Source organism: Python bivittatus, unplaced genomic scaffold, assembly GCF_059951505.1.
Source record: "Python bivittatus isolate LINGU-HERP-01145 unplaced genomic scaffold, Pbiv_v1 ctg000610_np1212, whole genome shotgun sequence".
Classification (NCBI taxonomy): Eukaryota; Metazoa; Chordata; class Lepidosauria; order Squamata; family Pythonidae; genus Python; species Python bivittatus.
Genome location: NW_028277088.1, coordinates 21,767,836 through 22,282,500, shown reverse-complemented (window position 1 = coordinate 22,282,500; position 514,665 = coordinate 21,767,836). Strand labels below are relative to the sequence as shown.

The 514,665-nt window shown below is 37.7% G+C and overlaps 9 protein-coding genes and 1 long non-coding RNA gene across 17 annotated transcripts in view; 2 read left to right on the top strand and 8 right to left on the bottom strand.

Annotated features, from left to right (window-relative positions):
• Nucleotides 1–5,269, bottom strand: part of FZD1 (frizzled class receptor 1) — a 6,626-nt gene extending 1,357 nt beyond the window's left edge. Inside the window, exon 1 of the mRNA XM_007424672.3 lies at nt 1–5,269. This exon is cut by the window's left edge and continues 1,357 nt beyond it. Coding sequence (XP_007424734.1) covers nt 2,332–4,134 — 1,803 coding nt within the window. The 5' untranslated portion in view covers nt 4,135–5,269 and the 3' untranslated portion in view covers nt 1–2,331.
• Nucleotides 5,270–27,737: 22,468 nt separating this feature from the next.
• CDK14 (cyclin dependent kinase 14) lies at nt 27,738–279,246 on the bottom strand. Of its 3 annotated transcripts, XM_088150533.1 has the most exons (16): nt 278,584–278,658; nt 272,695–272,726; nt 245,776–245,928; nt 215,406–215,651; nt 203,882–203,976; nt 197,013–197,092; nt 180,252–180,346; nt 157,010–157,072; nt 146,698–146,821; nt 137,155–137,275; nt 125,394–125,487; nt 115,922–115,985; nt 108,044–108,092; nt 90,753–90,892; nt 81,201–81,344; nt 27,738–32,483 (listed from the first exon to the last, which is right to left on the bottom strand). In XM_088150533.1, exons 3-15 carry the CDS (start codon nt 245,899–245,901, stop codon nt 81,232–81,234), a joined length of 1,410 nt encoding a protein of 469 aa, XP_088006659.1. In that variant the 5' UTR covers nt 245,902–245,928; nt 272,695–272,726; nt 278,584–278,658; the 3' UTR covers nt 27,738–32,483; nt 81,201–81,231. The 3 variants fall into 3 exon arrangements, with proteins under 3 accessions (XP_088006659.1, XP_007424735.1, XP_025020182.1); XM_007424673.3 differs by lacking the exon at nt 245,776–245,928 and having other exon boundaries at nt 278,584–279,246; XM_025164414.2 differs by lacking the exons at nt 245,776–245,928; nt 272,695–272,726; nt 278,584–278,658 and adding an exon at nt 224,353–224,486.
• Nucleotides 279,247–279,382: 136 nt separating this feature from the next.
• On the top strand, nt 279,383–297,253 carry LOC148214578 (uncharacterized). Its single transcript, XR_015797810.1, has 4 exons — nt 279,383–279,539; nt 279,652–279,810; nt 280,070–280,198; nt 297,005–297,253. It is a non-coding gene; the product is annotated as an uncharacterized LOC148214578 (long non-coding RNA).
• Nucleotides 297,254–301,718: 4,465 nt separating this feature from the next.
• PTTG1IP2 (PTTG1IP family member 2) lies at nt 301,719–331,851 on the bottom strand. 2 transcript variants are annotated; one of them, XR_015797806.1, is made up of 8 exons: nt 331,627–331,851; nt 328,415–328,467; nt 325,488–325,596; nt 322,071–322,182; nt 312,491–312,559; nt 309,593–309,639; nt 303,108–304,283; nt 301,719–302,086 (listed from the first exon to the last, which is right to left on the bottom strand). XR_015797806.1 is itself a non-coding variant. In XM_007443218.3 (7 exons), exons 1-7 carry the CDS (start codon nt 331,754–331,756, stop codon nt 304,234–304,236), a joined length of 570 nt encoding a protein of 189 aa, XP_007443280.2. In that variant the 5' UTR covers nt 331,757–331,851; the 3' UTR covers nt 301,719–304,233. The 2 variants fall into 2 exon arrangements, 1 of the variants encoding a protein (XP_007443280.2); XM_007443218.3 differs by having other exon boundaries at nt 301,719–304,283.
• Nucleotides 331,852–334,779: 2,928 nt separating this feature from the next.
• On the bottom strand, nt 334,780–342,198 carry CLDN12 (claudin 12). Of its 2 annotated transcripts, XM_007424157.4 has the most exons (4): nt 342,107–342,198; nt 341,122–341,157; nt 339,859–339,916; nt 334,780–339,144 (listed from the first exon to the last, which is right to left on the bottom strand). In XM_007424157.4, the coding sequence occupies exon 4, from the start codon at nt 339,121–339,123 to the stop codon at nt 338,386–338,388; it is 738 nt and encodes a 245-aa protein (XP_007424219.1). In that variant the 5' UTR covers nt 339,124–339,144; nt 339,859–339,916; nt 341,122–341,157; nt 342,107–342,198; the 3' UTR covers nt 334,780–338,385. The 2 variants fall into 2 exon arrangements, with proteins under 2 accessions (XP_007424219.1, XP_025019823.1); XM_025164055.2 differs by lacking the exon at nt 339,859–339,916 and having other exon boundaries at nt 341,140–341,157; nt 342,107–342,156.
• A 1,739-nt stretch (nt 342,199–343,937) lies between these two features.
• On the bottom strand, nt 343,938–360,515 carry GTPBP10 (GTP binding protein 10). Of its 2 annotated transcripts, none has more exons than XM_007424153.4 (10): nt 359,940–360,515; nt 358,365–358,558; nt 358,181–358,272; nt 356,914–357,058; nt 356,347–356,420; nt 354,720–354,772; nt 347,057–347,164; nt 345,590–345,667; nt 344,892–345,015; nt 343,938–344,287 (listed from the first exon to the last, which is right to left on the bottom strand). In XM_007424153.4, the coding sequence occupies exons 1-10, from the start codon at nt 359,973–359,975 to the stop codon at nt 344,085–344,087; spliced, it is 1,107 nt and encodes a 368-aa protein (XP_007424215.1). In that variant the 5' UTR covers nt 359,976–360,515; the 3' UTR covers nt 343,938–344,084. The 2 variants fall into 2 exon arrangements, with proteins under 2 accessions (XP_007424215.1, XP_088006637.1); XM_088150511.1 differs by lacking the exon at nt 359,940–360,515 and adding an exon at nt 359,548–359,898.
• FAM237B (family with sequence similarity 237 member B) lies at nt 360,332–379,890 on the top strand. Its single transcript, XM_088150512.1, has 4 exons — nt 360,332–360,446; nt 369,437–369,590; nt 377,416–377,808; nt 379,214–379,890. Exons 1-3 carry the CDS (start codon nt 360,424–360,426, stop codon nt 377,803–377,805), a joined length of 567 nt encoding a protein of 188 aa, XP_088006638.1. The 5' UTR covers nt 360,332–360,423; the 3' UTR covers nt 377,806–377,808; nt 379,214–379,890.
• A 1,620-nt stretch (nt 379,891–381,510) lies between these two features.
• CFAP69 (cilia and flagella associated protein 69) lies at nt 381,511–424,108 on the bottom strand. Its single transcript, XM_025164057.2, has 23 exons — nt 423,898–424,108; nt 420,306–420,368; nt 419,855–419,914; nt 417,320–417,429; nt 413,495–413,571; nt 412,687–412,785; nt 410,698–410,847; nt 410,403–410,580; nt 407,540–407,663; nt 403,559–403,607; nt 403,350–403,471; nt 402,398–402,614; nt 400,852–401,016; nt 399,444–399,556; nt 398,120–398,238; nt 395,598–395,679; nt 392,941–393,133; nt 390,936–391,073; nt 389,298–389,374; nt 388,352–388,549; nt 387,949–388,035; nt 387,397–387,501; nt 381,511–386,381 (listed from the first exon to the last, which is right to left on the bottom strand). Exons 1-23 carry the CDS (start codon nt 424,030–424,032, stop codon nt 386,205–386,207), a joined length of 2,838 nt encoding a protein of 945 aa, XP_025019825.2. The 5' UTR covers nt 424,033–424,108; the 3' UTR covers nt 381,511–386,204.
• A 5,309-nt stretch (nt 424,109–429,417) lies between these two features.
• STEAP2 (STEAP2 metalloreductase) lies at nt 429,418–459,134 on the bottom strand. 2 transcript variants are annotated; one of them, XM_088150506.1, is made up of 5 exons: nt 458,718–459,134; nt 442,795–443,316; nt 440,885–441,412; nt 437,640–437,804; nt 429,418–436,102 (listed from the first exon to the last, which is right to left on the bottom strand). In XM_088150506.1, exons 2-5 carry the CDS (start codon nt 443,284–443,286, stop codon nt 436,043–436,045), a joined length of 1,245 nt encoding a protein of 414 aa, XP_088006632.1. In that variant the 5' UTR covers nt 443,287–443,316; nt 458,718–459,134; the 3' UTR covers nt 429,418–436,042. The 2 variants fall into 2 exon arrangements, with proteins under 2 accessions (XP_088006632.1, XP_007424214.1); XM_007424152.3 differs by having other exon boundaries at nt 429,418–436,284; nt 458,718–459,128.
• Nucleotides 459,135–465,453: 6,319 nt separating this feature from the next.
• Nucleotides 465,454–475,372, bottom strand: STEAP1 (STEAP family member 1). Of its 2 annotated transcripts, none has more exons than XM_007424151.4 (5): nt 475,151–475,372; nt 471,917–472,024; nt 469,080–469,592; nt 467,673–467,837; nt 465,454–466,889 (listed from the first exon to the last, which is right to left on the bottom strand). In XM_007424151.4, the coding sequence occupies exons 2-5, from the start codon at nt 471,977–471,979 to the stop codon at nt 466,638–466,640; spliced, it is 993 nt and encodes a 330-aa protein (XP_007424213.1). In that variant the 5' UTR covers nt 471,980–472,024; nt 475,151–475,372; the 3' UTR covers nt 465,454–466,637. The 2 variants fall into 2 exon arrangements, with proteins under 2 accessions (XP_007424213.1, XP_025019822.1); XM_025164054.2 differs by having other exon boundaries at nt 475,289–475,365.
• Between the last annotated feature and the right edge of the window lie 39,293 nt (nt 475,373–514,665).

Genomic DNA, 514,665 nt, shown 5'->3' with positions numbered 1-514,665 from the left:
ATAAAATTCACCTGAACAGAATGACATTATCAAATAAATTTAAGGTCACTTCCCTTTTTAAAATACATTTGATGCTAAAATTAACAGAGCTATAATCAAATATATTTTGCCATTTTAGAATCATGAACTCTTAGAGTATAGTAAAGCAAAATTATCTATCTACAGTATCTATATATCAATCTATCATCTGTTTATCTTTTTAATGTCTGTTAGAGTTTTTGTGTCATGTTACTGCATAAATGGCTATATACTAAGCTTTGTTTTTGTACAACACTCAGCCAAAGTTATCAAGCAGCTGAATTATTTTTCACCTTATTTAATGGAAGAAGCACAGTAGAAAAAGATCCTTTCAGTCAGTCTTTTAAAAGAAACAATCAACTATAAGCTTTTTATCTTCTACTGCAATGATAGCCGTACTGCTTTCATTTCCTTACACTCCTTACATCATCTCAATTTAGGGCATATACATTGACCAATTTAATTAAGACAAAAGCACTAGTGTGGGCATTTTTACTTTTGTTTTTTAAAAAAAACCCATAAAGCCCTAGTATTAAAACAGTACTAATGAATTGTCTATAAAGAATTTTAAAAGGACAAAATAATTCTATACAAAACAATTTATTAAAAAAAAATTAAAATAGGGTTTTTTAATATTTATATATAAACTTCTATTGCTCTATAAATATAGATGATTTTGAGATAGTGAACAGAAATAAGTGTGTACCAAATTCACAGAGCTATTCATTTTAGGGTATGGTTAATTATAGATTGTATTTTGGCAGGGGTGTAAATAAAAAGTTTGGAACAATATGCCAGAAGAGCAGCAAGTCTGCCGTGCCACAGAAATGATTAAATATGAAAATGAGTTTGCCACTGAAAACTGACAGATCTTGTATAAACCTATTACAGAAGTATGAGCTGTAACAGTTTAGAGGGAGCATTGACCAATCACAGACAGTTCTTCCAGCTTTACATATAAATGACTACGCTGAAACATCAGGCTTGTAGAGTCTTTTGGGTTTCACACATTATTGTTGCTGTTTTTCCCCTGGTAGCATAAATCATCATGCTTTTTGGTCAGCTATTAATGAGAAGGAATGAAACCCATCAGCTATAAAGATCTGCAGAAATAAAATGTCAATGTCAAGCAAATTTCAAAAATCTGAATAATCCAAGTTACTGAGTTTTTTTGCTCTGTTTATTCCCCCGAACCTTTATTATTGACCATACTGAACTGATTTGCAAAATCAGTTCAGTAGAGACTTTTCAGTTCTTTTTTAGCAAATTCACTAAAGGAAAAAAATCCACCAAAGAAACATTGTTCAGAACAATGTTAATAAAGAGCGTATCGAATTACAATAAAAAAAAAGAGAACAGCCTTCCTGCTCACTGCAGAGTTAATAATAACAGCCAAGAGACTTATTTCTACAGAAGATACAAAGCAAATTGTAAGCTCAATATATTACAAAGTTAGGAGAAAACTTTACAGTGCTTTAAAATCTATCAAATATGTACGGGAGTTGATAAGAATACTTCATTCCCAGCTATTCCATTCTACACTTTTAAGGTCACAACTTTAAACAGGGCTTAGAAAGCTCCCGGTCAGTTCCGTGGCTGAGAGTTTTCTTCCAAAAGGGTTAAGCATGTAATCGGCTAGGACAGTTCTCGTCCATGAGCTCCTCCCACAGTGTTACTACAACAGGTAGGACAGCTTGCTCTTTCTTCCTTCAGGTTATACCAAGGAAGGGTTGTTCTACTCTTTGTCCACAGCTGCTGTGCCACACAAATCCCATTAACTGTGCCACCAACAACCTACTAGATGGGTTTCCTGAAGCCATTAGGTTCCTCATTGTAAATGGCTCCAATATTAGGGCCAATTACAAATCAGTCAGTCCTAATCTTGGACCTACAAAAGAAGGTCTCTTAGCTTCTCATTTTTCAATGCTGCACTGAAAATAAAACAGAACGTTTGTTTTCTTGTGCTTCAAAACAGAAAAGTCTGCAAAGGGAGTTTTAAAATGTTTTAAATATATATGAAAAAGCTTTGCAACTTAAATACAAATATACTTACAAAATCTTACAGAGACTATTTACAACAATCTCAAAATCACATTCCCAACATTTAGGGTAAATTTAGTCCAGATGAGGAGAAGGAGAACAGTAGATTCCTCTTCCAATGTCCTTAGTATCAGTTTCCTGTGGGCTGGAGGGAAAATTCTCTGACCTATATGGTTTCAGGGTGTGTACATCTCTCTCCTCTTCCACTCTCTGGTCAGCACTGTGGACCAACATCAAAGTTGGTGAGTGAACAACCCAAGCTGATGTTGAACTTCACACTGTAGTTTCCCCTTGTTTGCTGTTGGTAAGTCTGGTATAGAATTTCCTCCAGGAATTGAGTGTTTTTCCAGACCAGATCCAGAAGCCTGAAGTGATTCCCACAATTAGGGTCATGAGATATTTGATCATGAAGACTGTGAAGTCCGGGCTCATGGGGGGGTGATGGTGATTACTGGGGCAAGGAATGGCATAACTCTTGCAGCTTTGAGCAAACCAACTCCTTTCCCACTGTTCCCTAAATGCTTGCTCATAGAAATAACAAGCAATCACAATGGTGGCAGGCACTGTGTACAGAACGCTGAAGATCCCAATTCTCACCATCAGCTTTTCCAGTTTTTCTGTCTTGGTGCCATCATGCTTCATAATAGTCCTAATTCTGAAAAGGGACACAAATCCAGCCAGGAGGAAAGAAGTGCCAATGAATAAGTACACAAACAAGGGTGCCAGCACGAAGCCCCGCAAAGCGTCTACATTGTTGATGCCCACAAAGCAGACGCCGCTCAGCACATCTCCATCTACCTGCCCCAGAGCCAGGATGGTGATGGTTTTGATTGCTGGAACAGCCCAAGCAGCCAAGTGGAAGTACTGGGAATTAGCTTCGATGGCCTCATGGCCCCACTTCATGCCTGCAGCCAGGAACCACGTGAGGGACAGGATGACCCACCAGATGGAGCTGGCCATACCAAAGAAATACAGCATCATGAACAAGATGGTGCACCCTTCTCGCTTAGTGCCCTGGGCTACGGTACGCGAGCCATCATCAGAAAAGCGCTCGTTACACACCACTTTCTCCTCCAGCAGAAACCCCGCGATGTAGGCTACAGCCACGGCAGTGTAGCAACCCGAGAGGAAGATGATGGGTCTCTCTGGGTAACTGAAACGCTTCATATCCACCAGGTAGGTGAGAACTGTGAAGAGGGTGGAGGCGCAGCACAGCACTGACCAGATGCCAATCCAGGTCCGTGAGAAGCGCAGCTCCTCCTGCCCGAAGTACATGAGCCCATAGGGGCGCCCGGGGTCACAGGGGGCCCCGCAATCTTTCTCGCCCAAGAAGCGGTAATTCAGGTAGGAGGGCACCTTGAGCACCCGGGGGCAGCTGAACCTGCCCGCCCGGTCCGCCAGGTGGCTCCCTCCACCGCCGCCCGCCCCGCCGCCAGGCCTGAGCTGGGGGTTGCTGGTCCACAGCTCGGGGCCCAGAGAGGGAGTGGGCGTGCCCCGCTCGGAGGTGTTCTGGCCCACGCAGAGCTCGCCGGCGCCGTGCACGGGGAACTTCTCGCAGCGCAGCGTGTCCGGCCACTGGAAGCCGAACTTGTTCATGAGCGCTTCGCAGCCCTGGCGCGCGCGCTCGCAGAGGGAGCGGCAGGGCGGCAACGCCTGTTCCAGCACGGTGCACACCGGCGCGTACATGGAGCAGAGGAAGAACTTGAGCTCCGCCGAGCACTGCACTTTGACCAGCGGGTAGAACTGGTGGACCTCCAGGCCGGCGTCCTCCTGGTTCGTGTGGCCCAGCAAATTGGGCATGATGGTCTGGTTGTAGGCGATATCCGTGCACAGCGGAATGGTGATGGGCTGGCAGTAGCCGTGGTCCGGCACGGAGATGCCACGCTCGCCGTTGTACTGCGCCGGGGGTGGCGCCTGGCCCCGCGCGGAGAGCATCGGCGCCTCCGTCCACACGAGCAGCAGCGCCAGCAGCAGGAGCGGCCACGGAGAGCGCACTCGGGCCTGCCTACCCCCTGCCGCCGCCGCCGCCGCCGCCTTGGCTCCGCTGCAAACTTGCCGACTCCACTTCTCGGCCATACTTCGCCGGTTCCTCTCGCCCTCGTCGCTGCCTCGATCGCCGCCGCCGCTTCCCGGCCCGGGCTGCTGCTGCCGCCGCTGCCGCCGCGTTTTCGGTCTCCTGCCAGCGCAAACTTGAGACTCATGAAGGAAAGGCAGGAGGGCGCAAAGCCCAGGAAGGGGCCAGCTCAGCAGCTGCCGCCGCGGACTCTTCCACCGCGCCGCCAGCCCCGTCTCCTCCGCCGGGCAGAGCGCAGCAGATCCAGCTGCTTTTGATCTTGCTGCTGCGGCCGCCGCCGCCGCCTCTCCTCCTTCCGCCACCGCCGCCGCCTGACCATTTGCGGCAATCCCTCAAGCCCTCTCTCCCTCGAACCGGTTTCCAGGCACCCCGCAGTCTGCCTTTCACCAGAAGGGAGGAGCCTTGAAACCGACGCCTAAGTTTGCCTGCGTCAGGGACCGTCACCCAATATTTCTTCCCGGTTCGGAACGCAGGAGAAGTGGAGGTGGCTCGGGAGTGATTTTCTCCCCTCCCTTCCTGATCCCGTCCAACTTCGGCGGAACACGAAAGGCGGGGACGGGCGGCTGCGAAGGAGGCCCGGGCTGACGGGGTTTGCCTTGAAAGAAGAAAGAAGGGGGGAACCTTGGGAGAATAGCCCCATATGTTGCAAGCGACTAATGAATGGAGGGGGTGCAGGGAGCTGGCGTGGAAGCAGACAATTGCTTTTCGTTTTTTGACTGAAAAATGTGCACGAATAAATAATTTTTTTAAAAAGAAAAGGGAGGGGTAAGAGGTAACTAACTTTATAGATAAGGTTATGAGTAAACAGCTAAAGAGTTTGCAGTTGGGGAAGTTGCTGGTATGCTGAATGAAATGAAAACCCCAAATGCTTTCATCTGAAATGATTGGAGCCTGACTGAGGCAGCTTCTTAGCGCTAGTTTTACCGACAGCTTCCCATTCTCCCTCCCACAATGAATTAAAAATGAAATAAGTGTCTTTTTTAAAAAACAAAAGAAACTTTAAAACATGGATTCTTTCCAGAAATTTAAAATGTAATGACAAATTCTCCCCTGCCCAACCCCCATGCTTAGAAAATGCACCAGAGGTTCCATTAGAGAAGACTGAAAGATTCACTTGGATAAACAGCTCAGGGAACTAAGGACCAAGCCCTCCCCAAAATAAATGAATAATGCCAAACAAAACCCTATTATGTATTGCATAATGGACAGAATCACAGACTAGTCAACCACACTTTAGCCAAGTGTGTTTTTCAAATTCAGCATACTTGGTGAGTTTTCTGTAAAAATCCAGAAACTTGCATGAAATAAACCAGAGTTCAGTTAACAATAGATAAGCGTTACATAGAGACTCAGCTGTTGGGTCTGCCGCTAGCATCCTAGATGCATCTGAACACTTTCAAATATAGGAGGCAAGAGAGCAAAATGCCAAGTTGAACAGGCTACCATCAAAGCATTTACCAAGTATTTTGGCCTTTGGTTTGAGTCCATATAATACACCGAACCACAAATTAGTGCATCAGATTAGAGTTTTCATGTTTTAGGCAAACCCAGCTCTTGTGGTTAGTTCAGTGTGTCATGTGATTTCAGAAATTTTTATTAACTGAGTAAATATGGGTAAGTTAACCATAGGTAAGAGTTTTTTCAAACATGGCCCTGTCTCAAAAATATCCCATAAACTTAGATATTCTATAATCAAGGCCAGCTTTATCCAATCTGACAACCTCCAGGTCTGTTGAGACTGCAGCCCAGCTAGTCCAGTCTTCCCAGTGACAAAGGATGAATGAGCAGTCAGACCATGCCAGCTTGAAATTCTGGGAGTTGTAATCCAGCACATACCAAGGATGCTTCATAAGAGATGGTTATGATAGAGCAATGTTCTTTAAACAATGTTCCTCAGATCACCGGTGTTCCCCAAACAACTTGAAGTTCTGTAAGCAACTTCAAAGATGTCTTTTATTTCAATGTATCTTCATAAAATATATGGGAAATAAACAGTATTATTAAAGTAGATTTTATTTCAATATTTTCTTTTTTATAGAATTATACAATATAAGGAATGGACTTGACGTTTATCTAGGCCTACTTCCCTGCCCAGTAGTATCCCTGAAGAGGACCATCCAGCCTCCAGCAAAGGAGACTCCACCACTCCCTTGCCTTTTGTTTCTTTAAAAAAGTCATAGGTATTCATACAACAGCGGTGGAGAAGGGAATCATTTGGTGTTCCGTGTTTTGAACAGTTTGCTGAGATAGGCTATTGCAGAGAAAGATGGTTGGTGTGTTGTCAGAGATGGCAGAAGCCATCACTTGTGTATATCTTGATGCTAGAGTGGGTGGGAATGATCAAAATGATCACCCAAAATCAGCTGCTGCCTCCAGTCACTTTTGTTCATTGAACTGGCATGCAGAGGGAATTCAATTCATTGGGCAGAAATCCCACCAGAGGGAAAATTCAGGTGAGATAAGGTGGCTCAAACGTATGTGATGTGCTGCTCAGAGAGATAAAGTTAGCAAATAGGCAGAGGCATCTGCTTTTGCTTTATCTCTAGACATGGGTTTGCTCCAAATCCCCCCATCCCCTACTGTGGCATTTGGGAAAAATGAGCAAGGGACTGACAGCTGAGTCATGGGACAGAGCTTAGGAGGATCCCTCAAACACCTATCTAGTCAGGTGGCAATAAAACAAGCCTGGAGTCACACTATACAAGAAAGCATTACATCAACCTGTTGAGGTTGTAGGTGGTTTTCTTTTGGGGCAGTTGTCCATGATCTGACAAGTTTCCCAATCCTTTCTTTTTTTAAACTTATCACCTAATTTTGACCACCTAATTAATTTTCCATAACACTATGCATTTTTCCAAGAGCTTTACTTCTTCACAAACAAGAACAATACCTTCTGAATGAGAGCATACATCTTAATAAAATATGGGACTACATAACTTGTATAAAGCAACTGAGGACTCTCCATCTTACTTTGACAAATTTATTTATTTATATTTCAGAGTTGTCACCGCCCATCTCACTGCGAAGTGACTTTGGGCAGTTTACAGTAAAAACAGAATAAACATTAATTAAAATAAATAAATATTTATTAATTAATTAAAATATGCTAATGATGATTTGAATCATGTGCAACAAAACACATATGTTTTCAGAAGTAAGTCCAGTTTAGTTCAAAGAACTTTCTCCCCAGGTAGACTAACTCTCATATGGAAATAATCTAAAAGGTATTACTGTAACATCTATTAGGCAGATATATCTTACATCCTGTATTTTTATTCAGAAAAAATCAATAGCTAGAACATTTTGCTTATATTACTTACAGACAAATAAGATAAATATTGATCCCAGCAATGCTGCCCTATGTTCAGAAAACATCCAGTTATGGTGAAAAAAAGGAGAAAGTGTGCTTTGAAATAATCTACTATTGTCACTGTTATTTATCTGAGTTTTTCGTTTGTTTAGTTAGTACAAAATTAAATGGGGTAACTCCTGACTGCTTCAAAATTCACTGTGTAGGACATTCAGTACTGGGAAGGTTACATATCTCTCTTTATGTCTAAGCAGATTCAGACCTAGTGAGAGCTCAGGGAATACTTGCCAGGAAAAACTTGGCCTGTAGGCTGCCCTGGCAAGTTGAAAAGAAAATTCCAGAAAGCAGTAGTGGCAAACCATCTCCACATTGCTGCCAAGAAAACTATATGGAGTAGTGAAGCTCAACTTGAAGGAGACTGCACTTCTACTGTAGGTATGTATGTATGTATCTTTGGGTATGTGTGTATGAGCCTATCATTGCTGGATTCCTTTCTTCTTTCAAAATTAGCATATGTATCAAAACAAATTACTGCAGATTCTTTCCTTCCATCTCTCTCTTACATTGTAATCATACATATGTTTCTTTAGAAATGCTTCTTTAGTTTGTCCTGCTTAATGGAGTTTACTCCCTCATAAGTGTAATGCTGCAGCATTGGGCTCAATCCCATTCAGAATACTTCATGGTTGACCTGATGTTACCTTTGTTTTTTTTTTGTTCTTGCACAGATACTTTATTTTGTGACTGAAAAGGACCATACACAGATGCGCACAAGATTTCTTACCCATATCGGCTGCGTCTATCATTCCCATAGAAGAATGACTACAGCAGTTTTCTGCAACAGTGGGAGTGGATTTCAAGCCTGAGAATTTACCAGCTAGGATGACTTTCTGGAGGGAATTCAGGTAGGAGAAGACTGCATGAGGATCTGCCTTTGATCAATATATAATTTTCTAAATGAATGAGGAAGATATTAGAAGGGGGTCCTTTTTGTACATTAGAGGGTTTGGCGCTCTTGGAAACAGAATAAATTGATGCTAATTCTCTTTATTTGAGTAATCATGTTGTCTCCAAATAAGGCCACAACAAGAACTTAAGAAATTAAGTGCTTGATAACTAGTTAGTGTTTGGAGCTCCATAAGCAAGTGTCATGTTTACAATATCAGAGCCCATCATTTGTAGACCTGTTAGTAATTTAAAACTCTTATGATTAATTACAAAGCTACACTGGTATGATCTGAACTACACAAGGTAGCCTACAGCTCAAGGTTTGAATGGAAATACAGTACTGCAAGCAGGAGTATTGACAGGGTATGATAGAAAAAGTCAAGATGGTAGTCATGGCATTGCACATAAAAAACAGAGCTTCGGTCACACTGTTGTGGCTGTCATCTTTTTTAACTGTTTCCGTGGACACCTCTGACTGCTTTATGGACATGAATTCAGAGGCAAACAATATTTGTAAATAGTCTGTTACTTGTTTAAGAAATATAGATACCAGGATATAGCTAGATTCAGGGAGCGCCAATTGGATGCAGAAATCACAGGATCCAAAATTCCTAATAGTTGGCCATGCTGTCATGGACCCCAGCTTGGGGGAGGTTAGAATAATGAACCAAGGAGACCTTGAGTCAGATCCTTTCTCATCCAAAAAGTTCTGTGCCAATTCTTATTCCGTAGGATTATTCTACATGAGGGAAGTCCAATGTGAATTACAGTGAATTTATTGGAGGAAGGTGAAATCAAAATGTTACTGAGATGTTATATTCAAGTCATTTCCCTATATTATAAATTGGGAATGAGTCGTCTCATACAGCTGGCAATGTATTTTGCATGTATGCGTTGAACCTATTTCTCTTGCTGATTGGTGTAGGGGGATTTTGATGAGCTATATATTCTTTTTGAAATTATTGAGTAAATAAAAACAATGAGTAAAGTACCAGCTTGATCCTATTTGCGTTTTCTTAAAAGATAAGTTTCAGAGAATTCAGAGACCCCAACTTCCCACAATGTGGGCATGTACTTGGGGGCTGGGACATGCTTTGCCAGGCATGAGAAATAAATTATGCCAAGACTAAAGTGATAGGGTTTCCAAAGTGGTCCCTAAACTCAATCAAGTCTCATGTTTTAAATATGCTACAGGTAGCAGGAAAGCTCACTTAAATTATGTAGCTCCATCAAGAACAGCCTTAGTCAAAGGTCGGCAGTATCTTTTTGCTTCAGTATGGGTGTTCAGTTGAATCCAGCTGCAAGAAAGCTATGTTTTGTGCACAGTCATTGTGTGTGGCATAAATAGGGCCCTATAAGGAACCCGGGAAGACCAGCAGGCTATATGACGTAGGAACAAGCCAGGAGAGCAATTAGACACAAAATACATGCTACGCACTGGCAAGTAGAACGAAGTCATATACCCAGTATTGTATTTTGAGCACCCAGGTTAATACTCTGAAATCAGCAAGATGTTTTACCGTGCCAAAAATCCCAGAGTGCTCACCCTAGCTTGTTTTGATGTCTTCACACAGCTGGTCTGGAAGGGAGATACATAAGAATTCCACATAGTCAATGCTATTGCCCAAGTAATATCGACAGCCTGGAAACACAGTACAAGTACTATTTTATTGCAGTTATTGTAGAGGTATTTGTCATCTTCACCGGGCTCCTTTTTAATAAGAGTTTGCAGGGTGCACAGATATGTATTATGTTAATTATTTATTAGAGATTATAATATCTTTAAATGTTATAAAATTTGTTTTATAGCACACAAAGTCTGCCAAAAGATTATTGTCAAATTGTTGAAAATGTGTAGAGATGTATAAATTATGTTTTTTGTACTGGCGTAGTGTGATATTTAAATGTTTTTCCTTTTCCTTTTATTTTTCCTGGTTGATATTTGTAATAAAGATCCATTCATTCACATATAAGCTTAGTTTATGGCAATTTGACTCAGTTCAGGAATTAATAGCAGAGTTAGATAATCAGATAGTAAAATTAGGACTGTCATCTACATTTGTGTAACTTCTTAAAAGCAGAAACACCATAGAGAGATGAGTATATAGCTTAATTGTTCAAGGTAACGAATTACAAAAGTCATTTTTGAGATTTTAAAAGCTGAAAAATCGTTGTTAAACATTACCAAATAATTCACTCCCTTAGAACAATTTGAACTAGAGATTGGATGATTGCCTCTACCATCATCACAAAGGAATGTGTCAAAACAGTAAAGAGGGAAACCCCTGTGAAGGAAAGCAATTTTAAAAAAGATGGATTAAGAGGATCACTCTCCAATCATTTAGAGGTCTGTGTGGGACTTTGGGTACATTCCAACTAGTGTTGAAAAAACCTGTTTTGAGATCCTTGGGAAATGTAACCTGCATCTGGTTTTTCAAGAAAAAATGGTTAAAGCCTACCCAATAAATTTAGTGAAATAAGGCTGCAAAAGGCAGGTGGTTTTCCAGTTGGAATATTTTCTTTAAAACTCAGGGTGACCCATTCCTTTTTCACATTTCACTGCCAATGCTTCTTAATGGCATGAGCAAAAAAAATCCCGCCAAGTATTTTTTCTAATATGAACATGAAATAAATGAAGAAGGAACAGTTTTCCCATTGAACCTCTCTCCTCAATCAGCCTGCATTTAGCAGGATGTCATGGATCCTATCAAGCCTGAATAGTGATTGGTTAAGTCTCAAGTAGAACTTATCATAAATGGAAGTACACATACTTCATAATGCCAGATATTGTGCCACACGCCTTGATGTTGTAACTTAGCAAAAGTCAATCAAAGCCAAGTTCATTTAATCTGAGTCTAGGTTGGGATAGCCCTGGAGATTTATTCCTGTTTAACCATAAGGAAATTTACATTCTAGAATAAGAGGTAAATCTAGATGCTGGAAGACAAGAAGAATTAGTTGACCTCTTGATAAGAAAAGCAAGGAAAGGGAATAAAAAAGTGGGAAAACATGAGAAAGGCTTTTGTAGAAACCATTTCTCCAATCATAGCATTTCATTTCATCTTATACTATTACTCATGGTGTCCTAAAAATATGCTTCTAATAAATTTGTGTTTTTTTATTATAAAACAAAAGTAAAGCAATTGAGTCACATAAGTAAGTTAATAACTTTATTAATAATTAAATGCATTAATTAAATTATTAAGTAATACCTTTTGGGAAAAGGTTCCTCACCAGCACAAATTCTGTCAGTCTCAAAGACAGTAAGGCTAAATTGTTGAGAGACAGAAACAAATTGGGCAAATTCTGTCTGACTTTCTAGCTTCAATTAAGTAGAAATGGTGTGGAACCTTACTGAGTAGTAAGGGTGGGTGTGTGACCTTGTTCTCTGGATATTTGTTGCCACCAAAAGAATACCTGCTAGCTATCAGTGGGATCTCTGATAGTATATTTATAAATAAAGCATGTATTTATGGTACTTGCTGTGGTAATTTTATTTTATTTTATAAAACCCCATTTCTTTATTACTTAGAATTAGGAAATGATTGTATATCTGTTTTTAATTCAGCTTAATAGATTTTAATTATTACTGCCAAATGGTTTTCTGTTTGCTTCTTTGAACACTTTTATTTGAAGATGTAAAAAAAATGCTACATATTGAGGTTAGGGAATTATTGAGTCCTGCATTCCCTCAAGAGCATCAAGACAATGTCAGACATTGAAGCTATGATGGATGAGCCCAGAGCTGACAGGAAGTAAACAATATTCTTTCCCTTTTTTTCTCTTTATCATTTCTTTTCCACCTAGCAAACTAAAGAAGAAGTCAGAACTAACTTTAGTTGTCAAATGATTCCCAGTTAGAGAACAAAGCAGGGACAGGAAAATTAGCATTTTCAGAGCATTCCACACTCCATATTCTTTGGCTCTTTTACCCTAAAACTGAAGTTCCTCTTGAGTCAAGCTTGATTCCTACTGATTGCATCCATGCAGTTTTCGTAGCAGCATTACCAAAGTGGTTTCTTATCACTACCTGGGATGACGATGATGATGATGGTGATGATGATGATGATGATGATTTACTTCCCAATATACCCAACAGCTCTCGGATTCACAGTATTTTCCCCCTCCAAATGTTAACCAGGACCAGTTTAGTTTCCAAGATCAGCCAACATTGATCAAATGCTGCTTGATTAGTCATTTAAATCCACATTACGAGGCGCACAATTTCATTTGCTTTGCAATGGGGCAAACCATCCTTCAGTCTTTGACTTCTGCCCCAAAGCAACAAAGTTTTCTTGATGACAACAACAAATTATCTGGATCAGCCAAGGGGAAGGCTGGTATGTGAAAAATCTGTCTTTTTGACTCCTTCATATTCTGATTTTATTTATTTATGTAATAAATGTATAGGCCACCCATCTCATATACATAACTCTCAGTGACTCACAATTAGAACAGAATAAAAACATTAAAATATTTTAATGGAAAGAAGTGTTATTCTAATTTAGATTGAATAAATACAATTAAATAAATCCATTAGCAGCTGTGGAACACAGTTGAACCTTCTGATGGACATACAGCAATTGTCCATAACCATTCCAGATGTCTTTTTTTAAAAAAAATCCAGTTTCATCAAGCCTCCCTTCTTTCTCCAAATCCTCATTCTGTTTAATATATCACACTGAATGAAGCACAAAATAAAGCATGTGCATTCAATATATTGGTACTGATAAAAATCTTCTTTATCTAAACACTTAAAAGTAAGTACTGTATAAAAGTTCACCAGTTTTAGTGCTGAATGTGGCTCATGCAGGCATATGTAAAAAATGTAGGTGATCCCTCATAAATTAAAATCTTATGTTACCTATGTTCCACATCTGATATGCAAGCGTATGGGTATAGAGTTTTTAAAAATCCAGTGGATCTTATGTCAGCTATACTTTATTATAAGTTTCCAAATTATGAAACCTTTATAAATTCTGTCATATCATCACAATTTTCTGATTTTTTTTTCTTCCCATTTTCAGAACTTTGCAACTTTATTGCAATAACAAAAAAGAACTTTTATTCACAGGTTCAAAAATAAGCCTCTCTCTTTGCCAAAAGCAAATTGTCAACCATATTATAATAGACTGACAATGAAGCAGAGTAGGGGAGCAAATTGGAGCAATTAGAGTGAATTGGAGGAATTATCTATTTGGCCCTGCAGAATAAATAACTGGCAGAACAAGTACAACAGATCTGTGAACCTCTGGGGCTTCTTTCACAGAAAGAGTTTTAATCTGAATTCAACATGTACCTTGTTACTCGGGTTATACTGAATTCCACAAAATAGCTGTGACAGTAGCACACGTATTCATGAGAGAACAATAGTTCTTCCAAATGAGAAGGACCACTTCATTACCCAATTACATAGGGGTGGAAAACTTGTGGCCCTTCAGATGCTGCTAAATTACAGTGCCCAGCATTCCTTATCATTGGATATGTTCTGATAGAGCTGTTGGGAGCCATAGTTCAGCAGCATCTGAAGGGCTACTAAGTTGGCGGTAAGCAATGGATCTCTGTCCCTTGCCTAAACTAGGTATTTGCAAGTGTATCTCAAAGGGCAAGTGAAAAGTCCAATTTCAGTTTAATTTTTCACACAATATCCCAGAGCGTTGGTATGATGAAACACCGAAGGAAATTTAAAAAGAACGACTAACTGTTGCTGCCATCATGTTACCCAAAATGTGGAATTCAATTGCTAATGTTGTAGTGCCAGCCTTAGGCAATTGCCCTGGAGTGTCAGATACTGGCATTGAGCATGGATGTTTACCTAGGGTGCTAATCCTCAAGGAGCTGTGATGTCTTCTTGTGGGGTCCTGTTGTTGGTGGCACCATTACCTCAGCCCCAACCACATACTGTTTGGTTACACAGGGGCATGCATGTCCTGAGCTGAGAGCCACATTCAACCTTGGAGGGCTGTGCTCAGGAGGACACTCCTAAAAGCCGCCCATTTGGTTTCATCTCATTTATATTTAAATACTGTAGAATTACTATTAAATATAGTTGGTATGATTACTCTCTGGTTATGTATTTAACCATTTCCCTCTTCTGGTGCAGTAAATATAACAGTATTTAAAGATGACATGGGCCACAGCCATGGTTTTGGGGAGCCATATTCAGCCCTGAGCCTCAGGTTTTGTTACCTCAGTGCTCAGGATAAAGCTCCCAGAACCAAAAGTTCTGCTACAGGTATTGTCCACAATCAAGGAAGCAAACAGGGATTGGGTTGGAATTAAAAAAAGAACAAAGCAAGGTGAGAAGGAATTGGATTGGACTCGGTCTGGATCTCCTGATAGTTTTTTCTTTCCTTTGTTTTATTAGGACAGTCAGTCTTAACATCTTCAGCAAACATACTTGACATGTTTAAATCTCCAACCTTTTCGCAGACCACAAACAAGGTGATATGAGATGCCTTTCAACTAGTTTTTCTCACTCCACACTCTCTGGGTTGTTTTTTTTTTTTTTTTTCCTTTTGCTTTGACTCTGCTTGACCCAGGAAAAACAAGCAGAATCCCATAAGGAAGAGCAGGAACTTCTGAGATTTGCTACATGGTTATTGTTACTAGGGAAACAGCTTCCTTAACATTCATGCATGGTGCAGCCCTGCCTGCCTCTGTCTGCAGCTCAGCCAGCTGCCTGAAGGAGAGGGGCAGAAGCTTCTGCTGCCTCTTTTCCCAGTGCTTGTCAGCCTCAGCGTCTTAAATTGAGCTCCTTTTAGGGTGTGCAGTTATGTTAATAGAATAGAGCTTGTTTGGAAGGGCTATTTTTCTGATGTTTATTTCCTAAGGTTTGCAACTGCTGTTGGAAAAAAATAGATTTTTTTCCCCCTCCTTCTAATTGAAAGATAGCTATCTCTATTTTTCCAGCTCTTGCAATTGTTAACATCAGCTCCTGTGTTAGCATTTGCCATTACTACTTGGCTTTGATTCTACTCTGCTCTCTCAGTCGATTATCCTTAGCATAGCTATTCTTTCTGCAATCTCATTTTATTCTTGATGCATTTAGGCTGAATTCTCTAGACCAGTGTTTCCCAATCTTGGCAACTTTAAGATGTGTGGACTTCAACTCGCAGAATTCCTCAGCCAGCAAGTAAATTAAAGTCCACACATCTTAAAGTTGCCGAGATTGGGAAACACTTCTCTAGACATCAATAATTTGCATTTTTCAGGCCATACACCTATTTCTGCAGTTCCAGAAAGTTGACTGGGTCCTTGGTGAGTATAGTGGTGGCTTTTAGGAAGACAGAGGCCTGGGGCTTGGCTCAACTGAATGAGCAGGATTCCAGATACAGAATGTTGTTACTTTATGTATTTACTTCACTTCTCTACCACTCAAAAACTGTAGTTGTGCATGCAGTATGTAATTTGTAAAAACTCATAAAAAATAAGAGTGTATAAAAGAATTTTAAAAACCCTAAACCAATATAAAGACCAAGATAATCAACAGCTTTTTGGTGGAAGCCAGGACGATATTGGTAAATTAACTAAATATAAAACACCATGGTAAAGAAAGAACATAAGATGAAAATTCTAATGCCTAGGATTCATTTTGTTTAAGTTTTTACCTTGTATGGAAGAAATCATAATGTAGGTCCAAGTGAGATTCTGTGGAGAAGACATTCCAGAGATATTGTAGCCACCTGCTATTCCTCATTAAGTAGGGCTCTGAAAAAGGAGCTGAGATCTTAGGGTCCTGGTTGGCAAATATGGGACAATATGCTCCTTCAGTCTGTTCTCATTTCTTACTGCAATTTGGAATTAGTAATAGCGGTAATATATTAAAGGGGAGGAGAACAAAGATCATTATACAGAATGTAAAATTTCTTAAGGGCACATACGGCAGGCATATTTTTCAATTGTCCGTAAGTTCCAGCACAATATTGTATTTTCTAGACCCTGAAAATTGCTGTCCTTCATTTTTGCCATTTGCAGTTTTGATATAAACAATGTTTATGTGAATTGCTTGAGCTGTAATTCTTAGGATTGAGTTCTTTCTCCAGGGTCTTTAGATTTCTGAGGGTGAATATCTTATAATCAAAGCATTCTGTCTTTAGTATGCATACATAGAAATATGCATGCTCAAAAGTTGTGGCATTTCCAAAAGTAGGAGGTTGCTTTCAAGCAATGGCTTATTTATCTCAGTGGTGTCAAAACTGTTGCAGACAAACATCTTTCACTCCCAGGGGTCTACATGCAAAGTGGAATAATCCCATTGAATAAGGCACTACAATTGCTAATTAATAATTTGAGCAGTTGATAAAATATGGTAAGGCAATCATATTTTGCTGGAAGAAGCAAAAATAGTCAACAAGCTTTGGGCTTTTAAATCATGGATCATGGGATCATTATACAATACAGGATATTACAAAGGAGCATCTGCAGTGTTCACTTTTAGAAACAATAGAATGCCCAAAGTGATCATTGCTACCAACTGTGATGAGATGAGATGTCCCTGTTTTCATCTGAGAAATGTTGGAGGGCATATACAAGGATGATTCATAGGTTTGATACCTAAATGTTTATATTTTTTCCCATCAGCACAGTGAATGAAAAAGTAGATATTCTTGCTCATTCACTTGTTGCACTTATTAATTCAATTCTCTACTCTACTGGGGAATTCTGGGAGTTGAAGTCCACATATCTTAAAGTTGCCAAGGTTGAGAAACGCTGCTCTATTCGCATGATAGCTAAGAAGCAGGCAGACATACAATGTCTTTAAGATGACCAGACTTTACACTATCTGACATTTCCAGCAAACAGATATGTTCAGACCCAGGAACTTATCGAAAACAGGCAAAAACTGCTTCCAATAATAATTCATAGAGTTAGCCCTTCAAAATGAGAAACATCAAAGAGTAAATAATCAGGACTTAACCAATGCATGTTTGAAAAGCTGTATTCTTTCAAGCAAAAATAAACACTGTGAGATACACCATGGGCAATAAGGCAGAGATTCTCAAACTTTCTGGTAACATGAACCATGACAATTTTAGTCAGACTGACCTTTCTTATCACCTGGATATCACAGATTCTGGAATCTGCTCTATATAATAAGGTTGTCAGTTAAATTGAAACCCTTGAGAAATGCAGTAATTTTGCAGTGTGAGACTGACAGAAAAAATCTTTCATATAAAGAATTCCCTTTGAACTCAGTGGCATTTCTTGATAATAAAAGGTTAGAAAACTTGGTCCTAGTTGCTTTACTTAAAATACTGAAGACAGAAGGGGAAATAACTTTATATCTCTTGTGAGTGTAGATGGTGAAAGTGTGAGTGCCTAGAGAGAATTATTTTCCTTATTGAACCCTTCCCCCTCCTTTTTAAAAATATTGATGATACGACACACATAACCAGTCACATAACTAAAACAACTATTAATGGCTTTACTAGTTGAGAGATATTAGCTATAATTCTAAACTCACTGGTCATACTTCTGTTTAGAAAAAGGTTGATGTAATGCAGTTTTGTACCCAAAGCCCTGCTGAATTTTTTTCCCTTTTCTTGGGGGGAATTCTCTCAGTTTCAGGGCCACCTTCCTTTTAAGTAAATATGGTAAATCCTTCATCTTCAAATAAAATGGTGGAGTTTGGCCCCAAATAATAGCATAATTACAGGCAAAAGTCTTGTGTACTTTCCAGCTTTTCTCCAATGTGTCAACTAGGGATGCTGATACCAGTCTAAATCAGTCTTGGTTTTCCCCCCTCTCAATGAATGTGCTCAAGTGTTTTTACTTTAAAACACCAGAAGCCAAGAGATCAAGCAGAGATGTTCCAATGGAGTGAAAACATGAACCTTAATTCCAAGCAAATTTGTGCATGCATGTGTGTACCTGCCAGAAATCTCTCTCTCACACACACACATATAATTTTTATTAAAGATTTTTAGAAAGAAGATTAAAAACTAATACAAACTAATATAAAATAAGAAAAAGAAAAGAAAGAGAAAGGTAAAAGTGCAAAAAAGGAGGGAAAAAGTAGTAGAAAAATAGAAAAGAAAGAAAGAAGTTACCAAGAAGTAGCTTCTGATCTTCTTTACAGAACCAATACCAAGTCATCTGCAAAAGCGTTTAACTTATAAGTTTCTTTTTTAATCTTTACTCCCACAATCCTCTCATCTCGTCTTATATCTCTGTCCTATTCAGTATTTCAAGAACCAAAATAAACAAGAGAGGAGACAGTGGACATCCCTGTCTTGTTCCTTTTTGTATCTCACAGGGTTTTGTTACATCGCCATTAACAATTAATTGTGCTTTCTGTGAAATGTAGATCGATCTTACCCATTTTATAAAGTTCTCTCCAAAATTCATATCTTCCAAAACCTTGAACAAAAAATCCCAGTTCAAATTGTCAAAGGCCTTCTCTGCATCTAAGAAAATCTATGTGGTTTGCCAGAAGTCATATTCCAAAAATAAAAGGCGAACAGGATAGTTGGATAGAGTTTATTATAGTCACAGACCAGAGTTCAAAATAAAATATGTTCAAAATAAAAGAAAAATAAAAACACAAAACAGGATAAGAATGTTACAGTTGGTGGTGGGTTCATTGGTGGGCAGTCAGAGTGTGTCTAATTTTACAGGCACGGTAACAGAATTTGGCTATGTTCAAAGAAACTAAAGCATACTGATCTGATGACAAGAAATGTACATAAAAAAGATCAGAATTTCCCAGGTATTTTACTAGGTAAAGAGTTATAAGGCTGGTCCTAGGATCTTTACAGAGGATACAGTATAACAGGACATGAGCTGTAGTTTCAATACTCTTTGTCCAGAGGGAAACAGTATTAGCTCACAGGGAACTTTTTTGTATTGGCACTCCAAAAGATCTGTGGGGGGAACACTGAAGTGTGCTAAAGTCCTTTGGAATTTGGGCATGGTTATATGATGTAAATATCTCGCTGGTTTGAAAAAGGGAGCTTGACTGTTCAGAAAAACATTCTTGGGTAAAGCAGACTTTTGGGATTCCAGATCTTAATACGTTGTATAAGTGCACATTCATAACCCATCATTACGAATGCCTCCCTAGAAAAGCTGAGATGTTGTTGTAAAATTGTCCTGCTATGTACTGATTTATAAGTGTCCTCAATAACCAAAGAACTCAAGCCAGTAACTTAAGTCAGTAAAAAACAGTAACTTCGGCCAGTATGTTATCATGCAAGTCCATGCACTGGTTTCGACTTTAATCAGCCCTGCTGCAGATAGAATATATTAATTGAATTGTTAATTACTGGTTAAAATTACTGGATCTAAAATGAGATACTCCATAATATAAAATTGATCCCCCATCAATATATATTAACCATATTCTTTAAGACACAAACTACTGCTACACTTAGAAACACGCTACATATGTGGACATTTTCTTCTTCCAGCAGAAAGTGCAAAGAAAAAAACACAGGTTGGAGAAAAGGTACAGAGAATTTGTTAGGTTTCCACAAAAACCTTGAAAAGAAGCCCAGATGCAAAGTAAAAGGAACTGGCTAACCCTTCCTCTGACTACAACTCTGGGAATTCGCAACCAATGATCATGCCAACTGGGGTGTATTGAACCTCACGTCCCTCTAAACCAGTGTTTCTCAAACTTAGCAACTTTAAGACGAGTGGACTTCAACTCCCAGAATTCCCCAGCCAGCAAGGCTGGCTGGGGAATTCTGGGAGTTGAAGTCCACTCGTCTTAAAGTTGCCAAGGTTGAGAAACACTGCTCTAAACCAATTACTGGCCTCTTCAGACTGTAGAGATTGGCAAGCTTTGTATATCTGTAGAGGGACTAGGGAGTGGCCTTGAAGGACAGGAGGAAGAGCTGCTACCAAGGCAACGGTCAGAAAAGTGGGGCTTGAGCCTGTTCCAAGAAAGTAATCTGAGAAAACCTCTCAGGCAGGCCCCTCTCTAGTTCACACAAAGATAAAGGAAGGGAGGGGGAAGCACATTCACTCTGTTACTATGGCTGTTACAATAAAAATTGTCGTGACATCTGGCATTGGTTTCTTAGTCTGGTCTACCTTATAGGGTTGGCAATATCTTAATTTAGAACCAACATTTGCTTTTGTTAATCTGTGGATAACTTTTTTTTTTTTTTGCTGATTTTAGAGTTCTGTCATTTTGCATTAGGAATATATGTGCTTGTTTAGTAAAAGGATACCACGGACCACATTGTCAAATCAAATCAAATCAAATCAAATCAAATCAAATCTAGTATCTTTATTGCAGTCAAAGACCAGTACAGAATAAAATTCAATAGTAAAAGACAGGTTACATATAAAAAGAATGAATAGTAAAATTAACTGGGCTTATCAATCAGTTGGCTGTGCCTTTTGCACATGACATAGCAGAATTTAGCTACCTTTAGGATAAAGGAGTCGTGGATCTCTGAAAGTAAAAATCATAAATAAAATTGATCAGAATGACTGGAACATTTGTTTAAATGTGGGGTTATCAACTTGGATGTGTGCCAGCATAAAATGAGCGGTAAAATAACAGGTGTTAACAGTTTTGATAGCCCCTTCGCCGCATGGTCAAAACCTTAGCCCAGATGGGATACCCTTGTATCTCCCTGCAATACGAAGGTCATCAAATCGAGCCATAAAGAATGCCCTCCTATATTTAGGGATTGCAGTTTGCTTTAGGTACTATCAGGTCTTAGGAGGGTGAATGAGCTGGTTAGGAGTAGTGAAACATCAGTGGGGCAAGAATACAGCCTTGCCTGACTTCTCTGTTAACAGGGATCTTGTTGTTATAGTATCCTGGGCATCTACATCTAACTTTTATGGTGGTGCTGTGTACCTTGTTGAGGAAGGAAAAGGTATGAAGATTAGATCTGAACCTTAAAGTAGTATCAAATAATGTGTTCATTCAAATGCATTTCCTGATACACTACACAAAATGTGGGCCTCCAAAGTCAGTAAATACTAATAAATAGAGATTTTATTCTTTATTTATTATTACATTTATATGCCATCCATCTCTCCCAGAGGGTGACTCTGGGCAGCTTACAATTAAAAACCAAGACAATAAAAACAATAAAAATATAAATAACCCCCAATTAAAATCACAAGTAACAAATCTATAAAAGCAATATACAATTCAAGAAGATGGGGGAAGCAGTATCAATCATCTCACCAGCCAGTCCCAGCAATGCGAGCCCCCATCAGGCCCCCAGGCCATCTGGCACAGCCATGTTTTTACACCTTTTTCGAAGGCCAGGAGAGTGGGGGCAGCCCACACTTCAGCTGGCAAGCTGTTCCACAGGGTGGGGGCCACAGCAGAAAAGGCCCTCTTCCTAGACCCCGCCAGCCAGAATTCCTTGACTGGTGAGGTCCACACCATGCCCCTTCTGCCGGACTGAGTGGGGTGGGCAGATATAACAGGGGCGAGATGGCTCCTCAGATAACCTGTCCTGTGCCATGAAGGGCTTTAAAGGTGAAAAACAATACCTTGGATTGGACCCGGAAGCAAACCAGCAACCAACGCAGCTCGCGTAACAGAGGTGTTATATGTGCCACCCAAGGGGCATTCAAGATAGTCTGCACCGCTGCATTTCGTGCCAGCTAAAATAATATATCTGATAACAGCACCATTTTATGAGGTGAAGTTTGGAGTGGCTTTTAACAGTTTCTCACTGAAAGCTGGTGAGAGTTTTAACTGCTTGCTAAAGTACAGAGAGCTCCCCTCTCTTTCTCTCTCTCCTCACTTCCTCCCTCTGCATTAGTGTTATCATATTCTTGAACTCTTAGGTCTGTGTCCAGCTCTTTTATAGCAGTTTTGGCCTGTTTTGCTATAACACTGCCTTGCTAGTATAGTTTTGTATCTATTTACCATTTCTTATTTTCCTTGGTTACAACACTGACCATCTTTATTTTGTTGCTGCCCAGTTCCCTCAGACACCTCCTTTTCCTAACTCGTTGCTTTCTCTCCAAGCTGCCATCACTTCTAGCCTATCCGCCTCATTCTCAGACATCTGATCTCTCCCACTGCCCCTGCTCTTGTAGTTCACCAAATGTCCTCAGCAGGAAAAGGCAGTCAACAGGCAACTCCCAAATGCCCACCTGGGCACAAACCATTGGCTTACTTGGGGCTGCTAAAATGAACAGCTTGTTTCTGCACCATTGATGGAAATGCAGCAACTGGCTTCTGAAGAAATATATGTATCTCTGTGTTTTTCCCGCAATGACCCTTATTCTGGAAACACAGGCTTGATTGCTCAAATTTAGTTTGTCCACAGTGTTTCCTGCCTTTACGCAAGAGAAAGCTCTTTGCCCTGCATAACAGAATGACTTGTCCAGTTTGAAATACTTAAGTGCACAACCCGTTTTGCGTTTGTGTGCAGATTTCCAGGAAGGACAAACACTGAAGAAGGTGTGCTTGAAAAGTTGATTATCTATCTTTTTTCCCTTGTTCCATTGTATCACAATGCATTCCCCGGGCCACTTCTCAGAGCATAATCTCACCAGTTATCTTAGCAAACGGAAAAACATAGCAAGAACTAAAGTATGCATTTCTGGAAAAGTTAAGGTAAAACTGAGAGTAAATGATGAACCCCAGTGACCTTCCATGACTGAGCCAGGAGTTGAACCTGGCTCTCCCTGGTCCTCATCCAACACAAAAGCCAATTTAAGAATATATTAATTAGCTTCTCTTGCCCAACAAATGCATGTGGCTCAGAATTTATTTTAATAATTAATTATCTGTAAAAACAGGTTAGTATATCATTTATGCACTTTCAGGTATCTTAAGCTCTTCAGTACTTGCAGGTCTTACAATGGCTTTATAAAATGGATAACATTATACCCATACTACATAGTGGTCACATCCATATCATACACTTCACCTCATTATAGAATTTATTGTCTGGCTTTCCACAAAACACTGCACAATAAACTAACTAACTGGACTGAGTTCAGTTAGAAAAACTAACAAAATGTAGTGACACAACTCGTTTTGCGTTTGTGTGCAGATTTCCAGGAAGGACAAACACTGAAGAAGGTGTACTTAAAAAGTTGATTATCTTTTTTCCCTTGTTCCATTGTATCACAATGCATTCCCCGGGATGTATCACAAAGTATAGTGTTATCACCTACAACCTAATACACTGATGGCAAAGGAGGAATTTCTGTTTTTCTTTTATTTAATCCCAAAGTTGTTAACAATCATTATAAGTGCGTGCAATAAAAACAGGATTAAACTGGACACCCCTTCCCAATACAATCCATCAGAAGGCAAATATTAGGAAGAATTGATAGCTGGAGAAGGCTGACCTAAAAGGATATATTTTAAAAGAATGCCAAAATGCATTAGCATTTGGCATGAAGTTCCAGGCCCCACCTATCTTGCACCTCTGCATCTGTTTTTTTCTACCTAAGTGCAGAACCGTACATTCTTTTCTTTCTATTGAACAGCATTTTGTTGGATAGGCTCCAGTGTTCAAGTCTATCAAGATCCTTTTGACCTTGAGCTTGTCTTTTGAAGTGTTAGCAATCCCCCCTCCCAGCTTTGTACCATTTGCAAATTTGATGAGCATCTCTTTCATCTCCTCATCTAAGTCTTTTATAAAAATGTTGAAGAGCACTGGGACTGGGACAGTGAGGTGCCACACTGCACACCTCCCTCCATGTAGACATATGTACACACTGTCAGATATATTTGGGAAGGTCCTTGATCTTAATTGTGCAATTGATGCAAGATCTAGAGTGCAAGGATGGCTGTATCACTGATAGAAGAGAACCCCATAGTTATGCAAGGAATAAGATGATTGTCATCTCACTTCTGTGCTTACAATTTTACTTTGGTACTCTTCCATGAGATGCATTTTAAGCTGCAGTGTCAAGTACCATATTTAGTGTGCCAGCAGATGAGTAGGAATTAGAGAGCCTTTATCTTAGTTGATTATGAAACTGAGCAAACAGGCATGCGATGGTGGATCTGAATGTTTCTGTCTCCGTTCTCTTTATAAAGACTTTATACAGATTGGAAGCAGGTAAGAGACTCTAGCAATTAGGATATTGTGTTTGGAAAACATCACAAGAGTGAATTAACACCTTAATAATTCACCTTCTGAATAATTCACCATATATAAGGGTTCTTGGAATACAATCGTAGTAGTTTTTTGGGCCTAACAGCCTAAACTATAGCTTTGTGAATTAAATGCTACGTAGACTTGGCTGTGAATATTGCCTCCTTAAGCATTTCTTCATAACCATCATGATGCCAAAAACCCAAAACATGCATCATGAGATCACAGTGCAACCTCTGCCCTTTTACAGGTAGTCTTCACTTAGAGACCACAACTGGGACCAGCAACTCCATCACTAAGTGACATGGTCATTAAATGAAACATCACATGACCACATCAGACTTATAAAGTCAGTTCTGCTGCAGTCGTTAAACGAATCACCCTGGGTTGTTAAGCATGACATCACGTGACCGTGACTTGCAACTTCCTGCCAGCTTCCCCATAGATTTTGCTCATCTGAAGCTGGCTGTGAAGGTTGCAAATGGTGATCATGTGACTGTGGGACATTGGGACTATCATAAATGTGTGCTGGTTGCGAAGTGCCCAAATTGTGATCACATAACCACGGAGAAACCGTGACTGCTGCAAGTTTGTGGACCGGTCGTAAGCCTACTTTTTCAGCGCCATTGCAATTTTAAATGGTTGCTGAATGAGGCAATCAGTAAATGAGGACTACCTGAATAGGCAGAGATGTCACAACTTCTCACACAAGTACATAAGGGGCAGAAATGATGCAGGTTTCATCATCTGCTCCTTTGCCCTTTATGAGGACCCCAATGATTGCCTTTGAACTGGATTTGATTCCAGTTTCAGATCTGTAGAAATTTTGGATTATTCAACTCATATTTGTGCTCTGGTGCTAGAATCAGCACACAAAATAGAACTTCTGAAAAGAGCTTTTACTACTGTTGGGAGTTCCCTAGCAAGTGCAGAAAAAGCTTTTTGTTGACAATAACCGAAGGAAACTGGAACCCATCTGAGTTTGAAGGAAGTAGTGGAATCATAAGCAAAAGCCTATTGCTTGAATCATCTCACACTGCAGTGAAGCACATAGCAAGTGGTCATGCAGAATCTGAGCATCCATCATTTGCTTTCAGCAATGGTTTCCCCCAAAACCTGAAAGCAAGGAAAGATACCATTCCCTTTTAAGCTTTTTACATCTTATGACAGGGATGTTATAAAAACTGAATTAAACTGCACTAAATCTGAGCATCAAGGTTTACAGCAGAATGTAAGGAGACCTATGTTCCCCACATCACAAGGATTTGTGGCACTGCCCACTAGCTGAAGAAGATGTGTTCTGGCGTAAAACAGAGCTGTCCTCTCCAATCACATTTTTGTCTTTGAAAACCTAATGAGAGTAATAATATTAGGCGCTGGAATAATCACAAACTTCTCTCTCTTTCTGGAAATAGGTCTCGAGGAATAGTATATTCTACTTGGAATCTCTGAGAAAAAATCATGATGGGATTCGTCTCCTTGGTTATTGTGTTCAGTATGAATCACTGCAAATAGACATGATACAAGCACTATTCAGAAGGGGAATGAACAGTAAATACTGGGCCATGTTTTTTGTGTTTTTTTAGTAAAAGGCTTGTCAGTGGTATCCTGATTTGAGCCCTTTATGTTTCTCACTTTTATACAGTATAAGCTTCTCAAAGTTAATGGCCATAACACCACCCCCCACTGGTAGCAGCAGGCTGTTTTGCTACTATGTGGATTGCACTGCTAGGGTTGACAATGGGGGCCATTATTCTAGAAAACTGCATTAACCTAGTGGCACTCGGTTGCTCAAATTCCTTCCCTCTGGGTTAACTTTGGGAAAGACCAAAACTATCAAAGCTAAACCGTGGTGGCAACCAGGCTACTTTGGGAGTAAATGGGGAAAAAAAAGACCTCTTAGTAAGAAGTAAATTGAAATGTCCCTTTGGCTAAATAAAGCTGTTTTTAGGAATGCCTTTATTTGTGCTTATACTCATTGATAATGATAATTCTTTAATTTGATATAAAAATGAGCTCTCATTGTACATTTGTATTTGGCTACAATTTATTTTGTAACCTAAACATGATTCGTCAGTCCAGAATGATGTTGTGCCATCAATTCAAGTCCAAATATTATGCTTTAGTGTATGCACTTAAACCACTTTTCTCAGTTAAAAAAACCCACTACATTAAGGATAATGTTTCTGCTTCCCACCCTTCATTGTAGTCTTCAAATACTTTATATCATCAATACACTGATATCCAATTCTACATCACCACCCAGGCCCCACCACTACCCATTCCCAGTGCCTGTAGGCTGTCAGGGTCTGGGTGGGAGAGAACAGACTGAAGTTGAAATCCTGGCAAGTTGGAGTGGCTGTTGATGCATCATGGTCCTCTGACACTGCCAGAGATATTCCTTGATGAGCAGGCACTATGCATCAGGGAGCACATTCATGACTTGAGGGTTCTTCTGGACTCATGGGTCCTGCTGGATCAGCAAGTAGAAGCCGTGGCCAGAGGGGCCGGTGCCCAGCTTTAACTGATGCACCAGGTGCAGTCTTACTGGAACAGAAGAATCTGGCTACAGTAACTCATGTCCTTATCACCACCCAGTTAGATTATTGTAATGCACTCTACTTGGGGCTCCCTTTATAGAGTATTCAGAAACTACAGTTGGTCAAAAATACAGCAGCCCATATCCTTTCATGCTCCCAGCACTGGGAACATATTACACCAGTTTAGCAGACTCTGCATGTTAGCGGACTCCAGGTATCTTCAGGACCACTGCCTATTTTAGTATCAGCCTAACCAATTAGATTTGCCAGGGAGAAACTTCTGCAAATCCCGCATTTCAGGTGGTTCGGGGGGGGGGGGAGGTTTGAGGTGAGGCGAAACTGCTTTTCTGTAGCAGTGTCAATATTGTAGAACAGCCTTCTTATGGAGATGATGATGATGATGATTGTAATAATAATTTATTAAATTTATATGCTGCCTGACTCCCGGCAACCCTGGACAGGGAAGATCAGACTGGCTCCCTCTTTGCTGGTCTTTTGGAAGCTCTTGAAAATCGAATTGTTTTGAAGAACTTTCCCTTGATGTATATGTTGCCATCTCTACTTTTATCTTTATTTCATACTGTATAGTTTTTACTTTTGTATTCTGTCAGTTGTTTTATTTTTACCATACCTATTTTAATTTGTCCTCTCTTCTATGTAGGCTGCCAAGAATCTTATTGCAATGGCATAAGAACATGTTTATAAATAAAACTCTTAATTATCCTAAATGTACAGTTCACATAATCACATGGAGCGTTAAAATCCTGTTACACTTTATTAAATATCATATTAAATGAAAACAATTGACACTTGACAAACCATTACACTGTTCATAGTAAGACAAATTACACATTGAATACAAGCAATGTAACATTTATTCAACCATACTGCTGACTAAGCTGTCGTTAAAGTATGTGGCTATATTATGTATACATATTTAATATTAACATTGTTTGATTACCAAACCCCTGTTAAAAAGAGCACCTTTTTGTGCCTTATATAAAGAACCCCAACCAGGGAAGATTTTGTATATAGCACTGCAGAACTGTATGATCTGAGACCACGTTTAGGGAATATCTTAATACAAGCTTTCAATTTTTGCTTTTAAAAATATTGCAAGGCAACAACATAGATAAGTGCCTCCATACCTTTTTGTCAAGAGAAAAAGCTTTGTGTTATGATTATGGTCAAGAATGAAACACAATTCTATTTATATGGTCTCCATATTCCATGTGAATCTGTACAGTCTAAATGTAATTTATTCTATTAGGCTAGAAAAACAGTAATATACTTTTTGGAAATACATACTCTATATTCACCATACATTTATGTGCATGTATGTGTGTGCATTTAAAAGATTGCATTGCCTTCACTGCTGCGAGGAGCAACGTTTCTCCTTAGTTAATCAGAACAAATAGGAAATGTCTATTCAAAGCTCAGCCACATATTGAAAGGAAGACTGGTCTCAAAGACTCTCCAACCATCGTTTATTAATATTTCCTGTGCTTGCTTAACCTTATTCCTAAAAGACAACGTATGCATTTTTTACAATGGCCCAGGTATTTTGCACATTTGAGCTGTTCTGTAGGACTCACCTATTGAACCAATTTCCAACATAACATTGGTAATGGAAACCCTGTAGACCTAATTTCTATCACCATTTCTCCATTTCTCATATAGTGGAGTTACTCTTATCTTTCATTATAAGCTGTTTTCTCTTCTTACAGTTTCAAAATTATTCCCTTTCTTCTCACTGAGAAGCCCTCTAAAATAAGGAGGAGTTCAATTAAAAGAACTGGATGTAATTGGAAAGCAATTTTGCTTCTCATACCAACCACAGAGGTCCAATCCATACATTATTAAAGCAGCATGCTTGTTTTTTCCACTGCTGCCATATTCCACCACTAGATCCCTGGCCACTCTGATAGCACTTGAAAGAAACTATTATGTGGAATGGTTAGATTGCATAGGTAGTATTTACAAATGGGCTAAGACTCCATGCAATTAATCATTCAAGTCTTACTGGAAAAATAAGGAAGTTATGGAAAAACAGCAGATATGTGATTTCAGTAACATATACACCAGGCCACAATTAACATATATGTGGAAAACTGAAAATATGTAATCTTGAATTTGAAGTGCTTGGAAAGAGGACAGGAACTGCACTAAGCTTTGGCTCTTATTGAAATTCTGAAAGGCTCAGAGTAGTCATTAGCATTACATAATGGGGGAAATAGGAAGTACCAGTGACATGGCAGAGTCTTTTAGTGTTCAGAATTCACTCCTATTGCTGTCAGGTTTTAGATGCAAACCTCATGCACAACTGACAGTGGAGGTAGTTGCAGTATGTAAAATCCCATGTTATGCATTGTTCAAAGCCATTCAGAATTGCCTTTCTGTCTCTAGGATAAGAGTTATATGGTTTTGCTTAACTGATCCACAAAGGAATACGAGTGATTAAATGGCTTTGTAGGACATGATGAAAGAAGTATCTGTATTTTGGATATAACCTGGAAGATATTTCAGGGTAAAACCTGTGCAGGTTTCTATTGTGTTCTAAAAAGGAACAGAAAATAAAAATTAATAATTACAATTTTCCAAGTCAGAGGTTTAGATAGATAACAATAGAACACTGATTTTTTTTCCAAGCAGCTTGATGATTGCACTGCACAATATTGGAGATCACATTATTTCTATGTACTGCTTTCTATTTACATTCCAGTGATAATTATTCCTCTTCACTATCACTAAAATTAGAAGTATAATAAAACCTAACTAACTTACAGGTATCCACTTCAAGTAATTGATCTTCTCCTATAATTTCAGTGCTTCAAAGAAAACCATACAGTAACTTTAAGAAACAAAACATAGGGTTCTTTGCCAGTGCCCCATTTTCTTTTTGGTGTATAAGTTTGGACTGATACATAAAGACAATGACTGGATTCAATATGGATTCTATAGGAAAGAATGGGGGCAAATAAAGTATGGAGATATAATATTGAAAAATATGTGTGGATTTTAAATTTCATGTGTTTTATGCATATCTTCTTCCATGTACAATTATTTCAAACGCTTGCCTTCTGTTGAGTTTTGAAACATCACTTCAAATAAATCATTTGATTTATTTTTTGCAGATTGCTTTGGCTGTGCTAACTTCTAGGAATGCAGAAGGATCATGGATGTACTTTGGGGAAGGTTACAAAGGGAGCAACCCATGATTCTCACTGGGGGTGCTGATGTTTTTTATCTGTTGTTTCATCATAGGTTGGATATGGAGGGCCCATTCCAAAATACAGAGGTCTGTGGCTTAAACAGATGCCCCTCCATTTGGTTAATTAAGTGGAGAAAAGTAAATTGCTAATGAATCTACTCTGAGAAAAGAGATGGATTTTCAGCCCCCAAATCCTAACCTCCCTTTCCAACCATTTTAAATCAAGAACATATATTAAAAATGATATAATAAGTTTCATTAATTACTTTCAATCTATAAGATAATTCAGTGTGATTAGCCAATATGTTCAATGGCATCAAGAGCTATTTTTGAAAATAAACAGAAACTCACAAAATCTAAGCAGACATCCTAAACTTTTGATTTATTATGAATAATATGGTGCTAGGCATTTAGCCCATTGAAGGGAATAACTCAGTGGAGTTACTCTTTACATAAAACCATCATACATTTAACATGAAGAGAAACGGCTTCCCTCCCTCTTTAAGCTATTACAGAGATTTACAGAAATCTACCCTCATCTTGATAATTCTGTTTAATTCTCAAAATTTCCTCCCCTTTCTTCTACAGTGCTGAATTTTTTTTTTCTTAGAAAGATCACCTTGAAATAGCCAACTGAATATATGATCTAATTTGAAAAATACCACATACAAAACAAATAAAAATTAAGGCATTTGTATTATGTCCAAAATGTTTCACTGGGTTTTGTGATTACTTGTTTCTAAGGACATAAAAAACTGGTTTGATAAAGTTTTAAAGAAAGATGGCAAAGCTTATTCAGGCAGGACAGAAACACATATTTTAATTTATATATAATTGTTGAGAATAGTGTAATAGCAAAATCATATTGACAATGGCTGCCTTATGTTAAAAATTAGTATTTTGCAAAATCAAGTATTTGCCAGATCCAAGTAATAAGATGCCTTCAGTTTAGGGAGCAAAAGCAAACTATAAATTGGATCCCTGTATCCCTGTTTTCCATCTTTTATCTATGAAAGCATTAAGATGCCATAATCAAATTACAAAAAATAGATAATCTTAGGCATCTGTTATACTATGGAGGCAATGTAGCTCTCTTGGTTGTGTAAAATAGTTGAGAAATCCCCCCACCCATATTTCTCTTTTATTTTGGAGGGATTTGCTCCATCCCCATCTCCTAAAATAAAAGTCGATTAGTCATATTAGGAATGATATGTAGCAGGCAAATCTAGTCACTGCCTTCCATTTCCCTTCCACCCTCCATTAAGACAGGGAGAATAGAAATCCCCTATTAGTTCACAATTAACAATTTACAGGGGAAAATCAGTTTTACAAAGATGCATTATTTAGTGCTTTTTTTCTACCATTTGAATATCATAGAAAAATAACTGGAAGAGTGCTTTGGTTAGGAAGAGAAAATATTTGTAATTTGGATGGTTATTCAAGGCTAGCATTTTTTAATGGCTCATTCAGCAACTAGTGTTTCTATATCATAGTGCTTATCCAAATGTAAACTCATTTTTCCTTCATCTTCTCTAGTTTTCTTCTTAGAAAATATTGTTGAACCAAGATATACGAACAAGTTAAAATGGAATCACAAAAACAGTAGAACAGTAAAAATCCCTTTTCTAACAAGGGCCTAGAATATCTGAATATATATGTGCCCATTATGCCACTTTATGCAAAACAGGCAGAGTGCCCAAATTCTAAGATGCATTTATTGCCATGGTTAAATTAAAGAACATTACATTTCCTAGCAATAAAAAATGAGCAAAATTATAAGACACTGACTGTCACAACCAACCTGTAACCTGTTCAGCTTAGAATTCTGATAAATGTGAAATGAGTGGGATCTCTCAATGAATACATACATTGTTTCATGCCATGACTGTCTTTTAGCTACAGATAATATGAAGGAAGTGTGAACACCAAAGGTGTTGCCTTACTATATTTAAGACATTGCTGGTGAAACTTAAATATCTTCACAAAGGTATTATACTGCAGTGAAAAAAAGCCAGTAAAGTCCAACACAAAAGATTGAAAGAAGGAAAAAAGCCAAATATGCCACATATCAATAAAGCAAATAGCTTAATCTTCACAAATGTCTCTCAAATCACAAAGTATCAAAATACGTGCAGTACTTTAAATAAACTGAGAAGGAGTGGGGAACCAGATCTTGTCAGCATAATTTTTCTTGTGATTGAAATCCATCAGTTAGAAAGGAAGCAGATAATGGTGTCTTTATAATGTTGACTATCTTGTTTGTTTTTTCTCTCCTCTAGTCCGGTGATCTTAATTCCTATAATGAAACAATAGAAATTACAGTAAACATTATGATTAGAGACTGTTCATATATTCAGAATATCAAAAGTGATAAAACAATGGCATCCTCTCTTTTAATTTTAATAAAAATAAACATATAAAAACATATAAAAATTGTAAGGACAAGGTTCAGATTTGCAAGCTTCTCTTCAACACCAAGTGTCCAATTCCCAGGACTTACAGTAATATTTTATTTATTTACTCTAGTTTATATGTCACTTGATCCAATAAGCCTCAAAGCAGCTTACAAAAGGAAAAAAAACCCTTCAGCAACGTTAAAATAAAAACCAACCAACAATAAATCAAATAAAACCAAAGCAACAGCTCCCCACCAAGGAACAGCCCCAACATTCAAATCTATAGCAGGAAGGTCCCTTCATCACCAATTGATTCCAAGGCTCTCTGGAAGAGCCAAGTTTTAATGGCTTTCTGAAAAAAACAATATGGTGGGAGCCAACCTAATCTCAGAAAGAACACTGTTCCAAAAAAGAGATGCCGTTAATGGAAGAGATCTCAGAGGTAGTCCACCATTTCCAATGTTATTGGGCAGGCAGAAGTCATTGGGAGAGTAGTCCCACAGATAGTCAGGTCTTCTGAAGGTAAAGTTTTAAAGGTAAGAACCAGCATATTGAACTGCATCCAGAAGGAAACTGGCAACAAGTGCATCTCTAGCAGTTGACATGTCACATGGGAAAACCTAGAACTTCTTGTCAGTACATGAGCCACTGCATTCTGGACACTTAAATCTTCTAGATGGCTTTTAAGGACAACCCCATTATTTGCACTGCCAAAAAAGCAAAAAATTCCCAAGTGCCTGAAGAAAGCAATATATTTTTATATGATCTAGATTTAATAATAAGTGTAAGGATTGAACTAATTTTATACTGAAACTGTATGATTCTTCCTTTTTCTTCCCCCCCCCCGAAGTTCATTTCCCCTTATGCTCAGTTTAATCACTGTAATATATGTAGTTTCTTACTGTATTATCACAATGTATAATTCCTTTTGTTTGTTTGATACACTTCATTAATATCATTATAAAATTTTACTTACTAGTGGATGGGGAGATAATTTATAAACCTAACAAATAAATCATGTACATACATTTTATAATATAAAACATCTTGTCTCATAAATTAAGTAAAACAATTTCTGACTCCATCTTAAAGTTAAAATACTGTACTATTGTGCAAAGTGGAGAGAAAAGATTTGATCTGAAATATTAATATTAGTTCAAGTAATGAGAAGGGGAAGGGGACATTAATTCCAGAATATTTGCCACCAGCTTAAAAATGTTTTAGAACTAGAGCTTACTAGCTTTTTTTGCACAAACCGTAGCTTCTAAAACAGAATTCATCTGGATATATATTCTGAAGAATGGAATGGGGCAAGGCTCTCCCAGTGGTTTAGCATGCAGAACACACAATACTGCATTTCACAATGCGGCCTACTTAGTACCACTGCTGTATCTTGCAATTACATTTTATTGTTCTTTTAAAAAGCAACTGATAACAAATAGATGGCACATTTCTCCTGTATTTAATATGCCCTTTCCAGTTAGATTCTATTAGGCATAAATGCCACTATGCCTGATGTGCTGGATAGTAATTTTATTTTTGCTGATATTTTACTGAAGTTATCTTCTGTGCTATTGAAAATCATTTTATTTTTGACTCCATTCAAGTCTTTGCAATACATGTTAATGAATTAGATCACCAATTCCCATAACACAACTTTTTTCTGACCCACATTGGCCTATGAACCAGATTTTTTTTTAATTTTAATTTTCTTAAAACCAACTGTCAGCATCATGTGATGGAAGAGATGAAAAATGAAAATGAGCAATCCTGCTGAGCAGGTGAGTGACCTATGGGAGACAGCTCTGCCTGGTAGGATTTTTACATGTACCATCAGACACAGACCAATTGATTAGATCATCTTATTCTAGCCACCAACCAGGCTCCAGAGACTAATTAGAGAGAGTACTGCCTGCGCAGGCACCCCATTGACACCTAATTTGCTCAGCCAAAGCCTTTGGGGAGAATTTATTATCTCTGCAGCTGTACTTCATGCATTTCTGATTTGAGACAGAGGCAAGAAGCATTACTTCATCATGCTTCTGAACAAACTGAATGTAAGAAACTTTAACTGCTAAATACAAGCAGACACAAATTAAACCTGACCAGCCTCTCATCAATTCTGCTTCCCCTCCTCCGATTCCTGATGTATATCTACATTCTTAGATGAGCACACTGGCCTTGTATTATATTCTCTACAAATAGATAGTCCAACCATGCCATCCTTTTTGCTTCAAAAACTGTTTTTATTTAGTTTTTTATAAACTGTGTATATTTAATATTTAAATATTTAATTTAATATTTACTTATATACAATTGCTTGTTTTTGATTTTCTTGGTTAAAAATAATGCTATCCTGCTTAATAATCAAAGAGTTTTAGATAATTTTGATATTTTTGTATTAGTTATCATATCCTTTGAAGTTGCAGAAATGATATCAGTAAGGTTGAATTAATGGATCAGTTTGTAATGATGATTTGCCCCCTCCTCAAGAAGCCATCACTGGGTCTGACCATGCTGGACAATTTTTATCTGCTGTCTAACATCTCTTTTTGGGGGAAGGTTGTGGAGAAGGTGGTTGTGCAGCAGCTTCAGCAGGCCCTGGATGAAGCAGATTATTTGGACCCCTTTCAGTTGGGTTTCAGGCTTGGGTATGGGATGGAGATGGCATTGGTTGCACTTTTGAATGATCTCTGGTGGGAGGAGGACAGGAGTTGTGCATCTGTCCTTGCTCTTCTTGACCTCTTGGAAGCTTTTGATACCACTTACCATGGTATCCTTCTGGATCGGCTCTGAGGATTGGGAGTGGGTGGCACAGAATTGTGCTGTTTGCTTCCTTTCTGCGGGGCTGATACCAGTCAATGTTGATTGGGAGCGAGAGATCCCACCCTTGGCCCTTACTTTATGGGATTTCGCAGAGTTCAGTGCTCTCTCTGCACCTATTTAATATCTACGTGAAGCCAAATTGGGTGAGATCATCCATCACCATGGGGTGAGATATCATCAGTATGCTGATGATACCCAGTTATATATATCCACTCTGGGCAAATTAAGTGATGCTGTTGATGTCCTGTCCCGGTGCCTGGAGTCTGTAGGGATCTGGATGGGGAACAACAGGCTTCAGCTGAACCCTGGCAAGACTGAGTGGCTCTTGGGCCTTCTGGATCCAGGATTTTACCATCTTTGGTCCTGGATGGGGTTGCATTGCCCCAGACAGACCCACTGCACAATCTGGGGATCCTTCTAGTTTTGCCACTCCTGCTTGAGGAGCAGATGGCAGTTGTGGCTAGGAGGGCCTTTGTGCAACTTAGTATTGTACACCAGTTGTGCCCTTTACTGGACCATGAGGCTCTACTCACAGCTACTCATGCCTGGTCACCTCTAGAATGGATTACTGTAATGCACTCTACATGAGACTGCCCTTGAAGAACATCCAGAAGCTTCAGCTGGTGCAGAATGCAGCTGCGCGGATAGTTATGTGGGCGTACGTTATGTCTCTGTTCCACGAGGCGCACTGGTTGCCAGTTTGCTTTCAGGTGCAATTCAAAATGCTGGTTTTGACCTTTAAAACCCTACATGGCATAGGACCAGGTAATCTGAGGGACCGCATCTTCCTAGTTACATATACCCATCCCATCAGGTTGAGAAGAAGGGGTACGCTGCGGGTCCTGTCTACTAAGGAGTTACATCTGGCAGGACCCAGGTAGTTTTCTGCTGTGGCTCCCGCCTTATGGAATATCATTCCCCCTGTGGAAGATCGGCCCCATCCCTACCTGCCTTCCAGAAAGCCCTCAAAACATGGTTTTTCCAACAAGCTTGGGGGTCCCATGGTGAGTCCACAAGATGGTTGTGTCATGTTAAGTGGTGGTTGTCTGTCCCGCTATCTTGAGTTTTAATTAATTAATTAATTAATTAATTTTGCTTTTTGGTTTTTACGTAGAGTTTCATGATGTTTATTTTTTTAATGTATTGTATGCTGCCCAGAGTCACGTTTTGTGAGATGAGTGGCTATATAAATTTGTTAAATAAATAAATATATATATTCAATCCTGTCTGAATGTAACTATAAATAAATAAGGGACTGAACCTGAATGTTTCCATGTAAAGTGTTTCCTCTGATAAGAATATTGGATCAAAGTTAAATGACTCCTGTTACTCAGGACTGATAGAAAAATGGGTTGATAGTGTACATCCCTCAAATGTCCTTTGGATCATCACTACCAATTATTCTTCAACTTTTCCAAACTAAGGACTCATCTTAGGCCTTATCTTGCAACATGAAATCCACTTTTAAGTTTTAAAATCATACATATCAATCTTTATCTCTCTGGATGCAAATTAGAATAGGATATATGTTTATTTTTATTAGCTGATCAGAAGAAATGTTGTTTTGAAAAAAATTACTTTTCCTTAGCCACATGGTAGTATAACAGCAGAATGTCATTAACAAATAATATAGCCTTGTCCTATTTCTGTTCAAACTGTTTTGAATAGATATATTATTTCAACATCCTAGTTTTACAGTATTATATTCAGCATTATACAGTAAAACTGGGATGTCGAAATAATATATCTAGATTATTTAATAATATATCTATTAACAAAAATTCTATTTTTAAAATGCATGGTTTTAATTGTGTTCTTTATTTAAACCTGCTAGCACATCCTTCCTAGGTATGTTTGCTTGAAAAGAAATGTGAATGACTTCAGTTTGACATATCTATATTTTAGATAGGGAATGCATGTGACAGCATGAGGGTGTGCTTCATAAAAATATATAACAGATTCTTTCCTAAATATTTTTCATGTGAAGCTTTATTCAAATGGTAAAAAAAGGATATGTGGATCACATGTTCCACCAGAACTTAAAGACAGAGTAATATAACTCTAGTCATTTTTTTCCCCTGGGAGAAAGAATGTAGAAATCTGCTTTGGAAATTACATGAGAGATCAACTTTGGAGACATGTTTTACAGGTTATTCAGGAAATCTTTTTTTTTTAATATTAGGGAAAAGCAGCACTAAAATAAAATAATACACTTGCTTTATTTTGACATGCTCCAGTTCCATGAAGTGCCAAAAAGATTAAGACCTTAATTCATCTGAAAAATGAAAACCCTAAATGTTTAATACTAACTGTGGATTTAAATCTCAAACCAAACTAAGTTTGAATGAATTTTTTAATTGTCTTCCTGAATGCCATGCATTTTCAAATATCTGTATTTATTTTACAAATTGCTATTTGATTCCTGCAGTGCCTTAGTACATGGAAGCTTACAGAAATTAAACTGATTAACTATGCATATTTACTCATATTTGTGCTTGATTTAATAATTTAAATGGTTTACCAGTAAGCCAGTAATACACTATCTCTGCTATAACATGGTATCTCTACAATGCTAATCTTTAATATAGTATTGTTGCATATCATCACTCTGTATTTTTAGAACTGTTGTTTACCAACATTTTGAAATGTGCTTCAAAAAGAATTATTTCCCAAAGATAAATATATAGGGTTATTGGAAAGGTGATGGAGAACACTGAATTATAGGGTAGTAAGCAAGTATTCCCATACATTACATGTTCAGAAAAATTATGTGGTACAGCCCTTTGGATGTGAGGCCTCATCAAAATGCACAATTGGGAATTGCAAGTTTGAATGGTCTTTCTCTAGCCTAAACATAAATAGAATTTCAAAAAAAAAGCTAGGTCTGAAACACTAACATTCATCTAGCACAGACGTTTTACCACTGTCAGTATACCTGAATTTTTAAGTTGTGTTATGCCAGAATGGCAACTATACTACATGCTTTGTTTGAACAAATATATCATTTCTTGTATTGGTATTTTAAAAGACGGTATGCCATTAATTAATCATTGCTCATATTTTGCTGCAAAATGATCAATGACAAAAATAACTTACATTATGCCATAAATCATATTTTCAGTTAAGATAACTGTAGTCTTCATGGATTTGCCAACTTCTCTGAACATGAAAAACAAATAGAAAAACTACAGGACTTAGTGGTAACTGAAGGAAGAAGCCAAGAGCATCTTCAGCACTGCTGGACATTACATAATAAATTAAGAAAGCTTCTATAAGAGTTTATAACATACCATCCTCATCCTGAGCCCTCCAAAGGTCATCCAGAAACACAAACAATGCCATCTCAGTACAATAACCTGGCCTGAACCCTGACTGAAAAAAGACCAGGTAATCTACTTTCTCCAGGGAAAAAGGGAAGATTGGCTATTGGATGAAAGTTATCCAACACAGCTGGATCCAAGGATGGCCTCTGGAGATGATGGACAACTGCCTTCTTCAAGGGAGGTAGAACCATCTGTTCCCAAAAACAGGCATTAACCCTGACTGAACCCAATCTCATGCCACTCCCTGGGAGGCACTGACCAACCAGGAGGGACATGGATGCAGAACACAGGTGGCAGAGTTCAGAGCACCAAAGACCCTGCCCACTTCCTCAGGACTAACAAACTAAAATTCTTCCCAGATAATTGAGCAAGATTGTGCCTCAGTCACTTTAACAGAACCCGTCCAGCCAGAATCCAACTCAGAGCAAATCTGAGTGACTTTATTTGACAGATGCCTAGAATAGTCCTCAGAGTGACCCAGCAAGGGTTTGGCTGGTGCCTCCTTAGCCAGAAGGGACCTGAATACCCAAAACAGGATTGCCGACTGGCTATCTATGGATGCAATAATAGTGGAGAAGTAAGCCCTCTTTGGCTGGTGTGGGTCTTCCGGGCTGTGTGGCCGTATTCTGGAAGTTTTGTTTCCTAACATTTCGCCAGCATCTGTGACCGGCATCTTCAGAGGGCAGGAGCACAGACAGGAGCAGTGCTCAACCCACACCAGCCATCGTATTCTGGCCGTGAAAGCCTTCGACAATACATTAAGCCCTCTTTGCTGCTCTTATTGCTACAAGGTATCCAGTCCATCCATATCCAGTCACAGTAGCTCTTTGGCTTCCTTCAGTGGCACTCTAGGTGCCTCTTGCATCAATTCATCTCCCAGAGTCCCTCTGTAAACTAGGGTGCTCTACAGGATCCACATCCACAGAGAGTCTGCACAGGCAGGAACCTATCCAAGGCCATTGTTACCTTCTCAATCCAAGCTGCGACTAAGGCTCAGTTGGATCATGCACCATCAGTTTCCCTCTGAAACTCCACTGAGTCTACCAATGAAATAGTCCCTTCCTCCCTTCAGGAGGGGGGCAGCTATAGAGAACTCCTGAGCCAGGAGGGAGTGATTTATTCATTACAATAGACCGATGTTAACATCCTTCAATTCCAGATCTTGTGGCCATTGCTCCAAGATAAAAATATGATTCAGCATGTTAACTCCACTGTGATTCAGGCCTCCAGTAATCTAGACTAGGTCCATGGTGACTATGAATTCCTGAGCTGCTTCTGACTCCATCCCAGATAAGGCAGGTTGAATTCCCCCCAGAACCATCAATTAGGAATTCCACCGCCAACCTGGCTGTAGAGTTGAGGAACTCAAGTAGAGAAGCCACTATATCATAAGAGGCAGGTAAGATAACAGCAGCCTCATCTGATCCTTTTGGGTCAAATTCACAAATGGTCTCACATCTGGCTATGTCTGGAAGGACACCAGAGATTCCTGGATGACCAGAGCCATACCTCTGCCCCTGCTCCAGAGTTGTGGCTAATGCCACACTTGAAACCCAGAACACCACATTTCAGAGATGGGACCCACTCCCACTCCACCCCCACCATGCCGAATTAGGTTTTGGTAGTGAATACCAGACCGACCTTCTCATCCATGGGTGAAGTTTACTATAGGCTGTGTGATGGAATGGAATTATGAAGGCCAAGCTCAGGGAGATAAACTTCTTCTTAGCTCGCCAGAACCGCGTGGGAGGAACAAGAGGATGAGACTGGCACCTCCCTGAGGAATTCACACTGTTGTGGCTGGAGGACTTTGGGAACTGGGGTTTTAGTCTGGGAAGATTCTTGCTAGAGGTTGTAGCTAATAAACATAGCTGGACTGAATTGGCATTGTCTCTTGGAGTTCCTTGGGCTAGGCCTGACATCAATCTTCCCAAAATGTTTATCTCCCTGAGCTTGGCCTTCATAATTCCATTCCATCACAGGCTGACAGCGCACTAAGTAGCAGCAGCCAGAGATCAAGGATGATGCATGATTGACACATGATGTCACTTCCCCCTTCCCCCAATGCCTATGCATGATTAACTACATTTGGGAGGGAGAACTATCTCTGTCCTGTTCTATCAGTGAAGATAGTGTCTGCTAATTGATGCATATAACTGCATTCATTATTTTCATTGTGGGCTGAAAGGAAGCTACTGTGTAAATCAAGCAAAGACTTACCATATAAAGGTAATAGTAGTAATCAAGTAATAGCTGCTCTTATGTGGAAATCAGTCATATTGACTTGCCAAGGCAATAGTATTTAAATGCTTCTAAATACCAAACTATTAATTCAAGCTTTTAAATTAAATATACTGTATGGGGAAACTGAAAGATTTGGTATTCTCCAAACACTGGTAAAGATAAGTGTTTCCTTTGTATATACTATGTAAATATTTTGCCAACAATGAATAAAGATTATGAATCACGACTTCCTATTTCTGGCTCCTCCTTTTAGCAATACTAATGATGTTATTTTGAAGAAGGATGTTCATTACTTGTTTTTCAACAAGCCAAAGCATGCTAAAGGCGTATTCTTCATAGCTTTGCCCAGACAGTATAGCATTTCGTACAGGAAACCATACTGATTTTTATTATGTAATAACTTAGGTTTTATTACTATCAGATATATTAACAGAATAAAACTTTGCATTTGAAAAACTGATTTACAGGTACAGTATCTAGCAATTTTGGTGTAAGATTGTGTGGTTGTTCAATGAACTGTCAAATATTAGCTATAACTAAAAATAGTTAAAATAACATTAGACATTTTAAACTCTATTAAAACTAACCTGAACACTAATGTATATTAAGTATTCTGTGGGATTACCTACATCATAACTTTAAAAAATTATTATATTCATAAAACATACATATCTGAAGAGACATATGAGAGTCACAGACCATATATCTAATAGAATGATAATCTCTAGCACACCCATTTAGAATTCAATGTTTGACTTTTCATAGTTCAATGCCCAAATCCACATATATATTTGCAAATAAGAACTTGATAGAAGAGCCTTGTTGCAGTATTCTATTTCAATATCTTCATATCAGAATATGTAGTGTTCTTTTATAATTTTATAGCCTCTACTTGTCTTCAAATCTTTCATTAATAACTCACCTAGATGGATTTTGCAAAAGACAGTTGAGTATGGTGTGGAAAACTGTAGTTTGGGACATGACAAAATTGGTGTGCAATTAGAAATACTTTCCCCTGAGGCAAACCATGATCAGATACAAGCTACTTAAAATAGGATGCTCTATTTTGCTGCAAATAAAGATCAGCGATAGCTATCTTCTACAATGAATTAATGAATATAATTTGAATATGCAATATTTGGTAGTGCCAAACACTGAAAAGGTTTTCTTCCGAAGGGACAGGAATAACGTTTTTTTGGCTCTCCTTTCTCATTAGAACAGAAGTCTTCCTTGTTGGCTCTGTCATTCCAGTGATCAAGAATTAGAGCCATTTGTGAACCCTGATCTCAGACTATAAGCCTCTAAATCTTTACAAGTATTTGGAGAGAAAAATGTATAATTTCCTATGGCTTTTGTGTTATATTATAGCAAATACTTTCTCTAGGCTTAACAGTTTGAGAAAGATGATCAGGCCATTACAACATGAAGCAGATATAGAATGGTGTAGAATGAAAAGTATAGGCACAAGAATGTTAATTTATCTCTTGAATCATCCCAAGCCCCTTATACGTAACGTATGCAATAATAATGGGTTAAAGACATTGTGTAAACGTTCAAAGACAAGAGATAGATTAAAAAGCTACCTGAAGAGTTTGCATGGGGTGTGCAAAACTGACACATGCTGTTACAATTATATCCAGCAGTTATTTCCTGTGATAAGCAACGGCAACCTAATTCATTAAGATACAGGTTGAGAACTTGCTTCAGTATGTATTAAAGATTTTAAAAACAAGTGCTTTAAAATGTAATGATTTAATGATCCCATTTCTGTACCAAGACAAACTTTCTAGGACCACTTTTAGAAATGTGCTGTTATTCTGCTAACTGTAACTGGAGGGTCTAGAATTATATGTGTTTATATATAATTCTGTTTCATAAAATACGTCATAAGTATTTAATTTGCTGAAATAATTTCCAAACTATTAAAACCTAAAGGACGTAGCAATAATATGAAATTTCTTTACTGAGTTGGATCCAGATTATGTTAGTAAAAGTAAATCCCTTTGAAATTTGCAGGACAAATGAATCTATATCAATTTAAATTCCAGAGATTTCAATATATTGAAAAGCATGTATTTCATCATAGGTTCTCATATTCCTTAAATAGTCTTAACTATATTATTTCATAAACCCGATATTATGAAATGTTAATAATAGCACATTAACCAAAGCAGTTTGAAATTTAATCTTAGTACTGAAACTTCTCTCATAGAGTTTAATCAAATATTTACATATATACATTAATAAGCTGGGAAAAAATAGAATTTCCATATAGATATTGGTTGAGAGTTTGCAACACTTAGGTCATAAGCAGTAACAAACATTAAAAAGTTATAAAACAAACAGTATAAATTGGCTTAAGGAAACTAGAAGACAATTTATTTCCAAATAAATGAACAAGGTAAGCAGCTTTAATTAGCCTTAATTTCTGTACTTTCTATTTGGTTTAAAATCATTCCTCATTGCGAAGATTATCTGTGAAGAAGGTGGCAATGGGAAACCCTAGCAATGTTAGTTCCATTTTATTTGACCCTTAAAAACACCAACTTCCAAGTTCATGTCTCAAAGGTGCATTGCATGTTTATCTATATAAAGGCCTTAAGCAGTTAACATGAGCAGCAGAAGTAATTCAAGCAACCAGTATTCACACAGAAAGTACCTGTATATTACAGAATTGTAATTGTATGCAAATTGTATATAAAAACAGTATATCAAATTTATACTGTTACAAAATAAAAAAGAGCAGAAAAAATAGCATTTATGTAAACTGGACCTAATATTAGATAAATGGGCCATTTAACTTACTTCATTGTAACTCACAACAAAACATTATTACAATTTGTTTTGGTTATATTTATGCTTTTTACAATTCCTCAAACTCGAATTGGAAAGAAGTTATGCTGTTTATATAAAAAGACTCAAAAAGAAGCAAAAGACCAGTTGTTTCAAAAGTGTTATCAGAAGAAGCCTACAGGTCTGTCAAAATGTATTTGCCCCATTTTGGACAGTCTAAATGGTTGATTATCTTTGCCACTGAATGTTACCAGAGTTCATGTTATATTGAAAGGGAATGTGAGTGAACAAGTTTAATGCTCATTTCATTTATTAACATAGTTATGCAACATGTGATGTGCCAGTATGAAAAAGTAATCACTCCCTTAATTCAATAAATTCAATAATTAGTAAAACTAGGGCCTATTGTTTAAGTGCTTCTGTAATGGCATAGCTGAGCACATAGGTTAGAAGACTGGCATTCTCAAATCTCCTCTTCTATAAGCTCTGTGGGGCTTCACAGCCTGGGTCTGCCTTCTGCTTTGAGATAGTGGCTTAGTAGTTCCCATTGCCCATTACCACTTTCCCCAGATTCCTGGAAATAGCAAACTTTAAACAGAAGCTGGAAAGAATGATGTTAGTCCTGTTTCTTTTCCCCCCCAGACCTAATTCATAGTTTCTTCCTTTGCTTTAAAAACAACACCCCCCCCCCCAAAACAAATCTATATCCAGGAGAAGGAGTGGCTGGGTTATCTGAAAGCCTATCTTTTCCTTGTGAAGTTGTGGATTGTGTCTGAGATGAGGAAATGTGCATTCTGTATCTGAGCTTGTAGAATGTGCCAGTTACAGTAACAACTTCATTAAACAATCAGGGATGATTTGGCCAGTCCTACTCTATATAAATCTTACAAACACTGGCTTTCCTGATCGTACCACTCACTATACAAATTATAGAGGCAGATTATGCCCACTCAAAGTAACTTTATGAAGATTTCAATTAGAAGTAACTGACTCCTGTCAGCTTGGAAAATGTTACAAAACTTTCTAAAGCTCTGGACCCCACCAATCCATAGTCAGTGGCATACTTTTGAAATAGAGATCATTTGAGACAGCAGTGAATTTTTTCAAGGGTGACTTTCCTATCAAAATCACACCAGGAGCCCATAATAAAATCATCCAGGAAGTCATGAAAACTGGTATTATTTGTTCCCTCACATGAACCTCTGCTAACATTCAGTGGTAAAAATATACAAAAATTCAGAAACTCAAAAGAAGGGTGATACTTTTTCACAGAAATACATGTGACAATAACTCAATTCACTTAAATGAAAATATAAGCAAATTTCAGACAAATCCATTCCATGTGCAGCACTAGATTTATGACTAATTTGTTTAAAAGTCCTTTTAAAATTTCCCTTTGTTTGCAAATTATTGAATAACCTACATTATATATTGAATATCTACTTATTATGTCTTCAGTTGTATCCATACCAAGTTCTGCTTCTCAAATATTTATGTTTCAAGTAGTATTGAAGTTAGGTCTTGTGTATTTATCTAAAGAGCAGGACAGAAATGTTAAGAGTGTGAGGTTTCTTCTACACATGGAAGGCAGCTGTCAGAACTACTGTGAAGGGTTATAGGTCAGCAGAGTTACTCTGTAAAAGCTGAAGGTTCCATCAACATTGAAGAATTCCTGCAGAGTGAAAGCTGGAAGACCACAGATTACAGCCCATTGGATGGGACATATAAGGTCATTTTGTGTCTGTCAAAGTGGTATCAAAACTATATACTACCTTTAACTGTGATCTAAAGAGAAATATAACAAAATGGACATTGGCAGCAGAGTGCAATTTAAGATTAAATTTCATACTGCCCTTCAAGCAGAAGGATTAAATAATTATGTTCACTTTGGAGATATGCATAGATATGCAGTATGAGTAATAGATTTCATTGAAGCATGCTGACAATACCAAATAATTATTGTAAACTGTATCAGAGAAGAAAGAGAGAAATTGTAGAGAGAAGAAGATGAGGAGGAGTAGGAGGAGGGAAGTGAAATACTTCTGAGTGGGTACAGTGAATCTTTGATTTAACAGACCCCCATTTAGCAGAGTTTAGATGCAGTGGACCAAATTTTCCTCTGGATGACACCTGAAATAGCAGATATTTCTGTCTATTCCATGTGAAGTAGTTCAGACATGCAATTAAAGTTACATTAAATTTTCAGTAATGATAACATTATGCAAATGTTGTAAATCATATCCTGTACATCAGTTTATATCATTTATCTTTTACCCCTTTTAAATTTCAGTAGTATTATTGAAATGGGTGTAATTTTTCTTGCTTGTATTTTATGTTGCTGTATTCTATGAAGAATATTTATAATAAATAAATACAATACATTTGCATTAATTAGGTAAATGATTTGAATTGGCACACATGATGTAATCTGCCATTTAACTGACATTTGAGAGCAATGGACAGTATTGTTTCTGAACTGATTCATTAAACTGAGGTTTCACTGCATGCAGTATACAGTCAGTCCATTAGTACATGAATGCAAAACAATGAAATTAATATTCAATTTCATGAAACAGTTTACCAATAAAAACTTTACCTTCCATTTATTCAGCTTTGTGCTATTCTTTCTTTGGTACTGACATCCTTATGGATCTAGTTGTGGGATGTGTATATGAAGCGATAGGCACTTTTCTAACTTACAATCTCTATGCAGTACAGCTGAGCAAAACTTTCAAATCAGGTACACTGCAACATTCATTGATACAAAGAAATGACTTTATTTGGAAGCAATAAAGCAGACACATCCTTTGCACTTCACTATGTTGGTGAACTCAAAAGTGCAAATCACATGTACGTCCAAGTGACTCTTGCAAAGGATATGGCTACTTTAACATTTCAAAGAGCTGCTTTCTTTGTGCTAAGGTGCTTTGTAAAACATATATTTTCAATGCTTTATATCAGAGACACAATGGACGACAGAGGCATCAAATTTTTAATGGATACTATTTATTTTGCAATTTTTGACACATTAGCTGAAACAACAGAATACTTAATTTGGATATTACTTCAGAAAAGATTTGCAGAATAAGGTCACCTTAGATTGAAGCTGCACCCAGCTCATTGCTACTCTGCCAAGTGGTAGTCAGTGCCGTACTTCTTGACTGTGATTGCTTTACTGTTGATAGTTGATCCTAAAAGGCAAAGCTATCTACCTCTTCAATATATTCATTGCCAGTTCTAAGGCTGGTTGCTATAGCTGTTGTCATTAGTTTGGTCTCTTTTATATTTAATCTTAGACCCATTTTTCCATTGTGCTCCTCGACTTTTATTGCTAGAGCTTCCAAATTATTTGCATTTTCAGCTATCAGTATCATCAGAGTAGCAAAGTTTATTATGTCTCTTCCTCCAATTTTAAAACCACACTCATCTTCCAATCTAGCTCCCTGCAAGATAGATTCAGCATATAAGTTGAATAAATAAGGGGTGAGTATATATTTGTTTCTCTACTTTGCTGACCTGGAGCCAGTCTGTTTTGCCATATTCTGTCTGGACTGTTGTTTCCTGACCAGCATATGGATTTTGCAATGAGAAGAATGAGATGTTCTGGGATTGTCATCTTCCTAAGCACATTTCACATTTTGATATGGTAAACTGCTGGATTCCATCACTGGGCAAGCAACAGAGTACCCAAGACTATTAGTAATTGGGGATTTCAATCTGCCATGTAATGGTATTGAGTCTGGGATGGCACAAGACTTTGTGGTCTCTATAGCAACTATGGACCTGTCCCAAATCATCAATTGCCTGATGCATACTGTCAGCCGCACACTAGATCTGTTTTTTGTCCTGGGATGTGTAGCGGGCAGAGGGAATGGCCTTGAGCCTCTACCAAGACAATAGGCAGATAAAAGAGGGCTGACCCCAGAGCAGAATTGAAACCTGAGAAAACTTCTGACAAAACCCTCCCTAGTTCTCATGAAGATTAAAGGGAGGAAGTGGGGAAGCACATTCAGCCTTGCAAGATTCTGTTTCTATATCTTTACAATAAAAGTAGTAAAAATGGCTTTGATTTCTTGCTCTGGTCTACCTTGAAAGATTGACAGGATGATTGCTATGTGATTGGTAATGGAAGACATTAGCATCAGTCCATTGCCACGGACAGATTACTCTTTGATTGCCTTTCAGTCCACTGGGTCATTGCCCCTTGAAGGCAGATAGAGCCTATTTGAGTGGCCCTTCCCAGGTGACTGACAGATCCAGTGGGATTTTTTCTGGTGGTGGTTTGACTGAGGCCTTAGCCACTGCCTAGAATGGGATGCATCGTTCCTATGCAGCCTCTCCCTGTATGCCAATCCTGGGATGCCCCTTGGTTTACTGAGAAGCTCTCGGAAATGAAGCACCAGAAGAGATAGTTGGAATGCTATTAGAGGAAGACTGGGGGTGAGTCTGACCAAACATAGGTAACTACCCATATTCAGGATTATCTCGTAGCAGTAAGAGTGGCAAAGTGTATTTCTCTGCCCTTATTGCATCCACCAAAAGCTGCCTAGTGGCTCTGTTTAGGGTAACCTGGTCCCTGCTGGGGAGGGATGGGCCACAAGATTATTGACAGGGCTGGTGTGAAGAATATTTGGGCAGTTAAGTCATTTAGATATGCTCCAAGCTGGACTCTGAGTAAGTCTGGCTGAGGTATGTGGTGTTCAGCCTCATGGTGTGATCTGGGATGAGTGTGAATCAATTATGCCTGTGGAAATGGACAAGATTCCCTGTTCTGTTAGTTCAGCCACTTGTATCAAGAAAAACCCAGATCCCTCCTGGGTTGTTAAGGTAGCCAGGAAAGTAACCTGTAGTTGGGTCAATGCTGTGATATCAGCTTCAGAGAGAGGGGATGATGCCTTTGGGTTTGAAGGAGGTGGTGGTGGTGGGCCCCTCCTCAAAGGCTGGCCTTGGACCCAACAATTTTAGACAACTATTGTCCTATATCCAAACTTCCATTTTTGGGATGGTTGTTGAGAAGGTTTGCAATTGAAGAGAACCCTGGACAATTTAGATCTGTTTCAATCAGGTTTCAGGCTGGGATTAAGTAATGAGAAAACCTTGGTTGCACTTGCTGATGACCTGTGGTGGAGTCAGGACGGAGGCAGTGCATCCATCCTAGTGCTCTTTGATATCTCAGCAGCCTTTGATACTGTCAACCACAGTATATTTTTGGAGTAGCTCTAAGGGTTGGGAATTGGGGGCACTGTTTTATGGTGGTTCTTGTCTTTTCTTTATGGCTGGTTCCAGACGGTATTGGGGGTGGGGGGAAAGATCATCCTCTAGGCTCTTCCTATGTTGGGTGCCACAGGATTCAGTGCTCTCTCCCCTTCTTTTTAACATCTACATGAAGCTGCTGAGTGTGGTCATCTGCCAATTTGATACTGCTGGGTTCAGTATCATCAATATGCTGATGATACCCAATTATCTTTCAACCCCAGGCTAGCCAAGTGAGGCTGTTAAGGTCCTGTTCCAGTGCTTGGAAGCTGTGCAGACTTGGATGGAATCCTACCAAAAAAGAGTGGTTGTGGATATTAGGGCCCCCTGGATCCTGGATCCAAGGATTCTCCATCCATACTCTTGGATAGGACTTTTGCTCCTCCTTTGAAGGGATGTGCAAAATGTTTAGAATCAAACTATTTTTAATTCAAAACCCAATTTTGAGTGTAAAATTCCCCACCAAATGCAAAAGAGATGTTTTGAGTGTGAAAGTGGCATTTTGGAAGTGCTTCAAGCTCAAAGTATGTTTGTATTTGGAACAGAGCTGTTTCAACCTTGAAATATTTCTCCAAATATTCAAAAACAGTCTCTTCCTCATTCAAAACAGGGTGTTTTGAGTTCAAAACAGTTCAGGCCAAAATGTTTTGCACACATATACGTCCAATTATATGCACATTCAACCTGCCATCTATTTAAATTCAAATATTAATTTTGAATTTTGACACCTCATTGCTTGACTTAGCTATTTGCATTCTGGTAAGACAGCATGTCCTTTCAATACATTTTAACACTTTTAACATTAAAATTAATCACTATCTGGTATACCTATATTCTTGTATCTGTCCTACATAACTTTTAAGAATATAAATATGGCTATACTTTTATTTATCAAAATCTAGATTTTAATAAGACTTTAAATGGATTCTTATTGATGGCAAATTGTAAAATTACTAATTGTAACAATTGTATAATATGACCTCTTAACTATTTTATCACCAAACGACTTCATGGAAAATTTCATTTTTGATTAGTCAACCAGAACTTTTGCCATGCATATATCATTAACAGTCAGAAAATATAATAGCAACTGAAAAAGGATGCTCCAATTCTTCAAAGTAAATTTTAAAAAATAAAGAAACAAGGAAAATAATGATGTCTTCATAAAGAGAGTTTCAGCAATTATATCTTCACAGCTACAGTATAACTGAAAACTTTGACATGGCTTTGATTACTGAACCATGGCTGAACTGAGTAATTTGGTTTTCACTAAGAAAACAAGCACATTCATTCTCACCACAATGAAGAGAGGCAATTTTAATTAAACCTTATCAAAGGCTGAATAAAGAATAAGCTCAATAACTATTTCACAAGACCCTATTTTCATCTGTTTAGCTGAAACTTGCCATGTTTCTGCAATAATTAACTACAGTCCAAGGAATGCTGGAGTTGTGTTAATGTTGGTAAAGATTTAATTAGTTCAATTATCTGGAGAGTATTCAAGGCTCAGCTCAGCACTCATTTCTTCAAGCTTTATACATACCTCAGATCAAAATTTATTAAATTGAAATATAAATAGCAAAAGCAGATCATCTTGACTTTAGCTAATGAAATACAGCATATTCAATCATTTTACTGTAATATTTTAACAAAATCTCAAAACCCAGTATGTGGCAACAATCTATTATCTTGGGCATGGGAAAATGTTTTTGATTGGTTATCAGCACAAAAATAGGGGAAAATGTAAGGAAGGCTATACTCTTTTACCATTTCTCCTCTTGTTGCCCATTTTTTTCTTCTTTCATGGAAAGTGAAGCATTTAAGGAACACCAAAAGCAGAGTGACACAGATAACAGTTTCAATCTGTCAGACAGCATGGACAGACAGTAGGGATCACTTCAGAAAATAGAATGGCCCCCAGCGATCTGACCTTCCTGGTAGGAAAGAGAACTGAGTGGTGCGTTTGACAAGTTCAGCAACAAAGAAGTATATTTAGTGCTGCTCCCCTTCTAACGTGCTTCTCACAATAAAAATGCAAGTAGTAATGAGGAAGCAGTTTATTTTATCTAGAAAGTGATAACTGGTTATCAGTGATTAAAAGTCTCTTCAAAGACCATTCCACCTGTTTCTAAGAAGTGTTTAGGTCAGAGACAGGACAACAGTTTTATATTGTCTTTATTGTGATTTTCTTTCTCTATGAATGGAACTAATTCACAAATCTTAATTTTGCCCCTTTCTTGTGGATAAGTAAATAATATATATGCTATAGCTATACCGTGTTTCTTAATGTATCATTTTCTTAGAATCCAAAGAGTACATTTTTGATAGTTCAGAAATACATCTGTTTATTACTGCAAAATTAACGTTTTCAGAGTTAAATTCAGGCCAATAGTAGGAACTTACATTGTAGTTTTACTTCTTTAAAACTTAAACTTCCAGATTATGAAGTTGCTTTTAATCAGATATGTTATTTCAATGAATACAAATCCTGTACAGAATTAAACATCAATTAGGGTGGGGTTGCTTATTTGCAAAATTACTGCCATTATCCCTGTGCCAATCATAACATATCCATTTACAAGGTGGCAAATTGGTGAGTTGGCTCTCTGCCACTTTTTCTAACCTATCAGGATCCTCTCTCTGATCCTAGTGTACTTTTTAACCTTTGTTTTAAAGGCACAGGGGTATAATAAAGTACTGGACTGCAGCCACTTACCATTTTTATTTTTGTATGGGATCTTTCAGGAGTCCAGAGGCATGCTTGTAAATAACTATGTTGCTAAAAGCCATTGCTCTGCTTTGCAACATATCAAACATCCCTCCCTTCCATCTCAAAAAAGAAGATAGGATAAGGAAGTTTCAAGACTGTAAGGGAAATAATGTGGATATTAATGTCATGTGCACCATGTTACCTACTTCCAAGCATTGAAGAGTTCTGAAAACTTACATATGATTTTGTGCCTTTCAGTTAACTTAATAAAAAGTATTGCTAGACTGTGGATTTTGTTGTCTGTTTTCTTATGGACCTGCATGGCTACCTTTATTTTATAAAACATTTTTATTTATTCTCTCAGAATAGCTGATTAGGTTTTAAAGGTGCATTTTTGAACTGCAAACTATCAAATCTATGATATTTCCTCACATAGCTTAGCATTTTATTCTGTTTTACAGACAGCCCTTACTTACGAATGGGTTACGTTCCAAGAGGCTGTTCATAAGTTGCCGCTTCTTCACACTACCCCCCTCCCCATCAGCACTTTTGTACTTAATTGCAGACATTTGCAGCCTGCAATTTGCAGTTGCCACACACCAGACACAACCGACCATACGAGAGGTCAGGACCAGAAGTTGGAACTGGAAGTTGGGAGACGATGGGAAAGAGTTAGTTTGCAGCATGCCTTCTCTCACCTTCTGGCCCGACTTCCGGGTCCATATTGTTCGTGTTGGCGGAAGTTCGCAACTTGAAAGTTTGTATCTAGGGGACTGTCTGTACTTCAATACTTTTAGAAATATATTTAGTTATTTATTTAAATATTTAAGTATATTTAAGTACATACATATTTAGAAATACAGGTAGTCCTCGCTTAACAACCACAGTTGGGACCAGAATTTAGGTCGCTAAGCAATGTTGTCGTTAAGTGAGACATCACATGACCGCTTTGCTTAGCGATGGCAATCCAGGCAATTCCCCTTGCCATTGTTAAGCAAATTTTATTGTTCATTAGCTGAGGATCCACCCCAATCCAAGCCATTCTGGGCTTGGTCCCTCCTGGCCCTGAGCCTCAGTAAAGTAAAGGACTGCCTCCAACTCCCCCAACCTGCCTATATCCCCATTTCTGTCCTTTTGCCACCCTGCACCCTGCCTTGTGGGGTGGCAACCAACCCCAGAACTGTGTGGCTCTGGGGCTGCTCCCCATGCCCCGGGAAGCTGCAGTCACCCCAGCCCAGTCCCACCTGCCTATTTCCCCTCCTAACCCTAACCCTTTTTGGCTCCCTGCCACCCTGTGCTCCACTTCCCCAGTTGACCTTGTTGACTTTGTGCTCCCACTGCTGACAAGGCATGCCAGACCTGGCTGCTGGGCTGGGCTGGGCTGGCTTCGGCTGCGGAAAAAGAAAAGAAAAGAAATCAAACCCAAAGCAATCCCTTTGCTAGCTCAGTCCTGCCCAAGAGCTCTTTGCAAAAGGACTGCTTTGGATTCCCCCCCCCCCTTTTTCTGCAGGTGAAGCCAGCTCCAGCACCACTCAGGAGCACGGCAAGAAGGGGTGTTTTGGCACTCTGCCATTGAGGAGCTGCCTTTAGCACTTTTTTTCCTTTTTCCACAGCCAAAGTCAGCCAGTCCAGCCTGGCCCAGCAGCCAGGCCAGACACACTTTGTCAGCAGTGGAAGCAAGAAATTGGCAAAGTCAGCTGGGACAGCGGAGCACAGGGTGGCAGGGAGCCAAAAAGGCATAGATCCAGGGGGAGATAGGCAGGTGGTGGGAGTTGCAGCGCCCCTGTGGTCATAAGTGCAGGTGGGCTGCCAAGTGCCTGAATTTTGATCACTTGACCACGGGGGCACTGCAACAGCCGTAACTTCGGGCACTGAACATAAATCATTTTTTTCAGCCCATTTGTAACTTCAAACAGCCACTGAAGAAATGGTTGATAAATGAGGACTACCTGTATAATGTTTAAAGATGACTCCATATAAATAATGATTGCAACACACAATATTAATAGCATGTGATGAAATTTATTTAAGAACCCTTGCTTACAGACTTCTAACATCAAGAATCTTTAAGATGTATTTCAAAACACTATTCTACATGTGGAAACAAGACCGTATTTTAAATATCACTTGATGTAATAGCAGCTACTATATGTTCCTAATAGAATTATATTTCATAAAGAAGAAATACTGAACAAAATTAACTTTTATAGCAACTTAAGTAGTTTGCTAATAATACATTTTTGAGCACTGGAACCCATTTTATTGTATACTATTTATAGTTATCCTAAGGTAGGTAACATGTATACAGCACACAAAAAATGCTTGTAAAATGAATATATATGCATAGATAAGGCAAATTTGGAGTTATTTGTGAGAATGTCCAATGAGTTCTCCTCCTTTACAGTATGGCTGTAAACTGCTGTCAAGGCATTTGTTGAAGGTTGCTATAGCATCCAAAGGCCTGATTCTATGAACAGAGAAACCTACCAACTAACTGAAATGAACCATAGCTCTTTTCTTCTTTTTCTAGCAATACATCCTGGGTTTGCATGGCATGGCAATGTTAACACAACCCATAGAAAGTAATATATAGCCACCCTATTTGGAGGGCAGGGGGAACTCATTGGCACATTCACTGATAACCCAGATTTTGCTTCAGGTATGAAATACAAGTATATGGTAAATCCAAAAGAGCCTCCCCACACCCAAATTCTATGGTATGCAAGAGCTACAGATGCCTCTGCATACATGTAATTTTTGTATTTCCTTCCAAGACATTCTTTACAGGGTAGGTAGGTAAACCCTTATTATGGTCTTTGACTAACATGTGTACATGCGTAGATATAATACACACATACATTAAATACATAAAATGTACATTTAAAAAAGCAATTAAAATAAGTTATATGAGGTAAAGAGGAATGAAGGAAGGAAGAAACGGGAGGAGAGGGGAAAGAATTTTAAAGGTATCAAAGAAATGCAGTTTTGTGGGACAATATTTATTGCTCAATATTTGATATTCTTTATAGTTTATCTATACTCATTAGCTCCCACAAAAAAAAATAGAATTATACGTCTCTCATGAAGTAGGCTTCTGTTCACAAAAACTTAAGACAGTAAAACTATTTTTGTTCAGTGGCAACAAGACTCTTGGTTTTGATGCAAAAGCCTTTTCTCTTAACTATAAGTTTTCTTATACTTTAATCCACCTTGTTTTATTTATAAAACTTAAATGAGCAAAACTATTGTGGAAAATAAGAGAAAATGCTTAGAACTTCACTTAATTAGAATCTGAAAGACTTTTTTGTCTGGATTCACAGCAAGATGTAGCTCTGATTTACATTGCCATAGCTTTATTATAATGTATACAGTAAGCAATGTATTTGAAGTAAAAATTCAAAAATCAGATATGCTAGCTTCAGTTTGTTTAAAGTTTAAATCTTGAACCATGAAAGCATTTTTTAAAAAATATATGCTTTTTTCCATATACAGAGTAATTTTAGTCTAAATTTTCTCAGGAAAAACAAAATGTAAAATATAGTAAGAACAAAAAGATATAAAACTTTTATAAAATATAATATATGGTTTTGGTTTTCTTTCCTCAGTTTTGTAAATATTTGCTACTGTTGTGAGTTAGTCTGATGAGAAAGAGAATATTTTGCATATGTAGTAAAAAGGAACTTTGGAGTGCAAGTCATTTTTACCACACAAAGCCTCTATTTTTGTGCAACCAGAAGGGAATACTTTGAGTCTTTTGAATGTAGAAGATCTTAAAGCAGACAATAGTATGTAAACAATCTGCAAATATATAACTTTGCTAGGACAACCTCAAGGCTGAGAGTAAAGCTTTTAGAAAGACCCCCTTCATCAGATTTCCTTCTACTCTTCATCCTGAACAAAGCCTTGACTGACAATAAAGAAATCGCCCCTTTTCTTCAGATTAAACCCTTTTGCAGGAAAAGTATGCAAATGTAATATGTGTTTCCCTCGTTTGAGGCTACTCTAAACCAGATAGCTTTTCACTGTTTTCTTCATGCACACCAAACTGCTGGTTGACAGGGAAACCAACCTCCCACTTCAGTGTTTCACAGTAATAACAGTTGGATCTTGAGCCCTGCCATGGACTTTAAAAGGAGATCAGTTAGTCATAATTAACTATTGCCTATTTTTTTAAAGTGGGGTAATAGCAAACAGGTGAACATAAATTCCACTTTCCTTTTTCTTTTTATAACGCATTTTTAAAACTCCTTTCTCTTTATTTCTTTTATTGGCCTCTTCCTTGGTAACCTTTACAGAAGGAAGACAGAATGAAGGCAAAGAGAGGAAAAAGTTACTCAAAACAGCAGAAATTGATTATGATCCACTATATAAACTGCTTTTATATCATGAAACAGAGAAAATGATCAGCTTTGGTTATTATTCAAAAAAGCAGAGATATTTACTTATATTTAAGTTGCTATATTAGAAATATATTTATAGTTATTGACCTGCTGTTATTCCACAAATCCTAAATAAGCTGGTGAATATATAGTATGGGGCTATTTAAATTCTTTTCATCTCTAAAGAATCCTTATACTTATCAGATCAACACATCCATAAGAAACAAGGTTACAGTGGGCTTTTCAGTTTCCTTTGTAGGCTTCTTAGTCTCCTCGTCTGGGGTCGTACTTTCTTACAGTGCAAGGCATACACCCAAGAATCTAGATCTTGACAGTTCACAGCAGTGTTTATAGTCAGCAAGATCTGGAACAGTCCCTTCCAACGAGGAGCCAAGCAATTTGTTTTGCAATCTCTACAAACAACTTTCATGATTTTAAATATAAAGTTATTCCAAGATACTGGAGGATCATTAAAAAAACTCTTAGGAAGCATTTCTTCCAGAAAAAAAAGATCCACAATACAAAACATTAGACAACAAACTAAAGCATTTAATAGCATGCGTATCTAAATATCTATGTCTGTATCTGCATAAGCATAATGAATATGCAACACCCCAGTAATGTTATATAGAGCTATCAATGACTACTAGCCTTGACAGTTGCATGCTATCTACAGAATCAAAGGCAACATGCCTTAAAACCTATTTCCTAGGGACCAACAGTAAAAGACAACTGTTGGCTATTGTGATGAACTATGTAAGGCTTTTGGTCTTGTCTACATTGTAATGAACCATATAAGGCTTTGATTCTTCTTAGATGCTTTCCTTAGTTTGGATATTTACCCATAGTAAGATTTGCTCTGTTAGTACTCATCTATTTTTACCCAATTTATTAACATTCTAAATAATATGAAAGTAAAGATCATGCCTAAGTATTAGAAACTCACTAGCTAGGTTCCATGAAGAAGATATTCAGTAAATGTGACAGCCAAAACATAATACAATATTCTGATGGGGGGAAGAATAAGAAACATTCTTCCTTATTACAATGTTCTACAATGTTTATTAATCACTTTAGTGCTAAACCAAAGTGTAAGAGACATGTCAAGGAAAAAAAAATTGGTGCATATTCTACTGGCAGAGGCTGTGCCAATAATGGTAGCCAGATAATAATCTTCTTTTCCAGTAGCACTAAAAAAGTATTGCAAGACAATTTTATATTGAATCTTCCTAAATCATCAACAGAACACAAATCACATACAGCAATTGCCTACATGGACTGAACAATCACAGATGTTCTATTTTCTAGATCTGCTATGGCACAAAAACATGAATCCAGAACAAAGCTCTTATCCAGGCTAACAAATCATACCTCACATTTGTAAATACAAAGTTGACATGTCATTTGTTAGTGATGGGATGGCGGATGGACTATACTTTGTAAAAAGCATAATTCACAAGTGAAAGAGCCATAATTTTTACTGTGCAGACATCAATTTCAAGTAATTATATTCTCCACTTTCATTGGGTTCACTAGAGTGCTCAAACGTTTGTTTTACAAGCTTTTGAATAAGTTTTTCTAGACTTTATTTCTATTCAATATTGTCTTAATCTTTCTTCATGAAACTGTTCCATTTCATTTTTCTTTTTCTTTACGCTTTCCAGTATTATTCAATTTTCATTTATGTACTGGAAGATGAAACTATTCAAGGTAATTTTAACCCTAAAATAAATCTGGATGACAGAAACATACTATTTTCAATATAAAACATGAAAGCATTGTTAGGGTGCCCTGAACATTATGATCTCAATAAGTAGTCATAAGTTTAGAACAAGCACTGAACTACCTGAACTATGTATATGGCAGATTTCTTCTCAGTAGCTGCATTCTGGACCACTGCTGCTTCAAGAGTTACAAGGGTTCTCCTACAAAGAGCTCAATATAATAATCTGTGTGATGTCATCCTGCACATGGGTAACAGTAGCTAAGCTATCCCTTGTCCCAGAAAGGCCAATTTCAGTACACCAACTGAAGCTAATAATCACTTGGACCTTTAGTACCCCAATCTGCATATTTGTTTTTTCTGACAGAATAGAATCCTACTAAGGAGAGGATAGTTCTCATATCTGGGAACCACCCATTCTTAATGTCTTTGTTTTGTTAAGATTCAATTTCAATTAATTGGCCCTTATCCATCCTATCACTGCATCTATACACTGGTTCAGAAAATGTACAGATTTTTATGATGCAGTTGTTATGGAGAAAAGATCTGAAGATCATCAGCATATTGACAGCACCCAGCCCAAATTCTGATGACTGCCCCAGGAGCATTAGATAGTTGTTAAAAAGCAAGGGGCACAAAACAGTGACCTGTGACATTCTGCAACATAATTGCCAAATCCAATAGCACGGTTACATCATATCTGCAAGTAGAAGAACAATCATAATAAAATGCTCCCAGTTCAAGATAGTGTCTAAAGTTACCAAGACGTTCCACAGGATCAATCTCACTCTCTCTGCATGTCATTTATTAAGGTAACCATGGCTATTTCTGTTCCCAAAACAGGCTGGAACCTAGTAGCTGGGCCTAGAGCCCCTGTAAGTGAGCATGCTATAATTCAGTCATCTACTGTCTTTCATTTCTAATGCTACATCAATCACTTCATCAAAGAACCTTGATCATGCCAAGATAGGAACAAAACTATTTTTTCCCCCAATAAGGACATTTATAACTTTGATGCCCCCATTATTTTATTTAGCAGTTATATTGAGTTTTAAATACATAAAAATTGCAACAATATAATTTTGATAATTTTTACCAAATGTCTGCAGATCTCAATAAAAACAAATAAGATGTCTACCCACAATGGAGTACTGTAATATAATGCAGTGAAGTTTGTGTTTGATTCAGAAGGAAGGAAATAATCTCTACACAGCCCTAACCTAACAATTATCCAAACACTGGATTATGGCTAGAAACACCTACCTATATAGCTTCCCAAGTGCCATCTTCCCTCCAATACCTGCCACTCTTTATACACCTCAAAAGAAGGCAACAGAGATGAAGCATCTCTGTAACAGGGAAATGCCACCCCATTTCTCTTGCTGTTGCAATGTTATTGCTGTGGCCACAATCAGCAAGCTACCCTGCCTCAGTACACTTGACTGGAGACTGGTTGCTTTGCCCTCCTTTCTCTCTCTCCCTAACACATGGATTTGGGGAGATGAGTTGTATTCCACCAGTGGTACATGTCCTGCCAACTGAGAAATGCTGTTGTAATGCACTCTGCACAAATACACACCCCATCTGCAGGAGAAGAATGGAGGCAAATGATAATACATGTACAATGATAAGATTTCAACTGTCAAAGAATAGGAGGGAGGAACTACAGCTGCAGGAATGAGTCAATAGGACAGGAGAAAAATGACTTAAAAAAGAAGGAATCCCAAAGAAGGAAATAACAAATAGATGAATGGACAATTTGCTCAGGGAAAAGTGAATGCTGCTTTTTTTCCTCTTCCCATAGCATGTCACATGCTGGTCTGGTCATCAAGCTTCTCAAAGATGGTAAGCTTCTTCCACAAACTATAAGAGGGCAATCAGAGGGAGGAGTTCCAAGCAAACTGTTCCTCTTTTCTTAGAATGCAGAGAACTGAAAAGAGATGGGAGCCACAATCTTGTTGTCATTTGTCAGTACATATAGGCTTTGAATGGTTCATCCATCTTGATGAGAATGCAGTCTATTACAGTACCATTTCTGACATTTTTAACATATCATCTTCATCTACATTTAAGCCCTGACTATGTGGTTTCTTGGCTAACAAACACCTAATCAGGCTATGTTCTGCAGTCTGTTGCATTATTTTCTTCTTGCAGCCAATGTCATTTTTGCCAAACACAGGAATCTGCTGAAATGAAAGCTGAAAGCTCTCTCTCTCTCCATTGTTTTTTTGCTCGACTGGAAATAACTACTCTGTAGAACAAAACGTCTAGAAGGGGCTACAGGTCAATGATGGAGCATGTGATATGCATTCAGTCACATGGTCAATCCCCTGATACCTCCAGTTAAAATCCCTGTCATGCACTCTGAGAATATATGTATATGGGGGAAGTGGGAGAGAGAAAGTCAACTGATCTGAAATGGAAGTCCTCTGTTTTTGCAACTCAGTCACAGTGTTTCAGTTTCTGTATGATACATGATCAAAATTAGATCCACTTTGTTTACACTAAACTTTATAGTCAGTATAAACCCAATTCAATTTATATTAATGCTGTTACAACACTGCCTGTCATAGCAATTAATATCCAAATTTAATGCAGACATACTTTTTAAAAAACATACATACTGATAGAAATAACTAACAAGATATTGTATTATCATATTGGGGGACTGTTACATTTAATTGCTTTTACCCCACTCTAAATCTACAATCATTACTGGAAAAAAATGAAAACAGTAAAGCAACATTATACAATAAGTCAGAAATCATGTTCTGGTTTTAAGCAAGCTATCTATCCACTAAAATATATCTAAGTTGGTTTTTGATTGAGTCTATGACAGAGATAGTTCGACTTTTCTTTTCAGCTCAGCCAAAATAAGGGGGAAATTATCTATCTATCTATCTATCTATCTATCTATCTATCTATCTATCTATCTATCTATCTATCTATCTATCTATCTATCTGATGCATAAATTCTTACATCTCCCTTTTATAATAAATGCAAGCCATATATACAAATGTGTGCTGAATTGCTACACCTGCAAAGATAAACCATTTGAGAGTGTGTCAGGTATAATTAATACAACATGACCCAATCATTTCCAGTTTGCAAGAAAGAAACTTGCATTCTTTAAATCCAGAGCTCAACCTAGAGATTATGCTAAATTGTTTCATACACAGTCCTCTGCAAATGTCAGATGGGCAGTATTTGTTCCCTCTAGTGATAAACAAATTACACATGAAATCAATTCCACTTCACAATAATTTTCTCAATTGGGCATTATCTTTCCTTTTACTTGCTCCCTCCAGTTAAGCATGCATCCTGTAACTTGCTAATGAGCTGGGGACTTTCTGTTCCAGGTGGCACCCCCTGCCTCGAAGTCATGACATTTCCCATTTTGAATGCTGCTGGCATTTTTCGACAGCTCTTGCTAACTAGCCTTTTTGACCTGCACTAAGAGGAACTCATCTCATTGAATCCTCTAACCTGCCAATCATTCCAGCAAATGATCTTCACAGTCACTCCCAAGGCAGGGAGAAAAAAGAAAGAAATAGAAAGAAAAGAAAAGCTAGTAAGAGAATGAGGGAATAGGCAAGCAAGCTGCCTTTGCAGCTACCTAATGAGAATATTTTAAGTCTCAGAGGCAGCTGAAACATTGAAAAACTGGTGGGAAAATTAGGAGAGAATTGAATCTCTATAATTAAGGATTTCTTTCCATTTTGAGATCATGTCAAAGCAACACTCCTGAGCTGTGCTTTTTAAAACCAGGACAAATAAATTTGCCATATAAATACAAAAATACATCTCTTTTCTCTGTCATCATCAATATGCAGTTCTCGCAAAGCTGTGTTGTCAAATGATTTTCTTTACAAAATTAAGAATTAAGAATACATTAAGAATTAAGCATGTTAGCATGAATGTTTGAGGCTAAACATTATTATGTAGATTTGCATTATGTGGATATACCATAAAAATAGGTTCTCACCCCCCCCATTAAGTACGATGCACAATTTTGTTAATTAGAAAACACACAAAACTTTAGCAGACACAGAATGCTTTCATTTTTTATTAAACAATTCCAATATAGTTGGAAAGTCCATATTAAAAGTGGCAATTAAAAAAAAACCAGAAACAAATTCCACAGGAATTACAATATAAAATATGGAGTCTTTGCATCACTTGGCATTTGTATAGGTACAATTTTTTAAACTATGGAGTGAATCCAATTGTTCTTTCATGTCAGTATGTGCCATGCTATTATTTTGTTCTGTTATGAATGATTACCAAGTAACATAGTAATAAAAATATATAGAGAACCCAAATGCTGCTCAGACTTAACAGTTGTATCAGAGAGCAATACAGTGGAACCTCGAGTTACGAATTTAATCCGTTCCGTGACTCTGGTTCCAACTCGAATTGGTCGCAACACGAGGCAAATTTTCCCATAAGGTTCAATGTAATTACCGTTAATCTGTTCTGGCGTCCGCGGACCACGCATCGGGGTGGAAAAACGGCCGCGGACCACGTGGAACATGGCGGAAAAATGGCCGCAGACCACGTGTCAGGGGCGGAAAAATGGCTGCGGACCATGTGGAATGGGCGGAAAATGGCCACGGATCCGGTTTGTAAGTCGAGGCGAGTTCGCAAGTCGAGGTAAATTTTTGGGGCCGGAGCTGGTTGTATCTCGAAAAATTCGTAACTAGAGGTACCACTGTATAAACAGTATAAACATAAGCAATATAAAATATAAATGAGCAAACCCTATTCCATTCTAGCGCTAAAGACATTACCTAGCCGGGTAACGAAACATTTGCAAGAAAACAACCAAGTCAGAGAACCTCAAGGACTTCACAGTTCAACCCTGAGCTACACATATTTGCTTCTATTAGTTGCATCAGAACCACAAAATGTAGCTTGTGTACAGACATAGCCATTCTTAGAATAAACTAACTGAAAACAATGTTCTGAGTTCTAATGATTTCATTGAGCCTACTGAAATAAAACTTCCATCAACTAGTGGAAACTGCTGTCAGAATAGATATTTCTTCATTGCTACCGCTGCATAATCTACAAATATATTCTGGATGTTTGGAACCAATTCATGAAGTATAAAGTATAAAGACTGTTACATGTAGTTCCTATGATTCACCATAAAATATCTATAATGGCAAGTTACTGACCATTTTAATTAAAGATTCAGAATTGCATGTTTCTCCTCATAAAATTAGACTGTTACCATTATTTTAATTTCGTGAGAGAAATAATTTATTATAAATTGATCTAATAAAATAAATTTGATTGAACTTCTGTTTAAATATATCTTCACTGATAGAAGAGATTTTCCCTGCAGCTAAGAACGTTTAATTCCCTATTAAACACAGTGGGTGTTGCATAGTTATCAGATAACAGATCAGTCAGTCTTTAGGGTGTTTAGTTTTCTTTGTTTCATGAACTGCTTCACTCACTGTACACAATATATCAGCTGTAAATATTTTCTAATTTCTTACATACTAAAGGAATTTTTTATGTATAATTCCAACTACTTACAGCAAACATTTTTTTTCTAGAACTCCACCAAAATTAATTACTTAATTTTCAAACTGCTGTAAATCATCATCCTATACAATGGTTTTACTGTCACCATAGGCTACAGTCTATGTGTCAAAACTAAAACCAACTGCTTTGTTAATTTCAGTTTTCTCCTTCAATGATTTCATAGCCTCCCTCTCTCTGTAGACAAAGACTAGTCATGGGATCATGTGATAAATTAATCCTAAAAGGGAGGTAGCAATCTGTGGGATAAATAGAATCGTTTAGATTTTTTTTTCGTCTCCTTTTAGTATTGTTATTAACACACTGTCCCTAATGTATTTCAGTGCCATTCCAGACTATCAATTCAATTACAACAGTCTTCTATGCCCAGAAAGATTATTAGCTGATTAAAAAGATTTTTTAATGGGAAACTCCTGCTATTCCACAGTGAATCATAGAATACAGCAGGGAAAATAATCTTTGGTACCCTAAACTCAAGAGCAGTCATACAGGATACAGTTTAACAAAAAGAAAAAGAAATATTCTTTTAAATTTTGCACAAGTATTACTGATACATCATTATACTGGTGCTAATATGACTGAAAAAATCTTTGATTTTTAAAATATTTTGTGAAACTTCAAAAATTCAGTAATGACCAATACATAAGCAAGGCCCAAATGTAAGATTTATAATCCAAACTATATTTAAAGGTGCCTTATGCTGAATCCATCCAGTGGTCTCTCTAACTTCAATAGTATTTTCTGACATTAGAATTATGGGATTATATTGCTGGAAGGGACCTTGGAATTTACCTTTTCAAACATACTGGATCAGTAATGCAGAATGATACTACAGTATTTTTTTAGAAGACTATCCATCCTCTGCTTAGCTGTCTTAACTAAAGAACTACAAAATATTTCTCAGGAAATTTCAGTTCTTGATAAACCTGTTCACAAGGAGAATTACATCTATCTCACTGCAATTTCAATGCACTAATTTTAGATATCTAGATCACCTGTTTTCAAGCTATGGGCTGTGGCACAAAGAATAACCCTTCACCTTGGGTATGCTAATTTTTCAGATCTACTTACCTCTTGAACCTCTCTTTTCCAGAATAAATGTACATGGCTTTCCCACAGGGCTCTCACTATCCTGGTTGCTATTCTCTGAACTCACTCCAATTTATTAATGTCCTTCTTAAAATAAGGCACTCAGGACTAGATAGTTCTCCAAACTAACCTGGGATAATTCTCCTAATTCAAAGTAATGTAGAGCTATTGCTTCCTGTGATGTGGATATTATGCTTCTATCAATACTGTCTTAAGTATTGACTGTAAAGTAAGAACTGCTGGAGGCCATCTCAGGGTTGGCAGTGGAGTTCCCCAGACTTATGGTCTTGGGGGACTTTAATCTGCCATCCCTGGGGTTGGCCTCAGAGGCGGCTCGGGAGTTCATGGCTACCATGGCAGCCATGGGCCTATCCCAGGTCATCGATGGCCCGACTCGGGACAGTGGTCACACTCCAGACATGGTTTTCTTGTCAGAGCAGTGGCAGCGTGATCTGGTGGGGGATTTTACATTATCCCCCCTGTCATGGTCAGATCACTCCCTGGTGGCGGCAGGATTCTCCTATGCTGTCCCCCTCCGCAGGGAGGCAGGACCTATTCGAACGGTCCGCCCCCGGCGACTGATGGACCTGGATGGGTTCCAAAGGGAGCTGGGGGTTGTTCCTGAGGCCTTGCTGCACAGCCCAGCGGAGGCTCTGGCCGCGGCCTGGAATAAGGAGGCGGCTGGGGCCTTGGACAGGATCGCGCCTGTGCGTCCTCTCTTGGCCCATCACTCCTGGCGCTCCCCATGGTTCACGGAGGAGTTGAGGGAGCTGAAAAGGGCTAAGAGACGGCTAGAGCGCCGCTGGCGGAAAACCCGGGACGAATCAGACCGAACACAGGTTAGAGCGGCTATTAAGGCCTACCTAGTGGCGGTAAGGGCGGCGAAACGTCAATATTTCTCCGCTCTTATTGCATCCTCAGAGTGTCGCCCTGCAGCCCTGTTTAGGGTCACCCGGGCCCTCCTGGGAAAAGGGGGGGCGGGGGACTACTTGCAGGGTCGTGCAGAGGAATTTGCTGAACACCTGATGGATAAAATTGCTCAGATCCGTTCTCAGTTGGAAGCCAAGCGTGGAGTAGGTCCAGAAGAGTTGACCAGGGAGCGTTCTTGCCCAGTTATCTGGGAGCGGTTTGATCCTGTTGTCCCTGAGGAAGTGGACAGGGTCCTCGGGGCTGTCAGCGCGACCACCTGTGATTTAGATCCGTGTCCCTCCTGGTTGGTTAGATCCACCAAGGAGGTGACCCTAGGGTGGGTCCTGGCGGTGGTTAATTCATCCTTGCAGGAGGGGGTGTTCCCGAAGCCTTTCAAAGAGGCTTTGGTCCGCCCTCTCAAGAAACCGTCGCTAGATCCCACCCTTCTGAACAATTTTCGTCCAGTCTCCCATCTCCCCTTTTTAGGGAAGGTGGTAGAAAAGGTGGTCGCGCGGCAGCTTCAGAGGATCCTGGAGGAAACGGATTATCTGGACCCCTATCAGTCAGGATTCAGGCCTGGTTATGGGACAGAAACAGCATTGGTCGCACTTTTAGATGATCTCTGGCGAGAGCGGGATGGGGGTAGTGCATCCATCCTTGCTCTTCTTGACCTCTCGGCGGCTTTCAATACCATCGACCATGGTATCCTTTTGGGTCGGCTGCAGGAGTTGGGGTTGGGTGGCACAATGCTGTGCTGGTTCAGCTCCTTTCTCCAAGGCTGAACCCAATCGGTGTTGATAGGGAGCGAGAAGTCCAACCCCCAGCCCCTACTGTGTGGGGTGCCACAGGGGTCAGTGCTTTCACCTCTCCTATTTAATATCTACATGAAGCCGCTGGGTGAGATCATCCGGTGCCATGGAGTGAAGTATCATCAGTATGCTGATGATACCCAACTATACATCTCCATCCCTGGTGCCTTAAGTGATGCTGTGACTACCCTTTCGCGGTGCCTGGAGGCTGTGGGGGCCTGGATGGGGGACAACAGGCTTCAGCTGAACCCTGGTAAGACGGAGTGGCTGTGGATATGGGGAGCCTCAAGATCTAGGACTTTGTCATCTTTGGTTCTTGACGGGGTTGCACTACCCCAGACAGACCCGGTGCGTAATTTGGGGGTTCTCCTGGACTCACGACTCCTGTTCGAAGAGCAGGTGGCAGTCGTGGCCAGGAGGGCCTTTGCACGACTTCGTGTTGTGCGGCAGTTGCGCCCCTTTCTGGATCAGGGGGACCTCCGCACGGTCACTCATGCCCTGGTCACCTCTGGGTTGGACTACTGTAATGCGCTTTACATGGGGCTACCCTTGAAGAGTATCCGGAAGCTACAGCTGGTGCAGAATGCGGCGGCGCGGACAGTTCTTAATGCCCCTAGGAGGGCACATATAACACCGCTGTTGCGCAAGCTGCATTGGTTACTAGTTTGTTTCCGGGTCCAATTCAAGGTGTTGGTTATCACCTTTAAAGCCCTTTGTGGCACGGGACCAGGTTATCTGAGGAACCGCCTCGCCCTGGTCACTTCAGCCCGTCCCACTCAGTCCAGCAGAAGGGGCAGGTTGCAGACCCCACCAGTCAGGGAATTTCGATTGGTGGGGTCTAGGCAGAGAGCCTTTTCTGCTGTAGCGCCCGCCCTATGGAACATCCTGCCTCCTGAGGTCCGGTGTGCCCCCTCCCTCATGGCCTTCAGGAAAGGTATTAAATCCTGGCTTTGCCAGAAGGCCTGGGGGCTAGAGGGGGGCTCACACCTGTGGAGATGGCTGGTGGGATGATGGGTTGCCCCCCCCAGCATCTTACAGATTTTTATAGGGCCAAAATTAGAGGAGTTTTTTTACGGTATTTTAATATGTTTTTAAATTATTTATAGTTTTTAGCCATCTTGGAGAGAATTGTATTTCTTCGTTTTTATTGTGAGCCGCCCAGAGTCACCCGTGGGGGAGATGGGCGGCATACAAGCCGAATAAATAAATAAATAAATAATAAGTAGTAGTAGAGTTTTGTTTCTGGAAGGGCAGCCACAATACACTGCTGACTCTTATTCAGTTTGTAATCCACTAAGACATAGATCTTTTTTGTATGCATCTATCTAAATAGGTCTTCTCCATCTTATCTGTATTTGAATTTGAATTTTTTTTTTAAATGAAAGAGTAAGACTTAACATTTCATCTTGTTGGTCTTGGTCTAGGATTCTAGTCTTTTTCAGAGACTTCTGTAAAATAGTGACATACTAAGGCACACTTTATTTCTCTCTCCCTTAACAGCCATAAAACTAATGTTTATGGACTGTGTTTGAAGAGAACTGGTCAGAGAAAATTTTAATCAATGCTGCTTTTGGTATTTGGGGAAGATAATAATGCCTTGAAAACCTAGGAAGAAGCTTCTCCCTTCTTCTCTTACAGCACAGCCAGCTATTGTTCAGCCCCCCATCCCCATCCTGGATTCTAAAGAGATTGTAACAGAGCTGAGGAATCACTAATTTAGTTGATCATGGGAATGTACTGGACATAGAATACCTTAATTTCAGCAAAGCATTCAACAAAGGCTCCATGAGATTTTAGTAGAGTGCACTGCAAAATGTGGGCTGGACTATGGTAACATTAGATGGATATGGAATTGGTCAAACCATCATGCCCACTGAGACTATATCAGAGTTTTTGCATGAAGCTGGAGAGAAGTTTTGAGTGGAGTATTGCAGAGCTCTGATCTAGCCCTGTACCGTTCAATATATTTATAAATGATTCAAATAGGGTTAGAAAATAAAACTGTCAAATTTGCAGATGACACAAAGACAAGTGGGATAGAGAACACCCTAGAGAACAGTACTGAAATTTGGGAGGATCTTAATAAGTTGGAATATTGGGCTGAAAACAGCAAGATGAACTTCAACAGTGACAAATGCAGAGTCTTAGGTTATACCAACAGAAGTATAATGTCAAGAACAAGAGAGTTGTTCCTCCCAATTCTTTGTTGATCAGATCACATCTGGAATACTGTATTCAGCTTTGGGCACTACATTTTAGGAAAGACACTGAGAAACTTAAGCATGTCCAAAGGAGAGCAACCAAAGTGATAAGGGGCATGAAATACACACACACAAAGATCCCTGATGAGGAATGGTTAAAAATACTGGATATCCTTAATCTTTTCCTAGAATATTGTGTCCAATTCTGGGTACCACATTTTAGGAAAAACATTGACAACTCAGGGTGTGTCCAGAGGAAAGCAGCTAAAGATAAGAGGCCTGGAATAAAAATGAGAAATGGCTGGAGACATTGGATATATTTAACCTGAAGAAGAGAAGACTTGATGACTGCAAATAGAAGGTGGCACAGAATCATTCAAAGTCGTTCCAGAAAGAGTGGACTTAAATTGGATAAGAAATTATGGCTTTAAATTACAGAGAAGTAGGTTTTATTTGGACATCAGGAAAAAAAATTCCTAATAATAAGAGCTGCTTAACAATGGAACACATTGCCTTGGAAAGAGGTGACTCCCCTCAGTTGGACATGTTTAAACAAAGGCTAGATGACCATTAGTCAGGGATGCGGTAGTGGTGGATTCCTACACTGAGCAAGGGGGTGATCTCCCAAATTCCTTCCAACCATTACATTCTATGGTTCTATGGTTACTGCTCCTAGATGAATGTCAACTGCAATTTTAATAAGAATTAATTTAATTAATTAAAATTTAATAATTTTAATAAGAATTCATCTAGGATTTCTATAAGAAAATAAGTACTGGGCCCAAGGAAAGACCTGTTAGCATTCTATTTGAGATTTCCCTGCAGGTTGTCACAGAGGCATTAATAAGCAGTCATTAAACACAATTACTTAACAAGCCCCTGATTTACCAAACAGCAGTAGTTTCCAACACATACAGTCGTGTGAAAAAGAAAGTACACCCTCTTTGAGTTCTATGGTTTTACATATCAGGACATAATAAAAATCATATGGTCCTTAGCAGTTCTCAAAATTAGTAAATACAACCTCAGATGAACAACATATGATATATTACACCATGTCATTATTTTTATTATGTCCTGATATGTAAAACCATAGAACTCATAGAGGGTGTACTTTCTTTTTCATACGACTGCATCTTACTATCTTGTTAATAAAATTATCTAAGATCTCAGCCTAAAGTCATTCCAATTCCCAATATCACACATCCTTTAAGGGATGTAATCCATAAGTTTCTACATTCAAAATACATCTATACAAAGCAAGAATTGGGAGGGGGAAGCATGGACTGTGAAACTAAACTTTTAACAATTATTTTTATTTCTATGATTTTTCTCCTTTAGACCAATCAAAAGCCAAATAAGTGGGATGCATTACTGCATTTATATGAATTGAATTACTATTTTTTTCACTTAAATTATTTCATGCATATACCAACATGCTATGCTATATTAAACCACAGTCTTTGCATTTTAGCATAGAGGAATATGCTTCTTAAATTTGTCCAAAGTACATTATATTTTTATGCAGCAAATCTCTACTATGCTGTTATTCCTTTTTCATTAAGAGATTGTATACTATATATTTGAAATCTTAAGAGGTTTTTGTTTAATCTTTCAATAGCTACATTCGGCATGGAATTTATATCTCTTTAAAGGTAAAATAGCACAATGATATATCAATCTACTTCTCCATTTATACTTGAACAAGTAACAACAGCATGAACTTGACTACAAAAATAGTTTGAAATAGCTGGAGATATTTAACAGGCTGTCCTAAATTCATCATTCCTCAGCACTTGAAATACTACTAAATATTGCTAAAAGTAGTTTTAGTAATTATTGAACTTTGTAATAAAATGACAGTTACATAACCCCAATACAAAGGAACACCAGTTTCAGAAATCCTAAACTATGTGACACTGAAATCTCTTGAGAAGCTTCTGCATTCACTGGAAAACACCTCTTGTTGATTACTAGCATACATATATACAGGATTAGGAATGTGGGAACTGGAAGAAAACAGTCACGTAAAAGCCATATGAACTCCTAAAAAAACATTATCTATTTCAAAAGTTAAAGCATTCTGGGAGCATGGTTCTTGTTCCAAGACCCAGGCTTATGTAGGCAAGAATCTTATAATGGCCTGAGTATAAGTCATCAACTTCACTTGGCATAACAATACTGGATCCACTGATGGCATCACATCTGCATGGCTTAATACAATATGAAATTTCATCTTCCACTGCAAATAGCCATGGCAACTAAACCTGTGCTTCAAGAAAAAAGAGTGTAGCTACACTTTACATGTATTTTATTTAGGATTTTTTTCTGCTGGTTTAATGCCTTTGAAGCAAACAAAAAGACAGCAGCAACACATACTTGAAACTGTTCTGCTGCTGCTAATTTGAAATTAAAGGTTTACAAATGGTAATAGAAGCCAAAATAAAGCAGCCCATAAGATCAAACACTCCTTTTGAACATTTTTCAAATTGCATCCAGTAATTTTAGCTATATTTAACAAGTGCTGTCATTAGATTCTAATACCCAGATTACTTTCAGCTGGCCACCAAATCTATGTAATTTGTATCTATGCTTTTCTACTGGTGCTAATTTATGCAGATACAGCTTCAGTTAATTAATTAAAGCATCATTCGAAAACCACAAGTAAATATAATTTGGGAAGATGGTGTTCAATGAATTATGATTTATGCAATACCTATTCAAAATGTGTAATTTCATTTTTTTCAATTACAATACACACAAATATATATATTGTGTTTGTTTTCACTCAACGGTTCCAAAGATATATTTTTCAAAAGCTGGTCAAACATTATATAATTCATAGTTATAATCTTTTCCATTATATGCATTTTTAGTTTTGAAAATTTGAAAATTCTGAAGAAAAATGCCACAGATGCTAATATAATTAAACAAAGCAGTCATATACAGATAAGTATAAAGAACCTTGTACATATAAGCTTTCTTTGCTGTATTGATTGAATGACTCAAATTGGGAATAAATGGCACAATATCTAAGCTGTCTGATGATTCAACAATGATGACACACAAAAGTTAAATAAAACAGAAGTGAAAAATTAAAATGACTTTTCAATACATTTGACAACCTGTTGAGGTATATGCAAAATAGCTAACTCAGAACTTAAAATTCTTTAAACCAAGCATTACCAACATTTGGATACTATTATGATCATCTTTAGCAGATTTATCTGTCAGAATGCTAATTATATTGCCCACTAAACATATGCAACTAAGTAATTATTAGACATCCATATAATTCCTCTACCCATACTTGTTTGGGAATTGAAATAAACAAAGTATTTTGAAAGAGAAGAAAGATACAGAAGTCCACAATTAGTAGAAAAATAGAATGTTGGTTAGTCCACCACATCACTGTATTTCCAGAATGTGATAAAAAAAGACTACTATATAGAAACAATTTTATACACACACACACACACACATATATATTCCTTCACATATAAATTATAGGGGTCCCCTACCTTTCTGTGGCAATTTAAATTAGTCAGACACTATTGTTATGGTTACAGACCAAAATAACAGTAATGTATATTGCACACCATTTAGCACTACTAACATGAGAAAAATACAGTTATTTAATGGAATTAGGGGCAAGGATTGATCGCAGTGATATTGAGTAAGTGTCGGGCCTAGCCCAAGGAACTCCTGGAGACCGTGCAGGTTCAATCAGCAAGGTTTATTAGCTAGCGCTTATTTACAGAATCTTCTCAGACTGACCAATAGTTCCCAGGCACAAGTCTCTACTATCTTCTGGAATGTTTAGGGATGCGCCAGCTTTCTCCGCTTATCTCCAGAGCGTTGCTCTGGAGACAAGAGCACCGTTTTCACCCCCCTTCCTCCATTCCAGTCCATCACAGTAAGGCACCCATTGAAAGTTTTTAGCAAGCATGGAGTTGCTGCTAATTCCTGACATAATCTGCAGGTTACATGTGCAGTTATTCTTGAATACTGACAACATGGGACAGGTTGAACATAAAAATTATTTTTTAATTGGTTGTTTTTGTCTTTTCTGCTTTTATTTCTGTTAGCCACCTAGAGTTTATATTGGTTAAGATGAGTACCCATATAAATTTGCTTAATAAATATAGAATGAATGAATGAATGAATGAATGAATGAATGAATGAATGAATGAATGAATGGAGCCAGCCAGCCAGCCAGCCACTGAAAATCAATGGGCACTGTTAACTTATTTTGGATGTCTACACAGAAAACAAGTATAAAAGGGGACTACCAACACAGGGACAGGTTCTTGTATTGTTATGAGTTTTCTTATACAGTACTTGCCTGCTAGAACAGCTGTGGGCAGGACATCAAAACACAGCAACATAAAGGCTCCATAATACTTAGAAATTGCAAGCTTATCTAAATACCAAGCTAGTTTAAAATAATTCATTAAATTTCCTTTAACAAGAATTAACAGGAGATTCTGCTATGTTTAACTTGAAGGTCCATGTCTAAAGCCCTTTTTCTAAGCTTTACCTTGGCTTAATTGTAGCCCAAGGCTAGAAATTATTCAGAAAAGCCATACCGCAGCAATTTGGTTACTATGCTTTTTCTAGTTCTGATACTTATCAAAATATAAAAGGCTGGACTTATGAGTGGAGATTTATTTTTCAACAATAAAGATGTTAATCCAGATGGCAGACTCCATTTTGCTGAGGTCTGCTTCAACATGAAGCACCATGATTGGCCTAATTTTTCCCTGCCAAGCCAGGCCTGTGAGTCTTCTATCAAGTTATCTGAAAATTTGTGTCAAGCCATGAGTTTCAGATCTGTGATGTACAGCTCAGGCATTGTCAAGGAAGCCTTCTGGAGCTGATAAAGTGGGAGGAAACCTAAATTGCATTTAGGAGTTGGACACAGGGCAGATGCCTGGCCTGGCAATTGAATGCACAAAGGGGTGGGGCTTTCATCATGTGCCATCTTGCTTATCTTGATCCCCTGCAGATGTTGCTGGATTCTGGGCTCGTTCTGCATCATTTGTTGCCTTCTTCATTAGCAACTAATGATTTTATACTGCAGTGTAAAAGCAAAGCTAAGTCGGCAGGCAGTTAAAAGTTTGTGCGTGAGACTTTTCTTGACTTTATACAGTTTTAGGGAAGGCTTCAGTAATACTCAGTCTTCACAGAGAACAGAGGTGTGCTCAACAGCCACCCATCCACTTGGAATTTTTAGAGCATGTTATGGGGATATTAAAATGGCTGCTATGGCAGGTATGATCAGTCATAAACACCCTAAAGGCAAACTAATGAGGATGCTTTCTTTTTCTAGCTCTCACTATTCCTCTCAACACACTTTTCTCCTTTTTCCTTCCCTGGGTATGTGGAGTCCAAAAGCATTCTTCTTAATAAAAATGAAGCTGTGCTCATATTTTATGATACATGTTATATAGTTTATATTTTTTCTTGCATACTATGGATAAAACCACAAATACAATACAGCTGGTTGTCATGCATAAAATGTATAACACAATGTCTATTTATCTATTAGATGCCATAAAACTTCTTTTGAATTTATTTTACCCTTTGTTTCAATGAGAAGGAGTAAATATGCTCTTTTCAATAATTACTAATTTATCTTTTATTAGGTATGCTCACTCAGGTTGTAATTTTAATTATAAAGAAAGAGCTATCTAAGGCTTTTTCCTGTTGCTACCAAAGATCTTTTTATTCTGCAGAAAATAGGTTATAGAAAAAATGTACAAAGCATGAATGAAAAATTGCATCGAATATTTTTTCTCTGATATTAAATCTATACAAACCCTGTTGCCATTAAAAACTAGTATTTTTTTTAACCAAGAAATTAGTACAGCAATTATGATCCACTGCTACTGACAGAACTTAAATCGTGCGCTTATCAAACTAAATGGATTCTCAAATCATTCTTGAAAGACACCTAATTTGGAGTACAGGAAGCTAAACTTTAGGAACATCAAGGCAATGAGAAAAACAATCTCCCAAATATATGTTTCAGACATCGAACACTTGGCCTGACATAAATTCTTTTGTGATATGTCACAAATGTTTTGAACATACAGACATAAAATTTATTTACAAAAGATTTATGTTTCCAGTGGTGAAGCTAAAAAGATGTTTGGAGACACTGCTTAGAGGAAAAACAAGTCAATGAAGATGTTAATGAGTGAGCTGTGAAGACAGATTGATTTTGACATTGTAAAATTGTAATAGCTTGCTGTAAAGAAATCTGTAAAATAATTGGAGCAACCTGACATCTGATGACTTCAGTTTTCAATAGCTGCTATGTTTCCAACAAGCTGTCATCATTACCTTGTAGGGTGCTTTTAAATTGCCATCATTGGTTTGTAAAGCAACCCAAAATATACTGGTACAAAATGTAAGTATGGATCACTTTAGCTACAATTACTTAAAAAGTTTATTTATATATCTGTACTAAGTCTAACCAATATAAATTCAAAAATTACAGTACAATAACTGCTTGTTTATTATTGAAGGTATAATTATTATGCATTTTAATGGAATGTTTTTCAGTGACTATACAATTAGACACTAAGTTTCATCAGATATCTTGTTGCTTAGATACACAGGGTTCTGTTTGAAGGAAGGAAGAAGTCCTGCCACTGTAATTTTATTTAAAAGAACGGGTCCCATGTCTGAATGATTCACTGTAATCTCTGAAGTAGTAAAATGAATACATAAAGAATAATTTTCTCTTTTAATCTGACCCTGGGGAAGTGTGCTACTGCTTGTCATCAGTAGTGCCAAAAGCAGTTTCTAATGCATGCTTGACACTCTCACTCAGCCACATTCTATATACAGCATCCCCAATCTGCAAGGGCTCATCTGGCTGGAGAATTAACTGTAGATTCCCAATGAGGAAGATATATCATGCTTGGCATAAGAGGTTATATAATCCTCTTAATGTCAGGAAATAAATAAATCCATTCTTCTTAAAGAAGATGGTAGGGAGACTGTTTTGGGGGGGCAGGGGAGACACCATGTTGTAACCAGAAGATATAGATAGGTGGCAAATCCTGAGTCAGAGGGACCAGACATTGTATATGAGGAATATTTCCTAGATCAATTTCAATTAGGATTTAGATGGGGTTGGGCACTAAAAACTGTCTTTGTCCCTGTGTACAACAAGTGTTGGCGGGAAAGAAATATTGGAGCATGAATGAACTGTTGTATTCATTGACATAGCATGTGGCTATGTTTAGAAATGGTTTTACAAGTCAGATTCATGAAGAATTGAGTAATCAAAACAGCTATTTACCTGTGGATCGCAGCAGCATACTAAAAATGCCAGCTGTTAGACACTAGCAGTCTAAAGGGGCTGCTGCAGCAATGTCTATCTTTACAAACTTCAGGATTCATTTCTTTAGCCAGTAAGTGGCACAGAGTATTCTGATTTTAAGTCTCCCCAGCCCCCATATGTAGGCAACAAGCCACAGCATTTTTACTGTACAGGCTGATGTAGTTCACTGACCATTTGGTTGGTGTTGCCTTCAGATGCTTCTTGAGGGGTTGAGATCAGCCTGGCACCTATTCACCATTTTAGGCTAGTGCAGGCACCCCCATCCCTCTAGTCCATGGCCAGAGTCCTCCAGGGCCATTTTGGTTTGAGCTCTGGAAGACTCTGGATCTTTTAAAATAATCTCTGTGGGTGTATCTCAGGTCTTGGAGACAAGTCACAGCTTTTAAAAGAGGAGAACAGTAATTATATCATAATTTTTTGCCACATGAGGAGAAAAACCCTAAGTGAAGTAATCTGGAGATTCAGACTGCAGTACTATCAGTATATCAGTACATACCACTTTCTTTTTCATTTGATGTAAGTAAAACAATGGAAATCCTTAACCAGTGCTTGGCGACAGTACTGAACTGGTGATGCCAATAAACTGAACCTAGACAAGCCTGAGGTACTATTAGTGACAGCTGTCCATGTCAGTAGTGTTCAACTTTTTTTTCCTTTTTCCTTTAATCAAAAGCCATATTCCCAAGGCTGCTGGAAGCTTCATGACTGAGCTGGATGGGCTGCCTATCTTCTTTCTCTTTCTGATGCCTCCTTTTTTTTCTTTTTCTTTTCTTTTTCCCAAGCTGTCGGGATGGAATAGATTATTTTTATAAAAGATCTGAATAGATTGCTTACCAAGTGCCCGTGAAATTAGATCAAGGGCAGTATAAAATTAGGCTTAGGGCTGCATGTTTTTCTCAAAGTTCAGGTTCCAAGTTTAGCGCTAAAGGACCAAATTTGTTACTTAGGATGCTTGGAGACCATCTTTGTCAATAAAACACAACTTTTCTTTGAGGCACTCAGTGCATTTTTCCAGCTCAGCCATGTACCCTAGAAACAATGTAACTTGGATAGAAGTAGCCTGGTTTCACTGATCCATGACCTCCCATTTAAATTACTACAATGAGTGGTTGTCTTTTCACATGAAGCCTGAAGGGCTTGTTCCCATATAAATTCCTGAAATCTGGGCAATAGTGGTGGCACTTTTGCTTGGTAAGACTGTAGCAATGCAGGAAGTGTCTATGAAATAGCCAATGCCAAAACAGAACAAGCAAAGGGAGTGGTCACACATATGTGGCAATTTAGATCCACTTTATATACAGAGGAGCAGTGTAAAAATAAGAGGACTTACAAGTCTTAAAGTCTGTAAATATACAGTCATGTGAAAAAGAAAGTACACCCTCTTTGAGTTCTATGGTTTTATATATCAGGACATAATATAAATCATCTGATCCTTAGCAATTCTCAAAAGTAGGTAAATGCAACCTCAGATGAACAACAACACATGACATATTATACCATGTCATCATTTATTTTACAAAAAGAAAGAGAAAATGAAGAAGCCATGTATGAAAAACTAAGTACACCTTATGATTCAATAGCTTATAGAACCACCTTTAGCAGCAATAACGTGAAGTAATCATTTTCTGTATGACTTTATCAGTCTCTCACATTGTTGTGGAGGAATTTTGGCCCACTCTTCTTTGCAACATTGCTTCAGTTCATCAAGTTTTGCGGGCATTTGTTTATGCACAGCTCTCTTGAGGTCCCGCCACAGCATTTCAATCGGGTTGAGGTCTGGACTTTGACTAGGCCATTGCAACACCTTGATTCTTTTCTTTTTCAGCCATTCTGTTGTAGATTTGCTGCTGTGCTTGGGATCATTGTCCTGTTGAATGACCCAATGTTGGCCAAGCTTTAGCTGTCAGACAGATGGCCTCACATTTGACTCTAGAATACTTTGGTATACAGAGGAGTTCATGGTTGACTCAGTGACTGCAAGGTGCCCAGGTCCTGTGGCTGCAAAACAAGCCCAAATCATCACCCCTCCACCATCGTGCTTGATGGTTGGTATGAGATGTTTGTGCTGATATGCTGTGCTTGGTTTTCGCCAAACATGGCGCTGTGCACAATGGCCAAACATCTCCACTTTGCTCTCGTCTGTCCAAAGGACAGTGCTCCAATAGTCTTGTGATTTGTTCAGATGCAACTTTGCAAACTGAAGCCGTGCTGCCATGTTCTTTTTAGAGAGAAGAGCTTTTTCCTGGCAACCCTTCCAAACAAACCATACTTGTTCAGTCTTTTTCTAATTGTACTGTCATTTAACATTTAACATGCTAACTAAGGCCTGTAGAGTCTGAGATGTAACTCTTGGATTTTTTGCAATTTTTCTGAGCATTGCATGGTCTGACCTTGGGGTGAATTTGCTGGGATGTCCAGTCCTGGGAAGATTGGCAACTGTCTTGAATGTTTTCCCCTTGTGAATAATCTTCCTCACTATAGAATGATGGACTTTCAGTTGTTTGGAAATGGCCTTATAACCCTTCCCAGATTGATGGGCAGCAACAATTGCTTCTCTAAGATCATTGCTGATGTCTTTACTCTTTGGCATTATGTTAACACGCACCTCAATGCTCAAGTCCAGCAAACTCCTAAAACTTTGGCTTTTATAGAGGTAGTCACACTTGCTGATGATCAATTGATCACAGACATTTGATTAGCAGCACCTGGCTGCTACTTAGCCTCTTCATACCTATGGAAGCAGTAAGGGTGTACTTAGTTTTTCACATATGCTTCTCTATTTTGGCTTTCTTTTTGTAACATAAATGAGGACATGGTGTAATACGTCATGTGTTGTTGTTCATCTGAGGTTGTATTTACTACTTTTGAGAATTGCTAAGGATCAGATGATTTTTATTATGTCCTGATATGTAAAACCATAGAACTCAAAGAGGGTGTACCTTCTTTTTCACACACCTGTATATTTAGGGAAAATGCTCTAATTGCCACAGATGTCCATGTAAGACAATTAACCATCACTGATTGTCTACTCTGTCTCTGTCTTTCTATTCCAAAAGGAAAAATGAGAAATACATTAAAACAGTAATAAAATGAAGAGAAAAATAATGGTATTATCTTTCATGTTGAGGCACTCAAGTAGCCTATTCAGTAATCTATTCCTGCAATGGAATATCATCCACATCTCCCATCTACCTGGAATTTATTTCATTAACTTTTCAGCTCCAAGCAAAGATTTTTCTACTTTCAGACTTTTAAGTCCTCTTATTTTTACACTGCTCCTCTGTATATAAACCTCTGATGCTATTTTAATAGTATTACTGTGCTATTTTAAAGTGAATTTACATAACTTTTATCTGTGTTTATCTTGTAACTCAATCTGAGTCCTATTACTATAAAATATCTAGTAAATCTGAAAAACTAAATACATACTGTGCTTCAAGTTCTGGAAAACTGTAATATTGCTGAAACAGAAGAATATTTTAATAGAAACCACTTATATTCTATGTAATAAATGAGAAATAAGTAATCTGATAATCTGGAAAAGAAGCAATAACATGGAATTGTCCTCTTTGGTCAAGGTACTATATTTTAATGTTCAGTCTCTGAGGTTGGAAGAAATGGTCCTGAGAATTTTATTCAAAACCTGACAGGGAAATGCTCATGTTTTATATTTCAGCTTATCACAACCAACATGAATATAATGTATTCAAGGAACAATTTTTCAGGCATTCTCAACTGGGCAGCTTACTATTCACAACTTTTTCCTAAGGGCCTAATTTAGGACTTATCATCATTTAAATTAAAAGACTACTGATTTTTAAGCACTAAAAAACAGCATTAGCACACCTTAATATATTCATAATCTGATATCATCTGCTCCTATAAACCTTGCACTATTGATATTTTTTCCTTAACCAATGTACTTCCCAACTAAATTCCTTCTTGTAGTGAGGCATTTATGGTATCAATAGGCTTCTGTCACATGTTTTTGGGTGGTACTGCTACGGGGTGTTCCTGCTGTTCCTGCATAGCAATATGAAGAAACTTTACTATCCGCTTTTCTCAAGTTCTCTGGAGCAGAGAGAAATACCAAAGTATGATTCACCATATATTGATTGGCACTTATTGTAGATAGCAACCAAAGCAACCTATTCTCAAACACAAAAGTAGTAAAATGTGCATAGTACAAAGTCAATGATTTCACACCATTTTAACTGCCTTTCCCTCCCAATCCTGTCTACCTTTAAAGTATTATATATAGTCTACCTTAAACCACAGAAATAGGGATGTTACATACTGTATGTCATGCCCTCATGTAAGTTTTACATAACTTCCACATACCTCTTGAGGGGCATCTCTATCTTCACACAGTATACATTCTATGTGATATTTTTACTTATATTGACCACCCAGAGGCAGTATTGTACGTGACTAGTTTCATCTATTTGGGATTCATCAGACAAATGTAGAAAAGATCTCTGGCTATGTATGCCTGATGAGTCACAAACAGGACAAAACTGGTCATGTACTGCCTCTTCTCAACACTGGAAATTAGAGTTTGGTAAAGGCAGAAATTCTTAGACAACCTGCTTTCTTCTCTGACGTTATATACCTAGAACTGCAAGTAAAATATTTACACTGTAGATATGGAAAACTTGCTTACTGGCTTTGCATAAATTTAGAAAATAGTAGTATAAAAAGAGAAAACAATAAAATCATCTTGAGAAAACATCCTTAGTAGGTGGAATATGACTGCATATATCTGCTCCTGAGTCCAAAGAATGGGGAAAAACCAATTGTTCTAAAGAGAGTGGTCAGTCTTTTTGCCCGAATGGCCACCTGAATTATCCAAGTAGTGATCTGTGAGGGCTGCCCATGCATATACTTGCCCATGTGTATACAAATACACTGGATAATTTGGATAGAATCAGGCTCTTACTGAATTTATCTCCCAGATGATTCCAGTCCAGAATGTTGCTTCCCTGCTGTTATTTGCAATAGAAACAGTAATTTTGAGCAAGACTGTCCAGGGGGTAGGGGGATGGAAGGAGAACTTTGTCCCCATCTCACATCAATCTCATTGCACATCATTAGCACTATGGAAAAACAATTTTTCTCCATTGCCCAGCTATAGGCTGCTGGACAAAGTACTCCAAGGGTTGCAAAACAAAAACAAAAACAAACAAACCACACACAACCTATCAAGTCTGTGAATTGATTATATGTGTATTAAAGGTGACGTGATCCCTAAGTCCTTAAAGGCCGCAACTCATCTTTATTCATATTCATATTGATTCAGTGCTGGCACATAAAACTCACACTTGTAGGAAAAGCTCTTATTTGTCTACTAAGAAAAGGATTTTTACTTTTTTAAAAAAACAACTGTACAGCAAGGGCAGAGTAGAAAAAAAATTACTGAAAAACAAACACGTTTTAGTAAGACTTACCTCAACAATTTGTAGGAAATCAAAATGCTCTTCAGTGCTTAACATGTGATTGACCTTTGCCATAAATATTTTTCCCAAAAGTTTTCGTGCTTTCTCCAGCTTCTCCTTGTAGCCTTACATTCGGTACAGAAAAAATAGAAGACACTGTGAAGAAAATATATTTCAGGTTATTAAGTTTTAGAAAGGAGAAATAAATTTCTTTCTTGCCAACTTCTATCTAAACAAATTTAAAAAGAAGAAAAAGCATAAAATATTGGGGTCAGCTCAATGCAAAGTTTTCTAGGGCTTCTGTATGCAATAAAATAAATGTAGAAGGAACTAGTCCAAAACTGGAAAGTTTTGAGTAAAGATCACTAGAACTAGCATGCTGGTCATTCATAGTGACCCAGAACTTTTTCAAATTGTTTGGTGTGAATGCACTGCCAAACCTCAAGCCAACAGATTAGCATAGGGCAAATTCCTTTCTAATTCTAATTTTCTTTAAATGTTTAAAATAGGAATTTGATCAAGAGAACTGAGGAAATGTTCTCCTGAAAAAGATCAACTCCAATGGTTCATTATTACTTTCCATAAAACAAAAGTTATGGATTGTATCAGGACTATAATTAAGGACACATCATTCCAAGTTCTGCAATTCTGACCTACTATCATCGCTTGCCTGAAGCAAAACAGCATCCAACTGAGAGACTTCAGAAAATAAGTTCCTAAAGCAAGCTGTAAGAATCTGTCGCCTATCTGATGCTCATTTCTATCAATATAACACCAACCCTCCTTCTTAATCATATCCCCATTAGCTGTTTCTCTCAACCCCCTAACTCTTTTCAGTGGTTTCCTCTGAAATGTTTCACCAAGACACCAGTCACAATTCATTATCTTTTGCTTTCTTGGTCTCTCCAGCTATTTGTCCCAGTGAAATTGAAGCTGTCTCCTCCTTCAAAGTCTTCACAATCTCCCATGGAATTCATTTTGACGGTCATGGTGGTATTGGCTTTCTATCTAAATTCTGCTGGTTCCATTCCCACTGCTTCTTCACTTTGGAAGTTTATTCTGTTTGATAGGGTGTTCCATTTGACTCTAGATCCCTACATATCTCTATATTAATGTTGTATATTGTGCCCTTTTCCCTCCATCAATGTTCATTTCAGGTGTGACTTGCTTGTTTTTTTTATCACTTTAGGCATTTCAAAATAGCTATTTATAATCCTTTTGTCCTGCAACCTCCTGTTTTCTCTCCCCTATCTTCTTCAATCTCTGACTTTAAAATTCCTCTCTCTCTGTCTACAATGGGCAGTCAAGTGACACTGACTTCACCAAGTACTACCTGTAACTTACACGCTGGAATCTGTCTACGAATATCAAGCCACACTATTCTATTCTGCCTCCATCTTAATCTCCAAAATGTTAACTTTTTCCCAAGCAGAGTTCTATCTCTCTTCCATTTCTTTGCCTGTTCTCCAGCTATAATTTGCTTTCTCCATTTTAATACTTCTCTTCATGAAGAAGAAAAGTAGTGCTCTGGTGCTTCTCTGTACTTTTTGTCTCTACTGCAGTTATAACCCCCCCTCCTTATTCTTTTTAAAGCTCCATAAATGGATGACATTCCAACATAAATTATGTAAATATAAAATGTTATCTTCTGTCTCTGGAAAAAAACTATGCTATAGGAACTACAGGTTCTTGAACAAATCTTTGGAAAATGCACAGATAAGCATGGTGGACATTAATAATTTAGCAGCTTAATACCAGCACTGAGTCCCATATCCAAATACTAAAGAAAATAAGAAACATTCTTATTTCTATCTGAGAAGAAAAAAAAGTTATAAGACAGCCCAATGAGTTAATTAGGCACAATGTGCCTGGCAATAGTAAAAAAGCAGCTTTTGTATTATAATAAAAAAGAAAAAATGTTGATTATCAGTAGTGTGTGCACTGGATGTTTTAGAATGCTGTCTGGTGGCCATTCCCTTTGTCTAACACAAAACTCTCATATCACTACAAAGTTTTAACAAAAACTCAGTTTTTCCCTCTCCACTTAGATATTTTTTAGTTTCATAGATATATTTTAAATAAATATGAATAGCCTAACATTTTGTATCTTCCGGTAAAGATTGGTCCAGTTAATATCATTCAGATTACTTGGTCCGCTAGCAGCCCTACACGAGGGTAATAGTTAAAGTGCATCCAAGCTCATGTAATAATTTCTTAAAAGTTTAACATTTCAACATTTTAATACAACAAATGTTATATTATTTTTATTACTGAAAATAACAGTTGCCAACTTGTAGTGGTTTCATAAGACCTCTGTATAAAAGAGAGAGAGGGAAGAAAGGAAGAAGATGGAGAGATTAAAAGAGAAAAAAATATATAAATAAGATAAATTCATTATTTTCAAGATAGAAACTTGAATATATGAAAAATCACCATCTATGTTTCTAATTAATAAGCAAGGTTAGTAGCTCCTAACCTGAGAGATATATATTTATATTTTAACTACTAAGAAATAGTAATAGCCTTTGATCTGTTGTATGGTATATTACATTTACATAAATACTGGCTTTGTGTCACTGGTTTTGTGAGATGGGCAGCTATATAAATTAGACAAATAAATAAATAAATACACATTTTAAATTACTACATCATTTAAGTAGGAAATCTCTTCAGGTACATGGAAAAAGCATCAGAATCAGTTATATAAATCATATCAATATTTTCCCTAATCATATAACTTCATTGTTTTTTAAAACATGTTTGCAATTTCTATGCATGCATATCAAATCCAAACAATTATAATATTTGATATAGGGATTGTCCTTTCTCGCATCTTGATTTAAGCTTTATAATGATTATCTACTACAGACAGAAAGAGTGTTTCTATAACTCAGAAATTTACTGGAGGCATTTAGCAGAACCTTGCCTAAAAATATAATGATTTTCCATCTTTATTCTCCCCCTTCAAAAGGTTTCACTGCTCCTGATGTTTAATGTTATGCAAAGACATGTTTCGGCCAATGAATATCGCCTTATGGTTATGCTTCTGCAAATAACCTGCTGTGAGCTGATAAAAGGATTAATGCAGCCAAAATTCTTAATCTGTGAAATTACAAATTAAATTCTCATATTAAAAATACCACCCTGAGGTATTTTTTGTGGTTTTAATTCCCCTCTGGTGTTCTGCATACATTGCACTTGTTAATGACTAGGAGAAGACTGTCTCTGTTGGCAGCCTGCTGTACAGTGATAATGTGTCAGTATTTAGCTCTCTGATAGGACTGGACTTAACCACCAATTGATAAACTAAGTGGCAAGTTGATAATAAATCCATATTAACTGAAAAATGTTACTATAGGATCCATAAATTACTGAAATCCTAGTACAGTAATATGTACAGGCATTCAGGCTTCACATCTAAAGCTATATTTAGTTTTTTTACACTGACTAAATGGAAAAATAAACAAATCATTTTTTTTCAGATGGTACTTGTTAAATGATACTGAGGTATTTTGAAAAAATCTGATTGCATTATGCTATGGGAAAATTTTCAAATTGTGGATAAGGCTGTGCAAACCATTTTAAAGCAGCACACTGCAAAGCATATTAGATGGAGTGAAGCACCTCTCCTCGACGCGTTAAATTAGCCACATCCCTTATTTGAATATTCAAAAACACATTATAGATTAGAATGAAAATATAGAAAAATACTGTGTGCATATAATAAGGTACCATTATTTTACAATGCTGGAATGAACCAAACAGTGTTCTATATTGATGACATCCAGGCATAGACTTCTGCCTCAATTTTGGATAATGTAGCGTGCTGTTCTCTCTCCAACTGCTTTATTCAAATCTCCAGCTGGATGTGTTCCAATGACGTTAAATTTGGAAAAGGCCAAGCTTATCATTTTTAATCTCAGTCATTGTCCTTTTTCATCTTCTTGCATCTTTTACTTTTCAGGACTGTCAGTTTCTGGTGTATTTTCTGGGGTCCATAATTTGGGAATTTGTATCAACAAGAAACTTTCTTTAAAGCCTTTCACTGATAAATTTACATCTAATTTTTTTCTTTCTGAATATACAGATAATTCAACTAAGCAGTTAGTTCATGTATGCTTCCTAGTTTATTGTTGCAGTTTGCTGGCAGACCTTCCTGACTGCTCTTCTGGTTCAGGTTTAGAATAGCATGGTTCACATGTTCCTAGACCTCTCCTGATTCACACCTACTTCTTCTTTTTGAGAACACCTGCATTGGCTGGATCTTTTGGAGTGTCATCAGCTTAAATTGCTGGTGCTGACTTTCTGGGCCATGAGTGCATGAGGGAATACTCTTATTTGAGTAACTTGATTACAATTTATATTCCTTTGTGTTCAGTTTGAAATGAGTCTAGATAATCCACTTCCCCAGGGTCCTCTGGAGTTGAAGCCTGATCACCCTCTACACCAACTTCCTTAAAAAGGGTAGGTTGGAGATTGGATGGAAATTGTTCAGGATGGTTGGGTCCAGTGATGGTCTCTTAAGGAGATGGTGCACCACAGCCTCCTTCAAGGCTGAGGGGACCATCCCCTCCCACGGAGAAGCAGACATCATTGTATGGGTCCAACCACAGGTAATCTTCTGGAGCATGGCGTAAATCTAACACATAGGTGGCTAAGCTCACAGACTGGAGGATCTTGTCCATTTCCTCAGGAGTCACAAAGTCAAACTTTCTCCACAAGCAAGGTGCATTCCGGACACCTCTTCTGGACCTATCCAGTCTGGGTCCAACTCTGAGCAAATCTTTTTTTATATATAATTTTATTAAAGATTTTTTAAAAGGAAGATAAAAATTAATACAAACTAATATAAAGCAAGACAAAAAAGAGAAAGAAATCAAAGAGAAATCTAAAAGTACAAGAAAAGGGGAAAAAGAAAATAAAGAAAAAAAAAGATACAAAGAAGTGGCTTCCGATCTTCTTTACAGCAGTTTTAAGTACTATTATAAATTTACCTCTTACTCTATGGTTACAACATAACTTCCCTTTTTCTATAATCTATCCTGTCTAATCATCAAAACCATAAATCACAAGTTCATTTTTTTCTGTTTCATACAAAAAGTCCATAAGGGGTTTCCAGTCAGCAATAAACATAGATACTGTCTTTTTTCTGATCAAAGAAGTCAATTTAACCATCTCAGCAAGTTCCATCATCTTCACCAACCGTTCCTCCACTGTAGGTAATGCCGAGACTTTCCACCTTTGTGCATACGATAATCTCGCTGTAGTTATCATATACAAAAATGAAGTTCCATGACTTTTTTCCTCAACTGTTTATCCATCAACCCCAAAAGAAAAGCCTCTGGTCTCAACTGTATATTAATATTTAAAATCCTTTGAATCAGTGTGTGTGTTTGAATCCAAAATTTTCTAGCTTTTTTATATGCCCAACTCTGACTGAATGAACAACTTTAATCTGCCAAATAGCAAGAGTATTCCTTACTATGGCCCAACAGGTAGCCCTGTGATCCATCCCTCCATAGCAGGGAGAGGATCATCTTAAAAAAGGGCTGCCAGGCAACTATTGGTAGACACAATAAGGGGAAAAATAATAATATGGTTTTTCCGCCCTTATCACCATGACTTAAGCCCTAATATGGGTTCTTATCTATGTTCAATTAGATTCACTCTTAATATTCTACTAAGAAATCTAGTAGCATTCTAGGAGTTTTGTCTTGTATTTCATCTCCTGGAGCTCACCTCAGAAAACAAAGGCACACCCCAGGATCCATGCGAGAGGCTGTACAGGGACAATATGGTCTAAGCCCTCTGCCACTCACTTATTCCAGTTGCAACCAAGGCCTCAGGTAGAATGCCCACTAGATCTTCAGGGAAATTCCCAAGCTCCCTCTGAAACCCAGCCATGTCTTTCAGGCACCTGCAGCAGACTGATTCAACAGCCATCTCTCCCCTGCCACCCGAAAAGCAACCAGTGAGTGATCTGACCATGGCAACAGACTAATAACAATGTCCTCTAAAACCAGATCAGATGCAACTGCCCTGAGACAAAAACCAGGTATGTGGTTGCCATAGAGGCCACAAACTTCTGAGCTGCCCCAGGCTCAGGCTGGCAAATTGTAAACCCTGAGTACCACCAGCCCCAACTTCTCTATTGCCAACCCAGCAATGGAATCCAGCAGCTCTTACCCACAGTTAAGTTGTGGATGAGGACAGATTTATTGCAGACTGATCTGGAGTTCAGCAGCAACAGCAGTAGCAGCAGCAGCAGCCGCCGCCGAGTCCAGGGCCACTGAGGATCCAATAAACTGGGAGCGGGAATGTATACTCTGAAGGTGGATCAACATATTCAGGTGGTGATGGGTATGGAATGCTTTGATGGGAGACAGAGGCTGGGCCATCCTGGCGAAGATGTCTCCAGTGTCTTGTACTGGTGTCGTGTTCTGGCTCTCTGGACTCAGGCCCAGGCCCTGGTCAGCAGACCTACAGAGACTCGGGCTTTTGGCTGCTGCTGATTAATGCCAGCTCAATTAATAATAAAGCTCCCCTCATTTGTGATTTTATTAAGGAGGACCAGGCCAACCTGGCATGTATTACCAAGACCTAGCTGGAGCCGGAAGGCGGGGGTGGGGAGTTTCTCCTTTCTGAAATGTGCTCGGCTGAGTTTAGGATATGGCACCAACTCAGACCCCAGGACATTGGAAGGGGTGTAGCAGTAGTCATCTGGGAATCTCTGTTGGCCTTCAGGGACTCTGCTCCCCAAGTTGCCAGTTGTGAGACCCTGTTTTTGAAGATAGGCTCACTGGATCAGTCAGGACTGTTGCTACTGTACCAGCCTCCCTGCTGTATAGCAACCTTCCTACCTGAGCTGCTGGAAGCCATCTCAGAATTGGCTCTGGAGTTTCCCAGGCTCATGGTCTTGGGAAACTTCAACTTGCAGTCCCTTGGGCTGGCCTCGGAAGCAGCTTGGGAGTTCACAGCCACCATGGCGGCCATGGGCCTATTCCAGGTCATTCATGGGCTGACTCAAAACAGTGACCACACATTGGACATGGTTTTCTTCTCAGAGCAGTGGCAATATGATCTGAGGGGGGAGCTATCTTTGTCCCCACTGTCATGGTCAGATCACACCCTGGTGACCTTGAAATTGTCTTATGCTGCCCCCCTCCGCAGGGAGGCAGGAACTATTCAACTGGATAGGATATGGAACTGAAATGGCATCGGTCGCGCTTTTAGATGATCTCTGACGGGAGTGGGATGTGGGTAGCGCATCCATCCTGGCTCTTCTTGACCTCTCAGCAGCTTTTGATACCATCGACCATGGTATCTTTTTGGTTCAGCTGTGGGAATTGGGGGTGGGTGGCATGGTTTTGTGCTGGTTCACCTCCTTCCTCCAAGACCAGTCCCAATCGGTGTTGATAGGGTCTAAGAGTGGGGTTCCGCAGGGCTTGGCACTCTCTCAACTCCTTTTTAACATCTATACAAAGCCGCTGGAGGTCATCCGTCACCACTGGATAAGGTATCATCAGTATGCTGATGATACTTAATTATACATCTTCGTCCCTGGTGAACTGAGTGATGCTATGGATGTTCTTTTGCAGTGGCTGGAGGCTGTGGGGGTCTGGATGGGGAACAACAGGCTTCAACTGAACCCTGGTAAGACGGAATAGCTGTGGGTGCAGAGCTCTCCTGCATCTGGGGGCTTACCATCTTTGGTCCTGGATGGGGTGGCATTGCCCCTGATGGAGCCAGTGCAATCTGGGGTTCCTCCTGGACTCATGACTCCTGATCAAGGAGCAGGTAGCAATTGTGGCTAGGAGGGCCTTGCTCAATTCTGTGTTATGTGCCAGGTGCGCCCTCTCTTGGATTGGGAGGACTTTCTTTCAGTCATTCATGCCTTGTTTATCTCCCATATGGACCATTACAATGCACTCTACACGGGGCTATCCTTGAAAAGTATTTGGAAGCTGCAGCTGGTGCAGAATGTGGCAGCGCGGGCAGTTATGGGTGCCCTCAGAACTGCACATGTAATACCTATGCTGCGCAAGCTGCACTGGGTGCCAGTTTGCTTCCAGATCCAATTGGTCATCATCTTTAAAGACCTTCATGGCATGGGCCCAGGTTACCCGAGGAACCGTCTCATCCAATTATATCAATCTGTCCAATCCGGTCTGGCAGACAGAGCATGCTACGGACTCTGTTGGCCAAAGAATTTTGACTGGTGGGGTCTAGGAGGAGAGCCTTTTCTGCCATTGCTCCTGCCCTCTGGAACATCTTGCCCCCTGAGGTGAGATTATGGGCCTTCCAGAAGGGTGTTAAGACCTGGCCCTGCCAACTTGCATGGGGACCCATTGGGGGTTTGCAGCACTGGGGGTGGTTCATAGGTTGAGGATGCTCTCTCTGCCTTTTTACCTTTTTTTAGCTTTGTATGTGTTTGTAAAGTTTTTATAGTTCTTTTATTTGTAAGCCACCTAGAGTCACTTATATAGTGAGATGGAAAGGCATATAAATTTAATAAATAAATTTAATAAACAAACAAACAAATAAACCATCAGGATCACTCTCAACCAGTGAGTCCAATGTCCCCAAGTATGGCTTGCCCCCGGGATCTTGCCATATTTCCCCTGCCCATCAGAGTTTCAATGCTCCTGCCTACTCCGTCTCCTCCCCCTATTTCCCTCTCACCTCTTGCATCTTCCTTCCAGGTCAAGGCATCCACTTACCCATACACATACCATCAAACATCTATTACAGCCATTCATTTACCACATGCAGCCACATGCATCCCTTACAGCAAGGCCATCCTAAGGACCACTACAAGGACTCTGGGAGGGCAGTGGAAATCTTCCAGTGCCCAGAAGCACCTCACAGCCCGGGACCACCTGCCCTACTCCAAATCTTTTCAGGTCCTCTTCAGAACACTACCCCAGATCTCCCTCCTCCAGGCCAAAGCACTCCAGGGAATCGAAGCACCAACAGTCCTGGATCACATCAAATATTCCACTTTAGTACCAGGGAGTCGGGGGCAATGAGATATGAGCCAATTTCATGTCATCCCAGCAGCAAGACTGGATTGCCAGCAGTCTCACTAACCCCACCATATTATTATGCTAATAATGCATATTTAAATATACAGATGAAAACATTACCAGTGTGAATTTAAGAAGTGACTTAAATCCTAGAAATTAATCAAATTTCTGCTTTTCATTTCTCAGTCCTTTTGGAAAGAGTTATTGCAGAAACATAAACAGAACTAGTGTTTGAAAATCCAACAACATTAGAGTATTGTTCTGGATACCTCAGCTACTTAAAAAGTGCTGTAGGTTATAAAGTAAAAAAGCACTAAATATGTAAATTCAAATTTCCTCCCTTTTTTCTTTATGACATCTCATATAATTCTCTTGATCACATGCATAATCACATATAAAGATAACTGCTTCTAGACTGCACAGAAGAGAAAGGAAGAGAGAAACCATTTTTTCTTATTTGTCTCTCCCTCTCTTTCCTTCTTCCTCCCTCTTTCATACCGAAAACTCTTATTCTATCTGGATATTTTGGTATACTCACTGTCAGTTAGATCCCATAGCCGTGGGGGAAGATCACTGAAGTACTCATGGCTCAGAGCTGCTTGTGCCGACAATCTGTTTTTTGGGAAACACTGGAGTAATTTGGAAGCCAGGTCCTCTGCATGATCCACATAGCTTAACCTATAATAAAGGCAGATAAAAATTAGAGAGGCAACAAGTATACATACCTACATATTCACAAATATACTCTGTGATGCTATATAATGCTGAGATCAAGAAAAGGAGAAGTATTTACTTAAGCCCATATATATGACCATATTTTACCACTGTAATTGATATGGATTGTTCATTTAATTACTACTGGCAACATACTGACATTTTCTAATTGATAAGACAGTCTAACGTTGATGACTGTACTCCCTTTTTCAGATATGTCTGCTTACTTCAGGCATAATTCTGCAGAGATGTTGCCATGGTGGCTCCCTGTTCTTTCAGATGAGCTAGAAACTCTTCACCTCTGTGCTCCAGTTACTGCACAGATAGTATCTCTTTCAACTTTTATCATTCCAATATCTCATCTTAAGCATGACTGCTGAAGAACAGCATCTTACTTGCTGTATTTTCTGACGAATTAGTATTAAAATATATAGAGAGAGATCTTAATCTTTTGACATCCCCATTCAAATTCTATGATAATCTATCCCCAATGTATAATACTTCAAAAAATAGTACTAGCCGGTCATTCTGTTTGCTCTAGATTTCTGCTAAATTAAGGAAAGCCTACAGATTTGAGACCAACAATGAAATGATGGAAGTTCACTCTTTGAATTCAATGTCATTTGTGCTAAGACTATATTAATCTTTCTAGATTCCTTCTAAATTCTTAAGCGTTGCTTAATTCATGAGAACTGTTTTTGATCAAAAGCTTGCTATTACTTTACAATGGTGTTTTGATGTTAGGTTGGATCTTGAATTTACAAACAAAAAAGAAAAAACGCACAGCAGTGACAAAGTATGTGCAGCTACATTCAAGAAAGGTGTGAATGGAGAGAGAGACCCACACTCTTCTTAGTCATTTGCGTAATAAACCATCTCTAATAAGCCTTATTAAATCAATGATAATTTAAAAGTACATTTCAGGATGCTCCTAAGGTGTTTCAAACTAAACTCTGATAAGCTTTAGGAAACATGACCAATTGTAAAACATTATAAGAACTGTAGTACAAAACTTCTGGAAGACGATGATAAACCTAGTTTATAATCCATATTAAATTAGCTGCATTTTATTCCACTGAAATCAGTGAGACTAAACACTAACGTTTTTACTTTGATTACAATAGAATGTAGAAAAAACTTACCGCACAATTCTAAAAATTATTATTCAGAAATAAATTTCACTGATTTCAATGAGACTTTTCCTAGATAATTAAGTATAGGGTTACAACTATCATGTAGAAAGAATTCTTTGCTTGCTCAAATACCAAACCATTCCCCTGCGCCCATCAATAGACTGATCTGGGTACTAGCAACACATGATACAGGATATCTGGGTCTGTCATGCACCAGATTTTTAGTCACTCCAGATGCCATAAAGAAGTCTGAGAAACTGTCACTGTGTCTCCATTTGTTGCCTTTGGTTTTTTGCTCACCAGCTAGGATAACCAAAAAAAAAAAGGCCAGTGGTTGTGCAATTGGCAATAGGGGAAGTCTTGCTATCCCTTTTTTAACCCCTGTGATTTTTTTTGTGGGGGGGGGGGTAAGGTGAAAGAAGCTGCATTTATCCCTTATAGACAATCTTCTATAATGTCTTCACAATCTCAGAGGTGAAAAGAGATAACTAACTCCAGTAAATAGTTTATGTGGCACAGGGGAATTAGGTTAGCCCCATACAAGACCAGAGGTATTTGGATTAATTCTAACCCTCCTGGGTCTTCATTTGTCCAGGTTATATAGTTTGTACAATATGCTTATCCCCTCTCTCATAGCCTGATAACAGGGTCTTTGAATCCATTGTAACTATTGCAGAGAACATATGTACATTTTTTCCTCTATTTTCTACTGCATTTTCTGTTCACAATGCAGATCCAAGCCAAAGTGTACTTTCTGGAGCTCATTTTTGCAAGAAGATGTATTGCATGTATTCAAGTAATGGGAATTGTTACATTGAGTGTTTCCTGACATTTACAAGAAAGCACTTCAGAGTGAAGGGCACTAGTAAAATGTCAGTACATAAAATTCTCACAAAGGCACAGTTGGTAGGCTCTGGGAGAAAAAAATATATTCAAATGTCTATGTATACTATATTATGAAATAATGATAATCTAATCTAAAGTAACTTGGTGAAGCTGCCATTGTATGGTTTAGGTAAGCCAAATCCAGTCAAATTCAGCTGTATGACTTTAAGCATCAAGATTAAACTGCTTCCAAATAAAAAGAGATTAATATTCAATAATAATTTATTGTGGAAATAATTACTTAAAAATTAAGTATTAAATTTATCACCTCCAGTTTGTTGTATGAAAGCAAAGAATAAAATTTGGATAAAACAAAATGTAACCGAAACTGAAATAGAAATGTCTTTATTACGGTCTTTGACCAGTATGATGATACCCAGCTATACATTTCTACCCTGGTGAAGTAAGCAATGCTGCCAACATCCTGCTCCAGTGTCTGGAGGCTGTAGGGGTTTGGATGGGGAACAACAGGCTTTGGCTCAACCCTGGCAAGACTGAGTGGCTTTGGGTTTTGAGGCCACCTCGATCTAGGAATTTACCATCTTTGGTCCTGGATGGGGTTGCACTTCCTCAGACAGACTTGGCGTGCAGTCTGGGGGATCCTTCTAGACTCATGACTTCTGCTCGAAGATCAGGTGGCAGCTGTGGCTGGGAGGGCCTTTGTACAGCTTTGTTGTGCACCAGTTGCACCCATTCCTGGATCAGGAGGCTCTATGCTCAGTCACTCACACCCTGGTCACCGCCCATATGGATTACTGTAATGGTCTCTATGAGGCTGCCCTTGAAGAGTATTCGTAAGCTTACATTGGTGGACACTGCAGCAGTGCAGGCAGTTATGTGTGCATCTAGATCTGCAAACATTACACCTAAACTCCATGAGCTAGACTGGTTACCAATTTGCTTCTGGGTCCAATTCAAGGTGCTGGTAATAACCTATAAAGCCCTACATGACCTGCAGCCGGGATATTTGAGGGAACGCCTCTTCCCATTGACATCTACCTGTCCCATCAGGTCCAGCAGAAGAGGCTTGTTGCAGGTTCTGTCCACTAGACAATGTAATTTTCTGCTGCTGCACCTGCCCTATTATTCCCCCTGAGGTCAGGCTGGCCCTGATCTTGATGGCCTTTTGGAAGGGCCTAAAGACCTGGGTTTACCATCTGGCCTGGGGATTAGAGAGTGGTGTGGAGCCATAAAATGGCTGTACTGTTCTTGAATGTCTGTGCTCTCCCAGTGACTGTACTGTATGGCATTTAATTGTTTTTAATGTTTGTACTGTTTGAACGGCTGTTTTATTTTTTTATTTTTATTTTTTGGTACTATTTATGTTTTAATTGTAAGCTGCCCAGAATGTGAGATGGGTGGCTATATAGATTTAAATAAATAAATAAATAAATAATAAATAAATAAATAAATAAATAAATAAATATTACAAATCTGAAAAAGTAGATTGCTACCAAAAATCCATTTCTAAAAAATTTGTCATAAAACAATAAAACAACCTATCTAAGCCCAGGCTAAACAAGAAGATGCCATATGTATACTAAGGTAAGGTCAATTTTCCTGACTTTTGATCTAATCTATAAATAGTTTAATAATTTGTGTTTTATTTCCAGAAAATCTTTGAATCTGGAAGTTTCAAATCTCTGTAGAATTAATGCTTGAAAAACAAATCAACAAGTGGCTATGAGGGCATTGGACGTACATAAAAAGCAAGTGGGGCTTTAATAACACTGACATGGACATTATCCTGATTTTTTTGAACCCTTGCCCCAGAATTTAATTTATTCTGATTTTTACAAGTATTTTAGAAGAAAAACTCCAATAGATTGAAAGTTATATATAAAACAGTCATAAGATAAAGATCAATCAGAATCACACAATACAGAATTAATTCCATATAAGAAAGTATGAATTGAAAGATTGAAATGAGTAAAACCTAACAGAGAGTGCTATAGTATGTTCACAGGCCTTTATTCAAACCAAATTGAAATGTAAAGGTTGGTTCAGCAAAAATTACTTAGCAGATTTAATTAATTAATTATTGCTTAGAACAATGAATAAGAATGCATTTATATAATATGAATTAGCATGCTATGCAACTAAACATAGGATCTTCATTTAGTTTTTGTACTAACTTTCAAAGCATTTATTTCCATCAAATTAGTTCTGCACTTTTCTGCTCTTAATTGTTCCTTGTTCTGTTGGACTACATTCTAAATATTTTTTCCATATACATGTGATACAGTATCTTTCTCCCATCTTCAATTTTTGCACATTCTTTTCTATACATTTTTCTCATATAGTTCCTTTCACTTCATCATGCGTGGGGGTGCGCAGAGGTGCGTAAGGCATGGTGTAGGTCAGGTGCTTGAGGGGGTGCAAGAGTTGGGGAGGGTGAGTGAGGGGGTACTTGAGAGGTGCAGCATAGGTCAGGAAGGGTCCGTGAGGGTGCACAAGAGGCATGGTACAGATTCGGGAGGGTGTGAAGGGGTACGTGAGAGGCACAGCGCAGGTTGGGTGCATGAAAGGTGCACTGCAGGTCAGGGAGGGTGCATGAGGGTGCAATGGGATGTGTGAAAGGTGCCGGTCAGGGAGGGTGTGCGAGAGGCATGGTGTGGGTTGGGGATGTGTGAAGGTGCGGCATGGGTCAGGAAGGGTGCGTGATGTGTGGCATGGGTCGGGGAGGGTGCATGACAGCACTAGGGAGGCATGATGTAGGTTGGGGAGGGTATGCAAGGGCTGGGGAGGATGTGCGAGGGTGTGATGCAGGTCAGAGAGGGTGTGGTGCATGTCGGGAAGGGTGCGATGCAAGTTGGGGGGCACAGCACAAGTGCAGAGAGGGTGGGGAGAGTGTGCAGGTGGGTGTGTGACTTGTGACTTTCCCTGCTGGTATCCCCATTGATTTTCTGGTGAAGCCAGCAGGGAAGGTTGCAAATGGCAATCAAGTGATTGCAGGGTGCTGCAACCAGTTGTAAGTGTGAACTAATTGCCAAGTGCCCAGATTGCGATCATGTGACAGTGGGGGTGCTGGGATGACTGGAACTCTGAAGACAGTCATAACCACACTCGTTCAGCACTGTCATAACTTTGAATGGTTGCTGAATGAATGGTTGTAGGTCAAGGACTACCTGAATGTGATGGAATCTATTTACGAGGAGGAGAGTGATGTGGGAGATCAAGGCTATCCGGAGAGAGGGGGTGCATTCCAGGAGGGGCAAAGAGATAAGAGACAATGCAGTCCTCAAGGGGAGTGAAAGAGGTTCAGGATAGCCACTCCCTAGAATTTCCCGGGGTATATCCACTAGTTGCTGTAGTATAGATTTAGTTCGGCAAGATTCTGTCAATAAGGTGAAAGCAATAAAGGAACTATACTCAACTAGACTGTTTCACTGTTGTCCTTGGCCTGGGCCTGACACTGTATCTGAAAGTCTTCTGACTGGAAAAGATCATTATTTGGTGAAGATTGAAGATGACAACTACCACAGTAAACAAAGAAAAGGCAGATTTTATCATGTGGAATGAAGTTCTGAATTCAAGGTACACCAATTGTTAAATAGCGAAAAACTCCAATTTACTTTCAAATTTAAGATGTGACTATTTAAAAACAAGTATCAGCTCACTAACTACTTCTGTTTTAAAAATTAAGTAGGAACTTCTAAAAATAATCCACAATGTATCATTTTCTTATTCAGCATGACATTTCTTTTTTGCCAGCAAGCATTGGAGAGATCAAACATCCCTAGTGTTAATGAATAACCAGGCTTTCAAGGCAGCATTTGACCAAAGTTACTTTGATTTGACCAAAATTTATTGTACAGATAACTGTCAGGTTCAGCCCAAAGAACTCCACGAGACAGTACAGATATAGTTCTATAGCATTTATTAGCTTCCACCTACAAGACAGAATCTCGCCAGACTGAATCTGTCTGGCTGTCCCAAGCTAGCAAGCAAACACTGCAAATTCCTTAGGGTGGTGCCAGTCTCATCCTCTTCACCTTCCCACACTCATTCTGGGGGCTAAGGAAATGCTTATCTCCCTGAGTGTGGCCTTCACCAAACCATTCCATCACAGTAACCCTTGCTTAATGTCCACTCATTCAGCAACTGTTTGACGTTACAACAGCGCTGAACGAGTGGGACTTATGATGGGCCCTCATAGTTGCAGCCGTAGCAGCGTCCCTGCAATAACGATTCAGGCACATGGCAATCTGCTTGCAATTATGTCATAGCATCCCACGGTCATGTGATTGCCATTTCCGACCTTCACTGCTGGCTTACAACAAGCAAAGTCAATGGGGAAGCTGGCAGGAGGTCACAAATGGTGATCATGTGACTGTGGGATGCTGCGACTGCAAAGGATTTGTCTAACAACAACAACTGGAAATGCCAGAACTGCTGTCATAAGTTGGTGTGGTCACATGACATTGCACCTTATGACCACGTTGGTTCGTGACGGAGTTCTTGGTCCCAGTTACCATTGGTAAGTGAAGGCTTCCTGCAATTGCCAAAAATTTTATACTCGGTGTGGTACCTAATAGTGCTCTAATATTTTGAAGTATGTCCAGAGAGAGAGGAATGCATGTTTCTGTTAATTTGTGAGAGGTTTGTTGGTGCCTTTTGAGTACTTTTGAATGTCTCTGACTACCAGTTCAGAAAAGTAGCAGGAAAGACTACCCTCATGACTTCCATATTTATTTCTAGTAGGCGTTTAATTGGCCACTATGGAAAACAGGATTCTGGACTGGATAAGCTTTTAGTCTGATTCAGCAAATGATTTCAGGACTCATTCAAAATATCTAAAAAGAAATTTATTCAAATATAAAATGTTTAGGATTTTGGCCATACAACATTCACAAGGCCAGGTTCCATTTTTTTTTACTGGTTTCAGACAAAGTACATTTGCAGTGAAGAAACTTCCTTACTTATTTCTGGTCATTGTGACTAACATTATTCTTAGCATCATTCTAGCTCAAGCCTGAGCTTAATACCTAAGAGGCTACATATCATTTCCTGCTATCCCTCTCTCCCAATTTGAAATGCTGCCAACATTCTGCCAGACATGTATGAGCTCTTGATAGCTTAATAAGTATTTCAAAATGAAAATTGAAAACTTGATACTGGTGAATGCTGTGCTGCCAATGTTGCTGCACAAAGCTTTGGTAGACTTAAGACCAGGATCTCTATTAAATAGTATCTTTAATTTTGCCTAGAAAACTCCTTGTCCCCAGTCCCAGACAGGTAATTTTTAAAAACTACTTAAAAAAAACATTGCTTACAGACTCTCTTTCATGTATCTGGTCCTGAACAGTTGGTTGCTGTCCAGCCCAATCTTTTTCTTTTTTCAAAGCTCATTCATCTTCACTTTCTCTGCCCTCTCAATCTCTAAGTTTTCTTATTTCTTTTCTTCCCAATATCTATCTAACAATTTATCTCTCCTCCCAAATCCTTTAGCATTATTTCCCCTTCCTATTAACCCCCATCCTCCCTACCTCTACCCATGCTGTTTCTCTGTCCTCTGACTTATATCTCTATTGCATTCCTTTCTAGTCCTAAACCATATTATTTCTCTTCTATACTTAACTGTTTTTCACTCTCAACCCCCTTTCTCATTCTCTCTCCCTTCCCAGCCTATTTTCCCCAATCACTTTCAGATATTCCCTTTATTGATGAAGGCTCTAATGGTGGCAAAGAAGTATCAGTATCAGTAGGGACAATAGAAATCATGTGTCTACACCAGGAGAGTTGGGTTGAACAGATAGAGATTTCTGCCCCTCCACCTCCCCCTGAATTCTCTGAGCCTGGGGACATGTTCTTTCGTGACTGGGGAAAGAGATAACAAACAGGATGAACTAAGTCTTCTATCTAGATCTATTTCAAAGTAACTGAGTTCAACATGATTCATGGAAGTTACCACTGGATTCTGACCACTGAAAATAAGAATGTAGGGGATATATAAAGCCAGGAAGCAGGGTCTGTGCATAAGTAAGAGAGGTGGGTGACATGAAACAACATGCATCTGAGACTCATTCTGTGAAATAGGTACTATATGGAGTCAAATATATATTTTGTGCTTATAGACCTAATCAAACATTTACCATTATGTGACTAACTGTCCCCAGCATGTAAACCTTTTTGCGTTGCTGTCTGTGCACTTTTTCCAAATTTCCAAATGTGTCTATGGGCACATAAATAATAATACAAAATAAAAAAACCTTGTTGACTTTTCTGGATTAAGAAAATCTGGTATTATTGCTGCAATATTGTGCCTAATGTTAATGATTAGCAGACAAAACAATGCATATATAGAGTCTCCTAGCCTTATATGCATGCTTTGCTTGATTTTATTATTATTTTTTACTGAAGAAACAAAACAAAATACAAAATATTACAGTTGTCAGAACTGAAACAAAAGTCCAGACTTGAAAAAAATAACTAAGGAAGAAAGTCTCTCTGAGCTGTGATTAGATTTATTAAGAAAAGATGTTTAGGGTGACAGCGCAAAAGTCCTAATCAATACCTTCATTTTCAAATGTGAAGCTTATATATGCCATTTAAAGCAGTTAATTCACTCACAAAGCACTCACTTCACAAAGCATTCACTCTCTCCTGCACTCACTGTGGAGGGGGATGCAACCTGTTGCATCTGGGAGTGTAAGTGGGCTTACATCTTGGGCAATATTTACACAATACCAGCCTCTTTAGAGAATTCACTCTCATGAAAGAGTGGCATGGCAGAAATCAAACTCATGAAAGTGAATGAAATGAGGCAAAAGAATGAGTTGGGTCAGGATAAAAATTAAACCTGATTAAAAAGCAATATAAATTAAGTTAATATGGTCTCTCTCTAAATATTTACTAATAATTTGTTCTATTACCTTACATTAAAAATTACCATTCAGCTGACAGTTTGGGAGGGGCTCTGGAGCAGCAGTCTGTTTGCTAGGACCACTCATGGTGCTCAAGCCTCAGGTTGTGCTTGCCTATAACACATGATGACAACCAATACAATCTTCCTTGTTTGTTGCTATTACTACCCTCCCCATTTTTGCTTCTTTTCAGCCTGATGTATTTTATGAATATCCCTTACTGTTCCAATTGTGACTAAGAAGCAGAAAAAAAAAAATGGAATTTGTAAAAGCTTTATATTGAGACATATTTTACAGTAATGATTTGCACTTTGGGAACAATGTTATTTCAAATGTTATTCAGATAAAAAGAAAATGTGCTTTTCTAGATATTTTAATTATAATATTTTTCATCCCACCACTTGGCATTTATAATGATTTCAGTTTGCATACTAGTCAGTCACATTATCTCAATTTCTTCAATATTATTCATTAATATATAAGAAAAAATAGTTCTTGTATCTTAACTGAACTTTCAGAATGACAATGTTCAGGATTCAAAGCATATTTGAGGATTGTGGTCTAACTTTGAATATTATTTAATAGAATACCACAACTTCATGGTTGTTTTTAATTAGACATTTTTTGATCCCTTGAGGTATAAGACTTTGAACCAGGACAGTACTTTAAAGGTCTTTCTTTTCCATCTCAGCAAACTGATTAGAACATCTTCAGAAAATAAACAGAAGTAAAATAATTACTACAGATGTCATTTTGTAGCCTATTATTTCCACAGCAAATCTTTACTCCTGAGCAAAAACTAAAGTTTTAGGGTTGTTGTTTTTTTTTACAAATCTTTCACTGAAAATGTAAAATGTAAGTTATTAATGCAATAAATGCCCTAATAAATATATCAGATTTTTCACTTACTGCTTTTTATAGGCTCAAATCCAAGTGCGTGGGGAAAAAACAACTTTTTACAATTTGATTTTGATGGAAGAATGTCTTTTTATGTTTTTTTTTTTAAAGCATGGTAAATTTATATCATCTTCACTGGTTCTCAGGCACAATTAAAGGCTGCACATGTACACACACATACAGACACAATTACAATTGCCTTTCCACAGCATACTTTTTCACATATTTATTCCTCAGTATCTTAACATGTACCACGGAGGAGGGAGAAAATAAAATCTCCATAGGACTATCATAAATAATAGCATATCATGCAGTTACAATCACAGACAAAGGTTCTATCTAATATACACCCTGCCGTTCAAGAATCTCAAATGTTTATACCCTTTCCTCTAAAAAACAACAAACCACTTAAAGAGAACATTAAAGTTCAAATTTATTGCTAATATATCTAGCAAAGGTTTACTACTAACTTATTCTAAATGAAAAGTGGAGCTATATTATGAGCTCCCAAGGTTTTGATTTTTAAAATCAGCTCTAGTTAAAGAAATTTTACTACTCATAAATCTCATTCCTGGTCTCCAGTCTTAATGTACAGAACTGGAAATTATCTAATTTCACCATAATGTAAATAAGAACTGGTCTGTTTATTCAGTAACCTCTCCCCAGTCATTGCAGTCAGTGATCCTCCATCACTATTAAATTTAAATCTTTCCAGCAAGGAATTCAAATGTCATACTTGGGAGGGTCCCTTGTCCCTGCCACATTAATGTTTTCTATTTCTTTTCTGTCAAATCATATTAATGAACAAAGTCTACTGATTAGGAAAAATAAAAGAAAAGTACATTATTAATATATACCCTGTAATATCACTATTTGATTTGTAGCCTGTTCCATCTCAGTTCGATTAACACCTTTTTGATAAATATGTAGGACTCTCTACACATAGGACTAGATATCAATGCAGCAACATAATCAGGGGCCTATAATATTAATGTCTAGCTATTGCTTTCTGAATAGTGTTTTCTAGAATGGAGTAACTAAAATTACCTAAGGAACTAAAACAAAAACAAAAAAACCCCTCTGAGTACTATATACACCATTTTCTACCATCAAGGAATCAAGCAAAAATATTTGGGATATATAAACTATTTAGATATTTTTTAGAAAATCCACTTTGGTTAGGCAGATATTGCTACTTAGATGTCAATGCTCAGGAGAAGCAACTGACCCAACAAAAATTATACCCTACTAATGATACTATAATACTTTAGTTTTTTTCTAAGCCTAAATTTGAATGCACTGTGATCACGTATAACTTGTATAACTGTAAAAATTAGGTTACTTTCTACAAAGACTTGATGATTTTATATGGTTTTTTAAAAAATTTTCTTATGCTTATAAAAAGTGACATTTTAAAGTCCAATACAATGAGGAATATAACAGCTTACAAATCAAATTTGTGCCTCAGGATATGAAATTGACTTAGTGCCTAAAGAAAAAAATCAGTTCCCCTTGGAATTACTTGCCTATCTGCCCTCCAGCAATGACAGGTGCACCAATACTATTAGTAAATTGCTTTATTCACACTGCTGAATGAGCAACCTAGTCTATCTGAATGCAGTGGCAAGAAAAACAACTGTACTTTTTGGCAATAGGTGCTAATTAATACAATTGTTACCAAAAATAAGTGATTTTTAAAAAGTACATCTTTTGTGTTTTATTCCACCCATCAAGATTTCCAGTATAAGTTGCTTTTGTTGGGTGGTTCAAATTGATTCAGAGGGGAAATACAAAGCTATATATTCATAGGCATCTTGTACAAGCCAAAATGATGTCATGTCTCACGGCATCATTATGCAGATGACAGAAATTACATTATGTGTGTTGTATGTTGCAGGGATTAGTATTGTTCAGTTTTATTTATATCTTTAGTAATAACTTAGACAAAAAGGCTAAATAGTACATGAACTCATTGCAGTGATGATTCTAAAACAGGAGGCATTGTTAAGGATATCACAAGTATGCATATGGAAAAAAACAATAAGGGAAGAATTTAAATAAGATTGGTTATAGAGAAAATCCAAACTGCTTTTTTAATGCAAGATACCAAAAATTAATCCTATCAATTGGGATTGAGACCTGGTCCTGTCCCTCTCTGGAGCTCCTTCAAATGCCATGAGACATGACATTAATTCATGACATCATAAATTCAAATGAATTTATTCCTGGCTTGCATCAAAACAGTATTTGTTGTTATTTCTGTTATTTCCAAACTAAGGAATTCTGGTTTAGTCTCACTAACCAGAATTATAAACCAGACACATAAAACATTGAGAATAAAGTTGTGGAGTCCTTGGTGCTCTCTGAGTTTGATTGTTTGCTTGCAGACGTTTCATTGCCCAACTAGATAACAGCATCAGTGTGAATGAGTGTGGGGTTTTCTCCCTGTTTATATACATTGAGAATATAGTTCCCCAGTTTAGATGTAACAAGGAAATAAAGGTAATAAAGAAGAAAAGGAGGTTTATGAAGTCAGTTCCATACCTCCCTGAGGAACTCCTGAATCAGAAGAAGAAACTTAAAAATTGGAATTTTTTTAGAGAACAGCTGGCTCTGCCGAGCCGAAAATTGGAATGTGAGTCCTGATCCTTTGAAAACAAAATTCTGGGTTTAGACTTAAGATATAATATATATTGTTTAATAATTAAACAAAAATAATTATGCCTGTCTGAGATGGCTGTTCTTTATCACTGAAATGAAAATAGCAATATTAAATGATTTCAACTGAGATTATTCTGTTAGCTGTTACTATTCTGTTAGCTGTTACTCAGCTAACACAAGTGCTCCCCCAAGTGTCCAAAGTTTTATTTCAACTTTGTTATAACTTATTTTTAATAGAAGCCATAAAGATTTATACCTAAAATAAACCTAATTATTCTTATTTTTAGACTGATTGTGAGATAATAATTCAATATTTGACACTCTATACTTCTGAAAATTGAAGGAGAGTCATATAAGTAAGTAAGATTAAGTATATATTTAAGATGCTTACACACAACCATTTCATTCTTCCTATTCAGGAAATACATTCTGGTGATTTTCAACAGACATTCCTGATGCACAGAGGAAGCAAAATTTAAGAATTCATAGGTTTACATGTTTTTGTGTTCCCACTAATTGATAACAAATACTTTTTTTAAGGATTTGACTATGAAGAGAACAGAACCATACCAAAAGATCAAGGTCATTTATGATGCACTGCACACTTGTGCCTGCAGAAGTACAGTATATTTCCAAAACTGTGACACTCCAACAGCTGTTAGTGTCCATCTTATTTATTTACTTACATGATATGTATATGTTACATTTGAAAAACTCTCAATAGTTTATATTCATAAAAACAAAATAAAAAATAACATAATGAAGCTATCATAAATCAATAAAAATAGTTAACAAAACCAAAACTACACCCTCCCAAATGATGACATGTGAGCAGACCATTAAAACTTGAAGGCCCTACAAAGCAAACAGTTTTAACTGCTTTCTAAATTATAGCAAGATAGGAGCCATCTGGACAGGCAGCTACTGAGAAGCTCTATTTCTGGGTCTACCTTCAAAATCTTAAGAGAGAATGAAACCCAAAGCATTTTCCACTCAGTTGAATATATAGGATGGGTAAATTCCATTGGATAAAGTCTGAAGGTACCCGGAAGCCAAGCCACATGAGATTTATACATTAAACTAAGCACTTTGAATTGTACTAAAAAAATCTATTTGTAGCCTATGCAGTGACCACAGAACCAGTGTCACATGGTTGTGGCAACTCTCTCATTGTGTACAATGATAGTTTCAAAGGGAGCCCATATATAGTCCAAACAGTCCAACCTCAAGCTGATGATAGAGTAAGTCATTGTTTCCAAGCCCTTATCTTATTAGTAAAACTTTCAGTAGAGTTTAAGGCATGCAATATTAAACCCATAATTAGAGGATGTCTATACCATTCTTATTTAATGATTAGTATGTGTTTTAACAGTTAAAACCTACATAATGTACACATCACAGATATACATGTATCTATAAAGATGTAATATATGGTATCCTCAAATTCACAGGGTGCATAGATTCAGAATTAACATGGTATGTCTTCTTTCTGCAAACCAAAACGTTTACCTATAATTAACATATTGTTACAAACAGTATGCTAGCTCAACATGGAAATAGTTTCCAGAATCAATTTTGTGTCACAAGAAAAGTATAGCAACAATATAATTAACAGTGACTGTTTTTCATTACAGAAAAAGACATCATATAAACATGAAATGGGCCAAGACATTCAAAGCTTATTCTGCATCCCAAAGTAAGTGATTGCAATAGTTCTGGATATGAAAAGCCAAATTTATTTTACACACACACACACACACACACACAGACTTATATCTGAAATAATATTATGATGAATATGAGAATTAATTTTGTTCGTGAAGGAAAAATATGATATAGCTTATAGAGTTCTATAGCACCAATATAAAACAAACTAAAACCCAGTTTAGACCAGCATACTGAAAAAATGATAATATCGTTTCCTTGAGTATCTCTACATATTCAAGCTATGTCAAAATATAATGCTTCATGTGGAAGTTTTGAGAATTATATATTCTGAAAGGTGTTCGTTTCCTTTACATTTCTAGGAAATTATTAGAATGCTATGCAGTGTAACTATGCACATCCTTTCTTTTAATATTAATGATTGTAGTTTGTTCCACAACTCTAAAATTGTAAAGTAAAAGAGTACCACTGCTTTACGGCTACATTTTTCCACAGAATTCCCACTGCTAAATGAAAATGTTTGGGTTCTATGTAATTCAAGCCAAATATAAAGAAGTAATTCCTACTCCTAAGATTGTCCTTATTTGATTTGCTGAAATTTTTATTATACCTATACTTATATCTATATATTATTTTTACGCAGGTCTATGATCATAGTAAAAATATCTAACTTTCCTGCCCATTTAGAAATTTCAGATGCATGGATTGTAAAAAAATCTTTATCATCCAACACCAAAAATGTATAACGATACATATGGATTGTTCATTTTATTTATCTTCCTTTATTTTGAAGCCAACTGACACTTCACAGATAAATTGGACTAGTTTATTAATCCAGTCCACCAAACTAGATAGCTTTACAAGGGAATAAGGCAAATTCATGGAGGCTAAGAATATCAATGGCTATTAGTTATAATGTGTGTGTGTATGTGTGTATAGCCACTAGTGTCAGAGACACTATATATATCAGCATCAATTATAGAATAATCAAGTCAGAGGATGGTATAGCACACATGTCGTGTCTGTGAACTTCTCCATAGGCATCCAATGGTAATGGAATGATAAACTAGGGAAGCCTTCAGTTTAGTTCAGTACAGTCTTATATCCCTAATCATTCTCTTTCTCTCTCCCCTGCACATACATATATATCATAGGAGTATTAGCTAAATTTGACAGAGAAAAATAATATTGTTCACTTAATAGAAGCAGAATTAGCAATAGAATATGTACAACCAATTATGCAATGTCTTACACATTTCATGAATATTTATTTAAAAATGACAAATATTTTCCATTTTCTACTACTAAATATATTTTCATCTTGTATTCAGCACATCACTTAAACTGAAGAAACTGTTAGACAGTTTCTAATAGTAATAATTTGGCATCTGTTGTGATCATATTTGACTTTTAGAAAATAAAAGGTATTGGCTTTAATAATAATAATAATTTTAAGAGTTTATAGAAATATAAACTTTTAAATTATATTTTTGATCAAGTGCTATTGCTGATTTGGGGCATCCTCACTGGAGGTTTCTGTGGCATTTCCAAAGCAGTCCTGGACTTCAGTATCCGATTACATCAGTTGAGTTTGACAGCTGAGCCGATTTATTTACAGGACAGGTACAGTGTAACCCAATTCTTTCTGTAATAAGAAAGCTCTGCAGAGCTTGTGGGCCATCTCTTTCCTCCATCTTGCCTCAATCTCTCCACCTGGCTCCTAAGCCCTATCAGATTTTTTAAGGGAAATGCTGATTTGATATAGCAGAGATAGATTTAACGAGAATTCTGTCTGGTTCCTCTTTCTCTTCATCCCATTACAAACACTCAGAAACCTTTTTGCAACCAGAGACCTGTATACAACAAGTATTACAAACATAGAATGGGGAATATTACATATCCCTTTTGGTGGCTTCAGGGCTGACAATAGCTCGGATAGATGACTAACTAATAATGTTTTTTGCAGGTGCCTATGATGCTGGTCCACTGAATTCTCAGAGGCAGACAAGTGGTAGTACCATTTCAAACTGCTCTGAAGGGATTAGGGAGTGGAAATGGTACTGTATAGAAGTACCTTTTATTTGTTCCTTGATATGAGTAACAACTCAGTGGAACTAAACTAATCCCAGTAAAGTATGCATTGTACTTTTAGTTAAAACAAGACTCAGATGTGAAAAAGTTACCTTTAGGCAGTTAAAAATGTCAAACTACTCTGTTTTTTTTAAAAAAAACCATTTAGTTATCATTTAAAAATCTCCCCTGCATATTTTAATTATTATAATTTGCCTTTGCACATTGGTCAACTTGCACAGCAATGATTCTCCCTTCACTTCACCAATCAACCTGTCAAAGAACATGGGTCCTATTATGACAGTAATAAAAACTCACTTTTACCAGCCACCACCTCTACCAACATTATGGGGGCAGCATATTAAAGCTTCACTTGTGTACACAATTATGAGCAAGCTTGAGCTAAACCTTATATATCATCCAAGACACTACCACTCCACATATGTTTGCCAGATAAATGATATGATGCAATACCCTTTTGCTTGAATGAGAACAAATGTGGAGGAAAAAGCATCTAAAAAATTGAGGGAGGGAGGGAAGAAGCCACTGGATTACTATCACTACTGCTGCATGACAGAGATGCTACTGTACCAGCAAGTTTGGAAAAGAGAACTAAATTTGGATGTATCAAGGTGTTGCCATTATCTCCTGTTCTCTTCAGCTAAGTAGCTCCTGTAACTTCTTCCTTTGATCTGGCAGCAGGGTGGGAATTGCTGCAGTGAGACTAGGGAACATGTGTGTTGCCTTGTTACATGTAACCAGCTGACCTCATCTTACACCAGTGGTTAAGAAATTTGATAAGCTAAATATTTGAACTGAACAATTGGGATAGTATTTGGCATTCAAAATACACACAATATTGTAAAATGAGAAGAACTTCCTAATTAATTAGCAAGAAATCAGCAATATGGCTAGAATAGTTTAATTAAAAGACTTACTTATTCCAGGCTTGCCTAAGGTTTTTAGCACTGTACTGCGTAAAGCGATCTGTAACAAAAAACAAAGACTTTTAATTTTATATTAACCATTTTCCTTTATTATGCTTACTATTAAAGGCAGCATTTACAAGGTGGCTAAAATATGCCAATAGTAAACAATAGCTTTTGAACCAAATAGCAAGAAAAACAGGAGAGTATCCCATTATTTGTAAAAAGCTCGTAAGAATAAATTATCTTCACCTAATCCCTAAAAAAACCTAATAGTGTCTCTGCAGATTAGGCAAGTGGAATCACCACTGAAAAAATCATTTATAAGGACAATAGCCCAGAGCAAAATGTTTATTAATATTCATATGAGTGATATTTTCAGATACCTTGAACCCAATCTCTAAAAATGTTATATTCAAAGTGACGTGGAAACTATATTGGAAACTACTGAATATTTAATACTATTAAATAATATTATTTAGTAATTTAATCTATCTGCCAAATTGTAAACCAGTGTTTTAAAGACTTTGCACACTATTAAACAGACTTTACAGAGACTCAGAGATCTAGCTTGTATCTTGTAATATGGTGTTCTTTAGCAAAAACACATTGAATGCTATACTACAAGATGCATGCTAGATCAAACTGAAGGCCCTGTATTCCAGCTTTTTATTCCTACAGTGACACTTCATAGTACAGTTCATCTTCCTGTTCAATTTCAGAAGCATTTAAATGGTCCAACTTATTAAGGGCCAGACCCACAGTGGAGGGTAAACCATTTTGTCTCAAGGCAGTGACATTGTGATCATGGGGTGGAAGACATTAACATCAGTCCCTTGTCATGGACAATCATGCTCTCTGAGCCCTGGAGTCCTCCACAACTACCCCCCACTGCAGGGAGGTTGGGCCTGTTCAATCAGCCTGCTCCAGGTGACCGATGGACCCAACTGAATTTCAGAAGGAACTTAGGTTTTTTTTCCGTGAAGCTCTAGCACATGGTTCAGCTCAGGTTTTGGTTGTGGCTTGGAATGAGCATGTGACAAGGGCCCTGGATCAGATCGCACCTGTGTGGACTAACTGTGATTGAGGATCATGTAGAGCCCCTTTTCAAGAGGCCATTTTTGGACCCAACTGTGTTGCTTAACTTTCATCCAGTCTCCAGCCTTGCTGTGTGGAAGGTTGTTGAGTGTGTAGTAGACACTCAGCTTCAGAGGTCCCTGGATGAAGCAGTCAGGGTTCAGGATGGGTTACAGCACTGAGACGTCATTGGTTGTGCTTGTGGAGCTAGGGATTGGGATGGTGCATCTGACCTAGTACTCCTGAATCTCTCAGCCACTTTCAATACCAGTTACTGTCATGATGAGCTCAGATTCAGATGAGGAGACTGACAACAAGGAGCCAGTTCCAGAGTTTCTGGATGAATTGCTGCCTGAGGAGCTGCAGGCAGAGGAGGTGGGGCTGCCAGTAACCAGCAGGCACAGCTGCCACCGGCCTGAAGATGAGGAGTCTGAGCTGCCACCCCCGTGGCATGGGTTTGCTGTGCGGAGAGGAGAACAGAGCAAAGGTGCTCGGCAAGGGTCCTTTCAAGAAAGGAGCCTAGCCCTTCCAAATGAGCAACATCAGGATTGCTTCTGTTTAAGAAGAGCAGCGAGTTCAAGGCTCTCTGTTGGCAACAATCGGTCATTTACCCAGGCTCTGTGTGGCTTGACTCCTGACTTGAAACCTCATGACTTTGATTCTGGATCTGGACTGGCTGATGAACCTTCTATAATGTTTGGATTGTTGGACTTTGCTTGGCTATTGTTGTGTCTGCTGTTTTGGACTGGAACTCTCTTAAGGCAAGTTTGCTGGACTTTGGGGGACTTGTTTCTCTACTGTGTGTTCGTATGTGTTTGCACTCACATCTCCTTTGCTGCTTGTTTATCTCCTTCACAAACTTATTAGTAAAGTTTGCAACCACCTGTGTTTGCGCATGCTTGGCTGGGACAGGACAATGACTATGGTATCCTTCTGGACTGGCTTTGGGAGTCTGGAGTGGAGAGGACTATTTTGCAGTCAGCATTGGGGGAGGGGGAGAAGTCTAGCCTAGGCCCCTGCCACTCCTCGTTAAACTACATGACACTGCTGGGAGAGGTAATCCAACAACATAGAATGGGGTTATACATCTCTATCCCTGGCTGGCCAGATGATGCTGTTCAGGTGTTGACCCAGTGCCTGGAGGCAGCGAGGGTCTGAATGAGGAAGTGGCTCTGACTCAACCTTAGCGAGACCAAGTGGCACTGGGTTTTTGCCCCCATGGATCTGGTGTTGTGCCATCTTTAACTCTTGCTGGGGCTGGACTGCCCCAGGCAGAACTTGTGCACAATTTGGGGGGTCTTCCTGGACTTGCAGTTCCTGCCTGACTGTAGTTGCAGATAGCAACTGTGGCTATGGGGGGGGGGGCTTTGCACAGATTTATCTTGTGTGCCAATTGCACCCACTCCTGGACTGGGAGGCCTTGCTCACTATCACGTATGCCCTGGTCACTTTCTGCATTACTGCAGAGGCTCCACATGCACTGGCCTTCAAGACCAACCTGAAATTACAACTAGTCCAAAATGCAATGGCATGTGAAATTCTGGGAATCTCAGGCCCATAATACACTGTTGCTGTGTGATCTGCACTGGCTTCCAGTTTCTTTCTGGGTGCAAGAGGTGTTGGGTTACGGTGAGGCTAGAGCTCAGTAAATCTGAATGTTGCTGTATGGGGAAATGCTTGTTTTTGGGATGCTGGGAGTGTTTGATGCTGGTTGTATTGCCTTTTATATATTTACTCTGTGTGTGTATGTGTGTGTGTGTGTGTGTGTGTGTGTGTGTGTGTGAGAGAGAGAGAGAGAGAGAGAGAGAGAGAGAGAGAGAGAGAGAGAGAGAGAAAACACCATCCAGCATCATGGTTCATATAAGCTGGTTGGCCAAAAAGTCCTATAAATAAATAAACAAACAAATAAGATATTGAAGATATCTTGAATAATGAAGTCTGATCATTTTCTACTGTGTGAACCTTTATTTTTGTTCTTTGATTTTATATCCTTGATAAATTAATTTCAAATTGAAATCAGATATATATGTAGAAACAAACTGGGAGGTATATTATTCATATCTCTCTTTGGATAAGAATAACCTGCAATTACAGTAATGAGTTGGTTTTTTGCCCATAATAATAGACCAAGAAACAAAAGTTCTTCTTTGTACATATTTCCTAAACCACTAGTATAAGGCATTCAGTTCTTATTATGTTCTATTCCCTCTCTGTAGAAGGAAAGGATATAATTCTTTCATGATTACTAAAGAAGAGAATTGTGCATGTCTATTTCACAATAGCAATGCATGTTTCAGTATAGTTATCATTTATATTATTGTTTTATATATGCTGCCAGGCTCAAGGCAGCATATATTTAGTTTTAAAGGTATAGCCATGTGAGACAGGGTTGGTCTGTCTCTAACAAAGTAATTGATCTAAGGACATCTCTGAGAGTTTATCCTGTGTTTCCAATACCTTAACTATACTACACTATGCTACACTAAGCAACCTTTTCCCCCATCAGGCATCAAATTTTCTCACAGCTAGTCTATGATTACATGATGGGTAGGGCTAGAGTCAAAAATGGGTGAAAGAACTGCAATTTCTTACTTGAAACATCATTTCCCCTCTTTTTGTCACTCTCATCTCTTTTTCCCAAGCAGCAGGCTTCAGGTAACAGAGAGATAACTTTTTATCAGAAGTCTGAAGTGATTTCTTATACAGTGGTACCTTGGGTTACGAACGCCTCTGTTAATGAACTTTTCGGGTTACGACCAGCTCTGGCTGCAAAAATTTACCTTGGTTTGCGAACTCGGCCTCGGGTTATGAACCGGATCCATGGCCATTTTCCCTCCCGTGACACGGTCCACGGCCATTTTTCCGCCCGACACGTGGTCCGCGGCCATTTTCCGCCCCTGACACGTGGTCCGCGGCCATTTTTCCGCCTGACACGTGGTCCGCGGCCATTTTTCCACCCCGACACATGGTCCACGGCCATTTTTCCGCCCCGACACGTGGTCTGTGGCCATTTTTCTGCCCCTGACACGTGGTCCGCGGCCATTTTCCGCCCCTGACATGTGGTCGTAGGGAGGGGGACTCTCCCTCCAAGCAATAGCCGCCTCCCTGTCCTCCACGCCAGAACGGATTAATGGTAATTACATTGAACCTTATGGGGAAATTTCCTTCGGGTTGCGACCAATTCGGGGTGCGACCAGAGTCACGGAACGAATTAAGTTTATTATTGTAGAGTTTACTACAATAACCAAGGAGTTTCACCTCTGAAACTACAATAAAACAAGGGCCAAATGGAAAAAGATAGTTGCACCCAACAATTCCTTCTGCTGTTCCACCACAACTAATTTGCAATGCTCTTTGTTTCTGCCATCACTGGGGCATGAGAAAGATACCACCCACTTGCTCTTCTGAGGAACCCTGATTTATTGAACCCCAAGGTGAATTGGAGTACCAGGAGATTATGTGATGAAAGAGATGCCTTAGAGACATTGGTAAAAGGAGCAAATGTGATCAAACACGGGTATACCATGGCAGCAAGGGTGGTGAATCATCAATAATCTTACTGCATCTGCAAGTAAACAAGCCCAGGTTAAATCCCAGCAAGACAGAATTGCTGTTTGTCCAGAAGAATTCTAGCTTAAGGCTATTTCCATTTGTAGCTTTAGATGTGATTGCATATCCTCTGAAGAAAATGGTATACCATGGCTGGTGTGGGTCTTCCGGGCTGTGTGGCCGTGTTCTGGAAGTTTTGTTTCCTAACGTTTCGCCAGCACCTGTGACTGGCATCTTCAGAGTGCAGGAGCACAGACAGGAGCAGTGCACCAGCACAGTTTCAGTAAAAAAGAGGAGAGTCTAAAAATCAACAAAACCTGGCTACCAATCCTGAAAAATACAGCCTGCAAAAGGTCAATGAACTCAGCTCAACCACCAGGACATGTGAACAGTTCACACAATGAACTTGCTAATCACCGCCAGCAGCCCCTCGTTAACAATTCAATAGAAGAAAAAACCCTGCCTAATCCCCAGGAAGATACACACAGATGCTGACACCAAAACAAGCAGCCACTCAGTAACTCAACCCCCCCCACACCTCCAATCCCCCCTTCCCCCCCCCAGATCTCTATAAATACCCACAGAAGGGTCACAACACCCTGGGCACGGAGAGAACTGCTCCTGTCTGTGCTCCTGCACTCTGAAGATGCCGGTCACAGGTGCTGGCGAAACGTTAGGAAACAAAACTTCAAGAACACGGCCACACAGCCCGGAAGACCCACACCAGCCATCATATGCCGGCCGTGAAAGCCTTCGACAATACACAAAATCAGAATGGTTTCTTGACTGCCACCTAGTGTCAAAATATTTTCCTCTTCTTAGATCAAGTACTACACATGAAAGTAAAAGAACATATTCATTTAGGAATACCATCATACCTTTTCACACAACTAAACAGTAGTCTTAGAAAGCTACAAAGTTTCCTTCCAAATGAACTTCATATTTTCCAATTATAATTTTATTTTTAAAGGACCATCAATATTTCATTAATATTCTTCAACAAAAAGGCAGTCCTTTAAGAAAAGGAATTATTAACATTTGAACAGAAACAAAAGACATAAGGCATGGGAAGAAACATTAAATTCAGTGACAGTTTGAGAAAATATTGTATAATTATATTAATATCTATAGAATGAAAGATATAACTAAACACTGCAAGTTTTGTTTAGAATGGTTTTTTGCTCTATCTAGAGAACATATTTAGTGTATTTCTGGACATTGCCCCTAAAAGTTAGGAAAGCACAAAGAAAAGTATTATATCAACAAATAATATATACTGCTCAAATTAATAAATTATAGCTATCCAGGCTCCTTAGCCCCAGTTATCACAGCATACAAGGCCAAGGTTACTCGTATGCTCTTATATGGCACTGAAGTTTGGGGCTTAAAACACATAGCACTATTAGAACAAATGCAATCACAGTATCTGAGAAGTATCCTGGGTGTGGATAAAAGAACTTCAGCTGCTGCAGTTAGAGCTGAACTGGGAATCCATACAATTTGTTCTTTGTCTAAATTCAGGGCTTATAATTATTGGTGCAAAATCAATGCTATGGAAACTGACAGACTCCCAAAATTGTGTCTGTTAGAACAGGCAAAATCTCAGTTACAGACTTCTTGGATAGTACAATTGACAAATTACATTAGGAGCTGTGGTATCCCCGTTTCATGTACAATTGTTTCCAGAGAACAAGCTAAAAAGATTGCAGCACAAAGAATCTTGGATATAGAAGCACAGAAAGATATAGCCACCCTTAGCAAGGTTGGCTCACTGAAATAGATGAGCCATTATAAACATACCTGCCAAATTTCCAAGTATTTAAACACAGAAATGCCCAAATATCTTAGGGCGGTATTTACTTGAGCAAGATTTGAGCAGTTGGACACAATGGTTAAATATGGAAGATTTAACCAAGTCCCTTATAATGAACGCACTTGTATTTGCAGAGCTCCAGAGATAGAAAACATAACACATATATTATTTGAATGTCAACTATGTAAAAAAGAGAGGGATCAGTATCTTGGACCGCACATTAGACGAATGATCTATTGGGATCTTTATATTAAAACAACATATTTAATGTGCGGTCAGAATTCAAAAACTACATATAATACAGCCCTTTATTTGAACAAAACAGTACAGTTGAGATCTGCATATGTGGATCTGATCAGAGTAAATTGTAGGGATGATACAGAAATATGATTTGCATCTTTTTTCTTTCTTTTTTAATTTTAATTTTTTTTCTTATCCTATTTTTAATATATCGTCTTAATGTCTTATGTTTTATATATTTTATACTCTGTATCTTGGTATGGCCTAATGGCTTATCAATAATAATAAACTAAACAAATAATATAAATGTGGATAATAGTACAAATAATAATTTTCTCTGGCTTATTAGCCATCTGTCTGCTTTTTACACTACATTCCCACTTTGTACATCCTAATTATACTGATGCAACACTGCAACAATAGTTCAAACAACAATATTATAACAATTGATTTTTAAAAATCTGGATACCAGTTTCAGAGATTAATGTATCTATACCCAATTCACTATTTCAGAAAATACAGTTCCTAACTATTTTCTTTAGGGACAACATATTGATTTACTGGTTATGTACATTCTTCTGTTACTGCTCTAAAACACTGACCGGAGACACTTCAGCTCCCATTATAGTTCCTAACGAAGAGTAAGATTATATTTTCATTTCTCTGATAACAGAAATGCCAAAATGGATAAGAAAAGCAATGTGATGTTCCCAATCAGTGTTAAAGTCTCCCAGGACCTAGATGTCTTGCAGAGATAATATAGGAATTGAGATATTTACCAACTGGCAGAGTATAACAATTTAGGAGGAGGGAAAAATTTAGCAGGAAGAAGAAAACAGATGGCATAAATCCCATGTTCTCACTAGCTGAAGTTAATGGATAGAATATCTGTGGCAAGGCACCACAGGCTGTTGATGGAAGCATCTTCTTGGTATTTCTTCCCAAATATATTTATATACTAGATACATGCATGCTAAAATTTCAAGTAAAGAATGATTTCAATATATTAACAATGCTATTAAATTTAAAGAACCACAGATCCAATATTAAATTGCAATGTTTGTACAGTTTAACTTTAATTTTATTAGAAATCATAATCTGCATTTTGCTATGACTTTTTCCTGCTAACACACTAAATCTTGAAATGGTGTTTCTATTCATATCTTTTCAAATAAAATTTATGACTCTAATAGCATGATTGCAAAACCAACCTGGCTTGAAATGTGGTAGAGAATGAACTCCAGGCCATGACTCTTCATTTGGGGTTCCCAGAACCTATGAAAACAAAGAAAAATATATTCAATTTTAATATAGAAGATAACTTATTATGAACCATTTTAAACTTGAATTAATAAAAGAGGTTAACTGAGACACAGAATTAATTTTCTTATGCTTATATACAATTTTATATAATTTATATACAATTGAAATAATTTATAAAAGCCAATCATTTAAACTTTATGACTACTTTTGTTCATAAATTATTTATACTCAGAAAAAGCTACTATTCCTATGTTTGCCTAACTAAACGAGTTTGCTGCTACTAATTCAAAAATGAAGGTTATACATACCAAAGTGAACAAATAAATAACATAATGAATTGAATCCCTCAGTTGTTCTTTAATTCATTTAAACTGAATGCTGTGCACAGAGAGAGTCTTACAGCCTTTTGTTGAGTTCAGTCCACCATGCAATATTTAGTATGCCCAGCAGATGGAAGCAGAAGATTTAACTTAGAAAGTCCTCTACTCTTATGACAGCTTATTACTGTATTTTCTCAAAACAATACTAGTTTTTCCCTAAATAATTTACTCTCTAAAGTGGGAGGATAATCTTAGACTTATTGAAAATACAATAAAGGAAGCAAGCAAGTCTCCATAGCTGTATTTAAAAACAAAGTATTGAGCTGCAAGCTTTCATATACAATAGCTTATTCCATCAGTCACAAAAACTACAAAATGTAAGCTACTTTCTGGAAGCTAATTTTGCATTTTGAAATTAGTTTTTAATCTTCACACAATTTTCTGTGAAAAGTAATTTACAATTAAAAGAATAAAAGATGATCTATAGTGGACATGGACAACTATCTATGTGTGTGTGTGTGTGTGTGTGTACAAATATCTGTGTAAATATACATGTTTGTGAGATTAATTGACTACAGTTTACCAACATGGAATCAACAAAGGTTGCAACTGACCTTGCTAAATCAGTTCAAACCTACAACAATTTCTTTAGGGTTTGTAGATTACCTGACGCTAGTTCAATACCTACATTCTTTGGAGGAACCAACAGTTCTCAGTTTTTTCAAGATTTCAGACAGGTACAAACCCAATGAAAAAGGCAGTAACACCTTCAGTGTGAACAAAGCAATAAATAAAGCACGGGGGGGGGGGGGGGAAGCAGCTGTTGCCAGATCTCACCTACAGGGCTTCTCCAAGTAATTATTTTACCTCCTCAAAAGATAATTTAAGAATTGGATCCAAGAAAAAAAATAAAATAAAACTTCAAAGAAATTCCAAGTTGCTCTGTTCCATTGCCATCCTCTTGTACTTGTTAGATGATTCACTCAACATATATGCATTTTGCTGTCAATCAGACACGCATTTTTTCAAGCATCTAGAGGCAGACCAAATCAATCCATCTTCATCATTAAAAACAGAAAGTTAGCAGATGGCTTTAGGTTATTGAATACTTTGCACTGAGTGCCACATGATAGCATCGGTCTAACACATTTCCTTAATTTGATTTTTTAAAACTGGAGAAAGGTGTCTCTTTTTTTTTTTGTATGCAACTTTTGCTAACATAAACATTTGTTATTTGAAGAAATGTTCAATCCGAAGATAAAAAGTAATTATTTACCATAACTTTGATGCTCTGAATGGTCAACTGTGAATTCTGCAAGAGTGAGCAAACTACCATGGCCAGAAGAATGAAGGCCTTGTTTGAGCTGAGCCTGATCATGGTACAAGAACTGTAGTTCCTTCCCATGTTTTCCCCCTACAGATAGTTTTGGTTAGCCAAGGGAAGAATCTGCAACCAGCAAATAAGATGAGGAAGCTCTTTTAAGGACAGTTTAGATGCTACTAATAGGATTCTCCTAAGGGACATTGTGCTAAGAGACAGCTCCAGAGAGACATAGTTGTGGTGCCTGTTTCATAAAGGTCTAACAACATAGGCAGAACTCTACCATATGACTCTCACCAAGCCAAAGAAAGCACAAAAAAGCCTGTTGGACACAGGAAGCTTGCTGCTACAATTTCGGCAATTTCTGAAAAAACTTTAAAGCCAAATGAACACTGACCAATGCCACTCAAAATACATGATGCTGATAGATTCCTTAAAAGACACTCCTACCTTCAGATCAGACATGAAAATAGCTGTTTCTAGAATTCCTGGCTCAAGAATAGCCCAAACAGGCTATTCTGCAGGTGCAGAACCCAAAGACTACAGTGGACTATGTTCTGATCCACAGCCCAGGAAATTCCCAATTAAAATGAACTTAGCAGCATTCTCCACCATCCCTACTTTTATAACTGTCTTCCAGCTGAAGGGAAACTGTGTTCAGTATAATTTCTTCTTGGTTCATATGGAATGGGTTCAGAATGAACCACAACATATGGTTAAAGTAAACACACACACACATGTTTATTACAGCCCTAAGGCTAGATACAATCAAAGTATACAATAACAACCATCTTACATTTATATATATCTATAAAACAAAACAATATTATTTAATCTAGTAATTAAAATAATATATCAAAGTAAGATACTATGTTGTGGAACTTTAACTCTAAATAATGGTGGAGCATATTGTACAGATGGTAGCACAAAACTGGGCAACTTGGGAGGATATTTCCGGGTCTTTGTCTGAAAGGAGTAGCATTAGATGGAAGTCACACTCTCTGCCAGGAAATCTCTTCAGTATCGGGTCTATCTGTCTGTCTGTCTGTCTGTCTGTCTGGAATCCTTATATAGAGAGCAATATAATAGCATATGGCTTAGTGTTTCTATTGAGCCATCTCCACATGGGCATAATCAAAGGTGCATGGGAATGCCCTTAAAACGTCCAAAAAGGACTGTTGAGGGCAATGCATCCATTCTAGCTAGGGTGAAAGCTTTGCGAAAATTCAGAATTGTAATAGATGTTAAATAAGAAGCTGGAATGAACCCTTGTGGTAGAAACTGACAAATATTGGGGTGCAACACCTTACTTAAATTTGTTTGTAAATCTATATCCCAGATACGTTAAGGGCAGTTCTAGCATTATCAAATCCTAATAAGCACAGAGTTTGCATAGAGAAGCCCAGCAACTGAATTCTATCTAAGGCTTGTTTTTGCCACAATGATTTGAAATGATCCCTAAATACTAATGGGGCTAAACCTATAGGAGACAGTTAAAGTAAACAAGATTTTGTAAACTATTTTCAATCCATGACTTCATATTGATTTTGTTGCCAAAACTGCATGTTAAAATCATCATACAAAATATAATTAGGTAAAAATTATAGCTTAGCATTAAGTGGATTATGGGCAAACCAAGCCAGAGTCTCTTGTAACAATTGCATGTATACTTTAATATTCCTTTTTGTTGGACATGAGATTTTGCAATTTATTATGAAGATTAATATTTAAGAAATTAATTGTGGACAACTCTCTCTTGCTTCTTTTGATGCAAGCCTTAGGTTCTGTAAGAGATAATAAATCAGGTTCCATTACACTCTCCAGTCATAATACATTTAGTGCCAGGAAAGCTATGCGGAATGCCAGAAGTATAAAACAGGCAAGCTAAATTATGATGGTGCAGCATACCAAAAGGAGTCAATCTTCTGTACTTGGGCATTTGATAAAGTATGCATACTGATTAACACCCAATCCCATAGGAAACAATTAATTCTAAACAGGGTCCACTTGAAGCAAAATGGACCCAGGCTGTTTGTACATAACTTTAAAAATGTGCAAAGCAACTTTTGGACCAATCACTGGAGAAAACCAACAAAAACTGAGCAGTATTCAGTTTGGGAAGGTGCAGAGTTCTCAGAAAATACTATAAGGGATAGTGTTAATGGGTGAACATGACATCATCTATAGAGTTTTAATAGGGAACTGGTAGCGTGTGGAACAGACTGAGCTGTTGAACCTCTTCAATCTTCACACAGCCTCCCTTCCTCACATCTATGAACCTTTTTAGTCACTATTACCACAGTAAAGGCTCAGGGAGGTATTCAGGGCAAAAGTTTCCACTTTTTAAAAATGATAGTATTTGTGGAGTCAACCAAGAAAATCACTGTGGGAGTCTAATAATCATCTCTAATTAACATTTAAAACTATTATATTCACCTGATCTATTAAAAAAGGAACTGAGTGCAACTTTACTATTATAAACTCCATCAAACAGAACATGATCATTCTACATTTCATTACTTTGGTCTCAAATCAGGAATGCTTGTAAGCACTTTTTTCATACAATCTAAATGTTAAGTGTCAGAATAAATGATGCTAAGCTAAATTTAGTTCCATTGGTACAGAATGGAACATATTGTTGGAAAAACTACATTTTAACTAGGAATTGTTCCTTGACCTAGGTAGGTACCAAGTTATTAATTTAGCTATTTTTTTTAATCATGTGGAGACTGGCTTTTCAAATTTTTCTCTCTGATTACCTACATAATATCAAAATAAATTTGATTTGTTTTCTTTGATTTAATAGATGTTTCAAAGACATGGTTATGACATTGATACATTTACAGATTGCACTTGTTAAAAAATTCAATCAGTATATTTAGTCTTTTAACTACCACTGCATGAACAAGCCAGAAAAAAAAAATCTCAGCTTGGTTGAGTCACAAGATTATCAGCTGTGTTCTTGTCCTCCCTCCCTCCCTCCCTCCCTCCCTCCCTATTTGCTTAGAAGTTCTTACCTCTTAATTCCTTAGGACAAGCCACACAGAAACACAGAGTTTCAAAGCCTGAAGAAACTCCTTTTTACAACAGAACAGATTTGGCATTTTGAGATCCTATTGTAGTTGCTTTTAGTTTCTTGGTAGAGGGGTATTTGCTTATTTACAAAACAGTTGTCATCATGGGTGTGGCACATCCAGAGGTGACAGCTGATGAAAAAGGATGCTGCTGAGATAGCTTCTGCCAACTTATTTAACCTTCAGGATGCTTTTTACCACCACATCTTATTTTGTCATTCTTTTTCTAGATAGGTAGGCACAGTTTCAAAGCATTATGCTATTCACTTTTTTAATTTTTTAAGATTGTTGATGGATTTATGTAAAACTTATTTCGTTTTAATTAAAAATTGCCTAAAAAAAGTATAGTCAGATGAGTCAAGGAGGCTGAAGTATTCATAAATCTTAATGTAGAAATCCCAATCTTTGTAATTCCTACTGATTATCACTGTAAATAAACAAACAGGTATACCTTTGCCTGAAATGTTTACGAATACTAATCTCTTATGACTAGATCACTTCTACCAAAGTTTAGGGATCAAACTTACTAAGTTTTATGTGGCAGGTTTCGGGGAACTATGTATAAGGTTAATTTTTCAGTTTGGGAATCCAAATAGAGGACCTTCCATTTTAGGGAAAAGGATCTCCAACTCTTATAAAATGCACATATGGGTCAGAAATGGTTCTATGAAAGAAACCTGCTATATTTAAGAGAAGGGGGCAGTGTTCATCCTGAAAAGGTATTCTAATTGGGAAAAAGGAGTAGGGAGGGATTCACGTTCCTCCCGCCCCTTGAGGATCAGGGGGAGCTATTTTTATTAAAATGTTATGAATCACATAGCTATCTCTAGGAAAGGAATCTGAAAATTTTAGAAAAGCCATAGGTTTAGGGTGTTATCATAAAATGGTTTAAAGTCTTTTTGTGTTTTTCTCAATTGGTTCCAAAATCATAGAAAGAACTCATAAAAAGTCCAGAAAACCTAAAGCACACAGTGCAATATCAATGCATTTATAATAACAGTTTTAAAAATCTGAATGCCTTCCTAAACAACTAAGGCTTGAAATCATATTTTAATGAAGCTTTGTTACCCTGAACTAAGATGCATTCTATAGGATGCATGCTAATAACCCAACTCAAGCATGAATGACTATTTGCTGTAGGAAGGGTGACAGCTGGTGGCAGCTAAAGTTGGAAAAAGATGCATCAATGTTACTTACACATCCAGTAGGAGTCAAAGTACATCTCCACACTCTATGGGCCTGAATTTTTAAAAGAAACATAAGACCATCCACTCTAAATCTGACTCAAATGGTCCAGCCACCACCTGTATTTCCATCTGGTCTGGATTAAGTTTCAGCTCATTATATCCTATCCAGTCTTTCATAGCAGTAAAATAATGCCCCAAGGTTTTCACTGTCTTCCTATAATCAATTGTAAATGAGAACAAATTCAGTATTTCCAAGGGGAATGGACAAAGATGCTTCAGTACAATGCTCCAATACCTGCAGTACTCCTGAAAGGCCCATTATACAATGGTCAAAGATATAAAAAGTTTATACATCCAGAAAAATAAATACTGTTTCAAACTCCATGTCTGCCTCACAGCTTAAGTTATTTACTACAATAACCAAGGAGTTTCACCTCTGAAACTACAATAAAACAAGGGCCAAATGGAAAAAGTTAGTTGCACCCAACAATTCCTTCTGCTGTTCCACCACAACTAATTTGCAATGCTCTTTGTTTCTGCCATCACTGGGGCATGAGAAAGATACCACCCACTTGCTCTTCTGAGGAACCCTGATTTATTGAACCCCAAGGTGAATTGGAGTACCAGGAGATTATGTGATGAAAGAGATGCCTTAGAGACATTGGTAAAAGGAGCAAATGTGATCAAACACGGGTATACCATGGCAGCAAGGGTGGTGAATCATCAATAATCTTACTGCATCTGCAAGTAAACAAGCCCAGGTTAAATCCCAGCAAGACAGAATTGCTGTTTGTCCAGAAGAATTCTAGCTTAAGGCTATTTCCATTTGTAGCTTTAGATGTGATTGCATATCCTCTGAAGAAAATGGTATACCATGGCTGGTGTGGGTCTTCCGGGCTGTGTGGCCGTGTTCTGGAAGTTTTGTTTCCTAACGTTTCGCCAGCACCTGTGACTGGCATCTTCAGAGTGCAGGAGCACAGACAGGAGCAGTGCACCAGCACAGTTTCAGTAAAAAGAGGAGAGTCTAAAAATCAACAAAACCTGGCTACCAATCCTGAAAAATACAGCCTGCAAAAGGTCAATGAACTCAGCTCAACCACCAGGACATGTGAACAGTTCACACAATGAACTTGCTAATCACCGCCAGCAGCCCCTCGTTAACAATTCAATAGAAGAAAAAACCCTGCCTAATCCCCAGGAAGATACACACAGATGCTGACACCAAAACAAGCAGCCACTCAGTAACCCAACCCCCCCTACACCCCCAATCCCCCTTCCCCCCAGATCTCTATAAATACCCACAAAAGGGTCACATCAGCCTGGGCACAGAGAGAACTGCTCCTGTCTGTGCTCCTGCACTCTGAAGATGCCGGTCACAGGTGCTGGCGAAACGTTAGGAAACAAAACTTCAAGAACACGGCCACACAGCCCGGAAGACCCACACCAGCCATTGTATGCCGGCCTTCGACAATACAAAATGGTATACCATTTGGAAGTTTTCAAATACTTGACATTCTGCTGGATCAGTAGGTAAAATCCAGAAGAGCCTTTGCCTAGCTTTTGCTGAAGTGCCCCATCTTTTCTGGAATGGGAGGTTCTGGTAACAGTGATTCATGCTTTATCATCTTGCATGTGGATTACTGTAACTTACTCTACATGGAGCTGCGCTTGAAGATGATTCAGAAGCTACAGCTGGCTCTAATAACACCTATCTACCTGTTGACTAATAAGAGTTATTAAACCAGGTAGTGGCACTGGTTTCCAGTTTGCTTCTGTACCCAATTCAAAGTGCTAGTAATTACCTATGAAGCATTTTATACCTTACATCCTGATTGTATTTAACAGTGCCTGCTCAAGTAGAATCTGCCTATCCTGCACATGGTGGCCAAGACAGCATGCTGAGGAGTGGTAGTCATGCCACCTTATTCTAGAGCAGTGTTTCTTAAAGTGTGGCCCTAGGACCCTTGGGGATCCCTGTAGACCCTCTCAGGGGTCCACAAAATCAAAATTATTTGCCAAGTAATTGAAAAATAATTCAATATTAAAAGTCCATCAAACAATCATGAGAAGTGGTAGCAGCGAAAGAGTCAATTTAAATTTTTAATATGGTAAATATTGATCAATATAACCTATACAAACAAAAGCTCTTTTGGGGTCCTCCGTAATTTTTAAAAGTTGGAAGGGGTTCTGAGAGAAAAAAGTTTAAAAACACTGCTCTAGAGCATCTTAAGGTTAGGCTGGTTCCCTTCCTATTAATATTCAGAAAGGTTTGAAGATGCTGTTCTTATGACAGGACTTTGATACAAAAGATGCCAAGCAATGTTGGGGTAGTAGTTCATTGGGTGTCTACTTTTAATTATTTACTGCTGTTTGAGAACTGAAATATCTGTTGTATTATGTGATTTTATGATATTATGATTTTATAATTTATTGGATTATGATTTTATATTGTGTTGTCAGTTGTCTCAAAGTCTTTGGTAGACGTAGCATATAAATTATTGTATATGTATACAAATAAAAAGATACCAGTACAACACAATAATCAATTATATCAGCTATCTAAAACATTTTGTTTTGTTTTTAAATAATCTTATTATTATCTACAGTAGTTTAATTCTTCTATCAGCATTTTAAGTCTGATTAAGCCATTATTAATAACCAAGATTACTCTGCCCACATCCCAAGCCTTATGAGTTCCATCTCAGAGAAGACCAAGGAAGAAGATGCTTAACAGCAATTGTATCCATTGCTCAAATTGCATCTTATTTCAGGGACTGACCAAGATGTCACCAGAAACAGCAAGTCTAGCAGCTGCAAAATTCCACAGAACCATCAGGAAGTGATCTAGCTCCATTAATCTCTGCAGACCTATGCAACTTATAAATCAGAGCTTAAATGGTTATTTATACATTTTCCTCCAATGAATTACATAATAAATGTCTTCCTTTGAAAGCTGTATCATCATTTTATATAATGCTATGCTTTACAGATTTCGTATTGTGGAAACGTTTTGTTTTCTCAGAATAAAGAGAGCCAAAAATAAGAAATAATTTGATGGGCATGTAGTTAGGTCCAAATTTAAAACAGAATGCTAATTACTGGAATTCTACTTACAAAAAAAGAATAGAATATAAAACAGAACGTTCACATTCCACATGGTCAGTGCGAAAGGAAAATGATGCAGACATGAACCATCAATCCCAAAATGATGATATTCAAACTAAGAATTTCTTTTCTGAAGATAAGGAAAGTTCTACAGAATCACAATCTACAAATTTATAAGTTCTTCACCAGAAAATGAAAAAAAAAATCCTTATTAAATTAACTTGCTTTTTATAACTGAAGCAGATCATTTTAGTAATGTGTCATAATGTTTTATACAAATATACATTGCTAACATTTTGTTCAAAAGGACTAATAATCTAAAACAATTTCTGGTTTTCAAATGTTCATGGATAAGGGCAGGGAGGCACATAATAACAAAATCAAAACTCACTAAAAGGGTTGGAAGAACTTACCAGAAATATTCTTTCAAGCTGATCTTGAATATCTTTCATTCCTGGAAAAGCAGCAACTCCTTGAATCATTTCCACAAAAATGCAACCAACTCCCCTGAAAAACAAGGAGTAAAAAATACTTATGGGGGACATAACAGCATTAAGTACACTAGTATCAGAGGATACAGAATGAAGAAAAAACTCACAAGCATTGTACTCTGCTGACACTGGATGTGGCTCACATTTTATTTTATTTATTTTAAAATGTATATGGCAACTCAGCTGGAACTTTGTGGCTCTGAGCAGCACGATGTAATGAAAATATTCCTTCCTACCTACCTACCTACCTACCTACCTACCTACCTACCTATTTATATCACCGCCCAACTCCCCCACAAGGATAATAGTAATTATTAAAAAAGGTTAAATCTCATTCAAGGTAAGCTCAACTACTAATGATTTCATGGCTATATCTATACAGATTCACGGCAGCAGTATAGGACTGGTTTGCCATGTTCTTCTGAGATTTTTTAAAATTCTCCATCTAGTCAATAGCTGTGGGATTCCCTGGAAGTCTCCCATCCAAATACAAACCATGTTCAAATAAGGTCAGCCATCTGCTGCCATCTGCTGAGACAATCATATATGAACTAGGATAAAAATATGAACTGTTTTTGTAGAAATTTCTCTAAATCATTTCTCTAAATCATGGAAGCAAAGTGGCTATTTACTATTGACTGCAGGTTATTTTTTTTTCTTTTTTCTTTGGTAACGCTCACAGAGTATCATGTTTCATGGCAAAATCACTGATGCTCTTGTACAGAGACCTCAAGATTGGAATAAAAAAGTAACTTTAACCAAACATTTGTATGCAGTTTCATGGGATATATATATATATCCATAAAAAAACATGTGTGCTAGCATATAAATAATTTTTAAAATTCTTAAATTGCAATGACAGATTTAAGAAACAAATCTGTATGCCATTCTCATTTTTTCAGATGACAGCACAAACCATTACAAACTGCCATTACAAACTCCACATGAAGTGATACTGTGCTTAGAGAATAAAGATGTGTGTGTGTGTGTGTATACACACACACACACACACAGACACATACATACAAACATACAGATAGACACACACACACATATATATACACACCTTATTTTTGGAATGTATATATACTGGATATTTTGCACACCATCCTGAGCCTTCTTTGAATTTCTTATGACTGTTTATACAAAATATCCAATTCACAATCCATCAGTGATCAGCTTCAGCAATGCTTTTGTATAGAGTCAAGTTTAATATGGATGTCACTATGTCATAATCAATATTTCTATGAAAACTATTTCTCTAAATGCACATTAACGAATGTTAATATCACCTAAATAATTTTGTGATAACCCATTACTTTTTGGTATAAGAATGCCCCCTAAATATCTGGCAAACTGACCTCATGCTAAGAGACCTGAATATTCCAAATTCATATTTCATTTCAAAGGGGAAAAAAGCTGTGTATTATTTTTTATTCAAAGGCCTGATTACAAAATAATGGGAAGCAGCCTTTATTCTTCAATGTTGCAATCATTAGGAAGGTGGATTAAGCCACCTGATTTGTTGGCTCAACCCATGACATCAAAGATAATTTATGTTTGATTGTGCAAAACAACTGCCAGTATCCCCAAAGAACCTTTCATTATGACTCACAATTTTAAAAAACTGAAATTGGTGTTCAAAAGGAAGAAGAGAAAGGAGCAAAAAGAAAAGAGTGCAGCCTACTAATATTCAAGCACAAGACCCATACATCCTCAAATCATCCTTTCTGCAATGAACTTGGAACAAGTTCTGAAAGCCAGAATCTTAATCAAACAGGTAACATTTTTTAGTTCAGTAATCTAGACTGATTTTACTGATTTTGTTTGGAATTATGTGTGTAGGAGGGTTCCCTACCCATTTTCTTTTTTGTATCTAGAGATTGCTTTAAATATGGAATTCCTCATTGGAGCTTTCTCCAGATGCAAGTCTGAAGTTATACAACAATCCCTTGTGTTTTCAAGACCATAGTTTATTTTATTTTATTTCAGATATTTGAAAGCACAACCAAGAAAAAAAGAGCAAAAAACAAAACAAATCACTAGTTATATAAAGCTGAATAAATTTTTTTGAAGTGATATTAGTTTAGTATTGCATGTAAAGCTGATCAATTTAGCACTTGAACATTTAGAATTCTAATAAATAACTAGCATACATTAAACCAGTATAGTTTTGTTAAATAGATTGATTGCCATAATTAAGACTAAGGAGAAATGGTTCTACGGGACTTCTGGAGGAAGAAATTGCAGACTGAAGACACTTTACAAAAAGCAGAGCTGACGACTGCAGCAAAGATCAAAGAGCTGGTGAGCAGACCGGCTCTTTGACCCTCTTTGGACAAAGAAAGGATGGGAGATCACCCACAGACACAGACATCCAGACAGTTGCTCCTTGCGAGGAGATTGCAAGACAGTGGTCTCCAGCTGGTTTTGAGCACTGGGAGATGAGGGACCATGAAACCATGGTCGGCACCTTTAAAAGGACACTAAATCCGTATATTTCCTTTCCTAATCACATTTGGAAATTGCTTATTAACAACTTTTCAGCTATTAGAAACCTTTGGATCGACAAGTTTGAAAACACTGGGTGAGCCTGTCTTAATGAAATAAAATTTCAACTACAGGTTTAAAAACTTTTTTAAAAAAATCAAAGTTTTAATCCACCTTAACAGCAAAAGGTGGATTAAAACTTTGATTTTAGAAAGTTACAAACAGTCAAAGAGACCAGATAAATTTGAAATAAGATTTTGGAATTAATTATGAAGAATACTTCCTGTGGGAAAATGCTTTTGTTTTGAATTTAAAAAATAATAATAAAATAAGATTTTAAAAATTGGACACTAGAGGGAACTAAAGATTTCAATTAAAGGAGAACACATAAACTTGACTAACAGTTACACAATGGCGCAAAACATTCTAACACTGGAAATATTGAAGGATATTTTTGAAAAATGGAATCCGAAATTAATATTAACAATGTCAACAGTGATATCTGCCTCTACAGATAGACTGCGTCTAGAAGATGTTATTCAAGAGGAACAAGTTTTACCTCACAAGGCAGAGACTGAGTTGAAAGTGGACTTACAAATCACAGGCTACAAGAATGACATGGAAAAAAATGTTCCACTGGCTGATGTTTTAATAATTAAAAGGGACATACAAACAATAAACCAAGAGAGTGACCTGGATAGCCAAGGAAGGTAAAATGAATAGAAAAGTTCTTATTTCCACACCTTTTAGTAGTAGTATACTTTATTGATTAATTAATTGACCATATCAACGATAGGCATCAGCCAGAGTAAAATGAAATAAATGAGGTACAGTAAAATAAGATACAGTGAGATAAAATAGATAAATGTAGTAAGATAAAGTAAGGATAAAAAGTGAGATAAAATAGTATAAAATAAAATAGAGTGCAGAGATATATAATAAAATGAATATTAAAATTTGAAAACAGTATGTGTTTAGGTGAGTTCATCACCTTTGCATGCAACCCTGCTGTGTTCTATAAAACGTGTTCTCTGTTGGACAGTCCTGACTATAAATTTAACAGTTCTAATGATTACATATCTATTTGTGCCCTGAAGGAAATAAGATAATCTTTTGTTAAGAGTCCCAATATATGGTTCTGTCAAGTAGTGTCTGTAAGTACTGAGCCCTTAGTGAGGCATATAATTGACAGTTAAACAGGATATGTGCAATGTGTTCTATTTCTGATGCTCCACAAATACATATTCTCTTAGAATATGGCACTTGGTGGAATTGTCCATATTTGACCATAGAATCTAACTGCTTTAATCTTGCTCTGGTAAGAACTATCCTATGGTATTGAGTCAAACCCACTGTCAAGTATGTTTCTGTTTGGAAGGACATTTTATTTTTGGCCAGACATTTCAATGACCTGATGTTTGCAAGTGACTCAGTATCAGTTTGGGCATTAACATGCAGAAGTCTTTGTTTTAATATTGCCTTGGCCTGATGTCTGGCTCAGAATAGATATTACGTTGAGAAGCCAAGATGTGAGATGATTTGGAGAAGTTGATTGATCCATGTGGTGGATTGAACTGTGCCCATCTATTTTTCAAGGCACATTTTTGGTAGTCTGTCAGGTTCCACTGAGAGGATCCTCCACCACTAATTAAAGACTTTGATTACTGTTAGCCTATAAATGGAATGGGTGCCGGTTTCAGCTCTTACTGCTGCTGCAGGTGCATTCCTGTCAGTCCTTAAAATAGTTCTTAAAAAGCATGCTTGATTTTGTTCAAGTAAGGAGGCCTTTGATAGCCCCGCCCCCACCTTTTAGTTTCAAGATATTTAACCTTCAGGATTATTTTGCTGACATTTTAAAAAATTACATGGATTTATACTTGTAATCATGTTAAATAAGGATGCTAACTACCCAAAGGAAAAAAGCACTAAAATAATATACTTGTGCAGCTTTATATTACATAACATCTCCTACATATCACATAGCATTCATTTATATGTTGAGACTAGGACTAATACCATAATATATTCCACAGTGATTCCCATTGCTTGTTATTACCACTACTAATGCCATGGATATCTTCATTAATATTCTTAAATTGCCAGTGGCTATTTACACAGAAAGCTGGAGAATATTAATACTGAACATGAATCATTAGCTTTTGGTTACTTTCCCAATGCCATCCAGTAACAAATGAAGTGTATAAATAGCTTATAGCCACTGCCACCTGCTTCCCAGCATTGTGCTGTAGTTAGATTTATATTTGTTTGCCTTTTTTTTTTAATTTCTCAATGTCTATAGCAACCAAATACTGTAATTTCCAGACTAAGGATTTATGTCTGATGAATTATAAAAAACAAAGGGATAACTTGCATAAATGTCATGTGTGTACAGATATGCAATAATGAATATACTTTATTTCTATTCCTTTCCCCAATCATACTTCCATACAAGTGATATAACTCTTCCTCTATTATACACAAATCAAAGATAAATATAGTGTACAACTGAACAATATTACAAACTTTATTTTCTTCTCTATTAATTTCTGAAGAACATTACCCCCTTTTTGTACTATGTTGCTGATGATTATCCATCTATGTAAGATGCTTTCCATCATAATTTAAAACAGATATAGGAATTCAATAATAGAAGATAGTAAACACAGCTATAGGTAAGCTGAGAAAGGCTGAATGGGTATTTAAATTAAATGTGTTTTGAATAAGTTAATAAAATAAAATAAAAAATTGAGAAATGATCCAAAGAAAAGGTTAATTTTAAGGAGAAATTGAATTAGATAATCTCATAGAGGCGTTCCAGGAAGCTGTTTCAGGCATAGGGCTGCAGAATAGGAAGATGTACAGACTGAGTCAGATAACCTTTGGATGGTTTAAGCAGTGGTGCTGGTTAAATAAATGCCACAATATGGAATGCATCTAGATATGTCTAGAAATAAACAAGAAACAATGATGGGACAAAGAATAATAGATTCTAAGAAGAAAGGAGAAATATTCTGGCAAAAGAGCATTAACTAGAAAAAAACAGAGTCAATGGGAGACCAGAGAGAAGTTTGAAGTAGTTAAGCCCAGAATAAGAGGGTTTTGCTGAAGAGCAGAGAAGACCATATTTTTATGTTACTGTATATGGTGACATGGGAGTTAACAAGAAAATGGCATTATGAGAGGGAAGATGAGAAGTTTCATCTTGGACGTACTACATTTTTGACAAAGTTGAGAGAAGCTGCTGTGGATGGATGAAAAATGAAAGATCCTGGGTAGGGAAGTACAATTAGATCTAGCTGATACTAAATACTATTCAATGACACAGTATACAGTAACAGGACTAATTACAGAGCTCCGTGTTCCTAAAAGAGATATGGAAAACAGTGAAATAACTACCCTATGGAAGTACTGCAAGAGGAATTATGCAAAATCATAGAAATCTAGAAAGGAAAGAAGGCACATAGACATATACATATTATCTTTACATCAGACAGTATTATCTTTATGTAGTACTCTCAAACTCAAAACAAAAAAATTCTATTATCTCATGAAATCCAGTTTATACTCTCCCCCCTTGTTTGGAGTCCCTTCTTTTCTGCTAGCAAAATATGGTCATACTAGCTGATTTTTTAGCACTGGAAGTATTCATAAATATTAACACAGCTAAAACAAGAGTTTAGAAGCCAGTGGACCCAGATGTTTCTGCAACACAACTTTGAGGAGCCACGTGCAGCAAGATCCCTGGCATAATGCAAACTGTAATCCAGAAAAATTTGGATAGCTTCAGGTTCTTACCTCTGAGTTAAAGAGGATTATTTTAATCAGTATAAAGTGAATAGTTGTACAACCAAAGAGCTATGGAATTTTCAAAAACTAAAGTCTGTATTTGCATCATGATTTTCTATTTGTAAAGTTTTTATTTAATTGTGAAGGAGAGGGGAGATAAATTAGCAAAGAAGATTAATTTTCCATTTATGTTTGTGTGTGTGTGTGTATACACATATATATGTTATTGTTTTAATCTGTTACTTCACTTACTTATTTACATAATAATTGCTCTAAAAGATTTTCCAAAGTTTGCTGTGGCCTTTCAAGTAAATAATTTGATAATTAAGATTGGAACTGTAAGTTCTTTGTAAAATAGTTTTGCAACAGAAATGTCAAATTAAATGTTTAACAACAACAGGGGGCTGAAAACTTAAAATACAGAAGAACGTCAGGTAAGGATGTTTACAGTGGGAAGAAGTGAGAGAGTGACTAGACTGGGAACTATTGAACACTCAATAAAAAATCAGGAAGAAAATTCTTTATAGCCTTCCTTCATTGTCTGCAAAACAATGCTCAGATTATGGGAAATTAATAAAATGAGCCTGAACTTTTATACATGAAGGCAAGTATGATTTAACTGTACAACAAAGACTTGGTGGGATAATGGCATTATAGAAACTGAAGCATACAACTGGTGAAGAGGAAAAAGAATAGAAAGAAAGAATGACTGTAACTAAATATCTATTAAAATAACCTATCCATCTATCTATATAGGAGAATGAACTTGGCAATACAGTAGTCCCAGTTAACAATGGCAATTGGGACCAGAATTTCCATCGCTAAGGGATGCAACTGTAAAGTGCGACTTCATGTGACTGTGTGGCATAGTGACAGCAGTTCCAGCACTTCCCAATCCTGTGCTGTCATTAAGCGAAGATGTCACGTGGTTGCCATTTGTGACCTCCTGGAGGCTTTCCCATTGATTTTGTTTGTAGGAAGCTGACAAAGAAGATTGCAAATGGCAACCACCTGACTATGGGATGCTGTGATGGCTGGAACTTTGAGGACCAGTCGTAAATACAACTTGTTCAGTGCAGTTGCAAGTTCGAACGATCACTGAACAAGGACCACCTGTAATGTAAAAAGCATGTGGGTTAACATAACTAGAGGAATGAATAAAAACAATACTATTGTTGGTGTTTACTGTCACTCGGCCAACTAAGAAAAAGGTGAATTATACTTTCAAAGAGGTGAACGGATATTATAAACATTTTAATTATTTTATATACTAGATGCTGCTATTTATCTACTTCTTATCTTAACTGTATCATGTAAATTTGTCAACCACTTTAAAAATTATTTTTGAAAAGTCAGAAAATATTATTTCTGAAAAGACAGGAAGTTTTTATTGGGAGCATTTCTGAGATTAATATGATTGTTAAACTACAATAAAAAAATATACAATCTAAAACATACCACCCATAAGCAAAATCAAAAGTTGAACAAAACAAAACAAAAAGGCAGCTCAACTCTACCACAAATGCTCCAAATCATTTAAATGGAATTATTTTATGGCTTTTTGAAAATTAACAATATGGGGCCAAACTTCAAGAGAGGATAAATTACTCCATACTCTCAGGGCTCCTGAGCTAAGCTCTTAGAAAGCAAAAAAGAATATAAATCTAATAAATATATAAACTGGACTCATAAAATTGGCAGCCAATGTAATGACTGCAGCACTAGTGTTATGCTGCTAAATCGGCTCTCACCATCCAGAAGCCAGGCAGCTATATTCTGAACCAAATGCAGTTTCCAGGCAAACTTCAAAGGTAGCCCTTTGAAGAGTCTGTTACAGTAGTCTAATAGTATGGCAGTGAATCACTGTCCTAAGGGCTGTGCTATATAATACAAAAAATAATGCTGTTGATGTATTATAATGCATCTAAGTTAAGGTAGGCAAAATTATACACCTACACAGAGCTATTATTTGATAAATTATTATGTTGTTTGGAATAGATTCAGCTGAAATTCAGTTGAACATTGTGTGTAACATCTAAATGTTGTTATCAGATGTACCCAACAAGCATACATATCAACTGTAACATCTGTTTGATCTGTTTGCTCCAGCTTGCAGCTTGAAATTGCTCAGTATTTTGCAGAAGATGAATTATCATTTTGGTGGATTCATATATCTGATAGATGTAATCAGTAATGCCTCATTTTTCACCTGGAAGAAAAGCATTTCTCCTGAAAGGTCCTGTATATCTTTTTGACTTGAGTTAGAAGTCCTACATCATGAGACATCAATATTTCATGACCATTACTAAAGATATTATTTTTGTGTCCCCCAGCTATTAGATTTCACCTTGGAAATAGTAATGTGTGTTACTGGGAAAATAAGTCTCTGATTGGTTTGATGATCTCCCTCATAATGGATTTCATTTTAGAAATCTCATACTACTTAAAATATCTCTGTTTCAAATTTAAGAGTGTATTTCTGTCAGAACTATGATCTTTGCATTTATCTGATCAAAAACTGGTAGTCATTTTAACCAGAATAATGCTAATATTCAATTAATTTGTTCATACCTTTTTTCATTACCCCAAAGGAAAATCAATAATATGAAATTATATTTTCATGCTTTTACAAAAGCAGAAACAGCACACATTCTCAGGAACAACAAATCTTAGGGGAAATGTTCTATATTGATAGCAAAACCATGCATTTGGAAATAACTTTAGCACAATATAGAAGGCAGAAGAGTACAAAGACAGAGCTCAAATGAGGAGTATAGAATTTCCTCCCAAGTTAAGGTTACCTCCCAAATTTTCTTCTCAGTTATGCTACAGTAACAGAAATCTGTTCATCAGCAGGGAAAGTCCTTAGTCACAACACTATGAGGACATAATAGGCAAGGATGGGTTCAACACCTCTTGCTTTTTGTTGTTGGGCCCCAGAAGCATATGAAAAGGTTACAACTAATCTGCTTTAGGATGGTTGACTACAATATCATCCATAGTAATTTTCAGACACAGATGGTAGAGAAAATTGTTTTTCCTCTCTAATTAAACATGAAAATTCATTTCAGAAAATGAAAATGAAATAATAACATTCTACTTCCATAGTAACTAATTTCTCCTCCCCCTCTCCTTCTCCCCCTCCCCTTTTTATAACACAAAGAAAGCGCAAGTGGAAGCAGAGTGCAGTCTTTTATTTCTGTTTGATAACAGTGAGGAAAGAAGGATTCCTTCCAGCATCTTTGATTTCCTAAAATTTGGTCAGTGAAAGAATCTACAATACCCTGGAGATAGAAGCTATTCTGTTCCATTGTACTTACTACCAGGAGCCTGGATGATATTGTTTTAGCTTGGAATTTAGCAAAAATGGTAACTGCCCCATCTTCAAAACAGTGCTTCTTAATTTTAAAACCTGAAGATAAAACCATCAGTACTTATCTAATTTCTTCTGTGTACAGATTAAGTGGTTGTGATTTTTTTCCAAGGAAAAAACATTTTAAAATTTGGTAAACAAAAGCCTTCAAGACACTACAAGGCAGTACAACAAAAATGGTGAAGTGGGCCCTTTTTTCCCTAATAAATGACACTGATCTACAAAGTGGTCAGTGGTGGTGGTAAAGGGTATCAGGCACCATAATATATATGGTTTTTTCCCTATAGGATAATAGATAGGCAAAAACCTGAGAACATGGAACAAGTCAGCAATCATCAATAGCTGATCTAATCTGCATCATGAAAGCTATGCTCACATTCTTCCCTGACAACTCTTCTCTCCTTACCAGCCATCCTTCCTTTTCCAGGACTATACCAAATGTCTCTCTAAGAAGAAGCAATTCATGGACAGTCCACATGCAAAACTATACTGTACTAATATTACAGCAGAGTATTTTAGTCTATCCCAATTATTACTGTCATCTTATAAATAAATATTTTGCCAAAACAAAAAAAATGCTAGGCAACACTTTTGTTAATAGCGTTTGTTGTACCCATGCAATAGTATTTCAATATTCTTGTACATTGGATTACATAGTTTCTGTCTACTGCTCTCCAAATCTAAGTTAGCGTATAGCATGCTCCAGAAAAACTGGATTAACAATAAAATACAGAGTAAGTGGATATTTATTCACTTGAAAATATATGCCTATTTACATACTGTATATACAGTGGTACCTCGGGTTACGAACGCCTCTGTTAATGAACTTTTCGGGTTACGACCAGCTCTGGCCGCAAAAATTTACCTCGGGTTGCGAACCAGATCCGCGGCCATTTTCCCTGCTGCCACGCAGTCGCGGCTTCCTGTGGGTGAGATCGCGGTAGCAAGGAGACGTTCGGTGAGGCTTGTGGTGTGTTTTGTGGTGTTCTGGAAGGTTTTTCGTGTGCTTGTCAGCATGGCAATTTCATTTCCGGAGGGTTATGCACCGCAGGAAAAAACAACTGACTTTAGACAGGTTTTTCCCCAGAACTGAGCCTGCAGCTAAGAGGCAAGGAAGAGAGGAAACCCCTGAAGGAGATCTCCCTGATGTCCTTTTGGAGGGGGACTCTCCCTCCAAACAATAACTGCCTCCCCACCCCATTCTCCCTCTTCATACTGTGCTGTACTGTACTTTTTTTCATGTTTTTGTGGTTTAAAAATAAAATGGATATGTTTCAGAACAGATTAATCGTATTTACATTGAACCTTATGGGGAAATTTGCCTCGGGTTGCGACCAACTCGAGTTGCGACCAGAGTCACGGAACGGATTAAGTTCATAACCCGAGGTACCACTGTATTTACTTACTAATAAGCAACTGTAGCTTGGCAAGAGAAGAGTTAGTACTGTTTCAACATATCTAGCTACAAAAAGCTTGCAGAAAATTGGAGACCGTGTAGCTATGATTTGGCCTTCTTTTTCTGGCCTCCTTCCACCTGGCCTGGAAAGGTGAAGATCCAGCTATACAGACTGCTTGTGCTTCTATAGGTGCTGCTTAGAGAGTGCCATTCCAATTTTTGGTGTGCTATTATTCTAACTGCTGGTGGTATATGGTTTGTGTCACTTAAAGGAAGAAAAAATCCCCCAAATGGAAGATCCTTTAAATGAAAACTAGGACTATTTATCACGTTTTTGGATGGCAGTTATAAAATTCACAAAAATCTTGATAAGTTAGAGAAATGGGCTAAAATAATATAATGAAATTAAACAGTCACATACTGATTTGTTCCTTTTTAATCTACTTACAGTAGAATTTGGAAACACACTACACAAATAAACAGCATCATACTGATTACTGCTCACTGGATTCCTAGTCTCAATGAGTTTCTAGATAAGTATGCACAAACTACAATCATAACTAGTCAAACACACCATTTGTCTGAACGAGTCAATATATCCATAATATATGGATTCAGTAAACGTGCTGCATTCTTACCACATATCAAGGCAAGTGGAATATTCTGTTGAGCCTAAGAGAACATCCGGAGGTCTGTACCAAAGGGTAACCACTTCATTAGAGTAGGTATGACTAGGAACAGATTTAGCTCTTGCAAGTCCTGAAGAATAAATGCAAATACAACAATAGAAAGATAAGAAAAAATAATGGATGAGCCTTTAATAGGCTTGCACATGACATTGCTTGAAAGACAGGATTTGATTCTCACTGTATGTTATTTTAGTCAAAGAAAACTAATATTCATTTCCATTATTCAGCACATCATAAAACAAAATGGAAACTCATAATAATAAAGAGATTGCAACAATAATGTTTGTCATCATTACCATGCTTTTAAAATATTTGGTGTCCATAATAAAATAGGAAACAGAAAACATGCTAGACATAATTTAAAAACTACTAAATATAAATGTACAGATATATCCTTAAACATCAGCAGCTAAAATAAAGAATGTAACCAGAACTAAGTAACAAGAAGAAAAATATTACATCTTTATCTATTTTACACTGGAATCATTTTAAGCTTTAGGCATATGCTATTCTATAGCATGCTAAGGAATGAAAAAATATATAATTTTCCTTATCATTTTAACATTTAATTTAAATAACAAATAATGCTAAATAACATTATTCCTAGAAGTTCATAGGTATCTAGAACTGTAGTCCCAGATCAAGATAGATGGAACATCAAAAATTAAAACAGATGCAACACCAAGAGAAGTTTCTTATTCTTAAATCTCATTGCAGCTTGGTGCAATTGGTGACTCATGAATAAATGATAAAAAATTGTGGAGAGGGGAGAGTTGTGGGGAGAATTGTGGAGAGCAACAGAATTGCTACGACAGTATTATGTCATTCAATAAATCAAACAGGCATTATGCTTTGTTATGTAGAATAGTACTATATGGCAGCTATACTCTCCTTTTTTAAATTGTGGTTTATAAAGTAACAAGACTGAATAAGGTTAATATATTAAAGTATACTTGGACATTCCATTTCTTTTAATGGACATAACTAAAGCATGCTTTGGTAATTTGGCAAAAATATAAAAATAAAATAAAGTTAGTAACTATGCCAGAATACTATTATTACAATTAGCAATTTGATAAAAGAAGATGTGTCTTCCAAAAATTGCTCACAAAGACTAAAAAAAACCTTGAAGTTATTGCTCTTTACAGAACAGCAATTGAAGAAATACAGCAATATCACATACTTTTATTATGACTATAGCCTACAAAAGCTACCACCTCAGACACAAAATATACATCTAAAGGAAGGCACAGTCGCATTCTAAGGTCCAGAGTCAGACTAACCCTGGCCCCTCCCTCCATGGAGACTGGGAAAATATGTCTTTGTTGTTGATGATGATGTTGTTGTTTTAAGAAGAGTAGGACGACTGGGAAAGAGCGGAATTTAATATTCTCTGTACAACCTCTGAATTTTTGAGAAGCTGGAATACTTCAGGAAATTGAAGAATAGTTCAGGTAATTGAAGCAGGAGAAATATCTCTTTCAAGAGTTTTCTATCTTTATACAAACAGATAAAAATGTTTACCTAGGACTTGCACTAGATTGAATTTTTCTTCTTCGTGTTAAGTCAAATTCAGTGATATTTGGCTGGGCATAAAAAGTAAGATCTTCATGCCCAGCCAAATATCACTGATTGATTGATTATGTGCTATCAAGTTGGTGTTGACTCTTAGCTACTACATAGATAGAATTTCCCCATAACAATCTGTCCCTAACCTGGTCTTTCAGGTCCATCCATCTTGCTACTGAGTCATCCTCTTCTTTTCTTTCCTTCTACCTTTCCCAGGATTAGAGCCTTCTCTAGAGAGCTAAGTCTTCCCATAATGTGTCCAAAGTAGGATAATTTGAGCCTAGTCATTTGTGCCTTGTGAGAGAATTCTGGATTGATTTGTTCAATGATACATTGGTATATTTTCTGGGCTGTCCACGGTATTCTCAGGAGTCTTCTCCAACACCAAAGTTCAAAAGCATCAAGGCTTTTCCTATTCTGCTTTGTCAAAGTTCAACTTTCACTTCCATAGACTGTCACAAGGAATACCATGGTTTGCACTATTCTGATCTTTGTAGGTATAGACACTTCATGGCATCCAAATATCTTTTCCTTAATGGCCCCTTTACCAAGTGCTACTCTGCAGCGTATTCCTTGACTGCTTGTTCTTTTACTGTTGATAGTTGATCCTAAAAGGCAGAGCTATCTACCACTTCAATATCTTCATTATCAATTCTAATGCTGGCTGTTTTACCTGTTGTCATTAGTTTGGTCATTTTTATATTTAATTTTAGTCCCACTTTTTCACTATACTCCTTTACTTTTATTACTAGAGCTTGCAGATCCTGTGTATTTTCTGCTTTTAGAGTAGTGTCATCAGCATAGTGCAGGTTATTGCACTATGTTTTTTCATCCGATTTTAAAACCACACTCATCTTCCAATCCAGCTTTCCTTGATATATATTCAGCATATATATTGAATAAATAAAAGGAGAGTATGTCTCACTCCTTTGCCAACATGGAGTCAGTCTGTTTCACCATGCTCTGTCTGTACTGCGGCTTCCTGACCTGTATATAAGTTTCTCATGAGGACAATGAGATATTCTGGGATTCCTATTATCTAAGTACATTCCACAGCTTGACGTGATTGACACAACTGAAAGCCTTTCTATAATCAATGAAGCACATTGTGACTTCTTTTTGGTATTCTTTGGCTTTCTCAATTATCCAGCACGCATCAGCAATAACAGGTCATGTTCCTCAGCCTTTTCTAACCCCAGCTTGAACATCCGACATTTTTTTCCATGTAGGGTTTTAATCTGCACTGAATGATCCTAAGCATTATTTTGTTAGCATGTGAAATTAAGGATACAGTACGATAGATAGATAGATAGATAGATAGATAGATAGATAGATAGATAGATAGATAGATAGATAGAACTGGAATGTTTAGATTGACCTCTTCCAATTTGTTGGCCACTGTATCATTCTCCAGATTTGCTAGCATAGCCCAGTTACAACCTTTACTATTTCTTCCGTTGCCTGCCATATTTCTATAAGTATTCCATCAGTTCCTGTAGCCTTCCGACTAGGCAGCAACTGGAGTGCTGATCTAACTTTAGTAGCAGACATTCTTGTAAGTAGAGAATAACTTCTAAAGTATCTTCGATGTACAATATTTCAGTATCTCCTTTCATTTGATTTCCTTTGAATTGATTACTATCTGGCATATCAATTAGTGGTTGGAATCTCTTTCCAATTTCAGAAATTTTTTGGAAGATTTTCCTTGTTTTTCCATGTCTGTTTCCATCTTCAATGTCTTTACAGATGTTGTTGTAATACTGCTTTTTGTCTCTTCTAATAGCTCTCTGAAACTCTTTGTTAAGTTCCTTTTTGAGATTTCTGTCCTTGGCTTAGGTTCTTTTCTCTTCTTGGTAATTTCCATGGTTTGTTCTGACATCCAGTTTGTTTTCTTCTGTTTCTTTGGTAGTTCTTTTTCACATTCATCCTTAATTACTTCTATTAATGAAGTTCAGGACTTCAAAGCAATTCCTGATGTTCTACTTGAAAATGGTGAATTCTATTGTGGAAACTGGTTGGCTTTCTTTTTCTTAACTTGGAACTTGCACAAAAGCAATTTGTGATATGTTCCACAGTCAGCACCTGGCCTTGTCTTTGCTGCTATATTTTTTATTTTATTTTTTATTTATTTATTAAATTTATATGTCGCCCATCTCCCCCAGAGGACAACTCTGAGCTCCTCCACCTCCTTTTAGCAATTATATAGTTAATTTGATTTCTATATTTGGTGATATCCATGTATAGAGGCATCATTCTGGTTGCTTGAAGACAGTGTTACCTATGAAGAAATCATTGGAGTGCAGAAATTGATAAGTTGGTCTCCTGCTTATAATCGGCTTTCTAAGCCATACAGTCCAACTACATTTTCCCCTTTCATGTTTCCAATTTTGGCAAGTTGGAGCATAAACTTGAATGACCATTATATTAAAGGGTTGTCCACGAAGTCTAATTGATATTATTCAGTCATTGATTGCATTGTAGCCAAGTAATGTTCTTGCTATATTCTTCCTAACTTGAAAAGGAACATGTTCCTTGTTTTTCATGTCCTGAGTAATAAACAGTATGATCTTCTGACTGAAAGTGCCCAATCCCAGTCTATCTCAATTTGCTGATGCCTAATATGTCAACTTTTAGTTGTTTCATTTAATCTTTCACTTTGCTGAGCTTCCCATGTTCATGCTTCTTATGTTCCATGTTCCCACTGTAATTCTGTGTTTGCAGATTCAGAATTTCTTTTCCTCTATGGCAACATCATCACTAAATGTTTCAAAGGCTATAATCTAGCCACATCATAAACACCATTAGTACTCTGAAAAATCCTCAGCACTTCCTCAGTGGTATGTTGAGTGCCATCTGACCTGAGGGCTCCATTATCCAGTATTATATTGTCAATGATTTATTATTTTCTTTCTATGTGGTTTTCCTGGTAAAAATACAGGAATGATTTACCATTGCCTTCTCCTGAACAGTATGAATTGTTGCCACAAAAGTAATCTTTTGCCTCCAGCACCTTCCTATATTACTGTTAACCAATATAGGTTTTTGCTTGCTTTAGCTGGGCAACTGGGATGACCTTCACGGCTTGGGTGACCCTGCTGGCATGCACTTCCAATGTTTCTTGCTCATCCCTCCCAGGAACACCTCACCACCATGAAAAGGCAGCACAGCAGGACTTGGGGAAGGCAAATATCATTGAACTTTGTAATATTGTAATCTGAAATACTGAATTGCACTATATCCCCATCTAACAGGGAAATTATGCCATTTGTATCAGACAGCAGCATTTTGTGGTCTGCCTGGGGCACTGAATTTTCTTTTCAATTTTTTTCTTTTAAGTTGCCAGCAATAGCATTGTGATTTGAATGCCTCTATAATTTATTTTTTATCAATTCTATTTATATTTTATTATCTGGAATTTCAAATAAAGTTCTTAAATAAAGTTTGGTTCTGTTTATCTCTTGTGAGGTTGGTCTATCTTCCAATGAGAGGAACAAGGGTTGAATGATCTAATTGCTTGCACCTACTCTACATAGGCAGGAGGATGCAGTATTGAAATTATTACTTCTTTCTTTCCTGCATTTGTACTTTTTAATTGCCAGAAAGGAATTTGCAGATCCCCATTACTGTCACATACAGGGGTTGGGAGAGGACACCAGGTGATGTGCCCCTGGAAGATAGCTGGTGGCAGTAGGAACTACTGAAACTATACCCCAAAGCAGGAGGTGAGGTTGGGACTGAAGACCCATGGGTCTTCAACCTTTCATTTTGGGCTCAGATATTCCACTGCAGTTTTTAAAAACATATTTGAAGATTATTTAATATCTCCACATCTTTTAATAAGCATACTCAGATATAAAAAGATGGACCAACTTTACAGCAGCAGTTTTTACCACTGCACTTAAAAGAATTTCAATATTAAATAATATATGGCTTAAGAAGGTATATCAGCCAGGAAATATGAAATTAGATCTGAAGCAATGTGAATCTAAAAATTAGTATTTATAGGTAATTTATTTTTCTATAGTCTTAGTAAAGAGAGCTAAGTTAAGGCACCAGGCTAGAAACCAGGGGATCATGAGTTCTTAGTCCCACCTTAGGTACAAAGCCAGCTGGGTGACTTTGAGCCAGTTACTTTCTCTCAGCCCTAGGAAGCAGGCAACGACAAACCACTTCCAAAAATCATGCCAAGAAAACTGCAGGGACTAGTCCAGGCAGTCACCAAGAGTCAACACTGACTCAAAGGCACCAAAAAAAAAAAAAGGCTTAGAAAAACCTACAAATAGGTAGTAGACTATTGCTGGAGATGCAAATTTCAAGGCATACTGCAATATTTTGTCTTTTTGCTTTAAATGTTATATTTAAATATATATTTAGCATCATATTTAAAAATAACAGAAGTAGAGTAAGCCAGCAAGGAAGAACAAAGTGATTAAATATTCAAGAAAGGCATAACTATAATGTACTAGGCCTAAATTATTTAAGTAATTACACTCTCATGATCAGCTATCTCAAGTATCAAACAATAGTTCAACATCTTAGAATCACTGTATTACTGTCATTATATTACAGTATTACCAAAAATCTAAGTGATTGTATTTTCTTTTAAAACTTGCAAGTTAAAATAAATGTTCATTATATCATTACTGGCTTTTCCAGTCTAGAAGTGGCAACATATTTCATATTATTTGTGAATCCATACATGCTTCCTCATGCAAAATTTATCTAACCGCTTCTTCCAGCTGAGGGAAAGCTGTAGGACACGATTAATTAGCACAGCATGTGCAATCACTTTGTTTAAGCATGCCTTGTCTGTTTCCATGGTTACACCACAGGAAGCCACACACTCTCTTTTGATAGTCAGGGTTCCTGATATTGGTAAATATGGGAACTTTTTAAATTTTAAAGTGAGAGTGAATGCAAAGTCAAAAGGTAATTAGAAAGATAATATAGTGAGCATATAATATTGTCAATGTTGGCCTGGATCTATATGGATAACTTTGTGACAATTCCATGAAGTGCCTTTCAGACCTTGCTCTTTCTTACAAATAAAAAGGTCACAGGAGGCATCCTGCTGCTATACCTCAATTCTTTACAGCAACAAGACAACAGTGAGCCAGTTGTAGAACTCAGCTAATATCACCTAATTGTCAAGCTGATCATGTGCCCAATACAAAACCTCAAGAAAATAATAGGTAAAGGATATGTGTTATTTATGTTTCACTTTGCATCAGTGCCACTACTTTTATTGCATACTCAAAGATGCTTAATGCTAATTAAATGTTTAAGTGTATTAACATTTAATACATTAAAAATGCAGTTAAATATATGTTTCTGTATTATCAATACCAGTTTACATGTTGAGTAGTGTTTCTTATCTGAGCTAATGTATGTATATACAACATGCAAGGGGTAGCTCATTAAACAAAATTAATGAATTTAAAATGAATATTATCTACCTTTGTAAGGTTATTTTTCAACATTAATGGAAGAAAGCTTAATCCCAGTTCCCGGGGAGTGACTTTGACTGGGAGTGACTCTTTCTATGATTTTTGAGAAATCACAGGTCAGGTATGCTGGCAGAGAATTGAAGAACAGCAGATGTCTTCATAAAGGGGAAAAAAGAAGGCCTGGTTAACTACAGACTGGTCTGTTTGATGCTGGTGAGAAAGACATTGGCAAAATGGGGAGTATCAGAGAGCAGCAGTTGCAGGTATTGGTATTGAGTATGTTTAGCTTGGAGAAAGGAACACTGCGGGGAGACATGATAGTTGTCTTCAAGTATCTGAAAGGCTGTAACATACAAGACAGGGCAGAATTGTTCAGAAGATATGACAAGATACTACAAGGAAGTAATTTAATTAGTTGGACATCAGGAAAAAATGTCCTAATATTCTATTATTAATGAGATCAAATAAATCATAATATGCCACAAATGACTGAGAATGTACCTATGCAAGCTCCTGAAAGAACTTGTACAGCACCAAATTTGCCTAATTCCGTATTTAATAGCATCCTATTATAATTAGTATGAAACTCCAAAAAAATAGGAAAAGATTGTGCTTATACATCTTCTCTTACTTAGAAATCTTCTTCTGGAACAGAGCCAACATGACTTGGGAAAAACAGTTTGCAAACAAAATGCTATACAGATAGTCCTCGTTTAGCAACTGCCTCAGAGAGCGATTGATCGCAAATACAACAGTAATAAATGATAATAAAAAAATCATTTTCTGACCACTGTACACATTTACACAACAAAAGCCTTCAGTGTGAAACTGATTAAGATCTGGTCAGTTTCAGGCAGCAGCTGCAAATGGGCCAGAGGGCTCTTATCAACTAATTAAGATCACAGAGCTGAGCTTGTTAACTTGTGGTTAGCACTTTTTAGGGAAGCACTGTGCTGAGAAGAAAAGCAGCTCAGGAAGAGATAGCTTGCTTAATCAATCTCTTCGCCCTGCGAGGGGACAAAAAAAGGGAAAAAAAATGGGTCAGGCACAGAACACTGTAGGAGAGAACTTTATCTGAATGAGATGGCAGCAACCAGTGATCTTTGCAGCATCTCTGTCACGTATTCACTTAGTGACCATTTCCCTTAACAACTAAGTTGCTGGAACCAACTGCAGTCACTAAAAGAGGACTACCTGTAATGCTGCAATCCTATATTCAGTCCAAGCTCAAAGTCTAAAACCTTTCAACTAATTCTAACAAGAATGCCTTTTTTATCAATACTTGTAATGTCCCAATTAATAAAGGCACGAAAATATATAGTTAATATAAGTGACTTTTCTTCTGTCTACTCACAATAATACAAGATGTTTGTAAACACAGAATGTCAAAATATTAGTTTTTTGTCAATGTTATCAACTGAATGAATAAGAATATAACATGTTCCATCAACTGCATATAGTATTTGTTTCATGAATAAAGTATTATTCACCCGTTATTATCTAAGATGCTACATGACTTTACCCCATGACTGACAGGTTTTTTATATTAACAACATTTTAGCAGTAAGTACATCATATGAACATTAGTAACATTTTTTTCCCACAAGTATGGGTGAAAGAGGTTTCTCAAGGATCTGCCGCAATGTCATTCAAATGAAGACTGAAAACTATTCATGAAGTGGGAGTTAACATAAACTCCATTTACTGTCACTGCATAAAACCAAATCAAGTTCATTTATGCTAGTGACAACTTTCATATCTATACTTCATGTAGATATAGCAATCAATTGCAATTTCTTTAACATCCATTATCTCAATTTAGCTCATTTACAATACAGTTTTATAGAGTCTTAGAATTTGCTTCCAGATATTAGGCTTGGGAAGAAAATCCTTTCAGTTGTTTCCATTCTTCACTAAATGAACTGACTGCACTGTAATGCTTTGCAATTTTTGCTACCAAATTCTATTTATTTATCTCTTTATGGTAATATTTGAAAAACTGAAGACAAAAATGATTGAAAACTTGACAAGTAACATAAAGAAACACTGCAAAATACAGATAGGGATTGTCTACCCTTTTTACACAGACTCAGTAACACTGGCAATGGGTGCACTGTTGGAAGACCTGAAGGACCAAGTTGGGGACAGAACAACCTGAAGAAACTCCATGTGGTCACTAATGGTCAACACCAATTTGATGGCACAAATCAGTATGAAAGGTATTTCAGTCTTTTGGATTTTGTTGGAATAGAAGGTGGGAGCATTAGGTATGTATGCTGCTTTAAGTTGACATACATACATACATACATAAAGGCTAAATCATAGAAATATGAAGTACTGCATTTTTACCTGTTCCATTTTCTTTACTGGTATGGTGGCCAAAATCAACTTAGAACCAAGAAGAGAATTGCTCAAGCCATCTCTCAACATTGCTCACATCATTATCAAATAATCTTGTAATTAATGGCTTTCCTACCAAAATCTGCCAGTTTCAACTCCCCAGTGTCACTGATCAGAAGATTTTGGGGTTTCAGATCCCTGTGCAAAATGTAACGTTGGTGGATGTACGAAAGTCCTCGCAGCAATTGAAATAAAAATAACTGAAAAAGAGGGGGGGAAACATGTTCATTAATATTTGTATGTAGGGCATTGCCTTCCTATATAAAGATCAGAATGCTTACATATGGTGAAACAATTTTATTAATATAGATATTATTTAAAACTAGGATTTTTAACTGAACCCACAGGAATTCACACACACACTTCACTGCATCCAACTGTATAACCCTGCTTTAACAATCCACAATAATTACAAACAAAAAATAAATCCTATCAAGTCACAGTTATATTCTATTTATTCACATAGTTTTACAGATTAGATGATAGCCTAAAGACAGGTGTGTATGCTTGCTAATTATAGGGAACAACAGCACATGGAAAGTAGAGATGTACAAGAACACATTCCTTACAAGAAAAAAATAGAGGAGTAAAAAGGGACTACACTCAAAGACATTTTAGCTGCAGCACGTCATTCAAGTCTTTATTTTGAAAACTCAGACCATGAACAAAGCTATTTTATTATTTTTTTCATCTGCAGTAGTTTTCAAAACTGAAAATGTTTGTGCATATATACACACACAGAGTACTGTGCAAAAGCTTTAGGCAGGTGTGAAAAAGTGCTGTAAAGTAAGAATGCTTTCAAAAATATATATTGTAACTATTTATGTTTATCAATTTACAAAATGCAAAGTGAGCAAACAGAAGAAAAACCCAAATCAAATCAATATTTGGTGTGACCACCCCTTTGTCTTCAAAACAGCATCAATTCTTTTAGGTACACTTGCACACAGTTTTTGAAGGAACTTGGCAGGTAGGTTGTTCCAAACATCTTGGAGAACTAACCACAGATCTCCTGTGGATGTAGGCTGCCTCAAATCCTTCTGTCTCTTCATGTAATCCCAGACAGACTCAACAATGTTGAGATCAGGGCTCTGTGGGGGCCAAACCATCACTTCCAGGACTCCTTGTTCTTTATGCTGAAGATAGTTTTTAATGACATTGGCCCCAAATTTATTCTGCAGCAGGACAATGACCCCAAACATACAGCCAATCACATGCCTCCCTGATGGTATGGCATGATGGATAAGTATCTGTCTGTATTTCTCAGCATTGAGGGCACCACTGATCCTGACCAAATCTCCAAGTCCATTTGCAGAAATGCAGCCCCAAACTTGCAAGGAACCTCCACCAGGCTTCACTGGTGCCTACAGACACTCATTATTGTACCACTCTCCAGCCCTATGGCAAACAAACTGCCTCCTGCTACAGCCAAATAGTTCAAATTTTGACTCACCAGTCCAGAACATCTGCTGCCATTTTTCTGCACCCCAGTTCCTATGTTTCCGTGCATAGTTGAGTCACTTAGCCTTGTTTCCACATCAGAAGTATGGCTTTTTGGCCACAATTCTTCCATGAAGACTACTTCTGGCCAGACTTCTCCAGACAGTAGACAGGTGTACCTGAGTCCCACTGGTTTCCACTAGTTCTGTGCTGATGGCACTGCTGGACATCTTCCAATGTCAAAGGGAAGTAAGCATGATGTGTCTTCCATCTGCTGCATTCAGTTTCCTTGGCTGACCACTGCATCTACAGTCCTCAATGTTGCCCATTTCTCTGTGCTTCTTCAAAAGAGCTTGAACAGCACATCTTAAAACCCCAGTCTACTTTGAAATTTTTGCCTGGGAGAGACCTTACTGATGCAATATAACTACCTGGTGTCTTGTTGCTGTGCTCAGTCTTGCCACGGTGTATGACCTATGACATGAAACTGTCTTCCACAACCTCACCTTAGTAGTAGAGTTTGGCTGTTCCTCACCTAGTTTTAAGCCTCCTACACAGCTGTTTCTGTTTCAGTTAATGACTATGTTTCAACTTCCATATGAAATTGATGATCATTAGCAGCTGCTTGGTATAATGGTTAATCATACACCTGACTCTAATCCTACAAGATCCCTGACTTGATGGAAGTGTACAAAGTGTGCAAGTGTAAGAATTGATGCTGGTTTGAAGCCAAAGGGTAGTCACACCAAATACTGATTTGTATTTTTCTTCTGTTCGCTCAATTTGCATTTTGTAAATTGATAAACATAAACAATTACAATATATATTTTTGAAAGCATTCTTACTTTACAGCATTTTTTCACACCTGCCTAAAACTTTTGCACAGTATACACACACACACATACATACATATACACTTATACATATAATTAAAAGTTCAGTCTTGTATCAACAACATTTGTCAAAACATTACATCAAAAACTGTCTTGTGTGCCGGCAAAATATTATTGTTCCATGCTGACTTCACAGAGGTTTTAAGCATAGTAAATCCTTTGAAAAATAATTCTTTTAACATTAATAATAATAATGGCAAGACAGTAATTTGATAACAAATTATACAAATTCAACTTCATATAGCAGTAGAATTTGTAGAAGATTTAGTTTTTAGATTCAGTATGCTGAGATGAAATAGTTCCTAATTACCTATCATCCCAGCACCTTTATGAACTTGTAAACTATGATTATGAAAGAAGTTAACATGTAACATGAAAGTACAGAAATTTTGTGTTACTGAAGTTGAAAATTTTTATTTATTTCCTCTGTACACACACACAATTTTAAAAAGCAGATTTTTATGAGGCTAATATTTGCTAATAAAATACAGGAACAATATTAGAACTTTCAAACAGAAAGGCTGCAATGCAATGCAATAAAACAAAATAGAAAAGACTGAAAAAATAAAGAAACTACAGCTGTATTATATAACATGCTATTTCAAAAAGATGATACAGAAGTAGGATGGTTAAAATTAAACTGCGTGGAAGTTTATTTTGCCCCCCTTATTAATAATTTATTTCTTCAGGAAGAAAAACACAGACAATTAATTTAAATTATTGTGGCCTCTCAGCTGAATTCTTGCTTCAACAAAGGTTTCAAAAAATGTCACTGGAGTTAAAGCAACATGTTTGATTCTCATTTATACCATTTATATCCCACTGCAATCCAGAGACTCACAACAGCTTTACAGAAAGATTGTAGTCTAGCCCCCATTATTGAAAAGGTGATACACATAGAAGACTATGCAACTCAAGTAGTCTTCTAATACTCTGTCTGCTTCGCACAGAAAAGCAGTTTTGTTGGCTCTTCTGTGTTAACATTATGCAATCTATGGTTCTGGAAGGGAATTGTAGCAACATCCAGCTACAGGACTGCCTCTGCCCTGTTCAGAGAGATCAGTTGAATTATTTTCTCACGTTCTGCTGCATTGTTCCATGTATTAATCTGATGCTCTGCTCTAATAATGCCCCTGCTAGTTTACTGCTTGGACTGGTTGGATGAGGAAAATGTGTATTTTCTGCTAGGGGGCCTCTCTTTCAACAAAATCCAGGAAGGTTGCTAAATTCTGTTCAGAATCCACTGCTATATGGAGGACTTGGGTCTAATGTAATTATTAATTTGGTATTTATATTGCCATCTGATTAAATCTAATTATATAATCTATTAATAACTCTATCTTTGTAAGTATGTTTTCACCTTGCAATGGTTTTGGTCTTTGACTGTAAATAAATAAATAAATAGACAGACAGACAGACAGATAATTCAATTCTATTGTATGGGAACCTGAAATAAGATCTTTGGGCACAACCAAATGTGTAAGTTACCTTTAAGGACCAAAGGTCCCATTTCCTCAATATTTTTTTATCAAGTTTTAGAATCAAAATTTAAAATTGGTTTGGTTTGTAGAGAACACATTATAGAATAAAGATATCTGAATGGTGTCTCAGCTGAAGCTGTTATGACTGAGAAGGCAGAGTGTAATTTAAATGTGAAGAAATATTTTTTTTTAATTTATAATTTAAACACAGAAGTATAATCTTACAATCATGCTATTTAGTCCTTATGGAAGGATGAATCTTTATTTTAAAGCTATCTAAATTGTTTTAAAATGTGCATTTGATGACAGTGTAAAAGGAAACAATAATATTTTTGCTGTTTTGTCCTGAAAACTGTACTTTAACTGAGGTATTGCTTTTCAGTAATGAGTCCAAGGAGAGTGGGATGAATGTTGCCATATGAAGGTCAAACCAATTTAGAGGTTTATGGAGTGTGATATCAGTGTGTTAGCAATGATTAAAGTGTAAGGGCAAACACATTAAAAACAACAATTCCTCTAATAAAGACACATCAGCTCTTGCATCAAAGAGATACATTTTTCCAACTCTCATTATAGATTACAGATTGAGACATATCCTGCTAGCAAGAATTTTCATCACTTTTGAAATGTCATTCACTGCACTTGAATTGATGCAGTGCTAAGAACAAAGAAATAAGGAAGTAATATAGAAAGCTAAAATTTAGCAGTACAAATTTTGGCTTTTTAAATATTCTTTTCTATTTAAAAAATGCAGGGGAAACTGTTACTCTGAAGAAATAGGATGTGATTGTCTAGAGGTTCACCTCTGTAGCACCCAGCGTAACCAATAAAAGAGTGCTTATTTAATTAAGAAAAAGAGGGAAAACATTGCAATTGTGACTGCTACTACTGTTGACCTGGTGAAGAATGATTTTCCGTTTTTCCTTTCAGAACCAATTCCAGCTGGTAGGCATGCCAGCCAGCATACTTGACACTTCTGGGCAAAATGTTGTGAAGGGACGAGAAAGAACCATGTTCAATCCTTTTATATTTTCTGGAAAAAAGGACATGTTCTCTCCCTCTCCAACAAAAAACAACAGGTTTTGTTTTGTTACTCTAAGTGTATGTGGGAGGGAAGTAAGCAAGAAATTATTAAAGCAGTGCCCTTCCCAACAAGCATCTTCCCAAGCTTCTAAATCCTGTCAGTGCCACTAATTCTTTAAACATGTGATGTCCATGGTTTTCTATATGTAGTAGATGAATGATAAAATATAGTGCATGAATGAGAAATTAACTCATTTTATTCCCAATAATATGTAGAGTGATGCTGTGTTACAGGAAAAAGAACCCGATAGTTGTATAGTTGGAAAATATGACAGTCTCTCTGCATATTATCAAAAATGACTCTTCCTTGTGTGTCAGAATGAGACATGTATCTGCATCCTGCAAGATGGCAAAGAGAAGAGTTATGATATTTGACAATTTACTACTGAAACAAACATATGCTGAGTGAACTCACTGACTTGTGAAGAGTGCGATCTGTCAGGAGCATGGATTAGGGATGTGACAGAACAATTTCCAGTGCTTATCAAATTCACAGACAGTGATCCCTTCTGCTAATCTGTGTGGAGATAAATGATAATGCCAAGAGCAGCTACATCTGTATCACCATGGCCTTTTAATATCTAGGAAAGTTCAAGAATATGGGGCTCAGGTGGTATTCGTATCTGTGAGCTGCCTTGTACTTCAGAAGAAATAACTTGTAAAAAAAAAAAAGGATTTAGCTGAACCATGACAAGCTTGATCAGGAAGGCTTTGAAAGAATCCTGAGGAAGTCAGAGACAAAAATCCTGAAATAAAGACTGCAGATAAAAATATATGCTCCATATGAAAAAGTAGAAGTGCTTTAATTGGCTTATTAAAACACAGCAGTCCAAGAATATAATTAATTTAAAAAGAACGGAAGCAGAGAAAGGAAGAGTTTCAGTGAATGCCGAAAATATATACTGTATATTTTCATAAATCCAAAAGAGTGAGCTTTGTAATAATGTGGATTATCCTTTCCAGTAACAAATGACAGATCAAAGAGACATATAGTAGCAATGATGAGGGACTGAATGCTAAGGTGATCTTAGTAGTGACAACAAAGAATACTTAATTTGCAGTGTAGGATTGATTTATTAGCATTATTTTACTCTTATCTGCTAATGCTAATAAGGATATTTTCCTCTTAATAAATTAAGTGAAAAGGTTCTTTCATTCTTCATAATCAGTGGCTCTTTCAAAACTGTTTTCATCTTTTTTTGTAGATGTCTATATTTATGCTTATAAGGGAAAAAGGTGGCAAATTATTTTTTAAAGATGCAAGTTCAGGAGAATGTTGTATTTCACTAGATCCATCATCAGATGGTTCATTAAGCACAAAAATTGGAAAAATATTATTAATAAATGATGTTCATGCTTATTGTAATTAATGAATGCCTGAATGACAAATATACAAAAACAGAGCATTGATTATATATTTGACATATTATCTGCAGAAAAGCTTATTTAAAATCAATTTTCAATGCCCTCTGAAAGAGGCAGCTTTAATTTAGCATAATATTATCCTATCCTTTTTTGCACCTGCTTATCTTCTGAAGAGTAATGGGAAACAGCAATTTATCATTTACATTAAATGAAAATAATTCTGTTTAGCATATCCACTATAATTAATGTGAAAATCTAGCCCTGACTTAATAACTTGACTTCAATGACACTGAAAACTTTTGATGTGCATCCCTAACTTTAAAATATCTTTATGTATTGACATAGAATTTTAAAGTGATAATTTCATTTGAAAAGTTTCAAATGTAATGTTTCCAGAATGGATCCAAAATTCCTTCCAAACCAATTCAGTAAAGTAATTATAGACATGAACATATTACACTGTCACCCATATACATTTAAATAATCATATTTTAAAAGGGCTATTGTAGTTTATGACACTGAACCACACCTACCAATACAGAACCAAATCTAAGTATACAATTCATTTTTTCATTTATGCACTGGTTCACTAAAATATATTACTCAAACAGATAAAAAGAGCAAAACAGAGTAACTTATTATATTCAGTCTAAAAGGTTCAAAGTCATGAAACTTAATTAAATATGTTTTATGGCATTGTGAGAATGGACAATATAAAAGTTATGTTAATAACACAAACAAATATCTTCCAAATTCCTCTTTATTCAAAACAATTCAGATTTTCCATTGGGCCATAAAATATGAACACCATGTTGATTAGAATTAAAATATTTTGTTTCATTTATCAATTGTCTTGCAGAGTTGTACTTGAACATAATTAGAGAAATTTTGGGAAGTATTTTCCTTTTATTTACAGTTTAAATTATTCACATTAACAGATATATTAATAAGCAGATAAGCAGATATATTATTAGACTCTATTAATGCATTATTTTAAGTAACAAGATGAATTGGAAAACTGTATTTGGAAATATGCTTTGCGTGTACTTTCAAAGGCATATTTAAAATGTTTAAATCTTTATTTTTACAAAGAAAATATGCATAATAAATGTTAATGAATTGCATGCATGTTCTGAAGACTTTCTAACACCTTATTGTTTGGGGATAATTTCAAATATAATTACTTATAGTTTTAAAATATAAATATTTATAAGATGACAAATGCCCTAAGGGTTTTACTTTGGTTGTTAATTTCTAAATTGGTCATTAATAGCTACAATTATTCATTTTCAAGAGCAGGTATTCTTAGGCAATGTAACTATTAGTTAAGGGATAATGTTTATGGCAGAAATATGTGGGACAAATTAATTTTAGTAGCAACAAAAGGAGCTTTTTAAAAATCTTTTTATACGTAACACAACAATTATGGTCTGTCTGTCTGAAGGAAACTGAAGAAATAACTGCTGAAATTTCAGATGTATACCAATGATTTCCCCTATAGCAGGCTACTTATCTTGCCTGCTTTAAATAACTGGGGATATTTACAAGTTTATATTATTGCTTGTGGCATACCACATTGTGAAGGTATGTCAGAAGTTGGTGCACGTGTCTACCTAGTGGCACATGCTATGATCTGGCAGTTTTGATTCTAACAAAGATTCTACAAATTGCTACTATAATTCTGTCAAATATCATTACAGGCAGTCCTTGGTTAACCACTCGTTCAGCGACTGTTTGAAGTTATGACAGTGCTGAACAAATGGTGGTTATGACTGGTCCTCAGAGCTACCGCCGTCCCAACACCCCTGTGGTCACATGATTGCGATCTGGGCATTTGGCAACCGGCTTGCACTTATGACAGTTGCAGTGTCCTGCAGTCACGTGACTGCAATTTGCAACCTTCCCTGCCAGCTTTCCACAAGCAAAGTCAATGGGGAGTCCAGCAGGGAAGGTCACAAATTCCTCAGGTTAGTCTCCCCCACCTTCGCACTCTCCCTGAGCCTCACTGTGCTCGCACTGTGCCTACCTGGCCACTTGTGCACCCTCTCCCACCCAGCAGCAATCACCCCAAGCAACAGAAACTCCCATCCCAATTGCCATTGTAACTTGAGGACTACCTGTATTATCATTTAAATTTCATATAAAACCTTCCTCTAATTTTAAAGAAAAGTCAAATTAGTGGGCACATGGAACAAACTATAGTATATATACCATATCACACTATACAGCTCTCTTCTTACAAAGAGTTGCCAAAGTTTCTATATTTTTATAACAATCACTGAGGTTGCCTAGTTCTAGAGGTTTTAGACTGAATAAATCCACCTTTCATATCTTTTATTCAGTTAATATTCTATTCTATTATACTCTGTTCTGTTCTATTTTTACGAAAAAATGTATCTACTGGATAGTCATAACTGAGGGATAAATCAACAGCAATGCCTTTGTAAACTTTCAGGTGATTGTGACCACTCATCCTTCTCCACAGAACCTACACTTTTCCACAAAAACCAGCATTTGATGTATTTCTGTAAGAATTTTAAAGCTTTGATTATATTCTAAATGTTCCTTAGATTCCGAAAGAAATGTTGAGAGGACAGTAAGAAAATATTAATCAAGTATTTTTGTCTCCTAGCATAGGCATATAAAGCAAGCCATAGTGATACAAAAATGACATGTGCTTCATGGCTTCTTCACATAATTGGCACAATTATGCAATGACATCATGATGCATATGTCATTATTTGCCCTTCCTTATCATAATCTCACCTTGCTCCCCCCATATTTGCGTGTGTTTACTAATGGAAAGATATTCATCAAATTCTAATATCTACATTCTGGCTTAGTTCACAGGTAACATGAAAACATAGCTTTCTCTTCCTATGTTATAGAGGAGAAGACAGGAAGATTTTCTACTAGAACTAGAATTGTAGTTCTGAGGGAAGGACAAGATCAAATCTTATCTTGTTCTCAATCTTAGGGTTATAATCATAATTATATTGCAAAGGGGTACAATGCAGATGCTTTCTATCCTCTAGCGTGGAAAAGAGCATAACACAGGAAAGAATTACAAGTAAAATGTTTACTACAACTAATTTACAAGTAAAAGGTGACTTTCATGCAGGCAATTGGATGTGACTTTGATGTGAATATGTGAAGTATGTGATTGAATGTGAATATGTTAAGTTTGGACATAGGGAGTTTCAAGAGATGAAGCAAGTGAAAAGTTGCCTAGAGTGACAGTGGCATAGGATCAAAAACAGGACTGGTATATGCCTGCATTCAGGTCTATACAATGGCAATAAGAGTGGTGAAGTGTGCACTTTGGACTACTCTTACTGCATCGTGTCCATCAGCCCTTTCCAGGGTGACCCAGCCCCTTTTAGGGAGGGGCAAAATACCTGAAGGCTACCTAGATGTTTTGACAGGTTTCTTTGCTGTGAAGTCATTTGTATTTGTCTTGGAGAAACTTAAATTGCAATCTCACATCAAAAACTGCAGCGTATGTCATATGATATAAAGCATTTCTGAGATGTTTGCTGCTGAAAAGCATCAAGGCATATTATATTTATACAAATAGCATATGGATGATTTCTGACATACATGCTACTGTATGATTAACTGACTTATGCTAAAATAATTTGGCTGATTTCCATGTAAGTAGCCAGGGCATAACACCCCTCCATGTCTAAATAAAAAACTAAGTTTGGAGGTAGCTGTTACGTTCCCACTTAAAAAAAAACATCAATAATTAAAATAATAAAATTATTTTTATTGATCCAAGAGATCTAATCATTAAAAGGCCTGTTTATAATTACATTATTTATAGGCATCAAGTTAGCAGTTGTAGGGGATAGCAAATGACTTCACATCATAATATCATCATGCAAAGGGTGTGAATTACATAACTTATGTCAGTGATATTATGACATAAATAACATACAGTACATAATTTATACCACTTGCACAATGACATCATAATGTATATGATATCACCTACCTCACCTTACAGCTACCAATGGTGACTGGCTACTTTCTTCAGCACAGAAATAATCTACTTACATTAACAGTATATTATTGCTCACTGTAACTTAGTATCATAGTATTCACTTGGAAAGTAGTGTCTTACCTTCACATTATCTGGATGAAGTCCTCCAGGATGTTTGTCCATGTACTGACATAAATCTGTGTGCTTGAAAACAGAAAAGAAATGAAGTGTTACTATTTTTTAATGTCTTTGTTATATATAACAAATCTGTATACTTCTACTTGAAAGTTGCTATTTCCTCTGAATATAACAAATGGAGAATAAGGAAAAGTAAGTGTAGTTTAAATTATGCCATGGTGATACCACCATCAGGCTCTGTAATATATGGTCAGTATATCTGCATATCATTCTCTTCCACCTGTCCATAATATCATAATACAAAGTCCAGAATTTCAAACAATTTAATGCATAATCCAAGAACCTTTATCATCCCACTTCTGGTTAAATGAAAAATAAGCATTCTTACAGTATACACAGATCATGGCCAAACAAGAAATAAGCATTTTGACAGAATTAAGAAAGTTTAAACATGAATGTTTCAAACAGTTCCATGTTATTAAAGATCCTGGAACTGAGGCAGGAGTTAGTGAACAGAACTGTGTGGCATTTAAAGGTCATATACAATGTTTAACATTTTTGATATGGCATTAAATAATTTATTCTAGTAAAATTAAGGACAATGAAAACAATATTACATTCCAAGGAACATAAATTGGTTTCACAATATTATTATGGGAAGACAAAAGATAATCCTATCTTGCATTCTAAAAAAACCCTCTAGTTACCCTTGCTAAGTACATGGTTTAAGTACATCGTTTATTACATTTTTGTGAAATGCTGGAATGCAAGACTAACAATATGCAAAAGCTACCTGCATGCAGCAAGTAAATTTATTTCATTTGAAAATGTTTTAAGGTGACTTCTTGCGCTGCCAAGCAAAACAAATGAACATTTTAAGTACACCACTTAAAGCCTTTAAAAGAAGGAGCAGGACTACTACAGGAACAGACATCCAATATTCAGCCACCCATCTTTACCTTCGTAGCAGGTTCTTTTATTTTTAACATAACATTTGTTCAAGGCAGACTTTGTTAAGAATGCAATAGTTGGGATATATTTGAGAGACCGCCTCTCCCCAATTTCATCTGCCCGTCCCACCAGATCCAGCAGAGAGGGCATGTTAGGGGCTCCATCGTCCAGGGAACGACATTTGGCGGGCCCTAGGCAGTGGGCCTTTTCTGCTGTGGTGACCACACTGTGGAATTTTCTCCCACCGGAGGTGAGGTTGGCCTCATTACTTCTGAGCTTCCAAAGTCGCTGAAGACCTGATTATGTCACCAGGCCTGGGGACTCAGGGGACGGGTGAACTAGCGAGGTGGCTCCATTATTATTAACATCTCCCCGTCTATTATTTTTGTATTATCTCTGTTTTTACAGTTTTTAATGTTTTTAATAATAATGATAATGGTTTTAGGTATTTGTTTTAGCTCTGTTGTATACCGCCCAGAGCCACTGGTTTTGTGAGATGGGCCGCTATGTAAGTTAGATAAATAAATAAATAAAATGTTCTCTCATGAAGAACTGACCATCAGGAACTACAAATATAGGTGTGGCCTTCACAAGCCACAAAGTGCTACAAAGAATGGATATAGGAAAGTCAGCTGTGCTTCTGAAAAGGTTGGAAGTATATGCAATGTCTACTTCTATGCTGACAAAAGATTGGTGGATAGTCCAGTGCTGGTACAAATATGTTAAGTGGCCCTTCAGTATAAGAAACTTATTTTCTATAGTATAAGCAAACGTATTTGTGCAATGGATTCACAAGACATCAGGCTAGAATACTGAATAATACTTTGCAGTATAAACTGGTTGAAATTGCAGCAAAACATAAAGGATGAAAGATGAAGAACTAGAATTACAAGCATAAATTTTTGTTTCCATTTCCTTCAGTCCTACATGAGTACTATTATACTAGATATTTACTCTGCAATGTCCATGCTTTATTAATTCCTCTTTACAGGAGATTCTTCATGACACTGTCATCAAATCATTACTGTCTTATCTGCTTCCTTTTTTCAGAGTACAGAAAACCCATTATTTTCAAAACAAATTAAGACTAGGGCAATCTCCACAGATTGCCTTAGGATAGTCTTCCATCATGAAAAGTCACAATTCAGACATTTCTTGTAACATTTGGGGGATAGGGAATTGTGTCTTTCATCAAATATTTATGTCTTGGTATTCCTCTCTATTTCTCTTTGGCAGTTTAATCAGTAGTAGCAGCAGTAGTAGTTTTAATTTGCCAACTAAAAGGCTTTTTTATATACACTTGTGCAATATCACAGAAATGAAAAAATATATGTGAGCTAATTTAGAAACTGATTTAAAACTTGTTAATAAGTTTTAAGTTTTTCCAATTATAGAATTTTAACACCAAAGCAGTAATATACTTTTTGCCTACTCTTTTAAAAAAATAACATTAAATAAAAAGGAGAAAAACTATTTTAAAAGATGATTAATAGCACATTAATGTACTATGTGGTTGAGTCACATGCATTCCAGTGATCAGAAGGAATCTGGTAGCATCTTTTCAGACTAACACATTTTATTAAAAGATATAAGCTTTCATGAACTGCAGCTTACTTTGTCAGAGTGACTAAACTGAATCTATGATTCAATCTGGGATGAAGTTAGGGGGAAAGGTGGAGGAAATGACAGGGTAGTTATACAGATGCAGATTACATGCAAAGTAGTTATGCAGATGCAGATAAGATACATATACTTTATCAATTAACAAATGTAATGTGTAAAATGCACAGTTGAACTCACATCAAATGGTTTCAGGCCATATCAGAATATCTCAACAAACACAATGGGATTTTAACACATTAAAATTATTTGATAGAAACTTGGAAGTAGAATCTGATATTTACAAAGTGTGATTGTTATGCACGTTCAGACATGCACTATTTATTTTTAATCAGCTGGGATATTAAAATGAATTATATTATAAAATCAGTGTCAATACATCCTATTTTAAGAGAAAAAGGAGCACTCATAAATGAAGTATAAATAAGCACAGTTCATCAAACAGAATCCTATGGATTGGAATGGAATAAAAGCTCCAGTAAAGAAGTAAATGAACAACATGGGAACCAAACTCTGAAACAAGCTCAGACATATACTTTGCCCCACATTTACACCAACAGGACAATCATAGACCTCAACAACTTCACACACAAGGTTAAAGGCTCCTCCACATCCTCTTTCTCTAATGTAATACATGGCCCTAACTTTGCTGGCAAAACTGAGCATGAGACAGCTGAACTCACATCAAGAAGTTTCAGGCTATTTCAGAAGTCCTAAACAAATACAGTGAATTTTTTAATACCTTAAAATTGTAAATTGATAACATGCTTGTAATTTGTCTCCCATGGAACCTTCATTTGTATCACTACCCTATCTTCTTTCCTTTCCCCCTACCTCCACTCCATCCTATATATTTTAATCTCATATCAGTCAAGCCACTCTATGAATCTAATGAACTGTAGTTCATGAAAGCTTAAGTTTTTAAAAAATTGATTTATGTAAAAAGTACTACCAGACTCTTTCTGATTTTTGCTACACAAAATTAACAAGATAGCCTTCCTACAATATCTTCCTTTCAAAATTTAAAGTTGGGAGGAAGGCCAGCCTGCATCTCAGACTCACTGGTGGATAATAGTCAATCAGGGTAGCCTTTCGGACTGACTGTAGGTTTTGGAATTGGGGACACTATTTTATAGTTCTTATCTTTCCTTTGTGGCCAGTTGTTCCCTCAGCCCCCCTTTGTGGGGTGCCACAGGATTCAACATTCTCTCCTCCTGTTTAACATCTACATGAAACCGCTGGGTCAGGTCATCCACTAATTTGGGATTTGGAATCATCAACATGCTGATGATACTAGATTAAAGCCTTTGGAACGTCTAGTTGATGATGTTGATACAGGAAAAGAAAATCCTAAACTGCAATGTGAAATTGACAGAACATGCAAGTAAGATGTGCTGCTTATGATTGAAGACAGAATGCCAAAGTCGGAAACATGAAAGGAGAAAATGTAGTTAGACTGTATGGATTAGGAAAACGAAAATAAGCAGGAGACCGACTTACCACTTTCTGCCACTCCAATAATTTCTTCATAGCTAACACTGTCTTCAAACAATCAAAACAATGCCTCTTTACATGGACATCAACAGATGGAAGTATACAGAAATCACATTGACAATAGGTGGAGAAGCTCAATTATAGCATCAAACACATGGCCAGGTGCTGACTGTAGAACAGATTACAAATTGCTCATGTGCAAGTTTCAAGTTAAGCTAAAGAAGAAAGCCAGTCAGCTTCCAAGATATGATTTTGAATGTATACCCACCATTTTCAAGGAGAACACCAGGAATCATTTTGAAGTCCTGAACCTCATTGACAGAAAGCCAGAGAAATTATGGAGTGAACTTAAAGAAGTAATTAAGGATGAATGTGAAAACAGATTACCAAGAAAAAAGAAAGAAACAGAAGAAAGCAAACTGAATGTCAGAACAAATCATGGAAATTGCCAAGAAGTAAAAAGAAGCCAAAGCCAAGGAGGACAAAAATCTCAGAAATGAATTTAAAGAGAGTTTCAGAGAGATGTTAGAAGCGACGAGAAACAGTAGGAGGTTCTAGCCTTGAACTGAAATGCTAAAGGATGCCAGTGGACAATTAGTAACCAATTCAAAGGAAATCAAATGAAGATGGAAGTATACTGAAGTACTGTACAGTAGAGATATTAACATATCTTATAGTGATGCACTACTTCTTATTAATAGAAGAGGGGATGTGGGGATACATCTTGTTCAACTCACAATTTGTGGGTATGAAAGAAATTGAAAGCTGTTATTCACCATCAGACAATGCTGAGAATCAGTATAAAATATTTGTTCATAATAAACAAATGAGTAAATGATAGCTTACAAATTCATATTTTCAATTAAATCATATAACTCTATTGCTGCCACAGATCTTTAAAGGCTAATACTCAAACAGACCTATGTATGCATGTGTTTGTTTATATCGTAAATGCTTTAAACTTCAGGAACAAATTGTAAAATTAGCTTACTCCTACCTCCTCCTTATTTAGTACTCTTTCTCTATCAGTTACACGTATTTCCAATGAAATATATTCACTCCCCTCTTCCTTAGCTATGATAAATCTGTATGTGACTTAGCTTTCCCATAGTTCTACCTAATTGGTTTCAGCTGTCATATCTGAAACTGAAACGGATGGAAAGCCTGGGGCCTATGAATGAACAGGAAGCATTTGCAACTACATTCCCATCAGGTCAAACCAGCAACGTGAAAGACCTCTTCCATTAAAACAAAAACTGTACTATTTGGCTTCTGGCAATGACATCACACAGCAGACAGATTGGATAGTTTCACTGAGGCTGCAAGATTGCTGCACGCCGTTCTTTTCTGCTAAAGAGATTGCACATACATTAGTTATGCTCTGGACATTCTACTGACTAAACTACTTCCCTATTGTCACTATTCTTAAACAGATGCTGCAGTAGAAAGAAGAGTAAGAGAACTAAATATGAAGTAAAATTGCAACAATTGCTCACAAATTCCAAAGGCAAGTTTGTTTTTTTTTAAGTTCAGTAATCCTTTGGGTTTGAAGAAGACACGCTGTTGTGTGCAGTTCATCTGTAAACACGGAGGTGCCTCTGCAGCCCCAGGCTGGAAGCACAGTCTAGCACAATTTTTATTAAAAGTTTTACATAACTAAAAGACAGAGAAATATATAAAGAAAAGAAAAAAAAAGAGAAAAGAAGAGGTGCAGAAAAGAATACAGTTAAAGAAAGGGGGGGAAAAGGAAAAGAAAAAGAAAAGATAGTTAAAGAAGCGACTTTTGCCCTTCTTTATAGCAGTTACAAACTCATTCTCTCTCCTCCCTTATAATAATCCCTTCAGCCACTTATTCAATCTTTTTTCAGTCATCAAATCCAGAAATCACTATTTCATTTTTTTCCATGTTCAGCAAAAAGTCCATAAAAAAATTTCAGTGTTTTACAAAAGTACTTATTGTCTTGTCCCTGACCAGGTCAGTTTTGCCATCACTGCTAGTTCTGCCATCTTCACAATCCATTCCTCCATTGTGAGTATTTCAGTATTTCTCCAACTTTGTGCATATAACAATCTTGCTGCAGTTACCATATATAAAATCCAATCTTCCATAAGTCTTTTCTAATTGACTATCCATATTCAGTTATCCCAATAAAAAGAGTTCTAGTTTCAACTCAATATTAATCTTCAAGATTCTTCATTTCATCTTATGTATTTGTTTCCGTTTTTGTTTTGTTTTTTGCTTTTTCACAAGTCCATCACGTATGGTAAAATGTCCATGTTTTTCACATTTCCAAGATTGACTAGAGGTACCTTTATACACTTTAGATAATTTCTCTGGTGTCATATACCAGTGGTCAATCATTTTATAAAAGTTCTCTCTTAAATTATAACAAAGTGAATTTCAGTCCCTTTATCCACATTCTCTCCCACTGCTCCATCTGTATATTGTAGCCAAAAACCTTTGCCCATTTTATCATGCAAATCTTTAACTTGTTTCTCTTCTGTTTCAAATTTCAAAAACGTTTATACATTTTTGCAAACATGTTCATCATTTGTACACAGTTTGTTTTAAATCCCATCTTATGTTATTTAATCCCATTACCTTTTTATCTATATTAAATCTTTCTCTCAATTGTACATATGAAAACCGTTAAAAACTAAATCCCTCTGCAGTTCTCTTGACTTCATCTTCAGCTGTCCATTTTCCTATATTAATAAGTCTTGATATGTTAATAATTTCTCTTTGCTTGCTGCTTCTTTCTATAAAATGCTTCCTGTGCTGAGACAAAGTCAAGTTTTCTAAATAGAAGCAACAACTTAAATTGCCTTTTGCTTACATTAACTTGCATGTGAAGTATGTTTCTAATTATTTGAATTAATTCCCATTTATTAAACAAATTACAACTTAAATCTCTCTAAACCAACTGTAGTTCTTTAAAACTAATCTGAAACATTCTTAATCCTAATTCTTCCAGCATCATCTCCATCTATTTTGGGTCCTCCTTAACGTGATTAGCATCTTACTGTAACAAAACAGGAATGTGCAACTTTTTCAGAACAAATACTATACTGGATTTTGCCCAGCATGTTAGGGCTTTACTCCAACATTATACGGGGCCCATATAATGTTAATTATGATTTTGGGAATGGGAGAGAAATGGGACATTTTAAGGGATTAAATTTGGGCCTTCAGCCAAAAACAGGCTGAATTCTAACCCATTTTGGGAGTCTATGTCTATGCACCTTAAATTAATATTAATATGTATGTATGTATGTCACATTTATATAGCCACCCATCTCACACAAAGCAACTCTTGGTGGGGTACAACAATTAAATAAAATAACAGATCGATAAAAACAATCATTATAAAAAGATAAAAAATATTCTTAAAATAAAAACATTACCAAAAATTTTAAAAATTTTAAATTTTAAAATATACAAATCCCACAGAGAGAGCAGAATATCAATTACAGTGGAGCCATCTAAGAATGTCTCCAGCTCCCAAAGACCCCCAGGCCTGATGGCATAACCAGGTCTTGAGGGACTTCCAAAATGACAGCAGGGAAGGAGTGAGCCTAACTTCAGGAGGAAGAATGTTCCACAAGGAGGGAGCCACAGCAGAGAAGGCCCATCTCCTGGGACCCACCAAATGCAAGTCCCCGGCCGATGGAACCTGTAGCATACCTTCCCTGCCAGATCTAATGGGACGGGCTGATGTAATCAGGAAAAGGCCCCCTGCCATGAAGGGCTTTAAAGGTAAAAAATAGCACCATGAATTGGACCTGGAAGCAAACTGGCAGCCAATGCAGATCATGACACAGAGGTGTAATATGTGCTCTTCTAGGAGCACACATATCAGCCCGCACTGCTGCATTCTGAATCAGTTGAAGCCTCTTCAAAGGCAGCCCCATATAGAGCACATTACAGTAGTCCAATCTGGAGGTGACTAGGGCATGAGTGACTGTGAGCAGAACCTCACGATCCAGGAAGGGGCACAATTGGTGCACAACGTGAAGCTGTGCAAAGACCCTCCTAGCCACAGCTGCCACCTGCTCTTCAAGCAGGAGTTCCAAGTCTAGGAGGACCCCCAAGATTGCACACCAGGTCTGTCTGGGGCAGTGCCACCCCATCCAGAATCCAAGATGGTATAGTCCTAGGACCAGCGGGATCCCAAATCCAAAGCCACTCAGTCTTGCCAGAGTTCAGTTGAAGCCTGTTGTTGCCCATCCAGACCCACACAGTCTCCAGGATAAAGCATTCACAGCATCACTCAATTTGCAGGGGTGGAGATGTATAGTTGGCTATCATACTGATACTTCACCCCATGGAGATGGATGAGCTCACCCAGAGGTCTCACACAGATATTAAATAAGAGAGGGGAGAGCACCGAACCCTGCAGCACTCCACATAATAGAGGCCAAGAGCAGGACCTCTCCTCCCCAATCATCACCAACTGGAATTGACCCTGGAGAAAGGAAGCAAATCAGCACAGCACTGTGCCAGCCACCCCCAGTCCTGAGCCAATCCAGAAGGATATCATGATCAATGGTATTGAAAGCTGTTGAGAAGTCAAGTAGGGCAAGGATGGATGAACAACCTCCATCCTACCCATTGCAGAGATCATCCAAAAGTGTGACCAATGCTGTTTCTGCCCCATACGCAGGTCTGAATCCTGACTGAAAAGGATCCAGATAATCTGCTTCATCTAAGGCCCTCTGAAGCTGTTGCACAACCACCTTCTCAACCACCTTACCCAAAAATGGGAGGTTAGATACTGGATGAAAGTTGTCCAGCACAGTGGAATCCAGCAATGGCTTCTTGAGGAGGGGGCACACCAAAGCCTCTTTAAGAGGCAGACACCCCCCCTCAAAGAAGAATTAACCACTGCTAGAGTCCACTCACACAACACCCCCCTTTCACAAGCCAGGAAGGGTGTGGATCTAGGGAGCAGGTGGCTGAGCTCACAGCTTGAAGGACCCTGTCCATTTCCTTGGGTCCAATAGGTTCAAATCGTTCCCAGATAACCAGCTAAGACTCCACCCCAGACATCTGCTCTGGACCTGCAACAAAACTGGCATCCAACTGCAAGCAAATCTGAGCAATTTTATCCAACAGATGCTAAGCAAATTCCTCTGCATGCCCCTGCAAAAGATGCTCTGGGCCCCCTTTACCCAAGAGGGCTAGTGTCACCCGAAACAGGGCTGCAGGGCAGCAATCTGCAAATGCAATAAGGGCAGAGAAGTACTGTCACTTTGCTGCCCTTATCGCCACAAGGTAGGCCTTAATAGCAGCTCTAACCCATGTCTGGTCGAGCTGATCCTTGGCTGAGTGCGACACTCTAGATGTCTGTTCTCTTGTTTCATCTCCCTAAGCAACTCCATAAACCACAGGGAGTAACAGAGTCCATGGGAGGGGAGAGGTCACATGAGTATGATATGATCCAAGGCTTCAGCTGCCCCCTTATTCCAAGTGGTAACCAAGGCTTCAGATGACTGTGCAGCAGACCAGCAGGAAGAACCCCCCAGCTCCCTATGAAACCCATCTGGGTCCATCGGTCGCCAGAGGCGGACCAATCTAATGGATCAAGCCTCCCTGCAGTGGGTAGTGGCACTAGAGAATACCATGGAAAACAGGGCATGATCTCTCCATGACAAGAGAGTGTGATGGAATGGAATTATGAAGGCCTGACTCAGGGAGAAAAACATTTTTTTCATCTCCTGAGGCGCAAGGGAGAGATAAGAGGATGAGACTGGCACCTCCCTGAGGAATTCACAATGTTGTGGCTGGCATTATTTGGGAGCTGGGGTTTCAGTCTGGGAAGATTCTTGCTAGAGGTTGTAGCTAATAAACACTGCTGGACTGAATTTACATGGTCTCTTGGAGTTCCTTGGGCTAGGCCTGACAGGAGACACCAAAAGCTCCTCCAATTTCAGATCACATAACCACTGCTCTGACAGGAATACCAAATCCAGAGTGTGACCACTGTCTCATGTCGGGCTCTGGATGACCTGGGATAGGCCCATGGCTGTCATGGTGGCCATGAACTCCTGAGCCACCTCAAACCCCACTACCAGAGAAGACAGACTGAAGTCCCCCAGAACCATAAGTCTATGAAACTCCACTGCCAACCCCAAGATGGAATCAAGGAGCTCAGACAAGGAGATTGATATGCAGCAGGGAGGCTGGTACAACAGCAACAATCCTAACTGATCCCTAGAGCCCAACTTAAGGAACAGAGTCTCACATCCAAGGACCTGTGGGGCAGCAGTCCTGAAAGCCATAAGGGATTCCCAGATGACAATAGCCACACCCCCACCCCAGCCCAGAGTCTCAGCTGATGCCACACCCAAAACCCCCTCGGCATATCTCACAAACTTCTGGACTCAGCCAGGTTTCAGTAATACATACCAGGTCGGCCCTCTGATCAATGATTAAATCATGAATGAGGGAAGCCTTATTGCAGACCAACCTGGCGTTCAACAGCGGCAGCCAGAGACCAGGGCCACTGAATGTCTGCTGACAGGGTATCAGGACTGAGATCAAGGAGCTGGAATGCGGAACCTGTATGAGATATTGGTCCTGAGTTTCCCTGGAACGGCCCGCTCCCTGTCTCCCACCATATCTCCCCATGCTTGTCACCACCCTTATATTATGGCTCACCTCCCTCCCCAACAACAGTCCCATCCCCCAAATCCCAAAACTAGGAACCTCCTAGCGTCCTCTTCAAACATCCCTTGGAGAGGAAACAGGGCACCCTGAGACACTTTAGCTACAGCACCAACAAAGTACCCAGCCATCACCTCCCCACTCACTACAGCACTCACACACAAGAACACATTCATATACTCATAACAATCACAAGAACCCTCCCCGCTGCTTTCACCAGTTGGTAGGGGCTCTCTTCCAATCACTCCCAATCAATTCCTCCTCTAACTCTCACCCAGAAGGTGGAATAACAGTTGGAGATGGAACTGTGTCACTTTCTTCTTCCTCCCTCAATGCTTTCCTAAAGAGGGCTAACTCGGGGGGGAAGACAAGTGATTTACATGGGGGGAAGGGGTCCATAGCAGCCTGCCACTCTACTGTAAGTCCCCCCCCACCCAACCACGGCCCACACCTCCCCAATGACAAATGAAAGTAAGCAATACAGGAAGGGATAGTCAATTGCAGAAGTGCCCAGAGGACAGTAGGGTCCAGTAGCACCTGCCAGCAGCCGAACAGCTGAATCAAGCCCCAGGCACACCGTGTTCCAGGAGCTTTTTGCAAAGAGGCTTTCTGGAGCAAGAAGACGGCAAAGGTTAGCTGGGGTGGCAGAGCACAGGGTGGCAGGGGGCCAAGAGGGCATAGATGGGGGAGAGACAGGTGGGGAGGAGTTGAAGCACCCCTGCAGTTGTAAGCCAAGCACCCAAATTTTGATCATGTGACTGCGGGGGCGCTGCAACAGCCGTAACTTCAAGCACTGGTTGTAAGTCACTTTTTTAGTGCATTCATAACTTCATCACTGAACAAATGGTCATAAGTCAAGGACTACCTGTACTATTAATGGAATGTATACCACAATATAGCTTTGTGTCAGGTTACTGGATTAAGAAAAAAAAACAAAAACAAAATGCTAATACAGAACTTGACAGAGGAAGAAAAGCAATACAGGAGGCCCTCTGCACGGTCATTCATGCCCTGTTCACCTCCTGGTTGGATTACTGCAATGCACGCTACATGGGGCTACCCTTGAAGAATATCCGGAAGCTACAGCTGGTGCAGAATGCGGCGACAGGGACAGTTGTGAATGCCCCTAGGAGGGCACATATTACACTGCTGTTACGTGAGCTACATTGGTTGCTGGTTTGCTTCCAGGTCCAATTCAAGGTGTTGGTTATCACTTTAAAGCCCTTCATGGCACAGGACCAGGTTATCTGAGAAGCTGTCTCGCCCGTTATATCAGCCCACTCCACCTGGTCCAGCAGAAGGGGCATGTTGCAGACCCCACCAGTCAAGGAATTTCGATTTTGGTGGGATCTAGGAAGAGGGCCTTTTCTGCGGTGGCCTCCGCTCTATGGAACAACCTACCTCCTGAGGTGTGGTGTGCCCCCACTCTCATGACCTTCAGGAAAAGTGTGAAATCCTGGCTATGCCAGAAGGCCTGGGGGCCGGATGGGGGATCGCATCAGTGGAAGTGGCTTGTGGGGTAATTGATTTTGCCCCACCCGGTCATCTTGAATGTTTTTAGTATTTATGTATAGAGTTTGTTTTACAGTTTGCTTTTTAATGGATTAATTAATTTTAATTATCTATGTGGTATTTTTAAATTGTTCATGGGTTTTTGGTTTTAATTATGAGCCACCCAGAGTCACCTGTTGGGGGAGATGGGTGGCATACAAATTAAATAAATGAATGAATGAATGAATAATGGGGTTTAATGCTACTGCAAAAATTGTCAAAAAGCAAGTATTTGAACAACAACAAAAAAAAGGATTATTCAAAAATAATTACCTGTTTAGTTGGAAAAGTATAATAGGAGATATTTCTAAATGAAAGTCAGACTTTAGAGGTAGGCCACTTCACAAATTTGACTGGAACTTGAAATCCTGACTGCAGTTTCCCTTTCATCTCTCTTATACCCAGGGCACAGCCAGTCTGAGTTTTCTCCTAGTAGTTTCTTTGTTTCATGGGCTTTGTAACCATCTCTGCATACAGTTAGTCCTCAAGTTCAACAAGACCATTTGGCTCAGCAACCTTTCAAAGTTACAGAGGCACTGAATGAATGGTACTTACATCCTGTCCCCGAAATTATGGCTGTTGCAGCACCTCCATGGTCACGTGATCACAAACTGGGTGCTTAGCAACCCGCCCATACTTACAACAGCAGGGCCACTTCAACCTCTCCCACCCTCCTATCTCCCCCTATCTCTGCCCTTTGGGCCGCCCTCCACAGCAGCACTCCTCAGTGGCAGTGCTGGGACTGAAATAGAAGCCCAGTCTCAGCCAGCTGCCATTGCCCCCAGGCCTCTACTTCAGTCCCAGCACTGTTGCCACCAAGGAATGCCACCTCAAGCCCTGCACTTGCCGCCCCCAGCTGACTTTCGCCATCTTCCTTCTGCTGCTGCTGAGGTGCGCCCAGCCTGGCCATATACATGGCAGCTTTCCAAAGCATTGTAAGAATTGCGCGCACAATTTGGAGAATGGCAGGCATGGCCTTCTCAGAAGGTCTTAGAAGGCCTCAAAAGTCTTCTGAAGCATTGTGAGAACAGCCTGCATGATTTGGGGAATGGCGGGCACAACCTTCTTGTGAGGTTTCAGAAGGCCTCAGAAGTTTTCTGAAGCATTGTGAGAACAGCCTGAGCTATTTGGAGAATGGTGTAAATGGCCTTGAGAAGAATGCCTGGTGTATCTGGCAGCTGCCTTGCATAGGGCCAGGCTGGGAGCACCACGTTAGCAGTGGGAAGAAGATGGCAAAGGTCAGCTGGGGCAGCAGGGCCAGCGAGCAAGGGCGGCAAGGCCAGCAGGGTGGCAGGGCCAGTGGAGTGCAGGGCAGCAGGGCAAGCAGAGCGCAGGGTGGAGGAGGTGGCTGAGGCTTTGTGCTGGGGTGCTGGGGCAGCACTCCTTGGTGGTGGTGGCACTGGGGCTGAAGTAGAGGTCCAGGGACAGGGACAGCTGGCTGAGACTGAAGGGCCTGGACCTCTATTTCACCCCCACTGCCGCCGCTGCTGAAGAGTGCTGCTGTGCAGGGTGGGCAAAAGGGCAAAAGGGCAGTCATAAGTGCAGGCAGGCTGCCAAGCCCCCGAATTTTGATCACATGACCTCAGGGGAGCTGCAACAGCTGTAACTTCAGGGACCGTACCATTTGTTCAGCGCTGCTGTAACTCTGAACAGTTGCTGAACAAATGGTTGTAATTTGTGGACTACCTGTACATGAGAGCCAGTTTGCTGTAGTAGTTAAGAAACCAGGAAACTGTGATTTCTAGGCCTCCCTTAGGCATGAAAGCTGGCTGGGTAACTTTGGGCCAGTCACCCTCTCTCAGCCCAACCCACCTCACAGGGTTGTTGTGGGGAAAATAGGAGGAAGGAGTGTTAGGTATGTTTATCACCTTGAGTTATATACAAAAAAGGCAGGATGAAAATATAACAATGACGACAACGACAACAACAACAACAACAACTTCATAAAACACAGACATATATTGGGCTCCCCTAACATCTTGGTCCTAATGCCGGGGAAAAAGCTTTAACAGTCTTCCAGAAGGCCAAGAGAATTGGGGCCATCTAAATCTCAGAAGGGAGGCTCTTTCATAGGATAGGCACCACGACAGAGAAGGCATGCTTCCTCAGTCCCACAAGATGGCACTGTTTGATAGAAGGGACTTGGAGCATGACCACCCTATCAGATCTGATGGAACAGGCAGAAACCCTCAGAGAGAGACAGTCCCACAAGTAACCAGGCCCTGTACCATGTAGGGCTTAAAAAATATTAACCAGCACTTTCAATTGTACCTGGAATCATTCTGGAAGTCAGCTCAGCTTGTGCAAAAGTAGCACTGCACAGATGAATTATGAAATATTCATAACTGTGTGTGCTGCCACATTCTACACTAGCTGAAGTTTCCAAATCCATGCACAGTCCCTCTTCCACACTGCTGGCATTATAGCTAATGCTGTGGGAGTATGCTTCAATGTCCACAACAACTTCATACCTTAAAAGTAAATCTGGTGTAGAATTCAATTCTACCTTGAAACCATTCCTGGACTATAATTTAATACATGAATTTGTACCTCATTGTACATTCTGTGTATAGAGTCTATATTTTAACTTCATGGGATATTCCAATTAGAATAGATTCTCACTATTGATTCAATTTATTATAGTTTTTTATTTCAGTCAGTGATTTATACTCTGTTAACTATAGTTCCTAATACATATTCTTAGCTTAAAGCTTAATAACAATTACTAGTTTTTTAAATGATGAATTTTAAATGAAAAAATGGGAAAATGTAGTCTCCATAACATACTAGATTCCTCATTTACTTATTTGTATTTTACCTTTTTATTCCTTTTTTCTTGCTTGTTATCTCTGTTTATACTCTTTCTCTAAGATGTCTAATAAAAGAAATAGGAGAACTAATAAAAATTGTTAGTCTTAAACAATACTACCAGACTCTTTCTCATTCTTGGCTACTATAGGCTAAGATTGCTCTCCTCCTTTTTTAAGAAAGGAAGGATCCTAATAAATATACATTTTGGTTTGGCTATCAATACAAGCCAAAATTTGATAACCCCAATGATTGTTTAAACATATCATATAGTTGCTGACACGTCATAAACAAAAAGCAATATAACAATTCATATAACAATGAAAATAGACACAATTTTCTTGTAAAAGCCACCAAATTTTATGGTTTTATACAAAAAGGGGGGGGGGGATCCAGGAAATAGATGAAAGAACTGACAGTTACAATAGCATGCAGGCTGAACAACAGGGGAGTCGAAAAAGAAAAAAAGTGAGATTAACCACAAAAGGCATTGTAACTGTCATTATAGGCAATTTAGCTGATACTTGTTCTAATGCTCTGAAATCATCATACAGAGATAGCACCTTGCAGAGATATAGGAAATAAAACTCCAAAATTTCCAGCTGCATGGAAATGTTTGGAATTGCAGCACCAAAACATTGGAAGAGAGGAATCAAATTAGGGAAGACTACATTGATGTCTGAAAGTATTTCCTTAATACCTTGAATAGAAGTTTCATAAGCATGCAATAAAAAGTTACAGAATATGAGTTATGTTTTTTATTAAAAAAAATAAAGCTAGAAAACAAAAGCCATTAACAAACTTTCATCAGACTGTAAGTTTGTTCTAGAATATTTTCCAGATAGAAAATATCATGTTCTCTATTGGGATGTTATCCTATTTTTTTCTGGCTCAAATGTCAGGAAATTTTCAGTACATGTATTACTAAAGCCTTGGTCTGTCATATAATAAAAAAAAACCTTTCTGTCCTTTCATATTATGTTGAATAACAAATAGGATTGACATGCTTTTAAATTAAGTGACTATTATAGACGCTTGTTATTTATTACAGAAGCAGGAAACACTAAGTTATTCTTTATATCTGCATTCCATCATGGAACCCAAGGAAATGTATAACTGATTTCTTATGTGGTCCCACATTTGGGCTTTGATCGGAGAAAAATCCATTTGTTTGTTTTTTTAATGCCATTGGTACAATTTTGTATATGTACAGCATTGCTAAGAAGGAAAGCTTTTTCCAAATTAATCATGGCCAAGGTTAGAGGATTGAGAATCAACTATTATCTTTCATCACTCTCTCATTTGGGAGAGAACTTCTGATCCAGCCAGCACAAGTTGACTCACTCAAGATCATTTCTGCTCTGCTTGTTTAATAACAAGCAGCTATGTGGAGCTTGTAGAATTGTTTGTCTAATAACAGAAATTAAATCTGCAGACCCCAGGCTATTTGGATGTTAATTTTTTTCTAATGTTTTCTGGTATGTATGCTATAGTGGAAAGAATTAGAAACACTACTGCCCAAAAAATATCTTATAATAAAGATATGTTTCTATTTTAAAATCCTCATATTTCAGTGACTAAGAGATATCTATCTTCCTATAAACAGCCAGACAACAGAATCAAACTCGGACAAGAAGATCATTCTCTTATCTGAATCTTTGTCATTACATGGACAATAAGAGAATGGCATTCTCATCCATCAAAGAATGACATTGACAAATGCATGAAAAGTGAGCCATCTGTTTGCATTATAGTTCTACCAAATCCTTCAGCTATACATAGCTGTCATATAAAATTGCTTGCTCTAATATAGCCACAGTAGCATTCAGTATGGAGCAAGTCCTTCTTAAGCTGCATTTTATTATTTATTTATTTACTTCTATGCTGTTCAATTCCTAAAACTCTAAGTAACTTACAGTAAACAATATACATAGGATTAAAAACAGAAAAGAAAGAAAGAAAGAAATACCAATTACAGAAGCATCCTAAGCACTATCATTGGGGTAGGGTAATTTTTAGTGACACACCAATGCTATACTAGAGCTATGGAAGGAGGTTAAAGACAGGGTGGCATGAATTGCAAGGGATAAGCTGTTCTACAGATGAGAAGCAGTTGCTGAGAAGGTTCAACAGTAGGATTGCCGTGAGAGGACCCTGAGCAAGATCTCTCTTTCTGATCTTACTGGACGGGCAGTTACTGGAAGGCCTTTCAAAGATATGCAAGGTTTCTGAGGCAGGCAGGGCTTTATAGGTAACAGACAGAATCTTGAATTGCACCTAGAAGCTAAATAGTTGCTAATGCAGCTCCTGCAGTAGGGATGTTACATGAGTCAACCTCAATATACCAAAACTACCTGGACTGCTACATGCTGTACACCTGAAGTTTCCAAACTGTCTCCAAAGACAGCTTCACAGAGCACACTGCAGTAGTTCAGATGTCAGGTGACTAGAGTGTGAGTAATCTGAAGAAAGCCTCCTCTTCTGGAAATAGCTAGCATACAATTTGTAACTGCACAAAAGCCCTGCTGCCACAGCCTTCCCCTGCTGCTCAAGCAGAAGCTATGAGGTGAAAAGAAAAGGATATCAGACCAAGTGAATCAGCATACGAAGATATACCTTGCCCAAAAATGCTTTATAAAAGAAACTCATCAAAGCTTGCCATGCAAGTCCTGTCACAATCCTCCACTCTGCACATTTCTCAGCAACAGATTTGACTATACCATGTATGATGTGACAATTATCAGTGCAATACCACTAACTTGTACTGCTGCAGTTCTCTAGAAGTTCCCAAAACTGGCACACTACAAACAGTTATGATGTTGACACAGTGATGTTTCACATTCTGGAATTTAACATTCCAGTCTTAGAGGACAGCAGCAGAATTCCCAGGAAGATTAGAACATAGTCCATATTTCTCTCTCTTTCCTTCTTATTCTTGCAAGAGAGAAAGGAAGAGGGAATGGATATCATTAACAGCTCTCTATAACGTTATCCCTGATTTTGAGTGGTACATCTGATGAAGAGCTACTAAACCTTAAAAACACTGGGTGAAGCCTTCAAGAATCTTCCAAAGTTACTGTATTACCAAATTACAGTATTTAGATAATAACATTTAATGCATTACTGAAAAATAATATATTAACTACCGTATTTTTCCAACTATAAGATGATACTTTTTTCTAAAATCCTTACCCTAAAAATTGAAGGGCGTCTTATTCAAGGAAGTCAGCTGAGGAGAGAACCGCGTGGTTGCAAAACTGCCCATACTTTGTTTCTGCAAAGAGGCTTCCTCCTATTGCTAGCCTCCAATCACGAGTGAAATAGCTTGTCTCCCAAACAGACTTCCTCCAATCACAAGCCTGATGTAGCTGATGTCAACTGATGCTGAACAAACCAATTAGAGGAAGTCCGTTTGCAGAGACAAGCTACTGGCAGTTTCACTCGTGCTTGAATGTAATCAGTTATGCAAAAGAGCATGGAAGTAGAGCTGCAGAGAGACGGTTTGGACCTCCTCCCACCAAGCGTATCAGGTAAATGTTAACGAATTACTAAATAAAAATGTGTTCTGCACTATTTTTAAAATATTGATTTCTTAATTTTGGGTTGGAAAAGTGGGGGTCGTCTTGTACATGGGGGTGTCTTATTGACAGAAAAAGACGGTATATTTAATTTCAATTAATTGAAAATTTAAATGCCATCATATTTACTTTTTGAACTTGACCCATTCACTATCTATAGGAATATGGCTCTCAGTATAGCCAAATGAATATTTATTTCCAAGAAAAGGTATGTGCCTTGTTTTAGCACTCAAATTTTAGCAAATAAATCATTTTATATGCAGCTCTAGAAGAACTAGTGTTACACATACACATTTCTACTTGATTTTAATATTTTTATTAAGAACCAAACAGCTCTCTATTCACTTCAAACCTAAATTGATACAGTGAAACCCCATTTAATGAACTAATTATGTGGTTTTTCCTCTCTTCTTACACCCCAGAGATGGGTATAAGGGGAAGTCTATCTGAGCTTCTTTCTCACATTTTTTCTATTTTCCAAGCTTAAAGTATGCTTTTTTTTTTTTTTTAACAGTTTCTGCATATTTCTTCCAAGGTCACTTCTGTTACTCTAAACATTCTGTAAGATCTGATAGAACAGGCATGCTCCAGGCCCCATCCCTAAAACAGTGTCATCTGAGGGACCTGAGACTTGATGGGGCATTGCCTTCTCTATTCCTCTGCAATAATATCCCCTCAGAGGCTGGAGGTGCCCTGACTTTGCCATCCTTTAAGTGGGCCTCTTCCTAGGCACTAGACTAGGAAGTGTGTGCCTTTATTAATGTGTTTGGTATTTTAATCTCTGGATTATTGCCTTCTGTTTGCATTGTATTGGATTGTTTTTATCTTATATATTGCCCAAAGTCACTATGAGTTGGGAGGCCTATACATTTGATTATTAAATACATAAATATTCTGATATATTCCAGCAGAAATGGCAAAACAGAAGAGGAATTTAAAGAAAAAAGGTGAAGGAAAGAGGTGAAAGCAAAAAAATGAGACGGGGTGAGGCAAAGGGAAGAGGTCATTGGACAACGAATGAAAGAAGAGACAGAGATATAAAAAAAAGGTTAAATACATCAAGCAAATAGCCTTTACTAAGTAACACTAATTTTTAGATTAATCTTCAAAAGCATCCATGCCTTGCAGCAATGATTTCTGCAGCCATTTGTATCACTTGTTCATTCCTCTGTTTTCAGCAACTTGCTCTCTATTTCATTACTGTGGAAGAGGGAATTTTTAAAAGGTAAAGCAAGCAATTTGCTCGTCACTGAAGCAAGAATAAGGTTTTAACTTGATTTGGGAATCTTTTTCAAAAATGACATATGCAATATCCATGGATTCATGCTTGTAAAAGCACATGCATGTAAGTCCAAAGAATAAAAAGATCAGATAAACTGCATTGTTTTAATGAAATACACGAAGCAGCAAATATTACAAGCTAGTTTTCAAAATTAAAAAAGCATAAGAGAGTACAGCTGCCCATATTCTCTTTTAATTTCTCATCAGTAGAACACAATATTCAGGTATCAGTTTTTGACAGAATATTTACATCATTTAATATATTGACAATTCATTAGCATTTAGAGAACATTCTGTCACAGATCTTTACTTCCTGACATAATGGTTACTAGCCATTAAATGAAGCAGTTAGTGTCTGTCCTTTTAGGCAGATTCCATCAAGTACAGGTTTATTACAATCAATGGATATTATTTTGCTAACTGTTCAAAGCAAAACTGAACATTTTATGCACAACTTCATAAAGGCAAGATAGCCTACAGTGGATCTCTGAGAAAAGAAAGTCATCATCAAAGAAATATTAAACTGGCTAGTTAATCGAAAGAAAGGCATTATTTTTCCTAGTACAATTCCATTTGTCCTTTTTGTCTACACACCGGTGAGTCAAAAGGAAAATGTATCTCTCCATGCTGCAGGCAATACTTCTTTTAAAGGTTTCACATCTACATGTATGTTATCTCTCCTTCCCTTGCTCAATTAATTGCTTCTGCATGATATGCTAAACCATACTGGATTAACATGTAATCTGAAACAATAGTTTTATATTACGGATTGTTTGTTAGGTACTGTTGCACTGGCATGTCTCCTGGTGACTATATGGCCAAATGCCTTTCTTCTCAATCTTATGTGGAGATAATCTGTAGCTCTTCCAAGGACATCCCAGTGATCTCTTTGATCCCATCCATGTTTCTTACCCATTGTCTTCCTACTTTCCTTAGCCTTTCCAAGCATAATCATTTTTAGTAATTAATAGCTCATATCTCATACTACAAGTACATGGGTTTCTGCTTGCTGATCACTGCTTTTATTTGTTTTGAGACTGAGTGATTGGTTCTTCTTCCAGTGTACTGTACTATTAGTAATTGTATCCAACTCCATAATTCAAAGGTATCTTCTTTTTTCCAAACTTTCTCAGTGTCCAACTTTCATAGCTATATTTTATCGCTGAAAAAATTGTTTTAATTATTTTGATCTTCATTCTCATAAAATATCATTATCCTTACTGTTCTTAATTATGTTTGTCATTGCTTCCTTCCCTAGAATTAATGTCAAGTTCTCCAGCACACTGTTCATTCTTATCCATTCTGAACCCCCAAAAAACTGTCTACAACTTTATTGATATGTTCTGAAGTGTAAGTTCACTAACTGTTGTTTGATATTGCCTTTATCTTCTTATATTTAACAGTAAGTCAGATTAGACTTTCAGCTAATAAATGGTGTCATCTGTATATCTCAAAGTGTTAATGTTTTGATGTCCAACTTTGATTTCAGCTGTCAACTCTTCCAAACTTGTCATTATATATTCACTGTATACATTAAGTAGATATGAGAGCATTTATATTCTGAACTACTCCATTTTTCCAAACTTAGTTCTTCCATTAAGAAACTTCTTAAGTTTCTTTTTCATCATACAAATTCTTCAGAGAAATAAATACATCCCACATTCTGATATGATTCACACAAAGGACTTGCTGTAATCAATAAGCAAATGTAAACTTTCTTAAATTTTCTTCCTATCTCCATTATCTATCTTATGTTAGCTATCTGATTTTGTATCCTCCTGCCATCTGAAATCTGCTTTTTAATTTGGCATTTTTCTTTGTATGGCTGTATACTTTTTTGTAACACTTAAGCAAAACTACTTTTGAATTAATGTAATTATTCAGTAGTTTGTACATTCTCTTCCATCTTCCTTCTTTGATATATGTACATACACTAATCTTTCCCAATCTCTAGGCCATACAGTATTCTTTTACATTAACTATAATAAAGATACTGGCCCTTTATCTGCCTGCTCACCGTCTGACAATCAGAGCAGTTTATAACGAAGTAGGAGAGTACCCCTCATAAAAACAGCATGTAACATTAAGCACAATCATCTGTCACTGAAATATTAACTGTACAGGTTTACTGACTATAAAAATATATACACTATTTAAAAGTTAAATCTAGTTGAAATTCATTTTCCTTCTTATAAATTATACATTCTCCATTCCATCTATGGAAATTTGAGGGTTAATTATGATTACTCATTATTCAATACTGCAGCTAAATATAGAAATCATACTACATAAATACCATACATTGGTCTTAGGAAAATGTAGAATGATTAATTAGGAGTTTAAATCCAAACTTCACAAAACAATTCTCTGAACAGAATTAATCATTAAATTGTATGCTATGGAAACCGAAGTTTTAATTAATAGCTGAAATGCGACTCAGGGAGAAGAGGCTATGGAGTATAAATTATACTCACTAGAGTTTTCTGACACTGATTATTAAAACACAAACTCCAGGTGCAATAACAGAAACACAGAGAGTTTTTAACTCTGTAAGTTCCTTTTTAAGTCTCACAATATCTATCTGAATCTATAATCATGGTATATATTGATCAAAATTATCAAACAGTCCACTTACAAAGGTTTCAGTTACTGCAAGTCTATATAACAAAGTCCTTGTAAGCAAATGAATAAAACTATTAACTTGCAAAAAGAGTTACTAGCTGGTTAAGGGTGGCTGAAAATTTTTTCAATTTTTCCTTGAAAAACCTGGTATATTTTTATGCTAGTTTCATATTAGGGGGATTCTCTGTTCTTTGCACTTCCTCCTTTCATACAATGTACCAGTTCTCGTTCTTTTACCACTACTAAGTGAGCGGTTAAAAGCAAGGCTGCAGTAATAGTTTGTTTAAAATATTTATGTATTTCAGCACATCATGGAGCCTTTAAAGCAACTTTCAAAATGTAATAAAGTAAATTTTATGCAGATAATGAATACATACTATAAAAATGAGTATAATTATAGGAATTATACACCTCTAAATAGAGGAGGGGGGAGAGGAAAGACTCAAGATAGTTGAAAAAGGGTTGTCTCACATATCTGAAAAAGAACATGTAATACAATATCTGATATTATCACAGTATTTTAATTATGGAATGTTCTTCATATTGCTCTCCAAAATGAATCAACCCATCCTATCAGCAGCAAGGAAATACTATGCAAGTTATCCAGGTCTCTTTTGTCCAATGTCAGCCATTCTGTTTTTAAGTGCCCAAGACAAAAAATGTATAAACTTACCACAAACTCAAATACCAGTGTCAATGTCTCCTTTGTGTGGATGATATCATGAAGCAGCACAATATTAGCATGTTTTAGACCTTTCAAGAGAGACGCTGAAAGACAAAAGCAAAACCTATGAAAAAGTACTCAATACCTTTGTCCAAAAAGTGTTTTAAAACACAGCAATATTCTGTAGATGTTCTGAAAACCAGAATGCAAAGTGTTTTGTACTTTCTTCCACACATAGCTGAACCTGGAGAGGAAAAGATTAGTGCATTTCCTCCCCCTGTTTATAAGAAACAGGAGAAAATGAATTCTTGCTAGGTTATTTCTTCCATTAGAAGCAATCATTTCAAAAAAATCAATGTGGTTATGAGAACCAATTGGCTGCAGAAAAATATTTTATTCAAGGTTTTAATACTGTAGTATCCAAACCAGTTAGTTCATGTTGAAACTATTTTAATTCTGTTGAACAGTAAAAACAAAATCTGTGAAAAGTTTTTTTATAGTAATGTTATTAAAGATTATAATTACAACAGTAAAAACTAATACAAACTAAAAAAAAAGATAGAGGAATAAAAAGAAAGAGTAGAAGGTCCAAAAAAGAAAGGGAAAAGGAAAAAAAGAAAAAGAAAAATGGAAAAGTAAGGCTATAGTAAAGAAAAAGAAAAGAAATATATTAAAGAAGTTACTTCCCACCTTCATCACGAGTATAGTAACTTATCACCTCTTCTTAAAATACAACAAATGATCTCTTCTTCCCATATCTTATCTCTTATCTATAAACAAATCCATAAAACATTGTCACTTCCGTCCTGGTGTCAGCAAACATCCATTCAGGGTTACCAGAAATAACAACATACAGTTGCAAGAAAAAGTATGTGAACCTTTTGGAATTTCATGGTGTTCTGCATTAATTTGTCATAAAATGTGATCTGACTGTCATCTAGGTCAAGAGTATTGACAAATATAATGTGCCTAAAATAATAACACAAAAACAATTCTGATCCTTCATGTCTTTATTGAGAACAACCATAAAAACCTCATAGTGCTAGTGGAAAAAGTATGTGAACCCTTGAGTTGACCTCAAAAAAGCTAACTGGAGTCAGGTGTTAGCATACCTGGAGTCTTGTTAAGAAAATGAGTTTGGAGGTGTGGACTAGAGCCATGCTAACTAATAAAAACCACTCAAACTTTGAGTTTGCTCTTCACAAGGAGAATATGCTTATGTGAGCCATGCCTCACCAAAAAGAGCTTTCAGAGGATCTACGATCAAGAATTGTTAATTTACATAAAGTTGGAAAGGGTTACAAAGTGATTTCAAAGACCTTAGAAATTCACAGTCTACAGTTAGGCAAATGATCTACAAATGGAGACACTTTGGGACTGTGGCTACTCTACCAAGAAGTGGGCGCCCAGTCAAAATGACCCCAAGAGCACAACGAAGGCTCATCAATGAGGTAAAGAAACAACCCCAAGTGACAGCCAAAGATTTGAAGGCATCATTGGAACTGGCTAACATCTGTGTTCATGAGTCTACAGTATGTAAAACATTGAACAAGCAGGGTGTCTATGGCAGAACACCACGAAGGAACCCGCTGCTTCCTTCAAAGAACATTACTGCATGACTGAAGTTTGTGAAAGAGCACATTGACAGTCTACAGTGGTATTGGCAAAATGTTTTGTGGACTAATGGAACAAAGATTGAACTATTTGGAAAGAACACACAGCACTACATCTGGTGTAAAAAGGGCACTGCATATCATCATGAAAACATCATCCCAACCGTAAAGTATGGTGGAGGAAACATAATTTGGGCCTGCTTTGCTGCATCAGGGCCTGGCCAGCTTGCAGTCATTGAGGGGAAGATGAATTCCCAAGTGTATCAAAAAATTCTTCAGGATAATGTGAGAATGTCTGTACGTCAGCTGAAACTCTGTAGAAGTTGGGTGATGCAACAGAACAATCACCCAAAACACCGGAGCAAGTCCACAACAGAATGGCTTTAGAAAAACAAAACCTGCCTTTTGGAGTGACCAAGTCAAAGCCCAGACCTCAACCCAATAGAGGTGCTATGGAATGACTTGAAGAAAGCCATACACATGAGATGTCCAAAGAATATGACAGAGCTAAAGCAGTTCTGCCAGGAAGAATGGGCTAAAATCTCTCCTGAACAATGTGCAGGTCTGATCCACAGCTACAGGAAGCGCCTATATTGCTGCCAGGTGGGGGGGGGGGGTTGTCAACCAGTTATTGATTCCAAGGGTTTACATACTTTTTCCACTAGCACTATGAGGTTTTTATGGTTGTTCTCAATAAAGACATGAAGGATCAGAATTGTTTTTGTGTTATTATTTTAGGCACATTATATTTGTCAATACTCTTGACTTAGATGACGGTCAGATCACATTTTATGACAAATTAATGCAGAACCCCATGAAATTCCAAAAGGTTCACATACTTTTTCTTGCAACTGTATCTATTTTAATCTTGATCAAATAAACCAACTTTATATTCCTTCCTTTTACTTCTAACAATCTTAATCTCTAGTCTATTCAAATAATGTCCTAGAACTTGATTTATTTTCATTTTTTCTTTGTCCCTCCTCATGAGATTCTTCAAAACTTTAACAAGCCCCTTTTGTAAATCCAATATAGGAAAATTATCCAGGCCACTCTCTTGCTTTATTGTTTGTATATCCTTTTTAATTATTAAGACATCAGCTGGTTTCTTTTGTATGTCCAGGGTAACATCTTTTTCCATGTCATTCTTGTAGCCTGTCATCTGTAAATCCACTTTCAACTTAGTCTCAATCTGTCAGGAGGAACTTGTTCCTCTTCCATAACATCCTTTGGACACAGTCTCGCCATAGAGGAAGATGTCTTTATTGATACCATTAAAATTAACTTCTGAGTCAATGTTTCAAAAATATACTTCAATGCGTCCAATGTTAGAATATTTTGCTTCATTCTGTAACTACGTCAAGCTTATGTGTTCTTCTTTAACTGTAATCTTTAGTTCCCTCTAGTGTCCAATTTTTAAAATCTTATCTTATTATGTTTTTTAAAAAATTCAAAACAGAAGCATTTTCCCACAGGAACGGATTCTTTATAATTAATTCCAAAATCTTATTTCAAATTTATCTGGATGCTTAGTCCATTTGTAACTTTCCAAACTCAAAATTTTAATCACCGTTTTGCTGTTTATTCAAAAAAATTTTTTTTTTAAGTTCTTAAAGTTGTAGTTCAAACTTTCTTTCACTAAGGATTGAAGGAAACTCACCTGGTGCTATAAAACTTGTTAATCCAAAGGTTTCTAATAGTTGAAAAGCAGTTAACAATCCATTTCTGAAAGCGATTAGAAAAGGAAGTATGTGAACTTAATGTCCTTTCAAAGGCACCGGATGCAGTTTGAGCAACATGGCTATTCCCGTGTCCCACAGCTCTAAACCCATCAGAGACTGCTACCTTGCAGTCTCCTCATGAGGAGCAGCTGTCTGGAGCATTTGTGGGTGATCTCAGGCCCTCTCCTTGTCTGGAGATGAATTATCAAAGAGCTGGTCAACTTACCAGCTCTTCATTCTGCTGCCGTCATCAGCTCTGTTTTTTGCAGAGCCATCTTCATTTCTTCCTCCAGAAGCCCAAAATCCATGAAAAGTTTTGACCATATTTTATTTAGCACTACAATCTATATTTTATGTTAACTCTGTAGTGCATATTTAACATGCAAATTTAATATTCTTAGGATATAGCATATTTACTCACTGTGACATGACAACTCATGTGTTTCTACCAATGCCAAAATATCATTAGCATATTATCAGCTCACACATGCATCACAGAACAATGAACATCCACTACTCTACCTCAATATAAAGTCAGAGTTAACTTACAATAATATTGTTATATGCAAGTAATAAAATAGTTTTCTGCACCTTTGTTCTTGATATTTAAAATATTTCCATAATGTCTTTCAGTACAAAATAATGACTATTCTGGAAGACCAGGACATCTCACCCGAAGAGTGGATTAACTATAATCCCTAGGCTTAAACCAACATACTATCAGTCTACCTTGGAAAAAGCTAGAGGAGGAAATGATAATATTCTTTTCTAGAAACACAGCATTAAGAATATTTTTCCTACAATTCAGGAACAACGAAGGTAATATGTCATATTGTGCAGTAAAGAATTGTGCAGTATATTAACTAAGCAAAAATAATATTTTTTCTCTATGAAATGTTCAAATATATATATTTGATATATAAAAGCAAGCAAGAAAGTTTTTAAAGCATCTCTGAAAGAGAGAGGTGAGTTGTTACTCTTAGATAATTACTGTTTATATATATACAATTATTTAGCTAATATCAAAAATAATCAGGGCATAATCATTTCTACACTCAAAAAGATTACTACAGTTTTTCAAAAATTCTATAAAAAATTACATCCCCTTCTACTAATTCAAATATGGATGCGTTCAATTTATATTTGGACATATTAAATGTTAACATCATGCAGCCCTCCACAACCAATGCGTTTTAACTTCATACATAAACATAGAAGGCTATTCAAACACTGAAATTAGATGCACCTGCCAAATTAAATTTCATAAATTCAATTATCATATACATTCTCCCTCTTTCTTTCTCTCCCGCTAAAAAGGGAATTCTATAAATTCTTCCAAAACATCTTGACAATACACTTTCAAGAATTATTTTGGCTTTCCTTTTTTTAAAACTTCCTGGCTTTAATTTATATTGCTTACTACTAATTACTCCTCTTTGTGTAACACTGTTTATTTCAAAAGGTAACAGAATGATAGGAATGTAAGTGTATACAATCTGTCAACAATATAAAACAAGGATAACACAGATATCTGAATAGTCTTAAGTCTGTCAACTAATTAATAGATTGGGCAACTTTAGTCCACTTGCTGAATTGAGCTTAAGCCTTTGTCTCTGAACATCTCTCTGAAGTATATAAAATGTATTTCCTGAGGATAGGAACAAATTATATAAAATAAATTATGAAGTAAAATTAAAAATATTTAGTTTTTACTAATGATAGTAAAACAGCATTCACATCCTATGGGTTAAAATAGAAACTCTAACCCTGCAATTCAGGATAACAATTGCTGCATATCAAGCAATTTACAATTTTGGAAGCTGTGGATATCCAAATAGCTCACTAACAATCTTCTCTAATGCTGCTGTCAGACTATCCTTATTTAGACATTCTTGCTACAAATAACAATTTAAGGAATTTAAAGAATGGAAAGCCTAAAAGAATACACAGAATGAGACACTTATTTATAGGAAAGAAAGCATTAAAGAAATAGCCAATTAGGAGATACTTGGGTATTTGTAGCTATAGAAGTGTTTTAATAAGGGAGCAAATAATTTCTCCCTTCTCAGATTTTGAAAAGCTAAGCATTACTTCATCAATCAGCTCAAAAGGTATGTTATCAAAAATTTATTCCACACAGTTTTTAAAGAACAATTAAAAATAATGGTGATAACAAAAACTGTTTACAAGTGGCACTAGGATTCAATAAGACTAAATCATGTAAATACTGCTTTATTGTTTCAATGAGCAGGGCCTGTGTGAAAATAGGGACTTAGTTCTACTTGTGATGGGTATTTGTCTGATTTTTTTTTTTTTAACAACAGGCCTACTGAGGCATAAACCTGACTGATGCTTTAACGATACTGTGAATAAGAAACAAGATTTACTGGACAATAAAAAATAAGCTCTACTAGACAATTCAGGTTATCTTAATTTGACAAATTATGACACAACTGTAAAGGAGCTATGATCTGATCCCAAGCCTGATTTTAAGCATCTATGTTGGCTTTCATCTCTCTTGTTGAAAAATACAGAGCAGCAAAAATTAACATGAAAAGATTTGATATTCTGTCTTATGAGGTAACTCTTCTGAAGTGTAAAACTAGAGAAGACCATAAGAAAGAAAACACAAGATATCTCCATTTTACATCAGTAGTTTTCCCAATTAAAGCCATTACCTTTATTTTGTTATAGCACGTGCATCTGACCATAAAAGAGTACAGAGCTGTCAAAAATAAAACTAACGAACAGAACTAGAGTTAAGAAAACATTTGTACTGCTACTATTTAAAATAAGTCCATAATGTAAAATTGTAGTGCTTTGACATGTTACAAAGGATTTTTTAAGAATATACAGGGACGAAATTGTGATTTGATTTGTCAAAGATCAGCTAGCCAATTAATTATAGAGATATGAAACTATTGGACCTGTGTGATGTTTGTATTCCACTGGAACAGGTGCTTTTGCATGCGCACTGTTAGCAATATTAGTTACACATTTTTAATTTGTGCGTTTTTTTTAACGGCAGTAATTTAAATTCTATATAAAATATTTTGACTAGTCTGCTTCCTAGAGATGAAGTAATTAGGAGTAAAAATGTTTTCTTTTGTAATTAGAAGAAACATTTGGGAAGAAGGAGAATGAATAGAGAAGCCTCCCGATAAAAAGTAAAAGGAGCCAGCCAATAGCCTTTAGATTATAGTGAACTCAGTACTGTATGCTCTTTTAAGCTTAAGCAAGGCATTTGAGGTTTTAGAGAGAAATTATCACAAACAGCAGTTAATCTAAAATGAAGTACAACTCATAAACACTATTAATCATGTTATTTTCTTAGATCTGTTGTATATGTTCTCTTATATGTGCATAGAAAAGAAAGACTAATCATTCAAATAAGCTCTGTTTGCACTTTACACAAGAAAACTAATTCTTGCTAGACTGTTCGAAATAGAGAGAAGCTGCCTAGTATACAGTGTGACTGTTCATACTGTTGAAAATGGTCAGCAAGGTTGACAGAGGATTGGGGTTAGGCTGGGACTTAGTCTGGTACTCTACTATAGCAGGATAATACTTCAAAAGAACAAGGTAATTATTATGATGAAATTATATTAAAATATAATTATAATAAAATATATGGATCTCTTAAATCTTAATTTTTAGCACTTATTTAAGTTTGTAATGATTCCATTTATTTCTGGTAAATGAAAGTAGGTCAAAGAATAGATGTAAAATAAATATCTGAAACCTGAGCAGGAATGCTTGTATTTTTATAATCATTCTTGTGACACTGTATTTTGCTTTTTTCTGCCATTGAGATATCAAAACATAATAAAGCTTACTCAAAGGTTAAAAGCAAAGCAAAGACAACCAGGATCAGAAATCAATACTGTATTTCTGACCAAAAAACTTAGCTAATCTATTTTGAAGCTGCCAATGAGCTGCAATTTTAGTTGTATGAGTATCACTCTTACTGACTTCATCTAGTCACTATCTCCACCTAAGAATCTCAGCAATTTAATAACATAAGGTAGAAATAAACTAAGAGATACAACTAGGGTAGAAACTACATAAGCTAACTAGCACATCAATGCTGTTGAAAACAGGCAGTTATGGGTTAATTTGAAATAAGAACTCATACTAAGCATTTTGTTAGCAAGCTTGTTATGTAATGCTAATTTAACATGGGTTTTTTTTGTCCTCACAGCAAATGTAAAGATAAACAGATGGCTCTGTTTTAATTTAATTCCCCAATGAGTTTTGAGCAAGCATCCTAGCATATGATGCAATAGTCTAAAATTAAAATAAATGCTTTTCTGGTTTGCTTAGATTCATGTTCGTTAAATCTGTTATGTTCCTCTTGTTCCAATGTCATACTATTTCAGCAGTTAGAATCTAATGTTAGAGGAAAGAAAAGAATAAAATATATATCAAAAGAAAGAAACTTTCAATCTTTCTATTAAGCATCAGTAATGCTCCATTAACAATTCTGTACACAGGTTTAATCCAAAGTTGTGGTTTGATTGGACTGTGTTACAGCCAAAGCCAAATCAGTGGAACTTTTAGGCCTTTTACTCTATGTAAGCCACCAAGAGTCATTTTTGATAGTGGCAGCATACAAATAAGTTTAATAAATAAATAATAACTTCCTGTGGGAATTAGTTTTCTTTAAAAAAAACAAAAACTATGTACCTAGATATTACTAAAACTCTCCTGTCTATACCGTTTAACTGGGCAAAGTGGTGCTCTGTAGGGCAACAATTTTCCAACCAAGGTACCTCAAATGAACTAACTTACAGAAAGTAGGGACCCATGACTCCTGTGGGAATGAAATTATGGAAAGTTGTTGCCGATTCAGCGCTGTTTTGCTGCTGCTGTTCAGCGGTGCTGCTGTGGTCATGTGATCCACATTTCCAATGTTCCCTGACAGCTTCTCACAAGTCAAAGGGTAAGCAGGAAGGAACTGACCTCTTTGCCAACGTTCCTTGGCACCTTACCACTAGCAAAATCTTTGCTTGTGGGAAGCTTGCAGGAAGAAAGTCAATGGAGAACCTGGCAGGGAAGGTCACAAGTCGCTCAGGTAAGTCTTCCCAACCCACACACACTCTGCCAGTCCCTTTGTGCTCTCGCTGCGTGCCAGTCAGCCATGGTCACGTGATCCTCTTTTTAAACTGTCCCTGACAGTTTCCCAAAACTCAGTGGAGAAGCCAGCAGGGATTCTAAAGTGTTCTGAGGTGAGGAAGGGAGGGAGGAAAGGAAGAAAAGAAGGAAGGGGGAGGGAAGAAGGGAGAGGGAGGAAGGGAGGAAGGAAGAGAGAGGGAGGGAGGAAAGAAGGAAGGAGGGAAGGAAGGGAGAGGGAAGGAGGAAAACAGTAGGAGGGAGGGAGGGAGGGAGATTTCTGACACTCCCTGACAGCTTCCCACAAGCAAAGTCAATGGAGAAGCCGGCAGCAAGTCATAAGTTGGTCATACTCCCACTGGCTTTTTGACCTTGGTTATTCTGTTTCTCTGTTTCGGTAAGGAAATATCTCTGAAACAATGACCCAACAGGTCATGGGTTGTCTAGTTTATTTTAAAGAGAGAAAAAAAGAAGTTCAAATTAAACAACTGCTACTACTGCATATGGTTAAGAAAGACCTCGCCTTTTTAGAATTTGACAGCCTAAACTTTTCTAAAGGATTCAATTGGGCTTGCACTATCAATTCTCTCCAAAGATTGAGCTGAGCATTTCCAAATGTTATTCAGTGATGAGCTAAGTAATTCAAACTCTCTTGGTCATCCAAAACTGTGCAGGCATCTACAAATTGATATCCAACTGAAAAAATGAGATGGAAGGGGACTTGATCCTGGCCAAATTACTAAAGCCAAACCTGACTGATTACCCGTGTTCTCCTTATTTAGCTTGTCAGATATCGCAGGACTGGTCCTAATCTACTATGGCTCAGTTTTGAAAGGGAGCTAATTTTGACCCAGTCAGTTATTGGCCAATTAGCCTCCTAACATAATTAATAAACTATAAATTGGACGCTTATATTGGAAACAGTATGACTGGCTAACTTAGGGTAAGTTTCAGGTTGAGAAGCAAGTGCAATTTAGACCAGGAAGCTCCATACTCATCTATTGTACAGTTCTAATACACTTAGTGGAAAGGTATACCTATCATCCAAAATGTGTCCTATACGTTGCCTTTATCAATTAAAGGATAATGCTTGGCTCAGTTCCTAGGATTCAGCTTTAGGAAAGCTGGTAACTACTTGCTTTGGTAGAAGACTCCTACGATTTATTACAAAATTATACGAAAATATTTCAGTGCCAATCTGATATGCTCCAGATTCACTTTCAGTACTAATCCCTACTTAAAAAGAAATAAAGCAACATTCTCAAATTTTATATAAACTCTGTAAACCAAACTCTGACTTTCATCCACCCAAACTGGCAAATAAACCTCTTGTTTTTCATCATGCAGGTGATGCTATCATATTCTGCTCAACTCAAGTGGGCCTAGGACTGAGTCTGTAGACACTTGTATTATACTATGGAAAGGATAGACTTGTCATCAATTACACTGAGACAAAGGTAGTGCTCTTCAACAAAAATTTGCTTACTGTACTCACTGGAAACAAAGAAAGCCAGCATCAAACAAACCAAAGCCTTTAAAAGCCTGAGTTTTCCACAGTTCAAAGAGAACATCTGAAAGCTGTCACTGCCAGCACAATTCTGAAGTTCAGAGGCAGTAACTATGTCCCTGTGTGTATTAATAATATTAGGGCTACAGTGAATATTTTTCTGCTATATGACTCCTGAATTTGTCTCTATAAAGATTTCTGATCCACTGAAGCAAATAAAAAATTGAAAAGTCTACTCTCTGAGTTCCCCAAAACATACCCAATTGTTTGTTACACTTGAAGCTCATGAGATTTTGCCAAGTTAGATTCTAGGCTAAATTGGTTTTCACAGAGGGCTCTTTGGCCACTCTGACTCTCCTGAATAGTTTTCATTCACCTTTGAAAAAGACATTAAACCCAACCATTCTAAAGTAATCGGCTCTTAGTTCAGTACTTGATTCCACTAGGACCTGAGGAACCAAAATGGAATTTAAACACCATACTTTTGATACCAATTTTCAGTGACTACACTATTATCCCCCCTTCTTTCCACAATTTTCTTTCTGAGTGGAAGACATTTTACCTAGCAAATTGCTTAACAATCATTCTCAGTGTCAAAGAGCTTCAAGATTTGATCCTCTGGCTTCCATGATATCAGAGGGGAAATACAATATGTTAATCCAAGGCATTGCCATTTGCATGACACAGAGTCTGTTACCCTTTTCTTATTTTGCAGTTTTTATATAGCTTGAGATGCAGACGTAATAACCACCCTGTTGTTGAAATGTATTGCTGGTCTGACAAAGAGAAAATTAGCCTCCTTTTGACTGATGTGTTTTGAAACACATAGGAAAGTAATCAAGTTTTGTGCAATTGCTACTGTCATTAAGAGGCTAATAGTTTTGACTTTTTAATTATTATATAACAAATATCTTATATGTTTATTTCTTCATGGCATGGATAAGATTAATTAGTAACTAATTTCCTGCTTAATCTTTTTTTTTTTCATTTTTGTTTTTACCATTATTTCTATTTCTTTGGAATGTGTAATTCCTCTGTTATTTGGTCTTAAAGCATAAATAAGTTATTATTGAGCATCAATAACTTTATCAAAATGGGCAGTAAAACAACAACTGCTAATATTCAATTTCTTTTATTTTAAAAATATGATGCAGGACTAGCCAAGTTACATGCAATGCAGCTATCAAAACAAGAAGCCTTCCAAGGAAATTTAAAATATGAATTACAGCATTCAAGGCTCTTTGAGTATCCAACTATTACAGGTCAAGACAATAGGAGTATGTATGTATGTATGTGTTTGTTTGTATGTACCATCCATCTCAAATACACAACTCTGGCCAGCTAACAACAAAAACACCACGAAACACACAAAAATAGAAACAATGCAAACATAATCATGAAATAAAAAACAAAACTACCAAGAACAAATCAACATAATCACTGCACAGGCTCTGCCACACATCCAGATCCCCAAGCTTGGTGACACAACCATGTCTTTAAGGCCTTATGAATGGCCAGCAGGTTTGGGGCCAATCTAATCTCCAGGGGGTGATGTTCCAAAGGATGGGCTCCATGACAGAAAAGGTTATCTTCTTAGACCCTGTCAGATGGCACTCCCTAATAGATGGGACCTGGAACATGCCTCTCCTGCTGGACCTAATGAGATGGGCAGACGTAATCTGAGACAGGCAGACCCATATTATAATATAATATAATAAATATAATATAATAAATATAATATGATATAATATAATACAATACAATACAATATAATATGATATAATATAATATAATATAATATAATATAATATAATATAATATATAATAGTTTTCAATTAAATTATAGCTATATAAACCTTTAAATAATATATTTAAAATATATAGAATTTTCTATATAACATGGCAATATAGTTCAAGCCAAAAAAGAAAGTTCTATGGATGGATTTGTTTCAGCATATTTAAATACTCCTCCTTCATTGTCAGTTGCATTTATTTATTTATTTATTTAAAATTTGGTCACTGCCCATCTCACTAAGGAGCAACTCTGGACGGTTTACATTAAAAACAAGAATATTAATTAAAATACAATAAAAACCATATTCGTACATAAATAATAATATCTTCCAAGGAACTGATGGTAGATAAGGTTATTACCTACAGGACCATCTTCGTGGTACTAGCCAACCCCAGGTTCGGTTGCCCCTCTTCTCGCCCCACGCAAGTTGGCAGACCCAGATCTTCATCCCTTTCTGGAAGGTCGAGAGAGTAGGGCAGGAGCCTGCCTCACCTCTGGGGGGAAGGTATTCCATAGGGTGGGGGCAATGGCAGAGAAGGCTCTCTTTCTGGGCCCCAACAGTTGACATTCTTTCATCAACAGGGTCCGTAGCATACTCTCTCTACTTGATTGAGTGGGACAGGTTGATATAATGGAGGTAAGACAGTCCCTCATGTAACCCTTTATTTATGTCGGCAGATCTTCTGAAACTTTCAGAAGTCATGCAATTTCTGTAAGATACAGATATACAGCAACCTCAGATCCATTTAATATTTGCACTATCAGGATTTCTTGATGTTATCTTACTTAACCTAACATAGAGCTCTTTTAATCAGTAAAACACTGAATGAAGGCCTCCTGCCGGGAGATCCATACAATCAAAAAATGAAAATCTATTAAGTTTAAAATAGATGTATGTTTTTTAAATGCTGTTGAATTTTTCTTCCTGTTTTTATTTACACCATATTTACCTGAAAGGAAGCGAATTCTGATTTTATGACAATCTCCTTCCACACAAGAAGGAAGACAAAATACATTTATACCTATACATACAAAAAAATGCAGTGCATGTCCAGCTTCCCCACCAATGTCAATCTAGAGTTGCCAACTCAGCTGAAACTGATCCTAGAAATTCCTCTCCCAGCAATAAACGTGTGCATGTTGCAAATGTATACAAACATAGAGTTGAAAATGAATTGCCTTTAATATAAGACGCCTGATTTATAAATTAATAAATCCCCCAGATAGACATATATCAATCTTTATGTAACACAAGCCTCTCTCTCACACAGAAACAGAGACACACACATCCCTTTCCTCCTTCCATAAGGAATATCAAAAGAGAAGAAAAATATGATGGATTGAGATGAAGCAAGAAAAAGTGAAAATTAGGCAAAGCCCAAGAAATAGATTTACCAAAGCAAAGTTAATGAAGCCAATATGACAGAATCCCAGCAACTGCTGTGTATCAAGTGCAAGCCCTCTTTATAATGGAATCACAATTCAATTTCTGTAAATGTTTTCTTCGCATGTGAAGTGAAGGACTAGAATCTGCTTGCTTATGATGTAATCTCAAAGCTGAGCTTTGATGGAGAATGGTCACCTATCTTGATTATCTATTTTAAAAACTGAACGGAGGAAGGATTTCTCTGCTGGTTGTTCTGGACTTTTTAGTACCCTTAATACCATGGATGTGGCATTCTTCTGCCCAAGAGACACAGTTTTATTGGCCAGGATGTCTGTCAAGATTCCTTCTTTTCCCCCATTCCAGTTAATATATATAAGGAACTACCGAGGGGGAAAAAAAATAGTTCTGTACCACCAATATGACACCAACTCTCTCTCTTTCCTTTATTGAACTCTAAGGACATTGCTTAACATCTAAAAAGTGTTTGCTTTTAAATATTATATATAACATAAATGATTGTATGAGAAAAAAATTATGCTCAGTCACCAGGACAAGATGCACCTGGTCAGATGAAAGACAAATCAGGGGACAGGAATTCAACCTCTAGAGAGATGGATTTGGTACCCTATGACACCAAACTGAACTGGCAACAACCAACCCTTCTTTGAGCTCGGATTAGTTAAATGTATTAAGAAAAAAAAGTTAAGGTTACAGCACAAGAATTCCAACCATTATCTTTGTTTTCAAATGTATATGTATATGTATATACACACAAAGTAATAAATGTCTCTCTTTCATATTTTTTGTGGACAGAGCATATAGGAGATCAGGACTTATACCTGGTAGTATTTACATAACAGTTACCTCTCTTTATCAGAGTGAGAATTCACTCTCACAGTTGCAATCATCCTGAAAATATAGGTTCATCATTTGGGTGTACTGAATTCAGTCCTGAATCTGAAAGGCAAGGAATGTGCTTGCATAGCTAAGACTACTGAGTTAACTGCATCATTCCTGAAGATGTCCTATCTGTCTAGTGAGAGACATATTGTCAGAGTCTGCACACTCAATCCCAAAGTTCAGTAATAATCCCTGTTTAGTTTATTGCAATGTGCTCTTTGTAGAGGTGCATCCTGAGTGCCAGAGAATAAGCAACTGTTTTCTACAAGTACATAAGAAATCCCTTTTTTCCTCACAACCATAATTATCCCTTTAATTGTTATGTTTGTAATTTTTAAAACTGATACCTGCAAGAATAATAAACTTTCGGTGAAAAGAAAAGAAGCAGTTTACAATAAATCTTTCATCTATTCTTAATTTCAATAAATGAAATCTAAACAAAATGAAATCTAAAGAAAAATGTATTTAGAATATCCAGCATGTCATTCTAGCAGTGAAAATTCAACTGGTTAATTTTTAATTTAGTGAAATTAGTGAATTACTTTAGTGAAAGCCTAGTCTTGCCAGACATGAAAAAATCCTTGAATTATAACTTTAGACTATAAAATGTATTTGCTGTCTGAATTTTATATAGAAAATTTGCAAAACTACATAAAAGCTATTACTATGAAGCATTTCTTATGAAGAAGCTTTGAAAAGACTGGACTTTTGAACTCCTACATTGAAATTTTTTTTTTCTGGAAACAATTTGAGGGTGCAAACTATATTCACTTAATCAAGTCATTTTTAACTCAATATATCTTACTTCTAAATAAACATGTAGAAGACTTTTTTCCCTATAGTGCCATGCTTTAATTTTATATGATAAGTGACTGAATTTCTATTTAAACGAGACTTGTGCAACAGTATAGGACACATGGCATTAATGGTACTCCAGTGCAACGTATGCTCCCAATTACATATGCATACTGCAGAACAACACATGGAAATCAAAGATACAGCTTGCATAGAAAATACAGCTTAAGATTAGAATACCTCTTGCATACTCAAATTTTTACTCTTTCCAGCGTGGCAGAATACAGCAATAATCTGATTTGATTATGAATCCATTAGAAAGCAACAGACAGCACCCACCTTTCTGTTCTTCCACAAGGCCCTAAAAACCTGGATCTTCCCTGAGCATTGAGACAGACTGGTATGAGCCTGTACAGAATGTAAAACTTTGAATGAAGTATGTGTTAGTGGGCCATGATTGCTTCTGTTATTATTGTTACCCCTGTTGTTATTTCCATTATTGTTATCCTGTTATTTTTATTTTCTGAGGGTATATTGTATTGTACTGTACTGTATTGTCCTGTATTGATTATATTATATTGTGTGGTAGTCTATATTTTATTTTCAATTCCTTGTTTTCATGTTTCTTTAAAATATAAGTCATTCAGTGTCACTCTTGTGAACTGCATCATCATATAAGTCTAATAAACAAACCAATGTATTCATTTTAATAATTAAAAGCACTATAAATTTGGAACAGTTCCAAGTAGACACAAGACTACAGAAGGAATTATAGCAATTGTTCAAATAGCATACTTTATATTGATGGTAGCTGATTGTTGATAATTGACACTTTCAATATTGTAATCATAACTAGGGTTATTTTATATTCTGGTTACCTCAATATAGAGAAATAGAATTTTAGCACTGGATTGCTAGTCACATAATGCATGTAATATTAAAGTGATTTCTGAAGACATTTAATTTTTATATAATAAAATTGCATTACATTTACAATGAATCCTCAACTATAATGAATTGAGCGTAATGAATTAACTTTCTTTTGGAAACCACAGTTTTATGACAACTACATTTCAAAGACAGGGTCATGTACTTCAGAGAGAGTGAAAAATCCTTGCCTTGAAAAGCACAGCTATGCCATTTTGAATTCCTTTTTTGGAAACATGGCATCATTTAAGAAATAAATAAGATCAATATATAATATTGATAATAATATTAGCCCAGCTTTCCCCCAGTTTGGTGCCCTTCCATGTACTGGACATCAGCTCACAAAACTCATAGCTAGAATTCCAGCATTAAATGGCTAATTAATCTTAGTTGGAGCTGAGCACTCCTTCTTAGCCCCTACCCTCATGCACTACTTCAGAGTTTAGCTACTCTTTTAATGCAATCTACATTTCTCCCCTTATGTCTGATAACTTCAATTAATAACTCTGGATCATGCTGATCACATTGTTTATTTTTTTAAAAAAATCAAGTAACTTATTATTTCACATTACCTCTTAAAATGCTCTCCTTAGTATACTTTTTTCAGTGACTTTAATTAATGGATGAGCTATCATTCTTGGAACACTGCCAAATTAAAATTATCCTGGATTTGGATTCTACTTCACAACAGCAGTTCCTTGAACAGAATACTCTTAACATGAACTCCCACTGGCATTTCTACATCTCCACAAGTGCATACATGCTGCCATGTACACCTGATACAGTTCCTATATAAGCCAGCCACAGAGAACAGATTTGTTTTATTTCATAATAACTCCCACACATTAGAATGATTTTGATTTTTAAGTAGCAATCCTCCACCTCCAAGGACTATAACCATATAATCTGAGAAACATAAAGGTTCTTCAGAATCAACAAGAAGTTGAAAAGAAGATGTCTGCTGTAATTACAAAAAGAGGGAAGAGAAAATTGAGAGCTATAAAAAAGCATACCTTCTCTGATAGCTGTAAATGGAGTACCTTCTTCTTCTTGAAGTCTTATCACTTTCAGTGCCACTAACTTTCCATTTACCCTGGAATAAAAAGGACAAAATACAATTATCTCAGCACTTTGATAAACTTTTCTATTTGCAGCACACTGAGCATCTTATGATTAAGACTCTGACTGCTATCATCCACAAAAACAACACATTATCATTTTTTAAACTATTTTTTAAAGTGTAACCTCAGGTATTTATTCCAATTATACTGTTACATCTTATTTGATGGTTTAAACTTAAATGGACATTTATCACTTATTCCCAACCAAAATAGAAATAATGTCTATGAAGGCTTTTATTGTTCTCAGCAAGCCTGTTCTCCAAACTACTGAATTAAGATGAAACAGATGTAGAAATTATAGTTGCTTCATTGGTGCAATTAAACTATGGCTCATGGTTCATCCTGGCCAACTTTAAAATGGCAACATCCATCAATAACTATTTATAACTATAATTTTTGACATTTCCTGAGAATGGAACAAATCTACCTGCCTCTTTTATGCTTGGTAATGTTTCAGAATATACTATTTTATTGGTTTTTTTCTGTTTTGTTTTTGTTTATATCCTATGTAACTTGTACTTAATGTTACCGTTTTCAAAAAATAACTGGTATGGACATTATGCTGCTTTCCTATATTTTGTACTTTTAGACTACTCATTAAGGAAATAAGGCAAAAGCAAAAGGATATTTTCACTTGTAATCACAATGTATTTGTGTTCTAAATAGTTTTAGGTTGCTTCACAGCACAGTGTGCCTATGCTGTCTTATTCCTTTATCTATAGCTATTTCTATAAAACCATTTTTTTGTAATTTAGGAAAAGCTTCAAATGAATATACTATTTTGGAACTGATTCTTCTATATATATTATGACCTATCACTCTGTAATAAATGTGTTTAAAACAAACTTTTTTAAAAGATACATGTTATTTGATCAGGTAGAAGAATACCTTCTCCAACCTATAGAAACACTTCTCCAACCTCTACCAACCTGACTTACTAGATTATTGAGAGAGAAATTCCTTGTGATCCCTCTTCTAGGAAATGAGGGAGTTGAATCTGGAAAGTGCTGCTTCTCAGTGGTAGTGCTGGTGCTACAGAACAGCCCCCCTGTGCAAATCAGGCTAGTCCCCTCCCTGATGGCTTTAAGGTTGCCAAAAAAAGTATTTTCCAGAGAGTGTTCAGTGAAGCTTACCAACTGCACCATCTTTTACTTTTACTTTGTGTAATTTTTATTGTTAGGCTATAGGTCATTAATTTTATAGATTAGTTTATTACTGTTGTTTTAATCATACTGTGGGATCAAAACGCAGGACAGAAATGCAGAATAATCAAGGCTTCACTGCAGTGTTTATTGAGCAGTACGTACTGGAGGGGGACCCCACCAGAAGTTAGTGGGAGGCACTCCCCTACAGGCAAAATGGATGTTCTGGTATTTATACAGTTCTACAAGAAGGGGGAAGGAAAAAAGAACCTATAAACATACATATTCATATGATGATGCAGGCATACCTAAATAGGCAATAGTTCTCAAGTTACTCTCTGCCCCTCTGTTATCTGTTAACTGCTAGTAAAACAATAGTGTCACAGAGAAGAAGACACAAATTAGTTCAAGGTGCCAAATGCCAGGAAGAAGGCATCCTCCCTCAGGGTAGATGCCCAGGTTGCTATGGGAATGTTTGTGATAAGGAGTTTACAACCGGCCTGGTTCACATCAGCTTCAAGGATGTTTCCACATGCCTTTATGTTTCAATCTTATTAAGGCAATCCCATTCATCTGAGGTCTCTAAAAACTTGTCTTTTTCACCCAAAGATTCATTTTTCTCACAATACCATGAAAAAAAAAAAATCTATATATATATTGTGTGTATGTGTGTGTGCACGCGTGCTAGATAGCGTAGTGCTTAGAGCATCGCCCTTTGATGTGGGAGACCAGGGTTTGAATCCCGGCTGGTACCTAGGGCAAAGAGCCCCCTAACACTTCATCTGCCTACCTCGAATATGAGAGTGACATGAACTAAGAGAGTCATGCTGGCTTGGACATTGCCCTGATTAACAAGATACACGCCAGATGTTGGGGAACCAGGACAACCTGATGATAAGTGGGCTACTGGAACAAACCATACATGGACGAAACAAGACAGCCTGGAATTGATGGAATGATGCTACAACAGTGGACCTGTTGAGGGGATATATGAAACGTATGAGGGAACTATGGATGGACAGAAGACCTACATCCACACTAACTGAGAAACAGCAAGTGTAGTTACCCAACGCTTCAACATAGTAAAGAGGAAGCTGCTCTCACAACTTGAGATAAACCAACTACACATTACATCCTGGACTCATGAAGGTAAGGAAGAACAACTGCATGTGCAGCCAACACTGAAGCTGGAATGTCACTGCTACCCCCTCCATTACAGAGCACAGCAGCTGATATGAGGCATAAGATCATGGATAAACTAGCTACAGTCAACCCTTGAGACTGATTACCAAGGCTCAGTGAAGTTCCATCAGATAGTATGCTAGAAGATGCCAATGGAGTCCTCATGACAATCCCTACTAACACCATAACTCAAACCAATGGACTGGTATACACTACAGCCACTGTAATCCTAGAGATGCTTGGCTACACAATCAAGAACAGCAGTACATACCACCACCACCACCACCCTGGAAAATGAGATTGGAGGCTAAGATTAAGGCAACTTGGAGAGAAGTTAGTCAGCTGGTGGAACTATAGAAGGATGTGGAGATTAAGGATAAGACTTGACCTGTTCAAGAAGTATCACCTAGAAACAAGGAAGATCAAAGAAGCACTGAAAATAATAAAGCAGCAAATAACAGCTATAGCCAAAAAGATTACCAGATATAAAGCTCAAATTGCATACTATAGGCAGAGTCTCCAAGAAATGTTTCTACCAATCCATCAATGGAGAGACTACAGTGAACCAGTCAACACCTGACAAAGAAGAAACAGTGGAGTCCTGGGTGCAGCTATGGGACAATCTAAAGAAATACAAGAAAGCACCTTGGATAAAGGAGGTGGATAAGAATAAAAAAGAAGCTGAAATGAAAAAACTTGTAACAGCAGCAGAAATGGTGGAGAAAAGGGCAAGGAAGATCAAGAATTGGTCAGCACCAGGTGAAAGTGAACTATGTGGTTTTTGGCTGAAACATCTGACTGCTCTGCACTCACTTTGCACCCACTCACTGCCAAGCAGTTTAACAACATATCATAAGGAGGTGAAATTGAAGATTGGTTTTTGAAGGTATTTGACTCCCTGCCACATGACTGGATAGTCAGGTGCCTAGAAATAATGGGAGTCTGTAGAAACATCAGAGGCTTTGTACAAAGACCAATGGCACAACGGAAGACACAGTTGCTGGTCAATGGTGATAGACTGGGAGAGGTTAATATCAAGAGAGGAATCTTTCAAGGAGATTCACTATCACCACTACTGTTTGTCATTGCACTGATGCCTCTGTTAACAATACTGAACAAGTCAGGCCGTGACTATCAAACATCAAAAATATCTGCCAGGCTATCCTACCTCCTTTACATGGACGATCTGAAGCTGTATGGAAAAACATCATCTGAAACAGAATCGCTGCTCAAGACTGTCTGAATATACAGCCAAGATATTGCAGTGGAGTTTGGACTGAATAAATGTGCCACCCTTACCATCAAAAGGGGAAAAATAGTGAAAACTGAAGGAATCAAGATGTCCTATGGAAATAATATCAAGAGTCTGGATGAAGAAGATCACTACAAATACCTGGGCATCCTTCAAGCTAACAACATCAAGCACACTGAAGTCAAGAAGAAAATTAGTAGTGAATACATCATGAGAGTGAAGAAGATCTTAGTCCAAATGCAGTGGAGGAAATACCATCAAGGCAATTAACACCTGGGCAATTCCAGTCATTAGATACACAGCTGGAATAGTGGACTGGACTCAAGCAGAACTAGAAGCCCTGGAGAGGAAAATCAGAAAAATAATGACAGTGAATCATGCCCTTCACCCACACAGCGACGTTGACAGACTCTACTTACCAAGGAGCATAGGTGGGTGTGGAATGTTACAAGTACACCAGACAGTTGAAGAAGGAAAAAAGGGCATTAGAAGGCTATCTGAAGGACAGTGAAGAAGATGCACCGAAGCTAGTACACCATGAAGGCTTACTGAATACTGAAGAGACCAAACTGGCCTACAAGAAGGATCAAATGAAGAACAAAAAAGAGACATGGGAAGACAACGTATTACATGGCTAATACACAAAAAGGTTAAGAGGCAAAGCAGATAACAACAAGACCTGGCAATGGCTAAAAGCAGGAAAATTGAAGAAAGAGAGAGAGGGGCTAATTTTGGCTGCACAGGACCAAGCCTTAAGAACAAATGCATACAAAGCCAGAATTGAGAAGACAGCAACAGATAGCAAATGCCGCCTCTCCAAAGAAGCTGAAGAAACAGCGGACCACCTAGTTAGCTGCTGCAAGAAGATCACACAGACTGACTACAAACAACAGCATGACAAAGTAGCAACAATGGTGCATTGGAATAGCTGCAAGAAATATCATTTGCCTGCAAGCAAGAACTGGTGGGACCACAAAACAGACAAAGTAATAGAAAAGGAAGAAGCTAAAGTGCTCTGGGACTTTAGAATTCAGACAGACGAGCACCTGCCACATAATACCCCAGACTTAACAATTGTTGATAAGAAAGACAAAAAAGTCTGGATAGTGGACACTGCTATACCTGGAGACAGAAGAACAGAAGAGCAAGAACTGGAGGAAATCACAAAATATAAAGACCTGCAAATAGAAGTAGAACGACTGTGGCAAAAGAAAGCAAAGATAGTACCAATAGTAATAGGTGCCTTGGGTGCAATCCCAAAACATCTGGAGTACCACTTGAGCACCATCGGCACTGACAAAATCACCATCAGTCAACTGCAAAAATTTATATCCTGCGATGATACCTTTAACACCATCAAACAACATCTGCCTATCCCAGGTCCATGGGAAGGACTCGACAGGTGGATAAAAATGCCAAACCCAGTCTAAACATTTGGCTGACTGTGTGACCAATAATAATAATCCTTGTGACTGTTGGTTAATCTTATTTGAATTTGCTTATTTGAATAGATTTTTAAAATGGAAAATGAAGTGTAAATAATGAACAGAACTAAACAACAATAAATCAATGTCTATTTTCAAAATCCTAATCTCTCCCTCAATCCTCAAATACTTCTATCTTCATATGCTCATATATTCCTAAGACTTTTGTTTTTCCAGCTGTGGTACCTCTCCCCAATAAAAGGCATCCTTAAATATATCCATATTTTTTCCTTGTTGCTCTATAAGCTTAAGTGTTCTTCCAGCAACTATGAGATGCCACATTACCCCAGTTTCAAACTTAGAATATATATACTTTTCCTGAGACATCTTTCCCACTTTCTTCTCTGTGTTAGTTTTCTTCTCCTATTTTAGACTATGGCAGAAATTTTTCTCTGGAAAATTTATGAACATTGTCAGCATTTTACAAGCACCTAATGTGTCCAGAAACAGCTCCCTTGGAGTCCAGCGGCCTCCCTGACCCACGTCACTTTGTATTATATAATTTCTGACCGCAAATGGCTTTTTTGGACTATAAAAATAATGGACAGATATAGCTCAATGTTTGTTCAGAAATTAAGTCTGCACAAGTAGTAAAGAGAGTCCGGTGAGGGAGAAATAGAAGAGGTGGCAAGCAACATTATGATAAATACTGTAACTGTTTTATATCTGGTAAATTGGCAAGCACCTTACCAGCCACTTTGCGAGAACACCCACAATACATTCTCAAAATTCAAAATGTGTCTACCAGCCCCCAAGGATCAAAATTTCTTCTTTTTCTTAGCATATCTTTCCATTTTATTATTTTTATTTACAGAATGGCTATGTGGATTATTTTTTCCCATAGTTATCTATCTGGCTCATAGGATTACATGTCAACATTACTCTTTTGCTGTTACTTATAAGAATTATCCAACTCTCACTAATACAAATTAAAAAATGGGAAGAGACATCCACCTGACATTTCTTTTCACTTTAGCCTATTAAAACAAACAACTTTCAAACATTTTTCAATCTAAGAAGCATTTGTAAACTATTATTTTAATATAAATAAAATAAATAAATAAAATAAAAATATTAACTCCCTAACAATTATAATTTCAATTGTTAAACTTTCAAGCAACTCTATACTTTTAGAATATAGATAAGGTTTTGACGTTAGGTTGTTCTGGGCTTAGAAACATACACAGTAGTAGATTCAATTCAAGCAATTAATTTTTGCCCATAGTGTGACAAGTAGACAACTTGAAAGTGTCAATTGAATTAGTTTGGTTAATTAGTTAAACAAATGTTTTCTGCAGATAGAAAAATAAAATTTAGCAGATCATCATGGAGTCTAAAGTATAGGAAACATTTTTAAAGAGTTCAACTGTAGGTTACACCTTTTGTAACATATTGACCGCAGAAGCTTATGGATATATACACACATGGCTGAGTGAGTTAGGAAAGGAGAATTTGGAGGCACAGGTGAAAAAATATTGAAAATAATCATGCCAACTATCACTGGTCTTAGATTTAAGCCCATTTAGTATAACTGATTTTCAGCATGAAGTTTTACTTCAATATTGTGCCATCTCTGAGGCACAACATTTCTATTAATGCATTGTTATTAAAATGTTACTTTAATGTCTTCATTAAAATTGTTTTTTCTAAAATTTGTACTTGACAAAATCTTAAACATGCGAATGTTACAAATACACTTACTTGCTTTTCCCTTTGAACACTGTAGCATATGAACCTTCACCTAGTTTTTCCAGTTTTTCATAAGAATCCGCTTTTCCAAATTTGGGACTTGTTGGCTGAATAAGATGAAAAAAAGAAAAGAAAAAGCATATAAATGTTTATGCACTCATAACTGTAACCTCTAACAAGTATTCAATGAACCATGAAGACCAAATGTTATTACTGAATCTAATGAGATTATACCAGAGATATTTAATGCTTGATCATTCAACACTCCAGATGGTAGGCTTATTTGATCAGTAACCCTGTATCAGCTGAGTTCAGACTTCCAAAAGGCTTAATTCAAAGAACAACAAAATTTGGATCTGTTGCATATTAGCCAGTGCTACCAAATAAATTAACAAAATATAGAATCTTGTACTCAGGAAATCCAAAATTTTAAGGAGACTTTATAAAGAAAGGAACTGAATTAACCTTTTACTGTACAAAATGCAATTATTTTCATTTTATTCTGACCATACTGTACCTATATATAAGTTTAAAGTTGGTGGTGGAATAGCTCAATAAACAAAATCTCACTGATAAACATTCTTCCTTATTATTTAACAACTTGCTTGCCTATATACTTCATCAAAGCAAGCATTCTACCAACTCAGAAATGTAACTCAACATGTAACATCATACTGTAGCTCTTCTTCAGCATTAAGCATCCATTCCAGGTCAAAATATGTATCAAATGTATAACAAAAAATTTGAAGATTGTAATGCCTCTGGTAATCTTTTTTTCCCCTTCAGGTTAAAATGAAAATATGCTTAACTGAATTTCTAAACATTTCTAATTAATCTAAACATTTCTAATTAATCTAAGTTAAACAAAAGTTAAATACTGATACTTCAAGATCAACAGCTAAATAAGCAGAAACCTGATCTTAATTTCATCACTAACTTCACATAAGTGTAGCTAACTAAATCAGAAAAGTTTAGGAGGCACAGATTGAGGATTGTCACGTTTAAGTTCCACAAATCTTGATAGCCTGTTCAGCCTATTATAGAGGTTAGTTGCTAATTATACAAATCATATGCTGGATAAAGAATTTGCAATTTTGTATTAATTGCAAATTAATTGCTTTCTTCTAATTATTTCTTTCAAAGATACTTTGGAGGAATGAAAAGATAGGCGGATTTCCTTAGGTAATTGTTCATGTAACTTGTAACTGAACCCTCAAAGATTATTAAATAAAATGCTACATTATAAGAAATGTAATAAACTTTAAATAATTTGCAACGGTTGAAATATGCTTAATAATCTGTTCCTCCTTTCTCGTGCTTGTAACTTTGTATAATATTACTCTGCATATGTAAAATATGGAATAGCAGTCACTAACCTGATGCAAATTTCCCACTAGCTTTTTTTAGAATATAGCTATTACAGCACTGTTGTAAGGATTGAAGCTGGCAAGAGAGAACCATGAGATGCTCAGGCCAAGCAGAAACATTATGTAAACATGTAAAATAAGTTCCCAATCTCAAAACTGAGAAAATTGGCTGAAAGGATGGGAGGAAAAGGCCCATAATTTAAACACTGTGGCTGACATATAAAGCTTGATTCTCATGTTCTGCTGAAGGCAAATCATTCGCATATATATGACATCCTTCTTCTCTCCAATAAAGCAACTCATCCAGCTATGCTGAATCTATGAAGCTTCTGCTGTTTGCTAGTTAATGAGTATGGGGTTGAGTTTCTTTCTCAACTGAAAAGCAGAGATTTACTGTCATGCACGAGTGAAGTCTGAGAGCAAGATCTGTCTAATCCAACTCTCAAAACTATGGGGAAAGAACGCACAATATGATCCCAAGATTAAAAAATGGCTATAGATATCCTTGCACTCCCTGACTATGGACCAAGTTGCCAATATTTTGCTCCAGCATCAGAACCAAGTTGTAATCCTTAACTCAGAGCAGCAAGTGGGACTGAATCTCCCTGTAGAGAAATACAGAGATATCCATGAAGAAGGTATGTAGCAACCATTAGGAAAACATGAACTTGGCCCAAAAAGACAGGAAGGGATGAGGAAGAAACTCATCTGACTTTCTTTGGAATAAGAGGGTGGGAAAGAGAAATACTGTCAGGCTTTCAAGACTGTTGTCACCCCTATGAGGTAAAACAAGTGAGGAAACAGACACTAGAATAAATGCTAGAACTCTACTGATATAAGTTATAAAAGACTTGGGAAAAGATACTCAGATGTCAGGATGTTCTATGCCTACAAAGATCAGAATTGTGCAGGCAGTGACTTTCCCATGACATTCAATTGAAGCAAAAGTTGAACTTTGAAGAAGCAGGATAAAAAGAGTATCAACACTTTTGAACTTTGGTATTGGAAATGACTCATGAGAATACCATGGATAACCAAGAAAACACACAAAGGGACTGTTGAACAATTTAACCCAGAATTCTCACTTGAGGCACAAATGACCAGGCTCAAATGATCATACTTAGAATATATTGTGCAAAGATCTAGCTCTTTGAAAACCCTATAATACTGAGAAAGGTGGAAGGAAAGAGAAGAGGAGAATATCAGCAGCAAGGTGAGTGGATTCAATTATAATAGAGATGGATGCACAGTTGGATGATCTGAAGGATTAAGGTTGGGGATAGGTGACTGGGAGAAAATCTATCTATGTGGTCGCTAAGTCAACCCTTACTTGATAGCACATAATAATAACAACAGAATCTAATTTCAATCCATTTAATTTCCTGATACTTAAGACATCAATACTGTATGTAGTTGATTTATTTCATTTTTCACTATGTTGAGCTTTCCTATGTTCATGCTCCTAACATTCCACGTCCCCACTGTAATTCTGTCTTTGCAGCTTCAGATTATCTTTTCCTGCATGGCAACATCAGCAACCAGATGTCCCAAAGGGTTTAATCTAGCCATGCCATAAACAGTAGTGTGAAACAGCCAAGGCTCTTCCTCAGCAACATGTTGGGAGTCATCCAGTGCTCTGTCATGGTCAACAGCTTTATCTTGTCTAACCATGGAGGAGATTTTTTTTGATAAAATACAGGAATAGTTCGACATTGTCCTCTCCCACACAATATAAAATGATGCCTTTCCTGTTGTCACTAAAGTGACCATCCACCTCCAGCATCTTCCTATATTACTGCTGCCCAATATAGATTCCTGTTTGCTTTAGCCGGACAGCTGGGATGACCATTATGTCTTGGATAAGCCTGCAGGGACTATATACATGGAACTACCCAATATCAAAGACAGAGCTGGCCTGCATAAAATTCATGCAAACTGACAGAAAGTAAGTTTATTTATCTACCTTTTTTCATTTCCTTAGAGTGCTGCTACCATTTTTATTAAGAAGAATGATCCTCTACATGTATTTCATGATTACCTGCTTAAGAACTCTGTACCCATTAGGGACCACTGTCTTCTTCCCCTCATTTCTGAGTTCTTGAAATGGTTGCTGAAGGAACATATATTTTACTAAGGGACTTACAATCTGATTCCACGAAAGAGGGCATTAACAGTTAACATTCCATAATACTCATGGTGGGAAGCTTGCATATATGGCAGTGCTGTTCAATTAGCATGCAGTCCCTAGGTCTTTATCTGATTTATGTATCACATTCTTCGTGATTTTTTGGACTTTTGGGGGGGGCATTTATTTGTGGAGAGGAGGATCCTCAGACAATTCTGAGGATCCTGCTCTCCACACTGAACAAATTGTTTATGCAAGATTGTAGGTACCTAGTCAACAAGTTAAGGAACAGTTATCATAAGTGAGAATTGATTGAACTTTTTTACTCATCTCTGAACAAGGTGAACACATACACAGCAGACTTCATCACATCTTCAGGGCAGCTCATGATAAGGAACTGAGCAACTCTTAATCAGTTATTATAACAAAAAAGGCCTGACCTTAATTTTTGTATTGTATAAATATATTTTCCTGCATATCATTTGTCTACTGCCTAGCTTGATATTCTGGATGTACCGATGAATTTTGGAGTGACATGGTTCCCTCTTGATAGCCAACTACTAAAATATTTGCATTAACTGGCAGCCATAACCTTATTTACATTATGAAAAATTTAATGCTTCATATTAATGTTTCTCAACCTCAGGTCTCTAATTATTACTTAAGCAGAACCTACTGATTTTGAGGACTTGTTTATGCTACCTAGGAACATCAAGAACTGTATTCCATCACAGATCCAAGACCAGGAAAAGGCAGGTTTAATGTTAAAGAAATTATAAAATGTTACAAAAATGAGTATTTGAAAGCTCTGCACATCTGGCATCCCAATGTTCTAAGTCCAGGATTTAAAATATGAACCAAAGTTTCAGCACTTTTCAACAGCTATCTGCCAACTCCAAAAAATAATTTTGGCCTCATCATCTTCAGAAGCTTTTTGATACATGTAATTAATATTTGCTTATTGTTATCAGAGGAGCTAATTTTAAAATGTATGTTATTTATTTGTGTGTGCACGTGTGTGTATCTCAAATATGTCATGTTATAGCTTGTATAAAGTAATCTATTTCCATTAAATTACTACATAGTCTTTGCACTTTTTGGTTGTACACTTTTCAGATGAGAAATTGTGGCTAAAGTATAGTGACTTATTAAATGCCAAGTTAATCTACAGCAGAGGTGGACATCCTTTTGGGGCTGCTATGATGGCCGCACATTTCATTCTGCGAATCACTGACTGGGATTGAGACTTCAAAATTAGTACTTAGGACTTCAGTGAATGACCCACAAAAAAAAAAAAAGAAGTAGTAGTTTTATCAAGCTGGCAACCTAAAGATGATCTTATCTACCTGCTTTAAACTTACACGGATTTCTTTGCTGCATTTCTCCAATTTTTCAAGAGAACATTCAGCTGTCTGGTTCAAAAGGCTAGATGGCCCGTCTGTGACAGAACTGAAAATGGAGGCTGACGATCCTGAATTTGAATTAGCAGGGTCAGTTGCCTTTACTGAAGATGAAGGACTATGAGTGGTTTCCATGTTTTGAGGATTTGTTAACTGTGTCCTCCCATTAAAAAAGTGAATACTATTCTTACGCACTTTTCACCTCAGAAACGGTCTCTGGGATATTTTTAGCATTTCAGAGAGATAAAGCATAGATGAATTCACCCAGCAAAGCAAGACATTCAGGAGACTCAAGAACCCTTTTCATTTGGGGTGGGGGTGGGGAATTGTCAAAATATAAGAATAGGAAAATTGATAAGCACAACATGAGAATTCTAAATTGTTCTTTGAACTTTTTCAATTATTTAGACCATTTATATCCTAACTTTAACATTAAGTGGTCCTTCTACTGACAACATTTTTTAAAAAGGGGAGGGGGAGGTGAAAGATCAGGCCATTTCATTTTGTTATTATAAAACAGTAACATGCCTCATTTGAGCAGATACAAGATACATTTATTTTGAACTCCAGGGAGAGGGTATAGTGTCACTCGGCATTCTTGAAAAGTGGGCCTTGAAGCAACATTGTGAGGTAAACACTTTGTCCCTCTCACTTTAGAAAATCTGCTATTACCTGAGAGAAAGACCCATTGCAAGAAAGGAGTTGAAAAGAGTTTGTTTAATAGAGAGGGCTGAACAGATAGGAAATTCTAACTTCAAAAAAAAAAAAAGAGCTTCATGGAAGGTCATTTCCTGATGAAAGACAGGAACAAAACTGAAAACAATGGCACACCCTGCCTCCTCTTTTCACGTGGCATTTTTCAGCATGTCTCCCAAGTTTAGAGAGAAGGAATTTCTCCTCCTTAGTTCCAAGAGCAGCATAATTCATTTATTTTGGAGCAATTTTGCCTTAAATATTTTCCTGTCAGTCTAAAAAATAATTTTTTTTCCTCCATGGTATACCCAACTCTAAAAACAGCAGCTGATGTATGTACAGCTAGCAAATAAGGCTGTCCAACTAATTTTCTTGGTGAATGTACGCATCCATAAAAAAATTCAATCAAGCAATAAAGGTAATTACAAATCCCGTAGCCCTGCACAGCAAGGACCACATCGTTAAAGCCAGAGAGGCTACTCTTAGTTTAATCTGTGAAATTACCTACTGCTGCACTTGTATACATCACTGAAAACCTGTTGTGAATTAAAAGAATGTGGGTTTTTAATTTGCTTTGTACAAAGAAATATCCAATTGATTTTTTCCCTGACAACAGTAAATATAAGTAAAGTTAATTATTGCTGCACCAAATCCAGATTTAATTATGCTTAGAGCAGATTCACTGAAATCAGAAAGTTCTGCATGTTAATGAAATCTGGGAGCAAGCAAGGAAGACTAGTTTTTTTTAATGGTTCTTTTAAAAAGACAGAACAGTTCTGTCTTTCCCACATGGATGGTAATATTGACCACATTTATGAATCAGAAGATAGCTATCATCATCTAACGGTCAGTGATGTCACTGACAAAACTCAAGTTTTGCCACCAGGCTCTTCAAACGGCCTTCCTAATACATTGAAAAAGAAGCTTTGGCTAACAGCCAGTCAAAACCAAAACCCCAGTGTGCCCCATTTCAAAGTAGAGTATGAATTTCTGAGAAAGCTACCTTGTTAAGAGATTTCAACCTTATATCTGGAAATTTAGATTTGCATGCAGAATGTACAGCTATACAGGCAGTCCCTAAGTTAAGAAAGAGTTCTGTTCCTAAGCCTGTCTTCAACTTGAATGTGCATGTAAGTTGGAATTTGTACTTACCAATGGGATATCTATTGCTAAAAATGAAAACAGTCTGTATATTAAAAATGCCTGGCTTCAGCGGTTCACGAAAACATCGGACGGCTTCAGCAGTTCATCAGCTCAAGGAAGGAGAATGTCGCCCACCATTTTTAGTAACAGGCAGCCTGTTCGTAAGTATGAATTGTCTGTAAATTGGACGTTCTTAATCCGGGGACTGCCTGTGCTACCTTAGCACTATCTGCTTGGCTATTTTTGCACCAGGTATGCAAATCTAGTTAAAGTTGCTCATATGGAGCAACTCGTATGATCCTTTGACATAACAAGACAGTTACCCAATCAAGAAACAAGTCCTTTCAAATGGATAATTTCCATTTTCCTCGAAGTAATGCTCTCCTTCCACAAGACAGTCCCCATGTTTATAGATGATATGTCACCTCTAGAACTGATTATATCCCCAAAGGTTTTGTCCACATACTTTTCTACCTCTTTCAGACCTCCAGGTCTGCAACATGGGTTTCAAGTGAAGTCCTTGCCAATTTAGACATAACCTAACAGTTACAGGTTGATGTAACACTCAGTATAATATACTGGCTCATTGCCACATCCTTGCTGGCTTTCTACTTTCATAACTTTTTTTTAAAAAGTTATTTAACATTCTTAACATATAGTATTAACAAAACAGTCTTTAAACTTAAAGGAAAAAAAATAGAAAAGAAGTGATCCCAAACTAAAAATACAAACTAAGAAAAAAAAGAGAAAGAGAAAGAGAAAGAAAATCTACTTTATATTTATGCTTATCAATAATCACTGGTTTACTAATACACCCCTATAATATAATCAGTACAAAATATTTTTGTAAAATATCACAAAATCTCTGCCATAGGAACACATATTGCTGTATTCTCTGATTAGTAGAAAAAATATAGCTTTTTCCAAAATAGTTCCAACAACCATTCCTGAATATCTGGAATAACATCACTTTTCTAATTTCTTACCCCCCATGCTCGATACAACCTTAATTCCTGATAAACAGTCAAATTCCAAAGCATTGGTATATACATTTAAAGGTTTTCCCATAAATCTCTTTTTATATATTAATACGCTATGCCAAAAAGATATGAAATGATCACATGACCATTCCCATTGTCATTTTTTACACCTCCAACATAGAAAATCTGATGTCCATCCTTTCAAATACATTATCTGGAGAGTCCAGTACACCCTAAATACAATTTTTGATGAATCAGCTTTAATCTCAGATCTACTGATACCATTTTAACATTTTTAGGATAATCCACTGATGGGTCATTATTGGAGATTCCAGTTCTTTTGTCCATGTTTGAAATATTGAGATGAGCCTCAAGGCCCATTTGGCCCTTGTGTGTGTGTGTGCGTGCGCATGCACGTGTGCCTTCGAGTCAGTTTTGACTCGACAGTCCCTGCAGTTTTCTTGGCAAGATTTCAGAAGTGGTTTGCCACTGCCTCCTTCCTAGGGCTGAGAGGGTGTGACTGGCTCAAGGTCACGCAGCTGGCTTTGTGCCTAAGGCAGGACTAGAATTCATAGTCTCCCGGATTCTAGCCTGATGCCTTAACCACTACACCAACATGATGTTAAGTTGAATATACCACTAATTTTGATGGTATATTCAATTTAACGGATGGAAGACCAAATTCAATTTGAGGTCAGGAAAAATCCTTAAAACAGTCTTTATATAACAACTGGTTTAAATCCCAGCTTCTGCCTAAACTTTCCAATAGAATGTTTTTCCACCAATTTTCAAAGTAGGATCTTTCTAAAGAGTTAAATATTCATTAGTCTTGTTATCAAAACTCAATCTATATTCCAATATGGCCCAAAGATTTCTCACCATTCTATTTTCATAGCTTTAATTAATATTAATATGTTGTTGTTGTTCAGTCATTAAGTCATGTCCGACTCTTCATGACCCCATGAACCATATCGCTCCAGGCCTTCCTGTCCTTCACTGCCTCCCTGAGTTTGCTCAGTTTCATGCTCATTGCTTCAGTGATGCTATCTAACCATCTCATCCTCTGCCGTCCTCTTCTCCTTCTGCCTTCAATCTTTCCCAGCATCAGGGTCTTTTCCAAAGAGTCCTCTCTTCGCATTAGGTGACCAAAGTATCTGAGCTTGAGCTTCATTATCAATCCTTCCAATGAGCACTCAGGGTTGATTTCCTTTAAGATTGACTGGTTTGACCTCCTAGCAGTCCAGGGGACTCTTAAGAGTCTTCTCCAGCACCACAGTTCAAAGGCATCAGTTCTTCGGCGCTCGGCCTTCTTTATGGTCCAGCTCTCACAGCCATACATTACTACTGGGAAAACCATAGCTTTGACTATGCGGAACTTTGTTGGCAAGGTGATGTCTCTGCTTTTTAATATGCTGTCTAGGTTTGCCATAGCTTTCTTCCCAAGGAGCAAGCGTCTTTTAATTTCATGGCTGCAGTCTCCGTCTGCAGTGATCTTGGAGCCCAAATAAATGAAGTCTGTTACTGCTTCCATTTCTACCCCTTCTATTTGCCAGGAACTGATGGGTCCAGATGCCATGATCTTAGTTTTTTTAATGTTGAGTTTCAAGCCAGCTTTTGCACTCTCCTCTTTCACCCTCATCAAGAGGCTCTTTAGTTCTTCTTCACTTTCTGCCATTAGGGTGGTATCGTCTGCTTATCTGAGGTTGTTAATGTTTCTCCCTGCAATCTTAATTCCAGCTTGTGATTCTTCCAACCTGGCATTTCTCATGATGTACTCTGCATATAAGTAAAATAAGCAGAGTGACAGTATACAGCCTTGTCGTACTCCTTTCCCTATTTTGAACCAATCAGTTGTTCTGTGACCGGTTCTAACTGTTGCTTCTTGGCCCGCATACAGATTTCTCAGGAGACAGGTAAGGTGATCTGGTACCCCATCTCTTTAAGAATTTGCCACAGTTTGTTGTGATCCACACAATTGAAGGCTTTTGCATAGTCAATGAAGCAGAAGTAGATGTTTTTCTGGAACTCTCGTGCTTTCTCCATGATCCAGCAAATGTTGGCAATCTGATCTCTAGTTCCTCTGCCTCTTCGAAACCCAGCTTGTACATCCTATAGTTCTCGGTTCATATACTGCTGAAGCCTAGCTTGTAAGATTTTGAGCATAACCTTGCTAGCATGTGAAATGAGCGCAATTGTGCGATAGTTTGAGCATTCTTTGGCATTGCCCTTCTTTGGAATTGGAACATAAACTGACCTTTTCCAATCCCATGGCCACCGTTGCATTTTATTAATATTAATAATATTAATATGAGCTACACTTAAAACTTCTAAAACTGAGTCTTCACTGACCTTAAACTAACACTAAAAAATAAGACTATTTTGTATTAATACTGATATTTACTTGAGAAATCATTGACTTCTATAACAATTAGAAATTTTCTTTGGTAATTCTCTACATATTTTTATGCCACATTAAAATGTTTTGTATGCTTTCCAGAAAACCTATATTCTTTAAAGTCACATTTATTGGTTCATGCTATAGTAAAAGATAAAATGCAACTTTCCTACAAAGTAATTTGGCAAGACACCTCTGGGCAACTGCCAGCATACCTTCATATGGAAGGATGATATTTCACTTATCACTATCTTTTGAAAATAAATTATTTCCCTGACAGAACATGTGTGATTTGCTTGCTTCATGTACTGGTGATGAGAGAGATATGGTCTATCATTGTCCCGTTTGACAGTTGGGCTGTGCACTGCAAAAGGAGTATGGGGGTGAAAACATAGCACCTATCTGCAAGTCCTTAAAGCAGCCACACCTTTTCCAGGGTTTCAAGTTATACACCCTACTTGACAAAGGTACCCCATATTTTTACAAAACATATGTTCCTGTATCAGACTCTACTATAATATGCAAATATAATATATAAATGATAAGAAATCCCAACAAGAAATCAGTTAAATTAATTAATAAACTACCTGAAAAAGACATACCAAATTAAATGTTTTTAATGTTAGATCCATTACTTTTCAGGAACAAGATTTTGCAGCAGATTCATAATTGTTATAAATTCTTAAATATTGTATTACTGAAGTATAAAAAAAAGCCAAAAGACGTTAGTAATATTACATATTACTGTAATACATACCAATCCTTTTTTCTTTTATTTCCTCCCCATTATGTTTAGATTAATTACAGGTAGTCCCTGGGTTAAGAATGCCCAGTTTAAGGACAACCCACAGAGCCTACTGTAGCAAAATTTGAGATAAATACACAATGATTTGAGTTAAATACACAATGGCTCAAGTTAACTATACAATACTACTTACACAGTATTATCTAATAATACTATTCCAGCTTACATACAAATATGACTTAAGGATGGACCTTGGAAACAGAACTCATTCTTCAACTGGGACTACCTATACTCTAATATATGTCATTAAAAAAAAAAGTGACAATATTGACAAGGTTTCATATAGAGATAATCAGCAAAGGCCCTTGAAATAGTTGAAGAAACATTTGGGAGAACACAACTGCTTTGATGTGCATTGTCAAAAACAAAAAACACCTCCAGATGATCTGTACAGCCCTAACTACTGTTCTAGTGAACAATACTTGCAATTAAAATCTTTGAGTAATTTCTGCATTTATCTTTGAGACTAAAGTGCCCATAGTATAGTAAAAAGATTGTGAAAGTTTTAAAAATAGTCATACTTTCAGAGGATCATTTTGTATTAAGCAACACTGCTATTAAAATACCAACATATCTGAAACTTGTTTGAAGAATTTAAATGAGATAAATATAGCATGTCTGGACTCACAGAGCTAGGACTGGAATGCCGTCTGATTTTAGGAGATTCCTTCTCAGTAGATGAAGTTTTGAAGTTAATACAGGCGTTGTTCTCTGAATGGACTCTCTTTACTTGATTATTTGGCTTCTCAAATGGGTCAAAAGTGCTCTGTGTCCTCTGAACTCTGACTTTTTTGTCTTCTGGAATTGTGTCCAAGGGTTTGATCACAGAATCCATTCCTTGGCAGTTCCGTGTGGACATCTTTGTGACACATATCTAAGAAAAGGAGACAAAATGGTTATTAAATGCTTATTTGTTAAAATATTTTTATTTAGAATAAATCTAGGGCTTGGAAAAATATAATTTCCAATTCTAATTGTACCACTAGTGTATTTCAAGAAGACTATCAGCAGACTGGCAGGGTAAGAAAGGTAATATTCTCCTATATTTCCATAGTTTTATGTAAGATCCTCCTGAATCATTTTTAAAATGTGTATCCATTAATGGCAGCAAGCCCAGCTAGAATTAAAAAATGGCTTCCAAAGAAATAAACATGTTGGAAAACTGGTAAATGCAGGTCAAATTAAGCATTTTGACTTTTATATAGAAAATTATATACTCTTCCTCTCCCCATAATTCTTTGATATATTAAATGAAACCACAAGTTTGGCAAGCATCTGGATTGATCCTTTAGTTTTCTACAATTAAAAATTAATAAAGTACCATATGTTTTGAAACTTTTCTAATATACACCATTGTATCACACATCACATTATTGGCTTGTAAAAAAAAAAGTCTATGTATAGTACAATTATTTCTCACAAAATCAAACAGATAAATCAATATTTCAACAACCACCAGTCCAGTGTTCAACAGGTCAATAAAACACTTAAATTCACTCATCTCATTATAGTTCTGTGACCTGTTTATATGGATATAATTGGGATTGGATCATGTTACTGTTTTCAGTGGGGAGCAAGTATTTGCAAATTTATGATTCAAAACCACAATAAGCTGAAGACCAACTTTCATAGTGACAAATACTCCAACCCCATCGTGAGATAATATTTTTAATAAAAAGCTTTCCTGTATAAGCATGATACTTTCTAAAGTTACTTTCTATAATTCCATTCTTTGCAATGCTTAAATTGATTCTGTCACTTTGGACTCAATTTACTTAAATTATTTTCTGAGAGCATCAAGCTTCTAATACTGAGCAGCAATGAAATGGTCGCCTAGTTTGACAATAATCTGGAAGAAATATCGTTATGATCTCCCCATATGGCTGAATAAGGGCTTTTTATAAAAAGAAAATAAAAAGCTAATCCCAAAGCATATATGTATATATTATATATACAATACTTTGGAAAGAAAGGCAGAATTGAATAAGGTTTTCAAGTGATAAGATTTTCAAAAACCAAAATATCAAATACAAAACGTCTAAATATAAGGTAGACATTTGTGCAGTTCTATAAGCAGAACCCCAGTAGTACAAACATACAGTACATCATACAATGGAGTAACTAAGCCCACTGAGCCTAATGGGACTGAAGTTCAAGTAAACATACCTAAGATTTCACATGCAGCATCAAAGTACATTGATAACATTTTATCCCACATAGTATATTCAGTATTAGCCAAAGTATTAGAATTTTCAGTAAGCGGTATCAGATTAATTGTCCTGATATTAATGCAAACCTATTGAAAATAATTAATCCAAGTTTTCACTGATTAATTATTGATGGAAATCCTTACTACTAACATATCTTGCCAAATTTGTACTTGTTCTTCTTACCATTTGTTGCAGCAATATATTTTGCAAAATTATGAGCTACAGTTTACAACTTGGTTTTAAATAAGTTTAATAAAAAGAAAAAATAATGCTTTGTGAAATTCTTCAGAATTTTTTAATGAGATGCAGAATACAAATATTTTAAATGAAAAAAAAACCATGAAGAATGGTGCATATCTCCATTTAAAAGCAAGGGATTTTGATTAGTATTATATAAAGGTCTTATATTAAGTGCACAAAGATTATTTTGCATGTCTCAAAAACATGGGTTAGGGAAAAAATGATTTGGTATTCTTTTCTAACATTCTTGCATTTTAACCCATACAAACAAAAGCTCTTTTAGGGTCCTCCATAATTTTTAAAAGTAGGAAGGGGTCCTGAGATAAAAAAGTTTAAGAAACGCTGCCTTAGAAGATATCTTGATTTACAAGAACATTTGGTATTAAAATATGAATTTATATCAACACTCTGGTCATTACCAAGTTGGAAGGCTATAGAAATTGGTGGAATATCTACAGAAATAGGACAAGCAACAGAAGAAGAATCTGTAAAGGTTCTAACCAAACTATGCCAGCAAATCTGGGGAATGACACAGACACCAACAGATTGAAAGAGATTGATCTACATACCTACACTAAAGGAACAAGAATTAACAGAGTATGCAAACTGTAGTACAATATCCTTAATTTCACAGGCTAGCAACATAATGCTTAGGATCATACAACACAAAAGGAGATGCCAGGTGTTCAGAAAACGGCTGAGGAACAAGGGATATTATTGTTGATGCACGCTGAATAACTGAAAAAGCTGAAGAATATCAAAAAGAAGTCAATATACACTACATCAATTAGAAAGGCCTTCAGTTGTGTTAATCATGTCAAACGGTGGAATGTGTTCAGGAAAATGGGAATCTCAGAATGTCTTGACAATAAGAAATCTATACCACACGTCAGGAAACCACAGTCTGGGCAGAACATGGTGAAACAAACTGGTTCCAGGTTGACAAAGAAGTGAAACAAGGCTGCATAACTCTTCCTTTATTTATTCAACATATACGCTGAATATATCTGGAGGGAAGTTGGATTGGAAGAAGATGAGCATTGTTTTAAACTTGGAGGAAATAACATCAATAACCTGCTCTATGCTGCTGACACTACCCTGATAGCTGAAAATACAAAGGTTCTGCCAGCCTTAGTACTAAAAGTCAAGGAGCATAGTGAAAAAATGAGACTAAAATTAAATATAAAGACCAACAAACTAATGACAATAGGTAGAACAGCCAGCCTTAGAATTGGCAATGAAGATATCTAAGTGACGGACAGCTTCTGCCTTTTACAATCAACCATCAACAGCAAAGGACAAGCAGTCAAGAAATACACTGCAGACTAGCACTTGGTAGAGCAGCCATGAAGGCCTTGGAAAAGATATTCAAATGCTGTGATGTGTCTATACCTACAAAGATCAGAATTGTGCAAGCCGTGGTATTCCCTGTGACACTGTATGGAAGAGGAAGTTGGACTTTGAAGAAGCAAGACAGGAAGAGTACTGCTGCCTTTGAAATTTGGTGTTGGAAAAGATTCCTGAGAATACTGTGGACAGGCAAGAAAACAAACCAATGGGTCAACAAACAAATCAACCCAGAGTTCTCCCTCAAGGCACAAATGACCAGGCTCAAATTATCCTATTTTGGACACATTATGTGAATAGCCAGCTCTCTGGAGAAGGCTCTAATGCTGGGAAAGGTGGAAGGAAGGAAAGAGAAGAGGACAACCAGCAGCAAGGTGGATGGACTCAGTTACAGCAGCGATGAGTTCACCACTGGGAGTGCATCCAATAACAGGTTATGGATAGATTGTCTTAGAGAAAATCTATCTATGTGGTTGCTAGGAGTTGAAAACAACCTGATGGCACATAATCAATCAATCAGTCAATCAATCAATCACTGCATTAGAGTTTTAATATGATTATTATTCAAATATCTATGATAAGAGATGATTAATTCAACAAGATTCTTTCCCATTTTTATTGGACACCTCAGAAGATGAATACAAAGGACTGGGTTTCAATCTCTTTATGTTGGGAGTGTTACATTTAGAAAGAGACACTGGCTCATATATTTTGGGCTTGTAAACACCATTGTGGCTTAATATTCATAAGGTTATTACTAGGTATAGGGAAAAGAAATAAGGGTTAAAGATACAAATGCAATATTATATTTCAAAATGTGCAACCTATTGAGTATGAAGAACTTTGGATTTATCATGCTGCAATTAAAAAGATTATTTTAGTGAAAAGGCTCTAGTGCAACTGATTTAAAATCCTACAGGTGTTCCTTTGCTGGATATGACCAGGCATTTAGCTTATGTTGCAAAAGTCTGATCAGTGTTTCACTGGTCAGTCAAGATATAATTTGTATTTTTCAACAGCTCTCTTTTTTCCTTTTTTTCCTTGCCTTTTGGTTCATTTGTTTGTTTCCTTGTATTTTCTTTTAACTGTTATATTTGGTTATTCCTTTTTTCTTTCTAGTAATAGAATAAAAGCAATAAAATTAAATGTAAAAACAGCCAAATAAAATAACCACACAATATACGTTGTAAAATGTGTACTTAACATGACAATTGCTCAACACATTCAACAAGAATCCCATATTTCTTTAGCTGCAGATGTAGTTGTAATTTTGCTTCTTTTGCTTTTTGGTAAGTTTTTGCCTGGTTTTGGTGACACAAATTAAAAAACACTTCACAAAATGATTCACTTTTGGTTAACAAAGAACTTAATATATTGTGAGCTACAACAACTAAGAATTGCTCTGCCCGCTGGCAATCAACAAAAAGGGGCTTTTTAAAAGCAGGCATCTGCTACCTATGAGTCTTGGGATCTACTGACATGACTTGAGTCACTGTTGCTATACTTTAGTCAAACACAGGCAGTGAGTAACATGAGTATATGTACTGAAGCACAAGGAAGGAAAACTTTCTGTGCACTATCAATTTTCTAGTCTGCAGGAGGTCTAAAAAGCATTATTTTTTTATGGTAGAGAACACGAGGAGCAAACTGTAGAATCTGCTTTCAAACAATTCTTAGCTGAGTTTCAGTTGCATGAATGAACATTCCATCCTCATAGACACTGATGGAACCATTGGCTGAAAGCCTATACACACATACACACACAAAATACGGTACTTCTTGTTGGCACTGTTTCTGTATAGTAGAATCAAATTTATTTCTAAAAGGCTTCATTACCAAATGTCAAAAAGGGTGAAAATACTAGTTTTCTAGGAGAATTAATGATTTCAAGAGCTTTATGTTAAAGGCTGAGATTTCATTAACTTTATATATCTAGCTTTCACAGAATGTGTGAAGACACACGCTTCTCATGTTATTTCCAGTACATTAAAGAAGTTAGTTTCCTATTTTCCAAAAGAAATAATATTAATACGTGGAGCCTTGCCTCAAGAGACTCCATTTCTCAGAACCAATTTCAAAAGATGATCCAACGAACTGAGAGGGGGAAAAGGTCTTAAAGAACTGTGACTCACTTAAAATGACATCACATTTTGGAAAACATTATATCCAGATGAGCTAAGCCTTATGTATATCTAATATAACCCTTGACAACAGGAATAATATTGCTGGAAAAGTAATTTGAGTCTATTTTGCTTCCCCCCAAATATTATGTCTACTCTGCCTTCAATAATTCAAATAACAATTTTAATTGCAATACCATATAAATAGATGGAATTGGCAGCACAGATAAAAAGAAAAAATTATTTGTGGTTCAGGTCCTAAATTTTAGGTACAGGTAGTCCCCAGTTTAAGAACGAGTTCCGTTCCCAAGGTCTGCCCAATTTTGGCCTAGTCACATTTGTATGTGAGCTGGAACAGTATTATATAATACTGTACAAGTAGTATTATGTAATGAACTCAAAGCATTGGGTACTTAACCCGAATTTTGCTATAATAGGCTCCATTCTTAACTATGGGTCATCTGTAACCTGGGCATCTGTAGTGGGAGTAGGAGGAGAGATTGCTCCTTCCACTTATTTCTGAATATTGCCTATTCTTCTTAGGCTACATCTGGTGTAGTATGGTGATTAATAGGTTGGACTAGAACCAGATTTAGCCAGGCTGAAGTCCATCTCAGTGAGGGAGATTGGGCCAGACTCACTCTCAGCCCAATCTATCTCACAGAGAGAAGGGGGTGCTACATATACTATCTTGGACTCCTGGAAGAAAGATGGGATATAAACATAACAAATAAATATAAAAACTTTTTTTTAAGAAATAGGTCTGAGATGAAAGTATGTTTGATCCACTCTTATACCTAAAAATGTGTTCACTCTCAGCCTTTATATCAGCCCTTTCCCAATGAAATAGCAAGACCGATCAATATGATTTTATGTGAGGCTTAGTCACTTCAATACAGCATTTCATATCATTTTTGGTTTATTGCTGTTGTTTGATGTTTTCTTCTTTTTCATATTTACTATTTTGTATTTTGTTGTAATCTTTTTCTCTTTTAAAAATAATTTTTGACATGTATGTAACTTATGTATATATGAGCAGCTTCTACATTTTGGGGCAAGGCTGAAATCTGAACTCAGATATCTGATATAGAAAGTCAACAGCTGTCATTATTTTATAGCAATTTAAGAAAACAATTCTAATCAAACAGCAGGCTATATGGCCCATATTATGGGCTGTTGCTGGAAGCAACCAGGATTGAACTTATGGAGTCTTTCTTGTAATTTAATACAAATATTTTTATTTCAAATATTTAGAATCAAACATGATATATAGGCTGATTGTGCAGGTTTATCAAATGGATGAATGAGAAGAGTATGGTACACCATACAGCTATCAATTATCTAAAGGAAATACAATTCAAAATGCAAAATAAAATTTTAAGGTCTTCTTACAGGCTTTTACTGAAAAAACCAAATTAATATTAAACAGAAGGGACTAGCACAACTCTGGTGTCAACAAGTAGAAGGATCTGTCTTTCATACCCACTGATCAAACACACTCTAACAGCAAACACATAGACAGAAATCTTAGTTCAGCCTTTCAGTTATTATAAGAATCATAAAGATTGATCGATCTTTAAAATAACCTTTCATCTCCTAAACTTTTGAGACTATGCCTAGACCAGTACATAGCATGGTTTAGAAAATACTGTGGCAGCCAGTATAATTGAATTTGAGTGAAGCTGCATGTTCAGACTTTTTGGGCCCTATTAGCATCAAGAATATTGCATTTTGGGCTAGATAAACTTTACAAATTGTCTTTAGATCAATCCCATCTAAAGACAGATTGTAGCAGTCTAGTTTAGAGATAAAATAGAAGCTTTATTAATTCATAATTAATGCTCATAGGAATGTAACTTAATAATATTTAGGCAACACAATCCTGGTGGGCTGTTTTCTTAGATATTCGTATTAATGAAATAATTGTTCAATCATAAAGCCTACAGATAACTAGAGGTTCATATGGCTAAATTCAGAGCAAAGAAATAATAATCATCATTCACATTCTACCTTTAAATTAAAAAAGTAAATGCAAATAACTGTTATGCCTGCATTGACATCTTATTTCATAAAACAATAAAATATCACTTAGAACCTATATATAGCAAAAGTAATTATTCTACCACAAATTCATGAGATTAGTTTTCCACACATAAAAGGAGTTTCCATTTCAATCAAATTGTAAAATTTTGGCTCAGCTAGAAGAAAAGAAAGCAGCTTTTGTCACTCACATTTAAGAAAATGTGAGTGATTTCAGTGGTTTTATAATAAGTTTTAATTGTTGGTTTTATTGTACGCTGCCCAGAGTCATCTTGTGTGAGATGGGCGGCCATATAAATTTGATTAATTGATAAATAAATAAGTAAGTAATAAGTAAGTAAGTAAGTATTTGCAATACAATACACATCACATGGGCCTAACTTTGCTTTTCTATAACAGCAGCCCTTAAAAGTATGGTGAGAATTGATTTTTGATGTATTCCATAAGAGACTCTAGTTCCAGTAGGACTTGTCACGTAATGTCCTTAGGATAAAGACAGGAACAGTGAAGATTTCATTATCTGCTAGCCCCATTTGAAACAAACAGACATTAATATATTATTACTTAATTAAACTTATATATAAATTTCTCATGCTATTTCTACAGGAAGTATTATCCACTGACTTCAAAATCACTCGGATTTGAAAAACTTTCTCCATACCTAAAATTCTAAATTTGAACTTTCAAAGAAAGAATGAAAATATTAATAGATGGTTCTGAGTGCCAGCAGACCTCCTCTTATGAACTCAATGGAAACAACTAAGCACTAATACAGAGATCTAGATAACAGACAGATGCACCACATTTAAGTAAAATGAATTATGTGATTTCTCTTGTGCTGCAATCCACTTGCCAGTCTATTCCTAAGCAATATGCAGTTTATATATTTTATGTTCCAATTAATGAGATTTAATCTTAATTTTAAACATATGTGACTTGACACTTTCACATACACTTAAATATTCCTCTAAGGTCTAATCTGCTGCTAGTACTTTCATGAATCCCTTTCAAATATTTTAGAACATCAATATAAAGCCAACACACAGGTAACAAACCAAACACTTCTGCTGACCTCACATCATTTGGTATTTCCTTCAAGGTTCATTTCAGTGTAGTACATGGCTTTCCTCCCTTCCACATTAAGGAAAACCTCTAATTTACTGAAGCTATTTATTCCATCTAGATCCAGCATGACACAGACTTGTTTGCAGTGATGAAAAAGTGATTGGTCATGTCTTTCATCCACTTGTCCCAGAGGACACTCAACCAAGCATATACGAACAAAATTGTCTGTAGTATCCTCTTTCCACTCTAATAAAACAGACTATAGGCAAGATGCCTAGTTCTTTAAACATCCCCATCTGTTTTCACAGAGAAAAAGAGGTTTCTTCTTTTAATCCCCAGGGGATCTCAAGACAGTATACAGTCTCTTGGGTCATTCTGAACTAGCTACAATGTTTATCTGGCTTAATTTTAAGCATTCAAAAGAAAACAGAAAGCAAGCCTGACATGTACCCAGAATGAATAGCACTTAAGTAGCAAATGATAGCTAGGGATTGGTTTTACTAAGATACCTCAAATTCAATTTATCCTGGTTTAAAAACAAGCGTAGCCTTACCGTTTTGGTGGCAGAATGCTTCTTGTTAGATTCATCTGTAACTCCTTAGCATTCCTCTAAGAACATTTCTGATTGCAATCAGGCCAGGCTCATTCACAGCAACTGAATTCACATCTTTCTGCACTAGCAAGCTGAAATGGTACGGCTGAACTACGACTAAAAGAGGGGGAAATTATAAGCAGAAAAACAAAGAAATCCCTGAAGACAGGATATTCTCACCAGAACTGCAATGTAGGTGTCAACAATCATCAGGGAAAGAAATGTAGCTATCTAAATTTCATCCCCAACATATGGATATAGGAAGGAAGGTTTTGGGTTGTCCTTTTTCACATAAATTGCGATGGACTTGCCTGTGGAGTTCCCAGGAAGACATTCTATTCAGGCTCTGCAGCAGTGCTGCAGCCAATACATATGCTGTTGATGGTGTACAGCTTTGTGAATATTTTTGATTTAGGAATATTTAATTGACTACACAGGAATGTTTCAGTGGAAGAATAAGCTGGAAATGAAATATGTATAATCATGATTCTTATAAGATACTAGAGGAATAAATTAAGAGTGTAACTAATTATAGCCAGTTTGATTGTTTTCTCAGTATCAAACAGAAAGAAAGCCTGTAAGTCACAGAGGAAAGGAAAAGAAAGACTGTGCATGCCATTTTAACATAAAGTTATGTTTAAAAGATGGGAAATTAAGGTCTGGCACAAAACCAGTATATACTTGAAAAAATTCAAGAGAATTTTTAAAGTTCTTTCCTCCCTAGCTTGAAGGGGTCACACTAGTCATCCTATAATAAATGTAATGCAGTACTCATATTAGTTATCATGTAATAAAAATCAATACGAGTACATAATATATTTTAATATCTAAACTAGCAATTTCTTAAAAGTAAAACACATGTATTCTGGGGTTTCATATTGTCACCAAGAATGAACAGCATATTAACTGTACCATAAATTTAGTTTCATTTTATGATGCCAGGAAGACCTTACATTTAACTCATTCTAGTACTGGTAGCTTAGATGCACAGATGCACTCTTTTATTTGACATAGATTTCTAAGCAGCACTGCTTTTGGTCAAATAGCAAAGATTCTAAAAAAGTTAATAAGATCCAAGAAACAAAACTGCTCAAAGTCAAGTGCATTGAAACTAATCCACTTAGTAAAATATAGGCATATTGATTAAATGTGCAAATACCACATTTTTTACTTGAAATACTAGACTTCTGAATTGCCAAGAACAATTTTAGTGTACTCCAATCTAAGTCTCCTGGTGTGGTTTGGTCTAAAAAAAGAATACACTGCGGTAAGTTAATTGCCAACATCGGTAAAGAACCTTTAGACTTGATTTAAACATGCCACAGAATATCCAAAGCCTCTGAATCACATGGCAATCTATAAGGTTGGCCTAACATATAGACTGGGCTCTCAGTCCGTTGTACTTCTTAATAAAATGGCTTGGTAGCACTTACTTAAGATTACAAATCCTCTTGTGCTAATGCCATATCTATACTAGCTGTATCTATGCTATAGCCTCTAAAGATACTGCTACAGTTTGGTGGGTTTGATGCAAATTTTGGACTATGCAGAACATCTGGAGAGCAACAGGTGGAGGAAAACTGCTCAAGACAATTACAATCACTTTGAGAAGCATTCATATACAGAATCATTTCAAATTATCTACTTACGGTAGCCATTTTAAAGAACCATTGCTGTTCAGGCAGCTGACCATGTTTTGTACATCATTTCAGCTTAGTAAAAACAGTGAAGCATATGAAATTGTTATCATAGCTATTGTTAATTTGTTCATGGCAATCTTTCAAACATACTGCTGGATACTAGTACTGTCAACAGACCGCTTATGTCATAATCAAGAAAGCCAGCTGTTGCAAGGAAGCCATGTCAAACCTCATAATTGGGCTGGCTCAGCAAGGGCCATAAATAATCAAGGAGTAGCAAATAAAGATATTTTGCAAGACAAATTAATTCTAACCCTTAAAATATATATCCTATGCGTGCACAAAAACCCATCCATCATTTTGTACATTCTTTACATATGCCCAAAATCACAGAAATGTATAACCTTTACATATACACTGAGATCAGATTCCTTTTTGGCAACTAGTAACTACTCCACAAATGGAAGCACACACTGCCTGTATTGCCAAAATCATTGCTTTTAAAAAGATAGTAGTTTAGACTATAGAATTTCCATCTCCAGATGTATAAATATATTTGCTATTTTCAAATCTCCCGTTGCTGAACTTTATTTTTCAAACTATATCTAGTTTTCTGCTGGCCTCATATAGAGTTTAAATCTAAGGCCCTCTGACTTCTAAAGCAATCACATCATTTTAGCTGTTGAAAGAATAAAGGCTAAATACAAATGAATAGAAACCTGACACAATAAAAATTTATACCATAAGATTTATACCATAAGCCTCTGATATAGGCTGAATTCATTAATGACAGTTCTCAATTTCATATTTTTCCCCTAAAGGCAAACATCAAAGTTTTAGTTTTCATACCAGCTACTGCCTAACCTTTTTAAAAACTGACCAACTTCTGATGCATCACTGCAAGAGACTTCTAGTTCCAAGGTTAGGATTATTCTTCTAATAAATGGAACATTTTCACAGGGTAACCATTTTCACTTTGCAAAACGTCATTTGTTTTTTGGGCTGAAAATGTGCAGGCTTTTAAAGACAGGCTAATGTCAAGGAACAGTACAAAATGGCAGGTATAGAATCATTTAAGGGATTAGCTTCTATGCAAGCTAACAGTAGTATAATACGTAAAGCCCTTCACATTTATAAACTGAGCAATACTAACAACTCTACAAAATTAGTACCTTCTTCACACTAAAGGCAAGTGTCTCTAGATTAATGTCCAAGAAATTAAAAGTAAAACTTGCTGGCTCACATGACCACTTCTATCATTTGTATTTCAAGGCAACATACAAATAGAAAATAATAAAAAAAACCCATTAAATTCAGTCTGCCCTCCGTGCATGTAGGCAGGGAGGGCTAGTTTAGAGTCCCAATCCCATGGGGCAGGGACCTGAAGATAATCCTCCCCTGTATGCTTTGGAACACCTTATGGCATAGACCCATTTGTTTGGATACCCATTTGACTGGATTCTTTGTGAGCCGTTAAAACTGTTTTGCTTCAGAGTTGAACAATACAGGACATAGCCCTGTGGATTTCCACTCAATACAGGTAGTCCTTGTTTAGTGACTGCCCATTTACTGACTGTTTGCAGTTACGAAGGTGATGAAAAGGTAACTTTATGACTACTCCTCGCATTTATGACCTTTACAAGTCTGTAAAGCAAAGGAAAGCTGAAATAAGATCATAAGCAAAGTTGCAGTTTCACTTAGCAACTGCTTCACTTAACAACTAAGTTGCCGGTCTCAATTGTGATCACTAAACAAGGACTACCTGTACCATTCTCCAATTTGAACTGGAACCATTCATGAGTATTCTCTGGGTGAGGTCATTCTGCCAAGTATGAATACATGTAACAGTTGTATCATCTAGCTCATATTTTATCATTTTATTAAAGGACATATAAAGAACATATAAGAGATTTTTTTAATGCTTTGTTAAGATCAAGGTACACTATCTTCACAAAATTCTCCCAATCTAATAAAATCTTTTTTTAAAAAGACAGTTTGCCTATTGCTGTCTCTTGTTAATTGTTGCATTCCTAGCCAAATACTCACAAATACAACAACAACAACAAAAACAACAACAAGACTGGCAATGGCTGAAAGCAGGAAAGTTGAAGAAAGAGACAGAGGGGTTAATTCGGGCTGCACAAGACCAAGCCTTAAGAACAAATGTATATAAAGTCAGAATTGAGAAGACAGCAACAGACAGCAAATGCTACTTCTGCAAAGAAGCTGAAGAAACAGTGACCTACCTAGTTAGCTGCTGCAAGAATATCACCCAGACTAACTACTGTACAAATAACAGCATGACAAGGAAGCCACAATAGTGCATTGGAATATCTGTAAGAAATACCATTTGCCTACAAGCAAGAACTGGTAGGTCCACAAAACAGACAAAGTTTGCAGGTGACCTGAGTGATGCCGTGGCCACCCTTTCATGGTGCCTGGAGGCTGTGGGGTCTGGATGGGGTGCAACAGGCTTTAGCTGAACTCTGGTAAGATGGAGTGGCTGTGGATTGGAGGTCCCTTTATATCCAGGAATTTACCATCTTTGGTTTTGGATGGGATTGCACTGCTCCAGACAGACCCAGTGCGTAATCTGGGGGTCTTCCTGAACTCACAACTCCTGGTCAAGGAGGAGGTGGCAGATGTGGCCAGGAGGGCCTTTGCCCACCGTGCGGTGTACCAGTTATGCCCCTTCCTGGATCAGGAGGCTCTCTGGTTAGTCACTCATGCCCTGGTCATCTCTCAGTTAGACTACTACAATGCACTCTACATGGGGCTACCCCTGAAGAGTATCCAGAAGCTACCGCTGATTCAAAATGTGGCCGCACGAACGATCTTGGGTGCCCCTAGGATGGCACATATAACACCTTTGCTGCGGAAGCTGCATTGGGTGCCAGTTTGCTTCAGGGTCCAATTCAAGGTGTTGGTTATCACCTTTAAAACCCTACATGATATGGATCCCAGTTACCTGAGGGACCGTCTCACCCCCCTTACATCAATCCGTCCCACCTGGTCAGGCAGAGAGGGCATGTTGTGGACCCTGTCAGCAAGAGAATGTTGGCTGGCAGGGCCCAGGAGGAGAGCCTTCTCTGCCATTGCCCCTGCTCTTTGGAATATTCTCCCCCCAGAGGTACGGCGGGCTCTATCCTCCTGGTTTTTCAGAAAGGACTTAAGACCTGGCTCTGCCAGCTTGCATGGGGTGATAAGAGTTTTAATCAATCCTGGGGGTAGCTGGCGCCCTGATGTCACTCCCTGAGCTATTTGCCAATCCCATCACTCTTGGAATTTATTATTTTTAAGATTGTTTTTATATTGTATTTTAATTGATTTTATCTCCTGATAACTGCCCAGAGTCGCTTTTTAATGAGATGGGCAGTGACAAATTCAATATATAAATAAATTATATATAAATATAGTAATATAAAATGAAGATGCTAAAATGCTCTGGGACTTTAGAATTCCAACAGACAAGCATCTGCCACACAACACCTCAGACTTAACAATTGTTGATAAGAAAGACAAAAAAGTCTGCATAGTGGACTTTGTAATACCTGGAGACAGCAGAAGAGAAGAGAAAGAACTGGAGAAAATCACAAAATATAAAGACCTGCAAACAGAAGTTGAACAACTATGGCAAAAGAAAGCAAAGATAGTACCAATAGTTGCTATCTTAACTATTAAGATAGTAACTATTACTATTACAGTATTACAGTATAGTATTACACTACTACTTAAGTACTGTACAATCCCAAAACACCTGGAGTACCACTTGAAGACCATCAACACTGACAAAATCACCATCAGTCAATTGCAAAAGGCAGCAACGATACCTTTAACACCATCAATCAATGTCTGCCTATCCCAGGTCTTTGGGAAGGACTTGATAGGTGGGTAAAAATGCCAAATCCAGTCTAAACATCTGGCTGATTGTGCAACCAACCATAATAATAGTAATTTATTAAATTTATATGCTGCCTCACTCCCAGTGACTCTGAGTGGTTTACAATCATTAAAAACATTTTTAAAAAAACAATACAAAAAACACACAAACAGCATAAGACAAAAGAATAACAATGGCATTTGTTGTTCAATTTATTGATATTTCATCTCCATATTCTGGGACCTTGACATTTTTCAAGTTTTCAACAATTACGGTTAGCAGTTCTGCAATCACCTCTTCTAGTTCCTTCAATTTATCTGGCCAAATAACAGATTCCCTTCTCTGTACTTCTTTCTGACAAATGAAGTTGTCAGCAAGAGAGGACAAGAATTTGTGGACCTGTGACTCTTCGAAGTTAGATTTCCAGCAGATGTCAGGATAGTTCAAATCTCCCATTGCCATTATCACATGCTTCTGGAAAATGTGGTCATCTGTCACAGAAAAGCCTCATCTATATCTTCTGTATAACCAGGCAGTCTATAACAAACTCCCATGATTATACTACTTTAGTGTTACCTTTTTGCAGAAGAAGTGGTACTATGAATTTGAAGAACATTTTTCTTGGTTCTTGCCTCCTCTGCCTTGCCTGTTGGTAGCTTATCTATGCTGGTAGGCCTGGGAACTCCAGCAGCAGTTTCCCTTCCTACCCAAAAAAAGATGAAGTGCTGTCTCTGGACCAGAAGGACATCTTATCCTGTATCTGCTCCCTTCCTCCTCTGGGACTAAAGACAAGGACTATTTTTTGTCCTTCTTTTCTATTAAGTCAACAGACTCTCCAAACAGCTTTCCCCCCCCCCCCCCGCAGAGAGTTATCTGCAACATAAGCAACCTCCCAATGCTTGAGCCACCCCAGAAACCATGGATCTGGCAAACAATTATAGGCTGCTCATGAGCTCTGCTACTCTAGCTAGTTTGTTAATGTCTTCTCTGAAGCAGTTTGCTTCTGTCAACTTCTGGGAAAAGGTCACATGTTCATATCATTGAAGTTTAGGTGGTGATGGAAGGGACCTGAACTTGTGGCCTTGTTAGACGAGCTCATCCTTCCCTCCTCTATTTAAGCTTGTCCCCCTTCTCTGACATATCATCCATTCCAGTGCTCCTCAGTTTTCCCATTACCATGGGGAGAAAGGGGATCCAATTCATGTGCTCATTGTGGTCTGAATGGCTTACATGCTGCTGTACTGACTTTCATGCCCCTGCAAGGAACCTGGGAATGCTGACATCACCTGGTCTGGATCCGGCTGCTGGATCCCACTGTTGGCAACACATGGAAGTCTTGTGGAGGGCTCAGTGCCAACTGGGCTGCTTGCCTCCTCTGCACTGCACCAGTGCTTCTGCAGGCCATCACTTTCTAGTTCCATTTGGGAGATGGAGTGGTCTCCACCACCACCACAAACTTTCTTGGCTGCCAGTCTGCTGAATTGGTAGCTGGCAGAGTCACTCTGCTCACTCACCCATGATTTGCACTGCTAGCATTGAATTCTCCACACACTTTCCAGTCTTCAGTATTTCCTCCACTACCCCTTTCTTTGTTCTTGACCCTAAGACTGAGCCAAGTGAAAAAAAACATTGTTTTTTCTATAAAGCAAAACTAAAGGATGAAAGGAAGGGGTTTCCTCTATGGAACAAGAAGTTTTAAGTCTCTTGATGGAGAAAGGATTGGAGAAACAATATGGAACTTTGCTTTTATATATGACCACAGCTGCAAGACTGTTATATGCGCAAAGATGGAAGGATTCACAAATACCTACAATGGAAGAATGGATGATTAAATTAATGGACTTGGCTCAAATGGCGAAGTTAACAGTGTTAATAAGAGACAATACTGTTTCTAAATTTGTCCCCTCATGGCAACCCTTCTTAGATTATGTGCTTGGGTGGGGAAAAAAATGAAGCTTTGATTGTGGGATTTGATTAGATGGTTTCTGCTGATAGAAATAATGTGAACTTGGATTAATTAGTGGTAAAAGATTAAGCTTTTTTAAATTTGTATTTATATCTGTATTGGAGATAGTTGGAAGTAACTTTCTATTTCATTTTTCTATCTGTTCTCACTATTTTAGTTTCTGTCTTTTTCTTTTAGTTCTATTTTCTTTCTTTGCTATACTTTCTGATTTGTATTTTAACTATGCTTTTTATATATCTCAATAAAAGTTTTTACAAAAAAAAGTTTTACATTTCCCTTTGAGGAACAACAGTGTAGTTAAACCCTTTCCTGCTGGTTCCATCTTCAGTGAGGCTTCTACATTTGGATAGCTTACATATGACATAAAAACCATTCCTAGTAATTCCACACAGTTCTCAGAGGAGCACAAGTGGACCCCCAAGGTTGCATGTAGCCTTAAATATGAAAAGAGGGGAGTTACTAAATCCTTACTATTGATATGATTACATTATTAATTGGATTGTATATTCAGGTTTACTAAGTAAAAAACCTAAAAACAAAGCCCAGAGCTTTCCAAAAATTAATAGTGATTTTTAATTCTAATGTAACAACCAAGGAAAATCATGGCATACAGTAGATATAGTCAAATCATATTAACTGCATTTAATTAATTCAGTTAAAAATATACTAATATTTGTCCCAGCTTCACCCACTTTTTACTAACCTTCCCCACTTTTTAGAAAGTGGACCCTTGCATGCCTCTCAAAGGTGAAATTTAGATTTCAGCCCCCCCATTGTATTTTTTAAATTTTATTTTTATTATACATGCAGAAAGAAAAAAGAAAAAATAGTAAAAAAGAAAAGAGGAATCAAATATACAAAATCCTTATGTCTCCCATATATGAAATAAAAATGTATAAAACAAAACCATTTGCATGTATGTCTGTATACATATATATGTGTGTATATGTGCATATACACACACACACACACACATACACACACACATATTTCATGGTCTATTATACATTTAAATTATTAATAGCTAATTCAGTTTATTTAACAAAAACAAATGGGAGATGACTAAACATATAAACTACTATAGGTAGTCCTCAGGTTATGACCACTCATTCGGCAACTGTTCAAAGTTATGATGGTGCTGAACAAGGAGATTTACAACCAGTCCTTGAAGTTGCAGCTTTCACGGTATACCTGTGGTCAAGTGATTGTGATTTGGGCACTTGGCAACCAGCTCACAATTATGATGGTTGCAACATCCCACAGTCATGTGATCGCCATTTGTGACCTTCCCTGCCGGTTTCCCACAAGCAAAGTCAATGGGGAAGCTTGGCAGGAAGTCACAAGTTGCTCCTGCCCCTTTTTCTTCTGAGGAGCCCCTGGGTGGCATCGGGAACTTGTACTCTGTAGTGCCTGCCTGTACTCCGTAGTGCCCACCCATGGCACCCACCCACCCATCTGCACTCCATGCCCACCCACACTCTGTAACATCCACCCTCCCACACTTCCTAGCGCCGGCCCACAGCACCCACCCATCCGCCTGTAGCTCTTGCCTGCCTGCCAGTAGCTCTCACCCGCTGACCTGCTTGCCTGGGATGCAGTTTCAGCGTCTCTTCCCATGTCACAGTCACATGAGGTCCTCGCTTAACAACCCACACGGTCCTCACTTAATGACAGCAACGGGGACTGTCGGGATTGGCATCGCAAAGTAACGCAGTTATGTGACATCTCACTTTACAACCACATCACTTAGCGATGGAAATTCCGGTCATAACCTGAGGACTATCTGTATATGCAGTCCAAATTTCTAAACAGTCCTCCAATTGGGACTCCTGGCATAAAAATCCTTTTCAAATATAGAAAGAGAGGTGTGTTTTTGAGACCATTCAATATCTAACTAAGAATGGGCGTCCTTCTAACTTTGTATTATTATAATATAATACAAATAATTGTATTATTATAATGTGCTATCAATGGAAACATATAATGTCTATTTTTATAGCTGTCTTACTAATTGTATAGAAATCAAACTGTAAATAATTCAAAAGTACGCGACCACCTAAAACAATGAGTCTTCCACATCAAAATTCATGTGAAATCACTTTTCTTCAAAAATTCAAAAGGGAGCCACCATAATACAAGACTACATCATATGAACTAATATTGCCTGTTGAGTATCTCATCTCCAACAATCAGCTTATTTATAAACATAAAATAACATATTTCTTGAATAAAATTCTCAATTCAGGATAGGGTATGACCTCTAGAACCCATGAAAATTGCCCAAGGAGAACGGATTTTGACAATTTGGTACCCCTGAAATGCATCAGTTCAGATTTAAATTAATTACAATAATATTATATCCAGAAAAGGCTCCAAAATCATAAGATTCTCATTTATCAATAAATACCAACATGTCACAAGACTATATTCCTTACCTATTTGTATCAAATCTTAAATCTTACAACTCCACCTAATCATATGTGCTGAATATTCAACACATAAGCCATACAGGCCATACAGTCAATGAGAGAGAGGGGATAAACCTGCTTGGCAAATTTATCAAAGTGCTGTATGATTCTGACCTACAACATAGATGGTGTAGTCACCTGGTAAGAGGGTGGCCTTCGAAAAAATTGAAAAAATGAAGTAATAAATAAGTAATCTTATGGCTGCAATTCAAACAGTATAGCAATTCTGGGCAAATGCAGTGTGAGTGTCCATGGTCAAATAGTGGCTGTTACACAGGGATCTTTATGCAAGAAGGAGCTATGTCTATTCTATTCAACAGAATAATGACTTGTTTGTATGTGCTATTGTTCCTAAACCTGAATAGCTCATTACAGCTTCCAACCAGAATACAACTTTTCTTGCCTTTACAGTACCACCAGGAGTCCCACCACCAGATTAAAGATGACAACTGACTTTGCCTTTTATATAAAGTTGCCTTGCTTTTAAGGATTGATTTAAAACTGAGTTCTCAAGAAGCGTTACAGGTAGTCCTTGTTTAACTACCACAATTGGGACCAGAATTTCCATCACTAAATGATGTGGTCGTAAAGCAAGACATCACATGACTTCATCACTTAGCGACTACAATCCCAGCGCTCCCAGTTGCCATCGTTAACTGAGAATTGTGGGTCATTAAGCAAGGACCCACTCTAATCCATACCATTCCACGCTTGGTCCCTCCCAGCCCCAAGCCTCAGTAAGGTAAGGGACTGCTTCCAACTCCCCCCACCCACCTATTCCCCCCATCTCTGCCCTTCTGGCCGCCCTGCACTCTGCCTTGTGGGGCAGCAGGCAGCACAAGAACCACATGGCTCTGGGGCTGTTTACAACGTCCTGGGAAGCCGTAGCTGCCCCAACCCAGTCCCAGCCACAGTCACCCTTGCCTTCCTGCACTCCAAGACCCCTGCCGCCCTGCACCCCAGCTGACTTTCACCATCTTCTTGCTCCAAAAAAAGCCCCTTTGCAAAAAGCTCCTGGGCAGACCTAGGCTGGGCTTTTACTTCACGCTGCAAAAAAAAAAATGCCAAAAGCCCAGTCCAGCCCTGCTGGAGGACTAAGGCTGGACTGGTCTACCTGCCTTCCCAAGGAGAAGGACTGGTCTATCTATGGAAAATGGAAGGGAGAGGGTTGAAGGGGGCTGCGAGGGCCTGGTCATTCCGCTTATTGCGGCCAGAGGACCAAAGTTCCCAGGAGCAGGCCACGGGGGAAGAAAACAAAAAAGAGGAGAGGGAGAGAAGGGGTACTTTTTTTTTTTTTTTTTGCAGCGTGAAGCAAAAGCCCAGCCCAGCCCCAACCCACCCTTCCCAAGAGCTTTTTGCAAAGGGGCTTTTTACAGCAAGAAGACAGAGAAGGTCAGCTGGGGCAGTGCATGGCGGCAGGGGGCCAAGAGGGCATAGGAGAGGGGAGATAGGTGGGGGGAGCTGAAACGTCCCTGTAGTTCTAAGTGCAGGCGGGCAGCAAAGTGCCCAAATTTTGATCACGTGACCATGGGGGCGCTGCAACGGCCATAACTTCAGGCACAGGTCATAAGTCACTTTTTTCAGTGCATTTATAACTTCGAACGGTCGCTGAACGAATGGTCATTAAGCAAGGACTACCTGCATTTAATACACTGGGATCTATAAATCCAAACAGATGTGAAATCTAGTAGTTCCTGTCTAACAACTAACATATGTGATACTGCATCGCAAGACTAAACTTTTTAAAGTCAAAATATAATGTCACTGAACTTAGTGGTTCTACATGCCAATTTGGTTTTCAGCAAAGTGTGCAAATAACCCAAGCTATGCGATCTTTTGTGATTAATATGGATATCTGTCTGAATTTCAAAAAGTCTCAGAGATATTCTGCATACATTTTGAGACACTGTTTATATTCACATTCACTTTATGGTGTTCTTCTAGCATTCAAATTAGATGAATCTTTATTTTTTCTACACCAATCATTCATTTTAACTTATTCAGTTTCCTACTTCTTTATGTTTTGCTTCCAAAACAGGGCAGAAACTTCTCTTCAAATAAATAAAAAGTACAAGGATAGTGAATATTACAAACATGACAATCTAATCTATATGTATATTAATACAGTGTATGTCATTTGTTAGATAAAGACCAACAAATTATATCTTGTCCTATATTATTTATACATTGGATTTTCTTCCCTAGTCCCAGTCTTAGAAAATTATTTATACTCTTGTACTGTCTTATCAGCAGACTGCCCATTTATGCAGATGCTAAGGACCTACATGGTTCGGTGGCTAGGAAATGAAGCTGGGCATCTGATTTAAAAGGTATGGAAAACTGAAGGCAACGAATAAGCTGAACTATTACTGTCAACAGAAAAAGTGGCTTGCAGTAGGATTTATACAGCATTCCGTAAGATATAGCTTTTTCACCTTGATTATACATGGAGAGTAATGAATTAGAAGGCAACAACCTAAAATGAAATACAGATAATAATGTTGCAAATTATAGAATGATTGGCCATAACCATTCATTCACTCTTTTAGTGGATCTGCAAAATGTTTCTAATATCCTGCTGATGTGCACTAACCCAAATTATATGAATAGCAGAGTGATCTGAATGCATATTTCTGTTTAGTAATAATCAGTACTGAACAGAAGTGCTCAAGCAATGAAAAGTAGAGAATATATGTAACTCATGAAAAATTATTCACAGATTATGGTAACAGACAGCAATTATTTACCTTATTTTAATAAATTAACAAACCAATAAAACCATGAGCCTTTGGAGACCAATGATATGTGACTAAATACACCATGCTCTCATTAGCATTTTATCCACACTGTATAGTAGATCAGCATTATGCAGTAATTACGTTATTCTAAAAAAGGGTCCAAATGTGTGGGAGGAGTTAAAAGATACATTGCAATTACAATACATCCTTAGGGAAAAGATTTCTTGTCTGCAGAAGACAGAACCATCTACCATAGAAGCCATGCTGAACAGAAAAAAAAATATTAAAAGGATAATCAATCACTGACTAAAGAGCACAAACACATCTGCCCACAAACTGACCTCAGCCCAAATCACCATCCCTTTCAGCAGATTTCAAAAATACAATATTCAAGCTGAGGGTCATAAAATTGGTTTTGATTCCAGTAAAATTCAATTTATTTGGAAGGCAACGTCAAACAACATACAAAGCTGAATTCAAACAGGAAAGAAACATTTACGATTGAGATATACTCATTCTTTGGTGATTTGATCCTCGCAGAGCTTACTGATTCTGTCAAAGAAATTAAAAAATTATAGCACATTTACAGCTATAAAGGGCCAAGGAAAGATGTTCAATGGCAGTGTAAAAATATATACATAAATTCAGTGGTTTCTGCCGTGAACATATGGAACATAAAACAGAGAATTGTAATCAGATCTATCTATCTATCTATCTATCTATCTATCTATCTATCTATCTATCTATCTATCTATCTATCCATCCATCCATCCATCCAATTTATATGGCTGCCCCTGTATCCAAGAAACTTGGGGCAGCAAACAAGATAAAAATGAAAAATTCCATTTAACACCCCCCCAAATATAAAAATTTATAGAAACTCACTAAAACCACAAAACCGCTAATCACATATCCCCATGCCAGAGCCCCCATGCTAAGATCCCAATCCCAATACTGGGGGAAGAGATAGTTCTTCACAGCCTTCTGAAAGGCCAATGGAGCGGAGGCTGTCCATTTTTCAGGAGAGAGGCTGTTCCACAGGGCAGATGCTATATCAGAGCTGCCAAATAATAGGACATTCAGTATCCATGAGGGCTCTATATGTGAATATAGCATACATTACTGTAACCATGCAAGCACAATTACCTCTGATCAGTGCACATACAGTACATCATTTATAGAAATCAAAAACACAGGCTGATGAAAATTAAAAAAAAAATTATGCACAGTTTGATTGCTGATCATATGAAACAATTTGCAATCCATCAAGACAGCAAACTTTGAATGGAACTTTACCAAATATCTAGCTTAGTAGTGCCATATTATCTGAAAGGAAAACAATCCTGAATTTAAAATAATCTTGCCCCCAAAAGATTAGATGGAAAAATAAAGTACACACAGAGACATAAATCTTGGGTGCTGCCCAGATTCCCTATTTACTAGCTAAAGTTTTCAACTTCCACTGAAACTTTTCTTCCCTAACAAATGTGTGCATATAATACAGGCATGATCTGGCTAGAAGCCACACTCCAAAACAAGAGCCAGTACAAAATAAATAAATTAATTAAATTAATGCCTATTTATTGCTAGTAAAAACAGGGCATTCCACTTGTAAAATTAATTATCCTCCATTTGCATACACACACAAACTACTCTCTTATACACATAACTACAGTATGTAGAAATCTGGGCTAAGCACATATAAACATATTTAGTCCTACTGAGTTCAAATGGTTTTTTCCCAGTTAAATATCGACAAGCTTACTTACCTGGTATAAATTTAGGTCAATGTAGTCCATGTAACCTGGAGTAAACTAGACAAATATCTTTGGTTATTGAGCTTTTTTCCTTCTGTTTACAAAAAGGAAATAGGTCAATAGAATCCTTTGTGCTCAGCTGGTCAGTGGCCTTTCTCTTGTTCTCTGCTTGCAATGAAGAGCCTCTCCATCCATGGAAACTGTCCCCTAGTTGAGGAACTTAATTTTCCTGAATTCTAAGTAATATGGACAGCCTATATGGACAAAGGAAAAGTTCCATTGGAAATACTGTGTCCATGATGAAAATGGCAAGAGGGCAGGGCTAGCAGGTTCATCCCCTTTGAGACAAGATAGTGGCTTCTTCTACTCTTCTGCTTTCCTTCTAGATACTTTGAACTTCCCACTTTTTCACTCATTCTGAATGGTTCCTACTTTTATTACCATATTAGCGCTGAATGTAAAACAAACCCTCAATACAGAACAAATTATTTGGAGAAAAAAGACCCTTTCTTTTAGGAACAGAGTAAGTCTTTGAAGTTCACCACAGAATGTTACTGAACAGGAATCTGACCAAAATGTGCCAAACAAAAGCCTGATGCACAAATGCGCTACAGAAGGATTTACAGACTCAAATCAAATCTGGCACAGCCTGAAGTCCATTTGAGGGTCTATGCAGTGGCGATACAGGCAGCAAAGCAGCATTGTTTATTTGACACATACTGCATCCACGAACTTCACAGCCTGCTGAGTTGTTTGCAGTTGTGCAAGGGCTGACACATATACTCACTGTCTCCTCCGAGAGTTTAATTACAAAACTTGGTTGCTGTTGTTTTAGATATCTCACATTCAGGCCAATTCCAGTATTGCCACTGATGCAACTCTTCTTATATGGTAATTCTGGATCAGTTTCAATTTATGACAACCAAGGATGTGGACAGGCTATTAGGAGCAGTGTGTTCCACCACTTGTCCTCTTGATCATTACCCACATAACAGTGTTGAGTCTTCAGGGGCAGTGCACTGCAGTGGTTGCAGTTCCTCCTATCAGACATTTCCAGAAGATGGTGCTGGGAGACTTCTGCTTGGCACAGTGCTTGTTGGGATATGGTGTCACAAAGGTTATGTTTTTTCTGCTTATTTATGGGAATGAAACACTGTCAACATGCTGCAGATACTCAACTGGACTGCACACTTTAAAGAAGTAATTGGTACTCTTGAACATTGCTTCAGTTTGATGATGGGCTAAACAAGGGATAACAAGCTGAAATTACATCTAGGCAAGACAGACATTACACTGGCCAGCAGGAAGCCTGCTTCAACAGTTCAACCTTTGTAAAGGTTTTGTACTATCTCCGAAAGATATTATTTACTTCTCACAGATGAAGGTGATCAAGTCCAACACCCTGCCCAGTGCAAGAATTCAAATTGAGAGATGATGCTTCATTACCTTAGTTAATTTGTTTCATTGTTACAAAGTTGCTTTACCAAAATCTACTTTCCTATCATTTAAAACTATTATTTTGGGTCTTGCACTCCATGAAGACAAAATGTTGTTTTGGTTTCTTTTTCTTGATTCTCTCTCACATTACTTTCTTTTCAAGGCCATACATATTCATTTACCTTAATCTTACCTCACAGCAGGGTCCATTCTCTTGATTGATTTTTAATTGCCTTATTTTAACTTGTTCCAATGTTACTTTTCAAGGTGCTGGTTCTAACTTATAAACCCCTACATAGCACAGGGCCAGGCTGTTTGGAGGACCTCCTATCTCCAATTATTTCTGCTTGTTTAACCAGAACCAGCAGGGTTCCTTCTAACAAACAGCATCATCTTACTAGATGCAGGGAGTCATGCCTTCTCTGTCACACTGCCTACCATGTGGAACAGCATCCCCCTAGAAATCTAGATGGCCCTGACCTTGCTGACCTTTCATAAGGCACTAAAGATGTGGCTGTTCCCTTAGGCATTTGGACCAGGAAGTTAAATGAGCTCTGCTGTTTGATCTGTTTGATTATTGTTTTTTACTAATTATGAATTAGAATGATTTTTAGACCTTGGAGATGTTACATTGACTATTTTGATTGTTCACATTTTGACTACTCTTTGGTTTTAATCCTACTAGGATATCCAGAGTCATTACTATGAGAGGATATAAATTGTTCAAACAAATTCAGCCATATAAATGTTCAGCCATATAAATTGTTCAAACAAACAAAGTCCACATTCATCTTTGGAAATGCTGTTCCAAGGGTTGTCTCATTCTTGGCCATGAAGATGGCTATTCAAGGGCTGCCCTTCTCATTACAAAACCGAACTCAGAGACACACACCTGACACCATATGTGTTGTCTTTCAGTGCCAGGCAAAGACCTTTTCTCCCAGGCCCTTTAATTTTCCAGATTTCTACGGTAATGTATTAATCAATTTGATCTCTGTTTTAACCTCTGCTGCTTTACTAGCTAACTTTATTATTTTAACTGTATATTTAATTTTTTGGATATGCATTTTTATTAAAGTTTTACCAAAAATCACCCTGGGAGTTGGCTAATTTAACAAAAAAATTGAAATATATTTAGTAAATAAATACAACACTTTCCTGTTTCATAACTCAAACTAATACATAAAAGTGGTAAAACAACATTTTTCAGGATGATATCATTTATAATAACCACAGTCAGAATTTGGGTAATCTTTTTTTTTTTTTCATTTCATATGTGAGAATAGACTGAATCTTGATAATCCTGGGAGGCCAACTTTATTAAATCTCACAAAGGAGGGAGGAAGAGAGAGATCAGCACATTTGCACAAGGCATAGTTGGTTACTTGGACTTTAATACAAAATTAGCTCTTTGTTAGAAGCTCATTCTAAAAGCTTTCAGTGAACTAGTAGTTCACAAGATAAGGGATATGTTCAGGTATATTTATTTTTTTTGTTTTATATCTTCCATAGTGAAATATCTAGTCATTGAAACTTGATAATATAAAACTTCTGTATAATATGTTCTTATAATGAAGACACTGTAGTAGGAACACACTTTTAACTTTGTACTGGAATAGTGTGATAAATAAGAGGGGTTGATATGTTGGGAGAATCCTGCGATTTGCAGATAAACCCCCCCCCCCAAAAAAGTCAGTCAAATTAAGTGTTTACAGTGGTCAGTAGGAGTTTCAGAAGGTTAAGTCTATTGGAAAATAAAAACTGAATAATGAGAGAGAGAGACAAAAAAAAAATAATGGATGGCCTACCAGAGCCCTTTATAGCAAAGGATATTCCTCAAAAAAACTAGTATCCTAAACAGAGCACTCTTGTTAGGTAGCATAACTTCTCCCAACCTGTTATTTTTCAAATGTATTGGATTACAATGCCCAGAATTCTAACTAGTATAGATGCTGACTGTGCTAACCAAAGAGTCTGAAAGTGTAGATCGATGTATTTAGGGGACACTTGGGGGAATAAGGCAACATTTTGCTGCAAAGCCTCTCATCTCTGCTCTAATTCTTACCCTGGAGAAGGCAAGCACAGCAGTGATAATCGGAAGCAAGACATAATTCCCCATTTCAAAAGTTAGAGAACAAGGAAGTGTTCAGATAAATATTCGCAAAACAATTCAACAATATATTCACATGAATTACTTCCTTCAAATCAAAAGCCACATCAGAAACACAATTTGCCTTGGAAGGAAAAGGCTCTCTTACCAAGGATGTGATACAATTAAATTACACTACTGGCAATAACAGTAGCATTATCTGTTTATAGTTCATCATTCATCACTTGTATTATTACATGGAGCTCAAAGATCACATCATCAACCATGATGGTTGAACCATTCTTTAAAACAAGGAAAGCTTTTAAATCTAACTTCACATCATAAATGCTTATCACAAAGCCAAGATATCATACTGCTTCCAAAAGAAACACACATGTGTTTCTAGCTGGTATGAATGCTAAAGCTGAGAAGAGATACCTGAAGAGATATCTTCTAGATCATTCTAGAAGATTCTGAAGATCAATTAAGATAGGAAAAAAGTTATCTCTAATGTAGATCAGTTCATTTTCCAACCTGTTCATTTTCCAACCTGTTCCAACACCCTTTAGAGAGAAAGCTGTACTCTCCTTTGGCTCTATTTTAACTGTTGGAATTAAACAGGGCAAAATAAATTAATAAATTTATCCTCATGAAGGCAAGTAAAAGGAATGTCAGCTTCAGAAATGCATAATTACCATCATCTTCAATATTCATAAAGTTGCTGAAGGTATTCCTCAAAAGAAGAAAACAGTGTCTTCCCAAATATTGCACATAAAGTGTCAAAGCATGGTCACAGAATATATTACGAAGGATAGGCTATAATGCCAAAAATCTAATAAATTTCATAAATGGCACTTTTGCCAAACTAAAAATCTCAAAATAATGAGATGTAAATACATCTCATTTACCTCATTTAGGAATGTAAATACATTCCATTTAGCTTTCTAGAGAGGGCATGTATTCAGTTCAGTGTGAAAAGGCCAGTATAGCACAAAAAGACACACATGCACACACGCCCCAAGATAGTTCTGCACTTCCTGGACAAAGAGGATTGGACTTACATTTCTCAAGCAGCCCCAGGCTACATGGCAAAACATTTTTGAAAGTGGAAAAGGCTTTAGAAGCAAATTTGTGACAGAACATGGTACCTTGCAGTTCAGAGGAAAAGGTTTAAATGCACAATTCCACTGAGTACCTGGAAGCCTTCAGGCATGTCTAAAGTAGCGTTCCAAATGGATTTTAAGCCTCAGTGTTTAAGTGACATTATTCCCAATTGTTTTCCTTAATTCTAGATTCTAGTATGTAAATGAGTTATCCAAAGCAGAACACTTAATATGTACTGAAATGAAACTGCTCTTCCATTCTACTAAAAAAACTTGTGAAGCACAAAGTCTTACATGCCATGTTATCAATAAACAGCAAATTAAAATGCATTTGGTTTATTTTTTTCTTTAAAAAAATAAAATACTTCTGAAAAAAAATTAAAATGCTATATTATACCTAGCAAACAAGAGTCTCTTCTGTGCGGTGACCAATATAATCAATGTGTCACAAAGAAGACTTTCAGCAAACTACCATCAATTGCAACATACAAGCAGCCGAGTAAGCAATCAAATATATATTAACAGAATGCAACAGCATCTCTGAATCTTAATAGAACAGAAACCCATCTTAAATTACTCCAGGAACTCATCTACCTCACAACATGAAGATAATTATTCTTCTACTTTTTGTTGCATTGGTGATCAATATAATTCACTAGGGCAAATTCCATGTTTTATGTGTATTAATCTGTTTATATATTGATTTCACTGGGATAGACTAAAGTGATTGTTTATAAGTAGGACACAGCAGAGCATAAAAGACCATTAAAACAATTTTCTCTCCTTGTATTAACTGATTTTATAATGATCATTTTCAGATGAATGAAGTGGGACTTTTCTTAGTGGTGTTATGGCAGGACGTCTCATCCCAGCAGTAACTTGTTTTGTTATGTTACAGTTTAACACAGTGGAACTGAAAATTTGAGTAGACTAATCCAAAAGGTCCTCAGACTGTGACTTTTCCTTTATAAATAATATTTTACCTTACTAACTTTTAAAAAGAGGGCTTCTGACATCATTAATCATAAATATAATGAAATATAGCTAAAAAAATAGCTAGTTCATTAAAGCTATGTTCGGTTATTGATTTTTTGAAATATTCATAGTTTATCCAGCTTATTAGGAATATCTGGACAGGTTACAATCCATAAAATATGTTAACATAAAACAAAGAAGTGAAATAAATAGTTTAACAAAATCCACAACCATAACTTAATAATAGAGATTTTCACCAGAGACAATACAACACGGCCAGACTATGGTAAACCTAAATGGAGGAGTAAAAGGTGAAGGCCAAGTCTTCACCTAGAACCAAAAAGCAGAAAATGCTAGACAATGGTTCCTAAATGCAGGGTGCTTGCAATTCTTAAGATTTAGGCAGGGATATTGAAATGGGAGAGGCACTCCCTCAAATATCAAGGATCTAAACATTTAGGGCCTTAAATATTATTATTAAAATCCTGTAGTTTGATACAAAGAATATATGTACCAACATAGCTCCTTTAGGACTAGTATTATATAATCTCTAAAGCCATGTAAGCGCTGGACTGCAACTCTCATCATTAACTATATAGCACTAGTGGGAATGACAGGACTTGTTGATCAATATATCTGGAGAATAGGGAAACTGCTTCTATGGCTTTTGATTAAAAAAAAACTTATTCTTTGCAAAAAGCCAATTTACCTTTTCTTTTTTTTAAAAAAAAAGTCTCTCTAAGACCTTAAAAATTATTTGAGTGCTTAATAAGAACAATTAAATCTTAAAGAGTAACTAAATCTTACTTGCAGATTAAGTTATTCTACAGAGTAGTTTAGGAAGCTTGCTTGTTCACATGTAGCTGTGCCTTGCATTATTTCATTGGTATTACCCCAATACCCTGGGCTACAGAGTCTGGAAGGAGTTGCCAAGCTAGAAGCTTGGGCAACTACTTGGAAAAAGAAATGTTCCAAAGTCCACAGAACAATTAGAACCCATTATTTATATAGGCTCTCCATTAATTTCATTACAAGCAGACTATTTTTTTTTTTTTTTATCTGCGCTCAGTCGTTACCGACTCTGCAGTGACTGCTTGGACGAGTCCTTGCAGTTTTCAAGGCAAGTGTTTCGGAAGTGGTTTGCCAGAGCCTCCTTCCTAGAGCAGAGCCCAGCTGGTGCGCGCAGGAGACGGGGTTTCCGTTGCTTCGCGCCCTTTTCGGGCATGCGCGGGTTTTTTTTTTGCGCTTACCAGCATTTTTGCATCCTTTTTGCAAGGCGCCGCCAGCATTTTTCCTCCCACCGGAGTGAGAGTACCCATTTATCTACTCACGTGAGTTTTCGAACTGTTGGGTTGACAGGAACTGGGGAGGAAACAGGAGCTCACCCTGCTAACGCGAAGGCTGGACTCGAACCGCTGAAGCGTCGACCATTTCTGGCCAGCAACTTTCAGCGTCATGAAGGACAGCTGCTTTCAAACCTTTGCCTATATATTCAAAGGCCAAAATGTTTGTAAAGTTACTATTTAGTTGACTAATCTGTGATCTTACCTCTAAATCTGCAAATCCTGCCTTGGGAAATAGTTGATCTAATCCTAAATATGTTCATCTTGATCACTTGATAGAATTATATTAGGCATCCTTCGTAGCATCTTTCTTCTATATGCCACTAAATTCTGGTATGGCTTTTGTCAAATAGAGCTCTGTTAAAATCAGTTCTGTATGGACAGTTTTCTCCTACTGATATTCTGCTCTTACAAACCTGCTCCTTGAGGGGTAGCATCTATCCATGAAGAGATAACACTAGTGTTGATGGAGAGCCTTGATAGACAAATAATACTTCCACCTTGTTTGGATTCAGCTTCAGCCTGTTCTGGCAGCCTCCAAGCACCAAGGAAAGACATCAACAGTATCTTCCCTACAACCTGGAATGGTGATGCAAACTTGGGTATCATCAGCGTACTGATCGTATCACACCCAAAACTGTTGGATGACCTCACTTAATGGGTTGATATAGGTGTTAAAGAACAGAGGAGAAAGGGCTCCACAAAATTGGAGTGCCTATAGAACACTACAAAATTATGCATGTCATATACTTACACTTTGTACTAATATTTCAACTGAGAATCCAGGAGAAATAAACAATTTACTCAGAATACAAAAATTCCCAGGAAGTTGACAGACCATTCAATGTGAATAACATATAGGACTGATTGCAAGCAAGCAAACAAACAAACATGCCAATCCATGAAGACTTTTGCTTTATTGGCTCCCTATATTGAGTTTACTCAAATGTAAAATCTATTTGCCAGGTCAAAATGGCCAGAATTTCAAGTACTCTTTAAAAACTTGATGTTTCTATATACTTACATACCTATTTTAATTATATACACCAAAAATAAATGGAGAACTCTAATTAAGAATTGCTTTAACTACTGTCTACCCTATGTTGCTAGCAATTCAGTATATCCCAATACCGAAGGTCTTCAAACATAAACAAATTCACAGAAAAAAATTACAGCAACTACTGAATATATTTTGTTTGACATGGATTCTCAAATATTGGAAATAGTAGTCACATTTTTCTCTGTCCTATATCTGGCATATGCAGTACAGAAACTGCTGAAACAGTCCCTCTACTGAATTTGCTAAACACAACAACATGCATATTATTAATGAGGGCACATTCAATTACTGTCTAATCAAACAGGCGCCACTCCTAACAAGCTGAAAAGCGGAAAAGTCCTGATATTTATTCATCACCAACTTGCAAGATTTGTAGATATTTTTGCCCTCATAATGCAATTGCTTTCCATTAGATAGCTAACACATACATTTCCTGCCAAATATAATCCCAAGCAGACAGTTTAAACAGATTTAAACTTTGCATAGTTGTAGCAAAGTATTTTTAAGGGTATACAAATTTCATTCGTTTACTTGTGCCCCACCCCAGATGTTTAGACTGGATTTGGCATTTTTATCCACTTGTCGAATCCTTCCCAAGGACTTGGGATAGGCAGATGTTGTTTGATAATATTAAAGGTATCATTATTATGATGATGATGGATTATTATTATTATTATTATTCCCAATCCCAAATCAATCTTCAACCCAAAATTAAGAATTTGTTAACAATTTCAAGTAGTATTCTTCAAAGATCACTATAAGTTATTTAGCAATTAAAGCTTCATTTAATGTGTTTGGTCTTGGACCATAAATAAAATCTGGAAAGCTTCATTTAAAAAAATACCGTACTGTAATCTCACACACATGTTTGGAAGTTGATTTTGCTAAAAATTATATTTTAAATCTAATAGTCGATGTGCTTGCTTTGTTTTTCTCTTAATGTTATAACCAAGCCATTTGAGCTTGTTCAGGAAATTGGTTCTTAAAAAAGACTGGCTTAGCTTTATGTATGAACCAAGCCAACATGACGGCTGGCTTTCAAGTAATAATTTTAAAAATTGTTTTTAAAATAAATTTTACACAACTATATAACAATTACATAGTTGGGAAAATGGTAGTTTGGCAATATAACTTTGAAATGGCTAACTCTGGGTCCTCACTAAATAAGCATTTTAAACTAACATATCAAACTTAGAAATGAGCATTCCTTACAAAGCCAGATCTTTCAGCAGCAGCATGCATTTTTGTACCTCATTCAATGGTAGTGCTAGCTTTTGTCCAGCTCTGCTGGACAAAACACATATTGTTAACAGATAAAAGTTAACACTGTTAAACACACACATGCAGAGAAGAAAATTATTAGATAGAGAAGATCCGTGGGTACTGGCACAAGACTCTCATGATAACCAACTGCTTTCATTTCCATAATTAAGAACCCCTGCAGTTCACTAGCTGATGCTTCCAAATTCTTTGCATGGAAACTCAGAGAGGAACAGTCTTCAATCTTCAGTTTTCAATCAGCTATACCGAATGCCAGCTACCATGGATATCTTTACACATCCTGCGCCTCAATGACTGAGACCTTATCTGTGCAATCGCCACAGTTTAACACAGATTTTCCATATTTCAGTGAGCACCCCACTATCCTGCCTTTTTCAACTGCCAAATGCTGTGTAAATTGTTAGAAGAAAAGTTAAACGGTCTAATTTCATATTGTGCTTACACAGGGAAGAGACATTTATTATAGTGTAATCAGCACTATTATGTGCCCCATAAAAACAGCAAGTGCCTGATTCTCTGAATATGACCTGGGAAACAGTTCACTCATTTATTATTTTTATTAGGCCTTTGATAGCTATGAACCTCATTTCATATTCATATCATAATATCCATCAACATATAAATCTTATAATTCTATTACAGAAACTATCCACAGAATAGTATAAAAGCCTCATCTATTTAAATGGGCAGACATGTTGGGGGGAAAAAACAAAAACAAGAATTTGGAGGGAGGTTCCAGCACAGAAGTTAAGAATGGGACTGAATAACCCTGCAAAAACTGAGTAGGGAGAAAAAAATTCTCTCTTTTTCTCCCCATATACACATGTACAAACACATGTACACCACACACATACATTTCTGGAGCTCAAAGCAGCAAACATATTTTCAACATATATATAGAAAACTAAATACTGTACAATAAAAAGGATGCATTTGGCTTCTCTGTGCAGGGAGACAGCAAAATGAAGATACGTACAAGCAGATGTGTTCTTAAGCAGTCTCAGGAATAAACTGTACCAAATACATTCTTAGGTAGCTTTAACTAAGGCTTAGATTTGCAAAGTTAAAATCGGGGTGAAAAAGCAGCCATTCAACTGGATCTAAGTTTTAGAACAGGTTTTTATTGGTCACCCCAAATCAAGATGTGGCAAACTTACTAATTATCAACCATCATAATGCTATACCACAGTTCTACAGATATTCCTATGCGTTATTTCACTTCACATAGTTAGCAATATCCTGTTGAGATGTGGCACTGCAGCTTGACATGTGGGGCTATGACGATAATTCTGTTGCAGTATGCTTCCAAATTTGTCCCACGCACATAACTGACACTGTGTGGCCCATCAACTGAGTGGCAATCTCAGTAAACTCTGTATGCAAGTGTATCACAAGCAGGCATTATAAAGATGTTCAAAAATTAAATACTATAAAATTAAATTATATACTTCATATATGCTATTGTCAAAAAATACCTATTCTTGTCAGTCAGATAACTGTGCAAAGTTGTGCATTTGTTGGATTTCACTGTCATATCACATTTCAGTGAAATCACACAAACCCCTTGTTGGACACTGACATTCAATTGTCACTGCATTCAAACTCATAATAGGAACCCCTCCCTAAACTTATATTTTCATGCAATTAAAAGCCATTCTCAGAAAAACCTCAGCAGATGCCTGCACCCAGCAAACCTTTTCTGACATCAGAAACTAAGCAGAATCTGGCCTAGTTAACAGTACTGCGACTGAAGAAGAAAAGATGGTATGCTTAGAGTGTGTGTGGCACACATGTCACATCTATCAACAACTCCTTAAAGAAGCTACATATGTCTTGCCCTAAGGCTTATACAGCTACCACCAGCAATCCTAGGAAAAGATCATTTTCATTTAAGGAAGTGCAATGTGTGCACTAATACATGATCCAAGTCACCTTCTCCTCTTTGAATCCAGATCACTGCACAGCTGTATTGGTTAGTACTTGAAGGATTGGAGACCAAGGGAGAATTCACAAGGTGGCAATAACAATCCACTTTCATATTGTGGCCAATAAAGGCAAATGGACATGATAAAATCATCAGGAATCCACCTCAGTTGGATACTTATTTCTCAGAAAACCAAAAACCAAAATTACAATGTGTATTAATGGTACATTTCACATTTTCTACAGAGAATCCACTTTCTATAAATCACTTTCAATAAATCCATCATAGTTCCCAGCCTCTATGATTGCAGTGAGTGTCTCAGCAACTATACATAAATATTTTTAAAAAGGCTATGCTGTAAGTCATATTAAAAAATAAGGCAGGTCATCTTTCTCTAATCACAAATAACAGTATCTGCTGAAACTGATAGGAAGGACCTTTGATTACATAACCTAGTTAAACCTTGAAACCTTTTTTTCATTCTGATTCAGATCAGAATTCAGTCTAAGCACATGTCTAGCCTACATCAGTTTAAAAAAACTCAGCACAAATCTGCTGGATTTTCTACACAAATTATTGACAGTCAGATAAAATACATCTTGCCTTCAATTTGTTAATATTTTCTCAAGAATGGATATAAAGGAATGGTGCCAAAAATAAATATTTCTGATGGTCAACAAGTAACAGAAGTTACAACTTTTCTCACTATTTAAAAACACTTTTGATAAATGCTGCAGGAGAAAACCCTTTAGACTTAAACTCAGTCTTCACTAAAGACCAAACTGAGGCAAATGCTTAGTAACAATCATGCTAATCCAAAAGTACATGGCTCTTTAGTGGAAGATCTCCAAGGAAGATTTAACTACTGCACTTAAAAGATTTATTACAAAACAGACTCACAAATGTGAGAAATCCATTCTGCTTTTAAGCACCCAGAAGTGAACACACACATTAGCATCACCTATCTGTACAGCACTTGGAGATGAAGAAGGTTCTTGATTAATTCAGCAACATATTAAGCCTCCTTTTTGGAAACGCTGGGCAATTGCAAGCATAGATACGGTGGTACCTCTACTTACGAATGCCCCTACTTACGAATTTTTCGAGATACGATCAGCTCCGGCCCCAAAAATTTACCTCTACTTACGAACTCGCCTCGACTTACGAACTGGATCCGCGGCCATTTTCCGCCCGTTCCACGTGGTCCACAGCCATTTTCTGCCCGTGCCACGTGGTCCGCGGCCATTTTTATGCCCGTGCCACGTGGTCCACGGCCATTTTCCGCCCATTCCACATGGTCCGCGGCCATTTTCCACCCATTCCACGTGGTCCGCGGCCGTTTTCCCGCCCATTCCACGTGGTCCGCGGCCGTTTTTCCACCCGTTCCATGTGGTCCACGGCCATTTTTCCGCCCCTGACACGTGGTCCACGGCCATTTTTCCGCCCCTGACACGTGGTCCACGGCCATTTTTCCGCCCTGCCGCATGGTCAGCGGCCGTTTTTCTGCCCCTGACGCGTGGTCCGCAGACGCCAGAACGGATTAACGGTAATTACATTGAACCTTATGGGAAAATTTACTTCGACTTGCGACCAACTCGACTTGCGATCAGAGTCACGGAACGGATTAAGTTCGTAAGTAGAGGTACCACTGTACATACATTTCATCCTATTTTCTATAATAGAAAATAGGAAGGAGTCATAATCTAAAGAAACTATTTAACTCCATTAAGAATTTTGCTTTTGTACTCAAGGCAACAAGAAAGCAAAAAAGAAATCTGTTTTGCTATCAGAATGTCTGCAGTGTTTGCAATTTAATTCCAAATCACCTTGTTCTATGAAGCAGACATTCAGCCCAGTGGAAAATCCAGATCATTCATCTTTATGAAAGGGTACATTTGAATTAAATTGGACAGAAAGTTGGATAAAAAGACAGAAAGTAAGGAAATACAAAAAGCTTGCTTAGAGAAAGCAAAGAGTTTGTGTGCAAATAATTAACATTAATTTGCTGCTTAATCTCAAAACTCAAACACAGCTGATCTCTGTTTTGTGCCATATGTTAAGGCTACAATTCCCAGAACTACTGGTCAGTATTGCTAACTGAATTCCGGAGATCATAGCCCCAAAGAACAAGGATTTTCAAACTTTAACATGTAACCTGGTTTTTAAAAAATCTCAGAACCCCTATGGCCTCTGCCTCTCAGACATACAGAGTGATGCGTCGCCATGAGCACAAATACCCCCTGGAAGGTTTATTATTAGCTGACAATCCTCCCTCCCCCTTTCTGCTGTACCTTAGAAAAATTGCTACAGACCCCTGACTGTGTTCAAATGAACTTTTTTTTTGCCCTTAAATTCACAAAACCGAGTCAAGTAGGATTCCATGAAAGACAGTTCAAAAATCCTGATCTAAAAGGCATCAAGTTGGGAAATTTGCTTGGCGTAATTTTAGCATGTTATTTGCTTTCATGACAAGCAATATTATACAACTACAAGAAAAAATAAGAAATGTATTGAATGTGTCAGTACACTACATGTATTTCCTTGTTGGGCAACAGTACATTAGCTGTTATTGTTAGTAATCTCTAGCTTAGAGATTTTATCTTGCCTACAGAAAAGCACGACCACTGTTGTTGCTCTTATGATATGGGATACAGCCAAAATGTATCAAAACTGACAGGAATTATATTTTTACTTGCTAGCAGGGATTCCTGCATATGGTATGGATATGAGTAAGACTGGTAATCTAGTCTACTCTTTATCTTACTAAAAAACCGTTATGTGAAAGTTTTGCTTGGCCAAAGCCATAATAGGTGGTACTCGTCAATATCCATGGGTCATCTTCTGCTGATCGCTGCATATAGACATTGCTATAACATTAAAAATAAATACTGTTTGCCTCAATATTTAATATTTAATATTGCTTCTTGGAAAGGGTTCAAGCCACTAGTGACTATGCTTTTACCTAAACTCTAGATTTTTCTAAGATATGATTTGTTACGTGTCTAAGGAATGAGAAAAGAAAAAGAAATGGAATCATGGAAGCAATACGTCCTTTTGCTTAATTGGGATGAACAAAAGTGGAACTTTCTTCCAGCTCTGTTTGTCCACCCCCTCTATCAAAATCAGGAGTCTGGATGAACAGTACTCTAGTCTGGAAGTTGGAACGTAGGCACAGAGAGAGCCCGACAGCCTTCTTCCATCTTCCACAGCCCTCCTGATGTGTTGGAATTCAACTACTATAATCCCTGCCATGGATTATAGCACTTGAAGACAAGCACATTTGGATGCAACCAACTGGAGAAAGAAGCTGTACACTACATGTGCAGAGGATCTATTCTGCAATTGGAGCACGGTTCACACAGGTCCCAGAACTGCATAGAGAAACATTTCTGAGAGAGCTTTTATTTTGTTAATAAAGCATATCAGGTAACCAAAAAAATCCAACTACATGTACCTCCAAATCAACCACATGAACATTACAGGTAGTCCTTGTTTAGCAACCATTTGAAATTACAACAGTGCTGAAAAAATGGACTTACGACCCATGCCCAAAGTTATGGCCGTTGCAGCACACCCACAGTCAAGTAATCAAAATTCAGGCACTTAACAGCCTGCCCACACTTAGAACCGCAGGGGCACTGCAACTCCCTTTATTCATTTATCTCTCTCCCCAATCTATGTCCTTTTGGCCACCCTACACAGCGGCACTTGTTGGCGGCAGCACTGGGGCTGGGGCTGAAGTAGAGGCCCAGGGCCTTCAGCAATGTCACTTAGCTGCCACAACTGCCACCACCATTTCAGGCCTCTACTTCAGCCTCAGCACAGCCACTGACAAATGCTGCCTCAAGCCCCACACTACGGCCAGCCATCCCAGCACCACTGTGCAAAGCCCAGTTGCCCCTGCTGCCCTGTGCTCCACAGGCTCTGCTGTGCCCAGCTGACCTTCATCATCTTCCTTCCACTGCTGATGAGGTGTGCCTGACCTGACCCTACCGTATGTGAGGCAGTTGCTGGCTGTATCAGGCCTTCTTCCCAAGGCCACTCGCACCGTTTTCTAAGCCACTCACCCCATTCCTTCTCCAAATCACTCACCCCATTCTTGTGATCCTTTGGAAACCTGGTCTCCCTCAGGTCTTGCGAAAATGGGCACGCTATCTGGAGAAAGACAGGAGCCCCGTTCTCATGGTGCTTCGGAAGACCTCATTCTCTAAATCGCATGCCCCATTCCTTCCTGGGGGCGGTGGCAGCTGGCTGAGACTGCTGAAGGCCCTGGGCCTCTACTTCGGCCTCAGTCCCAGTGCTGCCACTGCTAAATACTACTGTATAGGATGGCAAAAAGGGCATAGTTGGGGGGAGATAGGCAGATGGGGGGAGTTGCAGTGCCTCTGCAGTCATAAGCACTGCTGGGCCAGGCTGGGACGGCTGAGGCTTCCAGGGGTGGCTGCATCTTTGTGCTGCACTGCAGTACCCCTCCAAGTCATGCGTGGCCTACACTGGGCCTCCTGCACCCCCTTGCTGAACCCCTGCGCTCCTTACCTGGGACTTCTGCTTAACGACCTGCAATTTCCAGTTAACAACAGTAACTGGGAGTGCTGGGATTGCAGCACTAAGTGATGTGATCATGTGATGATTCGCTTAATGACCACATCGTTTAGTGACAGAAATTCCGGTCTCAATTGTGGTCCTTAAGTGAGGACTACCTGTATTAATTAAAAAATGGACAAAGGACAAAATTCTAGGATACACATATAAACCCTATGGTATAGTTTTTTATATATAAGGCAAATGAATATGTTTCATTGCCTGTACATACAGCATGGTTTAAGGTAACTCCTGTTCAACATGTACATGGAAGTAAATAACTCTTACTTTAATTTTTGCATTTATTATTTGTATGATCATTGACTGCATGGATTTATCAAAGGTTGTTTTTACTGTTCTTTAATAACTGTGGCTTCTCTGGAAGAAAGTATAGAATTAACCATTTCTCTGCTTCCAGTTATACACCAGACACACAGTGTGCACAGTAACATGTATGACCGCATGTGCATACCACAAAAGACAATGTTTTACTGGCAAATGTAAATGTTTTATCCTCTCCTTGAGTTTCAAATGTGGCATAACAGTTGTTCACTTTAATTTTTCTAAGTGCTTTTATGCATCAGAATGGCTACAGCTCACCTAATTCACAATAATCCTTTGGCATACATCAAATCTTATGCTCATTAAGAAAGGTTTACTTACTTTTGTGCAAGAAAACAATGTGCTTTATATTTATCTGCATGCTAGCCAACATAATCGGCTTCTGTTGTACAGAAAAAGAGATTGCATTCTTTGTAGGCATGTTGTAACGGGGTTTACAGAGAACCCATTTGTTTGTGAATCAGGTTAAGCAATGATTTCTTTCTTTTTAAACCTGGTGGTTCACATGTGTAGGATGAATTCAGAAACACTGTCCAACACAGTTATACATCTGAAACACCAGGAAGATCTATGGAACATTTCATAGTACTAATGGAAGATCAATGGAAAACTGGGATAAATAAACTAATCATCTCTCATAATCTGATGACAAAATGCACTTTTGTAATTAATAACTTATTAGATTCAGGAAATGGATGGCAATTACTATGTTAAAGATATATCATCATTATTAAAAGATTCATAACACATCCAATTTGAATACTGGAACCACTGATGAGATATAATATATGATGGTATTTGAAATGTAATGCCCCCAATTGTCTCAGCTACAGGAATGATTGCACCAAACAAGCTATAAATATTTGTATGTTTATTCTGCAAACACAGTTGTTTATATTACAGCTTTGATCACCGGGAGGTATTTGGCACACTATATGACTTCTGGTCACAGCACGAAGAAGACATTGATGATTATTGATTACCGTTCAACCCTGGTCTGATACATTTTTTTAAAAGTTTATTATTCTATAGTAAAGGATTTCATATACTATTAAAAACTGTTACCATATAAACACAAAAGAGCAAATTCAATCATGCTGGCCATCAAATATAAATTAGGAAAATAAGTTTACGGGACCTACACAAAGTCACAAAATTGTATGCAAGCTTCTAAGCACATAACTCTTCATTGCACAAATTAGAAAACAAAGCAAAAAGTATACAGGTGGGTGGCAGAAGATGAGTTGATTCTGAAGCCATGCTGCCTTCATTTAGTCAATATAAACGTGAGAGGATATTGCAGACATTCAAATTAGAGCCTCTAAGTAGGCTCTATCAGATTGCTGTCATGGTGCAAACCCAGTTACTTTCTTTTATGTGAACTCTTTTCCATTGCACTCTATTAGATTCCAAAATTCCAGTTTCATATATGAGGAGGGAAAATTATCCCTAGTTTCTAAAGACTGGCTACTTTTAATAACTCTCTATATCCTCCCCTTCCAGATACAAAGTTACTTTTCTTTTTCACCTTCCCTCATTGTTGTGGGCTGGAATGTATTGATCTTAAAATTTCCATTGTGACTCTAAATTTTTGAAATGAAAAGGAATCTGTCAATTACAAGTTTATGGTTCTAGATGGCAAGTCTATCCTAATTATTCATTGAACTCTCATTATAAAATTCTGATATTGATGAGTATATGCCTGGATTAATATATTGTTTGTATACTATATTATGATTTTTTTAGAAATCAGCAATATTTCAGAATAGGAATCCTTTGTACAGACATCAGGAAGGTGATTTTATAAATCAGAACCATATGTTTTTAATTATTTTGTTTTGCAGCAAGATTTTAAGGAAAAATTGCCATAGCCTATCCACTCGTTCATTTACAGTGAGTTTAGCAGAGATGTTCCAATAACCTGCTATTTCTAAGTGAATTGAAGCCATCAAGATAATTATGTCTTAATGCAATCCATTTACACTACTCATAAACAGTTAAAATCAAAATAAAGCACTGCAAGTACTTACTTTTGTAGTGTAATTTCTTTACACTACAAATTACTAGTGTAATTTCTTTACCAAATATATGGACAATCGAACAGTCTATCCAGATATATAAAAAGTTTTCCTTTATTTGCACTGGATTCCACATTGGTTCAACCTTGTTACATAATTGTGTTGCATTCAAACCATGGGGACAATACTCTTTGAATGGCCTTCTTTTATCTGAGATTAAACACTTTTAATGGGAGGTTTTTTTCCAACTATGGACACCCCTTCATACAGCTTTTATCATGTTGGAATGGTACAGCAGCGAATCTTGTTTTTATTCAAGATTATTTATAACTTTCATCACTGATGCATGATTACAGACTCTAGGAAAAGTGTTTGGAAGGGGGGGGGGCTGGTGCCTTCAAGCCAGTCTTGATTCCTGGTGACTTACCTTAAAAACTCCACGCAGTTTTCTTGCAACATTTTGTTCCTAGGACTGAGAATGAGTGACTGCCCCAAACCATCCAGCTGGCTTTGGGCTTAAGGTGGGACTAGAACTCACAATTTCCCAGTTCCTATCCTAGTGCCTTGACCACAGCAAACTGGCTGTCCTAGGAAAAGTACCATGATACAAATCAAAACTAATTTTCAAGCAAACAACCACTACTTGACTTGGCTAACGCTCAGATGGAAGATTATCAGAAAAACCTAGGCTATAGACTAGATTGGAAAGCTGAAAAAAGATGTCAAAAGAGGGAATGGCAAATCACTATCCGGTTGCTGCTAAGAAAACTGCACAGATGTGTTCACGTAGTAGCTAAGAGTCAAGCTCAACTTGGGAGATCTTTGCTCACATTTTAAGAAAGCAGAATAAAAGGTAAATTCCTATATCATTCTACATCAGATTATATAGTTTAATCCATGATTATTTAATTTAAAAAAACCCTATAAAATTTGTTAGAATTGAAGATTAGAACATTTAAGTGGCAGATTTTTACAAAGAATTCTACTTACATTAGCTAAATGGTTCTTAATAGCATTGTCCATATGCAATGCACTCAGATTTACGTTAATTTCTTCGTAATCCACTATCAAACAAAAATTATACAAAAATAATATGCATAGAATATATACAGTCTATATGCCTGGTCAAACACATGCATACATATGTTGATTTTAAAATATTTTATAAAACACTTCGCAATTCTCTTGAATCTAAAAGTAATGTTACAACTACATCTTCAACAATTTTCAGTTTAGATCATTCTTACATCTGAATTTAGATACATAGTAGGATTGTCAGAGGTCTTCTATTAAAAAAAAAGCACTCTCTTCCCTTTCTAGTATAGTGTAAATCCTGGGATGGACTAAATTTAAACTAATCCAAGATACAGGTAGCCTTCGCTTAACAACCACAGTAGGGACTGGAAAATTGGTCGTTGAGTGAGGCAGTCATTAAACAAGTCACCACATGACCAGACCCAATTTTAAGACCATTTTGACGACAGTCATTAAGCAAATCATGTGGTCTTTAAGTGAATTACATGGTCATTAAGCTAATCCAGCTTCCCCAGTGGATGGTTTTTGCCAGAATTCATTTAACAGCCATGTGATTCACTTAACCATGATGATTCACTTAATGACCACTATAGGGACTGGAAAACTGGTCCTTAAGTGGGATGGTCATTAAGCAAGTCACCATGTGACTGGACTCAATTTTACAACCATTTTTACGACAGTCATTAAGCAAATCATATGGTCAAGTGAATCCAGCTTCCCCAATGGAATTTTTACCAGAATTTGCTTAACGACTACACGATTCACTTAATGACCACATGATTTGCTTACCGACCACGGTGATTCACTTAACAACCATCGTAAAAAAGGTCACAAATCACAATCACATGACTGTGGGGTGGTGGTGCGACGGTTTGCAACGGTCATAAGTGTGAGTACAAGTAATAAAGCACTTTTTCTGAGGCCATTGTAACTTCAAACCATTGTTAAACGAATGGTGGTTAAGCAAGGGCTACCTGTGTTCCAAAGTTCTGCCTTGGGTAAAGGAATTGATGTGTTAAACATTAGTAAGTTCTTTGCAACTCTAATAATGTGGTATTTATGGTTCAACAGGATTCTTATTGTCTTCACATTAATAAGTATTGCAGCTGCAATATGTGCATACTAAGTCACACATGAAGAATTTATGTATAAACATAGTAGCCCCACAAATATTAGCAAATAAATTATAAATAATCTACGAAAATCCATATTAGCACAGAAAATCACTGTCATATGCTACAGTATGTAAAAAATATTTGTATACAATTGGAAAGATGAAAACATTTGTTCATTGTGAAAACATCACATTTGTATCTGTATTTAATCTTTACAAAAGACTATGAAACTCCAGTTTTGCAGTGCTGTAACTAGCTTCCAATGTTTATATGAAATACTAGTTACAATACAGCAAAAATGTAGTTTATATCAAAGTATCAGTGAGACACCCAGATCCTTTAATAACAACTTTTCTTTGAGAATGAGCCAGTCTAAAACTAACCAGCACTGACCATTTGTTTCAAAAGCATATAATTATTCAGATGTCTCTTACTGAAGCTCTTACTGATTAAAAATAATGTTTTTATCTTGTGGACTAAAGATGATCAACTATTATCACTTCAGCTCTTCTGGAAAATTAGAGTTATTTCGTACAACATCAACATCCAAAATTACTTAAAAACCGAGTTTAATATATAGACAGGATGGTATAAAAAGTTGAGAATTTATCACCACATTCAGCCAATATCACTTGGCTGCTGCATAAGCATTGCAAGGCTTTTTAGAACACTACTTAATATGCCATTTGATTACATTAAACTCAGAAATCGAATTAAACGGTGAATCTGAAAGCAACAAACTTGGATAATTCTATCAGCCTGACTTCAGAAGCTACAGAGAATCTCATCATAAGGCAATGGTAAAATTTTTCATTTCCCCTGAGGAAAACACACTAGGGAAAAATAACCCATCCCAAATAGTCTGCTTTCAGGAATGGGGAGTAACATTTCAAAGTAAAGATTTCATATATGGTCAGCTAAATTTAGACTCCACAAGAACTCAGATTTGTTTCAAGAGTTTCCATTCAAGGTCTCTAGATCAATCCCTCTCTCTCCAATAGTGAGAGTATTTCAAAATCTACCCCTACCCCAACTTTTGAAGTTTGACCTAAGCATAAGTAATTTAATATTAAGCTCCCAAATGAAACCCAATGGTTGGGCCAAAGAACAAATTCAAACGATATTGTCACTTCTCTAATTCCAATTATAAGTTTAATTTTACGGAGTATTATCATAAGTTTGAAATAAATACAAACAGTTCTGGCCATAAGGTCTGATAAATATTTAATAAATGTACATATTTCTGCCTAACATGTATTTGTGCCATCTGTGATACCTTTCCTATTATAATTTTTTCAGAATAAACTTCTTTAATAGTAACACAAGTAATTAGGTATCTGTTCACACGTACTCTGAACAAAAGGCCCAGCCAACACACAAGCTATAATACATACATTAATTTGCTTATAAACAGTGAAATCAGAAATAGTAAGAACAACAACTAGTAAAGGTAAAGGTTACATTTCAAATGTGGAGTGCTCTCTCAATTTCCATTAAACAACCATGAAACTTTACCAAAGTCTATAAAAGCATCCTATATTAAGAAAGTTAAAATTAAATTTTCTGACAATCCATGATTCCATACAGTTTAACTGAATAAAATGTCATTAAAGTTGCAACTGTTGTTGGGGAAGCCACTTCAAAATCCAAATTCAGCAAAGAGAGTTTAGCTAGGCAATATTAATGGGAGACTAATAATTTCAAGATGCGGCTCAGAATACAAAATACAAGTAGCGTTGCAATTTGCCTGCTAGCATGAAGCAGGTAGCAACTGCTCCTAGAAAGTAACTGCCTGTAATTGCCTTATTCATGATAGATCTTAACAACAAAGTTTTAAGAATAATTTTATGGTCAAGTCACTAGCGTTGATTAAAAGCTGCTAAAAGCAATAGTTTCAACACGGGATGACTATATTAAATCCGATACTTTCCATGAAAGTTTGACACCATGCAAGAGATTTCCTTTCTTTGCAATTTGTCTATAACAAACCCATTCTGGGGTTAGAAACAGAAATTAACCATAATTAAATTTTGAGAAGCTTTCTTTTATTAAAAAGGAAAGAAGTGGAAATTGGGTTTTGTCTCTGACAGTCTCATATCTGAAGATGCATTTAAACATTTAATGAAGTAAAAGCCCTTATGAGCAAGCACTGGTGTGTGTTCCTTTGTCTAAGCATCAATGAGCTATTACCAGTATCTCCAGTCCCAGAAAACATAATTTTACTGGCCCCAGTTTTTGGCAGGAACAACTCTCCCTTTCTATTTATGATAAACTACATACAGATTTTAAGGTTAAGCAAAATAACTGCTAGAGCCAAAACAAACTGTATAATTTTAAAGAACAGTAACTGGGAAACAACATTCAACTTTCTAGAGCGTTCTCCCATTTAGCACCAACTTCCCTGGAGTGCTACATATCGAACCAAGGCAGAACAGCACATAAAAGGAAGCCTACTGAACCATGCCTTTGTGGAAAGAGAAGGATGGATGATGGAATGCTGACTGAAGCATAACATTTTTTATTGGTTTTCTTCATCACTCAATAGAGGCCTATAAGAAACATGACAGCTAGGAATAAACACACAGGAAAGTACTTCTTTGGAGACATATCTTAGCTTTTCTATTTATGCAATAGCATAAGAAAAGAAAGGCTTGTGTGTGTGTGTGTGTGTGTGTGTGTGTGTGTTTCCCATTGTTCTAGCCCAAGGATCTACCAGAGTGCTTCCAGAGGCACTTTAATGATATCCTGGCAAAGGCGAGTTGTGTCCAAATAAATGTTATATTAAGAGAGGTGGTAGCTCCAGCTGCCTCTCTGTGGCTGGTCCTGAAAAAAACTTGGATATATTGTCCCAATACAGCAGTTCTAATACAAGATATTGGAGAAAGCTTTTCAAATGATTTTTGTGGGGGAGGCAGAGTACAGGAAAGCTTAACAGGGTGAATACTTCAGACTGTCAAGCTAGCAACATTTTTTCTAAAAACTGCACAAAATGCTCTGTCCAAATCCTGTGTATTTTGGAAGAAGTCTGATGACTGAAACCTTTTCCAGCATTCTTGTGGTAATGCCAGAGTTTCTCTATGACTTTTTCCTCCAACATTTCACATCTTTGCTGTTCCAGCCACAAAACTCCCAAGATACAAGAATATATATTACTTAGATGAGATAAATGAGATTTATTGCTCTTTCTTTAGGGGATTCAATCCAACTGAATTAAGTGTGTGCCAGTAGGCTAATAAGAACTGTTTGTTCCCCTTCCTCCACAAGCAGCACTCTTTTCATCACTTCTGCTCCCCCCCTATACAGCACAGAAAGTCAGGGAATCCTTCCTAGAATGGAGTAGCAGAGGGTCAGCATTCCATCAACTCCCCCCCCCACTACTACAAACTGAGTAGGGCTCTTCTCATGGAAGTTTTACAGCCCAATTTTTTGAGATCCATTCCCCTCTAACTTGCCCTCCAAAGTAGCCTACTTCATTCTCCATTACTTGATCCAGTAATCTGATCCATACATATCAAGTCATGATGTGGTTTATTTTAGCTTAATATGATAAATGAACCTACCCATTTAGTATAACATTCATGGATCGTGTTTAACAAAACATGGCTAAAAATCCTGATTTTATACAATATGCAAAGCCTGAGGGGGAGTCTGTAGAGCTATGAAGAAGACAGTGTGAGTACATCCATTTCTGCCAACTGAATGAATTGCATGTATATCTGGATCCAACTCAATGGTAAGGAAATGAATCTGATATGTGGATAGGAAGTGAATCCAAGAAATAATTTCTAACTGCAAAACTATACCTGGGGGTAAACACTATTAGAATAATTAGGACTTAGTCCTAAATTAACTTCCATAGGCTTCCAATTCAATATTTATGGGACAATGAGCAGGCCTAGAATCAACCTTTGAGGAAGGTGAGAGATATTTAAAAAATATAAGTTTATCTGATCTTTTTAAGACAACTTAACATCTGGAAAGTGGTTAGAGAAAATGTATTAATCTCTTCTAGCTCTTCTTCCCACTACATGCCTGGAGCAGTAGTAATTCAAGATTGCATTAGAGCAGGGGAAATAAATATTTCACCCTCTCAGTTGCTTTCCTTCATGATTAACATTTCATGAGTAGATTTATCCAACAGTGGAGGGTGCAAAGTCAAAATGAATAAGCCAAGTCTTCACATACACACTTAATGTAACATATGTACCTTAGCCTTTCTCAACCTTTTGAGCCTCAAATTAACTGGGACAACCATTCCCAGAATTCTGCTGGCAATTCTCCTTGGGAATTCTGGGAATTGTAGTCCCAGTGCACCTGAAGGACATGATGTTAGAGAAAGCTGGCCTACTTAGTAAAGCACCATTTTCAACACTATAGCCATAGGTTTTGTCTGAAATCATAAGCTCACAATCAGCTCATTAAAGCTATTCCCACAATCATCTAGATTCCAAAGGTATATTGTTTCTTACTTTGAAAGTCTCCTAAAGTTGGGAGAGCTGATAAAAGGGTTTTCCATGGACACAAGCCATATTAGTACATAAAGTATGAAGAAGATAACTTGTATGCTACAGAATTTGTGTTCTTCACCTCTCATTGCACCAATCAGGATGATAATTATAACCCAACATCATCTGAAAAGGTTAGAAGTTCCAAATCCCAATTATAGAGTGCCTTTTGGATGTATGAAACCTAAAGAATAGAGGTGAGTGGTGATGCAGAGAATGACTAGGGATGGAGATGGCACTTTTTTGGAGTGCATCAAGGCCCCCTAGTATCTTCCTATGAACCACATATTTCTGTTGGAAAATGAACAACAGTCCAGGGGTAAGAAATAATGCAGTCTCTCATTTCTTCCAATCCCTTCTGTCTGCTACTATTTTTTATATAAAGATACAATCCTGACCCAACCCCTAGTTCCTTTGGTATCTCAGAAATGTGGATTTCATGGGAAACAGTTACTTCCTTATTCATTATCTTCTAAAGAAGAAAATGAAAGTTAAGAACTTTCATAAGCAAGAGCTATTTGAGGTCAATAAATCACTGGAGTGATTTTTAGGTAAAAATAAGTAGAGACTCCAGCTGACAAAACAAAAAAAACTTTGTCCCAATGTGAGTGTGTTGCCCTCTCAGCAGAGTTCATAAAAGCCCTTATACACACAAGCACTCATTCCTTATGACTTTCCACTACCTTATTATTCCTACCTTAGGAGCCATTCAACATCTGCCTTGCATTTTCCCACAGTATCTTGGCTTTTATGTCTTAGGTTGCATTTTTGTATAGTTCTTAACTTTGTTTGAGAAACAAAAGTTGTTACGGTTTGCCTAAACTGGTTATTATTCTGATACATTTTTCCTCAGGAAAAAAGGCAACCCAGTTTAGTTAAGTTGGTATTTCAGAAAGAGCTTATTGCATCCTTTATGCTTAGCTTCTGCTGCTCCAGAAATATTTTAAGAAGTCTAGTAGGTCTATCTAGTTTAGCATCTGTTTTCCACAGTACAGAACTGGAGGTCTCTGGGAAATTCTAAGACAGGGTATACAATTTAGTTGCCTTAAGGGCTACACTGCAAACCGGACAGGGCCACTTATTTATACATCAAACTTTTTTTCAATTTTCTTATTAAATTGTGTTATTTTGTTGAGAGGTATGTAATAAAAGTAAAATCTCCCTCAAACTGAGCTTAATTTCTGAAGATTACATAGACTTACCAGCAATAAATAAGTGGCTTGCCATAGTCATCTCATCTTTCTTTCTGTTTGTCTGTCTTTCTACTTCACCTAAGTAGCCTCAAATCTGGCTATAAAGGCAATCTTATGGCTTTAGACCAAATCAAAAATTTGGGGGGAAAAACAACCACCCCAGAAGATGTGAGCGGCAAAATACCTCTATATTCTTGCTAAGAAATCAACATAGATAAGTACCCTCAAGGAAGATTTTATATTTTTTATAATAAGCACTCTTTAAAAAGAAGCTGCAGGTTTTTTCCTCACTAGTAGAGAGCACTATTTTTTCCCTTTCAGAAAAAACTGCAGGGGAAGGAAAGAGGTTTGAGGAAGGCAACAGGGAAAGGTAAGAGGACAAAGAGGGTTATGGGGAAGCAGGGGGAAGCAGAGAAGACAAGTGCAGCACAGGAAAGTCAAGGAGTTGATAGAGAGGAATGGTGGGATGAGGGGGACGGTAGGAAATGGTATGGTAGTGTGAGACTATGGGCCTGAGCACATGGATACCCCAATCCCATCAACAACTGCAAGACTTGTGAATCAACAAAGGACTTTTGGGGATAAAAGGGGTCCCAAAGCCCACCCACTCTAAGACATCTGAGTAGTCTGAGCTGAGTCATCTGAGTCACGTTTGGATCCAGACTTGGCGGCTTCCGTCCCTCTAGCTAGTGCCTGGCAGCCTAGTTGGGAAGGACATGGGTAAGTGTGGAAGAGCGTGTGTGTGTGTGTGTGTGTATGAGAAAGAGCAAATGTACCTTGCAACCAATAAAGTTTTGCTGTTACTTTAAATTCACTGGGTCTCCCTGTATTACAAAGAACCTCTTGTGCCTCAGTGTTCGGTTGGAAGTGATTTGTGTGTATCCCTAATTCTTTCCCGGCTGTTGACCAGGGCTGTGTGTCTGTCTGCTCCAGCCGCACCTATCTGGAAAACCCAGGTAGAAAGCAAGGGGGGCTGACAAGATCCGCGTGCCTCAACAGGCTGTGAGTGTGTGAGTGAGTGACCATAAGCCGAACCTGGGAGCAGCGTGTGTAACAGTAGAAGCAGCTGGGACATCCAGCAACAAGCAAAGCAACAGGGATAGAAGAGAAAGCTGGAAATGTGGAGGAGATGAAGCAGAATTACAAGGTTGGACACTGTCAGGTTGTCGTACCATACAGGCCACAATTTTTACACTCTTGTTCTAAAAATGAAGACTACTGCCCTCCTTCACTGTAGCTTTGCAACATGTGAAGGAGTTCACTTTGCAACATGTGAAGGAGTTCACTGTAGCTTTGCAACATGATACCATGAAACCTGAGGGCTGTGGAGAGGCATCAGCTCTTCAATGTGAAGAAAAAGATATCGAGAAGGTAGCCATCTTTGCATTTACTGCTTCTGCAAATTTAAACCCAGTGGCTTCATTCACAGTAATCTGGATCCTTTCAGGAAAAACAGATAGGATACCCTGGAAGTCAGGTGGATAGATTTGCAAGTTTCCTTGCAAATAAATTTACTGATATTCAAGCAGCTCTGGACACCAGTTGGGTGGAGCGATATGGGATAAATGTGACATCTTTCAATGAAATGTGGGATTCTTCTGAACTTGTAGAATCTGAGGAAGTAGATAGGATACTCTGTAGTATGAGCTCCACCAGCTGTAAGTGGGGTCCATGCTCCACATGGGTCCTTCAGGTGATCTAAACAGACATTTCAGCTGTCTTTAGGAGGTGGTTGATGCCTCTCTGAGGGAGAGCATGATGTCACCTGCCTTGAAAGAGGCTGTGGTGTGCCTTCACTTGGCCATCTTTCAATCCAGCCATACTGGACAACTTCCACCCAGTCTCCATCCTCCCCTTTTGGGGGAAGGTTGTTGAGAGGCTTGTGGAGAATCAACTTTAGAAGATACTAGAACAAATTATATAGATCTCTTCTAGCCACAGTTCAAGCCCAGACAAGAGACAAAAACAGCATTGCTCACTCTGGTAGATGATCTTCGTTGGGACTTGGATGGGGAAAGTGTATCCATCCTGGCCCTGTTAGTCTCTGGACAGGTGGCCCATATCTTATAGAATACATTGCTTCCAAAGGTATACTTGGCCCCTACACTTCTGGCATTTTGGAAGACATTAAAAATCATACTTGTACTGCTATCACAATATAGCAGTTTACTGCTATTCATATCTTTGTTTGCAGTAAACTAATATTGGTGAATAATTGTAGTCAAATCATACACCAAGTACCAGTGAAGTATATAAGAGACAGACATTTCTGAGCTCAGGAATAAAAATACTCTACACAGATGCTTTTTTCCCCAGTGAAACCACTATCTCAATCTCAACACCATACTTATAAACTAATAATAATAACAACCACCTTTGAAGACTAGTACTATGATAAAATAGTCACATACTGAAAAGGTTTGGGCAAATGATGGCCCAAATAGTTCCAAACTGTATGTAACAGCAGGGTTTCTATAGCTGTAGTCTAAAGGTACTTTTCTAGTACCTTTTTGTGGCTCCAAAATATAAACATCAGCATAGGCAAAATAGTGGATAGGCTTAGGTAACTCAATTGCCATCATTCGAATCAAGGAGATTCGAATCAGATAATAACTCCCTTTCCTGTTTCTCCTCTGACCAAAACATTGGGAACAGCTCACATTATGCATTGCATTACAGTGTAGATTTATAATGAAAAAACAATATTGAAGAGAACCAGCTGCATTGAAATTCAACTCCAAAACAGATACAAATATCACATTACATACTGAAAATATCCTGTCATCTTAATCTCAACAAACACAAAACTTTTAAGCTTAGGTGCTATCTACTGCTACCTTTTCAGAAACACATATGGAATAGCATATAATAGTATTTTATATTATATTATTCAAATAATTTAAAAATTGTATTAAAATGCAATTAAAGTTGGAAACAAATAAGAAAAAAATATTGTTTTACTATCTACTCTAATTTGTTTCAGAAAAAAATGTAATGGTAGCCAATAATTATAGCACATTTCTAACACAAATTGGGGCAATGCAGTGCTTTTGAATTGATTCCACAAAAAAGGTGCTTTGGAACATGAAAAAGAGGCAAACTTAACATCTGCCTTCTCTCTGTAGAGTAATGAATCTTTCCCCAAAATTCTGTGGCCTAAAAGAAAATTAAAAAGGCATTTGAAACCGTATATCCTGAAAATGCTTTGTACTGGAACTTAACCTCATTTCCATCAGTGGAACAAAGGTCATATTTATACAACCGAGATTTTCCGCTTCCCCCTTTTTCTGCAGCCACCAGTGAAAATCCATACTAGAGCTACAGAACTGATAAACAAATTGATGTCCTCCAGATGTTTTGGACTTTAATTGCCATTTGCCCAACCAATCTGGCCAATGGCAAATGACCTGGGCATTGATGTCCAAAATATTTAGAGGGCACAAGATTAGCACTGGTCTCCAAGCTAGATTATTAGATTACGACTATGAAGATCCCGATGAAGTGGGTTGATCCAAGAAACGGACAAACAGAAATGTAAGGTCAGTATATCTTTCCATGACCACATTCTATCAATACATTAATGTTTATAGATAGTGGGCTATATTTAAAAATATCTGCTTAAATGTCCCTTTAAAAATATGAAGAAACTGTAACTCATACAATGATTGCTTCCTCCAAGCAGGACTATACTAATAAGCCATCCCTCTTTTAACATAGGCAAATACACAAAGAATGGAAAGTCCATCAATTAGAACACATTCATTTCCAGATAATTCAGACTAAGAATAAGATACCTGGTACACATTAAATGTTCTGGATTATAACTACCACAATCTATTCACATTGCCATGCTGAATAGGCCTGAAGTCCAAATCAAACGGGGGGCATAAGCTTGCTTAGTTCAAACGGTTCTTTATATTCACTGCTTAAATTTCCTCTGGGATTTTCACTTCACACTATAGTATTTCCTCTCATTTAGCATTTTCTATTAGTTCTTTCACTTTTTCCACTCTCTCATTTGGTCTTTGTAGACCCTTTTGTATGTTGGTACTCCCCCTCTTACCCAGCCTCTTTTCAGTTTCCTGGTTCAATCTCCAACCATCATCCTGGTGCACAGAGACAGAAGAATGACCTCTTTTTCACTTTTCCTTTTTTACCAGTGAAGCACTGCTCATGTGTAAAAATCAATAGCTTGCTATATAAAGCACAGAAATGGCAAAAGAAGTTGATTGCTCCTATCTTGCTTTTCACTGAAGGGGTTAGAGATCAACTATTTTCTCCATCGCAGTGCCCAGCCAGCCCTTGGCAATAAGTTCCCCTAGCATTAACTTTAAAAAACAAAGCAAAATAAACTCGAGCTGTAAATAAAGCTCAGGAAAGAGGAATGGTTTATATACACCCATTTAATGATTCCTAACATTCCAAGACGATTCATGAATCTCTGTGCCTTTGCTTGTAAAAAATAAATTTGTCCTGCCTGCTTTGCCAACAATGAGACAAGGAAAGAAGAACTAAAGACCCCCCAGAGATATATTATGCCCTCCCTTATTTTACAATGCATGCTCACTCAAGGCATCTACTCTAGTATTAAGATCCCATGTTGGTATAAATCGTTACCAAAAAAGAAGGGTTTTCAGAAGGTAGAGACATAATTAAATTCTACACATTGTCCAATCCACTTTTGCATGTTAGCAAAATACAGTAATCTATCAGAGTTCAGAACTATACTTGAAAGTTTTAGCAGATGCATAAAATCGACAGCAAGCTAGAAGTCATCTGCACCATGACCCACTCCCCAGTTGCTCATTGCTTTCACAGGACTGCACATATTAAATGCAACAAATGCCCTAAACCCATTCCATTTAAAAAAAGGGCAGGATAACACTGACCAATTAACATTAATAAATGAAAGGTATGTTCAATGAACTTCCTAATATATTTGCACAAACTACTGTTCTTTTAGCCACCATTTTCCCCACACTTTGCAAAGTGGGCAAGAAGACAATTTCAGATTATTAAGTGAAATACTGAATTTTTCATTTATATATATTCATGTGAATTCTATTCCAAAGTGAATAGCACATAAAAACATTCTGGTCACATAGAGAGGAACAGGTGGCAGTCTTGGCCAGGAGGGCCTTTGCCCACCTTTGTGTGGTACACCAGTTACACCCCTTCTTGGATAAAGAGGCTCTCCGGTCAGTCACTCACGCCCTGGTCATCTCTCAGCTAGACTATTGCAATGTGCTCTACATGGGGCTACCTTTGAAGAGTATCCAAAAGCTATAGCTGGTTCAAAATGCAGCCGCGCAGACAATCTTGGGTGCCCCAAGAACAACACATGTAACACCTTTACTGCGCAAGCTGCATTGGGTCCCAGTCTGTTTCCGGGTCCAATTCAAAGTGTTGGTTATTACCTTTAAAGCCTTACATGGCATGGGTCCAGGTTACCTGAGGGACCATCTCACCCCCTCCACATCAATCTGTCCCACCTGGTCAGGCAGAGAGGGCATGTTGTGGACCCTGTCAGCAAGCAAATGTCGGCTGGCAGGGCCCAGGAGGAGAGTCTTCTCTGCCATTGCCCCCACCCTTTGGAATATTCTCCCCCCAGAGGTGCGGCAGGCCCCTACCCACCCAGCCTTTTGGAAAGGATTAAAAAGACCTGGCTCTGCCAGCTTGTGTGGAGTGATAACAATCTTACCCAATCCTGGGGGTGGCTGGTGCCTTGATGATGCTCCATGTGTGACTGCCAATTTTATATCTATTCTTGGATTTATTTTCTATTTATTAAGAGTATAGTATAGTGTAATTTTAATTGATTTTGGAAGAATGAACAGTAGGGAGGAAGACTAATAAAGCTGTGCTTGATTGAAGCTGATAAAACCCTCAAGAAGAGAGACCTAAGAAGTTTAGATGACAAAAGACTATGTATGACTCAGTGTATGTTCCTCTCTCTTACCTGATTCTTTTGCTTACTAAGTCTTTTTTCTGTGGGGTGTACAATGTTGCCTATCCCAAAAAGGAATAGTAGGATGGCTATATATGTATAATTTGCCATATGATTAGACCCTGTCAGTACATCTATGCTTTATTACAGATGCACAGAACATGGGCAAACTATCATCTAAATCTTTTTCTTTTTGTAGCTATAGCTCATTTCAATAGCCAGTTAGAAAGTTACCAGATTCTTACACTGCAAGAAAACTCCGTTTATACAATTGATAATAGTATATATTTTCGGGGGACATCCATTAATCCACACAAGGAGCAAAAAAACCACTGTGTTACTTGAGATTTAATTTGGGACAAGCACTTTAAGTAGAGTTTAATATTTTCTTCCTATATCATAGAATTCTAAGGAACTCTTAACTTCCTGTCAATTTTATAAACAGTCTAGTCACTTCCAGAGAGGAGAAACAAAGCATTAGAAGCATGCCAGATTTATAATACAATTAAAAGAACAGCCTGATACAGGTCTGGTTGCAGAATTTATGACTCAGGCTTTTAATGAAACAATTATAGTGCTTATTCTTTGACGTAATTTCTGTACTTTCACAAATTCAGTATAAGGAGAGACTCAAATTTATCATTCTGGGCAACCTGACTTCCGAAGTGCAATATTCCATTTCCTTTAAGTTCCAATTCACATTAACCGTACCCGTACACTTCTACTTCTCAGTTTTCAATTTTCAGAGAATAGAAAATCAAAAAGTAGTCTTAAAGCAGACAGAACCAAATTTGCTGCCTAAGGCAACATCTATCTAATTCATTTGGAATCCAGTATTCAGTTCAGTGACAAATATATATTCTGTTGAACATATTCTACAGAAAAATTGATCACAAGTTCTAACATGGTTTTATGAGACCATATTCAATAATTTCTTCTTAAGCTCATAAGATCTTATCTATCAAGAATATAAACAATGTATGAAGTATAGTGGATTTCCAAATCACTTAAAACAGAAATAATCTTATCAATATTTTAGGAAATTCCTATATTAAATAGAACAGACTCTCCTGAAAATGTTTGAAGGTACAGGAAAATGACTTGGGATTTGAGCTTGATGAGTCAATACAGAATATTCAATGGTATAAAATATTATTTAAATCTATTTTAGAAATCACCAACTATAAAATTAACAAATCATACTACATCTCCTTAAAATTGCATTATATTAATTAATTTTTTGATGATGCTAGAAGGGGTGTAGTTCTTATTACCACCTCTCTTGGTAATAGCCATTTAGTTACTCACTTTGGCTGGGAGTTTTTGAAGAAATTTGTAAAACTACCCAACAGTGTTCAATAATGAATTCTAATGTAGCTTTATTGTCCATATTCCCCAGAAAATATAAAATAGGGCAACATAAAAAATTATTCAGTTTCCTTAACTATCAAATTTACTATAGCAGTGTACTTCAGTGTACTGAAGAAAAAGTACATTTTTCTTCAGATCAATTATTTTTAAAAGTGTGAAAAAAGCAATGGCTAAAAAATTAACATAGCGACAAATAGTTTTTAATTAAATGTGTTTTATTTATATTTGGTCTCCCTTTATATGTTAAACCAGCACAGTAACTTCTAATAGATTACTCCATCTATACGTATACCTTTTTGAACCTGAAGTGTTCAATATGGATGTTTAAAAATGAGTATTTCTCTTAAAGATTACAAATGTAAGTACATCAAATTACATGGGATTTGTTTCATGTAATTTTTTCATGTTTGTTATTATTTATATAATTATTTTTATTCATTATTATTCTTTTAATTCATCTACTTTTTTACAAAAATTGCAATATTTTGCCCAATGTATGTTTAAATAAAATTTGAAATAGAAAAATGTAACTTACCTCATCAAAGCCATTATCATCTTTCTTCAAGGCTAGAAAAAAAGAAATAACTTGTTATCTAAATAGTTTACAGTATTAGTAGAAAATGCTAAAAAACAAATATCTCTCTGTAGCTATTGAACTTAACTTAAATAAAATCGCTTCACTTAGATATAGCGTGATGCAGAATTGCACTTGAAATGGTATTAGTCTCTTTTCATGTTTATTTTTATTAGCTTAATATATGAAAAAAGAAATATTTACAGTGTATATAAGTAATAATTTAGGCTATTTTTAAGCATACCACACAGGATGGTTGCTGTGAGGAAAAAACAGGAGGAGGGGGTGTTATATATGCTGCTTGAACTCCTGAATAAAAGGAGGGGTATTGAGCAAATAAATATTGCCCAGGCCCCAGACCTGGTACAGCTAATCAGAACTGAGGCATTGCTGGAGAACAACAATACATGCTACAAACAACAAATTGTTCTCTGCAGCTTCTCTCAAGCCAGGAGAGTTACTTGTGCACTTGGAATCTGACAGATTTTTGTTTTCCTGTGTGTCTCCCAAGCACCACACAGAGCTTCTTGCTCTTACAGATATACTGGAAAGGACAATACGCCGCCATAATAATCAAGTTTCAAGGGGAGGAAAAACAGTGTCTTGTTTAATCCAGCGAAAAGATCCTGTCAGTGAGAGTAAGTGCAGTTTTGAGAATACGTTCTGAATTATCCTGCCAGGTGGCCACCACAGAAGGCATTAACAGAGGGGAAACCATTCTCCTCTTTAGCACTACAGCTTATCCTTGTCTTTACCTGAGTAAAGGGTCACTTGTTCAAACAAAGCACTGGGCTGCAGCCACCACCTTTCTGATTCTGTAACAAACCTTTGACTCCATGTGGAGCTGAGAATTACTATTTTGAAAAAAGATGCTCGAGAATGGTAGTCTGCTTTGTAGCAAACCAGTTTTCCATTTTCCATTTATTCATTTATTTCATTTATTTAAAAAAATGGTGGGGCAAGAAGCCTGGTGTACAGCAAGAGGTCTGTCTGTAAAAGCACCAGGAGCCACAAGCATCACACCGCTTACTCCTGGCATATGCTCAGAATCAGTTTCATTTGAAGAATGAAGAGGAATCCTCAGCTGGAGACAGGACTTTCTCCTGCAGCACTCCCAAGCTATAGCATGGCCTCTACTCTTGCCACAATTAGAAGAGCAGCTAGGACAATTAGTTGTAGTAATGTTTCACTTTACAGAATAGATATAGAAGGGACAATCACAACGCTAGTTATATGTTGGTTAAGTGACATTTCATAAATCACTAGGTTTTAAAGAATAAATCAACACTTCAGGAGTATGCTAAATAATGTTAATATAAAGGTTATATAAAGTCACAATACAACAACATATGGCATAGCACAGTGATCAAATCCAGATTGGTTTAACTCTCTCTATACATTCTATTCAGGGACTATATTCAGACTGCCAAATACTTGAAGGTTGAGTGTTCTTTAGTGGGGTCTGCATCAGTTTATATAGTGAATAAGCCAACACAGCAGCACTGAAATCAGTCAGAAATTAATCCAACCTGTTTTCTGAAAGAATCAGTGCTGCATAGGATATTACCAAGAAGACTACAGTACTGCAACCTTCAAAGGCCTAATTTAACTATTTAACTCAAGCGCTCAGAATATCAAATACATCCTCCATGTACAAACCTGAGCCCTTCTCTATGATACATGCTTTCATACAGTTTTTACATGTTTTTCCATGAGAAATCAAGATCCTTTCTGATTTTTAGATTTTTTAGTCCTAATAATACATCAGACTAATTTTGTCCTACTATCACAGGGGAATCTAGACACCTGTACTAGGATATTAAAACTTAACTTGTACTTGGAATCTGGCTTTGTGCCAAAAATATATTCCCCTTTATAAACCATTATTAACTACTTCCAGGACATTGCCTAATCCAAAAATACTGATTAATATCATTAGAGTTGACAAAACTATAATTTTAAGTTATAAAATTCCATAGTAACTCACCACCCATTAAATTGCATATCAGAGTCAGAATGCTCAAATATGCAAATATATGCATATTTGTCACCCCAACCAGAAACAGATTAGAATAAGTACAAAACTCTTTTCGGACACTCACAAAAATCAAGAAGACAGATCTCACTTAGAAAAAAAGACACAGAACCACATGTGACAGATATTTAAAGTTTAATGATTTAATGATGCTGTTTCAAGAAAAGCAGGTAAGTTTCTATTAATGCTGGAATTCAAGTGGTATTCAATAAAGTTGTATACCAACAGGCTTATAACAGACAAAACAGAAGAACTTCACAGAATTCTTTATATGCTTGGGACTTTAATACCTGATGCACAGGGGGCTTGTTAGATTTGAAAAGTACAGTTACTTTAAGATTTTTAATTTCTATTAAAAAAATAGAATTATGCCCAATAGATTTTTCCTTCTAATATTAGACACTCAGTGAAAGTGACTGGACAGAAGACAGTACTTCACATTATGCATAATTCATTTATAAAAATAACTGCAATATGATATTGTAATACCCACTGGCTTTAATAGCAAATTAGCAAATTCAGGGAGATGTCTACCAATGGCTATTAAGTATGAGAGTCAAACAGACCACCCAGGGTTTGAGGCAGAATGCCAACAAACACCAACTGCTGGGTGGCAACAGCTTGAGAAAGCCACCACTAGTGGGCTCCTTAGGGATGGCTGGCCAGCCAGCCAGCCAGCCAGCCAGCCAGCCAGCCAGTGTGTGAAATAAAATACAGATCCACAAGTTTTGGCCAAGCCAGCTCAGGTTCTTATAATTAATGAATGAAATGCATTCCTACAGCAATTTTCAATGTCTGCAACAAACTGCTTGTAGCAAAACACTTTGCTCATGCATTAAAATAATTAAACACCATAAATGGAAGTAGCAGGTCATGATTGATTGACACTTTTTTATTTATCAGAATGATTTGCTGATTTTCAGGCCTTTAGCAAGAACACCATTACTGTATTGTCAGGTACATAGTATCAGAGATTTAACCCAGATACAACACTATACAGAAATTATCCCTAAGCTTGGTATTATTGAAACCAGACATCATGCCCTTATTTTACATTTGGAACCACCTAATATCTACACTCTAAAGATTCTGCTCTACATCTCTGTCTTCTCCAGTAGAAGAAGCCCCAAGGGAAAAAAAGGAGTCTTTATACTTATTCTAGAGGCATCCTGAGTCACAAGAAATTTTGTAAAAAGGTGTATAAGAAAGAAGCTTCTGGTATTCTTCAACCATTTTAATTCAAGCAAAAATGTTTTGTACTTCCTCAAGCAGCCCAAAAATTAAATTAAGAATAATTATGAGTAATATGATTGGTGATCACTGTATAAGGGCATTCACTCATTTCCTTTTCAGTAGTTGATCTGAAACAGGCTTCCTCAATTGCCCCCAAAAAGTTGGCCCATAGATCCCAAAGGTCATGTTGACTGGAACTTTGAGAGATATAGAGGCAGCAATCTGGGAAGAGCTGCTCTGAAATGTTTAGGTTCATAGCGATTCCCCAGATCTTCATACCATCACAACTGCATATTTAAACAGAAGTTATTTATTTCAAGGAACCCTTACAGATCAGATAACTTTGCATATATTTTACCTTAATCAGAAAGAGCTGCATAGAAACTAAGCTAGCTCAATAGAAGCAACTAGAATTTTTCCAAGTTTCCATATCCCTTTCTATGAACTATCTATAGTCCACAACCTTTATTCTGACCAGAAAATAGCTTCTATTATTAACATATACTTAAAAGGTAGGTTTGGTATTTGCCAACCTGTAAAAAAAGAAAATGGAAAAATGCTACCTGTCTTGAGCTGCTCAAGGAAAAGCAGGGTATAAATATAATAAACATTAAATGAATTTCCACCCTAGTGAAATTTGCTTCAAGTAGACGGCTTACACTACATTCCTATGTACATTTTGAAATCTTATTCAGATTCTCAGATACAGAGAATTCTATGAATAGTTTAGGAAAAGCTGTATAGCCTCTTACATAAATATGGCACCTTATATACCTTTGTATTGATGATACATCATCATACTGTGTCCTCCAAAAGGCATTTCAGGACATCTATATTTACAAAGCAAGATGACAGGAACACTGTGGCAAACAGAGATAAGAGAGTTTCTGAGCAACTCCTGGTGGCTAATTTGGCTATCTGAAGAATGAAAGGTACAATACACCAAGAGAGCTTTTTCTTACACTGTGAACAACCTGCAAGACATTTGTGAGATACCAAATCAGCAGCACTGAACAATATCAATCACAAATTAAAGGGTAAGTAAAGATTTCTGTAGTCAGAAATTAGTCTGACTTCAAGTTTTGTCTTATACTAAACCATCTGGAAGCCTTTACTCTCCGTTTTCCACTTTCTTACTATTATTACTGAACATGGTAACCACATGGCAAGGAGAGAGATCCCTTTTGTTACAGAAACAATTATTATTGATGATGAAGCAGGAATTGAATCCCATTTTCAAATGAAGTTCACACATTGCACCTTTTAGCATCTTCTGTTTTGAAACACAATTAGTTTACATCTGTAACTTGCTCCATCTCACAACTGGGAGGAGGACTAATTCTGGAAACCATATCCGGGCTAGAAGTAACACTGAGCCATTTCAAGTATGCAAGCAATTGGAACCTCCTTTCTCTGACACATTCATAACTCATATTCCAGAAGAGAATTACTCTGATTCTATTAAAACAATATAACATTTTTTTCTAAATACAGTTTACAACTGACACCCCCCAATATTTAACATGTATAACAATTTTATTATAACATTCTTCAATCAATTATTTTTGGTGTATTTAACGTTTTTCCATACTCTTTGTAGGGAATGAAGTGACCTGACTTCATCTTGCATTACAAAATAATGAAACATATTATATATATTGGGTCATCTAGAGCATGTGACAGCAAAGCCAGTTTTGCCACCAAATATACATTAGAAAGCTGCAGTCAGTCATAGGGTTCATACACCTTTTTATGTGCCTGCTTAAGAAAAATATATTGAGCATTCATCCATGGGAAACAGAACACCCTTTTTTCAAAAGTAGTTTTAAGAAATCTGAATCCATTTTTTTTAAAAAATAGGTTCAATTAATTCAAAGTACTTTCTACTCCTGTTTAGTATTCTCAATTATTAATAAATTAAAATCAATCTAATTTAAATTATTTTTTTTAAGGGGAGAGTATGCTACCATTCAGTTACCCTATTTGGAGATGTTCCATGTTAAACTACATCTGCAATTTAAGTAGTCAAAAGCAGATTAGAGACGGTTTATATTATGTTAAATATGATTAACACCCAGTAACAGCTAAAAAGTTTTTTTTTAAGGGTAAGATATACTCAAAGTGAAGTCAGAGTGAAATGAACACATTTATACGCTAATGTTGTGATTCTCCGCACATACAGCTGCTAATCGCTTCAATTTAAGTGAGCAAGACTACTTCTGGATAAAACGGTTTGAACTGGGTACATTTTTTAAAAAATCCATTTTTCAGAATGGCATTGCAATGCACAGAAAGACGGCCAGAAAGCAGGGAAGGCGAGCCAATGGACTGCTATGATGAAAAGAACTTCAGCCAAGCCGGCGGCCTTCGGAGGTGTTGGACTACAACTCCCATCACTCTCGCCAGCACAGGTCTGAGCTTCCGTGGCAGCAAACAAATTTCGAGAAGCAGTAAGCGAGGCAATCCAGCCCGCACAGTCACCCAGTGAGCCGCGAGGCGAGAGTGGGAACGAGGCTCGGTGCGTAGGAATGCTCGGAGCAGCGACCCACCCACCCGTCCCTTCCCTCCTTTGGCCCCTTTACCTAGTCGGCCGAAACTCTCCGACAAAGTTCGCCGTAACTTTTTCATCTTGCTAAGTTTCTCCGCCGGCTGCTGCGAGTCGAGCAGGTCGCACATCGGGCTCGGCGGGGCGAGCGCCCCAAGACAACGCGACGCCCGGCGGATCACCAGAGGGACAGCCGACGTCGCAAGAAGTGGTTGCCGCCGCGCGGCTTACCCTCCCTGGCCCGGCCCGGCCCGAAAAGCCCCGCTTCTCCTAAGTGGTGCTCGAAGGGAGCGGGAGAGCCGCAGGGGCTGCCTCGTCCTCGCCCATAGCGAGTTCCCCCCTGCTTTGGAAATTGGGCAATAGGCTGCAGGAGACAATGAGGGGCGGAGGAGGAAGGGAAAGGCGGCGGGAGCGGGGTCTCCCCAGGGGAGAGAAGTGGGGGGATGTCGGGGAAAGGGGATTAAAAGACCCGGGGACAGAGGGAGGAAGAGAAAAGAGGAGTAGGAAGAGGAGAGCAGAGGGCGGCCAGGAGGGACGAGCGGAGGGAGGAGGCGAGGGAGGGACGGGGAAGCCCGCCGGAGAAGGCTGCAGCCGAGGAAGGGAAGGGAAGAGAAGGGAAGGGAAGGGAGGCAGCCTGCCTGCCTGCCCGCCCGCCCGCTTGCCCGGGCGCAGCAGGAGTCGCGCGTGCAGCCGCGAGCCAAAGAGCAGCCCCCGCTCTCGCCAGCCCCGAAGCGCCCCCGCGCCCCCGCCCGCGCTCTCCCCCGAAGGCGGAGGCTGCCCGTCCGCCCTCGCCCCGCCTCCCTCTCCCCTCTCCGCCGCCTCATTGGCCGCGGCGAGGGACGCCGGCTCGCCAGAGAGTTTCTCTCGCACGCGCTCTGGCGCGTTTCTTCTTTCCCCTCATGGTGCCCTTTTCCCTTCCGACGTGCCGGGGGGAAAAGCCCGGCCCGGCTGCCGAGTGAGAAGCAGCTGCCCGCTCGAGAGGTTCATAAGTGGGTGAGAACTGGGCGTTTCTTTGTTGAGAAGGGCTAACGTCAGCTGGCAAAAGTCTCACTTTTGTGTCTTTTCTCTGAATCTAACCCAGAGTAATTTTTCCTGTCAAATATAGCGCGGTCCCTAATATGATTAAGTCCTGCTGCTTTCTGTTGGGTTTGCTTTCTGAACGAACGTGAGTCGAAGGCTCGATTTATGCATATTGGGAATAAAGTCTCCCTGGAGTTGAGTTCGACCTCAGAGGACTACATGGACCTGTTGTTTCCCGGCAACGGTACTGCACGTAGGGAAGTGATTTACTCTTGCCTCCCTCAGCGATGTTTTCTGAACTTTTCTTGACTTCACATTCCAGTCCTCAGCCCGGACGTTTCTCCCATCCGAGTGCTGACCAAGTGGGATTGTATCTAGCCAAGCTGGAACCGACCCTCTTTCGGGGGGGCTGAGGGGGATCGGTTCCAGCTTGGCTTAAATCCTCCTCTTTCTTAAAGATGGGGTTTTTTTCTTTTTCTTTTCTTTTTGTGCCTTCAAATCAGCGTGGACTCCTTGGCAACTGCCTGGACCAGTCCCTGCAGTGAACTCACAGTCTCCCGGTTTCTAGCCAGGTGCCTTAGCCTACACCAAACTGGCTCTCTAAAATGGGTCTGCTGTAAGTTTAAATAAAGGTGGGTGCAACACAATGGTTGGATTCATCCCAATATGCTAAGATAAAATATGGTTAGTTTGTGGTTTAGAATATGATGTAAACCCAGCCAATTGTGGTTTATTCAATAAAATACGTTTAAGCAAAAGATGACTGAACATCTTTGCTTGAAGCAATAGGCTTTTCGGTAGCACTGACTGGAAACATTTTGTTTATTGCACGTGCCCAATCTCCTCAAGGCAGGGAAGGGATTTATGTATCATACTAAGCAATAGTTTTGTTAACTATAGTATTTAATCCCAAATGGTTGAGTTCATGCTTTGGGCTAAGCCATAAGCATTGCTTTACAAACTATGTATCATGCTAGGCCACAAACAAGCAAACCACATTATGGGTTAGAACAATGATGGCGAACCTTTTAGGCTCCGCATGTCAAAAATTCAGAAAATGCATAACTTGACTTTGCAGGTGTGTCACCCCTCTCCCCCAAACAAAAGAGAAACAATTCTTTACATATTCATTTATTTAAAAAAAAAATACAGTGCAGTCATGTGTGGTGCTATGTATTATATAAAGAAAGATCAAATAATTACAAACATGAAATACAAGTAAAACAGACTCAGTTTCTTTGGTAACTCAAACAGGAGAATAGTTGTTGATGGATGTTGGTTAACATTGGTGTGTCACCCAAAACATCATGGTGTGTGTCACCTTTGACACACGTGTCATAGGTTCACCATCACTGGATTAGCATGATATGTGAGCTCAGGCAGGTTGATTTTAGTTTAGTTTAGTATATGAACCTAGCCAATTGTGGTTTATTCAACAAAACATGGTTAATCAAACTTTGGCTTAGTGAGATGTGTGAACTCAGGAATATGCTTCAGAGTTGCTTGATGTTAAAAAGTGGTTATAGTATGCCAGTGAACACTGTAGGATTTGGAAGCAGGTTCTTGCTTTGCCTTGATGCTCTTGTGTTACTCTTTGGAATCCTTACTTTTAAAGAGGTGGATTAACCCACAGACATACATTTAATATCCCCTTCTAAGCTTTTAATATGTAAATAATGCCCCTGGTCTTACGTAGCAAACTTTTATAAAAGGCAGTTTTAACAAGTTTGTCAGTTCAGGCACATTCTCACAGAGGATGCTGTGCACTAGAGAAGGGAAACTGTATTTGTTACCCCCATACCAATATGAAGTACAAACTATATTTTAGCTATTTGAACCAACTTATTTAGCATAGCATATAAATTACATATTAATTGAATATGTAAATGGTAAAATCAACATTTAAAGATTAATAATATATTCTACACAATTCCACTGGTTCAGCTTGGTATCCCCTTTCGTAAACACCTGTAGTTTCAGTCCTGTTCCTGAAATAAATACTACTTTATCTTAAATTCTAGATTCACATTATCTAAAATTTATGGTTTATTTAATGTTGTTTGACTAAATTCACACAATCATAAAGTGTAGTTTATAAGCCATATAATGGATAGATTCACACTGAGCCACACGCTAGGCAACCACGTTTTAGTTAGCCCTATTATATAAATCCAGACTCCACAGATATGATGTTATTGGTTAGTGAGTCATTGGACTAAATGAGTAAATCATAGCTGAGTTAACCATGATTAAGTGTGTCATGCAAAAACAGCCATTAAGTCAAAGCTGGACAAACTACATAGTTAAATGTGGTATGTAAAGCCAGCCAAGGGCATAGGTGTCTGCAGAAGTAAGGGGAAGAGCGATGCCACATGTATGTGTTGTCAGGTGTGATGTTATTGTGGCATCTACTGACATCTGTGGAGAAAGGGACATTCTCTCTCTCTCTCAATCCCCTCTCACCCCTATGGACGGTATGTGTCTTCCTCAATCTCAGGTCCTCTACCAGAGGCCCGGGAGTTTGAGGGTTCTGCACAGTATCTTAGCTGTGCCTAGCACTGCACTCTTCCGGACAAAGAGATCTGATGTTGTTCCTGGGATCTGCTGGAACCACTCTCCCAGCTTAGGAGTCACAGCCCCTAGTGCTCTTACCACCACTGGGACCACTTTGGCCTTTACTTTCCACATCCTCTCTAGTTCCTCCTTCAGGCCCTAGTACTTCTCCAGCTTCTCATACTCCTCCTTGCTGATGTTGCTGTCACTTGGCACCACTACATCTATCACCACCTCTGTCTTCTGGTCCTTGTCTACTACCACAATATCTGGTTGATTGGCCAGTACCTGCTTGTCCATCTGGATCTGGAAGTCCCCCTGTTATTCTCCACGACCTTCTCTGGAATCTCCCATCTGGGCTTGTGTACACATTGTGTAGATGTTCCTGTACACAATGTCAGCTGGTTGGTTGTGCCATTCAGGGTATGCTGTTCCTGCTTGCATTTTACACCCTGACACTATATGTTGGACTGTCTCTGAGTTCTCTCTGCACAGTTTGCACCTTGGGTCCTGTCTAGGGTGGTAGACCCCTGCTTCTATGAATCTGGTGTTTAGTGCCTATTCTTGTGCTGCTCTGATCAGTGCCTCAGTGCTGTCTTTTAGTCCAGCCCTTTCCATCCACGGTAGGATTTCCCAATGTCAGCCACCTCAGCTATCTGTTGATGGTACATCCCATGCAGGGTCTTGTCTTGCCATGGCACTTCCTCTGCTTGAACTTCTTCCCATGCCTGCTGTTGCTTCAGGCATTCTCTCAGCAGCTCATCTTTGGGTGCCATCTTACTGATGTACTCCTGGATGCTCTGAGTTTCATCCAGGACAGTGGCTTTGACACTCACCAGACCCTGCCTGCCCTCTTTCCAGCTGGTGTACAGTCTTTGGGTGTTGGACTTGGGGTGGAAACCTCCGTACATTGTGAGAAGCTTCTGGGTCTTCACATCAGCAGCCTCTGTGTCCTCCTTTGGCCAGGAGTATGTGATGACTGATAGGGTATACGTGTTGATGGGGATCTTGTTCTTCCCATTGAGCTGGCTCTTCAGGACCTGTCTTATCCTTTGGTGGTACTTGGATGTTGCTGTCTTCCGTGCCATCTCCTCATGGTTCCCATGATATAAATAAATAAATGGGAAATGAACAACATCTGGAATGACAGTTTCCAAAATCCCCCACCGTTGTTCATACTGGGTAAGGTTGCTAGAGAAACATTATGTAGACACTTGTGTTACCCAGTCCCTAGTGTATGAGATGTAATTATCTCAATGATTCTTACAATGACCCTTTAAAATAAAGCTGAATTGCACAATTTTTTTTATGCTATGTATTAATATTCATCTCGGGTTGAGAGGGAGCTGGGTTTTTTTGCCTGGCTGGAATAGGAATATGCCACTTGCCTATTTGCATTTTTAATACCTGCATTAGAGATGAGTGGTGGGTGGGTGGGATTCTGTACCTCTCCAGTTCTTAGCCAACAGGAAGAAATGCTGGGATGTGTGGTCTGGGCCTCATTACTCCTGGACTAAGTCTAAGAACATCATGATTTACTTCAGTCTACTGCATGCACTGAGAGTTTGTTTTTTCATCCCATCCTGATCAGCCTAGAACATTGCAGCTGTTTATTTCTTTTCAGTTCTTTTTATCTTCACAACACACCTAACCCAAGGTCAGCTTTAAGTTTATTTAATTTAATATACTGGCATTTTTTTGTAAACTATCCAGAGCAATTTAGAGCAATTTTCATTGTAAAATAACAGTAAAACATGAATTATAACAACAAAGAATTCTCTAAAACATATAAAATTGGGGGAACAAATGGTAAAACAGCAATAAAGGCAGCTGCAAATTACTATTTAAAATCTTGGAGAACAATAAAGTCTTCATCTGTCATGTAAAGACAAGCGTTGGTACTAGCAAGACTGCTACTTTATTCCTGAGTGCAAGTTTGATCCCATGTCTAATCAAGTTTCACCCCTGAACTCTACTGACTCTCTGTTTGAGCTTGCTCTGTTTTTAATTATCTGTCTTATCTGTCCATCCATCATCCATCCTAATTCCTTGGAACATACTTTGAATTTTAATATCGATATGTATTCCCAGAGATACAGAGCTTCAAAATCATCAACTGCTATCATAGGTTGCCCATATTCACATACCCTTTGAAATCTTGGAGCCTACCACTTCTTTTGTTGTTGTTCAGTCGTTAAGTCGTGTCCGACTCTTCGTGACCCCATGAACCATATTGCGCCAGGCCTTCCTGTCCTTCACTGCCTCCCTGAGTTTGCTCAGTTTCATGCTCATTGCTTCAGTGATGCTATCTAACCATCTCATCCTCTGCCGTCCTCTTCTCCTTTTGCCTTCAGTCTTTCCTAGCATCAGGGTCTTTTCCAAAGACTTCTGTACTTCTGTGCAAACCTACAGAGTTTTGGTTGCCAAACAGGGAGACAGAAGACTGGCTAGGCCAACACAGAATGCTAAGCCATGGTTCATTTAACTATATTTTATTGAAGAAATTGTAGTGTCTGGAGTCACAACTTAAACCAGGATTTTCACATTAAATGGTTGATCTATAATTGCTACAGTTTACCCACTCCCTTTTTATGGAAGTACTGTACTGCATTCTTAGTTCATTGCTGTGGTATGTTACATCAACTCTCTTCTGAGTAATTGAAAACATTTTTTTTTCAAGAACAGATAGATGTAGATTGGAGAGGCATAGTTTTGACAGATGTTTCAGGTGCCTAAGTGAACATATAGTGGCATTGTCAGGGGGTTCATTGCAAACTGCAGAGAAGGATAGACATGCATAAAATGGTACATTCCCAACTGTAGTTCCACATGTAGCTTATAACAGATTAATGTTATAGCTAACATTCTACAAGTGCATCACATCAGTTTTTTATTCTGCCCAGCCCACAAGTGGTGAATAAGTAAAATAAATAGAAATGTTCTAGCTGTGGACCAGAAATTATATGAAAAACTCTGTGTAACATTCAAATAAACCTAGTTCTCTACTTTTTTTTTTTTTTAATTTTCCAGATCAGTCTTAGGTGACTAGCACTGAAAAGAAAGAGCCAAACTATATTGGGAACAGATACATGGAACAGAACTGGTTTTACTGCCTCTGTTATCTGGCATGCAGCCATTGCCACTGTAAATGTCAGGAGTGCCTTTATAATGAAGATTGAAAGTCCTGTATCAGGTCATAAAGAGGACATAGTAGCAGCATTTTATTCCATAATGTGGTTTGCAACACATTTCTGCTGGCTAGATGAGCTGTGAGAAAAAGAGCTGGCTATGCAACATAGCCTTTTAGGGACTGCACACTATCCATGCTCAACATATTGATCCTGTTCCTTGGCCTCCTTATCCTGAAATCTTACAGAGGCTTAGTAAGTGCGATGTTATTCATATAACACACATTGGTCAAATACGACTCAAACAGAAATATCTTATTTTGGGCAAATAATATCCTTTAGTGAATGAGCTTCTTTGGGCTTTAGTGAACCTGCATAGGAAAATAATTTTATAGCTACTGTGAGTCACTTCATTGTAGGAAGGTAAGTGGTTTTGCTAATAGTAATAAAATGTTGTTTGGTTTTGGTTTTTGTGAAACTAACACAGTTCAATGTATTGTCGAAGGCTTTCACGGCTGGCATAAGGTGGCTGGTGTGGGTCTTCCGGGCTGTGTGGCCATGTTCTTGAAGTTCTGTTTCCTAATGTTTCGCCAGCACCTGTGGGTATTTATAGAGATCTGGGGGGGGAGGGGGATTACTGAGTGGCTGCTTGTTTTGGTGTCAGCATATGTGTGTATCTTCCTGGGGATTAGGCAGGGTTTTTTCTTCTATTGAATTGTTAATGAGGGGCTGCTGGGGGTGATTAGCAAGTTCATTGTGTGAACTGTTCACATGCCCTGGTGGTTGAGCTGAGTTCGTTGACCTTTTGCAGGCTGTATTTTTCAGGATTGGTAGCCAGGTTTTGTTGATTTTTAGACTCTCCTCTTTTTTATTGAAACTGTGCTGGTGTTTGTGAATCTCAATGGCTTCCCGGTATAGCCTGGTATAGTGGCTGTTGGTGTTGTCCAGTATCTCTGTGTTTTCAAATAGGATTTTGTGTCCAGTGTGCTTGAGAGCATGTTCAGCTACTGCAGATTTTTCTGGTTGCTGTAGTCTGCAGTGTCTTTCGTGTTCTTTTATCCTGGTATGGATGCTGCATTTTGTGGTCCCAATGTATACTTGCTCGCAACTGCAACAGCCCCTCGTTAACAATTCAATAGAAGAAAAAACCCTGCCTAATCCCCAGGAAGATACAGACACAGATGCTGACACCAAAACAAGCAGCCACTCAGTAATCCAACCCCCCCACACACCCCCAATCCCCCCCTTCCCCTCCCCTCAGATCTCTATAAATACTCACAAAAGGATCACATCACCCTGGGCACAGAGAGAATTGCTCCTGTCTGTGCTCCTGCACTCTGAAGATGCCGGTCACAGGTGCTGGCGAAACGTTAGGAAACAGAACTTCAAGAACACGGCCACACAGCCCGGAAGACCAACACCAGCCATAACATAGTTCAAATTACTAGAAAGCAAAATTTTGAATAGCATATAAAAATATAAGGGTTCAAAGCAAAAAAAAATCCTCTGAAGAAATACCACACTGATTAGGCTGACACTAACTATTGCTTAGACTCAAAAGACTGAGTTCTGCATGCATTTCTTCACATTTCTAGCTATAAATATGCTACAATAAGCATTGGTACCAGTTATTTGTAAGATTGGGTGAACTGGTCTCAATTCAGGGATTCAATTTGAAGAACTTTTCAGGCATGTGTCCAGATGCGCCATAGAGACATGAAAAGGTTGATAGAGCTCCCTATTATGGCAGGCCCGGAGCCAACTGAATCAATCCAAAAAGTATCAGAGCAAAGAGTTAGACTAAATGCTTTAAGAAGAGCCACAAGAGAGAATCCAGGAAAGCAATAAAGAAAAATTATAAAGCAAAAAGTCCTTTTACTTGTTGGCAATACCATCAATTAGCAGAAGTTTGGATGCACTTATCTACTTAAGATATTTGAGGAACTGTCAAATCAGCTTCCTCTAGCAAAGAAATCCACAAACAAAACATGGGTATACATAGATTACAGAAAGAGCTCATATCTTCAGCAAGAACTGATTTTGCATTGCATTTTGAAATCCTTACCTTGAGATACATAGAAGTAAAAAAATACATCAGTTGATATTACAAACCTAGGTCCTTGAGTGATACTATTGAGCTGAGTTTATCCCTATACCCTACTTAAAAGAAACTGCAAGTTATAGTAATCAAGAAGTTATTGAGTCACTTGACACACTTTGAATGCTGTCTTTGCCAGCTGCCTTAGTTAGGTGTTAACAGCATGATTCAGCGCTTTGTTTACATCAAACATGAATGCTTTGTGTATACAATATATTGAAATGTTTATTTAGGAAAAGAGACCATACCCAAAAGAAGCTGCCATTATACTTGCATTGTGGCAGCCTGGTTAGTCAATATGATCAATTTTGTTTCTCTGGAATCTGGTTCATATAATAGACAAACTAGCAGTATATGAACCAGCACTTCTACATATATTCTACATTATCCATTTATAAGCCTCAATGCGGAAATGACATTCCATACATATGATGCCCGATGGGAACCTGGTTGGGGTATAAGCATATCAACAGTGCCACGTGGCCCCAAAACATAGTCATGCAACTAGAGAAAGATCATGAACACCCTGGATGGCCAGGAAGTTGGGGGGGGGGGAGATGGCAAACTAGTAGCAGTGAGCCATCTTACTTGGGCGTGCCATCTTTCTTTGGGTCTGACGCAGCTTGCTCTGTCTTTAATTATAATCCAGAAGCAGCCAGCCAAGCATATGCAGAATTACAGATGTTCATTTTCTTATTGTCACATTTAAAATAATACCCTTTCACACAATAAAAGAGACACAAGGAAATCAGTATAATAGAAGTAAATTCTCTCTTATTCCTATAGTAATCCTAGAACTTTAAGTTTTAAACATGAAATACTATATCCTGGCTAGCAAACAGCTGTTCTTTGGTCATTTGTTTTTGCTTGATTGTATTAGAAACAGTGTATATCCTGTGTGTGAGTTTGTGTGTTTTAGTTACAGTGACCATCAGGAGGCACTGCCTTACTGGTTTCAACCTTATTGTGACTTCTCAGACATGGATAGCCAAATGTTATTCTATGGAGTTCAAACCCTCTACCAGGAATTGAACTCATGGACCTTACCGCTTTAGATGACTATATATATTATTATAACATAACATCTCTATCTCTCTGCTCTGAGAGCTTAAGGGATGGTGGACTGTATATACCATTCTAATAGCGCTGTTAGAAACAAAGAAGCAGTTGCCAAATTTGAAATACTTACTAGTGGCCTGGCAGTGACCAAGTGTTAGTGTGCAAGTCACAACTAAATTAATACAGTCTGGCCCTCTAAAGGAAGTCCATTCTAAGATCGTAAGGCATAATATTATCTATCTGCAATCCTGTGGCAGTGCTATGCCTTTAGGGTCACATTCATGTTGTTGTTGTTGTTTAGTCGTTAAGTCATGTCCGACTCTTCGTGACCCCATGAACCATATTGCGCCAGGCCTTCCTGTCCTTCACTGCCTCCCTGAGTTTGCTCAGTTTCATGCTCATTGTTTCAGTGATGCTATCTAACCATCTCATCCTCTGCCGTCCTCTTCTCCTTTTGCCTTCAATCTTTCCCAGCATCAGGGTCTTTTCCAAAGAGATCTCTCTTCACATTAGGTGACCAAAGTATCTGAGCTTGAGCTTCATTATCAATCCTTCCAATGAGCAATCAGGGTTGATTTCCTTTAAGATTGACTGGTTTGACCTCCTAGCAGTCCAGGGGACTCCCAAGAGTCTTCTCCAGCACCACAGTTCAAAGGCATCAATTCTTCGGCACTCAGCCTTCTTTATGGTCCAGCTCTCACAGCCATACATTACTACTGGAAAAACCATAGCTTTGACTATGCAGATCTTTGTCGGCAATGTGATGTCTCTGCTTTTTAATATGCTATCTAGGCTTGCCATAGCTTTCCTCCCAAGGAGCAAGCGTCTTTTAATTTCATGGCTGCAGTCTCCGTCTGCGGTGATCTTGGAGCCCAAATAAATGAAGTCTGTTACTGCTTCCATTTCTACCCCTTCTATTTGCCAGGAATTGATGGGTCCAGATGCCATGATCTTAGTTTTTTTAATGTTGAGTTTCAAGCCAGCTTTTGCACTCTCCTCTTTCACCCTCATCAAGAGGCTCTTTAGTTCTTCTTCACTTTCTGCCATTAGGGTGGTATTGTCTGCATATCTGAGGTTGTTGATGATTCTCCCTGCAATCTTAATTCCAGCTTGTGATTCTTCCAGCCTGGCACTTCTCATGATGTACTCTGCATATAGGTTAAATAAGCAGGGTGACAGTATACAGCCTTGTCGTACACCTTTCCCTATTTTGAACCAATCAGTTGTTCCATGACCAGTTCTAACTGTTGCTTCTTGGCCCGCATACAGATTTCTCAGGAGACAGGTAAGGTGGTCTAGTACTCCCATCTCTTTAAGAATTTGCCACAGTTTGTTGTGATCCACACAATCAAAGGCTTTTGCATAGTCAATGAAGCAGAAGTAGATATTTTTCTGGAATTCTCGTTCTTTCTCCATGATCCAGCGAATGTTGGCGATTAGATTTCTAGTTCCTCTGCCTCTTCGAAACCCAGCTTGTACATCCGGTAGTTCTCGGTTCATGTATTGCTGAAGCCTAGCTTGTAGGATTTTGAGGATAACCTTGCTAGCATGTGAAATGAGTGCAATTGTGCGGTAGTTTGAGCATTCTTTGGCATTGCCCTTCTTTGGAATTGGAACATAAACTGACCTTTTCCAATCCCGTGGCCACTGTTGCGTTTTCCAAACTTGCTGGCATATTGAGTGCAGCACTTTAACACCATCGTCTTTTAGTATTTTAAATAACTCAGCTGGAATACTGTCATCTCCACTAGCTTTGTTGTTAGCAATGCTTCCTAAGGCCCACTTGACTTCACTCTCTAGGATGTCTGGCTCAAGGTCAGTGATCACACCAGCGTGGACATCAGGGACATTAAGATCTTTCTTGTATAGTTCTTCTGTGTATTCTTGCCACCTCTTCTTAATCTCTTCTGCTTCTGTTAGGTCCCTGCCTTTTTTGTCCTTTATCATGCCCATCTTTGCACTAAACGTTCCTTTGATATCTCCAATTTTCTTGTAGAGATCTCTAGTCTTCCCCATTCTATTGTTTTCCTCGATTTCTTTGCACTGTTCATTTAAGAAGGCCTTCTTATCTCTCCTTGCTATTCTCTGGAAATCTGCATTCAGTTGCTTATATCTTTCCCTTTCACCCTTGCTTTTCGCATTCCTTCTTTCCACAGCTATTTGTAAAGCCTCATCAGACAGCCATTTTGCTTTCTTGCATTTCTTTTTCTTTGGGATGGTTTTAGTTGCTTCCTCCTGTACAATGTTACGGACCTCGGTCCATAGTTCTTCAGGCACTCTGTCTACCAAATCTAATCCTCTAAATCTATTCATCACCTTCACTGTGTACTCACAAGGAATATGATCTAAGTCATACCTGAGTGGTCTAGTGGTTTTCCCTACATTCTTCAATTTAAGCCTAAATTTTGCAGTAAGAAGCTCATGATCTGAGCCACAGTCAGCTCCTGGTCTTGTTTTTGCTGTCTGTATAGAGCTTCTCCATCTTTGACTGCAAATTATATAATCAATCTGGTTTCGGTATTGACCATCTGGTGATGTCCATGTGTAGAGTCGTCTCTTGTGTTGTTGGAAAAGAGTGTTTGCTATGACTAGCTTGTTCTCTTGACAGAACTCTATTAGCCTTTGCCCTGCTTCATTTTGTACTCCAAGGCCAAACTTGCCTGTTATTCCGATTACTCCTTGACTTCCTACTTTAGCATTCCAGTCCCCTATGATGAAAAGGACATCTTTTTTTGGTGCTAGTTCTAGAAGGTGTTGTAGGTCTTCATAGAAGCGGTCAACTTCAGCTTCTTCAGCATCAGTGGTTGGGGCATAGATTTGGATGACTGTGATATTGAATGGTTTGCCTTGGATACGCACTGAGATCATTCTGTCGTTTTTGAGGTTGTACCCCATTACTGCCTTTCCCACTCTCTTATTGACTATGAGTGCAACTCCATTTCTTCTAAGGGTTTCTTGCCCACAGTAGTAGATATAATGGTCACCGAATTAAATTCACCCATTCCCGTCCATTTCAGTCCTCTGATTCCCAAGATGTCGATGTTCAGTCTTGTCATCTCATGTTTGACCACATCCAGCTTGCCTTGGTTCATAGATCTTACATTCCAGGTACCTATACAATATTGTTCTTTACAGCATCGGACCTTCTTTTCGCTTCCAGATACATCCACAGCTGAACGTCCTTTCGGCTTTGGCCCAGCCGCTTCACTCTTTCTGGAGCTACTTGGAATTGCCCTCCGCTCTTCCCCAGTAGCATATTGGACATCTTCCGACCTGAGGGGCTCATCTTCCGGCGTCATATCTTTTAGCCTTTTAACATTGTCCATGGGGTTTTCTTGGCAAGGATACTGGAGTGGGTTGCCATTTCCTTCTCCAGTGGACCACATTTTGTCAGAACTCTCTGTCATGACCTGTCCATCTTGGGTGGCCCTGCACGGTATAGCTCATGGCTTCACTGAGTTACGCAAGCCCCTTCGCCATGACAAGGCAGTGATCCATGAAGGGGCACATTCATGTTACATTAATATATTTTATGAACCATATGTTTCCATGTTACAGTGAAGTCTCATAACCAGCACATTTTAAAAAAGCATCTTTGTGCAAGAAAAATATTTAATTCTCCACATATTTAGTCATGGCAGCATGTTATTATAAAATGTGAAATAATGGATTTATAAAACAACTGGTTTGTGTATTAATATTACAAGAGCTGATACAGAAACTTTCCTCTTTCTCGATTCATCAGTCTGTAGATAGATGTGATCAAATGCAACTGTCATTAATGTTGTAGGTTTACATTACAGACTGGCTAAAATCTATTAAGTTACATAACACTTCCTGAGAGTTTATGAGAACAGATGCCTGCTTGAAAAACTGGGGACAAAACATTACCTCCAAGCATCTTGCAAGATAGAATTAAAGCGTAAAAATTTTATTCTCTATTCCACACAGCTTCTCCCTGCACAACTTCAGGTCAGGCCCTGCCACGGTATCAAGTTGAGTCACTCAGCCTGAAAATAAAAAGCCTATCAAGAATAGTATGAATGCAGGATCTTCTTCAGAGTATATTAGGACTCCCAAGAGATGCCTAAATATAGGAAAATGACAGGTCAGATGTAGGGACACTATAGTACCTTGTGCTGAACTGGCAATGAAGTACAAAGAAGAATGGGACTGTGGCTTTGTAGCAGAACTCCATGCTTTGCATACAGAAGATCTCAGATTCGGTCTTTGTCATCTTCAGGCAGGGTTATAAAAAGCTGCATTGCCAGTCAGCAGCTGGTTCATATATAGTGCAAAGCAAATATGTGTTTTCACTATGGCTTGTTGAACAAATTACAGTGGCCTGATTTATGCACATCATATGGGCTTACAAAATATATTGTTTAGTTTCAGATGTTGCCAGTCCATCGTTAGTTCATATATTGTGCAAAGCAAAACTGTGTTTCTCCTGTGGCTTCTTGAACAAATTGCAGTGGCCTGATTTACACACATCATATGGATAAATGATCAAGTGGTATCCCTGTTTCCAACATTTAATGTGATTTTAAAACACAATATTTTATTAATGATTTATATAAGGTTATACAGGCCATCTTGTTCAATATCATTCTTTCAACCAAGAGATTACACAATAGTACCAATGCATAAATATGACACATAAATTTTTTTGAAGCAATACTAGGCAAACAGAATTAAAACTGTTCTGTTTTAAGAGTAATTTAGAATCCTCTAACCAAAAAGGATTAAGATGGCCCTAAAAGGACATTGTTAAGGCCTAGAAGGGAGTTCCAAGATCAGAAAGCATGTGTCTCCTTTGCTTACGAGTCTTATTGTGGGACAGACAAGCAGAACATTGGAACTCTTGTACCAAATTTCCTTATTGCTAGAAAATATCAGAAATTCTCAAGTTTTTGTTCCCTTAATTCCTTTTAAAATATTATCACTGGTAAATGTCAGAAAGCATGTTTATACATCAGATTGCATGGACATTTGGGATGTGAGATTGGGATGTAAAAGAGCAAAAACAAGCAGTGATACATTTTAAACCATTAAAGCCCAATCCCCTGGTCAAAAATTTTACATTTTAGCCTAAAATTTCAGAAGAATATGAATGGCATATTTATAAACACATCTTTGCAATTTGTGCAGGATCAAGAAAATGGCTTCTCAGATATTTATGGTAGTCTTCAGTTCCTCTGAAAAAGGCGCCCTTGACTCAAGCTAGACTACTAATGACTCTGTGGATGTACCCATGTCATTTTCTTGGCAATGATATAAATGCAGTTTGCTGTTGCTGCCTCATGGGATGCTTCTACTTTCCCGTTTAGCCTACAGCCCTGGTATTCTGTCCTCCAAATACTGCCAAGGCTAGGATCTGCTTACTAGCAACCCCAGGCAAGGTCAACCAAGTGCTACCAACAGCTTCGGTTTCTTTAATTTTAGTTAAAAAGCACAACCATACAAGCTCCCAGTTTGTCTATTGCTAACAACCCTAACTTCTGACCAGATTTAAAAAAAAAAACAAAATTGTGTGCTGTCCCTTTTCCCAGATATTTTTTCCAAAGCTACTTTTTGATTCTATTATACTATGGCTTTTCCCTCTTGTGCAGAATAGTATAAATAAGATTAAATATTTATTCATCATATTCAAGTGCTTTATGCCTAATGCGCAAAGAAATTACATTAGGAATGCCACAACATTTAGGTTGACTGACTTCAACAAAAACAAAGATTTTCTGAATAGGTTCTTTTCAATGTGGATAAAATGTTATTTGCATAGGTTGGGTTGCCAATAAGAGCACCTGACCAGGAATATACAATCTTGTCAGGGCTCCACTTGACAGCTCAGTGTAAATATATCATAAATCTCATAGCCAAGGAAAATATATGTTTATGCCTGTTTCCTCACCTTGAAAAGATCAAATTGTTGGATAGCAAAGATCAGTACACAGCTGACTCACTCACAAGTAATGCAAGGATTCCTCAATACTGACACATTTAAAACTAAGCTACTAGTTCCTATAAGGCTTACTCCCACCAACCCCATATCTAGAGAGTGGTACATAGTTATTGAGAAATTATCTTAACCAACTGCATATTTACAATCACATGTCAACTACACAATCACCGTCACGCAAGCCATTTTGTCATGGTTCCTCATCTGTGATATGCAGAAACTAATACTACTATAGCTAACAGGGTTAGAGTAGATTTTTTAGGTAATGTCAGAGAAGTGCCTTTGATACCTAAAATACCGTATTTTTCCGACTATAAGATGATACTTTTTTCTAAAATCCTTACCCTAAAAACTGAAGGGCGTCTTATTCAAGGAAGTTAGCCGAGAATCATGCAGTTCCAAACTGCCCATACTTTGTTTCTGCAGAGAGGCTTCTTCCTATTGCTAGCCTCCAATCACGAGTGAAATAGCTTGTCTCCCAAACAGACTTCCTCCAATCATGAGCCTGATGTAACTGATGTCAGCTGATGCTGAACAAACCAATTAGAGGAAGGCAGATTGCAGAGACAAGCTATTGGCAGTTTCACTCGTGCTTGAATGTAATCAGTTAAGCAAAAGAGCCTGGAAATAGAGCTCCAGAGAGACGGTTTGGACCTCCTCCCACCGAGTGTATCAGGTAAATGTTACCTAATTACTAAATAAAAATGTGTTCTGCACTATCTTTAAAATATTGATTTTTTAATTTTGGGCTGGAAAAGTGGGGGTCGTCTTGTACATGGGGGTGTCTTATTGTCGGAAAAATACGGTATATTATTTTCTGAGCCTTTCAATCTGTCAGGCCTAGCCCAAGGAAATCCAGGAGACCATACAGAAATTATCCAGTAAGGTTTATTAGCTACAACCCATTTACAAGAATCTTCCCAGACTGAAGCCCAGTTCCCAGGCTCAGTCAGTTCACACCGATGGGATTTCTTAGGGAGGTGCCAATTTCCTCCACTTATCTCTTCCTCGCTCCTCTGGAGATGAGCACATTCTTTACTCCCTTCCCACCATTCCAGTCCATCACACAATCCCATGTATTGATTTATGCATAAATGTTCAGTGGGAAGACAAATTGGCACATAGATGTTGGTGGTGGGTTTGTTTTGGGGGTTTGTTTTTTGGGGTTTTTTTTTTTTGGAAAATCAAAGGTACATAATATACCTTTGAACTGGGCTGGGCATGCTTCCCAAGGTCCAGCCTCTTTCACTAAACCCATCTTCTGGGTCTACACTTAACAACTACACTACCTCTCTTCTTCTAACTCCATGCCTGGACCATATATTTTAAGGAACTGCAAAGAAATATCAATAATTCATATGCAGCTAGATGACGTCATGCTGGTAAGTCCTTAGCATGTCCTCAAGAAATGGTAGATGGAGCACAGGTGCTTTTCAGTCATTCCCCCTAGTGGCCAGCCTTAGAAGATAAAAATTGTAATGCCTTTTAAGAAGTTCTCTAATAATTTCTATATTTATTTCAGAAGTGGAGTCTTTGTTGCCCTCTAGGAACTTTAACCATTAGCCATACTAAGGTTACTGGAAATGGTAGTGCAACAATATCTGCAGGAGCATAGGTTCCCCATATCACTCACAGACTGTTATCTTAGTTTATGAATCTATTCAAGCACTTTTATTAAGATTAAAATTGGGAAGAGGAATCTAGGACCTAAATATTAGGAAAGAAGGCACATCATTTGTACAGTGCAATTTTTTTTAATGTAAGCTTCACTTTGGGCACATCCACTGTGAAAATTCTATTGCGCGGTTTCTGATGAAATGCTTGGAAAATGCATGAGAACCAGGATATTCTCCAGCTTCTTATGAATTTCAATGTGGTTTAGGCAGGGAAATTTTCTTTATGGATGATGTCCTTTAATCCAATCATGTATTCACATTAAGTTTTTCTGCAAAGATTTTTTCTGCAGAGTCCCCAAGGCAGTAGTTTAATAAATAAGCCCAGTAATACATACATATGTGCAATTCAGCTTAAATTAAATTTCAGTTTGATCTAATATGTCTGCTAAAAACATTATGCTACAACATGAGCATGTTTGCAGAATTTCCATATAATCCGCTATCATTCTTGTGCCAGAAAAAGAAAACATAACATTTGTTTGATTAACCACTCCATTTTGAGAGCTAAGAACGGATAAAAGCACTTTTGAAACACTCAATAAAATGAGGGAAACAAAATTACCGTATTACTGCTTAAAACATGGTGTACCAAAACAAACATTGCAAATTTAAACATTAACTCCTAAATTATCTTTTCATCTTACCCTCTCCACATAAAATCAAAAAAGTGAAAATTGTGTTAATCTCTACAGAAACTAAATTCCAAAAAAAAGGACTAATGCCTCAGAACACATTTGGATGCTAGATTACAGAGGTACATTTGTCCCTTTAGTATCTCATTGTATCTGTTATTTGTTTGTTTTGAACTGTATGTTTTTAACTAGTTTATTAATTTTTTTACTTGGTTTTATTATGTAACCTGCCATGAGATCCTCTGGATCATGGCAGGCAAGAAATGAAATAAAATAAATAAGATGCACTTTGAGTTCTCCAGCCCTCTTCTCCTAATCTTACATTTCTCACAGCTTTTACTGACTTGGAGCATGTGATGTTCCGTGACCAGTGCAATGTAGCATTGGCCCAGGGAGAGTCACCCTGCTTGCTCTGCTTTTTACCAGGAAGCTCACAGAGTCAGCTTGGATGAATCACTGCCTCTTGGCCTATCCTGCCTCACTAGATATCACCATAAAATGGGAAGCATCGAGGAAAATTTGTATGTTCAACTGAAGACCTTTAAAAAGGAAAGGATTGACAATGTAATAAATAAATAATGAATCACGCTGGCTGGTCTTGATCTATTTGTTCCTAATTGGATTCCAAGATGAGAAATTTTATTATCGGAAAGGACAAGAAAGTGCTGCCTCTTTTTACTTATTGAAATCACACAGATTGATAGCTGACTCTTCCATAATAAGGCAGCTTCTGCTACAACTGAGAGCATCAGAATCATTTGGGGAGTACAAGAGAGGCAAGTTATCAAGTACAAGTAATCCTTGCTTAGCAACCACTTATTCAGCAACCATTCGAAGTTACAATAGCACTGAATGAGGAGACTTATGGCCAGTCCTTGAAACTGTGGCTTTGCAGCATCCTCGTGGTCACAATTTGGGCGCTTGGCAACTGGCATGCAATTATGATGGTCACAGCGTGACCATGTCCCGTGGTCACGCAATTGCCATTTGTGACCTTCCCTGCCACCTTCAGATAAGCAAAGTCAAGCTGGCAGGAAGTGGCAAGTCACAATCATGTGATGTCACGCTTAACAACCACTTGTGATTCGCTTAATGACCACAACTGGAACTGCCATCACAAATCGGCACAGCCATGTGATCTTTCACTTTACAACCTTGTCACTTAGCAACAGAGTTCCTGGTCCACAATAAGGGTCATTAACTGAAGACTACCTGTAGTCTCTAGCGACTTCAGCATTGGTTGCTTGAAGCAATAGTGTCATTCTACCAAAAGGTAGGACTGGCCCTGCCTAAATCCTTGTAGAATTATGGATCTAGAAGCTCTCCAGAGCTGTAAGCAGAGGCAGCAGATCTCCCTTTCTCTAAAGAGGCAACTCGGACCATTTCTTGCAGGTCACTAAGTTTCCATGCCATTCTTAATATATTCAGGCAGATGACACTTTGCACTCAGGCATAGCCCCAACATTCTACTTGGAGGAGGTTGAAGAGTTTTTGTTCCCATGTAACTATGTCACTGGGAAAACAAAACATTGTAGGGAAAGGAGGGCACCTAGTTTGGGATTCTATTTTAGAAATACCTAACACGATTTTGGGGAGAGAGGTTTATTCCAATACAAATACAGTTGCATCTTTCTTAAAACTTAATTTACATTTGCAAAGGAAAATCCTAGAAACGATCATGTTTATGCAAAAAAATAAAAAAAAATCTTTCACATTCTCTTCCCTATTGGCCTCTCAGACAGCAGTAGGTGTTGCATGGATGCTGCAACCTATCAGTATCTGTGAGAGGTGTTCTGTGCTGCTGCGAACAACTGAGTGAATTTTGTTTAACCCTATGTGACTATGTCAATCATTTACACTTCCCTTTTCTCACAATGCAGTAGCCCCCTCTTCATAATTCAGTTGAGTATATTGTGGGAATACAGCCAGTGTCTGTCAGGACAGTGGAATAATAGCCAATGATGCATTGAAGTTTTGTCCATATTGTCTTGGTGTAAGAACTCAGATTCAAATTAAGAACTAGAGAAAGTGGATGAGGATTCTGGATTCTCCAAAATGGCAGCTCTCGACCCAGGAATATGATTGGGTTCTGCTTGAACCATCAGTGTTAAACTGGGTTAACAGCTCATTGCTGCTGTATAAACAAGGCCAATGCTATAATATTTGGCTGATAGCGAGATATGGAGATCTCAGATCTTTTCACATTTTTGTAGTCTTCGTGTTAGCCTAATACAGATCTTAAGGGTGTGTGTGCTTGTTTTTTAATGACCAACACTTTGGGGGTTAGGATGATTTTTAAGAGTATCATGATGTCATGAAACCCTGGTATAAGATCTTATGGGATAGCAGGACATTTCTTCTCCAGTAGTTCCAAACTGGTGACTTTTGATCCAGTTAGCATGATGGTATGCTGATGACTGGCTGATTGGATCAAACAGGGCCATCATACAATTTGTCCAAAGAAAAGAGCAAGTTAGCTTTCACTTTTCAATTAAATTCATTAAAATTCTTAGATCATCTAGCAGGTTTCACACTGAAAATGCAACACCAATATATTATCACTACATATCTAAGTGATTATTATCCCAAAGAAATGCATTCAGAGTGATATCAGAAGCTTGAAATAACAGACAGGAGCACAAAAGTATAAGGAACTTTTATGTCTTTCCGAATATGCAAAGTTGAACTCATCCTTTATAGGATTTTGGGCATAGTGACCCTTACATTAGAGCATGCATGCATTCACTACAAACGAGACTGACTTAGTTTGAATCTGCAAAAGCTGAAGTAAGTGCTGAAATGAGTTGCAGATTCTATTTCTTTGAATGCACTGGATATTCAGAACTTTGTCAAAATTTGACAAAAGTATCAGTCATGTGTAGCAAGTGGAGGAGATACTGACTATCATTGTGAGCAGAGTCAGAAGCAGTGATCACAGAAGACCAGCTGGTTGATTATTAATTGGCATGCTCACCAAGTTAGGTTGAGGATGAGAGTAATGAAGACTGATATGCTAGATTTTGGGAAGGCAAATATAATGACCATTTTAAAACGGGGTTGTAACAAGAAACAGATAAAAATAATCTGGTCTTTAACATGTACTAGAGTAAGCAGAAGATTAGAAGTTTGGGAAAATACCTAAGTCATTTTGGAAACTCTGAGACATTTAACTCTAAACCTGCCTCTTTCTCCTTGTTCGAGCTATTGCTAAAATAGCTAAATAAGTGAACCTTCCATTCCAAAAAGCTTCTCTCAAATGATAACTGACCAAGTCACTATTTATAAAAAAGGTTGCTATGCCCTTTTAAGAATGGTTTTATTCAGTCAATATTTTTTTTCCTTAATAAAACTGATTGTAGTTTTTCTTGATATTTTGTTCTGCATGTTTTATGAATCTCACAGATCACCCTTGCTGTAAATAAAATGACTTATAATTTGGGGTAAATATTTCAATATCACCAAAAGGAGGATGAGTGAAAATATGGAACTGGCATATTGAGTTGGACCACTAGTCCAGCTAAACCATTGGTCATTGCATTGTTTATATTGGCTAGCAATTGCTTGCCAGGTTTTTCAGATTTTTTACCCCTATATTGAAATACAAGCAAGATACTTCCTGCAAAATAATATGCTTAGTAGCTCCTAATACAACTTTTCCTAATCCCTCACCTTCCAGATGCCTGGAAAAGGTTACCACGCTGGGAAAGAATTATGTAAGTTTTTAACATCTCCTCAAGAGCGTTTGGTGTAGTGGTTAAGGCACAAGGCTAGAAACCGGGAGACCATGAGTTCTAATCCTGCCCAACACAAAAGCAGCTGGGTGACCTTGGACCAGTCACTCTCTCAGCCCTAGGAAGAAGGCAAGCCACTTCCAAAAATGCTGCCAAGAAAACTGCAGAGATTTGTTCAGGCAGTCACCAGGAAGGCACAGGACACGACAGGAAAGAGCATCTTCTTAGGAAACCAACTTGGGGAAGGGTGCTGAAAAGGCTGTTTATGCACTGACATGAACTACAGGAAATGGGTGCCTTTGGTCATTAGTGCTCTTAAACCTTGATACAATTCTAGAGAACTTGGCATAGGGAACTGTGATTAGAAAAAGTATAGCCTTCTTAAAATTCCAATTTGGGGAAAGAACTCAAACATTACATTGCAACTAGGTATATGGGCCACAAATAAGATGCTAATTCTTGTAAATCACCATTTTGTGCACGTTTATTCAGAAGGGAATACTTAGAAGACAGTACCAAACAATTCTTATGGTGTCTGCAAGAACAGCTATAACTATTTCTCCATGCTGTTCGTGTGCTGCTCAGCAAGGATCAGATACACAGCAAGAAATGAGTAAGACAATACAGTATTACATAGCTAATTGCTAGTTTGTGTCTTGTAAATGTAGACTCTGAAACAAATTAAAAAACATCTAAGCCATCATTTTCCCATCTTTGTAACATATTAATCCTAGCTGCTGTAACTCAGTTGATAGAGACAAAACTGTGCCCTTAACCAAATTGCACATGCTATTTTTGTCTGACTTGGAAACTCAACATTCCCATCTTCCCCCAAGCGACATTAGCTTATGCAACAATTCAAAACACAAAGTATTATCATTGCTTGATAATATATTAGCTATTTTTCCTCCATAAGAAGCTCTTAAATCATTTATATACAGGAAGCATTTCTCAATATTGAAGTATATTTTGTGTTCTCTTTCCAAAATAGCCTTTCTCTATTCTCTGCAGGGGTTCTGTATTTTAGAATATTTTTTGTAACTACTGTGACACAAAATATATTAACATGGAAGAAACTGCAAATTGATGAAAGGGTGATGGGTTCCACAGGATTGGGGACACTTCACTGTGGGGGCAGAGGTGGTATAAAAGGTTGCTGAAGGTAGAATCAGTCAAAATTCCTTCTCCACATCTTTCTTTCAGCAGAAACCTCTACAGATGTGAGTTGTTTTGGTTCTGCAGTTGAAAAACCTTTCATAGGTGAAACAGAATCCAGGATTCAGTCAACTGATTTCACATAAACATAGGCAGGACCACACCCTTAATTTGTTGTTTATTATATTGATAATCTACCTTTCCACACATAACAAAATATAAACTACAAAATTATACAAGGTAAAACATGAAAACAACCAATTAAAATCAAATACAACATATTAAGAGATTTTTTTAAACCAATGCAGTATTCATGTGAAATAGAAAACAATGAAAAGATAACCTCTAGCTGTACATGTGATACTATCACATCTAGGTACAAAAACTGAAGCTTTATGGCATCTTGAAATCTACCAAATTTATTGAGGCAAAGTTTCCATGGTCTGCCATCCATGCTGGATGCACAATTATCCTGATATAAATCTATACTGATGGTTGTCCACGGAAGGGGGAATATTAAACAGCAAGGCTAAAATGGAAATGAAAAGCAGAAGGTGCAATTACTTCTTCACAGTAATCATTCACAAAATAGGCTCAAGTAAATGCCCATCCATTAGATACCTAAGACAAGTTGCTAGCAGTCTAATTAACTGTACAGATCAAATACAAAAAAAAAAAAAAACTTTCCACAGCATATTCAGCTTCCATATTCACAAGGTATCTCCAGTGAGAACTCGCTACAGAAATAGTATCCAAAGTGGTATGTTCTCACAAATCGTGAATCACAAAAAAACTGCCTGGTTTACATGAGCTTAAAGATAAACCAACCAACCAACGTTGTTTGAAATGGGTTTGCAAACCACAGTTGGGTTGTTTCTACTTGAACTTTTTCAAAAAACTGATAAACCAGTAATGGTCTGTTGCTCTAGCTTAAGAGGCTGTTGCATCAATGTGGAAATATACAATTAATGGATAATGTCTCACTGATGGCCTTGTACTGTATTTGATTTGGTGAAGGCTTCTATCAACGGAACAAGACTGCCCTTCCTTTAGCTTAACATGCTATTTTTCACACTATTTCTGAAAGTCTATCAACTGTGCAAGGCAAATTTGAGATGGGAAAACTGTGATGAGGTATTCCTGAAAATTACCTCTCCATAATGAATATAGGATTCTGACTACTAAGGATGCAAAAACTAAGCCCTAGTTTTCAGATTTACTTAGAGAACCTTTGCTGCATAACACAACGAAGTATATAGGCTTGTTAAATACAGAGGAACAATGGTACCTACAGTAAAATGTTATAGCATACTCTCCTGAAAGAGAAACTATTCTATTGAATCCACTCCACTTCCCTGCCATTTTTCTTTTTCAAATTGCCATGCAATATTCACTATGAAGCAACCTGTCCTTGTTAGACCATCTTTCTTCCCTGCTTCTTAAAGTAGTTTGAACTACTGGAATATGTTAGTAGTAAGGTTATGCTGTGCTTTGGATGTGAAAGGAAAAATGCACTTTGGAGTGCACATGGATGCGTATGTCACACCTACCTTAACTTTTCTTTAGAGCAAAAAGATCCATCCTGGAATCCTCATGCAGCCGTGGAGGGTTGCTGCATGATCCCAACAAAAGACACAGCTGGTCTGAGGAGCTCTGAGCAAGAACCTCCATGAGCCCCAAAGCACCTTTTTCTCAAGTATGAAGCGCTGTACAGTCCTAGTTAATAGCGACTACTGAGTGGCTCTATTTTGATTATAACAATATATTGCAACTATCCACTTCGGTAAATGTTAGGAATGATGATATACATACAGAGAAATATATACAAAAGAATCTTATACATTATTAGAAAAAGTGAATAAATGGGTAATTGCTTGAGGAATGAATCAAGAACTTTTCAACATAAATCTAGGAATGTACAGAAATAGCAATGAAAAGCTCAAACACATGCTTATATAGCTAACAGGTTTTTGTTACAATACTGCAGATTTTTGCCATCTTTTTTAAAGTCAAGTGTTCATACTACAGATACACATTTCAACCATGTCTCCTTAAGTACTATGGATCAGGATCTGTACAGACAATCCAATGTAACTGAAATGTTTAAAGAAAAGTGGAAAAAGCACTTAGCATGAGACAGTGGCAGGCTGTAGACATTAAGAGGACATATTCAAGGACTCAAGATGGTGCTGAGGGTGCTGGCTAGCCAGGAGCACCAGATCACACTCATTCAGTTAAGGCCACTGCCTAGTGTCAGTTTCTTTCACTTACACCCTTTGTATTCTATTAACAGTCAGGAAGATGGTATAAGCTATGATTATGTGCTACCTCACCTCTGCAGTGTCAAATACTTGCCAACACTTACTTGACACAGATTTAAAGAGCCTCTTTATTTAGCAACATGGAAAAGATGACGGTATCGTTGTTTCATAAAGTCTGTGGTGTTTAAGCAAAAGTAAACTGTTTCTGTACCTCAACTTGCACTCCTCTAAAAAAAATCTGTAGGGGAAAAAAAACCCTGAGGCATTTTAAACTAGAACCATTAGATGCAAATATAAGAATGCTGTTTCCAAAAGGAGGAGAAAAAAGGCAAAAGAAACATTATGTTCTACTGAACATTTATGTACAAATTTGATGATTAACATTTTGTTTTCTTTAAGGCAGTAGTGTTATTTTTCATTCATTCTCATATCTGCTGTAAGGGTGGTCAGAATCCTGGAGGAGACCTGGAAAAAATTACAAGAGAGTATTAAGGTACAGATTCCAGAATTGCCCTTTGCTGAATAGTTCTTAGAACTATTAAGAATGGAACATCCCATTTCTTTAAGAATACAAACAGGTTTGCTTAGTTCTAACTGCAAACAGAATGTGCTTGTTGACAACCTCTCACAGGACTGAGATAGAAGTGGTGTAACTCTCCAGGTCCTGCTTCATCTGTGTGTGACCATCAATGCTATGATCATGGTATCCTTCTGGCTTACCTTTAAAATTGGAGGTGGCAATACTGTCTTGCAGTATATCTCCTCCTTTCTCCAGGAGTCCAGGTCATTTCCAGATGGTGGAGGGAGAATCAAGCCTGATACCCCTTCTTTGCAGGCTTCCTTGTGGCTTGATGCTCTCCCCATTCCTACATAATATCTACATCTGGAAGCATTGAGTCAGGTTTCATCCATATGCAGATGATAACCCACCATCTTGAATCCTGGCTGACCAGATGTTATCAAGGTCCTGTCTCAGTACCTAGCTGTTAGTGTCTGAAAGGGGAGGAACAAGCTCAGGGTCAACCCTAGCTAGACTGAATGGCTGTGAATTCAAGGGTCCCCCATTTCCAGAAACTATCCAACTTTAGTTCTTGATGGAATTGCACTTCCCCAGATGGAACTACTGCATATTTGGGGCTTCTAGACTTGTGGCTCTTGCTCAAAGAGCAGGTAGCAGCTGCAGTCAGAAGGGTTTTTTCCACAGATCCATTTTGGCCCCAATTATATCCTTTCTGGGATTGGGAGGCCCTCCTCATGGTCACTCATGCTTTAGTCACTTCACGGTTGAACTTTTGCAATGCACTCTACCCAGGGCTGCCTTTGAAAACCATTCAGAAGATACAGTTGGTCTAGAATGCAGTGATGTAAGTGGTTATGAGCACACTTCAGTTCAGCTGCTCTGATTGCCAATGGGCTTCTGGGTGAAATTCAAGGTGCTGGTCATCATCTATGAAACCTTTCATATTTCAGGTCCTGCTTATCTGTGGGACCACCTCTCTTCAGTTATGTCTGCCTACCCTATTAGATCTAATGAAGTGGGCATGATCCTTGTCCCATCATTAAACAATTGTCTTGTGGGGGTTCATAGATATCCCTTTTCTGTGGACATGCTTGCCCTATGGGATAGTATCCCTTCTCCTAAAGTCTGCACAGCCCTAACCTGTTGTTGTTTAGGAAAGCCCTTAAAATGTGGTTCTTTCAACAGGCTCTGGAACAAGCACTTTGGGATCCTGAACTGATATCAGGATTTTATTCCTAGCTGTTGGCATCTCCATCCTCAATATAGCACTATAGTTTTTGATTGTTTATTATGTTTACTCCTTGTTTTATTTCAATATATTGTACATTGCCTAAAATTGCTTGGACTATTTATGTAGCTTATAAATTGAACACATAAATAAAATAAATAGAAATGAGGTCATAATTAACTAATGCCCAGTAACAGAGATACTGATTATTACAGCACAAATTTATCCCATTTAAAAGATTTTGTTATCATACACAAACTTAATTTGACTGTTTTGCTACTAGAAATATGAACAGCACCTCAGAGGATATTTTCATAAACAGATCTTTAGTCCCTACTAAAAGTAGCTCAGCTCAAGACCGCTGAAAGAAAAAAATGGACATCTGTGTATTAAACTGTAAAAAATGCTAAATCCTAATAGCCAATTAAAGTCTAGAAGCCTTCAAACCACCCTTCAAGTTAATTCAAGGCGTAAGTCATTCATCATCCATCAAAAATTTTAATCAAGGCAGAGCGCTCCCCAGACAGAAAGAAGTCTCCCTGTGTATACACTAACTAGATTGCTCACCAGTTAAGTGAGCAATTGAGATTGGCATATGGTGCTTACATAACAATTTATGGCACTGAAGGATAAGGAGAACAATGGCAGTATCAATACATTTTAAAGGGCAATCATAGAGCAATACAGGAAGAGCATTTATGGAGTACTTCTGTTGCACTAGGATGTCTTATCTTTAATGCCAAGGACAAACAAGATTTACAGATTGTAATATACAGGAGGCTGAGATGGGGGAACCAGAATTTGATCAGTAGGTTACAGAGATAATTGCAGTGAACAGCCATGCAGTAAACTTGGTTCTGATGTTCAAATATACAAGTACAAACATACAAGTGCCTGAAATACCAAAGATGGTATCCTATTAATATGCCTCATTATAAATTGCATAATTTTGCAAAACAATTTAAGACACAAGATTACTGCTATTATTAAAGAAAGTCATGATAGAATGCATGCAACTATAAGCAACCCTAAAAAGGGAAAACGTCCACGGAAAAGACAGCATTAATGTTTAAGGGGGAATCTCTAGAAATATGAGATTGCTATTAAAAACAACAATCTCATGTCAATTTTGTCAATCCTACTATAATAATATTCCTTTCAACTTGTCTTATGTCATTGTAGTGTTTCCAGTGGAAATAATAATGGGAAATGGAAATGGGGAAATACTTAATGTACAGGTAGTCCTCAGTTAACAAACAGTCATTCAGCAACCGCTTGAAGTTATGATGGCACTGGTTCCTTGCAGTTCCTGCTGTTCCAGCACCCCTGCAGTCATGTGATCACGATTTGGGCACTTGGCAGTTGGCTCACACTTATGACGGTTGCAGTGTCCCACAGTCACGTGATCATGATTTGCAACCTTTCCTGCCAGCTTCCCACAAGCAAAGTCAATGGGGAAGCTGGGCAGGAAGGTCACAAGTTGCTCGGGTAAGCCTCCCCCACCCATGCACCCTCCCTCAGCCACTTGTGCATCCACACCAGGCCTCACTGATATTGCACCATGCCTCCCTTGCCACTCACGCATCCTTCCCCACCCAGCAGCAGCCGCCATTTACCTGCTTGCCAGCCAGCCAGTTTGCAAACCACCTGGGACTTGCAACTTCCTGCCAGCTTCCCCACTGACTTTGGTTGTTGAAACCTGGCAGGAAGTTGCAAGGAGGTGCTCGCTTAATGACTCACGAGCCTCACTTAACAACAGTCATGGGTACTGCAGGGATTGCTGTCAGTAAACGATGCAGTCACATGACATCACACTTTATGACTGCATCATTTAGCAATGGAAATTCTGGTCCCAATTGCTGTCGTAACTCAAGGGCTACCTGTACCAATATTTTATATGAATCTCTTTCAATCCCAAGGCTGCTGTTTTCAGTGTCAGTCCTGAATCCTCTTTTACAGAAGAATATTTCATGTGGAAAATCATTTGCTTTGAAAACTTGTGAGACTGCAGAACTTAAGGCTGGAATCCTTCTTCGCTCCTTCTAGCCATTCCCAGCCTGGATCCCTGCAAATGTTTTGGGACTGTAACTCCCAAAATGTTGAGAAAACTGTGGCCTTTGAGAGTAAAAGCTGAACTGTAGTCCACCAATAACATATGATACATCTTTTTGCTCACTCTATTCTGTAGCAGGACTTTCAGTCTAAAGACAGTAATGGAAACCCATTATGTTTTTCTTCTAGATATACAAAATTGTAGCAAATGAATAACAGATATATCTTTTAAAAATTACCATGGTGAAAAAATAATGAATTCTCAGATTCATTTAGCAATGTAAGTAGAATTTGGGCAAAGTATATTCATCCAAGAATAAATGGGAAAAAACTGACAAATCCTTGCACAAAGAAACCACTCAAATTGAGCAGTCCGCTTTCAAAATGCTACTGCTTCCCTTTTCCCCAAAGGCCTGCAGCTAGAGCGAGGGACACATGCAATGCATTATCAGTGTATAATTACCATTTAAATGGAGAAAGAAAAGTTAAAGAATGGAGGGAAGAGGAGGAATTCCTTTCCAACCAAACAAATCTGCAGTCATCTTAATTTAGAAATGTGTTAGCAAATTATTTCCCCTCTGTCATTCATCCATGCCCATGTAAGAGAGAATTCCCTTTGCAAAATACAGTGAACAATTTAATCTGGTGTTTATTTTATTCCTGTGTATCCAGGTGAAACACAAGCCACATATTTTAGCCTTATGGTATACACTGTTACTTATGCTTACAGCTGGGTCATACACGTCATTAATGATTCAAGAATATTTCTCTCTTTATTTCTGTTTTCTTTTTTCCCATCCCAAGCAACTGACAATTCACAATTCAATAGGCTTCAAGCATTAAACACGCTACCCTACCTCCTAGTGTTAAAAATTCCATGTACATGTCAAGATGTATTCAAACTCCACATTAAGCTGCACTTTATTTTTAAAAAGATGTGGTGAGCAAGTACGAATTGGGTACTTTTGCATACTAAGCATGGTTTAATACTAATCGCTGGTATGGCCCTTACCAGCAAAAGCACTGCAGATGTCATACCAAGCCATGGATTCAAATTGTGTTTCATTGTCTTGAAACAAATTACAGTGGTACCTCGGGTTACGAATTTAATCCGTTCGGTGACTCCGGTCGCAACCCGATTTGTTCGCAACCCGAAGCAAATTTTCCCATAAGGTTCAATGTAATTACCATTAATCCGTTCCGGCGTCCGCGGACCACACGTCAAGGGCGGAAAAACGGCCGCGGACCGTGCGGCAGGGCGGAAAAATGGCTGCGGACCGCGCGGCAGGGGGGAAAAACGGCCGCGGACCGCGCGGCAGGGCGGAAAAACGGCCGCGGATCGCGTGGCAGGACGGAAAAACAGCCGCGGACCGCGCGGCAGGGCGGAAAAACGGCCGTGGACCACGTGTCACGGGCAGAAAATGGCCATGGACCACGTGTCACGGCGGAAAATGGCCGCGGATCCGGTTCGTACCCCGAGGCGGAGTTCGCAAACCGAGGTAAATTTTTGCAGCCGGAGCTGGTCGTAACCCGAAAAGTTTGTAAGCAGAGGCGTTCGTAACCCGAGGTACCACTGTATTCATTAACTCCAATTATATATCATGCTAATAATGTGTGATGTGTGAACACAGCCAAAACCTTGAATGTACTCTATTGGATTAATGTTATGCCAAAGGCAAACATTTAACACCAAGACTTACGTGGGCTGGAAAACTGTACTCAGGCATTGGATAATATGCATGAAGGGATACTGGCTAAACCCGCCCATCACTTTACAAGCAGAATGTCTAATGAGGCAGGAAAACTGCTTAGCCTCACAATTTCACAAATTGCACTGCAAAACACTAATAATATAGGAACAAATTGAATAAGAGGTTCCAGTAATCAGCCACTTCCCCTTGCTAAACAGAATTTATATACAATCCTTACATTGTTGAATTAAAAGGCTTCAGATGCAAATCATGTTATACATACCATATTTCTTGCGTATCTCATCATATTTCACTTTTCTTTCATGTCTCCTGCAAAGAGAATATAACAAATATTTAAGATAATTATAAAATAAAAATGACAAACCAGTGCTGACATATTCTGCATAGCAATTAGAATCAGTGAAAAAGAAGCTCATCTACAGTCATTTCTACATCTCAAAATACATTTTTGACACACATAAATTCAATAGTGAACTGTATAAGCACAATACAAATACAATTTGTAAATTATACCTATTGCAGTGTGGTACTCATATCTGTAAATACTTATTTCAATGTAGCATCTGAATCAGTCCTCAGTTCAAAGTTATTTTCCCTCCTCCAAATCTCATCTGTATTGATTTCTAATGACTGAGACATGCATAATGAATGTGGTATGAATACCAAACAAGCTTTTTAAATATTAGCATATGCAATGGCTTGTAAAATGAAAGATTTTTCAAAGCTAAAACGAGTTAAGTTCTAGATTTTGACACTATCTAGAAAGATTAAGGAAGCTTCAAGTAAATGTAAACCTCTATTAGCTTCAAGAGTGGAAGATTTGAGATGTTTTCTTCTAGTTCAGATCAACCCTTTTGAATAAACTCCTCTGGGACCAATAATCTAAGCTAAAATTGAAAGGACTGCAGGAGATCCATTGTTACTCAATAGCCCAAAGCCAACAATAAATTTTGTTTGACGTAGAGGACAAGAACCAAAAGACATCCATGCCTTTGACTTAGAACAGACAGTGATATCTGCTTAATTCTCATGGGATTTACTGGATTGATTTAGCATAAATCCTTTCTTGAATATAGTTACATCTAATGGTTCTGTGGACTACAATTCCCACATTCCAATTTCACTTTTATTTAAGGTAAGACATATGATTAGTTTTTACTACTGCTCTGAAGATTATACAAAGCAACACTGAGATCCACTTCATGAGGATAATTACTTGCCTGATGTTGGGGTGTTGTAGAAGGTGGGCAGGAAAAAGAAAATACAAACCATTCCATTATGACTTCTAATGGAGATTATTTATACAAGCCTGCATTTTTAGGGCAAGACCGAAATTGACATTACTGATCTTAATCCTTAGTCACCTCCTGTCTAGATTACTGCAACATGCTCTACACATGACTGCCTTGAAGACCACTTAGAAGCTTACGGCTAGTCCCGAATGCAGCAGCCAAGCAATCATAAGCATACCTCAGTGCTCCTATGTGACACCATTGCTACGTGAGCTGCACTGCCTACCAGTGGGCATCCAGTTAAAATTTAAAGTGCTGGTGATTCGGTCTTTATTCTGAAATTATAACTATTTCAGAATAAAGACAGAAAATGCTTAAATCTCTCTCTCTCTCTCTCTCTCTCTCTCTCACACACACACACACACACTCTCTCTCTCTCTCTCTCTCTCTCATTGGATCTCTCTTCTCCATCTTATGCAGCAGCAGAGTAAAAAAAAAAGGTAAGATGCTGAATTAAGGAAGCAACTCACTAGAGCTGGCACCTCACAAAGAAATAAATCACAAAATACCTAATATGCAATTGGTAGTGGAAGGATACAGGAAAAAACAAAGTGGTATTGCTTCCTAAGACAGGTTGTTTTGCTGACTCTGTAGTCACCCATTCTTAGGTCCAAAAAGACATGGTTGTTTCTCAATTTTTCCTTCCTCCTTCCATTTTTCTACTGATGGGCCCAACTTGACCTAGAACTGCGTTCTTCATAAGCTAAGCTTATCCCTTCTTCAATTAAGTGCAGTTAGTCTCTTTTTAATGCCTTCAGCAGCATTTTATTTGTTGTTTCAACAGTCTCTTGAAAAGCTTAGACAAATGACATTAATAAGAATCCCCCATCTAGCCTTCAGGATGGAAGCCCCCTTATTATTTTAGACATTTATCAAGGAGACAAAATGCCTATCCAGGTGGCTCTTGTAAAGCCACAGGACATTTGTCAAATTATTTTTTTTTATTTTTAAATGAATTATATTTCACTAGACTTTATATATTTTTATCTGTGATTCTTATGTATAGGTGTTTTTAAAAACTGTAAATTATTAGCTGCCTCTAGGTAAAGCATGTAATATTAATAATATATTTATTTGCTTTATATATTGGATTTCTGTTTTCAGTGTGGCTACCAAAAATTTTAAAAACCTTTACAAGGGTTAAAAACTAAAAATTGCTAATACAATCAATTGATAATTAAAAGTTTAATGAAAGAGCTGTGCCTTTACAGATTTCTATATACAGAAAAAAGAGAGCAATATTTAACTTCCAAGGGAGTTTGTTCCATAGCCTACAAGCAGTAGAGGAGAAGGCCTTCTCTTGCATTCCAGACTGACAATTGGGGGTCTTCAAAAGTGCCTCTCTTGCAGATATAAATGGCTGGAGAAGCTTGCAACAGAAGAGACGATCCCTTCAATAGCCAGGCATTAAGAGTTTAAGTTGTGCCTGATCAATTCTAGTCAACCAGTGCAGATCTTTTAATACGGGCATCTGCCATGCATACACATAAGAAAAATATTATGATTTATCCTTATTTTGTACAGAATGCTACTGCTGCTGCACAGAACTGAATTTCAGCAGAATATAGATAATAAAATGAAGCAGCACCATAGCAGGATATTGGTAGAATTTCAACCAACAAATGGCCCAGACTGTTGCAATTCATGCTCCTGCCTCTCTTCCACTTGTGACCAGCAATAAACTTGGATCCTTGCATGTAACAAGCCAACAAACTATTCTGAAGCTCAAAGCTTTTCACTAAAGACAACCTGAAAGGCACCAGGAGTTCCTTTTCTGCTTCTGCAACCTAACAGGAGTCAATATTAATATAACCAAATACTTTAAGATACTAAGAGAGCAGTAACACAGTTAAAATTTCCAAACTTACCGCTGAAGGGACTGCATTCGTTTTTCTTCCTGATCTCTAATAAACCTTTCTTCTTCTTCTGTTACTCTCCTGAAAATGAGAAAATTCTCTTGTCATTTCAGAACTATATGCCAGAAATATACTTCAACTGGGATTAAATTATTAATTTACTGAACTTATAATAGGGAGTTATCACATTTTTAATTGTACAGTTTCAAGGCATGATTACTTTTATGTGAGATAGGCGGCTACATAAATACGATAAATAAATAAAAAATAAATGATTAGCTTACAGTGTGTAAATGAAAATAGCATTTGATAATGTTGGCTTCAGATTCATCTTGGCCATCTTTATTGACTTATGGCCAAGATATATCTGAAGCCAACAGTATCAAATGCTATTAAATTCACACTTCATCCTAAAATTCTGATTTAATCCTTAAATTAAATATAATTTATAGAGTAGATTTCAAGATCTGTAGATATATTAAAGAGGTATGTTTTACAGTATATAAAGAGTGAACTTCATCTAGTATACTCTCTTCTGCACTCAAACTACATGATTTATCAGGATACTGTGGCAATACCACAAATACAGAATAATGAATCATGCAACTATTATATTACTGAATATATTTTTCTATTAAGTAGAGTAGTAGATATTCCCTACTTTCAATTCATATGAAAAAATACGTGTGAAAAAAGAGCCAGTAGAAATGGGAAAAATAAACATTCCTTAGCTATTAACTTTTGATTTGTTAGTCAAAATAGGAAAGCTTTATTTACCACTACTGTACTTTGAGCATGTCACAGAAAGAACACTGACATCCAGTGGACATGTTATGTAACAAAGGTTAAAGAACTATCCAAAAATGCCATGAATTTACATATTTAATGAAATTATCTACAGGACATTTTACTTGGTTTATCAGTATGTAAGCTTATTTTAAATGTTAGTTTTTTTCAGCAAGTTTATACACAACCTTGTATTTCCTGTACAGGTAGTCCTCATTTAACAATGGTAATTGGAACTGGAATTTCCATTATGAAGTGATGCAGTCATAAAACATGACATCACATGACCACATTGCTTAGGGATGGCAATCCCTGCAGTCCCATTGACAATGCTAAGCGAGGATCGCAGGTCATTAAGCGAGAACCTCACATAATTGTGACTTGTGACTTCCTGCCTGTTTCCCACAAAGTCAATGGAGAAACTGGCAGGAAGTCACAAGTCCCAGATGGCTCACAAGCAGACAGGCAGGCAGGCAAATGAGTACTATGGAGTGAGGCAGGGCAGGGGAGGGTGTGGCAAGTGTATGCAGGCTGGGGAGGGAGTGCTGCTGCACCGCACGAGTATGTGCTGGGGAGAGGGTCCTGCTGTGAGGTGCGAGTGTGTGCAGGCTGGGGAGGGAGTGCTGTGGGGAGTCCTGAGTGTATGCGGGCTGGGGAGAGGGTGCTGCTGCAGCACTGCTTGAGTGCATGCGGGTGGGAAGAGGGTGCCACTATGAGGCGTGAGTGCAGCTGGGCAGGGGAGGGGGTGCTGCAGCCTCAGTGTGCGCTATGGAGTACGAGATCCCTGGGATCTCGTACTCCGTAGTGGAACTCCTCAGGAGAAAAAGTGATGGGAGCAACTTGTAACCTTCCCTGCCGGCTTCCCCACTGCATTTGCTCGTGGGAAGCCGGCAGGGAAGGTTGCAAATGGCAATAATGTGACTGCAGGATGCTGCAACCATCATAAGTACGAGCCGGTTGCCAAGGACCCAGATTGTGATCATAACTTTGAACAGTCACTGAACGAGTGGTAATTAACTAAGGACTACATCATATTTCTTTTCCTTAGAGCTAATCTCCATGTAGGGGCTGTTCAGTGTTCAGGGGCTGTAGGCAACCACAGGCCTACTGTCCAAGTGCAACCCACAAAGTCCACCTTGGGAAGTCCATTCAGGGAGACTTCCTGTGAGTGCCATGGCGAGCTGACATCCTGCTCATTAGCAGGACAGTTTTGCGAGGAGAATCACAGCTGGATGCTGGATCCGAACTGGCGAAATTTCCTTGGAAGAAGTAGAAATTGTTGAGATCATCCACGTGACTCTGGACAGCCACTTCGCATGAGTAGGCCGTGGAAACTGCCGTTTTGCAGTCAGCTTATGAGTGGAGAGGCTGGGAGTTGGGATTTCATCAAGTTCACGCTTGCAAAGCAGCCTTTTAAGGACATTAAGCTCGACCAAGCCTTATTTCTTAATCACTTTTTGGATTTGGATAATTAAATTTTTCTTTGTTTACTGGAGAGATTAAGACCCTTTGGACTAGCAAGGTTTTACTGTATTCATCGGGTGAGTTTCCTCCTCCTTAGAGAACGATGATGTAAATTCAATTTTAAGTTTTGAAAATCTATCATTTCTTGGACTATACAGCAAAAGGGTGCTTAGTATATGGATTTTGGAAAGTTAACAACGGATTACGGAATTATATCTTTGAATTAATTAGAAGATATTTTCTCATAAGAAAATGGCAACCGTTGTGGCTTTTTAAATGATAACAAGAATGTTTTGGCTGTTTTTATGATGAGGAGACGTTGAAGGTTGGACACTAGAGGAAGTGAGAAGATAAAGAATATGGAGCAGATAAAGAATATGGAGCAGAAATCTATATTGCAAACTTTTGAATATCTATTAAACTTCTTAAAAGAATGGATCGATTGCTTGACAAGACGGACAGAAAGTGTTGCAATGAAGTTATAGAACAAGAACAAATTGCAATGGATGTTTATGAAATTATTTGGAAGGGGGTTTAAATGTAACACAAATTGATCTGATGGATAACTTATTCCCTAAAGGACATGCACAGATATTAAACCAAGAAACTGATTTGGATAATTTTTTCTTATTGGATATACAAAAGAAACTTGTTAAAGATCTGAAAGATTTTTGCTTTGAAACACAGATGACCAGTAAACTACCTCTGGGACTCTCTTTGAAGGGACTAAAGAATATTTTTAAAAACTCTGGGAAAGAATACAAAGTCGGTTTGTTCGATCAGGGCTAAAAGAGGAAAATTGTTATATTTGGTTGCTTTTACTGGACTTTTGCTGACAAAGAACAATTGATGAAGCATTTGGATTTTGTTTTTTTACTTAAGAGATGAACTATGGGGAGAAGAGAGATTATGTTGTATTTAGAGAAGGTGATAGGCTATTAAATTTGTCTTTACTTGCTGGGATGAAGGGGGAAGTTCTTTTTTCTTTTTATTTTATTTTCTCCTTTCCACACCCTTCCCTTTTTTTCCTTTTTTTTTTGTATTTTTCTGTTTGTATTTTTTGTATTTTGTATTACATTTTATTATTTGCATTTATAATTCTTAATAAAATTATTTGAAAAAAAAGGTCAATCCAGGAGGCTTTTTAAGAGTCTCCATGGATGCCAATGGAGGCTTTTAAAAAGCAGATTAAGGCATGGGGCATTTTCAGTGGCTTAACTGATAGGGAGAGGGGGTAATTCATCCCTTCATATGCATTCCAGCCTCCTATAGCCCCCAAATTCAAGCCCATATTGAATTTAGACTATTTGTAGAAAATGACAAGCCCTGTCGAAGAAAAACGATATTTGTACCAAATAAGGGGGTTTAATATCACTGCCCAAAAGGTTACATACATGGATTTATTTGACAAAAAATAATACTTTTTAAAAATAATTATTCACAGATCTGGAAAATTATAATGGCAAACTTTTTAAGATGGAAAACGTTAAATCTGTCTTGTCTAGGAAGAATTATGGCCATCAACATACTACTATGGCTTAATTTTCTGTTCCAAATTATTGTAATAAAAATTGAAAACAACATATTAAATGATTGTCATATACAAGTAACAAATTTCATATGGCCTAATAAATGATTGAGGATTAAATTTAAGATACTAAGAATGAACGGGTTTGGCAGACCCAAACTTTAAACTGTATTATCAAACTACCTGTCTAACTTGGATTAGAGATAGGAGCTATAACTTCCTATTGTTGGGTTATCTCCATTGAGGGAGCAACACTCTCAAGATGGACTGTACAAGCAGAAATAAACAGTTTATAAAAGATTATACAATAAAAAGCAGCATATTAAGTCTGGGATTAATCAATCCAAACCTATTACTGCTTGCTCCTTATATCTGACTGAATTTGGAAACTTTGTAACACAAATTTGGAGCATTTACTAGGCTTTATTTATAAATTATTAGTGAAATATGACTCAGAAACATGTTAAAGAATACATGATTAAATAAATGCAGCATTTAGATACAATTATTGTGGGTATTTCAATGGAAGAAAAACATCATGAAATATTATACTTAGAGAAAACTGATATAAGACATTTTACTGCTGGTATATCTTTCCAATACTGATTGTTAAAATGGACAATTCATTCTTTAAAAAATATTAGAAATACAATGATCAGATGGCATTTTTCCATATTTGGTGGCAATGTTGTAAAGCTCAATCATTCTGGAAAAAGATTTGTAACAGAATGACAGAATAGTTTTTTTCTCTTGTGCTATTGCTCTGTTAAACACTGTATGATTTGATATGTACTGGACAGTGGCTTCTTCTTTGGAAAAGTTATTTTATTGGGCAGTGTTATTGTTACTGTTTATTAATTTTTTGTTGCTATCCAAACGCACCATTGATCTTGCTGTTCGTCACCGAATACAAATTCCTTGTGTATATTTTATACATGGTCATTAAAGTATTTGTATTGTGTTGTGTTGTGTTGTGTTGTGTTGTATTGTATTGTATTGTATTTTAAAAACTGGATTTCCTATTCACCATGTTATCTGATTAAATATTATTAAATCTCACTTTCCCAGAAAGTTTACTGAACTAGCCTTGTACATTCTAACTCCCGCAAGGATACTCTATTAGAAAATATGCACGGCTATCTGCAGAAGAATGGCTAATGGAACTCTGGGAGTTTGCTTTGACGTCCAAAATAGCTTTGTATTTCAAAAGTAAAGCAAAAGTAAAAATGTAACAGAAGTTAATTTAGAAATCATTTTTTAATTATAATTCTATATGGGCTCGTACCATATCTGCAAATTTGGGTTTCTCTTAACATGAAGTCTTCAATTGCTCAGACAGAAATTACTATAAATCTTAATCTTATTTTATAATTTATATTGCACTGATTATTGTTGTTGATATTCATATATTAGATTTAATGATTATCTGTAGTTTTTAAAATGGTATAATATATAGTTATTTAAAACTAATAAATTAAATATTGAAAATTTTAACCTAATTCTCTGATGCTTGTAAATTCCGTCTATCCATTTTTTATTATTCTTTTATGCCTATTTTCTCTCTCTTTTGTGTCTTTTCCTTTCCTTTCTGAAAAACACTTAATAAAAATATTACCGTATTTTTCCATCAATAAGACGCCCCCATGTATAAGACGACCCCCACTTTTCCAACCCATAATTAAGAAATCAATATTTTAAAGATAGTGCAGAACACATTTTTATTTAGTAATTAGGTAACATTTACCTGATACATTTGGTGGGAGGAGGTCCAAACCATCTCTCGGCAGCTCTATTTCCATGCTCTTTTGCATAACTGATTACATTCAATCACGTGAAACTGCTGATAGCTTGTCTCTCCAAACAGACTTCCTCCAATTGGTTTGTTCAGCATCAGCTGACGTCAGTTACATAAGGCTCATGATTGGAGGAAGTCTGTTTGCAGAGACAATATGGGCAGTTTCACTCGTGATTGGAGGCTCGTGACTGGAGGAAGCCTGTTTGCAGAGACAAAGTATGGGCAGTTTTGCAACTGCGCGGTTCTCTCCTCGGCTTACTTCCTTGCATAAGACGCCCTTCAATTTTTAGCGTAAGGATTTTTTTAAAAAGTATCGTCTTATAGTCGGAAAAATACGGTATATATAAAAAAAGGACATCCATTGGTATCCTTGTAAAAGTTTTCCCTGAAAGGTTTTTTACTCTGGCATATATTACATATGCATTTGCCCATTCACACATAACAGCAGAGATCAGAGCGCCTTGCTCACAAAGTATGATACAAAGAGGTAGATTACCCTTTCAACCACTCCAACTCTCTGGGCTCTGTAACATTTAAGTAATTTTGTCTCAGACTTTCAGATACCAGAACTGACTGTCAATAAGGAGAATATTCCTTAAAACTATGAAGTATCAGGAGGTGGGGGGCGCGGCTGGGCTGGGCTGGTTTTATCTTCCTGTTTTGGTTTATCATATATCTGCCCTACATGTTTAGTCTGGTCCTCAGTACGTATTTAAAATATTTTAAATGTAATGGGTCATATATATTATTAGCATTAAAAGCTTTTTTGAGCTAACTATTCTGAAATCAAAATATTGTAGCATTTATGCATTCATATCAAAGAAGAGATTTTTAAGTACACTGTTACGAGGAAAGAAACCTGAAACATTTATCCTAGTTATACAGTTGTGGTTTTCTCTACTTTAAAATCTTCAAGAATATTAGTTTCATCAGTGAGAAAGCCTGAATAAACCAAATATATGAAAATCCTTGCATTTTTTCTTTAATACAGTGCTAGAGAAAGAGAACTAATCAACATCCCTTGCCTTTCAAATACTCTATAAATATTCATGTCTTTAATTAATGGATATCTGAACTGCAGCTATGCAAATATTTTAGAAGAATTGAACGTATAGAAAATGCATACTCTTAATTAAGTCTCTTCTTAAGTTGAGCCACTAAAGCAAAACTGAATGTTAGAAAATTCAGAGCATGAGACCAGGAATACATATAATCAGTGAAATTAGGCTTGACACAGGCAACAGCTCTACACTAAATAAGATTTACTCTAGAGAATCTATGGCATCTTCTTAATAAAAGGAAGATGCTGCCTCCTTGACAGCCAAATCCTAACAGCCAGCTGACAAGTCATGGATACTGTAACTGGAAGGGTATTTATTATGTTCCTTGGAATGGTGCTTTCTGGCATAGTTCAAAGTGCCTCTGAAATGAATTATACAAATAATATATGACAACTGAAGACATGTCTTACATTTTCAGTGCAGTTATACAAATGAATGCATAGTAGCTATGAAAATATTCTCAATATTACTGTCACTTAACATGAACCTGCATAATTCTCAACAAGGAAAAACATTAAATATTAATGTTAATTTAACACCCTCCTAGAAAGAGAAACCACACCACAGCTTTGGTTTACAGGGCCATAAATATCTGAAATTTATCATATTCATAAATTTTTTCAAGTCCTTAAACCAGAAGTTTCCCAAAATGTGTCATGAACAGTTTTACTACCCAGGCACAGTGTTACTGTTGTGATTTTTTAATCCTCCTGTATGCCACCCAGAGTCATGTAATAAAATATTTACTGTATGAATGAATGGATCCATTTTGCATATACTTGGAACAAGGAAAAAGATGCTCCAAGCAGCATCTAATACACAGCCTCTGCCAAATATAAATATTAGCCACAGCTTTAAAACTTCTGCTGTCATAGATAAGTGTGGGAAATTTCTGCAACTATAAGTTCCATTTTTATATTATTAAGTTATTTATTGTTGGAAAGCTACAACCACACATTATTTTTATTTTCTAAAATTCCTGTGAGGCCCAGAAAGGACCCAGACACACCCTTGCTAATAAAAAATGTTGGCAGCTAAAACTTTTACAGCATGCCAATTTCCCACTTAATTGGGGGGGAGGTGGGGGTATTACATAAAAACTCTTTAAAAATTATTCAGGTAGGGAAAGCTTGGCAGATGACAAGGAAGACTACATGCGCAGTATAATCTATCAGCATCACGCTATGGACCTCAGGTCTAATATTATTTCATTTTATTTATTTGTTGCATTTTCTCTGGGAATTCAAGGTGGTATTCACTCAAGGTGGTATTCCCTTATTCATAGAGTTTTCCCTAATGATGGTTTTCATTTTTTTCTTTCATTTATTTTCTATATGGCATGTACACAGATGTCATTATTAGAAAATCATTATACTAGAACATTGGCTGGATTTAATGAGTTTTATATGATTTCTAAAACCATTTTCCATGACAAACTCTAATTCTACATATTATGCACATAGATCAGGGTTAGGGTTGAGATAAACCATTTTTATAGTTTTGAGATGCATTTTTTTCTTTTATATTTTTTGGTCTCCAATGACCGCAAGGTGCCTAGGTCCCAGATTCAACCCAGGTTCAGACTCCAGCATCTAAAAGTAGCAAGTAGCAGCTTGCTGTTCTTTCTCAGATCATGCAGAATAACAGCTAGTCAAATTAGAAAGTAAAACCCTAGACAGGCAAATAATCTGTCTTGGATGGTAGGTACATATTTTGTGTAAATATATTTAAAAATTAAGAATCAAATCAGCTACAGAATAACCACAAGCATCTGATTACAACAAAGCAGGAATCTGCCGCAAAATGACAATTTAGAATGTTTAATTCTTAGAGTTTTCACATATCCAACATTGTTTTTTTACCCAAATCTTAAATAAGATATTAACCTCTGCTGCATATGCTATATAGGTAGTCCTCGACTTACAACCACAATTGGGACCAGAATTTCTGTCACTAAGTGATGCAGTCATAAAGCGAGATGTCACATAATTGCATCACTTAGCAACCACAATCCCGGCAGTCCTGGTTGCCGTCGTTAACTGAGAATCACGGATCATTAAGTGAGTACCCACCTCAATCCAAGCCATTACGGGCTTGGTCCCTCCCAGCCCCATGTCTTGGTAAAGTAAGGGACTGCCTCTAACTCCCCCACCTACCTACCTACCTATCTCCCCCCCATCTCTGCCCTTCTGGCCGCCCTGCACTCTGCCTTGCAGGGTGGCAAGCAGCCCCAGAACTGCACAGCTCTGAGGTTGCTTATCATGCCCTGGGAAGCCACAGCTTGCCCCAGCCCAGTCCCAGCAGCAGTCACCCTCACCACCCTACACTCCAAGCTGACTTTCACTGTCTTCTTGCTCCAAAAAGCCTCTTTGCAAAAAGCTCCTGGAATGCAGTGCACCAAAACACTCCTTTGCAAAAAGTTCCTGGCAGGGCTGGGCAGGCTTTTGGCTTTTCTTTTTCGCAGTGCAAAGCAAAAGCCCAGCCCAGTCCCACCCAGGAGCTTTTTACAAAGAAGCATTTTGGAGCAAGACGGTGAAGGTCAACTGGGATGGCAGAGCACAGGGCAGCAGGGAACCAAGAACGCATAAATGGGGAGAGACAGGCAGGTGAGGGGAGTTGAAGTGCCCTTGCAGTTCTAAGTGTGGGCAGGCTGCCAAGCACCCAAATTTTGATCACGTGACTGTGGGGGTGCTGCAGTGGCTGTAACTTCAGGCACCAGTCATCACTTTTTTCAGTGCATTTGTAACTTCGAACAGTCACTCAATGAACAGTCGTAACTCAAGGACTACCTTTTGTCCCAATCCACTTCCCTAACATGTCTGTAAACAATCTAATCAGGTTTACAATCACAGTATGAAGATTTACCTACAATTGGATCCTTAAGGACAAATGTGCTAGAGACTGCAAGTGCTATTATCAGGAGAAAATCAAGAAAATGTATTAAGAAAATGTGTTTACCTTCCAGAACGCTGGCGACATTTACGGCAGCAATAACAGCAGCAGCAAATTATGACCAGCAGAAGGATGCTTGCTACAACACCTATGGTGATGATGATGGCTTCCAAACTGACTGAAAATCAGAAGTAAAAACAAGTTAGAAAAGGTAGGAAATGTAGCAAGTAGAAGAAATTGTTATGGAAAAGTGTGATTTATGTTCATTATGCTTACATGCACGCTATCATTACATGCACATATAATGTATCTGTCTGGTATAAAGACAGGTCTATCACTGCAAAATCTGTTTGCTAAATTTAGACATTTCATTTCACTTGTTATAATGTGACTGTGCATTTGCCAATTTCTCATAATCCATGTATCAGCATGGTGTGTGTTCATTTATCACCTACTTCACATTAATAGGAAGAAAATGTCATAAGATACAAAAATGAAAAAAAAACCCTATGTAATCAATGAAATCCTACTTGAGACAATGACCCAGTTAATACATAATGCTATGCCATAATATGATTTGTTTGTCTTTACCTTATCATGGTACATCCCAAGAAAAAATCCAGTCTATAAAACCTAGTGGAACAATCTGCATATCACACCAAGTTGAAAACAAGTCACCTTATGGTTAAACCCAGCAGACAAATACCATATAGTTCTAATATGCACTACCTGTTTTCATAAATCAGTCATTTATAGATATAACAACATTTGTCTTTCATAAAAAGCATCTCATGTATTTATTTATACCCCATCTTTCTGTTATGGAGAACCTTCAAGGTGGCTAACAAAATTATAAACAAATACTGAATATAAAAATGTAAACATATAATTTAAAATTAGTAACAAACACTAGAATCATATTAACAATTGAAAGCCAAGCAAAAGCAATGCATCCTTACAGATTTTCTAAAATTTGAGAGTGAGAGCCAAACATTACTCTGGAGAGGGCATGCTCCATTGCTGGTAGGAATGCAGGAGAAGGTTCTTTCCTGTGTGCCAAAAAGGTAAGACTCTGACTGCAGGGGCATCTTCAAAAGGTCCCCTCCTGCTAACTGCATCAAAGATATGACATGTTTTCTACACTCAATTATTACAAAACTGCTTTACTATATTGAATACATTCTCTCTTCATGTTACACATTTATACCAAAAAACTTGCTGGCAGTGCTTTGATATCACAATAAACATAGAGTTTATTGTGGTGGAAATACTCCAGACAGCCCAGGCTACATGATTGCTCTTTATCTTTTCACATCTGGTACATCCTTTATATCCTTTCTAAACCAATGGAAAGTTGGAAGGAAATTATGTAAGGGAGGCCTGGGCATCTATTTGTCCATCCGTTAGCAGGGTAATTCTGAAAACAGATTAGATCGAATTTGGTATGGGGGAGAAGCTGGCAAAAGAAAGACTGAGTTTGAAAACAGGTTGGATCAGGCCAAAGGTTGCAGAAACATAAAAAAGCCCCCAATGCACCCCAATGCCGACTGTTCCACTCTAAGAACGCCTCACTCCTGGTCATGTGGTCCAGTGCAGGGCATATGCTCTCTGCTTCCAAGTTCATGTATATACACAAAGAGACACAATCCAAGAGGAGAGTGGAAACACATATACAATGTGTAGAGTTCTTTGACTTACAAAAGTACTGTGAGAGATGAAATGAAGCGAGAAATGTCTAGAGCACCACTGGAGAAAGACAGAGTGAATTCAACTGAACATGGGTGAAAGCTTTCATTAGGGCTTTCCTTGTGGTGGTAAGAGCAGAGGAGAGAGGGGACTTCTCTTATGTATCCACAGATAGCCAGCCATAGAGCACGCGGCCAGGGCTTGCTAGCAGAGCAAACACAGCCTCCCATGCAGGGCTCCATTCCTACAAAGACTGCCACCACCTTATCTCCCCATCCAAGGGGAGACTACCTGTCTCTAAAAAGCCACACTCGGGTGTGGATTCAATTCCTGCAAGATGCTTCTCAGGGCAAATGCTCTTTGGTGCCTTTTTGTGCTGCAAAAAAAAGAGACTAAAAAGCAGCCCGAGCCATACCGCGGTTGGGCACGCTGCAGCTCAGGGGCTGCTGCTTTTGTTTCTCACAGTGTGAAGCCCAGCCCAGGAGCATGGCGCAAAGGGCTTTTTGGCCCACTACAGCTCTGGGACTACTTTTCACTTTTTTTTTTTGGAACATGAAGCCCAGCCCTGGCCCAGCAACCCAGCCAGGCATGCCTCATCAGCAGCAGGAGCAAGAAGACAGTGAAGGTCAGCTGGGGCAGCAGAGCACAGGGTGGCAACGGTCTCGGAGTGCAGGGTGGTGGGGGCGAATGCAGCTGAGAGTGGGCTGGGGCAGCTGCGGTTTCCCAGGGTGTGGCTGGCAGCCCTAGAGCTGCACTGTTCTGAGGCTGCTTGCCACCCCAAAACGCAGGGTGCAGAATGGCCAAAAGGGCAGAGATGGGGGGGAGATAGGCAGGTAGGGGGAGTTGGAGGCAGTCCCTTACCTTACTGAGGCTCGGGGCTGGGAGGGACCAAGCCTGGAATGGCTTGGATTGGGGGCGTACTCACATAACAACCCACGATTCTCAGTTAACGACAGCAACTGGGACTGCCAGGATTGCCTTTGCTAAGCAATGCAGTCACATGATGTCTCACTTTATAACGTCGCTTAGTGATGGAAATTCCAGTCCCAATTGTGGTCATAAGTCAAGGACTACCTGTATAATAATGTGCTCTACACAGGGCTGGCCTTGAAGGCCACCTGGAATTCAACTGGTTCAGAATGCAGCAGTGCATGCAGTTTGGGGCACCCTGTGATTTGCCCATGTGACATCTCTGTTGTATGCACTGCCCTGGCTCCCAGTTTCCTCCTGGGTGCAATTCAAGATGCTGGTTATTACCTGTAAAGCCCTATATAGCATGGGGCCAGATTATCTGAGTGACTGTCTTTTTCCTGAGAACATCTACCCATCCCACTAGATGGGTTAGGGTGGGCTTGCTCCAAGTCCCCTCTATTAAATGTTGTCATCTGGAGGGTCCTAGGAAGCGAGCCTTTTCCATATCTGCCTATGCTATGGAATAGCCTCCCCCCAAGATATGGAGGGCCCTTATCCTTCTTGCCTCGTGGAAGGCCGTTAAGACCTGGCTCTTCCCTCAGGTGATGGATCCAGATGGGAGATGAGCCCGGAATTTTTTGTGGTTTTTTAGAAGGTACCATTATGGCGTGTTAGTTTTATTCTTTTGTTTTTGTTTTTTGTGTGTTTGTTAACTCCCTACAGTGTTTTACAAAATACAGACAGCCATAATCTTTTTTCCAAACAAACAAATAAATAAATAGCAATACCATCTCACAGGAGACACTGAACTGAATATTCATTCATAAAGACATAATAATTATGTTCTGGCTTGTGCATATTTAACATATTTACAATACTACATACCCCAACATATTGCCCAGTAAGACTTTGTAAGTAAACACAATGATGATGGTGGCATGAGTTTGCTTACAGGATAATCCATACAAGTGGAATTTTCACTGCACCAAAGACACTGTGGGGAAAAAAAGTGAGAAATAAAAACAAGTTTATCAAGAAGCATGAACCACGCTTATTATTAAATCATCAGTTTTATCAGGGTTAGCACTTGATCAGCACTTCTGCAATACATTCCACACCTATCAGAAACAGTAACAGCCAGCACAATGGCAATTTGATCTTTATAAATTCTTAAACCTCAATCTTTTCTTCCGTATTTATTTATTTTTACATCTCACCTTTATTGGACTACTCAAGGCAGTGTACATAATACTCTGGCCTCCCATTTTCCCCACAACATCCATGAGGTAGACTGGGCTGAGAGAGTGGCTGGCCCAAAGTCACCCAACTAGTGTTCATGTCTAAGCGAGGACTAGAATTCAGAGTCTCCAGGTAACAAGTCCAGCACCTTAACCACTACATCAATGTATCAGTTATGACAGGAAATGTTTTGTCCCATTAACACCATGCACCTATTGAATGAAATTATGCCATATTTCATCTTGATTTACCAAGATCCCATTTTTAATGGCTAGAAAATTATAACAGCTAGCACATTTAGCTTATTTGATTTGCTTCATGTCAACTTCCTTAAATTAACCAGAGGAGGTTTAAAAAAAAAATGACAATTCCCAAGGCCATTTAGATGGACTCTTCATACTATTTCCCATTCTTCATCTTCATTGCTGAAAATGTATTTTATATTAATCTGGGCAAAAAAATAAAAAGCAGTTTAATTTTCCAGGAATTCAGAATCTTTATACTGGCTTTACTTATGAAGTCTTTCCTTTTAGCAATTATATTTATGAACACTGCTATGATGAAATCAAGATGTATCTTTCATAAGGACAATGCTGGCAACGTTGCAGTGCTTTCCCTGCTGCATCCATCATCCAATCATCAATACAATTCATCAGCTCTGGCATTCAGGGCTTAACTGATTCTAAAACATGTATGCTGTTTTAACGATTTCAATATGGCTCAGAAGGCATTTCTTGTGAAAAAATCCAGGCTGCACAGCTACCATTTTTATCATAAAATTGGGGCTGGGGGTATCAGAAAGTATTATCCAGTCTTTTTTCTTCTCTATACTCTTCTATGGATTTCTATCTGTAAAAGAATTCACTTGGGCTGAACAAGAAAAGGGAGTATTTCAAAACATTACCAACAAAGAACAGATGGCTGTTGCAATGCCAGGCTTCTCTGGGAAGAGGGCAGTTAGCTCTTCTGTTCTGCTTTCTGGAAAAAAGAGGGTCAAACAACTCACAGAGACCCTGCCTTAACGAATCCACGCATAAATGAGGATGGGAGTTTTGTTTATTCAGTTTCCACAATTTTGTATCCTAACTCCTTATTCCTCAACACTGAACCAGATTAATGAAACAAGATGTGACTCTTGTTTCCCTGGTTATATTCTGCTGATAGGAGCTTCCTACCCTCTTTTATCAATGATGTTCTGGCCTACTCTGTCACTGTTCCTCTCCTCTATATAACCTGGTGCTACTGCATTCTTGCCTCATTTCTGTTCTTTCCACTCAGTTCTCTCTTCTTGCTGAATCTAAAGTTCTGAAGGATTAGAGGAAAGGTACAGAAGAACCCTTAATTAAATGGCTACCGTGCAACAAGAAAAAATATTGGGATAGATGCTGTTTTTACATAATGAGGTCACTGTTATAAATTGCAATCATTCAATGTAAAAGATTACTATTCCTCTGAGATCAAGCATTTTAAAAAATGCCGTATATTTGATAGCAACTAAACAAGTCTTTGTGCATGAACAGTACACAATCCAAATTCAGGAAAGGGAAAAGAAAATCAAAGTTGATTTTAAGCCACTATCAGAGTTCATCTGGACATGAAATAACCATCATTTGATATATTATCCATGCTAAGAGATTCATTTTTCATTAAAAAAGATACCTTTAATAGTCACATTTTTTCATCAGTTTTAAATACATGGCACATTAAACACATTAGTTCTGTAGTATTCAGAGAGACTTTAACTTTTTTCTTTCATGTTACAGCAGCCATGATTACTAAATCATTTCCAAACTCACATATTTACCCCAGTCCCCTCAGGTGCCGTTTGATTTCTTCCCTCCTTTCAGACTTCTCACAAGCCACAGTTTGCCCTTATATCTAAACTAAATACACTATGGTTTGGTAACAAATCACAGCTTCTACAGCCAACTGGGTGTAACTGAAATTGTGATCTTAACACAATTTCAAAAGAGGGATTAGAAGCCTACACAGGAAGAATAAACTTGAAAGTTCAGTCACTAATTACCAAGCCATGGCTTATTCCTATCAATTAAATAGCTTTCTCTCTCCAAACATTTATGACATTTTCCTTACAATTTGAAAGCAAGAAGCTGTCAGGCTACCAGAGAGATAAAAAGAAACATACTCAAAACTGTATCTTTATTGTATTCCAGGGAATGGTAACCATAACAGAGAAGTAAATTGCTGAGTGAAGCAGAAGCAGAAATTCAGAATTTACAGCCAGTCAGATCTCAAACTTTTTCTGCTCTTGCAGCACGCTTTGAAAATTTGGATTTCTTCTTATCTCTAGCCCTCAGAGTGTCCATTTATGGCAGATACTTCTTTACATTCTCTGCATTCCTACTCTTCCATTCAGATAAGCCCACCACTATAGGCTGGAATCTTCAAGTTGCTGAGGTCTAAATGGGTTGTCTTATAGCTGCTAGTGACCTATTATTTACTGACATCAAGCAACAAATGTTTGCAATTTTTTAAATTTCTGGCCCTGCTCATGAAATACAGTAAAAAGAGTCTAAATTCCCCCCTGATTAGATAAAAATGAGAATACTTACTGTAGTATTTTTTATACATTCTTCACAACTCTTTTTAGTAAAATCTGAACATTCTGAAAAAGAATTTAAAAATTGCATGGTGAGGTTTAAATCTGAAGGTTGTAATTTTTATAAAAGAACTGTACAGATACAGAAGCAAAGGTTTTTTGCATCCAAGAAAGGTCAAGATTTTAAAGTGAATTAAGTATGTATAAATACTTTAAAAAACTAATCTTTGTATTAATTACAGGATGCTAGGCTTTAGAAAGCATCTTGTTAAGACAAGTTTCAGGTACCTAAGCAGAACACTGTTATTTAGCAGCAAAGTATATTTGATTGTAAATTCCAACATTGTAACTTGATAAACAATAAGCTCAAAGCAAAGTCTTCAAAGCATATTGAATATATATCTGCAATACTGAACATAAACACTAACTAGAATAAAATGAAAATACTATTTACAAGCATTTATTTTTTCATATACAGGTAGTCCTCAGTTTAAGAACAAGTTCCATTCCCAAGATCTGTCCTTAAGTCGAATGTATATGTAAGCTGGAAGAGTATTATTCTATAATACTGTATAAGTAGTATTGTGTAATTAACTCAAACCATTGTGTATTTAACTCGAATTTTGCTACAATAGGCTCCATTCTTAACTGTCATACATAAACCGGGCGTTCTTAACCCGTGGACTATCTGTATTACATCTTTGTAAGCAGCATTTTCCAGTGATTCTTTAGCTACAGTTAAGAATAGTCTTAAGAACTGCAACCATTTCAGGATAATTTCCATGTAGGCTAACTTATATTTGCATTGCATATAAAACATTTTTGCTCAGATGTTTTAAATAATATTTGAGATATATTTATTTTAAATGGCAACTTCTGCAGAAACACACTGTGACACAAGAACTGCAGCATAACATAAAAATGAACTGTATCTGTGATGTGATCAGGAAAAGCAGAGATCCAACCTGCCTGCTGCCTGCTCCCTCCCCAGCAGCTTCCCTCTACCACATGGAGAGAGAGGGACAGCAGGATGAGGCAGACAAAGCCAAAGTCATTCAGAGCTCCCTTACACTCTGCGGTCATTAGCTGGGGTACAAAAGCAAGGCTGCTTTGGGAAAAAAGAGTACAGGATGGAAGAAGCAGTGGTGGTGATGTCTATCAGCAAACTCTGGCAAATTTGACCGGAGGGGAATGTGTTTCTCCATGCAAGGGAGGGCAAAATACCATCTAGTCCAAGCAGTAAGATGAAGGTTGCACTCCTTGTACAGCCCCTGCCAGCCCCACTCTGCCTCTTGGATGTAGAAGTACATCCAGGTGAATAAGCTGCTGCATTCTTCTCAGAGCCCTCTCTCCAGGGCTCTTCCTCACCCACCACCTAAGAGCTGCGCCTAGATGGGGGTTCCTGGTGCAGTACTGGGCTATCTCCTTCCTGGCATCAACTTCACCCCAATTCTGCACATCCCAAAGAGCCTAGTCCTGTTTCTGCCCCAGGCTAGCCACTTTCTGCCTGTGTCAGCCCTACAGAGTGTATTTATTTACCTGTCAACTTTTAGCCTGCTTTCCATTAAAGGTAATCTGAACTTGAACTAATTTTTCAGGAAATATATTATGAGAGGGTGACATGTAGCAAATGGAAGGCATGATTTTTCCTTTAAAAAGAATTGCCAATATCATTTTTATTTATTGGCAAATTGGAAATAATTTTCAGACACAGTTGCCTCTTTTGAAGGGGTAAATCCTGCCAAGTTTTAGAATATTAAGTTCAAGAGTTTTATACTGCTGTTCAATAGCAACTAAACTAAATTTTGATGCTCTGATTAATGCAAAATCCTGCCAAATAAGCAGCCAAATGAAACAGCAAATAAGTAGCTATGTTCTTCAGTAAAGTATTTATTTAATCCATTTATCTGCAATGACATACAGTGAAACTATTCACTGTTGACCCTGGGGACGTTTGTATCAATGAATGAAAAGGCTTCAGTGTTGTGGACCTTGGGCTAATGAATCATGTAGTACTCATGACAATTTGAGTCTGAGATCCTTGCTCTAACCCATAAACTCAAAGAAAAATCTAACAGTACAACAGTACAAGAATTGGATTTTTCTTTTGTTCAAAATTCTCACCATTAAAGCAATTAAATCCATCCATTAGGGTTAAGCAAGCTATAAATTACCAGAAAATGAAAGTCAACAGCCCTTTAAAAATTTAGAATTTGAAACTGATTAATTCTTTCTCACACTATGACTAACAGTAGCTTCAGGGGTATCTTAATTCAGAACCGTTATGCAGGGTTTTGTGTTTAGAGAAGAAATAAAATTCCTTCCTCAACTCGGATCTAATCTGAGGTGTCTCATGCCTGTTCTTACCTTACATTTTAAAATACCAACAGTATAGTCCACTTCAAATCCCTAACATCATGTCTAATTTAGTTCCAACTGTTTTGGGGTAAAGAAAATATAGGAAGCCTGCCTGGAATAAAAACAGCCAGCTCATGTAACAAGTTTCAGCTAAATCAGTCTCTCTTACAACAGGAATGTCATCTCAACAACTTCTTAAAAGAAAAGGCACCCAACCTTGAAGACCCAGGTTATTCAAAGTGTAAATTGTAATCCCTTGAAGATCACTGAAATTAAGACTGCAGACTTATGGAGGATGGAGTGACACAGAACTCAGTGGGGAAAACAAGTGCAGGGGCAGGAACTGAATTGATGCATCCAAGGAGATTTTTAGGTCAAAGGAAACGATAAAACCAAATTATTGGAGAGGATGTTCATCTGTAAAAGACTGGAGAACATTTAGCCCAATATATGTGATTATTTTTAAAGATGCCCAACAAGGGTCCTGAGGGGGCGGGAGGAGGGAGGGTGTCTGCTAATGTAAGAGAGGAGTTTATTCCCTAAAGCAGACTTCCTGAGCCTTGTGACCTCCAGATCATTCAGGATTGCGACTCCCAGAATCCCCAGCCAGTGTGATGGGACTTGACATCCCCCCCCATATGCAAGGCACCTAACTGGGAGGGGAAAATGGGGGAAAAATGCGCTGACCCAGCAAAATAGAGGTAACAGAAGGGACGGAAATAAGACTCTCTCCCCACCGCCGAAAAGCTGGCGATGGGGTGGGAAAGGGGGCTGAGCAGGAGCCATGTCCCCTCCCGCACTGCACCCCACCCCACCCTACCCTACCCCGCCCAGTCCGAACAGGCGACAGGGCCGCTCCTTGCTTACTCAGAGCAGGAGTTGGCGAAGGCGACACAGAGGTCTCCAGTCCCATCGTCGGGTAGCTGCACAGCAAGACGCACCACAGGGCCAGGGTCCAGAGCCACCGCCAGCAGGGCGCGGCCATGATCCCCGCCATCAATTCCCCCACGCAGCGCCAGCAACCGCGCACCTCCCCGCCCACCCGCTCCCGTGGAATTCAGGGAGACCTTGTTCCCTCACTCGCGCAGGCGCATTTTAACTGCGCAGACAACGCCGATGCCTCCCGACAGCGACACCGCCCACGTGGCCTCGACGCGCTCGTTCGCTCCGCTCCGCCCCGCCCCGCGCCTGGAAATGAAGGAGTGGGGCGCCCCCTGCCATCCTCGTGCGCCGCTCCTTGGCTGCCCTGTAGAGAAACTCACGCCTTGGGAAAGGCGGATGGCGGGTTGTATGAGCTGTTTCTATAGGGCTGTGTTTCTCAACCTCAGCAACTTTAAGAGGTGTGGACTTCAACTCCCAGAATTCCCCAGCCAACATGGGGGTTGTGGGAGTTGGTCCACACCTCTTAAAATTGCTGAAGTTGAGAAACACTGGCCTAGGTCAAGGATCTATGGATACAGAGGCGAGTGTGGAAGAGAACCTTTTCCTTTGGCCTTGAAAGTTCCTGACACCAGCTGAGGCAATGCATTCAGCACTTGACCTCCACTTGAGACTGATGTGAACCGCATACCTCATGGAAGCTCTTGTTTATTCATATATCAACAGCTTGCCAGATAAAGACTTCCACAGAATTCTGAAGTTTGATCACTCTTGAAAATATTTTGGTAGGTCCTTATAAAGAGATTTTTCAACTACTGTATTGATTCTGGATTCTGGACAGCTGCTTTTTTTGAACGACAGGAGTTACTTTGAAGGAAATATAAACAGGACTTACATTGTCGCTTAGTGCAAGCTCTTTAGGTTACCAGTAAAATAACATCTTCCCTTTCCAATTTTCAGGGGAATGCTGGAGAATATAGTACCAATGCAGATAGTCCTCATTTAGTGACCTTTCACAGTTACAATGGTGACTAAAAATTGAAGCTTTAAAGGACCTTGTGCAGACCTCTGCTAAGAATAAGGGCAGAGCATATGGAGAATGTGGTAAGGTAGAGGAACTACGCAGACAAATAAGGCAACAGTCTTACCAAATTGCCTGCTTAACAGGCTCAGACTTAGATGAAACCCCAGACTTTCTCTTTGATGGGAAGGAGCCTTTTGAGGAATTAAGCCACAACCTCCCTGAGGCTTCAATAGCAGTAGTGGAAACCCGAGCACAAACAAGGCGCAGAAATGCCCAAAACCAGCAATGGGAAGAGTGGGAACACGTAGTCACTCATGCCCCTTTATCGGGAGGAGAGCTGAAACAGATTGTTACAGATCTGGGGGCCTTGAGCCCTGACCCCCTCAAATGGACCTGGAGGCTGCATCAACTCAGCCTCCAGTACAATTTGTCTGACCAAGAGATTGAGCGGGTCATATTAACATACCCTGAAGTTCGCACCAAGTGGCACACATACCGGCGACATCCTAATCCCCCCAATCCTGGTGACCGCCTTAGTGTCTTATAGGGGCTCCAAAACATGGTGCAGGACTTAATGACTGGTACCCAATTACGGCTTAAAGCCATTGGGGATCGGCAGGGGAAAGAGGACCCAACTTAAAAGGGAACTATCACCTGATTGTGAGAGTGATGTGACACTCTTATCCAAAACAGAAGTCATGGCTCTGGCCCTCTCCTTAGTGGGGGTCCCTGCCCTAAGCAAAAGAACCTATATGGACCTAAGAAAAGTGGCCTGTATCCTAGCTAAAAGTGTCAACCTCACATCCTCCCTTATTGCAGCTCTAATTGAAGTGACTGATCAGGGCTGCAGTCCTCCAAAACCGTGTGGCTATTGACTATCTACTATTAAGGGCAGGACAGGGCTGTGAATCCTTTCAAGGTCTTTGTTGTTTTAACCTAACCAATGAGAACTACATTGAGGCAAAACTAGCCAAGCTGAAAATTCTAGCCTCTCACATCTCCCAAGATCCAGAAGGAAGGAACTGGTCATGGCTCACATCTTGGTTACCAGACTTTGGATCCTGGGGAAGGAAGATTGTTCAAATCTTGCTGTTTGTATTATTTGCCTTTATATTAATTTCCTTAATCTTTCAATGTGTTAAATCTGTTTTCCAGAAATGTTGTATCTCCATGTCAACTGGACAGCAAACCTATTGGCAAGAATACCTAAAAAAAACCTGTAATGCTCTGAGTGGGTGATGAGTGAGCCCCATTTTGTGGCATCTCCTGTTGGCACTCAATGCCAAGGGGAGGAATATGTGAGACTAGGCTGAAGCTGCCATAACCTGAAGATGAAGCAGGCAACTAAGCAGAGAGGACAAAAGCCAGGAATCTTATCTATGAGATCCCTTCAGGGAGGTAGATAAGAAGGAAGCAAGTCGTTAAGGAAAATTAAGGAAAAAACAAAGGACCTGAACCAGAAAGAGGAGGTTGGGCCTGAGCACATGGAGGCCCTCGCCCCAATCCCATCAACTTGTACTTTTGGGGATAAAAGGGGTCCCAAAGCCCACCCACTCTGAGTCATCTGAGTCTTCTTGGTCATCTGAGTCATCCAGACTTGGCAGCTTCCGTCCCTCTAGCTAGTGCCTGGCAGCCTAGTTGGGAAGGACGTGGGTAAGTGTGTGTGTGTGTATGAGGAAGAGCAAATATACCTTGCAACCAGTAAAGTTTTGCTGTTACTTTAAATTCACTGGGTCTCCGTGTATTACAAAGAACCTCTCGTGCCCCAGTGTTCGGTTGGAAGTGATTTGTGTGTATCCCCAATTATTTCCCGGCTGTTGACCAGGGCTGTGTGTCTGTCTGCTCCAGCCGCACCTATCTGGAAACCCAGGTAGAAAGCAAGGGGGGCTGACAAGATCTGCGTGCCTCAACAGGCTGTGAGTGTGTGAGTGAGTGACCATAATCTGTAACACTAGGAAACCTAGAATGCTAATTGGGAGGGTCTAATTTGGGAAGAGGAGTTAAACAGAGCAGAGTGAGTGTTGCACTAAGCCATAGTGTGAGTTGTGTGTCTTTCACCTTAGCAGTAATTTGTACTGTAACAATGAAGACTTTTCTATATGTCAAAAGCGGTCTGATCACCCATTACAAAATGTTTTATTTTTTTTAATTAAAAATACACATTTTACATAAAAACATATGCTGTAACGAATTATTAAATGTCAAAACCAGATTTCTTTACAGTAGGCAACTCTGATGAAATACATTTCCATGCAATGGAAGATGGAGAAATTTTGTTCCAAAATGAATGGTGGGATTCACATCCACAATTTTGTATTTGACAAATTACTCTATTTAGACCATGCCAGACAAGGTAAAATATTAATTAAAAAAGGGCTTAGTGTTAAATCTAAATCACAATAGCTTCTGCATGCACAAGCAGAATCAGCACTGTTGAAAAGTCCATTTATGAGAAATAAATATTTCATTAAGGAAATGTACAAAATCCAACTAGACAAGCAGTTCAATTTTTCTTCAGCACCAGTGAGGGATACTATCCATCCACCTTAAGGCGGTTAGCTAGGGGGAGGGGACAGCTGGCACACAGCTGTTTCTAGTACTCTGATGCCACTTAACAGCACACACTGCTGGGGTAACTTTCTCACTTTGCTTAAAGGTAGAGGCCTGGTACTCCTAACACAAAACAGAAAAGCAAGTTCGGCAGTGTTGAGCTTCAGGGTTTGGTGTACTACACAGATGACAGGCAACTGAGCAAGGACTGACTGGGTTCCTGTCTTTATAGTCAGTCAGGTCACTATAAAGCTATAATCTTTATAGCTATATATAGCTTTTTAACTTTACAGCTATAAAAACAGGAGCCCAGTCAGTCCCTGTTCAGTTGCCTGTGGTCTGCATGGCAGACCACCTTGCCTCTGAAGATGCCAGCCAGAGTTGCTGGTGAAACACCAGGAAATCTGTTGTCTGGGCCACGGTCACTAAACCCTGAAACTCAACACTGCCCAACATATACCAGCCATGAAAGCCTACACCAGAAAAGTTAGTATTTTCAGACTCCCAACACTTCGAGTTACAACCCATAAGACGGCTTTAATCTCTTTAATCATGACCAAACTAACTGAAACACAGCAATCCTTGAAAGTGGTCTTTTATCCCTCCTCTTCAGATATTAAAAGCACTGGTGACAATACAAAGCGCTATCCTCCATTGTCTACAGTAAAATTCACCCTCTCCCAAAAGCAGCCCTCCTGCATCATTTTAATTTCTTTCAAAGAGCTTGAGCTAACAGCATGGGATACACAGTGGGGTGTTTGTTTTGGGAAACAGTTCCATTGGGAATATGGCTGCATCCATGCTATCTCAATCAATTCAGAATATACTTAACGAAGTATCAAATGGAACCTCTAAGCTAAGTATATCAGCTCCATTGTTTATATTATATGATGTAACTGATGTATTGTTTGCTTTTCATAAAGGAGCCCAAAGTAGAACCCATAGGACTTCCTTCCATTTTTCCCTGCAACAACAACCCTGTGAGGTAGGATGGGCTGAGAAAGAGCAACTGGCTCAAAGTCACTCATTGAGCTTCTCTGACTGAGAGTAGACTAGAATCTGGACCTTCTCACTCCTTGTCCAACTCAATGGTAAGATGAGAATTGGAACATCAGAAGAGGACATTATCAGAATGCTGCTATTGTAGTTTCATAAGGTTTCCAAATACCCAAAAAGTTAACAGAAACTTACTTCCTAAGTGGGAGAACTGAAGGAGAAGCACTGTTATTTCTTTGTCAGTAACAGTACATATAACTGAAAACCTGCCTTGCATTTTGAGGATGTTTTTTATACATCATTCTCATGAACTGCAGCTATTTGAAGCAAATTGTATGCATTTCACATTTGTGAATTTCATTTAAGTGCAAATACAAATCCCTCCTAATATTCCATTTTTACTTGTAAACAACACAAATATCACTGTTAAGATTTTCACATACTCATGTTTCTGAGAAATTAATCAAAACAAAGCTAAAAGTTCTCAGTGGCTCAGGCTGTTGTGCATATAATTGGAATGGTAAATGCAGAACATACATCAGTATAGAACAATTTCCAATAATGTTGTCTAAAGAAATAGGTTATCGTAAACAAGACTGTGCTTTCTTCAGTCATATTTTAGTATTTCTGCTGCTTAAAGCAAATGAAAAAGTAATATTTTTAGAAGCCAGTTAAGAAAGGTATAAAAATTCCACCTACAATGAATGTTTTTTAATCATGTACATTTTTTAACTTCCTGTTACTTAAGAATATATAAATTCAATAAATTCAGAAGAACAGATGTTATTTTTATCAAATTGGCTCAATTTCCAGAATATGTTTAAAAGCTCTTGTAAATTCTTATTTGCTTTAAAAAAGAGATCAGATGGCATGCTCCAAACTGCTGACCAGTTACTCAGAAAGCAGTAAATATCAGAAAATGAAAAAATGTACCTTCTGAAACCACAAAATCTCATGCATCAAAAAACAGAGTGAGGCTGGAGATCTACAAACCAAACCTACATGCATGTTACAATACAGCAAATGTTTTTGAAGGTAATCTCAACTGTAATACTGTAATATTATATAAAAATATTCTATCCTCATTATAGTTTATTTGGAATATGGCTTTCAGGAATCCATTTATAAAAAGGTAACCCATAAATGTAATCCTAAATAAGTTTTTAAAAAATCTAAAATCAGGCATTTTTCAGTAGAGTAAAAGTAGGCAGATTTTCTTCTAAGTTAACAAATATTTAGGATACTTATGATTTTAAGTATAAAACAAAAAACCCACATCAGTTATAAAAATATTCAGTACAGAGAGATATCCCATGGAAGCATGAGCCTACGTACAATAGCAGTCCAACTGATCTACACTTTTGACTTTGCCTCCATTATCAATCCTGAGACTATTCTGATATTGATGTTATACTACACATATGTTCTTTTGCATAACTTCCTATGTTGAAAAAAAAAGCTTTTTTTTCCCACAAAACAAAACGTTTCTTAGGCAGTGTAGTTATACTCCTGCTAATTATTATTATGCTTCTTTTAAACTGGCAATCTTCACAGGAACCAAGGATCAATCATGAAAAAAATGTTAACACGCAAATATCTTTTGTATGTGCGTAATGAAACACAATAGGCACAGGACTGAACGTGTACATTAACTATTACTTCACATACTGAATGTCAGACTATTACTGTACAGCTTCACACAATATAAATTTATTTGGAAAAATAAGAAATGGCTATCAGTGAAGAAAAGAGTTAAAATACATTTCTTTCAAATTAGAGGAAATACTAGACTGATGAGAACTACTCAAACCTTAAATGTGTCACATGCTGGATTACAAACACCAGCAAATAGTATTTTTCAGTAGTATATTTTATGGAAGAAACTTGAGATCTGTACAAGTCAAAGGATACTAAAGTTTAAGTTACTTATAAACTTACAAAGACTGCTGGTTTCAGAGGCCCTCAAAAATTTGCAGTTGCTCCTAAGACTAGTATTTCAGCCTGCTCATTCCTATTTCTTGTCAATCTAGGTAATGAAAATAAAAGTCACCAAACTACACACCCTTGCTATGGTTGTAGAAGTTGATAAGCTGTTGGAAAGCACTTGATTTATTCCAGCAAACGCTGGAATAAAGGTAGAATATGCAAAGGAGTGTTTGGCTTTCTCAACCCATTCTTTAAGAAGTACGTGTAACCACAGGGATGTCAATTTCAATGGCAGAGTGCCGTGATCGTGCAGAATATGGTTGGGAAGCATAGCTGTGCACGCTAGGGGCATGCGAATACAGAGGCTGCCAGAAAGGGGAAGGTAGCGTCTTGCATGCGCAGTACCAGAGGCATAAGAGAATGGCTGTAAATAGTAAGCCACCTGCACTGGCAATAGCAATGTATACAGAAATGTCAAAGGTGAAAACAGGCTCATATTTTTGGTTCAGCTCTCGATTATGGAAGATGACCCAGACTGATGGTATCAGGCAAATGACACATGCAAGAAGAAAGAAGAGGCCAGCCACAAGATGGCAGCCTGCACTGTTGATGAGACATCTGACCTGCTTGATGTTGGGCACGGTGGACAAGAAGGCCGTGTTACACATGCCAATTAAACAGAGAAGGAGGGCCAAGACCGTGGTCAGCATGCTAATAGGAAGAGCCAACTGGAGGACACGCAAATCCAGCTGATCAACTGCGGTGTACCACTCAGTGTCATAAATGACACAGTCTTTGCTCCCATCAGAACGAACACACTTAATCCACAGCCCAGTGTAAACGGTCACATTCTTCTCGTTTTTGTTAAAGGTGTAGAGTCGCATTTGTCTCCAGTTTGGAAGCAGTGCAGCGGCAACGAGTCCCGATAAGGCGGCTGTTCCAGAGAGGAAGGCTAGGACTGTTGCAGCGTGAACGTCCCGGCAACCCATTGCGGCCAGTGAAAAGGGTTCCTGGGGATGGCAGAAAAGCGCATCGAGTTAACCGCACAGAGGTCAATCCAGTGTGATGAAAAACCAAGGAGAAATGCTGCATGCTGCTGATCTTGAAAGGAATGACAAATCCCCTAAGGAATTCATACTTGAACCACTGATATATATACTGACCATTAGATCAATTGCCCCCTGCCAATTTGACAGCTTTGTACAGAGTCTCAAAACTCCTGCTCAGAAACTGTCAACTATTCAATATTGTTAGTGCATCAACCTGTAGTAATACAGTGAGTTTGGTCACAAAAAGTGGCATTTAATGCAAACAGTCAATACAACTATTTGTAACAGTTTCTTAAAGCCGCAATCCCTTATTTACTACCTGGAAATAAGCCCAATTGAACTAAATTGACTGTCTAGAAAATGAGCATATTATCTAAAAGGTTTTGCTTCTTGGTCTACATTCAGCCACACATTTAATAGCAGAGGGATTGGCATGTAATTTTAATACAGAAAGCTATATTTACAGTAAAAAATTCCACACCAGAGACCCGATTACTAAATACTTTTCTATCTGTAATTTTAGTTATGGTACAAACTGGTATAGAATTTGCTACTTAACTTGTTAATTAAAACTAATTTACCTATTTGCATTGGTCTAAACTTAGTCATGTTATGTACCTATTCCAATGTAAGTCAAGATAAGCACTTTTCACAGGACTGAGAATGGAAACTTACCTAGAGGTGCAATTAAATTCAGATTAATAGAAGAACTCATATAAGTAGACCAATGTATCTAGAAAGTAAGAGATTTTAAAGCAAATATAAATAGCTATGTTTTGAGTCAGTGGCCACGTTTGCATAGATTTATAAAACAGGATCCCAGTGAATTTCAATTAATCATTAATAAGCTGAATATTGGCATTCTTAGCCCATTTGCTCCCACTCTGGTGTTCCCATCAGCATGACTGTTAAACATACAGAAACACTGAAACTTAGCATGATGCCCAAATTCATCTTGGAATCCTTGTTCTGCATGAATGTAAAAAATCTAGTTAACTGTAGCAACTGTAAAACACTTCAATTCTCTTGTAAAAAAAAAATACCAGAGCAAAAATATCTAACTTCAGACATTCCTGTTTCTTAGGTTCTTCTTTTCATTAATCTGTTGGCATCAGTAAACTTGATTTTTGAAATGCCTCTCACTTTACTAATAGATATGTTTACAATCTTTGTTCTACATACAGTAGATGCATAGTTATACTGGACTTATGCCCTTAAACTGGAGCTAACTTAAATATTACACTGAAGGAGAACTGTCACTGTCATTGCCAGCATTCAAGATAAGCGGGTCAGTTACTGTGTGACATAGAATTTTGGAATAGAGAGCTTCAAGACATTTTCCTCTCAAGGGTTTCACTCACATTTTGATATATCAGTGGAACAGAATGGAGCTAAGAAGCTGAGTTCTTCAATTTATCCTGCAAGTGCTAAATTGGATGAAACTGACAGTCATCAATTCCTGCTATAGCCATGTTATAGCAACTGGGCCAACACCAGTCACTCACCATGCAGAGGATCCAATCCCAAGTAAACAAGGGCAGGCCATAATGCCATTCAACACCCACCCCCCAAATATAGTAAAATGTGGTCGCCACTCTTTTTAACACATGGAAACATGAATCTCTAACACAATAAGAATTGTGTTCATTAAGTTTTTCTATAACTTCATGCATATACCAGGATTGTCCTTAAACTTGTCTCCTGCCAGAGAAAGACCCAACAGTCCTAGTTCATAATTATAAGTATTCAATATCATTCGAAGAGCACAAGAATATGCAGTAATATGTTTTCAACATTATATATGCTGAATCAGAGTATGGAACCAAAATAAACATGACACAGACCATGCATACTTCATTAAGCCCCCACCATATCAGTTCTATATATGACTAATTAACAAAGCCTGGAAAACATGTTTCAATATGGCAAGATGCTTACCTGTACCCTATATCTAACCTGCTTCAGTTCCAATTACTGTAATGAAGAAAAATGAGAAATAAGTCATAACTGAAACATTCTAAATCAACCCAAATAATCTAAAAACAATACAAAGCATTCTATTTTGCTTGCATTACTGTTGATGACTAAAATGATGGAACAAACTCACAAGCAAGCTACAGCAGATAAATTAAACTATGATTCAGGATAACCTATAAATATCTATTTGAAACATACAATTAACAAATAATATAATTAGAGTTCTATGAGCCTACTTGATCCAACACCTGTATCTCACAGCAGCCAACCAGAGAACTTGTAAATACTATTTAAAGAGATGGGTGCTTCCCTTCATGAATTTATCATATTTCAATTTAAGTCCATCTAAATCAGATCCCATCACAACTTGTAGCACCAAATCTTACAAAGCAGTAGCTGTAGGAGAAATACTTGTTTTGATTTATCCCACCAAACTTTTTCATAGGATGGTCCCTAATTTTAAAGAAACTTTTTTTAAAAAAGTGTTTCATTCCAAATATTAGCATATTTGGACTATAGGTGTAAGCTGTACTAAGTGGGCAGCAGGATCCCCTCCAGATGTCGCTGAACTACAGTTCCCATCCTCCTCCCTCATCATTGGACATGATGGTTGGAAATGCTGGATCCTGTTCTTCAGCAACATCTCCAAGATCACAGGTACCCCATTTCGAACTGGCATATAAGCCCATGACACTCAGGGAGACTTACTCTTGAATAAACAGGCAAGGAGTTGCACTGCGGGTAACATATAATCGTAACAATCCTGGTACATCGAGTTTCATAGATAGGAATGGACAACCCATCCCTTTAAATAAGGCACAGCCCTACTGGTCTGGACCGGCAGGAAAGAAACCTAATTATAATGAAATCGGGCATCTTCATAGACAGAGATAGATAGATGGGTAGATGGGTAGATAGATATAGAGCAAATCTTCCCCCTCCTTACCTGCTTCCCACGCACGATGCACATTACAAACACCGAATCCATCTTCGGTCTCCCGGTTTTTCAGGAAGTGGCTGCCTTTTCCAGGTCTGCCCAAAGCTTCCTGGGACTGTAGTTTCTCTCTACTGTTCTCTTAGTTTCCTCGTACTTCTAAAGACTACAATTCCCAAGATCCTCTTTCATTAGCTATTCTTGCAGGGTACACCTTCCCGACTCTAACTGAGGTTGTCCTTCGCGGAGCTGCTCGGGGTTAGTTGCATAAAGGAAGCAGCTTGGATGAAACGAGGCGTCGCTTTCGAGACTTTTAATTGTTAGGGTTATTTTTCTTTTTAACAAGCCATTTGCAGAGCAATATGAATTCTTACTGAGTATGGATTTTTGTCCTAAAAATAATAAAAATGGATGTCTAATTTCAGAACTCGTGTAAAAAAACTCAGCCACAGAATTGCAGCACCCCTTGTCTTTAGTGTCTTTGCAGCGATTTAAGAGTTTCTTTTTGAAGAGGCGTTTTTAATTAACATTTCGTTAGGAAAAAAGACAGCTTAGTTCCCAGAATCCATCGGTGGACTCATTATTGATCTTGAGCTGTCAGATCCCACAACTCTAATCTGGACCAACATAGCCAAGCTTTGAAGCAATAGCTGATTTGGGAACAGGAATGCAGCAAGTCTCTCCTGTTTAAAAAGGGGGAAGACACAGAGCCAAACCTTAGATTAGAGCTGGGGAAAGGTCACATTTATGGAGGGTAAAGTCTCAGACAAATCTGAACATGGTGCAATGGGCACCCTTGATTTTCGGCAACTATGATCAGAGGAAAACCAAGGGCTGCCCAAAAGGAATCAAGGTCCATGTGTCCTGGGGCCTCATTTTGCCCATCCCTGCATTCAGTGCATTTATGCATAACTTCATGGATGTTTATTCAGAGGTAAGTTCTACTGGTTAGATGTCTTGGTGAAACCAGCTACTATGTTTAATGAGCCATAGGTTATGGCATGATGGGATATGTGAACCCATTACAGCTTAATCAACCATTGTTAGAATAAACTACAGCTTAGCAGGATGTGTTAAGTCAGCCAGAGGGTTTCTCAGTTTCTCCAATGTGGTCTCCCACCCCCCTCCCACTCCCCACTTCCAACAGTACTAATAGGAAAATAAGTGTACAGCTCCATTACTGGTTCACTATTTCTAGAGACAATTCAGGGGAATGAGGGGCTGTCAATTATCCGATTCACAGCCTTCCTTGAGTCATCTAGAAAAGTTGTTTCTATTGGTCCTGGAACAGTGAGGATCAGCTTTCTACAGGGACCCACGGAAGGCCTCCACTTATAGAAAAAGAGGTCTCTTACAGTCTGCCCCCCTTAGGACTCCCTCATAGGTCCAACATTGTATTCTGAGGCCCAAATATTTTCATATCATGTAATACTAGATTTTATCTGTAACATTCGTTGCTAGGTATGCAGTGCAAAAGTAGTTACATGTGTGAACCACTAAATGGCATTCTTTGGCTGAATCTCCATGTCATATTAAGCTATGTTTGGCTGAATAAACCATAATTGGCTAGATTTGCCCAATATGATAAGCTCAAACATGCTGAAAAAGGTTCCAGTGCAGGATTACTTACAATTGCCAATAAATGGTTATTAGTAATTTAAATATTCCTGTCCAAAATATTTCAGGAAAGGTGTCTGTAGTATAAACTGATCTGCTCCTTCAAAATAAATGACTGTACTCTTCTTGAACTCTTTTGTAAGAAAATCTGAACCCAGGATCAACATATAAAATTACACATTTACATGTTTTAAAATGTATTCTACAAATTGCATGAGATGCATAATTTAAAATTGGATATGTTTTTACTATTTTACAAGAACAAAATACACACATTTATGCTTAAAAAGAGAACAAATCACAAATTTGCACAAATTCGGTTCCAAGCAGAGTCCTATAAAAACTGATATACTGGCTTAATTGGGACATAGTGCTATGTTTCTGAGAGATGCAATGCACGAAGTTGCTCCCTCTGATAATTTTCAATCTTTTCTTCAGCTTCTTGATCTATTACTTTTCTTAAACATGTAATAAGTTGTTCAGTTCCTTCACCAGTACATGCAGATAGGGGAATGATCTCCTTGAATGTGACAGTGACTTGAGGAACCATCTTTTGTGGAAGCAAGTGTAAATAATCTGAAAATAAGCAAATATGTCACAGATAATTAAATTGTACAATGTCACTACAAAATATACTAACAGAGGAAAAGAAGATGCAAAGGTAAAATGATCGGTGATGCTTCTCAATATACTCTAATATTTCCTACTTTAAGGTAGGAAGGTCATTTTATTCTCTATTTAATATGTTTCAACTATAAGACAAAGAGAATAAAAAGAAGGCCAGTGGCAGGATTGTTTAAATATATTTGTTTTTGATGGCACAACAGGATAATTTGAACTGCAGTTAGGATAACTAGAGTATGGGAGTTAAAATACTATAATTTGTCGGGCAACTGTACAGAAAACATGATGAACCTGAAATCATGGAAACATAATTAAATGTACATCTCCATCAGGTAGCAATGGCCCCATCAGCTCATTATTATGCAGATAGAAATATTTTTGGCATTCATCTTCTTGGACCACAATTATTATTGAGGCACTGGAAATCCTGCTATGAATTTTTGGTTTGCAAGAGCAATTAATTCTTCCCACAATTATGAATTATTTGTTGATTCTTTATACCCCAAAAATACAACTATCCTTTATCTTAAAAGGAACTGGTCAAAGTGAATCTTACTTTGAGGTTTCTGCAGTTGTTCCATTAACTTGTGCAATTTTTCTTTAGCATTAGGCAAATCCATTTTATTCACAGCAAGCAATGCAGATTTAGTTCGAAGTTCTTCTTTATACAGTTCTAGCTCCTTCAAATATAATTTGGACATGTAAAACACTTCTTTTGAAAGTATTTGACTATCAAATAATGCAGTATTACTTAACAGTACAAAATATAAATACAGTACAGTATAATGTTAAGGCAGGTATATAATTCCAGTTAACTCAGTGATTACAAAACCTTGGTTTTGTATCAGGGAATGGCAGTGAAAGGCACTCCCAAATAATACACTAAATTTTTTTTTTTAAAAAAAAGCCAAAGTGTCTTGTGAGAATTTGTTCATTCAAAATACTTTGGTGCCTACTTTTGAAGCCTGACTGCACAATTGTTGCCAAATCTGAAACTGTCAATAGAAAGCAATATATACTGTATATCGAAATAAAACATGTTAAACTGCTTTGAGGTAAACAGACCATTCCAGGGACAAATCAGCCCAACATCTTTACTATCAGCTGTTGCTAGAAATACCAAGGAGACATTTCCAGATATATGATATAACTGAAACTCAACATCATTTTAAGAGACTTGTTATATAAATAAATATTTCAAAATAAAACTATATATAATTTTATGTTAGAACATAAAAGGGACAGTAATTTTACCTTTGCTAGTAACATTATAGTTTCAAATGCCGTCCTGAATGGCGTTTGAGAAGAAAGTTGGAACCCAGACACATCAATCTGAATTTTAAAAAATAACAAATATTTTCTCTCACATGATTATTCTTCACTAAATGATGACTGGAAGTGAAAGAAAGCTAATGATGTGGTTATATATTTGTATACAAAGCAACAGTTTCAGAAAATAGCACTCACTTTAACATTTCTAAACAATTTATACATTACTGAAACCATTAAATAATTTATAAAATTTTCTATGTTTCATTATACAGTGGAACCTCGAGTTACGAATTTAATCCGTTCCGTGACTCTGGTTGCAACTCGAATTGGTCGCAACACGAGGCAAATTTTCCCATAAGGTTCAATGTAATTACCGTTAATCCGTTCCGGCGTCCGCGGACCACGCGTCAGGGGCGGAAAAACGGCCGCGGACCACGCGGCAGGGCGGAAAAACGGCTGCGGACCACGCGGCAGGGCAGAAAAACGGCCGCGGACCACGCGACAGGGTGGAAAAACGGCCACGGACTATACGGCAGGGCGGAAAAATGGCCGCGGACCACATGGCACGGCCGGGAAAATGGCCGCGGACCACGCGGAACGGGCGGAAAATGGCCGCGGACCGTGTGTCACGGGAGGGAAAATGGCCGCGGATCTGGTTCGTAACTCGAGGTGATTCGCAACACGAGGTAAATTTTTGGGGCTGGAGCTGGTCGTATCATACGAAAAATTTGTAAGGAGGGGCGTTCGTAACTAGAGGTACCACTGTATCTACATACGTCTATTCTATAGAAAATTCTTTACATGATTGGCTTTTATCTTTCTCTAGATCTAATGGAAATTGTACCACAAGTGCTCCCCTTCCACTAAGTTACCCACAAAATTCACTACCAATTATTCCTTGCTGTTCAAATTGCCAGGCATTCTGGCCTACACTGGTTGCAGCATTTACAATAAGCGAGGCAATCTAGGAGATTCCAAGGTTTAATTTCAAAAGTGAATTGCCACAAATCTTAAAGAATTCATACTTGTAAATGTGCACTCAGTGCTATATGTTCATGAAAACATTTCAACCGTCTGCAGTTCAGACATTATGCTTTGCCAAAATATGGAAGGTTCAGTTTTGGCTAAGCATGTTGCATAAACTCAATTAATTATGGTTTAATAAACAAGTTATTAGTTTAACATGGTATGAATTACCGTATATACTTGCATATAAGCTCATCTGCAGATAAGCTGACTGTCAAATTTTTAACCAAAATACCATGAAAAATGGCCACCTGCGGGTAAGCCAATCTGTATTTTTCATGGTATTTTGTTTAAAATTTGAGGGTCTGCTTATACGCGGATGGCCTTATACACAAGTATATATGGGAATGATGGGTACTTATGTTGGCCAATCAGCCTAAATTACATGAAACATGCTAATGCTGATAAAAAGTGTATTCTTACAACAAAGAGAAGTTGTTTAGTCCTTTCCACATGCTTCAAAAACTTATGGCCTCTTCCTTTATTTGCATGGGCACCTTCTATCAATCCTGGAAGATCAGCAACTGTTATCTAAAGGGGAAAAAAATACATTTTTTTAAAAAAATGGCAATAAGGTTTGGGCCTGATGAATTCACTCAAGTGAATATCAAAATCATTAGGAAGCTAGTGGCTTCCATGTGGTAATTCTGCAGTCCAAAATAATGAGAAACAGCTAAAAACAAGATATTCATGTGGATAAATGAATGAATATACATACATTACCTATGGTCATTTTTTTTCTATATTCACCTTTCTGAAAATAAATATTTAATATCAAAGCAAAGGGTGGTAATCCAGGCTAATTCATTTTCTATGTTTATCCCATACTTTTAAATTGCTGTTTATGATTGAATAATCTCTTAAAAGTTGTGCACTTCTGTTTATATCAAGCCAAATATATTTATGCAAACCATTTGAGTTGTGCTCCCTCGATGGAAGCAACCTAACCACAAGGTGATGTACTCTAAAAATACAGCTGAGGAGTTAGTGACGTGCCAGATGGAAGCTGTGATAAGTCATATAATAAGATGAAAAAAGAGCCCTTCTGGATCACACCAAAAGCCTGTCTAGCCTAGTATTCTGTTCCAATAGAAGAGAATTCTATTGGAATTCTAGTATTCTGTTCCCACAGTGTCCTGCCAGATGACTGTGGAAGTCCTCAAGCAGGGCATATGTACAAAACAGCCTCCCATTTTGGTACTCAGCAACTGATATCAAGAGAAATACTGGAGATAATTTATAGGCATCAATTCATCATTATCAATAGCCTTATTTTCCATGAAACTCCCATGAAACTGTCCAAGTTGGCAGTTACTACTAAATCTTTCAAAACCTGCCCTTGAGAATGTCAACCTCTTTTGGGATGTCTATAAGTAATTGGAACTCTTCGAAATAATTGGAAGTAAAAAATATTACCTTATATAAACATTATAAATAAGTTCCTTCACCACCTGTAGAATCATTTTTTTTCTTTTTCTTAAAGAATAGCAAAAAGAGCATACTCAAGAAAAATCTGCTTTAACTGAGATTGTCTGAAACATTATTTTAACTCATTATTGTCTCAGCTACAAAACAAATTTCTCTAACATGGAAAAGTCCATTACTGACTGAAAGATCATTAGGAGAGAGGGGCCTCTCTCTTTGTTATTTAGCATTAACCATAGCCCGTTATCAGGTTTGAATTGGCAAACTATGTATGTAGTCCCGCTTTAAAGCAAGTTTTTATTTGATTAACTTTGGTTTGCCAATTTATATGACAGAGAAAGTTACAGCGAGGAGAAAAAGGGAGTAGAGGGAAGAAATATGTAACAGGGGAAGGGGGAACATAAGCGCAGAAGCTCATTCAAGGTTTTCCAAGCTGTGCTTAGGAAGATCATCAACTTGAGCCATAAGATCTGCATCATGGCACACTCATTTTGGTGCTGATTAATGGTACCAAGAATTTACTCTTGGTTTACTCTTCTAAGCCAGGAATAGGCTACCACATGTTTTGTCTCACAATACCATCTAACACAGTAAAGGATTATTTGAGATGTAGTCCAAATCACCTGGAAGATACTACTGGTCTAAGTTGTCTAAATGAAGACAACAGGCTCTTTTCACTTGGGTCATAAGGATTCTCAGGAGTCTGAAGAATTAAGTTATTACCAAGTAATTTCCAAGCTTCAGAACCAGAAGCTTGTAGAGTAACTGACAATACTGTGCTTTCAGGGAATAAATACAAATGTGTTCATCAATGCCTGCTACAAAATATAATAAAGGTTTGTATGGATACTCTATTAGTTTTTTTAAAGCATTTAAAGAAAACTCTTAAATTTGGTAAGTAAAAAAAATGACCGTAGGCAAACTTGATTATCCACTATAACATTACAACAATTGATTCATACAATCCATTTGGACAAAGATTAAAGCATCCTCTATCAAGGCCTCTAGATCCAGGTTACAGGAGGAGGAAAAAACACCGTCCGTCATTTCACGTTTGTAAACTTTACTTTAGAGTTAAAATTATTAGATACCTCTTGATACAAGCCTTTAATCTTAGAACGGTATTTCCAAGGCTACTCTCCTGTACCATTTATAGATTTTTGCACATCAAAGTAAAAAGAAGGTTAAATAGAATCCCTAAAAGCTTTGTGAAATAATGCAATTGTCAACATTAGATCAAAATATAGTACCATAAATTCCATATATGGAAATATAATTATCCTGAACAAAGATAGCTAATTTACAAATGGTTTTACCAGGCCTTTATTTTGTAATTTACAGAAAAGTAAAAAATTCTCAGGGAGGCTCATTAGATCACTCTGAGCTTTAAAACATGAAATGTTACTATATGACATATGTTAAAGTCAAAGATATCTCCATTATTTGAGATGAAAAGTGTATAATAAGCCTACTACGTGCCTGGTACCTGAGGAAGTTTCATACGCTCCTTTTAATTTCGGGTTTTTGGGCTACCACCCTCCCAAAAAAACCCTCGGAAATTAAGCATGACATTTAGAGACAGTGCTTAGAAAGCTATATCCCTTGTCCATATCTATAAATTAGGCCCGTGCAAAATTACTTAGATTTGCTTCTATCAAAATATTTGCACTATGGACATCCAGTGATTCTCTGTGAAAACAAAGATGCAACATAATTTGCCTAAGTAAGCAACCTGCATCATCTCAAACTACCTTGAGTTAGGACTGGAAGAAGGCTCCTATCCTTCCTCCTCAGTGCTGCCTTAAATGCTTCTGCGATGGGTTCCTTCAGTGTACTCTGAGGATTCAAACTGCACCAAAGCATGAAAAATCTTCACAGTGTGCTGAAGTGGCTTTAGGCTAGAAGCTGCCCAGCCTGGAAAAATATTTCCACGTGCTGCAGGAGAAGGATCCCCTCAGTCTCAGTTCTGTGGAAAAGGCTAAGAGGAGCTATGGAGCAGAACACGAAGCAAAATAGTTGCTTCACTTTCAGAAGGGAAGGGAGCATGTATGTTTGGGAAGTATAATCAATCTAAATGAAAGTAATCTGATCTTATGGAGTGGAGCTGATAAACACATGCAAGGAACTGAAAGTATAGGTTTAATTATGAAAGAAAGGGCTAAAATGTAAATTAAAAAAATAAATTGGTATCATCTGGAATGCTGTGGCTTTGTGCCTAAGGTGGGACTAGAACTTAGAGTCTCTTGGTTTCTAACTTGTTGCCTTAATCACTATACCAAACTTGCTCTCAGCTGGGTAACCTTGGGCCAGACACTCTTTCTCAGTTCTCTCAGTTCTAGGAAGGAGGCAATGGCAAACCACTTCTGAAATCTTGCCAAGAAAACTGCAAGGATTTATCCAGGCAGTCACCAGGAGTCAACAGTGACTCGAAGACACACACACTGGAGTGCTGTGAGCATGTATGAAAGCAGGAATTTATAAATAGCTGACAGATGCATACTACAGAGAATGGTGATAATTGTAGAACCCCACATAAGTCTGTGGGAAAACTGCAAATACTGAGTGAATGTGATGCAGGGAAAAATAATGTTAGCTGGATGGGTAAGAACAAGATAAGATACAGAAAAAGTGATTGGGCCACCTGGAGACCCAAATAAGAATGGCAACTGTTTGGTGAGTATCAACTTAGAAAAATGACTGTTTCAGATATGTGGTTTAAAGATAAATCTATTCATGCATACAAGAAACAAGTATGAATTGAAAAGCACGATTGATCTGATTATTTATGATGAAAGACTGAGAGAATTAGTGAAGGATATAAGGATGTAGAAAGATTCTGAATGTGAGACAGATCAATTTTTTGATAGTTTATCTTGTAAAAAGATTGACATGAAAGGAAAGAAGTGAAAAAAAAATAGAGTGGAGGAAGGAGGAATTTAGGAAGAGAAAATATGAGTCTTGTATGAAAAATGATTGGAAGATCAATCTCCCAAGAGAATGATTGGATAGGAAATGCAGAAGCTGCTGGGAAGAAAGCGAAAAGAATTATGTTACAGAGTGCCCAGAAGAATGTGGAGTCATGCTAATGGGAAATATTTTTTTAAAAAAACCTTAATGGAATGATGAAGTGAAAGAGGCTGTGGATTACTACATAAAATGAGATTTTTAAAATTATAACAAAAATTGGGGAAAGAAATATATTTTATAATGTGTAAACTGAAAAAAAAAGATAGTTCCAAACAATGCAGTCAAAGAAAGCAAGAAACAATTAAGAATAAAAGAGGGAGAGGAAAATGCAAGGTGATTCTGATGGAAATTAAAAAATGTTTTGGAAATAAATGAGGAGGACTAAGCAAGGAGCCTCCAGCAGACTGAACAGGATAAAACATAATAATGGTGAAAATACTTGGGATCAAGCTGAAGCAAAAGAACGGTGGGAGAAGTATTTTAGAGATTTTTTATGGGAATGACAGTGGTATATCAAATAATAAAACTGAAATGTACAGTATAATGTAAATGTTAGTGTCCAAGAAAAATGATGAAAAGGAAGTCACAGATGCTGTAAGAATGTTGACAAATGGTAAATTTGCAACTGTGTGTAACTGGAGAAATATTAAAATATGGATATGATTTAGGTAAGGAGTGGCTATGCAATTTGTTTAATATCTGGGTGAGAACTGCATCCATGCTTGGTAAGGGAACAATGATATTCCCTTAAAGTGAAAAATAACCACAGTGAATGCAAAAATTTGGGGGGGATTAGTTCCTTAAATATACTTGGGAAGGTGTATGGCAGATTTCTTATTGAAAGGGTACAAGAGGTAACAAACAGAAATATTTCGGAAGTGCAACTTTAGGTTACAAAGAGGGTATGCAAGCCAGATTTTTCTCTTCAGGTCACTGAGAAATGTAGGAATGGGAGAAAGTTTATTGTACATTTGTTAATTTAGAGAAAATGTATGATGAAGAGAATAGGCTTGAGTTCTGGAATATTTTCCATAATATGGACATGAAGATTAGTAGTTGAATTTAATAACAGCAGTATATGATGTTAGTAAGTTATATGTGAGAATAAACAGAATGCTTAATTATTAGTTCAACATTGAGTGGGGAGTAAAACAAGGATGAGTAATCTGTGAGTAATGTCCCCTTAGTAGTTCAATATATTTGTGAACAAATGTATAAGGAATGTTTGCGGGTCACAAATCTGCATGTATTTTTGTATTCTGATGATGCTTCGTTGCTGGCTGAAAACCCAAATGATTTACACCAAATGTTATACAGACTGTATGATGTAATAAGGAATATGGATCTGAAAAGTATCAAAGACAAAATAGTTTTTTAAATTTTTTTGCAGGAAAAACAGAGTGAATGATTGCGGGTTATAGATAAATGGCAAAAGACTAGAACAAGTAGATGAATGTGTGTACCTTGGTAGAATGTTTACTAAAGACCGAAAACTTGATGAAAAAATGTCATGATGTAAAAACGCTAGTAGAATGGTAGTTAGATAGTATGTGTTGTGTTGAGTGGAATGAATGTTTAAAAGCAAAACTGGCTAATAACATGCTTCTGTCCATATAGAAGCAAGAATTGAATATGTCAGGAAAAATATAAAAGTTGAATGCCATGCAAATGGAGTACCATTGAGAGCCAGTCTGGTGTAGTGGTTAACGTGCTGGACTAGAAAGGAGAAGACTGTGAGTTCTAGTCCTCCTTTAGCCATGAAAGCTGACTGGGTGACTTTGGGCCAGGCAATCCCTCTCAGCCCAACCCGCCTCACAGGGTTGTTTTTGTGGGGGAAATAGGAGGAGGGAGTATGGATGCTGGTTTGAATTGTACAAAAAAATCAAGGGAGTAAATAACAACAACAATGCCAGAATTGAAAAGATGCAACAGACAGTAAATGCCACCTCTGAAATATCATTTGCCTGCAAGCAAGAACTGATGGGACCACAAAACTGACAAAGGAATAGAAAATGAAGATGCTAAAGTGCTCTGGGACTTTAGAACTCAAACAGATAAGCACACAACACCCCAGACTTAACAACTGTTGATAAGAAAGACAAAAAAGTCTGGATAGTGGACACTGCTATGCCCGGAGACAGCAGAATACAAGAGAAAGAACTGGAGAAAATCACAAAATATAAAGACCTGCAAATAGAACAGCTATGGCAAAAGAAAGCAAAGTTACTATTACCAATAGTAATAGGTTCCTTAGGTGCAATCCCAAAACATCTGGAGCACCACTTGAAGACCATTGGCACTGACAAAATCGCCATCAGTCAATTGCAAAAGGCAGCAACTTACATCCTGCGATGATACCTTTAATGCCATCAAACATCATCTGCCTATCCCAGGTCCTTGGGAAGGACTCAATAGGTGGATAAAAATGCCAAATCCAGTCTAAGCAACTGGCTGACTGTGCGACCAACAATAATAATAAAATTTAAGTATGTGGGATAGTGATAAGGCCAAGAATGACTGATTGCTGAATAAATGGGAACACAAGAGTGAGTGACCAGTACAAAACAAGTGAGCTGAAGTAGTTTGATCATATAGAGAGAATAAATGAAGATTGATTCACAGAGTATATGAAGATTGAATAGGTCAAGAGAAAGGGAAAGACCAAGGAGTTATGGTTGGATGGAATTGATGAGACTTTCATAAAGAGAGAGGTGAGAAGTTAAAAAAACAAAAGACAATGTATGAAGCAGCGCATGGATGTGTAGAAGCAAGGAGTTTTCAAGAAATGAATGATATAGAGAGGTAGAATAAATGGTTTTGGGATAAAGTATATTTAGTTTTACTTCCTTTCCTATCTCATGTCTTTAATTTCTTTTGCATACTATTCCTTATTCATTTTCCACACTTTAACAACACTTATCTTAAAAGAGTTTATCACAATGGATAAGCACGTACGGCTACTGATCATGACTGTATGTTACTAAAACTACCAAAGCTTTATATCAAAGGTTTATCTAGTCCAAATTTCTACCTCCTCTGCTACTCCTTACTGTGAGAAGAATAATGCTACTGCAATTATGTCCTACTTAGGGAATTCCTATATGCATTAACCACTAAGAGAACTGAATCTTGGACTAGATGGGCATTTAGTATAATGCATCCAGATACCTCCTATGTTCATGAAAATTTACTGACCATGCAGACTGTATCTGTTTGGAGCACATAAAGAGGCATTTTTAGTCATAAAGTGAGAGATCCAAGAATTAACCTACAGTTACATTAGAAAGATCAGAATAGACACTTAATTTCTTTATTTAGATGTAACCCTGTTGATAATTTGCTGATCCAGCTGTGAAAAACAGGAAATTAATAAGCTAGAAAGACAGTAGATTCTCTAGTGAACCACCAATAACATTAACATTTTTTTTTCAAAACAATAGTTTTGGAACAGGAATTTTGCTTTGGGCTATTTAGGCAATCAAACCTGAATGTTGTAGCTTGCAGATCTGAGATTAATAAAAAAGAGATTAACGTGGCCACACTTCAAAGCTTCACATGGAACTGGCATGTGAAATATGCAGTGTTCTCAGATATCTTGGCAGCAGTCTTTCAGTTATAAGTGAGTGAGATCTCCTAACATAGCCAAAAAGGGATTTCCGCAATATATTTTATATAACTATTTTGGGAAACTAACCTGCTTGTGATCAGGATACATCACAGTTCCAATTTCGGGAGATAATGTTGTGACTGTGGAAAATAGGAAATAAGTCAACTGTTGTATAAAGGACTTTAGAAAGTTACCCCTAGATTGAATTCATCTGTTCAGTGTGTGTTTACTTTGCAAACAGCTAAAGGATGGCAATGAAGAAAACTTTATCCAGAGAACCTCCTGAATTCTGACCTGGCAGCAATAACATCTCTTTATTGCAAACAAAGCCTCTTTCACAAGTAGCATAGCCATGCATTTTTTTATCTGCTGAACAACCCATATTGGCTTGTCCCCACAAAATGCAAAGCTATATGTATGGGTTCAGCATCAAGTCAAAAACATACCCACCCCATGATTTGGCATGATGTGTACCTTCAACTCTACTGGTCCTTAACGCTAAATCAGCATTTGTTTCGACTGTTGAACATTCAGAGGTACCTTGCAGACAATGTAAGCTGGACCTGTTTCACCAATTCCTGGTTTGCTTTCTCCCCTTTTTCTCCAAGTACCAAGGAGAAATGGGCAGAGCACAAACAGAAAACAGAATGTCCAGATGACATTTCATGTTTAAAACAAGACAAGATCTGCCAATCAAAAAACCATGATTTTAAACTGAGTGGTGATATTAAAAAAAAACAAAAACCAGTTTCTTAGAATTGCACATCCTGTTAAGCAAGCACAAAAGCATAAACACACCAAGCAACATTATGGTTCTATACAGCAGATGAACCAAAGAGTAACATTTTTCTTCCCATGCCCTTAATCATATGGCAAGGGTTATGCCGGCAGCTTTGTTTCATCTGCCAGAGGATTCATCTTTCTCTTGGCGGAGCATCCTAAAATTTGTGATTAAGGTATAAGCTGCTCCCTGCTGTTTATAGTCTCTCACCCTTTACACCACAGAGCTCTGTACCAGGAAAGTCACCTTTAGCTTTGCTATGTGGTGAAATGCATTAATTGATGCTTTCCATGCCCGTACAATGGTTGTGGGAGGTCTCATTAACAAACACAGTTCCAAGAACTGGCGTTCACTTTTAATGCCTTTTGGCTTAATATCAGGATATTTAATGCTTTTCGACTGAAACTGTGATTTGGGAAATAAAGATAGATTGGTCGCTGTCCCTAAGCTCCTCCTGTCCCAAGGAAGACTATCACACTTTCTCATTAACAATCTTCACCATGAGATCCATAGTAAAGAGAGCATTTAGTGCTATAATCTTTCTTGCTGCTTTTAAAAATATTTTTATTCCCACTGTTCTTTTCTTTCTGTCTTAAAGTAATGTTTTCAACTGATATTTGTTATGAGCTGCCAGGGATAGGTGTGATTATATATAATATATATATATATTATAAATAAATAATATATATATATAAATAAATAAATAAGGTGTATTAGAGAAATTTCTGGAGAGATCAGGCTAGTTGCTGCCAATATAACCTCTGGTTTCTACTGCTACAGTTTTGTTTTCTATTTTCTGTAAAGGAAGCAGAGGATCACAATGATGTTACATCAGGATCTGCAATTGTTGAATTTTAGCTGTAGCAAATGCATTTGCAAAACCTTTTATAAGGGAACAGCAAGACCCGTGCAATTATATGTAAGATTACTTACAAGCATAATCCGCAATTTGAGGTTTGGCATAAGAGATCTTAGTTAACAAAGAGGACTTTCCTGCATTTGGAAATCTAGAACAGTGGGAATTAAGAGAATTACTATTTAATATAACAGTAGAATTTTTACATACAATAGAACAAAGTCAGTGAATTGCAAATGAAGAAAATGTTGTTGTTGTTTTAACTAAAGTAAATATTGTCTAATAATGAGAGGAAATGTCTTAGGCATTGCGGTGATGGGGGAGAGAAAAAAGATTCAGTAATTCAGTAAGTAAACAAAATATATTTCCATGACTTCCCTTCTGCATTCCAAATATACAATTTTAAAAATTAATTTCAGAACAACAGGGAAAGGGTTGAAAGCTGTGGTTTTGTGCAAATTCTGCAAAGATTTTAGGTACACAGAAACAGGAAGTGAGCAGAAAGATTCTGGCATCTGGAGGTAAATGAACAGATGTAAGTCAGTTTGAAATAAAGCTAGAACTAGTAGCAATGTTTGTAGTACAATGGAAATTACTTCAATTACTGAGATTCTACAATATAATTTTCAGGATCAATAACTTACCCAATTAAGCCAACATCTGCAATAAGTTTTAGATCAAGATGTATTGTGTGAACTTGACCTTTGGTGGGGAAGAAATTTGTTACTGGACATCCACCAATACCTCCTTGTGCTACCAACAATCTTTCTCCTACTTTGTTAAGTTCACCTAAATATAAACATCAAAGATCAGGAAAAAAAATTTTTTTGCATCATTAGTGCAGAACATCATATTAAAAGACTTTTTTTTTTAACCTACTATATTGTTTAGGCAAGGATTTTTTAAATTCAGCAACATGGAAAATTTTATCAATCATACTATAAATTATTGATTTTCCCATCTCAGTTGGTGAACACATTGAATAGTAAATTTATAATACAAAAAGTTTCTATGAAAGAATGTACATTTCAAAGACCTATGAAAATATTCACATTAAATCTGAACAATCTGAGATTACCAGAAAATATCAGGAGTAAAGGCTAGACTAGTTTTTGCCAAGAGAACTACATGGTTGTATCCCTGCAGTAATCAGAACTGAGGCTCAACATGACAGTATCTCAGTTGTAACATTCCATTGAACAGAATATAAAATATAACTTCCAAATAAAGTCAGAAATAAATTAACAAATACATACTAGAGTGTCAAGGCTATTCCATTCCTCTGCTACAGCTGGCTTTGACCTCAAGCAATTCTCACCTAGTTACAACCTTTCCCATATATTTCCTGAACAGATTGTCCAAGAGGGTGTTATAAAAACTGTAATTTTAAGAGCAACGATGCCTGACTTTTTTTTTCTTCCCTTCCATTTTCTCCAATTTTTTTTACTTATATTTCATATCCTTTAGATTGCAAGCACCAATGCTTGCTCTATTAACTGTATCTGAAAGCTGTCTCAAAGCTGATTTTGCTGAAAAGCAGGATAAGAATGCTTTAAATAAATAAGAAAATTAAACAGCTTCTGAAAATTATCAATTTTTTACTGCCTCTAAATTTGGACAACGGTATATTCAGTTCTAATAGATGTATGAGATCTCTGCAATGGCAGTCAAATATTAGGTTTATGGTGTTACATTGGATCACTGGAAGGTAGACTAAGCCATTAGTTATTACTGCAGAAAAAACATATAACTAAGGTTAAGTCTTCAAGATATACTTGGAAGGTGGGGAGACATAACTTTACCCTGCAGTGTTAAAACAATATATTTCAGCATGAAGACAAATCAAACTAGGCACCCAAGCTGCTATTACGTTCAATATAGTAATAAAAGTAAAGTAACAGAGATTCTTACCAAGCTGTTTCCCATCATCTGTAATAACAGATATTCCTGGAGGCACATTTACTTCACAGTCTTCTCCTTTATTACCTTTCAGAGCGGCAATACTTGGGAGACCAAAAAATAAACATCACATGACTGTTTTCTAGGACAGGCATAAAAGGACCACAGGTATTCTCCATCAATGAAAAGAACTCACCTACTGTTGGTTCCTGCTTGTGCCACAAACCTCTTCTTCGGATATTTATCTTTCATTTTCTTCAAGGTCATTTTTTCATCTGCTACCAACCAGACATCACCACCTTTTCCTCCAACCCCACCTAAACGAGCATGGCCCATTCCACCAGTTCCACCTTTCACATAGATCCTTAGGTCATCCATAAATCTGCCATACTGGAAAAGTAATACATGACACAAGGGTACTTCAGACCCAGTAGAACATTGCAACACATTATGAAAAGTAAGAGATGTGCCAAGACAGAAATGGTCTATTGGTATGACTTTCTTCACCTTAAATAAAGCTCTTCACATTATCACATCAAGCCATAATATTTCTTGTTTGGTGTTGCATGAATACATATGTTGTGGTTTGTAAACTGTAGTTTAGCATGAACCCAACCAGTAAGGCCTTATTTGATAAACTATGGCTAAAGAAACCATGTCTTAATAAAATTTATGAATCCAACCACTATTTTGTCTTCACCAAAATAGTGAAGTGTTACCTTCAGAAACAGTGCTTTATTCTTCCCCACAGAAAATAAATAAAATTAGCACCTTAAAAGCCAGCAGAGGGCACACACTTTCTTGGATCAGAATCCATTTAATTAGATGAATGAAGCAGACTTTAGTTCTACAGAAAGCTATACCGTAATAAGTCCTATACAGCAAATTTCCTCTTCAGAAACTGTTTCCTGATGCTTTTTATAAACATCAACCAAGATAAATGTCCTGCCAGAAACTGACAGTACTAAGACTCACATCCCAACAACAGGCACAATTATAAAGAGGCATACATTTCCTATTTTTATAATTCAGTAGACAAAAATTGCTCTTCTTTAACTTAGCTCTTCATTGCTAAGATAGGCCTGGTTGGTCCAACACACTCATCATGAGGGATTTAAGCAATTTAAGCAAATTACCAATTTTCTAAGTTTACCCAGCACACTGAACCATAAACTAACCATAAGGGCTAAATTCATACGGCGCACTAGACAAAAAATATTGTGCACTGAGGCCAGTTTGTGCCTCAGAGTACTGTAGGAACATACCCTAAGACAGTGTTTCTTAAATTTTTTTCCCTCAGGACCCCTTTCCACTTTTAAAAATGATGGAGGACCCCAAAAGAGCTTCTGTTTATATGGGTTATATTGATCAATATTTACCATATTAAATATTAAAATCAACACATTCGCTGCCGCTACTGCTTTTCACAATTGTCTGATGGGATTTTAATATGGTATTATTTTTCAACATAGGCTGGCAAAGAATTTCGATTTCTCAGATCCCTTTCTTACCACACTGTAAGAAACACAGCCCTAAGAGAAGCGGCTCCACTAAACCCTTCCCACCCTGCTTTTCCCTCCAGATCCAAAACCCCCGCCAGCGAGGGGAATGGCCAAGACGGTAGGAGCCGAAGGGCAGCACGGAGAGACCACATCAAGTTGGGAAAAAGTTCAGCGGTCTGGACTGGCCCTGGTCACCCAAGGTCACCCCTCCTCTTTCTCCCAGGGAAACAAGCTATGGGGAAAGAGGATCACCTTAAGGTCGCACTAACCTGCCTGACTAAGAGGGCGCGGCTGACCCACACCATACTAGCTGCCAGTAAGCCTAAGCAAGTCTGCCCGCCGCTTCCGCGAGGGCTCGGACGCCCAGCCCAGGAGGACGCAGGCTGATGACGTCAGGCGACCGCCCGCCCCGGCTTTGGGAGTCAGGGCGGAAGAGTCGGGAGAGCAGCTGGGGGTCGGGCAGGCGGCTTTGGTCATTTCAGCGGGACGTATCCAGGGTTAAAACAGGCAGCAAGGGGCGCTTTGAGCGCCGTTGGCTTGGCGAGGATGTTTCTGAGATTGCGGGGGGCGAAGCAACACATTCCCCTTTCGACGTCAGTCCGACGGATCGATTCGCTGGGCTTGCAGCCCTCTCCATAGCTACGCCCCTCCCCGGTCTGTGTAGGGGAACTCCCTCTGTGTGATGGTGGTCCAGGATGCGCCGGTGCATCGAATGGGGAGCGTTGACCTTTTCCAGAAACTGACGAAGAGTTCATGTTTCTCGCTAAGGCTCCATGGTTTGTTGAATCACGGATTGGAAAACACGCTCGGGAAGACTGAATGAGTCTCTTCCTCTCGTAGCATCTTAAATTGTAAAAATCACAGCATGTTAGTGGCTGTACCCGTGTGACACCCTATACTCGAAATTAAGCACATGCGTTTTTACCTAGTGTGTTGTCTGAGGAAAGCCAACGCGGGTAGCTGAGGCTTCAGCCTTGCATGCAGCGCCCGGATCTTAGGCTAACTGTACTGCAAAAACCATGGGGAGTGTGTCCTGTGAGCAAAGCCCACAAGGGTTAGAGTTCACCGCATCTACTGTGCCACACCTTCATTATGTATACACAAGGGTGTGAAAGGGGAGGAAATGCATGCAGTGAAGATAGCAGGAATAATATGCCAAAAGTACAGATTGCAACAATTATAAAAGCTTAAATATATAGGTGCAGTAACATTTCACACTGTTGCTGTTTGTGTGATTACACATTTTGGTTTGCATTTAGTCACCATTTTGTCTAGATGGCTGAAGTCCCACTGAAGACTATTATGTGCGTAAAGGTGTCCCCAACTGGGTGTCCTGTAAGCAAGTCAGATAATGAGAACGGAGGCCCTGAGTTTGGGCAAAGCAGGTTCATAGGGTTGTAAATACATGCCACTGTTAACTGTAGGACTCCCAATGAGAATAAATGCCAGGAGTTTCTCTGATTGTACTAACAGTATTTTTACTTGCCATAAACATCCTTGAAGACAGGGATGTCTATGTTTAAGAACTGAGGCTTCTTCCTTTTCTTTAGTGGTCTTTCTCCATTGCTCTGTCCTTTTTTCTTGGCACTCAAAACAATGGCCATCCAGCCATCACAGACCCAAGCACCAGCTGCCTCCCAACAAAGCTTTTCCATCTGGGAATCCTCTGCAGAGTCACTCACCAAATATAATTAAAGGGAACTGTGCCCCTTACACAAGGGCATTACTTCTCATTTCCCCAAAGACTTATTGAAGTTATTCTCTTAAATATTTTTCCTCCTCCTCTGAAAACCTGAAGGCTAAAGCCCACCAAGATTTTAATTTCCTCTTACTTTATCATAAAGAAACTGAAGTCACTATAGCTGGCAATCCAGAACACGTGCTTAACTCTTACGCTTGGCACTACCTTTAAGGTGTGAGAAGGAAATCAAATTCTTCTCCCCATGTCAGCAGGAAGTCAAAGCTTCCCATTTGTCTCACCCTGCCATTGTTTATCTTAACAGCAATCAAGGCATATGACTAAACTATAGTAAAAATTTTTGTTGTTGTTCAGTCGTTAAGTCGTGTACGACTCTTCGTGACCCCATGAACCATATTGCACCAGGCCTTCCTGTCCTTCGCTGCCTCCTGAGTTTGCTCAGTTTCATGCTCATTGCTTCAGTGATGCTATCTAACCGTCTCATCCTCTGCCATCCTCTTCTCCTTCTGCCTTCAATCTTTCCCAGCATCAGGGTCTTTTCCAAAGAGTCCTCTCTTCGCATTAGATGACCAAAGTATCTGAGCTTGAGCTTCGTTATCAATGCTTCCAATGAGCAATTAGGGTTGATTTCCTTTAAGATTGACTGGTTTGACCTCCTAGCAGTCCAGGGGACTCTTAAGAGTCTTCTCCAGCACCACAGTTCAAAGGCATCAATTCTTCGGCGCTCAGCCTTCTTTATGGTCCAGCTCTCACAGCCATACATTACTACTGGAATAGTAAAAATGGGCTCGCCTAAAAAGATTAAAAACATAGCAGGAAGAATCAAGAGTCCTCCACCCCAGCCCAAAATTAAATAACTAAAGACCTAGCAGGAAGGGCCAACATTCCTTGAAGCCTTAATCGAATCATAAAAAGATTTCTTCCCTGAAGAGATCTACATTCCATTTAGACAATACCAGATAAGGCAAACACAGGAAACCCCAGCTCAGTCGGGCGCCTGACCTTAGAATGCTCCCTTTTAAAGATCTAGTCAGTTTCTCAGGAGAGCATTCTCTCTTGGAATCCCAGCTAAGTACCTTTTCTAAGATTTCCTAGAGGGCGGGCATTCCTTCGCACCTTTCAAGGAACAGTAGTATCTTCCCTATAAAAGGAACTCCGAGTGCACCCACCCCGACAGCTGATCGTCTTGTGTATCTGGCTCTTGGAAATAAAGTCTTCTCTCTCCTTCAAGCAACCGCCTGCATGTTTATTTCTGGCTCGGAGACGAATTTTTTTCTAACAGAGGTAATCCATACAGCAAAGCATTAGGCATGGTCTAAAAACTGGGTCTTCAGTTCTGGAAAAGAGAATCTCATACAGTGCTATGGCCAGGAGAGGACTTAAGGGTTGACATCCTTGCCCCACTGAATAGAAGAAGCAGAGGCTTCCAAATGTTACAGTGCTAGTGCACTTCATTTTAAAAGTAGGCATTACCATCTCAAAAGAGTGGGCATATAGGATCATTCTACCCAAGATCTAAAATTACTTAAGTACTGTATACCAGGCTTGTTATCCTGCCCTTCTAGATCCTTGCTCTAAAGTAGCTTCCTACGAGCCTTTTGTGGATCCTTTCAGTGTGGATGTTTATGTTCCCAAGAGAAGCCTAAATGCAGTTTTTGGGTTTTTTCCCTTCAAGTCAGTGTTGACTCCTAGCAACTGCCTGGATGAGTCCCTGCAGTCTTCTTGGCAACATTTTTCAGAAGTGGCTTGCCAGTGTCTGCTTCCTAGGGGTGAGAGCAACTGGCCCAAGGGCACCCAGCTGTCTTTGTGCTTAAGGCAGGACTAGAACCCACAGCCTCCTGGTGTCTAGCCTGGTGCTTTAATCACTACACCAAATTGGCTCCTTAAGTGCAGTTCCATCCCCATTTTTATTGATGCACACAGACCTCAGTCACCAAACACAATCCTGCAAGAGAAATCATTGTGAATCAAAGCCATGGACGATATCAGCTATATGGAGGTGGCTTTCATCCTACAGCATTTTAATTGATTTGAACAAGCCAGAAAAATGTGATCTATTGTTTTTCTAACATCATATGAACATTATATTCAAGGAGCTTGAAACGCTGCAATCTTGTATTCACCTACTAAGAATAGGCTCTGTTAAGGACTACAGGACATAATTCAGAGCAGGCAAATATAGGACTCTCCCTGCTGGTATTCATTCATGTCTGCTTGTTAATGGTTCCTTTTTTCATGTCAGAGCATAAGAACTATCTTGCAAAATCTATCTAATCTGTTTTAAATAATGTCCATTCTGAAGGAAGTTGTCACTATGTTGGAGATATTTAACTCTGAATGCAAAGAGATCTTTGCTGAGATGTCAATAGTTATACCCCATAAGAAGGAGATTTGAAATAAGAGTGGATACTTCTTAGTTATTACTGATTAGATTTTCTCACCCAGAGAAATGTTGCAACTGTTACATTATTATTTATTAGCTAGGCTTGTAAGTTGCTTCACTCCTAGCCAACTCTAAATGGCAAACATTCTTTTTTAATGAGCTTAAAACATTAACAATCCTGAATTAGACGTGACCCCAAAACACTCTCCCACTAAAAGAAACACCACCTGTAGGGGTCCATCTATATTTCACTTCCCAAATCTTCCTGGAACAGCCAGCCAGGCCTTAGTGGTTTTCCTACACTTCCTGTGTTGTGGCTATTCTAATTGCCTGGGGTGGCACTGGAAGATGGTTTTTAGCCTCATGCTGAGGTTAGAATTTTCTGTGGAACAGAAGGTGAACTAGCAATTAAATTAAATCGAACCTTTGATGTACTAGTCTTTACTGTGGTTTCTATTATTTATATTTTAATTTAATTTTCTTGGACTTTGCTGTACCCTGTTAGGGCACGCTATAGATATTGGAATTAATTAATTAATAAGAGTAGAAATGTGTCATTAGGCAAATGTACTGTGCTCCATGTTAGCAACGGCATCCAATACACAGACTTTGAAAACAAATCAGCTGGTGTTTACCACGTCCATTACATGTATTTCTGGAATGATGATGTTGACTCTAAAGTTAAAAAGAGCATCTAAATACACATAGTAGATGGTTTTTTAGATAGGATACAACCTTCATTTCTTCTACTTAAGGGATTACAGAAGAAATGTGTTTGAGCTTTATGACTGGAGTGGTTGTTTGTACAGCATACTCCTTAATGACATTCTGTTTGTGAAAGCTGTTTAGTGTCTGCAAGTGGCAACTGCAGATCGTGTAGATTTTTGTTCCTCTTAACTTTTTGAAAAGTTCACTGAGGGCTTTGCAATGAGCCACAAAGGTCAAGTTGTCCAGTTCATTTCATAACTAGTTAATGTGGAGAAAAGGAGTGATTGTGTGTCCTTATCATGCAGAAATTATTCTTCTCTTAAGAATCCTGTGAAGACCACTGATAATTAGGTTGTAGAAGATGCTGTCTTCAGTATTTTAAGTCTCTAACACTTAACTTATTTTAACCCAATTATAAAGGAAATTATTGGCCTTATGATGAGATCGATTTCTGTGGGATATGTTTCAAGTAGTGGGATTCATTTCCAGAAACAGATATTTCTTTTTGTTTATTGGTGTGCTTGCTTCAGTTATATCCTGCTTCCATCTGAGAATTCAAGGTCATACATTTTGACTGACTGGCCCAGGTGAGACCCATCAGGTAAGCAGCGATTTGCCTTGGAATCTTCCCACTCCCACAGTGATAAGCAGTAAACTGCAGAGACATATGTGTGAAAGAGTTTATAATGTTCAGGACCATGGAAAGCTTAAATCTAATTTGGGATTATTATAGATTTTTTTTTAATGTTTCAATATATGGGGAAATAATTTACACATTACTGTAATTCCAAAGCCATCTCCAGTGTTAGTTGTTTACATTACTATGGCAGTTTAGGAAGGGGGGAAATATTTGTTTTGTGCTTTGGTAATGGAAGCATGGGTTTTAGGAAAGTAATTAAATTTATGAAGTGCATTATTTTGACCCAAGCATTCATCCTCTTAAGCAGTACCAGCTCAAGTGTATATGGTGCCTCTAGGCCACATTGAATGATGGCACCTCCTGCCACCAATGCAAAGATTTGCATTTTTAGAACGATTTGCAAGGAGAGGTGGCATTGGTGTTGCCTAAGCTTTCACAACCTCGGCCATTGCCTACTCAGTCTTAGCCTAAAGCTGCCCCTGCTTTTAAGACAGTCGTATTTGCTGTAGTTTTACAAGGTGCCTCAGAGAGGAATCTTCACCAGTAGTGATGCTGTGGCCAGGAGGCCCCTTGCACAGCTCCACCTTGTGTATCAGTTCTGGCCATTCCTGGACTGGAAATTCTTGTTGATGGTCATTCATGTCTTCATTACTTCTCAGTTGGACTGCTGAAATTGGTCTGAAATGGAGTTGCCCTTGAATCACACTCAGAAAATAACAGGTGGTCCAGAAAGCAGCAGCTCATCAGAGGAGTGGAGCGAAAACAGATTAACAAACCATAGAAAATGTCACCAAAACAAATGTATTAGAAGGAATGTGAATCAATATTACAGTAAAGTAGAGATAATCTGAGATATAGACTTAGGTCAAGAGATAATGTAACAGGAAATATGTAAAAGACGGTATTTTCGTATGTATCTGCAATCTGATTGCTTAGATAGTATCAAAGTATATCTCTTAAGTGTCTAAAATCAATGAAATTGAATTGTTCCCTCCATCTGTGACACTGAGAGAAAGGAAATACTCAGTGATTTGATGTTTGTTAGAAACTGTCTTTAGTGAAATGACTGCTCATATGGCCTCATTTGGGGGGAGTGACATAATATTTTTACAAGAAAAATACCAATTTCCTGCCTTGCCCTATCCTCTTTTATAATTATAATGTAGTAAGGAACATTATGTGCTTGTCGAATGCATTGTAGTAGTGACTTGAGCACTGAGCCTTGACTCATGCATGAAAAGGAAAGACAAGGTTTGCTTTCAACACCTCTCCATCTGCTATGAAAAGCTGTATCTCTTTATTTCACTGAAAGTACTCCATGCAAACCTTAAATATACATATAAAAACTGGATAACATGTTTTCTATTAAGAATGGAAAGAATGAAACAATATTTTAAAAATCACATTTTCATCAACATCATGCTGCCAGTGAAATTAGGCAGTGTATGTTATTTGCTGAGTAAAAGTGTTTAAGAAATAAGAGAAGAATTGGAGGTTTTTCTCTGTAAGAAGAAAAATAAATCCAACATTTGTTCTGTGGGAGGTATCAAGATGGACAATTGATCTTGTGATTTAAACATATGATGCTAAAATGGATGTGTTCCTTGGATCATATTTCACACTGGTTGGCAAGTATATTACTTTAAATATAGCTCTCTACTACTTTATGCCCTGTATCAATACTTCTTCAAGAAGCATTCAGTGTTATGTGTGAAAATACTTTAAATCTCACACCTCATTAGTTTTAAAACAACACTAGATAGATACTTCATTCCATCACTTTTAAGGAAGCTAACAGAATTCCTTCTCTCTGCTTTGCTGACAGAATGACTAGATTGTTGCTTTATTTCAGAGTGAAGTGAACAAGGGGCTTACTCAATACAGTACCTCATGGGAGGTGGTAAGTGTCTTCTTTCCTCAGGAGAAGAAAAATTACCATTGTGTTCAAGGCATTGTTCAGGGCAACTATGAAAAACCTCAGAACAAAGACTCCCTTGGACTTCAGGGATTTTAATAATTACAGTATTGTCTAATTGCAAAAATAATCTTTGTCATAGTGCTTAAGGAGATGGTAGCTATTCAATTTTTGTCAGTCTTGATGCCTAGATCTTCTTCAGCCTGATTTTAGATCTGGTTTCAGAAGAGAGATTGCCTTGGGTGACTTGATCAATTATGCTGGGGGAAGGCCAGAAGGGTGTGATCTAAGACCCCTCTCTGTCTGTCAGCACAGTATTTATTAAAGATGAAGTAGTATCAGGAGCATCCACAGGGTGGGTCAAAAAGTCAAGGTAGTGCACAGAACTACATAACTGAAGCAGTGCCCCCTTTTTACATCCAGGTTATGCTTCTTTGTTTTTTATACTTACAGCTATCCATGGGAAGTTTCATACTTTTATTTTTTTCCTTAAGGGGATTCTGGTTAACTGAGTAAGAGACTGACCCATTCTACTTCAGAGACTATACTAACCTGAATGGCCCATTCTAGTAAGATATTCCTGATCAGTTTTATGGGATTTCTATCTTCTCTTCCATGCTCTTTCATATCAACATGAAAAAACAAAGTGAGGTATATTAGTGATACAGATAAAAGGTTATTGACACTCAGCTTTATTTCTTCTGTTCACATGAATCAGGTGAGGCAGCAGAGAAATTGAATCAATGTCTAAAAACTGTATGAAGACCAAAAAAATGAACCTTGATCTAGATATGATGGTAGATCAGTTGGCTGATGATGTCCTGTCTAGAGAAATGGTGCTTGTCTTACTTCAGGAAGGTAGTCTGCATTACTACTCTGTCCAAAGTTTCATTTCCACAAGGGTTATCTTTTAGGGCCTGATGATTATTTGATTAAGTGATTATGACTGAAGTCAGCAATGAGTCTTTTTTTGTCACTCTTCCTCTGCCACTTCTTTCAGGCTAGATTAAAAACTGAACTAAACTACAACATGGTTTGTTTTTGGCTTACTATGATGTGTGAATCTGTGGTTTCCAAATCATGATTTAACCTTGGTGTTTTACATGAACCCAGCCAAATCTACCATTTTCAAAGCCTCACAATTAAGTAAACCATAGATTAATGCAGTCTGTGATCCCAGTCTCTCCCCTCTCACTTCCTCACTCTCTATTCTTAGAGGGTTGCAGGTTCCCTATTCCTACCCCAAACCATGAAGATTACATGGCATGTAGTACATTTTACCTGGCTATGACTCTTCCTGGATGGAGAAATCCTGGATATGGAAATCCATTGCTTGATAATCTTCGGAATGCTTTATTGATTGTATATGAGGTGCCTTTGAAGGGGTCCTGGAAGCTATCAACTTCGAAAGATGGTTGATAACTTAGGAATTGAGAATGCTGAAATAGTTGATTTAAGTGCCATTCTTGTTGGGACACAATTCAAAATGATAGCTGTCGCTTTAAGCATCCATAATGATTTGAGCTGGCTGATTTAAAGACTCTCTTTTCCATGTAAAGCCTGTCCCAACCTCTTGCTCTTTATCTGAAAAACATCTCTGGTGCCCCAGAGAGATAGAGAGAAAGCAAGGGAGATTTTTCTCTTAACAGTTTTTATGTGCTGCCTGGCAAGAAAGCTCTCAAACAAAAAGCAGGATGCCAAAGTATAAAATAAGGTATAAAAACCCACCAAGAAAGGATAAAATCAGTACAGCAAGACTTTCAATGAACAAAAAACGTTTAACAGATTACAGACATCTCCTCACCCCTTTAATAAAATATTTTAATACTTTAAAAAAAGGATTTAATATCCATGTGGTTATAGGTAAACATTATTTTCTTTAATCACTGCAGGAAATTAACCTTAATCCTGACAAATATATTATTTGTTGCTGTTTGCTGTTTGTGGTTTTTAAAGTAAGATCTGAATTTTGTTTCTTTTCAATGATCCTAGACATATATTGATAATATATTGTCAGACCACCTTAAATATTATTTGGCAGAAAGGTGGCATATAAATCTTTTAAATGGTCTTTATTTTAGGATGTGATAAAGCAATGTTCTCTAATACATTTTTAATATGACCCACAGATTTGTTATGTTATTGCAGTTAACAGACCAGTTGGATTAAGTGGGGCTTTATTTCTGAGTTAAAATGCCCAGGCTTGCACGTCTACTTTTATGGAATTTGTTGTTACTGAAAAAATAATTAGTATCCATGTTGTCAATAGGACAAAGAGGGGTGGAGAGGTGTGTAGCATATTAACTCCGGAAAGATGATGTGGAGAGAGGCGGGGTTGTAGTTTTATAGCCCCTGTCCATTAGTGTTCAGTGATTAGTGTAACTGCTGGTGCCAGTGTCTTCCACTGCTGTGTAATTTCAGTCCCCTAAAGCTGCAGAGCAGCAGCAAGAACGCCACCAGCGGCAGCTTCAGCCTTCTGCTCTGGGGCAGCCAACTGAGGATTTTACTCCAGCTACTCCAGTTAACAGAACCAGTTACCAGAGACTGCATATTTGCACTCAGGACTGATCTCTCAGTAAGTATGATTTCTCCACCACAACTATCTTGTGGTTGCATGAAACAGATGTTTAAAAAGACTTTCATTACTTAAAAAGGGAGAGACTTGGATTTTAGAACTTTCTGTGTCGTGCTGGGTATATTGCTTGGGAAAAGTTATGAGAGTATTTCTTAGTAAATGTATTGCTGATCCCAGCCTTAATTCCTTTTGGTGCTTCTTCTTTTTTTTTTTTAAATAATAATTTTTATGAATTCCTTTTGGTCTTTCATTGCACAATGTGCAATGCCCCTGATCATATTGATTGGACTTCCTTAATTTATTGTTAAGCCCTGTGAGAAGCAGACTTTTGGATCTGGATGACACCTGAATTCCAAAAGGACAAGGAAGAAAGCTGTATATGTTGACAGTGCAGATGCACTGATGTGAATCACATTATCAGGACTTCCAAGGGATCCACATAGGTCCAGGTAATGTGAATGTATTTCTCAGCAATGGAACTAGAGAGAAGAAGGCATCAACAATGATAATGAAGTTAAATAAATGAAATTTTATGTATAAATTGAGAAAATAAAATATCAGTGATGGTTGTTGTGCTGCTAAGCGTGTGCTGTTATGTTAGTTTCAACAATTCCATGCAAAAGCATTGTATTGGAAAAAAATTTAAACCAGTATCTTCTGAACCTTTTGTTCTTCAGAGGAATCAACCAGTTAAAAAAAAAAAAAGTTCAGAGAAGTCATTCTCGATTTATACTTCACCTCAGCCAAGACCTCAAAGTTGTTTGATACAGCTTTCTATCATATTCCTAGCATCATCAGTGTGGAGTTAACATGGGCTGCTTTTGCAGCACTGTTGGAAATTTTACTAAGATAATGCATGAAAAAGGTTCTGAACACAGGGATGTATGAACTAATCTATATATAAATGCTAGATATATTCAGAATATTAATTTTGACAACAAAAAATAGAGCAGTGTATCAATGATTGCCAAATCCTTGGATCAACAGTAGAACCTATATTATGTTTATTATTTTAACCCATCTTGAACAGTAGCAAAGCTATTTTGAATTAGAAAGGCAAAAGAAGGATAATAGAATTTCTAAATATCTTTGGCTGCTTTTTCATAATTCTTTATTGTGGTTAGTTGGGAGCCTAGCATTTTAACTTTTAAAATTACTTATCAAATTTATATCCTATCTTTCTGACAAAACATGTTGTCCTTCCCCAACTTTTCACAATTCAGTGAGGTAGACTGAGACTGAGAGAAATAACTGAGGGAAAGGAAATACAGCATGCAGAACATATAAAGCAGAAAATCCTTAGCACAAACCTGTTGACTCTAAATAAATAAATGATCAGGATTAACGACAAAAAGCAAATCTTTGTACAGGACCTTTATCTCATTAACAGGTCCATTATGTTTTTTTTCTGGTGGTATGTTTGACAACTGATGAAGACTGTGATGTCATAGCCCATGTGTCTTCTCTTGGAATAGAAACAACTCATGTTGGTTGAGATTTTTATTACCTAAAATCTACCATTTCATAGGCCTAGGTAATAAAGGAACTTGTGTTTATTTCCTTTTCTTTTGTTCTTTCTTTCCTTCTCCAGTCCTAATTCAATGCTGTCATCACTCCCTTAGGTCCCCAGTGTAATATCTAACGTTATCCATGCACTTCCAGGTTGTTCCCTTGATGCACAGATCTCCTACTGGTTACTTTAGAGTTATACCCTGCCTTTCATCTAGGAGCTCAAATGATGTATGTGGCACTCCCTCCTCCAATTTCACTCCACCAAACAACCTTCTGATGTAAGGTGGACTAAGACACCATCCCAAAGTTACAGCAGTGGGGCTTCATAGCAAAGGTTGGAAAGTAATACAGACCGGGTTCACCCATGTATCGGTCACCATCTCATGAATGGATGTAATCTTATTGTAGACAGATATGGCATTAATGGGCATCAGCTGGAGACCAAGGCATCTGACAGTTTGGCCACTGAGCCCAGAACAGGGACAACTGACTTAGAACAGGCACTTATCCTACTCAGCCTACTCAGTATTTCCCACCCTACCTCTGTCTGCTCATCAAGTTTCAATTATCTATCATTTGTCTCAGACAACCACATGTAACTGTCAGCTGTCCCATGTAGGACATTTCTGCATGCCTTTCCTGGTATACGCAGTCACCATCCACCCTTCCACCTAAATAGCCATACTACAAATCTCCATCACCTTCAGATCCTACATTCTACAGACCTTCACATTTCCCAGGGGACTTACAAACCCCAGCATTAGTGTTTAATTTGTAAGGTTTCTCCAGTTCACAGTTCTCTCACTCCAGGGAGAGAACTTTCTTCAGCCCTCCCTGGCTCTCACCCAGGAAGTGTGCTCTTATAGTCCAGTCCAATTTGGGTCAATCCAATAGATTCTCTAATTTAGATCCATGGTGATTTCCAGTGCTGGTTCCAGAGCATGGCAGTTCATTCTTCTCTCAGTTTGGGGGTCAGGCCCAATATCTGCCCTACTAGGCAAATTAATTGCCTATTTTGACTAATTATACTTCCACAGCTGCTAATTTCTCAAATTCTGAAATGTGTTTGTAAGCCAAAAAACTTTGAGAGCCTGAAATGTGTTTATAAGCCAAAAACGTTATCTTGGCACCTCAGCTATGGAAAGGCCTTTCTAAAATGTGATGCTTTTCTTGTAATTTTTAAAAATTTCTCCAAGCATTTAATCTTTGTTTAGTGCCTTAATCTGTTTTATGGCCTTTAGCAGCTATTGTTACTACTGCTAACATTATGAAATGTTATTACATTATGGTATAATTTAATTTGTTTAATTTGTGGTCAAGACCAAACAAACGTATCAGGGAACAATAAAACAGGCTATAAATATGAAGAAATGGCCACAACTACCTAACAATATCAAGTTTCCCAAAATTGCTAGATAGTTGAGTGTCTTAATAGCAGTTGTAATTACAACAAATTTGGCAACTCTTCAGTAAAGAATGGTGCTTTCTTCCTCTAAGCTGGTGTCAGAATGAGCTGAGAGAAATGTTGTTTGGTCAGAAGAGGCAGCACAAAAGCATATTAGAGATTGTTTCTATTTATTTAAAGAAACAAGTGCAGAAATGCTGTTAAATCTGTTTTCTAACAAGGAAGTTGGCAAGACATTATAGTGGGTGAGGGTAAATGTTCTTTTATGAGACAAGCAAAAATTATTTCCTACATATTTAGAGCAGAAGAACAGCCTTCCAAGGAGTCCTAATGCATGTATCAAGAAGGGTAATTCTTGATAGAGATATTGTTTCACTGTCACCTTGTTTCAGTTTGGACCAGGCTCTTTTAGCACCAAGCACAGTCAACAGTGGGCTGGTAGCCCCTGATACTGTAAATCAGTGAAGATGCCAGTCTTCCATGAGGACATAAAATTGTCCTGCATGATCAGGAAGGTTAAAGTGTTATCAGAAAATAGCAGTTTAAACCAATATTTTAGGCTATACTATTTGTATTTGGTTGTATTATCTTTAACCTAAACTGAACAAAGGGCAGAATAGAAAAGTCACAAATATTCTGCAAAAATGATAAAAGAATTGGTCTGAATTAGCTGCATTAGGCTGATATTTGTTTTAATGTTTCTACTGACCATAAGTTGCCCTGAGTCCTTTGTTGAACTTTGTAGTCTGTAAATAGTTTTAAAAATAATAATAAAATCAACCCTCTGAGGGGTTATTAATCTAGTATCCCAATTTCATTAAATTAATTGAATGGCTATACTTTATAGAATTGTGCCAGTATAACTGCTATGGAAAGTGCGATCTTAAACACAGCTCTTTCTACATTTAATCCTGCATACAAAGAGGGACTTACTTCTTAAAGTACATGCACAGGATTGATCTGCACTTTTTAAATTGAGGCTTACTGATCACACTGAGTTGAAATAAAACATAGAGTTTTTTGAGAATAGATTGTTTACTGCTGAATATAAGCCATTAAATAACACCATGTTCTGATGCTCTAAATACATCTAAATAAATATATTTGAAAAACTTTTGAGACAGTTGCAGTGGTAATATCACCTTATATCAGTTAATTGCTCTATCAGCTCAATATTTATTATTGGGTGTGTTGAGATAATCCAGAAATTATTATTATAGATACTTTAAAGACACCCACAATGTTGGTTGTTTTGTACAGTATGAAATGGGCCTTTTTAATTTATAGTTGAGTCCAGATATCTTGATAAGCCAATTTGGGGCTTGATTGTTTTTTGGCTTAATGCAGTATGGGCACCCAGCCATTGTGATTTATAAACTATAGTTCATGGCTTAATGTTATATAGTTCCTTTGTAGGGTCCCACAAACCTTAATAAAAATAAGGTATGGTTTAGTATGGAGTATGGTGGAACCCAGCTTGCATCTGTACCCTCATTTCTGGCAGACATACTTTGAATTTAATATTTTTTATTAGCCTGAAATTCAGTTTACTGGACTCTTATGAAGATACTACTGCTTTTGTCTTCCAATCTATGAATCAGTTTAGTTGTTTTATTTCTAGTTGTATAGAAGCAAATTGGGTATTAGGTCTTTGAGACTTTCTAACTCTTCTGAACTTCTCTATGAATAGCTTGATTAACCTGTGGAATAGAAGACTGACCGTTATTTTTATAACATGGTTGCTTTTAGCAATCTTGCCTACTAAAAAGAGATATGTGTTCTATATGCATGAAATGAGAAGGTTTAGAATGTAAGTTATTTAACATTTTAACTGAAGCAAAATAACTGTTTAGATCAGCTTTCTAAAGCTAATAGTTGTTGCAAATGTAAGTCCCAGAATTTCTAGCTAACATACACTCTCCCTACATTGGATAAAGTTGGAAGAGATCATCTTAAAAATCTGATTCCTATTTGGGCCTTAAAAGCATTGAGCAGCTTGGATCTTTCTGCCTTAGAGTACAGTAATCAATTCACTTTCTGGTTGCTAGGAGATTCATTACTTCTAAGAGCCTTTGTAGGGTGGGAGGACTGATTAAGAGGGTCCATCCCAAATATCTGAAAGATCTAGATGGATTCCAGATGGCTCATAGATTTTCCTAGCAGTTTGGTAGGTGGCCCTGTTGGGTACTGGTTCACCTCTGAAATACAGAGGCTATCAGAGCACTTGAAAAGGATGGATACAGCAAACTTGCTAGTCCCATGTCCTACCTGGTGCTTTGGGGAAGTGGGATGGGTGGGGAGAGAGGTTGGATTTGGAAGGTATTCAGTGCTTCTGAGGGAGGGATTATATCCTCCACCTTGAAAAGACACTCCCTTGATCCGGCTAATACTGACAACTTTTAAGGGAAAGTTGTTGAGAGAATGGTAGGCTACAGGCTGCCGTAAAGGAAATGGATTATCTGGCTCCTTTTCAGCCAAGATTCAGGCTTCGGATGGGACAGAACCACTTTGGTGACCCTGGTGGATGACCTGAATGGGGGAGTGCACCCTCCTGATAGATCTTATAGACCTTTAGGTTGCTTTGATACCATTCACTATGGTAACTTTCTGAACCACCTGTGAGCATTGGAAATCAGTAGCAATTCACAATGGTTTCACTCTGTCCTCAGTGGGTGTTACATTAGCAATAATACTTACATATAGGTCATCCAGATAGCTGTTCCCTTATGGAGTGGCACAGGGTTTGTCTCTCTTTCCCTTACAGTTTAGCATCTATATGAAGCTGCTGGGAGAAGCCATCTGTTAGTTCTGGGTGTAGTATCATTAGTATGCTGATGATTTCCAATAATACATTACCACCCTAGACTGAGCTAGCAATGTGATGGAAGTCCTGACCCAGTCTCTCCCTGGAGGCTAGATGGGGAAAAATAGCTGAGATTAAATATTTCCAAGAAGATGTTTGTCTACAAACCATCTGGCACTTTGCCTTCCCCAGCAATAACTCTGGATAAGAAGTCAGTTGCTCTGACGGAGCGGGCTTGCTGGACTCTAGCTGGACTCACAACTGTAGGCTGTGGCCAGGGGACCTTTGACCAGCTTCAGCTAGTGTGCCAGTTGCCGTGCTTCCTAGAGCCTGATAACCTAGCGAAAGTTACCCATGCATGGAGCTTTTATTTTATTTTATTTATTTATCAATCATATTTATATAGCCACCCGTCTCATGAACGTGACTCTGGGCGGCATATAATAAAAAACAAACCATAAAAAAGAGACAAACATTGAAACATCCCATAATTTAAAAATTCCAATATTATTTAAAAAAGGCTAGAAGAGAGTATCTTCAGTGTTACATACAACGTAGCCATCTCACCAGTTCTCCATTTCCCTGAGATCCCCAAGTCTGCAGATCCCCTCGCCATGTTTTGAGGGAGTTCTGCAGGAAGTCCACTTGGAATCTGCAAATGGGGCAGAATGGAGCAACCTACCTCCTGGTGGGTGAGAGTCACAAGTGCCATAGAACAGTGTAGTTCTCGGGTCACAGCATTGGCTTCCAATGTGCTTCTGAGTGCATTGCACTGTGATTTTAACCTATTTCAGTGAGCATTGTGGAGAGAGGCTGTCTGAGGTGTTTTCTTGGCCTATGTTCAAACTTGGTTTATCTGATTGTTGCCTTGGTAATAAATCTTTCCTCTGTCCTTCAAGACTATACTCACTACACCTATACAGCCCTTTATGGCTTGGCACCCAGGTATCTGCAGGACCATTTACTTCAGGTAGAACTGACCCAACTAATTTATTTGTCCCAACTGGAAATGCTGAGAGTGCCCTCCCCTATGTGATCATGATATTTTCCTGGATATGCCCCTGTATTGTAAAACAGCTTACCCTTGGAGATCTGAAGAGTTCTAATAGTTTTCCAGAGTGCAGTTCAAACTGAGCTCTTCTACAGAGCTTTTAATTGCTAAGGAAAGAAGGAAGTACATCAGGTTGGAGATATGGGGATGTTTTTATAGAGATTTTATATTCAGTGTTGTAAGCCACAAAAAGTCCTTGTAATATCAGTGGTATAGAAATGCTGTAATAAAATAAATAATATAACCTTCCCTGTATCCTGGCTTGATTCCTAGGTTCAGTTGAAAATGCATTCTTAACATTCAGTATCACAAGGGGGAAAAAACCCCCCAGATGTTTTGGAAGACATACCTGAATTTAGCTATTCTCTAGAGACAACTAAAAGCTGTTCTTTTGACCCAACTGTTAGACAATTAGAATAAGTAAATATTTTTAAAGGTATTATGTTAATTTATGTGTAACTTAATATTTAAATACATTGTTCTCTGGCCTTTGGCCATAATAAGGTGAGATGATGAACATACTGTTTCCATAATATCTTATTGCTATATCTCTGTTTCATACTTTCAGGTATCACAAAATTTAAATCTGAAATTTATTAATTAATTACAGATATTTTGCCTCTTTCTTTTAATGATACACGATTGCTCGTTTTTCTATCGTAACAAATTTGTGAGATTGGATAGGCTAACAGATGATTGAATAGCCTAAGGTCACCCAGCAAGCTTTCTGGCTCGCTAAGAATTTTTAATCTAAGTCTTTACCAAAGCCTACAACGTCCTGTTAATGAGGAAAGAGGAATAGATTTAATACTTGGTCTAGGAATTCTTTCACTCTTTACACCCAACTAAAAGATCAATATTGTAAGAACTAAAAGTGCTAATAATGTTAGGTAACTCTGTTTCATTTCTGGTAAGCAGTTAGTACCATTGTATTAGTTATATTTTATGATTAACATGCTGATTTTGAAAATTATGTTAAAGTATGTTTTGAAATTATAAAGCAGAAGTCCAGAGGGGAAAAAAACCAAGTCTTTTTTTTTTGGTATGCTTTCAGATACCTCTGAGCAACATGGAATCCATATGCAGAAGGTTATATCTTCAGTTGGGTTGCCTCTTAATAGTGAATTTAGTTTATGGCAACCTAGAATATCAAAAAGAAATCCCTGCCTCTCTGGGAGAAGTTGATCATCAGTGCTGGGAAATGTCCTCTCACAGGCTGATGCAGATGAAGAAACTCAGAGTGGCAGGCACAGTTATTGCTCTCTGGGAATTCATGATGTTCTTAAAAGAGTCATCGAAACCCAAGCATAATGATGTCTTCAATGATTTAGCTCAGAACTTTTGGGATATTTATATTGACTGTGTACTCTCAAGGTCTCATGGAATGGGCAGGAGACAATTAGCATCCAAGAGAACACTTTTATATATGGACAGAAACCCTTAGAAGGTAAAAATAACAAGTACATATATTTTCCCCTGTCTGTTTGGTTTTATATTAATGGGTAGGATTCTTGATGTTAAAGCTCTGAAAACTCCTCTTTTCCTGGATGTTTTTAGTTGATCTTTTCTTTAAAAGCAATTATTCTCACATTGCAAGCAATGGAAGGGAACTCCTTTAAATTGTCTCCATTTTCTCCAAGATTAGAGACATGATGAAGGGAATCTTTCCTCTTTCGCAATTTTTGATAGGAAAGAATAATTCTCCCGGGGATTCCAGTCTTAAGCCTCAGGGCCATAGGACTGCAGCCAAATGGAACCATTACTGATTTAATTTCTGTATTTCTTTCAGTATGTTACTGCTGAGTACTTAATGCATTGCAGCTTTTCATCACACCAGTGTGCGACACTGTTTCAGAATTAAACACTGTTTAATTATTTTAAGTAAATTTAGGGGTCTTTCTGCACTCACAGCTCCTGTTTGATGAGCAGGTGGCAGTTGTGGCCAAGGCGGCCTTTTCACAGCGTCATCTGGTGTTCCAGTTGCACTCTTTTGTAGCTGCCCTTGAAGACCACCCAGAAACTTCAATCTGTCCAGAATGCAGCACCACAAGCAGTGATGGGCATATAACACCTCTGCTTCACAAACTGCACTGGTTGCCAGATTGCTTCTGGATGCAATTCAAGGTGCTGTTTGTTACCTATAAAGCCCTACATGGCACAGGGCCTGGTTACTTGAAGACCAACTATCACCCATAGTATCTGCCCAGCTGATTTGATCTGGCAGGATTGGAACACTCTGGGTTCCTTCAATTAAGCAATGCCCTTCTGTGTCACAGCTCCTGCCCTCTGGAATGAGGTCCCCCCAGGATTTGAATAACCTTTGGTGGGGATGACTGAAGCCTCCTTTTAACCTAGGCTGTTTGTTTTCTTTTGTTATCACCTGGTTTTGTCATCCTGTCATCCTTACCCTTCTTTTGTTTCTTGTTGTTTTTCTTATTTTTAATGTTTTAAACAATAAACAAACTGCCCAGAGTTGCTAGGAGGCAGGCAGCATATATGTTTAATAATAATGATGATGTTTTATTTATAATTATAATAATAAATGTCTTCATGGGGACTGAATTTATATTCGTCCATAAAAATTAACAAGTTTGAAAAAAATATGACAAGGCCCTTTAACTTCAATTTTATATATTTGATGATTACAGTGTTAATCATTAAATCAGATTATAAATCTGAAATATGAATTTTATATCTGCATTTTTGTTTGTACCATTATGTTATTACTATTTTTTAAAAACAAAGCTAAAAAAATAAAGGATATGACTATAATAAATATGTCATTTTTACTGATTATGGAAAAATATAGCATTTTATTATTTCTTACTGTTTTTTCTTTATTTCCTCTGCAGGTTTCATGAACCCTAAGCACAAAGCAAAGAGGCAAATTTTATAGGTATATGGCAAACTAAGGCCAAACGAAAGAAAGTCAGCTTGCTTTACCACAGATGATTCTGAAAACTTTTTCTTGTTATCTTTTTCTAACTTTATTCTAATTTGAAAAACATGTTGCAGATAATCATTACCAACATGGTCTTTTTCTGTTACCAGAATTCCAAAATCTCTACTGCCAATTCCAGTGCTTTATAAATGTTGAGTAATTACTTACGTTCTCTCAGGTAAAATCGTATCTTCAAAACTAGCATAATATTTTTGTAAAATACTTACTCCTTTTGGGGAAAATGCTAAATTCAGTGGAAACCCAATATATTTTTATATGCTAATAAATCATGGTGCAGCAACAAGACATATATTTTATAATGTATCTTATAAATGTGATACATTTCATTTTAAGATATCTAAGAGGGGAATGTCTATGTAAACCCAAGGAAAGCAATTATGGTTGAAGTAATTTTCTGTGCTGTCTCTAATGATCAGTTTTATGGTTCATGTTGGTTATCACAAATTAAAATATTTTTCTATGCAGTGAAGATTATTGAAATAGTGCTTTTATTGTTTTAAATATAATTCTATTGGCTTGTAGTAATATCCTTTTATGACATGATCAAAAGTCTCTTCTGTAGTATCAAGTGCTCCATCAGCGCACATACAGTCAGGTCCAGAAATATTGGGACATCGACACAATTCTAACATCTTTGGCTCTATACACCACCACAATGGATTTGGAATGAAACAAACACAATGTGCGTTAACTGCAGACTGTCAGCTTTAATTTGAGGGTATGTACATCCAACTCAGGTGAACGGTGTAGGAATTACAACAGTTTGCATATGTGCCTCCCACTTGTTAAGGGACCAAAAGTAATGGGACAGAATAATAATCATAAATCAAACTTTCCCTTTTTAATACTTGGTTGCAAATCCATTGCAGTCAATCACCGCCTGAAGTCTGGAACACATAGACATCACCAGACGCTGGGTTTCATCCCTGGTGATGCTCTGCCAGGCCTCTACTGCAACTGTCTTCAGTTCCTGCTTGTTCTTGGGGCATTTTCCCTTCAGTTTTATCTTCAGCAAGTGAAATGCATGCTCAATGGGATTCAGGTCAGGTGATTGACTTGGCCATTGCATAACATTCCACTTCTGTCCCTTCAAAAATTCTTTGGTTGCTTTTGCAGTATGCTTTGGGTCATTGTCCATCTGTACTGTGAAGCGCTGTCCAATGAGTTCTGCAGCATTTGGCTGAATGTGAGCAGATAATATTGCCCGAAACACTGCAGAATTCATCCTGCTGCTTTTGTCAGCAGTCACATCATCACTAAATACAAGAGAACCAGTTCCATTGGCAGCCATACATGCCCATGCCATGACACTACCACCACCATGCTTCACTGATGAGGTGGTATGCTTAGGATCATGAGCAGTTCCTTTCCTTCTCCATACTCTTCTCTTCCCATCACTCTGGTACAAGTTGAGCTTGGTCTCATCTGTCCATAGGATGTTGTCCCAGAACTGTGAAGGCTTTTTTAGATGTCGTTTGGCAAACTCTAATCTGGCCTTCCTGTTTTTGAGGCTCACCAGTGGTTTACATCTTGTGGTGAAGCCTCTGTATTCACTCTGGTGAAGTCTTCTTTTGATTGTTGACTTTGACACACATACACCTACCTCCTGGAGAGTGTTCTTGATCTGGCCACCTGTTGTGAAGGGTGTTTTCTTCACCAGGGAAAGGATTCTTCGGTCATCCACCACAGTTGTTTTCCGTTTCTCCCGGGTCTTTTGGTGTTGCTGAGCTCACCGGTGCGTTCCTTCTTTTTGAGAATGTTCCAAACAGTTGTTTTGGCCACGCCTAATGTTCTTGCTATCTCTCTGATGGGTTTGTTTTGTTTCTTCAGCCTAATGATGGCTTGCTTCACTGATAGTGACAGCTCTTTGGATCTCATCTTGAGAGTTGACAGCAACAGATTCCAAATGCAAATAGCACACTTGAAATGACCTCTGGGCCTTTTATCTGCACATTGTAATTGGGGTACTGAGGGAATATCACACACCTGGCCATGGAACAGCTGAGAAGCCAATTGTCCCATTACTTTTGGTCCCTTAACAAGTAGGAGGCACATATGCAAATTGTTGTAATTCCTACACCGTTCACCTGAGTTGGATGTACATACCCTCAAATTAAAGTTGACAGTCTGCAGTTAAGGCACATTGTGTTTGTTTCATTCCAAATCCATTGTGGTGGTGTATAGAGCCAAAGATGTTAGAATTGTGTCGATGTCCCAATATTTCTGGACCTGACTGTACATTCTATATTGCGTGCCCACAGTAATACAGTATGTTGCTCACAGAATGTAACAGTGAAATTTCTTCATGCAGTTTGGAACCATAGAGGAAGTCTTATTATTAAATATTACATGATTAAGAAATAATACTTCATTTTATTTGAGGAATCCTGGCTGTAATTACTATAGCATGCACACAAGAGGCTGTTTTGCAAAAGTGATTCTCTTCCTTTCAGGCAAGGAGGAGATAAAGGGCCCCAAAATTCAGCAATATAATAATGAAATGGATAGATAACTACAGATAGAAAATTTCAGGAAGTTAGAAGCAGCAATAGATGCTTCTATATATGTCATCCCACATTAATTTTTAAAGCCATATAATCAAAGAAAAACAACCTAATCCGAACTTTCTGTACAAAAATATTGTGGAAATTTGATCTAGCATTGTGCTCCATGAGCTAAATTCTCAAATTCAAGAAAGCTTCTGCAAAACTGAATAATGAATATGTACTTCCTTAGATTTTAACTGAAAAATCTATGAAATGGTTCAGTGTTGCATTTCTGATTAACTGTCAGGATACATTTGAAATGAGAATAAAATAAATGAGAAAGAACATGTTAGAGCAGTTGCTGGATTGAAAAATAGAAACGAAATAATATGTTGGTGAATCTTTCCTGGGAAAAGTTTGAACTTGAAAAAAAAAGCTTGTCCATTAGATAGCTGTTAAAGCTATAGGAGGCTTTGCTACCTTAAGAGTATACTTCCATTTTTCTAATTAGCAATATTCTTCTCTTATTTCCTCTGAAAATTTGAGGAGGGTAATGCACTGCATAGCAATGAGTTTTAATATTTTTGCCTTGTTAGCCAAAAACTGTGTATACACAATATACCTGACTCCTGAGTAAACCCTTTTTCTGGATTTTCACCATAAAATCATGAACTAATCAAATGAATTTGGTCTGCACAACACACTAAGCCACAAAAAAGAAAAACAAAAATTAAAGCTAATTAAGCATTTGAACTAATGTAGCTGTTAAGTCTCCTAAGTGACCTGAAGTATACTGCATAACACAATACTGTTATTTGAAATATATGTTTAACTTTGTGAACATTTTCAGCACAGTCTAGTGAAATTAAGGCATAAAAAGCCCTGATATTTTTGTAAGTTTCTCAATTAAGTAAAACATAACAATATTTTTGCTTAATACACAGTGATGCTCATATTTCCCTTCCTTTTATTACTGGCTGCATACTGATTAAACTGCATATGTATACATTTAGGAATAGGCTTTATTGAACTCAGTACTGTAGTCATGTATAGGAATGTGCTGCATATTATTTTTACAACTTACTAAAATGAGAGCAGAGAATAATTTGTATGGACAACAAGCTACACTAAAGGGGTTGTTGCTAAAGTGGCCTTGCCTTAATTAATGGTGCTAGGTTACCCAATTCTAGATGACTTGTACTATTGGAAGTACCTTTCACTAAGGGAAGAAAAATCCTACTACTGGATACAATCCAAATAAAACATTTTAAGGACAAAGGTTAAATGGTAAACTTCTAAGTAGCTTTAGGTATATCAAGTAATTGTGTTTGAATATTATTACATTTTAATTGAAGTTTTAAATTATAAGTATTTAATATGAACGGAAGATGGGTAATACAAATCTGATATGAGATATAATGTCTTGCTGGCCAATATTTAAAACTATTGTTATCTAATTTGTTCAGCAAGGATTTGTTACAGGGAAGAGAAATCAATATATTATTTGCGTAATGTGGATTTTGTGCAATTTGGATTTAATATGTTGATATTATCCTGCTCCTTGTCCCATATGCTTAATATTTCTTTTGTTCTGGGAATGACTATAAAGACAAGTCTCATGGTAGATAGACACAAAAGCATTCTAGAAGTCGTAAATTAGATAATTAACTTTGTCTTAACAAAGCAATGATTCAGGACGTAGAAAGGCGGATCTGGACCACAGCAAATTAGGGCCCTGGACAGTAGTACAGATACTGCCCAAGGACTTTTAACTTAGATTCAGGACAATGAATAATGATAACTGCTTTAGCACTTTCCAGCAACCCTGCCTATTTCAAGATCATGGATGCATCTACTATGACAACATGGTTTTGCTCAATGCAGCCCTTGTTTGTGAAAACTAGAGCAACTGAGGACAAAAATAAAAATAAAAAAGGACACATAGAGCTTGACTAAACTTAAGAGCATCCATGTCTGAGCAAAAGGTAACCAGTGTGAACTTTTTCAATACATGGCTAATGATCAGCTTAATAAAAAGTCACACCATAATCATCCGTTTGTTTGCATGTATGACTACTAAAAGAAGTTATGACAGAATGAGCAGGAAGACATTCCATTCCAGACTACTACTGTGTCAAAGATGAGCACAGAACAGCTACAAGGACATGAGAAATGAGACCCAGTAATAAATAGCCAACAGATGAATGCAGTTATCATGGGGAGATGGTATCTGAAAATAATATTTGTGAGATCAGAAGAAAATAACATGTCCCAACATCTCCTTTCCATTAAGAGAGGTGGGGTTTTTCTGGAGGGAAGGTGCCTTCAAGTCAGTGTTGACTCCTGGCAACTGCCTGGATAAGTCCCTGAAGTTTTCTTGGCAAGGTTTTGGAAGTAGTTTGCCATTGTCTTCTTCCTAGGGCTGAGAGAGAGTAATTGGCCCAAGGTCACACAGCTGGCTTTGTGCCTAAGGCAGGACTAGAACTCAGTCTCCTGGTTTCTAGCCTAATGCCTTAACCACTATGCCAAACTGGCTCTATACTCTCTATAAAGAGAGTAAAACTGAAATAACACCCAGATTTTAGACTAATTGAAAATTACTGGTTAGAGCCTAATATATTGTTTTCCTTATTACTACAAGAAGAGAGAGGAAGATGGACTAGTTAATTCAGTTAATTCAGTTTTCTCTCCAATGATGTAACCTAGCTCCTAACACCATCCCATCAGCTTTCATTTTAATGGGTGGAGAGTGTACCCAGCCATCTACTTTTTTTACACCTGCATCACAGGGTAAATGGATACATGTCTTTATAGTCACTGATACTTTGATTATTTTTGAGTAGCAAAAATATTTAGTTTATATATTTGATTTTTGAAAATGTGTGTTACCTGTAACTCAACAATTGCTAAGTAAACAAAAATAACTATTGTAAGTTGTATCTTGCTGGGATGGGGTTCTGGAATCCGAAATACTGATTCAGCTAGACTTTTGCCTTTTTTAAACACAAGACTCTACCTGTGTCAGGCCTCAGCCCATGTCTCAAGCATAGTAAACTCAGCAATTCTAAATTACTGTGATCAACAGGAAGGAAATACAGATGTTTCAATTTCCTTTCTTCTGAAAGGTATATATCTACATTCTGAATTTACTTTGTATTTTCTGAAACTCTTCTAAAACTTCTAAAATTTTGCCCTTTCTAGACAATGCCTTTCTAATGAAACTCAAAAGAACCCCTTGTGGTTCATACTCCTCAGCCTTGCCTTACTATTTTTTCTAATGCCCTCTCCATTCCTGATGAGACAGGCATCACTTCTTTTATTCACCTTTTCCTGCTCAACTGCCATTAAAACTATTTGGCTAGTCCCATGCTGGGATATGTGTGTTAATTAGACATTTTCTTTGTATAAACATTTGTCATAATATTTGTTTTAATTGTCAATATTCAATATAATTTTCAAAATTCAATGTCAAAATTCTTGTATTTACACCATACTTCTATATCTCAGAGTTCATAAGGTATACCTGTACGTGTCTAAATTCATGTCCATATATGAGAAAGGACGTGTGCAAACAAATTAAATCCCTTGCTAGCAGACAGATTGCATCACCCAATCCATGTTCTTATGATCTAGTCCATCAATAAACACAGTAGTTTATAGATACATCTAAGACTTTTTCTCCAACAGTGCGAAACAGTGAAATGTTTGCCAGTGAATTATGACTCAGAGTTTCTACATGAAACAACCTAGATGAAAGAGCAGTACAGTTCTCAGTATTTGAGGTCATTTTGGTTATGGTTTTCCCTGAAGAGAACAGCTGCTTCTGATGACTTTGATCCCAATATGTACATTTGAAAGTGAACTAAGATGTATATAAGGGTAATCTATGAATCAGCCACTTCTGTTAATGAAGGTTAAAAAAAACTTTGAATATCCCTACAACACGTCACTGTTCCAGCATTTCTTCCATTCATCTCATTATGAAGTAATTACTGGATTATAACAGTGATTACCAATGGCACTTTCATTTTATTCCCTAAATGTCTTCTGTTTCTTTTTTATGTTTCAGATGTTTGTCAGCATAAATAGCATAATACACAGAGCTAAATGCATTTTTGTTAGTACTCACAACAGAATGCAAATTGAGTTAATTTGGCAAAGATCAGACATAACTTATCTTCATAATGTACTAAATTTATTGTTTAGAATCATGATGTCCACATTATTTCTGATAAATAATTATATATGAATATGTATATATGCACCCATAGACACATGTATATGCTATCTAAAGATAACTACATTTTATCGATGTGATCCAAACAGGTCCAACATGTGCATATAAATTAACTAAAATATATACACAGAACTGTTTATAGCAGTATTGGACAACATTTATTTTACAAATACTGAACCTTTCTTGAATGAATCTATTACTTTAACGTTTCTGAATTTTTTTAAGGCTCCTCCACGAATAGGAAGCTTTTTCAGTGCAAGGTCTGTATCAGCTAGTGGCCCTCCAATTAATTCAGAAGGTGTACTTTCCACTGCTACTAAGCGACCAGATGCAACCTGTAAAAATAAAAATGCTGCTCAGTATTCTGAAAAAAATAAAAACAAGAGTTCAGTTTCACTTCTATTTTCCAACCTGAGAAACTGAGACATTTGGAAGCTTTTAAAACTTTTTAAAAATATATATCCTGAAAGGCAAAGTTTGTATTAAATTAGCTTTTAAACATGATTGTTTCTTATTCAGCACTCTATAAACATAATTTATAAAATTAACACTGATTAAACAGTAAACAGTGCCATTTTCAATATATAGGCAAATAGATAAGAGTCATTTGTGTATTCCATTTGCTAAAATTCAGAAGACTGAGAGTTACTTTTGCTACATATGTTTCTTCCTATGTCTTTCCTTGATTTCTAACAAACTATTTCTCCTCACTGTAGTAGTATCTTTATTCCAATCCCTGACCAGCATTATTTCCTCAATGTAATAAAGGAAGGTCTTATAAATTCTGCTTATTTTTATCTTTAAAAGTATGTTATCCAATAGGTTGTATTTTTGTGTGTGCATGTATGTGTACAAGTATGTTAGAGGGAATCCAAAGTACCACTGTGGATGAATATTTATATAATCACACCTATACCCTGCTTGATATTTAATGTTCAGATCAAAATGTTTTATTACAGTCATAGATCAGAAAATACTGGAAGTTGCCGACACCAAAACCAGTTATTTAATACTTTTAAAACATCCATCCAATTTACAACATGAAAAACAATGCAACTTCAATAAAAATATTTAAAATTTTAATACACTTAAACAGCACATTAGAAATGCCTTCCTAAAAGAATGGTGCATACTACTCTAATTTCAAAAAGCTAATTGATAAAATGAAAATAAGTTTCACTTAAATATCCATTCACTTAAATTACTACAATATTAAATGTGAATATTTTATTTCAGAATTTCCTGCTTTATGATGTAATACAAAACATTTTACAGGGATTTAATTTCTAAACATTTGATTTCAACCGTTTTAATCTGGATTAGAAATGAGCAATTAAGAATTTTACTTACAGTTGTATTTAGGCCTTTAATGTCAGTTGAATGGAACATTGCATTATATTGCTTTATCTTTGATCTAGAATTTTCTATAGATTTTTCCCGAAGTCTTTTTGCTTTCTATTAAAAAAAAAAAATAAAAAAGTGTATTGTAGATAGCTTCTGTTAATGAGAGATTTTCTGGGAGAATGATACATGCAAGAATATTTCAAACCATGTTTCTCTAAGTACCAGTCCTGAGCCAAAGTGATGTGAAATATGTAGATACTTATGTTCCACGTAAAACATGCTACATGAAAGTGATTAAAACAACCTTACATTCACAAGGACTGTGACAGAAATCAAAGGAATTCTTATGCCCATATTTTAGAAGCTCTTATTTATTCACTGCCTTTTCTTAACATGCTTTTTCATATTCTTAATTTTCAATCTATTTATCTTTAAAGTATATATAATAATAAATAGGGTTATGGCTCCCCCAGTAAACTATTAATTCAGTTATTTAGAGAAAAATGAATTTTAGGAATATTATCATTCCTAGTGAAGTCTCCTGAACGGCTTTCTTACCTTTAAAGCCTCATAATTTGATGTCCTAGCTAAGAAATTTTGCCAAGATTTACTGACCATTTCCTTTTGTTTATGGAGAGAATGAATCTACAATGAAAAACAGAATAAGGAAAAATGTATTATTCCTTAATTCTTCAGAAGTCTTTCTAGTGGAATAACCATTTAAAGAGAATCTTATTGTATAGTTTAGCAAAGGATAAAGTTCAAGTGCTTACTATAGTCACTACCACTACTGGTGTACAACATCTTGTACTTGCAAATGGTCTCTATCCAAAAGTGAATATGGTGTATTACATACATGTCCCACAAGAGAGACCAGAATCTCACAGCATTAAAGAAGTAACATTCTAAATAAATAGCTACAGCATTTATTCCTAAATAAATTATTGTGCCACAAACTTACCCTGCCATAACATTTTTCCTCCTCCTGAAGTTCCTGGAACTGCTGGCTTTCTAGCATCTCAGTTTGGAGGGAGACAACCATCTTTCCAACATTTTCAAGGGCTTCAGTAATAAGCTGTAATGCTTCCTGGTCAGGTGTGACTGGTCTAAATTTTTCTTGTTTAAGTTCTGCACACACTTCATCCCAGATCTCACCAACCTTTATATACAATAAACAAATGAAATATTTTAAAAGACTATTCATCAATATTGTATTAATTCCCCCCCATAAACTTACAATGTTGGCTATCTTAATACTATTGCATAAATTTGTCAAGAAATATTCTTTGTTATGGTTATAGATTTTGGAATGCAAAACTTGGCAGCTCACTAAAAACCTGTGCTGCTGTAACTCCAAGAGCTATTAAGGCTATGGTATGAGAGGTGAATAAAACAATATTGCTCCCTTTCTCTGCACTGGCAGCTTTTATAAAGTTCCTTTAACTGGTCAGACTTCTGTAGGTTAATCAGACCACCAGATTTGTTCTTTGCATCAACTATTCATCTTAATCTACAATTTTTCTATTTCTGTTACAGGTCACCAGAAAAATTATCAATATCAAATATGAAATCAGCAGATTCTGTTGTTTGATACCAAGAATTAGAAATCTTTGTAAAAAAATAAAAATAAAAATGTCTTCTAGTTTTTACCAGTAATTATATTATGATCCTAATTTCAAACAATATAGGTCAGGTGTTAATTCACTGACAAAGGTTCCATATATTAATAAATGTAGGAAGCACTAAATTATTTATTTAATTATTAATTAAATTATTATTTAATTTTAACATTAATTTATGTTAAAAATAGTTTTAGTGATTTTAAAATGAGGAATTAAAGACGTATTTCTTCACATTGCTACTAACTCCACCAAATGAAAGAATAAATGAAAAGCTACAATACTTACCTTGAAGTCTAGGTATCTGCGTATGATAGCAAGCGTAACAAAATCCTTTGCAGAGAGCCCAGGCAAGTTTTCAAAGCCTAAAGCAATGTATCAATTATTATTTTTAAAACAACATTATTTTTTAAAGATTTACGTTGTCTGATACTTACGTAGAATTGCACACATTAGCAAAATCAAATTATTCCCACTAAGCAATTTGATGGGATTTGACACCTCAATAGCAGTTGGACAAGTTAAATATTACCATTTTCCTTTACTACAGCTTCGGTGACAAAAGACCTACAGGTAGTCCTCGTTCAGTGACTGTTCAAAGTTACAGTAGCACTGAATGAATAGTATTTACGCCTGGTCCTCAAAGTTACAGCCATTGCAGCACCCCCACAGTCATGTGATCAAAATTCAGGTGCTTGGAAGGCAGCCCACCCACTCTTTATGATTGCAGGGGCACTTCAACTCCCCCTACCTGCCTATTTCCCCATCTCTGCCTGTTTGACTGCCCTGCACAGCTGCACTCCTCAGCAGTGGTCCCAGCAGTGCTCAGGCTGAAGTAGAGGCCCAGGGCCTTCAGCAGTCTCAGCTGGCTGCCGCCACCCCTGGACCTCTACTTCAGCCCTAGCACCACTGGACTGCCACTGCTGCCAAGAAGTGCTGTCACAAGCCCCACACCGTGGCCAGGCACCCCAGAGCCACAGCGCAAAGCCCCAGACTCAGGCCCTGCCACCCCCAGCTGACCTTTGCCATCTTCTTCCTCCCACTGCTGACAAGGCGCACCTGGCCTGGCCCTATGTGAGCAGCTCCTGGCCACACCAGGCCTTCCAAGGCCATGCACACTCCACTCCAAAGTGCATGTGTGCTTCTCCAAATTGTGCACTGCCTTCTTGCAATGTTTGTCACAATGCTTCTGAGGCCTTCCAAATTTCCAGACTAGGGTTTTGTGCTGTGGTGCTAGGGTGGCTGGCCATGGTGCAGAGCTTGAGGCAGAACTCCTCAGTGGCGGTGGTAGCACTGGGGCTGAAGTAGAGGCTCAGGGGCAGTAGTGGCCAGCTTAGACTGCTGAAGGCCCAGGGCCTGTACTTCAGCCTCAGCGTCACTGGCACTGCCATGTGCCATTCTGTAGGGTGGCCAAAAGAGCAGAGATGGGAGGGAGATAGGTGGGTGGGGGGCATTCAAGAGGAGACAGTCCCTCACCTTACTGAAGCTCAGGGCTGGGAGGGACTTAGCTGGGAATGCATTGGATTGGGGTGGACTCTTGCCTAACGACTGGTGGGATTTGGTTAACGATGGCAATGTGGACTGTTGTCACTAAGTGATGCGGTCACATGACGTCATGTTTTATGACTGTATAGTTTAGCAATGGAAATTCTGGTCCCAATTACTGTCGTAACCTGCGGACTACCTGTACCTCAAGAACCTCCTTTTTACATATTAAATGTGCAGAAGCACCCTCAAGACCAATTGTTGACAGTTCTATTACTAATGTTATGTAATAGCAGCTCTACTATATTCCTTACAATTCTATTTTTTTTCTATTTTTTTTTCCTTCAAGTTGGCATGTATCAAATTGTTTTTGTTATCTTTGCTCACAAACTATAATACATGGAAAGGTTATAGAATGCTGGAAAAAAGCTCAAGGCTTACCCAATTTACATATTAGACAATAAATCTTTGCTCTCATATTTTCAGCAACATCCGTGACAGCAATAGTCGGGCAGCTAGCAGGCATTGGAATTACTTCTTGTGTTTTTTGGAACTGACCAACTAGTGGCTTCTTTGTATCTATAGCATTAAAAAAAAAAGAACGCTCATTACAAGACATTTAGCAACTGTAATATTTTTACTGAAGTATAACTGCGTACTGTAATTTGAAAAAATTAAAGTTTTAGAAATAATAATTCATTTATACAGACATAATGTAATAAAAGTCTGGTTTGCTTTACTTATATAAATTTTGTGAGGCTTACAGGAGGATCTCAAAAGCAGTAAAACCTTTGCAACAACTCTTCACATTTCTTAATAGTCTACACCAAAGAACTGTAATTGCTTGCAATCACACTTTTTCAGCTACTACCACTGCTGTGATCTACTGTTTATGTAAATTTCATTGTGTATTTATTTAACAACAGTGCTCCAAATAGCAGATTTCATATTATTCAGTAAGCCTCAAGTTTTTTAAAAAAACATTATTACATTTATGGCAATGTTATTTGAATTTTCATTAGTGAGGCATCTTGAAGGCTAAATGATTTTAATGACCAAATATAAATTGGCTGCAGAAAAAGAACAGAACATCAGTTAGGAAATCATATTTACTGTATCATATTCTGATCTCTTTATATTATATTCATTGGTAGAAAGCATTATTTCCTAGGAAAATGATGATGTTTATGAAAAACAATCTTAGTTTCAGAATAAGATGTGCAAAGCTGCCTTAATTAAGAAACAAGGAAAAATTTACTTTTGCAGTTGTAGAACATATGCTATTTAGTGGTAATCAAATCATGGAAAAAAACACGTTCTTACCATTTTAAATAATATACTAGTACATTTCCATGAAGTATATTAATATAAACTTGATAAATACATACACACATAGTTTGTTTCTGATTTAACTAACTATAGTTAAAGCAGCACAGTTCTCAAGTTCAGCCATAACATAACTGTGATTTTTAATATTCTGCTCAAACATGCAAAGGAGAGGGGAGGTCCATATGTCTGTGAAAGTTTGTAGTGGGAAATACAGGACCAGTGATTTGCTGAGGTGGCTCCATTGCTGTTAATATCTGCTGCCCTCTCTTTGCCTTTTAATCACACTTTTAAAATTTTCTGGATTTGCTAATTGTTTGTTATATTACTGTTTTATAGTTTTTATTGTATGTCGCCCAGAGTCACTTTTTCATGAGATGGGTGGCCATATAAATATGATGAATGAATGAACGAACAAATAAATAAACAAATACATAAATATTCTGGTACAGGTAGTCCTCGCTTAGCAACCACTCATTCAAGCAACCATTTGAAGTTACGATGGCACTGAACAAGGAGACTTATGACTGGTCCTCAAAGCTGCAGCCGTCACATGTCTCTGCAGTCACAACTGTGATTCGGGAGCTTGGCAACTAGAGCACAATTACTACAGCTGCAGCATCCCGCAGTCACATGATTGCTATTTGCAACCTTCGTTACTGGCTTCCAACCAGCAAGGTCAATGGAGAAGCCAGCAGGAAGTCAGAAATCGCGGTCATGTGACATTGCACTTAATGACTGTGTGTGATTTGCTTAACAACTGCAATTGGAACTGCTGTCATAAGACTGCCAGAACTGGCAATTCTGTTGCTAAGCGACATGGTCACTCAATTTTTCGCTTTATGCCCATGTTGCTTAGCAACAGAATTGCCAGTCCCAGTTATGGTCATTAACTGAGGACTACATGTATATTCAAATCAAGCCTTTAGCTGTCCTATTTTTTTATGACTGATTTATGAACATTTCTCCTACCTTTCTTCAAAAGCATTCTAAAGCCATTTTAGCCACAGCAGAAGCATGTATGTAGGATTAAGAACAACCGAAAAATTAAGATTACCTTCAAACTATGGTTGTTATTCTTTTAAGTTCATAAGATAAAATGCCATGAACTAATACTTACCAACAATTCTTCCAACTTTATCATGTTTCACTCCCATCTCTTCTTCTTCTTGTCTCCACAAGTTTATTAACAAATTAGCTGCTGTTTGGTCTTTTTTCCCTCGCCAAACATTGATATGGGATACAGTTTTAGGATTGTCACAAAATTCAACTAATATTCCAAGAATTAGGTTACATACATTCTTTTGATTTAACTTTACAGAAGAAAACAGGAAAGGAGGCAAGTTATGAATGAAATAAAGATCTAAGATATTTTAAAAATAATTATCACAACAATTGATCCAATTCCTGTATTAACTATGGGAATTCAAATATACATTATAGATAGACCTTAACATAAGAGTATTCCATAACAGTGCAGTGAATGAGAAGCTCTTTGTAACATGGTTTTAAGAGCATTAGAGCCCACAGAATTTTAAATTCATGTTGAAATGTGTAACATTATTTATAGTGTTTATCCTGGGGATGTATGAAACAAATATTTTGTAAGGCATAATTTTCTGAAGTCCATAATTTATTATCATGTAAAGAAAAATGAACAATAAATATCAAAATTCTATACAAGGGCTTTTACATTTTTGAATTTTTAGGGCATGGCATTATGCATAAAATCTGGAAAATTTTAATTCCAAAGAATATTTGTCCTAATTTTAGGTAAGCTAACTACAAGTTTCTAACTTTTATTGTTTTACAAGCATGTTCCAAACTATGGAAGTAATTTTAGTGAAAAGTCAGTTCAGATGCTAATTATGTATTTCACATCTATGCTTCAATCCTGTATACAGTTTTCTTTTCTCTGAGAACAGGATGTGATACACATTTTTAACTGCTAGCAAAACCTTTATTTACATCTTTTACTTCATTCTAGGGAACACTGTTTTTTAAGAATTCTATGTTTGCTGAAGCCCAGCTATATGGTTTTGAGTAAAGCATACAAATAAAGTATACAACTGTTTGTGCAAAATATTATTTGAATAAATTCAATGCACTTGCATGTTTTCAAGACATTTTTTTCTTGAAGGAAATTTATTTATTTATTTGATTTATATCCTGCCTTTTGTACAGGAGCTCAAGGCAGTGTATAGTAATCCCTTCTCCTATTTCCCCCACAGCAAAAATCCTGTGAGGTAGGTTGGGCTGAAAGAAATGGCCAGCCCAAAGGTACCCAGGGAGCTTCAGTGGCTGAGGTTGGACTGTAACTTCGGTATCCCCACTTCTTGTCTAAGACCTTAACCACTACACTGCACTGGCACTCCTAAATTCATAGTTTCTATAACTATGAATTTAGCACATTACTTTGGCACAGAACAGGAATATATCTGGCTGTATAATTTGTCATTCCTTTTTACTCTCCTGAAGTAGGAGTATGACATATAATTGAAACCTGGTAGTTTTACACCTAACTAATCACTATAAAAACTATAACTGGTTTTATTGATTAACATAACGTGCTCCTAAAGCCTTTGAATTAAGAACATTTTCAATGAGAATTTATTTAAAATGATTGAAAAAATAATACATACAGTTAAAGCACTTGTTATGTATATTGCTTGAACTGAATGACCTTGCATTCTCTGAATTGAGGGTATTTGAGAAGGCCTTTACTGAGACTCAACTGACAATTTATTACTGATTTTTTAAAAAAAATACAAATTTAAATTTGGACAATATACAGAAGTATCCTATATTTCCCAATCAATGGCTACAGGCTTTAAAGGAATGTTATGACTGAAAACTTCAAATTAGTTCATCAAAAAATTCTCCTTATATGCTCCAGTTGGAATCAGTTTTAAGCAGCTTTGGTACACACGTTATAGATGTGTCGAATTATTTATTTATTTTACTAGGCTTATATACTGCTTGTAATCCCTTATTGTTTAGATATCATAACTATGATTAACCAGGTTTTTAGAAAGCAGTTAAAGATTAAAAATCTTAATGTTTTGTTAAACTGTATCTACAAACTCTAGAATATTTCAATCTATGAAGAACTTTGAGCTGGAATAGTTGCAAAACAGGTGATTGTGCACTCATAGAAGGATCCTTGCTATCCAACTCTAAAAGCTGGCTTACTGAAATTTGTCAGTTCTCAACCTTTGAATTAGATTTGTAATGAAGAAGTGGCCTGACTGGACAATATGATTCTTTGTGGTCAAGGTTAATTTATGTTGAAAAATGGAATCGTAATGATGAAATTGAACGTGATTATATAATTTTAGCAGTCTGCTTTTTTCTTCTTTAAGTGAGTTTTTTTCCTTTCTATTTAGAATTAGGTATATATTAAGTGTGAACTTTTTCTGACTTTTTAGTTTTGTTTGGTTGTTGTTTTGTAAGAGTTTTTTTGGTTTGTTTTCTCATTTTGTTTTGCCTTTTATTTCCCCTCTTCTTTCTTAGATAGTTTGGTAAAGGGTTCTTTCTACAGTTTTTTATATAATTAGTCAACTTTTTTCTTTAAAATATATATTCTATATTAATATAGATGGGTCATAGATATAGGTTATATATATTAAAAACTAAGTTTTTAAAAAAAACATTATTTGAATATTTATAAAGCTTAATGATTTATTAAAATAATATTTAATGACTATATAATACTTTAAGATTCAGTAATAATATAATCAATATTTTGTCTAATTTTATGTAAATAATAGTACCTACCAAAAGCAGATCTAATAGTGTGAAGAGACCTTCTTTTTCAAGAAAATAGTCTTCCAAAATAGTACAACCCATGACACAGCACCTTAAATGAAAATATTTTCAGTTTGTAGGATACACTTTCAACTTGAACTCAGTACCAATGAATGGTTTTCATTAACATACTGCAAAAGGACAGAATTCCTAATATAATTACTCATTTACTAAGTGCAAAATATACAAAGGGATTTTCATGTTTTATGTAATAGTTTCTTATTAGGAATTACTTTGGCTGACATTAAACTACTATAGCCTGATTTGGCAAACATTTAGCCTCAAAAATTTAAATTCTTTTTAGGAAGATGCTTTCTATTATGTTACACCACTGATGTAACTAGTCCAGTGCTACTGATACTGAGTAGCACTACAATAACAATCTAGCGTTTAAGGCAGAAGTGCAAAAAGTGTGTGGATCAGTAGAGTTTCTGCTGCAGCATGGCCCACCCACACATCTTTCCATATACAGGTACTCCTTGCTAAATGATTATTTGTTCAATGACCATTCACAGTTACAACGGTACTGAACAAATGGTACTTATGCCTGGTTCTTGAAGTTATGGCCATTGCAGCACCCCAGCAGTCATGTGATCAAAGTTTGGGTGCTTGGCAGCCTGCCTGCATTTACAACCGTAATTCTCCCCACCTGCCTATTTCCCCCCATCCCTGCCGTTATAGCCACCCTGCGCTCTGCCCTGTACCCCCACTGCCACCCCTGCTGCCCCGCCTTCGCTGTCCTCCCACTGCTGAAGAGGGTTTGAAGCCTCACTAGGCCTCAGGAAGGCAACCAGCAGCTGCCTGGCATGCCTTATCAGCAGTGGGAGGAAGACGGCAAAAGTCAGCTGGGGATGGCAGATGCAACAGAGTGCAGGGCAGTGGGAGTGCAGGGCGGAGTGCAGAGCAGCAAGGGCAGTGGAGAGCAGGGTGGTGGGGGCAGCGGAGCAGAGTGGCAGAGTGCAGGGTGACTAAAAGGGCAGAGATGAGGGGAAATAGGCGGGTGGGGAGAGTTGAAGCAGAGGTGAGCACTACAGGGCAGGAGAAGCATGAGGTCCTGGCCTAACGATGGCACAGTCCTGGCCTAAAGACTGCATCATTAGCACCAGAAATTCCAGTTCCATTTAAGGTTGTTAAGCAAGGGCTACCTGTATTTTCTGATCTGTCCCCCTGTTTCCTGGGGGACTCTGCTGCCCAGCAATGCTCCCAGCCTCCCCTTTGCTCTCTTCTGCACTTCCCCCCTCAACCCTTTTCACTGGGTTCTGCCATTTCAATATTCCAACCTCTCCCTTGACTACCTGCCATGCCATCCCTACATGCTCCCCAGTGCTCTCCCCACCCAATTCTTCTGCTTCCTTCTTTACTACTCTGCCATGGTCCCTGAAGCTTTGAGTGTTGGTTTATGCATATGCATGTGTATGTATGTTCTATACATGTATGAATATCAATGTGAAGAAATGGCTAATATCAACATGAGTCCCTGAGTGTGTTTGTATGTTTAACTTTTTCTTTTTTTTTCCTGACCTTGGCCCTGCCTATATTTCTATCTATATTCCCATCTAACTCTCAAAAGCACTCCAATTTAATACATGAATTTTTTGCCCAGAATCTGGGACTTCCTGGATGCAAAGTACATGCTCCTCTACTGAATTATGGCCAATTCTCCCATAAGTCAAAATATTAGTACAGGTAGTCCTCGCTTAATAACTGTTTCTTTAACAACAGTTTGAAGTTATTACAGCCTTGGAAAAAGTGCTTTACAACCTGTACTTGCACTTACGATCATCGCAAACCATTGCACCACTCCCTGTGGTCACGTGATCATGATTTGCAACCTTTTTTACAATGGTTGTTAAGCAAATCACCACAGTCGTTAAGTGAACCATGTGGTCATTAAGTGAATTCTGGCAAAAAGGTTCATTGGAGAAGCTGGATTCATTTATTGACCATGTGATTTGCTTAATGACCACATGACTTGCTTAACGAATATGGTGATTTGTTTAACAACTGTTGTAAAAATGGTTGTAACATTGAGTTCGGTCACATGGTGACTCACTTACCAACCACCCCACTTAACGACAAATTTTCTGGTCTCTATCATGGTCCTTAAGTGAGGACTACCCGTATGAATTATATAAGCTGTACATTGAAGGGTCGTTCCTTAAGAAACTTCAAACCATAGCCCCTACTTGTAAAAAGCAGTCATGTGAATTTACTTGTAGAACTATTTGCTGTGGGGGAGGGAAACAGGGAAATTAATTTTTTGGTGGAAATTTTAAAATAAAACAAATGTATGTCCATTGATAAAAGAAAATTCAGTAATTAAATATCACAACCATTTAAAATTAAACATTTAAAGCCTAAACTAAGAAAATGCTTTTGACTCTTCATGACCTGTAAGCATAATTTGACTAGGATTGCCTGTCTGTTGACATCATTTGACTAGGATTCACCCTTCTTTCAAAGATTAAAATTTTCAAAATTGCTATACTTACCATAAGCAGTCCAGAGCACAGAAAAGAAGACGATTGTGACCCAATCCACTACAGAATTTTTTGGCATCCATCTTCATAAATGGAATAAGTGTATCCACTCCTTCCCATCCAAAGAGCTCCTGTTTAATGTGTAAGTCAAATTTAAATAATTCTGTAAGAACTATAAGAGAATTGTTCCTCTCTGTTCTACTTTGGTCAGACTGGATCTAAAATATTGTGTCCAGTTTGGGGCATTGTATTTTAGGAAAGTAATTGACCAACTAGAGCATACAGGTATGTAGTATTTGGATCTGAAACAGTGAAAGGTACTTCAGATTTGGAGTGGCCAACTTTTCTATACCTGTTGGCAGTTCCTTACAGGAGCTGTGCCATTTCCTGGGCTTGTACAGTAGTTATACAGGCTCAGGAAAATACTCACTGGGAATCAAGAGGCATTACAGAGATGATAATAGGATGTGACCATGTGTCATCCCTTTAATTTAAGTAGATATCTTTCTGAGCTCAGGAAAAGAGGGGGCTCCTTTAAGGAGCTGCCGCTAGGTTTAGAGAGGCTACCCACATTGCATTTTTGCCTGCTTCTCATTCAAAAACTGCAATCTATACTGGAGCATGCCCAGATATGAGAAACCAAAATGATAAGGGTCCTGGAAGATAAAACTCAGGAGGCACATGTTTGGAGGTTTGAGGTATAATTAACCTGGGAAGACTGATAGGAGTCATGATAGCTGCCATGTAGTACCTGAAGAGTTGTTGTGTAGATGAATAAAATTGTTCAGAGTTGTCCCAGAAGACAAAACAAGAAGCAATGGGTTTAACTGACAAGGAAGTAGATTTCAGCTGGACATCAGAAAGAATCAGCAATGGAACATACTACCTTGGGAAGTGGTGGATTCCCCTTTGCTGACATTGTTTATAAACAAGGGCTAGATAGCCATCTATCAGTAATGTTATACAAATGGATTTCTGCATGGGCAGAGGGTTGGACTACTTGATCTCCCTTTCCAAACTTTCCATTCTACATTTCTATACAGTAATTATATAAATAATAATCACTGTTACTGTATTTTGCAATTTACAATTGGTCCCTCCTGATCTTAGTTATTTCATGTTATAAATTGATAATGCAATCCCAGAGCCAAGTTATCTGAAAATGCAATCACGTCAAAAGCAGCTCAGGAATGCCAGTTTCGAATCTTTTCTCAAGCATAGTGACACTACAGAATCAAGGAAAATAAAATAAACTTTGAACACTGGCTCACTTTTCACTTTCTTGTTCATTGGTAATTCACACAATTATCTCTGAAACTGAGGAGAAAATGCAAACCTTTCTATGAAGATTATTTTCACAAAGAGTTGACAGAATGAGCAGGATATCACTTTCAATTTCCATCACAAGGGCAGAATCTTTATAATTATTTGTGGTAATGTTTAAGACACCTAGTGGAAAAGAGCAATAAAGATAGTTGTGGGTACTACACTGGATAATTATTATACCAAGAGAATACGTAAGTGGATAAAGAGACATGTAATAAATTATTTTTGCAACAAGTCAGATTTTGCACGTTTGCAAATTCAACACATCTCAAACTTATGTATATTACCCTTTAAAATATTTAAGTATAATCCACCCTCACACTCAGATGCAAAAAGGAAAGCTTACTAGAAGTTAGGGTTCCACATTAGGATATAGCCCTTTTATTAGGAGAAACAAATAGTTTAAATGGTAAATTGATTACCACTTCTTGTGCAATTTATTGGAGAAATCAGATATAGATTTACACCACACATGTAATTTAAGAGATCAATGCCAATCTGTTCCCCTTCCTTCAATGTGTTCTTTGAACATGCAAAGGGGAGCTAGAACTAGACCCATTAACTCCTTACTCACACTCTCAGAAAAAGCAAAATATGGATTTATATTACCTTTTGCAATGATCCCAATCCTGAACAAAACTGGATTACAGCATTGACAGTGCATGCCATGTACCATATATTGACCAGGTGCCAATATATATTCAAATGTTATAAGCCAGAAGCCCCCGGAGCAAAGAGCCCATGAACTGCCCACCCCCAAGCCAGATTCCCTAACATAAATGCCATCTCTCTGACAGATTCATATTGCTCAGTAAAGGGAATGAAGGAAGATAATGAAGCCTAAGGCTGCAAATCAGAAAACTTCCCACTGTCCGAGAAACAAATAGTTTCTTGGAGGGGGGGCATATTGGTTAAGAAGAATACAAATTCTCATCCTCAGAGCTGCAAGACTATATTGGGTAAATTAACTCAACTGCAAAAAGTTCCTTTGAATGGAATGCTATGAAACATACCAGGGAAGCAATATGACATCATAATCATGCTCTCTGCATCTGAAAAATTGCATTCTCATCTTTAGATGAAGTATACAGAATATGGTATCATTACAGAATTAATATTTTTCTGTTCAAATGATTCCCCTTACTTCCACTGTAAATTCATACAATGTTCCTTTTGAAGCAACTGGCTGCATTTGGTTTTAAAGGTAAAACAAAAAGAACCTAGAGGATTCAGAGGTGCCCTGTTTAAGAATTTGCCCTGCTATCAGATGTCTTGTATATTAGAAAGAGCTCATAATGAAAAAAATAATCATTTTGAATGAGAAGAAAGTTAAAAATTGGTTGTTTCAAAAAATAATAAAAATAAAATTGAGTTTTGCTCAGACAACCTTAAGTTAATGAAACAAAACCAATTTTTACCCAATAGTTGATGAATTGCTCCTTGATCACAAAGGTCTGTATTCACAGCATCATCACAAAGAGATACAATAGGATTCAGCACTCTCAAGCAGAAGCGCATCTGTGCAAGTTTGGTGCCACGACCACCTGTACCATGGAAACTGTTACCTTGACTAAAGAAGGGATCTGCAAACAAACCAAAATTAAACATTTTTAGGATATTTTAAATTAGGCTCTAAGGCCTTTCATATTAAAATGTTTGAAATATTATTGTAAATGTAATTACTGTACTATATTACTGTAACAGATGTTTCCTTAATATTTAATCAAACATCTAATTCTATAGTTCTTAAATTTAATTCTCCATAGGAAAAAAGGAAGACATTATCATGGCTCTCTGATATTCTGACAAGAAATATGCTGTACATGTGGGCTTCAATCTCCAAATCAATGGCGGCAGAGAACGTACAGAAATGCCCATGCTACTTATGTAAGAAAAAAAATCTGAATATATGTCTTATGTTTGTTCCCAGAGAATTTTGCTATAACTGTATTGTACCTAACATTAATAACTTAATTTAGTAAAATTTCTCATTTCAAGATTTCCCACTGTGTCTAAGGAAGAAATCAGAAAGTGACTTTTAAAAAAGTATATTCACATTTAAGTCAGGGTGTCTATCCAATTAAGATTGTAAGCAATAACTGATTTGTTCAAAATTGCTGATTGTCTGAGATTGAAAGAGGCATGGCATATCACTAAAAATATTCTTGATTATTTCTTCATCCTAATAATTAAACTGTAACTCAGTATTTTTTTTACAAAATAAGCTGCTGCTTCCAAACATGCTCAAGTATTGTAGCTACTGCATTGCTCATTAAGACTAGTAAGAATCTGTCTTGTAGAAACTATATAAAATCACTATGACTTATATTCTGTTGGCATTCTTTATTACATATTTACCAAATTCATACCATGCCTTTCTCCCCGACCCATGACATTTAAAGCAACAAACAACAAAATAAACATCTTAATAAATCATATTGCACCCAATTATTTCAATTTAAACCCTAAATCAGCATTTAAGCCAGTTTATTTGACAAAAGCCTGCTAAAATAACAACAAATAGCAACAATTATTGAACAATTATTCAATTATTCTATTTCTATGGATAGAAACCTAACAGATTATTGGTGCGCTGACAGAATTTTGAATTTCATTCCAAGTATTATGAAGGATGTCTTAGTGGTAATGGAATCCATAATCACATCTTTGACAATCCTTAAAATCATGGTTTATTAAAAAAAAGTAGTGATTGTGAAGTCCATTTGATTTGCAATATCAGTTTAGTTAATGGAACTCCACAGGATTTCAGCTTGAGATTATTGCAGAAAGTATCACACAGTGGGAAATGCTCCTTTGCATCTCTTGCTCCTTTATAAGCATAGGAATTATATAGAAAACCAAGCAGGATGAATGTAACATACAGTTCTCAGCCTGAAAACAAATTCAGCTCTATATCAATAATCACAGCATTTAATAAAAAGTAATCTTGCCCTATTTACTCACCATTGCTCACACACCATTCTAGAAACAGGAGAAGGCGAGTATTTCCCTGGCATTGCACATAGTCTTCTATCAATAATGGAGCCACTGTTGCTAATGTAGCAATAGCAAGAAGCTGTAATTCTTCATACTGTGCTGCAGACATGTCAAGTGCTCCTCCCTTTTCATTTGGTTTTAAATAATGAAACAAAGCCAGCATAACCTTACCCTCGTGCAACAGCTAAACAATGAAAGGAGATAAAATGTAGTTTGAAAAGGAAAGTTATTTTGAATAGTAAAAGTGTACAATAACAATATACTTTTAATCTTCTCTTGTTAGTACACGCAGAAAGTTTGTTTTTGACATTTATGTTTTGCGTAAAATTCAAGATATAATGCTCCCTGTATTCCATTGGTGTCCACAGAAACTTCCCACTTTTGGCAGATGTCACAATGCATGTAGAAAAGGGGTAGGATTTATGTCATAACACTGCTGATATCAGTCATGCATGTATGCGTGCGCGCGCACGCGCACACACACACACACACCCATTTCCCACCCAATGGATACTGCTGTCATATTCCTCTGATATCTTCTTTGGAAAGTAGGTATACAGGATAAGATCTGCTTAAAACTGTCATTCTATGCGTTGTATTTGACAATCTTGTGTTCCTATCTGAGGATGACTCTGTGATCTTATACAATTATTGGGCTGTTAATTTATTTCTCTCTGAATATGCTAAGGTTATTTCAGAATAACATTATTCTGAGGGAGGGGAAACATTTAGAAGTGACATTGTTGGCATGAAGTTTTTGGGTGCTTGTAGCTGAAAGCATACCAGTGTTGTCAGTTTCAACATAAATATTGGGGTATAACAATATAATTACAAATGCATTAATGGAAATCTCTGAAAACACATAGTGTTAAAAGTGTTGCATGATTATATGATTCCATCCAATTCTGTTATGTCCTACCTGAACGGAACATAAATCTTTTGCTAGTACAGTAAGCATGTTAAGCAGCAGCTTTTTCAGCTCAAAATCTTCATAGGAGGAAGTAAGCCTAAGGCCTTTTATCAAAGGATTATGACTTTTCACTGTGAAGGAAATTAAACACATTTTATAAATAAAAATCTTTAGTTCATATTGACATGATGGACTATTAATTGTTAAAAAACTCTTACCTTCAGCAAAAGTGGCAAAAAGTATTAACTGCTTGGCAAATCCGGTTTCCTAAACACACATATACAGTTAAGATATATAAAAACCTATTGTAAATATTTATATTTGTACTATTTTTCGTTTAATTTATAATAGAATAAAGCAGATGGGAAATGCTTTAAACAGTGAGTGAATGAATGAATGAATGAATGAATGAATGAATGAATGAATAGAAATTACTTTCTAGAAAACATAAAATGTCATTTGTGCACATATCAATGCAGCTTTCCACAAACATATGAAAAGGACCAATTTAGGACTTTTCTTTGTTCAGATCTTGAAAAGGTAACAGAATAGTTAATTTTAGTGGTATGGCAAAAGGCAGAATTCTGGGATAAGGAAGGGAGGAGTGGATCCAATCCTGAAATATAATTGTTTTCTGAATCTTTTAGAAATTGATAATGTCCTCATAAAGACAATTTTATATACAGAGACTAATTAGAAAAAGACAAAAAGAAGAAATCGTCTACAGAAGGTCATGAATATAATTAGAACCCAAAGTCAATCTCTAGGCATCAATAAGAGACTAGAAATACAAAATGATATATCAATAGATATGGCTGGTTAATCCGTTCCATCATCTACAATAAGGAAATTCCCTCTAATTCAGAAATAGAGTGTAATCTTTGACTGCATGATGTGCAAAAGTGTTCAGTCATCTAGCATCTACTGGTGGACTGTGGTTGTCAAAACTTTATGGCACAATAAATGTATTAATCTTTAAGGAGCCAAAGGAATCTTTGATGCTTTTTTTTTTTTTTTTGGCAACAGACTGATGCAGCTACCCTTTGTAAATTATTTGTAAATCCATGTATGATCTCCACTTGCATCAGTCATAATTTATTTTAAAATAAATTTATAGCCAGATTACATGATACACTGCAATTACCTTGCAACTCACATGTATGAGTTGAAAAGTAAAAGCACTACTGTGTTGGCACAAATGGGACTCTTATATTAATGCCAAGATACAACTCTAGCCTCAAAAGTCTATTTGCCATTCATTATGAAGTAAATTTTAATTCTGGTGTGGTTTATATGCATAAAATTCTAAGACCGTTTTATTGCTCCTAGTTGGAAAGTTGGATTTACAGTGAAGCTTTCTTATAGTCAAGGAGTGGACCACTTACTGAAGAGTTAAGTCCTCATCAAAAGACTTATACTAGGCCAGAAGATATAACCTTCCAGTCACAGAGTTTGCCCAAGGCAAAATGTGACAATGTAGAATGACATTCAATAAGAAAGAAAAGGAGAGAGAAGAAACAGAAATATAATAAGTAGTAATTTCTAGTTCATAAGTCACTGAAGAGTAAAAATGACCCAACCATTACTACTTTCACTTGAACAGCATTGTTGGGCCTTTACGGTTCATACTTTATTAACAATAGCATTGTACAGCAAATTCAACTTGCTCTTCTTAGACAGCTGGATAACAGCAAACAGTAAAAGATACAGGTAGTCCTCAAGTTACAACCATTTGTTCAGCAACCATTCAAACTTACACTGGTGCTGAACAAAGGGACTTACAACTGGTCCTTGAAGTTCTGGCTGTTACAGTGCTTGCTTCCCCCAAGCAAAGTCAATGGGAAGCTGGCAAGGAAGGTCACAAGTCACTGGGGTAAGTCTCCCCCACTGACTTTTCTTTGCTTGCACACACTGCACCCTCCATCCCTTCACTTGCACACACCCCACTCTTTCCATGGCCTCCCTGCAATCGCATGCACCCTGCATCCTCTTTCCTCAGCCTTTTGGAATTGCACAGATGCACACACACACCACCGTGCCCTCTTTCCATGGCCTCCCTGCAATCGCATGCATCCTATGCCCTCTTTCCACGGCCTCCCTACGATTGCATGCACCCTGCACCCTCATTCCCCGGCCTTACTGAGCTCATGCCACACCAAGCACCTTTATCCTGACTCATGTACTACCTGCAACAGGCCTCCCAGGGCCTCCCCCCCCAACTGAGGTACCCCCGCACTCCTTACCTTGGACTCCCTCCGCTTCCTGCTTAACGACCTGCATGTCTTGGGTTATGACAACTGGAACTGCCTGGATTGCTGTTGCTAAGGGATGCAGTCATGTGATGTCACACTTTACGGCCACATTGCTTACCGATGGCAATCCTGCTCCCTAACCCTAACTCAAAGACTACCTGTACTCCAAAGTAGCATCCACAATTTTCATATGCAAAATAATGCACAGAAGCACAAATATGGACTCTTCAATAATATGCCATAGGAAACTACTGTACTTGTAATGCATGATAAAAGTAGTAGGATAAATAAGGTGTCAGATGTTGTCGGGAAAAATTTGGGGAAAATAGAATTAACTTTAGGAAGATTCAAATCTGGATGAACCTTCATCAAATCTGAATGAAGCATCATTCAGTCTGAATAAAATACATAAAATTCTTCCATGTCAGGTAGATCCTACAGCTTTCTATATTTTGATGTCAGGACAACCACAAGCATTTTCCACTTTAGTTTCTAGTATGACTGAAAATACTTAGATGTTGCATTTTGCTGGCTCCTGTAGATCTATCCTTGAAGCCACCAAGTGGCGACAGTTGTCTGAATATACAACATAACTCTTTCAATGTCCTTCCAAGGTTTTCCAGGCATTAATGGGCATGTTTGGAAGACTTTTTCTTCCTTGATATTAACTTGTTTAACAAAATAAGCAAATCTGATTGATGGGAAATTTTACTTTGAGATAGAATGAAGCTATGCGGTGCAAAGCAGTTCAGTGTTTTTTCTACTTCCTTTGTTACACAGTTTACTGAGAGCAAGACATAATCTTCTCACCTATCTTTAAAAAGATGACTTCTGAAATAACTGCAGAGATGCTGGGCAGGAAAGATATGTTTAGTAAGTACAGGCTGGTGTCACTGTGAGAAACAAGCCCACAGTTCCTACTTCAGGGAACGCTTTGAGATTACATAAGTAGGTAGACCTCACCAATAGTTTCCTATAAGAAAGTGCTGCTGCAAACACTGTGAGGTCATTCAAAGATGTGATAAATGCTCTCCCTGTATTTGAAGGTTTGTTATTGCTAAATATGGAATGCAGTGACTCCTCTTCTGACTCTTAATTTTTCTGATTCCAGTTCCACCCTCAAATATATTTATAAAGACAACAGTAAGATATAAGAGTAATTAATGGCATCCAGAGGGATTGTAGGACCCTCCCCAGAGATTTGTGCACCTTAGTATTGCACCTGAGTTTTCAAGAGGTTAATAAAGAGAGCCAGTTTGGTGTAGTGGTTAAAAGCATTGGGCTAGAAACTAGAAGACTACGAGTTCTAGTCCTGCCTTAGGCATGAAGTCAGATGGGTGACTTTGGGCCAGTCATTCTCTCAGCCTTAGGAAGAAGGCAATGGCAAGCCACTTTCAGAAATGTTGCCAAGAAAACAGCATGGACCTATACAGGCAGTTGCCAGGAGACAAGACTGACTCAAAAGCACATTAAAAAAAAAAAAAGGAAAAACATTAAAATAACATTGTGCAGCAGCTTCCAGGTGTTAACACTTGAACCCCACTTTTAGGTAAGAGGAAAAGTCAAGATTAGAAGATTACCATCGCCTCTACAAGTTTTTCAGTGCTGATCCTGTTTTCATAGGAGTTAATTTCTCATCATCTGTGCCACAATTCGTGAAACCCTATCATTTAATAAACATTTTTTTAGTGAGGCAAGACCTTATCCTGCCTGCCATATTTAACTGCCATCATTGAAAGATAATTATAAATGTTTTGCTCTATGGCATAGAATTCCAAGACGAAACATAATTATTTTGGAAGATATCAAGTAAACATAATTCCACTTCAGGGAAGAAAGGCTGTGGCTATACTAGATAAGCTGGCACTATGACGTTAACAGAACATGTTAATCTACTTCTCAATATTTACTTTTAAGTATCCCAAATTTAAAATCGTGTATACATACAATCATTGGAGCTCCTGTGTTCTGAGCAACAAGGGTAGCTATCACCAAAGTATCATTTCTTAATTGACGATCATAATGGCGGGAACCGTGTATAAGTAAATTCGTAAATGCTTCCTTCAGAGCACTAAGTAAAACAATGTAATTCTGTATTTTATTATATATGCTTTTTCTAATTGAAAGTATAATATAATCCCCAGATACCAACATTCTAAATATTATTTTCCTTCAACTATTTGATTGTAATTGAAAAATTCAGTAGCTGAATATCTCCAAAGAGTTTAGTATTACAGGCAGTCCTCGCTTAATGACATTTGTTCAGTGTCTGTTTGAAGTTACAGCAGCACTGGATGAATCTTACAGCCGGTTCTCGAAGTTACGGCCGTTGCAGCGCCCCCAAAGTCACATGATGAAAATTTGGGTACTTGGCAGCCTGACCACATTTACAAGTGCAGGGTGTGCTTCAATTCCCCTCACCCACCTCTCTCTCCTCCCACCTCTGCCCTTTTGGCCACCCTGCACTCAAATGTGAGGTCCCGGCCTAATGACAGTGCAGTTCTGGCCTAACAAGCACAACTGGGACTGTCATCACTAAGCGGTGCAATCATGTTATCTTTTACAATCACTTCACTTAGTGATGGAAATTCCAGTCCCAATTAGGGTCATTAAACAAGGACTACCTGTACAGTAAATTAAGCTCTTTGGTGATATTCAGCTGCTAAACTCTTCAGTTATCTATAAAATAGTGTAAGATGAGTCCTGGATCACAGGAATCCAGCATGCTGTTTTGCTCAGAGGCAGCTGGATGCATCTAAAATGCCCAAATTTGAAGGCAACCACCCAACCACTGTTCCTCTACTAGTTTTCATTGTAAGTAATTTAGAGAATATCATTTACCTATCATTACGAATATTTAGTGAATGTTACTAATCTCCTCTTAAAGGAAATCAATGGTCATAATTACATTTTGTGGGGGCAAATTGCTTTAGATATGCAGTGTAATATAGCTGTGCTGGTCCTATGGAGTTGACTGTATTGCACTGTTATCTGGGAGGGGTTTAATCCTGTTATCTTGACGAAGTGGACAGGCTTCTTAATGTTTTGGGTGCAACCACCTAGGGCTTAGATCCATGCACCTCCTAGTTGGTCAAAGTTTCCAGTAGGGGGCACGTGATTGATTCATGTAATGGTAAATGATTCCTTGAGAGAAGTGGTGGCCCACCTCCTCCTCAAGAAGCCATCACTGAATCTAGCAGATTTGGACAATTTTCATCCTGTCTCCAACTTTCCATTTTTAGGCAAGGTTGTCAAGAAGGTAGTCAGCCTACAGCAACAAAGCATCTTGAAATAGAATATCTGGGCCTCTTCTAGTCTGGATTCAGACCTCTTCATGGCCTTCAATACCATCAACCATGCTATCCTTCCTCATTGACTGAGGGAGTTGGGAGTAGGAAGCACTGTGTTATGGTGGTTCTCCTCCTTGCTCTGCAGCCAATTCTAATTGGTGTTGGTGGGGCGGAGTGGTCTAGTTCTATACACCTTCTCTGTGGGGTGCCTAAGGGCTCTTCCTCTCCCTGCTTCTTTTTAACAGTTACATGAAGGTGCTTGGCAAGGTGTGCAATATCATCAGTACACTAATGATACTTAGTTAATACCTCTGCTTCTGGCTAATCAAGTGAGGCCATGTAGGTTCTATCCCAGTATATGGAAACTGAGGAACTGGATGGAGAAGAACAGACCCCGGCTCAACCCTACCAAGACCAAATGGCTGTGGGTTTTGGTTTCCCCAGATCCTAGAACAGAAGATCTTTGGTTCTAGATGGGGTTGTGCTACCCCAGTCAAACCCAGTGTAGAGTTTGGGGGTTCTTCTGAACTCAAAGCTGCTGCCTGAAAAGCAGGTGGCAGTTGTGCCCAAGAAGACCTTTGCACAACCTCAATTGGATTGAGAGGCCCTGCTCATTGTCATTCATGCCTTAGTCATCTTCTGGCTGGACTACTGCAACATGGGACTGATATTGAAGACCATCCAGAAGCTACAATTGGTCCAAAATGCAGTTGCACTGGTAGTTTATGGGTCTACCTTGGTAGACCCATGTAACACCACTATTCCATGAGCTGTAGTGACTTCCTATAGGCTCCTGGGTGCAATTCAAATTGCTGGTTACACTTATAAAGCTTTACATGGCACATGATATGGGTTATTTATCAGACTGCCCTTCTCCAATGGTATCTGCCCATCCCACATACTCTAACAGGATGGGCATGCTTCAGGTTCCTTCTTTGAAGCAATGTCAACTTACAGGACCCTAAGAGGTGTGTTTTTTGTTGCAATACCTGCCCTGTGGAGTCCCCCCCCCCGACATATAATTGGCTCCAACCCTGCTGGCCTTTAAAAAGCAAATGAAAACCTAGCTCTTTCCTTGAACATTTGGCCAGGATAATTGGAGTTGCTGTCCAGAGGATGCAATAAATTTGAGTCCCTGATCATCAATTAATGGCTGTTTCTTGTTTGCAACTGGTATTGCTTATCTTGTTTTTATATGTTTGTTCTTTGGTTTATTATATACCAAACTAATAAAGTTGGGTGGCCACATACTGTAAATGTTATACAGTAAAGGTTTAGAAGACAGAAAGTACTTTGCCCTTAATCTATTAATTTTAGTATGTTAATAATGCAATACACCATTTATTATTCTTATACCTATAAATAATTCAAATAGTACTAAACTTTAGTAAAAAAAAAACACATGTTCTATCTTTCTTTTTAAAGTATTTTAGAAATACAAGATAAAAAATGGCAGCTTCTAACTTAAAAACTAGCATGTAAAATCTGAGTTCATATATAGTATTTTAAGTACACTCAACTGTACACATTCCAAGTTACTGAGCTGATCAATAATTTCTTCCTTAGAGGTTTTTTCTAATAAATTCCAAAGGATTTCTGAGGAACGGAATAGTAATTGCCCAGAGGGGTCAACATCATTCAGATGAGAGCATAATATTCTTGGTGCTTGAGCTTTCATCATAAGTTTGCAATTTGCTTCTGAAATACAAAAGGACTGATAATTAGCTCCCTTCAAATTGCCAGTATTTTACTGAATAGGAAAGCAAAACAGACAAGGATTAGAAACAATATTTTAAAAATATAAATCATACTAACCAGAAATGGAAAGATGTTGCAAAGTTTTAATGATCCATAATTTCTCAGAAAGTTGATTTTCAACTAGTGTTAGTGATAAAACCAAAGTTTCTGCTAAACCTCCTAATTCTACAATCTGCTTTTTATAGTTTGCACTTGTAGGTTGATAACCTGTATTAAGAAAAATTTGAAGATGTCCAACAAATTACTTTAAGGCAAACTGAGATTTTCTGATTTTATTTATTTATTAGATTTATATCCTGCTTTCCTCCAGAAATTCAAGGTGGTATACACAGAGTACACTTGTTCAATTTTTTCCCCACAAGAATCCTGTAGATCTGTTCAGGCTGAGAGAGAATGACTGATCCCAAATCACCCCATAAATTTCCATGTTTGAGAGTAGAGCTGAACCTGAGTCTTCCTAGCCCTAGTTTTAACACCTTAACTACCACACTGCCCTCCCAAGCATTTAAGAGTATCACTGACAGTAATAATTAACTTAGTTTTCAAATAAACACATTTATAAACATTTTATATTAAAGTTGGGCAGAAACTTAGAATTGATAGTTAAATTGTGTCAGAATAAACAAATGTGTATTTAATTAAAACCAGACTATTATTTCTGATTATATTACTAGCTTTGATTAAACAAGAAGTAATATATTAAGCTTGTTTATTCCTTAAAGAATAGACTGAAGGATAATAATGGAGAGGGGGACACATACAAACATAATGCTGAAAGTAAATCATGACTAAACTCAGCAGCCCTATACACATTTGATTCATTTATACAGCTGTTAGCCCTTCAAGGTAGATCAGTTCAGGAAATGAGCACCACAAGAACTGTTGGAACTCTATTTTATTGTTAAAAGGTATAACAGAATCTTGAAAGCCTGATATTCCCTCTTCCTACTGTTATACAAAAGAGAGTAAAGGCAAGGCAATCCTGAGTTTATTTCTTACTCCTTCTTCCCTTTCAGGGCTAAGCTGGTATTTATGTAACAGCTGTTAAAATTCCTTCTTCAAGGTTACAATACTCCATGCTCTTCTACATTAGCACTAATATAGGGACAGTTAGAACTTTCTATACTGAGAGAGGACAACTAAATAGGAATTTGGGGGTTGGATTTCAGTGTATTCCAGACATCCACACCATTAAATGTTTAAATCATATGAAATCCAATCTATGAAGAACTACTCACAAGTACAGATCTCTGGATTCAACCCCAGAAAGAAAGCATAGAGCTACTCTAAGAGTACAGCCCTCTTTCTGTATGTAGCCCTATGTACAAATAATGTGTCGATATAGTTATTATTTTCCATGCAAAAACTGTAACCATAGGAGAAATCTTATTAAAGTTCATGTGCCAATTGTTTCATATTAGAATTGATAACCAAAAACATTATTGATACTAGAAATAAGGAAATGCCATTTTGTAGATGAGCTGCATATTGTGCATAAGTGTAGAATTATGAATATTTATGACTATCCAATATATGGATTTTAAATGGGAATGGGACTGATATATTACATTTAAAACATACCCAATAACTTCTTTAGAGATAACTGAATTTAACAAGATATGAGGATAAGTAGTGCAGTAAACTAAAACTCAATTTTATTATATTATAAACATAAATAATAAAAGTGTTTGTGATCTAATTCAGATTTTTACTCAAAATAAGCATATCTTCATAGCAAATACACAGTTGTTGCATGCATCTTTCTCCATCACAGTCCTAGTATATTGTGTGAAATGGTTATTACATTCAGACATCTGAAGGCATAATGGCCTGAAACACATTATTTTATCTTGAAAAGGATGGGTCAACCATATGATATTCCATATGAAATATCTGTGTCCTACATGATTTTAAACCTATTTCCTTCAATCAACTGTTTGCTCTCTCATTTACCACAGACAGAGGATGTTTGCATTATTTTATTCAACACTGGGCTAAATTGACTACATTTTATTAAGATATACCAAAGTATAAAATAACTCTTACCTTCAAATTCTTTCACTGATGGATCAGCATGGTAAAAGCTAATAATGCACTTACATATTTGTATTCTTATCTGAGAACATGGCACTCTGATCAAGTAACCTGAAACAACAGGCAAACTGTAATACAACTTTATGACTGATTCTATTGCATGAGTTTTATTCACTATATGAACATAATATGCATTTCTTCTCAGTGTTTTATTAAAATGTTTTTGTTTCTAGAACTAAGAAAGAAGAGACTGCCTCACTATAGTAATATATATTTTTATTTATATATATATATATAATGAATATATATATATTTTATTTATATATATATATAATGAATATATATATATTCATATTGAGCCCTGAGTCATTGAGAGTTGGGCAGCATACAAGTTTAATAAATCATCATAATCATCACCAATATGCACTAAATACATCAGATGGAATTTTCTTTTTTACCTCTTCTCCACTTTTCATCAGCAGTACTGATGGAAAAATATAAAACAATTCTAAACAGAAGCAAATTCTACTCTCAGTACTGCCATCCCCAATTTGGTGCTTCCTAGATGAGTTGGATTACCACACCCTTGATGCCCAGTTAGCACAGCTCACAGTGCCTTTCCTAGTAATTTGAGGAATGCAGTTTTAGTTTCTTTGGGCAATCTTCCTTGAAATGCATAACTTAAAAAGTTTAATTCTATTACAATGTGCTGCCTCTTATATATGGAGTAATCCAAAACAACTAATCACCTCTGCAATATATCAAGAGAATTCTGGTACAGAAAGATGTATCAGGAAAGTATGTCTACATCTAATATTACCCAATTGTGCAATTGATTCTTGAACTTCTTTAGTGTAGTTTACTTCATCAGATAACTTCTTTTTGTAAAATGGTAACCTGCAGAATTAAACATACCAATTATTACAGCTGCATTTTAAAAAGCATGAGAGAAATAATGATAAATACTTTTTATGATACGAGTACAATTTTCATGAAAAAATAAAAATAATTTTATGTTATTTCTAACTACTCCGATTTCACTTTAGTATTGTGTAGATCTGCCAGCTATATACAAATGATTATAAACTTGAATATCCTATTATTGTTACATTAAATGGAAAATAAAAATAAAAATAATTATTTCATCCAAACAAACTTAAATAATATACCAGTCTAAGTTGTGCACTGTTATTAATACCTGAGATTAAAAAAATGTAATTAAATAGTCACTATTTACAATTCTATTTATTGTTGAAAGGAGCACTGTTCATAATATTCAATAATTAATATAAAGGGAAAGTGAATCTGATTTTGCATATACTCTTATCAGAGCCTAGATCAGGCCTGCACAACATACGGCTGGTGGACTGCATCCAGCCTGCCAAGCACCCTTGTACAGCTGCTGGCATGTTTTAAAGAAGTAAGAAATTCACTACCACCACTGCTCTAAATGATGCACTATCGAGTGCCTCCAAGACTCATTGCTCTGTCAGTCATTGAACAGCTGATCAACATGCCAAGTATTCCTATGCAGCCTGTGATGATTTTTAATTTATCAGTGTGGCCCTTTCCCCTCTACAAGTTGTGCAGGGAACCTGCCTATGCTACAAACTAAACCCCACTGAAAGACATACACTTTTCAATAAGCAAGCAAAATATAGAGCGATATATGCTCTACTTTCATTTCTGTGATCTTAATATAATCACAAGACTATACTTCAAAACGTGTGTGTGTGTGTGTGTACTTTCTTGCTGAGTTTATGTGCTTTTCTAATCAGCTCTAATCACTAATGACTATGAGTGGCATACGTATCCAACATCAACATTTTGATATGCTACTTAAAAATGATGCTATTTCATGACGGTTGAGGAAGGTGGGAATGGAAGGAATATTTACTCTTTTAAAAAATTTACTATTTCAAAAAAATCCTGGTCAGTATTTTCCAATCCATTGCTTCAATGTCCTCTCAGTCTCTTTTTGTTAGTATTCCATTTTTGTTTCAAGATCAGAAAACAGCATGATGTCAGTAAGGTTTAACTGTTACCCAGGATAAACAAGGCCACCAAGCATAACATAATCAACTGAAATGCAGTGGTTCTTTTTTTCTCTATCACAAATGATCCAATTGATTACTTAGGGAAGAGGATGGGCAAACCAGTGTCCATCCAGATTTTACAAAGAAAATTCTCAGCATCTTTCATTATTGGCCACACTGGCTAAAGCTTCTTCAAGTTGAAATTCTGTAATATCTGAAGGACCACATGTCAGGATATTATTATAAAAGACAGTTCATCAGCTATTACTATTGCATCAGCCACTCCTGAATACTAACTTTCAAAAATGCTAGAGTAAGCAAATTTAAGGCTTGAAGTACTTATGATCTTATTATCAAGTTTTCACTAAAGAAGTAAATATTCTCTTCTCTGATGAACTCTCTCATTACTTTTTCTAACATGAACATTAACTGTTCCATAAACTGCAACAAGTAGAAATTAAGCCTATCAGCAAGGCACTAAAACCTGGTGTGCAAATTGTGTGCTGCACAAAAACGCAATATAAGGGGGATGCACCAGTGGCAAGCTAAAAAAAAAGAGTAGATACAATATCCACAACAGGTTGGCCAACTTCATATACACACCACTCATATGTCACCAACTTCATATGTCACCAAAATTGTTGACCCAACAGGCCCCCACATAATTATAATTACATTTAATAAATTTTGAATATAAAAAATATTGTGTTTGCAGGGTGCTAAGCAGAATTCTGCACAAGGGCACCCTGTATGCTAGCGGTGACCCTGCCTATCAAGACCTATAGTAAGCTCCTAATATGAAGTAACTGTCTGCTGGGGGACAAGCCCATTGGATAATCTGATTCTCAGTAATCATTTTACTTGGGGACTGAAAAGAGGCATATTGTCTGGAACACATCAGTTGTCCACCTTGAATGTAATGCCATTAGTACTACCTATTTATTTGCTTGTTTATTTGATGTATATCTTGACTTTCCTACCAAAGGCAAGGCAACATACATAGAACTCCCTTGTCCCCTTTCTGTTCACCTATTGCAACCATCTTATGAAATAGGCTAGGCTGACAAATTGTGACTGGCCCAACATCACTGAGTAGCTTGAGATTCAGATGAGTATGAATCTGACCCTGGGCTTTTCTAATCCTAGCCCAATACCCTAAATCAGTACAATGCACTGGCTGTGTGGCAATTCTTCTGAGGACAATCTGAATGAATAGCACTGAAGAAAAAAAGACTTAAAAAATATTTTTAATAGTACTAAAATGTTTAAAACATACAGTAATAAGCTTTGGTTAATCCCTTTCTCCATTAAATAGCAATGCAATATTTAGATTTTACAGCTGCATTATTATAACAAGTGAATATTTATATGCCACTATGTGGCAGCAAAGTTAAACAATATAAATGGAAGGGAAAGCACAGACATAATCTTAAATGTACTTCAGGATTATCTCATTAAACCTGAAAAATTCAGTCTGAGAACTCACTCTGTCAGTAAATGCCTTTAGCACTTTTAATAAGTAGATTTACAAAGATTCATATTATTTGTGTTCTGCCCTTGTGGATTAGACCTGATAGAGATACTTCTTCACTATGTTTCTTATTGCCCTTTGTATTAAGATGTCTGAGGAAAATATATTGCTGGTTTGATTTAGATTACTTCTAATCAGCCAATATTTTAAAACATTTATTATTTTCTTTTTAGTAATTATTTCAGCATAATGAAAAGATGTGTTATCTTTAGTTAAAGCATTCATAAAGATATATTGTACTGTTGCATACCCCAACCCTTTTGTATCTAAACTTTGAAGTAGACAATATCTAAACAAAACAATCTAAACAATAAAGTATTGACTGAATGAATTAAATCTGTTAAGCATAACTGCAAGTACCTCCTTTTTTGCTTGCAACAGAATTTTAATCTAAAACATCTTTGAAAAAATCAATTTCTTTATCAGCTACCTATATAAATTACAGAATGGCTAATACTGAGATCCTACAAATGTTTACTAAGAGTGACTGTGTTTGAGGAAAATTAACACAGAATTGCTGTCTAAGAATGCTATGCAGAACAACAACCAGAAATACCTGGTTAACTAGGTTCATAGATATTTGATGTTGGGCTAATTGAATTCTTATAATAGCTAATAAAAGTATTGGGTTTAATGAACCAGGAATACTTTCTATTTATTTGTTTGTTAGATTTATATCCCATCTTTCATTCATTTTATATGAAGGCTTTTTTCTCCATGAAGCTGATACAAAGATTGGTATTTCCACAAATTTAGATAAAGATTTTATATGTCTGAATGTTAATTTTTTTATAATTGAAATATAAAAATCATTGAGGGTTCTCTTTTTCAAATTAATTTTTAATGAAATGTAGTATTTTAAATTCATGTTGACAATAATCCTGGCTCAGTTTATTTAAGGCAATCATAGATTTGTGGGAATTGTGTTTTCCAATACCTAAAGTATAATTATAATAACATTCCAAATGCTGAAGTGATAATGCTTTTGTTAAAATGAAACTAAATGCAAATGATTTGTGGCCACTAAAACTAGAAGACTAGTTAGTATCAGAATAAAACAGAAGCATTAAGTACTTACCCATACAATTTAAGGATTTCACATGTAGTTTCTATAAAAACATTGTCCAGCTGAATTTTCTCCACACATAAGTTTAAAATTTTAGAGATGTATGCTAAATCATTCAGTGGCTTATAATGATTAACAATCAAGGAAAATGGTTACAGGAAAGAAAAATTAGACATAAATAATCTTTTAAATAAAAAAAATGCCAAGTCTCCAAACTTTAGTTGTAAAACTAATCACAATTTTCATGTTGGCAGCTGTGCCAGAATTCTAATAGTAAAAAAGGATAAATAAATCTTTCAGAGTTACTTAACCTTAGGTCTCTGAACCTTAGGCCTCTTTTCTCCAAACAATATTTAATAGTTAACGAGAATAGCTGAGCAGAATCTCAACTCTAAAATGTTGTTAGTGGCTTCTAAATTAGCCAAAGTACAATTCTCATTACTCCCAGACAGCAATCAACTGGTCACGCTTACTGGGGATTGCACATGCCATAATCTGATATATTTGGGGTGTGCCAGATTGGAAGAGACAGAGCCAGACTAAACATATTGGTTATACAATGGCAAAATAAATCTAGATTGTATGATGTTCTCCTGTTGCCAGTTATGAAGTAACTACATATATGAAATTCTATACTATACACAATATACAGAAGTAGATTTTATTAAAATTGTAAGAATTTAAAAATTACTATATATCTAAGTTTCACAATGTGTAATTGTACATCTATCAGATAATGCAAGCAACTGAACAGAGAAAGCAGATAGGAGTTTGCCAGTGAACAGGAAGAAGACATAACAAAAAGAGGAAAGTGACCATAGAACTGGATGTTTTGTGGGACTGTGTTCAGATGAATGTAAAGGATAAATCTGGTGAGGCAGCAATCAACACTACTCAGACTCAAGAGAAACGTTATATAAAACAATTCAGCTGCTTCCGAAGGCTACCAAGAGAATGACCAAATAACTGTTAACTTGGACATGAAGAGTTTAAACTCTGAACCATAAAGCACTACACTGCACTATACAGGGCAAATAATCTCTTGTGTGTAAGGCTTCATTCTTGTCTGCAATTAAGATTTTAAACTAATCATGTCTGGGAATCTTGTGCCAAGTTGGGTGAATTATTGAATAGAGAGTTAAGCATCTGGAGAGCTGAAACTAACTGCCGTGTTTTGATGTGAAGCCTCACAACAAGAGCTGAAAAGGTAATCTCCAGCGTAACTGCTAACTGCAACGGTGTGCCTGAAAATGCCCACTGTGGATCACTGAGTGACTGCTTTCTACTGAGTACACGGAGACTGTAAGGGGAATATAAGCAAGACAATGGGAGTTTGCTAAAGGAATTTGGCAGTGCACAATAGGACTGACAGAAAACAACTCTCCAAAAGAAAAAGAATCATATAGTACAAAGGAGAAAGCCCAGTGGATGAAGGTTACCAAAAGTAAGAAACATAGAAAATATTCTGTAGCCTTGGGTCCAGAAGAAAGAGGCTCTGGGCCTTCAGTAGGAAAAACACACACACACTGCAGAACAGGAGACAGGAAGTAGGAGCCCCGAAGGGCAGAGGGGATGCAGCTGTGTCCTTCAACATACAAAAAGATCTGTGGTACTTGGCAACTTTAGTATGAAGAACTGAAATAAATGTGTGCTGACTGGATCTACCAGCCTGTGAAATGTGCTGCTTGGTACCATAGGTTAGAAACATGACACGACAGCTGCCAAGACATATCCCATCCATCGCTGATCATCCTTTATTGCTAATCCACATCAGGACAAGTAACACTGCAAAGAACAGTTATAGTTGTATCACGATAGATTTTGAAGATCTAGCAAAGAAGTGAAAAAACCTGCATTCTCAGCCATCTTTCCACTTCACAGAAATGTACTAGAACAGGAGAGAATGTACAGTATTACAAGTGAATTGATACAATGACAATAGTGTCAGTGGGAGAGATTTAATTTCTGGGACTATGTACTGAATGCTGGGCATTTGGCCAAAGAATGGTGAGCTTGACCAGGAAGGCTTTAAATTGGATCCCACACATGTGTTTGGACAGAAAATCCCTGAAATAGACCTCAGGGGAAGATATGTACACTGTAGAAGGACCTGGGAGCATTGATGAAATGGAGCCAACTAAACCAGTCATGAACAAATTAGAAAGAACATTGGCTTATAAAGTTCATGGCCATTTTTGTGGTCTATACGTTAATACTCAGAGTATAGAAATAAATAAAAGTCTGAACTGCATGGACCAGCTTTGGTTTGGAGGCTTAACACATTTTGCCAGCTTGGAGGATTGATTTCCATAAAACTGACAGACCACTCCCAGAATGGCCAGATTGGTGTGGTGTAGAGGAAAAATGGAATGTTGCAATATTCCAATTTTTATCCATATATTTTTATTTTATACAATGATTGCAATCAAATTTAGCAAGTAAACAAACTATGTATCAGTGTAAGAATAGTAAAATATTATTTTGTCTTTTCCTCTTCATGTTTTTGGCTTCTAATTTTGCATGCAATAAAACAGGAGAAAAGGATACAATTCCATGTTCATAGTGTTTTGCAACCTTCTGACATGCTTGGATTTGTTCTTCTATATTCTTAAGAAAAAAAGTAGAGTGAATGAAACAGCAAAAGGGAACCATGAACAGTGCTTAACATTCTGCAACACTTTGCTATTCAAGAAGACAGAAGATTCAATGTGTCATTGGCACTGTTCTACACCACTTGTGGCTTTGTGCTTAGTTGTGAGGAAAATATGTCACCAGTCTTAAGTAGTAAGCAAGACAAAGTTACTATTTTGCTTACCATGCAAACCCAATCCTGTAACAACTACAGCACATATGTATTTGCAATCATGCTAGAACTAAAAAGAATCTTCAGGATTTCTGTAAATGTTTATTCTGTACAATACATACAGAATATATGATTAGCTTTAAGTTCTACTGGAATAAACAGAAATAAGATTTATAGTGTTCTAATTATACTTACTGATTTGGTTTCTTCAAGCAATTTGGTAACATGATTAAGATCCACAGATTTGAAGTGATTACCCTAAAATATTCATTTAAACAGGATTTTAATGGTTAGTAACTATGAATGTAACAGAGCTCCTTCCATTTCCAATCTGTTGACCTTTAAATTCTGAAGAGAAGCTTATTTCTATCACTTTTAATCAATGATATTTATAAATTTTACATGTTGTCTCTGGGTACAAAATTCAAACAGAATGGCTTTTGGTTGCAGAGATAATTATGAAGCAATTCTTGATAAAACCATGGAAATTAGGCCGAGGAGCTAAAGGATTAAAGAAGATTTATAATAATAAAAGGATGGGGCTACAGAATATTGAATTGCTCTTTATTGCTGGCAGAAATAGAATTATGCATAAGAATAGATAGATAGATAGATAGATAGATAGATAGATAGATAGATAGATAGATAGATAGATAGATTTTAACAACCAATAAACTGAATCCAACTCTATTTGTTCATTCTTCAAGAGATTTATCAGGATCTTATTTTGAGATAAAACTACAAAAAGCTGTATGGTATAAGTACAAATTTATACAGTCATTAAGTTTAATTGATTTGCATCTGATGAAATTATCTTGCACTCTATGAAAGTATATGACATAATAAATGTTAGTCTTAAATTATTAAAACACTTCATTGTTTCTGCAGTAACAGTCTAGCATGACTGCTCATCAGAAAATTAGCAACTATAGATACTCCTTGAGTTACGACCATTCATTCAGAGACAACTGTTCGAAGTTATGATGGCACTGAATGAAGGGACTTATGACTGCGGTCACACGAACAAAATTTGGGTGCTTGGCAACCAGCTCACACTTATGACAGGTTGCGTTGTCCCATAGTCACGTGATCGCCATTTGCTACCTTCCCAGCCAGCTTCCCAAAACAGTCAATGTAGAAGCTGGCAGGGAAGATCATTTCCCCCTCGCTCACACACTCACATGCACCCCATACCCTCCTTCCCCAGCCTCCCTGCACTTGCACACATGCACGCACCCTACACTCTCCTTCCCTAGCCTTCCTGCGCTCGTATACATGTACGCATGCACCCCATGCCCTCTTTCCCTGGCCTCCCTGCGCTCACACACACTCTGTACTCTTTCCCTGACCTCCTTGCACTTCTATGCACCCTGCACCCTCTTTCCCTGGCCCTCCTGAGCTTGCACACATACACGCACTCCATGCCCTCTTTCTCTGGCCTCCCTGCACTTGCACACACCCCACTCTCTCCTTCCCTGGCCTTCCTGAGCTGAGCTTCTCCAACTTGTGTGCAGCCTGCACCAGGCCTCTCACACACTCCTGCGGCACTCCCACACTCCTTACCTGGGACTCCCTCCACTTTCCACTTAACAACCTGCGCTCTTGGGTTACTACAACAACTAGGATTGCCATTGCTAAGTGATGCAGTCACATGATGTCCTTTATGACCACATCGCTTAGTGACAGCAATCCCTGCCCCAATTACAGTCATAACTTGAGGACAACCTGTATTTGAACAAGATTGCTGTCATTTCTAATAGCTGGATTTCATTCTTCAGTTAGAATGACTCTAATCACGCTATGTTGTTGAAATATGTTTGAATTCCTCATACATATGCCAGAGGTCTTATTCCAGGATAATAACACTGAAGTAATCTCTGATCTCTATGTAATCAAGGGCAAAGCTCTCTGCAATTTTTGAGCACAAAACAATATGAGTAAATCAAAGTTTTCAACGTTTTTTCTTTTTCTTTCTTTGCACTTTTTATTATTTCTATCTTTTTCTGAGTTTAATTTGTATTTGCTTTTACTATTGTACTTAAAATCTCTAATAAAAATTAAAATTAAAAAAAGTTTTCAAAGTTCTCACTAAAGAATTCTAGGAACTAAAACCTAGATTTTAACTTATTTTTACTACAAAATACATTTGATCAGAAATCACAGTTGTAACAAGAATAAAAGTGCTTTTAGTCATATTAAGAAGGTAAGAACTTAAATAACCATTACCTAAAGATAGTTTTTCATACTTTTATTATGGTACACAAACAGAAGTCTAAGAAATTACATGTCACTAGAAAAATCTGGTATTTTCCATATACTGTAAGTCTGCCCCCACGGATAAATAAATGTCTGTGCTGGGCAGGGCTATGCATTTGATTGGTCAAAATGGAAGTAAAGCTTAATATTTTGTAAACTTGATGTGAATACCACTGTGAAACTAAAGTAAATAAAAATGTTTTTTTCTAATATTACATCTTCTTTGACTAATGGTTTAGAATCAAAGGATAAACAGATCTTCTGTCCTAACATCTCTCAGAAACTATTCTGTGTACTGTAATATCTCTGATGACTAATTACTTTGTCCTGCATCCCCTAATTTCATCAACACAGGTTTTTGCTGAATATAGTTGTTTCTGTTGTATAATATTACATCCACTACATCACTAAACTCTATTTCATGTTCTTAATTCTTAACCCTAGAAGGCAAAAAATGGGGTATGTTAAAAATATATGAATAAAAATAAAATAAAAATAAAAATAAAATTGTTATGATCAGTAAATTTATCTTCAGAAGAAAATAACAAAATATTGTATTATGAGTTAAGAACAACCAAAGAGCTTTAGCCATGTGTAAGGTTAAGTAAACAGAGTTATGTGTAATTTAAATATATGAACAATACCCCATCAACTGGATTAGCTCCTATTCATTTTTCCAGTCCAATTCTGGAAAGCCATTTTTGATCTTAAGGTATTCATCGCCCAAGCCCAAAATAACTAAAGCACTATATTCATGTGTATTTGCTTGGATATACAAGATGCTTGGACATCTTCAGATTAGAGAAAGGCTTTTCTGAAAGTTAGTGCTACAGCTCTAACAAATGGTCTCAGTGTTTGAAAGAGGGGACTGGTATGCTTTTTAAATACCATTTTACAATGCAGTCCTGTGAGGGATTTATTTGTAAGTACATATACAAGAGTATTGTTTTATAATACAATTCTATACCTGTATGCTCACATTTAAATTCAGTATAGTTATTTCTGTCCCACAAAAACCAGTACTGATCCTCAGTCTGCTTGTGCATCAACCTGCCCATTCTGACTTACTATTTTTAGTTTGCGATTTTAAGGCCAAAGCCTTGGCCAACCCCCTTTGGGTTCCCATATCCTGCATAAGTGCAACCATATGCAACCAAAGTAAAAGTGCATTTTCCTTTTATTTACCCGTGCCTAAATTTTCTTCCTCTCTCCGCGGTCTCTTTTGGGTCTCCTCAGAGAAGAACCTGGATGGCGTTCCCATCAGAATTATTCCCAGGAGAGAGAGAGGAAGCCACTGTCAATATCCTTCAGACAGTTTTAAACGCAACGAATCCCTCTTTGATTCAAAAGTATAAAACCCCCAAACCCAAGGGGGACGCTTGCTTTTCTGCCACCTCTTGCATTTGATCGGATGTTTCGCAAGGTCAGCAGCCCCGGCCAACGGCTCAAGAAATTAAAGAAGGCGCCCCGGAGCTGAGCGGAAGGCGCGAGAAATTACGTGGGAAGCCCCATTACCGCCCCTTTCTCTCACCTGCCCAAGGCCGTTGCTGAATTCGCTGCCCGAAGGTCGCTCCAGCCAGGAGGAAGAGGACGGGTGCTTTTGTTTCTCGCTGAAGGAGGAAAGTAGGAGACTCGGCGAAACCTCCGGCCGGGCCGGGGCCGCCATGGCTCCGAAAGGCTCCGCAACTCAAGCTTCAGTCGCGTCGCCGAGAGCTGCTTTCACCGAGGACAACACAAGCCGGGCGCCGTTGCTATGGGAGCGAGAGAAGCCGGCTGGCTTTGGGAGTCCCGAGGGAAGGACGGACGGGAGGGAAGGGAGAGGAAAACCGAAGAGAAGATAAACGAAGGGAGGAACGTGCCCTGGAATACTATAGCAAGGCCAAGGCCTTCAGCGTTGACCCCTCCTCTTTGATTAGGGAAGAGGCCGCAGGCTGCAACCCCGGAATCATTGGTTTCTCCCTCCTCCTCACCTGCTCTGTTATTTATCATACACTCTATGAGGACCCTGAGCCGTTAGGGTTAGGGTGTGACAGGTTTGCGGAAGGGAAAGGCCTTAGCGGATCCACAGTCCTCCGAAAGTAGGCCTCCTTTCGAAGCAAAGGAAAACGCTCATTGCTGTAAGGAAATGCCGCCGAGACGACATTACCAGTAAAACTGTTGCCTTTAAAACTCAGGCACCCCGGGTGGCGTGGAGCTGAAGAACCACCCAGTAAGTCAAGCAAAGCAAAAAGCAAATATTAACTGGGGGAAGGGTGTGTGTTTCAAGTCTTTTTATAGGGTACAGAAACAAATGATACATTAGGTATATGTGATACGTCAGACACCTAATAATCAAACAATAAAAGACATTGATTACACATGAGAATTGAACAATAGAAAACACTGATTGCAGATAACATTCCACAAGTGGCAAATTTATGGGTTACATCACTCTCCCAGCCAGGATTGTATCTTTAAAACTTGCAAGTATATTCAAGGACTTTTCAGAATACACTCTTTATTGTTTAGTTGCTAAAAAGGCAAGTTATCTTATAAAGGAATAGCCTTGGTCCAGAAGAAAAACATGCTTTCCCAAAGTTAGAAAAGAGGCCTAGACTGCCATGTTAAAAATGCGAATATCACCTTTATTAAAAAAAAAAAAACATAATAATAAAGTCTAAAATTCCAGGTAATAATACCCCGCCATTGGTTAGTAACGAGCGACCTTAGCAATGCCACCAAGAGCTTTAAAGGCAAGAAAGGGTCATCCCAGCTCTCTGGATGCTGTTGACCCAGTTCCAAATAGCAGCACTCAGAAATGCAGGCCCGCATACAAATGTGAGAAGTTGTCATAATTTTTATAAGCATTTGTGCAGCCAGTGTTTTTTTTTCTTCCCAGCTGAAAGCCTTTGAGAAGTTTCTATAGAAGTCTCAAAATTCCTGTGATTTTGATTGTGGAAAGCAACTTAGGACAAAATGTATCCTGAAGAGAAATCCCTGTGCTTCAAGAGTGTTAAGATTTCCCTATATATAACATACATATAACCATGTCAGTGTTTGCTTTGCCCTTAATGCTGATTGATTCATTTTCCTGAATAGCTTCATGGCATGTCAGCAACACCACCAGGTATATTCAGACATGTTATATAGTGTATTTCCTTTCTATCGCTGTTCTTTAGACATTCTGTTGCTTCTGGCCATAAATGTCTGTAAGGGGCCAGGATACACCTTCTACCCCTTACAGCAGGGGTCCCCAACCCCGGGGCCGCAGACTGGTACCGGTCTGTGGCCTGTTAGGAACCGGGCCGCACAGCAGGTGGTGAGCAGGGATGAGCGAGCGAAGCTTCATCTGTATTTACAGCCGCTCCCCATCGCTCGCATTACCGCCTGAACTCTGCCTCCTGTCAGATCAGTGGCAGCATTAGATTCTCATAGGAGTGCAAACCCTACTGTGAACTGCACATGCGAGGGATCTAGGTTTCATGCTTCTTATCAGAATCTAATGCCTGATGATCTGAGGTGGAGCTGAGGTGTTGATGCTAGCGCTGGGGAGCAGCTGCAATAATAAATCAATTACTTGCAGACTCATATCAAAACCCGATCATGTAATGCGCTTGAATCATCCTGAAACCATGTGCTTGTTGTTTTGGATGATTATCTGCTCTTTGATTATAAATAAATAAATGTGTGGTTGGGTCCATTGTGTATGTCAGAAATAATGTTTTTGAGCTATGGACACTTTTTGAATTTTGAGACTGAGTTGTGGTTACCCTCACAAAATGGCCATAAAAGGGACTGCCTTATTCACAAAATGCTGCCATATTTAGCTGAAGGAAAGTTCCCTAGGATACTCTATACCCCCTCTACTATGTTTTTTTTCTGAGCATGAGAATATATGTCCAAAGTAACCACTCTGGGCTACTTACCACTGTAATCATCTGTATGTTTCTGAGGGTACCTGTGGGCTTACATAGAGTCCAGAGGTATTTTTGTAAATAAGGATGATGCTAGAGGATCCTTCTCTTAAAATCTAGTGGGGTAAGGAGTTTAGCAGATACCAAAATGGACACGCTGGTACCCAAAGAAAACATGTTGCTTGCCCTGGAATATGTTAATCCAGTGGCATGGTATATCTGCAAGACTAAAGATTCCAGGATATTTGGTGCCTCTTTCTGCCTTTCAGTTTTCCAAGAATTAGGGTAAAAGCAAATTATTTTCTTTTTTAAGCTGTACTACACATTTAAAAACTATTCCATGTGACATATAACAGAAGATTCTTCCTAAGTGTTTTTTTTTCCAAAAATGGGTAAATATTCTTTAGAGGGGCTTATATAAGTACAGTGACCATATTTTCTTGGAAAAAATAAGGGGCAAACCTAAAAAGGGGGCAAATCTGAAAGAAGTTCATAAGAATTTTAAAACATTGTTTTTGTTTATAACTTTGCTTTACAAAGGAAAATTCAAGAGCAAAACCAAGAAAATAAATAAATCTAAAGGACGTTTTTCTGAAATAAAGGACTGTACTTTATAATAAAGGACATATCGTCACTGTATAAGGCTTTGAAATGAAAATTTAAAAAGCTGTTGAACATGAAAAGAGACCCAGAAACAGAATGCAAACTGGATGTCAGAACAAATAACAGAAGATTCTTCCTAATTTCTCTAGAGGAGAAAAAAGAAGCCAAAGCCAAAAAGACAAACTTCTTAGAAATTTAACAAAGAATTGCTGTTAGAAGAGACAAGATACCATATTACAACAACATCTGTAAAGACATTAATGATACAGACACAGAAAAACAAATATAGTCTTCCAAAAATTCTTGCTACAAATTTATGTTAGACGAGGCTTGCCCATTACAATACAGTTAAGAATCTTTTTATGCAGCACTAGAGCAAAGTCAGTGAACACCACCCAGCAATACCAGGAGACTACTAGTGGATTTTAAAAACTTTATTTTAGCATATTTTATCTCACATTCATTCAATCACACAAACCTTACATACCATCAAACCCTCATTGTGATAGGCTGAGTGATGAAAGGGAGATGGGAAGTCTGGGAGAGCTCTTTGAAACTATCTTTGATGGAGTGGAAGATGGTACTTCAAACTTATTTCTTCAGCTTTTTATTGGCAATGTTGGATTACCTCAGCATGATAGCTTGGGTTATAACTGACTGATGATTTTTCAACTATCTATAGAGGTCATTCACCTTTGTGGGCATCATTAGGATTTTCCTGTTTATGCCCTTACCATGATCGTGCTGTAACTTCAGGCAGTAGAAGGAACTTGCTAGAAGGATGGATTCTAGAATTCCCTGTCTCTTCACAACCTGATACTTTCTTGGAATGTCTCTGAACATGTGTTTTGATATCCGCAACCATAGGCCACTCAACAAATGCAACACTTCCACCCTATAATGTCTGGCCATTAACTAATACTGTAACAATCTCCAGACTCAGAAGGAGGTTCCAACCTTGAATTGGTATTCTAAAGGATGCCAGTGGACACATGGTAACTGACTCAAAGAAGAGCAAATATAGTATACTGAAATTCTATACTGTAGGGATGTCAACACCCAAAATTCCTTATAAGGTATTCCCAACTTATAAGAACCTCTAGTACTAGAAGATGAAGTTAGATCAACTTCCAGTCATTATCAAGTTGGAAAGCTACAGTAATTGATGGAATATGTACAGAAATATGGCAAGCAACAGAATAATCTGCAAAGGCTCTAACAAAACTATGCCAGCAAATCTGGAGAATGGTACAGTAGCCAACAAATTGGAAGAGGTCAGTTTATATACCAGTACCAAGGAGAGGAGACCTAAAAGAGTATGGGCACTATTGTACAATATCCTTAATTTCACAGGCTAGCAAAATAATGCTTAGGATCATCCAACACAATTTATAGCCCTATATAGAAAAAGAGATGCCAGATGTTTAAACTGGCTTTAGAAAAGGCTAAGGTGACAGAGATTGTATTGCTGACATGCTGGTTAATTGAGAAAATCAAAGATACCAAAAGGAAGTCAGTATGTGTCCCATCGATTATAGAAAAACCTTTGATTGTGTCAATCATGTCAAGCTGTGGAATGTGCTTAGAAAAATGGAAATCCCAGATCATCTCACTGCTCTCATACAAGACTTATACGCAAGTCAGAAAGATGAGGGTAATTTTAAAATTAGAGGAAGAACAACTGGGAGTATGTTGACGACACTACTCTTTGGCTGAAAATGCAAATGATCTGCAAGCTCCAGGAGTAAAGTCAAGGAGCACAGTGAAAAAAATGGGGCCAAGATTAAATATGAAAAAGTCTACACTAATAGCAACAGGTATAACAACCAGCTGTAGAACTAACAATGCAGATATTGAAACGGTGGATAGCTTCTGCCTTTTAGGATCAGTTGTCAGCAATAAGGGAGCCAGCAGTCAAGAAATATATCACTGACTAGCATGTGGTAGTGATAAAAGCCTTGGAAAAATATTCAGATGCTGTTATATATCTGTACCTACAAAGGTCAAAATCACACAGGCAGTGGTTTTCCTTGTGACATTCTATGGAAGCGAAAGTTGGACTTTGAAGTAAGATAGGAAAAGTATTGATGCATCTGAATTTTGGAGTTGGAAAAGACTCCTGAGACTATCATAGATAGCCCAGAAAAGAAACAAATGGTTACCAGAACAAATCAACACAGAGGCTCACTTTAGGAACAAATCACTAGGACTATCATATTCAGGGAACATGGGGACAAGCCTTCTCAATCACTACCCCTCTTCTCTAAAACCACATTCTTTCCACTCTATTGTTTTTAGAAAGCTATTGAAACCTGGCTTTTCTGGAGAGACTGGGAATAAATCAGCAGTGACAGGACCTCTTCTGCTATAGATCGGATGTTGTTGTTATTTCTTGGGGCACCATTGCTGTGTTTTGTTGATAATGATGGTTTTTATTTTCATGTTGCATTTTTTTTTGTTGTAAACTGCTTTCAACCTTGTTAGATTGAACAGCATATAATCAATAGTAAATATTTTTTTAAAAAAAATGCACACTGAACTTCTATAAATCTGTGTTCCACAAAGGAAGTTTATTATGATTGTAACATCACACATTTGTTCAAGAATGTACACCCATTTGAGAAGTTACACTGGTACAGTCAAACAGACACTAAATGTTAAATAAAATGCAGTAGAATCACAAAACAATTTATTTGTCATAAATTCAAATCTAATGTACTCTCCAGATACAGTAAACAAATAACAGTCAATTAAAAGTGTTGAAAAACAGTAATCAAGACTCACAATTTAAACACAGAAGGAAACCAACCAACCATTTACAGCTATGAAAAATTAAAGTTCAGAATTAGTTATACAGATGATTTTGTTTTCACTGCATAGAAATTATATTTTGAATGGCATACATACATTCAGGAGCAGTAGAGTATTATAATGCATTGTAATGAGAAATAAAGTTATATTTTTAGAAGAAATTGAAAATATTTGAAGTTTTCTAAAAATATATAAACAATTTATATTTATTATATGGCTTATACCCAATTCAAAATATATGGCAATTACACTGGTTGCATTGAAAATATTGGGTTATGGATGTGTGTGTGTGTGTGTGTAATGGCCTAGCTTAACAGTGATCTTGGTCCAATACACTGCAACATATGAATATTATGCTTGTATACTTCCCTGTGTTTCACAAAGCATAATGGAAAATTTCCAGTGTGTTTCTGTTAGATCCAAATGGGGGGGGGGGACCCCTGTAGTCTAATTTACAAGCTATAATAAATCTGTAGTTTAGCTACAAATCACAATGTCAATATATGGCTTGACGATATTATCTTGTAAGTTTTTAGGTCAGATATAATGGAAATTAATTTAACAAGCCTTGGAAGTTGTTATTCTAGTGCATATGAGAATTAGAAGTGAAGGGAAAGGAAGGGGGGAATATGCAAGCACAAAACTCATCCTTAGTCAAACACGTTGTGGTAAATAACTTCTGAGCAGGACCACTGTCTTAATAATTAACATACACTTATGTACATTGTGGAAATTAAATCTGAGTATCTAGCAAAAGTATTAATTCTAGGAACACTTTGGTTAATTTAGAGTCATACTAGTACAGTCTGTTGTATCTGACTCACTGTGAACTGTATAAATTGGGTTGCAATCCTGCTGCTACTTTGCATGCTTTTAAGGCATATATGTATGAAAAGCAGTGTACATTTGTGGACTGAAAATTGTAGATGAATTGCAGTCAATATGCAGTAAAATTCTATGTAGCATATTTATATCTCAATGTTACTCTCATCTATTTTATCTAAAAATACAAGTTTATTATTTGGAATCATTTTTAAAATAAAAGAATCTCTCTTTAATATGAAAAATAACTGCTCTTAATTCTGTAAGAACACTTTCCTTAAAAATTTCTGCAGCACAGCTTTAAAATATTTTCAAAGCATTTATAGCTAAGTGCAATACAACATCACTAATCAAAGATCCTGGACTTGCAGTACCATTTGTAGAATAAGTATTTACATTTCTTGGGGCACATAGTGATAAATTCCCTTGTGGGAATCTGAATGTAGGAAAATAGCTCATAGAATCTAGTCAATCTGATTCCAAATATATTTATTTAGGAGACAGTCTTACTGAATCCAGTGGAATTTACTCACTAATGCACATGGGATCAACAATTTACTAATACATTTCATTGGAAATTACATGGATCAAAAGGTACTCCACTATGAATTTTATTTATTTAAATTTGTTATAGCTGCCCAACTCTGATGGACTTTGGGCTGCGGAAATGTTCCTTTTCATTTCAAGCCGATGGATCCTGAAAAAATCCTGTTGTATCTTGTAAGGATTGTAGATACCTAACATTACATAGTGGTCAAAAACAAGGCAGCAGTGATAGTTGTTATATGTGCTTTGCGTTATGTTGAGGATTTAACCAGGTTTAGCTATTCCACACTGGGTCAGAAAAGGAAGAGACAAAATAAAAGGTGTTTGGTGGACCACATCTGAAAAACAATCTGATTTTATAAGGATGCTTTTAATATAAGACATTTAATCACTAAGATTATAATTGTTTATAATCTTTGGGGGGGTGATAGTTTATTCTCTGATTTTTGGGGGGGTGATAGTTTATTCACGTTTTGTGGGTAATTCTTTTTGCTATTTTTTCATCATATAATTATAATTTGTCTTTTAAATATTTAAAAATATTTAAGGAAATTGCAGCAAAGCTGTGAACCAATAAAGATGTTTGAGCTTATCCCAGACTTAGTCAGAACTGACCTGCTGATATCAATAGGTTGTCTAGATCCAAATCAGTTATGACACAGCTATGAGAGTAAAACATTTTAACATCTAATACTCTAATCAGTATGTAATTTAAGATGTTTTGAATCAACCATCTGAAATTCAGCACAGAGCATATACAAGACGAAGTCATGGCGAAGGGAAGAAAAAAATCCTAAAAGAAATGTCTGGGAAATACAAGAATTTAACCAGGTTTAGCTATTCCACACTGGGTCAGAAAAGGAAGAGACAAAATAAAAGGTGTTTGGTGGACATCTGAAAAACAATCTGATTTTATAATCAGTTCCCCTTTAAATCGACCTGTTTAACTGTTTGGGATCATTTTTGTAATTTCCACTTTTTAGAGTTTTGACTATTAGGATATTCTAAGAAATCAAACTAATTTGTAAAAGTCTAGCCCTTTCAGTTTCATATAAAATTACTATATGTTAATTGCTATTTCCCACTTAATATCATTCCTACGACATAATAACTATATACCAGCCTAGCAGAGTTATAAATTATGGCTGTGCACATGCCAACAATAATTCAGAAGTGCTTTGGGCCTCATGTGAGCACAGTACCTGCTCAAACCCGAAAAAAGATGTTGCTGCTTTAAGGAATCCAGTCCTGCTTTATTAAAAAACAGAAGGAAGCAAATTAAACAATCCTCTCTCTCATTTGTATGAACTTCTACTCTATAGCTACAACAGCAAGATCAGCATTGCTTTTTATTCTTGCTGGTCATACAAATACTAGCAGACAACTACTGGTTCTTAAAGATAGAAAGGCCATTAAGTGTTTTAATATCTACTAAGTAATAATTGTTACAAAAAGCATTTACACCCTGCAAATCTAACATAAAGTACTCTGATAATTCAAAGTAATAATATGTTCCACTGACTGCAGACTCTAACATAATATAGAAAGTGATGGTGAGCAGTGAATACATTTTTCACATACACTTGGTATTCTGGCATCAGTTGAAAATGGCTGAGAAGAAACTAGATGTGATGTTTACTAATAGGTGCACTTACTAACATTATTTTATTGGGGTGATAACGAATGGGCATAGTAGGATTCATCTTTATTTCCCCAAGTGCAATCCTGGTAAAAATTCCCAATGGGCTGTATTACTACATTCTACTACCATTTTGCTAAATCAAAAAGCAAGGAAGGAAGTTTCATTGTTGGACCCATAAATGGGACTAAAAAAATTAAATCTCCCCATGTAACATGGGCCTAATGAAAAAACCCCTTTCCCACGCCAAGCTAAAAATCAGCAATCCTGATGTTCTTTCTAATGACGTCTTAAGCATCATGTCTAGCTTGGCTTTTGGAATATGAATTTTGTTAATCTAACTGGACTCTCCCTAGAAAAATATTTCCAGATGATGTACCATAAAACTACAGAAGGCTGTTTCAGATTCTTAAATGACTTAACAAATAACATTTATTTTGGCTGTACATTTTGAACACCTTCACTGACCTTAAATGGCAATAACAGAACTAGTGAAGCAAAGAACAGTTTAGCAAAGAACAGAATAGTGATCCAGATTCTGATATTGAAAGTTTTAAAAACCTGCAACTGAAGCTTCAATTTGGTTTTAGTTGTAGAAACTGATTTTGTTTTCATAAACATAGACATGTGCCTTTATAAAGCACATTTAAAATATACTATTAATGTCACAGGAAACATTACAAGTAGCCAATAGTGCCTCAATGTATTCAAGAAGAATATAGTCTTCTATTCAGTTCTGTTCAGTTGCAGCTTGTAGTTTATTTTCAAAGACAGACGTTCCACATTCATAGTAACCTTACTGTTAACTGTTAACTGTAACAGGTGTGAAATGTCTCCATTAACTGAAATAGTTTTATTTCAGTTGTTCTGAGTGAAATTGTATATATGTGTCTCTGTGTGTGTGTATACTACATATATATATAGTAAAAGGAAAAAAAGCTTGAAGATAGGAAAGCATAATATGTGAAATATGAATTTCTAGTCTAACAGTAATGCTACGTAGAAAATATGAATTCAATTTGGTAATCTGATAAATTACCAAATTTATCATAGCATAGGAGGATACAGTGGTGGCTGCCCTCAAAAATCTAACTTCTTCCTGTTTTATGTGTAACTGAAACAACTATTGGGTTAAACAGCTACCACTGTGTTTAGTTTAGACCTTCACATGTAGTTCTGCTTCATTCTGCCCGCTAGTTGCAATCCTGTGCTAATTTAGATATCAAAAACCATAGGTAGGTACCATCCAAAATATTGTAAAACATTGTCTAAGCATTCAAGTTTTTTCCAGAATTCTAATGAGATGCTCCAATAAGTAGATAATGAGGGAGAAGTAAGAAAATCCAAAAAGACGACCAGATGTCTGCAAGTAGGTTAGTCTAAGATGGAAGTCGTGGATGAATGAAGCATGTTATGTTATATCTAGCATTCAGAAACAAAAACAATGGCTGCTATTCCTAGCACAAAACACGATGAACACATGTAGCTCGGGTTCAGAGTGTTGGATCCTGAGCATGCATTTTTCTTGCAGATGTTTCATTACTTCACTCACTCCCAAGAATCCAACAAAACACAGACTATTGGCTCTCAGTCTATCATAGCTAAATGGAGAATGATTTACTCTGTTTCTAAATGTGATGTTTAACCTAACACCAAAGCACCTAACACTGCTTTATTATTATTATTCTGCCTCAATCCTCTTTATGGAATATGTTGCCTGATGAATAGTCCTGGAGAACTCAACAACTGCCACTTTTTGGTTGAGTCTTAATAAAGCTATTGCTCAGCTAAGGATTTCCTTTATGGACCAACAGTTATGATTGTTTTTTACACCTAATAGAAATTTATATTATTTAATTATACAGAGTTATAAATGTTAACTCTATAATGGCTCCCTTATAATTTTAAAACAAAATTTTTAAATATATTTCTGAGTTTTGAAGGAAGGAGATTCCCAGATTCAAAGCAGGAAAACCACCATACTGTACACTTTTGTATTTCCCATTTTAGCAGGTAACTGCACTTATGCTTTCCTTCTCCTTTGGGGGGGGGGGCTGTATTTTATCAGTGAGCCTGATGGCTTTACTTGGATCCAGTGGCAATGTTCCAGTCCAGTTACACTGGTTGACTTTTTAATTTTCCATGATTTCCCAGTACATTTGGTTTGGGGTACTATATGAAATTTAAATGACTAGATTCAGCTACATCTTTGGCTGCAGAGATTGCTGGATCAAGGAAAAAAAAAAACACCACCTCAGAGGACCTAAAGGCCAACAGTAGTATCAACTGTCCAAGGATATCAGATACTGATGTCAAACTTTTATTCCATCTCCAGGCTGATATAATCAGAGCACTAAGAATGCAAGCCAGAAAGCAGGAGGAACAAATATGTAAAAGTTGCCACAGTAGGTTTATCTCTTGAAGGACTGAGATCTAAAATAGATCTAAAGTTAGTTTGAGCCAAGAAATAAACTTGGCTTTTATGACAGACCATGTCCACTCTAATGAATGGGCAGGGCCAGGATAAAGAACTTAGACTGGCACCTATCCTTCTGGCTTTTAGGAAGGCCTGAAGACTTGGCTATGCCATTGTCTCTAGGGGTCCAGCAGTAGGGGTGAGCCTTGGCAATGGCTATATTAAACGGATATATGATTTATATTTACCGGCTGTGATTGTGTTTTATTGAATTTTTAATTCTGGTTTTAGGATAGTTGTATGCTGTTGTGTTTATTTTTTTTTACTGTTACTGTTGTTGTTTTAATCGTTGTGAGCTGCCCAGAGTCACACTTGTGAGATGGGTTTCTATACAAATTTAATGAAGTTTAAATTTGATTAATTTAAAATCAATTGTAGTTAATATGATTATTAAAAACCCAAAGAATAATTATTTTATTAAAAGTTACAATTTGCTGACAACTTTGAGAGGGCTGTACAGGTGGGCTTGTGGTTCTGGGGTCTCTTTATTGAGTTTGGTATCCCAAGTGAAGCTACAACTAACAGTTTCCAAGCAAGTCCACCATAAAGAAATTTATTCTGAATAAAGTCCACTGAGTTCAGTGGAACTTACTCTCCTATAAATTTGTTTAAAACTGTAGTCTTGGAATGACAGGAGTGGCTTAAACAGTTTTACTTCCCAGAAATCAAATCCTTCAAAATGTTGTAGGTGTTTTGTATTATGCTGAAAATGCAATGTCTGCCTTCATCTGTATTGCTTATATTCTGATAATATCACTTAATGCCTGAGATATTTCAGTCTAAAATAAAACCTATATTAAGTACAGACATTAAAAGGACAAATATTGTGGTAATATTTTCACTGTATGATCACATGACTGTAATTCTTTCTGGTGAGGGATATGAATCAGATCCATCTTCTATAAATTGTCTTTTTTCCCATCCTCTTCTGATCTTTCTCAGTTTCCTATTTATACATGGTAGAAGCAAAATTACCTTACCCAGAATTACTATGCATGGCAAGACAAGTGCAAGAACAAAATTTGGTGGTGTGTAAAATCTGTAGCATTCTTCTTCAAAGGCTCTTTTCCATCCATAAATTAATACATGGAAAGTACTTATGAGAAGAGCGACGTATCCAAGTGTAGACTTTGAGATTTGAAGATAGGAAACAAATACAAATTAAAATGCTGAGATCTTGATTAACAGATATAGATAACAAACTATTAAAAGTTATTTACAAAAACTAAACTAATATAAACATAGATATAAAGCGATTGGGTTTCCCCCCATGTTATGGTATACAAATAGGCTGAACAAAAATTAATTCTGAACATGGCTAAAGGACTTGTGAACATACAATGAAAACTAACATTCAGTATTCTGAAAATTGGTCTAATATTGTTTAGTGTGATGACCCCAATTAACTTTAGCAATTAACTAAAAAGAAGGTGAAAAATGAATGGAAACTTCTTGTATATTCAACTGGTAGTTGGAAAGGCCCAGGGGCCTTTCATGTTTTGCTGGATTAGCACAGCAAATGTGCTAATATGCTCTACTGGTAGAAAGACTAAAATGAAACAAGAAATAAGTTTGCTTATTTGAATAAATGTTTATATAGGGAAGTAGTTATACATAAAGGCCACCAAAAAACAAACAAATAAATAAATAAATAAAAAATAAATAAATAAATTGGCAGGCACCTTCCATGTACAACTCTTATGCATGCCTGAAATGTATTTAGAATCCTTAGTTGGGCTGTATGATTTGTGATATTAGGGCACTGCAATGGAATTGTGAATATTTTAAAATAATATAAACAGTGGCATGGGGGGGGGAGGTTAAAAACTCTGCCATCTGCAAAAGGGGTGGAGCTTGCATTTCAACAATCTTGCACTCTCCTGTCTTACCAACTTTGACCCTCTCTCTGTGCAGATGCTGTTGGGTACTGTATAAGTAAGGCATACGGAACTTTTTTTTGGCTTGAGGCTGCACTGAGTTTTGTTGGTACATTGAGGGCTGCAGTGTAGCTTTTATCAGACCCTTTTTTTGTGATTTTAGTGAGTTTTCCTAAGGGATGAGGTAGGTGACTTAAGCCATTTGAGAGATCCATGTGACCTCTTAAAATTCTGCTACCCTCCTACTCTCATATACATAAAAGGCTAAAGATTTTCCTCTCCCATACACCATGGATGGCTTGGAAGGAAAACCAATGAGTTGCACTTTTTGTACCCTTTGTATAAACCCTACAATTGCTTCCTGTTCTCATCAGTGACAGAATTAAGTAGAAAAAAGTATTGTTCAATATCAAGGATTTATTATTGACTAAGCATTTTTTAGGATTGGTTTTCTACTGAATTAATTTAGATTCCATGATTACTTGTACGTTACTATTTAGAAAAAATGTTACCATCTCACAACCTTGAACCTTTCAGTACTGAATCCCTACTGAAGCCACTTGTGCTAGATTAGTTTATAATTCAGTATTTCACTGCAGTACACACCTGAATAAAACTGAATTCCCTCCAATTTAATGATCTGTTTACTGAAGGAATAGAAGTCACAGCCAACAGAGAAAGCAGTCCAAGGCTCATTATTCCAAAAGAGACATACATTTCAATTCGCCATACTTCTTCCTCATTCCAGGAATTTTCAATATTTTCACGGACCTGGAGAAAGACGAAGAGATTATGGAATTCTTAACATTTTAGGATATTAAAACACATTTATACAAAATTATTTAAAATTGGAAGATCTGATGGGCTTTAAAGTGTGCCTGTTGAATTATCATGAATGGGAGCAGATAGGAGAGAGCTCATTAATGATTATAAGGAGGCTTTAGAAACCTCAGTAGATCTGACCCTTCCCACGTTTAGAAGGAAAATAAATTATGCAAACTGAGAAATTAGTTACAATTCCTCTTATTTTGAATACTCTCTCTCTCTCTCTCTCTCTCTCCCTACCTACCTACCTACCTACCTATTCTTTGAATACTTCATATATACTTCATATATATCTCTACATTGATTGTTTTGGAGTCAAGTGAGCAGTTTCCAGGAACAGGGTGAACATTATTGAAGCTAAATCAACTTGATAAAAAGAAATAATGTATTGGACATCACATGTAAGAACAGGGTTTACATGTTTACACGTATTACATGTACATGATTACATGTATTACATATATTATGATTACATGTTTCCTGTTACTTTTATGATGATTTTTAACGCATATGCTCCTTTAGGTATGTCCTTTGAGCCTGTCTTTTTATAACTTATTATTCATCAAGTATTGCATATTTGGGAGACTTTATACATAGTATAAATATTCACACATTTAAAAACCATAATTGAATGTTTCTTTCATATAGGTAGAAATGTCTAGGAAATTGTGGAGTCCTTGGGGTTCTCTGATCTTGGCTGTTTTCTTGCAGATGTTTCATTACCTGGCTAGGTAACATCTTCAGTGCTAGAAGGGAGTGGGGTTTCCTCTGTTTATATACAGTAGCTTGCCCTGTCAATGTTGGTGGGGGTGTTTTTTCTCCTTGGTAGTTCCTTGATTAGGCTGTTGTTTACTGCTTGTCTCTTGGTAGTTCTTTGATTAGGGTATTGTTTACTGCTTGTTTGTCCAGTGTAGATCCTGGTGTTAATCCTTGTTTATCTGGGTATTGATTGCTAGTGAGGAGCTGTTCTGGTCTTTTTGTTTCCTTTTTATTGTCTCTTTTGAATAGCGTGTAAATGTTGTTTATCTCTATGTGCCTGTTGATGGCTGACTTGTCTGAATACCATGCTTCCAGGAATTCCCTTGCATTTTTGGATTTAGCTTGAACTAAGACACTGACAGTTTCCTACTTGAAATTATGGTTAAGTCTGTCCATGTGTTATGAGATTAAGGAGTTTTCATTGTCTCTTCTGACTGCTAGTTGGTGTTCATGGATGCGCTCTGCTAGTCTTCTGCCTGTCTGTCCTACATAGTGGCTGTTACAATCCTTACTTTGTATGTTGTAGGTGACTCCTGTTTTTTCTTCTTGGGCTACTGGGTCTTTTGGTTAACTTAAGATGTTTTGGAGGGCTTTAGTTGGGTTATGTGCTACAGCGATGCCATGTGGTTGTAATAGTCTGTTGGTTGTTTCTGAGATGTTTCTGATGTATGGCAGTGTTATCCTTTTCATAGCTTCTCTACTATTGTCTCTTCTCTTCTCTTGTCTAGGAAATTCTATACACCTTGCTGGATAGAGACAAGGTCAAAGCCTGAAAGACGAACAGCACTTATAGCAGCTGAAGTTCACCGTTATAGCACTGACATCACTGCACTCAGTGAGACCAGGCTTGCAGATGAGGGTTCATTACAGGAAGCAGCAGAATGACAGGACAGGTCTTTTACAATGGTGATATGTCAGCTGCATTTGCCATCTCCAATGGGGTGAAACAGGGTTGTGTGGTAGCCCTGGTCCTGTTCAATCTGTTCTTCACTTGCATGTAGTCACATGCTGTCCAGAGTCTGAAGGAGGGAGTGTACATCAGGTACCAGTTGGACAGCTCTCTCTTTGACCTTCACTGCTTGAATGCTGGGATGAAGTGCCTCCATACAGTCATTCAAGAAACCCTCTTTGATGATGATTGTGCAGTCCTGGCACACAAAGACAGTGATCTATAGTTGATGCTGAACAAAAATGCTGCTATGCTATTCGGCCTGACTATTACTCTGAACAAGACTGAACTACTTTACCAGCCTGTGCCAAATACCAACCCCGTAGAACCAACCATCACTGTTGACAACACCCAGCTGACAAATGTAACAGCTTCAAATACATGAAAAGCATCATCTCAAGTGATGGGTCTTTGGACAAAGAAACTGACTCCAGGATCAGCAAGGCCAGCCAGGTTCTGGGGCGGCTGCATACTACAGTGCTCAATCAACACAACATCCATATCTCCACAAAGCTGAAAGTCTACCGACTGTGGTTATCCCTTCTCTCCTATATGGATGTGAGTCCTGGACTCTGTTCCAAAGGCACATCAAACAACTGAAGAAATTTCACATGTGCGCTCTCTACTCCATCCTTGACATTCATTGCCAAGACCATGTTTCCAACCTGGAAGTTTTGGATTGTGCAAAGTCCACCAGCATTGAGTCCTTGATTATCAGAGCCCAGATGCAGTGGGTGGGACATATCATCAGAATGGACGGCCACTGTATGCCTCGCCAGTTGCTCTACGGTGAACTGGAGTCTGGGAAGAAACTTTGAGATCGTCCACACAAGCACTACAAAGACACTGTGGAAGAAACCCCATGCCACTGTGACATCCAGCCAAGGGAACCAGAAGCTGTGGCTGCTGACAGAACCCACTGGTGAGCCCTGTGCTATAAAGCCTCCACCGGCTTTGAAGACAAGCACCACCAAAAACTGATGGAAAACCGTGTGTGGCATCACAGAATAACATCCGCAGTTATTACAACAATGATTTCCAGTTCCCCCATTGTGCTAGACTCTGCACTTCCAGACTGAGACTGCAGAGCCGCCTCTGTGCCCACAGATGAACTCCCCAACAGCATGTCTTCTTTGAACCTGAAGGACTACTTATACATAGTATAAATATTAACACATTTAAAAACCACAATTGAATGTTTCTTTCATACAGGAAGAAATGTCTAGGCAATGATCAACACAACTCAAATTACGAATCACACATGCAGCAATATCAGGGCATTCTGAATTACCTGACCCAAAAGGCACACTTTTCTTACCTGTTGATAAGCTTTATTTAAAAATAGGTATCGTTCTGACCTCCTCATAGGCAAGCAGAGGCTGTAAATAACATGAACTGTCGCAAAGAAAAAACTAAGTAATCCAAGCTGTTTTCTACATTGCAGCCAGTTCTCTAACCAGGGTGGAAACAGTTTGTATTTAGTACCATAATAAAGTTGATAAGCAGCTGCCAGGAGCCCTGATAAATACACTAGAGATAATAAAGTAATTGCAACAACTGGCAATGTCTTGTTCACAATTTCAATAGGAATCTTATAAAAATCACTCTGCTGATTCCTCACATAAGGATGTATTACATCTCTAATAAAGGAATAGATAAAAAAGAAGGTGGCTAGGCCAACAGCCACTATTACTGGTCCCTTCCACAGTGTGAACAGTTGAAGAGGTAAATCTTCAATCTCCCTTGCAGATGATAAAGTGCCCAAATCAATAGGAATAAAATTGAGCTGACGAGCAAGTTCGATAATTTGTTGTCGAGCTTGAATGCTGTTACTGCATATGTAAACCTAAAACAAACAAACAAACAGTAACTGCAATGACTAAATAGTCAAACTAGAGTTTATATTTCCAAGTATGAGAACCCATTTCCTGTAATCACCTTTAAAAGTTTTAACTCAACTTTTCAGATATATTTCTCACTTGTAATTTAAAAAGACATTTGTAATTACGTTTATCTCTACTTATATAACTCAAGGATGCAAAACATGTTGCCCAGGGCCACACATAATCCTCCCAAATCCTGGATGCATCCCTCAGAGCCCCTCCAAATATTGATACTAAAGGAGAAGTTATTAAATACATGGGACATAACCAGTAGACCTGTGAACACTCTGAAAATGATTTGGAAGAAGTGTCATTCAGGCATATATCTTTTTTTTTCTATACAAGTCTGAAAAAAGATCCTGCTCCTTTAATGAATGAAATCATTACAAGCGCACATCTTTAATCCTACTCTTAAAGCAGCCACAACTTTTTTTCAGACTTCTATGGAAGCATGAAAAAAGACTTATATGCTTTACAGTAAGGAATAGCAAATATGTGCTGCGCGCATGCAAGGTCCAAAGCCATTTCTTTTTAATCATTTTCACAATATACAACAGCCCTACTAACCACATTAATTGTACTTACTTTAATTTTAATTAAATTGAATGTATGTTGTCCAACCCTCTTTTGCTCTGGTCTTATTTATTTTTTTGATTGTGGACTGATGAGCCATTCCAAGGCCAAATGAGGCTCTCAGCCAGAAACTCTCCTCTGCTTCCTGATAAAACTGAATGCTAAAGCTATTATACCATGAAGATGAGAAATAATATCATTTCATTTTGTAGGTAGTCTCATATGAAAAATTACAGCATTTTGTAACAGAGGCTTCAAGTAGTTTCTCATTTATTTATTTGATAGTTGATTAAATAAATTATTTCAGAATTACATCTGCTAATTTCTTAAAAATTGGACAATAACTGTAGGTTTTTGAAAATCTCTTATAGCATCCAAATACACAGAACACCTCTGTGCAAAGCTAACCGGGATAAAAGCATTGGGTCTGTCCTGTTTTGTTTCTAAATATCTGCAGTATTCTGCTATTTACAAATTTCCGGTGCTAACAACTGTGTAACTTCTTTGGTGTTTGATGTTTTTACTGGTTTTTACTTGGTTTTACTTCAGCAATACCAGTTACTTTTTATTGCCTTGACACAGAGAGCACTGTTTGCTCCGTGTGCTGAATGAAATTTTGAGTGGCAAGAGAATGCTGTTGGTGTGAACAATAAAGAGAATACTTTCCTTATGCCATTGTTTTATTTGGGAATATATAATAACAAGTTGATTATGGGTATTAAAGGAGGCACTCATATTTTCATTGTTTTAAGTGCTGAAATACATAACTCACCTGTCTGCTTGCATCTTTTGGTCCTACTTGTAGTGCCCATGCTGAAATAACATTGAACCCTTTGACAACAAAGGAATCTGGGAAAAGGGATGCCAAGTACTCCGCATTGGATTCTGGATACTGGTTAATTTTCATGTTGTTGCTGACATCGACAAGGATTTTACCAACAAGTAGGTGCTTGAGGTCCCACAAAGCTGCATAGTGTTCTCTGCGTATAGCAATGAAAATTATGTTTGCTTTTGCCACAGCATCTTCATGATGAGTGACATCAACAACATGGGGAAAGAATTCAGCAACAAATTTAGGGTTTCTGCTTCCTATTACCACGTGGAACCCACATCTGATAAGCCTAATGGTCAAGGATTTAGCGAAGTCCCCACTTCCAATTATGCCAACTGTAATCTTACTGGTGTCCTTGATATAATCCCTGCCATTTGGTAAGAAAGTTTCATTTAAGACTTTAGGACTTTCCATCATAGAAATCGATTCCATATCTGTATACAGAAATTGCAAGGATATTTTCTAAAAGAAAACAGAAAAACACATGATTAATAACCCACATGATTAATTTCTCACTGGTATATCTTGAAGCAAATTTCCTATACCAACTGAAAATTTAAAAAAATCAGAACGGAATGTGACACTCGTGCCTGCAGTAAGAAAAGCCTAATTCCTCTGCTCCAAGCTGGAAAGAAAAGCCCTGTCCTTTGTAAAAGTAGGCAGGACCTTTAATTCTAGCCCTCTATGTATGCAGAGTAAAAGCACTAGAGAGCAAAAGAATTCAATAAACATCAACCCTAGCTATGAAAAAAAATGACAGAGAGAATTTATGGTAAATATGTGTATAAAGTTAAGTTTTCATGAGAAATCTGGGATTCTTCAAAAATACATTTGTCTGCCAAAGTTGGCTTCATCTTTATAAAATACACCATATCCAAATTTCATTTTTAAGCTGCAAAATAAAAATGGTAACTGATAAAAAAAAAACACTATTTCAATTTGGGACCAGTGTTGCTACTGTAATGGCCAACTAGGACTTCCTACATAAATAGACACAAGTAAATTTCAGATTTTATACTGATCCTTCTGCTGCTGTCTAGCAGTGCAGATACGGTAGCTCTAGAATAGGCTGTTTTACAAGACAGCAAAAAGTGTAATCTTTCTTTTTAATCTATATCTATATATCTATATATAGTTTTTATTTTTTTATTATAGTAGTAAAATCTAATATAAACTAAACGTAAAGAAGGAAAAGAGAATAGGAGTAAAAAGTGCAAGGAAAAAAAGAGAGAGAGAGAAGAAAGAGAAAAATAAGAATATAATAAATATATAAAGAAAGTGACTTCCAATTCATCACAAGTATTAACAAATTTAGTGACTCTTTACCCCTTCTAAGGTTACCAACATTTATCTCCATTCCGTATCCCATCTCTTATCTATAAACAAATCCATAAAACATCATCTTTTCAGTTGTGGTGTCAGCAGAAAGTCCATAAAGGGTTGCCAGAAGTAACAACATATCTTGTTTTAACCTTTGCAAACCAACACAAAAATGTAATCTCTGAGCCACATGTGGCCCAACAAGGGTTGAATGCAGCCAAAAATCCAACCCTTCTTCCCCAACTTTCTTCTGTGTCTACTTGCTACTGCATTTCCCAACCCTTTCCCACCACTTTGCCTTGTATCCTTTCTCCCTTTTCAAACCTGCCTTTCTTTCTCTCTCTCAATTTTTTCTCACCATCCTCTTTACCTTTTCCCAACTCCTATCTGATCATTCCTGTTCATCTACTCTCTTCCAAACTCCTTTTGTAAAACAAAAAACCAGCTACATTTTGCTATTATGGAGAAGACTATGATACTGATAGCTTCCTCAACTAATTAAAAAAATTGCACTTTCCCCCTTTTGAAACAGTAAGAAAACTTCCATCTGTCCCCTCTTCCCAAAAATGTATGCCTGCACTGTTTAATCTCTTCTACCTTTATTACCTTCACTTCCTCTTAGTCCAATTTGAGACTAAAATCAAATTGTCAGCACTGAAACTCTTACTATTGAATGTTGTACCACCATCTACTGGTGAACAAATAAACTCAAACTGTTTTCTGTTTTTCATTTTGCTAAAGAGATATACAGAGTTTGTATGTATATGATGGAAAACTTGAAGTAATATCTAAGATCCTATTCCTGCTTGTTTTTGGAATGAAGCTTTCAACATCCCATATGATATATGTGATCTTTGACTGGAATTATGCACCTACAGTATGTTGTATAAAATATAAATAAATACAAATATACTGGAAGATGGTATAATTTGTATATCAGACTTATTTCTGTTTACTAATTTCTGTTAACAGATAATCTGTATATATAAAAGTAGGGCTATCATCCAATTCAAGCAATGCCAATTAAAGATACACGTTTTAGGATGTAAGTGCAATGTAACACACAGCAGTAAGTCATGTACTTACAGAGGTGGGAATGCCTCTTCTGTAGTAGTATCTATCATTTGCAGTTGTTATAATACTTATATTAAAAATTTCTACAACAAGAAAAAGCAGTTTGTTCTCAAAATTTGTAGTTCAATTCAATTACTTTATTACTCAAATGTTTTCCTATTTTTTTAAGGCCTGTGGAAATGAATCTGTCTTAAATGTGACTTGCAAATCCAATTAACTTTTGGTCAACAATCATTTTGCCAAAGCAAACTGATGAAATAATATTTTGTCAAGCTAATGATGAGAAATGATAGTTTACTGCATCCCATGAGGGTGGTATTTTCAAATGTACACTGTGAATCTTTCTGCTACTTGCTAATCTTTTATTAATAGAAAATCAGTTACTTTTATTTGCTCTTGAACAACTAAAAGGTCTAACATCTATAAGGTTTATACATTTTTACTAAACACTCTGTTCAAATGTTAAAATTATTAATTTTTAAGCTTCTTAAATTTTATACCATAGTTCTGTAATCAGAACATCTGAGAAATTTTCTTTAAAATACTAAAGTTCTAAACTGTTTTATTTGAAACTTCCCGACAGTGGTACAATAGTTAATGCAATACTGTTTACTTAGTCAGTTTGCCACTTTTTAATTCAACAAAAAGCAGCGAAGGAGTTGCCAAAACCTAGTGTTTGATTCAAACTTCTGGGAAAGCAATGCAGCAATAGAATATGAGAGAAAAGTATTGCTTTGCTACTAAATGCTTAAGATGAGCTTTACAGTAACAGAATTGTAAACAGGATATGTTAGGATAGGATAAAGGTCTAAATCCCCTTCATGGATCACTGCCATGTCATGGCGAAGAGTTCTCACAAAACGTGATCCACTGAAGAAGGAAACAGCAACCCACTCCAGTATCGTTGCCAAGAAAACCCCATGGACAATATCAAAAGGCTAAAAGATATGACACCAGAAGATGAGCCCCTCAGGTCAGAAGGTGTCCAATATGCTCCTGGGGAAGAGTGGAGGGCAATTCCAAGTAGCTCCAGAAAGAGTGAAGCGGCTGGGCCAAAGCCAAAAGGACGCTCAGTCGTGGATGTATCTGGAAGTGAAAAGAAGGTCTGATGCTGTAAAGAACAATATTGTATAGGAACCTGGAATCTAAGATCTATGAATCAAGGCAAGCTGGATGTGGTCAAACATGAGATGACAAGACTGAACACTGACATCTTGGGAATCAGCGAATTAAAATGGACGGGAATGGGTGAATTTAATTCAGGTGACCATTATATCTACTACTGTGAGCAAGAAACCCTTAGAAGAAATGGAGTAGCCCTCATAGTCTATAAGAGAGTGGGAAAGGCAGTAACGGGGTACAACCTCAAAAACAACAGAATGATCTCAGTGTGAATCCAAGACAAACCATTCAACATCACAGTAATCCAAGTCTATACCTCAACCATTGATACCAAAGAAGCTGAAGGTGACTGGTTCTATGAAGATCTACAACACCTTCTAGAACTAGCACCAAAAAAAGATGTCCTTTTCATCATAGGGGATTGGAATGCTAAAGTAGGAAGTCAAGAAATAATTGGAATAATAGGCCTTGGAGTACAAAATGAAGCAGGGCAAAGGCTAATAGAGTTTTGTCAAGAGGACAAGATGGTCATAGCAAACACTCTTTTCCAACAACATAAAAGATGACTCTACACATGGAGTTCACCAGATGGTCAATACCGAAACCAGACTGATTATGTACTTTGCAGCCAAAGATGGAGAGGCTCTATACAGTTAGTAAAAACAAGACCGGGAGCTGACTGTGGCTCAGATCATGAGCTTCTTATTGCGAAGTTTAGGCTTAAATTGAAGAATGTAGGGAAAACCACTAGACCACTCAGGTATGACTTAGATCATATTCCTTGTGACTACACAGTGAAGGTGATGAATAGATTTAGGGGATTAGATTTGATAGAGTGCCTGAAGAACTATGGATGGAGGTCCGTAACATTGTACAGGAGGCAGCAACTAAAACCATCCCAAAGAAAAAGAAATACAAGAAAGCAAAATGGCTGTCTGATGAGGTTTTACAAATAGCTGTGGAAAGAAGGAATGGGAAAAGCAAGGGTGAAAGGGAAAGATATAAACAACTGAATGCAGATTTCCAGAGAATAGCAAGGAGAGATAAGAAGGCCTTCTTAAATGAACAATGCAAAGAAATCAAGGAAAACAACAGAATGAGGAAGACTAGAGATCTCTTCAAGAAAACTGGAGATATCAAGGGAACGTTTTGTGCAAAGATGGGCATGATAAAGAACAAAAAAGGTAGGGACCTAACAGAAGCAGAAGAGATTAAGAAGAGGTGGCAAGAATACACAGAAGAACTATACAAGAAAGATCTTAATGTCCTGGACGTCCATGCCGGTGTGGTCGCTGACCTTGAGCCGGACACCCTAGAGAGCGAAGTCAAGTGGGCCTTAGGAAGCATTACTAACAACAAAGCTAGTGGAGATGACAGTATTCCAGTTGAGCTATTTAAAATACTAAAAGATGATGCTGTTAAAATGCTGCACTCAATATATCAACAAATTTGGAAAACTCAACAGTGGCCACGGGATTGGAAAAGGTCAGTTTACGTTCCAATTCCAAAGAAGGGCAATGCCAAAGAATGCTCAAACTACCGCACAATTGTGCTCATTTCACATGCTAGCAAGGTTATGGTCAAAATCCTACAAGCTAGGCTTCAACAGCATGTGAACCAAGAACTACCGGAAGTACAAGCTGGGTTTCGAAGAGGCAGAGGAACTAGAGATCAAATTGCCAACATTCGCTGGATCATGGAGAAAGCACAAGAGTGCCAGAAAAACATCTACTTCTGCTTCATTGACTATGCAAAAGTCTTTGATTGTGTGGATCACAACAAACTGGCAAATTCTTAGAGATGGGGGTACCAGACCACCTTACCTGTTTCCTGAGAAATCTGTATGCGGACCAAGAAGCAACAGTTAGAACTGGTCATGGAATAACCAATTGGTTCAAAATAAGGAAAGGAGTACGACAAGGCTGTAAACTGTCACCCTGCTTATTTAACTTATATGCAGAGTACATCATGAGAAATGCCAGGCTGGAAGAATCACAAGCTGGAATTAAGATTGCAGGGAGAAATATCAACAACCTCATGTATGCAGACGATACCACCCTAATGGCAGAAAGTAAAGAAGAACTAAAGAGCCCCTTGATGAGGGTGAAAGAGGAGAGTGCAAAAGCTGGCTGGAAGCTCAACATTAAAAAACTAAGATCATGGCATCTGGATCCATCAATTCCTGGCAAACAGAAGAAGTAGAAATGGAAGCAGTAGCAGACTTTATTTATTTGGGCCCCAAGATTATCGTAGATGGAGAATGCAGCCATGAAATTAAAAGATGCTTGCTCCTTGGGAGGAAAGCTATGGCAAATCTAGACAGATATTAAAAAGCAGAGACATCACCTTGCAGATAAAGAACTGCATAATCAAAGCTATGGTTTTTCTAGTAGCAATGTATGGCTGTGAGAGCTGAACCATAAGGAAGGCTGAGTGCCAAAGAATTGATGCCTCCGAATTGTGGTGCTGGAGAAGACTCTTAGGAGTCCCTTGGACTGCTAGGTCAAACCAGTCAATCCTAAAGGAAATCAACCCTGGCTACTCATTGGACGGACTGATACTGAACCTCAAGCTCAAATACTTTGGCCGCCTAATGCGAAGAGAGGACTCTTTGGAAAAGATCCTGATGCTGGAAAAGATGGAAGGCAAAAGGAGAAGGGGACGGCAGAGGATGAGATGGTTAGATAGCATCACCGAAGCAATGAACATGAAACTGAGCAAACTCCAGGAGGCACTGAAGGACAGGAAGGCCTGGCGTGATATGGTTCATGGGGTCACGAAGAGTCGGACATGACTTAACAACTGAATAACAACAACAACAAAGGTCTGAATAACATTATTTTTTAAAAAATTGACTGATTATCTCCCTACCCCCTCGTCAATTTAACACCATATTTTTATTTTTATATATGTTTGATTACAGAATATTTATGCTTTCATTACAGCCATAACTTAGGGCCTTTAAAATATGCACTGTATATTGGTCTATATGAGTAAAGACATCAGCTATGTTGATGGTCAAAAACACTAGCAATTTGAGAAATGCAGATTGCAACAGTATTAGCTGACAGTAAAGAAGTCTTATAAGAACTCATGAAAATAAGAATGGAAAGTATGAAAAATAACATTAAACTAAACATTAAGAATATTAAACTAATATTAAACATTAAGAAAACAAAGGGAATAGTACTGTATTCAGTAAGTGATGATAAAGAAATGATAGCTGTAATGTGTTTTCTTGGGCTTAATAATATATAAAGATGGACATCATGCTAGAGAAGGAAGAAGACATGACTAAGTTAGACATGATCATATTTAAATTACCTAACAGTGAAAAACATGGCAAAAGGGAAAAGATCTTCCCACATAGTGAGAGAGAAGGCACCTAAGGCAACTCTTGCAAGACTGCATTCCATATCTCTGGGACAATAAAGGAGAATGTTGCCTTCTACATGCCAGAAAGATGGGCTTCTGATAGAAGAGTTATCTTTTAAAGACCTTTCTTTCTGATCTTCTCAGTTGTAATATAGAACTGTGATAGTTGGACACTGAGAAGAGGCAAATGATCTTGAATTACAAATTTGGAATGTGGCTACTATGAATACAGTGGATTTCAAGAAGACCAGTTTGTCAGTGAAAATAGCAGAAACAGCTGACAAGAGGTAAGGTGGATGAACAGGATAAAAATAATTACTGGAAAATCCTTGGAAAAGTTACGAATTACTACTAGAGACAGATTGAAGTGGTGAGCATTTGTCCAGACAGTCACTTGAAGTCAATGGCACATAACAATTTCTATGAACATGGGCTAGAGTACAATTATCTTCAGTGTCATGGAATGTTCTACGCCATTTCAAGCATCAGAATGGCAGACTGACTTCTGCTGCAACCCTTAAAAACAAAGTTGTTTTCATTATTAATGAAAGCATTTGTTTATAAATAGTTCCTGTTACAATCAAGCTATCTACTTCTAATACTGAATCTAAATATGAGGAATCAAGCCCTGGTAGACTCATGGAATAATGGGAAAATAATAGCACTTCTAAATATTATCTATTTTTATTATCAGTGAATTTATATATACAGGTAGTCCTTGCTTACTGACTGCCTTGTTTAGTGACTGTTTGAAGTTACACAATTGGGGAAAAAAAACAGCTTTGCAACCAATCCTCACATTTATGGCTGTCACAACATCCCACAGCCATGTGATCACCATTCAGGCGCTTCACAACTGGCACATATTTACAACCATCACAGCATCCCACAGTCATGTGATTGCCATTTGCAAGCTTCACAATCAGCTTCCAATAAGCAGAATTAATGGAGAATGCGGAAGTGAAATTGCAAGTTGCAGTCACATGATGTCTCACTTAATGACAAAAGCAGAAGTGACGTTGGAAGTCTGGCGCGGTCATGTGATTTTTCACAAATCATTGCCTGAAACTCAGCTGCCATTAGTGCCAATTACTTCTATTTTTAGCATTTCCCATAGTTGCAAATTTGTTTTACTGTCTCATTTTTATTCTGTCATTTTTAAAGTGTCCTAAAGCCAGGCTCTTTTCTAACAGTGCAGTGCTTAGTGACAGAGTTGATGGTCCCAGTTGTGGTTGGTTAGTGAGGACTGCCTGTACAACAGTGGAATAATGCTGTGTAGAAAAATGTCCATACATTTATCAATTAAACAAATGATTTAAGACAGTGAAGTGGAAGACAGGGCCCATGAATATAAGAGATTAGAAAAGAGCCTGGCTTTAGGACACTTTAAAAATGACAGAATAAAAATGAGATAGTAAAACAAATTTGCAACTATGGGAAATGCTAAAAATAGAAGTAATTGGCACTAATGGCAGCTGAGTTTCAGGCAATGATTTAGAATGTTTACTGTTTGTCCAAAACGTTCTGGCCATGGAAAATGCTGCCATACAAGTTGAACTTTCCTGTGACAAAACAACTATTTCAACAGAGTATAATGCTGGATTTGTGAACTTAGAGACTCTGCGGTTAGCTCTTCTGAGTAAAACATTACTGGACACAGACACATATCCTTAAAAACAGTTTTGACTAAAATGTTCCTGCTCAGTCATGGCATTCAGCAACACTAGACAAAGAATAGTGCACCCTGTCCCAGAACTTCTACCATGTATCTGGGAACATGTGCAGAATGAACACTGTCACTTCTATTTAATCAATCAATGAATCAATGAATCAATCTATCTATCTATCTTTATTTGGTCATAGACCAGCAAATAAAACAAAAGAATCACAATTAATTAGGATAAAAAAAGAGAAACACAATTCTAAAACATCTAAGAAAAATTAGAGGAGATACTATGGCGTACTGTACTAACTATAGAATAGTACTTAGCTGTGATCAATGAAACGGAATCAGATTGATCTGATAGTAACAATTTAAGATAAAACAAGTCAGAATGACCAGGATGTTTAGTGAAGAATGGAGATAATTCCTGGCGAGCACCTGCGTAGAGGGAACAATGCAAAATAATATGTTCCATCATTTCAATTATTCCTCCACCAAACGGACAGAGTTTCTGTTCAAAGGGGATATTTCAGTATCTCTCTTCAATAACAGCTTTTGGGTGGGCATTAAATCTAGCCAAGGATAAAGCTCTTCTGAATTTCAGAATCGTTACACAGCTTAGATATCTGGCTGGATGGAGAAAATGTGCAGAGTGACTCAAAAAGATGTTTTAAAGTAGGACTGATAAATCTGATTGCAGCTCTAAATCAACTGCCCATTGTTTGAGATCAGCTAACGCACATTCATAGCTCATCAAAGTGATGGTTGCCCATGTAATGTAATTTAGCATGTATTGCCTGGCACCAAGAAGACTGAAAGCTATTAGTCATAATTAAAAGGGCAAAGCCGACTTAAAAAAAAAGAAGAAAGCTTAAACTACTAGGAGAAAATGTAAATCCAAGCAGAAGTTTCTATTTTAAGTAGGCCAGTTTTACAACGGAGCACCACTTTTGGAACGCAGTGAGGTACTTGAAAAATAGATCTCAGAAACTTGGATTGAACTCTTTCAAGAGGAAGAAATGACCTGCAGGGGCCCAACTGAACTCCAAAGAGGAGCTGGGCTCAGGTCTTAGCCAAGAAGACTTTAATCGCTGCAGGTATATACTGAGCTCCTTTGGAGAAGTAGAAAGATTGTAAAGCCGATGCTGTTTTTTGTGCATTTGAGCTAACGTAATTGGCGTGGGACTTACGGTTGCCTGTAGCATGAAAAACAATCCCCAGATATTTAAAGGTCTTAACTTGCTTTACTGGATTAGCCACCAGACATATGCCTTAGGGCACTTAGCAAAAATCATAACCTTGGTTTTGGAGTAATTAATTTCAAGCTGTTCTGTTTGGAAGTGCTCAGCAAGTATATGAAGTGCCTGATTCAGACCAGTGTGTCTGAGAGAACAACATGGCAGCATGTGTCTATTTCCCAATTTCGGTGGTGAAGAGATGGACTATTCAGTTTATCTATGAGGGAATTGATATATAAAGAGAAGGGGAGCTAGAATACACCCTTGTCTCACTCCTCTCTTGACTGGGATTTCCTTGGTGCAGTGTTCGTGCATACTATGTTGCACCTTCATTTGGGAGTTTTCATAGAGCTTATGTATAAGAACAAGCAATCTTCTATTGATTGAGGAAGAGTTCAGTTTCTCCCATAGTTTGGATCTAGAGATTAAATCAAAAGCACATCTAAGATAAACGCTGTGTAGAGTGTTGAGTGGGCTCCGGAGGAGTATTTCTCAACTAGATGTTGAAGAGTTAAAGCGTGGTCAAAAATTGAATGGCCTTCTCTGAAGCCTGCCTGCTCATCAGCCAAGATATCCTCGGTTATAACCCAATCCAGGAGTTTATTGTACAAGTGTCTAGCATATAATTTGCTAACCACATTGAGAACGCTAATGGGCCAATAATTGGCAAGTAAATCCCTACCTCCTATTTTATAGATCGGAATCACCAAAGCTAGACCCCAATCATCAGGGACCTTGGCATAGTTATCAATATAGGTGAACAGGGAAGCCGAAACGATTGTTAGATTTCCCACCAATCTAAATTATTATGGATGAAGTCATATTCTGGAGCTTTGTTCGAATTCATCTGTTTAATCAGTTTTATAACCTCAGAGCCTGCACAGGGGGCCAGGAGGGAAGCAGGTGAGCTTCATAATCGAATCCCCTCTTCATATGGGCTAGTTCCTCCTGTGTATACGGTGATCTGAAGTGGCCTTCCCAAAGTGAAGCAGGAATAAGAGATGGGATTAGTAAATTGGAGGGAGTGGATCGAAGGGTTATACATTTCTAGATTAAAACTGAATTCTTAGAATGAGTAGCAGAAATTAATTGATTCCAAGATTCTCTCAGAGCCTGTCTCTTCTTTCCTGTAGTTAACTTTTATATTTCCTCTTGAGGAGCAACAGATCCTGGGTTGAATAAGGAGGAGGATCATTTTTATATTCCTTAAAGCAGGAAATCAGTTCTATTCATAAATTCCATGAAGTTCATCTAAATGTCCTTACAAGGACAATACCATTTATTTCTGAATAAAAAACACAAGGTATTAAATGAGATATAATTGGACCTTATCCATATATACTCTGAAGTAAATTCATAATCTTTCATAGGACTCTTTTGTAAATATACATGCATAGGATCATATTTTATAGTATCTGACATTTTATGTACTGCTAGTGCTGGATCATATGAACAGATAAACTACCATATATAATGTTTAATTATTTTAAAATTTTACTCCACTTTTTAGTTTAAAAAATAAGTTAAAGTAGATGACAAAATATAGAAAAATATATAAACAAAATCAGCAGGGATTAAAAAAAGAACTATCAGTCAGTAAATATAATTAAACAATCAGAGTCTCAAATGCATGTTTGTTTGTTTTTTAAATGTCTGGGTTCTGACAAGTAAAGTCATTTTGCACATTTGTATCAAATATGTTTTTGTAGGCAATGGCACATGTAACAGAGAAATACCTGTTCATCTTAAAGGATGACCAGTTCCTTATGGGAGGGAAAAACGGCTCTTCCAACCACTCATTTTAAGCTATGTAAAGTGTTAAAAAGTTAAAATCAGCACTTTTAACTTCATTCATAAACTGGCAGCTTGTGCAACTGATATGATTAGTGGGCCACTCCACCCATTTGCTTGTTTAAATTCTAGCAGCATCTATGAACACCAGTTGAAATTTCTGGACAATTTTTAGGAGTAGCCCCATATTTATCAAGAGTACTTATAATCACATACCGTACAGGCTATTATGATAAGAGTTTGTAGAACTGAACCTGAGCCATTCTACAAAATGAAGAAGCATTTTACATCCAGGGAAAAGGCATCTGATCTAAGTTGCACAGGTGCTGCTTGCTCGCCCCCATGCCCTCCAAAACACCCTTCCACCGTTCATTCTGAAGTGGTGTGCAGCCCTTTTATCAGTATGTTATTATACCAATGTGAAACCACTGAACATAGTTTTTGTCTCCAGAAACTGGCAGTTATAATCCCTGCTACTGTAATACATTTCCAAACAGATGTGTGTAGGATCATGTCATTAATGTTTTAAGACAATACTTAGTTCATAATGTGGTTAGACTTGGCATAAGCACCTATAATTCTTGAACATGTGCCAGGGACATGAAGCTATAGTCCACAGAAAATGATCTCGTCAGAATTGTTGAACCACCTATGCAACATAAATAAGCTGATTGCTGATAGTCAGGCCAACAAAGCAGATGAACCCTGTATTTTCTTACAGGCAGCCCTCAATTACCAACGGCCTCATTTAGCGACTGTTCAAAGTTACAATGGTGTAAAAGAACAGCTTTGTGACTAATTTTTGCATTTACAACTGTTACAGCATCCCATTGTCATGTGATCATCATCTGCATTCTTCCCAATCCTTCTCAATTATTAAATCCAAAAGCAATGAGATATAAGGGACCAGTTCTCAATGTACAGGTCAGGCATAGTATAGGAATATTATTTAAATACACCTAAAATGTTGATACTTATCTACAAAAGCTATTGGGCAAAAGTTTCTAAAGACAAAAATGTACAAAGAGAAGAAACTGTACATGCACAATAGAAATTAGAAATGAATGTGCCTGCCTAACCACAACTACTTTTCTAAAGTAGAAGATGAAGAATAAACCTCTTAAGAGAGCTATTCTTGCTTCAGTCTACTGTTCTTTTCTTTCAAATTAACAATCTCAAACACCAATATTCAAAAACTTTCCTCTCTTCCTTCCTGACAAGGAGAAACAAACTCCTTAATGGTTGTTTCCCATTGCAGAATGTACATTCTATGATAATTTCTGAACAATAAGTATCAGTTTCAAAGGATCTTAAAACTCATATCCCTTATGTGCTGTGGGAAATTTCCCCATTTTTTTCCTGCTGATACTTGGTACCACTGGGACACACCATTTTTCTCACAAGTCTTAAAATCAGAAGAACATGGTATATGCTAACAAAGTCTTCCCATCTCTTTTCTACCAATTTTTAGCCTAGCATCATAAACCAGGTTATGGACAGATTTAAAAGTTCTGACATCAGGGTTCTTATGAAAAGACAAATAAGACTTGAGCCAGGTACAATATAGCAGCTTGAGGGTGAAGAAGAGCTAGAACCAGAAGCAAAGAGTTAATTGGGATAGAACCCTGTATTTACTGTACAGCACAAACAACATACAATAATAACCAACATATTATATGAATACAGATCCACACTTGAGCTATTATAAGGAAAAATATACTTGACTTTTAAGGAGGTGGTAACAAAGTGCTTCAGAGCAGGTGTGGGCCCACTGGGGGCTTTCAGCTCATACACATATTTCTCTAGGACTGTATGGTTACTCTGTGAGGCAGCTTTTTTAAGAAGATGCTGACAGGTGCAGTGTGTGCCCCCAGGCCCATTCTGAAGCACCTTTTAGATCTAAAGTGCAGCACATCTCTAGTTAAAAGTTAAACAGATTTGTCAAAAAACTATGAAATATGATAAACTGCCTGCTAGCATTTATTATTTTCCAACGCAATGAATAGATTCTTCTCTACAAGTATACTGTTACACTACACTTTATTTGAAAAAAACATAGCGATTGTGTTTTCAGAATAACAGTTTATCAATATCTTTGCTGGATCCTTTTCATCCCTTCCATGCAAAGTACTTTATAAAAGTCAGTGCATTGTGAATGTGCCAGAATAACCTGAAAGGAGGCATTCATAACTGGCTGACACACAAATGCAGTTCCCACAGAAGACAAATGGTAATAAACATAGTTGGATAAAATATGAAACTGCAGCTAGTGGTAAATTAAAGCAGAGAGTTCCCAATTCCTCTTTCCTCCTATGCTCAAGTTGCATAAGCTGAAGGTGAAAGAGCATCTGAATCCAAGAAGAGTCTAGGCCTTTTAATCTCACCTTAAATGGTCTACTTTAGATTGTAAGATTCTTGAAAGTACAAATCTACTTATTTGCCCTACGTGTTTACTTTTTTAGTTTAAAGCCTACTATGTAAATCTCTTATCTCCACTCTTCTAGCTTTCTGGAAGACCTTAAAAAGCTGGCTCTTCTCCCAAGCATTGGGATAGGGTGAGCCTGGAGCCCAGTTTTTGCAACTGTTGATGCATCAGGGAGTGTTATTAGGGCACCAGGTTTTGGGGGTGGGGTGGGGTTAAATGTTGGTTTTATTATCTTTGTTTTTTACTGGTGTTTTTACGGGTTCCCCAGAGTTGTAGCACATAAGATGGGCGAACATATAAGTCTTTTAAATAAATAAATAAATAAATAAATAAGAATGTGTTCTCAAGGGAGATCATAAATAGAGAAAACAGAACGTTTTCAGCAGAAACAAAAACCACATGAAAATTAAAAGCACAAAAATAACATAAGCCATTTTTTGTAATGGGCAGCGTACAAATGACCACTTGATTATACCTTTACCGCATGGGGTAAAGTTTTCCTTTTCACTTCCAAGTGCAGTTGACCAAGCTCTCATAAGGCGAGGTGCATCGTTTTCTGCTCATTTGCTGAGCCTCAGAGTCTCAGCAGGTGACAACGCCTGGTTGACTTAGTCAAGACTCAAAAGCTAAGCAGGGATGGGTTAATACTTGGATGGGAGACCGCAAGGAATACCAGGATTCTAGCCTAGACTGGAAACTCAAAAACTATCCTTGAAAAATGGAATTGCATTCTGTACTGTTGCCAAGTGGTATGGCTGTAATAATCAAATCGCCAGGAATCAAGCTAGGTTTGAAGGAGACTTTCATTCACGTTGTCAGTGTTAAGTGTTATAACTGTTATAAGCACGCTGTAGTTATGTTCCCATGTTGAAAGTCAATGCTTATCTGCATCTTGGATTATGGGCACAACAGGTAGTTCTATAAGAGGCTTTAATCAGAAGATAACCACAGAATTCATTTGTAATACTGGTGAGAGGGAGAGGGCCCATTATTTTGTATCCAGATATCCTTTCTTACCATCTCCCCCATTATTAAGATCTGATCAAAGGCAGGATGACTATGCCAATGTATTTAAGTTCCATTTTACATACTGACATTTATTTCCAAATGAACATAAAAGCCTGCCGACCACCAGGATTTTCTGGTTTCAGCTCCCAGTGATCTTTGCAATACTGACCTCAGCTGTATGTGGAACTCAGGGCTGAACAGGAAGCCTCTAAACCTCATGTCCTACAATATTGATTTTCCCTCCTCCACTTAGTCTTTTGACACAGTGGTGCATTCTTTGACCTCTGCAGTTTAACAGCTAACCCTTGGGCTAATTGTTTTGTTGACTGTGCCTTGAAAAGAAACGTAAATACATAAGCCTGTAAACCAGAGCAGCCACATATTAGGCCATATATAAACCTTGCTTTATTACATTTCGTTTTTGCTCTGCAGCTTTGCCCTGAATGATCTGCAAGAGGGTGTCATGTCAGCGCCGAGGACTTAGCCTTCTGCATTTCTTGGGGGGGGAGCAAGGGAGGGGTGGTATATTCTGTTCTCCAGGGCCGCTCTGCGTCCTGTCACCGGTTGAAAGCCCCACGGGGCCACGTTAAATAGAAATCAGTGCTTCGGCTCGAGCAAGCTCGCTCTCCGCTTTGCCTCGCTGCTCTCCCTCCCTCTCCGGCCAGGATTTCCCCGTTTTCTGCTCTTACTTTCAGACGGGGCCGCCAAGGAAAAAAAATCATCACCGGGGGGCGCGGGGGTAGGTAAACCCGCGAGAGGCTCAGCTTCTCCCCTTCTCTTCCTCTCGGCTCTGCGTGATGTTACTGAATGCACCTCAGCTGTGGTTGCCTCTTTCTCTATTGCTCACCTCACTTCATCGCCCGCGCCGCCGCCCGCCGCTCCCTCTCCAACCTCCAGCTTGCTGCGGCAGCTTCCAGCCAAGAGGGAAAGAGGCGCTTCTTTCTTCGCCTCCTCGGCTCTGTCTTGTTGGCGGTGGGTGCCACAGGCGAACAGAGGCCGAGTGGGCAGCCCGCCTCGTCCTTGAGCAGGGCACTGAGAGGCGGAGGAAACGGCAGCGGAGTGACGGGCAACAAGAAGGGGGGCGCCGGCACCGCCGCCGCTTGTGCGTGTGCAGTCAGGCGGAAGAGAGCGCGGACTGCAGCCGGCGCCTTCCACCCGAAGATGAAAGCGCGCGTGCGGAGGGGGGAGACGGATAGGTGACCCGAGCAGGCCCTAAAGGCGCTGTGCTCTTGCGCGCTCAGAGGGAGCGAGGAGAGCCGCGCTGCTCTTAGCAGCAAAGACAGACAGAAACACGTAGTCCAGGAGCTTTGTTTTCTTCTGTTCTCGGTGCTTCTGTCCCCAGATGCAGAATGTCAGAATAAAAACAAATATTTCGAGGATAAGGTGACATCGTTTGACACGTTGTGCAATCCTATCTTACCTACCTACCTAGCTATATAAAATAATCCGAAGTGATTGTGGGCTACTAAACTGTCACCATGACTCAGCATTTTCTCCAGTCCTTCCAAGGTGAAGGCATTACAAATGTAGTATCAAAGATTAAATTTGCTGTATGTATATGCAAAACTTAATATTTGTTGAGGTTATTATGCAGTAAAGGGAGATCATGTATAGCTGTTGTCTTAGCAACTAGTGTTGTAAATACCTTTGACCCTCTGTCAAAAGTACATTTGTGGAAATGTTCTCAAAGATCTTTTTGTTCAGCAGGATAAATAGCTGAGAGAACTCTTTTCATTGCATCCTGAAGTTAGCACCATAAAACTCAGGCTGCTACTACAACTGCTACTACTATTACTACTACTACTATTACTACTAATACCAATTATGTACTTTTCTCCAAATTAGTTGCTTCTTGCAAGCTCGTGTTGAATAACTTTAATATGTAGACAGAAGGTTGGGCTGAGTGTTGTAACTGGGGTGATACACAGGTGGGGGAAATGTATAGTTTTTATTTGTTGCCTTTTATGCTGCAAAATAAAAATTCCAATTAGAGTTGGCCATACAATCAGAGTCCCAATTCTAGTGGTACATTACTGATCAATAACTCATTTCCCTTGAAAAAATGGAAATGCTAAGAGCCTTTGATTATGTGAATTTAGCAAAGTCTGAGACAATATTTTCAGTCAGCAGTATGGTTCCATGTAATTTTGTTCTTCCAGGATAAAACTTCCAGGAAAAATTTCTACCTGGGGATACAATTTATTGCTGTTTTTCTAATAGCCTACTTACATGACTACTCAAGGAAAGAGTTTTGGGATTATGATGGATAGCTCACTAAAAACTTGATTCTGCATGCAGCTTCTGTGAAAATGACAAATTTGGAGGTGGGGGTCAATATAGGAAAGGCATCAAAACCAAAATTGTTTGCATTTATTAGGCACATGCAAACCTATTCGCATCAGGCAGTAGAGCCCTTCCCTTACAAGCAAAGTGCCTTGTTAAATGGTTTGCACAAGTCTAATACTTGTGCTTGTGTATTTGTTCAGCAAGTTTGATAGCTAAGAGGACTATTTCCCAACATCCTGAAGTTATGTAACTATAACTTCATACAGTTATGAATAATTGTTTGAATAGAAAGGAGGTTTAACTGAATAAATATTGGGAAGCCACACTTGGAATATGTACAAGAGTTCTGATCATCACAGCTAAGAAACAATTCAGTACAGTTAGAAAAGGACAAATGGGTTGGAGCATCATCTCTGAGGAGAATATGAGAAAATTTTGAATTACACAAATGGAGAAAACAGAAAGAAAATGTTCTCCCTCATAATATTGGAATTTAATTCATCCAAAGGAGCTAAACATTTGGAAGTGTAGGATAGATATTTTATTTTTTAAAACAACTTACACGGATTTTAAGGTGGCAAAAAATTAAGGAATATTTCAAAGTATCTCTAAACCCAATTTAACAAATAAGAACATGTAACAACCAAATGCCCCCTTAATACAGCCTGAGAAATTTATTGGCAGAACATTCTGGAAATAAGTGCAAACTCAGAGGTTTCAGACTGAGATGGGAAAGTTTCTTTGTCCTGAAGACTGAATTATTTATTGGGCTAGAGTAATGCACATACAACCATCTTCTCATTCTTGTCCCCTTCTTTCCATCAATATTGCCTCACAGCTCCCCTCTCTATTCCAGTGAGCCTGTTGTCATTACCACGTGGAAATTGGCAATCTTAAGCAGGTCAACTTGGAGGACCAAGACAAAGCTTCCTCCTCCCTAGCAACCCTGTTGATTTTCATTGTTCAACTTTCCTACCTCTTCCCACTAAGCTGATTGCTGGTTTCCATTGCCAGTACCAGGAGATCTGAACAGTGCATCACATGGCAACCAGAGCATGCAGAAAATGGTACAGTCCAGAAGAGTTCAGACATACTGGCTCTCATTTTCAGAGGCATCCCATTATCAGAGATCATGATTCTTCAGTCTCCATAGCAGTCATAATGTTCTGTTTCCTCAGTGCCAACCTCTAGGCCATAATTGGTATATCTTTAGGTTAAAATATTTAGAACTAATACGCTGGTCCTTGTATTGGGGATGCTGTAGTCAAATTATTTTCTTCTTTGTAAAGTGAACAGTTGCTTCCTTATGCTCTCTTGTGTATAATCTTTCTGAACCTTAGTATTTGTCTTAGCTGATTCTTCACCAGTGCTTGTGTGAATGCATGTTAAACTAACAATTTCCCCTCCTTTTGGAGTTTGGATTTCAAGTTTGTGCTAATACATCCCATTTGTGGCTCAGAAGTTGCTGGGCAACAAATAGGAAGCAAAGTTGCAGTAACTCGCTACTTGTAGGCTTCCCTTATGCATTTGGCCAGGAATGTCTACAGGTGAGTCAAAAAAGTCAAAAAGGGTGGTGGCTGTGACCACTCAATCAAAGGCCCACCTCTTTTTATGTGTGTCACATATGCTATGCATGTACAAAGAGGTTGGGCCTTTATTGCATAGTTGCAATCACAATCTTGACTTTTTTGACACCATTGACCCCACAGACACCCCTGCATCTGGCTGGAAATTATGGAAATTTAATTCTGGATTACATAAGCCTTTGGTCTGATACACTATGACTCTTCTGTGGAAAGAATCTATGATTCACACAAATTAAAATGATACAAATCTGTGTAATTGTGGGTAGTGATTTAATATTTACCACAAAGATAAAAACAGCATAATTGATTTAAAATGTGGCAAGCTGAACTTGCAACTTTAAACATTTTTCATCTAAGAGCATTTACTAAGACCAGCTGCATATTATTTTTTTATTCTCATATAGTACTGGAAAATCCATTAATTGTTACTTTGGTCCCAAATATGCAGTTTTTCTTCATTTATGGATACAGATGTCCTAAGTCATTCTGGATTATTTATCTAATTCTCAATATAATCATCACCATCAGAGGTGGCCAGGGTAATCCCAACACTTTTGAAAGTTGGGGAAGGCAGCTTCATAGGATCACTGATTAATACACAAAAGAAAGGTAAACTGGATTACCTTTTACCTTCTGCTAGGTTTATCTCTCACAGACATTTGACCTATTAACCTTTACCCTAGGGCTTTAATACCCTCTTTTGATGTAACCTATTTGCTTCTTCTATAGTTATCTCATTTGACTCAGTAATTTTTCTTTAGTTTTTGGGCAGGGAGTAAACAAACTCATTGAAATTCTGTATTTGCCTACTTGCTGAGAATAAGCCTCATCAAATGAAGTAGGGCTTGTTCCTGAATATATATGCAAAGGAATCTTCTGTAACTAGACTACTGCAACTGGTCTGGTTAAATGAAAAAGAAATTACAAAAAAATTCACTAAACAGAAGAGAAAATCTGATGGCACCATAAAGACCAAGTCTGCGAATTTTTATCTCCTTCCTTAGAAGTCCCAGTAAACATAGTGATGAGATTTTGAATAGCTATGAATTTTATTGTGCAATAATAGATTTACAATGCAGTCTAATGCTGTTACTCAGAAAGTTTATTTTATCCAGTTGTTTCTACCATGGAAGTGGATATAGTTGCAGAGTTCATATAGTTCATAAATTTTGTGAACTAGTGTTATTACTCTCATTTGACAGATAGACAGACAGACAGATTCCCTAATTAAATACAGGGGGGGGGGGAAATCTCTTGTGGCAAATGGCCATGAAATTCGGAAAGAATGATATGCAACATTTGGAAGATATTTTTCTTGATATCCATGTAATATGTGTGGCTTACTGTAACAACTCATGCATCTAAAAAACCGTATACTCAAATTCACAAGGATATGGGTAGGGTTACACAAGAGTTAGAATTTTCTGTATCTATTTGCTACCATTTCATGGTCATATGGATTTTTGTAGCCCAGATCCAGTCACCATAAATTTGTTTCACAAGGCCTCTTCTAAAACCATCAGTTTTACTAGTGCAATAGAACCAACTATTGCAGCTAGTTTTGACCCACCCATGTTTTTATTTTCAAAATTAAGCCTGAAATGCTATACACACCTCTTAGGGAATAAATCTCACTAAAATCAATGGAGTAGTTTTCAGGGTGAACATGTACAGAACATTTTGAAGATACAAACTGAATTCTCTCTCATAAAGCAACAGAAACCAATCTCCCAATAACAATACAGCCCTGAATCAAATAGTCAATTGACTGAAAAAAATCTCACTTGGCTAGTTTTAATTCATTGGAGAAAATCTATTTATGTGGTCACTAGGAGTCAAAAATGACTTGATGGTACATAATCAGTCAATCAATCATATGGGAACCTTCAGAAAGCCATACCAGTCTTCCCCAACTTAATGTGAGGGGAGGGTTGGCTTTTTTTCCCTACATGGCCTTTGTTGTGGTTGTCAGTTACCTGCCCCTCTCCCACTAAAAGCAATGCTTTGAAAGCCTGGTGCAATTCCCCTCTTACTCTGTGGCTGTGTCAAAAGCATGAAAGAACTGTGATTCACAACCTCTTACATGCCAGAGAATGCTGATCAACCAACAGCATTTTCTCCTCTAGCACTATCAGAGAAGTAATGGCTGCCGGGGTTTCTTTCATAGCAGAAAAGGAGAATCTGACCTTTCTGTCTTGAAATGGGAAATCTTAAATATCTTATAGATCATGGGACATCCAACCAGGGACCAGAAAACTAAGACATAAAAAGGCTTTTAAAAAATCTATGAAATTGCATCCTCTACATTTTTATTAGTTCTGTCCTTCACTAGTAAAACATGAGAATGTACTAAATCCTTCACCACTTTTCAACAATAAAAGGTCAAGTTTTGTTCAGTATCAAATGTCGCAATGCCCGACTGAGTCACAAAAATATCTGAATGAGTACTAAAACAGATTTAGATTGTACTGGCTGCTTTAAAAAAGCACTGACTATATTATATCTAGAGAAAGAGGGGGAGAGAGCTTGGTGTAGTGGTTAAGGCGCTGGGCTAGAAACTGAGAGACCGTGAATTCTAGTCCTGCCTTGGGCACAAAACCAGCTGGGTGACCTTGGGCCAGTCACTCTCTCTCAGCCCTAGGAAGGAGGCAATGGCAAACCAGTTCTGAAAAACTTTGCCAAGGAAACTGCAGGGAAAACTGACTTGAAGGCACTGTATGCATATGTGTATATATATACACACACACACACAGGTTTGTCCAGGGGAAACAAGTACTGCAAATTGCAAATACATGCCTAAAAATACAGCAGCACCAAGAGCAAAACTCAACAGAACATTCTACTGCTTCCTATCTCATCTCCTTAGCTCCCAACAGTCTTATGCACAGTGACTGGAAGATAAGGAAAGCAGTACAGCTTTCCTTTTCCCAGGAACTTCATTTCCCATCTCAGAAAAGCACCAATTTTAAGGAAATTCTCTAGGAGAGGAAGCAACTATACTTTCATCCAACAGCGTTGCTGCAGATCATAGGTTTTGTTGTTAGCAGTAGGAAATGATCCATCTGTTATGTATTGATTAATTATGCCAACAGGGAAAGTTGTGTGTACATCTTGTAGTTGGCAAGAGTTGATAATACGTTTTCTACTTGCATTGTCAAAGTAAGCTCACTACATCCACATCCAGTAGTATAAATGGAGACCCCATTAATTACCAAATATGTCCAGGTATACCTGCATCACTTATGCAGTGGGGATGAGCATCTATTCGGTGCATTGGTTTTCCCATCAGTGAAAAAATCATGACCGCACAATTGTTTCTGCCTACAGATCTCCTCTATTGGATCTGTATTGTGGATGATAACTGGTTTCATGGTTAATTTAACTCCACTGCTGTTTTATTGGTACCATTGTCATGAAAAATTATGGTACCTTATACATTATTTTTATTCAGTAGGTCCTGTGTTAGATTCACATTATGAGATTTTCAGGGAGGAAATTGTTTCCTACTGTTTATTCCCCTCTGGGTACGAATTTCCAGCACCATATATTTTCTTAAAAGACTGTTGTAGAATAATCACTTAACTTCTATTTAATATAAAACCACTGGAATATGAAGGTTGAAAAAATGCAAGAAAGTTTTATTATATTTCATATATTGTTAACAAAAAGTATACTAATAACTATTTTTATATAAATGTATATTTACATTGCTCAACTCACAATATAATTTTAAGAAACACAGAACTTAGTTACAAGGTCAATGGGAAGAAAATGAGAATATTCTCCAGATTTCAAATTAATAGTCCCTATTAATTAGACCCCATCTTCCACAGGTGGAAATCATCCCCCCCAAAAGCAAATAAAATTTGGGAAATGCCAGATCAATCCATGCCCAAACCTCTTTCAGCCATAATTGAACTATATTGTTAGAACCAAAATTCTATTTTTTGCAGTTATTCAGCTCTTGTAATAGCATATGAACTTAACTAGTAGGTGTTCACAACTAACAAAGTGTTACATGATGGAATTGACGTATAAAACATGTGATGGTTACCACCTCAACTGGCTTTAAAAGAGGGACTCCTAACATTCTTGAACCTCTTTTTCAAGTACCACAAATTATCCCAGAATCTCCAGGTATAGAATAACATGTTAGAAGACCAGATGCTGGTAAGGCATCCCTTTTCCAGCTCTGTTACCCACACTAGGCACCTGTTGTCTGACAGCTGATTCTATGTGCTAGATTTCCTAGTCCAAAGTAATGACCTCTCCTACAAAAGTTTTATGTTTTTTAAATTATTTTATATAAAGTGGCTACATTAGTTGATCTGAACATATACTTAGATGAACATACAAATCTTTGATTTATTTAATGGGATTTCCTATGTGTAACAACAAGAGAGAAATGGAGGGAGGGAAGGAGAGAGGGAGATGATCTTTGTGGGCAAAAGAATGTACTGTATCTACTCTACTGAGCTTCAGTCACTGTAATGTCCAGGCAAGGATGGTCCATTGTTCACATTTTACTTATGCATATTTATTGTCCTGCATATTTTAGATTGAAACACAATCTGTATTACAAGTATTTAAATATTATAGGTCCATAGTATCACTGAAGAAGATTCTGACTAAATAAGAAATTTTTGGGATTTTTATGGATTCATGTATATGGGATCATAGGGGCACAATCTCAGGATTTGATCAGTAAAAATGGAATACAAAAATGTTTACTCCATAAATAGGTGGACTTTCTATTGTGCAGTTTGATCCTAGATATGTATATTCAGGAATAAACCTCAACAAGTCTAATGGGGCTTATTCCATGTATCTACAGATAGAACTGCAACCACCATATATCAACTGTTTTGTTTAGGAGCTGGAAAAGGTCAGTGAATCTACAGTTTGGAAGTGATCTGTGTCTTATTTGTCACAGCATCACAACCAGATCTGATCTTTTGTAGTCTCTTCCTAAAGCATGGGAACAGCAGGATAATTTTACAAGTCAGAACTACAATTGGAAGAATAACTGCTATTATAAATGTGGGTGGAGTATACCATAAGTACTGGCGTACGTCGATCCATTTATCCCATGCAAATACTAGTGCATGAATAGTACAAAGCAGCAGAGCTAAATATCCCATCTTGCTCTAGGAAAAAAAAAGAAAAAATATTTTAAATAGAATTAGGAATTAAGATTAATTCATATTACCTGCTAGGTACATATATTTAGGGGTGTCAGTTGACAAGGGTAAAAAGAACAGCTTAGTCTATTCACGGGCATTAACAGCAATTTGATATGCACAAACCAGCAGGCATGGAAATGTTCATTTGCTTCTGACTGCAGGAATCAAACTGCTGTTAAAACCAAAGCTAAAAGAGTTGGTTCAAAAGCTGATAACCTTAACTGTACTAAAATTGTACAAAAAATTGGTGAATGCTCTTTGTTGTTCTTAATACATATACATCTCAAAAACTTTAGTTCCAAAACATTAGTCAACAAAATATTAATATGTAGTAACAAATTCAGGATCTTCAGATCCAGAAATCTCTGGACTTCTTAGACATGTTGTTCATGTAAACTATGTGAAATTCTGCAACAGCATGTAGAATTCTAATAGATTAATACTGTATTTTCTGAATTTAAGAGGTACAGAACTGTAATACTTCCATTCTAAAGTAAAGACAAGATTTTTCAGCCAAAGAGCCTCCTTTTCTTGTAACTGATGTTCCATGAATCAATGGGCAGAGTCAAAATGAAGTGAGTAGGAAAAATGTAACTAAGTCTACACCTATCTCTCTCTTTCATGCATCCCATCATTTCAGCATTTGAACTGAGAATAGCAGAGATTGAACAGCAGGCTTGTAACACCCAAGTTCATGCCCTGCCACTAAAGAATCCTTTGTAATGATCCATCTGTCCGTCCATATACCTGAATATAATGAAACTCCCTCCAAGTCAGTGAGTAGCTGACAGATGGAATTGATGTTACTGCCAACAGAGCCAGTAAAGCAAGTGCCAGAATTCCTAGAGATACATAAATCTCCATTCTCCAGACATCATGTTCAATCCAGGCATTTTCCTGTTTCTGCTGTACCTGTGGAAATAATATTACACTTGAAAAAATTATCAGAAGGGCACCTTGACAGCCTACTGTACTTAACATTCAAGCCTAGTTGTACACATTTTGTACTCTAACTTGCAAAGGTCTGCATGGATAACCCCCCTAGGAATCAGATTCTATGGAGTGACAGCCCAGTGTCATTTCTGTGATTAGAAGATAGGCTGTGGTTACATCTTAGATGACACAGGAGTTTCCCCACGTGAAAGTGTATATGGGGCAGGAATTACAGTGGGAATAGGGAGGGGGGAAGAATCAGTTTATACGTATAAACAAGCCTGCATCAAGTTTACATCTGTATCATTTAACAATCAAGTTGAACAAAACAAGACTCAGCTGCTGCCTTGCTGTCATTTTCTCAGCTTTGTGTGCCAAATTAGGACACGGTCACATTTAAGCCATGGCATTGTTTATACCTATGACCAACAGAAATTGCATCAGCCTAAACCAAAGCAAAATCAATTAGACTGAATATTTACTTACTTCAATGAAGTTTTAACTCCCTAAGAAGATTAGTTCCAATTCCTTTTTAACTTGATTTTCCCAGCATGACTCCCTTTATTTGCTGACAAACAGAATTCCATCTCAAGCTAAATACAACCTTTGGCATATTGTGACAGGTAATGCACTAAGAAACAAGATTTTAAGTGACTAATCAACGGAGGTTGTGTTGACAACCAGTTATCCTGCTAGGGCAGTCAATGAATCCATATGGTTTGCAAAAAGCCATATATAATAGATGTGCACAGAGAACAAATTGTCACAAAGTTAGTATTTAACATGGGTGATAGGATGCAAATTACAGAAATTTCTTCCTTGACATCTACACTTGACAAAACTTTCTGGACTGTATACTTCAGACAAAGCCATTTAAAATTTCTATCAACATTTTATGGCAATGACTTTCAGAAATTCATTATGCAGTGTGCAAAAAAATCTCAACTACTTTGTTCTTGACAGGTTCTACTAAACTGTCTTCACTGCCCAGCTTCTAATCTCTGAGTTGTTAAGATGGCAATTCTGTATCTATATATCCAAGAGTAATCCAATGAAATTAATGGGACTTACTGTGAAGAAACAAGTACAGGATTTGCATCATTTCTTTTCTACACCGTGTCCATTTCTTCATCATTTCCCACTGGAGACTGGATGACCAGAAATGCACAATGTTATGTGTGTATGTATGTATATAGGTAATGGTTTTGTAATAAAACATACCTGCTGATATGCCCAGTTCAAGAGTTTGTATCTGTATGATCTCCTCAGTGGATAGCACAAACTGTAACAGGCATGCATTGAAGCAAACAAGAAGCTAAGAAGTCCAAATTGTTTTCTTGATAACATCCACTTGTCTAACCATTGTGGAAACCGTCTATACTTAGTTCCATAATGGAATTGGAAACCTGCAGCTAATATTCCAGGTAAATAAACCAGGGCCAGAAGAGTAATCGATACCACCGGTAAGACTTTGTTTATGACCAAAATTGGAATTTTATAAAATACATTTTCTTGGGCAGTGACAAAAGGATGGATGATGTCCCTTAGGAAAGTATAAGTAAATGTAAACAAAGAGAGTATTAATGCTGTTTTCACTGGCAAACGCCATTTAGGAAAAATATCATTATCGCAGTACTTATTGGGAGGAGATTCAAATTCATCTGTGTGGATTTTTTGATGCGTATGGGAAAACACAATTACTTCAGAAATGCCAGTAGCCTGTAAGTCCATAATCTGAAAAGGAGAACATAGCACACATAAGCCTGTAAAGTGATTTAGAAGTATTACCAGTAATAGTAGATCTCTGCATTGTTGTAGTGCCAACTTAAACTCATTCCATCTGAAATTTCTCTAAGCATCAGATTTTAGGTTACAGGAATTTGGCTGAAGGAACATGAGGTTACATTTCAATAGCCAAGTCATCTGTAATTTTAGGTACTAAAATTATTTTCAGGAAGCTGGTACTTCTGTCGGGCAGAGTGATAATCACAAACACTCCTATTTGTGCAGAGCGCAGCAAAAACTCCAGGAAAATATTAATTTCAAATAGTATAAAATACTTTCCAATATAGGGTCCCATTGTTAAATGATTTTGTAAGTCACAGGAAAAAAAGTTACCTACATTCTCATAAAAATCTCAGACTCATCTTAGAGTTTTATATTGCTAAACCAACTTCAAAGATCAAAAAATGATGAAGATCTTCAGATCTCTTCATTGGCTAAAATGTTTTCCTACTAGTTTGAAAGTTTACAAAATATTGTGATAAAACATTATATAGAAGTTGTCAGGATTTAAATATTTAATTAAATTCTTTATATTAACGGTTATTTCTAAATTCTCTATAAGCTCCTTTTAAGTTGAAGTGGAGAGGTCAGTGTTTTTACACCCTTACAACATCTTAATAAATCTTTTATCCAAGGATGCATTTTTATGCTAATAATATTAATTCAGCTAATAAGTATTAATGCATAGCTGTGCAGGAAGGTCCAAAGCACGTTTCCTACATTATCATGGGAATACAATAAAGAGCCCAGTGGGTTAAAAACAAACACCAACCTTTTGATACATCAGTGCACCAGAAACTTTATTAAATCTAGAGCGCCTCCCCCAACTCTAGAATGTCTCTGAGCAGCTTGCCCAATTTAAAGAATAGAGAACCAATAAAAAAGGAAAAAAGACCACATACATCCAGACAGACCACACTACAAATAACATTAACCCCTCCCCCCCAACTAATAGGGGCTCCAAGCCACCCTACCCCATGGCCTGGGAGAACAGCCAAATATTTAAAGACTTCTGGAACACCATCAGGATGACAGCCTCACAGATCTCTGGAGGGATACTATTCAACAGAGAAAGCATAGTTCCTAGATCCTGTTAGATGACACTGTTTGATTAAAGGGGCTTGAAGCGCACCAACACTGCCTGATTTTCCTGGATGGACAGAAACCATGGAAGAAATAACCTGGTCCTATACCATGGAGGGCTTTATAGGTGATAACCGGCACCCTGAACTGCACCCAGAAGCCTACTGGCAACCAAAGCAGCTTGTAGAGTAGTGGTGTCACATGGGCATACTGAGGGATGCCCACTGCCCATACCACTGCATTCTGAACCAGCAATAGCTTTTGAGTGGTCTTCAAGGGCAGCCCCATGTAGTGTGAATTGCAATAGTCCAACCATGTGGTGACTAGGGCATGTAAGTGACCATCTGGAGGGCTTCTGATTCCAGGATTGGATGCAACTCACACACTAGACAGAACTGTGCAAAGGTTGTCTTGGACACGGCTGCCATCTGCTCTTTGAGCAGGAGCTGGGAAGTCCCAGAAAAGCTCAGATTGTGCACTAGTCTAAAATGGAGAAGTACAACCCCAGAGACAGAATGTCCCTGGGTGAAGTGGTGGTGGGGGAATCCAAAGCCACTCAGTCTTGGGAGGATTGAACCTGAATCTGTTGCTCCTCATCTGGACGCACAGCCTCCAGACACTGCGAGATGTGTGTGCGGGTTGGGTGCACGGAGGTGCAGTGTGGGTTGGGTGCATGGGGTTGCAAAGTGGCTGGCATGGTGTGAGCACAGAGGGGCTGTGGAGAGTGTGGGATGTGGGAGACATACCCCAGTGACTTGCGACCTTCCCTGCTGGGTTCCCCATTGACTTTCTGGGGAAGCTGGCAGAGAAGGCTGCAAATGGCAATCATGTGATCACAGGGTGCTTGGCAACCAGTCATAAGTGCAAACAGGTTGCCAAGCACCCAGATCATGATCACATGACCGCGGGGGTGCTGCAATTGCTGTAACTTCAGGGACCGGTCGTAAGTCCCTTTGTTCAGCACCATCGTAACTTCAAACAGTCGCTGAACGTATGGTTGTAAGTCAAGGACTACCTGTACTGTTAGACCATTTGGAGTCAAAAACTTTTGCTCACTTACCATTATTCACTCAGAATTGATCACCAAATGCTGTATCTATTGCCCATCCCCCCAAAAAATGGGGGTGGAGCATCAAATTACCATCCAAGGACAATTTATAACATGTAACTTAAAAATATATGAAAATTACCGCATTGCTGAAACCCTCCTGTGTTATTTCAGGATCCATTTTCTGATTTTCATCCTGATCCATATTTTTTGACCAATGACTGTTGTTCTGTCTATGGCTACTAGATGGCTGAAAGACAATTTCAGGAGTCTTTTGTTACTTCTTTACATTTCAGAAAAACACATAGGTGGTATTAGTGATATTTATAAATAATTACATACACTATAGTATTTCTTTTGAGAAATCTTTTTTACAAAAAAAAGAAAAGAAAAGGCCGAATTGTTCTTGCATAACTAAATGAAAGAACTGGAAGTTCCTATACTGAGATTAAAAAAAAAAGAACTTGGGTTACAAAACATTAAGAACTAATGATGCTGTATCATCATTCATAATTACTCATTTCTGATCATTTGGATTTTTAGTATTTAAACTTGATAGATTTAAATCAAGAATGTCACTAATCTGGCTCAGATATCATTTCTAAATCTGTCTCTGCATTTAATGTCTATGGTGTAGTTCCTCTTCGTTATATCAATGTTCCAATTTTACTGAGAAATCCTATTTTTAAATAAATCTGAGAATTAAGAGTGTATATTTTTAATAAGCAAAGCTTGAGATGATCAGGATTCTGACATGGACTGTAATGACTCACAAATCTTTCACATGTTCACTCTCACCTCCCTTCTTAATAATCCAACCCTAATACCAAAAATTAGAGCCAGTTTGGTCTAGTGGTTAAGGCTCCAGGCTAGAAAGCAGGAGGCTGTGAGTTCTAGTCCTGCCTTAGGCATGAAAGCTGGCTGGGTGACTTTGGGCCAGTCACTCTCTCTCAGCCCAATCCACCTCACAGTGTTGTTGTGCTGGGGAAAATAGGAGGAGGAAGGAGTATTAGGTACATTTGCTGCCTTGAGTTATTTATAAAAATAATAAAGGTGGGATAAAAAATCTGTTAAAAAATTGCACGGTTTTATGATGGCCTCAATCTATTAGTTTATTATTCAACTTGGATTTCATTTTCTGCAAACAGCACAAAGTTAAGTAAGTCTGAGCTGCTGAAATCCTTTTTTCCAAAACAATGGAAACAAAAATAGAAGAAAACAAAAGAAAACATTTCTTTATTGTGAGTGAAGGGAGTATTTTACTAAGGTGAAAGGAAAAACAAAGAAATGGAATAGCATACTTGCAAGCCTTGTTTCAGGGGATATGACTTTCACAAAAGGAGATTATTGCATGCCATAGATTACTCATATTATAAAATCCAAAGATGTCTAATGTTAAAAGCCCCTGCTCAACAGGATATTTTGTAAAAGAAACCTAGATTGCATGAGTCAACAATAACTTCAGGGCAACATCTAGACTTTTTACAGAAATATCAACATTCTGACCTTCCTGATAAGTATGCTGAATAATAAATAAGTACTATACCACCCTAATGGCAGAAAGTGAAGAAGAACTAAAGAGCCTCTTGATGAGGGTGAAAGAGGAGAGTGCAAAAGCTGGCTTGAAACTCAGCATTAAAAAAACCAAGATCATGGCATCTGGACCCATTAATTCCTGGCAAATAGAAATGAAAGCAGTAACAGACTTCATATATTTGGGCTCCAAGATCACCGCAGACGGAGACTGCAGCCATGAAATTAAAAGACGCTTGCTCCTTGGGAGGAAAGCTACGGCAAGCCTAGACAGCATGAAACTGAGCAAACTCAAGGAGGCAGTAAAGGACAGGAAGGCCTGGCGTGATATGGTTCATGGGGTCACGAAAAGTCGGACATGACTTAACAACTGAACAACAACAAATAACTTAATAATAATAAATAATAACTGATAAGTAGTAAAGCACAGCAAAAACATATACTGAAAGCGGTTACAACTCTGCCTATTGTGAGAACAGACCTCAGAGAGTAACTGCTGTTCAATTACAGTTCCTTGGTGAGGCCTGTTTCTCATAACCTCTAGGCTCCTGATCTCCAAATACTGTAAAGATGCTAAAAGTGAATATATTAAAATTTGCTGCTCCAGCAACTCGTTAGTGTTTATTTTGGCTTCTGCAACATACTAATTTTTATTTTATTTTTATTTTATTTTTATTAGTATGTTGGCTGGGGAATTCTGGGAGTTGAAGTCCACTGGTTTGTTTGCCCAGCTCTATTTTACTCCATCAGATCTTCTGAGTAAGCAGTCATGAAACTGGACAGGTAGCGTGCTAATTGCCTGTTGAAGAGCTTGAGAGTTTGTAGAGGGTATAATGTGTCATTTTTGTTTTTAATTTAGTAAAGCAAAGCTTGGAAGAGCCAGGGATAAAGTGTTCCTAATGATCCAATGAAAATAAAGTGTCACATTCCGAACTGTAAATATTAAAATTAGTTCTGCAATATCTCAATATAAGAAATGGATGTGGCTGTGTAGACACAAGCAGAGAAACCTGTTAGTTTGTGGCCCTTTTCTTTTCTGCTATAGTCCTGGATCTGCCCCTTTTCCTTCTTTCCTATCACCTCCCCTTTTCATGCTGATGCTGCAAAAGGCAGAATGCCAGGCAGCTACTGAGATCTGTCTTAACGATAAGCTGAGCTTTGTCTGTGTGCCAGTTTAATCTAAAATTAACAGATTCAAATCTACATATGCTAATAGTCAACTCATTCTCATCTCATGCTCCTTCTGAAACTAAAATGACCCATCAGGCTTGAGAGGGTCCTATGATTTGCCAAACTTTAATCAAACTTACAAGGAAAAAAAAAAGGGAGGGAGCAGAAAACAGCCCCATTGAGGACTTAGCGAACTGACTCTCCTGAGAGGGTGAAAAAGAGCTGAGGATGAACGCGGTGGTGAAAATGGCACGTGGGGAGTGGAGCTCTGAACAGATGCACACCACAGAATAAACTGGTTCTAGATCCCACTGGCCAGAAATATTTCCGGCTTTCTTCCAGCTCTTAGAACTGTTTCCTGTCTTCAAAAATCCGATACAGTCAGCGGCACCTTATCATACAGTCTTCTGAATCTGCTTTCCTTCCAAGAGCTCGCGGGCAGCCTCGCGGAGGCAGCTCGGAAGGAAAGACCGCCACCCGCAGTCCAACTCTGGTCTCCTAAACTCTCAAGCGAAACGCGGCAATTGTGACGTTGGGGTCTGATGACGTTGGGACGTCGGCAAGTCGGTCACGGATTCTTGCTCAACATCGCTTTTGTTCGGGCATTCGGGTTTGCAACAGGGGTGGGGGTGGGGGGTCTTTTACAGCCTCTAACTAATTCCCGCGCACCCACCTCTTGCTCGGCAGCTATTTGGTGAGCGACGGGTTTTGTCTGTCCGGAGTTGTGGACGGGCTGCTCTCTCACCCGACTGCCGGCCGGACAGACGTGGCTCTGTTTTGAACATTTCCCGAATGAGCGGTCTGAACTTACGACTTTTTTCCGTCTTCTGGCCGGGGCGGAACGATTCCCCGGGCGAACCGCTTCAGCCAGCCCGGCGTCTCTGCTCAGCCTCGCAAGTTTGCCTTGCAGCACGCGCCCGCCTCGCCCCGCCCCTTCCAGCTCCGCCTTCGGCATCTTTCTTGTCGGCCCCGCCTTTCTCCTGCCTGCGGGACTTTGCCGATTGATACATGAAATGCCTCGTTAATCAAAGGAAAGTAGTAAGCGAACACTTCAGTCAGCCAAATCAAAAAGCTATGCGCTCCAGCAGAGGCAAAGCCTGCAATCGCCCCCGACACTTTAAATAAATATAAGGTAAACAACCCACGAAGTAAGAACTCGAGCCACAGAATCTTGAATGCTGTTAGGAGCAATTGGGGTACTGCAGATGGGGCATGGAATCCCCCAGAAGACAAAAATGTATCTAGGGCAGGGGCCCCAAACTCTTCAGTTCATCAACCTCTTCATGAAGTTTCAGATTGTTCATTGACCCCCAAACATTTATTATATGAAAATAATATAAATACTATGGCTGGTGTGAGTCTTCCGGGCTGTGTGGCCGTGTTCTTGAAGTTTTGTTTCCTAACGTTATATAAATACTACTTTATATAACGTTATATAAATACTACTTTAACGAATAACAGCAACAATAATGGATAGTCCCATCGCCCCATGGGGATTGATATTGCCCACTTTGGAGAACCCTGATCAAGGGCAAATACATGCAACCGAATATCCCAGTGGCATCCTGTGCTGGTGCCAGACATGGTGAAAGATGCCTGATTGCAACCTTTCCCTCACATAGGGCACTCAGTCCCTCTCTGGATCCCATACCTCACACCGCACCAAAGAACATGACTGGCTGTTGCACTCGCATTCCTGCAAGCATCACTGGACGTATGCAAGGCCAACACTGAACATCTGTCTTGTGAAACTTTTCTCCTTTTCCAGTTGGTCTATTGATCACACAAGCTTAGGTGGATCATGCCATCAACCCAGTGAATTTAACCCGCACAAACCCATCACTTGTAACAGTGGCTGCCAACTGCTGTCAGATATTACCTATTCATGCAGGTCTCCCTCTGCAGATTTCTGGCTGGTTTCCAGTGTTGTTTCCTGGATGGCATCGTAAGGTGCTCTTTGGACAGCACAACATTGCTGTTACCTCCCAAGATCTTTTCAGTGCTGGGATTTCATGACTTTCTATGCTGGAGCCAACTGGCAGTCTCACAAGGGGCAGTCTGCTTTGGTTCTTCCTTGAGCCGAGCTGCATAGTGGCCATGCTGGTCTTCCCTCATCCTCAGTCTATTGGCATAGTGCTCAAGGCCTGGGAGAGAGGGCTGTGACTGCACCGACCGTATGAAATTTAAGCAGGTCAAGCAACTCTGACAAGGTCCTTCATGAGCTTGATGGTGACCTCCACCATGAGGAAGATGTGGGTGCTGTGGATTGGCCATGCTGCAAGGACTACTAGGCCCCAGGTACTCACACCTGCACTCAACAGGAGCCCTGAAGGGGCCGAATTACCCCATGACATAATGCCCCCTTCTCCTGCATCTTGCACCTCTCTATGTCTTCACCTCTCTATGGTACAGGCAAATCCCATGCAAACTCCCCAGAAGGGGTTCTGTGTGAGGAGAATGGTGCTTGTGTAGCAGTGCACCACAGAGTTCTCCAGTGCCCTATGCCTGGGATATGACTTAGCTCATTGAATATTTTTCTGTATCGTCCACAGGGTCAAAATAGCAGAGAAGTGTGAAGGTGGGGGCTCCAAAGCATTTGATACTGGACAGGTCATGCATGCAGGTCTGTATGCATGCTCTTCACATTGTGGCAGGCTGAGCATTTTTCATGGGCCATGCCTTCAAGGGAATGCCTGTTCACCTTTGCCTTTCCCTGGGTAAGGCAAATGGTGAGGGCTGACCACTGTCTCTCCCACTGCAGGAGTGGGCAGGCAGCAGGTTTTCACAGGGAAACTCCTTCACCTCTCTAGTGCTCTGCTGCTGTGCCTAGCTTGGCATTGTGTGGATCACCTATGGCACTTCTTACCTGGATTCCCTCCTTTCATGCAGGTTCACCATGCCACCAGCATGGAGAGGTGCTACTACGCAGCCAAAAAAAAAAAGCCCAGCCGAACAATGGCTGAACACAGTCAGCTGAGACTCCATCCTTGCCCCCAGACCCAGGTTCTGAACTTGCTCATGCGCCTTAGTCAATGCCAGACAAGCTCCACATGGGCCAGAGCTGAGATACAGGCAGGCCCACCGAGTTCATATGAAACATCTTAGGTGCTTCATTGGCAGGGACTGTTTGCTGGCCTGGGACTGATAGCTTACGCCATCCTCTCATATGCCATAGGTAAAGTGCTTATTACAACTACGAGAATGCAAGCCATGAGTGGTCTGGTCATACCTAAGTAAGTAAATGAGTAACTAAGTAAGTGCCTACTACTTCACCCACCTTCCCATCCCTAATATGGGTAATTGCTGCTATGCATTGCCATGTCATTGAAACCTATTTCTTCATACCTCGTTCACTACAGGAGCAATTTGGGGCCCTGGACCTCCACATTGTTGGAAAAATATTGAGAGTAATTTCCAGTTTAGTATGCATCCAATCAATCCCTATATCCAAGCATAGATAGATAGATGGATGGATGGATGGATGGATGGATGGATGGATGGATGGATGGATAGATAGATAGATAGATAGATAGATAGATAGATAGATGTTTAATAAATAAATAAATCAGCAAAACATCTAAAACAGTTCATTGGTAAACTGAGACTAAAGGCAGGCAAAAGTGGGGAGAAAGAGACATGAACAACAGACATGAAATAAAAATGCCAGAGAACTTAATATCAATAATCTGCATAATCTCTATATATCCAAAGGCACAGAACTTTCCAGAGCCAATGGAAACAATACAGTGGATAATGAGTATGGACAGTCCCAAAGGGAGTGGCTTTTAGTTACTCCAGTTTTAACTCTTTTAAGTCCATAATGTCAACAGAATAGAGATGGAAAGTAGGATACCACATGATCCTTCCTTTGTTCTGTATCATGGAAGAAACAGTTTGGAGGATGGGGGTGATGTATCCAACATACGTGCAGGAAAGACCTGGAGATGCCCCCTTATTATGCCCCTGTCACATATTTATTTTTGGAGCTTCTGTATGAAGTTGCCATTGCTCTAATGCTTTGCTCTATTTCTCTGAGAAGTTCCATGGCTTGTGCTCTAATCTAAGACAAGGGACTCCACCAGCCTTTCAATGTGTGACTGCTGCCTTCTTGTCCAAAGAATGGCCAGCTGTGGTGTGGAAAACAGATCTGTGAGCTCTCTTGGGAAACTTGGGAAAGAAAGGGAATGAGTGAAATCTGTTTAGGCAAGGAAATATCTCTGAAATGATGACCCAATGAGCCATGGGTTGTCTAGTATTTTTCTAAAATGTAATATGCATGTTTATCTTACTGTTATTTCATCTGCATCCTTACGTAGAGTTGCTTGACACCTGCCTTATAACTAGTGACTATTTGTAATTTGAATCTCTTCCTTACCTAAGGAAACAGAAACAGAATGACCAAGGGCAAAAAAGTAGTGGAAGTGTGAGCAACTTATGACTTGCTGCCGGCTTCCCCATTGACTTTGCTTTGGGGAAGCTGGCAGGGAGCGTCAGATTCCTTCCTTCCTTCCTTCCTTCCTTCCTTCCTTCCTTCCTTCCTTCCTTCCTTCCTTCCTTCCTTCCTTCCTTCCTTCCTTCCTTCCTTCCTGTCTTCCTTCCTCCCTCCCTCCCTCCCTCCCTCCCTCCCTCCTATAATATAGGTTTGTGCCATTTGCTCTCCCCACACGACCCTCAGGAGAGACCCAGTGAAGCCTCCTCTTCCTTCCTCATCTGACCTGCGGAACTGCCTGCCACTTTGCTGGGGGGAGGTTGAACAAAGGGAGCTGTGGACTGTGAGGAAAATTTCACCCCCACTCCCCATTCCGGCATGTTCCCAAGGGCCCCCTCCCTCAAGAGAGGAAGAGGGCTCACCCATCAACCCCCAGCACCCCCAGCAACCCCCAGCCAGTCCTACCTCACCAGCAGGCATCCAAGTCACTCCCTCATCCTTCCCTCAATGCCCACTTCCCTTAAGAGATTTAAACATTTCGCCCTCAGTTCCAAGTCAGCCAATCGCATCTCACCCCTCTGGCCTTGCCACCAGCCAATTGGGCACAGGGGCCAGAGGGAGGTGGGAAAGAGGTCAGGGATCCTTTTCTTCCTCCCTCCCTCCCTTCCTTTCCTCATATAATATAGGCTTGCACCATTTGCTCTCCCTTCATGACCCTCAGGAGAGCCCCAGTGAAACCTCCTTCTCCTTCCTCAGCTGACCTGCGGAACTGCCTGCCACTTTGCTGGGGGCAGGTGGAACAAAGGGAGCTGTGGACTGTGAGGAAAATTGTACCCCCACTCCCCATTCTGGCATGTTCCCAAGGGCCCCCTCCCTCAAGAGAGGAAGAGGGCTCACCCATCAACCACCAGCACCCCCCAGCCAGTCCTACCTTGCCAGCAGGCATCCAAGTTGCTCCCTCCTCCTTCCCTCCATGCCGACCACCATTAAGAGATTTCAGATTTCTGCCTTGTTTCCAAAGCAGCCAATTGCCACTCATCCATCGGGCCTTGTCACCAGCCAATTGGGTGCACAGGACAAAGGCAGGAAAGATGTCAGGGATATGCCTGTGATGATCACGTGACCTGGGCTGAATAAGGCGGTGTGGCAGCACAGCAGTTGAAGCGGCTACAAATTTCTCAAATTTCCATCACATAGGAGTAATGGGTCCTGGATTTTGAACGCATTCTGTAAGTTAGCCAATATGAGATACCTTGGTTCAAAAATTGTTGCCCTATGCTGCACCATTTCACACAGTTGAAGGTTACAGACACGAGAGTTTTAGTAGTATATAGATTTGGCAATGGGAGGGGGTCTTTCACTGGGGAGCGTTGCTAACATGTCCTTTGTGTGACTGGTCAGACTCTTACAAATAAACTATTGTGGACATTGAGTATCGGGTTTGTGGTCCTGACTGAGTAGATGAATGGACCTGGATCAACCTTGCTATAAAAACAGCTGAGAAGGGAGAGGGAGCTATGGTACTCTCTAACACCCTGTACTCACAGCTGGCAGTGTACCATAATGGGAGACCACACATACAGCACAGTGCAGCACACCAATTTTCCATGCAGCTGTGTTGTGGGCCTTGTGCCTGGCATCTTCAGGATAATTTTTGATGTCATTTTGAGTTGAGTGCTCCTTGGTGTCCCATACTGACAGTGGCTGCATGATGGAAAACTCTTCTTAGCCGGAAAAGTTGTAGTGGTACCTGGAGGATCATACAAGCATATGCAAGCTGGTAAGCCTAGTAGAAGGGGTGGCACAGATGCTGAACATGGCATCATCAATGTTGCAATAACAGGGAATGTTGACTTGTTGTATCCTCAATCAGGAAAGCAGATTTTCATATAGCTATTGGATCAATGGTCACAGCATACCTGCTGATGGGCCTGGTAGAATATCCTCTATAGATCTTTGCAACCTACAGATGAACCTTCCCAGATGGTTCCTTGGTACTTCACCAAGGAATCTCATATGCCTATCTTACTTCTGATTGTGGAATGTGGCCCTGCACTTTGGAGCTATGCTTGCATCATCAAACAGAATCCATACAAATGGTGGCAGAATGGCAAACAAAAAGTTTTAATTGAGTAAACCTTAAATAAATATGTTGTCCAAACAGAATTGTAGGATTGTAAATGTATTTTTGGGAGGTACCAAGGCTCACATGGTTTAAATACTATGATTTTCTTCCCATGATATGTTTAACTGGCTCAAAGAAAAAGTGTGCTGTGGTAACATCATAAAAGGGTTAATTGACCCAGTGAAGGATTGCCAAAAGATTTAATTTAACCCAGTCACATACAAATCAATTGTGTTGTAGAAACTCCTACGATCAATTGGTTCACCCATTTTATCTACCTAATACTCTAGGAAAAAGAATTGGAAATAAAGAACAGTTGCTCCATTATATAATTCAGTGCTGAGGCCTAGCCACACAACTCCCAAACGCTGATTGACAGCTGAGCCATGCCTACAACTACCTGGTTGGCCAGCACAGGAGGAGCTAGTAATGTTATGAAGCCTTGCCAGCATTCCCCTGGTACAAGGACTTGTGGGATACTAGCGGACATCTAGGAAGAAGAGGGCAGATTCCCAAATGATGGTTTTTGATACCATTAGTATGATTGGGCCTTATAAAAATCACCAGGAAGGGGACTTGAATGGGGTAGTGGCTGACTAGGTTTATAATAGAAGCAAGGTCATTAATAGATAATGAGGTATGCAGGGATTGTGAGAGACAAAGCTGTCCCTGCTGATTTCTGCATGTTACTTAGCCATTAAAAGCAAGTGAGCCCTACTTCAAAAATGTTTTGACAATCTTTTTGTCTCCTCTTGTGGTTAATGTGCCCAATCTCTCCTTAAGATTCATGGAACTGCAACTCCTACATCTCATTGTCCAATTATCAGGGTAGCAAGAAATAATGAGAAGTATAGTTAAGCATGTCTGGAGGGCATCAGGCTGGGATGGCTGCTGTACATCTGCCTGACAACTCCTAATTCAGATTAGTTCTTCAATAATCCATTCTAGTTTATTTAGAATATGTATGTGAACCTGGTGACTACTCCATTTGAAATGCCTAGAGATAATTACATTTATAATTCATTTTGATATATCTATTGCCATGAATTAGCCACCATACTAATTTACTTTTCTTTCATATTCCTAGAACAGATGTTGCCGCAGTAATAACTGTAATTTCATTTATGAATATTTATGTTTGTGATTGATCAGATTTTCAAATTTAATATTTAAAAAGTTAAATTGCATTATGCTCCTTCACCAACTGAACAAAAGCAATAAAATAAAGTTGACAGATACCTTCAAGGGTGGAATACAATCTAATTCATGTAATACATATACAGAGACGCTCAGTACAATAGATGTGGCAATCTCTTCTACACCCATTATGCAATAGTGCAGTATGGTCACAATGTTATGTACAACCTACAGCAGCGGTAACAAAAAATAATATGGAAGGAAATCTTAATATAAGAACACTGCAGACTTTTCCAGACTAATATAAACAATCCAGGAAGGGTCTGAATGGGGTGAAGCTCATTCCAATTTAATCCTACCAAGACTGAGTGGGTATGGATATTAGGCTCCCCCAGATTGGGGATTTTCCATCTTTATTTTGGATGGGGCTACACTTCCCCATTCGAGACTGGTGTGCAGGGTCTTCTTGTACTGACAACTCCTGCTCGATGATCAGGTGGCAGCTATGACCAGGATGGCCTTTGCACAGCTTCATCTGATTTGCAAGTTGCACCCTTTCCTAGATCAGGAGGCCCTTCAGATGGTCATCCCCTAGTCACACCATGGCTTGACTACTATAATGTGCTGTACATGGGGCTGCCCTTGAAGATCTCTCAGAAGCTTCAACTGGATAGCTATTTCATCTAGTATAGCAGGAAAGTAAGAGAAGTGTAAGCAGAGAAAAAAAGAAAATTCAGCAACATAACAATTCAGTTCCCTTGAATCAGTAATAGAAGTAGGATAAGATTTTTACTATATCAGCTGGGGCTTGTGAACATGGATTCACTCTTCACATAGCCGTGAAACTCATGGATGATACTGAGTTGTCACTTTATCAGCCTCATCTATTTAGCAGGATTATTTTAAGAATAAAAAGATGGAAAAAATAATAATATACCCTGCCCCGATTATCTTGGAGGAAAAACAAGATATAAATATAATATAAATTGAAGCTCAATCCAGATAGAGGCACTATTAGTGATAATTCAATAAATTATTATAGAAAGGGCTGTGTAACTTCTTAATGGTCCGGGGGACCGTTCTTACCCAGTTATCTGGGAACAGTTTGATCCTGTTGATCCTGAGGAAGTGGACAGGATCCTGGGGACTATGAAGGCCACCACTTGACCCATGCCCCTCCTGGCTGGTGAGAGCAGCTCGGGGGGTGACATGTGGTTGGATCCAGGTGATGGTTAATACATCCTTGCAGGAGAGAGTGTTTCCAGCTGCCTTTAAGGAGGCATTGGTGCACCCCCTCCTCAAGAAACCCTCTCTGGATCCTACTGTACTGGTGAAAGCAGCTCGGGAGGTGACATGTGGCCTTCCAAAGGGCTTTGAAGACCTGGTTCTGTCACTTGGCCTGGGGTGGGGAGGGAATACTTCAAGTGTGGGGATGGCTAGCCCCATAGAGGTCTGCTGTCTTCAGCCCCAGATTCTTCATCTTCTTGGACTCTCCTTTTCCTCTTTTTTAGTAAAGTTTTCTAAATTTTGATGTTTTATGTATTTATATGTACTTATGGTTTTAATGTTTTGTGTGAGTCGCCCAGAGTCCCCCATTGAGGGGAGATGGGTGGGGGAGAAATTTAATAAATAAATAAATGATGAGTAGGTTGAGATTTGGGGGTAGAATTATATTTAACATTTCTACTATAGTCTTCTTAGATTCCTCTTCTAAGGTGGATTAAGAGCAAGACGCTATGAACCTGATTCTGAGGAGCCAGGACCCATCTCAGAGATTTCAGCAGAATTGATGCTTTTGACCCAATGGTCTTGAATTCTGGCTATTACGCCATGTCCCAATCCTCAAGAGCATCACTACCATATTGAGAGCCAGAGGGTAGAGTGGACTTGCCAGATTTCTTGGAACACCTTGGAAAGTAACAGTTCACTTGGGAATAGGTCATTATGCCTGAGAATCTCTGTTTCTACAACCTGCTATGATTAACACCTGCTGAGAGCAGTCTATTGCTGGTCCAACTTCCCTAACAACTTGAGTCTGACTTTTTTGTGTCAGATACCCTTGCTTGCTTTGACTACCCAGATCACTTGATTGCTGCTAGAACCTTGAAAATGTTTTTCTTATCAACCCCCTGAATTTACTATTAATCAGGAACTTTGTGGGTTGAATTCTATACTGGACCTTGACTACACTTTTGTTATTGACTTTTGTTTGGGTTGACTTTTGTTGGGTTTGGGCCCAGGTTGTTTGATTATATCTCTAGACTTTCTTATGCACCTTGGAACAGCACATATTCGTATTGACATTCAAGTAATATTAAGAATGTTCTAGGTAGAGCTTGCTGTTTCATTAACCAGTGTATTATATATGTATTTGTTGTGCTGCTTTAACTCAATTGATATGGATTTTGCATTTTATTTAATTTTGTTGCTTAACACTCTCAGAATTATTCATGACAGGGCAACTAAAAGAATAAACAAGTACATGTGAAAGATTGTTCAGAGAGTTCCTGCCGAAAATATCAATTTAGTTGGGCAGACAGTCAGATTTTTCATACTTAGTCACAAGCTATACAGCAAAGTTTTTGCAAAAGGACCTCTATAAGTTACTTTTTCCTTTATCCACTATTGGGCTTCTATGTTATAACTGAAATGTACAACTAATTTAAAAATATCATAAAGTAAAATACAGTGAACTTGGCTTTCACATCACTAGCTTTCAAATTGCTTCTACTATAAATTTCATTGGCCTACCTAATGATAGGAATGACACATTTATTATAAGTGACAAATAATTACATTGCGAACACTGGTTGATATTTTAAGCACTCGTAACTCTACATCAAGAAAACAATTACAGTAATCGAAATAGGCGAAATCTAAATCCAATCACTTAATTGGCTGTTGGTTTCTAGGAGCAGGAAAATCATTATATCATTCATTGTTTTGGAAAACATTATTTTGTAAAAATGTTTGTAATTCTTTGGTGTTTTTGTGGTCCATGAAATTAATTATTGTCTAGAACTACATTTCTGAAACTTATTATTTGCTATTTGCTATTCATTATTCCACCTGCTGATAGATTTCCAAGCATCACCCAATGCAGAAACAAAACCAGCACTACGTTAGTCATTAGCTACCCCAAAAACAAACTACAAATAGGTCAGAATGAATACCAGACAAAGATGCTGGTAGTTTCTAAAATCACTATTAAAGATAAACTAGCAAATAAAAAGAAAATCCCACCTCCCTTACTGTAAGCCAACATTTTTGTAAATGGCATGATAGCAGGGATAATTTAAAAATTCTGTTCCATGTTTCTGACAATATTCAAGTTGGCTAAGGAAACAAACAACCTGTCACACCTGAGTGCTTTTTGTGAACTCCCAAATCCACTCTGGTCAAGAGTGGTGAAATATGAAATATGAATATCCTTCATTTTGAGGGAGTCAGCTGATTAAAAGTGTAGTGTAAACCCCACAAATATCACATCACGGTTAAAAAATGAAAAACCATCCCTCAATTCCAGCCCTACTCATATGTATGATATAGATCAGTGTTTTTCAACCTTGGGAACTTTAAGATGTGTGGACTTCAACTCCCAGAATCCCCCAGCCAGCATGAGCTGGGGTTGAAGTCCGCACATCTTAAAGTTCCCAAGGCTGAGAAATAGTGATATAGATCCACCCATTTTGTAAACCTCAGCCCCTGCCCCCTGCGTTAAAGTAGTCCTTGGTCACAGAAAGTTTGTTCATACATAATTTCTACATGGCAGTACTGTAGACATGCAGACATTTCTAGCTTTGCTGCCATCTTGTGGTTATTTGGATTTTTTGCAAACCAGTACAGTAATCCTAGATGCATAATTGTCCTTCCCTTCTCTCCGGTGCATGGGAAACATGCTGAGCTGAGATCTGGAACAAGGGAAGAACAGAAAGTGAACCATCCCCATGGGTTGCTGTGCTCTCAGTGCCAATTTCTTAGGTGGCTTTTCAGTAGGAACACAAGCTATTGTGACAAAGAAACACACAACTTTATATTATGTGCCTATTAGCATTTAGCAGAAATGTCATGGATTTTTTTTTTTTTTTGGTTATAGTTTTACAATAATTAGCAATGTAACATGCTACTAGTTCAAAGTTTTTAGAATGCCATGTTCCTGTTGTGAGGGATAACTTCTTTTCAGCCAAAATACTGCCTGACTATATTATTTTTAAATTGCTTTTTTCCTTACAAATCCAATTGTATTAAGCAGCTACTAGTTTGTTATGGACACACTGTTTTTTCAAAGAAACTCTAAACTGCCAGCTTCCTATATGGAATCCCTAAAACAAGCAAGCAGATGAAAAACAGTTTACCAGCTCAAATTCCTGTAATATTATTCAGTTAATTTTGAGGGCCTCAGACACCATTCTTTCCTCTTCAGAACCATTGCACGCAGCATCCTTAAGACTTTAAAAATGTTTTTCTGAGGTGATCACAACAGCATATCTATTAAAAAGTTACTTGTTATGCCAGTAGATGTCTGTGTTGGTTTAGCAATAAAGTATTTTATCAATCCTACTCCCATGAGTAAAAGCTGCAGGACTGACAATGTGGGTATAGCTTTTCCCTTCTCTACAAAAAAGAAAAACAAGACGTTTTCTTTCTACCAATTCTTCTGACTTTTTTTGCTGAGTTCACACATCATGTGGGCTTGACTTATGCCACAAAATGTGCTCCTTTTCAAGCTACTGCAAAACTCTTTGTTGTTATAATGAGAAGGTTCATGAGGTAATAGGACAAATTGAACAATAGGAAAAGTAGACTAAAGATGGGCAGCACTAGGGAATTCCAGGCCATCAAAACTTGGCAACTTGAAGTCATCTTCAGGTCAATCTTAAATTTTAAGGAGGCTTCATTTTTTATTCAGACTAGAAAGATAGTTGTCCACTAATTATTAAAGGCCCAGCAGGAATATCCTATGGTAATTGAAATTGAGACAAAAATTACAATTGTACAAAGAAATTAATTGTTTTATGCAAGAAATAAGAGATTATTGTGGATTTGAGCACTCTCCTTCTCAGGCTTGACACTCTATTATGACTTGGGGTGCTTCTAAGGACTCTGCATCAGTTTAAAAGCAGATCAGGGCATCTGTAACTCCAATAGCAAAACAGAAAAATAAAAAATAAAAATTCTTTTTTGCAGTTATGAAGGTGAATGGTGAAGCTGCAAAGTTGTGTGAGTCCATTTCTCTGTCCTCCCAATTCCTGAGCTACAGCCACCCTAGCAGGTCCTTTAAGAAAAATGTGGGCTTGGCTAAACTGGAGAAGAGTTAAATTTCTGTTCTGCAAGGAATCTGTGGGAATTTTATTTCTTTCCTTTACCTTTTGTTTGGAATGGTGATGAAGACTACAGTAACCAAAATTCCCAGAGGAATGGAAACAGAAATGATGGAAGTGCATTCAATGTGTTCTATTTCCCTCAGTTTAAACATGATGTGTTTTGTTTACAAATTATTGTCTCCTCTTTCAGCTTATAATGCAACCTACCCCATGGGTAGAGATGCTGGCATCCAGGGAGATTTCAAATACAGGAGAAATGATGGCTTGGTAGGCAGGCAATTTTATCTGTTGCTGACCCTGGTTTGTTTGTTTTGCTTTTTGCAAATAACCAGATAAATACAACAAGGATAAGGATATGCATGATTAGTCAGGTGGGGATGGGGTGGGGGTTGCAAGCAATTGATATCATTTCCTTTTTGTGCAGAAAGGAGAGTTTTGTCTGTGTTTTTCTTTGCTGCAGGAGCTGCTGTAGTTTGGGCAGGGTATTAACTGAACGAGATTTTTTGCTCGGCTAGATGGAGTTTTTGTGATTATAGCACATGTGATTGACAGATTAATGGATAATTCGTTTTGTTTATAATATGGCTTTCCTTATGCAGATTTAGTTAAATAAAATATGTAGGCTTTACTGTTATTCATATACTGTATAATATTATCGCTACAGTATTTATTAGGACTGTGCAGTGCTTCAGATTTGATTCCAAAGAGGTGCTTCAACCTGCCTGGGTACAAACATAGCGCCTACCTGCAGCTGCTTTTTCAGGATCCTATGGCAGCTAAACAAACTGAGGAAAAGATGCTGCTTTAGGGTTGTAGACAGAAATGTCCATACTTCCAAGATCCATGAACCTTCTCCTGATTATTTCTCAAAGGCTGCTCAGCTCCACGATTTACTGATTAAACTACACGCACAGATGGAATGTAAGAATTGTATCTTCATTACCTTGCAGAGCTTAGTCAAATACAAATCTCTCTCAGTAGTGCAGCTGGAATTGGATATTGATGACTACAGCTCAAGAGAACAGCAAAAAGAGAAGCCATTGGATATCCGGTGTCCAATATCAGCCCCTGTCTTGATACTGGCATCAGAGATTCTGTCCCATTTGCACAACCTGCTTCACTAAGTCATCTACAAGAATTGCGTGTCATGAAAATACCCTGACCCAAAGAAATGTGCCATCAATTAATGTTTTTTTCCTGGCTCAGACAAAGATGAAATCCTCAAGGCCTTGCAAAAATGGGATCATTCTAGGCACCCCATATCTGTTGCTTTTTAAAGTTTTGCCACAATCTCAAGAGATAGGTGAAAAGGGGATAGAAAGGAGTGAGAAGAACCCCCTAATTCTGTCCTTAGTCGCATCAACCTGATGTCACCACCATCATTTTGTTTTGTTTTGTTTTGCAAAAAAGTAAAAAAAAAAAAAAGCCAAAAAGTGAAAGGGACAGCCTCCCAGCCTCCTTAGTGACTGCTGAGATGACTAAACAATGCCCCAGTGAATTAGGGTTTATGCCCCAGTCATCTTGTGTTATGCACTGCTGGCACATTGAACAGCTAAATCAGCAAAGTCAGCTGTATGGTACGAACATAGCCTGTTTGTTACGGTGTTTTGCTAACAAATTGAGAAGGTCATCCCAGTGTGTACGTACTACATATGTCAATGTTATTATTTTTATTTTAAAAATATAGTATCCTTTCCACCAAATGCTGTTCGTTGCCAAGTAAATGTACTTAACATCACAGGCTTCCTACTGGTCAGGCAGTAGAGAACAGAATTATTAAAACATTGCAGTTTTGAAAAACAACAAGCCATTCAAAATACTTAAGTTCTTTCTATTTATTCAACTCATGCAAGGAACTTCTTTCCTTATGTTTGTTTATAACACCGATTTCATTTTTTAAAAAGAGCTGAAATATTAGCAATTTTATTCAGGCCATTTAAAAATAAATCAATAAACTTCTTATATGTGTTCTTTCTCTCACGCTTTTGAAAATTAGCGGAGGTTCTGTTTTTCAACCTGCTATCCTATTTTACTGCATGTTAGATTGACCAAATGTATAAACTTTCTAAAATTAGATGCTTGGATTTAAAACAAATGACCAGATGATGGCAGTCAAGAGACATAGAAAAAACTATTTCTGCATACCTAGAAAGACTGGGATATGTATACTTGAAATTAACATCTGTTGGTAGGGCAATTCTGTGCAGTGCAGACAGGCACAGAACCTGCTTCCATTAAAGAACCATGCCAGTCTAAATAAAAGTGTTGCTCCCTTATGAGTCAGTTGCCAGACTGGATATTAGAGCAGGAAGAAGACAAAGGGGAACTGCATCTTTTAACCAAGTATTTCATTTGTTTGGGAATGAGGTATTATAGGTAAGGGAAGATATATGCAACCATGGTTGATTAACCATAGTCATTTCATGGTAAATGGGATTTTATGAAAGGTACCAAAAGGATACTGAAGAAAAACATTTTGCAATTGGCACACAAGTAGTAATACCTACATTTCAGGTAAACTGCTTCACCGATAGTGGCAACATACTAATACCATGCCCTTCTCTCCACAAATTTTTAGCTAGTCAGTCCTCCTCCTCTTGATCTGCTTCTTTGTGGTTTGCTGCTCCCTTGCACATACAATTAATCAACTACAAGGTGTTCCCAGGATGTTGGAAATGTGTTAGGAAAAATGTAACCAGCTAAATTTGGATGTCAGGTTTAGATCTGTAAAGATGTCCAAACAGCATTCTCCAAGGCTTTGGGACAGGTAAAGGCTGAAGCCCTATTTGATGGTTTGTTGTTGTTATTATTTATATGCTTGTCTTCAGGCCACCCATGATCTCTTTTTTGTGTTTTGTATTTTTAAAAACTTTTTAATTGTAAGCTGCCCAGAGTCTTTGAGAGTTGGGTAAATTGTGGATATGCATATATGAATGAGTGAATAAAGTTTTCCAAAGTGGGATGCTCAGTTCTGTATTAGAAGGCAGGGAGGGGAGGAATTGTAGGTGTTAGACAACTAAAATGCAATCATAGAGCAACGATATCAGTAACTAGACTTTTTATATTCCTGCCTTAATATTCCTGTATCCAGAGCTTCAGTTATTAGCCAAGTGAAACCTACTCTTGAGTGAAGTTTTACTGAGTAGATTTATTTTAAGGGAGTACTTCTACATTGCCACCTACCTGGGCTTTCTAGGGCTGATTGATACTATGATCTCATTCTCCAAATTGAGTAGAGGGGTCTTTGATCAAATGAAGATTTGATACTGGCCCTAGTTCAAGTTTCTTAGAAACAGTTGCTCTTCTGGACGTTTGAATCACAGGAGTCTGATTCATCTTGTGAAGTGTCCTCAAGCAGAAGCGTGACACTGATGCATGGATCTCAAAATTCTAATAATAAAAATATGCCATTCTCCAAAACATAAAGGTTGCCCAATTTTCTTGAGAAATCTAGTAAAGACATAGCTGAGCTTTTCATCATCATACTTCTGATTTTATTGCATTGGTTACTGGATGTATTTCTTTTTTTCAGTTTTGCATTTTATTCTTTTATAATTCTTAATTGTACATTCCCTCATGGCTTGATGACCACTGAGGGAGATCTAACATTACAGTGGTAGAAAAGATGAGCTGTGATACCTTTTTGCCACATTGCTAAAAGAAAGATTTAGAAGATTAGAGTTATTCTTGATTTCTATCTTCTGTAAAGAAATGAGTAGGGCTGAATTTCTGGGCTGGAGTTAAACTAAAAGCAATATGAGCCTGAAGATACAAGTCTGAGTTATGACTTTTGTTCGAACTTTCTGATCTCTCCACTTAGGACATTATCCATTATTATTACTTTTAAAAGTCTTCTCAAATGATATCCTTGATATCTTGCAATGATTTAGAGTGGAACTTTGGAAGTTGCCTTATAAATATTAGTCTATCTAGCCCAGTATTGCTTATACTGGCAATAATCTTTTATAATCTCAGGCAGATTTGTGTGTGTGTGTAATTTGCAGAGGAGCTGTTTGTTAGATAAATAGCTCTGCAAATCACTTTAAGTGGTATAGACAATACGCTTAAACCTTTTTGGTGGGGCAGGGGTGGGGGAAAGGAAGATTGAAAAGCTGCAGGTATATTAAATGAATTATCTGCTGTCTTTTTCTAACTGACATTCATGTACACTTGCAGTTTCCAATGCTTTCTTTATTGGTGAATGCAGCATTAATCATTTTGGCAGTTCTAGAATAGTTAGGGACCAAAATTCTGATTATGAATTGTCATGCCTTACATACAGAATGTTTGGTGGTTGCAATCACTGAATTGTCAAAGCCTCATAGGTAGCTATCTGAATGTGAACCAGCATTATCATGTGCATATAAAATATTGACCATCTGCAGACTTGGAATACTATGGACATGTGTACTTTATTAATTCCATAGTCAGTAATTTAGTTAGAAAAAAAGATATTGGAGAGAACAGAAATGTAACTAGCAGCCTTTCCTAAGGTGAGCAAGGAAAGATGCAGTCTTGAGCTTCAAAAGCTTTGGGAAATTTGGTAAAGAATAGGTACAGTCTATTTTAAACTGTAGAGTATTCTCCTTAGGTACTACTAGAGTATAAAGCAGGGGCTGCAGTGGAGCTGAGAGCTGAAATAGGAAGTCTGTTTTTGAAAATAATATTTAAAATATTTATTTTTACATCACTTGTATACTGCTCACTTCACCAGTCTGGGCAGGTCACAACAATGACACTTCAATAAAACTCCTAATGATAATAACCAGCATAAATTATAAAGCCACATGGTCACCTAATGGTTTAAAATATAATTTAACACCCAAAGAAAAATAGAGGGCACACTTCATTCAATCTATCCTTCAAAGGCTCAACAAAAGATGATGGTTTTCACCTGCTTCCTGAATGCCATTAAGGAAGGTGGCCATTCTCACCCTGGAGGAAGATATTTCCATAAGATTGGGACAACTGCAGAGAAAACCTGCATCTGTGCTGCCACCCCCAGACCATTCAGGGAAAGGCAATCTCTAATAGTTGTTCTTGGGTAGCATGCAAAAGATGGGATGACTATTCAGAGAAGTTGGTCCCATAAGAAATGAGGACCTAAACTGTAGGCCTTTGTGGCTACTAACAAGCACTTGTACTCTGAAACTTTCTAGTTATCCATGCAGCGTTTGCAAGATGGGGGTGTTTCTGCTAAATTGGGACTGGCCTATCAAGTAATTCACCAGACCTGAGCTGCAAAAATTCAGATAACTGTAAGATAGCAGCAAATAGATATAGGAAATTATTTAATGCTATCTAGGGGTTGTCTGGATTTTTGTGGCCCAAATATGATAGTCCTGCCATTGGGTTATGATCAGAAACATCAAGTTTAGTGTCTGTTCTTAACCACAATTATACCAAAATGATTAAATGTGTGTTTTGTAGTCATGGCTCACGTTTTGCCCTTTCATACTTACACGAAAGGTCAGAATCCACATTTTAACATTGTAATGCATGGTTTGTCACTAGTCTTTTTGCCGCCTTTCTACAGATGCCTATGATCAGGATATTGGGGAGTAGTTGGTGCAACTTATAATATAAGCTGGTTACCTACCATTTTCCAGGCTCCATAAAAAGATGAGTAGCCATGCACATTCTGCACCTGCTCAGATACCTCATTTATCTTCAAAGTAGCCCCACATTATGGGAGCTAAGAATAATGGTTATAAAGCCGAACCAAGCATGAACCAATGTAGTGAGATTCTAACTAGAAAAGAATGGTACTATCACAATATGGGAAAGTGATAGTAGGAAGTTTTGCCACCTGTGTTTCAAAAAACATAGTAAGCTTAAAAAATACCCCATGAGTCTGTCCCTATTCAGGTGAGAGCATGATGACTCCCTTTACGTGCAGATAATCTGGACTCCATTATGTTGGATGGTTACTTATGAATGGATAGAAGCAAGAAATTCATCATCATTCAAAAAACAAAAGAAAAAGGAGAAGAGGTTTGCATGAAATTTACATCTGATTATTTATGCTTATATGCAAGTTTAGAAAAAATTAAAAATGCAATATGATCTCTTCATAGTGGGGAAGGCATGACCAGGTATCCTCTCCACCCACTTATCCAGCTGCTAGCCACTGATTGAAAACTTCAAGGCCCTTGCTGAACCTTATGATGATTTTTTATTGTTAAACAGGACATGAAACAGCCAGTCCTTTACCGAGACAGTTGTCTGAGGCCCAAGGATGTTCTAAAAGCTTCATGTTTAGTATGCTTGAATGCAACTGCAGCGGGCTCACTCTCATTCTCTCACTACCATCTTGAGATCACAATTGGCTGATCTCCAGGACTGAGTCTCATTACAAAGATATACATTATCTCTCCCAACAGCTCCCTATCAAAATTAAATAATTTCAACACTAATATATGCTTCTAAGTGTAATCATAGTTGCCCTGCTAACACATTTCTGCTTATTGTAATATATATTTTTTATCTTTAATATAAAATATATAAACAAAAATAATAGAATATATTAACCAATATAAGAAATGCCAGAGGTAATTTGGATATTAATGCCCTGAGGACTGCCTAGCAGTTAATTATATTGTCGCTTTTGTTTTATTTAGTGTTTGTTGTGAATTTATGTACGTTTGCTTGATTATAAATCACTTTGAGTAGGTGGAATATAAAACAATATAACATACAATAAATAAATATGTAAAATATGCAAAAATGGACAGAACTAATGAAGAAAAAATAAAATCCTATAATGAAAAAAATATGTTTGAAATTAAAAACATCAGTTCTTAAACAATAGATTAAACCTTGACTCCTTGGTCAATTTTCGACTACATCAATAAAAAAGCAGTTCACATGTAAAAAGTGAACTCATATCTTCAATCCAGAGTTTTAAATCAGGTGTAACCAAGTCTTTCTATTTGAGTCAAACAATATTTTTGGCTATTGATCACCGGAAGAAAATCCAGAGTTCTTTTTACTTTGATAGCTTGAAATTTTCCATATATAATTTAATAACACATTTGTATCTTTAATGCCTTGCCAATGTATAATGTTGTCTACATATGTGCAGCTAAGGAAAGCTGGGAATTCACACATGTGGCAGAAATTAACTAATCCTGCTAATTTATTGAAGAATGATGTATTCTGCAGTTTTTCTGATCCTTGAAAGATTTTCGTTATTCTTTCTCCCTAGCATTAAAATAGTTTAGAACGTAACATGGATTTCTCCCAAATTTAAATGCTAATTATATAAGAGCTTGCTTTACATACTGAGTGATTAGTTATTACTAAAATACAATCCTTCAAGTTTCCCTTTTCAAAGTCTCAAAACTAAATAAAATATAATGAGAAAAAAAAATCTGAATCATTGTCAAAGGTTATGTACAGTGGTACCTCGGTCGCGACCCGAATCAAATTTTCCCATAAGGTTCATTGTAAATACGGTTAATCCGTTCTGAACCATATGGCTGTTTTTTTTAAACCACAAAAATATGAAACAAAGTACAGTATAGTACAGTATGAAGAGAGAGAACACGAACCTTGCTTGACGCGACTTCTGGCGTGGAGGACAGGAAGGCAGGTGGGGAGGTGGTTATTGTTTGGAGGGAGAGTCCCCCTCCCTACAGGAAGCCACAACCACGTGTCACAGCAGGGAAAATGGCCGTGGATCCTGTTCCGATGCGGAGTTCGTGAACGGAAGCAAAATTTTGCAAACGGTGCTGTTCGTGAACCAAATTGTTCGTGAACTGAAGCGTTCGTGACCTGAGGTACCACTGTATCTTAAGCATAAGGAGTACTATGAAATACTAGAACATAGAAATCACTTTTTATTTCAGCCTTTATTACAGGCAGCCACCCACAGCTTACAGTAAGTTTTTGGTGAAAAGTGAAGTGAGGTCTGCTTTAAATTCTCAGCATGCACCCTTATGTAAAGGCAAGATAGTTCCCCCCAAAACTGGATAAAGTATTAAATGCTGTTAAAATATTAATGTTGCAGCAAAAACAGTGAAAGGTCTTTGGGGAAAGCAAAAATCCAGCTAAGCTAAGCTCAGCATGGAAACTATTCCCCCCTTAAAGAAGACCCCTTTCACTTATCATCTTCAGCTCTAAATTAATCTTTAAGTGCTTCCCTTGATGTTGCTTCTTGGGTCCAAAATTATTTGCTGTTAATTATTCCTCCCCCTCCCCCAAAATGGCCTGTAAACCACACTTTTCTTTCTTTTTGGTCTGCTGCTATTAGAACCACCAGCAAAATAAGTGTGTTTTGCTCTTATGAAGAGCTGAACTTTGGATAATACAGATACAATGCAAGTGTTACATGGTTCAGTAGCTGCTAAATAGTTTAGCTTTCAAAGTTTCATAGTTATGTTGGCAGGATAGGATGAAGAGGGCATATGTTTTTGTCTGTTTGGGAGAAGAAATAAAGTTAAACCAGTAATATGAGATTTCAGGGGCTTTTCATAAAAGCAGTTTTAGATTTCGAGATGACAATTATGTGAATAAGCCTTAAAGTTTGTCATAATCAAATGGTTGATCTATTTCGTCCCAAGGCCTGATTTGTGTTTCTGAGTATTTATGTAACTACTTCAGCATGTGACAGCTGTAAGTTTTAGTCCAGCATAGCAACCTCAGTTCTTTTTTTTTTTTGCATTTTATTTCAAATCATTTATTCTCCATCTAACATCTAAGCATCTTGTAGTTAAAAACATTCTCCAAATGAAACATAGAACATCCTGCTAGCTGCAGAAAGAACTTCATAGTTGCATTAAAAACAACCATATTTTAAAATTAAAATTAAATATGGAATGCTTTCCTGACAAAGATTTTAACCAGTATATGGAAGAAAATGTATTTAATGCAAGCAAACATTATGTACATTAGGAATGAGTTCTCTCCACCTGATTGAAGATCTTTTCAAGAAGTGATGGCCCTCTGGTTGGATTTCTACTCTTGATACAGGATAGGACACACACATCTCAAGTATCCTCAGGGAAAGTGGGGAAGAAATGGCCCTATTTGTTCTCTCAGGCCAGTTCATGAGCCCTTCAGGGCAATGTGAGGAAGATTCCACTTTTCAGAAAAGCAGAACAAGAGCTATGAGATAATAAACTAGGCTCTCACAAAAAAGGCCATTGCCTTAGTTGTCAAAATCTACAGCTGTTACTTGGAAAATTTTCTTAAGGAAGAAAGCAGTCTGTTTCCCAGAATTCTTACAGAGCATATTCTTTAATATAATATTGTCTTTCTTTGGTTCATACATATAAAGTTCCAACTTACAGTTGTGCAGGCCTGTTACACTGAAAGTTCCATAAATCATCTGTTGATCGATTTGTTATATTTATATAAGGCCACCTAATAAGATCATCTTAGAGGCTTTCAGGATAGAATGATAAAATATAAATTTAAAATACAATTATTATTCAATAACAATTTGGTCTTTGTTTGTTATAGCATTCAGTTTATTAGAATTCCTCGCCACCCCCAGTCTAATAATTGTTCAACATTTTGCTGGATAATCATAGGATATTTGTGCAATTCTTAGGGGAGTTAAATGCCACTAATGGAAAACCTTCAAACATAATCCCTGCATAGAAGTGGATAGAAATCCCTAGATTGCCACAATGCTTGCCATGTATTCTTTCCAGGTGTTTTCCTAGGTCAGTCTCTCACGTTTCTATCAAATCTAGGGAAAGGTTTCTTAGCTATATTGCCAGTGATTATATATACATTTTAGAGATAATGCCTTTAAGTTAAAAATGGATTATTTAATATTTTTTAGATTTTTTAAAATGATTTTTAATCAAGTATAACAAACACAACAAAAAGAAAAAGAAAACATATACTGTACATACCTAAACTTTACACTAGAGTGAAGATTGAAATGGAAGTATGACGATTATAAAAAGATTTTTTAAAACAGTTTAAAACGGCAAAGCAAAACGAACAAAAAAAAATAAATAAATAAGAAAAAGCATTCTAGTGCCCCCCTCTGCTTTCTTCCTCCAATCACTAATTGCTGCTTAAATATTTTTATATTATACTTTGGACATCTGTGATTATTGCTCATTTCTATTTATATCATTTCTATTATTTTTTTAAATAAACAGTTTATCTTTTCCTTCAGAAACCATATTAAAGTGTCTTAGCTTACCTTGCTATGTAATATATTGTTTATAATGGAACCATTCCTGCTTGAATTTGATTAGACATCCACTGTCAATATACACAGTCAATTTTCCCATTGCCATAAATTGGTGCCATTTGAAATAAGAAGTTCATCTCGGGTAATATATTCATTTTTATTGTTGCCATAAGTCCTAGCCAGGAAAGTTTGCAGCTTTTCAATTTCTGAGAATTTGTTAATAGGTGATTTATAAATTCTATTACCCCCTAGTATATAAAAATGAGTTTATTTAATCCATAAAAGCCATGGTGTTTTATATCCTAACTGCTATTTTATGTATTATGAGGTAATGAATTCTTATAAAAATCTCTTATTCTGTATAATCCTTGTCTTTCCACATTTTCATGTGGCCAGTTCTATATTGATTGTAAAAGCCCAGATACATATTGGGGGAGGGAGGTGCACTGGGGGGGGGTGAGATTTCAGAGGGATGTTGTTGTTCAGTCATTGTCGTGTCCGACTCTTCGTGACCCCATGAACCATATTGTGCCAGGCCTTCCTGTCCTTCACTGCCTCCCTGAGTTTGCTCAGTTTCATGCTAATTGCTTCAGCGATGCTATCTAATCATCTCATCCTCTGCTGTCCTCTTCTCCTTTTGCCTTCAATCTTTCCCAGCATCATGGTCTTTTCCAAATAGTCCTCTCTTCGCATTAGGTGGACAAAGTATCTGAGCTTGAGTTTCATTATCAATCCTTCCAGTGAGCAATCAGGGTTGATTTCCTTTAAGATTGACTGGTTTGACCTCCTAGCAGTCCAGGGGACTCTTAAGAGTCTTCTCCAGCACCACAGTTCAAAGGCATCAATTCTTCGGTGCTCAGCCTTCTTTATGGTCCAGCTCTCACAGCCTTCAGAGGGATATATCCTGTATAAATACTGCACACCTCTGCCTTCATATCCTTATCATAGTTTATTTAAATGTATTGTTAATTTACTTTAGATAGATTTTTAGAAGAAAAATTGGTAATTTATTCAACTCTTGTATATTTTCATTTTTCATTCATTGTTTTCATTGATCTTCTCAAGTGAATGGGATGGTATGGCCTAGGTATGTAGCCATTACTATGACTTTAGACATGGAATCCCCCATTCTCCTTTTTTCTGGCAAGTATAGAGAATCCCATTGATTCTTGGATTTTGGTTTTTTAACTGAAACACAAAATTTCAATTTTCTTTTGCCGTTTTATAAAACTTTTTCTGGCATTTCTATCAGGAGGACTTGAAATAAGAAGTTTAATTTAGAAGGAACCATAATTTTGATTGCAACAGTTTAGCCCAGGATGCTGGAACAGTTCTACTGTTCAAGTGTTTCATATCTTTATCCTTTTCCATGCTGGAGCATAATTGTTATTTATTTAATTTAGGATTTTTTTTCTTATGTTTATATCTGAATATTTTAAAATGTATATACCAGTGCAATATGTTTTAATACATATTCTGAAATTGATGCCAGTAACAACCTTGTCTTATTCAATAAGAGCCTTTTTACATATTTTCCCCTCTCTCCTCCATTCTCACCTTCCTCCCCCATCATCATTCCCCTATCTTTTGCTTGTCTAACCCTCACACCATACATGAATTTTCTAATAAAGGGGGCCTCTGAGGCTCAATTTCGTCTAAGGAGGGAGTGTTGTGCTGCACTCCTCCCTCTCAGTTAATCATACTCATTTATTAACATTCATCCCTCTTTTTTCCCTTTCCTCTATAGCTACATTAAATAATGATATAATTCATAGAGTTCATAGGCCTAATTGCTTTTGCTATCTTTTCCATCTTATCTTCTTTTTGCAGCTACAGATGTCCTTCAAAAACTCTAAAACCATCTAACAGTACAAGTGGTTTTCTTAAGGTCATCTAAAGCTCTGTTCATTTCTTGAAGAAGAGAAATTATTTTCCTTCCTTGAGGCTTGAATATAATTAATTAGAACTGAAAACCCCACTTATAGCTTATTCCTCATTTAGTCAGTAGCTATTGAGGTGCTTTTCTGTTCACCTTTTGTGTGAAGGAGCTTGGCTGAGATCCTGAAACAACATCACTTTATCTCCTTCCCAATTTATTTTTTCCAGTCCATGTGGCTTTTGAATAATTTTGTCTCTCATGCGAGTGATGATAAATTTTGTTATAATATCTCTTGGTCTTTCTACCTTTATGAATCTGGAATAAACACCCTATGGGCATGTTCAAAATCCTTATCCAATAGTTTTAGATCAGGAAACAATTCATTAAGCTTCATCCCCCCCTCCCAAACCCCACAATTATATCAACAGTTGCAGCATTTTCTCTGACCTTAGAGTATTTCTTCTCCAATCTTGCAAATCTGCCAAGTTTATCTTGATACCTGAAATATATTTTTGAACTTTTACTATGTTAGATGCATTCTGTATGCTAGAATTATATGCTTGGCTAGTAGTCTCAGCTATATCAGATGTTCACTTTGGCATTTCCTTAAAGTGCTTATTAATTTATTGAGGCATAGCTGTTAAGTCCTTTCTTATTAGTGTCATAGACTTCTTCCATTCTAGTTTTAGGTCTTGCTTAACTCGTTTGAAAAAGTACTTGATGGAGCCAGAGTCAATATGTTGTTTACAATGATGACTTATCTTAGATGCCTCCCTCTTCATCATCAATTTCTTCCTCTTCATTGCTGGAGGTGTGTTGAGGTTGACATATTAGTGGTTCTTTCAAATAGGCTATAATTCCTTTGCCTTTTCTCAACATTTTACCTCTCTTTGATTTTACAAAACATGAGTTTAGCTAAGTTAAAAGGCTGAAATGTGCCAAATAAACTGGGTCAGAAGGAGAGTGAAAAGCTCAGTACACCAACTTCTCCAATGTCTGTAAATTACAGTATTTTTCCGTCAATAAGACGCCCCCATGTACAAGACGACCCCCCACTTTTCCAACCCCAAATTAAGAAATCAATATTTTAAAGATAGTGCAGAATACATTTTTATTTAGTAATTAGGTAACATTTACCTGATACACTTGGTGGGAAGAGGTCCAAACCGTCTCTCTGCAGCTCTATTTCCATGCTCTTTTGCATAACTGATTACATTCAGTCACGAGTGAAACTGCCGATAGCTTGTCTCTGCAAACAGACTTCCTCTAATTGGTTTGTTCAGCATCAGCTGACGTCAGTTACATAAGGCTCGTGATTGGAAGAAGTCTGTTTGCAGAGACAGAATGGGCAGTTTCACTCGTGATTGGAGGCTCGTGATTGGAGGAAGCCTGTTTGCAGAGTCAAGCTATTTCACTCGTGATTGGAGGCTAGAAATAGGAGGAAGCCTGTTTGCAGAGACAAAGTATGGGCAGTTTTGCAACCGCGCGGTTCTCTCCTTGGCTTACTTCCTTGAATAAGATGCCCTTCAATTTTTAGTGTAAGGATTTTAGAAAAAAGTATTGTCTTGTAGTCGGAAAAATACGGTAAATTTACAACAAAATTAGGAATATCTGTATATTTGATGGAAACAATATAAGGTTAGATAGCAACAAACCTATTACATTTTTAGTTTCGGCAGCTAAATTGCTAATTGTTCAGCAGTTGAAATACTTGATAACTTATAAATTAAAAAATTGCATGGTAAAATTTGGTCAGTAGCTTTACTAAAAAAATCAGATAAATTCATATCTAGGGTAGTGAAGCTATCATTTTGTAGCATCTGGTGGGACTATTTGTTTTATAAGCAATAATGTCTTCTATTAACTCATAGGATATGTGGAAATTATAACATGATCTTTAATGAGACTAAAAAAATTGATGCTAAACTGGTAAAGTGCCAATCAAAATGTATAATTACTGTTTAATTTTTTTTTATAAAAAAGTAGTAGCCAATTCTTCTCCCCCCTAAAATAACAATTTGGGGCATAAAGATTTTCAATGTACCAATTTCTAAAAGAAAGAAAAGCAGAAAAGAAACATAACATATGCAGTTATTTAGAATACTAAAAATCAATTTTTAATTTTTTTATTAAAAGTTTTACAAAGCATGTAAAAACTAACACAAACTAGTAAAGAGTAGAAACAGTAAAGAAGAAAGGAAAGAAGAGAGAGAAAAGGCAAAAGTGCAGGAAAAAGGAAGAAAAAGAAAAAATAGAAAGAAGCTTCTGATTTCCTTTGCAGCAAATATAAGTACAATTGCAAAATTATCTCTTACACTATGATTACAAAAAAAAAAGCTCACTTTCTTCTATTATCTGTTTTTTTTTCCCTAGTCATCCAAACAGAAAACTAAAAACCAATTTTTTTTAAAAAAAGGGCTTGGGATTCTGAAATTGCTATAACTTGTTTATTTACTGGGTATCTTTGTGTTACTTACAAGAGGATTGTGATCTATAACAGGCAGTGCATCACTAGATAGATTATTGCTTGTTGGAAGGGTTTAGCATACTTTTGGCAAAGTGGAGATTTAGTGTGGGTCAAAATGAGGGAAGCAAGTGTAACAAAAAAGGGGCAAGGTAAGGAAAGTCTTAAAAGTCTGATATATTTCATGGACAGTCCCTAAGAAATCCATGAAGAATATGTTTCCAGACTGATCTCCATTAAATGGAAAGCCACTAATATGAATCTGTCTTGAGCTGGCATGATAATCACACTGAAAAATGTGATTTGCTTTTAGGACAGCACTAAGTATGCATCCTATCTAGTATGACATAGGTAAAAAGGGATGATCTGCTGTTCAGTCTTTATTATTATGTCCATATAATGTTTTAATTAACATTGAGGGCACCAAGCATTTGAGAAAGGGAATCTCTGATGGTGCCTTTAACTGTAGGACACAAATAAAATTTAACATAATATTCTTGGGCAGCAATTCACAATGTACTTCCTAGGAAATATTGCCCTCCCCCCCCATCCAACTCATGGATGAATCAGCATGTTTTAGACTATGTTGTTAATGAAAAACATACTGTATATTTCAACAATGTTAGGACCAGGTTTTATCTTTCATTGCATTGGAACATTTGCAGTCCAGTACTTTGTAGTTCAGAGAAGGAGAACCTATGAGTCTCCAGATATTGTTAGCCTCCAGTTACTATCACCCCCAACTGACATTGCCAATGTTCAGGGATGAGAATTAAAGTCCATCAGCTTCTGGAGAGCTGCACATTCTTATATTTGTTTCAGCTGAGCAACTAAATTTCTCCCTAGGGTTTTTAGTCCTTTTAAGGTACGAGGAACTATTGCTTTTCAGTGTTACACTAATGAGAGTACGTATGAGACTTGTGTCTGCTGCATGTTGCCATTTATCAAATGTTTTGTCCTTATCATTCTGCAAAACTGTAGTGGAAAATGCTGATCCTGTGGCTTGTGCTGTAAAAGATGGAGCCCTTTATGTCATTGTAGTTGCCATGTCCTTTTTCCACAGGTTAGCTATAACATTACTGCTCCTGGTTAGGGAAAACATATATGTTTTCCTTTCTACTTTATAGTTTGGCATCTCATAAAACTTATAAAATAAAGCAAGCAATTAAATGGAAAAAGCATACTATGGACTGTGAAATGGATAAAGGCAAGAATGAAACAGATATAGCAACTCGGGTCATTGGGCAACTGAAGTTGGGAACATGGTTTTAAAACTGGACTATGTGATAAATAGTAAAGGAGCAATGAACGTTAGAAGATGTAAGTGTGCACTATGATAGAGAAGACTGGACAAGGATTGCTAACCATCAATCTAACTATTGGGAGAACCTGGTCCAAACAACGCTATAAACTTAACAAGAAACTCTTCTTGGTGGCAGAGCTTCCAGCTTCACTTCGTCTTCTATAATGTTAAACCTTTTTGCAAATGGCTTTGCAACACCTCATAAATATACACACCTGTGATCTGGCAGGAGCCCAGACAATAAAAGCTGCATTTAAGGTAGCAATGTATGTGTCACTGCTGTGAGTTCTGTTTTGGCAACGTGAATGATAGGAAATGAAGATTAAGTGTTGTCTTATTTGTTCAGATTAATGACTGTACACTCTCAATGGAGAAACAGTAAATTAGTTAGGCATATTAGCTGCATCCCTGCTGGACTATCTAAATCAGAACCTGAGGCCTTTCAAGCCTTTTCCTACTATGATTGCTCCAAATTGGTGATATGGCTTCCCACTGTTTTCAGGAGGGAGAAACACAACATCTGTAGTGTTATTCCTTAAATAGGTTTAACAGTGTATTAAAAAATAGTCCTCACTGTCTACAAATTCTCCCTCCAAAAATCAGGAAAACCCCCCAACTCTCACCCTTTTTGAGGCAGCACCCTGTGGTTACTACTTCTCCTGAAGATAAATTACAGCTTGGTAATTAAAAAGTTGCTCAGCATTGATCTAAATAATCACTTTTGTATTTCAGGATTACAGCTGCATATAAAGATCATGTAGCTTCCTGTAACTGTAGATTGCAAACCATGCCATAGGTTAAATATCTTAAGAACTTTCTAAAGAACACCAATTTAGTAAGAAGACTAATTATGAGCAAATACCACATACATACAAAATAAATAAATAATTGTTTTCCCAGATCTGAGAGCCTTCAGATTCCTTAATCTGAATAATTTTTAAAAATTTGAACTCTTGTTATATTGTCAAGTTACTTTTGACCTATTTTTTATTTATTTGTTGGGCTTGTTGTGTTACAAAACATCTAAAGTTGCCCCCAATAATGGAAAGGATAAAGGGATAAAATTAAGCCATGTTTAGAACATTATAGACTAGTTGTAGCTTCCATATGGTCTTCAAGCGCAGCCCTATTATTTCAGTAATCTGAACAAGAAGTGGCTAAGGCAGGAGTGACCATGAACAAAGCGACCATGTTCAGGAGTGGGCACAGTTGGCATACAAGATGGATTAGGGCAAAGGATCTCCTGGCCATGGTTGCCAGCTGTTCCTAAAATAGGAGCTGAGAGTCCAAGAAGGCCCCCAAATTGCACACCAAATTGCCTAAATGAATGACATGATTGTCTCTGTGGCCATGTATCCAAAGAATAATTCTAAAAGGCAGTCTATTGTATAGGCTCAGCAAGTTCAGAAACAAGTAGTGTGATCCTGAGCAGGCACAGGTCAGTCTAAAGAAGGCATGTATAGGCCAGGGACAGGACACATGTTCCAAGAAGACTAGGTTCTATAAGTTGCTACAAACAGGGACAAACTTTATATAATGCTATCAAAGCCCACATTGCTTCCACAGATCATATGATATACTTGGCTTCGGTTGATAAGTTTCCATGTGTCTTCCTATTATTACTAGAGTACTGATACAGAACTCTAAGTTTCAGGCACACCATTCACTCTTTTTACAAATTGCCAGGGTGTTGCAAGAATCAAGTGGCTGAGCAGTGGTCCTAATCTAAGGTTATAGGAAATGTTACATTTATGTAGACACAAACAGCATGTTTTCATGATCTAAAAGAACACAGTAAAGATAAATTGTAAAAAATGTGAAATTCAACAAAAACTCAAAATACAACTTTTGATGTTTTGAAAACATTCACATTTTTCTTGTACAACTGAGTTTAATTAATATTAATTAATAACATTAATATTAATGCTGCAATTGTGATATTTCTTTAGACACTTTTTTAAACAGAAAAGTTAATACAGCACCATCATAAAGGATTTTTAGTTAGAAATGAATTCTAAAATTCTATTAAAGTCTAGACATTTTTCCCCTAAAAATTAGAGGTTCTTTTCTCCTTCCTGCCCCAGCATTAAACTGCACTAAATGGGACATTTAAACAACACTTCAGCTGAACTTTTTACTAAGCACCCTCTTACTTGATTTGTAGTCTGAATTGTCCCTATACATGTTCAGCAATTACTTCACATCCCAGCTTCCAATAACTCTGTTGCACTTGCCTTCAGGATACTCAGGAGCTCCTGACTTTGAGTTCATGTGAGGTTCCAACAACTGTGTTAAGTAAATAAGAGTCTTGCTTTCTTTTTGCCCTCAGTATGGGTTGTTAGAGAGATTCAATGAGAGTTCAGCTGCAGCTGGTAACTTTTGTGAACTGAGGATGAACAAAATTCTATGTTCACCAGTACATAGCCTAGTAGCACCTTTTCCATCTAACCAATTTTATTCATTCAGTGGTATGAAAGCCTATCCCTTTTAACAAAATTGCTTAGTCAGAAAAAGAGCTATCAGATCTTTTCTAATTTTTTGCTACCATAGACCAACACAGTTCTCTTTCTGCAATACATGCCCTATATCTTTGTGAAATAAAATATTCTATGTTCATGGTGTTTGGTGGATAGATTCCAACTTTTTTTTTTCATTTGCCAAGTTAATTAAAGGATAACACTGAATGTCAATTGGTCAGATTCAGTACTAAATAATGCAATGGTGGGTCTTGTAAGTGTGCTTTGCACTTGGTAAGCTTTGCACTTGGTAAGTTCACAAGGGACAGCTGATGTAAGAAATGCTAGAAAGCCACAAGATCTGACAACTGTGTGTTGCTAGAGGCAGATGCAAGAAGTGGGGAAATGCAGCAAGAGGAATGCAGCCATACAAGGTGGAGGCAAAGGGTTTTCCAAGTGGTAGCAGGGACAGGGTGGATGGGAAAAAAAGTTTGGTGATGCTCCAAGAGCTATGCAGGAAGAACAAAAAGAGCAGAAGTCCATTAACTTCATGGGAACAAGGAAAGGAAGCAGGTTCCGTTTCTTTTCTCTAACAGAGCAACAAGAGTTGGACTCTCCTTTTCTGTAAAACAAGTCTGATAGTCAGACTGCCTTTCCTCATCATATTTGGGACAATACCACAAAAGTTCATCGAAATCCAACTATGTGATTAATTCTACAGGCAAGCTGTGGTTTCCCCAATGATAAGATACATCCATCCAGCTTCCTATCTCACACTGCACATTGTAAAGCAGAGTTTAATGTGAGAGTATGTGTTAAAAGTGCCACTAGCTGTGTGTAAGCATTTCAGTTTGTTTCAGGAGCCTTCTAGTTTATGTCCTGTTTTTTGAGATGAACGGATGAATTCATTTCAAGTGACTTTTGGAGAAAAATCCAACAAAGCTTAGTATACTGTAGAGTGGACCTTTTTCTAGCTGAAGGTGATTGAATTTCAAGATGCTTAACTTTGCCCAGATCATGTCCATTAGAGTTTTCTACTAGAGTGGTGGTAACAATATAAGCAGTTTCCACTGAACTGTAACAACAGTTTTCTATATTCCTGCTCCATAAACAAACTATGGGATTCATTACTTTATTACTATAAGATGCTCCTAATTTTCACGACTTTTAAAAGGATGAGAAGATTAATGAAGGGTAAGAATCTCAAGGAAATGCTGGACGATGGATGGATGGATAGTTAGGAGTTTTAAAACAGATGAACGCAGTGCTGCAGAACCTCCTGATTTGGATTAGAATTGAGACACACTGGCTGTGTTCACAGAACATGACAGGCTAAAATGGGGTTAGTATTTTTTGATTTAGCCAACTGTGGGAACAAGCCATTGTCTTTGCATACTATGGGAATACATGTAAAGCCATAATAGGGTTTATTTGTAAAAGCACAGTATGTTATATGAACTCAGCATAGCAGTTATATTCTATTACTCCAAATTTGGGTTTAACATGTTGTATAAACCCAGTCATTATCTCTTTGTGGGTGGTGGCTACAGGCAGTTAATCTTTGCTCTGGCGCTGTTTTCCTGTTGAAAAGGGATCACCACTCACCTATTATTTTTTAAAAAGGACAAATAGCAGCTTTGGGATTGAAGGCATGATTTTTAGCAGGAAAATTATTGAAAGGCAAATAAATGCTTAAGCCAGTGTTGTCCAAACTTGGCCACTTTAAGATGAGTGGACTTCAACTCCCAGAATTCCCCAGCCATCCATGCTGGCTGGGGAATTCTGGGAGTTGAAGTCCACTCATCTTAAAGTGGCCAAGTTTGGACAACACTGGCTTAAACCCCCCCTTAGGCCTAAAGTTGGTTCACCAAAAGTTAGCACAATGCAATGGTGTTCCAATGGGTCAAGCAGCCAAACATCTCTGAATTCCAAGCCAATTACAGAGGCATCATTATGTAAACCTGCTCACTCAAGAAATTAAAGCTGCAGTAATACTGCTGCTGAGATGGGAAGGGGTGATGGGTGCTGTATGGGGCTGGACCTTAATTTAAATCATGCATAAAGCAATATGACTTATTAAAGCATGTTTTTGAAGCATGTGCTTGTAGCCATACCTAGCCTGAATGTACAACACCATTTTTTATGCCTTTATAAATAAACCTTCAAGATCAAAGCAGTTATTGTGAAAAAAAAATTCTTTAAATCACATTTCCAACAACTATTTCCCCATTGACAGTAGATGCCAAAATAGAAAAGGTCAGATTGAACAGAAGAATGCACAAACAGGGTCTGTTTTATTCTGTGTTTAGTAAGCCATCCCACATTTATCTTTTACCTCAGTTACAAAGTGCAGGAAAACTTTTCTTTGTCAGTGTAGAATCCCCTTAGGAATACATTAACATTAGGCTCAATACACTGAACTTTGTCTCTACACTCCTATTATTAATGGAAGCTCTCTAATTATTCTCTCCCCTCTCCCCCACGCCTTATTTCAGAGAAATTTAAATAATTGCATTTTTTCTGTGCAAATGTTCTGGATCTCAAACCAGTCTCAAGAGAGGGCAGAAATGGGATTCTACTGGGGGAGAGAAATGGGTGAGGCATGCAATATTTTATGGGTACAGAAGGAACATGGATTATTTTTAAGTCCCAAATGAATAAGAGAAGAAATTAAGTGGAGCTGTGCACACAAAATGGAGCTTTTCAGCGTGAGAAATGGCAGCTGAAAGCTGTGTACAGGCGTGATAAAAATAAAATGCCGATAGTGAAGAAGAGATAATAGAGCAGAAATGAGCCAAATGCCCTTTTCTGCCTCAATTAATATAGTTTGGGATGGAGAAAGAGAAAATGGATACTTCCTCAAACAGCCAACTCAGGTACATAGTGTCAATAGGTTTGGCACTAAGCTGAAACTACCGAGAGATAAGAGGGAGGTATTGGAATGCATAATATTGGCAGGCATATAATCATTACTTTAATTTTTAAACTTGCCTCCATCACTATGAAATGGAAAAGGATAATCTGTTAGTGTGAATATGATTGTTTATCTTGGATGTAGATCTGGTAGCTTTCCAGAGTACTTTTTTTTATAAGATGAAGAAAAAAAAACAGACAACAAAACATTGAATTTATTATAAGGAAAAAGAAGTAGTGGTTAGCCTCCAGAGAGATCTTCTGGAGGTCAAAACACTGCTGCTGTTCTAGCAATTTTCTCCCCCCCTCCTGCTGTAGCCAGCCACATTATATCCTAAGCTTGGAAAGGACCACCACTCAATAGTAGAGTATATGTTTTGCTTGCATGCAGAAGATTTGTGTTCAGTTCCTGGCAACTGCACTTGAAAGGATCAGATAACATGGAATGGGAAAACTTTGTCAGAAGCAATCAGAGTAGGCAATCTTGGACTAATTTCCCAACTTGCTGTAAGATAGCTTTCTGTATTCCTATGCCTTAGACCAGAGTTGTGAAACTTGTGGCATTTGACCTAATTTCAGAGAAGCACAAGGAACCCAGATAGAGAAAATGGGACAAGGGGGAAAATGGGATAAGGTAGGAACCAAAATAGAGCAATGGAAGTAATCCATCCTACCTTTGGACAACCTGCTGGACAAAGAGGAAGAAGAAGAGAAAGAGAAGAGACTGACTGTAAAAAAGAGAGGAAACAAAGTTCTCCCAGCTCATTTTTGCTACTAGTGCTGACTATCGTCTAGCTTGTGATAGAATTAGAAGAGCCTTCCCAAGCCTGGTGCCTTCCAGATATATCCCAAAATTCCCAAACAACATGGCAGGGAATTATGGGAGTTGAAGTTCAACACATGTCAAGAGTATTACGTTGGGGGAAAGTTGATCCAGTGGATCACTTGACTGTTGGAAACAATTTGAGGTATCACAAAAAAGAAAGTAGGAGTAAATCTTACTGACTTAACACCATTAATAAATAAATACAGCAAGAAAATTCATGTATTCATTGCACTGTTCTCAAGAGACACAGAAAAAAGGTATTTTCTGGAAATCATACTTTTAAAGAAGCTAGATACAGGCAAAGAGCTCTTTCAAGTTGATCAAGAAAGACATGACACCGATGATGAAAGTTACACAAAACCATACACCATCATCCTGAGTTGGAAGTACTTTTGAAAAATATTAAATAAGAGTTGCACTTTAAGGAGGAATAGGATTATTGGGGAAAGAATCTGCATTACTTCTGTAAGAATTTTTAATTTTCCAGTTTGAAATCCTAGCAAGTTTTACAAGAGAACTCCTTAACGAAAAATGTTGTTGAAAAAGAAATAATAATAAATCTACTTATAAACAATATACTATATTGTAGATAAAATTAATATAATATGGTAAAAAGTTAAACATATAATTTGGAGAGCAACCTGTCACCCTTGTTCTGTGAGCTCAGGATGGATTATATTCATATAAAGAGAACAGAATTGACAATTATGCAGAAATGAGGTCTTTCCTGGCTGAATCTGGCACATCATACATTTGTATAAACTTGGCCTAAACTATTCTTTCTAATCCATTTAAAAGCAGAAAGTGTCGTGGAGGTCTTTAAACTATATGACATTTTAAATTAGATTTTCCAGCATCAGCGCTGGGAATTTTATTGACACCAAAATAAAATGTTTTCAACATTAAAAATACAAGACTCTTAAAACACAGAATATGGAAAAATTCAGGAGTCTGTAACAAGTGGAAACATATATTATTTTGTAATATAACCAGTACATGATGAAGCAATGTTTTACCTTCACTTTCACATCACCTGCATTGTAAAATGTTTACAATTTCTTGTTATCCACTAATATTTTCATATGATACAAAACATCTTAATGGAAAAAATGTAATATTCTTATTTTTGTATCATTGTGCATGATATATGCCAGATTTTAGATCCTCCAAAGTATGTATCTCAAAATGACAAATAATTATTGTTCAAGAATTTATAAAATTTGTCTACCACATTTATTTAGAATATCTCTAAAAATTAGCATCCTACTTTTTCTTGAGATTATCAGATGAGGTATTCATCTCTAAAGAAAGTTTTGCCTTAAAGGAATTTTGTCAATAATTTCTTTCACAAACAATAATAAAAGTTCAATCCTTTAGTGACCCATGGCTGTAATTGCTGATAATAGAGTTAATATTTCCTGTAGAAAATATATCATTAGCATTTAAGCAAAGAAACATTCTTAGCATTTAAAGAAATTGGACATATCCATGGAGCGAAAGCTCATTAAGTAGATCTTTATTCATGTTTCTGAAATGCTATTATCATCTGAAATGTCATATTTACCTTTAATTTTAGTATTTCTTCTATACATGATCATGGTGTGAAAATCTGCAGAATGTTGGAACTTGCTCACATTTGTGCAACCTGAGGAAATGCAGAATGGACATTTAGTTATTATTAGTATTGTTAAAAATTATACATGTAGTAAACAATCTTATTTGGATCAGGTTTGTCTCAATTTGTTTTACTGCTTGGCTGGAATGTATACCAGCTGTATACAGAAAAGATGTCATATTTAATTATAATTACTTTATATTATAATATTTTATATTATAATTATTACAATTTACATTATAAATTACTTTATTACTTTATTTATTTATATTTATTTATATTTCAAATCTGTCACCCCCATTTCACTACAGAGTGACTCTGGGTGATTTACAGTAAAAACAGAATAAACATTAACTAAAATAGATCAATGTTAATTAATTAATTAAAATATGCTAAGAAACAAACTTCCTATATGATACTTCCAAGAGGCTGATGTTAATTAGGTGTTAATAAACTCAGGGAGCGTCGTCAAGGCGCCAGCCATCCCCAGGGTTGTTTGTATCTTTCCTCGCCCCACTCAAGTTGGCAGAGCCAAGTCTTAAATTCCCTCTGGAAAATTGGGAGGGTGGGGGCCCACCTCACCTCTGGGGGGGGGGGAGTATTCCATAGGGTGGAGGCAATGGTAGATTATAAGTATAATTAAAACATAATTACATAATGTTATAAGTATAACATACACATAAACATTTTCTATTATAATTTACACATGGGAGAAACTCCATTTGCATTGCTACTAAACTTTGTGTAAGGCTAACAACTTCAAGGTTTGTTCTCCAGGTTAATTAACCTTTTAATGACATGCTAAACTGACTCAGCTCCCCAAATAACTCAGTAAAGTCTGCATGGGGACAAGGCCATAGGCTTTTAGAGGTATAAAAGATGCAGGAGCATTTGCAGGGGGTTGTCAAAAAAGCCAAGATGGCTGCCAAATGATCAAAGCATCATCCTTTTTTTAGCATGCACCAACATCCACCATCCTGACTTTTTTGACCCCCAGGGATGTCCCTGCAAAGATGTATTTGTCCAGAGGGAGGGAATTAAAAATCCACCCTTGAGTTTATCTTTTTTAGGGCTCAGCCAAACTGTCAGAAAAAAGCAGATGTACAATACATTGATTGATTGATTCTACACCACCCTCTCAAGACTTGGGAAAGTATACAAAACAATGACAATAAAAGAGAAGTAATCTTTTAGTATCATAACAACAACATAAAATCCATAACTCATAAGATATATTACCAAAGTTTGCCCAAAGAAAATTGACAGCTATCAAATGCCCATTTCAAAGGGAGGTTTTCAGTGCCTTACAGTGCCAATAGAGTAAGTTATCCAGAGCCGTGTCATGTGGGGTTTCCGATATCCAGTACTCTGAATTGGGCCCAGAAGCCTATTGACAGCCAACGCAGCAAGTGCAAAATAAGGGTCTAGAGAAGTGGTTTTTGCCTGCTAATATCCTGGTCAAACCATTTAGTATCAGCTGCAGCTTCCAGGTCATCTTCAAAGGCAGCCCTATGTTGAGGGCATTGCAATAATCCAATAGTGTAGTACTAAGGGCATGCATTGTGCACCAGGTGGAGTGGCCAGTTAGCCTACTTACATGGATAAAATGTTACAAAATGGGAAGAAACAAGAAAAAAATATAATAGAAACATTGGAACACCACTTGAAGACCATTGGCATTGACAAAATCACCATCAGTCAATTGCAAAAGGCAGCTTTACTTGGAATAGCTTAAATCCTGCAACAATACCTTTAAAGCCACCAAACAACAACATCTGCTTATCCCAGGTCCTTGGGAAGGACACAGTAGGTGGATAAAAATGCCAAATCCAGTCTAAACATTTGGCTGCCTGTGCGACCAACCATAATACACAGACCAGGTTTCAGCCACTGGGTCTATAAGTCAAGGTCTCAAACAGGGGTTTCCATGGGGAGAGGGAGAAAAAAAAAATCAAGATGGCAGCTTCAACAATGCGATCAAAGGGGGTGTGATAGGTGCAAGTTGTGGAGTTGCAGCTGAACATAACCTCACAGCAACTTCTTTTATTCTCCAACTGCTTAACTTGGTTAATTCTGGAAATTCTTTATAAATGTTATACTAGATCACTTCCTGGCTTCTCAAATTTGATGGTTATTTTTATTGCTAACAGTTTGCAATCATTCATTACCTATTTGATAAAGTTAATGAAAATGAAAAAAAGCCTTCCTTTTTGTTCTCCCCCTCACTTCCCTGATTCTTTTGGGTTCCTGTAATTCTGTTTACAGTCTGCCACGATGATGGTTCAATTTTCAGAGCTGTTAGCTACCTTCTGTTGCTGATTAAATTCTTGTTTAGTTTTACTGGGAAGTCTGTTGGATTAAATTAACAAACTGTTTGCTTTAGTGAGGATGACCTGCAGCCACCTTCAACTTGTACAAAATAATAATCTTTTCCATGATTTATTGATTCAGCACTCTTTACCTTAACAAAAGGTGTAATAAGAAAGCTTGCTTTTACTTTACTTGAATTTAGAGGCATGAAGTCCTTAATTTGAATACACTGGAGAGGAGATTGTATCTAATAGCTTTGCTCACTTTAGTGTTATTAACATTCCTGTTTCTTCAAAAAGTTTGCCAGAACTTGATTATGCAAAGGGTAGAACTTCACACGATTCTTTCATTTATTCTTCTGAAAACCAACCAAGTTAAGTCTATTAAAACTTAGTTCCTGATTTCTAAAAAGGTTTATTGAATTCCTTGGCCTCACATCTCATTTATTCCAACTGATTACTTTAAGGGACCTGTATCCAAATAGACATAACATTTCTCAAAGACAAACTTCCAGATATTACAAATATTTTGTACTGAGCAAGCTTTTTTTTTTTTTTATCTGCGCTCAGTCGTTACCGACTCTGCAGTGACTGCTTGGACGAGTCCTTGCAGTTTTCAAGGCAATTGTTTCGGAAGTGGTTTGCCAGAGCCTCCTTCCTAGAGCAGAGCCCAGCTGGCGAGCGCAGGAGGCGGAGTTTCCGTTGCTTCGCCCCCTTTTTGGGCGCGCGTGGTTACCGGCAACTGCTCCCAACTCCTTTTTTGCAAGGCGCCGCCAGCATTTTTCCTCCCACCGGAGTGAGAGTCCCCATTTATCTACTCACGTGAGTTTTCGAACTGTTGGGTTGACAGGAACTGGGGAGGAAACAGGAGTTCACCCTGCTAACGCGAAGGCTGGACTCGAACCGCTGAAGCGTCGACCATTTCTGGCCGGCAACTTTCAGCGTCATTAAGCCGCTGCGCCACCGCGTCCCCCTAAGCAAGCTTAATAAATTGCAAATGTTTTGCTTGTTTATTTATTTATTCAATATAGGTGTTGCCCAACTCCAAACTGACTATGGGTGGTTCATATTCAAGACAATATAAAAATAGCAATCTACATAAAACAGTAAACAGATGGTGAATCAGGTCAATGCATAAAACAGATATATGCCCAGCAATGTTTGATAGGTCAATGTCAAAGAGAAGAACAGTGAATATGGATCTGAATTAAAGAAAATAAACCATAGTAATAAACTTTAATAAAAGAAAACC

What these genes read in the sequence shown, in the direction of transcription:
- CDK14 (XM_007424673.3), bottom strand. Translation starts at nt 278,677, where the DNA reads ATGTGCGACCTGCTCGACTCGCAGCAGCCGGCGGAGAAACTTAGCAAG. An exon ending in GTTGAAACTGGCAGATTTTG is followed by an intron (nt 137,276 to 146,697) that starts GTAGGAAAGCCA and finishes TTTATTCTTCAG; the next exon opens with GACTTGCAAGAGCTAAATCT. An exon ending in GCTATGGGATCTAACTGACA is followed by an intron (nt 81,345 to 90,752) that starts GTGAGTATACCA and finishes TTTTCTTCACAG; the next exon opens with TGTCTTCTATTTTTTCTGTA.
- PTTG1IP2 (XM_007443218.3), bottom strand. Translation starts at nt 331,756, where the DNA reads ATGGCGGGGATCATGGCCGCGCCCTGCTGGCGGTGGCTCTGGACCCTG. An exon ending in TTCGCCAACTCCTGCTCTGA is followed by an intron (nt 328,468 to 331,626) that starts GTAAGCAAGGAG and finishes ATTCTTTTTCAG; the next exon opens with AATGTTCAGATTTTACTAAA. An exon ending in AATGTATAAAAAATACTACA is followed by an intron (nt 325,597 to 328,414) that starts GTAAGTATTCTC and finishes TTTTCCCCACAG; the next exon opens with TGTCTTTGGTGCAGTGAAAA.
- CLDN12 (XM_007424157.4), bottom strand. Translation starts at nt 339,123, where the DNA reads ATGGGTTGCCGGGACGTTCACGCTGCAACAGTCCTAGCCTTCCTCTCT.
- GTPBP10 (XM_007424153.4), bottom strand. Translation starts at nt 359,975, where the DNA reads ATGGTGTGGGTCAGCCGCGCCCTCTTAGTCAGGCAG. An exon ending in GCAGATGTTGGCTTAATTGG is followed by an intron (nt 356,421 to 356,913) that starts GTAAGTTATTGA and finishes CCACTGTTCTAG; the next exon opens with ATTTCCAAATGCAGGAAAGT. An exon ending in TGTATCCTGATCACAAGCAG is followed by an intron (nt 347,165 to 354,719) that starts GTTAGTTTCCCA and finishes TTTCCCCTTTAG; the next exon opens with ATAACAGTTGCTGATCTTCC.
- FAM237B (XM_088150512.1), top strand. Translation starts at nt 360,424, where the DNA reads ATGTTTCTCGCTAAGGCTCCATG. An exon ending in TTTCTCGCTAAGGCTCCATG is followed by an intron (nt 360,447 to 369,436) that starts GTTTGTTGAATC and finishes GTGTAATTTCAG; the next exon opens with TCCCCTAAAGCTGCAGAGCA. An exon ending in CACTCAGGACTGATCTCTCA is followed by an intron (nt 369,591 to 377,415) that starts GTAAGTATGATT and finishes GTATGCTTTCAG; the next exon opens with ATACCTCTGAGCAACATGGA.
- CFAP69 (XM_025164057.2), bottom strand. Translation starts at nt 424,032, where the DNA reads ATGGCGGCCCCGGCCCGGCCGGAGGTTTCGCCGAGTCTCCTACTTTCC. An exon ending in GAAATCCTTAAATTGTATGG is followed by an intron (nt 413,572 to 417,319) that starts GTAAGTACTTAA and finishes TTAATTCTGCAG; the next exon opens with GTTACCATTTTACAAAAAGA. An exon ending in AGGAAAAATGTTATGGCAGG is followed by an intron (nt 388,036 to 388,351) that starts GTAAGTTTGTGG and finishes TTTTCATTGTAG; the next exon opens with ATTCATTCTCTCCATAAACA.
- STEAP2 (XM_007424152.3), bottom strand. Translation starts at nt 443,286, where the DNA reads ATGGAATCGATTTCTATGATGGAAAGTCCTAAAGTCTTAAATGAAACT. An exon ending in CAAAAGATGCAAGCAGACAG is followed by an intron (nt 441,413 to 442,794) that starts GTGAGTTATGTA and finishes TGTTTGTTTTAG; the next exon opens with GTTTACATATGCAGTAACAG. An exon ending in TAAATAAAGCTTATCAACAG is followed by an intron (nt 437,805 to 440,884) that starts GTAAGAAAAGTG and finishes GTCTTTCTCCAG; the next exon opens with GTCCGTGAAAATATTGAAAA.
- STEAP1 (XM_007424151.4), bottom strand. Translation starts at nt 471,979, where the DNA reads ATGGATCAGGATGAAAATCAGAAAATGGATCCTGAAATAACACAGGAG. An exon ending in TGAACTGGGCATATCAGCAG is followed by an intron (nt 467,838 to 469,079) that starts GTATGTTTTATT and finishes TTATTTCCACAG; the next exon opens with GTACAGCAGAAACAGGAAAA. An exon ending in GGGAGTTTCATTATATTCAG is followed by an intron (nt 466,890 to 467,672) that starts GTATATGGACGG and finishes TTTTTTTCCTAG; the next exon opens with AGCAAGATGGGATATTTAGC.